This window comes from Giraffa tippelskirchi, chromosome 3 (genome assembly GCF_054371585.1).
Source record: "Giraffa tippelskirchi isolate mGirTip1 chromosome 3, T2T-mGirTip1v1.2.pri, whole genome shotgun sequence".
Taxonomy (NCBI): Eukaryota; Metazoa; Chordata; class Mammalia; order Artiodactyla; family Giraffidae; genus Giraffa; species Giraffa tippelskirchi.
Window position 1 is genome coordinate 24,082,324 of NC_137277.1, and position 562,522 is coordinate 24,644,845.

At 42.3% G+C, this 562,522-nt stretch overlaps 10 protein-coding genes, 4 long non-coding RNA genes, 1 other non-coding gene and 1 pseudogene across 65 annotated transcripts; 9 read left to right on the plus strand and 7 right to left on the minus strand.

Moving 5' to 3' along the window:
* Positions 1-11,858: 11,858 nt before the first annotated feature.
* On the minus strand, positions 11,859-21,718 carry COPZ2 (coat protein complex I subunit zeta 2). Of its 5 annotated transcripts, none has more exons than XM_081582391.1 (10): positions 21,325-21,464; positions 20,601-20,675; positions 18,907-18,988; positions 18,143-18,234; positions 17,641-17,696; positions 17,481-17,552; positions 16,853-16,930; positions 14,801-14,852; positions 14,144-14,182; positions 11,859-12,189 (listed from the first exon to the last, which is right to left on the minus strand). In XM_081582391.1, the coding sequence occupies exons 1-10, from the start codon at positions 21,433-21,435 to the stop codon at positions 12,142-12,144; spliced, it is 705 nt and encodes a 234-aa protein (XP_081438517.1). In that variant the 5' UTR covers positions 21,436-21,464; the 3' UTR covers positions 11,859-12,141. The 5 variants fall into 5 exon arrangements, with proteins under 5 accessions (XP_081438517.1, XP_081438516.1, XP_081438520.1 ...); XM_081582390.1 differs by having other exon boundaries at positions 11,859-13,496; XM_081582394.1 differs by lacking the exons at positions 17,481-17,552; positions 21,325-21,464 and adding an exon at positions 21,647-21,718.
* A 10,762-nt stretch (positions 21,719-32,480) lies between these two features.
* NFE2L1 (NFE2 like bZIP transcription factor 1) lies at positions 32,481-44,839 on the plus strand. Of its 24 annotated transcripts, none has more exons than XM_081582401.1 (7): positions 32,481-32,593; positions 34,063-34,247; positions 34,534-35,087; positions 39,806-40,021; positions 40,441-40,530; positions 40,755-40,913; positions 41,747-44,839. In XM_081582401.1, exons 3-7 carry the CDS (start codon positions 34,578-34,580, stop codon positions 43,091-43,093), a joined length of 2,322 nt encoding a protein of 773 aa, XP_081438527.1. In that variant the 5' UTR covers positions 32,481-32,593; positions 34,063-34,247; positions 34,534-34,577; the 3' UTR covers positions 43,094-44,839. The 24 variants fall into 24 exon arrangements, with proteins under 24 accessions (XP_081438527.1, XP_081438525.1, XP_081438531.1 ...); XM_081582399.1 differs by having other exon boundaries at positions 34,576-35,087; XM_081582405.1 differs by having other exon boundaries at positions 34,576-35,087; positions 39,839-40,021.
* Positions 44,840-50,847: 6,008 nt separating this feature from the next.
* On the minus strand, positions 50,848-71,399 carry CBX1 (chromobox 1). Of its 2 annotated transcripts, none has more exons than XM_081582423.1 (5): positions 71,234-71,399; positions 55,815-55,991; positions 55,185-55,362; positions 54,541-54,635; positions 50,848-52,299 (listed from the first exon to the last, which is right to left on the minus strand). In XM_081582423.1, exons 2-5 carry the CDS (start codon positions 55,952-55,954, stop codon positions 52,155-52,157), a joined length of 558 nt encoding a protein of 185 aa, XP_081438549.1. In that variant the 5' UTR covers positions 55,955-55,991; positions 71,234-71,399; the 3' UTR covers positions 50,848-52,154. The 2 variants fall into 2 exon arrangements, with proteins under 2 accessions (XP_081438549.1, XP_081438547.1); XM_081582421.1 differs by having other exon boundaries at positions 71,144-71,399.
* A 12,105-nt stretch (positions 71,400-83,504) lies between these two features.
* SNX11 (sorting nexin 11) lies at positions 83,505-124,609 on the plus strand. 12 transcript variants are annotated; one of them, XR_014080152.1, is made up of 11 exons: positions 83,505-83,577; positions 86,892-86,946; positions 87,380-87,466; positions 87,761-87,861; positions 89,135-89,230; positions 89,458-89,670; positions 90,415-90,659; positions 118,101-118,198; positions 119,508-119,596; positions 121,776-121,887; positions 124,030-124,609. XR_014080152.1 is itself a non-coding variant. In XM_081582433.1 (9 exons), the coding sequence occupies exons 3-9, from the start codon at positions 86,905-86,907 to the stop codon at positions 92,238-92,240; spliced, it is 939 nt and encodes a 312-aa protein (XP_081438559.1). In that variant the 5' UTR covers positions 83,505-83,577; positions 85,661-85,720; positions 86,892-86,904; the 3' UTR covers positions 92,241-92,262. The 12 variants fall into 12 exon arrangements, 11 of the variants coding, with proteins under 11 accessions (XP_081438559.1, XP_081438563.1, XP_081438561.1 ...); XM_081582433.1 differs by lacking the exons at positions 118,101-118,198; positions 119,508-119,596; positions 121,776-121,887; positions 124,030-124,609 and adding exons at positions 85,661-85,720; positions 92,086-92,262; XM_081582437.1 differs by lacking the exons at positions 87,380-87,466; positions 118,101-118,198; positions 119,508-119,596; positions 121,776-121,887; positions 124,030-124,609 and adding exons at positions 85,661-85,720; positions 87,511-87,665; positions 92,086-92,262.
* SKAP1 (src kinase associated phosphoprotein 1) lies at positions 101,344-406,648 on the minus strand. Its single transcript, XM_081582429.1, has 13 exons — positions 406,538-406,648; positions 356,257-356,362; positions 326,956-326,981; positions 310,414-310,530; positions 152,086-152,163; positions 151,166-151,249; positions 148,010-148,134; positions 145,648-145,711; positions 143,312-143,518; positions 133,888-133,938; positions 124,751-124,851; positions 103,699-103,807; positions 101,344-101,689 (listed from the first exon to the last, which is right to left on the minus strand). The coding sequence occupies exons 1-12, from the start codon at positions 406,584-406,586 to the stop codon at positions 103,706-103,708; spliced, it is 1,110 nt and encodes a 369-aa protein (XP_081438555.1). The 5' UTR covers positions 406,587-406,648; the 3' UTR covers positions 101,344-101,689; positions 103,699-103,705.
* On the plus strand, positions 124,030-130,605 carry LOC145542816 (uncharacterized). The gene is made up of 4 exons (XM_081582444.1): positions 124,030-124,146; positions 125,239-125,366; positions 127,860-127,931; positions 128,272-130,605. The coding sequence occupies exons 1-4, from the start codon at positions 124,121-124,123 to the stop codon at positions 128,400-128,402; spliced, it is 357 nt and encodes a 118-aa protein (XP_081438570.1). The 5' UTR covers positions 124,030-124,120; the 3' UTR covers positions 128,403-130,605.
* LOC145542819 (uncharacterized) lies at positions 246,562-261,824 on the plus strand. Of its 2 annotated transcripts, none has more exons than XR_014080159.1 (5): positions 246,562-248,210; positions 252,037-252,152; positions 255,359-255,402; positions 257,658-257,826; positions 261,558-261,824. It is a non-coding gene; the product is annotated as an uncharacterized LOC145542819 (long non-coding RNA). The 2 variants fall into 2 exon arrangements; XR_014080160.1 differs by lacking the exon at positions 246,562-248,210 and adding an exon at positions 249,513-249,538.
* On the plus strand, positions 388,289-388,395 carry LOC145543870 (U6 spliceosomal RNA). The gene has a single exon (XR_014081117.1). It is a non-coding gene; the product is annotated as a U6 spliceosomal RNA (small nuclear RNA).
* An 8,347-nt stretch (positions 406,649-414,995) lies between the features above and the next one.
* LOC145542820 (uncharacterized) lies at positions 414,996-438,041 on the plus strand. Of its 2 annotated transcripts, none has more exons than XR_014080162.1 (4): positions 414,996-415,532; positions 420,484-420,731; positions 421,006-422,059; positions 437,786-438,041. It is a non-coding gene; the product is annotated as an uncharacterized LOC145542820 (long non-coding RNA). The 2 variants fall into 2 exon arrangements; XR_014080161.1 differs by lacking the exon at positions 414,996-415,532 and adding an exon at positions 418,616-418,704.
* A 50,247-nt stretch (positions 438,042-488,288) lies between these two features.
* On the plus strand, positions 488,289-489,518 carry LOC145543230 (dnaJ homolog subfamily A member 2 pseudogene; annotated as a pseudogene).
* Positions 489,519-504,815: 15,297 nt separating this feature from the next.
* HOXB1 (homeobox B1) lies at positions 504,816-506,172 on the minus strand. Its single transcript, XM_081575929.1, has 2 exons — positions 505,593-506,172; positions 504,816-505,144 (listed from the first exon to the last, which is right to left on the minus strand). The coding sequence occupies exons 1-2, from the start codon at positions 506,170-506,172 to the stop codon at positions 504,816-504,818; spliced, it is 909 nt and encodes a 302-aa protein (XP_081432055.1).
* A 9,269-nt stretch (positions 506,173-515,441) lies between these two features.
* On the minus strand, positions 515,442-517,904 carry HOXB2 (homeobox B2). 2 transcript variants are annotated; one of them, XM_081582430.1, is made up of 2 exons: positions 517,296-517,904; positions 515,442-516,545 (listed from the first exon to the last, which is right to left on the minus strand). In XM_081582430.1, exons 1-2 carry the CDS (start codon positions 517,675-517,677, stop codon positions 515,860-515,862), a joined length of 1,068 nt encoding a protein of 355 aa, XP_081438556.1. In that variant the 5' UTR covers positions 517,678-517,904; the 3' UTR covers positions 515,442-515,859. The 2 variants fall into 2 exon arrangements, with proteins under 2 accessions (XP_081438556.1, XP_081438557.1); XM_081582431.1 differs by having other exon boundaries at positions 515,442-516,542; positions 517,296-517,896.
* Positions 517,905-521,628: 3,724 nt separating this feature from the next.
* HOXB3 (homeobox B3) lies at positions 521,629-536,529 on the minus strand. 7 transcript variants are annotated; one of them, XM_081582428.1, is made up of 5 exons: positions 528,582-528,640; positions 528,301-528,388; positions 526,604-526,728; positions 524,814-525,413; positions 521,629-523,976 (listed from the first exon to the last, which is right to left on the minus strand). In XM_081582428.1, exons 4-5 carry the CDS (start codon positions 525,259-525,261, stop codon positions 523,135-523,137), a joined length of 1,290 nt encoding a protein of 429 aa, XP_081438554.1. In that variant the 5' UTR covers positions 525,262-525,413; positions 526,604-526,728; positions 528,301-528,388; positions 528,582-528,640; the 3' UTR covers positions 521,629-523,134. The 7 variants fall into 7 exon arrangements, 5 of the variants coding, with proteins under 5 accessions (XP_081438554.1, XP_081438551.1, XP_081438553.1 ...); XM_081582425.1 differs by having other exon boundaries at positions 528,480-528,640; XM_081582427.1 differs by lacking the exons at positions 526,604-526,728; positions 528,582-528,640 and adding an exon at positions 536,363-536,529.
* On the plus strand, positions 524,562-526,550 carry LOC145542817 (uncharacterized). Of its 2 annotated transcripts, none has more exons than XR_014080156.1 (3): positions 524,562-524,971; positions 525,858-526,077; positions 526,279-526,550. It is a non-coding gene; the product is annotated as an uncharacterized LOC145542817 (long non-coding RNA). The 2 variants fall into 2 exon arrangements; XR_014080157.1 differs by having other exon boundaries at positions 525,877-526,077.
* Positions 528,731-531,206, plus strand: LOC145542818 (uncharacterized). Its single transcript, XR_014080158.1, has 4 exons — positions 528,731-528,911; positions 529,277-529,353; positions 530,020-530,119; positions 530,530-531,206. It is a non-coding gene; the product is annotated as an uncharacterized LOC145542818 (long non-coding RNA).
* Positions 536,530-545,823: 9,294 nt separating the features above from the next.
* On the minus strand, positions 545,824-550,321 carry HOXB4 (homeobox B4). 2 transcript variants are annotated; one of them, XR_014080155.1, is made up of 3 exons: positions 549,779-550,315; positions 548,072-548,955; positions 545,824-546,000 (listed from the first exon to the last, which is right to left on the minus strand). XR_014080155.1 is itself a non-coding variant. In XM_081582443.1 (2 exons), exons 1-2 carry the CDS (start codon positions 550,227-550,229, stop codon positions 548,657-548,659), a joined length of 750 nt encoding a protein of 249 aa, XP_081438569.1. In that variant the 5' UTR covers positions 550,230-550,321; the 3' UTR covers positions 547,489-548,656. The 2 variants fall into 2 exon arrangements, 1 of the variants encoding a protein (XP_081438569.1); XM_081582443.1 differs by lacking the exon at positions 545,824-546,000 and having other exon boundaries at positions 547,489-548,955; positions 549,779-550,321.
* Positions 550,322-562,522: the final 12,201 nt, after the last annotated feature.

The following is a 562,522-nucleotide window of genomic DNA, read 5'->3' on the forward strand; positions in this document are numbered from 1 at the left end:
CCGGTCTCTGTCTGAGCCATCCATCAAGGGTGGCAGGCTGAGGGAAACATGAAAAAGAGCCTATTTGGCTATTAACATCCCCTCCCGCTTTGTTGTCTCTCTCCTCCCCACTCCCCTTCCAGCCCCCCACCCCTCCCCTCCCTTTCCCCTTTTGCTGGAGACAAAACCAGACTGACAAGCTGAAGACTCAAACATTAATCAAACTGCGCTCCGGAACAACCTTTCCCTCGCATTAATAAATACATTTGCGGCCCCTCATTGGACAGTTGGCCTAATTTGTTTCTTTTTTGCGAGGTGGAGGGAGCAGCCGCGCCCGCGCCCCCCGGCTCCCAGCAGCCCAGTGCAAAGCAGATGTTCCGCAGCGGACGCGGAGCAGCGCCGAGCCGCGCGCCCCGGAGGCCGCGGTTGCCATGGCGACGGCCCGGCCGCCTGCTGTCGCTGAGCATGCTGTCTCGCCCGCTCAGTGATTACCTCCATCTCCGCAGCGTTCGCCATACGGCCCGGATTCTAATCAGATCCCCTCCCCCTCCTCCCTGCCTCCTGGCGGAGCCCACCCTTCTCTGGCCAGCCCACTACCCCTCCAGCTCCCACATCCTTGGGGCGCATTAAAAACTGGGGTACATCCTCGATAGTGCCGAGGAAAGAGAAGTGAGAGAGAGGAGGAGCTCTTCTGTGTTTAGGGACGACCAGCTCCCCTTGGGAAGAGGTTCTGTACACCTGAGACCATCTTTGGTGGCCCTGGATTCCAGGGGTCCAGCTCCCAGTACTGTCCCCCAGAGACTCCTCCTCCCCTCCCTTCTTGGGTATGCGGAGGCAGGTCACCCGGGCTGAGAGAGAGAGAGAGATGAGGTAAGCAACCCTAGTCCACCTCCACCTGGGCAAGTTCTGATTCTGAAAGTGCTAGGAACAATTTCTCCTGCACAGATTAGAGGTAAGGAGGGTTTCTGGAACAATCAGAGCATCAGTCCAAGCTGCGCCCCTGTGTTAAACCCACTGGTTTCTCAGGCTAAGAGGAGGAGTGGAGAGCCACATGCTGCTGCTGCTGCTGCTGCTAAGTCACTTCAGTCGTGTCCGACTCTCTGCGACCCCATAGACGGCAGCCCACCAGGCTCCCCCGTCCCTGGGATTCTCCAGGCAAGAACACTGGAGTGGGTTGCCATTTCCTTCTCCAATGCGTGAAAGTGAAAAGTGAAAGTGAAGTCGCTCAGTCGTGACTCTCAGCGACCCCATGGACTGCAGCCCACCAGGCTCCTCCGTCCATGGGATTTTCCAGGCAAGAGTACTGGAGTGGGTTGCCATTGCCTTCTCCAGGAGAGCCACATGTCTGCTATTCAAATGATGCAGGCCTGGCCTGAGTTAGTCCCATGTTACTCCCACCCCCTCCCCATCAACACCCAGTGCACTGTGCACTCATCCAGACTGGTGGTGGGTAGGTCTATGGGTGCCTCAGCTACGTGCTCAGCAGGCAGCCTTGCAAGTGGTGTACATGAACCTTCTCCAGGCTTGGCAGTGGGCGAGGGGCGGTTGTGAGGCCTCAGGGCCTTGGGGTATTTGGAGAGCTCTCTGTTGGGCAAGGAGGGTCCTCTCCCTGAGACTTTGAGCCTTGTGACAAGATCCCAAACATCCCTGGCTTAAGGACAAACAGGGTAATAATAGCAGCCACAGGAAAAAGAGGACATCGGGGTTGGACATGTGTGGAAGCAGGGCTGAACAAGTGGGACAGGATATGGATGCTACCTTCCAGGCTGGCTCACCAGCCAGGAAATCCAGGGGGCTTAGAGCAAAAAATAATTCTGCTTTAAGGGATGGGGCCCCTCGGAGTGATAAGAAGTGTTAAAGTCCTCATCTAGGCCAGGGAAAGCTCATTCCAACACTCCCACATTATCCAAAATGCCAGCCTTCCCTGCCCCATTTGTTTGCTGTGAAGTCCTGAGCAGCGCCAACAAATGAGGAGAAATGCTACTCTGGGCTCTCTCTGCTCTCTCTCCTGAGTCCACCGGGAATCCACATCTTTGAGTCATGGGGCCTTCAGAGATCCGAGCCCAATCCTTCATTTCACAGGCGAGAAAACTGAGACCCAGACAGAGACCATAACTGGCTCAAGATCCCACAGTTAACAGAGTGGACGTGGCTTCGCTTTCTGCTCTGAGGCTGCTGTGGCCCCTCCCTTTCCTCTTCAGAGGCCACTGCCTGGGAAACTGGTTTCCAAGAGGCACAGGCAGAATCCCAAAAATCTCAGGCCTTTCTAAGCCCGATGTCACCCTGTCTCCTGAAGGCCTGTCACCTGAAGGCGCTCCACTGAAGTGACAGTTCCCGTCGGCCTACTAGCTCAGGGGCCCTCTGGCGGGGGGTGGGGGTGCGGTGAGGGAGCTTTTGTGGGCCCTCCCTCAGCCGATTGTCTGCAGCTCTGTCATTGTCTGTCTGTCACTCAGAAGTGAACCAGTGGGGGGAAGAGGTCAGGCTGGTTGGTGGACAGGGAGAAAGAGGCCTGTCCCTCTCAGAGAAGGGGCTGGGGGGGAAGATGGGGGGCAAGGCAGCTTATTCAACCGCCTCATCCCACCCCCTCTACCCGCCTTGGCTCCCCTAGGAAATTCCAGGCTTTGCTCATTTAGGACCAGGGCAGCAACTGTCCACAAAGACCCGTCTCTTCTCGCCATGTGAAATCTTGAATCTCCATTGGAGATCTGCTCCCTTGCCCTACCCTGTCTAGAAGGGACTGCAAAGGCATCTAACTCAAACCTACTCGGAAAGGGGTCTCCTCATGCCCCCCACTCCACATTACCACCTCCTTGACACTCCTGTGCTTGCCTGTGTCCCCGCCCCCATCTGCCTCATCAGATCCCTCAGGTTCCACCCACCCCTCATCCCCCAACTGTAGTCCCACACAGATCCTTCCCCTGAGAGCCCCTGTTCTCAGACTGCCCTGGCTTCCACTGTACACTGCCATGTCTCCCCAGATTGTACGGTTTCCAGTCTCCCCTTGCTCCCCCTGCACACAAATCTACCTCCCTAGATTCAACTGTTTTCAGGCTTCTCTCTCTCTCTGCCCCCTGTACACGAACCATCTCTCCAGATCCTGCTGTTTCCAGGTTCCCCCATGTTTCTCCTGTACACAAATTGGCCTCCCCGGGTTCGGCAGTTTCCAGAACCCCCTTGCTCTCTCACTAGGCAGTTCCATTTCCCTAGATTCAGCTGTTTTCAGGCTCCCCTCATTTGCCCTGTACACAGATTCCTCTCCCAGGTTCTGCTGTTTCCAGGCTCCCCGATTTCCCTTGTACACGAATCAGTCCCCAGCTTATGTTGATTCCAGCTGCCTAAGAGATTCTGTAGGTTTAAGGAGAGTGGAAGGAAGAAGAGAGTCAGAAAGAGAAGGAAGAGAAAGACTGTCATCAGGGAAACTCATCTCTCTGGTCACCCAGAGCTCTAAGCAACTTGTACGCAGTAGACTCTGAGCCTCTGACTCTACAAATAGCTCCCTTGAGCTGATCTGCGCTGGGACACCCCAAATCCCCCCTTCCCTGCTGCTGCCCAGGGTCTCAGCTTTAAGCTAAGCCTCCTCTGGAGGGCCCCTTCTTGGAGGGGGTGCTTGTGCCCACACGAGGCAAGGCAGACAAGAGCCTTACCAAGTCTTGGGCTGTCTCTCAGCCCCTGGCCCCTGTCTCTCCCCTGCTACTTCCTTCTCGCCTTCCTAGGCCCTCTTTGTCTCTTTCGCACCAGCTACACCTAGGCTTCTCTCAACTTATTCAGCTAGAACTTGAAGGAGACTCCAAATGCACCCCCAAGGATAAAAGGTGTTCAAAGCTAGAGACCTACACTTTTTTTCTTTCATTTTTTCCGGATGGGGTAGTATTACTCTCAGGTCCTAGAAATTCATTGTGTGCCTGAACTAGCATCCTGGCATGCTTCTACAGCCTTCCTAAACACTTGTGTTTCATCCTTGTGGCATACAAGAAGATGCCCTAGATCCTAATCCTCATTGCGGGGAGGGTGGGGGCTGATGGCTCTGTTCTGCAAGGCTTTCCAGGGCTCTTACCTTCTCTGATTCACTTCAATGTTGCCCCCAAAACTTCTCCTGCAATCTGGGGAGGTGTGTCTGTTCTCCATCTCCTTCCTCCACTCACACACCCACCCACACACCCATTAGCCCGATCCCGGCCTTTTTATCAGTCACAATGCCCCATCTTGCTGGCTCCAGCAAACATTCTGGGTTCACTGGGGAGCAAAAAGGAAGGCAGGCCCACTGGGTCCAGGGCAGTGCTCTCACAGAAGAGAGAACTTTATTGAAAGTGAACCCCACAGGTTTCCAACCTCTCTGCTTCTGCTCCCAGGACCAGAAAGCAGCTTCAGTTTCCCCACCTGTCAAGCAGGGCTGACACACCTGCCTACCTCACAGAGGTTGGGATTGCAAAATAAATTACATATGTGAAGAAAACAGAATTCTTTTACAGAATCTGACAAGTGTGAGTTATTTACTTGAGTCCTATTTAAAGAAACCTGTACAAGGAGCTATTTTGTATTGTGTATATAAATTCTCCTTCCTTTATTTGAAAGGAAACAAAGTTGATGGCACTCATTTATTAATTTCATTATTTAAAAAAAAAACAAAAACCCACTATTGGGGATTTCTCTGGTGGTCCAGTGATTAGGACTCCAAATTGCCAATGCACGGTGCGTGGGTTCCATCTCTGGTAAGGGAACTAAAATCCCACATGCCCCACGGCACAACCGAAAAATTTTAAAAGTAAAAATAAAACCACTATTGGAGGGAGTTCCCTGGACTTGGAGTTATTGTACTTAGAAACTGTACAACCTACCTACAGACAGGTGTCAATACTCACTGAAATGTAGACTTAAAATTTGTGAATTTCAGTGTGTGTAAATTATGCCTCAATAAAACTGGTTGAAAATGTGCAAAGAAAAAGTGTTTTGGGGTTTTGAATCCAGAAGCCCTGTTTTATTTTGTTTTAATTGCCCAGGAAGGCACTCCTTGTTGTGGGAATTCTGTGTATAAATGTTAGATTCTGAGGCTCTGCAGAGAGCACAGGGATATGGGGAGGTAAGCAGGGTTTCAGGGAACCCTTACTGCTGAGCCAGCTCTGTCACTTCTTAGCTCTGTGACATTGACTAAATCATCCTTTGAGCTTCACTTTCCTCAGCTGTTCATTTCTTCTCCCAGAATCACCCAACTTCCTTCTCCTATCTCAAAGTTTAGGCTTTCTTCAGTGTCAGAGCCCTTCAGCCCCCTCTCCCAACTTCCAACTGAATGGAGTCAAATCTGGAGTGTTGGAAGAGACGTCTGGTGTTGTGGACGCTGTATTCATCAGGGGCCCTGTTTTCTCAGCATAACTGCCAGTAGATCCTAGGGTCTCTCATCCTCTCTTCCCTCCAAGGTCCGCCCACCCCACCGACAGGGGCCAGGTTCTGCTCTGTGGTCGAGGGCATCTCTGGAAATGGACTCCAGAGCTCAGCTAGATCTCGTTCCTGCCGGCCTTTCCAAAGGCCTCATCTTGATCCCCGGCGGCCAGGAAGTAAGTATGTGGAGCTGGTCTTATGGCGCCACCTTCTGGACAGGCCTGTGAGAGTCCATTCTACTTGCAGTCATTCAGAGAACACAGAGCTATTTTTTGGTTTTCAACGTTTTAAAAAATCTCATCCCCTTCCCCATAACCAAGTTCTGAATTCTGGCCTTTCGAGCCATTTCTTAGGAGAGACTGTTTCAGGAGCCCTCTAACCTTCTGAGCACAGGGCTGGACCCTCTGGAGGGGCAGTGTGTATGTGTTAGGTGTCTGACTCTTTGCGACCCATGAATTGTAGCCTACCAGGCTTCTCTGTCCATGAAGTTTTGCAGGCAAGAATGCTGGAATGGGTTGCCATTCCTTTCTCCAGGGGATCTTCCCAACCCAGGGATCGAACTGGGTCTCCTGCACGGCAGGCAGATTCTTTACCAGCTGAGCCACCAGGGAAACTGGAGGGATAGGGATGATCCCTAATCCATCGAGACTCAGAGCAGCTGAGGCCAGTCTCTTTCAATCATTCTGTCAGTGAACCCATGTCTCCACATATGTCCCCATATGTCCCCAACATACCCACCCCAGGAATCCCTGTCAATCACTAAGTAGCTGTTGCCCAGAGGCAGGGACATTGCCTCCATGACTTTCAGAGTTTTCTTCTATCCTCAGGTTTCCCTGGATGAGGGCTCATTGCAGCCAGGAGAGTAAGATGCGTATTTTCAATGCCTTAAAAATCAGGTGTCTGGACAAAGAAGCAGAAGCATCATATGACATGATGTTATATGTGGAATCTAAAAAGACTTGATGCAAACGAACTTATTTACAAAACAGAAACAGTCTCACAGACTTAGAGAATGAACTTAAAAGATTGCCAGAGGGAAGGATGGGGGCAAGGGATAGGTTAGGGAGTTTGGGATGGGCAGGTACAGACTGACACTGCTATATTTAAAATGAATAACCGTCAAGGACCTACTGTGTAGTACAGGGAACTCTGCTCAATGTTTTATGGAAGCCTGCATGGGAGGGAGTTTGGGTGAGAATGGATACATGTATATGTATGGCTGAGTCCCTTTGCTGCTCATCTGAAACCATCACATCATAGTTAATCGACTATGCTCCAATACAAAATAAAAAGTTTAATAAAAAAGTCAGATGTTGGGATAAAGAGAAATTGTGGGCCTGGTCAAAAGGAATCAGATCTCTCGTGCCATTTCTTTTTCTTTCATTTGATGTATGTCTGTTTTTAGAGTGGATGTAGGTGAGGGTAAGAGGGCACCAAATACATAAGCTATAAAGTGGATTTATTACTTTAAAATTTTTTTATTGAGGTATAGTTGATGTATAATATTACAGAAGTTTCAGGTGTACAACATAGTGATTCACAACTTTTAAAGATTATACTCCATTTATAGTTATTATAAAATATTGGCTGTATTCCCTGGGCTGTACAATATATCTTTGTGGCTTATTTATTTTATACATAGTAATTTGTACCTATTAATCATCTACCCCTATTTTACTCCTCCCCCTTTTCCTCTTCCCACTGGTAATAACTGGTTTATTACTTTAAATTTTTTATTATTCTATTTTGGCTGTGCTGGGTCTTGGTTGCTGCATGGGCTTTCTCGAGTTGCAGAGAGCAGGGGCTACAGTCTACTTGTGGTGCCCAGGCCTCTCAGTGCAGCAGCTTCTCTTATTGTGGAGCACCGGCTCTAGAGCACATGGGCTCAGTTGTACACGGGCTTAGTTGCCCTGCCATATGGGGGAATCTTCTCAGACCAGGGATCGAACCTGTGTCCTTTGTATTGGCAGGCAGATTTTTAACCACTGGACCACCAGGGAAGTCCAGTTTATTACTTTTTAAAACACTGTTCGGAACAGAAATGTTAAATCATTTTCCCTAACAAAACAGTCCTTTTGGAAGCCCTTTTGTGGAATGATTGCCTGCAATTATCTAAATTAATTCAAAAGCACTAACTCTTCAAACTCTGAGTGGACTTGATTTTTGCAAGCTGTTTGGTGACAAGATGTGCAATCAAGCTGGATGGCACTGTTTAGATAAAGAATGGAAAGGGACTATAATGGAAATGACTGCCTTCTGTGGGTCTTATGCTGACCCTAAATTCTTATTTCCCTCTTTGACAAGCATTCCATATTGCTGGCAGAGTTCTTTGCTCAAAATACTGAGCTGGTATCACTTAACTGCTTCAAAGTCTTTAATGGCTCCCCATCACCTTCAGAATATAAACCAAACTCTGTGGTCTAACAGCAGTGGGCAATGGAGTCAGACCAGCCTGGGTTTAAATCTCACCTGTGCTCTGAGGCAAACTATCCCAATTCCTGGGCCCTCAGTTGTAAAAATAAGTCTAACAGCATCTACTTGGTAAGCCTGTTTTGAAGACAGTAGGATTTCTAAGGAGCACAGATTAGTCAACTCAGTTGCTGCTGCTGCTGCTGCTAAGTCGCTTCAGTCGTATCCGACTTTGTGCGACCCCATAGATGGCAGCCCACCAGGCTCCGCCGTCCCTGGGATTCTCCAGGCAAGAGTACTGGAGTGGGTTGCCATTTCCTTCTCCAGTGCATGAAAGGGAAAAGTGAAAGTGAAGTCGCTCAGTCGTGTCCGACTCTTAGCGACCCCATGGACTGCAACCTACCAGGCTCCTCCATCCATGGGATTTTCCAGGCAAGAGTACTGGAGTGGGATGCCATTTCCTTCTCCAAGTCAACTCAGTAAAGGGCAGTAATTAGTTGGCATGCCATTCAACGCTGCCCTTGATCCCGTCACAACCTGTTTAGTGAGGAGTTTCAAGTCTCAACACATCCAGGCCTCCCCACAGAGATTCGCATCCTCCATTCCAGCTACATGTGCCTACCTGCAGTTCCCTAGACAGATTCTCTTCCACTTTGCTTTGCTTACTCTATTTCTCCCTTTATAGTGTCTCTTTCTCCAAATTCTTTCTGCCAAATACTACAAAACATAGTCTCCTCTGTCAACCTTTCTAATTGCTTTCAAGATGAACTGGAACAGCCAATTAGTAAATGTCTATTGAACTGACTTATTTCAAAAGAAATGTTATTTTACTTCTATTCTTATTATTTGTGTCAATACTGCTTTTCATACTGAAGAGTCTGTTCTGAGGGATAGCACACTGGTCTGTATGTACAATATAAGGTCCACACATGTTTCACAATAACTCTCATCTCTGTGGATCCTCATCGAAGATATTTTCCAGTTTTAGTTGATAGAGATGAGGAAGAGATTAGGAAACAGATAAGGACCATACAAATGTTGATGATAGAGTACAATCTGGCAGCCATTTGATTAATTTATTTTTTCTTTTGTCATGAAGTGTGACTTACCTACAGGAAAGAACAAGTCTTAAGCACCAACTGAATTTTTAACACCACTCAGAGCAAAATAAAGACCACAATTTGATTGCAAAAGGTATTTCTACCTTGAAATATCTGTCATCCCTTTTCTCCTTTCAATCCTCCACCCCACCCCACTGCCACCTCTGGGCCCAATCACTTGCTTATCAGTCTCCTTCCCCTTCTTTCCCTACTACCTGGCTCCTGGCAAACACTCAAATATTTGAGTGAACGAAAGGAATGCGCGAATATCGTTAAATGAAGGAGGCCCAGTTTGGAGTGAAAGTGAGGTCCGTAGGGTTGTGCCCAAAATGCTTTGGGTAAATGATTCAAATTTGCCTATATCAGGTCCCGGAATTAGTATCTACGAGAAATCAGGGGTAAGATTTTTTTTTTCCCTCTGAGAGTTTAAAGGGAGATTGAGAGCACAGAAAGTCTGATTCTTAACCCGGTCTCCAGCTCGTCCACCAACCCACTCCCAGGCCTGTCTGGTCCCGCCTTTGCCAAACTGAGCCACGAAGCAGACACCCTCCAGGCCGAGGTCCAGTCAGCCGGGAGCCATCCATCACTATCTGGATACCGGCCAATCCGACCAGCTCAGCCTTCCTGCCAGCCAATGGCCAGAAAGCAGAGGGCGAGCGGAGCCGGAGGGGGGACCCCCGGCTCAGTGTGGTATAAAGGGGGTCCAAGGGCCTGGAGGTACTCCCTCTGTGTCCCTAGCTCCGTCTAGGTGTGGAGAGCGTACATGTGAGCCCCGGGCCAGAGTTTCAGTGTGCGCCCTCCGGCTGGGTTACTGACGTCCCCGGTGCCAATTCACAGGAGGAAAGGGGGCACCGTGAAGCCCCTTACCCACAGATACTCGAGACCCGCGGGGTAGCCCACGAGGGCAGAAAGGAGCCCAGAGGTTGAGAGCAGACGGCGCCCCAATCTGCGCGTGCTGCGCGCCCCAGGCCGCGCTCACATGGGGGAGCGGGGGAGGCAGGGCCAGCGGGCAGAACTCGAGCCAGACAACCAGGCCCGCGGTTCTGGCGGCTCCGTGGGGCTGGGGGTGCAGTAGGCCTGTCCGCCTCAGCCCCGGGAGAGCCAGGCCTGCAAACTTGGAGTCCCGGACCCCCATTCTGCCGGGGCTCCCCGGACCCCCCGGATTCCCCCCCGAGGTTCCGCGCAGCCGTCTGAGCTGCCCCCTCCCCGCCGCGGGCGTCGGTCGGCTGCTTCGCTGCAGCCCCCCTCCCCAGAGTCCTTTGGCCATAAAGGGCAAGGACACCTCTCTGGTTGCCTCCCCGCATTGCCACGTCCCCTCTACTCATTCCTCTAAACCCAGTGTAGTCCCTGTGTGGCGAGGGGGTCGGACGACCCTAGGATAGGAGCGTGGGAAAGCCTCCTCTTTCTAAGCGTGTCCCGGCTCTGCGGAAACTGTCGTAAATACTTTAATCTTTCAGAGCCTCGGTGTGCCTCTCCGTAAAATGGGCAAGCACCGCATAGTCCACAGTATTCGGTGAGCCAGTTTGTGTGAAGTGCCAGGCCTTCCCATTCCAGTCCCTGCACAATTGAAATTGCAGGACCCAGCTGGGCGCGAAGGGTTACTAGGAAGCGAATTTGCCCCTCCGGTTCTTGCGGTCATTTAGAGGCGGTGGATGGAGCCGCACACCGGATGAAGCCGAACATTAGCCAAAGTATTTCTGGAAAATCTCTCATTTCCCGTCGCCACACTGGCCCCTGAACTCTACAGCACTTAACTGCACAGTCTTTTTTTTTTTTTTCAGGGTTGCATTATTTATTGGAAGGGTATAATCTATTTGTTTACATAACTATTATTTTCTCTAATTACAAAAGTAGGAAGGCCCATTTATAAATATCCATTGTAGAGAGTTTTTTTTATAATGTAGGACTTGCTGACACGCAGGGACTGCTTCTACTAACACCCAGGTCTGTCACTTTCAGCAGCGGCCGTGAGCAGTGCCTGGAGCGGAGCTCTCAGGGCGGGTGCAGCCCGCTGGTTGCTAGGGCAACGCCCTGCCGCTAAATTTGGAGGCCAGCGATTAACCCGCGGGAGCCGGGGTCTGTCCCACCCTGGGGGCGGAGTTAGTAGGGGGTGCGGGACTCGGAGGGAGCGCGTTCCCCGCCTTTCCCTCCAGGTGGCGCTATAGGATCGTGGATAAAGTCGCTGGACCCGGCTCCCCGCGGCGGTGGGCGCCTAGGGGCGGAGCCAAGGTGGGGCGTGAACTTGCATCTGCAGTTGGCTATGGATCTGGGGAAACTAGCGATCCCGGGCCGAAAGTTAGACACTCTCGGGGACTTCTGTACGTCACGCAGAAAAGGGAAAAGGGGGAGGTTCTGGAACAGGGAGAGAGAAGAGGACTCGTGACCCCCGAAAGTCACTCCATCTTTCCCATCTGCCTATAGGATCCCCCTCCTGTACCTGCAATTCTTCTCACCCTCGGACGCACTAGGGGCTCTGGACGCAAATGCAAGGTGGGAGCTGGGCCGGTGTCTCCTCAGCCCTAGTACCTGGGCCTAGCCAGGCTTGCAGCGCTCTAGTACCCAGGGTATATGCCAGCACTGGATTTCCGCGGCAACTTCCCGGGCAAGCCAAGAAAAACAGGCGTGCTGTTCCTCAGTTTGTCCAGAGGAAACCTTTACGCCCTTCCCTTCTGGAGGCTGAGAATGGAAAAAGTGAGTTGAAGAATCCCAGGGCGGCCACCACGTGTGTAGTATCTTTTGCTCTTTTCTTCCCAAATGCACCGTTTCTCCCACTGTGGCTGTCACAATCACACTCAGCCCTCCACACCACATACAGGGCCCCAGTGTCAATGATGCACCCCCTCACTTAAGTTAAATCCTTTCCCTTCACCCACTTCCTGCCCAATCACACAACCACAAAGATAATACCTAGTACTGGGCATCCGGAAGATGCCGCAGAGTGCAGAAGCCCTTATCAGAACACACACACATTTCCCAGGCCAAAAGAGAAAGAGACCATTGGCAGGAGACAAAAGCAGGTTTATTTGGGCTCTGGGGCCAGGGATGCCTAAGGTGTAAGTTAAGGCAACTCAGCTGGTTCTCAAGGCCCAAAGGGCAGGCCAGGGCAGAGAGAAGGGGTGACTCAGTATTGAAGCCAAATCTCTGCATTTCAAGTCCCTGGCCTGAGACCGCGGGAGTCAGTTCTGGGAGGGCCTGGGTTTCTAGTGTTCCCTGGGGTCTCTGTGATTTTGCTAGGATTGGGGAAATGGTCTGGGGACAGGGGGCCTTGAATGCACAGCCTTCATTTCAGTAACGACCATTTAATTTGTTCCTTGGCAGACTGAAGAACCTGGGTAGGGCGGGGTGTGGAAGGTTGAGAGAATTACCAGGTGGAATTCAAGTACATTAACAGTGCAGCAGTGGGTGTGGGTGCATACATGTCCTGGCGATCCTGAGTCACTAGGTGGCAGCAGCTCATCTCTGCCTGCTTTAAGGGGGGCTGGGCCATCAAGATGGAAAGAGCCGCCCAAACTGGCTGTAGCCAGCAACCAGCCCAGATGGGAGCTGGCCCAGCCAGCCCTCCAGTTCGGGCATTTGCAGCCCTGGGTGTGGCGGCAGCCTTGTCTCCCCGACACCATGCCATGCAAGCTTCCACCCACAGTGCCACGTCCAGGCAGAGGCGGGCCCAGGCCTGACACTTCTGTGCCCAGACACCTCAGCAAACCCCTAGCTCTAGCTTTGGCTGGCAGTAAGTCCTCAACACCCCACCCCAAGCTGCTGCTGATGTGGCACAGCTGGCAAAGGGCTCCTGGGCAGGCTCTGCTGAAGGCCACCTGCACTCAGATGTGTTCACTTTCATATCCTGCTGCAGAAACCACCTCAGCCCCACATTTACACAGATCCATGCAACTGCATATACCATGCGAACACAGTGCAGACCCCACTTATGTCCCTCAGTTTGTCCCTCCAGCCGTCAAGCCTCACTCCCACCTGAAGAAGGCTGATCCCACCCTGTATGTCCCTTCCTCCTGCCCACTCCCCCTCCTCTCTCAGGGACAGCTTGGACCTGGAGTTCTCCTGCAGTTCTCAGTAAAGATCTACCTTTCTCCTCATTTCATCTCCCATTCACTACCTGCACATCCCTTGGTGTTTACTCAAGAATTCCATTAAAAGTGCTGTCTTCATTCTCTCCCCCTATGGAAAACAGGATGTATGCCAAGAGCTTTCCATGCTTTAGCTCATCTAATTTTCATAATAACTCTATAAGGAGTGTCCTGTGATTATGCGAGGCCCAGAGAGGTAGAATAACTTGCCCTAGGCCATCCAGCTTGTAGGTGGTAAGGCAGAACATTACATCCTTTGGATGACTCACACCAGCGCCCCTGTTCTTATCTGCTCTGCTCATTGCCCCTTAACCTCTTTAGCCCTGAAAGTTGCCATGTGGCTGCATTCATCTCATCAGGGTAGGAGGAAGCAAGGAGAACTGGAAAGGGAGAGGCCGTGTGAGCATGAAGGGCAGGTACAGCACAGGGCACCACACCTGGAGCCCCACATGGAATGGCATGGGCCCATCTCAGCGTTGGCCACTACAGCACGAGGTAGTTAGTGCCAGGGCAGGAAGCTCCATAAAAGCAGGATTAGTCTGGGCAGAGAGACCTGCGGGTAGACAGAATGGAGGTCAAGCCTGACAAGTAGGAAGTTTGTGCAGCCGGGAAACCAGTCAGGCCATAGATCTGGAAACCTCAGCCCTGTTCCACATGCATCCCCGAGATGGGACCATGCAGGGGACCGGCGGGCATGGGCTTTTCCACACTCAGGTCACTCAGGGACAAGGTACAGCCCAAACTGACTGTGCCAGTGGTGAGAATGAGACCCGATGGTGGATTTAAGTGTCCCTTAACAACCTCAGTGTGGACCCTAAAGAGCAGGGGTGAGGGGTTAGAAGAAAACGCCTATTGGGGATCCTTTCCAGAGGCCTGAGCCCCCACACTGCTTGGGGAACAAGTGACCCAGCCATCTCCAGCGTGGGCAGCTCCTCCTGGGCTTTGACCCAACTACACCCAGCTAGGAGATAAGGTAAACTGCTGGGAAGGCATCATCATTTATTAATACCCAAGCTTCACATTACCATGGGGACCCTGGTAGCCTCCAGTGGACTGTCTCCAAGAGATGGCCTGACACAGTCATCCCTTCCCTCCTGCTTCGCTGACTTCTCTGCCTGGAGAGCCCCACTGGGTCCCCCTGGGATGCTCTGTTCTCCTCCCTCTAGCCCATCTCTGGCCCAGGCAGATGGAGAGGCTTACCTGGGCCACACTGTGTTCAGTCAAGCCGCTGTCATCTGCCTATGGGGGAAGCAGAATCAAGGTGGTCAGGCCAGGGCAAGGGTATCGGGTGAAGAACGACAGGTGAGAGAAAGGGGCTTGTGGGTGGTGAGTGGATGCTGTGATCAGGGGGTCCAGAATTGCATGTGTATCACTTGGTGGAAGCTTTAGAGCCCTTGGAAGCCAGCATCCTCAGGGATGTCTATGGGACACGGTGGGTGGAGAGTGAAGGGGATTAAAAATGATAGGAAAGGTTTCATCCAGACATGAGAAGCCAAACTGGGTAGGGAGATTTCATCTCTTCCCCTCCAAGGCCAAGTTTACGGCAAGGCAGCCACCAGGTGTCTCTGTGAGGATTTATTTATTTCCCCAGTCTGTACTTCCCACCAGGGAGGATGGTGAGGTATTTATAATTGGCCAAGGGAAGAGGACAGAGATCTCTTTTACTGACTGACATCCCTCCAAACTGCTGCTCCCCTCCAGAAGTGCATCAACCCAGTGGTTGCTTCTGTTAGAGGAGCTTGGGTTCCCACCATCCGGATTCCCTTTGCCCAGACACAGGGAGGACAGAAAGTACAGAGGATGGGAAGGGTAGCCTGGAGGAGATGGGAGTGAGGGGGGATACAGGATGATTCTTACCCTAAAATTCACTTTCTGGATCACTTGCTGGGGGTCACTCTCCAGAATCACGCTGCAAAGTGAGAGAGAAATGAAGGGGAAAATCAGCCCCATGCTTTCCTTGGACTCCGCTCCCTGCTAAGCCCTTCGCTTCCCTGCCATATCTGGCAACATCCCCCCTCCAAGGCCTGACCATACTCCTCAAGCCAGAACTCTCCCTCACCATGGAGCCCTGATTCTCACATACGTTGTCATCACTGGGCAAACCCTTAAGGGATCAGGTCAGGGTAGTCCAGTCTAGATCGATCAGGTTGTCAAAAGCAGGCGCTCAGAAACTGAGAGCTCTAGAAAGTTCACTTCACCTCTGGGGTGAAAGGATGGATTCAGATGCAGTGAAGGAAGAGAAGCCCCCCGGGGTTCCTATCTGGTTTCACTATTATTTTCTGCCATGGGGTTATGCTATACGTGAAAGAAATGGAACTGCTAAATCAGAATCTACCTTCCTTTTTTTTTTTTTAACCTTCCCTTTTGACAGACCCAATTATGGAGGCGTTTCTCGGCTAGTTGGCACTCTTTCATGAGTTTCTTGGCTAGTCGGCACTCTTTCATGATGCCCTGGGGGGTGTGTGTGCAGGGGGGAAGAGTTGGTCACTGTGGGTGAGAAAGGGTCCACAGGAACTCAGTGACTGCTACTCCTCACCCGGTGAGCCTCCTAGAGGGCAGAAGGAAGTGAACAAACATTTCTTGAGACCTTCTCCCAGGCTCATCACAGGGGCACTTGCAGCCCCAAGTCCCTCACCAGAGGTCCTTTAGAGCGAGCATTCCAGGCCAAGGTTCAGGACCAAATGTTGCCTCCATTAACGCTTCCCTGTTTTCACTGGAGGGAAAGGGGGGCAGAGACTGGGCCTTCTAGGGGTACAGATGGGAAGCTGATAAAACTTACAATCTCCCTTATGAAGGCCCTGCACTTCATTTTATATTTGTAACTGTGTGTGTGTGTGTTCCTTGAAGAAGTTCCACCAAATTTTATATACAACTTTTATGTTCCACAAAACCTGGTCTTATTTCCCTCACTGTTGGGTCCTAGCAATTAGCACAAGGCCTTGCAACAGCTGCAGCAGGCAGTCAACAGCTATAGAGGAAAGGAGGGAGGGAAAGCAGGAAGAACCCCACAGTACCCCATCTCCCAGAGCCCCTGTCTCCTAGCAATGTGTTTCAGTGCCATGGAAAGAGCACAATCTCTGCAAACAGGCACAAGTTTTAGATCTTGGCCCTGCCACCCCCTAGTCATGTGACCTTGGGCAAGTCACTTAAATCTCTGAGCCTCTGTTTCCTCATCTATTAAATGCATGTAATCACAGGCATGTGGATGTCTCACAGGTGATCCGTTTCCATTATCCTTTGCCCCAGAGCCAGAACTTCTTTTTCTCCCTGAATATTGCCCAACCCCCCCCATGGAAATTCATTAACCAACCTCTCATAAGAGCTCCCAGCTTCCTAAGACTATAATCTTACACCAATAAGAGGAGACAAGATTTACTGAAGGAGAACCATGAACTTCACCTGCATCACCTCATTTAATCCTACATCCTTTGAGGCAGTTTCCTTATTGTCTCCATTTCAAAGCTGGGGAAAGTAACGAAAATAAGCAACTGGCCCAAGTCATGCATGCAGTCGATGTTGGAGTGAACTTCTAAGAGCGAGAGGTGTAGCTGCCGCAGGGCTCTGCCTGAATGAAGTCTTTCCAGGAAGGGCAAGTGTCTGTGCTGCCTGCTTCTCCTGGGCATTGGTGAGCAAACCATTCCCCCGAAACCTTGCCTGGTCAACAGTCAGCCATAGTTTGATGTCAGATTACTTTCTTGCGTGCTTGACTTTGGCTAACATTGAAGTCAACCTCCATCATCATGAGTGGGGTCGGGGGATGGGATCACAGGGAATATGCTGGAGAAAGGGAGGGAGAAGCTGGCCAGAGAGCCAACAACATGCTGGGTGCAACCTAGAGCTGATGACCCTCAAGGCCACCTCCCTCTGTGAGGGCTCCTGACCAGCCCCTTTTCCTCTCCCATTCCTCACCCGCCATCCACAATCTCATCCACCACCAGGAAGGCTCCGTCCATGTTCTCCAGCAACCAGCGCTTCTCCACGTTCTTCCTGAAAGAAGTCACGGCTCTGGAACCTCCCTGTGGCATGGCCGGGAGGAGCCGGGTCCTTGCCTTAGAGAGGCGGACCTGCTCTCTCCAAAGACTGCCTCATTCCCCACCTTCCAGCCCCCGTCCCTGCACCAGCACAGGGAAGGAGAATGTCTAGGGCAGTGAGGGTGGCACCTGGGCAAGGGATTCCTGAGCAGAGGACGGGTCTGCTTCCTTCAGCCCCTCATGCTCAACTCTACCCATGCCGCCCCCCCGCAACCCCCCACCACTTTTGGGCACTGATCCTATTTCCACCCTAAAGCACTTCAGGTACTACAGCTCTATTGTAGTTACACATGTCGACTGTAAACACTTATTTTTGGTTAAACAAGTTTGATTTACCCAGGCCATGTTCACTGGAGTAGATACCAGATCACTGAATGGGAATGGAGGGAAAATCACCCTGAGTGTCAAGTCAAAAAACCTTGAGTTTGAATCTTGGTTCTGATATAAACAACCTGTAACCTCAGGCAAATCACTTAGCTTCTCCAGACTGCATCTTCTGGCCATACCATTGTTTGATCAGGTAAAGGGCAGGGGCCTTGCAGGAAGTTGCTCTGGTTCCAGATTTCATCTTGTGGAGACTTAAGGAGAAAAGCAAGGAACCATCCTGCCTGTGATGTACCAAGGTCTGGAGGATGGGAGCCTTGGAGGACAGAGGACCTCACTCACCTTAGCACGTGGTTCAGAGACTCAAACAGGCAGGTGAGAACAGACATGAGCATCAGCTGGTGAGGAGTGGATATGGGAGGAGGAAAACAAGAGAGACTAAGGTTGAGAAGGCCAGAAGGAAACCTCAGAACCTGACTGTTGGACAGCTGTCCCTCTTTAGGGAGGACAAGGCTGGAGCCTGGCTGCAACTTGACCTGAGAAGGTCCCTCCCTGTGTTTGAATTGGGAAGCACTGGAGTGCCTGCTGTAGGACACTGAATACATCCTTCTCCAGTGATGTATAAGACAGAAGCTCCTGGCAGAGGACTCCATTTCTGGTACCGAAGGAATTGAAGGGGTATCATGGATATGCATTGTTCCAGAAGGAACCATTCTGGAGGCTCTCAGTTCCCCAGAGTCTAGAAGCAGGGGTACCAAGGGTGAGCCACCCAGCTTCTCCCCCAGACTCTAAGCCACTCCCCCACAGAGAGACCCTCCTTGTCTCCCCAACCTCCTGAATTCACCTCGTTCTCGTAGGATGAGCCCACCACATACAGGAAGAGGTCAATGCTGCTCTTGTAGACGATGGTCATGCCCCCGAAAAATGCAATCTCACCTAGAAGAGAAACGGGGTCTCAGTTCTGGTCACCTCTGCCTGGCCCCTCCTGCCCATCCCCAGCTCTGCACCTCTCCCCCTGTTTCCTTCTTCTTCCCAAGAACCCTTGCAAAGGAAATTCCAGTCCAGTCCAGTGGTTAGGACTCTGTGCTTTCATTGCCAAGGGCCCGGGTTCAATCCCCAGTCTGGGAACTAAGATCTCAGAAGCAGTGGCCAAACAAAAAAAAGAATCCTTGCAAAGACTAGAACCCGTGCACTAGGGACACGACCGTTGGGCTACTCTGTGTCCCTGCTCCAACCCTCTACTTCATTCCTAGCACCTGACTGCCTCATTCTGAGAAGTCAACAAACCTGGTTTAAGGCTGACCTTTCACCCACCATGTGCAATGCCTCTGACCATCCCCAGGCTGGCGGTGGCCTCTTCCCCTGAGAGGAGTCCAGGCATGCCAGAAGCAGGGAGGCGGGAGCAGGTGGTGGTGGTGGGGGTGTGTGTGTGTGTGCTGGTGACAGGGAGGAGGGTGAAAGTTCACCAGAAGGGAAACGAGAACAGCTGGGAAGATGAGGAAAAAGCACCTCTGAAGAAAAGGGAATGGCCGACAGGGACAGCTGTGTCCAGACGGAGATGACAGTGTGCATCTGAGAGTTCTGTGCAAGGAACAGGAGGACACTTACTGTCAGTTCGGCTGGTCTTGTTGAAGACGTTTTTCTCGAAGGCCATCTGCTCTTTCATGGAGGGGAATGTGTCATCATAATACTAGGAGGAAGGGAAGGAGAAAAAGTGACAGCCGTTCCACAGGGTCTGGCTCCTCCCTGGATGGGTGGCAGGGAATGATGGGTGCTGGCCAAGTGCGATCCTGCTGCCATGCCCCCTCTCTTCTTGACTGCCCTCCATGCCCATCTGCTCACTATTTCCCCCCTAAACACAAATTCTGAGCAAAGAGAGTTATAAAAGGTAGAGGAATTTTGAGGCTTGCTTTTAGAGTCCTGTCCTGATTTCTTGGAGGCCTTTGTACATTCACCAGATGACTGGGGTGGTCAGTAGGCCACACTGCTTCTACACTAACCTGAGTCTACAGGAAAAGAAGGCAGAGCCAGGGGCTCTTTACCACAATAATACCACAACAGCTACTTTATTATCCACATTATATGGATGGGGTAACTTCCCTGGCACCTCACAGTTTAAGGGACAGAGCTGAGATTCAATGCCAATGATGGTCTGACTTCAGACAGGATTATGGTGAAGATCCCCTGGAGGAGGAAATGGCAACCCACTCGTTCTTGCTTGGGAAATCTCATGGACAGAGGAGCCTGGTGGCTATAGTTGACACGACTTAGCGACTAAACAATGATAACTATGGTGAAGATGAACTATCTAAGGGAGAGTTCCTGGCACCCACTGCCTAACGAAATCAATGCTGTTTTGTTGGGTTTGATGAGACTCTCTCTCTGACTCAGTTCCTGCATTTGCACATGGATGTGATCTGCTGGGAGGAGGCCCTGGAACCTTTGGTTGCTGAGCCACCTCTGACCATCTGCTGGGGCAAGGGACGGTCAGCTCAGCTTCCATATTCTGAATGTAGATTTTGCCACCTAGTGCCCCATCTGCAGGCAAATTAGTGGTCTCCCTGCCAGCCACGGTTGTGGTGAACAGGCTCACTGCAATGTCATGAAGACAAAAAGTTTCAGCCTAAACAAGCTGAAAGTCTATATTGCAATTCATAGCTAGTTTAGGTGTCACAGCCCCACTATAGTTAATTGTGTTGATGGTAGATATTTATTTTTGGATTATTGTAGTTTGGTTTGTCCTGGCCATGATCACTAGCATATATACCAGATAACTGAATAGTTGGTGCAGAGAAAATCATCCTCCTGAGCTTCAAGTCAAAATACTCGAGTTTGGATCCCGGCTCTGATATTAGCCCCTGTGACTCCAGGCACGTCTTAGCTTCTCTAGACGACATTTTCCTCATTCATGAAAGAGTTGGGTTAAAATCTGGTCTATAAAATCCTATCTTCTAAATCCTTAGTGTTTACCAAGCTGCAGAAGCAAAGCAGAGGTCACTTGTTCAGAAGTGGTGGACCAGGACTCCGGGGTCCCAGGCCAGTGTAAAGGACGGTGAGAAGACATTCTGGGGAACATGAGTAGAAACAGAAGAGACAGCCTCTTCCCCCTTTGGGGGCCAGCAGTCTGACAAGGCAGGAGGATGGACAGAATGACCTTTGGAAGGGTCTCAGCTAAGCTGCTCTGTGTCGCAGAGCCCACAGTGGGGTCTCTCCTGCCAGGTGAGTTAGCTGGGTGGGGACTTCTGGACTTGGGCCTGTGGCACAGTGTCTTCAGGGGCCCTCCGGTGAGGGTGGGAGGTTACCTTGGCCAGCAGGCGGTGTCCGTCATTATCTAGGATGAAAACGGCCTTGATGGTGTAGAGGGAAGGTTCCTGCAACTGACACGGGGGAGAGCTTTGTTGGCCCCTAAGCCAGGGCAGACCCCTGTCATTGGCTCTACGGGACTTGCTGGTCCCAGGAGTCCATCCTCAGGCCAGCGATCCCAGCCCCAAAAGTCCACAGCTGGTTCCGGCCCAACCCTATGCCACATGGACCACTCGGGTGCCTCCCCTCCCAGGCAGATGTCCCACTGCAGGCCCCGGGTGGGCGCTGTGCCCATTGGGTGCAGAAGGTCCGTCCGGGCCCAAGTTCTGTCATGCACTGACTGCTCCAGAGCCCGAGTCGGAGTGTATCACAGAACCTGGGCCGGGGGGACAGCGGCGCCGAGCTCCTCCAGCGGCCCCCGGCGCCCTGGCCCGTCGGGCTCCAGAAGCACGCACATCAGCCCGCCGCCGGGGCGGCCCCGCTCTCCCTAGCCCTCCGGGAGAGTCGCAATCCAGCCCGGCCGAGCCGTCCCCCGCCCGCTCCGACTGCTCCAGAACTTCGCCCACGCCGACGCCGCACCGGCCTCCTCCCGAGTCAGCGCGGAGGAACTTTTCTGCCCGCGCGGGCGCCGCCCCTCCCAGGCCGGTCCCGGCGGCACCAAGTTCCCCGGCGCCCGACCCGTGAGCTGGAGCCCCCCGGCCCCCGGCGCCGCCCGCTCCGTACCCGCAGCCCCGCGGGCTCCCCAGCTCGGGCGGGCGGCGCCGGGCCCCCAGTCGGGGCGGCCGCGGCCCCCTCCCCCGGGTGCGGACGTGGCCAGGCCTCGGGCCGCTGCATTCCGCTCGCTGTCTCGCGCTGACAGCGCCGCCCCGCCCCGCCCCGCGCCCCCCAGGCCGCCGCCGCTCCTCCCCGGCGGCCGCCGGCCTCGCGCCCGCCCCTCTCAGCCCCTCCGCTTGTGTCCTTCCTTTCCCCGAGGCCCTTCCCTCCTCTCCCTCCCTCTTCTCCCTCCCTCCTCTCCCTTCCTGCCCTCTCCGCCCTGCGCTCACACCCCAGCTCTCCTTCCCCTGGCTCTCCTTCCCCTCTCCCTCCTCGGCCCCTCAAAGCCCAGAGCTCCTTGCATCCTCAATTTGTCCCAAGACCGGCCCCCTTTCCCCCTCCTGCCTTCTCTCTGGCTTGTGGGTTTGGTTTGCACCGACGTCCACAGGCTGCCCTGAGGCTGTCAGAAAACACAGGCAAAGTCCAGTTTGTCTCTTGACTCCTGGTAGGTACCGTTGGCACAAACACATCAGGTCATCCTTTGGACTTCAGAGACAGGTCCTAGCAGCGGGAGCAGATGAGGACAGCTCTAGAGAGACCCCTCTGTGCAGAAGAGTTTCTCCCATATCTCTCCCGCGACTTGGGGAAGGGACCCATGGCGCCCGGACACCTCTGCAGACAGGACACAATCTTAAATGAGACAGATACCCAGCAGTACAAATGTTCCACCTGTGAATGGCATCAGGCTTTGCCATGCTTTGGTTCCTTTGGCCTAGGTGGTTTAATCACTCTGTCGTGTCCAACTCTTTCGAACCCATAGACTGTAGACCACCAAGCTCCTCTGTCCATGGAGTTTTCCAGGCAAGAATACAGAAGTGAGTTGTCATTTCCTTCTCCAGGGGCTCTTTCCAACCCAGGGATTGAACTCTTGTCTCCTGCATTGGAAGCGGACTCTTTACCCCTGAGCCACTGCTGCTGCTGCTAAGTAGCTTCAGTTATGTCCGACTCTGTGCGACCCCATAGACAGCAGCCCACCACCAGGCTCCACAGTCCCTGGGATTCTCCAAGCAAGAACACTGGACTGGGTTGAAATTTCCTTCTCCAATGCATGAAAGTGAAAAGTGAAAGTGAAGTCGCTCAGTCGTGTCCGACTCTTCACGACCCCATGGACTGCAGCCTACCAGGCTCCTCCGTCCATGGGATTTTCCAGGCAAGAATACTGGCGTGGGTTGCCATTGCCTTCTCCGCCTGAGCCACTAGGGAAGCCCATTAAGTATACTAGAGGGCTTTAGCTTCAGAATCCTCAAGGCTAGTGGGAAATTAATAGTACTTAGGCATTTACCCATCACTATAGTCAAAATTCTCCAAGCCAGGCTTCAACAGTATGAACTGTGAACTTCCAGATGTTTAAGCTGGATTTAGAAAAAGCAAAGGAACCAGAGATCAAACTGCCAACATGTTGCCAAACATCCAACGTTAAGTTGGATCATCGAAAAAGCAAGAGAGTTCCAGAAAAACACATACTTCTGCTTTATTGACTATGCCAAAGCCTTTGACTGTGTGGATCACAACAAACTGTGGAAAATTCTTCAAGAGATGGGAATACCAGACCACCTGACCTGCCTCTTGACAAATCTGCATGCAGGTCAAGAAGCAAGTTAGAACTGGACATGGAACAACAGACTGGTTCCAAATTGGGAAAGGAGTATGTTGAGGCTGTGTATTGTCACCCTGCTTATTTAACTTACATGCAGAGTACATCATGAGAAAGCCAGGCTGGATGAAGCACAAGCTGGAATCAAGATTGCTGGGAGAAATATCAATAACCTGATATGCAGATAACACTACCACTTATGGCAGAAAGCAAAGAACTAAAGAGCCTCTTGATGAAAGTAAAAGAGGAGAGGGAAAAGGTGGCTTAAAACTCAACATTCAGAAAACTAAGATCATGGCATCCGGTCCTATCACTTCACGGCAAATAGATGGGGAAACAATGGAAACAGTGACAGACTATTTTCTTGGGCTCCAAAATCACTGCAGATGGTGACTGTAGCCATGAAATTAAAAGACCCTTACTCCTTGGAAGAAAAGCTATGACCAACCTAGACAGCATATTAAAAAGCAGAGACATTACTTTGCCGACAAAGGTCTGTTTAGTCAAGGCTATGGTTTTTCCCGTAGTTATGTATGGATGTGAGAGTTGGATTATAAAGAAAGCTGAGCACCGAAGAATTGATGCATTTGAACTGTGGTGTTGGAGAAGACTCTTGAGAGTCCCTTGGACTGCAAGGAGATCCAACCAGTCCATCCTAAAGGAAATCAGTCTTGAATATTCATTGGAACGACTGATGCTGAAGCTGAAACTCCAATACTTTGGCCACCTGATGCGAAGAACTGACTCATTTGAAAAGACCCTGATGCTGGGAAAGATTGAAGGTGGGAGGAGAAGGGCACAACAGAGGATGAGATGGTTGGATGGTATCACTGACTCAATGGACATGTGTTTGAGTAAACTCTGGGAGTTGATGATGGACAGGGAAGCCTGTTGTGCTGCAGTCCATGGAGTCACAAAGTGTCGGACACGACTGAGCAACTGAACTCAACTGATAGGCATGCATTTTACAGTTAAGCTCTTCAAGGTACATTATATAACTCACACCTATTAAGCAGGTGTTCTCTCCCCCATTTTAAGGAAGGGAAACTCAAAGAGTTTATGTGATCTTTCAAGATCCTTTAGCTAATCAATAGTTGAATGGAGGTGGAACCCAGGTTTCAGACCAAGAATTTCTTCTCCACTCTTCTCTTCAGGTCGTCTTATGTTGGGTACCACACTCACTTATCCCCCATGACTGGGGAGTGGGGGTTTCCTCTGCTGAATAATATCAAGCTATCTCATTCATCTCAGCTTCAATGTTATCACCAAAAGGCCCTTTCTAACAACCACCAAATCTAACTTGATAGGTCTTTGCTGTCCCTTCGTGTCTCAGCACCCTACTTTTGCTGTACTTAATCTCTAAATACCATTTTTACTAATCTGTTTACAAACATGTGTGGTCCTTCTCTGCACCAGGTGTTGTGTCCTACAGAAATAGAAATAATGTGCCTGTGGAATCCCTGGTGCCCCAAACAGGGCCTGGCACATGACAGGTTCAATGACACCATATTTTGTGTGCTGTACAAATATTTATTGAGTGCTTTCCTTGTGCCAGTTGCTTTTTTAGTCACTGGGATGCAACAGCAGCCAAATTAAACAAAATCTTTGATCTCATGGAGCTTATTCAAGTATTTGTGTGTGTGTGCATGCATTTTTGTGCAATACCCACAGTACACAGAAACATGAATAAAATAGTAATATTTGAATTGGTGATAAGCACTGTGTGAAGACAGGTGTCAGGATGCATTAACAGGAGGCTTCCTGTGTGCTGTTTTCAGTCTTGCATGAATTCTATGTTCCTTAACAGCACCTGAATACAGATGCCAGAGAGCTGGCGAGCCGGCTTTCGAGGATAATAGAAATTCCATACGGTGAACAGCAGCCATTTACAACTCTCTTCCCTTCTGATATGTAAAGTAACTTTTACAACCCCCTCTATTGAGAATGATTCTAGCCTCTGGCTTTCTGGATGACTTGTTAGATTTTTGATCCCTGTCTCTGCTAAAAAGGGCTATCTTGTAGGAGAGTATATATATGCCCACAATATGTTAAATAAACATCTTTGTTCCATCAGAGCACTGGTCCCCGTGTCTTTCCTCATTTTCTCTCTCTCTCACTCTCTCCCCCTCTCCCTTTCAAGCTGCTTCCATGGAGCACAGGTGTCCACCGTGTCTACTTACTTGCCTGGGCTTTCAAGACCTCTTTGAGAGGGCGCCCTGAGCCTACGTAGACGGTGCTAGCTCTTTGTCCTAGAGTTATATTGGCATACTGTGTAAACCAGGGAATATCAGCCTCTTTTCTTCCTTCTCTCACTTTCTTATCAGTCGACTCTGTACCCCCAAGTTCTGGTCCATTAAAGGACCACAACAACAGGGGCTTCCCAGGTGACAATAACCACCTGCCAATATAGGAGATGTTTAAGAGATGCAGGTTCGATCCCTGGCAGGGAGATCCCCTGGAGAAGGAAATGGCAACTCACTCTAGTATTCTTGCCTGGAGAATTCTCATGGACAGAAGAACTTGGTGGGGCGCAGTCCATAGGGTTGCAAAGAGTCGGACACAACTGAAGTTACTTAGCATGCGTGCATACTATGAAGAAAAATTGATCTGGAAAGGGTATCAGGAATGTTAGGGGTTGGGGAGAGGCAGGGGAAATTGCCATTTTCATTAGGGTCATTTGAGAAAGCCTTCAAGGTGACATTTGAGCAAAGAGCTGAAGGAAATGAGGGAAAAAGCCACACAGACATCTGTGGAAACTTCTACTGAATGTCTTTTTATGATGATGTAGAAGGCACATCCAGATCTTCCCTGCAGGCTACCAGACTTATAATAATGAACATTAATCAACGCTATTTGTTATAATGGGGGAAAAGACAGTATTCTGTTTGGATTCCAGATCATCAGACGTTATATCAATGATCATGCCAGCTCAATATGTTATTAAAAATCCTGATTTATTTCCATGCTTTAATATTCCGTGACCTAGTCCATTATTAGTACATGTTTACAAGCACAGCACCAAAAAGCCTCCGGGGCATTTTCTAGCCTCTGTAGAGCGGATGGTACCTACAATGGGAGAGGGTCAGCTTGCTGAAGAGAGATCTAGGAAGATCTAGGAAGACCCGGGGACTTAGCAGGTGTGGCTTCTGGTAGAGAAGAGGGAGGAGTTAGTTATAGTAGACTAGCTGAGAGGACAGAGGGGCTGGGGATGAGAGAGCAGCCAGGGAGAGAAGCTTAGGAACCACAAAGTCCTCAGCATCACCACCTTCACCACCTGGGCTGCTATTGTTAACATCATCAGGACTGCTTTACTGCTTAAGTGCCCTGGGAAATAAGTAAATCCAGAGCGCTCAAATCAGAGAAGGCAATGGCAACCCACTCCAGTACTCTTGCCTGGAAAATCCCATGGACGGAGGAGCCTGGTAGGCTGCAGTCCATGGGGTCGTGAAGAGTCGGACACGACTGAGCAACTTCACTTTCACTTTTCACCTTCATGCATTGGAGAAGGAAATGGCAACCCACTCCAGTGTTCTTGCCTGGAGAATCCCATGGACTGTGGAGTCTGGTGGGCTGCCGTCTTACAGGGTTGCACAGAGTCGGACACGACTGAAGCGATGCAGCAGCAGCAGCAGCAGCAGAGCGCTCAAACAGAACTTTTCAAGTAAGAGATTTCTGCCAGTGATGACTCTTTGGTAAACTCCCTCAAAAGAGACCCTAGGACTCCTTTCCTTCCTCCGATCCCTTTCCCTCCTTAGGGCCCCTCCATCCTGGGGCACCCCTTTAATGGGGGTTCTGTGTAAACGTACAAGTTCAGTGTGAATGGTGTTGGGACAATGGCCCCCACAGAACATCACCCCACAAGGACTTTAGTGTAAGGCTGGCAGCACTTGGGAAGCATACGAGTGCAACAGAAAAGTTGCTGGAGAGCCTTCTCAGAATGAAGAAGCCAGAGCTGGGTTCAAAGAGAAAGCGGCCTGCTGTTTCTCTGCTTTCCCCTTCCTTGGGGGTGAGGGGAGCAGGTTGTGCTGGGAGGAGGTGCTGCGCAAATCTCTAAGCTGCTGGGGTCAGGGGAGAAGCTGGACTCAGAATTGGTCCTGAAAACACACACACATATGTCCCTGCCCTCTGGAGTCTCCAGGAGGCTAGTAATTCAAATAGGTTTCCCTTTGGGCCTTGGTTGTATCTTGGAGGTGAGACCATTCCACTTCCTCTGACTCACCCTCCCGCTGCCACATTTCAGGGCTGTCTGTCCTAGGATTTCAGCATCTGTTCTTGTGTGACAAGAAGAAACAGCTCCCTTGGGTAACAGCCTCTCTCTCTCCTTCCTGCTATAATGTCAAGAGGGGGAGGTGTGCACGCAATGTGAGGTGTGGTTGTATGTGCTTGTGGCATCTTCCAGAGAAAAAAACGAAAGCTTCCATCCTTTTTCTGCAGGACGAATTTCCAGTTGACCATCTAAGGACAGCTCTCATAACTTCGACGTTTGGTTTTCTCTGGGATAACCAGGTTGTGAGGTGGGGTGAAGAGAGAGAGTTGGGCAAGAAAGGGACCTCACCCTTAGCTCTACCCATGCATGAGTGGCTTTATTCACAGGATCGGATTTTCAAACTTGGTGAATATGTATATTATCTCCATTTTATCTTGGAGGGCCCGACTAGTAAGTTTTTGAATGCAGCCAAGTCTAAAACACCCACTTTTCCCACTTCACAATAACACGTTGCTGACGGTGACATGCCACACTGAGAGCTACACAAAGAGAATTACCCAACACTGTTTGGGACAACATGGTGAGACATACAAGGACCACTGAACTCAGCTTCATAAAATGTTACACCAAGACGTGAATGATCAGTGAAGCATTTTCTTTGGATAGGTCCAGGACAAGAACATGTTAGGATTGACATCCTAAAGTCAGGTGGTCATTCTAGTCTGTGCCCATGATTACCACTGCTGTTCTTTTTTACTCAACATGGATACTTGCTCCAAGCTAGTGATTCTCTACTCCAGCTGCACATAAGAATCACCTAAGGAGCTTTTACAGAATCCTGATGCCCAGGACTGCTCTGGGAGACTCTGATTTAATTGGTTGGGGGTGGGACCTGGGCACTGATAATTTTTACAAGCTCCCCAGGTGATTCTAATGTGCAGCCAGGGTTGAGAAGCAATATTCTAAGATAGCAGTGGGAGGGGTACACAGGGAAGAGACTGGCTTGTAGAACCTCTTTTGATGGTTTAATGGTAACAAGCTTGCTAATGATGTTTTACCATGTAAGAAAGGGGGCCAGATGTGTGGATTAGCTGGAGAACTAATTGATTTCCTTGCAAAACACGGTAACATTTAGTATTGCTATGCTATGCTATGCTAAGTCGCTTCAGTCGTGTCCGACTCTGTGCGACCCCATAGACGGCAGCTCACCAGGCTCCGCCGTCCCTAGGATTCTCCAGGCAAGAACACTGGAGTGGGTTGCCATTTCTTTCTCCAGTGCATGAAAGGGAAAAGTGAAAGTGAAGTAGCTCAGTCGTGTCCGACTCTTAGTGACTCCATGGACTGCAGCCTACCAGGCTCCTCCGTCCATGGGATTTTCCAGGCAAGAGTACTGGAGTGGGGTGCCATGGCCTTCTCCACATTTAGTATTGACAGGGTGTAATCCTAGAATCTCTCAGAAGGGCTGTAAGGAAATCTCAGGCATTTTATACATTCCCCTGGATTAGCTGGAAGTTGACATTTAAAAACATTTTTAAAGAAAGGAAACCAGAAGAGAGCAGAAAGATTGAGTTTTCCCTTAAGGGAAAAAGCTATTCCTACTATTCCAGAAGAACTCGAGCCGCAGCCAGTCTGCCCTCCCACGTGCCCTTCTCCCAGGGTTTCTTGGCAGAAGTCATCATGGCAGGACGACTGGAGGATGCCTGCACAGTGGAGCTTTCCCCAGGGAGGAAGGTGGGTCAACATAGATATCACTGGGGCAAGGAGGGATATCCAAGGATAGCTGGCTTTTTGTATGACCCTGAATTCCTGTGCATTAGAACTAACCAGCTTCCTGGCTTCCCACTGCCTTCTCTCCTGAGCAGCCTGGATGGAGTCTCCTCAGCAGGGCCTGGTTCGACTGATGGCTCTCAGCCTCTCCCTCAGGGAGTGAGTGCATGCGCTCACTTTTTCCAGTGGGCTTCTCGGTCTGATTTAATGGATATACCAGGACTGATGACACATAAGCACGGGATCTTTCTTTTGCTTCTTGGGTAATTGTCCTGTTAACAGCTGTTCCAGGCAGAGAAAGGGGGGGAGGATGTGGGGGAGAGGGAGGCTTCCTGGGTGAAGAAGGACACACCCTGGATTTTACAAGGTTAATGAGTGGGTTCTGGGAAGGAGGTTTGCACCTGCTCAGGCTTGATCTGACACTCTATCGACAGAGTGGAAAACAAGACAGTTTTTCAATCTCCACTTCCTACATAGAGTACTATTAAATATCCTGGGCGCCCACACCCTGCCAGGCCTCACCACCGGCTGCTGACAGTGTCTCTACATCTCGATTTTCCTTAGCCCTTGCAATGGGCCAGCAATTCTTTGTCTTTCCTTTTTTTCTTCCCACCTTTTCAGTAACCGCTAAGCAGAAAACTTTTTCTGACTACCCCTAGTCATTCTTCAACCAACAAAACAGTTCCCAATTCAGCTCTCTCCCACTTTATGCTCAAATAACTATTATACACATTTAAACATAGTACTTGAAGCCGGGAAGGAAAAGAGAATGAACAGGATAGTGTGGGCAAAACAAAAGACCTCTCCACACCTCTCCCACCCCTTCTCTAAGGATGAACAGGGAGACCCTCCTACCCTCAGTGCCTGCAACTCTCTCCACACCCAAGACCCCAGAAAGGAGAGAAAGGAAAGGAGACAATGGGTAAGAGGACTATCTCAGCAAACCTGTGAGTGATTAAAAAGTGACCAAGTGAATTAAGATTTCCACAGTGATGTGAGAATATTACATGTGATGTCCCTGGTGTAGCTTTCCCACCCACAGCTGCCATTTCAGTAAACATTTATCTTGATTTCATGTTACTCTTACATGTATTAATGACCTTATTTTTCATCCCAGGCACCTGGTACCCTACTGTGAGGCTCAAAAGAAACTTGGAAAATACAGACTGTCCAACACATTCACTTCTGTTGGTGCTAAGGTTCCTTGACTCCCCATAGATAAAAGATTGCTCAGTTGTTTTCTCAGAACTGTGTCAAGGTTTAAATTTGTTCTCTATTTGCTATGTCAAACAGATGGCCACTCTTCATATGCAGTCCCTCCTATCTTCTCAAAATAGTCTTGTATTTAAGCCCAGTAACTTTAGTCTAGCCTTGGTATCTTCTAATACTTTGGTTTTAAAATATTTTCTTCTCAACCCCCTTGATATATTTTTAGAGTTACTGATTTCACCTTAATTTCTCCTCCATTCTTATCCAATATTGGTCTTATTCAGGGGCTGAATGGCCATCCACTTCCTTGATAATATGCCATATCCTCCAAAACCACACCTCCTCCAAGGATTAATTTGTTTTTAGCAAGAACTTTTAATCACAGGACTGCTTGAGTTCCCCTTCAGTTATTCAGCAAGTTTGTTTTTTTTTTCTTCAGATTTTATTTATTTAGTTATAGTTATCCTGTGGGCTTCTGGGATCTCAGTTCCCCATCAGGCCACTGCAGTGAAAGCCCATATCGCTAACCACTAGACCCCTGGGGAACTCCTAGAAAGTATTTATTGAGTGTCTACTATTGCAGGCAGAGAAGGCAATGGCAACCCACTCCAGTACTCTTGCCTGGAAAATCCCATGGATGGAGGAGCCTGGTAGGGTGCCCTCCATGGGGTCGCTAAGAGTCGGACACGACTGAGCGACTTCACTTTCACTTTTCACTTTCCTGCATTGGAGAAGGAATGGCAACCCACTCCAGTGTTCTTGCCTGGAGAATCCCAGGGACGGGGGAGCCTGGTGGGCTGCCATCTGTGGGGTCGCACAGAGTCGGACACGACTGAAGCGACTTAGCAGCAGCAGTACCAGCACTATTGCAGGCACGGTTCTAGGCTTTGAAGACTCAACCGTTAATGCACAAAATTCTAGTCCTCAATGGAGTTCATATTTTAGCATTTTCTGGAAGACAAATAGTAAAACGAGAAAATAAAGCATGTGCTCTTTGAATCCATCTTTGAAATGGGTAACTAGCGCAGTAGTTTTCAGAGAATTCAATGCTTATACTTCTGTATAGTGAAAATGCTTTATAATCTGTGAACCATCCCCGATTTAGCTGCCAAACTCCAAACACGTGATGGGCTCGACCTCATCAAATGAGTTATCAGATGGCCTTGTCCTTCGTTGTACAAGGACCAATGACTTGCCCACTAGATTAGCAGGATCTTCTAGGGAAGTTAAGAATTTGAGTCAACACCTCTTTGTCTCACAGCTAGGAACAACGTACTACGAACTCCAACTCAGTGCTTGCCTAAAAGGGGTCTTCGCACTATGGGTCGTTTACCAAACGGGCGAGGTTATCACGCTGCCACCTCTGGATAAGTGAAATTAGAAACTCTGGTGTGAAGACTCAAAATGTGCAAGTTTAAAAACTACCCAAGGTGATGCTGGGGGTAAACCAACGTTTGAAAATCAAGGATGTTGGTTAGAAGAGACTGGAGAACACCAGAAACTCAGCGAGTTTCTGAAAAGCAAAAGTAACCTGCGTGGGAAGTTAGGCGGGGGAAGAGCAGAGGAGAAAGTGTTTGTATCGTGACAAAAATCACTAATTATGCCACATCGCTCATATCCCCAACGTCCCACCACCGTCGTGGCAACCCGTCCACACGACTCGCACACAACATGGGGCGCAACGATCCCTGACTGGCAAAGGGCCCAGCGCCAGGTCCGCATGGAGCGGAAGCTGGGAGAGCGGTTTCCGCTGCCAGCACCCAAGATGGCGGCACGAGCGTCCACACCACGAGAAACACATGCTCTGTGCCCTACCTCGGCCTCTCAGGTCTCACTGGACTTTTGCAAGTCACCGTGGGAACCCTCAATGGGGGGATTCCGCGCTGCGGCAGTGATACCACCTCCCATTCCCAGCCCTAAGCCCTTATACCCGTCAAAGAATGCACTGGAAGCGCTCAGCCTGTTTACTTCACTCTATGCCCAGGCTGTAATACCGCCTGCGGCCGAAGCACGGCCGAGGGGTCCCAAACGCCGGGCGCTGTGGCCTTCGCCCCACTTATTGGTCGGCCCACGCCGCGGGGCGGGCCTACATGCCTATTGGGCCACGGACCATGTCAGTCTTGAGAAACCGGTAAAAGGAGAAGGAGGCATACTTAGTTATTGGGCTCTCTTTACTATCAGTCAAAGCGACATCCGGCGACGGCCACCATCTCGGCTCTTTGATTGGAGAAACATATTCCTGGGGAGGACGCGGAGGGCGGGCTTCCGAGTGAGGTGGAAGGAGGGGGCGGGGAGGGAAGCGGAGGCTGGCGAGCTCTAGGCCGGCCGGTGGTGGCGGCTGCAAGGCCTGGACTCGGGCTGAGGGCTTGCTGTGGTGGCAGCGGCGGACGCCGAGCTCAGCAGTGGGTATCAAGCACATTTCTTTCCCTAACGGGAGGGGCTCAGCCCCGCGGGACCGAGGCTTACAGAGTGAAGGGCGGCGGGGTGGAGCTGAGGGGTAGGAGGCGGGAGCGGGCGGCCGAGCGGGGTTTGCCTCGGGGCCGGGCCCTGGGCCTGGCAGGGAGGGGCCGAAAGGCCGTGGAGAATTCCAGCTCCGGGGTGGGTTGGACTGGGGAGGGCTGAGGGCCTGAGAAGGCGTGGTGTTAAGCCCTTGCTTGGGAGCGGGGTGGGGCCATAGGGGCGGAGGGCGGGGTGGGGTTTGGCCGTCCCGGTGGGTCAAGGCCAGGAAAGTAGCACTTGTTCGCTGCTGCCCAGAAGGCTAGAAGCCGAGGCGCCAGGAGCGGCATGGCGACTTGGTCCCAGCCGGACTCGGGTATCCGGGGCAGGGTGGGAACGGGCTCAGACCTGGCATTACTCGATCTTTAAGGGACCTTGTCCGGTTTCTGGAACTTAATTGCTCTTGGGAGGTTTTTAGTAGTAAACTGCGTGAGAACTGGAGAGTAGTGTAAGCAGGAATTCTGGGTCGCAATTATGTTTACTCTAACCAGATAAGGGGTGTGTGTGTCTGTCTGTCTGTCTTTGAGTGTGTGTGTGTCTTTTTCCCTTTAGGATGAAGTTGATAGGTGGATCATAGCTTGGATAGCAGAGGGCTATGTCTTGGTTTGTAAGGTTAATGGAAGCTCAAAAGTAGAGACTAGGACTGAAAGGCAGTTTTACTCCCTCCCCACTTGGCTGTCTGGGTTGAAGACTTGGCCATATCCTTCTACTTTGGATCAGAAGGTCACATGAATGAAAATAAAACATGCGTATTCAAATTCTGGACAGAATAATCCTGTCACAGGCCCCTTCCCATCCCGTCAGTACCCCCACTTTTTTTTTTCATGTGAAAGTAATAGGAAAGAGAAATCAGGTTTTAAAGTTGGGAAAACAAAAGGTGTTATTTTCTGTGGTGTTGTCCTTTCACACTCCCACGCATTAATAAATTCTCCTCTTAAGAACTTGAAGGGACAAGAATTATAGGCAGTTTTATCCTGAGAGATGGGAAACAAACTTTCTTTTAAGATAGGAAATGGACTTCTCATGCTAAAAATAGAAGCTGGGTAGTGTGTAATGGGGTGGAGGAGGGTTGGTAAATCAGATAACATGTAAAATATTTTGGATGCCCTGGGCATTATCTGCTCATCCAAAATGAGCTACCTTTTAGAGCATCACAAAATTAATATCCAGATATTGAGATCCCTTGTGAGCAGTACCTTCCTTTCATAGTTGTTCTATCTGTACAGGATTTTGTTTTTCTGGGAGTATAATAACTGGCTTTATTTTTTAATAAAGAGATAAAAGTGGCCTTTTAATATGTTTCCCACCTTCTGCCTTGATCCTGGTATGAAAATTATAGAACCTTATCCTGTTGCTTTTGTGATTCCTATTTCAGGTTTCTCTGGAAACCCCCCTGGTAAGTGTGGAGGAGGCGGGACACTCTGACCCGAGACAAAAGGCCTGTAGCTCCAGCCAAAGAAAATAAACCTTAGGAAGGAGAAGGAAAAAAAAAAAATCATCAGCTGTTTCTGAGAACAGCCTGCAGTGGAATCTACAGAATCTACAGAGAGGACAACTAATGTGAGTGAGGAAGTGACTGTATGTGGACTGTGGAGACAGTAAGTCACGTGGGCCTTGAGGTCCTGGACTGGGTTAGCAACAGTTGTACTTGCAGAGGTGAGGTGTCAAGAAGGGAAAAGTGAATGTGGTCTGGAGTGTGGCCTTGGCTCCAAGGGGTGTGTTTTCCTCTGAGGCCATCAGGGAGCTCAGCCCCTGTGTTCTGCCAGGGTGGGGTACAGGGTTTGGCACTGAGGAGGGTAACTTGCTGGCTGGAGCAGCAGAGCAGTGGCCTTGATTTGTCTTTCAGAAGATTTAAAAACCAAAAAACATAAACATTCTGGTCCTTCAGCAATGCTTTCTCTGAAGAAATACTTAACGGAAGGACTTCTCCAGTTCACCATTCTGCTCAGTTTGATTGGGGTGCGGGTGGACGTGGATACTTACCTGACCTCACAGCTCCCCCCGCTTCGGGAGATCATCCTGGGGCCCAGTTCTGCCTATACTCAGACCCAGTTCCACAACCTGAGGAATACCTTGGATGGCTATGGTATCCACCCCAAGAGCATAGACCTGGACAATTACTTCACTGCCCGGCGACTCCTCAATCAGGTGAGGGCCCTGGACAGGTTCCAGGTGCCAACTACTGAGGTTAATGCCTGGCTGGTCCACCGGGATCCAGAGGGGTCTGTCTCTGGCAGCCAGCCCAGCTCAGGCCTCACCCTCGAGAGTTCCAGTGGTCTCCAAGATGTGACAGGCCCAGACAACGGGGTGCGAGAAAGCGAAACGGAGCAGGGATTCAGTGAAGATTTGGAGGATTTGGGGGCTGTAGCCCCTCCAGTCAGTGGAGACTTAACCAAAGAGGTTAGTGGCAATGTGGAGGGGTGGGTGGGAAGGGTCTAGGGTTGGGGGGTGGGTTGGGCTGGTCCTGAAGGAGTATGGTTGTACTAAGCCCTGTAAAGAACCAGAGAGGTTCCAAGGAGTCTCAGGCATTGTTCTTGGTTAGGAATGGGCTGGATTGTCTGACTAGAATCGACCCCCCTCTAAATGTACTGTCAGGGCAGTAGGAGGTTCCTAGAACATGCCTGTGTGTTTACTGCTTGGATTTCAACATGACTCCTAGAGGCCTGGGGTGGGGGAGGGAGTCATGTTGTGATGGGCTTTGATGCGCTGTATATCTGTTGCTAAGACACAGATATTTTGTGGACTGTTGCCTTGTACCTCCCCCCACATCAAAACACACACACATATCCTAAACTTCTTCTCCTTTGTGGTCAGGCGTGTTGTTGTTGTAAGGTCCTGATAAGTCTGCTCTCCTGGGCCTGAGCCAGGGAGTAGATTTAGATAGTTATTCTTGGCCAGGAGAGGGCCAAGCTCCCATTCTTTGCTAAAGGCCCACTGCAGGGAGTAGGGACGGGAGGGCTGGAAGCTAGAAGAGAAACTGCATTCTGCTGCTGAAGTCAGCTTGCTTTGAACTGTCAGATCTGAAGTCCTGACGAGTGGCTGACATTCTGTTCTGGAAAGAAGGTGATGCAGTTGCCTTTAAGAGTGTTAAGTGGCTTCTGCTGCCCCTGCTCCACCAGTGTGATAAGATGGCTTTGAACTCTGCTTTTGGCCCTGTCTTGCCACGCAGTCTTAAAGAGCTTGGGAAAAGGTCTGCTTTGCTTGCCTGGCTGTTAGGGAAAGAGGGATTGCACTGGGCTGGGTTTTCCAGGGCTGAGTCTTGAAGCAAGGGTGCATGGAGGGACTGTTTGGGAAGAGGGGAGTGTGGAGATACATTGAAACTTTTACAGAAGCTGTAGAACTTGGCTTTGTCTACCAATCAAACCACGTTTTGCCTCCCATCCTGCCTTCAAGTCTGTTCCTGAATTCAGTTCTCTGAATGTTAGTGACTGTCAAATCATGTGGCTTCCTTTGGGCCTGTGGTCCTCAACTTGGGATGATTTTGCGGTATCAGGGGACATGTGGCAGTGTCTAGAGTCAATTTTGGTTGTCACAACTGGAAAAGGTGTAATTGGGATCTAGTGGGGAGAGGCATGGGATACTGCTGAATTTCCTAAAAAGCATAGGACAGCCCCTAAATAACAGATTGACCTGGCCCCAAATGTCCATCGTGCCAGGGTTGCTCTGTGCTTAGCTGGCTCATACCAGCTCTACTTTGAGGGAGACTAGAATTATCTGAGCCAGGGGGCCATAAGCACTCCTTGCCTTGCAGTGCCTCTTTTCTGAGATCTTACAGTGCCACCTCTCTTCTGCTTCCTCTGTTCTTTTCCTTCAAATGGGCTCCAGTCTGGCACAGTGGTCTGAGGAAGTGTGCCTCCCAGCCTCCTCTTCCATCCTCCCACCCCATGGTAGCTCCTCAAGGGTGGGTATAATTGGGCTTGGGAACTCTGCTCCTGGGAACTCTGCAAGCATAGCTTCTTCATTCCTCTTCCTGCAGGAAGCTCTCCTGGGATGGGATGGGACGTTTTCAATGTAGTTGGATGCGTTGGGACTTTGACCCTGCTGCCCTGCATTTCTTGGCCTTCATGAAGTTCGTTCTTTTCCTGACCCCAGGCCTTCACTGTTCCCTCTGGAGGTTGAGGATGGGTCAGCATAAGGGGCCCAGGCTGGGTGTGGGGGAAGGGAGGATTATTGTGTCTAGAACAACATTTCCTCAGCAACTCAGGGATAAAAATACCCATGTCCAGAGCATGTGACAGGCACTGCTGGAGCTGGTATTATCCCCGGGGTGGCAGCACTCCCCTGCTGCCAGGCCTATTCGATGGACAGCCATAGCCCAGGCCCTTGTCAGGGATAGGATTCCCCTCAAGGTTGGCACTCTGCCCAGAGCAGGGGGTGGCCTGTGTACAGCTCTTAGCCGGCGAGGAGGAGCTGTCTGTGACCGTGGAGAACATACTGTCCCTGACCTGACCTTAGGTGCAAGGGGAGCAGCAGTGAGGATGGGAGCCAGAATTGTGACCCTGATTCTGTCAGGGTCTTATTTTCTGCTTTAGAGATGTGAGCTAGGGCTCAGGCAGAGAATGCTCTTGAAAACAGCTGGGGTTAAGGGCCGGGGGGCAGGGGATGTTTTTGTGTCCAGGACTTTGCAGAGCACCCTTCAATGCTGGCCTTCAGGCTCCTGTCTCCCTCTTGCTTAGGCCTGGCCAGCGCCATGACATCCCTGCATGTGTGTGGATGGCTTCCCCCTTCCTCTCATCTGGCCTGCTCTAGGGTGACAAAGCCCGTGGTTCCCAGTGGATCTGGGCGCACTGGGTTCCTGCCCAGCCTAGCTTTGATCCTTGGGCTTGAGGACGACTGGCCACAGGCCTACAGAAGAACGGGAAAACTCCTTCCACTTCCAGGGAAGAACTTAGATTCCCAGGGAAGCTGCGGGAGGAGTGTCTGTCCAGTCCTGAGTGGGCTGGGTAAGCAGGATGCGACAGGAGGGAGAGTGGCACCCCTTCCCCCCAGGGCTCTCTCACTGCGCCACCCTGGCTGGCTGACTGGGCTGGGTGGGGCTGCCCGCCCCTGGGTGCGTCTCCTTGAGGAGACGGAGGCGGCCCAGGGATGGGCTGGTTCCTTGCGGCAGCTTCTCCAGCTGCCCTGGTGCAGAGATTGGCTCCCGGCTGCAGCTAGGTAACAGGCGGTGGGAGGGGATTGGCTCCTTCCGCATCTCCAGCGGAGACTTGGGGGAGGAGATTGGCTCTCGTCGCAGCCTAGGTAACGACAGTGGGAGGGGATTGGCTCTTTCCGCAGCCCAGCTGCTGACCTGGGGGAGGGGATTGGCTCTCTGCAGCCTCAGCAGTGACCTGCGGGGTGGGGGGGGAGGGGATTGGCTCCTTGCTGCAGCCTAGGTAACAAGTTTGGGGGGCATGGGAAGGGGGAGAAAGGGAGGAGCGGGAGGATAGGCCCAGGAGGGAGCTTGCTTTCCTCTGCAGCTTGAGCACGGAGCATGGGGTGGGAGTCCCATCTCACTGCAGCCTCTGCGGTGAGCTCAGGGTGGGGGCTGCCAGGCGCCTGAGTGGAACTGGGGTTGTGAGGTGGGAGGGGGCTGCTTCAGGATGGAGAAAGGGGGCTGGGCTGGGCCGCCCAGGCAGCAGCACGGGTGGGGCACCCTCCTTGGGCCCCTCGGAGCTAGCAAGGGGCCACCCTTCCAGCCTGGTTTGCTCCTTGAGAGCCAAGAGCTCCTTGGAGCCCCCTGTCCGGCTGCCCGGCACCAGCTGCCCTGGGGCTCATCTCGCAGACCATGACCCGCCTGGACCGCAGCTCTCACAGTGGTGGGGGCCATGCCAAAGGGAGCCGGCCCCTTAACTCTTTGGTGGCTGGTCACCGGGTGGCCCAGCCCCCCTCTGCTCCTGGGTCCAGGGCTTCTGTTCAGGTTGGTGTGTGTGGGGAGACTGGGGGTGGGGGAGACACCTGGGAGGTCTTAGAATTAGGGTTATGGTGGAAAAGAGATGCCTGGTTAGAGCTAGGGAGGTGGGTCTAAGCTCTAAGCTAAGGATAATGCTTTATGGAAAGTATCTGCCTTTTAACCTCTGAGCGGAAGGCAACAATTCGGGGTTTCTTCAGCCACATGCATGTATAGGAAATCCAGATGTCTCTTATTTATTGGGGTTGTATGCTGGTATGCTGGGTGGCAGTGGGGGTGGCAGTTGGAGCAGGAACTGATCAGGAGGTGCCAGGGTAGAGTGGGAGGGAGGCATTTTGGTGCCCAAGGCGGCAGTTGTGGCTGGATGGTGATGGGGGCTATGTCCTTGAGTGGGTTGACTGATGGCAGTCACTGAGTCCTGGGGTGTGGTGAGGGAGTGAGCATTGGTGTGAGGGGACACTGTGGGGCTGGCCTTGGCAGGGGTGGGGTGCCCAATGAGGATCATCTGACCGCCTGAGGCTCTCCGGGGATTGAGGCGGCTTGCTGGGATCAGCTGAGAGTGGGCATTCTAGCAGGGATGGATCTTGAGGTGAGCCTGGGCTAAGAGTTGTGGGTGTTTATCCGTACTCCTGCCTCAGCCAGGGAAAGGGGGAATGGCTGTAGGAAGGGCTGGAGGTAGCCTATGGTTGTCATTGGTTGCATCAGGTGGTTGCAAATGCAGGGATTTTCCTCTCCAGCCCACCCCACCCCTTTATGCAAATACAATGGCACCATAGGCTGATGCAAGCCTGGCCACTGCTAAGCAATTCTGCTTCACAGTTCACCCTTGCTTGCCATGGCCATCTTTCTACAAACCAAGTTTTAAGGGATTCCCATTCTCAAAATGAGAGGTGTCTTCTGCTTCGCCCTTCCTTCTTAAGTTGTGGTGAAATTGCCCTGCCTTTTGGCCTGGCTGTGTGTCTGGTCCAGATCCTAAGTGCACAGGCTAGCGTGGTGATAGTCATGCTAGAGGTTTTTGCTAGCTCTCTTTTTGTTTTGGAGGCTGGTGTCTGGAAATAGATGAATGAAACCTTGCTGGTATGGAGGGGACAGCGGTAGAAGCTGGCAGGTGTAGATTGGGAGTGACCCCACCCAGGAGTAGTTGGGGTGATGCTTGGAGGGACTTCTGAGGGGCAGGACAGGGAGGGGCCCCTGGACGCCAGAGCTAAAGTCACGGTGCTCTATCTTTCAGGACATAGATCTGATTGACATCCTTTGGCGACAGGATATTGACCTGGGGGCTGGGCGTGAGATTTTTGACTACAGTCATCGCCAGAAGGAGCAGGATGTGGATAAGGAACTGCAAGATGGAGCAGAGCAAGAGGACACATGGGCAGGCGAGGGTGCAGAAGCTCTGGCACGAAACCTGCTAGTGGATGGAGAGACTGGGGAGAGCTTCCCTGCACAGGTACTCCCACCTCTGCGTACTTCTAGAAACTTCTCTTTAGAGAAGGCAGTGTGTGTCTATGGGATGGGCCTGAATGTATATCTTGGGTTGGGATCTCTTAAGTCACAGTGGTGGCTGAGGAAGTGGGAGTGGAAGAGCTGCAGCAGCAATAGAGGGACCACACCTTATAAAGAACAGCACACGCGAGGCAGAGCACCTAGTGGCTGTCTGCTTGCATCAGAACCCTCCCATTCTCTCTCTTCTCCCCTGGAGTTTGGGACTTGCGGCCAGCCGATAGCCTGGGGACATAGGGACAGTGTAGCCCTACGACCACACAAGGCCTCCTTCCAGCTTCCCCTTGGAAAGGCTGGGGAAGGGGCTTTGGCCCACAGGCAGCCAAGGCCTGGGTCAGCCAGACTTAACAGTTGCTGTTGCCACAGGTGCCTGGTGGGGAGGACCAGACAGCCCTGTCCTTGGAAGAGTGCCTTAGGCTGCTGGAGGCCGCCTGCCCCTTTGGGGAGAATGCTGAGGTGAGCAGGACTCTAGGGAGAGCCCCCTGAGCTAGCAGGGTAGCCTGCACATGGCGTGTCTCTGCGGCTGCCTGAGGGGCCAGCTTTTGGTGTTAGCCCTATCCTGGCTGCTGGGGGTGAATTCAGAGGAAGAAAGTTACAGAGCCTCAGTCGGTAGTCTCTGGGAGGAAAGCAGAAGGTGGTCTTTCCTTCTCCCTTGTTAAACCTTATGTGTTTTGCCCTAGTTTCCAGCAGACATTTCCAGCATAACAGAAGCAGTGCCTAGTGAGAGTGAGCCCCCAGGTCTTCAGAACAACCTTTTGTCTCCTCTCCTGACGGGGACAGAGTCACCATTTGATTTGGAACAGCAGTGGCAAGATCTCATGTCCATCATGGAAATGCAGGTAGGATTATCAGAACCAGGCACAAAACTTTCGGACTCTGTGTGGGGTATCTTCATTTTCAGTTGCGTTTTCCACTTCTGGGTAAAGAAAGAGTAACACCTTTCTGATCCATAAGGAAAGTGGGGATACTGAGATGTAACTGTCCAGGTGTCTCATTGGGGCAGTAGTGGGTGGAGTCAGGATTGGGGTTTGGGAAAAGCCCCGGGACTGAGGCTTCTAAAGTGGGCCTGCCTCCTAGGTGCACCTTCTTCCTTTCCTTCAGGCAGGTAATCACTTGGCTAGGTGTTTCCTAGATTTAGCATTAAAACAGGCTGACATTCCTGCAGTCCTTTGCAGCCATTGTCATGTCACTTGGCCCTCACATCATCTTGCCAGCCCTTTTATTATTTTAAAGGTGAGGACACTGAAGCTCAAAGAGAGGCTGAATGAAATGTTTCTGGTCTTACAACAAGTGCAGCTAGCTAGGCTGTCTCACTGCAAGGCCAGGTGTTCTCTTCACTGTGCTGATGTGCTGATTTCGCAGTGTTAGGAGCTTTTTTCTCTCCCTCCCTCCATGATGGGGGAGTCTGGCCAGAGGTGACCGGGAGCCCATCAGTCCTGCCTTGGGGGGAGTCCTTAGGGAGGAACCCATCTCTGCCAGGCCTGGTGGATCAAGTGGGGCTGGGAGCTGAGGCTGCTCCCAGCCCCACTTGATGGGCTCTGGTTTCCCATCGCTTGCATTTATACCCAGGCGGCCATGTGCCTGTGTTGGGTGCCTGCTAGCATAAGCCCCCAGCCACACAAGGGGAGGGAATCTGCGCAGAGTGAACGGTGACGCTCGTCTCTCCTCCCAGGCCATGGAAGTGAACACTTCAACAAGTGAAATCCTGTATAATGCCCCTCCAGGAGACCCACTGAGCACCAACTACAGCCTTGCCCCCAACACTCCCATCAATCAGAATGTCAGCCTGCATCAGGCATCCCTAGGGGGCTGCAGCCAGGACTTCTCACTCTTCAGCCCGGAGGTGGAGAGCCTGCCTGTGGCCAGCAGCTCCACTCTGCTCCCGCTGGTCCCCAGCAATTCCACCAGCCTCAACTCCACCTTTGGTTCCACCAACCTGGCGGGGCTCTTCTTTCCGCCACAGCTCAATGGCACGGCCAACGACACAGCCGGCCCTGAGCTGCCTGATCCGCTGGGGGGTCTGTTAGACGAAGCCATGCTGGATGAAATCAGCTTGATGGACCTGGCCATTGAAGAAGGCTTTAACCCAGTGCAGGCCTCCCAGCTCGAAGAAGAATTTGATTCTGACTCAGGCCTCTCCTTGGACTCCAGCCATAGCCCTTCCTCCCTGAGCAGCTCTGAAGGTTCCTCTTCCTCCTCCTCTTCCTCCTCCTCTTCCTCCTCCTCTGCTTCTTCCTCAGCCTCTTCCTCCTTTTCTGAGGAAGGTGCCGTTGGCTATAGCTCTGACTCTGAGACCTTGGATCTGGAAGAGGCTGAGGGCGCTGTGGGCTACCAGCCTGAGTATTCCAAGTTCTGCCGCATGAGCTACCAGGACCCGTCTCCGCTCTCCTGCCTGCCCTACTTGGAGCACGTCGGGCACAACCACACGTACAACATGGCGCCCAGCGCCCTCGACTCTGCTGACCTGCCGCCGCCCAGCGCTCTCAAGAAGGGCAGCAAGGAGAAGCAGGCTGACTTCCTGGACAAGCAGATGAGCCGGGATGAGCATCGGGCCCGAGCCATGAAGATCCCGTTTACCAACGACAAGATCATCAACCTGCCTGTGGAGGAGTTCAACGAGCTGCTGTCCAAGTACCAGCTGAGTGAGGCCCAGCTGAGCCTCATCCGTGACATCCGGCGCCGCGGCAAGAACAAGATGGCGGCGCAGAACTGCCGCAAGCGCAAGCTGGACACCATCTTGAACCTGGAGCGGGACGTGGAGGACCTGCAGCGTGATAAAGCTCGGTTGCTGCGGGAGAAGGTGGAGTTCCTCCGGTCCCTGCGGCAGATGAAGCAGAAGGTCCAGAGCCTGTACCAGGAGGTGTTTGGGCGGCTGCGGGATGAGAACGGGCGGCCCTACTCGCCCAGTCAGTATGCGCTCCAGTATGCCGGGGACGGCAGCGTCCTCCTCATTCCCCGTACCTTGGCCGACCAGCAGGCCCGGCGGCAGGAGAGGAAGCCGAAGGACCGGAGAAAGTGAGCCTGGGGAGGAAGGGGGTTGATGCTCACCAAGATGGGAACTGGAGAAGGGCTGGGCCTGGACCTGGACCTACAGCGGGGACTTTAATGCCTTCTTATTCAATAGATCTTCTCAGAGGGGATGACTGCGGGTCAGTGGACAGGAAGAGGCAGGCGCTGTCTGGTTCAGCTTCCCCCGCTGAGGGGGGTGGAAGTGGCCAGACCGTTTGGGTGGACAGGGTCCTCACCCCTTCCCCTTTCCTTCAGGGGAAGGGTGGTGCTGGCATTGCTGGAGGCCGACAGATGGGAAGGAAGGGACTTGTGAGAGGAGGGGGAGGTAGTAGAAAGTCAATCTCATTTCCTGGAAGGAAAGAAAGGAAGGAAGGGGAAGAAAAATCAAAGCGGGAAGAAAATCAAAGGGCAGGTTAAGTTGGCTCTGGCCAGGATTCCAGGCATCAGGTTTTAGGGGAGACTAGATCATTTGGTGTGAGTAAACCCCACTTCACCCCAGGGGAGGGGTGGAACACAGAGTGGGTTCTGGAAGGGGCTTGTGAACTCTCCTGCCCCTGCACTTTGGCATCCCTGAAGGGGAGCTCTTGGATATTTTCTGTGAGGTTTCAGTCATAGGGGAGCCACTAGGACCCGACACTGACTTGAAGAATTAGGATGAAACAGTAAACAGGCAAGGGTCACAGGCCCTGTGTTGCAGCAGCCCCAACCAAGCATGTCACTCAACTGCCCTGCCATCCATCTTCCTCTGTGCCCAGTCACCCCTGAGCTGAGGCTCCCACATCTCCATCAGAGCCTGCATGCGAATGCTGTTCTCTTCCCGCCCGTGTGCCCCCGCCCCTCACTGGCTGCCTGGAGTTCTTCTGCAGCTGGGATGCTGGCAGTGCCCCCAGTGCTGGGCCTGCAGCCTCCTGGGAGCTGCTCTGAGGCAGGGGGATGATGTGGAGAAGCCAGGCAGTATTCAGCACAACATTGGGGAGTGACCCTTCCCTCAGGCCTCCCCTACCAACAACTGGGCTTGTCACTGGAAAGACAAAAAATACGAAACCCAGCAACGACGACAAAAACTAGTCCTTTTAGAATTTCTTGCGCTTTGATTTTTTTTTTTTTTAGGGCTTGAGCCCTGTTTCACTTATAGGGTCTAGAATGCTTGTGTTGAGTAAAAAGGAGATACCCCAATATTCAAAGCTGCTAAATGTTCTCTTTGCCATAAAGACTCCGTGTAACCGTGTGAACACTTGGGATTTTTCTCCTCTGTCCCGAGGTCTCTGTCTGCTTTCTTTTTGGGTTTCTTTCTAGGAGAATGAGAAGTGCATGTAAGAGGGGCTGAGGGTACCCCTTCCCCAAGGTTATTGGCCACAGGCAGCTTCTCCGTACCCCGGTTTAGCAAGGGCTTCTGGTGGACTGCCTGGGGAGGCAGAGAGGGGAGCGCCAAGGTGACCAGGTGGTTCCTGGACCCCAGTGTCTTTGTTGCCTACTGCTGTCCCCACCTCTGCCTGGGCCTAGAGCATTGTCTGCCCCAGACTAACAGGAATGAGTTCAAGTGGGGGAAGCACTGATTCTCTTCCCTACTTGGAGGGGGAGGCGTTCTAACTGAGCAGTAGGGATAGAAGGCATGAGCCTGGGAAGTGCTTTTATAAATTATTTCCTTGTAGATTTATTTTTAATTTATCTCTGTGACCTGCCAGGGAGAGGAGAGAGAGAGAAAGATGCTGTGAGCACATGACAAAATAAAATAAAATGAATGATTCATTCTCAAGTGCAATTTTTCCCTATTTTGAATTTAAACTGAGTGTAAAGGAAATAGGCCCCAAGAGGAGAGTACTGACCATTGTGTGGCTAAGGCAAAGCTATTATGGGAAGGTGGGTGAAGAGTGGGGGAGGTTGACAATGCAGTCTTAAATACTGCATTAAATCATCCAAAAATGAGTTTATTACCTTTTTGTAGAGTTTGCCAGCTGAATCCTTTTAGAGGAAGGATTCAGTGTCCTTTGGCCTTTTTCTCATAGGGCTAGGCAGGTTTTGTCATATGGCCCAGCTCCTTACCTGTCCCCCTGCGGCAAACTACATTTTTAACATTGTGCTGTTATTTCTCTGGTGGTCCCACCTACCAGCTGGAGTGTAGTCACAGTGATGACACTGATGATGGAAACCTGAGAGATCGACGGACCAGCACATGCCAAGCACTTCATTGTAACAGCAGGGCCCCAGAACTAGAGAAACAGACAATTTGACCCCAGGGTTTAAGGCATTTGAAATCCTTTCCAGCTGAGGTGACCAGAATCTTCTCCCTCAAAAAACTAAAAGCATATGAAGTGGTGAATGCTTTAAGGTACCAGACGGTTGTTAGAACTGCCTCATGCCCATCTATGATAGGTACTTTACAAATGCCCAAGTCATGAATGGCCACTTGGCAGTCTCTGTGAGATTACCAGACAAGGTTTTGGGCTGGAGGCTGTGTTCTCCATCATGAAACCTGTGATCTGGAACTCCCCATATACCAGTGTGTGACCTGGTTCAGTGATGCTACTAGAGTTTATTCTGTGGGGTAGAATAGAATTCTGGGAATAACGCTGAGCTCTTAATTTGTTTCAGTTTACAATGGCTTCCCACCCCCTCCTCCCCCAACTCGAGCTGGAAGGGGTTGGTCCTATCAAATAAGAGCTATTTCCTAAGGCAAAAAGAGAAGGCAGCAGAGGATGAAATGGTTAGATAGCATCACTGACTCAATGGACATGAATCATGAATTTGAGCAAACTCTGGCAGATAGTGGAGGATAGGGAAGCCTGGCGTGCTATAGTCCATGGGGTTGCAAAGAGTCAGACAATTTAGCGACTGAACAACAACAAAACTGACTGTAAACCAAATAAAACAGATTTTAAAGAAAAAAGGCTAAAAATTAAGTTGGAAAAACTGCTGATAAAATATATATAGAAAACTGACAAGTAAAATTCAGAGTAATGTCTTTGTATTCCTTCTAGAAACGTGTATACATATTTTTGTTTAGTACACAATTAGGCCTTAACTTTAGTTTTGCAACTTTTTAAACATTTTTTTTTTTTAAGATTTTAAGAGAAAAATGCCTTACCTCCCCTTTGCTAGTGTTGCTTCTGGTCTGAGAAAGTATGTTTTGGTCACCCCCTTCCCTCATGTCCCTTATGGAGAGATGTACAGCTGTGTCTGGGAGCTTGCTGATTAGCTGGGGCTTTGGGCCAAGTTGGTCAGCACTGCTGTGGGGCTGACCTCTTTTTGCTGTTGGCAGGTGGAGTGGGTGTTCCAGCTTCAAGGCTTTTTCTGGCAGGAAGAAGATATGAGAACTCAAGTAAGGCCTGTGAAAGCTGTTACACCTGAGACAGGAAGTGAGACAAGGTCCTAGAGTTCACAGGGAGATGTGTAGGCCTCAGGATCAAACTTCTGGGTGTCTTTCTGGGTAGGGGTCAAAAGCTTGCTTTGTCTTTAGTTTTAGGTGTCATTCAAACTGATTTTCCCACACATCTTTAACTATGTAAGGCAGTGGAAGTAGATCCCTTTTTTTTTTTTCCAGGCTATGTGGGGTCTTAGTTCCTCAACGTGTGATCCAACCCTTACCCCCTGCATGGAGTCCATGAGTCTACCAGGAAAGTGCCAGATCCATTGTTTCAGTCTCTGCCCCACATAAAGTCTTACTAATGAAACCAGGGCTATTTCAATATCAATAAAATATATTTTCAATAAAAATAGAAAAAACCACAGAACCGAGAGGAAAAATAGAAATCTAGAGACATGCTCTAGTGTCAAGACCTGGCCTTCATAGCTGACTCCTTGCTCGTCCTGGGGAAAGCTGAACCATTAAAAACAGCCGTTGAATGAGGAGGTACTTTCCATGGAGTCCTGTCTTAGGCTGCCTTCATCCCTGCTTTTAGCACCCATAGCTACAGCAGACCTGCTCTTCAGGTCTGTTTGGCAAGTAGCTGGAAAAACAAGTGCCTTGTAGAAAAAGCATCTCCACCACCCCATTTTAACTCATCCAGTAGGGATTGACCTAGAGCAACAGCTTCAGAAGCTCAGACTAAATACATAGTTCTAGGGCACTACCAGAAGGAAACCTATTTCCTCATTGATGCTATGCATGTACTAAAAGGGATACCAGGTTGGGGCCTGCCTCCCTGGAAGTCATTTTCACAACCAAGTGTAGACATGCTCTGGCAAAATCCATGTGTTTGATTACTGATTATGATGAGTAGTTAAGCCTTTTTTTCCTCTATCTGGTAAGTGCAAGGGACTCAGACCTTCAACTTGTCATTTTGTCAGTGTACCAGGCACCCTTCTTTCACTTCCACTTCTCACACAGAGATGTCATTCTTCTTTCTTCTAGTTCTTAATCTTACAGTAGAGAAGGAGCATGTAGGGGGATATGTGTGAAACTTACTGCGTGGTTTTAAGTTGCAGTCCTTATTATATCTAGGACTTCTTTGAAAGTTCATGTCTGCCTGAATTAGTTGAGAAACATAAATCTAGTGTACAAGTTGTCTCCAGTGGAGTGAGAATATGGGCCCTTGCTGAAGATGTGTATTTTCACAATCAGTAGGATAGAAACCCTTGTCTTCCTTTTTGAATGTGCAGACATATTGTCTTAAAGCTGGTTCTTTTCCAATCTAACTGTATAATGGAGTAGGTTGCATGGTATTTGTTACTAATTCCACTTGCTGTTTCAACCAAGGAAATAAAATCTAGTTCATCTGGAGAGAGGGAGAAAAGATCCAAGAGTTGAGGCTCTGCCTTTTGTTTTAAACAGATTTAATGAGGCTAATTCAGTTGTCTTAACAAGCTTTCCAATCTTCAACTAGGGGCTGAAGCAGTTAACTCAACTGTAGGCCCATGTCCCAGAGCCAGGCCCCAAAGTAGCCCAGCCTGATCTGTGGCTATGCAAAACAGTAAACAGGGCAAGCTTGGTCAAAGTCAACTAGGATTTTAAAATCCTCATGGCATGAACAGTGGCTTTGGTACTATCACAAACTATGCAAACCAACAAGGTCAGAATGCAGACTCAGACCTGCTGGTGAATTAACACTAGCTATTTATTAACAAAAACTAGTCAGCATATATTGTAAACTTAAATGTTTTAGCCTTGCCTCAGAGTTCTGCCACCTAACTGTCCTAAGCCAAAAAAAGAAAAAAAAAAAAAAGCCTTAGAAACACTCCTTGCTCTACTTGCTTCAAGCAGGGCCAACTATGCTTTTTGTCCCAGTAGGATGGTTTTTTTTTTGTTGTTTTTCAGATTTCATTTGCTTTCAATACCCATCAGTTTACTCAAAAGGAGGTGCCCAAGGCCAAGTCGATTAAAAGCCATACAGATGAGAGATAAACAACTCTGAACTCTTTGGCTAGGGAATCACTAACTTTTAGAGAAAACCTTGCTGGACAGTCATACCAAGGTGATGTGCAGACCAGAGACTGATGGTTGTCTAAGGATCTTAAGCTCCTGTATCAATGTCAGGATGCTAAAAGAAAAGGTGAAGGAAGCCAAGACTTCGTTTTACTAAGTAAGCTGAATGCTGGCCTGGTAGTGGTATTTGTATTTCAATCAAATTCTAGTGGCGGGAAAACACTGAGCCTAGACTTAGTTCATTCCTATCAGTTCTGAGTTTTAAATGAGAACATCTTTATGAGAAGGCTAACTTGCATGCACATCAGATTAATATGACTTATCAGATAGATTTGATCTCAAACAGCCCAGCTCCACACATAGTTCAGGATTTGGAGCCATTGCAGAAATTTGGATTTCAGAATTCCACCAAATTATTTTGATGCAGCAATTTCTTCTAGCATTCCTCCTTTCTCTAAGAGGAAAATAACTATACCTTATAATACAGATTCCCAGTGTCACAGGCCATAGACTGTAAATATGTTGTGTACATGTGGTCAAGGCAAACTAGCCAAGGGTTAAAATCAAGTTGAACTCCAGTCTGAATGAGTTCTGGAATGTAAGATTACATCTGAAAATAAGTACTTAAAAACTCAACTAATAAAAATTACTTATAATTGGTAGTCAAAACTTTCAAATGCCATTGGAAAGCAGGAAGTTACTCCTGAGCAGTACCATTTGAGTGTTTTTGTATTTATTAACTTGAAACTAAAGGCAGTAAAGGAGCAAGGTATTTTCTTTTGACTGGCTTTGCCAGTGTCAGACAATGATTCTGTCACCAAATTAGTTAGCTCTTATTCTTCTGTAATGGTAACTAGGGCAACAACTTAATGTATCTCGTCGACTCTTGGGCTAGAGCTCTATGATGATGCAGTTTTGTCAAAGGCGTCCGACATATGTTTTTGCACATCTGAAGACATGCTCTACGAATCCTTTCTGAAAGGAGACTTCAGATTCAGATTTGTTGTGTCCGTTTTTTCCCTAACACTTTTGCATGCATTTGTGGCTTCAATCACTTGAGAAAAATTTATCCTTCACTCTTGAGTCTAGAAATGTGTGATAATTGGCTTTTAAAGATAACAAAATTGTGTACCTTCACTTCAGTTTTCATTGTATGCATTATCAATTCCAGTGTCTTCCCTGGGAAAGAATGATATGGTTTTCTTTTTTAAAATACTTATTTTTGTCTGTGCTGAGTCTGGGTTGCTATGCCCCGGCTTTCTCTAGTTGCAGTGGATGGGCTTTCTCTCTAGTTGCTGTGCGTGGACTTCTTGTTGTGATGGCTTCTCTTGTTGCAGAGGACAGGCTCCAGAGTGCACAGGCTCAGCAGTGTGGGGACGGGGTTAGATGCCCCATGGCATGTAGGATCTTCCCGGACCAGAGACAGAACCTGTGTCCCCTTCATTCCAGGAGGATTCTTAACCACTGGACCACCAGAGAAGTCCTACACTCAGTTTATTTGGAACAAATGCTTTGAACTACTGAGTAGAGCTGAATTGATCTCAGTGGAAATCCTATTTCCCCTTTTGTAACTGACAAGAATCTTGTAACTGACAAGAATCCAGTCCTGGGACTTGCCTGGTGGTGCAGTGGATGATCCAGAAGATTCCACATGCCATGGAGTAACTTAAGCCTGTGCACTACAAGTTCTGAGCCCGTGTTCTAATAAAGCCCGCACACCCCAACTACTGAGTCTGCCTGCTGCAGCTACTGAGGCCTGTGCACCTAGAGCCTGCGCTCTCAACAAGAGAAGCCCCCAGCAGTGAGAAGCCAATGTGTTGCAAAGAGTAATCCCAGCTTGCTCCAACTAGAGAAAGCCCACACAAAGCAACAAAGACCCAGTGCAGCCAAAAAACAAAAAAAGAATCTAGTTCTGTTTGGGCTCTAGAATTATAGGCAGAAAATGATATTAAGAAAATGGACGACATTTTAATTCACTGATCAATCACAGGACCAATACCTGAAAAGCCTGGAGAAGCTGGCTTTAGCTAAGGTCATATAAATCTATGATAACATTAGTCAGGATCTAAAGGTAACCCCAAAATCTGTGTTTCCAAACGTATCATAGTTTCGAACTGCTACCAGGTCACAGACAGCTAAACACATTTTTAGCTGTATGAAGACAGAATGACGTAACAATCTTTGTAATCTCTGTAGAAATTGTAAATGCTCAGTAAATACTTACTAAATTAATATGGTGAGACCACTTGAAAGACTCACACCAGATACTAGATTTTCAAGCCTATAGTATTTAAAAAAAGAATAAAACCTTTCAAGTGTGCAGGTTGTTCCCAAAGAGGCTCAATCTATAAAATAATAAAAGGCAAAGAGAGTTTCTAGTGAGACAAGACAAAAATCAAGGATTATAAATCTATATAGTTTTATTAAGACAAAAAACCGACAGTGTTGATATGAAGTTTACATTTAAACAAAAGTTTTCACAAAAACTAACACACGCCTAAAAATTACAATGGAGCTCTAGATGCAGGTCAAGACGATGTCAACAACTGATGGATCTCATGACTCAAGACAGCGTTTTGGATTTTAATTAATTCTTAGGATTAAAAAATTTGTTTTAAACACTGCCCCAGTATGAAAATTAAATCTTCTCCTGAGACCAGGGCTTTTGAAATCATTCAACTCTTGAACTTGTGCTGTCAGTGACTGAACCCTGCCACCAATGGTTTCAAAGTTCAAAAAACAGAGGCTCCAAGAGTTTTCCACCATATGAGCACCGGCCCTTGTCTTTCCCTATTCACCTACCTCCTATACCACTCTCTGCCCTTCCCTAAATACTTCACCAGTGGCTTGGATGGAGAAGCTGATATTTGTAACTTCACAATAGGAAAAGAAAGGGTCTTCCTGTCAGTTTCATGAAGTAGCACCTCTAAGACAGAATGATCTGCCTGTGTATACACTCCAATAAGACTTTTCCTCCTCAACCAGTTTTCATCCCCCAAATGGCAGCTTTGGTAGCTTCTTAGTCCTTTGTTGGGAACAGCATTAAGCTCAGGCAGGGAATACCTTGGCTTCTAAGTTTCAGGCATTCACAGCTTTTAAACAGTCTCTCACAGTCCTCATTTAGGTTGCCAATGACATTTTTTGAAAGGATACAATATTCTGGACACAGAACCCAATCATCATTAGTTCTTTCCTTTGTTTCACCGTTTCCCCAAATTTTAACAAAAATGATCCTAACCCATCTCCCTTCTTTCCCACCCCATCCCACCCACCCCAAATAATACACCAGTAATAGCCAAAAACTACACACATGCTATGCTGTAAAAATGCAGAGTTAACACTATCGGGAAGAAGGCTATGTGGGTTGTGGAGATGCTCTTTGAAGATCTACAGTATCTCTTGCTCTCCCACATCCCATTCTGCATTTCGTCCTTCATAGAAGGCCCTTTGCTTTTTTTTTTTGAAGCAAAGTTCAGAATGGGTTGCCTTGAAACACTGACCCTCCTTCCCCTCCACCGGGATGGGTGTGCAAACTATACAGCATGGAACGGCTTTAAAGCACTTAGGCTGCTGTAGGGCACAGAAACTATACTGGCTCTTCAAAGGACATCTTCTCAAGCCACCTTTATGGTGTCAAGACAAGTAGAACTCCTTCTTTCCCCACGTGAAACCCACAGTCACATGTGACAGGGGCTAGTATTCAAGAAAGTTAATTCTTATCATCTTTTTTGTCATCATCCTCTGAGGGGTAAGAATGCCACGTCAGCCTTTCCTCATAGAAGGATATGACAACCTGTGGGCACTTGACATTGGCTTCCTTGGCAGGGACCAGGTCAGCCTCATCAGAGTTCTTCCTGTAGAACAAAGCACAAAGAGACTTTGAGACCAGGTGGTGGTGGTCTCCTAACATGGATCTCCCAAGAGACTGGGCTTTAAAAATATTAATTCCAGAAGACAGGCCAGGGAAGGATGATAACATGGGGTAAACATCATCTACTAGCAGCTTTTAGTCAAGTAATATCCTCGCATATCTTTTCCCATTGAAAATACCCTCTTTGTCAAAAGCTAACTCTGAACCCCTGGGAACCTCTGAACACCCCCACACATAAAAAACATGACACTCTCAGATTCTCTGAAGGAATAAGAAAGGCTATCATATTCCTCCAAAGCCATATCCCAGCTGCTAAAAGCCCATGGAGAGATCCTGGCCTGGTAACAGGATTTAATACCGTGCTAGATAGTAAGATTTAATACCAATTTGGCTCTACCCAGAGCCAATGCAGGTAGAGTCTTTCTTGCTGACTCATAATCACACTGTTTAACACTACCAAATACCATGCGCACACAGATAGGCCACAACTCCCAGGTGCTTTGAAATGGTGCTTCAAAACTAGGAGGCAGAAAATAAAGGGACTGTTATGTAATTCTCTACGTTTTTCTCAATTTTAAAATGTTCTCAAAGATTGAAAACCACATACATATTACAAGGGACTTAGGCATACTCTCTCTTCAGGTCATTGGGAACATCCTAGATGAAAGCAATAGCACAGGGCAGGCAGCAGACAGATACATGTATGAGGGGATCTCTGATGAGGCACCACACCAAACTTCTGGAACCCCAGCAACATGTATACCTAAGCCCCACAGCCCCACCGACCCAGGGAAGAGTAAGCCAGGAAAGTATGTTTCTGAGTAACAGATAAGAGAATGAGAGGGAAAAGAAGTATAACAGTATGGGAGCCTGAAGCAGGCTACCCCTTGCTGACAATTCAACAGCCTCTGAGGTAACAGTTCAGTCATTTCACTGCACAGAAAAACAGCTACTCAGGGAAATGAACAAGTATCTCCATTCTCCAGGGAAAATAACTTTAAAATGAACGTGGTTTTATAATCAACATCCACTCTTAACTTGCAGCTACATTCAGCTATAATCTTTACACATACTAGTGAGTCAACCAAAGGGATGTAATGTCAGGCAATAAGGAAGTGCTACCATTACTCAGACTGGTCACATACAGCCACACAAAAGTATATCACAATTGGACTGAGTAACTCCTGGTATTCATTCTTTTCCCCCATATGCAGCACCTTAAAAATGAACTTTTCTTCTACAGGCCAGCAATAAATAAGCTAAAAGGAAGTCAGGTTCAATAAACACCTAGGGAATGCATGGGAAAAAAATAAGAGGTTTAGCCAGACATGACACTGGCTTTCAGTGTTCAAGTTAGGCCTCTCTTGCCACCTTCTAAAGGAGAGGAATTGATGCAAGTTTCTAGGAAGGGTCTAGACTGACAAAAGGATAAAGTCCCTAAAATAATGCTTCCTTGGCAAAGGCTTAGAATTATTCACTCCTAATTTATATTTTAAAGGCAGTGATTGAGCTCCATTTTGAGGGGAGGAGAACAAGCATTTCCAACAAGCAAGAAAAAGGGAAAAAAGTCTTCCTTTTGGACAGAGAGTAGAGAACTTTGGGTTAATTATAGTTCTTAAGAGTCTCAGGACAACTGCTTTCATTGAGATGTTTCATGGAGTACTACCACCACTGGTTATAGTGAAAAAAGGCAGGCTTCTCTGCGCTTAGTAAAGGGGCCTTGCTGACCCCTGCTGGCAGACTTTGCAATTGAAAAGTTGCACCAACTGGAAAGGATCTAACCAGGACAAAGAACGAGCTTCAGAAGTTCTTTTCTAACCCTGAGAAGTTAACAGAATTTCTGATCCTGGGGCTAGGCTGATCTCTATTAAGAAGGTTGTGGAAAGGGAGGATGGTTCAATCACATTTCTTTTTCCCCCCCTTTATTACAGAAGTGAAATGTGATTCCTTCCTGTACACACCTCTCCACTCTAGATTTTCTCCCACATCCTGAAAAAAAAAAAAAGTGAGGGGGGCAAAAATCTGAGAATCCTAAAGGCCCTACCTGTAACTCATGAGACCAGGCTGGCAGTCAGGCTGAGGGTAACTATTGAAGTACTATGCCATCTTAAAGATTTCACATCTGGACAACTAGAATTTCCAAGGTCTACCTCTTTTCCTTTGGCATGGAACAGATGAGAAGAAAAACAACAACAAAAACACACAGAGCCACTGGCAGACTCACCATTTCATTAGAAACATGAGTTCTCCACTGGAGTCCGTAGCTCCAATAATCCGCTCTGGTTCCAAACCCCGGGCAAAGCCTCGTGGCTTTTCTGACTGTAAAAACCAGATGGAACAATTTTAATTGTATGGGATTGTTCTCCAGACTAGAGCTACTCCTGTTTTGGTGATAATGTAATCAAATCCTTCTGCCAACATTTCACCAATTCTTTGGCTCTAAGTCACAAGCCTTTTAGAATCAGAGTGATGATTCCATCAAGTTTTGATGTGCTTGAGGTTTCCCCATGTGTAAAAAGGGACATTCATCTCAAGCAAAATAAATGTTCACAATTGTTTCTTCACCCTCAAAAGGTACCTTACTTTATGGTACTGAATGGATTAAAACCTGAAATGATTAAAACATTGACAGCATCTTCTCACACAAATTAATTCCCTTGCACTTACTTGTTCTTAAACCTCAGATGTGAGTAGATTATGTGGCTTCATGAGAGCCCCCAGACATTTTTAAAGCATTAGCCTATCTAAGACTGCAAGGACCAAGATCCAAGCGGCAGCAGAACAAAAGTCCTGAAATTATCTGGCTGTCAGCTTCTTTGACAGCAGCATGAATTTTGGGGTAGTAAAAATTCTTACTTCAAGTCTTACCTCTTCTTTCTTCTTCTTTGGTTTGCTCTCCTCCCCCTTATCTTCCGAATCAGAATCAGCTTTGCGCTTGCCTCCCTCTGATTTATCTGTCTCGTGTGCTGTTTTCTGTGACTGCAGAAACTCAGCAATGAGGTCAGGACAATCCAGGTTCTCTTCTGGTTCCCATGTGTTATCCTCACTGAAACCAGAGGCACACTAGTCACAAAGTTAGTACACACTCACACCACCGCGAGGCACAGGAGGATGACAGCTGCTGTCCTTGGAAAAGAACTAGATTCTGTCCAAGACCAAGAACTCGACAAAGCTCAAATTTCTTGGGAGGTGGTAGGGGGCTTTTTAGTATTAACACAAATCGAAAGCTGCCTCCTTCAAAAGAAAGTTTACTTGCTCTTTGCAGACTTGCATCAGTCTTAAGCCACATACAAAACTGCTCACCAGAAATCGGTCATGCATGATAGCATTTTGTACATGTAGACCATTTTCCTAATTAGACTATAAGCCATGGAGGCCAAGCTAGAGTCGTAATGTACCCATCAGAGCACCCTGTGCCCTGTGTCACGCACATTAGCCGTCTCCTGAGAAACAGTTGGTGATTGGATGAACAGATCTTTCTGGGTGAATGAAACTTACTCTGAGAACCCCTTCCACTTTAGGAGATACTCCACTTTGCCCTTTACCACTCGACGGTCTAGAACTTTTTCCACCACATATTCTTCTTCCTCTTCTTCTAGCACCTCCTCCACTTTCTTCTTGTTTTGTTTCTTCCCCATAGTGCCCGCCAGTTTTCTGGTATAAAGGATGACGCTGCTAAAATGATAAAGGAAATAAAAAGGACATTAGGGCACTCTTCTTAGGGGAATATGTGGATAAGAAAACCAGGGATATCAAAAATGACTTTAATAGGGCATGATACTGCTATTAAATGTTATGCCTATTCATTTTCAATACCCAAGAGTTTTCTGATTAAGTTGAACTAGAAAGTTAGTTTTCTAAAACAGGTCCAGCTAATCTCACAGCAAAACTTCTTTATGCCTGCTGCTGCTACTGCTGCTGCTAAGTCGCTTCAGTCGTGTCCGACTCTGTGCGACCCCACAGACGGCAGCCCACCAGGCTCCGCCGTCTCAGGGATTCTCCAGGCAAGAACACTGGAGTGGGTTGCCATTTCCTTCTCCAATGCATGAAAGTGAAAAGTGAAAGTGAAGCCGCTCAGTCGTGTCCAACTCTTCGCGACCCCATGGACTGCAGCCTATCAGGCTCCTCTGTCCATGGGATTTTCCAAGCAAGAGTACTGGCGTGGGGTGCCATTGCCTTCTCCACTTTATGCCTGCACATCCACTTAAAACTTTTATACTCATTCTAAGTTTAAAAATAACTCCCAATACTTCTTTACTTATGATATCTAAAGTATTACATTAATTTGAAAGAAAAGCAATCTTCCCCAAAATAAGGTCTGTACATCAAACCTAAAATATATATAACCCGCTGATCCATATTTTCTCCTATACTCTGAATGTTTTTCAATTTCACCAAAGTATTCAACTTAGATTTTTACTATGGGAAATGGCTTATCCTATTTATTAGACATCTAGTTTAATTTTCCCTTCTGTATATGCATATATAATATATACAATTCTTCTGCAATATTAAGCACCATCTCTTTTGAGTTCCCTTAAGATTCTTTATGTGGTTTTTCTTTTCTAAGAATGTCACTATTAATTCTCATTTGTTAAGATTTTATTCTTTTTATTTCTAAGGCTGAGAAAGATTCATAAAAATGCCACAATGACCATGAGATTCTCTAATGAATTTGGAAGTAAGTATGGGGAAAAAGATATCACAGATAACAAAACCTGTATTCTTTTGTATAATATATCATCAGGCTAGGTAACTTCTAGGGCTTCCCAGGTGGTGCTGGTGGTAAAGAACCCACCTGCCAACACAGGAAACATAAGAGACATGGGTTCAATCCCTGGGTTGAGAAGATCCCCTGGAGGAGGGCATGGCAACCCACTCCGGTATTCTTGCCTGGAGAATTCCATGGACAGAGGAGCCTGGTGGGCTGCAATCCACAGGGTTGCAAAGAGTCTGACACAACTGAAGCGACTTAGCACACACACACAGTAACCTCTAAGGGTTTTCCAGTCCCCTACAAATCCGTTCTCTTTGGTCCTTCATACAACTCTTCTAACTGCTGGGTAGGCATAAAGCCTACAACTGTGTCAGTAGGTGGCGCCATAAGATACTAATACAATAAAATTGATCTACAAAACTGGCTGAAATCTACAAACTCAATAGATCAGCTACCAGCAGGAAATATAGAGTCAAAAGTATGGCAGATGATCCAAGACAAGAAAGTAGTTACTACCATGTTTCGTGTTTGTATTTAAGGCAGTGCCAATTTGGGGGTTAAACTGCTTATTTCTAGCATCCTTGGGAAAGGAGTCTTACTGAGTGAAAGTATAAACTCTTCTACATATTTTTAAACTGGCATGTGGACAGAATATATTTAGAAAGAGCTCATCTATAGACTATATGAAATAATCCTTTCATAAAAATCAGACCTACCATTGTGACTCAGTTACAGTATCTACAGATGTTGAGTTAGCTTACATTCTGAGATATTCTCATTTCGGTACATATGAGCAATTCGGACTAGTGAAACAACAAACATTTGGTTGGCTGCTAGAAAATTTTAGACACTGCTGGAGACTGGAGACTCAAGAGAGTAAGTAATGGTTCCTGTTTTCCAGAAACCTCATGTCTGTCAATTAAAAATAAAGATACCTCTTCCACTAAAGGCATTCTGAACTTCTTCACACGAGAAGTTATCTGAGGTGCTTTTAGTGTGGTCTATGGCAATAACCAATGCCCCTGTCCACACAGCTCAAACACACATCTATGCGGACTCTTCCTCTTCATCACATTTGCTCATTCCTCTTTTACATACCAAAGATTCTGCTTTCCTCCCCTCCCCAACCCCTCTATGTTTTAGTGCCACATGAGTTTTCCTTTTCTTCTGTTACTGAACAGACTAATCAATGCACTGAATGTCAGCTTTGGCTAATTATTGGCTATTGTGCCTCTGATTCAAAGGCTGTTGCTTCTTCCTGGAGGGAAGTATTTTCAGGTTTTCAGAATTCTGATTGCCATGATAAGTGTTATTTTATCAGCAAAGAAAACAAATCTAATTGTTCTTTTGGATAAGTGCTTCAGTAGTAGCTGCTCCCAAGAACAAGCGCTACTCTTTGCAAGATTTATCATCAGAGAAAAATAAATTGACAGTTACCTTTCAATAACAAAGGGTACCACAACTCCCTACATTCGTTTGGACTCAGAAATTAGAAGCCACTCCCTTTCAAAACAGACAGAAAGAAAACAGTGGTTTACAGACAACTCCAAACCAGTTAACTGTCCCCTCTTCCTAATCAACCTTCTTCTAAGCAATTTAAAAAAGTAAAGAAAAGGTAGTCTTATCATTCTGGCTTCAGAATTAAGAGCTATTTATCTGTGTTATCTACATTAATAGCTGTATTTGTCTTACAAAAAGTCCTGCTACTACAAAATAATGACAGTTTCTACCTCATCTCTAGCTACTGGGAAATCTGGAGTGAGACTTGTTTTCCCTTACTCACTTAAACTCATTGTCCTAACAGCAACTCAAATGAGAAGTGAAGAATGTAGAAAATAGACCTCCATTTCTGTCTTGAGTTTTCTTAACTAGCTCATCCCAGCACCTTTCTCCAGAGGTTAGATTCTTTATATTGGAGATTCTCAGCCAGACTTCCCAATGTGAGTTTCTTCCTTATTTATTGGTACATCTCTGGGGTCCTGAATAAGCCATTTGTCAAAGTCAGTAGAGAAGTGGATTAAATACACAACTCATTCTTCCCACAGAACCGAGCACTTTCAGACAAGCCAAAGTGAAAGTGCTTAGTCGTGTCCGACTCTTTGCGACCCCATGGACTGTAGCCCTCCAGGGTTCTCCATCCATGGGATTTTCCAGAATACTAGGATTTTCCAGAATACTGGAGTGAATTGCCATTTCCTTCTCTAGGGGATCTTCCTGACTCAAGGATCGAACTTGGGTCTTCTGCATTGTGGGCAGACCCTTTACCGTCTGAGCCACCAGGGAAGTCAGACAAGCCAAGATCTCCCTTATATATTATGACAGGCCAGTCATTTGCATATAGTTTCCAAACTGATAATGTCAAGAGAAACCCCCTCTCCTTGAATATGGCAGTCTCCAAATACCAGCAGTGACATCTGGAAGGAGGGTTCTCAATTGGAATTGCTTGGCAAGGAAATTTCAAAGTAACTCAGATCAGAGTAGTAGCACAATGGAAAAATGCCATTAGTCAATTCTATTTGCCATTCTCTCTAAATATCCTGGCAACCAAATTATGGCATAAAAAGTGCCAAAATCAATGAACAAAGGGTCAAGATATATACCAGAACATCACAATGTGTACACACAGGTGAACAGTTCTAAATTAACTCAGAAATCTTAGTCCATGGACAAGTCTTCTTAAGGCTCATCACGATGTTTCAGGCAAAAAAACCCTACGATCGGTTGAGCCACTACAGTTTTTTACCTAAATATTTAACTGGGTCTCCCACATTAAAAAAATTTTTTTTTTAATTTTAACTTTTGTCTGTGCTGGGTCTTCACTGCTGCAAGCAGGCTTTCTCTAGTTGCAGAGAGTGGGGGCTACTCTCTAGTTTCAGTGCACAGGTTTCTCATTGCAGTGGCTTCTCGTTGCAAGACTATGGGCTCTAGGCCCGTGCTGGCTTCAGCAGCTGGGGATGGTTGGTCTCTAGAGGGCAGACATCAGTAGCTGTGGTGCACAGGCTTAGCTGCCCCAAGGCATATGGGATCTTCCCAAAGCAGGGATCGAACCCATGTGCCCTGCTTTGGCAGGTGGATTCTGAACCACTGGACCACCAGGGAAGTCCGATCTGCCACATTTAAAATGCCTAGAAAAATAGTACTTCACATTTATATTGTGCTTTACAGTTAATGTGCTACCACAACTCATTTGATCTTTGAAATCATAAAATAAGCCATTCAGATGTCATTGACACCTCAGAGATAACACAACAGATTTACAGGAAATAAACCTCCCAAGGTCACACAATTAATAAAATTATAGCACTTCAGTATGCACATCTCCTAGCAGGGCTGGGCTAATGACCCTGCCACACACACAGATCTAGGAACTAGACCAAACAACATACTTACAGGGAGATTTCCCTCCAGTCTGTACAAGGAAAGGCTCTAAAGGTCTGACTTGATCCTCTCTACAATCTGTTATCAGTAAGTAAGGAAGTGACTGGCAATGATTTCTTTCAGTTAAGACCTTGGAATATGTATAGGTGTTTAAAAAAACTATTTGGTCTTTTCCAATGAGTCTGCTGATGTGCAGAGCAGACTCAGTTGAAAAGACCCTCATGCTGGGAAAGACTGAAGGCAAAAGAAGGGGGGGGGGGGCTGAGGAAGAGATGGTTAGATAGCATCACTGACAATGAACATGAATTTGAGCAGACTCGGAGATGGTAGAGGACAGAGGAGCCTGGTGTGCTGCATCCATGGGGTCACAACTTAGCGAATGAACAACAACAGCTGGAATATGGAAGCCATTCACTGTTAATTAAATCATCAGGTGTGACAAAGTTTTGGTTTTTAGGGCCCCAGGAGTCTTCTGAGTCTTTTAAATTGACAAGTGCTGTGTGCTCAGTTGTTTCAGTCATGTCCGACTCTTTGCAACCCCATGGACAGCAGCCCGCCAGGCTCCTCTGTCCATGGGATTTTCCTGGCAAGAACACTGGTAGGAAAATGGGTTGCCATTTCCTCCTCCAGGGGTTCTTCCCGACGCAGGGATCAAACTCATGTCTCCTGCATTGCAGGTGGATTCTTTGCTGCTGAGCCAATAGGGAAGCCCTGACAAGTACAGAATTTTGAATTTTTGTTGCTTAGCAAGTAGGCTACAGAGAATTACTGAGAAAAATGCCAGTTTTAAGAACCCAAACTTGTTCTATGGTGTCCCAATGAATCCAGGAATAGTGTAAATCTGAAGCAAGAGTCATGAACTCATAGCTCTTTAAGAGAAAAAAGCACAGTTGAGATTCTCCTAAGCACCCCTCCACTCCTACAGTTAAGAGCTAGAAAATGGAAAGGAGGAACAATGCTGCTTGCTGGCAGAAGACAGTGAAGTTATCAGACACAGGATTAGGCATTCTGTTTTTGAATATAGGCATACCTCCAGACCTCTACAATAAAATGAGTCTCACAACTTTTCTTGTTTCCCAGTGCATATAAAAGTTGTTCACACTATACTGTAGTCTACTAAGCATGCAATAGTATTATGTCTAAATAACCAATACAAATACCTTAAACAAAAAATACTGCTAAAAATGCTAACCATCATTTGAACCTTCAGCAAGTCATAATCTTTTTGCTAATGAAGAGTCTTGCCTTCATGTTGATAGCTGCAGACTGAAGATGGTGCATTATGAAAGATGGGGTGGTTATGACAGTTTCTTAAAATAAGACAACAATGAAGTTCACCACATTGACTCTTCCTTTCATAAACTGCTTTCTTTGTAGCATTCATGCTGTTTGATAGCCTTTTACCCACAGAACTTCCTTCAAAATTGGAGTCAGTCCTGTCAAACCCTGCTGTTTATCAAATGAGTTTGTATAATATTCTAAATTCTTTGTTGTCATTTCAACAACCTTCACAGTATCTCCACCAGGAATAGATTCTATCTCAAGAAACCACTTTTTTGGCTGAACCATAGGAAGCAACGCATCAGTTGAAGTTTTGAGATTGCAGCAATTTACTCTTTAGACTCCACTTCTAAATCTAATTCTCTTGCTATTTCCACTACAAGTGCACTTCCTTCACTAAAGTCTTGAACTCCTCAAGGTCAATCCATAAGGGTCGGGAATTAACTTCTTCCAAATTCCTATTAACTGTTGATATTTTGACCTCTTCCAATGAACCACGAATGTTCTTAATGGTTTCTAGAATGGTGAATCCTTTCCAGAAGGTTTTCAATTTTCTTTCCCCAGATCTATCAGAGGAGTCACTATCTATGGCCGTTAGAGCCTTACAAAATGTATTTCTTAAATAATAAGACTTGAAAGTCAAAATGACTCCTTGATCCATTGGCTGTAGAATGATGCTGTGTTTGCAGGCATGAAAACAACATTAATCTTTTACATCTCCATTAGAGCTCTTGGGTGACCAAATGTATTATCAATGAGCAGTAATATTTTGAAAAGAATCTTTTTTCCTGAGCAGTAAGTCTCAACAATGGGCTTAAAATACTGTAACTTTATTGTGTGCAGCAGATCTTTTCACACCAAGTATTAGTATTTCCATGTGCAATAAATTAAGATTTAAAATGATAAAGTTATTGTTAAGGAGATGCACTAGGCAATAGAAAAAGCTGAAGAGTTTTTGTCTGAAACTGGAAAACAGAATAGTCTGGAAAAAAGGGATATAAGGAAAGTACCATAAATTGCTAAGACCAAAAAAAGCAGCTTTGGGGGACATGTTCTAAACTGTGTTGTAAATAGATGCGCTGTCATCCAGGTTTTGTTATTCCATTTATAGAACACAGTCAGAGAAGATTTTTAAGGGCCCTAAGATTTTTGGAATGGTAAATGAGCACTGGCTTCAACTGAAAGTCACCAGTTATATTAGCCTCTATAGAGTCAGCCTATCCTTTGAAGCCAGGTATTGACTTCTCCTCTCTTGCTATGACAAAGTCCTAGACGGCATCTTCTTCCAATAGAAGGTTGTTTCATCTACACTGAAAATATGTTGTTTACTGTAGCCAACTTCATTAATTATTTTAGCTAGATCTTCTAGATAACTTGCTGTACCTTCTACATCAGCACTTGCACCACTCGCATCACCTTGCACTTTCAAGCTACAAAGACAGCTTCTTTCGTTAAATCTTACTAACCAACCTATGCTGACTTTTCTGCAGCTACTTTACCTTGCGAGGCTTTCATAGAACTGAGGAGTTAGGGCCTTCTCTGGATTAGACTTTGCCTTAAGGAAATGCTGTAACTGGTTTAATCTTCTATCCAGACAATTAAAACTTTCTACATATGAGCAAAAGGCTGTTTTGTTTTCTTATCATTCATGTGTTCATTGATGTAGCACTTTTAATTTCCTTCAGAAACTTCCTTTGCCTTCATAACTTGGCTAACCAGTGCCTATCTTTGGCCTTCGGCTTTTAACATGCCTTCCTCATTAAACTTAATAGTTTTTAGCCTCTAAAGTGAGTGACACAACTTTTCCTTTCACTTGAATACTTAAGAGGGGATTGTAGTGTTATTAAATGGCCTAATTTCAAGGAATAGGGAGGCCTGGGGAGAGGAAGAGAGACTGGAACAGCTGGCAGATTAAGTTCTGCTGTCTTAAATGGGCATCGTTTGTGGCACCCAAAAACAATTACAATAGTAGTATCAAAGATCACTGGTCACAGATCACTATAACAAATTTAACAGTAAGGAAAAGTTTGAAGTATTGAGAGAATTGCCAAAATGTGACACAGAGACATAAAGTGAGCAGATGCTATTGGAAAAATGGCACTGATAGACTTACTCGACACAGGGTTGCCATGAACTTGTAACTTGTAAACCTTCAATTTGTAAAAAATTCAATAATCTTCAAAACACAATAAAGTGAAGTCCGAGTGAAAGGGTATGAGAAGGATCTGAGAAGACAATGTGAGTATAGCTCCTGCTTGCCATCACATACATGAATTATAAAGGGCTACCCCAGAACTTCCAAGCTGATTTCTTGCCAGCTTTCAGAAAGGTCAAATTCCAGATGTGAGGACAAGGTAACATCTACAGACCTCTGAAACCAGACCAGTAGGGCGTTTTCAGTAAATCCTAAGGTAAAACACACTGGGTCTGGTGAGGTGACCATCTATACTAAGAAAGAATTCACAGGAAAGCAGACCTTGAGCAGAGAACTTTCACCTAAATGAGAAACAGAATCACCTATGGAATTTATAAATACAGAAGTCTACGTCCAATGAGTCAAAAAATAGAGTATGTGTATTATTTTTAAAAATATTTTGTTTTTCTAATTGTAATATAACATATGTATTCATATTCAATTACAAAAATACTTAATGTAGGAAATCAAAGTTTCCTTCCTCAAAACCTGTCTTTGTCCTTCTACATGTAAACTGACACAGATGTACATATGTGAAAATAGATATTACAGTTCTATAATTTGCCTTTTAATAAAATGTATCTCTGACATTGTTCCATAAAGATCTCCATTCTTAAGCTGCACAGTATTCCATATCGTATGGACACACCATACTCTAATCATTCACCTAGTGATGAAAATTTGGGTTGTTTCCTATTTTTTATTATTGCAAACAGTGTTGCTTTGATCACGGCATCTCACCTTTAAAAGCTCCTTAGGCGATCTGATGCACATCCTCGGAAAAAAGCCACTGCTACAAGAGGACTGACAGAAACTACATTCCTCAGTAAAATTACATAATTATTGCAAACATAAATCAATTCTTATACTTAGCGAAAAGGTAGGTGAACATTTTACTTTCTCCATAAAAATTTAGAATAAGGCTGGAACAGTAAGTGATAACTGATGTTCTTGAAAACAAAACCTCTATATCATATTCAACAGCATTCACTCAAGACCTTTTTTCTCCTAGCAATGAAACTGAAACAGTACTGCCTGAAGACTCCTTATAATTCCTCTAACCAGATGAAAGCTAGCTAGTATGAGCACCAGAAGCATATCTTTCCTGTCCTTGATCTCTCAAAACTATGCCTATAGGCATTATGTATATTTACTGCAAACTCAGTTTCCTCATCTGTAAAATAGGTGTAATAACTCCATGGAATTCCTTTGGGGTGAGCTTTTTATGACTTTCTGGCATTCATTATCTGTTTACATATTTGCACCTATGTCCTACTTACATTAATTATTTACTGCTTTAAGCATGAGAATAACTCTGAAATCCAGTGCAATGGGAACTTGGTGAGAAAATATCATTTTTTCCCCTAGGTATATGGCTGAAATTCATGACTAGGTTTTTCAAAACATCAGAGCAGCTCCAGAACACACTCAAGAAGGACCCAGGTCTGACTGATAAGAATGACCAGTAATTACAAAACAGAAACCAAGATCTCATTTCTGGAAGACTGAGAGAGAAGAGCTGCCAGACACTGAGAAATCACATTTCATATGCCTGAAGTGTAGAAATTCCTTATGTTCTTCCTTTTATCTCATCCAGGCAGAAAAATAAAGACCTTGTAGTAAAATGGCAAAAGGAATCTATCTTCCTATGAAGATAGATAGGTGAGGAAAAGGAAGTAAATTCTGGATACAAACAATGGAAAATTTCAACAGAATTATTTGCAAGAGGAATTTTAAGATTTCTGAAGAAACTACATAAATCCCAAAAGTCAGTTTTAATGACTTATATGGTCAAGTTCTATAATAAACTTCAGAGGTTATGATTTCAGGCTCTGATTTTACAGATATACTTTTTTAAAAGGTCAATTACTCAATTAAATGAATGGTCTAAGAATTCATGTAGCTTTTACTGAGTTCAGGACAAAATTATGACCTTGATTTCTCTCTATTCATACTTTGTATCTGGTCTCTTACTAAGTCCTGTTGATTTTTTATCTAAAATATCTTGTAACTTACACATTTGTCTAGTCTCACTGCTACCATCCTACTCAAGGTAACCACCATCTCCTGCCTGGGTAACTCCTAACCCAGTTCATTCTCAACAGTAGCCACTGATGTAAAAATGCAGACCTCCATATTATTATCTGCAGGCATTTGAACTGAAGACCACTGCATCTAACCCTATCAATCACGATTACCTTGCCCTTTGCCCCATTCTTCACTTAACCAATTCCCTTAACTAAAATGCCCCCATAAGAAGCATCCTTGAAGCCCCAGACTAGGTTTAGGTTAACTCTTCCTGTGAATGTACTCCTACATCATCTACTGAGAGTCTATTATGTGTGAGACACTAGAAAAATGGGGAGAACAACACAAACAAAATCCCTGGTCTCTTAAGAGTTTATACTCTAACACGGACAAATAAGTGAGCATGTATGCACGCGTGTGTGTGCAGAGTCGGGGTCAGACAAGAAGCAAGAAAACATTAATGGGACTTCCCTAGTGGTGCAGTGGTTAAGATCTCGCCTTCCAATGCAGAGGGTGTGAGTTGGTCAGGGAGCTAAGATTCCACATGCTTCGCCACCAAAACATAAAACAGAAGCACTGTAACAAATTCAATAAAGATTTTAAGGAGACAATTCGGCAAAACTTAGAAAAATATACCAAATTTAGAGAACAGTGGGTTCAAAGTCCTAGGGTGAGAAGAGCTTGCTTTATCTGAGGAACAGACATGTGGCCAGGTAGAAAGAGCTAGACTGAGGGAGCAGCAGACAAGAACCAGATGATAATTACTGTGTATTTCACTCCCCACTTCATTCCTTCTTCATCTAGCTCCCTTTTCCATTCCATGTTTTCCTTACCTGTCTTTTGCCTCTAGCTTAGGTTCAAGGCCTAGTCAGTTAATGGCATAAAAGTTAACGGCTACAGCTCTACTAGCTTTTAATACCATCTATTATAAAAACAAATCAAAACAATAAGCATTTACTAACAGCCTGGGTGGAAAAAGGTAACCAATTCATTCCAGCTAAAGCATTGAAAGCTTCTGCAAGTTCCACATCACAGGAACCCCTTCGACCCAGGCAAATGGAACTGTTGGGCCAGGCTAGCAGGATCTGCAGACTCACAGGAAGTACAGGCTTTTGAAAATGCCGTAAGGGTTAGTAATAACATATAACTTTTACTGAATACTGAACACTTAATGCATAGAAAGGCACTTAATTCAACCCTCACAACAAACACTATTAAGCCCATTTCACAAATGAGGAAACTAAGGCTTTCTGAAGCAAAGGAAAATTCCCAAAGTCCCCCAAGGGTAAGACACAGGATCAGGACTGTAAGATTAAAAACATACAAAAAAGTACAAAGGCAATTGAAGTTCATTTTCATTTCAAGAGAAGAAGTAACAGGAGTATGTAATAATTAGCAAAAGAAATATAAGCAAGAATAAGTAGCCACAAAAGTATTATAGGGGTTTAGAAAAATAAATAGCTAGGGTGACTAGAGAGGTTTTGAAAAGTCAGGATTAGAGGTAAGGCTCCAATAGCATTTGAAAAGCTGGACTGGAGGGAGGCAATTTAAGCCCAGGGAACTATTGTTAACAAATGCAATGAGGCACTTCTGAGGTAGGCAGGGTGTAAACCATCTTGGGTGGGAGTAGACTGAATAGGAAAGCAGCAGGTAACTGCTAAAAAATTTTCTGCAAAGTCTCCTCCTCCTTCCTTAGAAAGGCCAAACTCCTCAGTATAACATCTAACACCCTTTAGATTCACCTATTCCATACTCCCACTTCCCTCACAAATCTTACATTCCTGTCAAAACAGAAAACTATAACCTGAACATACCCTGCACACTTCCCCCATGCATGGATTTGCTCTTTATTTAGAAGTGTGTGTGTGTGCACACGCTCAGTGTGTCCAACTGTTTGCGACCCCATGGATTGCAGCCTGCCAGGCTCCTCTGTCCATGGAATTTTCCAGGCAAGAATACTGGAGTGAGTTGCTATTATCCTGTCCAAGTAGTCAAAATCTTACCCATCCTTCAAGAGCTAGCGCAAATGCTACTTCTTCCATCATGCCTACCCAACTTAGCCAAATATTATTTCTCTTTTTCTTGTAATTACCAAAGCATTTTGTTTTTATTTTTACTCAGACACTCAATGAAAGGTAGGTCTGGGCCTGCCATACGGTGCTGAACCCCATATGGGCAATAAGAATGGATGTATCAGAATCAGATAACCAAGGAACAGAGGTTGAAAGCTCTTAGTTTTTCAGGGAAAGATCAGCAAACAAATTGGATTATGATCAGTAGCACTATCAGATATCAAAAGGCAGGTGAAGGCATGTACAGAATATTCGATTTGTAGTCCTTCTGACTCATGTTTCTAAATGCTTTTAGTTTGTTAGCTGTGGCTGTTTGTGAGGCAAATGCTTTCCAGATGGAAAACTTTACTGAGCAAAAAACAAGAATTTGTGCCACATGCCCAGTAAGCAGGAGTTTCATTTTTAAAGGAATCCCTGTCCTTGAATTCTGGGATCTAGGACTAGAATATCAGTGTGAAAATAAAATTAGAATTTTATCTGAGACGTGTCCAAAACTTTGGCTAACTCCTTTTCATTGCGCTGATGTAAATAAAACTATATATATATATATATATATATATATAAGCCACAGGGATCTGTAAATATTAGCAGGACACAATGATACCAGAAGCAAATCTTTTAGTTTAAAATGCAGTAAAAGTGATTAGAAAGCAAGACCAGAATTATGACTAAGTTGGAATTAAAAGCAGAAACCAAAGCGTTCATTGACAACAAAACAAAATCAGAATAATGACACTAACTTCTCAAATACCACAGTTCTGTTAAGCTTTCAATGTGTTAGCTACTATTAAAGAAAGGCACAATTTCACAGACTAATTAGGCCATCCTCTCTTGGTCAGCAAATCACAAAAGCTTAAAGGCAGTAACTCAAATACTTACACGATCAGAATTTTGTCTTTATTCAAATACCTTCTCCAATTAACCTTGGAAAGGCTATTCAAGTTTTCAATAGACATTGCTATTGAGAAATACTTAGCTCCATACAAAGGACACAAAATTTTCAAAATACTTATATAACAGAAAATATTCAAAGTACTATATAGCTTGCTGTTGAAACCCAGATCCTGAGTGCTCTCCTAGTCCCAGCCTAGGGTATTTAAAACTGCCACTTACACAATCTGCATACCTTTTCAGTATTTAATACCCGGGTGAGTATATTAAAAACGGAGGCTAAGACAAGAATGCCAAGGGCAACAGTTTTACTCTGCCAAATGTCATAGAACAAAAACAGGCAAATTGATTACATAAATGCACACTGAGTCATTCTGCTAACACAGGGAATTCTCAGGAAGATCTCAAAGCCCTATCCATTCATTCAACAATATGAATGAACTATGTGTTAGAGTCTTAGATGAACAAGAAGCATGGCCTATCCTACATGAACCCATAAACTAGCCATTAGCATCTTATTTCAAAAACTACCCAGAAAAATAAACTACGATGCAAAAATTCATCAAATACAATGGAAAATCTGTTATACCATCACAGATAGTATACAAAAACGAAGATTTCATTGGTAAACTACTAGAAAATGACAAAAATGCATCACTTCTCTTTAAGTGGTGTGAATTCAAAAAGAAATATTTTCCTAGTCTCTAAAATGGGCACCAGAAGATAGAATGGTTGCTTCCTTTCTTTAGATGATGATAAAAATATTAGTATCCTGTAGTCAAACTGCAGGATAGGGAATTCTTTCTCGGTCTCCTTTAATCAAGAAGCTAGAGGCACCAAGCTACACGACATTTACATCTTTAATGGGGGAAAAAAACACCTTAGGCTACAGCAGCCAATGAAGAAAACAGCACCACAGAGAAAACTGTAAAGGACTGAAGAGTCTTAACTGCCCTAAAGCTTTATCAAGGAGTGGCGGATTCCAACAATGGGCTCTTCAATCATATCACTTTGCATATAAATATCTGTAAGCACTTTGGAACACGGGCACTAATTTCCCAATTGTATTCCTGCAGCCATTCCAAAATCTTGGACCTTTTAGAACTATTCCAAAATGCCGACCTGATTCTTAACACAATTGAGAACGGTATCTTAAACCCCCGGTTCTCGTATAACTGATCTTCTTGAAAATGCCACCTCAACCGAGTCGAACCAGTACATGTCTGAATGCAACAGCAACCCAAGAAAAACCTTCATCTGAAGTTCTGAAAAAGGGGTAAAGTAGTGCTCTCTTCGTATTCAAATTTCTAGCAGGGACAAGCTGGCTAAAAAACTTAAGAACTCAAGGGAAAAAAATCTCACAATCTCATGAACTTTTCCACGTTCTCTCTCAAGTTCCCACATCATCTCCGTCTCTCACTAACTTCATTCCTTAAATATGAACTCATCTACACATTTCTACAATTTCACTGTCTTTTGTGACCAGCAACAATCCCAGATAAAAACTTATGTAATTAATTATGAATTAAAGCAAGAGTTGCACTTGGAGTGAAGGCAGTAGAAAACCTGGAAAAGATAATAAAATGCGTTCCACCTTTTCTTCACACATTATTCTTACAGCCGATCAACCAGGAAGCAAGCGGTGGCCAGTTTTTCCCTTTTCTTGTGCAAGCCTCAAAGAAAAGCTCTCGGGACCTCCGCCCACTTACTCTTAACAGTTTCTCCCTGCCACCCCCAGACCCCGAGCAAAACCAGGCAAATACCACCCCTCCTTCTAGACCCTTCCCCAATTTACTCAACAGACCTCCCCAAAGCACTACACTTTGGGCTGCCCTGCCCCCCACCCCCTTACAATTTCCTCGAAGTTACTGCTCCGCAATTCGGCAAGCGGAGTTCCTGTGGCAGCCCTGGCTGGACCCAATATTCTCAGGTTACATTTCTAACCTCGGGTCTTGCAGTCGTCAACCCTCCCTACGCTGGTTCAAGCGCCCAGGCTGTCCCGTCCGTCCTCTTCCCAATTTACTATGTTTCCTCTCCAGCCCGATCCCCCAGCCGTCCACCCAACCCACGTAGCATTGTCTTGGTCTACTCAGGCCGAAGAGCGACCCGTAAATGCTCGGCCCACCCCAAATCGCTTCAATCGCTGGCTCCGGACTCGCCGCCCCGCCCTCTCCATCTTCTCGCGCTCTTCGCCCTACCCACTGCGCCAGGCAGAAGGCTCGGCGCTGGGAAGGAGAGGGACTCGGGCGCGCTCCCCGCTCCTAACCTCCGCCGCGAGCTTGCGGCCCCTGATCCAGGGCTCCCGCTGCCGCCGCGCGCCATCCCCCCGCTTGCCCGCCTCTAGCGGGCTCTTCACCTCAGAGCAGCGCCCACAAGCCCGAGAGGAATCGGTGCCGCGCTACTGGCGGGTCTTGTCCGGCCGGCCGGGGGAGTGGCGACCAGAAAAGCTACAAGCCGGGTGACCACTGTCGAGCCCCCTCACTGAAGCGGCGTACCGCAGGCCCTTGCCAACGGCCCTCCCCTCAGACGAACAAAAGAGCCTCGCACTCTGCGCTGCCCGCCGCCCGCACCGCGCAGGCGCGACGACCCGCCGCACAGCACTATGGGACTCGGAGTCCGTCCCGGACTACAAGACCCGAAGTGCTGCGCGCTTTCCACGGCGCCACGCAGTTTGCGAGGGTTTCGATAAGTTTTAATTTTTCGACCGCTAGTACCAAAGCAACTGTAGTTCAGAACGCTGCAACCTAGCAAACTAAAACATGTGGTTTTACAAGCGAACCCCTTGATGTTCGGTGTAAAATATAAACCACTTTTGGACAGTAGTTCACATCCTTGAAAATTTTGAATCTTATGAAAGCTTTCTCACCAGATCTCTATAAGGCTCCTAGTTCTCATCGTTGAGACTACAGTACTTCCCCTTCGAGGCCTTCCCTGACCTGCTAAGCTAGGTTAGGTCCCCCTGGTATCTTGAATTTCCCCCTTACACTGGCTGCACGAATGGGCGGCTTTAGTGCCGAAACCCTCGATATCCATGAATACCCCTCCCTCACCCAGTCTCCTCAAAGACACCCAGAAATAGGCAAAAAACCTATTTCTTATTCTTTGAGACAAGTGTTCTAGCTTTGATTTCAGCTAGACCGCTATCCCCAAACTTGTTCATGTGGAAATTCGGTCTCATGATAATGTTCACCCTACTTTACTGTCATTAAGTAGTGTCTGTATTCTTTGCTGGACTCAAAACTCCACTCCCGTTAGGGCAGAAACCTCGGGCCAGTACAGCGCCTAGCATAAGGCAGTCAAATCAACATTTGTTGAATAAATGATTAAATAGGTTAATATGTGGGCTTCCCTTGTGGCTCAGCTGATAAAGAATCTGCCTGCAATGCGGGATACCTGGGTTTGATCCCTGGGTTGGGAAGATCCCCTGGAGAAGGGAAAGGCTACCCACTCCAGTATTCTGGCCTGGAGAATTCCGTTGATTCTATAATCCATGCAGTCGCAGAGTCTGACACGACTGAGCCTGAGCGACTTTCACTTTCACTTCTCAGGTGGCTCAGTGGTAAAAAACCTCCCTGACAATGCAGGAGACGCGGGTTGATCCCTGGGTCCGGAAGATTCCCTGGAGGAGGAAATACCAACCCACTCCCAGTATTCTTGCTGGAGATTCCCACTGATGGGGGGGCCTGGCGTGCAATGTGGTCGCAAAGAGTCAGACACCCCCGGGGCAACGTAGCACACACGCACACAAATTAATGTTCTTTTCCTACTTGAAAGAAAATGGAGGTGATCAAGGTTTCTTTCATCTGTTTTCTTCACATTACATTCGTGGGGTTTTTCCATCTCCCCCTTACTCTACATTTCCTTGTCCAATTAGGATCTAAACAGAACTTCTACCAAAAGGTGACCTTTCCCCCCTTACTTGGAATTCAAATATCCTTCTAATCAGAAGAAAAGGAGAAAGGAAACGAGTCTACTGCACTCCACCCCAGAAAGCAGGAGTCTGCCTTTATATGACAGTTTTGCCGAGTCAGGTACCATACAGTGCAGGGTTCTAGAGAACTGCCCGGTAAGAAACCCAGCCCAGCAATGTCATAAGAGTTTTGCAGAAAGACCTATGAGAGCAGAGAAGAGGGCAGTTCTTCTTGAGACATTTGTGGGTTGGGAGTCCAAAAATTCATCTATTCACTCTCTCCTGAAGTATATTAGTTTGTTTGAGATAATTTCAGTGATGAGAAACTTAGTTGTAATACTATTACTTACTTATTATTGAGTGCTTATTCCCCAGTTCCACAAATTTTAAGTCTTTGATTAATATTATTTGATCCTCTCTTTAAAAAGTGTGCATGGCACCAGTCAGAATGGCTGCTATCCAAAAGTCTACAAGCAATAAATGCTGGAGAGGGTGTGGAGAAAAGGGAACCCTCTTACACTGTTGGTGGGAATGCAAACTAGTACAGCCACTATGGAGAACAGTGTGGAGATTCCTTAAAAAACTGGGAATAGAACTGCCATATGACCCAGCAATCCCACTGCTGGGCATATACACCGAGGAAACCAGAATTGAAAGAGACGTGTGTACCCCAATGTTCATCGCAGCACTGTTTACAATAGCCAGGACATGGAAGCAACCTAGATGTCCATCAGCAGATGAATGGATAAGGAAGCTGTGGTACATATACACAATGGAATATTACTCAGCCATTAAAAAAAATACATTTGAATCGGTTCTACTGAGATGGATGAAACTGGAGCCCATTATACAGAGAGAAGTAAGCCAGAAAGAAAAACACCAATACAGTATACTAATGCATATATATGGAATTTGAAAGATGGTAACGATAACCCTGTAGGCGAGACAGAATAAGAGACACAGATGCATGGAACAGTTTTGTGGACTCTGAGGGAGAGGGTGAGGGTGGGACGTTCTGGGAGAATAGCATTGAAACATGTATATTATCATATGTGAAACAGAACACCATTCCATGTTCGATGCATGAGACGAGGGCTCAGGGCCGGGGCAATGGGATGACCCAGAGGGATGGGATGGGGAGGGAGGTGGGTGGGGGGTCCAGGAAGGGGAACACATGTAAACCCATGGCTGATTCATGTCAATGTATGGCAAAAACTATTACAATATTGTAAAGTAATTAGCCCCCAACTAAAATAAATAAATTTATAAAAAAAACAAAACAAACAAACAAACAAAAAAAAGTGTGCATGGGGGGGACTTTCCTGGTCCATGGGGGGTGGTCCAGTAGCTAAGGCTCCATGCTCCCAATGCAGGGGTCCTGGGTTCTATCCCTGGTCAGGGAACTAGATCCTACATCCACATGTGGCAACTAAGACCCCCACACAGCCAAATAAATACATTTTTTCTTATTTAAAAATTATCACATTGCTATCTTAAAAGCAAAGTTATTTAATCCTGACATCAACCTTGGGAGGTGGAATTGCTATTTCCATTCTGCAGAAAAGTCTCAGAAGCTGCAGATGATGTCCAATGGCATTAAGCAAGAAAGTGTTGGAATCAAGATTTGATGTTATTTCCAACTCCAAAACCATATTCCTGCCTGCATAAAATGCTGTTATCCCCAATTCCTCATACTGAGCTGAATCTGCTTCCCCATGTAAACGCCACCTATTTCCTTCCTTCTGGCTTCTGTAGCAGCACAGTTCTCTTCTCTAACTTAATTCCTCTTTCATATTGTACTTCTAGTATTGAAATTCAGCCTTCATGTTCCTTACGGTCGCTCCTTGCTAAGCTAAATGTCACAATTTTCTTAAAACTGTATATCATAGGACAGCAGTTTCAGATCTAGCCCATTTAGTTTGTTGAATTCTGCCTCTTAAAAGCATATTTCAGAATAGAGGAGCCATCACAGCCCTGGCTTTACATCTCTCCTGAGTTAAAGGAGTCAAAGGTCACCTTCTCTTTTTAGGTACAAGAGCACCAGTAGTTTATGCTAATCTGCAATCAATTAAGAGCTCTCTTGTTAATCATCTGTTCTGGAGTTCTGCCAGGGATGGAAGTCAAACTCTCAAGCCTCCAAGCTTCTGCATTAACAAAATCTTTTTTTGAAAGTCTTTTGGGATTAAATGGATTTAATTCTTTTCTTTTTCCCATAAGAATGATGACATTTCAAACTATTCAGACCTGCAGGGTTTCTTTTGTTTCTAAGGGTAATGGCAACTCAGTCATAATGATCTTGCTCAAGACAACATTTGAAGTGACATTGCTCCAGCAGGAAAAATGTCTGTCACATGAAATTCCCAAAATCACAAGGAATGTGGGGAAAGGAGGAAGTGTGATGTTGCAAAAAAGAACAAGGACTTGGTATCAGGCTGAACTGGATTCAATTCTGTCTCTATTATTTGCCTGCTGTGTAACTTTGGGCAAGCCGCCTAACTTCTCTGAGCTTCAGCTTCCATAAGAATATAAAATATGAAAATATTATTTAAGACCTAACATGCAGCATTTCTGTAGGATTAATAGTAATGTGTAAAGGGAATGGGGATTGGCACATAACTGGCCCTCAGTACGGAGTAGTTATTTTAAGTACAGTAGATAGCTGCTTTTGAGATATGACTTAAGGAGTGAAGGAAATATAGGAACTTAAAAATATTTTCCTCTGTACTATCTGAAATTCTTTTTTTCCTCAATTTTTAAAATATATAAAACTTAAAAAATATTAGATACATTCATATTGTTGTGTAACCATTGCCACCATCCATCTCCATAACTTTTTCATCTTGTAAAACTGAAACTATACCCATTAAACAATAACCCCTCATTCCACCCTTCCTCCAGGCCCTGGTAATCACTATTCTACTTCCTGTCTCTACGATTTTGATTACTCTAAGTACTCCTCATATAAATGAAATCGTACAGTATTTATCTTTTTGTGACTGACTTATTTCATTAGACATAATGTTCTCAAAATTCTCCAAGCCAGACTTCAAACTTCCAGATGTTCAAGCTGGTTTTAGAAAAGGCAGAGGAACCAGAGATCAAATTGCCAACATCCACTGGATCATCGAAAAAGCAAGAGAGTTCCAGAAAAACATCTATTTCTGCTTTATTGACTATGCCAAAGCCTTTGACTGTGTGGATCACAATAAACTGTGGAAAATTCTTCAAGAGATGGGAATACCAGACCACCTGACCCGCCTCTTGAGAAACCTGTATCAGGTCAGGAAGCAACAGTTAGAACTGGACATGGAACAACAGACTGGTTCCAAATAGGAAAAGGAGCACATCAAGGCTGTGTATTGTCACCCTGCTTATTTAACTTATATGCAGAGTACATCATGAGAAACGCTGGGCTGGAGGAAGCACAAGCTGGAATCAAGATTGCTGGGAGGAATATCAATAACCTCAGATATGCAGATGACACCACCCTTATGGCAGAAAGTGAAGAAGAACTAAAGAGCCTCTTGATGAAAGTGCAACAGGAGAATGAAAAAGTTGGCTTAAAGCTCAACATTCAGAAAACTAAGATCATAGCATCCGGTCCCATCACTTCATGGCAAATAGATGGGGAAACAGTGGGAACAGTGGCTGACTTTATTTTTCTGGGCTCCAAAATCACTGCAGATGGTGATTGCAGCCATGAAATTAAAAGACAGTTACTCCTTGGAAGGAAAGGTATGACCAACCTAGACAGCATATTAAAAAGCAGAGACATTACTTTGTCAACAAAAGTCCATCTAGTCAAGGCTATGGTTCTTCCAGTAATCATATATGGATGTGAGAGTTGGACTATAAAGAAAGCTGAGCGCTGAAGAATTGATGCTTTTGAAATGTGGTGTTGGAGAAGACTCTTGAGAGTCCCCTGGACCGCAAGGAGATCCAACCAGTCCATCCTAAAGGAGATCAGTCCTGGGTGTTCATTGGAAGGACTGATGTTGAAGCTGAAACTCCAATACTTTGGCCACCTGATGCGAAGAGTTGACTCGTTTGAAAAGACCCTGATGCTGGGAAAGATTGAGGGCAAGAGGAGAAGGGGACAACAGAGGATGAGTTGGTTGGATGGCATCACTGACTCAATGGACATGGGTTTGGGTAAACTCCAGGAGTTGGTGATGGACAGGGAGGCCTGGCGTGCTGCGGTTCATGGGGTTGCAAAGAGTAGGACACAACTGAGCGACTGAACTGGAATGTTCTCAAGGTTCATATGGACATATGTTGTACCATATGTCAAAATTTCCTTCTTTTTAAGGCTGAAGAATATCCCATTGTTTGTATATAGCAAATTTTGCTTATCCATTTATCTGTTGTCAGACACTTGAGTTGCTTCCAGGTTTTATGGTATACAGCTATCTCTTCCTTGACCCTGCTTACAATTATTTTGGTTACACAGCCAGAAGTGGAATTGCTGGATCATTAGTAATTCCATTTTTAATTTTTTAGGAAATCCACACTATTTTTCCAGCGGCTGCACCAATTTACATTCCCACCAACTGTGCCCAAGTGTCTGAATTTCTCCACACCTTCATGGTTTGTTGTCTTGGTTTTTGTTTTGTTTTAATAGCAGCCATCCTAATGGTGTGTGAGATTCTTTGTTTCATTTTGACTACTTCTTGAAATTCTATTGTTAAAGATTTTTATTCATTTGGGGTTAACAAGCATTCTGTTTTAAAAGGCAAATATACTTAAGAGCTCTCTCTCTTATCTTCTCTGGTCCGACTGATTCTCAGTGACTTGCTGGTAGTAACTGGACTTAATTACCTATACTTTTCAAATCACACACCCAGAGCCATGATGTGACTGGTTTTTCTTAAGGGATCAATACTTAGAGTGCTGTGACTTGCCTGCATTTCAAGTACAATAAGGATTCGCCCCATTCTCCAGTGTTAGAAATTAATGTTGAAAAAATAAGACAGAGATGGGGCACTGCCTGTTTGTGAAAATTATTTAATGAATTTATTTAAAAACAATTATTGAGTAATACGTGGTGCAGTGATGTCAAGCTCTTATATTTCTTAGAATTTCAAGCTCCAAGATATTTTCCTGTTTGGCTCACTGCTTTACTTTTAAAGCCTGAGACAGTGCCTAGACTATCGAAAGGGCTCACTGTTTGTTATGAATGAGTGGATACATTCTGCAGATATATTCTATGGTTTTCCAAATATAGTCCACACACTCTGGGAGTGCCTAAGATGGTTTCAGGGAGTCTGCATGGTCAAAACTACTTTCATAATGATATTAAGACAATATTTGGTCTTTTTCATTGTGCTGGTATTTTCACTGATTGTACAAAAGTGGATGAAACTGCTGGCATCTTAGCATGAATCAAGGCAGTGTGGCACCAACTTGTACTCTATATTCTTCACTGCTACAATGCAATAAAACAATTAAGAGTCCACTTTCACTTCAGGGTGTCCATGATGAAGCAGTACAAATGATTAATTTTATGAAATCACTCCTATCTTTTTTAATGTTCTATGTGATAAATGTGACATGTACATAGAGCAGCTCTGCTAATTACTGAAGTAAATAGTTGTGCAATTGTCTGAGAGGTGTGAATTGAACTAGCTGCTTTTTTTCATTAAATACTTTTTTTTTTTTTTTAAAGAATAACAAAAACTATGGTCACTCAACTTGGATATTTGGACAAAATGGACCCGTCACTTCATGGAAAATGACTGAAAGAAAGTATTTCTGCCAATGACAAAATCTGAGCTTTCAAGCATAAATTATACTTTCGGAAAATGTGCTGAAGTAGAGCAGAATATGCCACCCACAAATACGGTACATTGGCACGTGGATTACTGTGAGCTGACGGCAGTAACACCCAGCAGACTTAGGAAGAACTTTTACCTGGTTGGACGGCATCACCGACTCAATAAACATGAGTTTGAGCAAACTCTGGGAGATAGTGAAGGACAGGAAAGCCTGGTGTGCTGCAGTCCACCGGGTTGCAAAGAGTTGGACACGACTTAGCAACTGAACAATAACAACAACTACCCAACAGGATTTAGATAGGAGGCCTGCATTAAAAAAAGAGCTCCTACCAGAGATAACTTTTTTTTTTTTTACCTGAAAGACTTTTTCAGCAAGATTGGGTAAACTTCCAATTAACAAACATCTACTCTCTTTCTAGTCCTGTGAATTGCCCTCCTTTTTTGAAGCTGTAAGCCCCTATCCTAGTCTTCATCTCAGGATGGCAAAGAAGTCTCCATTGCCTAACTTGCCCTTGGGTCTCATTTTTATGGGTTTCCCCTAAGTACAAAGTTGGTTTTTCTTCCATTACTTTGTCTTACTTCAATTTAATTAGTAGACCAAGAAAAGAACATAGTAACAAAGGGAAAACTTTTCTGCTCTTCAGGAAAATGCTGTATCCACCAGTGAGCTTGATGGCTTCACAAGATTGATAAGACTACTGATGATTTGAATAAATGTGATTTTTAAAATGCTGAATAATGAAATGCATCAATATTTGGAAGATCTGGGGGACTTCCCTGGTGGTTCAGTGGTTACGACTTTGAGCTTCAAATGCAAGGGGTGTGGGTTCGATCCCTGGTTGGGGAACTAAGATCTCACATGCCTCCTGGTGTGGCCAAGAAAAATAAAAAATATTTGGAAGATCTGCATAACTCAGGAATATTTTCCAAATAGTCTCAGATTTACCATTGCAACTAACTTTTAAGGAACTACCATTTGTTGAGTTTTGCTAGTAACAAATAAGAGTATTCAGAAGTCCTGCTTGGGCCAGCACTGAGCTGCTCTAAAGCTGGCCAGGCAGCTCTGGCTATCAACATGCACCCTGCCAGAGCATCTTGCTTTGTCTCTGCCTCTGGTCGAGAATTAAGCTCTCCCCTGTGTTATGATGGAAGAAGTAAGGAAGACCCGCCTTGTAAATTCAGAGCCCTGTCAAGACTGATGGAACTCCTGCTGTGTCCTTTTCACCTATTTCAAAGGGACATTAGCAGCATACACTTCCCCAGAACACTTCTCCAGAGCTCTGGGCAATGTCAAGAGCCCCCAGCCAGCCAGAGCAGAGAGATGATCCTAAGGAATGTTAAGAAAATCTATTTCCCCAGTGATGGTGGACCTGCCAGTACCAGCTTTGAAGTTGGAAAAAGCCAGTCTCCAGAGAGAAGAAAAGATCTGTCCTTTTACTGAAAACTTTGATGTGAAGTTCTTTTCCAAATCTGTTTATGATTTTCTACTGTGAATCCACAGAGACTAGAGGCATCACTGTCCTTTTCTCTCTCTGCCACAAAAGAGGGTTGAGTCCAGAGCAAGTTTCTGTTCTGAAATTCTATATTTCTCTTCCTTGGCACCTATGCCCCATGCCAGGGTTTGTTTGTTTGTTTTTAACTTGTACAGTGAATCCCAAGCATATAAGATGGTTAAAAGAGCTGTTCAGGGACTTCCCCTGGTGGTCCAGTGGTTAAGACTTTGTGCTTCCAGTGCAGAGGGCATGGGTTCAATCCCTGGTTGGGGAACTAAGATCCCACTTGCTCTGTGGCATGGCCAAAAAAAAAAAAATAAAGAGCTGCTCAGGAATGGGGAGCATAGAAGCTTATATGCCCTCACCCACTGCCCTCCTTAGAAATCAGCCATCTTACTCTCCATCAGTGGTGTCTTCCACATAAAGACTGACCACATGGTACCAAATGGGATTGTCCCACTACAATTCCAGCCTGATGCTTTCTAGCCTTAACCAGACTATGGTCAACTTCCCTCTTGTCTCTACCAAAAGCAAAATGTAAGTAGGGTGGGGGGCAAGATCCATTAAGACTGTCTGGAGGCTGGGCACTCCCTGCATCCTTCAAGTTTGGAAGGAAGCTGAAAAACGTCTCTAGCTGGCCCTGATAATTGAGATACCTTCACTTGGAAAATTTGATCCCTCAATTTCAAAAAAGTGATCCCAAATGAAATGGTTGAGCAATCTGAGAAATAACTTCTTGCAAGTAAGCAAACTGCCCCATCCCAAGAGGGGCCTACACTCAGTTCTGTATCCAGAACGTTCCTCAGAAGAGCCCCATGACTTCCTGGCTGCCCTCCCTCTGAGGAGGAGGACCCTGGCATCCCAACCCCCACTCATCCTTACCGGACAGCCTTCTGCAGGTTGCCATCACCACGGAACCTTTCCTGTAGCTCTTCCACCATTAGCAACATCTGGGAAATAGTAATTTTCTTTTCAGCACAGAACCACTGGGGCCATTTGTGCAGATACCACGGCATCTTACACGAATTGGAGGTAAGAGGCATGGCTGGGTCCAAGACTTGGCAGCAGGACTTCCCTTCAGATTGTTCCAGAAAAAGTTATGAAATTTTCCAAAGTCCTTCATCTCTCCAATGTGGGAGGCAGCCTGGTGTCCAGTGTGAGCTCTGTACTTACCAACCCCGGAGACCCCCTGCCGTCAACAGTCCCCACGCACACCCCACCTGTTCCCATGTAACAGCTCAGAGAGTGAGTAGTAAGACATTTTTGGATTAAAATTAAAAAAGTATCCACAATTATCAGAGAAGACTAAAGATACTTCTCCCTTCTCTAGCTGTGTTATCTGCATGAGACCAGATTTTCTGGATTTCCTTGTCCAAAAAACAGTACAACGAACAAATGAGGAAGCACATGGGAATCTGCAAAACTGTAATATAATGCCACTCTGCTCAGAGGGTCTTCCCAGGTGTCTCAGTGGTAAAGAATCCGCTTGCCAATGCAAAAGCCACAGGTGACAAGGGTTCTAGTCAAGGGCCAGGAAGATCCCCTGGAGGAGGAAATGGCAACCCTTTATACTAACCTTGCTGGGAGAATCCCATGTACAGAGGAGCCTGGAGGGCTACAGTCCAAGGGGTTGCAAAGAGTCAGACATGCCTGAAGTGACTGAGCACCCACTCAATAATTTTTTTTTTAAGTGTAGTTATATTTCATGAAATGTATTATGTTCACATGTAATGCTTTATTATTAGCTCTGTGAAAGTTGCTCAGTCGTGTCTGACTCTTTTTGACCCCATGGACTACATAGTCCATGGAAATCTCCAGGCCAGAATACTGGAGTGGGTAGCCTTTCCCTTCTGCAGGGGATCTTCCCAACACAGTGATTGAATCCAGGTCTCCTGCACTGCAGGCGGATTCTTTACCAGGGAAGCCCCATTATTAGCTTTATGTGCTGGGCTCATTCGCTCAGTTGTGTTCGACTCTTTGTGACCCCATGGATTATAGCCCGCCAGGGTCCTCTATCCATGGGGATTCTCCAGGCCAGAACACTGGAGTGGGTTGCCATGCCCTCCTCCAAGGTATCTTCCCAACCCAGGGATTGAACCCAGGTCTCCCGCATTGCGGGCAGATTCTTTACCATCTGAGCCACCAGGGAAGTCCATTATTAGCTTTAGGTGAATTAATAAATGCTTTTAAATTTCTCAATTTAAATTTCCAATCCAGTGAACATCCCACATAAACAAAAGCTTTTTGGGAGTCCATAATCATTTGTAAGAATATAAAGGGATCCTGAGACAAACACGTTTGACAAAAGTTGCTTTAAGTGCACCTTGCGTTCTGAGCTATCTCCACCTTATAGAAGAGGAAACTAAGACAAAGATTTAAGACCAGTTGAGGGCCACATGGTCACTGCAGTGCTGGGTATTGTGCCCAGATCTTCTAACTCCAGAGCTTGTATTTGTGACTGTAACTTTTCCCTTGAAATTAACCTTTGCTAAGACATTTCAACTAGTTCATCCTAAAGGAGATCAGTCCTGGGTGTTCATTGGAAGAACTGATGTTGAAGCTGAAACTCCAATACTTGGGCCACCTCATGCGAAGAGTTGACTCATTGGAAAAGACCCTGATGCTGGGAAAGCTTGGGGGCGGGAGGAGAAGGGGACGACAGAGGATGAAATGGCTGAATGGCATCACCGACTTGATGGACAGGAGTTTGGCTAAACTCTGGGAGTTGGTGGTGGACAAGGAGGCCTGGCGTGCTGCGATTCATGGGGTCGCAAAGAGTCGGACACGATTGAGAGACCGAACTGAACGGAAGACATTTCAACAGTATTAAAAAAAAAATCTTCATCGTAGTCAACGGATTCTTCCTTCTGTACCGACTAACTGTGCGATCCTTCCTTATGTTTGTCTCTCAAGTGAACGAACTTGTAGTGTTTGCAGGATTGTCCGCAATTCGGTTTTCGCTAGGACAATCGAGTTTTCGAATCTGAGTGGGCGACCCCTTGATAATTCCGCCGGGGAACCGAAACCTACAAGGGTTCAAACGGGCACTCTCTCCAGAATGAGAGAGGCTCCCACTTCCCTGACTCTCCCACGCTCAGCACTGCTGACCAACCCTTCACACCTCTCGGCTCCTGGACCCACTTTCGGACCTTCAGGGACGCTTCTTGGCTACTGATTGGCTGCGCTTAACAACAATGGGCGGGACGCGGCTCCGGATTGGACGTCAGAGCCCCTTCTCCTCCCCTCGCTCTCGTCCCCCAAGCCGCGCCCCAAGAGAGAGGTGCGGGATACAGGTTCCAGCCAGGGCCTGGGCGGTGCGGAGGGCACCGCCGCGAGAGGTGCTTGCCCCCAAGAGCCAGGGCCTGCGGGGGCGGGGCGCCCTGGGACCAGGGATTGGCGTGCCTGCAGCCTTCTCCCGTCGTGCACCGGGGCGCCGGCCGCTCACCCGGAAGGAGAAGCCGGGACTCTTACTGTATGGTGGGGCGCTGGCGGTGTCGCTGTGGGGAGTGGGCGCTGCTCTCAGGTGAGGGGGCGTGGACGGGGTCGCGGGGAGTGGGTGCTACTCTCTGGTAAGGGCCATGGGTTTGAGTGTCAGCAGTGGTGCTTGAGGTGGGGACCTTGCTGGACATCCTAGGAAAGGAGCAGCCTCACCTCCCGGGATGAAGACGGGTGCTTGGTCCGGATCCAAGGAAGGAAACCTGGCTTTCCATTTATTTTTATAAAATACGTAAAGCATCTTTCCTTCCCACTCCCCAAGCTTAGTAGGCAAAGGGGAGTAAGGACCACGTCGTCCTTTGGCCCCTCGTTCGTAAGGAATACAGGAGTTTGCTACGTTGACCCAAACGCTGGGACTAGGAGTAATGACAAATATTCTACGGCGACACAGGAGGCTCTTGCACTAGACTGTGGTTGCCTTTGTTACTTAGCTGCAAGTAGAAGGAGTGGCAAGTTACAGATGAACAAAAGGATGGAGCCGAGCTGCTTGGCTGAGAACGGGCAGATGTTGGTCAGACCTGGGGAGCTACTTCTGCTACTTGTGGGTGTTTCAGAAGGAGAGCTTTTTGAGTTGCTATCCGGCACCAAGGGCTGAAGAATGAGCAAGAGGGGATGGGACTCTCGGCGGCTTATATACTTTTATCACCGGATTTGTTTTTTTTTAACATGTCTCGTGAAGTTTTAGAAAGTATTGAAGTATTAGTTTAACAACAATGGGAGTGAAAATTGTGGAGCTGAATCCTTGACTTCCTGCCTGGAATTGTTTAGACACCGGAAAGCCTTACAGGCTACTTTATAAATAGCAAACAACTGGATTTTCCCCGGAGATACTGGTGCCGGTACAGGTGGAGAAAATAAACTTCAGACGTGATTGAAAGGGCCCAGGAAATGTAGTTAGCGCTGCGTAAGTAGCTGAGAGGGCTACTGACTCTATCCTTAGTTGGGTGACACACAGATCCATCTCCCATATCATAGAGCTAAAATTAAGAACTTCCTCTTTTCCCTCCAAGGACAAAAATGCTTCATTTCCTCCTGAGGAGTGGTGTCGACAGGGAGGAAGCTGATGGAGAATAGTAGTTGCTAGAAATTCTTCCTTGAAGTCTAGGTTTTTGTGTTTGTCCAGTGTTTTTAAGGAAAGTTACATTGGAAGCTTTCTAAGTGCCCTTTAATCTTAGGGTTAAGTGTATAGCATCTTGGGGGTCCTCGGACTTTTTTTCCCCCTCGAATTTTTTTAAGCCAATTTATAGCTGTTTGTTTCTAAGTGGTGTGAGTCCCAAAAGAAAGGAGAAACACTTGCTCTCAGAGCCCTTGGCTCACTCTTCTTGAGCCTGAGAGTGATGACCATTTAGTTCCTGAATTATGGTCCTGAATTTGGCAAATTTTTCCAGCCCCTGGAGATTCGTGAGCTTCACTTAGTGTGTGGATTTCCTTATCGTCATCTTTCCTGCCCTTACTTTTGTGGAAAGACACTTCAGTATATTTAACTCTGCTCCTGTGCTGGGAATATACCAAATGCCTGAAATGAGAAGAGAAAAAAAATGTTTTAATCTGAGGAGATTAATTGTTCACAGTGAGTCGACCTGCTGCTCTCTTTGGTTACAGCCATTAGACTGCTTACATCCAGGATGTTATACATCAGTTGTTATGGAATTAGAATTTCCCACCTTTCAGTGAAGGATCCCTTTGTGGTAGTGACTGCATCAGATGAAAAGTCAGAATGTCAGCAAGTATACTATTTAATATGGCACTGCAGTCACAGCATTTCCAGTTTGCTGGACTGTGTAGCTCAGATTTGTCCTATATCATGCAGCTTCATCTCTGCATGCAGTGTCTGTGTGTGGAGAGACCTTCTGGTATTCTAGAAAAGATTGGGAAAGCTGTGTGCCCTGCTAATTTTGTGGTGTAAACGAGTTCCTCTTCTCCTGAAATGTTAGCCTTGTGTTAGCACAACATAAAGTAGAAGAAAACTCATTACATGCTCTTCTAATGGTTAGGCAGAACTAATAAGAGAATGTGTTTAAAATTAATTGTGGGACTGTAAAAATGAGTGGGTGTGAGAATGGGCATGGGGGGAGGACAGGGAGAACTTAGAGATAGTCTCATTTTCCCAGGAGCCAGCCTGGATCATTTGTTGGCAGTACATATTGGCTGAAGTCAGTTTTCATTTCAAGGTAAATTGGAAAGGGAAATTAAACCTTATTGTTCCGCTCTTAAGAGAGGAGAAGGGGGTGGAGGCAGCAGCCAGAGTGGATGCTGTTGAAGTGGTTCTAGGAGTAACAAGATTAGTGCTGTATTTTAACAGAAGGTGACATCATGGGCCCCTTTGGACTTGAGTAACCCTGTGCCTCAGCCTTCATGGTCCCCTTGTTGGAGTGGGCGATGTTGCTGTGCATGTAAACTGCCACATTGGGGGAAATCAGTGGCTTAGGCTTTAATGAATCTTTGCAAAGGAGCGGAAAACATCCTGAGCCGACCTGTGCAGCTCTGGGGTGCTTGGGCAGAGGTACAAACCGCATGTTGAGAGAAAATGATTAGAACCATTGGCTTGGGTTCTGGAAATGGAATTAGCTAAGAGAAGGTCACAACTGGGCAACCCACTCAGGTGCCCCAGGAACTCTCCAACTCAGATCTGCCTCTGGGGTCCTGGGTGTGCTTAGCAAGACAAAGGGAGACAGGAGCCTGGGCGTTTGTGGGGTTTTGGTTTTCTCTAGACAGCCAGGAGGGGGCGATGTTAGGCTCAGTTAGAGAGCTGTGCTGTGTGGGCCCAGCAGTTCTCAGGCAGAAAGGTTTTACAGCTCAGCCTGCCAGTTCTGGCCGCCTGAGGTGACATTGTTGACCTGAACATGTTTTGGCTAGAGGTGGCCTGATTCAGAGTCCCTGCCATGGGCTGAGAAGGGAGGTAAATCCCTCAGGGCTTTTAGCTTGGCACCCAGCTCATGTGTGTGGGGGGGGCTTCCCCAGTAGCTCAGCAGGTAAAGAATCCTCCTGCAACAGGAGATGCAGGAGACATGGGTTTGATCCCTGGGTTGGGAAGATCCCCTGGAGAGGGGAATGGCAACCTGCTCCAGTGTTCCTGCCTGGAAAACCCCAGGGACAGAGAAACCTAATGGGCTACAGTCCAAAGGGTTACAAAGAGTCTGACATGACTGAGCGACTACGTACAGTAGCTTACGTGGGGGGACTTTTTTGCTTCCTCTTAAATTTTACACAAGAACAAAAAAAGTTGCCTGGATTTCCCCAGGGGGGTCGATTAAAAATTTTCAGGGTTTTGCCCTGGCAAAGAGAGGCGAGAGTAGATGCATACTAACAGAGATTGATCCTGTATCTCCTGTCTCTCATCAGATGATTTCTTCCAATGGGCTTTTGGTGTAGGATGTTGGAGAACCAAGAGGAGGAGGTAAGCATGTGATTTCCATGTGTGAAAGCTTGAGGGCCTTTGGGAGATCCAGATACTGCTTGGTGGTGGTGTTCTGACAGTAATACCTTCGTGGTTCTGATGCGCTCAAAGTCAAGCGAGAAGAGGGAAATCAGTAGTGAAGGCATGACTGAGAAATGAGGTTCCATTTCACTAACTTTCTATTCATTAGAAGGTACTAGAATGTAACCTTCATAAGGGCAAGGATTTTTGTCTCTTGTCCTTGTTCTGCCCCCAATGCCTTAGCACGGTACCTGCCACATAGAGGGTGGTCAATAAATATTTGCTGAATTGAATGAATAAATGAACAAACGAGTGAAAGCTGGCATTGAGTGGAATACTCTGGCCGCCCGTGTGTTGGAACCACCTTACTGTGTGGCTGAGCTGAAGCTGAAGGAGCATTTCTTACCTCTAGGAGGTGATCACTGTGCGTGTTCAGGACCCCCGCGTGCAGAATGAGGGCTCCTGGAATTCTTATGTGGATTATAAGATATTCCTTCATGTAAGTGTATCCGACTTTGATATTGGGATCAATATACCTTTCAGGGCTGAGGGCCAGTCCTGAGGCAGAACCTGTTTATGGAGGTTTTGACAGAAGAAAAGGAAGGAGGAGAGGAAAGAGAGCCTGGAGCCTGCCTGAGTTGTTTTCAGGCTGCTGCGTGGCACCATGCACTGCTTGGATCCCCTTGATTGGGACTATGGTCTGGTGACTTGAGTCTTTGGCGAGAGGGATGATGGGGAGTTATGTGAACTTGGGCTTTTCCACCAAACCCTTTTCACATGCTTTCTCCTGTAGACCAACAGCAAGGCCTTTACCGCCAAGACGTCCTGTGTGCGCCGCCGCTACCGGGAGTTTGTGTGGCTGAGAAAGCAGCTCCAGAGAAATGCGGGTTTAGTGTGAGTTCTTTTATTTCCTTCTTGGATCCGAGACTGACTTTTTAGGTTCTCCCTTGGCAACTGGACTTTACAATGAAGAAAACTTGGCAGCATGCCAGGTACTAAGGTCACTGAGAAATGTGTTCTTAAATTATGTTTTCAAGTCAGTGAAAAAAAGTAATTACAGAGTTCTCATTTCTAATATTTTGACCTAACAAAACCAAACAAATCTAAAAAAGATTTTTTTTTTTTTAATATGCATAGGGGTAAACAGAGGTACTGCTGGCTGTGTAAATGTGCTTCACTGGTTATCAGGAACTTTTTAGCACCTGGACTAATTTGACACATGGTGTTCCTGACTGTTTGATATGTAAAAATTGTGATTTTTTTTTTTCCCTTTCTTCTTTTTTGCATAGAGACCTTTATCCAGAGTTAGGACAGACTAAGAACCTTAGGACAAGCACTATTGTTCACGTCTCACCTACATACTGCAGATAAGCCCTAAAACTGGAGGCAGTTTATGACAGTGATTCCAACGCAGTGTGGTTACTGAGTGCTGTGGTGACTTTGTTGATGACCTAGCCAGTTAGTTAACACGTGGGATTGATGACGCAATTGTCATTAGTCAGGCCCTCATAAGCCAGTTGGAACTTCCTCTGAACAAATCCTGCATCTCTAGTCTGGCCTGTTGTTTTTAAAGCATGTGCCATGCTTCACAGGAGAAGCTAGGGAGGCTGGAAGAGTTTGTGGATGAGTTGCTGCAACTTGAATACTTTTAGAAAATTCCAAACGTGATCTTTCAGGACTGGAGATGGTAGCCTTAATTTACACACAGGGACCCAGCATCTTCCATGTCTCCATGTCCAAATTTCTTCCTTTTGAAATAGTAGTTGATGGTGGGAGTGGGTTTTGTAAACAGTGTAGTCTAGCAGCATGGAGTTTGTAAGTCCTAGACTTGGTTCAGATACCAGCTCTGCTGCTTACTTACTAGCTGTGGGACATAGGGAAATTTACTTAACTTCTCTGATTCTATTTCCTTACCATTAAAATGGGTACGCTGACATCTTTCTCACAGGGTTTTGAGGAGGATAAATGAAGTAAGGTTTGTAAACGTTGAGCACAGTGCCTGGCACCAGGCATGTCATCAGTTGATGTTAACCCTCTGCCCCTGCCCTTTTATCAAATACTATTTGTGTTGATTTGTGTCTCTTTTTAGGGGGTTTCCTTGATCAGGGACTGGAGTGACTGGGATATTACTTACCTTGGGTATGTGTTACATTGTGTGATCCCACAGGCCTGTACCTGAACTTCCTGGGAAGTCAGCCTTCTTTGGCAGCTCAGATGAGTTCATTGAGAAGCGACGACAAGGCCTGCAGCACTTTCTTGAAAAGTGAGTGGACTTGACGGGCTGGCACTTGCTTCCTGAGGGGATGGCCAGAGTGTGTGTGCTGGGCAGAATGGCCCCCAGGAACACACAGGCATGTTTGTGTCAGATGCTTTTCTTGCACCCTTGTGCCTTCCACATCCACTCAAGCCAGAAGGCCTTCAGAGGATAGGGCTGGGGACAGCTGCTGTGAGGGGTGATGCTCTGTGTTGTTCTACCTGTGTTTGCCCCAGGGTCCTGCAGAGTGTGGTCCTCCTGTCGGACAGCCAGTTACACCTCTTCCTGCAAAGCCAGCTCTCAGTGCCTGAGATAGAAGCCTGTGTACAGGGCCGAAGCCCCATGTCCGTTTCTGATGCCATTCTTCACTATGCTATGTCGAACTGTGGCTGGGCCCAGGAAGAGAGACGAGGCTCCTCTCACCCGGCTAAAGGAGACCAGCCTAAGAGGTAACTGAACGCTCTTTTCTGAGACACCAGTGGCTAGGATTACTTTAACCTGGGCCAGTGAGGTGTCCACTGGTAGAGAAAGTAAGGTCATGGCATTGGTGGCCTTTCAGGAGGGCCCCTATCATCCCATGCATGAGGGCCTTGGGTCTGTGCTGACTCATCCCTGGGAGATGGCTCTCCTGTTGCAACCTGGGGAGAAAGAAGAAAAGGCTGTCTTACTTGTTTTGTTCTTTGTCCTCTCCCCCAACCCCTGTTTTCCTTAGATAACAACTTTATTGAGATATATTCATATAACATAAAGTTCACCCTTTCATGTACAATTCAGTAGTTTTTGTTTATTCACGAGGTCTTGCAGCCATCTGTCACCACGGTCAGTTTTAGAACATTGTCATCACCCCTAAAGAAACCTTGTGCCTATTAGCAGTGACTGCCCACACTCCCCAACCCCAAACCCTAGCCCTTGGTAACCACTGTCTACTTCCTGTGTGTGTGTGGATTTGCCCATTCTGGACATTTCACACAGATGGAGTCATACATGTGGTCTTTTGTGACAGACCTCTCTCACTTGGCACCGTTTCCCGGTGCATCCGTGTGGCAGGGCATATCAACACTTATTCCTTTCTGTGGCCAAATACTATTTCCTGGTATGAATAGGCCTCGCTTGTTGTCTGTTCACTTGTGTTTGTCTGTTGATTTTTGTTTACCTGTTCATGCCCTCCTTTTCCCTTTCCCACTTTTTTCCAGTTGTTGCTTTCTCCCAAGACCCAGCAGGAGGAGCTCTCCCTCACCGCCTCCTGGGGAAGAAAAGGATCAGTTCGAGGTGTGGGCTCCTGTGGTTGACTCTGAGGCTCCTCCCTTGGAGAGCCCCACTCTCCCACCCACCTCCTCTCCATCATGCTGTGGTTTTGCAAGACCTGATGAGGGAATCTCTGCTTCTCAGCCTGTGAGGAGAGTCCTGGGAGGGGACCATGCTGTGCCTTTGGACCCTGGTCAGTTGGAAACAGTTTTGGAAAAGTGAGCTCTGCTTGGAGCTTTGGGTTCTGCTCTGAGGTGGATGAAGGTGATGCGGGCAGGGAGACTTGCTCAGGTGGGGTTAGGCACAGGCTGGTGGGAGGCTGGGCTGCTTCCTGTTTTACCATGGCCTCTGCTCAAGTTGGTTCTGTGGAGATTGGTCGTAACTCCTCAGGCTTCTTCCATAGGGATGAGACACTGTGCAGATGTTTGTAAGTTAAGCACAAGACCAAGGAGTTGTTGGTTCTGAGCCAAACCCCATATTTACTCTCCTGGTAGCTGAATTTCTTTAGATGTTTGTTAATGGGCCCAGGAGCACTGTCTCAGGTGACTGGTTTGGGGACCTGTAGGTGGCAGATTTTAAGCTACCTTATCAGAGATTGCTCCAACAGAAATGCTTGTGTTTCTGTTGGTCATTGTATTCCAACTGGCTATGTTTTTGCTGAAGCCCCTGGAGCACTGGTTTCTGGGAGGCTGGCCTCTTGCTACCTCCTTGCATGGATAGGGGGGTGAATATTTTTTCTCCCACCTCCTTGCTTTTCTTCCACTCATAACCACTGAATGGAACGGTGCTGTGACTCCTGTCATTGGGGTTTCCTGCGCATCCCAGGACCTCAGCCTGGCTGTATGGGGCCTAAGACCTGTGAAATAGCTCGTGGCCATCCACAAAAGAGAAAGGTTTGGTCACAGCCAAAGGACAGGGAATGGTTCAGGGGGCTTTGTTTTGGAAAAGGTACCCTGGGCTGTCCCTGCCTCTCTGGTTATAAAGCCGAGATGGACTGTCTTCTCTGCAGGGTTTAGCTGAGCTCCTTTCTTGTTTGAATCCTTTTCTTCTCCCTTAGTAACAGCTCCCTTTCCCCAGGGCTTCAGCCACCACGCGTCCCTCTGCTGTGTTGCGGGAGGCCGTCTGTTCAGTCCAGTGGGGTGAGGGGGCTTTGTTTCTGCCTGGAGAGAGGGCTCTGGGGATGGAGATGAGAAACAACACGCCTTCCTTCAGACAATGAGGCGTCCTTCCCTCCTGCTGCCGTAATTCTCTCCTCTGAGAGCTGGAGCAGGAGGAGACGAGTGCCGCTGGCATTCTGCTTATCTGCCCTGGCGTCTGTGTGGTTCTTCTCCGTCTCGCCCGCTCCTCCCTCCCCTGGCCCCCACACCCTGTCCGTGGGCTCTTTTACTACTCGCCTATGCTGTGGGACTGTCATGGCATTTAGTTCAGAGTTGCGGGGCTTTGGCCTGAAATAAAATTCAAGTATTTAAGACTGTTGTTGCAATTGGTGTCTAACAAGCTGTAGCAGTGGAGGAGGGATTGAGGGCTGGCAGTAGTTACTTTCATAAATCATGAATTTATCAGCGTGGAAATAATGGTTCAGAACTGCGCGTGACAGCTCTCCTGCATTGTGTGTGCAGCTCAAGTTCACCACCGGAGAAAGGATTGTCTTCCAAAGAGGCAGGATCCAGCTCTTCTCACAGTGATGGGCATGAACCTTGTTAGGTATAATTTACCTGATGCTGCTTCCATCCTTGCAGCCTGTCTGAGGTGCCAGGTGCTGAAAGAGAAATAAAGTTTGTCAACAGGCAGATGCCGAGCCCTGGCTGGGACTCATCTCTCTTCTCTGCCTGCCTCCCCTGGGTCTCTCTTCTATATGATGCAGCAGAGCAAGGCGAGGATAGAAAACCTACAGAGGCAAATCCAAAATGTCAAAAGAAGTTCATTTAAAAGGAGAAAAAAACTCCATACACAACCCTCACAAAAACCCGACAGATGCTAAGCTAATGGCATCCACTCTGCCGATTGGTGGGGATGACTCATGAATATTAATGAGTCCAATGCTCCAAATGGTGCAGCTGTGAACCCAGCTGTGCTTGAAGCTCTCTGATCTCGGAAACTTCCAGACAGGAGCCGGAGGTGGTCTGTGTCAATTCCCTACTCAGCCAAAAAACAGCAAGCTGGGTCGGCCTTCTTCTGTTCACCTCTTTTCTTCCTGGAGTTGGTGCTCAGCAGCTAATTCTGCCAGCAGGGTTGGCTGCTGGGACAGCAGGAGCTGGTCAAAGACACGGATGCGATTTTTCTGACTCCTGGCTTTTTTAATGATCTATTATCAGCAGTGCATACAGCAGGACCTCAGTTAATCTAAGGCCAGGGGCCGTCCCAGCACTGTTTTGTGCAGAGTTGAGTGTAGGCCATGGAAGGAGATGTCCTAATGGGAGAGTTTTTCTAGTAACTCCGGCCTAGAGTTACCAGAAAAACAGCAGAGATGGATTTTCCTCTCCATCTTGGCAGTGCCATCTGCCTCTCTCCCATCTTGCTCTGTCCCGGTATGTACATGGTTGCTGCCGTGGCTGATAACCTCTGTAGGGAAGATGGGGAGCTACTGAGGGCAGTGGCCTGCTGAGCTGTTTCGTAGAATGGAAATATTTTTTTGTTAGAATTTGGGTTTGAGGTAGGTTCTGTGTCTGACTTAGAGTCACCGTACTAATTTTTTTTTTTTGCCTATGCCACTCAGCATGTGGGATCTTAGTTCCCTGACCAGGGATTGAACCCTTGCCCCCTAGAGTGAAAGCACAGAGTCCTAATCATTGGACAATCAGGGAAGTCCCTTGTCATCTTTCTTCTGACAGTTCCTTATGTGGCCCAAGTCTAGTCGTCATCTGTAACACAGGATAAGTGATCCCAAACTCATAGATTTCCTTTTGTTTGGTGGGAGTAAGTGTGTGTGTGTGTGTGTGTGTGTGTGTGTGGTGTGTGTGTGTGTGTGTGTGTGTAGGAGGAGGTGGGTTTTCTTGTGTGAAAATGAGTTTCATACACATTATTTATTTGACCATGGTGCCCAGTGAGGAGGGGGCAGGGCAAGCATGACCCTCATTTTCTAGCTGAGGAAACTGAGCTAGCTGGGCATAGTTTTTAAAAAGCATGTTTCAGGTAGAATATATTCACTTAAGAAATACTTCCCAAGTTCTGTAAAACAAGATTTTTTTTTTCCCCAAAAAAAATCTTGAAAAAAAGCGCTGGGGACTTCCTGGTGGTCCAGTGGTTGAGACTCCATGCTCCTAATGCAGGGGGCCCAGGTTCGATCCCTGGTCAGCGAAGTAGAACCCACATACCACAACTAAGAGTTTGCATGCTGCAACTGAAGATCTCACATGCAGCAATGAAGATGGAAGATCCTGTGTGCGGCAACTAAGACATGGTACGGCCAAAAAAAAGGATAACTAAGTCCCCCACTGTTCAAGGAGAAAAAAAAAAATCCCCCGCAGAGCTTTTCAGAGTTGTTCTCAGAAATCTTCCACAGTCTGAGGTTTGCTCACTGCTAAGGCCTTAGAGCTACACCACCGAGTCCCAGGTGCTTCGTACCCACTCCCATAGCTTTGCTTAGGAGGCGACTGTGACTTTAACAGTGTGACTGGACAGTAAGTTTAGCTCCATGCTTGTAAATTTGTTTACATGCTCTTGCTGAATATTCTTAACACCCCAGGAGTGGGGAGGGCAGTGGGCTGGGAGGTGGGAATGGAAACAGCCCAGCTCCTGGCCTGCCTCACAGGGACCACAGGGACATCCCACTGGGGCCTGGCGTAGCTTCTGCAGATTGATGTGTGAGCAGCCAACTGAGGTACAGCTGAAACCACGCTGCAGACCACTGCAGTGCAAGCTCGGGCCTCCTGGGCACTGACCCTCAGCCACCTCCCCAGGTGGCCTCCTGCCAGCAGGGACCTGACTCTGTAGGGGGAATGTCACCTGGGCTCAAGGTGACACACAGCTCTTTGAGCTGTGGATGAGTGTCCCTCTTCCTGCTCTGTTTACAACTGTACCTTCTTTCCTGAGGGTGCTTTCAGTCTGCTGTGGAAATCCCCCCGCCCCCACCATGTTCTCCCATCTTCATCCTACCCCAGCTCTTCTAAGGAACAGTTGTCAACTGCTACGGTGACCAGGTGTGCATTGGGCTTACCAGCAGGGCAGCAGGAGAAGTAGCCTATTGAGGACAACCACTTCCACCTTAGTAATGGCTGGATTTGGATCTGGAAGTCTGGAACCTCAAACCTCAAGATAAATAAACTTGCACCATGTATGTTCAAAAGGATAAAAAGTGCCACATTTTTAGGAGACAGTGCACCTGACTCAGTGAGCAGAGTCAGTTTACTTCCTTTCTGTTCAGGGGAGACCTGGTCCACTTCCACCAGCAAAAGAGGAGGAAAACAAGGGTGCTGACACAGCAGTGAGGGAGGCCTGAATCTTCAGTAGAGAGAGATGGTGAAGCGACTGTGATAATGAAAGGACCACCCGAAAGTCTTCAAGGGCCTCTCCCCTGGAAGGGCAGGAACATGAAATGCTTCTGTGATCTGTGGATTAATATTTCTTACCTGTGGCTGTCAAGTCCTTCCTGTTTTCAGCCTGCTCGACTTTTTCTTTCAAACATCCTTTCGAAGGGGCCAGCTAGTTAGAGCCTTTTTGTGTGTGTTTTAAGTGTTTTAGCCTTTTAAGTGCTCTAGCCCTGTGTGTGTCCCTCCTCCTGGTGGCCTGGTTGGCATGGGAAGCCAGGCCCACCAGCAGCCTGACCCGAATCCCTCCAGCAGAAGGCCAAGCCTGCGGCGGTTTGTTGGAGGCAATGTAACCTGCCTGCTATAAGCTACGAGACTTAGATATATTCTACCAATTAGGGCACATCTGTTAGCAGCACTGAAAGGCAGGCACTGTCTCTTTAAGAGCCATCCCACTCCTCTCCTTGAGTGATGAGGGCTGGGAACACAAGGGAGTCAGATGCTGATTAAACAGTCCTACTGCTGAGCTCTGTTAGAAAATTACTGTAATTATGATCTAGTCCCAGCAGAGGGATGAGTTCCAATCCTGCTAATAACCCTTCCAGGTGCCTCAGATTCGGGGCCCACGGGAGGCAGTGTGGACAGGGCTCTGGCTGGCCCTTCGGTCTGGCCTCTGCAGGCAGAGACAAAGGTCCTGGACTCCTCATCTTCTTTTGGCCTCCTGAGAAGGTGATGGGTTTTGGTTGTGTTTTTATTTTTTGATTCTTGATAAAGCTCCTGGGAGTCATTTTGTAAGAGAGGACTTTCCCCTAAACTAACATGAAGGACCAGGAAAATCACAGCCTTGAGATGACTGTCCTGACCCCCAACTCTGCCCAGGATGAGCAGTCGGCACCGCACCAGCCCCAGACCAAGTGCAAGGATCCAGCGTGGGCCCTTGCGCCGCAGCGGTTTCTATGCTGGTTCTGGGAACCTGGGCTTCTTGCTCTGAAATAGTACAGTGTTAAAATTCAGTCCTGATTGAGACTTTCAGGGCACCCCTTCTAGGTTTCTGCTACAGAAACAGGAAAAAGGATAGTTACTATGGGACTCCCTGTGGTGCAGCTCTCTGAATCTGAAAGCGCCAGTTTATTCATTCGAAAACATCACTCTTGTGCGGTTCCACAGCAGCGCAGGTGAGCAGATCTCCATGTTCCTGTTGAACATGGGGGCTGGCTTGCTGGTTCTTAAGCCCTGAAGAATTCATGACAGTGATATTCTGTCTTTCCAACTTCCTAAGCCTCTCCCTGTCACTAACGTAGTGGCTAAAGCGCAGACTTCTAGAAGACAAGGCAGTTTCTCTTACTTGGACCTAAGCAAATCCATATGCCCCGAGACAATGGTTCTCCACCAGGGGTGGTTTTGTTCCCAGGGCACATCTGACAATGTCTAGAGACACGTCTGTCAGAAATGGGGGTGGGGTGGGGAGGGTGGGGGCGGAGGGGGCGTTGCTGGGGGGATCAGTACTGGCGTCTAGTGGGTAGAGGCCAGATGCTGCTGAACATTCCACAGCCCTCCCAAACATAAAAGTATCTGGTCCCAATGTCAGTAGTGCCACGTTGAGAAGCCCTGTATTAACAGAATGAAGCAATAAGCTCTCATTCCCCTCCCCCTCCCACACCTCCACTGCACTGCTTTGGAGATGTTGAAGAAATGATTCCAAATCTCCAGATGCCAGATGCTTTCTTGGAGGTGGAATATATTAACAATAGGCTGAGCAGGGTGCCCATCATGGGAGGCATCCAGGGAATGTAGGTGGTGTGCGTGTGGCATCTTGGTGATTCAGGGCAGAGCAATGCCCGTGCCTGACTGTGGTTCCAAGGGAGGTGTTTGTAGCCTGTTTTCTGTTCCATGATCGCATGTGGGGGATAAAAGGTGCCCAGCTGCTCACCATCAGGCTAAGAGGATCTGCAGTGGAACCAGATGCCTTCTTTGAGGACCTGCACTAGAAACCTCTTGGAACTCACTCCCATCATGGGAGGCAAGGAAGTGGCATACTTCCCTCAGTGGCACTCTGCCAGGTGGTGAGGTGGCAGACGGTGATGGGCCCTGTGAGGGAGTGAACACACACGGCCGCCGAAGGCTGGCCACTGCCATGAGCAGCTTGATGCCAGAGACACCAGGCCTCTCAGAACAGCCTGGGCATCAGGAAATGAGAGCCTAGTTGGCAGGGTTCGCCTAGGGGCCAGGCCTGCAGGGGAGAAGGGATGTCGCCAAGCATTGTACCAGGAGAACCAGTTCATCTCTCTATCTGCTGCCCACTCCCCTGGTGACTAGATAACCTATTTTGGCATATTTTTAGGGTGACCACTCATCCCTGTTTACACCTACGATTCTGGCATCCTTATTAGTAATGCCCCCTTTCATTTTCAAAAAATGTCACTATTTAAAAAAAAAAAATCCAAAAAGAAAAACATGTTTTCTGAGCAGTTAGTTTTTGATAGGAAAACAGGGAGAATTAATTCAAATCCCTTGAAGAAAAAAAAAATCTCTTTTTAGTTTTAAGTTTCAAACTTCCTGCCCAATCTCTGTAAATTCTAATGGGAAATGAAATAGCTGGGCAGAAGAGAGGGGAAGCAAGGGACTAGGGTAATCCACAAATGAGAAAATTAGTTTGAGTCACTGGGCTGTGTAACAGAGATAATCCTCGATGTAGACGGCTGCTTTTTCTAAAGTCAGCTCTACAGAGTCTGCTGGTGCTCTGGGAATTAGCAAGTCAGTGCCACTCAAGATTTATCCTCCCAGAGTCGCTCCTTGTGGGGAGACCGGAGGGAGAGGTTCCTTTCCGCCAGAGATTAAAGCGCCTCTGTCCCTGGTATCCAGGAGTTTTGTTCTCAAGATGAGAAGGAGAAACAGAAAGAACACACGAACGTATATTCATTTATTTTCTTTCTTTCTTTTCTTCCTTCTCTTCAACTCCCTCATTCTCAGACTGATTTATAAAAGCAGGACTGTCCCACTCCCTTCCCCAACACAGACAGAGGCTTTGTGACACCAGGGCATTATTATAATGTGATTGGTGTGGAATGTGGATTTTGGGAATGTGTCACCGGGGTGTCTTGCCGCAGCAACAGAACTGGAGTGATTCAATAAGCAGTGCAGCAGACTGCGATTTTCAAAAGTCCCTTATGTCATTTCCTCTTTAACAGCAGATTTTGTGTGATTTTTGTTCATCACCATCTTTCACATCTTCAGTTTTGCCATTTGAAAAGACTAATTACATTTAAGGTAGTGCACTGAGCAAGTGAAAGTGCTTTAAAAAAAGGATAACACTTGAAATCAAGGCTATTCCTTACATATGTGTTTATTCCTTACATAAAGTGAAAGTGGCTCAGTCGTGTCCACTCCTTGTGACAGTCCATGGAATTCTCCAGGCCAGAATACTGGAGTAGCTGTTCCCTTCTCCAGGGGATCTTCCCAACTCAGGAATCGAACCCAGGTCTCCCACATTGCAGGTGATTCTTCACCAGCTGAGCCACCAGGGAAGCCAAATACTGGAGTGGGTAGCCTATCCCTTCTCCAGGGGATCTTTCCCACCCAGGAATCAAACCGGGGTCTCCTGCATTGCAGGCGGATTCTTTACCAGCTGAGCCACCAAGGTATCTGTTCCTAACAGGAGGGATGACATTGATTTGGTCCCACTTTAAATGGAATCAAAATGTCTGGGTTTAGGGAATGAGACTCAATAGGCGTTCTCCTGTCTTTTCCATTTTTATTCACCAGAGGGAAAAGATATAGTTGGTTTTGAATTAAATACAGATTTCTAAGAGACAGACCATCATGTCGGAAAATTCAATATTGAGGTAATTGTAAAACAATGTCGATGCTGCTTTGCTACATGGATGACAGAGGAAAAACACTGGAAAAATGTATTTTTAATGAAATGCAGCTGAAAGATTGCTTTCAGAGCATTTAGTATTGTCAGATATCAACTTGGATGATGCAGGCTGAACTGTACCAATCTCAGGTCAGATTTGTTAATTATTATTTATCTGTAAAGGGATAGATGTACATTTGTTTCTTAAATACAGGATTTTAGCTTTCTTATTTTCTCTTCTTAACATAAAATCAAGGAAGGAAAAAGGTGTCCCACCTTGTACCCTCTCCCCTCTCGAGTTTCACGTGCTAGTGCAGTTAGTGGCTGTTCAGAAGCCATCCTGCATATAATGTGGTTAGTTAAGTGTTCTAATGCCCCAGTTATCCAGTTAGTCACAGGCAGTAAGGTGGGGATTTGGTTAGTGGAGTCAAACAGAGAAGCAGTAATCTGATTAACCAGTTGCTTTCTGAGACTGTTGGCTAAGATGGTGGCTGTGGAATTGAGCAGATCTGCTAGATGAGGTTTAGCTTCAGGCAGACTGTAGGAATCCACTGCTTTCTCCTTCACAGAGAATGCCCTTTGTAGATGGTCTCGAACTTGCTGTATCTTTTCCAGCATGTAACAAGGTCAGAAACGGCCAGCTGGCTACGGACCAGATTCCCAATTAGTCCATTTGTTTCTATCTTTAAGGGCCAATCTACTTTCTTTTTCCTCTTTTACAGCTAGGATGTGAGTGTGGGGCAGTAGATGGAGGTGCCAAAAGACGCGTGTAGTTTGGCAGCTAATTTCCTCAGGTCTGTGGGTACAGAAAGGACTATTGCAGTAAGGGGGCTTTGTTTTAAAGGTCATGCCGCTGAGTGTCCAACTACGCAGAGTGGAAAAGTACCTGACCTCGCTCCTCTTTCATACCTCTTCTGACCCTGACCCAGATACCTCCTCTTCCTCTTCTGGTTTCTCCTTTTCTGTCTTTCATCCTGGAACAGTGGTGGTACAATGGTATTCTCTTCTTTTAGCTACCCAGCCTTCCCGACTTGGGACTCTGAGGATTCCCTACAGTGGAAGCAATTGGGCACAGAGGGGTTTCTGTTTGCTCCTTCTGTTAACCACTTTAGAACAATGCTCATTGTCTTTACCTGTAGGTTGGGATTGGTGCAAATGTTCCCAAAACGGAAGGCAATTGGTTCCCTTTGGTTCATCTGCGCATCTGCTGCCACCTAGCGGCTGCTTCTCCTTTGGCACCCTGTGTAAAGTTGAGGGGATGTCATGGACAGTTCTGTAGTGCCTTTTATCTCTGTCTCTATTTTTCCCCACCCAGACCTAAATTGTCCTCTTGTCTTACATCTTGATCTATCACATATACACAAAGCTTCCTTTTGTTTTGCTCCTGGGTCAGAAAAATCTGGTAATGAATAGCTGGCATAGGACCTTTTCAGAAACCTGGAATCCACTAACAACATCCCTATTTGTTCCCAGTTTCTCTCTTTGGTAACATGAAGTGGTAGCTGCAGGGCTATGAGATGGGGGTGAGGAAGGATACTGCCAAGCCAGGACAGCTCTGAGTAGGAGCAGCTTTGAAGGTGAAATTTCCTTAGCTGCTCAGTTGCCCATCTCTCAATATTTCTTGTGTAGAGGGTCAGGCATTAATAATAACTAAAACTTATTGAGCAGTTACTATGTTCCAGAGATGGTGTTCCAGGTATGTTACACTCATTAACTCCTTTAATCTCTTAATGACCCGGTGAGATGGAGTATACCTCTTCTAAGGTGAGGAATTTGTTTCCGGGCTGACTGATCCCAGAGTTTCTTTTTTTTTTTGGCCACCCCACATGGCTTGTGGGATCCTAGTTCCCAAGATCGGGAAACCAGGGATTGAACCTGGGCCGGCAGTGAAAGTGCTGAGTCCTGTCCACTGGACTGCTAGGGAATTCCATCAAAGTTATGTTCTTTTTTTTTTAAACAAAAGTTTAAAAAATTATTATTTATTTACTGGTTGTCCTGGGCCTTCTTTGCTGTGCACTGGCTTTAGCAGTTGCAGCTCGAAAGCTCTAGAGTGCAGGCTCAGTAGTTGTGGCATACAGGCTTAGTTGCTCTGAGGCAAGTGGAATCTTCTGGGACCAGGGATTGAACTGGTGTCCCCAGCACTGCAAAGTGGATGCCCATTGACTAGACCATCAGGGAAACCCTCAAAGTTATGTTCTTAACCATTATGTTTTGCTGCCTCTTTAAGGCACAGACACCCCGAGTGCGAGGCACAGGAAACAGGGCTGTGTAGACACAAGCCTTCCCCACAGCACTTCCTCAGCCTGCAGGACACAGTGGGGTTGGTAACTGAGGCCCCAAAAGGAACTCTCCAATGTGCTGACTCCAAGGACTCGCTTCTGGCCCTGTCTCATTTCAGACAGAGTGAGCACAAAAGATAAAAACAACCAAATAGGTGGGCTTTCGTTTTCTCTCAGGCTGGCCCTTCCCATGTTGTTTGGAGGTGATAAGAATGCCCAGAGCCAGCATTTTGATACCAGTTTACAAAAAGAAACACGACTCCATCACACAGGGCAAAGAACCAAATCAGAAGTTTATTTGTGCTTTTGAAACCAGCCAAAGCAACCAGCAATTTCTTCCTCCAAAGACTTCCTTCTCTGAGACAAGGCTGTGGAAAAGGCAGAGGTGGGTGTGTGGACATGGTTAGCAGTGTCAGCTATGCGGAGGCAGGTTTAGTAACAGGTCGGCTGAAGAGGCCTCTTCTCACTTGTCCTACGGTGGTTTACATTTACGGTGCAGGGTTGTCAGTGACGTGGGTCTCTTTTCTAAAGAGAAGAGTTGGTGGTAGTGGTGGGCTGGCAGGGGTAGGGAGTGGGCTCTTTGTTTCTTCATAAAGGCAGGGTGGAGAGAAGGATGTGTGTCCTAAAGGGGGAAACACACATAAATCCGCTTTTATGATTCAAAATATAGAAGATATAAAAGGGTGTAGAGTAAAAAGTGTCTCCCTCCTACCCTGTCTCACAGTCATGTAGAATCTCTGTCATTGGAGGCAAACAGTGTTACCATCATCTTTCTCCTCCTAGTGATATCTCATACAATCTCATACATATAGAAGCAACGAGACTCCCTTTTTTACACAGATGGAGCAAATTAGACCTACCCTTTACTACTTTTTTTTTTACTTACATATCTCAGAGTGTATTCCATAGGTGTGGAGTGCTTTCTTTTTTTTTCCTTACTGTTGCATAGTATTCAATTCTATGAATTACTGTAGTTCCTTGAGGGGGTCTCTATTGAACATTTAAGTCATTTCCAGGGGTTTGCTATTACAGGTAACCTTGTAGGTATATTATTTTGCCTGTGTGCAAGTGTACCTGTAGGATAAACCCCTAGATGTCGAATTGTTGGGTCAAAGAGAATGAGGAGAGAAACAAGTTTGTCATTAAATAAATGACAGAGTGAAGTAGGGAGAATTTATTTAGATTTGAAGAGACATTCCAACTCTTCTGCATTCAGGGCCTAGAAATGGAGTCCTCATTGGGAAAGTCATAAAGTCAAACCTTGAGTGAGAGGCCCAAGCTGGTGCCTCATGATTGTACAAGGGCGTTCGAGAGTAAGATCTCTCCGTACGTAATGTCCTACATGGACAGTTAGCACACTGCTGCTGCACACTAGAGTGGGCCCTGGTCTGAAAGGTCCCAAGGCCAGTCTGTATCACTATCACACGTGTCATCCCTCACCCCCATCAATAAAGGCAGCTCCTGTTTCAGGTTGGAAGACGGAGCTAGTGACATCATGCTGGCCTTGGTGTCCTCCATTACCATCCTAATTCTAATCATGTTGTTATCCCACCCATGCAAACACTCACTCTGCCGCTTAATGTGGTATAATGTGGTTCTTGCTCATAAAATGCAACCCATAGTCTTTTTGTTTAGTTGCTAAGTCATGTCTGACTCTTTGCGACCCCGTGTTCTATAGCTCCTCTGTCCATGTGATTTCCCAGGCAAGAGTACTGGAGTGGGTTGCGATTTCCTTCTCCAGGGGATCCTTCCGACCCAGGGATTGAACCTATGTCTCCTGCATTGGCAGGTGGATTCTCTACTGCACAGCCATCAGGGAAGCCCGTATTCTTTATTACCTAAAAGTTAATTTGATTATGTTCCACCGGAATCCTTATACTGGATTCCTAATCTTTGCCAATCATATTGCAATACATGGGCATTTGGGGGAAATGTTGCCCTGGATTTGAGAGCTGTGGATAAAGAAACCCAGATTCATCCTTGTGGCAAACATTCCTAATTGCTCTCCAATATTTATTCTCTCCTTTAAATTTACTAATGCCTCCCCTCCTCCCCACCACTCCACTTGTAAGCTGGATACAGGTTCTGCCTAGAAGAAACTCTCTTTGTAGCTTGGTATGTCTGTATATCCGAGTTCTGACCAATGGGATATAAGCAGAAGTGGTATGTGCAACATCTGTGAAGTGTCCTTAGGAGAGATGTGCACGTCTCCATTCTTTCTATCTTTCCTGTTGGGTAGGATACTGACCTGATAGTGCGAACTGGAGCATCCATCTTGGGCCATGAGGTAACCATGGCAATGCTGACCACATGCGGTGTGGCAAAAAGAGAGGGTACCTGGGGCCTGAGCACCGTGGATTACTTACCTCCAGATTCTTACAGAAGGGAAAAATAAATTTCTGTGTTAATTAAATCACTGTTATTTTGAGTTTTCTGTCACACGTAATTGAATCTAATCCTGACTGACATAGTCCCCCAATTTAGGAAAAACAATTACAGACTTAGCTTCTTTCAATAGTAAATGACCATCATCACTTTTGGAAATGAAGAAAAGTTACTTCACTGGCAACTCTCATCCTTCACAGAGAAATGAAGGCATGGCCAACAAATCTATTGGCATGGTTCTGATACCTGGGCTTCATCTTTCTTCCACTTCAAAGGCAGTGGTGAGATACTCCTTTGGAACAATCCCAATGAGGCTGTTCAGTTCTCCAACCCACCAGCCATACATACTATATTCCTGAAAAATGAAAAGAGGATGGTTTCGGTTGGAATTTAGTCATGCTTCTGTTAATCTTAGGTAATCTGTTAATGATCACATCGGAGAGTCTGTTGGGTGGTTTCTTTGTTGACACTATCAGTACAACTCATTAACACTCATGATGGGATTACTAAAAGTTATCTAGGGCTTGCCTGGTGGCTCAGTGGTAAAGAATCTGCCTGCCAAAGCAGGAGACACAGGTTTGATCCCTGATCTGGGAAGATCCCACATGCTTTGGAGCAACTAAGCCACGGTTATTGGGCCTATGCTCTAGAGCCTGGGAACTGCAACTACTGAGTCCACATGCCACAATTACTGAAGCCCATGTACCCTAGAGCCTGTCTCATTGCGCACTGAAACTGGAGAGTAGCCCCTGCTCCCCACAACTAGAGAAAAGCCTTCACAGCAGCGAAGACCCAGCACAGCCAAAAATAAATAAATAAAAATCATTTAAAAAGTTATCTAGAAGAAAGAAAGCAAACTCGGCTTTCCTTTCGCCATCTTTCTGTGTACATTGTACATTTAGCACATTTGGTGCCATGGCTGAACCTAAAGAGCATGTGTTTTACCAAGCAGAGTGGAACGGCTTCTTTGGGGAAAGCTGGGCACACCCAAAAATGCCAGAGCACTAAAGTATGCAGGGACTCAGGTCATAGTTCAAATCAATAATATTTCCCAACCTTCTTCCATGTGCAAAGTGCTGTTTGAGTTCCCATGAGATGGATGAGAGTCAGAACACTGCCTGCTCCCTGGGAGTTCACAGCATAGAGTAATGGGCTTTGGAGTCAGACAGACTGGGATCTTGTCCGTACTTGGTCATTTAGTAGCCATGTGACCGGAGGGTCTCCTAGCTTTAACTTCCTCTTCTGTAAGAGTTGCGATAACATCACCCCTCCCCTCTGTGGTGGGGGACATAAGTGATGCCGCCGAAGTGAAAATAATTCAAACTGTCTGATACATAGTAGGTGCTCTAAACATTAGATGCCTCCCATGGAATAGGTGGGAGGTTGACAAGCACATCAATAATAACAGTCAGGACATGATAGGCAGGGAGGGGGCAAACAAGAAGGGGATTGAGAGGGCTTAAAAGAAGGGCAGTGCAGGGTTGAGAACAGAGCTCCTGGAGTACAGAAGAGCTTCTCAAAAGCACAGTGGATGAGGGGCATTACAGAACTACTCCTGCAGGCACTAGGACATGCTTTCCTTCTTTGAGGGAAGATAATTTAGGAATACATGGGAAGTACGTGTATTCCACTTCAACTGGATCTATCTTTTGCAGAGCTGACTGCTGAGATCTAGGGAAAAAAGAAAGAAAACCAAGTTTTTGACACACTAAAATTCTGGGTCAACTGATTATCTTTTTGTTTCTTTTAGTGGATCTCCCCTCTTCCAACTCTGCCTCTCCCCTAACTCTCAGCAGCTGACCTCTTTTCCACCTTCAAAGAGAAAAGAGAAGCTATCAGATCTGTCAAACTTCAGCCACCAAAACAGGAACTTACCTGTACTGACAATCAGTCTTCTTTTCAATTAAAGTGGAGGAGGAGTCACTCCCCTGGTTTAAGACTGTCTCTTCCAGTATGCACTTGTAACTCTCTGCTTTGTTTCTTAGACACCAGGTTCTGAGAAGTCTGATGTCTGCTTCTAATGTAAATGGCTCCTTCCATCAGCACTGAAGTGTATTCAGGTTTCTCTTGTCTTTGAAAACAATTATTAAATAGTTCCTACCACATGTCCGTGGACTTCCCTGGTGGCTCAGTGGTAAAGTATCTGCCTGCCAATGCAGGAGATGTGAGTTAGATTCCTGGGTCGGGAAGATCCCTTGGAGAAGGAAATGGCGATCCACTCCAATATTCTTGCCTGGGAAATCCCATGGACAGAGGAGCTTGGTGGGCTATAGTCCACCAGGTTGTAAAAGAGTTGGATACAACTTAGCGACTAAAACAACACATGTCTACTTCCTATTTAGACAATCTATGCAAACTGCCTATCTATGCAAACTGCCAATTCACAGTCAAATTTATTGAAAGAATTTATTTCATTTACTGCCCCAACTTCTTGCTTTCTATTCACTCTTTGAGCCACTGTAATGTAAATGCTTCTGCCTTCATCGCTCCACTTACGCTTCCTATAGCCTCCTTATTGCTCAAATTCTGTGGGTACTTTTCAATCCTTAACTTGATCTCTAGCAGTCCTGGCACTATGGATGTTTCTTGAGGTATTTTCTTCTCTTAATTTCTATAATTATACTCTCCTGTTTTCCCTCCTACCTCTCTGGTTGCTTCTTTTCATGCTCATCTTCCTTTATCCCTCCTTTTCCCGTGATTTTCCAGGGTTTTGTCCTGGCCTTCTTCCAATTTGATGTGCTTTCCTTGAGCAATCTTACACATCTCCTGTGTAAATGACACAACAATAGCTCCAGCCCAGATCTAAGGGTTGGATCCCAAAACCCAAGTGCATAGTCCTCAAGCTTCTCAAACTCACTCTGTCCTAAATTTAACCATCATGTTGCCTCTATCTCTGTTTCCATTTCTGAAGTATCTTTACCACCTGTGTTCTCTCAGTGAGTGGTACCGCTATGCACTCAATTACTCAAGCCAGAAACCCAAGAGTCATTCCCAATTTCACCCTCTACCAATCAGTCCTCAAGTTCTGTCAATTCTCTTTCCAAAATATTACTGGACTCCATCCGCTTCTCTCTATACCCACTGGCAATGGCTTAGAGTCATGTCACTCTCCCCTCTCCTGAAGACCACAGAAGCAATATCCAAATTGGTTTCTGTATCTCCATTCTTATTCTCCAATTTACTCTTCATTCTGTAGCCAGAATCTTTCTAAAAGGCACATTGATAATATCACTGCTTTGCCTAAAACCTTTGAGTTCCTACTGCCTATTGTCAACTTCTTAAAAAGATGGACAAGACCTTGCGTGAACTAGTCCCACTCATTGTCATTTATCCCCTAAATCTAGTGAACTCTTAGTAAAACAGAACTTGTCTCTGCTTCTCCCTTGGGCCTCAGGCTCTCACTGTGGAGCCTTTCCTTTGCCTGTTTAGCCTCCACTTCCCCCCTCCCTTCCAGGGGGCTCACTCCTAAGCAGCCTTCAGAGTCCAACTCCTAACTCTCTCTAGCCTCTCCAGAAACCCCTTGCTACCACTCTCTGACTGAGTGGGGCCCCCAGCTCTGTGGTCCACAGCTCTGTGCTTCTCCGGAAAAGAATTCATCACGCTGCCTTGTATCTGCCGGCCTTTGTCTCAGTGCCAGTCACTAGGTGGAAAGTTCTGTGGGAGCAGAGACCTTGATGGTTTTGTTTGATTTTGTATTCCTACACTCAGCATGGTACCTGGCAGAGAATGGGGCCCAAAAAAACCTTGTTAAATGAGGTTATGAAGGGACTTCCCTGGTGGTTAAGATTCCTTGCTGCCGAAGTAGAGGGCACAGGTTTGATCCCTGATTGGAGAACTAAGATCCTATGTGCCTCGCAGCCAAAAAAAAAAAAAAGAGATCATGAAGAAATGAAGGGGGAGCAGTGGGAATTTACACTCTCAGTTGAGCAGATTTAGTTACAACCAACTCCAAGATACTCTCTGGTGACTGAAGATACTCCCTGGTGACTGTGGCAGGAAGAGAGCAACTGTCTTTAGAGATAGTTTCCCAAATGGCTCCCTAAATACCATGAAGACGCCGTAAGAAGTGAGACTACTGAGCTGATCCTAAAAGGAACAGGAAATTAGCATTTAAAAATCAGTCTTAAATAAATGAATGTGTCTGCCTCCCTCCCTCACTGTCCCCACTGCATCTTCTCATTGCCCCCTTCCCCAGGAGGGAGGCCAGCTTCCCCCTACGGCCTGCATTGCTGTGTGGGGAATTACCCAGAATTCCTCAGCCTATGCCTGTCAGGGCATTCTGTTTTTATAATTATTATTTTTTGGCCACACCATAAGGCTTGTAGGATCTTAGTTCACCAACCAGGGATTGAACCCAGGACACAGCAGTGACAGTTGGAGTACTAATCACTGGACTACCGGGGAACTCCCATGTTAGGACATTTTTAAGCTCCTCTGGATACAAATTATGTTGCTATTTCCCAACACTGAAGTTAGGGCAGTTTCTGCCTTAAGTTTTCTTACAGAGTTGCCTCACATTAGCATGTTGCTGCAATGGCCACGTCGACCAGGGTCCTGTTGTGTGGAGGGGAATGCATGCTCTGCCTTAGAAATTCTAGCTTTAGCTTTTCTGCTGTCTCATTGGAGACAGTGGGCACCATGTTGTCTGACAGTCATTTGACCAGTCAGCTTGCTTACACAGGTATGAGGTATGGTCTTCTACCTGTCGGATGCTGCCACCTTCATCACCTGAGGGGCTCAACGCGGGCATTCTCTACCCAGGGACCATTCAAGACTTCTGGGTCTGACTCACGCTTGGCAGCATCCTCCTTTAGCTGTAATGCCAGGAGTAGAGACTTAGCCTGGGGAAGGTGCTGTCTGCCAACTCGAACAGGGTGCGAACAGGAGGCAGACGAGGCCCAGCAGGACACCTGCAAAGGCTGGGCTCCCACTCAGTGCGCCCTTGCTCGAAGGGAGCACTGACCCTGCCGACCACAGATGTAGTAGTCTCACCACAGCGCTGAGAACTGGGATGAGTGGAATCAACTCTCTGCCCTTCAAAACAAAAAAGCAGGCAGAAGTGTAAGGAGGATGGCACAGTCTCGGAGACCATATGCATCCTGCTGTGGGAGCCTAAGAGTTTAATCAAAGCACCTACAGGTCTTGGGATCTGACTGTCTTTTCCAGATTTCATCCCTTAGCTGGATACCCAAAAAAGGCTGCAGGGCTGAGATGTTTAAAGCATGAATGGAAAATTTCTAGCCTTCTCGTCTCCTATCACCGCCCCCCGCCCCCATGCATTGCTCCAGCCCAGTCTGAACACCACGAGGTATTTTAAAATAATTTCTACTTTGATGAATTGCTGGGGAGTCCACAATTGCTCATAATCAAAGGGAGAAAAATGCAAATGAGATCCGGCCGAGAACTATCACCACCAAACGTTTATTTCACTGCACAGTGCCAAAAAGAATTAAAACAACATTAAACTCACAGCAATCATGTTTAAGCCCTCGTTTCCAAGTGCCAAATTGCACCACTCTGGATCATACAGATGTTCGTTAATTATGCTAATTTTTATTAAACTATTAAAATGGAGAGAGTACTGGCTCAGTCAGGCAGACCCCAGCTCTGAATGAACTCTGCTCTTGTCTAGAGGTGCTAATTTACTGCATTTTTATTAAGTTGCTGATTCTTGGATTTTAGTTTTGGGATGGCAGAGATAACTGAATTCTTGGGATCAACATTTTCAATAAAGTTTGACTTCTTTTTGCCCAGATGTTTGGAAGGACTGACTGGAAAAATGCCTGAGTTGGTCCCGGGAGACCTGAAATCTTCAGTGCAGAAATGTCTCTACCTTCAATCGAGGGTTGGGGAGGGGATGCATACCTACCAGTGACAATGTTAGGGAATCAGAATTATATAGGCTCCCTGCTCTGTAACTCTCTATCCTCTGTGTGTGGTAGAACTAAGACATTAATTATACAAAATGGTTAATTGAAGATGCTTTGGATAAGAATATGAAAAGCTATTTAAAAAACAAACCTTTTACATCAGTGCTTGCTTCTTGCCACAAATTCTTTTAAGAAGCCACTCAGTGTGGTTTGTTCTCATCATAAATATTTCTAGGCATGATTAAACATCTGTTTGCCTCAACATCAACCCTGCCCCATCTCCTTGAGCCTCTCAAATGAAGGAGTCTTAAAAACAAAGTCACTTATTTGGACTCTGTTAATCTGGTTGGAGAGGCTCTTGGCCTGGATGAGCAGATTATTGGGGGAACCTGAAATAGGCACAGCCTTCACCATCAGCAACAATCAAAAGTGGTTATGGAGGTTTACACACCACAATAAAAGGATTTATGCTGCTAATCTCCATCAATGAGGAAAAAAAAAGAGCCCTACCAAACCTGCCATAAAAAGAACAGCAAATTCTATAAACAAAAAGCAGTATGGCCACCAACCACGGGCACACTGCACAGCTTGACTCTGCCTCCAGTGGTCTCCTACTGCTGTTTATGGTTTCAAGACTATCATGGCCCTCCTCAGTACTCCTCCTGTCACAGGGCCCTGAGTCCCTGTGTGGTGCTGCAAATACCCTGTCAGTAGGTGTCAGGGGATATCAGGGGGAAAACCAGCAGGCGCCTATCATAAGCCTTAAAAGAGATTAAATACCCCTACTCCATGATTGCTACATTTTAATTTCTCTCCTCCCTGCTGGTTCCTATTTGTATACACTCTTCCATAGCTCCCCTGGAGTAGCACAGACATGACCTAGAATGACCATCCTGTTTTGGGATGAGAATTCAATTTCTAGGCTCAGTGAATCCTAGGCTGTTCCAGCAAAAGGAAATCACCATCCTCTAGGGCACAGATTCTTAAACTGGCGTCTGTGAATCTCTGGCATGTCTGATGGACGTGAAGGGATCTTTGAATTCCTTGAAACTGGTGTTAAATTTGTGTGCATGTGTACATGTGTCTTGTCCCTTGGGTGAGGTCCCAGACCTTTCATCACATTCTCAAAGGGTTATGAACCCTCTACTGTTTTATCAATCAGCACTTTAGGGGGAAAATGCATGATTTTTTTGGCCTGGATCTGCACTTTGGCCCAGTGTGGCCATCTTCCCACTACTCCCTCTTTTAAAACACAGAAGGAAAGGAAATCAAGAATCTTGCCATGCTGGGTTTCCAAGGCTTCAGCCTTCCAGTTGCCAAGTCTATTACTGCTTTAAAGGCTGACCAAGCTTGCTTATCCTTTCTAAGGCCCCATCTCTTTAATATGACTTAAAAGGTGTGGTGTCTTCTCATAGCTTCCATTCAAATCCACATGATGGCTTTCGGAGCAAGCTGCTTGACACCCTCTGTTCCCCTGAGAATGTTCCTAATGGAAACATTCTCTTTCCACATTGAATTGAACTTCAATAAGCCTCTGTGGAACAAGATTCCCAGAAAATGTCTCATACTTTTGTTCTTTTAACCATCAAAGTTCACTATATCAGTGCTTGTAAACAAGAGAATTCCTCTTCAAGAGAACAATCAATCAGCCCCTAACATGAAAGATCAATAAATGCTTGATATATGTCTAAGAAAGACCAATCAATCACAGAATTATTGGTTTATGATTGCTTATTCCTCTTATTAGTGCTTGTGCATCATACATTATCATTAGTAAAGATGGGAAATTTGAATTCCTAAGCAGAGTAGATAGTAATATTCCAAGGTCAGCCAAAAATATCATATTTTTACTCTGGATTGGGCTGCAATTTCTCTACTGAAATTCAGCTTTGGAAATTTAATGCTTTCTGAGGTTATCAAAAATTATTAAATAAATTGAGGTCTCTAACTCGGCACCCTTCCAATTGGTGAGAAAAACAATTGTTCACCACAGACAAACAGATGTCTGTATTTCAGGACAAGTGGTTTTATGAAGAGCTTTTGCCGAAGGAGAAAGGAAGTGGTCAGTTGGGTCAAGAGTGGATTAGTGCTGTTAGAACCTGTGGAAGGATCTGAGCCCAACGCTTGGCTGAAACCTTGAGTAGCCTGGCGGCCTCTCCAGACTGTTTGTTTCACACCGTGTTTTAAGTTCTTGGCAATTGTTTTCTCTTTTTTCCATTATTCAAAGTTTTGGTCTATAAATCATAATAAAAATGAATCATTAAATTTGCCCCAATTGAACTAGTTTTATTTAGTGCCATATTTCAGGGAACCTGCTAACCTGGACACTGGTGAGCCTGAATCCTGGGCTGGGGATGGGGGCTTTGAGTGTAAGAAAGGGGACACGGAAAGGTGGATGGCCAGCGACAGCAGCTGGGAACACATGGCATGGCAACATGGCAACAACTCCACAAAGCTCACTGTGGCTGAAAGCTGAGAGTTCTGAGAAGTGGACTATGTCAGCTGGATGGAGGGTCTGAGAGCCCTGAGTCCAGGGGATTGTTCAGCTTCAAGTCTGAACTGATGGCCTGAACTGGATGTGAGTGGATACTACAAAGTCAAAGCCAGCCAAGGGTGCAGGACCTGTGCACAAAGCAGACATAGTGGACAGTCTAGGTCATGGGAGTGTGTACAAAACAGAGTGTGCATGACAGGAAAACTGCAAGGTGAAGAGGGCAGGGGTACAGGGCTGTGTGGAAGAGAGAAATGAGAAAGAAACACACAACTTGAACTCTGCCTAAAGGAGAGAAGAAGGATAAAGGGAAGGTAAACACTTTGCAGACAGGAGGAAGCAAGGTGCCAAGTGCAGAATTCAGAAACAATGGAGACAGCACCATTGCCGAGCTGATAGAATTGTGATACCATGTGAAACCGGCGTATTAATATGTATTCCATAAACTGTGCAGCTCGCAGCCCCGCACAGCTCTGTTTTGCTCTGACCGCAGTACCAGCCTCAGGCACCACAACACAATTTGGAAACAATGTGACGGAAATGTTTAATCTGCTCGGCCCATCTGTGCTGCGTATTTCTCCAGATCTCCCTGAGAGAGGCGCCTTGAATCTCCACATTGCCTTTAATATTCTCCTAAATCACCTCCCCACTGCACTTCAAGGGCCATTGCTACAATATCACAGGTTCATCTAAAGTGCAATGGGGGTGGAGTGGGGGGAGGCGCAGGCCAGGATATTTTTTATTTTAAAATAATTTCCAGAGATCGTCTTTTTTGCTTCCTTTAAAAAAAGAAGAAAAGTTATTCTACTGTTGCCGTTAAGGTTATTGAGGTTGTTTGGTGCAAAATAGGGTAGGATAGAGTGGAATCATTCTCCAAAGAATTATTTTTATTAATCTTGATTCTCTCAATTGGACATGTGAAGGGGTGAGCAGATGCTCATTTTCTCTTCTATGTTTTTCTCTTATCACCGCACCTTGCTAGGACGATGTGTTCATTTGGGGCTGGTGCTTCTCTGCTTTTCTCACTGCATCAGGTATTGCTTTGATCCTGCCCCGCTCCAAATAAAGCCATCTTGTTCAGGACAGGTATACATTTAGTCCCTGGTCACCATGCCCTCATCAGAAAGGGACACTGTCTATATTATTAATTTTAGCTTAAAATCTTAAGATTTTCTCTCTGTAAGTACAGATGTTGAGCATCAGATTTCCGCTGCCTCTTCTCCACTTAATTTTGTCAGATTTCCTGATTTGGGTCTAGAATGTAAGAAGCTGGGGTAGGTTTTAGAGAAAGAGAGGATGACAAGTCACTATGTTCCAGACCTTAGACAAATGGAAGAATTGCACATCACCAAGAAAATTAGGATTCCTTTTGCTATGTGAATTAAAGAAATGAATAATTTAATCCACAAGATTGTTCCGGGGAGGGAAAAGCAACGTCCCAGTTGCGGAGCCTACAGCCTGTCGGTGTGTTACATCATCTGCACACATAGGCGTTTCCATGACAACCGCTTATAGCTTCATTTCCTGGATCCCTCTAGGGGGTGTCACAGCCAGATCCACCTGCTTTTCACCCTACCCTCGGTGGGGTCATGGTAAGGTCGCCAGAATAAATGAACGCGGGTACTAATGATCTGTTTACTGCTGTTTATGCTCTGTGTGTGTCAGGGGCACGCACATTTAGAGAGCTCATTATGGTTGCAATTAGAATGCACCATCGCTAGATATTTAACTCCTTTTTCTTTTAAATTAGCATTTTAATAACATTCTTTGAGCAGAGAAACAAAATGACCATTTTTCATGGACAAACTTCTAGCTGTAGGTGCAACTTTAATGGCAAAGTTGTGAAGGGGAAAGAAGGGAGAAAAAAAAGGCCATTTTTACTACTTTCACCCTCCTCCTTACCAAAAGGATATTTTTATTTGCTTGCTAACACACTCAATTTCCTAAATTTGTTTTGAATCCAATTATTTTGGGTGGTTTAAAGTACCACACTCTTGTTGGACGGAAATTAGCAGCTATTGAAATTAACTTTCTATGTGACCTGTGAAAGGGGCTAAAATAATTACAAGTGTGTATAAGAAAAGACCCTTGCTGCAGGATCAGGCTGTGATCTGATGCTACCATTATCAAATATCTTTATACAGTAATTGCAGAGGCTATTTTCTTTAAAAAGGTGATTGCAGTTATTGTTTTCATTTCATTATTCTTAGGATTATTTTATAGAGGATAAATGATGACAAAAACTTGTCATTATAAACAGGATAAATCAGAAGCTGAAAGAATGAAAATAATAACACGGCATCATTTGCCATTTAAAAAAGGTGAGATCTTAGATCATACAAAAACAAGACAAAATAGGAAAAATACAATGTAGAGACCCACTGGATCAGAATGTTCCAATAGGCATTGATCGCTTTTTAGGAATCAGCAAACACCTTTGCTAGGTGTTTATAGATGCTCTGTTTGTAGAAAGTACAGTGAAAAATAACAATTTGAATGTTTCGATTATCTTTCCCAGTCGGTTCCATTTTCATTATTTATTTCCTATAAATCGGGACCTTGCTGAACATAATTCTGCAGACAAGGAGGTGGATGGGACAGCCAATGTGAACGAAGAGATAGATGGTGGGTGCGTGTAAGATAGATGCTATGCGTTTATGAAAAGGAGCAGTATGTCTGCATGTGAACATTCACAAAGTAGAGCAAGCAAGCGTGTAAACTATAATGGGTATTTATAGGTGGAAAAAAGGCGCAAGGAAGACTGTATGGGAACAAGCACACTGAATTGAAGAGGGTTTGCTTTTCTCCTACCCTCCACGTCCAAGTTCCGCTAAGATGTCCCGAGCTCACTGTAGCTCCTGTGAAACCTCACAAGCCTTTCCATGACAACAGATGGGGGATTTCACAGCCAGAAGAAGCAGGAGGTCAATAGTTGAAAAGCAAGAGTTACAAAGAGAGATCTTTATCGACATCAAAACAATCCCACTAAAAAACACCGCTGAAAGATAGGAGGAAAAATTTAAAGATGTAGCAGGAAAGAAAAGAAGCCTTTATAAAAATGCAGGTTTAAAATATTTATGCTTTTGTATTAGCCTAGTTGCACCTTAGACGCTGCCATTTCATAAATAAAATACAGATAGCATAGACTATAATTTGGTGATAGCTACCCTAGGACATATCTAGATGCACTTCTGTTATTTTAATTAAATACTGCATTATGGTTTGTGACAACTACATAGCTACAGCGTAAATGAATTCGGAATTAAAGTGTTACTTAGGCATCCAGTAATTTTTGTTTCATTCCTCAGTTTTACAAAGCAAATAGCTATAAAATCAAGATGTTTGTTCATTTACAGATGGAGCAGGATTGTTGTTGCTGGTTTTTTTTTTTTTCCCCTTAATCCTCATGCACAAAAAGAAGACAGAGCTCAGAGTATGGCTCCCAACACTCTTAGTTATGAGCCACATCACAAAGGAAAACACATCCTCTTGACTAGAATGTGAAATACTGAATATTAATTGCTGGTATTTCACTTATCTTTCTAGGCGGGTTCTGTCTTTTAACAATTACTCTGATGGGCTGCAATCTTGTACTGCCAGGAGATTTTTCACCTTTGTTTAAGAGTTAGAAATGCACTTTATTTTGTTAAAAAAAATCTTAAAAGTTCATAATCCTCCTTGGAAGTTTTTAGTATTTGGAACCCTTGCCAAATACAGAATATTAGTGGGAAGAAGAAAATCACCAAAGCTCTTTGCTGAAAAGATGATGCTCATTTCTGCATCTAAAGGAAAAAATATTTTTCATTCTAGCGGTATTAATACATCCTTAATGAAACTGGAGAGGGCATTACAATTTGATATAATCAACTGGTCAGTTTAAATGTCACTTCACTAGCAAATAATGAGAAAGGTTCAGAATATTTGTCTAACAGGCACAGATTTTCACTCAAAATTTATATAGACAAGTAAAAGGAGTTTTGTTCAAATCTGAGGAGTTAATTGTATCTTGATTGTGTCATATGCCAAGATTAAAGTTTTTAAATAGTAAGGTTTCTGAAATCATTGTCTACTACTTCTAGTTTTAGAATCAATATAATCTTTTTTATTAGCCTTAAATACCACACGTTTGGCAACCTCTGCTAATTCCAGCTTTTCTGTGTTCTAACCAGTTACCTCAAGCCCTCCATAACTAACTGTATAATGCATAGAAGTTACTGCCCTGTGTATTTGCAAGAGGTTATAATTTGCTTCAGTATTTTGCTACTTTGGTTGGAGAGCTGGATCCATACACTACCAAGAAACACTGGCGGACAGAGGTTTGGGGAGGGTGAGTTCCTTTTGAGAAAATAATTACACAGGAACAAAGCTTTCGTGACTCCTTTTAAATAGAGCATCTCACCGAAATGTCATCCAACCTCTTTGGCAGATTAGTGAGGAGTTGATCACTAAATCTCTGTCTGATAAACGTGCAGCTGACTCTGGAGGAGCTGCTTGTTATACTACTGGCAGTGGAAAATGGAGGGAATGTCACAGTTAAAGACACAAATTTTCCCCATAATATATTCGAGTGGAAACCTCTGAATCCAATACTACATGGGCATATCTAATAAATTCACAATATTTCAGTCTCAACAGCCTTCACCGGTTAGTTTTAAAGATTTATGTGGTAAAAAATTACTCAGTGATGAATATGGTTTATTCTGTGCAGTATTGGAGGTATAAGGAATTAAACTACCGTCTTTAACAGTGAATTTATTATTACCTCTGTCAAAAGACGAAGCCTTTAACAGCATTTGTTATAAATTCACTGCAAAATAAATGGCTGGAATTTTTTTTACACTGGAGTTTGTAAAGCATCAGGCGATTCTGAGCATTAACCTAACCCTGTATGGCTTACAGAGTTCTAGGTAAACATTTCTGTCTGGGTCTCATGGCTAATTATCGGATCTGGGACTTTCCACCTGACTGAAAGGGGTGTGTGTGTGTAGAAAGTGAAGGGTCTTGTCCAGGACAAAAGTTCAGGACTAAGGAGATTAAAGTGGAAAATACCAATTTTACTCTTTTTTTAAAAAAAGGGTTTTATAATAAATGGCCAGGGTATAGAGAATAGGGTTGATAGGTAGTCGGGCCTCTTGCTTGTAGGTTTATATGCATGCATATGCATGCACACACACACACACTCACAAACACCCTTTCCCTTTTGTCCTCTCTTGGAATGGGTGTCCCCTCATTTATAAAAATTACCTGGAAGGAATGAGGCTGCCAGGGTTTGTTCTAGACGATTGGTTCCTGTCTGGGGGAAAGGAATGGTCTCTACTGAATTTGACCGGTGTATGACCGTTGCCTTCCAGCTGACCCCAAATCCCATTTCCATCCTCCTAACTCTATAGCCTCCCACAGGGGTTATTGATGAGAGAAAACACCATCATCATCATCATCTTCGTCATCACAGCACAGTGTCGACCTGCTTGTTAACATGAAATGGGGTGATGGGGACAGCTTCTGCTTCTCTTTTTGTATCATCATAAATAAGAAAAGATATTTTCCAATGGTACTCCTCCTCACTGCCCCCTTTGTTTAGGTCAGAGGTGAATGATAGCTCTTTGGCAGGCATTGATCAGTTTCATCACTATGTCTGGGCAGTCTGTGCCCCAGGCCTGTATTCTCCCCACTTCCTATCCCTGAATTACCTCCCAAATTACCCTGCCTGTCCCCTGCTCAACCAAGCAGAGGGTAATAGTGCCGGAGGAAGTCCTAGATGGACACTAGATGTCACCAAACACCTCCTTTCCCTCAGAGCCCTGAAATTAAAAAAAAAAAAAGCCTTCATTTAAAGCAATTGAAGGAATTAACTTATCTGTTTTTATGAGGGTTGTTGTCACATTCAACTAAGCACACTTAAAAGAGGAAGTACTGCTGCATTCAGATAATTTTTACAACATACAAATCTCTTCTGGAGGAGATGGGGTCAAGGGAGGAGAAAGGTCTACATCCTTTAAGCAGTCCTTTGAGGGAGTAGGTGAAGAACACTGGGCTTTAAAAATCCCATTATAACAGACATGGTGTTACGTTAACAGTCCAGGTGTGGTGGGGCAGGCCTGTTGCATTCAGACAACTAGGTGGTGGGTTTGGAGCCAGGATCCAGCCTGAATTTAAGTAGCTACAACCCAGTGCTGGAAGCTAAATGTCACCCAGGGTGATGAAATTGGGCCATCCTCATCCACATAAGACCTGTGGCCATCTGAGAGCATTGTATGTTCAATATCAAACTTGATCTTGCTTGTCAGGCTCCCTGTTCCCATATCAACTGTACCAGCAGAGAAGACAACCAAAGCGTGGTGTGTTGGGGCGGTGAGAATATCTCTGCACCCTGGCTCAGCACCATGTAAGTATAACCTTTCTTGGCGCCTAGTTTGTTGCTCCAAGGCTGCCTTCCATGGGAATAAGTAGCAGGACTAACTGGAAGAGCCCAGGGCCAACTCATGAGGCACACCAACATAAGCCCAAGAGATCTAGCCCATCAACTCTGTTTACCTTAAGTGGAAGACCTCTTTCAGGGACCTCTTCTTCCTCTTCCTCTCTCTCTTTCATTTGCCCTTATCTGCTGGACAGCTCATGTTACTACTATAAATCACTTCTGGAACAGGAGGCTTAAATTTTAAATGGGTGTTTATTTAAGTTATCTCGAATAGTAGAACAAACACCTTTATTATTTAGAAGAAGGTTCTCTAGTGAGAGACCTTTAAGCCAAGAGGACAGAGTCACTTCTCTGTAAGCTGCAAACTGTGGCTTGACTCAACCAGAGACTTCTTACTGGCCCTTCTCCCACTTACGATAAATGACCACAGCAGTGCTGGTCCCCAGAAGGGCCTTACGATCCTCAGATAAAAGGAATCAAGCCAGGGCGTTGTGTTACTGCACGGAGGGTGATTCAGCACCTGCCCTGTCATGCCTGGTGCCCAAGCTGAATGGATTTTTGGAGTACACCTGTTGTTGAACCCCTGCCAAGTACTGATGGCCACTAACCCCCAAATCACTTTTCCCCGCTGTTGATGTTTGGAATGTCAGACAGGACTGAGCAGCAGCCGGTGTGTATTTCAAACACAGCAGATGGATTTTTATATTAGCTCCTATTTCATGTTCAGGCAGAGCGACCGCCACACTAAAACCACAGCTTCAGTGCTGCCGCGTTTGCTTCTGTGAGATTAATTCTGTGAAATTAATTGGGACAAGATTGAAAAGGAAATTAAAATGCAGCTGAGTGAACAGGCCTTTCAAACACCTTTTTCCTGCTCTATTCAAACTTGAATTCTGCGGTGGTCGCAGGCATCGCGGGAAGTCATTTACGGGAGGCAGGCTCTCAGGAGCCATCGGTTACGTATGAGGAGACCTGCACATGTGCCCGATCTGGAGCCACTGAAGAGCGCTGGACACCCTGCTGTGGCCTGAGCTGCGTCCCTGCATGGGCGGAAGTGGAGTTCAGTCCCCGCACCAAAAGAGCTGTTCAGAAATATCTGGGTCCAAAAGGAATGGATGCACAGCTCTGTTATTAAAATCTCCTTTTAATATATTTGCAACCCAGATTGGAACTCAGTGCATTATGTGGGCATGCAACTTCGGATCTTAGGAATGGATAGATGTGTTGGGGGAGGCAAGAGGGGTCCTGCTGACTGTGTCTTTGGTTACTGTTTCAGAGCTGGGTTACATGGCTCTGGCCTCACCTCCAAGAAGTTTGAGCTGTTGACCAATTTTGCCAGTGACGAATTCTCTCAGACCAGGAAAGGTACAGTGCATTTCCATGTAAAGTTTCTTCACTGGATGACCTTCTATTCCCAAGTGAGGACCTTTTGAGCTTTCAAACATCGCTGTGAAGTGTTCTTGGCAGGACAGGATATCTTTTTTTCTCTCTCAATTCACTAATAATTTATTGAACTCCTAATATGGACCCAACATTGACCTCAAAAGTATTACTCTGTTGTTAATGGAAAAGAGGGGAATATAATCATAGGTATCATCCTAGATGCTAGGCACTTCTTTACACAATTCTCTAATGTAAGTATCAAAACATCCTTTAAATAGAAATTATTCCAATTTTTACAGACGAGGAAACTGAGGATTAGCAAGATTAAGTGACTTTGTTCAGGGTCACATAAATAAACCACCTGTTGACAACTTGCTTCTCTAAGGACAGGCGATGGGCATTTGGATACCCAACCAATCAACTTCTCTGAAAAAAAGCTCTCTTTCTGGGATCATTCCTGCTCAAAGACCCTAGACCCGAACAAACTCTCTTGGCTGGAGGATTCTAGGATTCAGGGTTAGGTCATACTTGGGCAATTATTAAAAAATAGCAAGTGTGGTGTATATATGTATACATACACACACACTAAAACACACACTGGGATACTAATCAGCCATAAAAAAGAATGAAATAATGCCATTTGCAGCAACATGGATGGACCTAGAGATTATCAGAAAAGTAAATCAGATAAAGACAAATATGGTATCATTTGTATGTGGGACCTGAAAAAATGTATGAAACAGAAATAGACTCATAGACACAGAAAGCAAACTTATGGTTACCAAAGGGGAAAGGGAGAGGGAAGGATAAATTAGAAGTTTGGGATTAGCAGATACATACTACTATATATAAAATAGATAAACAATAAAGTCCTACTGTATACTGAACTAAGTTCAATATCTTATAATAAGCTATACTGGAAAAGAATCTGAAAAAGAATATATATGTGTAAAACTAAATCACTTTGCTGTACACTAGAAACTAACACAATATTGTAAATCAACTACACTTCAAAAAAAAAAACCAAAAAAAAAAAAAGAGAAAGAAGCAGAAGGAAGCAGCAGGAGCCCAAGAATAGTTCAGTTCAGTTCAGTTGCTCAGTTGTGTCTGACTCTTTGCGACCCCGTGAACCACAGCACGCCAGGCCGCCCTGTCCATCACCAACTCCCTGAGTCCACCCAAACCCATGTCCATTGAGTCGATGATGCCATCCAGCCATCTCATCCTCCATCATCCCCTTCTCCTCCTGCTCTCAATCTTTCCCAGCATCAGGGTCTTTTCCAATGAGTCAGCACTTTGTGTCAGGTGGCCAAAGTATTGGAGTTTCAGCTTCAACATCAGTCCTTCCAATGAACACCCAGGACTGATCTCCTTTAGGATGGACTGGCTGGATCTCCTTGCAGTCCAAGGGACTCTCAAGAGTCTTCTCCAATACCACAGTTCAAAAGCATCAGTTCTTCGGCGCTCAGCTTTCTTTCAACTCTCACATCCATACATGACCACTGGAAAAACCATAGCCTTGACTAAGCGGACCTTTGTTGGCAAAGTAATGTCTCTGCTTTTTAATATGCTGTATAGGTTGGTCATAACTTTCCTTCCAAGGAGTAAGTGTCTTTTAATTTCATGGCTGCAGTCACCATCAGCAGTGATTTTGGAGCCCAGAAAAATAAAGTCAGCCACTGTTTCCACTGTTTCCCCATCTACCTGCCATGAAGTGATGGGACTGGATGCCATGATCTTAGTTTTCTGAATGTTGAGCTTTTTTTTTTTTTAATTGTTTTATTTTATTTATTGGACTCACAGCATGTGGGGTCTTAGTTCCCCAACCAGGGATCAAACCCATGCTCCCTCCATTGGGAGCTCAGAGTCTTAACCACTGGACCACCAGGGAATCCCCTGAATGTTGAGCTGTAAGGCAACTTTTTCACTCTCCTCTTTCACTTTCATCAAGAGGCTCTTTAGTCCCCAATTCCCACCCCACTTCCTGTTCTCTACCTGCCACCCCCTGCTCCTCAGAATATTTCTCTCATCATACAAAGAGAGAGGAAAAAGCCAGATGCATTTATGAGTGTCCAAAACAAAAGAACGTAGGAGTTTTTTGGTTTAATCTGAAAAAATAATTAAAGCTAAGACACATCTTTGTGTGGAATTTCTTCAGCAGATTTGCAATGTCAGCCTCACCATGTTTGTTTAGACCGGGAATGTTTGAGGTGGAAGGGACCTCAGAGGTCTAACACAACTCCCTCACTTTACAGGCAAGGAAACCGCTCCAGGTAAGTTGAGCTGCACCCAGTAGCATCTTGTCTTGTCTCAGGGAAATAGACTTCTCCAGGTTCCTAAGAAGCAGGCTTTTCTTGCTTGACAAAGGTTCTACTGGTCAGAGAGAAAAGTAAAATGCAGATTTCTAGATATCATTTTTCTGGACTAACCTCAACTTGAGTCAGTGCTGTTCCTACATGTGTGAGAGGCAGGCTGCAATAAAACTGACTCCAATAAAGGAAGGCAACTGGGGTTGCATGCATGCGTGCTAAGTCGCTTCAGTCGTGTCCAACTCTTTGAGACCCTCTGAACTGTAGCCTGCCGACTCCTCTGTCCATGGGATTCTCCAGGCAAGAATACTAGAGTGGGTTGTCATGCCCTCCTCTAGGGGATCTTACTAACCCAGGGATCGAATCAGTGTCTCTTACATCACCTGCATTGGTAGGCAGGATCTTTACCACAAGTGCAACTGGGGCTAAAGTGAAATAAATTTAGGATCCATATGAGAGAAAATTCCTGAGATTAAGAGTAACTGAACATCTGAATAGACAGATAGCTGATAATGGTAGTGGTATCTCCTTTTCTATCTGCTTGAATTGGTTCATTTGTGCTTCTTAGAGGCAAGGGATTGGATTGGGTGGCCTTTTAAGGTTGCTTCCTGTCCAAGGACTCTTATCGAGTTAAATAATATAATAAAGGTAAATCCAATCTGAAATGCTCCCCAAGCCAACGTTAACTGGAATGAAATTTTATGAGGGAAACTTCAGTTAAGCTTGTAGCTTCTCATTTCTTTCCCTGACATGCAGAGGTTAGCAACATGAAAAAGGGAGGCAACCGATGTAGCTTTTAGGGTAAGAAATGTGCTATTATCAAGGTAAGAGATGACCACAGACTCAGGACCTTCCAAATGTCAGAGAAAGAAGCCCGATAGAACCAAGGCAACAAGGTACTGCCCCTGAATTAAACTCTGATATATTAGCTTTTAGTAATGGAGGAGGGGAAGAGGGATTGGTTAAAAAAAAAAATCCAGATTTGGGAAGGTCCCCATGTTCTTTGGTATCTCAAAATTACAACAGCCCTGGCCACCACAGACAGCTCTGTACTGCAGGGCAAGTCACCGCACAGCCCCTTCTAAATGGAGGAAAGGGACACCCAGTGAGAAGCCATTAACAAAGGCAAAAGACATGCAAAACAAACAAAATAATCATGACCGAGAGAGAAGGCCAGCAGACAGTCTGGCTCTGTTCCCCCCCTCCTCGTGCTGCAGGCACCTCAGACAATGTAAACAGTTAATTTGTTCACCTGCAGGCTCTGGGCAAACAGAGGCCTGGTCACACCTGAGTGGATAACTCGATTACCCCTGTAATGCCAGCGTGGTAATGTACACAAATTCTATTACACAGCAAACCTTGCTTTCGGGCATTTGAAATACCAATCAGGCCAATGTCCACTCCCTTCTTTGCTTTCAATTTATTCTTGGTGTATTAGAGCTGCACCGGAATGGCACTAAGGTGGGTGCTGAACTCGGAGTCTGGAAGAGATCACTAAAAGATTGTGATCTCACTCAGCAGGGATTGCAGGCCTCCCGCTGTCTCAACAAAGGTTGGGTCTGAATTTGGTCCTAGTTCAAAGAGGACTTGTTATAACTGCTGAAAGCTACCTTTGATCAGTCCTGATCTTTTTTCTGACAAGCTCTGGTATATTTCAGACCGAGACAAACATTTGGCCGAGGTAGTGACATTCACAGAATAAAGATGAATGGCAAATGATGGGTTAATAACACAATGGGTTTTCAATTTTTCTTTATGGAGTTCACCTGAGTATGTGTGCTAAGTTGCTTCAGTTGTGTCTGACTCTCTGCGACCCTATGGACTGTAGCCCACCAGGCTCCTCTGTCCGTGGGATTCTCTAGGCAAGAATACTGGAATGGGTTGTCATGCCCTCCTCCAGGGGATCTTCCCAATCCAGGAATCGAACCAGCATCTCTCACATCTCCTGCATTGGCAGGCAGGTTCTTTACCACTAGTACCACCCTCAAAGCCCATGGAGTTCACATACTCAATAATTAAAGAGCAAATTGTGCCTCTTTCAAAAATGTATTTGTTGATATTGATTGTCTCGTAGAGGGAGAACTTTTTAACAATTTTTTTTTTCAGAGACAGAAATCTATTTCCTTAGTCCACCTGTAAGAATATGAGCAGTCTTTCTCTACAAAGATGATGCTACTGATCCCTCAAAGAGTAACCCATGAGTTCTGAATCTCCTTCACACTGGTGAGAGATCTGAAATAATCTTTTTTTTCTGGCCCATTCTTTGGTATTCAACAACACCATTTGTGAGGTAGTTAGCTGTGGCTAGGGGCTAACTTTGTGACTGAGGAAGAGAATAAAGTTAGCCCTTGTGGGTTGGATTCACTATCTTGGCCTTACAGCACTTACTCAAATCAACTGAGCTAACTAGCTCTGACTACCCCCCGCATACGTAATTATATTACAGTTTTGTTTATCTATAAATGAAATAAGACAGCTGACCTAGCTAGAATATTTTCAAAAGTATTTTATTGTAGTGAATTATGTATATGGTAATGATGTTTTAAGCATCACATAGACCCTTTTAAAAAATTCAAATTTTGATTGGCATAGTTTTGGTATTGTGTCTACTTTACTGTATTTTTTAAATTTGGAAATTAGTTCCTGAATCTGAATTTTCAAATAAACTTTGACAATTTTAAAACAATGGAGATTTACTTTGTGTGTGAGGGGGCCATGTAATACACACATGAAAAGTATATGACATGGGATAATTCTGTCTGGGTGACTACATCATCAGGAATGAGAAAATCAACTTTTGATCTGAGCCCCACACTCTAATCCTTACCTTGCTCAGAATTCGGATGAGGTCACCTCGCTGGAAGGACAGTTCATCTGACTGGTCACCATGGCAATCCCATAGGCCCTGGTAATAACTGGCATAGTTCACTGATCAAAGAGAGGAGAAATAAAAGTTAAAAGGACCCTGTCTTTTTCTACGGAGCCCACATTTTTGCTGCAAATGGAAACAAGGTTCTGATGTTGCCCCTAGGAAACCTAAGATTCAAGGGGTTTGGGATGAGATATAGCCAAACACTCAGCAAGAGCAAATGACTGTGGGAGAAGGTTATTAACTAACATTAAATGGTTACAGATCATCCTTAGTCACATGCTATTCAATAATATGATAAATATATTCATTTATTAATAAAAGAAAATCAGGCAGGTAATTTTTCACTTGGTTTATAAGTAAGCAGCACAAAGAGATTTTCTGTCAGACTTTCTTCATACAGAGTATCTAAACTATCCAGTGCTTCTTTTTATTATGCATTGAAGGAATGAGATGTCTCCAAATTCTGCCTGTTTACAAGAAAGGCTGAGTCAGCCAGCACAGATCGGCACTGCGGCCTCACAGGTTGGCCTCCTCTGTTACACAGGAACTTCATCCGGCACTTCCCACCCAGGTACTTACTATTTGAGGTAATTACCAATAAATGTGGAAAAGAATAGCCCAGTCCTTAAGTGGAACCAAGGGGGTGTCTCATCCATTACAACTAAATTCTGGGTGGGCTGGCCCTTTTCCAGCATCTCATTTGTAGACCCTGAACATGTCTGCCAAGATTTATCTGTAAGCCCCCTGGGGAACAGAAACCAAAGTGATCTGCATTAAAAATGAAAGCAGCTGAAGACGACAAACCAAGCTTTAGAAGCAGCTGGAGAGATTTACTGGGCTCCTCAGCAAGACTAGATGGCAGTGATGCTACAGGACAGTCATTGATTCTTAACAATGAAGAATTTGTATTGATCTTCTTCTACCCGGAAAGGTTAAACACTAGAGTACAAAGTGGGAGAGGATCTGGGGATCTGAATGGCAGGAGTGCTAATGCCTCCTGGAATAGGGCTAATGTGGCCGTGCTCGCCATTCCTAGGGACACTGTGTATGAGAACTGTATGCAGAACACCCACAAAAGGTGACATTCCTGACGACAGGAGTCGGGAGTCCTGGTTCTAATCAAAACTCAAGTGATTTGGGGGACACCTTATTTTGCCAGTTTCCACCCCTCCCTTCATTTGTCTTGACCCTCCGGTGAGAGTGATGGTGCTAGTTGCTAAGGATGGGATAGGTGGAGAGAAGTGGGCCATGTGGGGACAGAAGCTCTGCCTATATTTGCTTTTTTCTCCTTGTTCCTAACTTATGAGCAATTCAAAGAATAAAGGCACAGAAGAACAAAATCCTTATATGTCTCTGGGAAAGAACTTTAGTAGGAACCTTAAAGTGTACAAAACAGAGGAGAGACAGAGCTATTTAGTTAAGATTCAGATGCTGCAAACAGAAGTGAAAATGTTAACCATATAGAAACTCAAGGATATTTTACTTTCACAGAAAGTGTTTATATGTTCAGTAGATAACAGAGGGCAGCAAATAAGATGACTGCACTGGAAACGTTCTGCCACAGAGTTAAAAACATGTTTGGGAAAAAAACACATTGGGAAAAAATGCTGATTACTGAAAAGACAAGGCATATTTTGGCAGGGATATCAGTGTATGAAACAAAAGAAAAATATCAGTTCCTGAAAAGTGAAAGTAGTTTTCCCAGAGGATATAATGCATTTTCAGTTGTAATAGAGTTGATTATTCATGCCAAGATTTTGGCTAAGTTTAGGAATGAAAAGTACATTGACATCAATATGTTTCATGGATTCATATATGGTAAATAAAATCATTTTATAAAAACAGACTTTTAAAAAACATCACTTCAGGTTTTCAAAATGTAAGACTTACAAAGTTATCTTGGCCTTTTCTGGCCTAGCAGATGGTCACTGTGGTGTATGCCCCCCACGTGCCTGGATGTGGGCTAGCTCTTTGAGATGATGGGTACCTTTTGAGTCTCTATGTAGAAAGTGATTTGATATTGGGTATATAAGACACCTGCAGAGAACACCAGAAAAAAGAGCTATTCTAAAAGCACAGCAGATCGTAAGGAATGCAAAAAGCTAGGAGAAAAACAAAAACCTTCCAAGAAAAACTAAAGGTAGTAGACACTTTCAGTTCTTCATAAGCTAAAGGCCCAAAGAAGATAGAACTCAGGAATCCAGGAGATCGCTTGGCCTAGTCCAAGAGCTGGAATCATCATAATCATAACAATGTTGGTTTGGAAATAAGCAGAATGAAGGATAAAAATGGGGATGAGGTTGGACTGGCAGTCTAAACAGAGGTATCCTGGTATTAATGAAATCGGGGTGGAGGAATGCCTTAACTGGACAAGATTGGACTCTATTGCAGACTCCCAGTTTCAAACAGGTGACTGGCATTTATGTGTATATGTGCACACAACTTCACTACATTCACTCTTCAGGCTTCAGCAAACATGCAAGACACTGGGAATTCTGCATGGGCTGCACATACGGTCCCTGCCCTTGGGGCTGCCATCCAGCAGGGGCGGCACCATGAAACAAAGTCACACAACTATTTATTTATGATTGGGATATATCTGCAAACGAGAAGCTGAGGGTGCTGTGTATAACAGGGAATCTAACATAGTCTGAGGGATAAGGGAAGCCTTCCCTGAAGCTTTAAGTTGTAAAACAAAAACCTGATCAAACCTTGAAGAGGGGAAGAGGTAAGACCAAGGAGGGGTTTATTCCTGCAGCTTGGCCCCAGGAAGAGCTTGAAGGCTGGGAGTCTGCTGGGCCAGGCCAGCTTCTCCCTAGGCTTGCCCAGCACTCCTATGAACAGAGGATGCATGAGGAGACTCGGATGTCTTTAGATCAGTAAGGAATTGGGAGCCTGAGAGGGAGGATTGACTCTCTGGGAGGGTCTGAGGCTCCTTTAGGTCTACATTCCTTTGGCAGCAGTCTGAGATCAGAAATGGTGCTGCATTCTGACCATTTAATTAATTCAAAACATCTTCATTCTCATTTTGAGGACATTATTCCATCTAATTATTTTTTTCCAGTCTGTCCATTTGGAATGAAAAACAAAAGAATAAAGCTTAATGCCAGCATTTCTCAATGTCTCTCCAAAAAACGTAAGTCGGCACTAAATAAAGCCTGGTAATTCAAAAGCAAAGCACTAATATATTCAGCATAAAACAGACAGAGGACCTAGAGCAATAATGACACCACTAATAACTAAAACAGTTATAACAATTAACAACAATTACAATGATAGAGAAGCTAATGGGTATGATCACAGCATTTAAATTGCTAGCAGAGCTGAGGAGGACTTTTTCTAGAGGGAAAAAAAGGGGCAGCATCTTATTTTTTTTATCCCACGTAAGAGAAGCTATGCCCCCAAGCAGGCAAAATGTCCTAGGAAGAAAAGAAGCAGAGCAAGTTAAAAATATATTGTTTTTCTCTCTTTTCTAGGTATTTATTGGAAAGCATTTGTCATTCCACACCAAGTCTTTACAACCAGTGATAGTGTCATTCCTCTAGTAACGGAGGCCAAGTTGGTGCTACTATTGACAGAGTCGATATTTGAAAATGAGCTACCATAATGTGGAGAGTTCTAAGGTGAAAGGAGCAGACACGGTTCTGCCTGCCCCCCTCCTTAGGGACAACAGAGCTTGACCACGCTCTTTCCAAAGTTCACATGTCACTTTGGGTTTTGGTTTGAGGGATATTGAGTAGCTCCAGAATTCAAGCTGTGACCAAGGAAAATAGGCTAAAGGCAAGCCAGCATGTTGTTTACATTTTCTTGATAAGCAAAAGGACCGTGCCAATATGGCCCTGGGTATAATTACTTAACAGATTATGGAAAACAGAGACAAAAGGAGAAGACAGATAAAGCCAGTTCTTGTTAAAGCCTGAGAAATGGATAAAGAAGGCCAAAGCAGTGGCCCATTGGAAGGGACTTGAAATGTTCTCTAGACCAGGCCATAAAGGTCACTGTGTACATACAGTCCATTAAGCAGACTCAGTCTCACAACTTATTAGCTATTTCAGAAAGAAAGACATAGAAAAATTTGCCAAGCTCTATTGACTATGATATCAGAACAGGAAAAGCCACTAAACAATACCATTTGCTTGTCTTCATAGCTTTTTAGTCTTTGAGTTTTGAAATTATTGGGCTTCTCTGGTGGCTCAGATGGTAAAAAATCTGCCTGCAATGCAGGAGACCCAGGTTTGATTCCTGGTTCAGGAAGATGCCCTGGAGAAGGGAATGGCAACCCACTCTACTCCAAGACAGGCTTCAGCAATATGTGAACCGTGAACTTCCAGATGTTCAAGCTGGTTTTAGAAAAGGCAGAGGAACCAGAGATCAGATTGCCAACATCCACTGGATCATCAAAAAAGCAAGAGAGTTCCAGAAAACATCTATTTCTGTTTTATTGACTGTGCCAAAGCCTTTGACTGTGTGGATCACAATAAACTGTGGAAAATTCTGAAAGAGATGGGAATCCCAGACCATCTGACCTGTCTCTTGAGAAACCTGTATGCAGGTCAGGAAGCAACAGTTAGAACTGGACATGGAACAACAGACTGGTTCCAAATAGGAAAAGGAGTACGTCAAGGCTGTATATTGTCACCCTGCTTATTTAACTTACATGCAGAGTACATCATGAGAAACGCTGGGCTGGAAGAAACACAAGCTGGAATCAAGATTGCCGGGAGAAATATCAATAACCTCAGATATGCAGATGACACCACCCTTATGGCAGAAAGCGAAGAACTAAAGAGCCTCTTGATGAGAGTGAAAGAGGAGAGTGAAAAAGTTGGCTTAAAGCTCAATGTTCAGAAAACTAAGATCATGGCATCTGGTCCCATCACTTCATGGGAAATAGATGGGGAAACAGTGGAAACAGTGTCAGACTTTATTTTTTGGGGCTCCAAAATCACTGCTGATGGTGATTGCAGCCACGAAATTAAAAGATGCTTACTCCTTGGAAGGAAGGTTATGACCAACCTAGATAGCATATTTAAAAGCAGAGACATTAATTTGCCAACAAAGATCTGTCTAGTCAGGGCCATGGTTTTTCCAGTGGTCATATGTGGATGTGAGAGTTGGACGGTGAAGAAAGCTGAGCGCCGAAGAATTGATGCTTTTGAACTGTGGTGTTGGAGAAGACTCTTGAGAGTCCCTTGGACTGCAAGGAGATCCAACCAGCCCATCCTAAAGGAGATCAGTTCTGGGTGTTCATTGGAAGGACTGATGTTGAAGCTGAAACTCCAATACTTTGGCCACCTCATGCAAAGAGTTGACTCATTGGAAAAGACCCTAATGCTGGCAAGGATTGGGGGCAGGAAGAGAAGGGGACGACAGAGGATGAGATGGTTGGAAGGCATCACAGACTCGAAGGATGTGGGTTTGGGTAAACTCCGGGAGTTGGTGATGGACAGGGAGGCCTGGTGTGCTGCGATTCATGGGGTCGCAAAGAGTCGGACATGACTGAGTGACTGAACTGAACTGAACTGAACTACTATTCTTGCCTGGAAAATTCCATGGACAGAGCTTGGAGGGCTACAGTCCACAGGGTCACAAAGAGTCAGACACAACTGAGTGACTAACACTTTCAGTTTTGAAATTATTAGGGTTCTTAATGTTATAAGCATGATCTTGAAGTGGGGCACATTCACAGATTCTAATTTTTATCTCGTGTGTTCCTTTTATTGGGCCAAAATTATAGCTGGGTGATGATCCACTCATGTTTGGTCTTGGAAAACAGGTTTCAAAAAGTATTAATAATAGCTGCAAATTCCTCTGTGGATTCCTTCTGTTTCTTTTATATAATAATTTACTCCATTGGTGGCCACTAAAGTGGAAAAATTGCCTCAGAAATGGAAAGCTCATCAGCAATCATTTTTCTGCAGAAATGACTGAACATGGTCTCCTCCTTGGCTGAGTTTGCCTATAACTTCAGAGCAAAAACAGCCTGTTTCAAGATCTTTGGTCAGAGGTTTGACATTTCTAAGGATGATTCATGTCTCCAGCCCTGCTTTTGAGCTGACATGGCATAGCCAAGCAAATGGCCAGTTGTTTTCATACAAACAGCAGAGAAGGAGTTTTACTTTTGGCTACATGGACATGCCTTCTCATGATAGAGAATGGAGATAAGCTATCATCACCAAAGACACTTAGTGTTAGTCTGTTAGGCTGATGGGTTAGAATTTAGTGAAAATCTGAGGTGTTGAAGAGTCACTCATTAGAATAACCCTGTTACTAACAGTCAAGCTGTAAACCAAGCTTTTATAGATTGAACAATCAATACTACAAGGCTGTGATAGATTTTCTAGGTAACAGAATAAAATAAAAGAAATTACATCTTACAGGGTCATTAACACCCAATCAGGATAAACTGAATTCTTTTTTTCCTCTCTCTTCTGATAAGATCTTGCTGCTGCTGCTAAGTCGCTTCAGTCGTGTCCGACTCTGTGCGACCCCATAGACGGCAGCCCACCTGGCTTCCCCGTCCCTGGGATTCTCCAGGCAAGAACACTGGAGTGGGTTGCCATTTCCTTCTCCAATGCATGAAGGTGAAAAGTGAAAGTGAAGTTGCTCAGTCGTGTCCGACTCTTAGCGACCCCATGGACTGTAGCCTACCAGGCTCCTTCATCCATGGGATTTTCCAGGCAAGAGTACTGGAGTGGGGTGCCATTGCCTTCTCCAGATAGGATCTTAGTTGGGCTTTAAAAATGTTAGCAATTCCACGAGGGAAAAAGCACAGTATTCCAGGGAAAGGATCCCTGAAACAGTGAAGAAAAGCATGTGGATTTTAAAGGTAATCCTGGTAGTCATGGGGTCACTTAGGAGAAAATACTTTTCCCCCCTCAAAGGGCATGTGACACCTGACTTGCCCAAGTGAACCAAACTTGTGTAGCTTGCCTATTACAGAAGAATTTACACTGTCCTGGAGCTCTTGCCTTTTATATGCCTACCCTTCCCTCGAACCTCTATAGTTTATTGTTTTAAAGCTAAGTGATGACACTTGGATGTTACATATTTGTTGCCGTTTCTATAGCTCCTTTGTAGGAAAGGCATCATACAAATTCAATAAATAAATAAGTAAGCACAATAATAATAAAAATTCTTGCCTCAGATTCTGCAGAGACAGGGAAAAGTCCTCTTCTGCTTTTTAACCCCTAATCACCAATCATTATAACTGGTGGGAAGTATAAACCATAGAAATGTATTTAGAGCTCACTGCCCTTTAACAACACCTATTTTGGAGGCAGAAAGCTTGAGGAACAAAGGTTTTTTTTTTTTTTTTTAAAGAAGTACTTGAATTATAGCTGTTGGAACAGTTAAGAGACAAATCTCTCCTCATTCTTCAGACTGAACCATAGAAAGAGGAGTGGAGGAAAGAAATGAGATGGGGGAGAAGTCTGAAACTGAATTTAGGCTTTTGCCAGAAGGCTGCTGCTTCCTGAAGGGAGTTTAATATAAAGTTGACCATAACAAGCTTCTAGTTACTCCACCCAAGCTGTCCACATGAAGTGCTTCTTTCCTGCACCAGTGAGGAAAGTTGGCTGAGAAAAGACATATATGGGATATGGGTTGGAAAGAAACAGACTTTTTTTGTTGTTGTTGGAATTCTGTACAGCAAGTAGAACAGTAAAAAAAAATTTCACAGTGGACTCAATCACAAGCGCTAACAGTCATGAGGTCTTTATTTGAAACTACACTAACATTGGAGAAGGCAATGGCACCCCACTCCAGTACTCTTGCCTGGAAAATCCCATGGACGGAGGAGCCTGGTAGGCTGCAGTCCATGGGGTCGCGAAGAGTTGGACACGACTGAGCGACTTCACTTTCACTTTTCCCTTTCATGCACTGGAGAGGGAAATGGCAACCCACTCCAGTATTCTTGCCTGGAGAATCCCAGGGACGGCGGAGCCTGGTGGGCTGCCGTATATGGGGTCGCACAGAGTCGGACACGACTGAAGCGACTTAGCAGTAGCAGCACACTAACATTCCTGTCATACTTGCTTCACTTCTCTTTGGCTTTGGCTCGTGACTTCTGATGCTGCCTCTTTGCTGTTTTTTCTCTCATTTGGAGAAGCTGGTGTTTATGAAGCTGGGTCCTTCACTAAACCTGTTACATATTCACTTCCCGTGGAGAATTCACCCAGGAAATGGGCTTTGCTGAATGGATTAGGAAGAGAAGAAAAGGCATGAGGAAAGGGAGAAAGAGGAGAATGGGACAAGGTGGAGAGGCTGGAGAAACAGAAGGGGAAAAGGACAGAAAGAGGGAAAGAATCCCTAAGCTTAAGACTTCCGTAGAATCTCAAAGAAAAAGTCAGCCAGTATCTAAATCAGTCACTTCCAGGCTCTGCTGATGGCATGAATGTCCTTGAGGTGGCCTGTACATCATGTATTCCTTTATAGACAGTGATAGACTAGGACCTTGGTCGACTTAAGGGGGCTTTAGAGGGGCATCTGACCTTATAAAGGATGGGCTGACTAACAGACTGAAGCATGGTTAACGGTCTGGGATGAATAAGATGTAATTTTGTATTCAACAAACCTGTTACATATTCATTTCCAAATGTGCCTGGAATCAAACCAGGCCATCAGAAGTCAGCATCACCAAGCAATTCTATCCTTCACCCCACGCTCACTTTTCAGATCTGACACATTTCCATTCCCCTCTGAACTTGCAATCTCTGGGCCTCTCAGACAGGAGGCATTTCCATTCTTTCCATTCTCAATCCTCTGATCTTTTAGAGATGAGGCAATTCTATTTTCACTGTACTGATTTAAGAAATACTGATAGGGAAAAATAAATATCTGGTTCGGCTTCTCACCCTCTTTAGGATAAATCTTAGCCGTTCTGGGAACATTAATTAAAGTGAATGGGTGGCTACTTTTAAGGTTAAGCTATTTCCCTGTCCAGTCATCTTATTCGGGACTGTTGAGGTCAACACACCAGTACCTTCTTAGTTAGCAAGTCCAGTAATGTCTGTAGCCAGAGAAAGGTGCTTTCTCTGGTGGGAAGCCCGAATATCCTACCCAGCACCTGTACATTTTTGAGGCTCTCATACCTCCTTTTTGTTGAGTGCCACTCTCATCTTCTTCTAGATCATGCTCTTCATCTGTGGGGATAAACATGATCAGCATTAGCAATTAGTGGTCAATAGTCTGTTATTTGCACTGATGGGTCTTCTTTCTCTGAGCTCAACACACTCTCTTCTTTAAGGCAATAATTACCTATTCTTTTTTAAGTTTATTTATTTTTTTATTTAAGGATAATTGCTTTACAGAATTTTGTTGTTTTCTGTCAAACCTCAACATGCATCTGCCATAGGTATACATATAGCCCCTCCCTTTTGAACCTCCCTCCCATCTCCCTCCCCATCCCACCCCTCTAGATTGATATAGAGCCCTGTTAGAGTTTCCTGAGCCATACAGCAAATTCCCGTTGGCTATCTATTTTAAATATGGTAATATAAGTTTCCATGTTACTCTTTCCACCGTCTCATTCCCTCACCCCATGTCCATAAGTCTATTCTCTATGTCTGTTTTTCCACTGTTGCCCTGTAAATAAATTCTTCAGTACCATTTTTCTAGATTCCATATATATGTGTTAGAATACGATATCTATCTTTCTCTTTCTGACTTACTTCACTCTGTACAATAGGTTCTAGGTTCATCCACCTCATTAGAACTGACTCAAATGCATTCCTTTTTATGGCTGACTAATATTCCATTGTGTATATGTACCACAACTTCTTTATCCATTCATCTGTCGATGGATATCTAGGTTGCTTCCATGTTCTAACTATTGTAAATAGTGCTGCAATGAACAATGGGATACATGTGTCTTTTTCAATTTTGGTTTCTTCAGGGTATATGCCTCCATATTCTTTTATAAAAAAATCATTTCTCACCTTCAAACTGGCCTTCTTTTCTCTCCCTCTCCATTCATTCATTCACAAACATTCTTAAGTGCTTACTATATGCAAGACATTGCACTAGGAGCTGGAGATGTGGTGATGGACAAGACTGGTCAGCTTCCTGCCCTTGTGAAGCTTCCAATCCACTGAATTATTTAGGTGCCTATTATTAGGATCCTAATCCTCTTTCTCAGACTCTATTTCTCCTTCCTTTTGAGAATTCTCTTCAAAATATGTTATCTCCATGTAAATATTCAGAGTTTATATGCATGACGCTAAGCATATGTTTAAACCCTCTGTGATTAATTAATCCTTAATGTATCAAATTTTGTTCAGTTGTTACAGAAGCTGGTCATATACACAATTTTATGTTCTTCGTACTTGGAGTTTGTAGTTATCTTTTTACCGTTGTTATCCAGCCTGCCTTGTTCATGCGAGTGTGAGCTCCTGAGGGCAGTTGGAATGAATGGTGGGTACACAATGAATTCTAAGTCAATGCCATTGTCTCACTCCATCCAAGTGTTTATATAGTCAAAGTCACAACATGATTTCTTACCTTCATTAACCTGTTTCATCCCAGACTTTGTACTACCTGATAACATGAGAATTGGGTCCTTATCAAGAAAGCATGAGTACCAGAATCATATTAAGCTGTTTTATATGTGCGGTAAAATGCACAGAAATATACTTGCTAATTCTCCTTTTCATCACTACCACCCAACACACACACACACAGAAACACACACACACGCACACATTCAGAGAATGAATGGGGCATAAAAAGCAACATTTTGAGGGTTGAATACTCAGTTTCTTCTGGCCACATGTACTTTCCTTTCTCTTTGTGAATCTGAGGGCACTTACCTGTCTTGATCCCCATAGTTATACCTTTAAATGGAACTTTTGAGGTGATGGCCCAGGACAGCCTCCCCTTTATATATAAGGTTTACAGGGCAACATGAGTTCTGGTATGTCAGACTAGGAGAAGTAAACTCTAAGCTCATAACTATGAAGAAATAGCATAAGAGTGTGTAACACACTACAGGACATTAAAGAATTACAATTAATTTCACATACAAAATGAAATAGTTCCCCTGCAAAAATTTAAATTAATATTGTTATTGGGATTGATACTTTGGGAAATAAGTCACATGTTACTAACATTTAAATAGGTATATAACATATATATATATATATAATATAAGCCTGCCCTACAAGGTCGTATGCGAGAAGGACTCAACTCTCCTGATCTCTGTGTATGAACCTGCAGCAGAGAACTTCCTATTCACCGCCTGTAGTGCTCCCCCACCTCTCCATGAGGAATAAGGATGTGAGATAATGGAGGAGTGAGATCAAATATCGGAAATAGATCACACTGAAATAAATCACATTCAACATCATTCTTTGCACATTGTCTTCTTGTTATTACCTGCATTTTCTTCCTTTCTCTGTTACGGTGCTTTTTCTTTTTGATGTGGGACCAATTTCACAGGATTGAAAACATTCAAAGAAGAGTTAGTATGTCCTCAGTTTTAGAGATACCCAATAATTTGGACAGAGAACAGCTCTTTTGCTGATATCAGACAACTTAATCACAAAGACCAGTAATTTGCTGTGCTTAGGCACTTTTGCAGAGAGGGTTTATTCTACCTCTGCTGTCTGTGCGCAGATGTCTCTTCCTCCCAATTCTAATCAATGTAAATTGGGTCAGATCTCCGCTGTGAATTACAAATTGGATCCGAAGTTGGAGGGTCACTGTGCCTGCTACTCTACCCCCTTCCCACCACCATTAGATGGGAAGCTACATCAAAGATCTTTTCTAAATAAATCAGACTTTATTGTAAAACTCGGCCACTGACGAGACATAACCTCATTAGCATTGATTTTAAAATAAATTATTGAAAGTGGCTTGCCTGCTCTTTGCATTTGTAAAATAGGAGAATGTAAATGTATTTGCAATGATAAAAATGAAAACTAAAACTTGATTCCTTTATCCTTTCAGGCAACATCACTTAAACCAGTCATGATACAAAAATGGAAAAAATAAAACTCTGCTTTATGCAGTTCAATTACAGAACAGATACTCTGATTTCCATTGGGCCTGTAGAGTCACCTAGAAAGAAAGCAGAATATTGGCCACAGGTCTTACATATCATTCATCACTGTTACTAAGCGCTATGGTGGTGCATATGAACCAGGACGCTCCAATCTCTACGTCTATCTAAATCTGTCCTTCCTGGGTGGCTAAAAGCAGGCTCCAGAGTAGGAGTCCAGCCACTGAAGTGAGAGGTTGGGTGCTGTGTCTCTGCGGCCTTTGAAGGAGTAAGTATGGGGACCATCACCTGGTGAAGGCAAGTGCCCTCCTTCCACAGCTAGATGTGAAAGACACCTCTCAGCAGCATCCCAGTTTCAGAGTAAAAAGTAAAAGTAAAGCGTCAGTTGCTCAGTTGTGTCTGATTCGTTGAGACCCCATGGATTGTAGCCTGCTACCCTTGCCGGGGTTGTCCAGGCAATAATACTGGAGTGGGTAGCCATTCCCTTCTCCATGGGATCTTCCTGACCTGGGTCTCCTGCATTGGCAGGCAGTTTCTTTACTGTCTGAGCCACCAGGGAAGCCCCCAGCTTCAGAGGGCACCACACAAATAGCTGAAGGGTTACTTGCGCAGTCGTGTCCGACTCTTTACAACCCCATGGACTATAGCCCACCAGGCTCCTCTGTTCAAGGGATTTTCCAGGCAAGAATACTGGAGTGGGTTGCCATTCCCTTCTCCAGGGGATCTTCCTGACCCAGGAATCGAATCCAGGTCTTCTGCATTGCAGGCAGATTCTTCACCGTCTGAGCTACCAGGAAAGCTGAGGCGTACAATTTATCTCGGATCTGTCCGTGAAGTCAAACTGCTATCTCTCAAACTCCAAAGTCAAGGAGATTGATTATATGGCAACACGCAAAAAAACTCTGCTCACAAAAGGGGGTTAAACAGCCAAATTTCTTTTTTTTTTCATCTGTAAGGTGAGACTCTAATTTTAAAAAGATTATTTTGAAAAAAACTTTTTAGGCTAAAGAACTTGTTGAATTTCTGTATAAGATTATTATTAGGCTTTTTAGCATGACATCTACTAAAATACATCTTCATTTAAGGAGGAATTAAAATTTATGTGCTGCTCAACTTTAAACAGTAATAGATTATAATGGTTCTTGCTCCTAACAGCGCATATGGGAACCCAACCTTACACGGGCTTTAAACAAATTAACCTCTAAAGATTACTGTCCACTTATTACATTAAATGCTCTACTTGATTCCCAAATATTTCATTTCAATTGGGAAAACAGTTGAGGAAGATTCTGTTAACTGTGCGAATGTGTAAGAGAACCATGGGGTATCACAAACGAGCATCAGTATCCAGAGAGTTGATTTCAATCAACACTCTTGGCACAATGTCAGGGACACTAATGAGAGAGAGGCTGAGAGGGACAGGACACTGACTCCACTGTGGGGACCCCGAGAGGAGCCAGCTTGCTACGACACCTAGCTCCTTTCTGAAGCGCTGCTCTGACATCGGTTGAACTGGGAATAAAATTTTAAAAATGACTAAATAAGAAAGAGGGAGGTCACTTCTCTCAAGTAAAGCAAAGTGACAGAAGCTTTAAAAATGCCAAATGTATCAATGTGCAACCAGATGTCAAGGTGCTCTGGTGACAGGTGTAGCAGAAATGCAGATAACCTCGAAGTGCAGAGGGAACAGGCAAAAAATGGAAATAGAAACCACTCCACAGAATGCATAGATATGTTATAAATCCATGGATGTTACAGCACCTCTTCAAACAACATGGCAAATAGGAGCATGATGCTAATAGCACATTTAATTCTCTGTTGTACAGCTGGTAATCTCAACTGTTAACCTCAAAATATTTGCATCCTATCTCCAAGGTAGGATCTTGAGTACTAGATATTAAACTCAATTTTTGCTAACTGCAACACTTGGAATACACTGAATTTAATTTCACAAATCACAATTGAGCACCTACTAATTGGAGGGGAAAAACCTAAATACAAATCCCTAGGTTAAAGGCTGAAACAGAGCTCAGTTCCCAGTGAGTCTCAGTGGGTCCCCTTTCACAGACTGGGGGCGGGGATTAGAAGTAGAAGAAAATACACGGCTCCAGTTTTGGTGCTGGTCAAAAGTAGGTTTGTCTGGGGCCAGGGGTGCACAGGACTGAGGGGAAGAAAAGGCCAAGGAGCTCGGAAGGGGCCTAACGGTAGCTCTGATTCTTTAACGTGCCCTTCATGGAGCCCTGCTTTTCCATGAAATTGGAACTTGTTTCTTCACAAACTTTGTACTTTTGGTGTCTGCTTTTCTTCTTTCCTTAGACTTCTTGCCATCATCATTCCCCCTTTCTATGGGTCTGGACAATTGTATGGGGGGAAAATAATTCCACAGAATGGTTTCCATTTGTCTCAAATGAAAAAAACCCCAGTTATCTGCTTTATTATAAAGCGATCTGGTTTCTGGGTCTATAATGACCCTCCAGGGCAGTGCGGGCAGCCTCAGAATGTGCACAGACATTCCCAGGGAAGGCGCTTTGTCTTTCCATGTGCTCTCCTGAAATCTCTCTAGACGACCCAGCCAGATTCTGTTGCTACTGCAGCTGCTGCGAGGTCTCAGTTACAGCTCTTCAATGGTCTCAGGTGCCTTGCTGGATTCCAGGCTTGAGGCCCCAGACAAAGAGAAACCTGATTAAAAACTGTCCTTTTATGGAATCTGGAATCATGAAACTGGGCCTGTGCTGGGCTGCAAAATAATTTTGGGGAGGGGTGAAAGAGGGTTCAGAAAAGCCTTCCATTTTCCCCATATTGCTTTAGTATTTCTTTGTTGGTAGCTCCCTACAGTTTAATCTACTGCAAATGAGACCTTTGAAATCAAGGGCTCCCATATTCTTAACATGGATGTTCAGAAATCCCAGTAGATAACAATCCTGAAACCATATTATCTAGGACTCACATTGTGGTCTTGGCTGAAAACCTCGAGTGCTCTGGTTTTCCCTCAAGGGAAGGAGAGTGCTAGCCATGTAGCAAATGCTAATTACCCCATGATTAATGTGATGTAGTGCATTTAATTTGATGATCCATACACTATTTTGATTAGGAAAAAACATTTTTGTATTGACTTGGTATATGTTACAGGCAGTTTTCTTTCAAAACTAGGAAGTCCATCAAAATTATATTCTGGAAGGGAGGCGATCTCACTTACACAGCCTTCCCCATAGAGACAGTGAGGCTGGTATAGGCCCCATCCCAAAGAGGAAGGAGAAGCAGAATTGACGGGCTAAATATTCTCTACAAAGCACATTTAACTGTTACTGTGAGACATGCCTTAGAGGCCCAAGTCATTTGACTATTGATGAGTGTGCAACATTAGCACAATCCCACCTTACTGTCCTCCACCCAGCACCTGTCTTCGCAGTAAAAATGGGCCTGAGCAGAAGGTGTGAGCCACTTTCCATCTGCTCAGGATTTTCAGTTTCACCTGCTTCACACGTATCACTGAAAATGTCCAACCGGACTGTCTCAGGTCTGGTTGGCGGAGATGGGGAATGAGCCGATTCCCAGGATTCTTCAAAGAGGCAACACTTTCTGTTTGCTACTGCTGCTGCTGCTAAGTCGCTTCAGTCGTGTCCGACTCTGTGCGACCCCATAGACGGCAGCCCACCAGGCTCCCCCGTCCCTGGGATTCTCCAGGCAAGAACACTGGAGTGGGTTGCCATTTCCTTCTCCAATGCATGAAGGTAAAAAGTGAAAGTGAAGTCGCTCAGTCGTGTCCGACTCTTAGCGACCCCATGGACTGTAGCCTACCAGGCTCCTCCATCCATGGGATTTTCCAGGCAAGAGGACTGGAGTGGGGTGCCATTGCCTTCTCCACTTTCTGTTTAAATGCCACCAAATGGAGAATAGCCAGAATTTACTGAATGCTGCCTGTATGCCAGGGCTCTCAGTGCTTTATGCATTCTGTTCCAGGCTTCTCATGCATCCTTTGTGACAGCTACTACTGTTATTCCCATTTTACAGCTGGCAAAACCACACCTGAGAAACAGGGCAGATAACTTGCTCAAGGTCTCACAGCTGGCAGGTGGCAGAGCAGGTCCATCCTGACCCAGAGCCAGCACTGTCACTGTGACATCATGCTGTGTCTCACATGGCACTGCTCCGGGGGTGGTCTTCTGAGATGAGCGTCAGGCTCCCTCACATCCTCTCTCAATTCCTCCAAGACAGGGAGTGTGGCACAGGCAAAACTAACAGCAATTTCAGAAGCAACAAGCTGAGTAGCATGGACAGGAAGCTGGCTGATGGAGACTTGTGTCTAAAATAATCGCATCCTAATAAAATGCCAATATATCCCAACTTCAATGCAGTCTCTAAAAACTGTGATGGATAGAAGCTTTGGGGGAAGAACCTGTTGGCTGAGAACAGTCCTGTCCTTTAGAAAATAAACCAGCAAGTTGGCTGCTGTTGCCCTAACCTGGAAAGAGACCCTGGTTTTCCTGTGATGTGGCCTTCCTCACTTCTGAGGGGCAGTTGTTCTAAGCACAGGGTAAGTGGCTTTCCTCAAGAAAGTAGACCATTCTCCATGCCCTTGGAGTCCACTCCAATATCCAAACTGGCATGAGCTCTGGCACACTAGGCAGTGCCACAATGGCTGAGGGTAGGGTTTTAAGAGGCGTGGGAAGGATGGCTGCTAAGAAACCAGTCACACATTCAGTAACCCACCTGGGGTTAGGTTTTATTTTCTGAGGCCTCTTTCCCTTTACTCTCCTTTGCTCTGTGTGTCTGAGCATCAGCTCCTTTCTCCCTGCTCCTTTGAGAAGTAAACACGGGCACTAGCAACCCTTCTTTGCTCTGCAGAAGGCTGAGTGGCTCTATAACGTTTTCCCAGAGGACTCTTACACAGCTGTGACCTCAAGTGGAGTGTCACCTGGCTATCTCCCCCCGGCCTGGACAGGAGCAAGTGGAATGTGAGCTCATCAGGAACCTCTGGCCAAGTTGGGGAGTACATCTCCTTTTAGGGGTTGTTGTGATTTAGATCCATTTCTGCACCCTGCTGTTGCAATGGAGCAGACTGTGAAAGGGAAGATTCTCAGAGGAGCTGTGTTTTAATGTAGCAATTTGATTCAATTTTCCACTCTATAAAATTACCCATCACTGCTCGTTGCTTTCTAACAGACACCTTCACTCTTAATTTAACAATCCTATCGAATTCTGCCAGGGAAATTGGAAAAATTTATCACCTGTGAAATTTTATTTTCCTTTGGTTGTATCTGTTTTTGTAAAACTTCATTAACGACGATGACTTGCTGAGGAAATTATCATTTTTTTTTTTTTTAACTTCAGACACAAGAAATGGCTCGACCTCAACCAAGATATCATTTGCATAATAAAACGCAACAAAAAGGCTGGGGAAGTCAGGGACTGGCAGAGGCTGGAAGTGCTGGGAGAAGAAGCAGGCTCTTCTTGTCGTGGGTTGGTGACTGAGTGTGTGAGGTCCCAGTCAGGAGGAAATGTGTAGCCACAGACCTGCAACTCAGAAAGCAATGACGTGGCTTCTCCCCAAGGGAGAGATGAATGTGGTGTTGACAGGGTTGAACCCTTCTTAGGAAGCCTTGAAATGTCAGTTGCTTACTAACAATATTTTTAGCAACCAGCCCTGACTTCAGGGGCCTGAGTGTTAGGTTCACCTCAGCTCCTAGGTTCATCTGGGATTGAGGTTTAAATTGCTATAAATTTAGACTTAACTTGGATTTCTCAGCAGAGCACTGAACTCCTGGCAAATTTCCACAGGAGCAATCTTTCTGAATGGACTTGAAGATTCAGCGTTCCTGTGGTCTAACTACCTCACAATTAAAAGGCTCAGGCTTCATTTTTTGCACAGTCTGACCCCCACTGTGCTCTGCACTGTTCAGCAGCTGCTGTTACCCACACAGGAAGTGGCTGGGCGGGAGCAGTGATGACTACACAGTTTTTGAGATGCTGGTTATCATGCCTTTGGAAAAAAAAGAAATATGTACAGTAGACCTGCTGTAATGGTGGGCAGAGGACACATGAGATGTGATTTAATTCGTGGTATATCTGGACTAGGCAAAGGTGAACTGTGCTCTGTCAAGGCTTTACTGTGTTACTGAAAAGGTTGTCAGCATTTATATCTCTGCAGTCTTTTCATATCCTTCATCATTTGAGGTGACTTTCCATTATCCTCACAATTACACAAAAAGGAAGTTCAAACTAGAGAGTTTTGATGAAACTTGCAGTGAACCTATGAGAACCAGCATGAGTATTCTTGACTCTTGAACCTGTTGATGTTTGTAATAAATTATTTCACGTGCAGAGATAAAAGACACTCCCCACCCCCATCAACCCATCTTGCCCCCAGGGCAGGGCTTTTGTGCTGGGAATCATGAAAGCTTCCCTGCAGTGCCTCCTTCAGAGGTTTGGCTTCCTCTGGAGCTGTCCAAGTTATATTCTTCTACCAGGTCTAGAGTTTCTAAACTAAAAGAAGGTAATTAGAAGATGAAATGTCTTACCTGGTAAGATTTCATAAATATCATCTTCTTTCTCCTCCATGGGCTCTTTGAGCCCCACGCTCCCAGGCAAGATAATGGGTCTGCTTTGGGAACCAGAATTTGAGGAGTCAAAACCATCGATATCATCGTACATCTCTTCTTCCTCTTTCTCCCCTTCTTCCTCCTCCTCTTCCTCCTCTTCATATGGAATGGTTAAGGAGCTCAGGTCTGTCAGGGCAGAGATGAGAATGAATCAAGATAGGGTGAAAAGGAAAAAGATAAGGCAGGGAAGGAAAGAGGGAGAAGGAGGAGGAGGGATGAGAATAAAACATGTCAAAAGAAAATGAAACACCAGGTTAAGTGCTGTTATTTCTAATGCAGGACTTGGTGGCAGGAAATCTACAGAAAAGGCCAGACTAGCACTGCATCAGGTTTAAACCATCAACATAAATCCTTCCTTGCAATAAAACTTAATCAGGATGAAGCAGCCCTGAAAAGTATGGGTGTGTGAGAGCACATGAGGTGAAGGGAAGAGAATAGGCCAGAAGAGGAAATGCCAGTGTGCTTCGCGCTGCTTGTCAAGTGGAAAACTGGGAGGGTGAGTGATGGCCTAGGTTCTCCAGGGTGCACAGAGCCTGGGAACTATGGTGGCTTCCATAGGATACCTGAGCTGTCACAAGCTCATTCATCTCCCCCATGGTCTCACTGCAGAATTTCAGAGAGGTTTGCTTGTAAAGAGAAAAGCAGGCCAAAGTGAAAGAGGAAGAGAAAGTGGGATGTGGAAAACTATAGTGGTAATACAGGACCAGATGGAATGGCTGAGCAATGTAGTTTCCATGTCCTTTTGCAACTGTACAGTCTGGCTGACCTTAAAGTGGGTCACCACATAGAGGATGTTGAGCCATTACAGCACTGGGGAGCCCAGGGCAGGGGAGGGAGATTGCTATCTTATTTTAATGGGGAACTGGGAAGGTTCATTCTCTGAGGCGCAGTATAGAGTGCTCTCTGAAACCCTGCTGACGGGCCTCTGCAGGATGGGCGAGAGCAAGCAGGGTGCTCTGGGGAAGAAAGAATAGAGAGGCATCCGATGCTCATTTCGAAACACAGTAAAACTGTTTGGCTTGATTAGGCTTTTAATAAAGATTTTGCAACTATTTTCATCTGAATTCTGGTGCCACCTCATATGAGGAAGGGATCAAAGACACATCTGTGGCTTAAACCATATGTTATTATTTTGTTTGTTTTAAAATAAAATGGAATGAATAATTCCTTCAATGTGGGATTCTGAAAGTACCACAGGGTACAGCTCAATAAAGCTGCTTGGAGTTTTATTGAGGTTTACACACTTAGGGGTATATTACACGCATAAATCCAAGGCACCTAGATGAGAACGTACCCTGTAGTCTCACCATCAATGTTCATGTTTGCCTAGTTCTAGTCTATTATACGTGACGCTCTTGGTAGATGCAATAGTTTGTTCCTGTGATAGTAAAGGCATAAACTGAGTAAAAGAGGCAATTGTAATTAAAGCTCTGGTGCTGCCTTCTTTTTTATCCACAATAAAATCTTATAGCAGAATTAAAAAAACTAGATGAAAAGGGTCGGTGTTTTTAGGTTGATGTTCTTCTCACTAGGTCTTGGGTCACGTACGAAGTTGGTGCTTCTGCCTTTATGCAGAGGCGGGGTCCTGCCATGAGGTATGTGTGCCATCAAGAGGGCTATCAATGTCAGGTGACAGACTCAAGGCTGGCTGCTCCTACCTGCCGGGCCCCTCCCAGACAAAGTTGCCTGGGCCCCGTCACTGCTGTGCCTACAGGATGGCCAGCAGAGGGTACTCTAAGAGCAGTCATTTAACATCTTCAGGCAGGACTCTTCCCAGTCAAAGCAAAGAACATTTGATTGTGGTTTGGGAAACAGCAATTTGTTTTTCGTGTCCAATGTTCTTAAAGGCCACCTAGATGAGTTTAGATTTCTACTTGACTAAAACTGGAAGATTTTGAACCTAAACCACATCTAGATGACTTTGGTATCATGTATTTCCTTTCCAGAATATAAGGGGTTAAGAGACACTGAATTGAGCTGAGCTGGTTTTTAGCATCTCTTTTCTGGTGATTATAAATATTACAGACTTGCCTGTAGGTAGGTGGAAGAGCTAGAATGATACTAGAAGTCACCTCCAGGTTGATGGTTTCTTTTCCTTCTGAATCACACATAGTACTATTTGTTGTTATCATGTGAAAGATATGATAGGGAGAATGGGCAGATAAAAATATACTGAAGCCCATGGATTATATTTATGCAATACAACTTGAATTGAAAACGGACTGAAATACTGTTTCTGTAATAACGATACTTACCCTTTAACAAGAAATTTATTTGATCCACCCAGTCTCTGGCTTCAGCTGGACTAGAAGCTGTAAACTAGAGAAAAATTAGTGAATTAGTTTATCACTTACACTAAAATTTCTGTGAATCCTTTAGGGAGGTTCAAGGGGAGGAATCTTGTGAGCTGAACTGCAGAGTCAAGTAGAAGGCTCAGAATTCTCATTAATTCTCAGATTCCTGAGAATTAACATTTAGAAAAAAGATCAAAATCCCACTCAAAGTGATTTTTCTCCTTCAGTAAATTTGCATCCCCAAAGTTGACAGCTGGATTTGAATCCAGAATTCATGTTCATGTGCATTCATTCATTTGATTACCCATTCATTCATCAGGCATTTATTGAGAACAGTTTACAGAGAAAAAGGCAAACCCAAATTCCTGACTTCAGATCAACGTGTCAGTTTTGGAGACAGCAGCACACACACTTGACAAGGGAACACTTCAAAGTAAGTGCATTTGAAAACAGCTGGATGTTGAGAGAAGACAGGGAGCACTTATCATCGCCTATGGTAAGCCAGGGAGGCTTGTTGAAGTAATACTCTTTGGGTTGAATTTTTAAAGAGAGTTGGTGGAAACTGGTGGAGGGAGCTGAACATTTCAGGTAGGGAGAACCAGCCGCCAAAGATTACAAATGAGACCATCAAGTATAGGGAAGGTAGGCAGATCAGCTTGACTGGAGTACAGTAACAGATGAAGCTGGCGAGCTGAGGGTCAAAGAAGAATTGATGAAAAGGCTTTGAGTATTAGGAATTCAGATTTCAAGTGCAGGCAGTACAGATGAAGCCACTGTAAATTCTAGCAAAAGGAGAGGGAGATTGTTTCAATTGTTTTGAGTAGGACAGACTGAAATAGGGAGAAATTAGAGACAGATCAACTAGAAGCTTACTTAACTTGTCCTCTGAATGAAGTGATAGGGACTTAACTATTGTGATGGCTGTAGAAATAAATCAGAAGGGAAAGATCCAAAGGATATTGTAGAGGAAGAATCCACAGACTATGGTAATGACTTGGATTCAATGGGCCAAAGAAAAGAAGTAAACAAACTCTACATCCTGATTCACAAAACAGGCCAGTCAAGCATCAGGCTTTAGTAATTTCTTATTTTAAATGAATCAACTTGAAATCAACAGTCATTATTATCTGGTCATTAGGGTAAGATAAAAACATGTGCTGTATAAGAAACCTAGATTCCTGCTTAAAACTTATTAATAAATATCATCATTCTTGATTTCTTAAAAACACTTGTCTATAAAAATGACTAGGGAAATTGTTTTAGACTTACAAAAATTTTTATCTTGGCCTGGCAAATCAGAACTTAATAATAAAAATAGATCTATAAAAAAATTCCATAGAAAAGTTTGGTTTAAATTCAAAAATTTCTTTTGAAATTACATAATTAAAACCTAGGTCATTTTTACAAAATCAGGGCTAGGATACTGTAGAAACATGAAAGGATGAGTGCTGAGAAAGACTTGAAGGGTCAAAGGGTTACGTAAGTGGTTAATATTAACCTTAGCATGGCTTTTCTCTTTTTCTTGAGTTAGCTAAAGTTTTTCTAAATTGTTTTAGTAAAATTGTGATAAAAGTAGCCAACAAGGAGGAAACAATATGTGTATTCACCCACACAATATGTGTATTCAATGTAAAAGTATATTTTTGGTGAAAAATCACTGTATTTCCATATTCAGACTTTTTTTTTGGCCTTTTTAATTTTATAATGCATTACCTATTATATCAAAATGTATAAAAATGAACACAGTGAAGACTGTCTCTCTCACCCCCACTCAGGTCCTCTAGTTCCTCAGCAGTCACTATTACTACTCAGTACTCATTGCTTCTAGTATCTTAGAAATCTTTCCAGAGATATGCAGTGTATCTACACAGAGGAAGACTATTTTGGATAGCAAGATGAATATGTGAAAATGAATTATTTCTTCACCCTACAGTCAGATTTCTCTTTTTCTGGATTTCAAAAAAGGAAGTGAAGATAATCAGTTGAAAAAGAGAGAGAGTGGAAATTAAAGCCATGGAATTAGAGACTCTGAATGAAGAATTGGGTTGTGTGCTGCAATAGACAAGACTTTCACCTACAGAAGGAGACTGAGAAGGGAAGGGATGGAGAGATGGAAGCCTGGCAAAGGCAGGATCTAGGATGAATGTGGCAACAGAAGGGTGGGCACGACAGAGCAAAGGTGAGGACGTGTCAAGAAAGAAGGTCTTGGTAAGAAAAGACAGGTAACAAAGGATGGCATCCAGCATCACAACCACAGCTCACATGCAACATGAAACAAGACTGCGACACTAATCAGGATCTCCATCTCCTCGTCCCATCCTACCTCATAGCTGCGCCTATCCTGGGAGGTCAGCTCAAAGCAGGATTCTTTCTTGGAATCTTTTCGCAGGTAGGGGGCCATCCGTACACTGTAGCCCTTAATGAGGAAGATCCCTTTGGGCTGCTTGCCTGCAAGACAGGAAAGCTCCCTTTATCTCTAGAGAGATGCAACTGCCAAGGGAGGGCATCTTCTCTGGATGTAAAATAAAAGCACAGAAACAGCTGTTACCTCCCTGAGGAACCACAATAGTCGAGGAAGTGTTATTAGAGAAGCTTAAGAAGAGGCTACTGTGACAGCCAGGCGGAGATCACTGCCAAGCTAGGGAATGCAACGTGAAAGATTATTTTGCCAAAAGAGTACAACAGAGACAGAGAATTTATTAGAATATTAAGAGATCTATAATAAGAGAAAGAAGAAATTATTACAGCGGGGAGAGTATGGCCGTAAACATGAGGCTCTTGAAGGCTATTATAGTGCTGAAACATTATTATCAGGGCCAGCAGAGCACACGCGAGGGGAGGGACAGCAGCACAAGGGGCATTGTAAGTCCGGGTTCTCCTCCTATGTCTTACGTAGCATTTGGGCTAGACTTCTCTCTCTCTCCTGCTGGTCAGGTGGAAGTTCACGCTAGAGGGAGAATAATTAAAACTCAGTATTTTATCCCCCTTGCAAGCAGTCAGATTGGGAAGCAGCAGAGTACTGTTGAGTATCATTAGATGATGAGGAAGGAGTATAAAAGGAAAAGGACCCCAAGTGAGTGAAAGGAGAGACTACTCTGCCTGCTGCTGCTGCTGCTGCTAAGTCGCTTCAGTCGTGTCCGACTCTGTGCGACCCCATAGACGGCAGCCCACCAGGCTCCGCCGTCCCTGGGATTCTCCAGGCAAGAATACTGGAGCGGGTTGCCATTTCCTTCTCCAGTGCAGGAAAGTGAAAAGTGAAAGTGAAGTCACTTAGTCGTGTCCAACTCTTAGCGACCCCATGGACTGCAGCCCACCAGGCTCCTCCGTCCATGGGATTTTCCAGGCAAGAATACTGGAGTGGGGTGCCATTGCCTTCTCTGACTCTGCCTGTCACTCTCTTAAAAAAAAAAATTAGAAACAGAAAAAGAAGGGGTGGTTCTCAATGATTTTGCATCCTCGTGGTGTGGTTCAGAACTTGTAGAAGAACGAGCCACAGTGTCTGGGTGATGCTTTCTGTCCTGTAAAATGAATTTGTTTTTTTGGCCACACCTCACAGGATGTGGCTCCCTGACCAGGTTTTCAACCCATGCCCCCTTGCATTGGAACCATGGAGTCTTGACCACAGGACCACCAGGGAAGTCCCTAGAATGAATTACTTTTTGATGATGATGATGAGAAGGGTGACAGTGGGAAGAAAATAGTTACAGAAAAGTAAAAGAATCTGTCCTCACCTGGTTGAGCTAAAAGAAATACACAAACACTCTGTTCTTACTAAGGAAATGTCTTGGGCACAATAAGAAGTAACTGGCGAAAAGGGAGCCATGCAACAGTGCTTTTTGACACCAGAATCTTTTTTGTTAAAGTATCTCTCCTTGTTCTAACTGGCCACTAAAATGTTTTGTTGTTCTTTGGTCACCAGATTTTATTTCACTCTGATGGCAAAATGGTCAATAAAAGTCTCCAAGCCTCTCGCTCTTGCTCTCCCTCCTCACCTTGAGTGGGAAGGATTCTGAATGAATGAACGTGATAGCTGGTTTTATATCCAGATATACCAACCATGTATTTAAATATAAGGGAGATGATAGACATTTTACCAAGTATATATATGTTACATTAGTTTGAAGGTTCAAAATAAGAAAATAAAACCTGGCTGGCCTAGAATTCAGGGGAGAAACTTTAGTTGCTGGATTTGAGAGTAGGCTAGGGGTTGGAAGGATGCAGGGGGCTTGTTATTCAGGTTTTGAGTTATGCTGCTATCATTTCCAAGTACACCTCACACTTCCATATATGGGAAAGGCTCTGAGGAATCATGATGGTGAACCCAAGATGAAGGTTAGTGATAACTGTTGCAGGCAGAGAGGCAGAGTGAGGTAACTGCCTTGAAGCCCAAGATCTAATCTGAAGGATTCCATGTCACTTAGCAAAGCTATTTTTTCTGCTACCTTCAAGCCAAAGGTGCAGGAAGTCCAAAGGCAACTGGGTAAGTATCTGACTATTCCCTTGACTAGCTATCCAGGCTTTGGGAGAGGAATAAGTCCAGGAAAAAAGGAAGAGAGGAGAAACAGAAAATTACTGAAAGGACAATAGATGATTTACTTCGGATCACTGGCCTCTGTAAGGTGATAGAACCCAAAGAAATCCTCACAAGATTGCTACTTTATCTTTCTCTTGCATTGCAGCATTACTCCTGTGGCAGTCTATTCGGCAGGAAGGAATTCCCTGTTTCAAAGTTTGCATTCACCTACAGTGATAACTTTTAGCTTGTAGTTATTTGTAGCTCCTCCAGTTTGTGCTTATATCCTCTATTCCTTCTCATGAACTAAGCAAGAGTGTTAAGCCGGGATGGGAGGTCTTTTAGGGATAGCTCATGAGTGTTGTGGTTGATTCAGTCAGTGGTGGCTCATAAGAAGCTGCTTTTGGCTTGGGTCAACACTTTGCTGCTGCTGCCATCTGGCTGAAGGGTGTTTCTTGGGCACAGCAATACTGGGGTCTCGACACTCCATGGCTCTAGGGATGTCCATTGGATTACGTCCCAGGAGCCAGTAGGATAAGTTTGAAACATGCTCTTAGAGAGTTCGGAGTCAAAGGTTATATTTCTGGGGTGTTGGTAAGCTGCTAAAATCCTTCTCAGAATTATTATTTTTCAATATTTAACCTATATTATTAATGCCTATAAAGTGTTTGAAGTTCCTTTTTTAACCAATGCCAAGGCATTTGACCTCAATAATATGTTATTAGTCATAAGGTAGCCTTTTGATATGCTGACCACACTATCCTAGTGCTTAAAGGGGCTATAATTTCTAAATTGGTATGAGTTTTTGGTGATGAGCAAGGTATTATTTCGCCAAGCTTCTTTCCCAAGCATGTCTCTTTATGGGTGTTAGTTAAGGACTACTAAGTTTAGATCTAAGTGCTTGAGAATTTACGAAGTGCTTGCATCCAGGAGTGAGATGCTGCTGTGCAAATGAAGAACACTTACTTTTCTCATTAGCATAGTAGTAGAAGAGGCCTCTGCTGACAACACACCATCGCTTCTGCCACTCTGATCCAAAGAAACTATGATCTAAACAGAAGAGCAGTAAGGGACATAAATTCAGGTAACTACAATCACTGAAGAGTCCGTAAAATCCAACAACACACAGTCCAGTGTGTTATTGTTTTATTTTCCAGGTTAATGGACTGTAAAACCCTCCCTTTCACTCCCACAGGTTATCCCTATTGACTCAGAGTGCAGAAGACTCACTCAGTTAAAGGCCCAAGTTCTAAACGGGTTTTGCTTGCTCTGACCTCAGCTGTTTCTCTACATTTCCTTTATCTTTCAGGTTCTATTCTCATCCTGTAGTTATAAAATTCTCCATGAGATCTTTATGTTGCCTTTAGCAAACCAAAATGACACTCTAGACCATGGGCATGAGCAAGGCTTTCTTTGTACTAACCCAATTTGCCTGAGTGTTAAACCTGGTACTCCAACCCTACTATCTTAATTAAAGAGTGAGAGCTGAAGATTTGGGCTTGTCTGAAACTTGAAAGTGGGCTGCTTCACATATGATATAAAAATTACACTTGAGGCAACACAGTTTCACTCTTTATGGGTGCACACTGAGAGATGAGAACAAGAATATAGTCATTCATTTATTTATTCAACAAGTAATTCCTAAGCAGGTGTACCAGGTGAGCAAGACAGAAACCAATCCCTGTCCTGATGAAGTGGAGATCTGGGGCCAGGTCCTTCCAGCCTACACACAGATACCAGACTTTTCCTTTCTTCCTTTCCTCTTGCCTTATACCTGCCTAGTATAGTTATGGGCACAGAGAATGCATTCCCTATGCTGGCCCTCTTTTTCCTCATTCTCATTCTCTTCTTGGAAATGTTCTGAGATCTGGGGGTCTAATCAGTACCTTTGCTTTTCTTCTCTAAGTATCCTTGCTTGATGATATTATCAAGCTCTTGAGCTCCTCTTTCGATGTCTTCCATTCCTAAAAGGAATAAGAACAAAATGTTTTGTTGAAATCTGACAGAATTTTCATTGATTTGGGCTACTTGAGATAATCTACGTTAATGAAGAGATGCAGACGGGCTATTGCTTAAATATGATACAGAATAAAACAATTTCTAGATGACTGGAGGGGAATAAGTTTTCTTTCTTTCTAATTATATCTAATGCTGAAATTGCTTAAAATGACCTAAACATAATATTAGTCTGTACAAGGGAGGTAGTTTAAACGTGCACTGATTGGTAAGAAAAGGACTCCAAAAAACTAAGAATTTGCTTAACTAAACACACACTAATGTTTTTCTAACAAACAGAAAGTCACCTTAGTAAACATATTTTCACACAAAGAAAGGCTATGCATAGCTGAACTTGGCAATAATTGCCAAATCCCAGTTATGTCACTGTCAAGGGAAAAGTCTAGGAATGGTAGAAGCCTTTACACAGAGAAGATCTGGATCTGACATCAGCTTTTAATTGTATGCTGCTAACACTTTTGGCTTTCAATTAGCCTCGTTAGGTACAAATTTATTGAGAAGTCAAGATCCTAATCTGTCTTCCACCACTAGGGCTTATACTTATTTTACAGAAGGGAGGGGTAAAGGTCAGAGACAAAGAGGAAGGACTTTAGTTCTCAAAAAAATAAATAAACAACAACAAAAACAATTAAAAACTCTGTACTTCTTAATTAGGAGAAATGAAGGGAATAGGTTAGCATAGTCCTAATATTCACTCTTTTTAGGTTTGGGGACTAAACCTTTTGCTTCTAAGCTGTTTCCAGCTTAGTTTCAAAAATGTAGATCAGAAGAGCTCTTTCTTTTTTAGCTGAGTGCCTGATTCTTTTTCCTATTTGTTCTTAAGGAATATTTTCAACTTCTTGTTCATGGGCTGTTTCCATTTGTGTGTTTTGCAGTTAGCAAACTCTGTGGCTGCTATAAATCTCCTGGATGGGTCTCAGGGTGCACACATGAGATGAACAGCAGCAAAGGAAAGTTCATCTGTCTAGGATTCTTTCATTTCTCCCACCCTTCTGAAAATTCTAATATCTCTTTGAAAATGCTCTCCAAGAAAATAGAAGCAGATCATACCGAGGGTGAGGACCTGGTACAGCTAAGAAGGCCCTTTGAAGGAGAACCTATCCTCTCTGCCATGCTGTCAAAAAAAAATTGCTCCTAGAGGCCTAAAAATTAAATGAAAGGCACAAGGGATAAGAAAAATAGGATCCTCTAAGCCTGGAGTTTCCATCTTTTCTTCCCACTATTTCCCCCCCCCTTTTTAAGGTCTTGTTAAACTTAGAGACACAGTTTCTTGTTAAAGATGCCAAGAGTCTGAATCATAAAAGACATGTTAAACGTTCTATTAGAATTCAAACCTCCTTTTTTAATGCAAATCTAAATGCCATTTTATGGAACATCTATAATTATGAAAATGGGAAGACATTGCCTCGTGTGCGGGGAGAGTCTGTGAGTATGAATATTACATTAATGGGCCCACACCAGCTCACTGATCCTGCTGGCAGGAGCATAAAAAATGCTTGAGTGAAACTTTTATTTAGATGTTAAGACTCCAGGCCCCAGCGGGGTGACAGAGACAGTCCCTGTGAGTTGCCATCCGAGAGAGAGCTTGAATTGAATTACCCAGGGGGGAAGGAAGTAGTGATGAGCACTGCTTCGCTTATTTAATTTCATTTACTTTCAGTACATTATCAGCATGAGGCTTTTCTCTCCCCACCAACTGAAACCCAAGAATGCCACAACCAAGAAAACAAAGACATAATGCAGCAGAGATGTTTGAATTCAAAGTCACTAATTTTAGGAGACTAGGGACAGCACCATCGCTACCTTCTCATCCCAAAAGTCATACTTGGTTTGCTAAAATTGGGCACTGAATGAGTTGCTGAATTTCCTCTCTTGGTCATCCACCAACAAGATTCTGAAGAGGAAGAGAGGCGGAAATGCAGTGTTTTATATGCTGTGTTTTTGTAAGATGTGTTATGCTGTTTTCTTATTAGAGGGAATCTGTATTAATGAACTCTCTTGCCTGCATTCCCTTATGGGCAATGGAAAAAAATGGGATTATAGGTGAAGTTTGGAATGGCTAGGGAAAAAAATCAGACCAAATCAATTTTTATTCTGCTGATTGTCTTCTATGTCTAACGCACTCTGTGATGAGTGCAGTAACAGAATTGTTCTCAATGTAAAGTTGACTCTGAGCCCAATCTTATTACCTCCATGATCTATTAGGTAAACCCAGATGGGATCCAGATCAATCTCTGGAAACCACTGTGAAAACCACAATCTCTGAGAAACCACTGTGGCAATCAAGTTCTTTCTCCTTTCAGCGTTAGCTCAGGGTCTCACTGATCAAGAACTGGTGGTCCTGAGGATATACACATTAACTCCAGTCCTGTGTGATGAGGCTGGAAGAGCTTTGTATGCCTGAATTCACAAGTGAACCGATATGCAGAGTTACTTAACATGTAATAGAAAGTATGTAGATGTTTTACAGGATGGTAATAAAAATTCCATTTTTTAAATGTCAGGAAGAAGCCACAAACAATTGCATGAGTTGCTATTTTAAGGCAAAAACACTTAAGTATATATATATTTTTAAAACAATCAAGGCTTTTTGTCCATTGCCTAAAAAAGATATCACCACCTTGATGGGAAAAAAAAGAAATGATTTAGATTTATTGGGAATAAATTGCCCTTTGGATAAACCTAGGGGTGTATCACATTATATCAGCACAAAACAGAATTGCATTAGTGTCATAATCTCTCTCTACTACTGCACTTAACTAAATCTCTCAGAATAGCCCATATAAAGAAAAGATTCACTTAGCTGAAGGATGTGGGGCCATAAAGATAAGATCAACAGAGAAGAGTGTTGCCCAGAAGTGATGGCCACCCAACTTTCATGACAGATGAAGATAAAAGAAATTCTCAGACATCTTTCTTTCCCCATCCAGATTCCTTTAAACCCTGTATCCCACCCATACCACCTCTGCAGAGTAGAAGTCCATCTCTCAGCACTAAGCGTGACTCCTTAGTTAGCCACGCACAGCAACAACAATGGGGGCCCTTTGGAGTGTGATACATTTCCATAAAGTAGTCAATAAAAAAGACACGGGAGCTTATGTGAGTCACGGCCTATTTAATCAGCTGCATTCTAGCCCACTGAGAAAAGAGAATTGGAGAAATCAGTTGGCAATACCACAGCACAAGGCTAATAGCACAAGAGGCCGCACAATTTCTATTGCAAAAAGGTTGCAGCTCTTGCAGAAAAAAAACAGTGCCCACAAACTTTCATTATAGGTACTGGCTTGGTCTCTTGCCCAATCAACCTGAAATGAAAATCAATGATTTAAAAAATTCCATTTTTTGCTCAACATTTTCCTCTCCCTAAACTAGACTTCTATCCTCTCCTTTCCTTTTAATCAAAGTTCTTTTCAATTGTTTGAAAAATGAGACCAAGCCAACTCCATCCTGGAGATGGATAGCTACCTGGGGTGAATTTCAGGCAGGATGAAGTTTACCAGTTTCTTTCATTAAAGTACCCATAATATAGGGCCTGGGATTTTGGGGGATGAGGTTGGATAAAATCTAAAATTTGAAGGTTGGGAATGGTCAAGTTCCATTTGTGATTCCAACTCACTCACAGATCACTGGTGTGTGTGTGCATTTGCAAAATGACAAATATACTTCACAGTGTCTCAAATGGACAAAATCAAAGGGGATATTGCACGTAGGATGGGAGGTATAGTAGTCTCCTGTCTGGTGGTTGTTAATCTCCAGCATCACTTTGCAGACAAAGGTCTTTATAGTCAAACCTATGGTTTTTTCAGTAGTCATATATGGTTGTGAGAGTTGGAGCATAAAGAAGGCTGAGCACCAAAGAATTGATGCTTTTGAACTGTGGTGTTGGAGAAGACTCTTGAGAGTCCCTTGGACAGCAAGGAGAGCAAACCAGCAATTTTAAAGGAAATCAACCCAGAATATACATTGGAAGAGCTGATGCTGAAGCTGAAACTCCAATACTTTGGCCACCTGAGGTGAAGAGCCAACTCACTGGGCAAGACCCTGATACTGGGAACGATTGAGGGCCAGAAGAAAAGGGTTCAACAGAGGATGAGATGGTTATCGACTTAATGGACATGAGTTTGAGCCAACTCTGGGACACAGTGAAAGACAGGGAAGCCTGGCATGCTGCAGTCCATGGGGTTGCAAAGAGTTGGACATGACTGAGTGAATGGATAATCTGTTGGTTAAATTCTCTCCTTTGTTTTTGGTTTCTGAGTCCTTCTTTAATAAGTTCATTACTATTTTTCTTAGCTTCTTGAATTTCTGGATTACTTTTTGCTTTTTTTCTCAAATTTCAGGAACCAGTCAATAAATGACAGTTTGAGGTGTCTGGCAGGAAGTGTTCATCTTCTACACATGATGGTAACAGGGACAATGGTTTCAATGATTCTTCCTTCATTAGTCCCTTGGGACAGGCTTACATAAGTCTTGATCTGCTATGGTTCCATTCAATATCCACTTGAGTTTATATTTATTTCTCACACTTTTCAGTCTTTGTGCTTCGCTTATTAAGGAATACAGACTAACACATATAAGGTGAAAAAGTCTAAGCCATTAATAATAATAGACTTAGGATCTAAAGGTTTCAAAGACATGGAATCCACTCAAACAGCTTTAATCTCATGGAGAAATAAATTGCATAGCAGATGAAAGGAAGGGATTGAACACAAAGTACTTAACCAAGCTCTTCAACAAACTGTGACATAAGAAACTAAGAAACAAAATAAGTGCAATTGGAGCTAGACTGAAGGATGTCAGAGAATGGTAGAAATCACACATGTGGTTAAAACCAGTGCAGGAGACAAATATCCAGGAGATCTTGATGGACCCTTGTTTCCCCTACAGTATTTTAAGGTCTTTAAAAAAATCTGTTAATCCAGGTAACAGACCAAACTGTGTAAAAATCTGTGGAAGAAATTTGTTACACTGAAGATACAGAAAATTCCTGGTAGAGTCTAGGCTGGAAGTGCTAAGGAGAAAATAGATAATTGATGTACAAAATTATTAATAAAATTATTAAAACTAATATGTTTTAATAAAAATGTTTTTAAAAAACCTAACAGGTCTTAACCTGCATTTTATGAAGCATTTTCACATTTAATTTGAGCTCCACAGCATCCCTGTGAAGTATGTATTACTACCATTTCCACTTTACAGACTAGGAAATAGGCTTACTGAAATTACAGGACTTGCTGAAGGTTGCTCAGCTGGAAAAGCCCAAGCGCTTTCCACCACCCTGAGTTTCAGCTGAAGAGACACATTCAGAAGTAGCTGAGGAAAGAAAGGGTCTTCCCACCTCACTTGCCCACAAGAGACCTCATTTAAACATGGAAAATGTGGGACTTCCCTGGTGGTCCAGTGGTTAAGACTCCAATGCAGAGGGCACAGGTTTGATTCCTGGTTGGGGAACTAATATCTCACATGCTGCGGGGTGCAGCCAAAAACAAATATGGAAAAAGAAACAGACACAATGTGCGGTTATTCCAAGACTTTAATATCAAAAAATTACTTTAAGGTCCCGTATTTCTCATTTACTTTGTAAGGTACTGGATGACTAATCTATAGAATTGTTTTTAGGGCAAGTCTGTGTGAAAGTCAAGAGATCAACAGATATGTGGAACTAAAATGAAACAAAGAGAACGCAATAAAAGGATACACAAGGAAAAGAAAATGCAAGGGAAAGAAACCTGGAGCTCTCAAACAGTGCTGCTTGAACAGCAAGATTTGAAAGGCCTCTCTGACACAAGAGAAGAGGGAAAGGGAAGCCTGGTCCACTGTGGGGCTCATGCAGGAATCTTGGACGTGATTCATTTACTCTTTAAGGAAGAAATCTTGGTTTAAAAAGAAGGAAGATTTTTAAATCAAATATCCAAATTGGTTTCTTTTCATAAAACCGTCCATTAATAATGCCAAGCTCGTTTGTTGTTTAGTCGCTAAGTCATGTCTGACTCTTCGGTGACCCCATGGACTGTAGCCCGCCAGGTTCCTCTGTCCATGGTATTTCCCAGGCAAGAATACTGGAGTGGGTTGTCATTTCCTTCTTTAGGGGATCTTCCCAACCAGAGATCGAACCTGCGTCTCCTGCATTGGCAGGCGGATTCAATACCACTGAGCCATCAGGGAAGCCCCAATGCCAAGCTATAAGGTAACATACAGAAACAATCAATGTTCATGGTATATGAAGAAACTTCTTGTTTCCACACAAAGGCACTACACTAATTACCACAGACGCCTGTGGTTTTCAGGCATGTTCCTCTTCCATGTCTTTACTTTCAGTTGGATTTTACTTACAAGAAGTGAAAGTTTTGGAAAAAAGGCCTTCCAACTCTAAGTATGATAATTTCAATGCACCAGTTCTAGCATCTAAATAAATAGGAATAAACAACAGCATCCAATTAGTAAACAGTTCATCTAATTCAATGTAATAAAACTAATTCAATACAATAATTTATTAATTCTCAATCCTCGTATAGGACACCAGGGCATCTTTTGATCAGTTGAAGGTATTGATAGAAATGGCAGAGATTTTGAGTAATTCACCTTAAGAATAAGAACGGATTCAAAGCTTTTCTATAATAATACCATCATTTACATTCAGTATGCTTTCTTAAGGGAAAAGTCAATTATAAATAACTTGTAGTATATTTTATTTATGCCACAGTCTATAGTGATTAAACACATTTGATGTAGTATTATAATCATGGCAATCAAGAACTCCAACAGAGCTTTATTTCTTTGAAAAAAAAATTGTGTTTCTTCAAAATCGTGGGTTTTTATGGAAGTGGGTTGGACATATAAATGTTGGTGGTCATGTGCTATGGGAAAAAAGATTGAGAATTCATGTAATCACCACAGAAATGGTTTAAACCCAGGAAGCCTCTTGTGTCTTCTGATTTTATTAATGACATGGATCTATAACTTGGGGTTTCCCTGGTGGCTCAGATGGTAAAGAATCTGTCTGCAATGCAGGAGACCTGGGTTCAATCCCTGGGTCAGGAAGATCCCTTGGAGAAGGGAATGGCTACCCACCCCAGTATTCATGCCGGGAGAATTCCATGGACAGAGAAGAGCCTGGAGGGCTACAGTCCACGGGGTCACAAAAGGTTGGACACGATTGAGTGTCTAATGCTTTAATTTAGTACCTTTAGCATTATTTTTAATCCTAAGAATCCATCCTTAATATCGAGCCACAGAGATCCAAATGACCTGAATTCGTTTTAGCAGCCAAACCACAGTAAGTAGCAGCAGGATAAAGTGAGAATCCTGACCCAAATCCACAGTGATGCTTCAGATGGCTTTGAGATTCTAAAAAGGAGGAGGAGAGGATTTCAAATGCCAAACTGTCTTTTTTTTTCTTAACAAATCTTGAAGGATTACTGTATTCTCATCTCATCTTCAGAGAGGCCACTTTTATACATGTGTCACTTGAGAGTGTTTATCTTTACAAATGAATGACAAAATATTATTTTCAAATATATTTACTTACTTCTCTACTGGATTATGATAAGAATAGAGAGAAAAGGAAAGAAAAAGAAAAAGAGCCCTCCCTGGGTTTGGGGTCACTTTTCAACTGGTTTAACTTCTACCTGTCCACCATACTGTGGCCAGAAATCATCTTCCTGAAACGTATATCTGGCCATGTCACATTCCTGTTTACAGCCTTTAATGGTTCTCCCTAGCCTACAGGAGGAAACTCAAACTCTCCATCTCTTCAAAAACTTTAAAACTTGGTCTCACCCTACCTTCCAGTTTCATTTTGTCCCAACCTCTTATCCTTCCTAGGCTTCCCTGGTAGCTCAGATGGTAAAGCGTCTGCCTGCAATGAGGGAAACCCAGGTTCAATCTCTGGGTTGGGAAGATCCCCTGGAGAAGGAAATGGCAACCCACTCCAGTACACTTGCCTGGAAAATTCCATGGACGGAGGAGCCTGGTAGGCTATGGTCCATGGGATCACAAAGAGTCGGACACGACTGAGCGACTTCACTCACTTATCCTTCCTAATACTCCAAACGATAAGTGACAGGCTTTGCCTTCTGGAATATGGCATGTATTTTATCCTGCCAGGCCTTAGTTCATGCTGTTTTTCTTGGTTGGGAATTTCAATCTCTATCACCATTTTCGGAGGAGGGAGTGCTCCCTTAAGACTTAATTCAAATGTCACATCCCTTCTGAATTATTCTCTATTTCTCCAAATAGAATTATATCCTCCCTTTTCTGTGCTCTAATACCATTTTCTATAGGGTACTATTATAGCACAGTCTTGGCTCCCAGAGGCCCTAAACCTTTCCAACACTCTCTCTCCATTGTCTCTTTGCTTCAGTTCAGTTCTGTTCAGTCGCTCAGTCGTGTCCGACTCTTTGCAACCCCATGAATAGCAGCACGCCAGGCCTCCCTGTCCATCACCAACTCCCGGAGTTTACACAAACCCATGTCCACCAAGTCGGTGATGCCATCCAACCATCTCATCCTCTGTCGTCCCCTTCTCCTCCTGCCCCCAATCCTTCCCAGCATTAGGGTCTTTTCCAAATGAGTCAACTCTTCACATCAGGTGGCCAAAGTATTAGAGTTTCAGCTCCAACATCAGTCCTTCCAATGAACAACCAGGACTGATCTCCTTTAGGATGGACTGGTTGGATCTCCTTGCAGTCCAAGGGACTCTCAAGAGTCTTCTCCAATACCACAGTTCAAAAGCATCAATTCTTCAGCGCTCAGCTTTCTTCACCGTTCAACTCTCACATCCATACGTGACTACTGGAAAAACCATAGCCTTGACTAGACGGACCTTTGTTGTAAAGTAATGTCTCTGCTTTTAAATATGCTATCTAGGTTGGTCATAACCTTCCTTTCAAGGAGTAAGCGTCTTTTAATTTCATGGCTGCAATCACCATCAGCAGTGATTTTGGAGCCCCCAAAAATAAAGTCTGACACTGTTTCCACTGTTTCCCCATCTATTTCCCATGAAGTGATGGGACTAGATGCCATGATCTTAGTTTTCTGAACATTGAGCTTTAAGCCAACTTTTTCACTCTCCTCTTTCACTTTCATCAAGAGGCTCTTTAGTTCTTCTTCGCTTTCTGCCATAAGGGTGGTGTCATCTGCATATCTGAGGTTATTGATATTTCTCCCAGCAATCTTGATTCCAGCTTGTGTTTCTTCCAGCCCAGCGTTTCTCATGATGTACTCTGCATGTAAGTTAAATAAGCAGGGTGACAATATACAGCCTTGATGTACTCCTTTTCCTATTTGGAACCAGTCTGTTGTTTCATGTCCAGTTCTAACTGTTGCTTCCTGACCTGCACACAAGTTTCTCAAGAGACAGGTCAGATGGTCTGGGATTCCCATCTCTTTCAGAATTTTCCACAGTTTATTGTCATCCACACAGTCAAAGGCTTTGGCATAGTCAATAAAGCAGAAATAGATGTTTTTCTGGAACTCTCTTGCTTTTTTGATGATCCAGCAGATGTTGGCAATCTGATCTCTGGTTCCTCTGCCTTTTCTAAAACCAGCTTGAACATCTGGAAGTTCATGGTTCATGTATTGCTGAAGCCTGGCTTGGAGAATTATGAGCATAACTTTTCTAGTGTGTGAGATGAGGGCAACTGTGTGGTAGTTTGAGCATTCTTTGGCATTGCCTTTCTTTGGGATTGGAATGAAAACTGACATTTCCAGTCCTGTGGCCACTGCTGAGTTGTCCAGATTTGCTGGCATATTGAGTGCAGCACTTTCACAGCATCATCTTTCAGGATATGAAATAGCTCAACTGGAATTCCATCACCTCCACTAGCTTTGTTCGTAGTGATGCTTTCTAAGGCCCACTTTACTTCACATTCTAGGAAGTCTGGCTCTAGGTGAGTGATCACACCATCGTGATTATCTGGGTCGTGAAGATTTTTTTTGTACAGTTCTTCTGTGTATTCTTGCCACCTCTTAATATCTTCTGCTTCTGTTAGGTCCATACCATTTCTGATCTCTTTGCTTAGATGTACATAAAACCTTAGTTACTATGTAAAACTGCTAGAAGCCTGAATGAGGAAATAGAAAAGGGACTTCCCAGGAAAAAGAATGTAGTGGTGGATCTGGGTAGAAGGCAATAGGCAGGATGGCTTAAAAAGGGAAGGAGGGTAAAAATAGATCTTGCATTCATAGGGAGACAGAGAGCACTTTGAAAAAATTAAATGAACAAAATATCATACTGCCTGGATTGAAATGAGGGAACAAAGAAGGATCCAATATGGCTGTGCCCCAAGGAGATGGGCCAGTGTTTGCACCCCAAGTGTCTAGGTAAGGAGAGTAAGAATTATTGATAGACTGAGGCAGAGCTGGAATAGCTGAGACCCATTGCAGGGCAGGGCTGTACTGTAATTGTTGAACTGATGTGGGATAAAGAATAATCCTTCCCTAAAATACACTCAGTAAACTCCAAGGAGTTTGGTGCTAATTATTTAACTTCTTGAAGCCTAAAGAAAACCTGAGGTGAGAAGTCAGGTCCCTTTCATAGACGGCAGTTTGATTCAGTAGTCATATACCTGTTTCTCTCTGTATCCCCAAGGGCCTCACACACACAGTAGGTGCTTGATAAATGTTTGTTAAACTGAGTTGAAACCACTTCCAGCCTTAAGGGACTTGTGGTCTAAGAAGGCAATATGGGAGTGAATATTTGTTAGATAAATCACTTCCACCTAAGCCACAAACAGTAACTTTTGTTCTGCCGTATATTCACTATTTTAATCTTAGGGTTTATACTGTGAAATAAGAAAGTAAAAAAGGGAAAGAAAGGAAGCTTTAGTTAAGAAAGTTAGGAGAAAGTAGCGGGTGAAGAAGTCAAGAGGAATCACAGTGCTAAGAATGACGGGAGGATGGATAAAGAGAATTTTGGGGGAAAAAATTAGGAAAAAATACCATGAACCTCAACTGGAGAGAACTAAATCTCCCAGCTGATTGTATAGCCTCATCAAGATACCAGTTCTCTTTACCTCAGAAGTTATTTATCTTCAGGAAAGCATCAAACGATGTGCACAGAGGAAGTCGTAGTGGGCAAAGACGGAGCCAATCACAACTTAACAAATGGATAACTGAATATACTTCAGAAAACAGCTATTGATGGCAATTTCTGAGCTGCAGGCCTTGAATGGCTGAGAGCTTGGCCCTTTCTTTCCCAAGTTTTGTTCTTTTGTTTCCTTGAAAATTTTATTTTCTCTTTGAACATCACAAGTGTGTTTGTTTGCATCCTGTACACAAACATTCTATGTGTGTCTGAGCACTTGACACTGTTGATGGTGAAAGCTGAATGGGGATTAGTACACTAGAATCCTGGAATCTTTATTTTAGTTATTCTCCAAACCAAAAGATTTCAGGGAGGAATCCAATAATAGTAATTTTGCCTTCTCCATGTCTCTCTAGTGAAAAACATTCACATATCTTCAGAGGACTGCATTGAGAAAACTTTTAAAGCAAACAAAGCAGAAAATAAAAAAGAAGACTCAGGAACTAATTATCGTGATTCTCTGGGGGTATTTCAGGGTGGGTGATCTAATGAGAACTCTCACACCCCATCAGGAAGAACTTGATGGGAACGCAGTGATCTCAGCAACCAGGCTTTGACCTGGGATGTATCAGATGCTGGACAAAGGGCCACTCCCAAGCCAGACCTCGCTCCCAGCCGGCTCCCTGGGTGTCTCTGTGCAACCACATGGGACTGGTGACAGAAAAATGATGGCTGCAATAAGGAACCTTGAGGGCAAAAATCACCGCCTTTCCTTTTAAGTTATACATATGAGATTTAAGATCTTTTTTGGTTCTTCTGTTTCATCTGACAAAACTCAAGCAAGTTAGTGAGTTGAACTTTGCAAGGAAAAAATTAGGGAGGGGAAAATGAGGGTGATGTTGCTAGACCCAAAAGTTTCCAACCAAATCACCAAGTCTGTAATTGCAAAATAAAAACACTAAATCTCAATATCTATTTGCACAGCTCATTAACTAAGGGCTCACACTCAGCAAATGGGAAAAAAAATAAAGGAAAAAACCTTCAGTAACAAATACATTTGGAAAGTTACTGTGGAGACCTGTCTTTCCCTAAGATCTAAATTAGGCTCTTGTCAGATGCATCCATCTGTCTGTCTTTACTGTTTATGTGGGAAGCAGCAAGTTGGGATGAGGCAAAGCATCTCTTGTCACACTGTGCTGGAGAGAAAAAGAGAACATTCCTTTCTCCACTGAGTATTCTGAACATTACATCAGGCGCTCGACCTGCTTTGCTACTGGGACAACATGATTTACAATGTGAAAAGGGAAAACCTAAATCACCAAGTAATGAAAACATTAAAGTTAATGCATCACAAGTGAGGAATTTATTACCATTAACTCCAATAAACAGTTATAAAACACTTGTCCTTTCCTGTCCATGTGCAGGGACACAGACACCGGACTTCATTAAGCTCAACTTTCTTTTCTTCTTCACTAGACCAGTCATGTGTGTTTGAACCAACCACCATTTATTGTTAAGTGGACTGGTTCATTTTCCAGGACTGTAGAAAGCTGAAGGCACATCCATTTTGCTTCACGGTGCTTGGTATAGACGGATGAAATAGTGAAGTTTAGAAGACATGCTGCTCGGAATGGCTATATGAGTTTATTTAAAACTCCCTAAAATGTATGTCCGATAAAAACAGAGTAACTCTTCCAAGCAGCCTTTCTCAGAGGCAGGTATATAAGTAATAATGCCTGGTGAAGAGGGTGGCATATTGGATGCCAATGCATGTCAGGTGCATTTAGCTGAATAATTTTTCCCTTGTTGTTGTTTGGTATAGCACCTTAGAAACCTGAGATGGAAACCCATTTCCTTCCAACATCTTTCTCTGTCACAGGGGCATACCAGTTTATTACCTTCAGGTTGTTCATGAACAAAAGAGGCTGCACATATTGGATGGCTAAGGTAGATTGGTTCTGGAATCATTTATTTTAGAGGAAAAAAAGAACTATAGTGTCTTTTTGGAAAGCCAACTCTAATCATGGAATTGCCTGAGTGTTACAAAGCAGACGGGAGGCAGCATGAAATTCAGGCTTCCCTGACCAGTTATAATAATAACGATGATAATACTAATACTTCACATTTGGATAGCCCTTTATTTAGTGTTTGTAAAATGCTTTCCTTAACAACACCTCTTTGATTCTGATACAGATAGAATGGCCTCAATAGTCTAGCCTTTAGGAGTTGAAACTGAAGCTCAGAAAGGGTAGAAGACTCTTACACAGCTGGAAGGAAAGAGAATCAATACACAAATACAGTGTTTTTTTAAGCTCCAAATCTAGTACTTTTTTGGTTATATTATGCTACGACAAACATTTTATGTAATGAATAATGCTATAGTCATAACTATAATGTAGTCAAGATAAAGAGTGTTTTAATTCTAGATTTCTCAGCCCAAATGGTTTTTAGGAACCCTCTCTGCTAAGCATGGCTCATTATCGGTACTGCAAGATGGAGCTTGGGAATTGTCCAGGATGTCCAGCTCTGAAATGAGGTCTGATTTTTGGCATTACCAGAAAAAGGCAGGTACCTGGATGACTCTCTGGTTGGGTCTCCCATGGGCCAAACTATGTAGAACATAAGAAAGAAAGGACTAGAGAGGCTCTGATGCAGAATCTGAGCTATGTATCCTGCATTGCCAGCACTAAGATTTCCATAAGTAAGACCAATTGCTAAAAAGTAGTATAATTTAAGGAGGTAGTAATCACTATTTTAGCATTTCCATAAGGTACCCTAATGAAGAACTCTTAGATGAAGAGGTTACAGGTCTCATCAGAGGTGATGGAGCAAATGACCCTGCCCTGCATTTTGCACATAGGGAAATGAAAGCCCAGCCAGCTGTGATGCCATTATGTGACTCACTCAATGATGCCATTATGTGACATCATCCAAGGTAATGTGACTAATTTGTTGTAGAGTTGAGAAGAGAAATGGAGTTTTCTGACTCCAATTCAGCATCATATCATTCTTTCACTCCCACAGTCAGGAAATGATCCTTCTCTAACCCTCGTTTAGTTTCCGTGGGGAAACTAAACCAGAGAGGCTTCAAATCTTGGGACACACAGTATAGCAGAAAGTGGTAAGCCATCCTGAAAACAGGTGAATTAAGTAATAGTCTCTGTCCTGAACATGGAGGCCCCTAGTCTTTTACTGTTCAGTTCTAAAAACCCTGGTAGTTGTGTACCTCCAACAGATTCATGGATCCTTCCCTGGAAAAATGAATGGCCTCAGAGAACAGACCTGCAGACACCGACATTTGGGAGACCCAAAGCAAAATGGCTGGGTCTTCCTGTCACTCTCAAGTTTAGGCTTTCTAAAGTGAAGTCCATCAGTGAATATGTCCCACCTTGGCACACAGAAGTTTCAATCTGCCTTTTAGTGCCTCATATTTAAATATAAGCAAGGTCTAAAGATCCCTAGACATTTGCAGAAAAGCTTCCAACATGGAGGACAAAGACCAAAACATACAACAGATAAAAAGGAACTCAGAGGCAACAGTTAATTTAGGAAGCAGAAAGGAAAATTAAAAGCCAAAACAAACGAGCCATCATTAATGTCCCAGAGGGATGAGAAGACGCTGAATTCATGAAATAGGATGCTTAAAAAGAAACAATCAGAGAAAGGCTAGTCTTAAACATATGGTAGTCAAAATTAAAAACAAAATCAATAGATGGGTTGAAGATGTAATTGAGGAAATATTAAAACAAATAGGGCAAAAAGATTAAGAAAACAGAAAACAGAAGAGATAAAAACATTAGAACACAGAAAGTAAAGGGAAGACAATGATCAAAGAAACTTTACATTTTCTCAAAATGTGAGATATAAATCCTCTGACTGAAAGAGATCGCCATATACCCAGCACATGAAATTTCAAAGAGACCCACACCTTGGTGATGACTTGAAATTTCATAACACAACGGATAACAAGAAGCTTGTAAAAGCTTCTGAGTTGGGGGAAAAATTGGTCATACACAAAGAATCAAGAATCAGACTGGCACTGAACTTCTTCACAGTGACACTAGGAGCTAAAATGAAGCAAAACTTTACAAATTCTAAGGGAAAATAATTTCCATCAGCATTTTAACACCTAAACTATCAATCAAGTGTAAAGGTAGACTAATGAGGTTTTCAGACATGCACATTCTCAAGAAATTTACATCCTGGGCAGCCTTTCTAGGATGCCACCAGAACACATGCCCCACCAAAGTGAGAGGGTCCATCAAGGAAGAAGGTGATGGATCCCAGTGGGGCTCTGACCAAGGAAAGAGACAAAGGGAAGTTCCAAGGTAGGCAGCCCACAGTGGGGAGGAGGACAGAGGTCTCCAGGAGAGCTGCTCTAAGAACAAAATGGACCTACTGAATCATCTGATGTGGGTGGCCACTTCCAATTCTGCTACAAAATTTGGGAAGAATTAGGGATGGTGACTTAGAAAACTAATAACATAAAAAAAGCCAAGGCAAAAAAAAAAAAAAAAAAGCCAAGGCATTTTCCTACTCTGGAAAAAACAAGAAATAAAATTAATTATAAAAGTTTATAAGAGTTGGAAGTAAATAAAATTTACATAGTTAAAACATGTAAAGCCTAAAACTAAACAAACTAAAAGTTACAGTATAATCATGTTGGGAAGATGAAGGGAGGAGAAGTGAAGACTGGGATTAGAGAAGAGTGTTACATCCTCCTCTGCCAGAATATAAAATCAACAGTTAATATTGGAAATTGAAAATGAAAAAAAAACTGTATAATAATATTATTTAGAAATTTATTATTTAAAATTATTTAGAAATAATATTATTTAGAAAGAATTATTTCATGAATTTCTTAATGTACACAGCAGAATTGATGAAAGATTTGAAGGGGTTGCTTCTGGAGAGCTGCTGCTGCTAAGTCGCTTCAGTCGTGTCCGACTCTGTGCGATCCCATAGACGGCAGCCCACTAGGCTCCGCCGTCCCTAGGATTCTCCAGGCAAGAATACTGGAGTGGGATGCCATTTCCTTCTCCAGTGCATGAAAGGGAAAAGTGAAAGTGAAGTCGCTCAGTCATGTCCGACTCTTAGCGACCCCATGGACTGTAGCCTACCAGGCTCCTCCATCCATGGGATTTTCCAGGCAAGTGACATTAATTCACAGAAATTATGTAACAGGCCATCCACCTCAGTCAGGTCATAGATGAATATTAATTTAAAACATATTTACATTTGGTCTTTGAAAGTGTAATAAAACTTGGGGACTGTATGATTTGCTATCTTATTTTAGCTTAAGACTGAAATTAAAATTTGAGTCCTATAGCACATGTTGATGTGTGAAAGGGGACGTGCTAGGGAGTTTAGTTTAGGATTTTAACACTGGTCACACATATACGCAAAATGCTTATAATACAGAGACAGACACACACTCAGGTAACTAAGATTCACCTCTGGTTCCTAATCATTTGGTACTAAATTAACACTTACTCTGGAGAGCAGTACTCAGGAATTAGAAAGGGATGAATGTAGTATTATTTGATTTTTAAAACCATATGTCTATTATTTTGGTGGAAATAAAAAATAATTAGGAAATGGAAAAAAAACAGTTTTACAACTATTTTACAACAAAGCCACATGTCTCTATATTTACATAATGATGATGTCCATTCTGAACTTTGCTAAATATACAAAATTCTTAAACTTGGTATGAAGGGTTTATGACAAAGGAATTGAGAAAAGAAAGAAGAAATTGGTGTGGAATAAACAGAAGCAGTTTTTACTAAAAACCACTTACACAAAGCCATAGGTACCATTGAATTAGGTACCATTTTAAGAATATTTTAATAATCTATAATCTTTGTGCAACTTAAGATTCATTTGAAATTCTAATATTGTACTTTGTACCATAGGTTTAATTATGCTTAAGCCCTTCCTACATTGCAAGGGGACCCACAAAAACAGGAGGTCTCTTTCCACAGGAGATCTGTTTTATTTCACAAGTAACAAAGGGTATGTGATCCCTTTATGAAATCTGGGGGTCTGAATCCCTGAGTATAAACTTGGGCTGCAATTTACAGAATAGTTTTATATCACTAGGCATGACCAAAATTGTATGAAGTAGCTGCAGATAAAATTAAATCAGAAAAAATTTATTTGGAAACTATCATGTGGTAGGTATTGCACCAGAGAGCAAACAGTTTCCAGGACGTCCTAGAAAGACAACTTCAGATCAGTGGAAAGGCACAGAGAGCACAGACATGATTTTAATTTATAGGATTAGAAAGGTACAAGGCCATAAAACAAGACACCTGTTGTCTGCATTTATGTTAAAGGTTTCGTTTTTTAAAAAATAATCAGAAACCCATAATCATTATTCTTGACATAAATTACACATTAGATTGGGAGTGGAAATCATGTTTTAAGAATAGGAAGGGAAGGAAAAGTAAAACCAACTGCATGTAATTTTTCAAGTGGAAACAACGGCAATATGAAGATATATGGGCTTCAGACCCTCTGGTAGAGGAAGGAGGCTGTGCTCTCTTACCTCTTACAGTGTCACTCCTGTGACCTCTACCATTTGAAATGCTTTGATTCCACCTTGCCCAAGGGACCTGTGAGCAACGGAAAAAGGGATGAAGGATGCCTATGCCTGACCTCACCTTTACATTGTCCAATGACTGAAGGTATAAATCAGCTTTCCCCTTGAAGACTCAAGTGTCAGAAGCTCATGTGAAATGCTGGAAATATTAAATGATGTCCCTGAGGGTTTTACTGTTACTCAGTTTTCTCCTGTAACTGGGAGAGCTGTTCACATGAAGGATACTCTCCTCCAGGACCTCAATTTGTATACAAAATGAAGTATGAAACCCCAACAACTTCTTGCCACTTTGGAAAGAAAATAAACAATTAGTGGAGGTTGCCCTTAGCCTACTGGTCCTGCTTATATTTCAACGATCTCTGTCTATTCCCAGAGAACAGTTCACACCAACAAAGGTGTGATACCCTCATTACAAATCCTTGTTTCCAGGGTAATAAATCAGGGATGGTTAAAAAAAATCTCTGCAGACAATTCAATGTGTTTTTGTAATGAGGAAAAATAACAACTCTTCCCTTTGTCCTAGTTAGCAGAGGAAGTGTACTGATAATTAGAATAGAGGATCAACTGCCCCAGGGCCAAGGTTCCAGTGCTAGCTCATCACTGTGATCTTGGGCTGTATCTAAAACTCCCTTCCAAGATTCTTTCTGCAGAATTTTTAAATCTATAGACTGTTAAATCTCCCAAAACACTTTGACTCATTAATCCTCACTACTGCCTCTGTAATAGGCATGTGTGTTAGTCCCTCAGTCGTGTCCAACTCTTTGTGACCCCATGTTCTGTAGCCAGGCTTCTTTGTCCACGGAATTCTCCAGGCAAGACTACTGGAGTGGGTTGCCATTTCCTTCTCCAGGGGATCTTCTTGACCCAGGGATTGAATCCGGGTTTCCCTCATGGCAGGCAGACTCTTTACCATCTGAGCCACCAGGGAAGCCCATAATATAATAGGCATAATTATCTGTAATAAGAAAAATGATCATTTTTGTCTTGACGGAGAAATTCAAGTGATTCATTCAAGTCTCTCGGTTAGTAAGTGGACAAAGCAGGAACAGAAATAAGAAGTCCTTATGACAATCCATACCATTAATCTCTTGGCATCTCTTTTCTCCATCAAAGATTTGAAGTACTGGCACACAAAGAATATATAGTCCCTATTATAGAAACATGACTATATATCTGTATAGAGCTTCAGAAATTTTAGAGCATGTTCAAACCTTTTATTTAGTTCAATTTTTATAACAGTCCTATGAGGTAGGTATTTATAGACTCTGTAATGAAGGAATAAAAGTAAAATGAAACAGTTTAAACAGCTAAGAAGAAGAGCCAGAGAAATATTAAGGATTACTTAAGACATTGTACAATCCATAATTACATCATGTTTGTAAGAGATAGCTAGATGTATGAATATATTTATTAGCCTGCCTGTTTCTGTGCTATAATAGCAGACTGATCTCTAAAAGAGCCTCTGCTCTGTGTTCTAAGATCATATTCCAGTCACGAAAGGATATTCAGAATGGTGTAATGTGCTCTTTTAACACAAACTCTCTTGTCATCGAACCATAGCTGAATTAGGGATGAATGACATTGCTTCTCTGGGGGGAAAAAGAAAGTGTGAGGGCTGAGAGGGATCCTAACAGCATACAAGGGAAAATGAAGAAAAAAGGCTTTTTTGCCTCCCAGAAGTCTGAAAAGTGAAAGCAAAAGTTGCTCAGTCGTGTCCGACTCTTTGCGACCCCATGGACTATACAGTCCATGGAATTCTCCAGGCCAGAATACTGGAGTGGGTAGCTTTTCCCTTCTCCAGGGGATCTTCCCAACCCAGGGATCGAACCCAGGTCTCCCACACTGCAGGTGGATTCTTTACCACTTGAGGCACCAGGGAAAACCCTCAGAAGTCTGATCTTTTGAAATAGGCCCAGTGATTTTTTTAAAAAAGTAGCACCAAATAGAATCAATGCTGCTTAACTTGTGTGTGTTTCAGGAGACTGGAAAAGGGTCCCTCCTCTAAAATATCTTCTCAACTGACTCCCTTAACTCCTGAAATACCACCATTAGAAGTCCATTCCCTTAGATGAAAGCATTATTCTCTACTGAAATCCAAATGCCTCTGAGAGAGGCATTCTCATCCACAGTATGATAACAAACAAGTGCATCAAGGATATTGAGAGAGGGAGGCCCAGAGAGCTGGCTCTCCCAGGGACAAAGCATGGTCACTTGCAACCACGCATCAGGCCACCAAGAAGAGATAACTGATAGAAGTATGTCCAGCGCTGACTCTTATCCATGAGCTGTGTGTGGCTGACGATGCTGCACTGAGCTATTATCAGTCATCAGTACCTCAGAGCAGTGGTTCTTAACTCAGCTGCACATCACGATCACATCACCTGTCAATCTTTCAAAAAATGGAGATACTTGGACAGTACCCTACATTTGTGGAATCAGGATCATGTGGGAGTATGGCTGAGGCATGTTTATTTTTACAAAGCTCTATGGATTTTCAGATGTTCTTCCAGAGTTGAAAACCGCAGCCTTGGAGTGAATCTGTCAACCTGATGGCTTGCTGGTGGGCCTTGGTGAGGTGGGGCCCCAGGTTGGGGGCCTGAACACTGAGTACCAGAACAAGCGGTGAGAGGCCAGGGAGGTTCCATAAACACAAAGTAACCAAAGATGACGCAGAAAAGAACCAAGATGACTTGTCTATATCACAATTTTGACAAACAACCTGGGAGTATTATTACCAAGACTTGATAAAACACTGGTCTATGAAGTTAGGACTTCTGCATAACACCATTTAATAAATAGCAGGGCAATGATTGTTTACGCTCATATAACTCAGGTTTATTTCATCCTTTCAAAAGGCTGAAGAAGCCTCTTGCAGTCTTTTCATTACTGTAGTATCTCTTCCCATCCCATTCTTTATAGTCCCCTCTCTAAGTCTTCCCATACTCATCTTATCCTTGACTAGCCTCCAAAGAGAGTACTTACCAGGTAAATCTGTTAGGACTAGTTCCGTCAATGTGACAGAACCCCCCCCTCCCCCCGCAAATAGAGGCCTAACAAGAAAGAAGATGATCTCTCAGGAAGAAACTATGCAGGAGGGAGGCAGCCAGGCAATTGGAGGGTACTTCATGTGCTGTCTCCTCTGTCTTGTCTCCACCACCTTTAGCAAATGATTTCTTCCACATGGTCTGAGCTGGCTCCAGCTCCAGCCAGCAGGAAGGGGAAAAGGGGCAAGGGCTAGAGCATCACCCTCCCTCACCTGTGTGTATCCCTAAAATTAACCCATTCCTTTCACATTCTGCTGGCCAGAACTTGAGCCGCATGGGTGAGTCTAGCTGTTAGGGAGTTAAGTAGGCAGGGAACTGTTCAGGGCAGCTGTGAGCCCATCTAGAAAGACAGAGAAGGGGAGATGGTTAAGGCACACCAGGAACTGCGCATGCAGTGAAACAAGTACAGGCAGTCACCTTATGAACCTAGAATATCTCACCGGAAAGAGAGCAAATGAGTGTGGTAAGCAAAGACTGCTTAATGCCAGGTGTTGAGTAATTCGTGGTGATTAGAGGAAAGTGTTTTCCACTAATGAAGAGTGAGAATTTGTTGAAAGTAGTTATCTGTGGCCCAGGCGTCATAACAGAGGCCTCAAATAAATGAAGTGCTTGGTTTGTCTTTTGAAAGCTTGCGATTCCTCTTGGAATTACATGATCCAAAAAGTCCACCTCTTGCCTAACGAAAGATCTGGATTCAGTCCTTCTTCCCAAGTCCCTGGAGTCAACTTCTGTAATCTGTCAGGAGCAGAACGGCATACCTGGTCATGGATTTCCACACTAGCTATCAATAAGTAGGAGAAATACTTATTTCACATACAGATTCTGCTGAGATGAGCTTTAAAAGACTCTGATCAATGAAAAGATGTACTTTCCCCTGACTCTAGGGTTCCAGATATGTCAGTACCTCCCAGTCCGTGATAGATCTGAGAATACAAAGCAGAACTATACTGGTCTAGAAGCATGCAGTCTAAAATACAAGAAATCTGTTTAACTCTGTAACTGTGTTTGGATGGCTTCTGGGATGGTTTAAAAGTAAAGTACTGCTTTGTCTTCCCATCAGATCTCCCTATATCATCTGATAGACTTGTTTCCTTTCTGTGTTTCTCACTCGTCTGGCTGATTGAATTGTATAGCCAGTTAGCTCAGTTAGATAGGGAATGGTGCTAATGAGACCAAGGTCACAGGTTTTATCCCGAGATAGGCAGACAGGTATCCAGAGTAAAATTCTGTCCCACGTCTACTTGGTTGCTTCTCTCTCTCTGGTTAGCTGTTCTGAAAGGATGTGAACTTCTCAAAAGGGGGACTGAGTAGGAAAGGCTTGGTGTCTTAGTAGAGATAAGCTGTGCTGTGGAAAAACCCCACAAAATGCTGGACTGGAAATATCTCTATACCAAGAGGAATACAAAGTAGTTTGGTTTATGAAAAGGTCCCTCCAACAGTAAGCCATCCTACTTCCAGGACACTATGACCCACAAGCATGGAGACTGAGCTGCGACACTAAGGATGGAAAAAGAAAGCTAGAGAGGCAAGAACAATTGTCATATTCCTAGGCTAGGGTCCAGAGCTCTTGTTTCCTGCTTCCTGCTTGATCCAGGACATTCAGATCACATGTGGTCTCCTATTTCCAACCCCACCTCAGTGTTCCCAAGTCAGTGGTGAGTTGTGATGTTGTAGGAAAATCATGTCCAAAACAGGAGTAAAATTCACAACCGCTTCTACTTGTTCTAGATAGAAATGTCATTTCTCACCACAGGAAGACTTCCCCCACCCCCTCCTTATCAAAAATCTGTCACTCTGTCCACACATCAGGGAGAACAAATGTGTTTTTGATCCCTCTGTGAACAAATGAGACTCAGCACCTGCACAGTGCTCAAGGGTGGCCGGCCCTCATCCTCACTCTGAGCCGGCTGCTGCTCTTGGGGAGAGAAAGTAAAAATGATTGATTCAACATCTTAATTAAGATAAACAAACAAAGAGGAACATCAAATAATGGACCTGACAGTTTGAAACAAACTGAAAGTACAGCTTAGTATTTCATAAAAGAAAAAGCGTTTGATGTGAGGATGGCAGTTTAATAATTTGTAAATATCACTGGCTTGGTATTATAGCTAATCCAAATATTTTCATTTCTCATCATAAGTTACCCTCTGCTGATGGCTTGTCCTCTTCAACTCACAGCTTTCACCGTGGAGCCTTTGACAGGGGTGGAGAGGAGAGGAAGAGAAAGGGTCACAGGTTCTTTGTGGAATGTGAATTACATTGTCAACTTCCTTTCTACACTCTGATTCAGATAGTCCCTGGAAAATATCACCAACCAGCCCCAAGCTTTTATTGCCTTTTTCTTCAGCTCCCCTAAAAAAGTATCAAAATTTAATCATTACAGCTTTCCATTAGCTTCTGACTGTTTTACTAATTAAGTCTGAGCTTTCCCCCATTCCTGATATGTAAAGAAATGGGGAATGAAAGTTCTCACTAACTGTAATATGCATACAATACTGTTTTTGTACCATAATGAAGTAGTTAACTATAGTGAAAAGGTGTTTTTTTGCCCCAATGCCTTACAAACAGGGTAGCTGGGGTAAGTTCATGCTTGTGTCTTCTGCCAAAACACCTTTGGGTGGATGCTGAGGATAGGCAGAAAGTTGTGATGGCAATTGTAAAAAGGTGAATGTGGGAACCTCTACGTTGGTCAGAGCACTGTGACTTAGTGCTTGTGAAAAAAAAAAATTCAGAGAAAGAGTAGACAATTTTACTGACTTATTTGGACCATCCAAGAGAACAAATCAGATACAGGTCTGTGAAAGCAGAGCCAAAGGAATACCACTGGGCAGCCAGAGGCTTTGGGCTTTTAAAGTATGTAAAAGGGAAAGGGTGAGTATGCAGGCCTGTCAGATCAACCTGTACTCGGATATACCTCTGGGTTCAGGACATGACCATTCTCTTGTGCTTTTCCATTCTATTCTTTTTGCTCAGGTTCTTAACAGCAGCATCTTTTGGTCTTTTTTTTTTTTTTTTTGCTCTCAGATGATACCAAGCCCACGCAGAGACCACACTGGACACGTGTGACTGACTGGGTCCCTCAGAGGGAAGCTGCAGTTCTGAGAGTTCTCCACAGGGAAGCAGTATGAGATCAGGGTTTAGATTAGGTGGCCCCAGCCCCTCTAGCTTTCCCTGATTCTGACTGAGACTGTCCTTCTGTGTGTGAGATGACCAACAGGGCAAGCTCAGGTCTCAGGAGACCCCACCACCCTCTCCAGCCCTGAGGTTTACTACCATCTCCCCACCTAGCCCTCCATTCCCAGGTCTGTTTCTTTGCACTTGACTCATCAGCTTGCAGAATACTGCTTTGTCCATTCCATTTCTGGTCTATGTTTTATCTGAGGGACGCTATAAAGGCTAAGGATGCCCTTCTAGCCAAAATGGCCATATTTTAGCTGCTGAATTCACATCACTGCCACAGAGAGGAAACCTGCAGAGGGGTCCTTAGCAACGTGTCAGGCATGTGTTTTTGTGGGCAGTATGAATTCTGGTAACCTCTGAATGGCTGGATAGCTCTTGACATTTCTCAGAAGAGAATTGGTTCCCATCTTTGGCACTCTGAAGAAAATGGTGCCAGCAATAACTTGATTTTGTTTGAGTTATAGAGAGTAATACACCGTTATGGTCAAAATTCCTAAATAGAGAGTTTATAACTTAGGTTCTATCTTGACAATGTCCCGTTGATATATTGTGTGATAAAAGCAAAGTCACCACTTATCTTCTTTGCTTATAAAATAGAAATTACACCTGACATATTTCTGATAAGCTGCAAGAACTATGTACTCTATGTGGACTTTATACAAAGTACCCAATACAGTGAATATTCTTAAGATAGAAAAACTTTGACCTTTCTTTTGACAAACATTCTCTAAAATACATTTACTTTAGTTGACACATTGGCAAATATTACATTTGTGAAAGTTAAAACTTTCTGAGAATTTTAAATCTTGCAAGTTCTTCTAAAACAGTGAGCAGAAATCCCATTTCCAGCATTTCATGTGATGAGAGTGGTTTCTTAAAATATATGTCAGGCATCCTATCTCTTATCACATATTTTCTTTCTTTACCTGAACTCTAGAATTTAAATATTTCTGTCAAGTTTAAGAGAGGTATGTGGTACTGACTTCACACTGATTTCATTTTTTTCCTCACAGTCTATCCCAAACCATTTTCAGACCCACCCCCTAAATTGGTTACCTTCTTTTCTAGGTACAGTCAACAGAAAACAAGCAGGAAGCTTGGAAAGCAGAGTGAGACCTGCTTTTTCAGTGATCTTTCAGGTTACTTCGCCTCCCAGACAGGTTGCTACAAAGATGAGCAAAAGAAGAGGTTCTGGACAGACCTCTAGTAAAACTCTCTCAAGAAAGGATCGGCTGCAGTAGTGCTAGATAAAAATTGCAATTGCCCGGCATCATCTCTCTGGGGTATAAATTGGGTAAGAAAGGTAGGGACTGAGACACATATAAACAAAATGGAGAACACAAATAAAATATTGATTTTTTTCCCCTGTATTCCACCTCCAAAAGATAACTAAACCAACTCTCAGTGGGAAGAATACTATCCTCATAATACCAGCCATTTAAATTTTTTACAAAATGCAATAGCTGCAGTTATCGGTATAGACTTCATGCTCTCTCTTCTGACCTAATATGACTAGTAATTTTTAGAAATTTTAGGTGATGCTATGCCCAAATGAGTTTTAATGCTGAGGTTAGATGATATTGCTAGCGTCTGTGTTACCCATGATTTTGTGTCTGTCTAGAAAAGGTTAGGCAAAGGTAAGAGGGATACAGAGCTCATTGAAACATCTCTTATCAAAGGAAAACTTGTTAAAAAAAGATTTTAACAGCTCAAACTACCTTGGAGGCCAATAAAAGCACCAAACCTGATTATTAGACCATGATCTGAGGTTAGAAAAAGGACTCTAGTGCTGACTGATTGGAAAGCTATTGGAAATAAATAAAAAGGCTACATTATGTGAAGTGGAGGGTCACAGCAAGAGAGCATCTTGAGAAGTCATAGGTGCACTGATTACATTTGTCACATTTAATGACTGCTTTGTGTATGACTTGCTTTTTGTAGATCTTTTGTATGAGATATTTTTAGATAAACTGATTTCACAGAAGAGGAGAAAGGTAATAAGTGTCACCTTGTGTTAATATACAAACTCTCCACCTTTGGGATCAAATTTGGTGCAGGGCACAAGTGAAATGAGTTTGGTGGCCTCGAGTGAGGCCACCATCAATAGTTATCCTTAAACAAAATCACAAATCATTTGCTGGCAGCAGAGATCAGAGACCTGGAGCTGATAGAAAGAATGTCACAGGTCAGGAGGAAGACTTGGGCAGAAAACCAGCCATTACCTCTGGGTCTCCAGCCTGACTTCAGCTCATGCAACCAAGCAACCCTCCTCATCCATAAACACTAACATTCACACTGATTTTATGACCTCTCTTTGCCTGCCAAACCCAACATCAATATTCCCAACAACATTTCATGAAACCCCCTGTTATCTACGTCCTCATCACTCAGTTCTAATAATAGCAATTTCATAGTCACTATGAAAGGAAGGCCTATTTTTAGAATGCTACTTGTCCTTAGCAAAATAATGGAACTTGTTTGTTCCAGTGAATTCTAAGTCTAAACATTGCTTGCTTTCTCTCTACTTAGTGAAGGGCTTCTGTGCTACTCTGATGAAAACATAGAGAATTAGAAAACAATGACTGTGTGAATGACATTTACAGAGATCTCATTCTGGAAAGGGCACATTTTATTGTGACTCTGTGTCAAAAGTGTAGTTTCATCAGAGGACAGGAGGCAAAAGAAACAGGCAATCAATACTTGGGCCTGTGATATCTGAACTGAGAAAGAAAATCATTATCCTGTTATTTTTATTGTGGCATGATGCTTGAAATACTGTACTTTGTTTCCATAATAATCCAGTATTTTGAGGGTTGCAGATTTAAAAAACTCTCACAGGGGTAGCCATGTGAAATCAGAACACAAAGAAAAACAAGTATGCACACATATTTTATGGTGGGAATTTGGAGAAAGACATATTGAGAAAGAGAAAAGTTAACCTTTCGTAAAAGATATAATAATCCAATTTTCTGAATCTATATATCTTACAGCTATGTTTAATTTCTGAGCTTTCAGAATCATCAGTGAAGGGTTCTTTGTTTCCAATTTTTGGGCAAAACATACAGATTTCCAGTAGATAAGAGCTCCCTCAATATTAACAAGGTTATTTGGACAATATTTGCACTTCTGTACTTATTGAAAATTTTGTTCTATTGTTAAGAAACTAAACAAATCCAAAGTAGAAAGAATGTGGAATTTGACATTTGATTTTAGAGTTTGGTGTTATTTACTTCTCACTGGCAAAACACTGGTCACTAAACTTGAATTTCTTGCTGAAAAAAGGAGAGGAATTATCATTCACAAACATTTTTGAAATTCTTGTGTCCAGCCTTAAGTACCTCACCAATTCTGCCTAACTGCTTCTAATATGACTGTTTACTGGTTATTATTTTCAAAACGCTTCAAGATATTTAACCTTCCCTTCTCTAGATTTCAGCATCCAATATGAAACTCTGAGTATATATTATGGAGAGTGGGATCATACCCACTCTGCAAAACACGAGTACAGCTATCCTCAACCTAACTTTCATACTTTTGTGGGTTAGTTATTTAAATTTAAATTCTATTTTTTCTCTTTGAATTATTATCGATGAGATTGGCATTATATAGTCGTGAAGTCATGACCTGCTTTTCCAGGCTGTCTGTTGCAGCCCCAGGGAGAGCTAAGTGGGTCCTTAATGAACAAGAAAAGGTTATCACGCTGCACGTGGTGTCTCCCAGTCTGCTCTGGCTAGAATCTCTAGCCGCCAGAGATAACAGTTCAAAGTCATGCAAATGAGGGCTACTGGCTACCACTTTGTTCTTGTGATCCTTTGGCAAATGCACAACAGCAGCAGGAAAAAAGGATGTTCTCAGAGACCTAATCCATCTGGGCAGCTGGTTTATTTCAAGTGAACAAACTACTACAAGCTACCCACAAGAATTGTTAAAATTAAGAAAAAATGACAATACCAAGTGCCAGTGAGGATGGGAGCAACTAGAATTTTCACACACTGTTGGTGGGAGTATAAATTGGTACAAGCTGTTTGAAAAACTGTGTGGCAGAATCTATGAAAACGGAATCCTCTGACCTCTAGTAGGTATAAACCCAACAGAAATGCCAACATAGTGTGCACCAAAGACAGTTATAAGAATGTTCACAGCAGCTTAAAACAAGACAACTATATGCAATAATAATTAACCTTTTTATCATGTATAAGAAAATGATGTGTAATCCTACCACTTTGACAGAAATTAATATTTTGGAGTAATTCATATTGTGAAGAGATTTTGTAACTTGCTTTTTAAAATTTAACACTACATCATGAATCTTTTCTTATGCAATTAATTTTTAAAATATTTAGATTTAAAAGAAAAAATATACATAAAAATAAACAACCAAAACTAAAACACTGAAAAAAGAATATTCATAGCAGCATTATTCATAATATATCCAAAGTAGAAGCAACTCAAGTGTCTACTTACAATAGAATGAAATAAAATGAATAAATAAACTACTTTACAGCAATAAGAACAAAGAACTAACTGCTGCATGCAAAAAGAGTGATGGTTCTCACAAATACAATGCTGAATAGAAGACTCTAGATATTCAAGAGTGTATTGTATGGCTATTCACGTGAAGTTCAAATACAGGCAAAATTAACCTAGTGATAGAGGTCATGAGAGTAGTTACTTTGAGGGAGATGATATTAGGAAAGGGCATAGAGAAGCTTCTGGGGTGCTGATAATATTCTAAAACTTAATTGGGTAGGGATTACATGAAAATATTCACTTTGTTTTAAAAAAAATCATTGAGTTCTATGCTTACAATTTTGGGCATTTTTCTGTATACATAATATACAATAAAAAACCAAAAAACTATCAGTGTAGTTTGTTATTAATTAATGCCTTTGTCAGCTTCTGAAATACTAGGAAACAAGGGAAGAATGACCAAGATAGTTTCTCCTTGAATGAAATTTACAATAGAATTATATAAGAAATTATATGTTACATGGTTTAAAAAAATTGTGTTTCTTAGCCTGGAACTCATAAAGCTAAGTGGTGACTTGGCTTATACCTATACAGAACTTGAGTACTGAACAGTGTGTTATATCAGAGGTCTTATAAGCAGGTTGCTAACCAGCTATTCCATTTATGCAGCCATTTAAATAACTTAAAATTAAAACAGGAAAAATTTCAGCTGAACATTAGGAGGAATTTCTGAGCCAGGAAGTTGAATGACTGTGGAAACATAAGTGCTGGGTATTTTTAAGAAAGAAAAACATGGGCTTCTCTGGTGGTCCATTGGTTAAGAATGCATCTGCCACTGCAGGGGACACAGGTTTGATCCCTGGTCTGGGAAGATCCTACATGTCTGGGAGCAACTAAGCCTGTACTCCACAATAGGAGAAGCTACCACAGTGAGAAGCCTGTGCATTGCAATGAAGAGTTGCCCCCACTCTTGGCAACTAGAGAAAAGCCCATGCAGCAATGAAGACCCAGCACAGCCAAAAATAAATAAATTTAAAAGAAAGAAAAACAGCTGGCAGGTGGACAGGAGCCCCTGAGATGTCTTTTAGCAACATTCTTCAGTTCATAGTGGAAAGGTGGAATAGTTTAAAAATCTGTTCTACTATAATGTTCTACTATAATGCTAAAATATTAGCTCCACTGTATCACTGCTAATAATACTTAGAAAGCATTTCAAGTTTCAGGTGGGGCTCTAGCCCTAAATTTACTCAGTGACAGTGAAACATCCCCAAATCAGTCTCTCTTTATAATCTCTGTAGCCAGCTCCTCCTGATGAGAAAAGAGAAAGCCCAAATGGTTAGTATCTCTAAACTGCAGTGATTTCTGAGATGAAACATGGTATGTAAATATAAAGAATTATTATTACAACAAACCTGGCCAACTGCAACATTGATGATGCCAGAAATGTCAATTTAAATGAAATCTTAACACTGGCTCAGGAATTAAGTAGCTACGGGTACCCATGGGCTTTGAGAAGCAAAGAGAGTCACCAATGGGCTCTGAGGAAGCTAAGCTGGGGTAAAAGAAGATAGGTCTAGAGGAAACTCCCTAGCAAATGTGAAAATGGGTTTCTGAAACAAATGTAAATCAATAATGGTTTAGCTATTATCGAGAGTTTTCTAGAAGTTTTCTTTCCATTCACTACCTTCCTCTATACTCCTACACTCTTTTTGCAGCTAAGAAAAATATTTCAGAGATATAATTAAACTGACTTTTTTTGGTAACTGAAAAATATACTTAGCTAAAATGAAGATGCATATAGATGAATATTTTTTTAATTGAAGTAAGACTGATTTATAACATTGTGTTAGTTTCAGGTGTACAGCCAAGTGATTCAGTTATTTCTTTCAGATTATATTCCATTATAGTTTATTATAAGATATTGAGTATTATTCTGTGTGCTATACAGTAAATCCTGTTGCTTACTTATTTTAAGTATAGTAATTTGTTTCCATTAATCCCATACTCCTAATTTGTCTCTTCCTCCTTCCTTCTTCCCTTAGGTAACCAAAAGTTTGTTTTCTATGTCCTTGAGTCTGTTTCTATTTTGTATATAGGTTCATTTGTAGAATTTTTAGATTCCACATATAAGTGATATCATACAGTATTTGTCTTTCTCTGACTTGCTTCACTAAATATAATATTCTCTAGGACCATCCATGTTGCTCAAATGGCATTATTTAGGTATTTTTTTATGGCTGAGTAATATTCCATTGTATATACATACATACCACATTAGAAAAATATTTTTAGTGCTTTTAAAATGTCCTCTTGAAAGGTATATGATTTGAAAACAAGCCCTTTAGTGTTAAAGTGCCATCTGGTTTTAGCTCAGTTCCTGTGTAGCTGTGGAGATTAGTGGCATTCTAAAACCTGTTGGTGGAGAAGGCAATGGCAACCCACTCCAGTACTCTTGCCTGGAGAATCCCATGGATGGAGGAGCCTGGTAGGCTGTAGTCTATGGGGTCACTAAGAGTTGGACACGACTGAGAGACTTCACTTTCACGTATTGGAGAAGGAAATGGCAACCCACTCCAGTGTTCTTGCCTGGAGAATCCCAGGGACGGGGGAGCCTGGTGGGCTGCCATCTGTGGGGTCGCACAGTGTCGGACATGACTGAAGTGACTTAGCAGCAGCAGCAGCAGCAAAACCTGCTGGAGTTCCTGCTTGGTAAATAGAAACTGAGTTATAGCAACTATAGTCTGAAGAATCAGAAATAGATTTATGCTTCATAAAGACCTATGTAAGAGAAATAACTATGTGGAAATTTTAAGTTTCTGATTTCCAGCATCCCTAGAATGGCTTGCTGGCACAACCAAGGCACTTGTGCTTAATTATAAGCAACACGGCAGTTCTCCGAATTATACAATCAATTATATGATCTTATCTTCTGAACATTTCCTGAGTTACTACTAAATTTCCACATTATATGCTGCAATTACATGCTGCACAGTGTACTGTCCTTTTGGCATGCCCTATGAGCTTCTGAAAACTGAGGTGTGGGGCCAGTGTCCTATGTGCATCTGTATCTATGAAACCAGGCCACAGAACCACTAAGTCTGTCCAAGAACAGACACTTCTGCAAATTTCACAAATCAAGTCTAGAAGAACTATCACATATGTTTGAAAACAATTGGTTATTTAAAAATAAGCCAATGTAACCAGTTTTTATTAGCTCAGAGTGACCCATGGTTGATGGTTTGCTTTGAGTTATTCTCATTCACTTGAAACTCTATTGGCATATTCTATGAGTACAAGTACTGTGCTAGGGACTGAGGAGGGCAGATGGCCTCTGGGAGCTGCCACAGAGAGCTAAGCTGACTAGCTGAAATTGTAACAATGCAAGAAAATACACGATTAGTTGTCAAGATAAAAGATAAACATTTGAAGTTCAGAGACGGAGGTGCTCATGGACTGTGGAGGAGGCTACCTGGAGCTAGACTCTGAGAGCTCCTGTTGGGTGAGCATGTGTGCCTGTGTTCTGGGAAATGCTCAGCATTTAATCTATGAGCTTGTGAAAACAATGAGACTTCAAAGATCATGCTAAAAAGTTCCAGTAATCCAGGTTTCCTTTCAGTTATGCAGAGTCATTGAAAGTTTTCAATCAGGAAGCAATATGCCCAAACCAATGTTTTTCTAGCAGTGGAGATGATTTAAACATAGTTGTTTTACAACTATGCTGCTGACTGAGCTATTCCATTGTTCAAACAGAATAATAATTCTTAATAAACAAATTAGTTCTCAATTCTTGCCTTAGACTTTTTTTCTGGAATAATGTGGCATATCCAAAGGTAGTTAATGGATAAGAAATGCTATCAAATTAAAATTTTCTCCCATAATTTTCTCTTAAATCTTGAGTTATTTTGCCACTTTTCTACAGGGAGCCAAAAAGAACTAGTAAACAAATATATAATGGGAATTTTTTGGAGACTATACCCATCATGCTTAGTTCAGTGGCCCTTTTGAGAGGAGAGGGGAGTTGGCTATATTCCTAGTTGAAAGTTTATTTTGCATAATATAACATGGCATTATTTTATGTTAGTAGAATTGTTATATACAGGAATCAAACATATTTAATCAAGTTTTGCCAGCTGTACTAGAACACATTTGAAAACCACTGCTATTTTTCTGAAAAGTTTTATTGTTTCACTTCTATTTATTCATTTATTTATTTGGCTGTACTGGGTCTTCATTGCAGTGCATAGGCTTCTTTAGTTGTGGCGCACAGGCTCAGTTGCCCTGTGGCACGTGGGATCTTAGTTCCCCAACCAGGGATTGAACCAGGGTCCCCTGCATTGGAAGGTAGATTCTTAACCACTGGACCACCAGGGAAGTCCCAATATAGCCATACTTAAATATACTCAATTTCAACAGATTTAGAAAGCAGAAAGAATAGCAGAGACATCACTTGCTGACAAAGGTCTGCATAGTCAAAGCTATGGTTTTCCCAGTAGTCATTTATGGATGTGGAAGGCTGAGCGCTGAAGAGATGCTTTCAAACTGTGGTGCTGGAGGAGACTTTTGAGAGTCCCTTGGACTTCAAGGAGATCACACCAGTCAATTCTAAAGGAAATCAACCTGAATATTCACTGAAAGGACTGATGCTGAAACTGAAACTCCAATACTTTGGCCACCTGATGCGAAGAGCTGACTCACTGGAAAAGACCCTGATGCTGGGAAAGATTGAGGGCAAGAGGAGAAGGGGGCAACAGAGGATGAGATAGTTGGATGGTATCACTGACTCAATGGACATGAGTTTAAGCAAACTGCAGGAGACAGTGAAGGATAGGGAAGCCTGGCATGCTGCAGTCCATGGGGTCGCAAAAAGTCAGACATGACTGAGTAACTGAACTGATAGGGAACACTGTCTTTACTACACAAGAATTTATAATCTAATAGAGAAGGGCAGATTACCATGGCCTCTGGCTGAGTCATGGTAAAGTCTAATAGCAGTTGTATCTCTAATACATGCATGTAGATTCTCTAAGTAAAATAGTATATTTTCATGTGCTTCTCCCTTACTAATACTGACTTAGAGTTAGGTGGGATTGAATGAGTTAATGGTTGCCATACAGAGGCTCTCTGTATTCTCAGTTCTTGACACACACACAGTAGGTGCTCAATAAACATTTTATAAATCAATGAGTTAAAGGTCTTAATATAGCAGGGAGTCAGAGATTTTAGGTCCTGTTATTGATTTTGTCATATATTTATTAATCAAACAGATATGGGAATACATATCTGTGCTCATTTTTTTCTCTTGGTGAAATCACAATGATAAAACTTCTTTTACAGAAATATGGTGATGCTTGAGATACTGTGTGCAAAATGATTTGTACTCCTTGGAAGAGAGGGATCTTATAAATAGAAAGCATTGTTCAGGTTACCCACAGCATTCAAATTTAATTTGTACCACATGGAATATGTGGAAGGTCCATGACCTCAGTAATGAAAGCTGCTGAGCCCCTGATGCCCATGGAAAAAAGCTTTTTCTTCTTGTTTTTCTGCCTGCAAGAGAGTGGCTACTGTTTCCCCAGCCTGTCTGTTCTAACTATGATGCACTTATTTTCTTCAGCGTTATCCCATTTTCTCATTATGAATACTGAAATGAGCAGATCCTATACTTTGGAGTGGGCAGAAGGTGCATAATCTGAAAGAGCAGTAACAAGGGCCCTCAACTTAAGAATGAAGAGTTGAGAGAGATGGGTAAAGAACACTGACTAGGACGTGCAAGAAAAGACAGATCAATCCCAACGATTCATCATGCCAGGAGCTGTCCAAATAATCAAAGGTATCAGCCTGGGTGATGTATAGCTGATGTCACTTGGCGAGACCCTTAACAAGGCAGCTAGTACAACAGCTGCTGCTGGTCAGTGAGTATCACAGCACATGCCAGGCCAGGGCAGGGGAACACAGACCATCCATCACTGACCTAACTTAATGGCTAGGCTTATTAGTAAACATTCTCTGTGGCTGACAGACTGTAATGGTACAGGATGTTCCCCTACTGTCTCCCAAATAAACTGACCCACCTGACAGATGTGTGAAATCTGTGGTCCCTCTTCAGATTCTCAGAATAAGTATAATTTATTCGATTTTATCAATAGAGGCAATTGTGGATCTTTAGGAAAAATAAGAGAAGCCTCCATTTAGCAAATGCATTTGTAATCAATTCTTCTCTTGAGATGGTTTTTCTCTTCTTAACGGTAAATCAGAAAAGTGACAGTGTATGTTGACATACATGCATTATTCCATAGGCACTACTGTAGGTGAATTTCATCTATATTTCTCCCTACTGTGGATCAGAAATTCCCAAAGTGGAAATAAAATCCACTCTCTGTACTAAAGATATCTAAATCTACTTTAACTACATTATGTTCTTGGAGAGGATATCTTAATGGACTAAGTATGAGGTTTGAAATATCTAGACTTCCTGGAACCACAGGTTCAGTTCCCAGCTGAATCGGCTCAGTCCTCCAGTCTTCACTGGCAGATAAATTAAGAAACTAAGAAGCTTACTGTGCACAGATCTCTTAGATGAACTGTAGTAAACCATAATCTCATCTATTTTTTTAAGTGCACATTAAACTTGGTTCTGGTGTTTTTGACCTCACTGAAAAATTCTATATAATATGCATGGTTAATCTGATGCTTGTCATTCAATAAGGACATACCATTTAGAGGAGAATGCATCCTCCCTCAAATTTAGAACTTCTTAAGCACATGGGGTTTAAAAATGGTCAGGTTATTGCAATTCCAATTACTCCTTCCTAACTCTTCACCTTTTATTTGTCTGGACTTGAGTTTTCGTGCCTCATCCTTCAATGAATCTTCCTCTTAGCCTGACCTTGGCTTATCTCTCTAGTTTTGGCCATTGACACTGCTTTGAATTCTGGCACAGGCTAATTCTCTATGTCTTACTTACAGCTTGGATCTGGATTTTCCCCTACTCTGACTTCCAAGATTGGAGTGATCCTCCAAGTCTTACTTCAGTTTCTATAGATGGAGAAGTAACATGGTATAATGAAAAAGAGCCTTAACTTGTGAGAAATTAAAGACAATTTCTAGCAGGTCCATTTCCTCAACTGCTCCTATTCATATTCTTGTCTTGTGTTCTAGTACCAGCTTTGCTATTAAGTAGTTCTGTAATGATGGGCAAGTCTTTTGACCTATCTGCATTTTGATCTGTAGAACTCATGGGGGGTACCTCACGAGTACATGGCTCTTTCTCAGGTCTAAGATTCTTGGATTCTCCTTTGAGATCCTTGTCACCCAGAGAAAGGGACTGAAAAATGTCTTAAAACTTAAATTTTATGTGTCATCAACACATAAATGCCAATACTCTCTGCATTTTGGCATTTGGGAAATTTATATCAAGAGAAAGTAGGCTCAATAACATAGCCTCAGAACATCTTTATTTTTTTATTGTGAGGAATGGAAGAAGTGAAGTTCACTAGTCAATAAGCTTATTTAACTTATATGCAGAGTACATCATGAGAAACGCTGGGCTGGAGGAAGCACAAGTTGGAATCAAGATTGTTGGGAGAAATATCAATAACCTCAGATATGCAGATGATACCATCCTTATGGCAGAAAGTGAAGAACTAAAGAGCCTCTTGATGAAAGTGAAAGAGGAGAGTGAAAAAGTTGGCTTAAAGTTCAACATTCAGAAAACTAAGATCATGGCATCCAGTCCCATCACTTTATGGCAAATAGATGGGGAAACAGTGGGAACAGTGGCTGACTTTATTTTGGGGGGCTTGAAAATCACTGCAGATGGTGATTGCTGCCATGAAATTAAAAGATGTTTGCTCCTTGGAAGGAAAGTTATGACCAACCTAGACAGCATATTAAAAAGCAGAGACATTACTTTGTCAACAAAGGTCTGTCTAGTCAAGGCTATGGTTTTTTCCAGTGGTCATGTATGGATGTGAGAGTTGGACTATAAAGAAAGCTGAGCGCCAAAGAATTGATGCTTTTGAACTGTGGTGTTGGAGAAGACTCTTGAGAGTCCCTTGGACTGCAAGGAGATCCAACCAGTCCATCCTAAAGGAGATCAGTCCTGGGTGTTCATTGGAAGGACTGATGTTGAAGCTGAAACTCCAATACTTATGGCCACCTTATGTGAAGAGCTGACTCATTTGAAAAGACCCTGATGCTGGGAAAGATTGAGGGCAGGAGGAGAAGGGGACGACAGAGGATAAGATGGTTGGATGGCATCACCGACTCAATGGACATGGGTTTGGGTGGACTCTGGGAGTTGGTGATGGACAGGGAGGCCTGGTGTTCTGTGGTTCATGGGGTTGCAAAGAGTCAGACATGACTGAGCAACTGAACTGAACTGAAACAGTGGTGGTAAAGAACATGGACTCTGGAGCCAAACGGCCTGCTTTGAATCCAGGTTCTGCCATTTACTAGCTGTAAGACTTAAGCAAGTTGCTCTCCACACTTCAGTTTTCTTTGCTGCTGCTGCTGCTGCTGCTAAGTCGCTTCAGTCGTGTCCGACTCTGTGCGACCCCATATACGGCAGCCCACCAGGCTCCGCCGTCCCTGGGATTCTCCAGGCAAGAATACTGGAGTGGGTTGCCATTTCCTTCTCCAATGCATGAAAGGGAAAAGTGAAAGTGAAGTCGCTCAGTCGTATCCGACTCTTAGTGACCCTATGGACCGTAGCCTACCAGGCTCCTCCATCCATGGGATTTTCCAGGCAAGAGTACTGGAGTGGGGTGCCATTGCCTTCTCCGTCTTATCTGCTAGATGGGGGTAATGATAATATCTACCTTATAAAATTGTTATGAGGATAAAATGAATTATTATTTGAAAGGTGCTTGGAACTGTGTCTGACATGCAAGTACTATATAAATGTTGGTTAAATAAAGATAAATATTGAAGCTATAAATTCCATCAGGCATTTCAAAGTATGTTCCTATGTGTATCCTGAGCATTAATGAGTAGCAGAGATATGATCCATATTTAATATCTAGAATTAAGCTGTAGGCTTATGTATACAGAAACACTGATGTGATTCAATATCGTTAAGATTGCTGGAATCACCACCATATAAATAGAGTGTGTATGTATGTGTGTTCACATATGTGTATTTGTGTGTGTGTGAGAGAGAGGGCATGGGAGGGAGAGGGAGAATGAACAGAGAGAAATCTTTTTAACCCACCAAGGAAAAGTCTGCCTCGGAAACACTTTTAGTGTATTGTATCTGGCTCAAGGACAGGATATAGAACATTTGTGTTGTTAATAAACCTCCCATAGAGAGCACTGACACTTGAATAGCCCTAAATGTTTTCTGACATCTGGCCAAAGCTGGTAACAGATGCTTCTATAGGTTGGTTTCTGCTTTTAGAGCATCATTCAGATATTACTGTAGGACTGTGTTAGATTCCCAAATTATACCCAACTTAAAGATAAAGGTGGGAAAAATTTAAGCCTTGAACCAGGTACTCTGCTAGAACTGGAGAAATAGCCTGGCTAACATTTATTAGATTCCTTATGTGTCAGCTGTTATTTTGAGTGCTTTACATGTATCAACTATGCAGTTTTTATAACAACCATATGAAGCAGGAATTCTCTCTCTTTATAGATGAAAAAACTGAGGCACAGAAAGGTTAAGTAATTTGTCTAAGTTACACAGCTAGGGAGTGTCAGAGCTCACTGTCATGCCTTTTAAAGCTTCCCAGGCGAGGTTGAAGACCAGGTTTCAGGCATCATGGGAAACCAGAGGAAGAACTAGGCACCACAGATCTGAGCTGAAGGAGAGGCGGGTGTAGCAGGATTCCTAATAGACTCTTTTAGTTCCTGGCGCAGGCCCTCCAACATGCAGGGAGGGTAAGGAAAAGGTAGGAAAGGAAAGGGAAGGGAAGCTACTGTGGTTTAGCATCTGATGCTCCTTGAAGAGGATGATTGGTCACTTCTTAGCACTGCCTTCACACCTGGTGACCCACCAGAGTCATGTTCTCACCCGTGCATCTCCAAGGGCGAGGTCTAAGTCTCATGCTCTTTATCCTCAACCTAGCACAGTGCCTGGGATGTTGTAGGCACCCGACAAACATGTGGAAAGTATGAATACTCTTTTCAGCTTAGGGAATTTTGAAGTTTTAAGATGAAATTTTAGTTTTTGTTTTTATTACATAAACTTGGCAATAAAGCAAGAGAATAATGAGCATCAGTTGTCTGAAAATATCAACTTGGTTGGCAAAAGCTTTTTTTGTTGTCATAAAACATTTCCAGATTTTCACACATAGGTTCAACTCGTCATCATTTTTTTCCCTGCCTTAATCTTGAATATGTGTTTTGTCTGATGCTGAACACCAGTGTTACGCTCGCTCCCCAATTAAAACACCAGGGAGACATTTTAACCTAAACACTATTCTTCAGATTAATGAAATCCAATAGCAACTCTTTCACCTCTGGGCTATTCCAAACCAAGTGCTAACGACCACAGACCATTCCTCATCTTGTGCTTGGATAGGGAGCTTGGAGAAATGAGTCTTGGCTGTGTCCATTTTTTAGTGGAGAGTACACATGTCACAAAATTTCATTTTAAAATTCACCTCCTTGCTGACAGACTCTGTGGGAAGGGCAGAACATGCAGGCTCAGATCTTGAACTGAACAATCCTTCTCATTTTTCAACAACCCCTTTGGGTTGGGATGCAGGTCAGGCAAACTTGTCTAGCCATGGACACTACTGAACTGTCTGCTCTAGAGCTAAAAAAAGATGATTTCCTGGAATATCTGCCCTGTGATTTTTACAGGAACAAGGTTCATTAAATTAAAAATAATAAACCAAGCAATTTTCTTATCGAAACCTATTTCTTAGAACAATCTGCATGAGAGGGAGCCTTCCAGGATGTCTCCCCAGGTCCATGCCAGGCTGAGGCATCAGCAAAGCTTTGCTTTGTGTTCAACTTGAAGGTCTTTTTTGGTAGATTCTTCCAGAACTGCTGGATGGGGACAGGGAAGATCATGCCCAGCAAAAGAATAACTTGCTGATTGACAACGTCAAGACAACACATTTACACAAATGAAATAATTATTTCTTAAATTTGTTCTCTGAATGAATAAGCAGGTATGACCATATGATCCTAAACTTTTATTAGACAAAATACATCAAAATGGAGTAAAATAGAGGCATAAAAATATTCACTTAACTGAAGCTTGTATAAAAATACATTTTCATAACAAGACATTGTGATAATTATTGTCTTATGATAATTATTGTCTTACATATATCATCTCATGTAATTCTGATGATGGAGGGGGTAGATGTGATATAGATAATGAAGAAAGAAGACTCTGGCATTTAAGTTGCTTGCACAGGTCTCCAGCCTGTCAGGAGACTGCAGGCAGAGTTTAGGTGTCTCTGTCCCAGACTCTTTAAACCATTAGTGTTCCTGAGTTAGTGTGCATGGTGGCTCTCAGGCCACCTGCACTTGCATCACCTGGCACCTTAAAGATACACTTTCCAGAGCCTCACCCCTATTTCACTGGTTGAGGTCACTGGACATTTACATTTCAAAAACAACTTTCTCCAAAAGAGTTTATCATGCAACCATGTTTGAGAGGCATCTTGCACACTAGTTCTTTCAGACCAATACTTACACCTTAATTTCAGAAACATTTAAGACTTGTTGCAATGGCTGTTGGGAAAGCATGCCCTGCAAAAAGACATGCTGAAGAAAGAAGATTGAGTGGAACACACAAAAACTCAGGTGCAGAAAGTAAAAGCAAATTAAATTAACAACTAGCACAATCTGAGGAAGGGTACTACACAAATACTTCACATTGGTGAGAGGATTTCAGAAAATGAGTTAACCAATGAATAGTTTAAGAAGGCAAGGAATTTTAGCCTGAGATCTGATAACTGTCTCCAAATATTTCAAGGGCTATCCCATAGAAATAGGGAATATTGGGAGAAGTAGGAGCTGTGAGCAGAAGCTAATGAAGGCAGGATTAGACTCAGCATTAGAAAGATACTTCAGACTCTGGAGAGCTGTCCTAAACCCCAGCCCTGGAGAGCAATGGTGACTCTAAGGTAAGAAGGCCCACTTCACTGCAGGAGAAACTGTGACTTCCTATTCATAGATTCCTATGCTGACTGGGGAGTTGGCTTTATCCTCTGTAATTCTTTATTCTGTCTATATTCTCTATTCATTCTTCTCAAAATATCCATGTAGAATAAACAAAGGTAAATATTACTGATATGGATTTTACAAACAGAGAACTAAGTCAAGAAACTAAGTTGCTTAAGTGAGGTGTTTGCTAGCAAGACCGAGGACAGGTCTGTCCTTCCTGGCCTTCTTCCTTCTTGTCCCTCCTGCCCCACCCTATAAACCACTTAGTAGTCTCTTAGGAAGCCCCAAAGCACCTTGGAATACAGCTTGAAAACTTCCATTTAAGGTCAGTCACCTTGAAACTTAGAATGCAGATTCCTGAGCATCACTTCAGATTAGCTGAATCACAATCTGTGGGAATGGGACCTAGGAATCTGTATGCACAGCTGGGTTGGGACACCACCATTTTAGACTTCCTTCTACCTGAAGTAGGAGAAGGCAATGGCACCCCACTCCAGTACTCTTGCCTGGAAAATCCCATGAATGGAGGAGCCTGGTAGGCTACAGTCCATGGGGTCGCTAAGAGTCGGACACAACAGAGTGACTTCACATTCACTTTTCCCTTTCATGCATTGGAGAAGGAAATGGCAACCCACTCCAGTATTCTCGCCTGGAGAACCCCAGGGACGGCGGAGCCTGGTGGGCTGCTGTCTATGGGATCCCACAGACTTGGACACAACTGAAGCAACTTAGCAGCAGCTACCTGAAGTAAAGGACAGGAAATCTGATAACCTTGTGTTGTACATACTATTCTTTGTAACTGATAGCTTTCTGTAAGTTCAAAAACATCACCAGGTAAGTACCTTTCCATATAAACATCTCATTGTCCTCGGTTTATATTTATATAGGCACATATGTAAATACATAACAATGATAAGTTTATGTATTAACAGAAGTAGCAGATGGCTGCAAATGTGGTATGAATGTATTTGAGTCATTGGTAAGGGTACCCTGTGTATTTACAGGCCTGGGTAAATGTCAGCTTTTACCCAAATTATAGCAGCATAGAATGTATGGGTATAGGAGTAGAGCAGAGTAAGAAAAAAATTCCCTGCCCTTCCCATAAGCTCTGAGTAAGTATCCCATTGGATTAACTGGAGTCCACTTGATTGCTACAGTTTCAATAGCTTGTTCAGACATCGATCGCTGTCATGTCACTAGGAGAAAAGGATTAATAACAGGGTGCTCAGGTTGGCTCAATACTGCTGATAGTGCCTGACAAAAGACCGTTAGTAGGACTCCCATGGGGATGCTGCCTGCGTAGAAAAGCTACAAGCAACATCATTCAGGATTCGGCAGAATAATGATTAACTCTAGAACTTCAGCCTACAAAACCCGACCAAAAGTTTCTGTTATTTCCAAATAAATTCACTCGCTGACCTTTCTTTTCTTTGGATCACAGATGATCCAGAGCCGTATTTCATAGTGGATATCCCCACCCGTGACTGTATCCTTGTATAAGTCATTGTGCTTTGATTATTTCTAAGAAATGTATTTTTGCATCCTGATCTTGGGAAACAGTAAGAAACTAGAGAAGCTTGGTTTGCTTCCAGGGTAAATCTTACAGAAGAAATGTTCCACCTCCACTAGGAACTCTGCAGCAGTTGTGGCCAGTAGATATCACAATCTGGGGAGGCCATCAGTTCTGGGCATCTCATTTAAAAGAAACCCTATTTCAGCTACAGAAAATTAGATGGAGCTACTTTGCAATGAGATTCAGCGTTCAACTGGAATTAAGATGAAGGAGGATATTAAGAGGAACAGGTGTGACTCTTCACATTAAAAGAAAAGTAGAGGAACTACAATGTTAAAATGCATGGTTTTGCTGGATTGCATCTCCCCTGTTTGGCAAAGGTTTAGGGAAATGGACTAGAAAGAAGAAGGGACTTCTCTGGTGGTCCAGTGGTTAAGAGTTCACCTGCCATTTCAGGGCACATGGGTTTGATCCCTGGGAAGATCCCACATGCCACAGAGCAACTAAGCCCATGCACAGCAACTACTGAGCCCATGCACCTAGAGCCTGTGCTCTGCAACAAGAGAAGCCACTGCAATGAGAAGCCCACACACCACAAGTAAGAGTTGCCTCCTGCTTGCTGGAACTAGAGAAAGCCCTGTGCAGCAAGGAAGACCCAGTGCAGCCAAAAATAAATAAATAAATAAATAAATAAATAAAAGAAAGGGAGGATTCTGACTTCTAGTAAAAATAAGAACAGTTTGTTATTTAAACAGATCAAATACAATACTAAAAAATTTAAGTGCAACAGTTTTTCTCTCTGGCTCTCCTACCATATAGGACAAAATTTCCAAGCCATTTGGTGATTTGTTTTTAGTTGTGAAAGGTGTTAAGGGTATTTGTCTCCATAGCCAGCAGTTTAATCACTATATGACTCCTTATACAAGTGCATTTAGATAATTTTCTGGGTTTTCATAACAGCTTTATTTATTTATGCTTTAATGCCTTTCCTCTTAAGAGCTCAAGATACTAGTTATTTAACACTATACATCCAGACACCGAGGATTAAAAAGGCACTGGGTGCCATACTGCTGTCTCCAATGATAGCTCCCCCCAAAATAACGCAATTAACTTGATGTCAGCACTCAGCTTGTTCTTATATATAGATTTCTTTAAAATATCCAGACTACTTTAATTAGAGCCACAGACTATTTTAATTATGCCTAAACGACTGAATATACTCCACTGACTACAGTAAATATATGAGACAGAAGACAGTTCTCTAGGAACTTATGTACGCTAATGACTGTGTTCTCCAGTTACTTTCCTGGGAAGATGAGCAATTATTTAGGATGAAGTTGGCACAGACATGTGGCTACCTATGGACAACTGAGACATCAGTTGGCATGAGGGAAATGGCATCCTGAGCCCCAGACATCATCAGAAATGCAAAATTTCAAGGTTCAAGGTAAAGCTGTTGTTCAGTTCAACTCAATTGTAATGAGACCCAATCCAATCCAGTAAACCCTGAATTCAATGTCTATTATGTGTTAGGTAATGTTCTGAGAGCCCTAAGGATACTAAGATAAATAAGAAACAAATTTAACTTTCAATGAGTTATTTTTCTGGTAGGAAAGACAGTCAAATGAATAACACAATAAACATGGTGAATAAAAAGCAAAATTATAGACATATACATTAATATACAACAGATAAAAAGGATGAAGAGTGGCATGATATGGTAGAACATGTATCAGTTTTGAAATCCTGTGAACCTTGACTTAAACTCTAGATCTGTCAACTGCTTGCCATAAAGCTTTGGGGAAAACATTTTAACTATTTTCATCCTGGTTTTATGGCTTCCCTTATAGCTCAGTTGGTAAAGAATCCACCTGCAATGCAGGAGACCCTGGTTCAATTTCTGGGTCAGGGAGATCCCCTGGAGAAGGGATAGCTACCCACTCCAGTGTTCTTGGGCTTCCCTTGTGGCTCAGCTGGTAAAGAATCCACTTGCAATGTGGGAGACCTGGGTTCGATCCATGGGTTGGGAAGATCCCCTGGAGAAGGGAAAGGCTACCCACTCCAGTATTCTGGTCTGGAGACCATATAGTCCATGGGGTCACAAAGAGTCGGACGCGACTGAGTGACTTTCACTTTCACTTTATATTTTGAGAATGGAGATAGCATCTACTTTGAAATGCTTTGTGAGGTCTAAGCAAGTAAGATTTATAAAAGTATCAAACATAGTTCCTGATGAGTTTCCTAGCAGGCACTTAAGAAATTTTAGTTTTTTCTGTATGTGTGTGTGTGTGAAGATTTCACAGAGTACACAAAGACTAAACTAGGTTTATAATGATGAATAGGATTTCTCTAAGAATAAAGGAAAAGTTTACAGAAAAAAGATTAAAGAGTGGGGAATATGTGTTATTTTTGATATATAAATATACAAAAGGTAGAACAAACAGCAAAGGTAGATGAAGTTAGAGAGGAAGCACAGATTTACAAAGAAACTGAGAAATGAACAAAAATGTATATACTCAGGAAGCATCATAGAATGCGTGACCAAGGAGCATTAAGTAATCACGACAGCTGAATGTCTAAAAGTAGTGGACTGTCCTACCTTGCCAGGTAACTATGAAGTTTGGACAGTCTCAAAAGTTAGCTTTCTGAGTTCATCAGTGTCACTCATAGACGTCATTTAGTAGCAAACTGCAGAACAAGATCAACTAAACAAAACTCTGAAATGGAGAATGCAGTCTTTTCATCCTGTACAGAGGTAACAACAGCACAATACCCAAGATGCCGCTGTGCAATCTGTTGAATTTGGGCCAGAGAGATGTTTAATTGCCCATGAGGCACAGCTTTTAGGAGTGAAGCAAAACTAAGGATGGCTAAGAATGTTGGTGTTCACCTTCCAGATCCAACATGGCACTGAGAACACACTCTTTGCAAGTATAAAATGATATTCCATTCCCAAAATTACATCACACAGAGGCAAGACTAAAGTGTACTTGGACCAGAAGTAAAACACACCAGAACATACTAGAAGATCTGTTTTTCTTACAATAGCTCAAGGGAACATACTTCCTTCCTCTTCTTCCTTTTTTTTTTTTTTTTTCCAGAAATAGCTTAGGATGATCCATTGATTTAGGAGGGAAACCACCCCAGGCTTGGATGAAGCTGCAGACACAGTCTGAAGGATAAAATTCATGTGGACCCACCAGAAAAGATGTTTAGCCTTTTTAAAAAAATAGTTACATTGTCATGGGATGATGGTGTCCTTTCAAAGTCAGGGACAACACAATCAACCACAGAGTTAACAAAGTTCATCAAGCTCTTTAACACTGAGAATGCTTCTTGATATTCCTTCATTTATTCTATAAATACACCCTGAGCACTTTCAAAGTTCTAGGTATTGGGGAAACAAAAATAAGTAAGATAACTGCCCTTGAGGAACTCAGTCTAGAGAGCAAGGGGATAGAATGGGAACAAATAGCTAAAATACAAATTATCATTTGTATTAATGCTTCTACCAGGTTCCATGAAATCACAGAGGAGAATAACTAAGTCATCCCAAATCTTGAATGTTGCATTACTGTTATTGGAATATACCCTATGCAGAAGTTTATGCATCATAGCAGGTTCACAATTAAGTATTAATTGAATTAATGAATAAAAAGTGATAAAACCTCTAATATAAATTTATCTGTAGTGTTTAGTGATTGATATAATTAAATAATCACTATTGTGATTATTTAATCACATTAATTGAGATTAAATAAAGAAATTTAACAAACACTTGGTATGAGCTTGGCAATCTATAAAATGCTATGAGGCTGTGGGAGACAGTTTGTCAGTGGAGGAGGAGGAGGGACAAGTAGGGATGCTGAGACTATGAGGTTTAAGTTGAATCTTGAAGGAAGAGTAGGAATTCACCAGATGTACAGTGGAGGGAGCAGGCTTCTAGGCAAGGAGGAATGTACGTTCCAAGATATGCAGGTGTATTTTGGTCCAGGGGACCACTTGGGTACCTGTCAGTGTACCTGGAAATGTAGGGAGCTTTTAGGGGAGTGAGAGGAGATGAGGCCAGGAGGTCATCATAGTAGTATCTCATACTGTCAAAGTGCCTACTATGTGCCTGACAGTGGGTCAAGTGGGTCAAAATATGCATTTTATTGTGAAATAGTAGAAACAGCACTAAGAAGGAGGTACTATTATTATCTCTGTTTTATAGATGGAGGAAATTAAATTCAGTGAGGATAAGCAACTTGCCCATGATCATACAGCTATGAAGTTGTGAAGCTGGACTTCAAATTCAGCTCTTTCTGACTGCTGAGACCATCTACTTAACCAACATTAGTTCTACCTTATACGTTAAAAAGATATTTGCTATGACTCAGCAACTCCAGGTTCCCAAATACAATAACAGAACATCATAAGTTTTCAGGACTATAGTAAAATGAGAAAAATAAGAACTATAAAGTGATTTTTTTCCCCATAAAGTTACATATGGGACTCGCATGTAACTTTTTGTGACCCCATGGACTATACAGTCCATGGAATTCTCCAGGCCAGAATACTGGAGTAGTAGCCTTTCCCTTCTCCAGGGGATCTTCCCAACCCAGGGACTGAACCCAGGTCTCCCGCATTGCAGGCAGATTCTTTACCAGCTGAGCCACCAGGGAAGTCCTAAAATTACATAACTATTCAATAAAAGAGAATATTTTTCTGGATTTGTATTCTTCCTATTTTCTGACATCAATATATTCCTTTTGTGAAATTATGTTGAAAGAAGGTGATAGCTTTTTAAAAATTCTTGTCAAAATTAAAAACTGGCAGTACCATGATACCTCTTCAAATCTAGGAAATCACATCTAAGCTATGAAGCTATGCTGCCTTATGAATTACTGTGTAAGGATTTAAATGTGTCTTGTAAGCAATGGGCAGTCATTTAAGTAGTTTTAGTGATAAAATTATAAAATTTGCATTTAGAGGGATTATTCTTTTATAAGCATTGAGGATGGATTAGAGAGGGTATAATGAGAGTGAAGACATGGAGACTGGCTAGAAATTGATCACAATAGTCCAAAGAAATGATGAGAAACCTGCAGTAAGACTAGGGCAAGAGAATGGAGAGAAGAAGATGGTTTCCAGAGACATTGAAGAGGTAGACTCAGCAGGCCTTGGTGATCAATGAGATATTGGGTGTGCAGGAGAGAGAGGATCTAGGAAGATTCCCAAGTTTCCAACCTACAACACTTTGAAGGATGGACCATTCTGTTTAAGTTTTTTTTTAATACAAAAAGAAGAGCAGGTCAGTGAGGGGAGACTCACTAAGTTCAGTTCAGACATGTTTTGATTTCAAGGACAGTCAAATGAGTGAGATTTTAAAATATTGATTCTATCTTACTAAGCTTCTGAAAAAGAAAAAAAAGGAGTATCTAATACATTCATGAAATTTGATACAGTTTTTAAATACTCAAGGCCCCCAAAAAATTGCTATATGAAGTAAAAATTTTAGTAAGTGTACAAAATTAATCCCCAACATGGGTGGGTCATATGACTACTCACATTGTAAGCACTGTCACACTTCATTGTTAAGATGAATCAGAGAAACATTAGTAAACTGCAAATTGTTTGGAAGGTTTTTGGGGACCTATTAGAAAGACTAAAATAATGATCATAAAGTGCTTTGAGATCCTCAAAAGAAAGATGCTCAGAAGAAATTATTAATGTTGGCTATAAAGATATAGAAAGAGATATCTTCAGTTACCCAGAAAAGCCTGTAGATAAAAGACAATGACTCAGTGACTCAGAAACAAATGCCTGATATTTCTGAATTTCTATGAGAGTAAATAGTAACACATCAAGTACACCCTTTAAAAATATGAACATTTGGGGTGACAACAGCTTCCTAAGGATGGATATTCTTTAACACAATATCCATCTCTGGACAATGAAATTCACATTCTCTCCTCACGCCACCCCAATTAAAGAGAAAGAATCTCAACCTGACAATCTGCCCTTCAGTATCTGAGACCTGGGCTGAGGGCAGATCTAGTGACCTCCTCCTGAATAAAAAGGGGAAGGGGATTGGGCAGTAAATTCTGTCCTGGCGAACATCAGCTCGGCTGTAAATCGGAATCCTCTCTGTGCCCTCTTTATTATCACATTCACAGCATGAAGTTATGAGCTTCCTCACAGCTCCTGCTATAAAAATGTGATGGATGGTAGGGAAACCTCAGGGAGTTAATCTATTCTTCCATTAAATTTTACTTTAATTGGTCTGTGAGTCAATCAGAAACTCACTAGACAGTGAATTAAGAAAGAAAAGAATGAAATAGAAAAAGAGCTTTCTTTTGCAGTTACTATATTATAATGCAGGATTATTCTTCCATTGAAAGAAAAGGGAGACCATTGGTCCATACAAATAATCCCTGGCCCTGTAAAGAAAATGAGAGAGAAACAGGCAACCATGAATCCCACTCACTGGTGACATTAATACATATGACATTTACACACACTCACACGTATTCCACCAAGAAAAAGCAGGCTTCTTGGAACCCCCTTCACCACCAAGACCAGTAATTAGAATGAGAGAGAGAGAGAGAGAGAGAAAGAGAGAGAATAAACCTTCACTGCTGTCTCTGGGAAAATTAATACAAAGAAAAATAAGCTGTTAGGAATTCTATCATCAGAAACATAACTCTGAAAAAAAAAAAAAAGAAAGAAACATAACTCTGTAGGTACAAAAGAAAGTAGATGCTAAAGACCGAGGATGGATCAGCTGAAATTTTCATGGGTTCAGTTAGTAAAATGTTTGTGCAGTATTTAAGGCCATAATGGGCTCTGATAAAGATTCTCAGAATCTAATAATGGCCTCTCTGGACTTCTTGTCTAATTAGTAGAATAAGAAGCGAGCCAGCTTGGAACTGAGCGTTGCTTGAGATGAGGAAGAGGGAAGAACAGGCAAAGCTGAAAGAAAAATAAACCAGAGGGAAGCAGAAGAAAAACAAGAGCAGCCAGGGCTTTAAAAACTGTGCTCCTGAGCTGACAACTGAAGTTTACGTCTTGAAATATATGATAATAAGGTTTTATGGGAGTGAGCCCCAGGGACCCAAATGTCTCTCTGTAAACAACAGACTTGGGGGAAAAGCCAAGGTTTGAGTAATGTACTGTCTCTATTCACGATTAAAAAAAAAGGCAAAAAAGCAGTGAAGACAGGAAATAACTCCCTTTATTCTAAATGTAGAACCCTGAGTTGCAGCAAATGCCCTCTGAGGGCAAAGACAATTGACAGTGTAGAAATATAGTTGTCCCATGTTAAGACATGGAATTTAAGCCTCAGCTGCCTCAAAAACCTGAGGTTGTAGAAGAACCTAGTAAAGTGCTGCCTGTCCACTCCTGACACATAGGCAATATATGTCCGGAGACTGAATGGTTTATGGTACAGTGTAGTTCCAGTGGAATTACTGGAGGAACATCAGCATGACCAAATCCTTGGAGTGTGTACTCTTTATCTACAGTGCTGCAAAGGGTTAAGCCTGAACATGCTGCCTGTTCCCGCTGGTCCACATTTCAGGCCAGGTTACCTAGAGGGATATTACCAGCTGAACTCCACGTACAAAACGATGATTTCCTTTGGAGACCAGGGTCAGGTAAAGCTCACAGGCAGCCTTAAGCAACAGCTAAATGATCAAAGTCCCTGGTGTACTCTGAGACTAAATCAGGTTGCGTTTAAAATTCTTCATCCTCAAAGACAACAGCTCTCTCCTCTTTATATAAATGCAAGGCCATGAGACAGTGAAGTGCTATTTCTATGGGCATTAATTCCACCTTATATATTAAAAAGGTATTTGTGTGCCCTAATCACTCCAGGTCTAGAATCATAAGGGACCTTGTTTCTTAGTGGGAGGCTATAGTGTGAAAGGTTACTTAGTCATCACTAGCCTCTAGCGATGCTGGAACACCACACATGGGGCTCCTCAAACAGGAAGTCAAAGCCAGGCCTGACCCCTGGATGAACTCGGTGCATTTTCGGGCAAGAGGCCTGATGAATCTCCAGGGACAGTGCTGCTCTGTGCCTCTGTGTCTGTATGTATGTGTTTACTCCTCCGTGTACTGTGTGTGGAGGTGGGTGGTACTGAAGGGAAGGAGGGTGTGAAGGTTCTGGATAATTATGAAAATTAGATCTTTTACAGCAGGCTTCAAGCTCAATTTGGGTTGACAGCTCATGAACAGATCATCTGAAGTCTTAATAGGCCAATGCTTGTTCAATAGTTGTATGGGTAAATCATGCACATTTGTGCTACAGCTGACACAGAAAGCAGACCCACATGCCTCAGAGGGATCATGTGGATGAGTCTATATTTAACACCCTTTCTCTCTGGGGAAGGCTGAACAAAGCAAAACAAAACACATCTAAAATCTTGCCTACAACTTTTGCTAGCCAAGAAAATATTTTAACATTTTTTCACTATAAAATATCTTAGTAGTAGAAATGATACATGATTAATAAAGCAATTCTAAATATGTTTAATATTGATGTCTTTCCAAAGTATTTCTGAATCCAGCGGTAAGAGGTACTATCCTCTAAACTGCTTCTATTCAAAACCAACCCAGCTGGGTCAGGGTGAGAAATTTTTTTCTACTTTCCAGTTACCTGTCCTCTAAGCACGGACTCTCCTGCTTTTCGGACTCTGGTGGTAGCTTTGTGAAATGATGTCAAGATATCCAGGCCTCTGACACATCCTGAATTCCCCAAGAATGTGTTTCCTGAATATTCCTGATAATGGACTTAGTTCTACAAGCGTTAACGAGGTTGGGTAAAGCAGTGTTTCCTGCTTAAAGGAGGAAAGAGCCCAACATTAGAAGCATTTTCTTATTTTTCCCTGTGATTGCAGTAACAGCTCCTCACAGCTTTGCATGGGGGAAGGGATAAAGCAGGATCACTAACCAGCCTGGCATCTGGCTTCCAGCAGGGAGAGAGGCTCATCCACCTCACCCCTCAGGCTTCTTTAACTGAATTAGCCGTATTAAGTGCCCTGGTAGCCCAGGGAATGAACGTCGTTGATCAGTGCCTGGGAAGGCATGTTTGGAGGGTATAATTCTGCCGGAGGAGAATGGACTCCCCAGCACATGGGCCTAAACTGCAGAGTAACAGAGCCCTAAATCTCCAGTTGCAGATTTACAGCCTCCATTCTCCTTCTTTACTGCAAATACAATCCGGCAGTAATGGTCTAACACAGCAACACCATCACCAACTGGCTGATGGCTCGCATAAAAGCAATGTCAACCAAAAACTATGAGTTTATAAAAGGGAACAAACCCTCAACAGTGACAACAACATGAAACCCATTAACAATTTAAACACTTTCCATTTTTTATTTCCTACCTTGAAGCTATTATTGCTGATAGAAAGCTTCTCAGTAGAGTTAACCACTGCAAGGGAAGCCCAGGAAGCTAGCTTAACTCCTAAGACAGGAGGTTATATGGTTTGAACCATTTGATGGTGTGGTTTGAACCTTTGCTAATACGAATGCCACCTGGTAACCTGTAGCGCAAAAGAAAATAGCAGGTGTGATAGGATCTTCCCTAGTAGGCCTATCAAATTATTCTCGGGGATCACACTGAATAAATACGGTTGGGACTGGATTTGCTAGTCGGTTGAACATGCCAAGACTTGGGCCTGTACTGTAGAAGGAAGGATAGGATGTTTTGTGGAGGAACTTCTGTAAAAATCAAAGATCAGATCTTGGCTTTATGATATTTGATGTTTATATGAGGTTTTATTTCAGTGATAGCTCTAATCCCTTGAAGGGACATTGCCACCAGAATATTTCTACTCTGTGAATTGACTATACCTGGGCTATAATGGAAAATGTAACTCGTCACACACTATTACCTTCCAGTCTTTAGGTTATCAGGTACAAAGATTATAACTAATTTGCCCAACTTAACTACAGGACTCTCCCATTAGAAAAATATTGCTATGGAATTCTCTGGGGAAAAATGCTTGAGTAAGCCGTCTTCTCCCCTGCTCCTCCCAACCAGTGAAGATGAAGATAGGACCTTAAGGAGATACAGAAGCACATCATTGGGTGATTCACCCCCAAACAGAAGTTCTTCATTCAGTTCTTTAAATGACAAACCCAGTGGCAAGAACAAAGTCATTTCTTTTGTAATTTTGAGTTTTGTATGTGTGTAGTTTGGTAAACAATTCATCTTTTAGAAATAGAATTATAGCTTTAAAAAGGAAAGAAACCTTGTATTTGCAAAGAAAAAAATGACTATGTTGAATATGGTCACATATATCCACACAAATAGTGCCAATGAAGCTAAAGCTCTTGATTTACATATATTGTGCTGATTATTTGAGCAATTTAATATAAAATTTAATCTATACTAATGGGCCTGGGGGAAGTACAAATAAAACTGAAGAATAAATACTTATTTTGCAGTAAAATGAATACCATCAATATGTATAAAAACACCAGTTTCAGTGGTGCACAGAATATTATATTCTAAGAATATTCCCTTATTTTTAGCACTTTAGAAATGCATTGCCTCACCAAGGAATATCAACCTATCTACAGGCTCTCTTAACTTGGGCTAGTTTTAAGAAAGGGATAATTTCATACTGCTTTTGCTTTATGGACAAAGATATTGAGCTGAGCAACACTGCACCTGTTGGTCTTAAGTGTCTCCTCCTCCAAAGAAAGAAAAGAAAAGAAAAAAGAAACAAAGAAAAGACACTGGGGAGAAGAAAAGTAAGAGAAATTAAATAAAAGACAAGAAACAAGAAACTTACAAAGTAAGTTATTTTTCCCCCAGTGGGCAAGGAAATCAAGCTGTAGTAATTCTCATTATAATAGTGTTAGAAAATGGTTAGCCTTAATGCCTGATAATGACTAGAGCTAATATGGTTCTGCTTTCAGTGTGGGTAACGCTTAGGATGTAGCAGGATGCATGGCAGCTTTCTGGACCTGTACAGCCAGCCCCAATGAAGCCTTTTCTCTAGCTTGAGTCATAACCATAAATACCACTCCATCCCCACATTCCAGTCACAAAGTCCTTCCTTCCTCCCATGCCCCTAAACAAAGGGGACAACAGTGTGTGCGGTGGGAACATCTTGAAATAAGATATCGCTCCCCAAATGGAAGGAAGTCACAGGGGAGATTGACGCCATAAAGGCAGTTCCATCCTATTGAAACGCCAGCAGATGGGGTCATAAACATTTCCTTCTCCCCGTGCTAACAGCCACCGAGTCAGCTTCATCTTTATCTTTATCTTCCTGTCAGGTCATAAATACCTCTCACTCAAGCCTCACACACAGCTGGGCCATGCCAAGCAAGTTTACTTCCTGTTAAGGGTTCTTTTCAGCAAACATTTAGAAGTAGGTGGGGTGGGGGGAAGAAAACGAAAAACTCTGCTGATGATACAGTGCAGTAAGGGAAACTTGGGAACCTCAGAGAAAGGTTTGATCAGACCGGGAGACAACCAAACTGCCTGGCAAAAAGCATGAAGATCCACTTAGGTGAAGATACTTTCACAGGGAAAATGGCTCAAGTAATTAGCTGAAAATTGTACTTGTTACAAACAGAAGAGCTGAATACTGTCAGTAGCTTTTGTTCTTGGTACTAATACCTCTAAAATGCTGCATGGGCTCTTTCCATGTGTTCATGGGTCTGGAACCCAGACCATAATCACACAGGATGGGAACAGGAGATCTCTGGGAGTAGTAATTCAGTTAAAAGTCCTTGCTTAGTTAGAAGTTGGAAAAAGAATGTACCCCTTTTACTTATAGAAGTTGGGCACATGGGGAAAGACTGACCTTATGACTTCCTTTCATTCAAGGGGAGCAGTCTTACGCTTGGGAAACACTCTGTCTGAGGGATTCTTAGCAGTTCCAAAATTGTAGAATATAAAATGGTAGAAACCTGGAAGATAGTGGCTATCTTCTTCCTCAATTTGGCTGGAGCAATTGCCCCTCTTGAATCTCTGGGATATTTGTGCTTTTCAAAAGCGATTATCATCTTTATATAATGAAGCCCACAATCTGATTCTTAAAAAAATTATTATTTTTTAAATATATATTGTTGCTGTTATTTATTTATTTATTTTTGGCTATGCTGGGTCTTTGTTGCTGTGCGTGGGCTTTCTCTAGTTGCAGTAAGTGGGGGCTATTATCTAGTTGTGGTGCGTGGGCTTCTCATTGTGGTGACCTCTCTTGTTGTGGAGTACAGGCTCTAGAGAGCGCAGGCTTCAGTAGTTGTGGTTCCCAGGCTCTAGAGCATGGACCAGTAGTTGTGGCGCACAGGCTTAGCTGCTCTGCGGTATGTGGAATCTTTCTGGACCAGGAATTGAACCCATGTCCCTTGCATTGGCAGGTGGATTCTTAACCACTAGACCACTAGGGAAGTTCCACAATCTGATTTTTAAAAAACTTCATTTAAATGAACATTTTCTGGTAAAACAGTAAAGTCTCATTAAATAATAATGATAATGCCAGGCTGCAGTTGGTTATAAGAAGATGTTTCTTGCTCAGACTGGAGTTGGGAAAAAGTGCCTTCATTTATGCCTTGAGAGTGGCTGCTTTGTGCAATTTAGATACTATGTAACTTTGAAAGAGAGAAAAATGAAAATAGCACTAACAAGTTTTCTATAATGGTTATCACAAATGAGTTTGACTCCAAGCCCCAACATTTCACTAGCTGTGTAACCTTGGGAAACTTACTTAACTCCTCTGTGCCTCAGTTTTCTCATCTGCAAAATGGGTACAATAACAGTCCCCTCCCCCTTTTAAACTATTGCTTTATTTTCACTGAAATCTAGTTTAAAATCACATTTTAAGTTATCTCATTTCTTTTACATAGAATGTTATAACTTTCCTATTTTATTCCATTTCAGAGTCATTTTCTTTCATTGTACCTAAATTATCTTCCTTCATAGTCCCTTTCTCATTGGGATTTACAAAGATAAACTAAATTAACCTATGTAAATCACTTAGAACAGAACCTAGCACATTGTAGGGGCTATGGAAGTGTTATCTTGCATATGAAATGGAAAGCTTAGGTAATTTAGTCATCTGGATGGCATCTAAAGCAAAAGATATTGATTACATTTTAAAAAGCTTCAATTAGGCTGAATATTAGGCCTCAGTCTGGCATTCAAAGTTTTCCATAAATTTGGCTGATTTGCTTTACAGTTCTCTCTTTTCACCTTCCCACAATTAAGTAACCCCTGTTAGTCTGAAGTACTTGGTGTTTCCTGAACACATCCTGCATTTTCCCACCCCTACACCTTGGCAGATGTAGCTCCCTCACTCTGCAGTTTGCTACTCCTACTTTTGTCTTCCCCTATCTCTATCTACTGAAACCACAGCATCACAGAGTTTCTCTCATTCAAGCACTAAGACTTTATTCTAGTTTCCTATCCATCTAAAGTCTGACTCAAATGCAGTTGCTTCCTGAATCAAGGAGTTTTAGAGCTGGAAGAGCTTAGAGACCAAATGATCTAATTTTTTTTATTAGGGCCTGAAGAAGTTAAATGATTTGCCTAAAGACATCAAGTTACACCTCAGACTGCAGCTGGGGCTTCCTAACTGTGCAGACATCTCTGAGAGCAAATCACAGAGCCGCTTGGTCCTCCTCATCACTCTGATCTTTTATTTTTGGCCACAACACATGCATGTGGGATCTTAGATCCCCAACCAGGGATCAAACCCACACCACACGCCCTGTACAAGACCACCAGGGAAGTCCCCTCTTCACTCTGCTCTTAACCTGCCTGGTCTCCTGGAGTTGTTACAGCACCTAAGCACTTATCACATAACCTTTTGAATGGCAGTTATTTGGGTACAAGTCATCTCCCACTATGTCTCATTCACCTTTGACACCTCCATTTCTATCCCCAGAGGGCTTAGAACAGAGCCTATAACAAGGAGGTACTTAGTAAGTATTTGAAGTAATATATGAAAGAATGTTCACAAGAAAGGAGTTGAGCAGCCTTTTCATTCCATTGACTCAGATCTCTCATAGTGTCAAAGTTCTTGCTAATCCAACTATTTGAACTGAATCATCAATTCCAGGGCACAATAAAAAAATACTTCTATATTAGCGGAAAAGTTAGTGGAAATTAGGTGTCATTATATCTTACACATAAGTACTAATTTACTTGCTTTACAAAAATTTCTGAGCATTCATGTGTATTTCACTATAAGGTATGCACAGGAGATCTTGGGCTGATAATTTACGGAAGAAGTAGGAGACCAAACTCTGCCTTCTGATTGGTTGCCATCCCTTGGGGAAAACTACATATGACACATCTAGAGATCTATTAACTGATGACCTTGAAAGCACATATGTGATAATTAAGGCAATGACACAACAAAGAAGTATAGAGAGGCTAGGGAGTAGTAGTCATCAGAGGAAGCTGTTGATATCATGTACCATGTCTTATGTTGTCTACTTTATGGTCCTCCAATTTGCAAACTAAGCCCAACACTTCTGATTTCTCATTGTCACTCATTTATTTTTCACTCAGTGATTTAAGAGTAACCTTCCTTTCCTTCCCTATGAAAGTTTTGGGTGGTGATCAAAGTTTGATACCATTACATGTGTCCTTTTCCAGCTGGGAACAATAACAGTAACAATATGTGAACCATTTAAAAAATTTCAAAGTGCTTTTATATGTCTCTTTCCATCCTTTTTTTTCCAGCAAACTCAGGAGGGGAGTGTCAAGTGCAAACTATATGCCATAGATGTGTATATGATGTATAGCAGCTATATATCTATTTTGCAACATTATTCTACTTTATTTCTGGAATTCTCTTCATGAATTTTCCTTAAGGAAGAAAGGCATATCTCTATTATAATATCCTGCTTAATTTCTTAATCACACTAATCACAATACATAATTACTTTATTTATTGGTTTACTTCTTTATTACTAATCTCCCCAATAGAAGGCAAAACCCCATAAGGATAGGAACCTCATCTATCCTGTTCTTTCATTGTAGGCACTTGACAAGAAATTGCTGAATAAATAAACAAATGAATGGCCAACAATATTCTTTCTATTAAGACAAATAGATCATAATGATAAAAGAGGCCAATCAACAGACCTCCTAGTGAAGGACTGATTAGCTGTATTTTTACCCATTTATCTTCCATGAGGGATGATGATCTACAGAAAAACAAATAGTTCTCTTAGTTTTTAGGTTTGCCAATCCTCCACCAAATAATTATTGAATGTTTTCTCAGTATGCATGTGTGCGCGTTGTTCGTTGCTTTGTGACTCCATGGACTGTAGCCCGCCAGGCTCCTCTGTCCATGGGATTTCCCAGGCAAGAATACTGGAGTGGATTGTCATTTCCTCCTCCAGGGTATCTTCCCAACCTAGGGATTGAACCCGGGTCTCCTGCTTGCAGGCAGATTCTTTACCACTGCGCCACTTGGGAAGCTCTTTCTCGGTATAGGGTACTGCATTAAGAACTGTAGGCAATAAGAATTTAAGATATAATCCTTTACACCCATGGTGGATTCATGTCAATGTATAGCAAGACAAATACAATATTGTAAAGTTAAAAAATAGATAAATAAACTAATTAAAAAAAAAAGATATAATCCTTGTCTCCAAGGATCCCATGTGATCACAGCAGTATGACAGTAATATAAGATAATAAAGACAAATTTGAAGTAAGTGGTGCAGTGAACATTTGTTCTCAGAGAAGAAGAAACTGCCTTAGAGTGGTGTGGTCAGGAAGAGCTGCCTAGGGTGGGGGCAGATTTTGAGTTGAGTTTCCATCAATGCAAAGGACTCACTAGAAGGCCTTTAAAATAAAATCCTGTAACTTCAATATACCTCAATATATCCCACATTAGAAATACTTTGAGATCCTCCGACAGACAGTAGCTTGTCAATGCAAAACAGTTCTATTAGACTGTTGGGCTGGCCCCCATAGCAGGTCTTCAATGGCTTTATGCATGTTTAATCACTCTTACTTGGTGTAGTTCTCCCAGCTTCAGTCCCATTAGAATTTAAAAGGTCAAGTTTCAGAAGCCTAAAAAAGTGATTTAGAATAGAAATGCCAACTTAACCTTAACCACAGCTAAACTAATGCTATAAAAGTATTGAAAATCGTACCTCGTATAAAATATATGAGTGAAACAAGAATATTAAAACTTTTTCATTCTTTCCTGAGGCTATATTATAAAAACAGAATTTTAGTAAAATTAAAAAAAAACACAATTTGAATTTCACTAAAAATTATGGCTCACTGGTAAATGTTGACACATATTGCTTATCTGGGAGAGCACGGAGGCCCCATAAGTGAGTGAGAAAGGAGACTAGGTAGACCTAACGGCTCGGAAAGGGAGCAATCTTTTGAAAATGACATAGATTTGTTATAGCTCTGAAGGGTAAGATAGGACCTGAGGAGCATTTTCTACAGCTTGCCAGTTGGAGCTCTTACTTTTTACCAGAAGCCTCCCTATCCAGAGACTGTTACCTGCACTCTGGCTTCCATTTAAATATCTCTTGCCTTTTCTCACCAAAGCATTCCTTCATTACAACTTTGTAATATGTTGTATATTAAAACAACTCCAAACTGTTAAATCTACCATGGTTTGAAAGATGATGTCTTTTTTTTCCTGCCCCAGAAAGAAATGATTTTTTTAAACTGCCCCCTTTCACTAACAGAAAAACCACAAATTAGCCAAAATAAGTGATTCTCTCCTTAAAAAAAAAAAAAAAGATTTTGTAGTATCATTATTTAAAATCACAATTCTCTTTTTATAATCATCTCTGTGATATAACTTCATCTATCAGGAATTATAGTTCTATTTCTGATATTTCCACACCTGCAGATATATAGGAGATTAAAAAGTAGATGAAGAAATGTCATCATAAAGCAAGCAAAGTCCTGAGGGAGATGGCCTGGGCGACAAGTGACTTAGTATAAACGGAAGGTGCCAAATAGTAATAAAAACAAAATGGGAAATCATGAAAATAAAATAACTGTGTATTAAAAATATATTTGGACCAGCTCCTCTGTGCTGGCATTTTGTAATATTAACTGTTTAAACCTGCTTAAAATGCGAGCTTTGAGTTCTCAAAATTCTTTAATTCGGTTAAACATCCGCTACCCTGAAAGGGCTCCACAGAATCCCATAAAACATTATTTATCTGTGCGCGTTAACTGCACGATACTGTAATTTCCAGAATAAATGCTGGGTGTAAATTGTTGTTTATGTTGGATCCTGACTGTCTTTACGAGAAACAAAGTGAAAACGGAATCTTCACAGCTTTATTTCTTCCGTTAAAGTCTATTCTGCAGCAGGAAACATGCCTAGTGGAGTTTCTTAATGAACACTTATAAAGCCTGTTGGTTAAAACCAAGTATACAGAATCACCTCCAAATGTATACCCTCTTTTATTCCACATTCTTTTCATTTAAATCAAGTTAAATTAAAGTGAAAATAGTACTATTCACATTGTTATAGTTAAGGGTCTCTCAGCATTTTTATGCAAAGCCTGTAGTCACAAGTTTATAACTTGGAAGGGACAAGGAGAAAATTGGGGAAAAAACCCCCCAAATTTTAATATAAAGGAGCTTGGCCTGGAAATGAATTTTTACTTATCTTTAATGACTTTTAAAGGTCCATCTTGGTCAAAAGATAAAGACATTTTAGCAATTTAAGACATTTGGTTGGAATTTTCTTGTTGTTGTTTTTTAAGCTTTCAAAGGCATTCCAGCCAATTGATTAAAACAGTAAATCATCTTTGTGCTTGAATTTTCTAAAGAATTTAAATATTAGCAATTCCATTGTACCATCTTCCCACTTTCTGCCACACACATAAAGCACAAATAGTGTTCCCCCATCCCTCACATTTTTTTGTTTTTTGCAAATGCAAGCAAAGGGGAAGTTAGGAGGGTTTCAAAGTCAAATAGGGTAGGATTATGTAAAATTTCAAGATTCTGTTTTTAATTCTTTCCCTGAACACTTGGTAATTTTTTTCTTCCCAAACACCATTGCTAAATTTTAAACAAGAGCACACATTCCTTCACTGCATTCATAAAGCATTCATTTACCATTTCCTCTGCAAAAAAATAACTGCACAGATTTTAAGCTCAAGAATTTACTGTGCCTGTGCAGCAGCTGCTCTTACCTGATAAAATTGTGATGATTCTTTCTGAGCGATTATGACTTATCAGGTCAGTGACCAACAAACTATAAAATAGATTCTAACAGCCCCCAAAGGGTTGGTACAGACTCTTGAGTAAATAATATATGTAAGAGAGGACGGAAGAAAGAGGGAGAGAGAAAGAGGGAGAGAGAGAGCGAGAAACAAAAAGAGAACAACACACTTAGGAGTGACCCAGTTGGTTTGTTTAGTTGATATAGGACAGGAAGAGAGGATTCTTGATTTTAATCCTAGTTTTCTCACTCAGCAGCATTTCTTGAGACCAAGAGTCAGATAAGAAGGCAGCACTGTTTTCAGCAAGAGCAGAGGCCCCATAGCAAATCTATAGGTATATACTGTCTTGCCCTGGGTTTGATATAAGCCATAAACTAGTTGTTACTTTGCATGTATTTATACTTGTATCTGAAAAGATACCCACTGACTCCTTGGAAAATCTAGCAATCCTTATAATGAACTCTAATAGAAGGAATGGGTCTTCCCTGGTGGCTCAGCGGTAAAAAATCTGCCTGCAAGCAGAGACCCAGGTTTGATCTCTGGGTTGGAAAGATCTCCTGGAGAAGGAAATGGCAACTTACTCCAGTATTCTTGCCTGGGAAATCCCATGGACAGAGGAGCCTGGTGGGCTACAGTCCATGGGATCTCAGAGAGTCAGAGATGACTCAGCAACTAAAAAATAACAACAACAAGAGAAGGAATACAAGGATGGACCATTACCATTTTTGTGTCTTGTTCTAGTTAAGGCCTTAATGAATAGAACTGCTATCCAAATAAGTTTACATTGGATTTAAAGGAAGTCAAGGAAACTTTGGCAAAGAAATTAGGATATCATAATAAAAATGACCAAAGCTCTAAGACAGTACATGTGTGCACGGGTACACATCCGTGTGTATACAGATTCAGCCACTTAAAACCACAGCCAACATGAGGGAGGAACTTTGATATACATCCTGTACTTAAGTCAAGTTTTCCTAATTGCATCAGCTTTCCTGGAGATCTCTGCTGCTTTATCGCTAGGGTAGATGTTAGAGAAATTCTCTCCAGTTTAATGGCATGATAAGAGTTGTATTTGCCGTTCAGATCTCAAAAACTGGATATGAACTGTTGTTTAGGCTTTAAGACCCCAGATTGAATAGTATCATTCTGGTCCCCAGTAGGGACACATCACTGTGGTCATTCCTCACTTAGCTGCAACTTGAAGTAAGCATAATAAGTTTCAGGTTCTGAGTTGTCCTAACTATCACTAAAGGGAAGGTTCTGAATCTTTACCTCACTGAGATTTACAAGGTCAGAGAAGAAAGAGAAAGGCTTGAGGTTGAGGCATGGAAGAAATGGTTCCTGCAAGTCCAATGGGACTCTAATGAGTCTAAGCTTAGAAACTTTAAGAATTGTATTATTTTTTCTGGGACAGAACTTGGGTCTTCAAGCTGTGGCAAGGCCAAGAATGAAAGAGTGTGGGGAGGGAGAGGGAGAAAAGAAAGATAAATGTAAGAACTAAGATGGTTTTCCAGAGATGAATGTGGGATGTTTGCCAAACAATCAACACTATTCTTGACTCAAGACAGTGCTAGCAATTTTATGAGCAATGGCTTCATTTCCCTCTAAAATTACCAAGTGGCATTTCTTGGTGTGATTTTATAGAGATCATATTATAGTTGTTGTTTTCTCTAAGGAGACCCAAATAAGGGATGGGTTAGGATGGCTTCAGGAGACTTCTCTTAGGCTTTAGGTGCTGGACTCATCTCTTCCTACCTAACAGGGACCCCGCTGTGTTCTGTAATAAGTCCTCTTCTTCTAAATTACTGTGGAAGGGACCAGGGTCAATGCTGCCTCACACCTTCCCTAGTTCCCTGTGAGAGATCAAGAGATGCTCTGGCTGCCACCAAAGGGAGGCAAAGGAGCCAAGTTCAGATAAACTTTTGATAAAATGCCATAGCAAACCCCTCATCAGAAGGTAGGAAAGGTCACACAGTAAAAAAAAAAAATAATAAGAAAATATAACTGCTTTCTTATGAGGAAAATATTATGAGTTCTTCCCCTTTTTCAGCTTTTATGGAAGGAGATTCTGCCAGTTCCTTCAGAAAAAAATAAGAAAAAGTAGTTTTAAAATGAGATTATGCACCTTCAGGGTGCCATTAGGAAGTTTTACTGTACTGAGATGACATGAAAGCTCTGGAATTAATATCCCTGAGATGCTTCAAACCTGCAATAGCAATTATTGTACTACGTGTCCCTGGATAAATAATAGGGCCATTCAACTAATTAGCTTCAATGATTTCAGCTCCCTGTAAATTCTCTCTCACTCGGCTATAAAAATAACACTAGGAAAACTTTTGGTAAGAGAAACTTCTTTCAGGAAATGTTTTCTTTTCTTTTTTTTCCTCCCTTCAGTTCATGACGCACGTGGTATAAAGTAACTTTCATCCCTAATCACAAAACTAGAATCGAATATACAAAATTTGTACAGTATTAATTGCCATTTGCTGCTACTGAAATACTGATTTAACTCTCTAATTTATATGTAAATATGGGAATATGTATATTCCCATGTAATATACAAACATTTTGAGAAATTTAAACCAGTTTCTTGATACACAGTATAAGCAGTCATGTAATCATGAACCCTAAGTGTACACATACATATATGTATGACTAAAGATAAAAGCATGAAATATTTATAGCCACATTTCATTGTATTATCACTTTTATTACAGAGAACTTGACAACATGTTAGCTTTCTGATAATGCTCATGGAACATTAATTCATTTTTTCATATTTACTGAGTGCCTATTAGATGTAAGACATGAAGTTTCTTGTGCACATTTCCTTGGAAGAAAAGTAGATTTACTTGAACTCATTATTATACCTCCTTAAAGTGACAAGAGTTCCCCTACACTTCTCTCCACTAGAAACACCAGTAAATTCCATAAATTCTAAACAGTAAGGATGTGAACTTCAATAATGGAAGCAAATACAATTCTAACATTATCAGTAATAATCTGGAAAATCTATGATATCACCCCAAGAGGTCTGAATTTCTTAAAGCTTCAGGTTTGGTTTGCTTTTGCTTATTCCTTTGGGTAAACAGTTAAGATTTCTTCCTTCCCTTTCATGGAAATTTCTATACACACTGAAATGAACCAGAAGCTCCTCCCTGGGATGGGCTAGTACTCCCCCTTCAAATGCTGTGCGTCATCATAGCAGAGGGACCTAATAAGAGCCAGATGATTATAAGCTTTGTCTTTGGTGAAGAAATGAAGAGGAAAAAAGTCTGAAACTTCTGTTTGGGCTTATCTTGTTTTTAATTAACAAAATATAATTAAAATTAAAGCCAGACAAAAATGACTGGATCTTAAATCAGAATTATGTCTAACAGTAGAGACTGCAGTCGTCTGTTAGTACTCATTAGAGGTGACCTACACTACTTTCTGGGTCTCCCATTTTGCTCCACTATGTATAGGCAAGTTCTTTTTAGTTTCTTAGCTATATAAAAAAGGTTTTTTTCTTCTTTCTGTATCAATACTTACTGAATCATATATATAAAGACAGATGTACTGAACATTAGGATGAAGAATACAGTAACAGATGAAAAAGTCATGACTACTTCTGAAGCACCATGTAATTGTTAAATTCAAAACAATTCCTCTAAAATGGATAATTATGTAATTTGGCAGAAACTAACCTTCCAGTCAAAAAGCTGGATACTAAAATTTTCCCTAATGTAACCAAAATGTGGTCAGAGATTATAGTTTTTATTTTACAACTATTCCATGTTATTCAAACATTCCAGTCCCTGCTTCTCAAAATCTACACCCTAAGAGCTACCTGGGAGGTTTGTGATATCAACCCCCATAATTTTTCCTTTGAAGAGATCTTCAGCCTCAACTTATGAGAAAAGCAGTCAGTTCACTCTAGGAGAATATAAGTCATAACGTTTGTTTTGGAAACCTATTTTACCCTATGTTTCTCAATGAAATAAATTGTATAAATGAAATAAAACTGACACCACAATATTTACTAAATTGCTACCGTCTGCTCTCAGTTTAACACCCTGACTACCGCTAGTTTCCCTGTTCAGTTTAGTAAGCAAAAGAGCAAATGAAAAAAGTCTTCAGCAAAGAATGTATTTTTAAATCAACATAAATAAGATTATAAAATAGACTTAGCATAGTTTCCTCCTTACTTGTTACTCCTATACATTTGTCACTTTCTTCATACCCATGTATATTCTTCAGTTTACCAGACTTTGTGTGTATGTGTGTGTTAAGAATTCACACATGGACCTAGGTCAATAAAGTTCAGAGAGTAGAGGAAGAGAGAAATATTCAAATAAATCAATCTCATTTAAACAATGGTCTGATATTACATGATGAAATTAAAATAAAACTATAAAAATTAACATTCAGAGTTGAAAATGACTATCAATGAGAATCGAATATTTAAAGATGAAAACACAGCAAAAAAATAAAATTTTAAATATCATGTTTATACATAAAAGGAAATAAAAATATTTTAAGGTCCCAAAACAGTATATTTTTGTTTCAGTCTGTGGCATTACACAGTCATACATTTTTGCATTGGAGATGCAGGCAACTAGACCTCCATCACCATACCAGGGCTCCTGCTTTTCAGGATAGCTGTAAGGCAGTGCTCTCAAAACCTCATGAAGAGAAACTCCCCTGTACAATTTGGAGACACTTTGATTCATGGAAAAGCAGGACTGACCTACTCATCAGTGCTCAGAAAGTCTTCTAAAGGACAATGCCTATGATACAAGAAAAGGAGGGTAAAAATGGGGCAGGAGGCTCTGAGGGCTCCTTCAGCAATTGGAGGTGGGGAAGGAAGGAGCCAAGCTATAAATAAAAAATATTTCTAGAAATGGTATGTGGTTGATGCATTATTAATGACTGTGAAATATATCTCAATATGGAAAGGAGAGTGGCCACAACTCAAAATGGAATAGAGCCAATATCACAAGACACTTGGTCCAAACACTGCTGGGACTCTTGTGATTTTAGAAGGATTCAAAATACCCCCTAAAGTCAAAGAGAGTTTTATTAAGTGTTCATAAGTCTACTTGAATAAGCACAGGGATGATAGCAAATAATTGATATGCAATAAAGGGATGAAAAAACAGAACATTATTTTGACAGTCTCAAATTTTTAAAGCTACCAACAACTATATGAAAATCTAGCACACTGCAGCTTTTAAAATATTTTATTATATTTTAAAACCTCTGTCTTAAAACATTTTAAAATAAGTCTCATTGCCTTCTCAGTTTGGAAAGTATTGTAGCTTGTTGCAGGTCATAGAACTCAAAATTCATGATTTAGCATTCCATTTTGACCACTAGCTGTACTCTCTGTTAACATGTCCTGGGGCTCAATATGTCTTTTCATATTTGCAGTATCTAGCTATTTTTTTTTTACAAACACAAATCTTATATATAGAGTTATGTAAGAGGTTACTATAATTACAGCAATAATGCAGATATGGGTAAAGATGACCAAAACAGATAACAGATGGTCACAAACTTAAGATTTATAACTTCAAAATGAGGTTTCATTTAGAGGGACATATTTGTGGCATATCCATGGACATTCATAAAATTTGTTGGTAAGTCATGAGGGAGGGAGAAGAATAGTAGGTTAATATACTCTTTTCTTTGCTTTTTCTTTTTTCTATCTAGATGGGAGATTTAGCCCTGCTGCCTGAATTTGAGGGTCTCTCACACTGCTCATCTGAACAATCAATTTTTACTGCTGTAGAAGATAATAATGGTAATAACACTATAGAAAAAACTACCATGACCCATAACTGTAACTTATTACAGTCTTTTTAAAAATAACTGTAGAGCATGGAGCTTCTTCATTTCTTGAAGCAGAAAAGGAGCTGACAGTTGGAGCCTCTGAGGCTGTCTATATATCTCCTGAATGCCTGCAAGAGGCTGATGTGCTCACAAAGGAAGGGCTACTTTGGGTGTGGGCCACGTGGATGAGAAAAGTGACTCAACACTAGAAATTTGCTGAGGATAGTCACCTTCTGGCCAGTCTGTCCTCTTGCACCAAGTGCCAGCAAAAAACTCTGTCCGAGTAACATGCTAGTGCTTTATCATCCTACATGAGGAAAGCTGGGATTTGTGGCCAGTTACAGTGATGCTCTAGTGCAGTAAATCATCAGTATTCCCACCAGGACTCTCTTCTGTGGTGCTTTTGATATTGAAGTTTCAGGGATCTCTGTTCACCTGAGTAAAAGCCATAAACAAAATCTCCTATAAAGCCCAATATTTTCTTCTGTTGCATTTATCAGAGAGGATACAAAATATAGAGCTTTATTTCATCCTAGCACACTGATATTCACATGCTCAATAAGAACTCACCTGGTTTCTATATTATGTGAAAGAACTGCCCATGTAAGACAAATTATATTCCAGACACTTTCAAATGAAGTGGATTCACCAAGCACACCATTTATCTTCAGATCTGGAAGCCTTCCTTAAAGCATGACTTTGCAACAAAGGAGTTTTAATGCCACTCCACTCTGTAATGCACTGCATACTAACAAGATTTATATACATTACTGGTGCAGTTAAGGAAACTTGAATGACTTGCAGTTTCTCTAGATGAGATTAAAAAAAGTCTTAAAAAGGGTGTACAGCATACAAATGAAACCAGATTACATTAGAAGTTGTTTAAAAGTACAAGCATAATACTGCTTGTGTAGTAGCCAGGGAACACACAGCAAAGATTTGTTTCACTTTTCTTAGACAACCATTCTACAGTCACTGAACATAAACAACCATAAAGTTACAGCTGCTTTTAAAATGTCACTTAGGGACAAACTGTATAGATGGGAAATTAGATAGTATTGAATGGTTTCAGAAAAGGACTAGCCCTATACTTTGAATTGCCAGCTCTGCATTCATGCGAAATACAAAATATTCCTCATTACTAACCATATGTTTTCACACAGAATACATACATCTACAATGTGATTCAAACGATTTCTCAGAATAAGAATGATTGACGAACACTTTCCAAAATATTCTTAAAACTGAATCTAGTTATCTAGTATGAAAATTGAGGAAAATGAGGTAGGTGAAGTATGGGAGATAATTAAAAATTTAGGCAGATGCTTGGATGTCCATAATTTTTTTAGATGGGAGATTTTACAGAGCATGCTACAAAAATGACTCAAAGCTAGGGTTTCCAGTTAAATACTCTAAGACAAGGCAATATACTTTTAGTAGGCTGAATAAAATGTAGAATAACCTGCATTAAAAGAGCACATAACAATGTCAGATCTTTAAGCTTCCATCCAGAGGATTTGCAATAAAATGAAATCATTAGGCAAAGAGTGGTCACTGCTATGATGAGAAGAAAAAAATAACTCAAAATTCTCATATCTGTTATTATATTAGAATAGTCCACTTTCTTCTCTATATAATAACATTGGGCATTAAAGAGCCATTATGCATACTTTATTATTATTTATGAAATTACAAGTATACACGGTGTCTGATAACTCATCTTTCTGTATTAAGTAGGAACATACATTGTTTTTTAAAATGTCTGTCTTTTACAATGTGCTAGGTAACAGTTTTCCATAGCATAATCATAAATGCTTTATATAATGTGTTTTATAAGAAGTTATTAAGGATTATGGCTATAGCAACGTAAACTTAATATAAATATGAATAAAGCATTTAGGAATGGTATTTTCACTTAGACTGCTACCTATATAATTTGTAGCAATACAATTATCATCGGAGAAGACAATACCACATTTACAGAAAAAAGTCATTTCCATGAATGTTAGTAAAAATCCTATAATGTAGTTTTTGTTTTTTTAGCAATTTCACAAAACCCATGCCTTTAAAAACATGAGAAGAATCCAGAATGCCACCTACAGTATTCCTGACAGCAAAAAACCCCAAAAAACCTTATTTGAAAAACAGCCTTATTTGAAAGGCCAGGTGCATGTAAATTTCCAAACTACAAGTAGGTGGCAGTGGAGACTTGTCTGGATGATTTTTCTCAGTTGGAAATGTAAAAGGAGGGAAAAAAATCCTCTTTGAAAACAAGTTACAAACATACTAAAATAAATAATGTCTTGAAATGTAACCTCCCATAGCAGATCACTATTAAGAGCTAATAAAACATTTGTCTTTAGGGACCAAAATCCTACCAATCCCTTACTGAAGACTTTCATAGCACAGAGAATGAGCAGCACAGAAGATGAAATTAGGAAAAAATGGAAAGAGAGAGGGTTGGAAAATTGTTTTCCACATATCTCAGAGTAAGAATTAGGAATTTTATATGGACAAAAGACTCCAGGTTGACATCATGAAATATGTAAACTTAAAACTAGTAAGTTAGCAACTTAAGAAGCCATTAAGAAATCTCCCGTTTGAATGTAAATTTAAGGGGAAGGTGAATGAGTTCATTAGGCTCTGGTCTTTAATGAAGAATATCAATTGAGTCCATCAAAAAACTGTTTACAACCTGTTTACAACTGTTTACAGTAGGGGTCGCTTTACAGCTGAGGCTCCTGACCAAGGAGCCTCAGACTATGTGATGCGATCAGCCTGCAGAAGCTATTAAACAATGTAGACATACTTAAAGTGTGCTCAACTCTAAACAAACACAAGAAATATTAGAATAAAACCACCTGAATTGCCTTTCAAGGTTAATGAGTAGGCATTTAGAATCATTCTGTTCCCAGGTTTACCTGCAAAGATAAGCAGGGTCATTAAATGGTATTATCAATTCAATCTAATTGATTTGACTTGTGGAGATCATATTAGAAACTAGAAAAATGCACAAGAATAAACTCTGGAGATGTGTGTGTGTGTGTGAATATAGATGGAACGAAACAGGTAAATGGATTGTTAGAGGAAAAAAGAAACTTGACGTTATTCATATTAGAATCACCATGTGAAAAGCAAGAAAAGTGAGCTTCCAGATCAAAGCTTTTTCACACCATGGTTATTTCAAATCAGCTTTTCTCTTTGCCTTAATTGGTTAACCACGCAGTTAACAACAAAGGCAACCAAGAAGTCAACAGATGCAAGAAACCTGGTGAAAACAAATGTCACATTCTCAATACTACTGTTCCTCCTGCCTGGAACATTCTTCTTCTATTCATCTTTTAGGATTCAATTCAAAACCCACCTACTCCAAAATGCCTTTCGAAATCCCCCATGTGGAATTAATCTCTCCCACTCCTACAGTATCTCTTTAAACTTCTATTATAGTAATGATCACATTCCAGTATTAGAGCTAATTACATTTGTGTTTGGGTCTGGATGACCCCCAAGTTTTCAAGTCTCAGGAGGGCAGGGGTCATTCCTTGATAATTTTTGAAAAAGTTTTGGTGCCATGCTCTTCAAGGAGAGAATGCTTCATGTGTGTTTATCTGAAGTAATGGAAAGGATTACTTAAAACCATCTCGTAAAATATGACCTGTTTCATAGCTGCAAATAGTGAGAATTCTGTGTTCTGACCAAGAGAAGGGTGGCCTGCTCTGAATAGATCCTTACAAAGCTGAAGAAGAAATATGGCGCCAAGCTGTACCCTCTCCTTATACACTAAGCAGTTCTAGGAAGTGCAGGCGTGAGAATCATTAGTGCACTGGCCTCATAGGAACAGTAGGGGTCGCTTTACAGCCGAGGCTCCCGACGGAGGAGCCTCAGTCTATGTGATGCGAAGAGCCTGCAGAAAACCTTGTCATTGTTTTGGTAACCTTTTAAATGAAAGCAGCAGGGGGCGTTAGTCCTTGCAGCAGCGATCAGAGGCCTAGAGTTTAGGGTAGTGGGGTGGGTGGGAGATGTAAAAACTAAAAGGATGGCCAGTCTGAACCCAGAATTCTCAGATTAAGGGAGAAAGTTGTGAATTAATAGGGTTTGTTACTTAGATTTCCATCATCAAAAGAGGGTTGGTGTGGTCCTTCTCTACCCTCTTCTGTTCCTCCCTCCCTTCTGACATTAGAGGTTGCTTTTGTTTTATGGTGGGTGGGTGGGGGACCTCACATACAATGAAAGAATATTGGAAAAGTTCTGTAAAAGCTCCCACGAGAGAGCAAAATATCTGGAAGTCATTCTTCCTCTCAATACAGTGTTGGATCAATTTCATTCTTCTCCAGATAGTGAGTGTATAAAACTCAGTGCCAAGCTATGTAAGTACAACCAAGTTTCAGTAAGCCTTTATTGCTTTCTGCCAAAGATCTGCAACTTCTAATTTCCTGAAATGCTGAACATACTGAGACATTAATGTTGCAAATAACTAAAAATATTAGGAGTGTGGCTGCAGATGCAGAAGGCAGAGGGCCTAGATGGGGTGTCAGAGCCTCTCACACTGGAAGGTCAAAAAGAACCTTTCACCTGCAGGACCAGCCCTCAATCAGTAGGTTAGAAAATCATATTTAAGAAGAAGGAATCATTTTCTGAGCCTGGCTCCAAATCAATGTTTCAAGTAGTCTTACCAGATACAAAGATAAAATAAAATAACTCTGCTAAAGGCATATATTAAAATTGGACCAGGATGCAGTTTTAAAAATGATAGAAAACTCTAGGAACACAGCTTCAGAATAAAAACTGCACACATTTTTTTTTTTTTTTGGTCTGGAAAGCTGTGGTTTTGGATTACCTTAATCCATAAAATTTTGTCATACAATGAATTGGGCAATAGTGACACTGGATTTTAGTTTATTTTATTATAAAGTATAAAAGTATATTTCTGTTTGATGAGTAAAGATTTGAACAATTAAAAGAAACAAGTATATTGTAATATCATTGGATGAGGATTTGATTTTCCTATTCTATCGTACATTTTAAATTTCTTATCCTGTTTTAAAAAAGCCCATGAAACAGATTTTTTGAATGTATGTTTTATGAGTCAATGCCAAAATAAGAGTGGAAAATTCCTCAATCACAGACATAATCTTTAAAAGATGACAGTCATTCAGACTGTAGATTTTCAATATTTAGATATTTCATTGCGCACAAACACTTCTTTTAGAAAATGGGCAGACAAAAGAAGTAAAAGCAATGAAACTCAAACTTGATGATTTGGATACTTCTAAGATTGCTTGAAATATTGTGGGCAAGGAAAAAAGCTGAAGTGAAAAGATAATCAAGAATTGGTATTAAGTAAAAACAACTAAATAGCTTTCCCTTCAAAACTATTCCATGTGCAATTTTTTCTAAAGCCTTTAAAAAGTTTTGGTAAATGAATTGTGGCTGGGATGTTTCAAATTAATGCAGTAAATAGATTTTCATTTTAAAAACTTACCTACTGAAAAGCATTTAAATTTTATTTAATATTGGCTTTTAGATTGATTCTTCAGGAAAATAAGATCTTGTCATTTAACTACCAGCAGGTGGTGGTATTCACAAATAGGGTACAAGAAATACTGGAAGGGCTGTGAATATAACCAATATGTGGTTCTGATTTATGGATTATGGATTTTAAAACATTTTTAATGGAGTTGTCAGCTCTCTGAAACTACTTCCATTCGCATCTGTTCCATATGAATGTAGAAACTTGGAAGTTACCTTAAAATATGTGCCCACAGGAGGTTTCACATTAAAAACAACAGATCTCTTCATAAAAGAGGCAGTATTTTCTATTTTTAAATATTTAAAATTTCTGTATAACAATGCACTTCAAACAAACACAAATAATTAGACTCTCTCAATATTTTGGGAACATCCAGGTTTAGAACCTGGTCTGTTGTCTATTCCAGGCAGCAGTGTATCAAGAAGGAGCACTAACTGTATACTTCAGCCAAACTAACCTGAGCCAACACTGAATGGCAGGCACTGTGTACACACAGTTGCTAGGGAGAAAATATGTACGTTCTTGTCTCCCAAAATAAAACTCCCAGGTTTCAGAGGATACAGAAGCAACAAGAGACGGTGAACTCCAGTCGTCGAGTCAACAGCTTCAGGGCCTTTAGGAACAGGCTGAAATTATTTGGTTTTGACCGCCAGATGACCTCCATTGCTGCCCAGTCTGATGGACAGTTGGACCATTAGTTCTTTTAACACACATTCTTTTCCTGAAACACAGACAGCACTCTGCATTTGTACAGAGCAAGAGAGGAGAGCAAACGAGAGCGCCTGAAAGGGAGAGACAGAGACGTACATCCACACAGAAACTTCTAAACTAGCCGCGACCCTTCCACTGACCAAAGCCTCAGGCTAGAGGAATTCATTCCAAGCAAAGAGATATCAGATCATTTTCCAGAAAAGTCCAACTTAAAAAACAGACTCTAGACTACAATTAAGCAAGACTACATCTGATACAAGTCTAAAACAAAAACAAGGAAATGGTTAAAATTAAATTTTTTTTTGTATTTTTTAAAGTAATTTTATTCCAAGCTTTAAAGTCAGCACTACTACTTTTTAAATATACAGATCAGACAAAAAAGTCTTACTATGTCCCCCCTAATGTTAGTTCAGGCTTAATGGAATATTGTTTTCCACTGTATGTCACCTAGATCTTTGTAATCCATTTAATGAGTATAATTCCCAGGCCACATCCTTTGTCGTATATGAAATTCAAAATACATTATTTTATTTGATTTTGGGGGGTGTGCATGTGTTTTGATATGTGTGAATAAGAAATAACTTTTGATCTTATTAGTCTTTCAGAACAAATCAGGAGCTAAACTTTGGTCTCAAAGCAAAGCTGTAAAGCACAAAGACTGTATTCCAAAGAGACCCATCAAAGAGATTGAACTTTGATGGGAAGTGGGGGAGAGAAAAGAGTTAAAAAAGGAAATTTAGATGGATCTTTCTATCTTTAAATAAAGGAGTTTAATCTTGATTTAATCAGATTTAGAAAACACACGCACACACAAATAAGCCCTCTATCTCCATTTTCTTGTGGCTTGACTGACAGAATGGCGCTTGTCCCCAGCCTCTTCTGACTTTCCTCTTGGGGTAAGTGATGAGCTCTGCTGCAGTAAACGAGGAAACATCTGTTTGACTTTCTGAAGCTGGCATGGGGAGCTGAAGTCAATCACAAATGCCACTTTCACAAACAGGTCTCCCACAGGAACCCTACTAAAAACATGACTCTATTGGGTGAACCACAGCTCCGGTGAGTGATGGGGAAAGCTGCTCTCCTCTCCAGCTATTGGAAACAATACACACTCTTCATAGGATTTGTCTGTAGTGGGATTTAATGGATCCCAATCTGTTACAGAGAAAAAGTACCTGGATCCAGTTTTAATTTTAAAAGTTAGTTCACATCGAAGTCCCAAAGACTCTGAAATGAAGAGTGAAGAAACCTATGAAACTGTGGAGTGTGGTTACTACCTATTCAGAAAAGGCATACAAAACCTCAAATTATTTTTTAAGCATATTGATACAGTAGTTAAAAAAAAAAATCAGCACACTGTTTTCCCATTTTATTTAATTCTAGTGTTGTTGCTGTCAGCAGTGTGAATTACTTAGGAGCAGCACTCTGGCTAGAGATGTGTCTAGCTCACTTGGACTGTAACCTCTACATGTTTTTTTCAAGCTAGGGAGTTGCGTCTGCCCATAGGCAAACTCCTGCAGCAGGTGGAACATGCTGCTGACCATACTGTCAACTTCCTCTTCCATTAGTATCTTACCATCTGCACCTTTTTAGATTGTCCAGGTTTCTAGTTAAACTTATTTTTAAAAAGAACCTCTGTTCTTTAGTTTAATGATTTTCCTCTAATAACGGCTTTCTGTTTGATTCCTCTCTTGGAATATTTACTCATCTCTCTCTTGAACAAGTCTCCCATTTCCTTGTTAGCGCTTGATTTGGCTGACATCATAGCGTGATTATTAACCTGAGAGTTAGCTGAAAGTATTTTAGGGAAAAACTTAAAAAAGCAAAACCAAAGACAAAACCAACCCAGTCTAGTCAACCAAAATGTTTACCAAAAATAATAGATTTTAGAAGATATAATCAGATAGGTCTTAATATAAATGTCAGACTGACACAAACATGCTGCATAATTCTATTTAGCTTTCAAAGGCAAAGAGTATTTGTGTCAGAAAGGAGTTTCTTTATTACTTAAAGATAGTTTCCACCTATCAGAACAGATGGATGGTTGTTGCATATGCCACCTTCATCGAGAAACAGTATTGAAACTGTTAGTGCAAGAAATCGGGTCTGTAGCTGGAAATCAAATTTTCAAGATTCCGTTTTCTTTTTCTTATTCCTTTTCTCTTTCTCTCTTTTTCAATTCAAGAATAATATTTCTACCTTATAATTACTGGGAGAATTCTTAAGGGATGAAGTGGAAATATTCAAATACACATGAAACTGTCTTTCTTCTGTGAATACGACTAACACTAAACATATGCTTTCACGGCTTTGCTCTAAGGAAAGCCCTCACAGAATATAGTAGATGACAGAATTAGCATATTGAATGTTATTTTACCATGAAAATAATGTGATGAAGAGCAATCAAATAATTATTTTTCTCAAATTTGTTTTCCACCTCTCTCCCCATACTCAGGGCTCTGAATGTGCCTAAAACATCAAAGATCTTCTTTAGATAAGATTTCAACTTTTGAATTTTGAACACTGAAAAGAATACCCTAGGTTGAAATTCAAACATAAAGTAGATATATAAGATATTAGGCCTTTGTGAAAAAAAAAATTAGATACTTCTCAACATACATAATTTAACCTAAATAATACCTCAATTTAACTTAGTTTTTATAATCAAAAAATAACTCTGAATGTAAGAAACAGTAGTTGGAGAATTCTTCCAAAATCAATTTTAATTAAACACACACTAACGTTGAACACGCCCATTTAATCAATGATTTTGGCTTGAAGGTGACATGCTTAGAATTTACATTTAGAATTACCACTTGATACTAATAGGAGTTCTGTATATGAGTTCTTAAGGTTGACACCCAAAATATTATCCTATATTAATCATTAATAACTTAGAAGGTAATTTTCTAAATTGTGCTTATTTTTCTAAAGGATGGGTATGAACACTGGCTTAGCTTCATTTGCTATTATAAAATGATTTGTAATTAATTTAATACTAGAGTGCTTACAAAATTATTTGCTCTATTTCTATCCTTTGCTCATTTGGTCTTAAGTACCAGCCATGGGAGACATTTAGGAACTTCCTTAGGGAGAGTGATTATGCAAACAAAGGCCGGGAGGACTGACAAAATAGATATTGACAAATAAATAGAGGGAAGGGAGAGATGGAAAGGCACACCATTTCCTGAGTGACCACACAGAGACCATTTATATGTATACTTACATTAATACCTCAGGTATATACTGTTATATATATAGATGAGAAAGCTTAAGATTAGAGAATATAAATGACTTTCCTGAGATCATACAGGTAGTTAAAGTAATAATCATTCTAGGGTTTGGAATGCTTTACAAAATGAATCTGTAAAGTCTCTGAAAGACAGGCCTTACCACCTTACTCTCTCGAGCTACAAGAAAGAAAACTTGCAGAGGTCTTCAACCTACTGTAATAAGCCAATTTATAAAAATGGGAAAAGAATGCAAAATAAATCAGTCCTGGATAACTTAACAATTAGTAGCTAAAGTTCAAGATGACACACTGAAATAATAAGATAAAAAAGGACTACTTAAAAAACAACAACAAAACTTGTATTACAAAGATGCTTAATAGTGGAAGGCCCTAAATGTCACAGTTTTTTAATACATGAACTTTACATGAAAATAGGCAATCCTTGCCTTACAAACCTTTGTGTCACCACTGCAATGTGTTAATATATCCACTGCCACCACTGTAACAGGGGGCCTCTGGAAAATACTTAGAAGACTGAAACTAATTTGTCGGTACTAAGCGGAAAGATTCAAGTCAAGTTTTAAGTTTAATGCTATATGAACTAAAACCAAATTAAGATTTTTAAGACAGTTGATAAAAATAATTCTAAAATTCATAGGAAAAATAAAAAGCAGAAAATAGCATTTTGAAATTTTTAAGAAGGAAAGCAATGACTGACATGAACAATTATTAAAACACTAAAGAACTACAGTAAGCCCTATGACTGGTGCAAAAATACTCAGATCAACACAACAGAAAAAAGATCTTTTAGATATAATAAATTAATACATGGTCAGGCACACAAGCAAAAGACGGTGATTGAATAAATGATTTTGAGAAAAGTAGCAATTTGGAATGCTGCTGCTGCTGCTGCTAAGTCACTTCAGTCGTGTCCGACTCTGTGCGACCCCATAGACGGCAGCCCACCAGGCTCCCCCGTCCCTGGGATTCTCCAGGCAAGAACACTGGAGTGGGTTGCCATTTCCTTCTCCAATGCATGAAAGTGAAAAGTGAAAGTGAGGTCGCTCAGTCGTGCCCACTCTTAGTGACTCCATGGACTGTAGCCTACCAGGCTCCTGCATCCATGGGATTTTCCAGGCAAGAGTACTGGAGTGGGTTGCCATTTCCTTCTCCAATAATTTGGAATGAGATCAATTTAGATTCTTGTCTCACACTCAGTTCAGTTCAGTCGCTCAGTCATGTCCGACTCTTTGTGACCCCATGGACTGCAGCACACCAGGCTTCCCTGTCCATCACCAACTCTTGGGGCTTACTCAAACTCATGTCCATTATTGAGTCGGTGATGCCTCACACTAGATATCAAAATATCTCACTGTAAGTCACCTCAGTCGTGTCTGACTCTGTGCGACCGCATAGATGGCAGCCCACCAGGCTCTGCCGTCCCTGGGATTCTCCAGGCAAGAACACTGGAGTGGGCTGCCATTTCCTTCTCCAATGCATGAAAGTGAAAAGTGAAAGTGAAGTCGCTCAGTAGTGTTTGACTCTTAGCGACCCCATGGACTGCAGCCTACCAGGCTCCTCCATCCATGGGATTTTCCAGGCAAGAGTACTGGAGTGGGGTGCCATTGCCTTCTCCGAAAATATCTCACACTAGATATCAAAATAAATTCCACCTGAATTAAATATAAATACATAGAAGTCAAATTACAGAAAACTAAAAGATAGTAGAATATTTAACAAAGTAAAAGAGAATAGAATAAAAAAAAGTACATTTTAAGTTAGAAGTGATAAAATAAGTAAATAAATAAGACAAGGTGTAAAAACAAAAAAAAAATTAACTTGTGTGTGTAACAAGTGTCAATCTATAACAGGACTAGAGAATGTTGCATAAATGGGAATATGACCCCGAGGGATATACATTCCCTGGCAGGGTTAATCTGCTATGGGGTCATATTCTTATTTTAAGATTTTTATTTATGTATTTATTTTTGGCTGTGCTGGGTCTTCATTGCTGTGTGGGCTTTTCTCTAGTTGTGGCAAGCAGGTGCTACTTTCTGGTTGTGGTGTGAGGGCTTCTCACTGCAGTGGCTTTTCTTGTTGCAAAGCACAGGCTCTAGGGAGCTCGGGCTTCAGTAGTTGTGGCGCATGGGCTTAGTTGTTCCTCTGCATGTGGGATTTTCCTGGATCAGGGGTCGAACCCGGGTCTCCTGCATTGGCAGGTGGATTCTTTACTACTGAGCCACCAGGAGAGCCCTGGGGTCATATTCTGGGGCTTGTCCAAATTATCATGCTTCACTGTTCACCTACCTTGAATATCACTTTGAGATTCATTTATATTTTAAGAAAATAAATATGTTTTGAAGGATAATGGAGATACTAATCATTTACAAATTGGCACAAATTAATTTAATCAGCTCAGTTCGTACCTCTAGGAGATAAACCATGCTAAGAAAAAAGAAAGTTTTGACTGGTGGGGAGGAAATATAAGTGATTTGGGTGTTTCTAATGCTTTGTATTACTGAAAAAACAACTTTATTATGTTTTATGAGCCCTAAAATAATAGAAATATATAGTAAACATTTAAATCATATAGAAAATACAGATAAATAAAAATCACCATTTGTGACTTTTTCTTTCAGATATCTCCTTTGCATATATGCATGTACTCACACATGTACACAAAATCTTGGTAAAATCAAATCATGTTTACATAGTGTTTTATAACATGCTTCTTCACCTTCTCAAATGTCATGCTTTTTCATACTGTTTAAGGGGTTCTCAAGGCAAGAAGGGCAATGTCAAAGAAGGTTCAAACTACCACACAATTGCACTCATTTCACAGGCCAGCAAGGTCATGCTCAAAATCCTCCAAGCTAGGCTTCAACAATACGTGAACTGAGAACTTCCAGATGTACAAGCTGGATTTCGAAAAGGCTATAGAAAAAATAGAAAAGGCTATTTAGAAAAGAACCAGAGATCAAATTGCCAACATCCATTGGATCATAGAAAAAGCAAAGGGATTCCAGAAAAACATCTGCTTCATTAACTACGCTAAAGCCTTTGACTGTGTACATCACAACAAACTGTGGAAAATTCTTCAAGAGATGGGAATACCAGACCACCTTACCTGCCTCCTGAAAAACCTGTATGCAGGTCATGAGCCAACAGTTAGAACTGGACATGGAACAATGGACTGGATCAAAACTGGGAAAGGAGAATGTCAAGGCTGTATATTGTCTCCCTGCTTATTCAACTTATATGCAGAGTACATCATGCAAAATGCTGGGCTGGATGAAGCACAAGCTGGAATCAAGACTGCCAGGAGAAATATCAGTAACCTCAGATATGCAGATGACAGCACCCTTGTGGCAGAAAGCACAGAAGAACTAAAGAGCCTCTTGATGAAGGTGAAAGAGGAGAGTGAAAAAGCTGACTTAAAACTCAAGATTAAAAAAACTAAGATCATGGCATCTGGTCCATCACTTCATGGCAAATAGATGGGGAAACAATGGAAATAGTGAGAGACTTTATTTTTGGGGGCTCTGAAATCACTGCAGATGGTGACTGCAGCCATGAAATTAAAAGACGCTTGCTCCTTGGAAGAAAGCTATGACAAACCTAGACAGCATAATAAAAAGCAGAGACATCACTTTGCCAACAAAGGTCCATATAGTCAAAGCTATGATTTTTCCAGTAGTCATGTATGGATGTGAGAGTTGGACCATAAAGAAGGCTGAGTGCCAAAGAATTGATGCTTTTGAACTGTGGTGCTGGAGAAGACTCTTGAGAGGCCCTTGGTCAGCAAGGAGATCACACCAGTCAATCCTAAAGAAAATCAACCCTGAATATTCATTGGAAGGACAGACACTGAAGCTGAAGCTCCAGTACTTTGGCCACCTGCTACAAAGAACTGACTCATTGGAAAAGATCCTGATGGTGGGAAAGATTGAAGGCAGAAGGAGAAGGGGACAACAGAGGATGAGATGGTTGGATGGCATCACCAACTCTATGGATATGAGTTTGAGTAAACTCTGGGAGATAGTGAAGGACAGGGAAGCCTGGCATGCTGCAGTCCATGGGATCGCAAAGAGTCAGACATGACTTAGCAACTGAACAACAACAACAATCCAAATTATGGCTGGAATATAATAATTAACACAATGATAACAGTCTACTTATTTTCGAAAAATAGCCATGACATTTGTTGTTGTTGAGTTGTTCAGTCATGTCCGACTCTTTGCAACCCCGTGGACTGCAACACATCAGGCTCCCAGTCCTTCACTATCTCCCAGAGTGAGCTCAAATTCATGTCCGTTGAGTTGGTGATGTTCTCAAACCATCTCATCCTCTGCTGCCCTCTTCTCCTTTTGCCTTCAATTTTTCCCAGCATCAAGCTCTTTTCCAATGAGTCGGGTAGCCATTCCCTTCTCCAGGGGATCTTCCCGAACCCAGGGATCAAACCAGGGTCTCCTGAATTACAGGTGGATTCTTTAGCGCCTGAACCACCAGGGAAGCACCACAATTTGGATACATCATAATTTATTTAATAAATTCCCACTAATGTACACTTAGATTGTTTCCAGTTTTTCACTCTAATGATAAAGGCAGCAAGGATAAAGTATAGCAAGTTTGTTCAGTTTTGGTTGTTACCCAGCTGGCGCTAGTGGTAAAGAACCCACCTGCCAATGCAGGAGACAAAAGAGATGTGGGTTCTATCCCTGGGTGGGGAAGATCCCCTGGAGGAGGGCATAACAATCTATGCCAGTATTCTTGCCTGGAGAATCCTATGGACAGAGGAGCCTGGTGGTCCATGGTCCATAGGGTCACAAAAAGTTGGACCTGACTGAGTGCCTTAGCACACACACATGTAAGAGCAGCTCAGAATTTGGTGATACCAGCTGCACTCCTTCAAGCCAGCCAACCTGCTTGGAATGGAGCTTCTGTTTGTTTCCACCTCACTTTAGAACATGGAGTAGGAAGTGGCAATATTGTGGGATTGCAAAGAGCTGGACATGACTGAGCGACTGAGCACACAGGCATGCCTGCACTTTAGAGCCATCGCACTGGATCCCAGGGTCAACCATCTCAATCGTTTGTCTCCTTGAGATCTACCACACTTACTGTGCCATTCCCAATCTCTTTTCCCAACATTCTCAACATTTTCAATGTCTCCTCCTCCATTTGAAAAGTCTCAGTTCTCTAGAGAAAAAGCATTCTGTTAACCCTAAACCCCTTGCTGCTGTTTCATCCCTTATCACACCAGTAAACTTTCAGTTAAAACAGTCTGTACTACTGCTTCCATTTGTCACCTATTAGTTTCTTCAGTTCAGTTCAGTCACTCAGTCATGTCCGACTCTTTGCGACCCCATGGACTGCAGCACGCCAGGCTTCCCTGTCCATCACCAACTCCCGGATTTACTCAAACTCATGTCCATTGAGTCAGTGATGTCATCCAACCATCTCATGCTCTGTCATACCCTTCTTCTGCCTTCAATCTTTCCCAGCATCTGGGTCTTTTCAAATGAGTCAGTTCTCGCATCAGGTGGACAAAGTATTGGAGTTTCAGCTTCAGCATCAGTCCTTTCAATGAATATTCAGGACTGATTTCCTTTAGGATGGACTGGTTGGATCTCCTTGCAGTCCAAGGGACTCTCAAGAGTCTTCTCCAGCACCACAGTTCAAAAGCATCAATTCTTTGGCACTCAGCTTTCTTTATAGTCCAACTCTCACATCCATACATGACTACTGGAAAAACCATAGCTTTGACTAGACGGACCTTTGTTGGCAAAGTAATGTCTCTGCTTTTTAATATGCTGTCTAGGTTGGTCATAACTTTTCTTCCAAGGAGCAAGCATCTTTTAATTCATGGCTACAGTTGCCATCTGCAGTGATTAGTTCCTTAACAATAGGATTTTGACTCCTACCTGAAAAGCTACTCTAAATCTCCTCTTTCAAAGTACCCAATGGCCCACTAATTGTCCATCCCAGTGACTTCTTCTCAGTACTTACTCTTCTGATCTTTAAGCAATTTGCTATATTTCTGACCACCTCTTTGAAATTACTTCTTCCCTGAGTTCTCCTAACTCTCTGGTATCCTTTTCCTTACTATCGCTTCTGTCTGCTTCTTCATATATTGGCATCTCCCAGAGTATTATTTCTGATCCTCTTGTTTTCTTCCTCTGTAGTTTCTCCCAGGGTGATCTATCTCTTGGGCTTTAACTTTTAGCTTTAAAACAAGAGAAATATAGGTTTTAATAAAACCTATCTCTATCTCTGAAAAGTCTTTCATTTAAAGTTCTGAACCTATAGTTCTAATTTCCCAGTTGTGTAACTCCTTGAATTTGAATGATAAATTTGCTTTTGGACATTGTTTGGACATAGCTCTTACTGGCAAGGCAGAAAATGACTCAAGGTTAGAATCAGGGGAGCTCCCAAGGGTCAAGGGACAGAAACCACAACAAAATCCCACAAGGCACCAACTGTAGTTGCTGCTGCTGTTGTGAATATGACCGCCAGATGTCCTCACATCTTTGCGTCACTTGATTAAAATTCAAAGTATTCAAAGAGGAGTGTTCACTTGGTCAACCTTAAATTAGGTGGTTGGACCCTGACAACACCAGATTTTGTTGAAGAAAAATTGATAGTGGAAGAAACTACTCTTATTAATACCACATATAATAGGTGGTAACACAAAAAGGATAAGAGAGTTTATAGGAAGGGTGAAGAGCTGATTGCAGATGACCAAACAATAAAACATTTCCACCACAAAATACTAAGATTTTTTGGTTCCCTAATGTCTCACAAAATAAAGTTTAAGCTATTAACAGGAGGTGATGAGAGTGGATTAAGGGAAGAGGAATATTCATATTTTTCACAACTAACCCTAAGTTACCTCCCCAGTCATTCTCCCTGTATATTCTCCAATCTGCTAAGTATTTTTATACAATTTGCTTTTGTTTCTTGATATTTTCCCATTTCAAGGTATCCCTACTTTCCTTCTTCCTTGGGTTAAAATTTACTTATCCTTTAAGAATCAACTAAATGTCACCTCCTCTGTGAAGTCTTCTCTGATTCCCTTAGGTAAAATTTATTTTGTTCTCCCTCTACTTAGCACCTTGCTGAAAACACTAATATATCTCAATAATTAGGGTTAGCTGTGCACATCTGTTTTCCACTGGATTATTAGTTCCTTGAATGCAGGGACTGGGTCTTATTTATCTTTATATCTTCAGAGTCTATATCAGAAAGCACATTTTAAGGAAGAATTAGGAAGCAGAAAAGGTGATGTTGCTATAATTACGAGGTCTCCTAACTTACAGTTTACATTTTTCAGTTTAATTTCTTTTGTTCCATATACTGTACTTTCCTAATCATTTCAAATGAAATAGTCTATAGAGTTTTAGGTCAACTTTACCCTTGGTCAGGCAACTTTTCTTATTTCTTACTCTTTAGCCAAAGGAAGCAGAAAGTAATGTTCCCATTGCTCTTACAACTGAGGTGTCATCAGTACTTTCAGAAGTCTTACAAGCAATTCAATTTTGCTTAATTGACAAATGTTTCTTCCAGAAGCACAAACTGAGTTAGTTGCATGCATTTCTCTGTATCTTAGACACTGAGCTTAAAACTAAGAACACTAAAATATCTATGCAATAAGTGCAATTGAGATCTTTATGTAACTAACATAGTTTAGACAGTATATTATCTGTAGCAAATAGTGTCTGTGGTTATCAATCAGTTTCCTTATAGTAAAAACACTTCTGTGAAATGTCTGCAAAATAATATGGTCAATAAGCATCATAGGCATAAAAGGAAAATTAAGTTTCTTTTGAAAGAATATTTCTTTTACATTGTAGAAATTATCTCAGTAACATATTTTTCAGAAATTAATTAAGAGAATACTTTTGACTATCTAAAAGTTTTAGAAAATAAAATATAATCAGAAACCAAATTTTAAAGGAAACCATTATTAAATTTATGAAATGGACTTTTAGTAGCAGTTGAGTATTAAAGTCGCATTTCTAGAAAAGTAGATATTTCACACATAACCTGGGCTTTAGGCAGGCCACAAAACCTTAAAGTGACAGGCTTTCTGTCATTTGTGGATAGTCTAACTCCTCTGTACTGGAATTAAATCTTAAAGGTCTGATTTATATGATGAGTATATGATGCATTCCTTGAGAAGCCAGTTAAAAAGACTCAAAATCCAAGGATGTTGAATTTATTTTCTTTTAGGTTCATTCTGACCATATTCTACAATCAACAGCTTTTTTGATTTTCCAGTTTCTGGGATACATATCAAGAAAATGAAAATTTGGGAATTTGCACTGACCACTCAAAACAAATGGAGAGATTTTAACAAAGATGATAGAAAACTACTCTTTATGAAAAAAAGGAAATGTTCCATCAGCTTTATTTGTTCTGAGAGAAATGACCAATAGCTTGTGCTGGTTGTATACCTCAATGATCTGGGAAACTATTAAGCATCCTCTATAACTACTGCACAATTGCACTTATCTCTCATGCTAGCAAGGTAATGCTCAAAATCCTCCAAGCTAGGCTTCAACAATACGTGAACTGAGAACTTCCAGATGTACAAGCTGGATTTCGAAAAGGCAGAGGAACCAGAGATCAAATTGCCAACATCCATTGGATCATAGAAAAAGCAAAGGAATTCCAGAAAAACATCTACTTCAGCTTCACTGACTATGCTAAAGCCTTTGACTGTGTGCATCACAACAAACTGTGGAAAATTCTTCAAGAGATGGGAATACCAGACCACCTTACCTGCCTCCTGAAAAACCTGTATGCAGGTCATGAACCAACAGTTAGAACTGGACATGGAACAATGGACTGGATCAAAACTGGGAAAGGAGAATGTCAAGGTTGTGTATTGTCACCCTGCTTATTCAACTTATATGCAGAGTACATCATGCAAAATGCTGGGCTGGATGAAGCACAAGCTGGAATCAAGATTGCCAGGAGAAATATCAGTAACCTCAGATATGCAGATGACAGCACCCTTGTGGCAGAAAGCACAGAGGAACTAAAGAGCCTCTTGATGAAGGTGAAAGAGGAGAGTGAAAAAGCTGACTTAAAACTCAAGATTAAAAAAACTAAGATCATGGCATCCGGTCCATCACTTCATGGCAAATAGATGGGGAAACAATGGAAATAGTGAGAGACTATTTTTTTGGGCTCTGAAATCACTGCAGATGGTGACTGCAGCCATGAAATTAAAAGACACTTTCTCCTTGGAAGAAAGCTATGACAAACCTAGCTGCTGCTACTGCTAAGTTGCTTCAGTCGTGTCCAACTCTGTGCGACCCCATAGATGGAAGCCCACCAGGCTCCCCTGTCCCTGGGATTCTCCAGGCAAGAATCCTGGAGTGGGTTGCCATTTCCTTCTCCAACACATGAAAGTGAAAAGTGAAAGTGAAGTCGCTCAGTCGTGTCTGACTCCTAGCGACCCCATGGACTGCAGCCTACCAGGCTCCTCTGTCCATGGGATTTTCCAGGCAAGAGTACTGGAGTGGGGTGCCATTGCCTTCTCCAGACAGCATAATTAAAAGCAGGGACATCACTTTGCCAACAAAGGTCCATATAGTCAAAGCTATGGTTTTTCCAGTAGTCATGTATGGATGTGAGAGTTGGACCATAAAGAAGGCTGAATGCCAAAGAATTGATGCTTTTGAACTGTGGTGCTGGAGAAGACTCTTGAGAGGCCCTTGGTCAGCAAGGAGATCACACCAGTCAATGCTAAAGGAAATTAACCCTGAATATTCATTGGAAGGACAGATACTGAAGCTGAAGCTCCAGTACTTTGGCCACCTGATGCAAAGAACTGACTCACTGGAAAAGACCCTGATGCTGGGAAAGATTGAAGGCAGAAGGAGAAGGGGGAATGGAGGATGAGATGGTTGGATGGCATCACCAACTCAGTGGATATGAGTTTGAGTAAACTCTGGGAGATAGTGAAGGACAGGGAAGTCTGGCATGCTGCAGTCCATGGGGTTGCAAAGAGTCAGACATGGCTGAGTGACTGAACAACAATAACAACAACATCTAAAGCACAATTATGCTTTGGGTTTGTATTATATTCCTAAAACACTTTCTGGCAGAAAGAATCTAACTTAAACTTACGCGCGCACACACACACACACACTTCTGTTTATCCTCCCAGGCATAATATAGTCACTCTCATTGCAAAGCTTTCTCTGATGTGCCAAACACAAAGCTAATTACTTTTTCTGCTCTATTACATTTTACCATTTTAAATCTTCTTGTATCTCTATCCCCATTAAGCACTGAGCTCATCCCAGTCAGGGATCCTTTTCCCTTTGTAGTCTCAGCACTTGCACTATGCCTGACACACTAGATGCTCAATAAATATTAGTTGAATGAATGAATAAATGAAAATGTAAATTAGATTAATAAATCCTAGTACAATAGCCAAGAGCAGTGACATGAGGTAGAGAAAAGGATGAAATCATACAGTCTTTTTGGATGTGTTGGAGAAGGAAATGGCAACCCACTCCAGTATTCTTGCCTGGAGAATCCCAGGGATGGGGAAGCCTGGTGGGCTGCCCTCAATGGGGTCGCACAGAGTCAGACACGACTGAAGTGACTTAGCAGCAGCAGCAGCAGCAGTGATGTTGAATCCAATTCTAAGGAAAACAGAAATCTTTGAATAATGGCGGCATGGCGATCTTATTAAAAGAAGCTAAGAGTGAATTTAGAACCTAATGCTGGGAAAGATTGAAGGCAGGAGGAGAAGGGGACGACAGCAGATGAGATGGTTGGAGGGCATCACCGACTCGATGGACATGAGTTTGAGCAAGCTCTGGGAGTTGGTGATGGACTGGGAAGCCTGGTGTGCTGCAGTCCATGGGGTCGCAAAGAGTCAGACACGACTGAGTGACTGAACTGAACTGAACTGAACTGAAGAGTGAATTTGGGAATCCAGTTGGACAATTACTAAGATGATTCCAGATGAGAATGGTAATGGCTTGGGTTGGGCAGAGATGGTGGGGATGAAGAGTAATGGATGTATCAAAGATTAATTTAGGAGGCAGCTTGTAGCATTTGGTGAGTGCTGAATGTTGGAGTGGGGGGTCAAAGAAGATTGCATCATTTTTCAAGAGAAAGTAGAGGAGTAACAGGTGTGGGGGAACAAAGTGTCAGGCATGTTGAATCTGAGGTGCTGGTGAAACATCCACATGTTATTATCAGGGAGGAACTAGTCCCATCCTCCCTCTTTACATACAAGGCAACTGAGGCTGAGGGAGTTTATTTAACTTGCCAACTGGCCAAGATCTGTCTGCAGAGTGAATGCTGTTAATCCCCATGCCACACGACATCATGGTCCTTTGGTTAAAGAAAGCATCAACACACAGCAAACAGAGTTGCACTGTTGACTTCCTACTTCCTGAGACCAAAGCATGTCTCAATGGAGGCAACCATGCTGAAGAGGCCACTGAACAGCTTTAAGGGAAGGTGGTGATATTCTTAAGGGAAGGTGGTGATATTCTTAAAGCCTTTCTTTCCACACATGTCTCTGCCTAAACAGATGGCAGTGAAGCCACAGGACACTAGAGAAAGACATGGAGCAGAGAGAAAAATGGAGGATCCTCAGGGCACTAGCAGCAGTGCAAAGGTCTTATTCAGGTGAAAGGAAATGTGTAATAAAATTCACTGGTTCAGCTGAACAGGCAATTACAGAGTTAATAAAACAAGAATTCCTGACACAATAGATTCTAACACTGCCAGGAGTGTCATAGTCACTAAGTGACTTTTTAGTTTGCTGATCATTGATCCACTAGACACTAACAGCTCCAATCAGATCAATGCAGAATAACATATGAGCAGGACTTTTGCATGTTAAAAATCTACTGGAAATTTTACATGAAAGAGTTCATTATCTGGGTAATGTAACCTATGTCCAAATGATACATGTGGACCATTTGTCACGTTTTTTTAATGGCAAAAATGAATTTTTTTCTAAACGCTTAATTATGTGAGAAATTCCACTGCCGAGAAACTGAAACCACTTGGGTGTCATGAATGTGTAAACATGTTAATTTGAGCTGTGATACCTAGAGGTACTTTTCATCTCGCTCTCTTAGCTTACCTTTCCCCACACCTCACCCTCACCTCCTCTCCTTGGGCCAGCCAATACTCTATTCTTGGTCTTCCTCTCTCTGTGGCCTGGGCCAGCTTCACTTTTTCTGAATCCTTCTCTCCTGTACTTACAGTTCCTTCTAGGACTTTGTCTTCTAACACCAGTATTTAATCCAGGGTCGCTCTTTCTGTTTTTATCCCCTAGGGCCCTGTTGTTATATAGTTTTACCAGAAGAGGGTGCATAGAAATACACATGTGGCAAAGAAGTCATATATCCCTTGGTTCTGGAAAGACATGACTTAAGAATGCATGTATATATATAACTGAATCACTTTGCTGTACAGCAAAAAGTAACACATTATAAATCAACTGTACTTCAGTAAAAAAATAAATAGAAAGACATAACCTATAGTAATAACAGTAGACTTTTTTACAGAAGCCAGGCAAATCAAAAAGGCTTCTGGAAAATGTAGTTTATATATTTGATTTTGAATATTTTATTGAGATATAATTTACATAAAATAGAATTCTTTAAAAATGTATACTGTGATGAATTTTGAAAAAATATATTGAAATATATATTATATATATTTATATGCTGCTGCTGCTGCTGCTGCTAAGTTGCCTTAGTTGTGTCCGACTCTGTGCGACCCCATAGACGGCAGCCCACCAGGCTCTGCCATCCCTGGGATTCTCCAGGCAAGAATATGGGAGTGGGTTGCCATTTCCTTCTCCAGTGCATGAAAGGGAAAAGTGAAAGTGAAGTCGCTCAGTCGTGTCTGACTCTTAGCGACCCCATGGACTGTAGCCCACCAGGCTCCTCTGTCCATGGGATTTTCCAGGCAAGAGTACTGGAGTGGGGTGCCATTGCCTTCTCTGATATATTTATATAATCATTACAAAATCAAGATATAGAATATTTTCATCATTCTAAAAAGTTTCCTTGTGCCCATTTGCAGTCAATATATTCCCTCTATCCCTCGTTTTGGCAACCATTGATCTACTTTTCTATGTATAGTTTTGACTTTTTAACAATGTTCTGTAGACAAAATCATATGTAGAGACATGGATGGACCTAAAGAGTGTCATTCAGGGTGAAGTTAAGTCAGAAAGAGAAAAACGGGCATCATATAATATTGCTTATATGTGGAATCTAGAAAAATGGTATAGATGATCTTACTTGCAAAGCAGAAATAGAGACACAGAGATAGAGAACAAATATGTGGATACCAAGGGGGAAAAGGAGAGTGGGAGGAATTGGGAAATTGTGATTGACACATATATACTATTTTTTAATCTATTTTAACTGAAGAATAATTACAATATCATGATAGTTTTTGCCATATATCAACATGAATAGGCCACAAGTATACATGTGTCCCCTCAATTCTGAACCCCCCACATATACACTATTGATACTATGTATAAAATAGATAACTAATGAGAACAGACTGTATAGCATGGGGAACTTGACTTAATGCACTGTGGTGACCTGAATGGGAAGGAATTCCAAAAGAGAGGGGACACATGTATATGTATGGCTTATTCATTTTGCTGTGCAATAGCAACTAACAGAACACTGTAAAGCAACTATACTCTAATAAAAATTAATTGAAAAAAAAGAAATCATATGCTAGCTAATCTTTTATGTTTGGCTTCCTTCAATTAGCATAAAACCTTTGAAATCTATCCATGTGGTTATATGTATCAGTGTGTGTGTGTGATGTCACTTCAGTGTGAAGTCACTTCAGTCATGTCTGACTCTTTGCAACCCCATGGACTCTACAGGCTTCTGCCAGGTTCCTCAGTCCATGGAATTCTCCAGGTAAGAATATTGGAGTGGGTCACTATGCCCTCCTCCAGGAAATCTTCCTGACCCAGGGATCGAACCTGCATCTCTTAAATATATCTCCTGTGTTGGCAGGTGGGTTCTTTACCACTAGTGCCACCTGGGACGCCCTATATGTAAAGTGATACACTACTAGTAAAAAAATATGTATCAGTAGTTTATTACTTTTTATTGCCAAATAGTATTCCATTATATGGATATACCAAAGTTTGTTTATTCACCAGTTGATGGGTACCTGAGTTGTTTTCAGTTTGGGGCTATTGTGAACAAAGCTGCTATAAACACCAAGACAGACTCTGTGTTCAGATTAGGCAACCTGAGTTGTTTTCAGTTTGGGGCTATTGTGAACAAAGCTGCTATAAACACCAAGACAGACTCTGTGTTCAGATTAGGCAGTCTAGATTCACAACCCAAGTTTTTAAGCACTCCATTCCCCAGGTGCCCAAACAGGAACTGTGAAGCTCTTTGCCAACATCATCACATCTCTTTCTCACATTCCTGACTGCTCCTGGTTCCTGTGATGCTCACAAAGTAGACGTTGCCTGCTCCCACATCAAATACCACACATTTAGGCTGGTGGACAGAAGAACTATGACTTCAAATTGTGCTTTAAAGGAAGGCTTCTGTCATTTCAAACTAATTAAGGAATTTATTTGTAAGGAAATCCCCTAACACAGATATCTTTAAAGAGAGGACTTAGAAAGTAACAAAATAACACTTTGATCACCATCTAGTGGTCCACAGCTTAAATTCTAACATGGCTCTTAAAACCTCTCTTACTCATAAGTATTGATCTAGTTGTTTATCTTTATAACAGCATCTTAGTGTTAGTGTTAGTCACTCAGTCATGTCTGACTCTTTGCGACCTCATGGACTGTAGCCTGCTAGGCTCCTCTGTCCATGGAATTCTCCAGGCAAGAATACTGGACTGAGTAACCATTCCCTTCTCCAGGGAATCTTCCTGACCCAGGGATTGAATTGGGGTCCCCCACGTTGCAGGCAGACTCTTTTACCATCTGAGCCACCAGGGAAGCCCCTGTAATAGCATAAATTTATTGTAAAAACAATGGAAAAATATCTGACAGTGGTTGACTTTTTAATCTAGAAAACAAAAACCGAAAATAGCCATAAAATGAATATTACTATCCACTAGTCTATGGACAGGGAGGCCTGGCGTGCTGCGGTTCATGGGTCTCAAAGAGTCAGACATGACTGAGCAACTTAACTGAACTGAAGTCTATAGACAGGTAAGACAATTTTTAAAAATTTCTAGTTCATCTCAGGTATATATTTTTAGCACTGTAGTAAAGAAAACCTGAGGAATAGTAGTTAAATATAACAAGGAACATATATTCTAGAATTTTTAAAAATCACATTAGCATACACTTGATTCTTTGTGCAAAGGAAAAGAATGGCAAAACCCCCTGGTATCCAATGATAACAAGTTTGTCAAGGCTAACAAAGTCATTTAGAAAATTCTTATGTTTGTCCAAAGTCAAACTATGCATAACTTTTCTTTTTATGTCTTTTATTAGACAAAAATTATTATAAAAATTTCAAACATGTACAAATATAGAGAAAATGAGATAATCAACCTCTGCATTTATCACTAATTATTGCAGCTTCAAAAATTATCAGTTCATGGCCAATCCTATTTCCTCTATTCTCCATTCACTTCTCACTTACACCCAAATTAATGAATTTCATTTTTAAAACTTCAGTATAATTTTAGATTTTGAGAAAAGTGACTAAGATAGTACCGAGTTCCTATATATCCTTCAGTAGCTCCCCCCAGTGCTAACACATTACAAAACCAGTGTCACTGCCCATACCAAGAAATTGCTTTTATTTTTCTGTAAGAAAAACTGCAAAATTTTTGTGCTCTTGCTGCATGCATATCTACTCATTTGAGGGAACAATAACTATGAAATATCATCCACCCTTAGCATTTTGCAATTCCTTGCAATTATTTTCTGAATTTGGCTAAAAAAAGTGCAAGTAGTTTAAGGTCTCTGAAATAGCCATAAACGAATGAAATTTTTAGTTAACAAGATATTTTGGAGAGTCAAGTTCCTATTTTAGGGATAGAATATGATCTAATAATTATCAAAACATAGAAATACCAATAAAGTTTTGGGTCAGACACATCGGCTGTTTCTAAAATATAATTACAGTGTCAAGAGACTCCTGCTCTGAGTCTCTCGTAGGATGTTTAAGAGCAAATGAGTTTCCCCCTGCCATACCAAATTCCACTGTTCATCATGAAATATAATGAGTTATCTAAGCAATCAAATATTTGGGATCCTCTGTCTGATGGCCTTACAGGGTAAGTTTTCCTTGGCAGGGTGACTAAACCAGCACTTAGTAGATCCTTAAGAGCTAGTGGGCTGGCATGCTATCCCTGTTTGTAGCTCCAGTAAATAAGAGGACCATGGCAAAAAACACAGCTGGGGTCATTTTGGAGCACGATTTTGTCAAGATCATCAAAACAATCATATATCTTAAGAAATCCAAGCCAGCATTAACAACAGTGAAAAATAAAGCGCTTAGAGTCTTTAGACAAAAATACATAACTGATCAGGGAATACAGAGAAAAGTTGTGATTAGGGTATGATTAGTTGTGATTATGATAGAGAACTAAAGAAAGTTTCCTATGACTATGAGAAGATCTGTTTAAAATTGTATCTAAAATTTAACTGCATGTGATTAAGACAGCATTACATAGTGGCTAAAGCCAGATTAATTCTGGAGTCAGATTGCTTGGCTTCAAATCTTAGTTCAACTCCCTCTAGATAGTCTGTGACCTGGCCAAGTTTTTTAACTCTTTCAAACTCAGCTTAACTTCTGGTGTTTATAATAACCCTTGCCATCCACAAATGCAGCAGGTTTGGGCCAATAAGACCCACACAGAGGAGATCAAATGTTTGTTGACTTGCCTGACTAGTGATTACTGAAATCTGGGGGCAGGCAAAGGTGGGGTCTCACTGGTTCCTGAACACTCATCCAGTTACAAATGAGAGCTGGTTACAAGCTGCTACTCCATTCCATTTCCCTCTGGGTGGGGAAGTAACTCAGATGTCAGGACAAAGTGCTCTCAGGCTGCCTATCTGGCTCTCTGTCTGGGTTTATTGTACCTAGCTAGTGTCCCTAGGGCAGAAGGGGGATCCAGCCAATCTCCTTCTCTGAGACCAGACTCCACTTCTTCCCTGTCCCGTATGGAACTCTCCGATGAATGCCCCAGACTCTCACCATCATCATTTGACACCATTATTCAGTCTGTTTTTATGCTATTCCTTGCCTACTCCTTTTCTGTTGAATGCCTTAGAAGTAATTTTGACGTTGTTTTTCCAGCTTAAACACAGTTCACAGGAAAACCAGCCACCCCCTCCCTTTTACATTTTACATTCCTTTTACTCGTTCCCTGCTCCCTGCTCCTCATTAACTAAATCCAACATGGTCCCTTCTTCTAGTGTGAGCTACCAACCTGTTAACTGGCCAACCCAACACCATTTATGGCAAACATTTGTAGTTGTTCTGATTTTATTTAGGAAATCCTTTATAATCATTTTTTTTTAAACTAGGTCATGAATAGGATGCTAATGAAGATAAGAAATAATCTGTACAGGTCAGTGTCTTTCAAGACATTCTATGTCAAATAGAAATTTTATGGTGAGTTTGAAGTGTTGAAGCAGATCACTTATGGGTAGTTGTCAGAACATGCAGGAAAAACTGTTTGCCATCTTAGCATAGGTTATTTATGAAACGGCATTCTTTTCAGTGTACTCAGAGGCACATGGGCCCACAGTGAGCTCTGCCAGTTCTGGGGGTGGTGATCTGTGAAGCAGGCTTGGATGTGAGTACATAGGTCACTTCAGTGTTCAGATGTATCTATCACCATGTTCCGAAATAGTTTCTAAAAAGCACAACTGGCACATTATGGGAAAAAATACACTTATATTAGATATGTCCCTTTTCTATAAGTAACTCAGGGATTCAGATACTCTGTGATAATTTCACTCTCGTCTTACACTAGAGGACATGATATCTGTATCAACTAGTATATATTTTAGCAGTACTGGAAGCTTGGAAATCTTAAATAAACCTGGACTTTAGCCAAGTCTGGGAGGACTTGGCTTTCATGGACCACCAAAGGATTTGGTACAGACATACATGATGAGACTGAAAGCATTTGGGCTTTGTTCACAAGTCAACAAAAATCTCCCACTGTAGTCATTAAACTTCGATCAGGTTACCAGATCAGTAGTTTCCAGCATCAGATGCCAGGCAGCGCACATTGAAATTCTTAGTTGCTTGAGATTTATGGAAGTCATATTGAAAGACATGGAGGTATAGATTAGCCTACAAAGCAATTAAATGGAGAGTTCTCTCACAGTAAGCCTGAGGCCTCTTTTGACTCAGAGAGAAGGCCCTTTTTTCATGCTTTCAGTATATTCATTCTCTAAACTCTCCAAATCTTCACAGCCATCTCTAAATATTCTTTTGGAATATTTGCTCAATTTTAGAATGTTATTAGAGATGAGAAAAGAAATATATAGCAAAATATCCAAGACATTTGTGAGTGAGCAGTGAATAAGATGGGAAAGGTGATTCTAGGAGAGGAACATAAAGCTTATTTCCACCTACTGTCCTTTTTTTCCCTTTCAGATTTAACGAGAAATAATAACATGTAATATTGTATAAGCTTAAAGTATACAATGTATTGATTTGATACATGTATATATTGCAAAAAAGGCAAAGGAGAAAAGGAAAGATATACCCATTTGAATGCAGAGTTCCAAAGAATAGCAAGAAGAGATAAGAAAGCCTTCCTCAGTGATCAATGCAAAGAAATAGAGGAAAACAATAGAGTGGGAAAGACTAGAGATCTCTTTGAGAAAATTAGAGATATCAAAGGAACATTTCATGCAAAGATGAGCACAATGAAAGACAGAAATGGGATGGACCTAAAAGAAGCAGAAGATATTAAGAAAAGGTGGCAAGAATACACAGAAGAACTATACAAAAAAGATCTTCATGACTCAGACAACCACGATGGTGTGATCACTCACCTAGAGCCAGACATTCTGGAAAGCGAAGTCAAGTGGGCCTTAGGAAGCATCACTACGAACAAAGCTAGTGGAGGTGATGGAATTCCAGTTGGTCTATTTCAAATCCTGAAAGATGATGCTGTTAAAGTGCTGCACGCAATATGCCAGCAAATCTGGACAACTCAGCAGTGGCCACAGGACTGGAAAAGGTCAGTTTTCATTCCAATCCCAAAGAGAGGCAATGCCAAAGAATACTCAAACTACCAAACAGTTGCACTCATCTCACACACTAGTAAAGTAATGCTCAAAATTCTCCAAGCCAGGGTTTAACAGTACATGAACTGTGAACTTCCAGATGTTCAAGTTGGATTTAGAAGAGGCAGAGGAACCAGAGATCAAATTGCCAACATCCGCTGGATCATCGAAAAAGCAAGAGCTTTCCAGAAAAACATCTACTTCTGCTTTATTGACTATGCCAAAGCTTTTGACTGTGTGGATCATCACAAACTGTGGAAAATTCTGAAAGAGATGGGAATACCAGACCACCTGACCTGCCTCCTGAGAAATCTGTATGCAGGTCAAGAAGCAACAGTTAGAACTGGACATGGAACACTATACTGGTTTCAAATCGGGAAAGGAGTATGTCAAGGCTGTATATTGTCAGCCTGCTTATTCAACTTATATGCAGAGTATATCATGTGAAAGCCAGGCTGGATGAAGCACAAGCTGGAATCAATATTGCTGGGAGAAATATCAATAACCTCAGATATGCAGATGACACCACCCTTATGGCCGAAAAAGAAGAACTAAAGAGCCTCTTGATGAAAGTGAAAGAGGAGTGAAAAAGTTGGCTTAAAGATCAACATTCAGAAAACTAAGATCATGGCATCCGGTCCCATCACTTCATGGCAAATAGATTGGGTAACAATGGAAACAGTGACAGATCTTATTATTTTGGGCTCCAAAATCACTGCAGATGTTGACTGCAGCCATGAAATTAAAAGATGCTTGCTCCTTGGAAGAAAGCTATGACAAACCTAGACAGTATATTAAAAAGCAGAGACATTACTTTACCAACAAAGGTCCATCTAGTCAAAGCTATGGTTTTGACTAGTAGTCATGTATGTATGTGAGAGTTGTACTATAAAGAAAGCTGAGAGCCGAAGCATTGATGCTTTTGAACTGTGGTGTTGGAGAAGACTCCTGAGAGTCCCTTGGACTGCAAGGAGACCCAACCAGTCCATCCTAAAGGAAATCAATCCTGAATATTCATTGAAAGGACTGATGTTGAAGCTGAAACCCCAATACTTTGGCCACCTGATGCAAAGAACTGACTCATTTGAAAAGACCCTGATGCTGGGAAAGATTGAAGGCACAATCTTCAATCTGAAGGATGATGGAGGATGAGATGGTTGGATGGCATCACTGACTCAATGGACATGAGTTTGAGTAGGCTCTGGGAGCTGGTGATGGACAGGGAAGCCTGGCATGCTGCAGTCCATGGGGTCGGTCACAAAGAGTCGGACACGACTGAGCGACTGAACTGAACTGAAGGTATACAATGTATTGATTTGATACATGTATATATTGCAAAGTGATTACCACTGTAGACGGCTTTTACTAACATCTCCATCACATCACTACCATTTCTTTTTTTGTGTGAGAAAACTTAAGATTTACTCTCTCAGCAACTTTCAAATACATAATACAGTATCATTAATTATAATTGTAATGCTGTGCATTAGATGTTCAGAATTTACTGATCTTCTAACTGGAATTTTGTATCCTGTGACCAACATTACTCCATTCCACACTACCCCTTGGCCCCTGGTTCTATGAGTTCAACATCTTCGGATTCCACATGTTATTATATACTTATATATAATAAGTCTTTCTCTGTCTGACTTATTTCATTTAGCATAATGCCCTCGTTTGTTTTATATTTTAATATATATCACAGTTTTTATCCATTGTCCATTGGTAGACACTTAGGTTGTTTCCATATCTTGGCTGTTGTGGATAATGATGCAATAAGCAAGAGAATCAGATACCTCGTTGTGATGCTTTTTTCATTTCTTTTGAATATATGCCCAGAAGTGGGATTGCTGTATCATATGTTAGTTCTATTTTTAATTTTTTGAAAAACCCCTATATAGTTTTCCATAGTGCCTGTACCAATTACACTCCTAATCAACAGTGCACCAGGGTTCCCTTTTCTCTACATCCTTGCTAAAACTCGTTCTTTGTTGTCTTTTTTAATAATAACCATTCTAATGGATGTGAAGTAATGTATCAATGTGGTTTTGATTTGCATTTCCTTGATGATCAGTGATGTTGAGCATCTTTTCATGTACCTGTTGGTCATTTGTACGTCTTTATTGGAAAAATGTCTATTCAGCTCCTCTCCTTATCTTTAAAATTGAATTGGGTTATGTTGTTGTTACTGAATTGTATGAGTTCTTCATATATTTTGGATGTTAACTTCTTATCAGATATATAACTGATTAACTCTAAATGAATTAAAGATTTAAGCATAAGACCTGAAACCATAAAAATCCTAGAAGAAAACAAAGGGGAAAAGCTCCTTGACATTGGGCTTGGCAATAGTTTTTTTGGGCACACCAAAAGTACAAGCAACAAAACCAAAAATCAATCAGTGGGACTACATTAAACACCTACTCTCCTTTATACACTACCAACTCCTTTTGCTAGTCAAGCTGGGTCTAGAAGAAAAACAGAGCCCATATATCAGTATTTCCCATGAGTCCTTTCAATCCTTTTGTTGTTTAGTCACTAAGTCATGTATGACTCTTTTGTGACATCATGGGCTATAGCCTGTCAGGCTCCTCTGTCCACGGGATTTCCCAGGCAAGAAGACTGGAGTGGGTTGCCATTTCCTTTGGCTCTAAATAAAAGTTTCATTTTTATCATTCACCCTTTTCTCCATCAGAAATCATAAAACCCATCAAGTATAATTTTATAATGAGAATAGGAGAGAATTCTGAATGTTGTTCCTTACTCTGTGCATTTCCTCAGACATCTACTTTGGAAGTCAAGTATAAATTAACATTCCTGCTGAGTAATATGGTCTTGGGAAAGTTACTTAACCTTTCTGAGTCTTAATTTCCTCATCTGTAAAATAGAGTTGGTAATATCAAGTTTACAGGATTACTGGAAGAGTTAAAATGAGATACTACATAGAGATCAGCCAGTACAATACCTGGCATGTACAAGGCTTTCAACAAATGGTTGCAATTTTAATTTTGGTAATTAGTAGCTAATTAACTTGGGTAAAAGTTTTCAAAAAGGTTGGGAAGGCTACCTCAAATGCTTGGTGGAAGGAGAAAATATATAAACAAGTAATTAATTAAAAAAAAAAGACAAAAGAGACGTCACTCGCATTACCGTATAGACAGGTTTGGCTGTATAATGCTAAATTTTAGGTATTTTTGAGTGTGAGACTATTGTTAGGCCATAGTAGGGAAGTTATTTCAATTATATGGGGAAGTACAGTATATAAGAAATATGAAGCCTGGAGTACATCACAGGACTTATTTTCACAACCTTCAATGAAAGGCATTATGCAAGTATAAATTATACACCTTCATGCTTATAATTATACCTAAACCACATATTCCCAGAAGATTTCATTATGTAATTTTTCACACTTAACTTTGTTTCCTTTATAAAGCAATGTGCCATAAAAAACCCTCTGTAAAAGAAATCATTACTAATCACATACTTACTATATAAAGAAAAAATGCTCCTCTAAACATTCATATTTATATTGCCACATTAGCTACTCTGAAATTGTTATTGGACAAAACTAATCATCTATTCATGGCAGGTAAAATATTTATAAACATGATTCAAATTACCTACATTCAGAGACTTCATAAAATCTTTTTCCAATAAACTTTCTTCTAAAAATTCAGAAATATATTAATAGCCATTAAATTGCTGTGTGAACACTGCAGGTCACTTGCCTCCAGTTCTGGCTCAGAATGGAGATTATGCAAACTAGTTTTATCCCCAAATTCTCTCCATGTCCTGCAAAATTTTTATAAGAAAATTCTCTGCACTATAGCCATTGCAATGGCATTAAAATGACTTTTCAAATGGCACATGCAGAATCTCTAAATATTTGAACTAGAAAAGCAAAGATAAAGTCTACGAGTTCAGCCCAAAGGCAAATAGCTAACTAGGAATTACCAAGTAGATCAAAGCTACATAAGGATTCAATAGGCATACAATATTTACAACCAACATCTACAATATTCCCGTAACAAACGTACATACACTTGACATCTTCCTCAAGAGCAAGAGTTCTTTTTGGCTTGAAATCAGCTTAATATAGTAATTCCCTGTTCCCTTATAATTGCTCTTTGTATTGCTCCTCTTAAATAGCTAGATAATTTTAATTACTTCATCAAAGTCACTCAGTAAATTGTACCGGTACCACAACTAGAACGGTCTGTTACAAACCTGGTTCCACATTTCATTACCTGTAGTCAGCAACATCCCCCAAACCTAAAAATTTCATAATAACAGAAAATGAAAAATACATCCAATAAGCAACTTACAGTTTAAGAGAATGGCAGGGTAATTACATTTATTGAGTAGAAACAAAAGTAAGACTATTACATAGTATTTTGTTCCAAGACTCTAACTAAAATAGTGTACATAAGATATTAAACTTGAAGGTGTGAAAGGAAATGATACATGATTGCTAATAACGTGAAATAATGGTTAATCCAAAGCAGAGACATAGTTCCTATTAGCCAGGGAAATTTTTGGTAAGAGAAGAAAAAAGGGAGCAATTTCTGAAAAACAAAAATACCAATATATAACACATTCATATAGAAACTCCTCAGTACTCGTTTTTATGCAGTTTTTGACTATGAATTACTAAAGCAGGTTTAAATTGATTGGTCTATTTGTTATCAGTTATCAGTTAGCTAAACGCTCCTCAGACTATAGGGATCATTAGCTTGTCAATTAAATAACAGCCAGCTGCACATAGGGTCTCGGACAAGAGACCAGCTTGCTTGTCAACACATATACACAAACTCAAGTGGAAAAGAAAGTCCATTTTAAAATGCACATTCTGAATTGCCCACAATAAATATTTGACACAGCTAACCAAAATGTTTTAGCACACTCTTACACCTTAGATAGCAGCAGGATAAAGCAGGTAATAGAACAATTTAAATTAGACAAAACTCAAAGCTATGATGTAAATTTACATGAAAAGAAGTAAAAGTAAAAACAGACTTACTCAAGAGGAACTGGTATATCTTTAATTTAATCACTATTATTTAATTACTGTGTATTTAGTAACAGTGGTATTTAATTTGACAAATATTCAATTCTCTTACAGATTATTTGCAAGTCGGTATGATTTCTATGAATTCCTGGGAGAGCTTAAGTCAAGAGGTAACATTTAATGGAGACATGTTCTGATTAATTATCTCTAATTGGTCTGTCCAACATACGGTGAGTTATGAAAGTCATCAGTGATTTCCTCTTATTTTTAAATAGCAATAACTCTATGTAAAAAGTTATATTTTATAGGTTTATCAAGGTATAACTCTCATCAAAAACATTGAAGCACTAGCTAAGACTGTATCAAAATTGTGACTGATTCCAGGTTGAAAATAAATTTAAATGTTAATACTTGAGGCAGATTGCTAAGGTGTCTTAGCCAACTTTTTATCATAACTGTGTCTACCTAAAGGCAAGCAACAGGAATGCTGGGAAATAGCACAAACAATGATTTTAAGAAAATACAAAAATGATATATACGTATAAAATAAAAGTATATAAACTTGTGCAGAGTAGAGCAATATAGCTACTTGTAATATAATATAATGTGAATAGTGTGACTTCAGGCAATCGAATAGAGAAGTGAAGCTGAACGCTGCTATACCAACCAAATGGCAAATGTGACACCTGATAATGTAAAACAGAGGCATCCCCAGGGCGCCATGTAAAATTATTATAAAGCGGTGAAATAACAATATAAAGTTAATTTTATTAAAATTAACAATACTTCCCATCAGCACGAGACAATCTATATTCAAAATTAAAACAGTAGGAATGTTTATCTATTTAAGCATTCTGATAGGCTAAATATTGTTGACTGTTAAAAGAAATAAAGTTTCTAAGCCTCTTATTTTTTATTATACATTCATAAATACTCATCCTTATGAGCAGCACCATATTCAAAGGCCTGAAATTAAAAACATGTTTTCTTATGAAATTTGGCATATCTGGCATGTTGTTATGGAAATGTCTCAGCCTACTGTTTGTTTGTTTTTTAACAGAAGTTTGATGTCTTAGAAATTTAAAAAAAAGGATAAATGGGTCAAATTTTGCATGGTACTTTTCAAGTAGTACAATGAAATAGAAATAGGTAAAATTAGTAATTTCATGATATTATCTAAATCCTGATGTTTGCTGATTTTTACTACTTTCTATTGTTTGCAGAACTGATCTGCATACATTTACCAGTTATGAGATTTCATGTTAAGTAAATATATCAATTTTTAGGCATCTTTAGCTTTTAAAAGTGAGTTTTTTCTTGACTGTAAAAGGAATATAAGGTCACTGCAGAAAAGAATTAAAAGGATAAAAGTTCAAAGAAAAGAATAAATATTATTCCTAATGTTATGTTGTAAACTCTAGCCATTATTAACACTTCAGAATACAACCTTTCAGTACTTTTTCCTATGCAGTGATAAGCACATGTACTTTTTTTAACTTTTATTTTATTTTTAGTACATGTGCTTTTTAATTCTTAGTATTTAACCAAAAATAAACCTGACTGAAGACTACACCATTTTACAAAGTGAATTTTATCTTTTCACCTAAACTAAAGGAATATTTCACAGCATATACTATGTTTCATCTAGAGATAAGCTACAGCTATATGATAAGCTGCTTCTGGTGAAGAACTGAACATTAGTTTTAAATCTAGGAATTAGTTGGTCAATAGCAACATGGAGTGGGGTGGGGGATATATTCTACAGATTAAGATGAATTTTGTCATTATGGAACAGAAGAGTTAATTTATGAGATCCTGAAATTTCAAGGAACATCTTATATTTTAGACACTTGGAAAATCTGTTTTATATATTTGGAAATCTATAAATTTACTATAATAAAGATCCCTATAAAAGCTAGTTTTATGTCCTTTATCTTCAAAACTGAAAACCTGGATTATATAAGGTAAAGCAAGGGAGAAATTTAGAAATTATTTATAATTAAAGATGATATGCCTTTTAATGCTATTATCAAAGGAAAGATAATAGCAAACCATATTATGCTATTTGGTATGCTATTACCAAACCATAAAAAACTTATGTAACATTATTAACTTTCATTTAAGCCAAGAAAATCTAAGCTTAACCCGAACCCATTCCAACTGTTAACTCTGGCCACTGAGCTGCGGCTATTACAGCAGGTGTTTATCAGACAACTCACTAGGAATTTCATAATATCAATGAAGTTAGAAGATAAACAAGAATTTTCCCAGCCTCTTTTATTATTTCTAGATGGCCTCTTTTATGTTTTTAAAGGGAAGAAGGCAAATCTTACACTCCTACCCTCTCTGAGCACATGGTCTCCCTTCTCTATTTCATTTATCTCGTATTTTATATCATATCATACCATTTATTGTCCCCCTCCCCTTGGAGGAATGTAAACTCTGTTGGAGAGTGGGGTTTTTACACTGATGAATCCCTAACACCTAGAACGGTACTAACACATAGTAAGTGCCCAATTAGTATCTGTTGGAAAAATTAATGAGTTTTCCCTAACTGGATACTTAGAATTAGCAGAAGTCAATTTAAATCTTCAAAACAAAGCAATATTCTTTTTAAAAACAAGAAATTTAAAGATATTTCTGCTCTAAAGTTGGATTTCTCTTACTTTGGAAATATATTTTAATAAGTTTTGGCTTCTTTGATAGGGTTATTTTGATACCAACAATTACTAGAGCCTACTTCACTGAAAATTTGTGAATTCATTTTAAAAAATTTCCAAAGACACCATTTTTTTGCCACTGTTGCTGGAAAAATATGACTCCCTCTGTTCTCTTTCTCGTAAAAAATATACTAACCACACAAATCCAGGTAGCTGCCTTATCTACTCTGCCTCATCTATTCTTCTGCTAAGGAACTTCTATACCCTGTATTCTTATTGAACAAGAGGACCATTCTGAAAAATCTGTATACTGGCAATCAAACCATTCTGCAAACAGGAATGCAGATTCCAATGATAAGATGAGTGAGCAGGATGCAAGAACACCTTAAAGATCACCTGCCATACTTGTGTTTGAGGTGCTCAATGGCTGTTTACATCAAGTGCCATCTGGCTCTATAGATATAATAACAATTATTCCATCGAGGTGTGTAGCTCCCTAAATCATATTAATATACAATGATTCCACTAGTCTTATAGGAGTTGATGTCTTTGTATGCTCCCATTTAACCTGGGTAATGCGCTAAAACAAGTCTGCCTCATCATTAAGAATTGATTTTTTATTTATGTGAATGTCACTGGCAATCCCATGATATCCCTTTGTAATTCAGCTGAACAGGACTGCATACTAGTGTTAATCTATTTTTATGGCATATCTTTAAAAATTTGCAACATCTTGCTACATTTGGATATTTATATAGAGATTTGTGTTCCCGCAGAAAGCTGTTGTTTGCTTTGGAGACCCAATTCATACAGCAATAGGGCAAGTATCTAATATACTTCATTAGCTATCTTATATCAGATAAGGGTTTATTTCCTTAAATTATTTAACCTTGGTAGAACTACTCAGATCACATAAATTACAAATACACTAATGAAAATCATTAGTTAGACTATTCAAAAACAAAACCAACAGGAGTAAAATTAAAATATTTCTAAAATCAGCACTTTGGAAACATGTTATAAAAATAACTTAGTGCATTTACTGTGATCACTCATTTCTTAATGTTGTTGTTGGTTACTTATTTAGACACTGACATGAAAACTTTCCTGATGTGCTAATATTTGTAAAAATGTTACACTGCTTTTTCTGGCTAATTCAAATCTGATTTTAAAAGTTATGGCTATAATTATTTATAAATGTGCCCTAATGACTTTTGCTAATTTAAAAAATATTACAATAAAACAATAAACAGTAATAAAGAAAAAATAAATATTTTAAAAATACTGGGAAAAAACACTGTAAAAATTATACTTTAAATCTAGTTTTCCCAAGAGTACTTACAGGATCATTAAACAATTACCTCATGGGGAAGTTCTGTCAGAACACCTTTCATATTTAGGTGCATATTATAGACTTGAATCTATTTAGAAAGCAATAGTAAGCTTTTAAAAATCACAGAAATTGGAGTTGGAGGAGGTTAGGTTATACATGAGGGTCTTGCCCATTTTATACTGTTGTTTTAAAGACAGAAATTGCTCTTATGCTACTGAGAGTTTATCACATACAATTAGTGATAAAGCAACTCATTAGGAAGGTGAACAAGTTTCAAGACATTCAAAGAAATGAGGCAATACTTCAAATCTAAAGGACTCTGCATAAGAGTGTCACTGAAAACTATAAACTATTTTAAGATTCTTGGTCTAGAGAAGTCTCTCGTACATTTCATAGATTATTTAGACAATTAACAAAAAATAACACTGAGGTAAAAATCATTATTATAACTTGAAAAGATATGTCCTAAAACTTAATTAAGGGCTCAAACTTAAGAAAAACATTCATAAAAATCTATAATTGAGTTAAAACTATGAACGTAATGTGGCTTTCAATGTAATCCACTAGTACCTGTCCTTAAACTGTAATTTTTACAAATATGTTTCCTGAGATCTGTGCCAATTATATATTGTACATGTCATAAATAACAAATTAGTAACTATGTGCTTTTGTATTCAATACACAAATATATTTAATGCTCAGATATTTTCACTACATAGAGGTCCACAAAGAAGCTTGGGGACATTTCTCTGTGCTCTTCAGAACTAAGTGTGGTGAGCAATTATCAGGAGTAATATACGTGTCAGTTTTTGAGTACACTATTGCTTCTAAACATTATTAAAAAACCACTACACAAAGATGATAAAAGGTGGATTAGTCACCTAAATGCCTATAAATTGAGATGTAAGGTCAGAGATATTCCCTTCACTCACCCTGTTGTCTCACACAGGGTTGGTTGGTTACAATTCATATCCTGGTGTGCACGAGGCATACACTGTGGTTCAGAGTTAATATTGGGGACTTGGTTCACAGGCTCACAAGTCAGATTTTAAGACATAATAACGGTGCTGTCTATGATACTATTCTAATGCTTTATTTTGTTAAAATAATTCTTCATTTTAGGAATGAGTCAGGTAAAGAAGGAACATGGAGTCAGTGTGAAATCTACTTCAGAGTTCACCTCAATTGGTGAACAGTGAATGCTCTGACAATGACATTCACAACAGCATCGCTGCTGGGTATTCCTATAATTTGCTCTCTATGATCGTCCCTTTAAACAAAAAGCTCTGTACTCAGCATGCAAAGAAGTTAGAAGTGGGGAAAGGAGGGGGAGCCACACATATAAGAAGAGAGAGGGGAAAAAACTGCAGATCAATCATTTATAATTAACAAAAATCCGATTGGTGCTTTAAATAGAGATCAATGTGTTCCAGGCTGCCTGGATTGTGGGGATGTATTCACCTTCTCGTAACTCTCCAAGCAAGCTGTCACACCTACAGAATCACCATTTGTTTTCTTAACAAAGCTTCAGGGGGCGCCAGGCTCTCATTGAAATTTCATTAATCTAATGGAGTAAAGTCCTATAGAAAAAAATCAAATTCTCGTTGGACGAGATGCTACCTGGGAAAGATAACCTCTGTTTGAACTCTCAGACTCGGATCGCTCTGCTATTAGTCTGAGGAAACAGACAGCAACAACGCTGATTACAGCCACCGGCCTCAACAATTTTTTTTTCTAACTAGCAATTTCGAGAGCAAGTGCCACAGTGTCAGCTAAAGAAACACAACTGCGGGTTTTCTGCAGAGCGAAATGGTTCTGAAATGTCACTGAATAGCTCACAAAGGACGCCAGTCTACGACAACAGAGACATAAGCATGTAGGAGAAAGGGCCCACCCAACCTCCCTTCAAAGGTATGTTGTTTACATGCATGTAATTTGTGAAACCCACAGCTATTCAGTTCAGGGATTTCACAGAAGTCTAAACTAAAATCTGTTTGGAAAGCAGTAGAGAGATTCTTCCAAGAGTCACAGAAGGCTGGGTGTGGGGAGATTATGATGTGGTATTCACATAAATAGGTACATACATAGTGGATGAGAGTCTTCAAGTTTCCAAGACATCAGTTTTAATTGTTATTTGGTGATCATATTTTGGCAACACCTCCAAGTAATTTGATTCACAAGTGTGCAGATATGGCCCAAATATGCACGTGTAACAACATTTGAAAGGCGATTCCTCATGTTAATTCCTAAAAATTCCTTCCAGGAATGTCCCCATGGCTCATCTGATGCTCACATGGCAAGAGTATAGAATGGTAGTCGTGTACGTGGTAAAAGGGCCAATATGACTAAAGCTGCATCTATCCCAAACTAAAATCATTCTCCATGCTGCTTATTTTTTTCCCTATTTAAACACCTATTTTTAAAGTTTAAATGACTAACAGCCCAGAGGTTTTAGGTGCCCTGTACAGAGTCCAAAGAGAAAATGAAACAACCTGTAGAAACCCCTCTGCTAGGCTCCTATGTGAACACTATGCTTTTAAAGAAGCGACTAGGCTAAAGGAAGTAGACTTTAGCCAGTCAAGATCACAGTCAAGTTCAGCACTGCTTTCTGATTCCATCAGTGCCGAGGTATGGAGGTGACTGTGCAAACCTTACTTGTGTTAAAGGAGAAAACCAATCTTACTTTAAAGTAAAAAGAAACAATAATTTGGATGAAAACTACAACTTATGTTTATTTTTAAAAAACCAAGGATCTAAAAATTGTAGTACATAATAAAGAGAAAAAAACAATATTTTGAAAAAATAGACATCCTAGGTAACAACTGAGATAACTGAAAAAATTCTGAGTCTATCTTTAAGATAATATTTTTATTTTACAAAAAGTTTATTGCTTTTCACCTAGGTCATATAAAGCCTACTGCAGGTCAGGAAATATCTTATTTCCAAAGTAGTTCACAGGAGTGAGTCACTTCTTATTATATATTTTCTCCATTACTCTGTTTATGGGTAAATATTTTTCTACTTGGGATAGATTTAATATTTTTCCTTCTGGGTCTAAATTTATCCACAAAGACTTAGCTTGTGTTCATGCATAATTCCTTTAATTTCCTGTGTGAGATCCACCTGTAGAATTATATACTTCCTGCTCTCTATCTACATCCTATTTAAAGATGCCACTGAAAGTATATAAATTTTTAATTCTAAGCAACAGAAAAATGGGTAAATAACACATTGATGTGTCTATGTGTGTGTACTGTTTATATAAACATATGTAATATATGCAAATTGATACTCACAAAAAGTTAGTTTACCTAAGTTAAGATTATTCAAATTGATCCTGGGAACAAAATAATACACCTTTTCTAGGCATTCATCCCTACTATAGAGACGGAGAAAGAAAGATTGTGAGAGGGAGACACACACATTCAGATGAGCCTTCAGGGAATTGTATGAACTTTTGAACCAGAGGCGGAGAGCCAGAGCCCAGCCTGTTCCCACTTTAATAAACATTTTTTTTCTTCAATTAATTAAGGTTTGGAAAGAAAAAAACACCACAGAAGAGAAGTAATTTAGCATGCAACGCATACTTTACAGATGGATCCTACCTTCAGATGCTTATTAAATCTATGCATGATTGCGCTGGAGAAAATTAATTGCATTGTTTCTCACTATTCAAAAGGGGGTTGCAAACAGCTCAAAAATAAAAAGGAAAATGAAGCAAGGTTGTTGTTGTTGTTGTTTAAAAAAACAGCAACAGTATAAAAGGAATACTTTCAAAGTCCTAAAACAATACCCACAATTGGCCTAAGAGCATAAAGAATTCCTTTAACATTTTTTGCTGTTTCAAAATACTGTGTATGTTGCCAGAATATACATATCTATTTTAAGTTTACACATATCCTGGCCTCACTAAAATTTCCTACTCAGTGGCATTTGAACTATTCAATTAAGTGGTGAGTTTTTGTTCAAATCCTGCTGTGAAGAAAGATTTACATAAGCAGCTGGGAGTATACACTAGCACACATTCACTGTATCTCGCTTAGTGGGTATTTTCTCCATTCCACTCTTTGGAAAAGTGATAAATTCCTAACTTGGGGGGAGGGGAGAAAATATAAAATAATATAAAATATTAAGAATAGGGGTAATCATTTGCAGTTTTATCAGCTTTAATTTTTGGAAAAAAAAACCTCAGACGCTTCAGAAACTGGTCATTTTTGCCTTTCTCAAGTACTGCTAGTGGAAGTTGAACTGTAACCTCTCTCTTAGACTGTCCTGAAAATGACCTTCATCAAACTTGAAAGGACTACTCTCTGTCTAAGGAGTTAGAAGAGCCATTAATTTTCCTAACTCATTCATTTCCAGATTAAAAAAAGATTCCTTGTGTTACTTCATTGCAGATGCTCCTTTTGATGTGACCCACCTTGTTGTTGACTTGACTAAAAACATTTCACTTAGAACTTCTAAACTTATTTGATTGCATGACCCAAATAGATGGTGGTTTTATTTTATTCTTCCCACTCCAAGTCTATAAATCAGTCTCTCTAATCCCTGGTTAATGTGTATAATTATTTTAAAGTATTTATCATGACACAAATTTGGCTAAGAGTAACAAACTAAGGACATATCATAAATAAATGAATCTGTCCTATGTATAACAGAGTTTGTAAGATATGGGAAAAATATAGATATATTAACATTGGGATTAGTTTATATAGTGCCTTTCACCAGAAGGTCTCAAACAACAATATAAATGACCTCATAAATAATTATAGCTTTTAAATCCCTAGTTAGGAATGGGACAAAACAAGATCCCATGGTGAAACAGGTAGAGCAAAACTTCTAAGACAAGTATTCAGCTTTTGTTCCCTTGCTTTACCTCTTAAAGTCAGATCTACCACCCTGTTAGATCATCAACCAATTGAAAGTAGGGTCTCATCATCATGCCAAAACATCTGGTTCAGTTCAGGCACTACTAAAAAGAGAAAAATCTATGCTGCTGTGAGAAACCCCAGTCAAAATGGAGCCAACGCCTTGTGTCGGTAGAATTTTTCTCGATGTAACACAACAGTGTGTAGTACCTATGTTATTGATTGGTAAAGAGAACAGACAGGAATATATCAGCTTGGAGCTCCAGAACATTATGATTACAAAAGACAGTTTAACTGAGGTATTAAAAACAGGGCCAGAGTCAGAAAGGACAGGGAAGCCTGGTGTGCACCATTTCATGGAGTCGCAAAGAGTCAGACATGACTTAGCAACTGAACAACAACTTAAGTGAAACCACACTGATAGGTATGAAATGCCTGAATAATATAGGTAGGAAAAAGCCTAAGAAGGGAGATTTCTTAGTTCAAGGCACCTGAAAGATCTCTTCTGTTTGCTGTACTCCAACACTGAGCAACAGGCTGACTGCAACCTACACCTGTACATTTGAGGTATCTCTTTATTACAGATTCTCTCAGCTGCTTCAATATTTACCTTTTAAGTTTCCCCTGGAATTAACACAATCCTCCCTACCTCAAATAGGGAGCATTGCAAATGAAAGTGCTGTATATCATCCCTAGCTGCTGGTCATCTACAGTTCTGGGACTTCCTCTATTAAAGACTCCATCACATTAGGGTACTTTATCGTCTTTTTGCAGAAGTTCCAGAATGAGCACCAACAAGCAACTAGTCAGCAGCTGCTGGCAGAGCAGTTTTCGTAGTACAAGTGACTCTGGCCTTCCTTGGATCATTTCCCATTGAGTATGTGGGAGAGTTTATCAAACTCAAGATATCAAAAGCACAAGATAAGTCTAGGAAAGTAGATGATTAAACTCACTTTCAAGAATCCAAGAGTTCTGAATATGTTTCAGATTTTTAGATACCCACTGTAAAAATGAGAAAAGATAAAAATTTAAAACTCTTAATTGACTTAGTTTTTATTTTATATTTCTTACAAACGTTACAATGAGTACATTATTCTCCTGGAGCAAAGAGCTCACCGATGACTGGGGAATTAGATTCAAGACATTATACTTTGATTTAGCAGATCTCTGTATTCATTTATTATATGGGATCCTGTTTTCCTGAAAGAGTTAAATTCCCTCTATAAGGTAAAGAGCTTAATCACTCTGGGATGAGATATTTTTTTCTATTTTCCAATGCAATTACTCTTTGTCTTAAATCTAATTGAATTCACTTTCCATGTTAGTGGGGGAAGGGAGGTAGGTAGGAGAGATGCTGCATATGTTAGAAGACAAATAGTGTAAATTGCAGACTTTTTGATATAAAGGATTTTTCAAAGACAAAACACTGTGTGCTGATAAAAATGTTTAAATATTCAGTGTTGTTGTGGGTGGAGATTTGGGCTATTAGGAACTAGATTTCTTATATGGAGAACATTAGGGACATTGCATAAAGAGCGTTCATATTTATAAATTATAAAGTATCTTGGGATTCTCTGTATGAAGAGCACCATATAAATATAAGTATTTTCACCTCACGTGGGCTATCACAGATTGTTGACATCTCAGCAAAAATGTATTTCAGTAGTCAGCAGGATATAAACCCTTCTGTGGATTTGATTTTTCTGCCGTCTTCTCTTCCCTGAGCTGTAACATGGAAGGAACATGTGGGCTGCCTCTTTTCCCTTTTCTAAAGTTCTTGACTCTCATTTGTCTTTGTAGTGTCAGTGTATAGCGTTTGGCTTTGTACTCATAGGCCATACTACTGAAGGAAGGGAACATTTATCTTGGATCTATCTTGGATATTGTTTTCCACCCTCAGTATTTCTGATGTCTAAGGAGGAAAACCTCCAGATATCATGGAAGAGGGGGAGAGAAGGTGGCAGTCACTCTGTGGCACATTAAGAAACACTGTAGAAACAAGAGACTACTATTATCTCAAGGTTCTTTGGAGGTTCTTTAGGATATGACAAATACCTATATGTATAGTCACATTTTTTAGGGTTCAGTTTAACAAATTCTTATTGAATGTCTACCATGTGCTGAAATCTGTGAAAGATACAGGAATAATTAACCTGTGAAAGATACAGGAATAATTAAGACATCACTCCTGCCCTGTGGTAGCTCACAACCTTTGGAGAAGCCAGCACACGGTAAGTAATATAATACAAGACAAACGGTGGTAACAACTACAATAAAGGCATTGATCAAGTAAAACATAAGACAGGGAGAGGATGAGGCTACCTTGGAGCAATTAGGAAGCCATGTAGAGAAGATGAGCAGAGCCTTGTAGGATCAGTGCACTGTAGGTGGCTGGAGAGGATGAGAAAGGCATTCTAGGTGGAAGACACAGGGCTGATTTTGGGGAATGATGAATAATGAGGTTGGAGTGTAGGGCATGAGATTCAAATGTAGAAAGTAAAATGAAAAGTACAGATAACTTGTATTTCAGATTATGCTTTCAAATCCTCTTCAAAATAAGCTGAGATTATGAAGCTGCAGTGTAACTAGGCAACAGTTCTTAATGATGAGTATTCTCAGCCCATTATCCCCTTGTATACTCAAGAGGTTCTGGCTTCACTGGTTTGGTTCCCTCCCAGACCTGCTCTCAATTATGGAGGGCTCTGCCATTCATTCTGTCTTGGCCTTTTATGATGCAGTGTTGGGATGAATAAGAATGAGACAAGAGTTTGAAAGGGCAAAGGCCACTTGGATAGATAGTAGAGGCTGCTAAGTCACTTCAGTCGTGTCCGACTCTGTGCGACCCCATAGACGGCAGCCCACCACGCTCCCCCGTCCCTGGGATTCTCCAGGCAAGAACACTGGAGTGGGTTGCCATTTCCTTCTCCAGTGCATGAAAGTGAAAGTGAGTCACTCAGTCGTGTTCGACTCTTAGCGACCCCACGGACTGCAGCCTACTAGGCTCCTCCGTCCATGGGATTTTCCAGGCAAGATTACTGGAGTGGGGTGCCATTGCCTTCTCCGAGATGGTAGAGGACAGATAGCCAAAAAGCACTCTCCACTCTGCACTGCAGAGGATCGAGAGGAACATGGCTGGAGAGTAGGTGTGAAAGAGTTCAAAGGCAAGAGAACAAGAGGCTCCAGGGAGCTGTGGAGATTCTGAGAGGGGACAGTGGCCTTGTAAAATATACTGCATGTATATGTGAGGACTGAAATGTTTACTCTTATTGTGCTTCTGTGAATGTGATACCTCTTCAGGACTGGGTCTGGTGCCACAGGGATGATGGTAAGCAAAGATTCAGGACAGCTCAGCATGAGAACATATGTGATTTTCTGGAGACTGGAAGCTGTGCCTCACATTATACCGGAGAGAGCTATGATGGCTGGAAGTGGATCAGGAGCTCTTCACCATTTCATTCTTCCATGAATTCTCCATTTAATGCTTAATGCTTGTTGAATAGATTGAGATGGTTCTTACTGTATATTAATTAATTCTTTTCTTGACTCTGTCATGCTTTAGTGCTGCCCTAAACTTCCACTCTCTGTTTCCATAAGCCGAGGGCCAATCCCTACTCCATGCTCTTTACTCTCAGCAGATGGCCTTGCCCTCCCCGACTTCCAAGTAAAAATATCTCTGCATCATTAACCTCCTCTATCTTTTAACTCCTTTCTCTAAGAAGTAAGTGCCTTTAGCTTAAGACTGATTCTTGAATAGTATTATACAACCTACCTCCACCTTTCCTAGAACTTGATTCTGTTTATTATCCTTTCTTTTTCAACTGTTCTTTCTTCTTTTCAGGAAAATTAGCTCAGATCTACCCTCTCCTAAAACAAAAAAAAAAAGAACCAAAAAAAAAAGTTCCTCTTTACCTCTTTCTCGCTACCACTTATTCCTTTCCTTATTTTCAGCAACCAACTTTTTAAAAGTGCCATATACCCACAGTCTCTAGTTTCTCAGTTCTCATTCGCTCCTGAATCCCTAAAATCAACCTTCTACTTTTACTAATCTACTGAAACTGCTCCTCAAAGAATTAGCAAATAACTTCTTATTTTTGTTTCCACCATCCTTGTCCCTCCCTAAAAATGCCCCACCCCATATCTAAAAATACACAAACATGGAGGGAGATTGTCAGTTACTCATCTTTATATCCCCTCAACATGTAGCATTATGCCTTGTATATGGTAGAAACCCCATGAGTATTTAAACTGAATCTGGATTTCTTCAACCAGTCTCATTGTCCCCACGATTCCTGATATTCTCTGACCATGTCAGGAAACTAGGAATGGTTTCAGATGCTACAGCTAGTATCAGGGCATGTAGCTTTCTCTAGTGGTTTAGAGAATTAGGAAACATCTCATTCTCAATTGTCAACAACAAAATTATTTTAAAATTCTCATATGTCAGAAAGTATAATAAAAATTGTGTTATTTTGATTTTGTTGCTAAAATATACAAAACAAACATATACATGAAATGTATATCATGATGATCAATGGTAGTGATCAAGAACTCAAAAATGAAGAATTTGAAACACAGAGACTTGCCAGACTTATCAAGTGGCTTTCTGTTGATCCAAACATAAACCATGTTGTAAGATCTTGTAAGGTATTATGCAATAAGCCTTATTTTCCCAGAAAGCTCTACAATGGCTGAGACACAATACATACTAAAATATAATCAGAAATAAGCCAGTCACTACTAATGTATTGATTGACATCTTCAGTAAATAGGCTTCTTTTGTGCAGAGGGTACAAAAACAAATATTCAAATCCAAACATGTAAGGTTAATCAATGGGATGTGGAACACTTTTTACTTCTATATTTCCCTTAAGTGTCTTATATGGAATTTCACTAACAGGAAGTTCTCCCATCTCTCACAAACTCCTCCATACACTGAGAACCTTTAGGAACAGTGATAAACAGCTCAAGAGTCACACAGCTTCTTGGACACATGTATATACTGAGGTTACTGGCCACTTCTCTGTCCTACGTTGCTGCCCAGCTAATTGCATGCAACACGAAATGCCTAAGAAAGCCAGCAGAATCGGCTTGTAACAGTTGTTTACTTGAAGCATTCCTTTAGAATAGGCCTACCCACCAAGAATGTAAAGAATCCATGGCTCCTGCACAACGTTCTAATGCCTCAGTCAAAATCCATTCTCTTTGTCACTATTTGGTTCAACAGTTCAGGTAAACAAACATTCTGGGAGCACTTACCCTACAACAGGCACTGTGCTAGGCCTTCAAGGAGCCAGAATCCAGTGCAGGATAGAGATTTGTAAACACAGAATTCCAGGACAATGATGGCAGTGATTTGAAGATTTCAAATCACAGGGATACTTTTCTTAAAAGGTGAACTATATTTGGGACAATTCTGTGTTTTAAGGTAAAAGTCAGCATTTATCTTAAAATATGGAAATGCCCAAATTTAAAATCTAAAATTTAAGGTTTTAAGGATCATTTAAATGTTAATAGAATAAATTAATGAGAGCAAACTAAAAGAAAAACATTGACGAGTCTACTTACTGAACAGATTCTTCTCAAAATAAAGTTCCTTAAAGGCAGTAAACATTTTTATACAACAGTAGTAGGGGCAAGGAAATATAAGAGACTCACTTCAACTAGCACCTGTAAATACATCTTTTGGTTACACCAAAAAGTTACCAGATAGGGGGACATCCAGTACCACTGTCCTGTGACACTGTTTGTAGGGAAACGGATCTCCTTATTACAAAACTGTTTTTCTTTTTAAGGCTCTCTTGCCCTAGATATTTTCCTAGATAACATTATATTTTATCTCAACCCTTTCAAATAACCTGTAAACAGTCTTTACATTAATGCCTGTGTAATCTGTCAAAGAATACTCTGGAGTATTAGAAATATAAATAGATGAGAATTTCACTCTCAAAGAGCACTTTATTCATCTGGTTTCACTACAGCTCTACGACAAAAGTTGTCTAGTGAGTATACCGAGACCATACTGAACACTCAAACAAATGAGGCAGACTACTTTCGTTCATGTGCCTACGTTTTGTGGCTCTAGAACTACCTTATTTAGAAAATCTCTATATGTGAAAAAATCTTTGTGACAAAATGTCTGTAAAAGACAGAGGCTTGGGATTTCCCTGGTGGTCCAGTGGTTAGGAATCCCTTTTCCAATGCAGGGGACATGGGTTCAATCCCTGGTCAGGGAACTAAGATCCCACATGCCATGGAGCAACTAAGCCTGAGCACCGCAATAGAGAAGGTCATGTGCCACAACTAGAAAGCCCACGTGTTGCAACTAGTGCACCCACACGCTCTAGAGCTTGTGCTCCACAACAAGAGGAGCCTGAGTGCCACAACTAGAGAAAGCCTATGTGCCACACCAAAGACATAGTGCAGCCAAAATTCTAAAAAATAAAAATAAAGTATACAATAAAAAAAGACATAGGCTTGGGGAAAACCTTCAAAAATTTGACTCTAATGGCCATTTCTTTTTTTTTTTTTTCTAATGGCCATTTTTAAGAATGAAATACAATTCTCTGAATTTGTCATACCTAGGACATGTACAGAGTTACTTCCAGTGGTCATGTATGGATGTGAGAGTTGGACTATAAAGAAAGCTAAGCACTGAAGAATTGAGGCTTTTGAACTGTGGTGTTTGAGAAGACTCTTGAGAGTCCCTTGGACTGCAAGGAGATCCAACCAGTCCATCCTAAAGGAGATCAGTCCTGGGTGTTCATTGGGAGTATTGATGTTGAAGCTGAAACTCCAATACTTTGGCCACCTGATGCGAAGAACTGACTCATTTGAAAAGACCCTGATGCTGGGAAAGGCTGAGGGCAGGAGGAGAAGGGGACGACAGAGGATGAGATGGTTGGATGGCATCACCAACTCGATGGACATGGGTTTGGATGGACTCCGGGAGTTGGTGATGGACAGGGAGGCCTGGCGTGCTGCGATTCATGGGGTCGCAAAGAGTCGGACACGACTGAGCGACTGAACTGAACTGAACTGAAGGAGATATTTTCTTGCTATATATGAAATAAATTGTCAATGTTTGGGGAGCCGTATAGCATACAGCTCAGTAGACTATTCAGGAGTTTGAATGCTAAGGTTGTAACTGAGGATGTAGAAACATCATTATACATGAGATTTTATATTTTGCTTCTATCACATTACTTAACCAACACTAAGGAAACAGAAGTAAACTTTGGAATGGTTCTGAGCTTTAAAGCTAAAAGAAAAAAATAAAAGAGTTTTAAATTCACAATCAGGTACATTACTTGATTTTAAAGGAAGAGATGATTTGCTTTATCTATCATAATACCAAAGTATCATACCATTAAAGAAGTTATGAGTTAAGCATATGGATCCCTGTATGTGCTCAATCACTCAGTCGTGTCTGACTCTTTGTGTCTCCATGGGCTGGAGCTCACCAAGCTCCTCTGCCAATGGAATTTTCCAGGCAAGAATACTGGAGTGGGGTGCCATTTCCTACTCTAGGAGATCTTCCCAACCCAGGGTATGAACCTGTGTCTACCTGTATCTTCTGCATTGGCAGGTGGATTCTTTACAATTAGCACTACCTGGAAAGCCCTATGGATCCCTACAATGTACTTATTTTAGATAATAATGACATTTGTAAAAATTTTGATATATGCGTCTTTTGGAAAAACAAACTCTTAAATATAGATAAGGAAAAGAGGTCTCTGGTACTCTCAAATAAGAGAGAGAAAGATATTTTGGAAAGGATTCCTTTGAACACTACAATTATAGCTAGGAGAATAGAAAACAATCTGCATAAGTAAAGAAAAAAATGCCTGTGGAAAGGACGGGAGGTTCTTACCTTCAGCTGCAGAAAATGATACAGAAGTTGTAGGAAGTGGTGTAGAAGACAGAGACAAGTTCACTGTTATTTCTAAAAAGTAGAGCAAGTGGGCTTCCACTGCATCATAAGGGACTCAGGCTGGACATTAGGACTACAGTCCTGATAGGAACAGCAATGAACATAAAATGACTTGTTAAAGAAGATAACGAAATCTGTTTCTCAAAATAGCAATTAGACAAAGATAATTCTTTACCCTTCTGAGATACAGTCTTTTTCAAAGAAAAGGGATAGATAAGCTTATTTTCCAAGGTAGCTTTCAATTCTTCAATTACATAGTGGTGAATCCAAAATGGTCATCCTACTTTTGAAGTTAGAAAGTTACGGAATTTAATGTAATTTAAGAGACCGTCTAGCTCAATTCCTTTTCTATACATGGAGAGGTGGCACAGTGCAGTACAGAGGTTGCCACACTAGGATCCAAGGGCCAAAACCCACCTAGCCTGTTTTTGTAGGGCCTGATAGCTTAGAATTTTTTTTAAAGCATTTCTAAATGGTAGGGGGAAGATCAAAATAATATTTCATGACATATAAAAGTTATAAGGAATTCAAATTTCAGTATCTATAAAAAAGTTTTTGTATATAGCCACATTGTTTATTTGCATATTATTATAGGTGCTTTTGCACTACAACTGGCACAGTCGTCACTCTAGAGACTGTATGGTCTGAAAATCCTAAGATACTAACTACCTGGCCCTTTACAGAAGCCTGGTACAGTGGATGAAGCACATAAGGTCTAAAGCTAGACTACTCAGGTGTGATACTGGAAAAGAGAGTGTGCCTCAGTTTTCTGAGCTGTAAACTGGGGACAACAACAGTATTTACCTAATAGAGCTGTTGTGAGAATTAAGTGAAAGTGCTTAGACATTAACAACTGGTATAAAGTAAGAATTCAGTAAATATTAGATATCTTTATTATTACATATAAAGAAATCCTGGCCCACAGAGATAAAGTGACCCCAAGGTCACAGGATTTGCTAGAGGCAGACTGGAAGTATTTTCTGATTCACCTTGCCTACATGATGTTGTCTTTTAAAATTTTCTATATTGCCAGACCAAGAAAAACATTTTCTGTGATTTTTTTTTTAAAACTACCTCAAAGCCACTTTAAATGAGAACTTCAGTTTCATCAGACCAGTCACCTATCAATCCTGTTACCTAAAGTAACCTAAAGGCAACTTGTGGAACATTTGAGCTTTAGTTTTCTACCTCAGACCTCTAGAAATTAAGATTTTTCTTTATGCTTTCTAAAAAGGATAATAGAAGTCCCTTACAGCTTAAAATTAGTAAGTCTGTTCTTTTTAAAATATTTGCTGCAAAAACTTCAGAGGTAAATCACTGATCTGGACCTCAGAATTTGAGGGATAGCATATTAGTCCATGAGCATTTCCGGTATAACACAGTTCATTTTCTCTTGTCACTTTTCCTCCTTATCAGTTCTTATATATAACCAGCACCACTCCAGGTTTTCCTTTTTCTGTGAAACCTCTGAAACTTAGTAGAATGTTTGTTTATAGCCCTGGATAACCACCTTTTCCAAGGCTTTGTTCATAAGAGGCCTTTCTTCATTAAATCCACTCCCAAATGGTCACTCCATTATGCCATGCTTCCTTGTCAGTGGTATACAATTTTAAACAATTATACATTTGTCACTGCTGTCTAATTGTTCTCTAGTTTTTCTCTAAGTAGTACATCCTATCTTGCAAAACTGGAATTGTTTAAGACCATGCCACATTTTTTTTTTTAATATTACTCCACAGTACTTAGTTGAAGTTATTTACATAGTAGGTATTCAACCAGTGCTTCTTGCATTAATAAATGAATATCCATAAGTACCTCCTATGAACAGAATTTTAGCTTTAGTGATGAATAAATAACACCTTTAAACTACCACTAAGATTGTGAAAATGATAATTTGTTAGCACAGATTTAAAGATAAATCAGCAAAATTAAAATAAATTAGAATTATAAAAGTACCTAATTAAAGTGGAGACTACAACTCACAATAGAGAAATTAACTCTAGATGTTTACTTCTTTCAGATATATTAGCTCTATGCCACTGGAAAATGTTATATCTGATGTGGATACAGTGGGCATTGGTAAAAACTAATCTAAGTATTTTTTTAATATTGAGATTCCACACAAGAATAATTTTCATCTGTGTGTATAACATACCTATAGCAACATTACTTAATATATGAGTATGTGAAGTACATTTTATTACAATAGTAGACAAGCAAACTGAATGTGTCCCAGGAAGGGGTCTTTTCCATTAACTTTTATAAAGGCTTTCATTTCAAACTTTCATTAACATCTGACAAGCAAGCTGAAAAAGCTTTGCTTAGAGCTTAGGTTAGGGGCAAAATGCATTTTGGTAAAACTACTCCAAGATTACACTGACTGGCTATGCGAGAATATACTAATTTGTTTTGTTTTGTTTTGTTTGGAGTGTGGAGAAAAGAGAGAGAAAGGGAGAGAAGAGTCATGGACCCTACTTTGTGGTTGCCATGGAGGCAAGGTCAGCCTTCCACACTTGGATCTACCAGCAGAGTTCAGACAGGTCAACGTGTGACCGGCTCAGGCCCTGGGGTTAAAAGTTCAAGCAGCGATGGAAAAACCAATATGTCCACGCAGAGTATGCTGTACAATTTATTTCAATTTACATCAAGCCATGCATATAAAATTTAGATAAATTCCATTCAAATCTGATGTTGCCTGACACACAATGTATGCAAACAGATGTCTGTGGGGCTTTTTCTGTGCTTTAGAAAACAACATTAAATTTAAAAATATGTCTCTGGGATTTCTTTATTGAATTACAAAATGAACATAATTTTAACTTAAATGTTTTCATTCTTTCTTCCAATTTTTTTTGTGGAGGTCTTAATAATTTCTCAGTTCTCAATCTACTCGATGTCATATTAAAGAGGATAATGTATATTTACAACTACTGCTTCAGTATTATTATAGTTATAGATTCTATTTATATCCCTTACCACTTTCCGCAAATATTTCGTGATTGATATTTCTGATTTATCTCTGGCTTCTACCCTCATCTCCTTTCTACTCACAACAGAGCAAGGATCCTGGAGGCTGCTGGGTTGTCTTCCAGCCACAAGGTGGCTCCCCCTCCCCCTTCTCACAAGCCAAAAGGGTGTACATCTTTGCTGAGTGCTGCAGGCCGACTAGGATTCAAAGGCTAATTATGACATATAAATACCATTATTTTTTATCATGAGTTGAATGGATCACAACACAGATTCTGGAACAAGATGATAAAACACAAAATTGTATCTTTAGATACAATTCAGAAAGAAAAGACAAGACCTTTGTGTCCTGCCTAATTTCTCTTCACCCATCCTTTCAAGAGTACAACTGACTAACCTTAGGGCAAAATAAGAAGAATAATAAAACATCCTCAAGGAGTCTAATTTTGTTGCCAAAGAACAGACTCACAGACTAGACGGGGCCACTTTTTAAGAATAGTGTATAACTTATTCTCACTCAAACTGGACCCGCATTTGGAGTAGGAAAGGCATTTAGATTTTCTGGTTCCAGTAACTTTCCCATAAGGAAGTTTTCATGGGGACTTTGAAGCACTTTCTTAGATGTCCCACACCATGTCACAGATGAAGAACAGTGATCTCTAATACTGCAGAGCTTTAAAAGGTGTAGAAATAGTACATATTTACTTCTTGCTGCTTAGGAAGCAAGATCCATATTTCATAAATATGATTATTACAGAATACATCATAATTTTCTACAGATGAAATAAGCATAGAGAGACAAATAATTTGTTCTATTACATGGAAGTTCTTTTTAAAAATCTGAGTCCTAATTTCTCAAGTTTTCCATTTTCTTTTCTGAGGAAAAGCTATCTGAACAAGTTTCATTTTCCTCATCTGTCAAATGGAGATAAAAATGGGACCTATTCCTCATGGAATTTTTGTCAGGATTAAATGAGCTAATATATGGAAAGCATTTAAAGAGAGTCCTTGTACATAATAAGACCCATATAAATGTTTGCTATTATTATTATTATTTATTTGAGCCCAGTACTTCCTTGTTTGCAACTATCTTGTGACACAAATATTTGTGAAAAATGAACTTTCATGGATTTTGTAAAGACATGAAGAGTATAATTTTCTAGATACTTGAATGCTCTCTGATCATGGATAACTTATGAAGTCTAAGTTTTTTCTTCCTCAAGAACTTAAAAAAAAAAAGTGTTTATTTCCACTTCATGATATTGCTTTCAACATGACATAAAAAAATAAACTACTGGTTTCTAACTCTCAAGCTTGTTTTAGATAAACTTTAGCAATTGCATCATTTTACTAATGCAAACAGCCATAAGTGATGGTTCTAATAACTTGGTTACAATATTCATATTGTACAAATTTTCATTTTCTTTTTTATTTATATTAAAACTTCAATATTCTACTCATGCTAGAATATAACTTTGTTAAGCTTCTTGTTAAACTTAGAACATATGAGTCCCCTGGTTCTAAAGTAAATAAACATTTTGAATTCCCTTGTAAGCACTGCCTTGACAACTCTCAAACAAATTTTCTAAGGGTACAAATGATATCCTTAAGGTGACCCACAGTAATTCAACCATGAGCAAAAGTTTATGTGGACATAAAATCCTGCATTCACATAAATCTTTGTTTGTATAAGGAAGGATCTGTATAGACAGATGTAAATAAATATGTATGTATCTGCATGTATATATACATATAGGTCCACATGTATGCCATCCACATATATTCCAAATAGATGGAAATACATATTTAGAGACCAAGTGTGATAAGCAAATCAATTTTCAATAGCCAAGGGAATGAGTATGACATTTTTTAATACCTGCTATACTGTCAAGCAACCCTTTATTCTTTATTATCTCTGTCAGCTACTACTGGGTGCCTAGTAGACAAATGCTAGTCCTAGTCCTGGTCATTTATTTCTATTTGGAATTATTTCAAGCCTAATTCTTTAGAACTGCTTGAAAATGCTGTTCCGGTGTGTTGGCCTTGCACCCTCGAGTGAGAACTGGAATTAGGAGGGGTAGAGAGGAATCTGTTTCCAGAGACAATTTGGAACATTTTTTTGAGGGAAGCCTGCCTTGGCTTTGACCATATTTGCACAAATACGACTTTGAAAGACCCCTTTTCCATTCAGAGCAATATGCATGTGCTACCATAAGCAGTGTCTTTTGTTGCCAGAAGCAGTTTTTGCTGCATGCATCAACTTTCCCCATATTCTTAGCAACTCTTTCTTTTATGCCAGTTTCAGACATCAGTTAACAGAACCCCTTAAAGAACAGATGTACTGAAGAAATGCATCAATTTGTTATTTGTTACAGTTTGGGGGTGTCTGTCCTATGGGTTTTCTAGCCAAGGGCTTATAGGTTTCCCAAGAGAAATTTACTTTCATGAGAGAAGAAAATTGAGGCAAATCACTGCTGTTAGACCCTGAAGTCAGAGACACTGGTTTGTTGTCCTTCTGTACATGTGAAGAAAAAGCCCACAGTTACAGAAACAGTCGTGTTTCAATCCATCTCTCATTCTTTCCCAGTGTGAAAAATTACAAATGAAACTAAATTCTTCTCTGTCAATAGAATGTGTATGATTACAGCTGTTCATATTTTCATTGTAATGAAGGGCTGCACATTTAATTGTAAGATTTATTAGGTACTGTACATTGCTGTGTATATGCAAAACAGTTAATCGACATCTAAAATGCTGGTTGTTTATTCTGACATTAATGATCATATTTCTTAATTTGAAACAAAAAGCATTTGGATAAAATATATTTTTCCCCTCCAAATAAGAAATTAATAAATTCAATGTAAGAAATAAAAAGGGCTGGAGAAAAAATTTACTGATTTATGTATGTGAGGCTGGGGAAAAAAATAAAGATGCTTAAAAAAAGTCCATAATCCCCCATTCTGCTGGAAACAAGAGAGTTGATTGCCAGCTTTGTTTGATTTCACAGAGATCTCATACGAGGCTGGGTTCATAAACAGGTGAAATGATGGAGTTTATTGCAACGCACATCAACACTGAAACTAAATAACTGTGTTGCCATCTCAGTCCCGCTGAAAGACGGATGGTAAACTTGACCTGCCGCTGGTACTATCCGATTGCCATTTTTTATTCCCCCTTCGCCGCCCCCCCAGGCTGAGCCACGTTGAGTAAATGCATGTGCACGGTCAGGTCAGGCCCCGGGATCGGGTGAAACTCGGTTCACATTTGCATACAGGCGGAGCCTCACAATGAAAGCCCATCTGTTCCCGTCTCAGAGTACAAATCGAATGTCACCCAACTCACTGCAAACGACAGCGGCATGGCCATTAGATGGAGGAACACTCAGCTCAGGTTACGGATATGGAACTGCTGATTTGGGTTTAAATACCTGATAACTGAAGACTTTTCATTATATGTGAACAAAGAATGAACTTTGAACTGCTCAGGAGACACCCTCTCTCTACATTAGGCACCCCTCCCTAGTTGTATCCATTATTATTACTACTTAACTGCTATATTTTACACTCTATTTTTATACAAAAATTAGCCAGGCTGAATGTCATAATGTCTTAAATAATTGCTTTTTTAATTTTATTTTTGGAAGTGGGAAGGGTAAGGGGTAGAGCAGAAAAGGATGTTGTAACTAGAAAATGAACTCTGAACTCTATATGCCCTCAAAGGTCATTAGTATCACAGCAAGGTTGTTCCTTGAACTTCTAAATTTTACCAGGGTAGAAATTTTAGTTGCTAGAGTTAAACCAACGTGTGAACTGCCCCAACCCTTTATTCCTCCCTCCCAAACCCATTCAGTCAAGTGAGGTACCTATCTCCTAGAATGTTCTCCATTCATGGGCCTGTTTATTCCAAAACAATTTATCCCCAAACAGTTTATCAATCATGATGTGTCAGAGATTATTTTTCTGTTAAAACTTGGCAAGTATCTTAGAGTTTACAGACCAAAATTACATACATTCGGACACAAAAAAGATAAAGCTGTTCAAGAAGACACCAGGATAATAAGCCCATCCAAGCATGGAACATGATAAACACAAGGAAATTCATTAGCAAAAATACAGGTAAGGCTTTCATCAGATACCTTCTTGTCCTGTTTTATGGTAAGAGTCATGTACTATGAAAATCTAAGGAGGACACAAGCATCTGGGGTTTGGTTACTTGTGTTTATATTTGAAATATTTCTGTATTTTTTACATAAATCACATTTAACATTTCAGTCATTAGCCCAGTTTGTTGGAGCCCTGGTGCATGTGTGGTTGAGATAGCTCCAGTGCAGAGGAGAGAAAACAGACTGGCTAATTCTTCTTTATTCCAGTTATGCTTCTTGGTTTCCAGTCAGTAATAGTGTCACTTTATAAACTTCAAATGTAATACCTGATTGGATGGAAAAAATATTTTAAAAATATCTGCAAGAACTTTATTTGCCTTAAGCAATTATATAGTTTTTTCTTGCATATATGTCTCTTTATTAAAACACTAGAACAATCTTAAAGAATTTTATGTATTGGGATTATACATGGAATCCAGAATGTTTAAAGGGCACTGGATCTTAAAGGCCATGTCTCTTCAGCCAGGGTTTCTTTACCACCATGTGAAACTATGTTCTTATTGTTAGTCCTTTAAAAATAATACCAGGGTTAAGAAAAGATTTGAGAGCTTTTTCTTTTTTCATCCCATGCAAGAGCTTACGGTCAACCTTAATGGAAGTTCTACATGCATTAAAAGGGAGAATAGACTCTTTGTTTCAGAAGAATAACCAAGACAAGGGTGAATTTTGGTTCCACTTTGTCAAGTTTAAGGGGAAACTGAATTCAGGAAGAGAGAGAAGAGTCAGAGAGAGAGAGAGAGGAGGGCCTCAAACAACTTTCTCAGCTGTCTCCTCAGTGCCTTCAATCTTAAAATATTTTATTGTTTTCTTGCGAACAAGTCAGGAATTTGCATTAGGGAACATGTGGCCATATGATCTCTTGGAGATGGGCTGTTTATTTGCATTCCATGCAGCTGGATGTCTTGTGTATGATCAGCAACAAACCAGAAGAGACTAACAAACAAGAAATATAATATTAGAGATATTCTTTCTGTCCACATCAGGAGAAAATGCCCTATTAAGGAGGTGTAATGGCTTTAATTCTATATCCCTGAAGGGACATGATTGAGAACGCTTCTGCTTATTTCAAAATGACAAAATAACTTGTGTAGATAAATATTAGTTGTTTGGTTTCTTGTTATGCACTATTGATAGGGATGTGTGAACAGGAACCGAACCTTGAACTTAATTTCCCCTTTGAACTCATGACCTTTGACAAGATTCCCCATGCGTTCCCCTTCAGACAAATTTCATCACAGTTACAGTCCCTTCCACTTGAGTTAAAGATATATAATCATTGATTTGACCTAATTACCTGATACATCCCTTTCTTTGCAAGGTGAAAGCTAAATGTGTGAACAGAAGCTGACCCGTGAAGTTCTGATAACCAATTTTCATTCTAATTATCATAAAACACTTTCAGTCTTACTCTATTTTTCTCAAGTTTTCTTTTGGCCCCTTCCCTGAACCCACTATTCCTTCAAATTCAACAATGCCCCATAGGTTTCAAGCTGCTTGGCAACAGACCTTCGAAAGCATTATGTACTACATGTTCAAAGTGTCATTTTTAAACAAAAAACTAAAGACTAACTGCATTAGAAAGTCACCACTAATTCCTGTCTTTCATGAAAAAGTCTTCTGAGGAGATAAAAGAATGGAAACTAGAAAGTTCCCATAAGATTCTGAAATTATCTCACTTCTTAGTATCAATCTTAGAATCAGAATCAGTGACTCTGATTCTCTCCTAATAATTTACAAACTTCAGGTTATAAAGTGGACACACGAAATATCAACAGAGTTAGTATAATCAATTTAAACTATGGAGGATTATTTTTTTTTAAAGGGAAACTGTATGTGTATGTGGGGGGAGGTGTCCACTTAGTTCAGTACAATAAATCCCGCACAAAGACTTTAATAATAAAGCTTAAATCATAGAATACACTAAAATATTAAATATGTGATTTAAAAGCAAAACTAGAGTTAATAGAAACTGTAAAAATTGATTTTAAAATGAATTTGTATTTCTCTCTACTTCAACTTATATTTCTAAAAGGAGTAAACTGAAACCACAAAGTTTTCATTATCTTGTCTTAAAACAACTGAAAAATAAAGATGAATTGCAAAAAGTTAAAACAACAAAGAATAAGCAAAGAAGAAACTGTTTTATCTCTTCATGTCATAGTTTATATTCAAGGCATCATGTTTTCTCAAAATGAAATGACAGTCAATTTTCCTTTATGTCATGTTTGCGTCATATCGCTCCAAACGTTTGTTAACAGGCATTACAGGTGAAAGAGGGCAAAAGATCTGCAAAGAATACACCTCTGAGGTTGAATCACCTGTTCTTTTTGCTGGAGCTTCTTGTGTCCTCTCTTCCAAAAGTTAAACAACTCTAAAAGAAAAAGTAATCCTTCATCTCATCACCATGATGGACCAGCATCTGAGTTTTAGCCTCAGCAATTAGTTTTAATTGTACTTTGAAACCAAAGGCCTAAGCAAGCAGGAAAGGAAAAAAAGTATGTAGGCAAACTTTCTAAGTAGAAAATTATCAAGGTGTGCAGTGAGGCAAATCTTTAAAATATTAACTTTTTATGATGCCAAGTGTAACTAGAATTGGACAGACACTACAAATTAGGCTGGAAGTTTCCCAAAATGCTGGGCCATTAAGTGGAGTTTCTCAAGGGTATAGCTCAAATCTACTTCTCTATAAGAGTACAAAAATTATAAAGAACTTGAGGAATACTTAAAAAATGCCTGATTTCCGCATCTACTTCTGCCCAACGGCTTGAGGTATAACCAAAGAAGTACCAAAGAGTGCCACAGAGTTTCCTTGATAAAAACTATATCTAGCCAGATGGCTGGGATTCATGTTAAAGTCACATCATTTATTTGTAAAAACACTGCTTCTAATTTTTGTTTGCCTATCACCAGGACCTTTATCAATATACAATAATATTGGCATATTAGGAACTCCAGGAAATGGAGAAATAGTGTACTGATGCTGTGACAGAAATAATGGGTTTGGCTTTATTCTAAATCCCTAGATAGCACTAGAGAAGGAAATGGCAACCCACTCCAGTGTTCTTGCCTGGAGAATCCCAGGGACGGTGGAGCCTGGTGGGCTGCCGTCTATGGGGTCGCACAGAGTCGGACACAACTGAAGCGACTTAGCAGCAGATAGCATTATTTTGAACCCCATCATTGTCAAAATGGATGGATAGCAAAATATAACTAAAAGAAACTGTGCTCACTTGCAGGTCAGAATTGTAGGCTTGAGGGGTAAATTAAAAAGTTGCACATATATTAATTTTAGTAATGACACAAACAGGGATAGAAAGGGAAAGAAATGCTGGAGTAGAATGTTCAGAAAAAAGGACAAATGCTATATCCTTGGGATGGGGGGTGGTGCTGTTAAATGACTCTACAGTTGAGATTCTTAATGTGGTATCTGGGAACATTCTGAAATGATATGCAAATATGCATGTGTGCTTGCCTGTGCGTGCTCATTTTTATGGCAAGAAGAACCACTGCTACATAGTGATAAGAAAAGGAATAAAAGCCCACAAAAAATGATTATTACATTTCCAAAGAAAAGATGTTGGAAGTCAACAACAGCTACCATCATCTCTCACTCAAAACAGTGATTCTTAAACTTTTGAAACTGATTGCCCCAACTGTATATTTTTTATTAGACACAAAATATATTTATATTAATTTATAATTTACATACAGATAATGTCACTAATCTGTTAATATTAGAAAACCTTAGTTTTATACACACACAAACACACACAGTGACACACATACACACCCACCCACATATTCTAATATTTTTTCTGATCTTCTGTGGATCATCTAGTACATTTGATCTGGTCTCTCCCTTCTTCCACTCCTATGCCCCTTATAGTTAATTCTACAAAGAGTAATCAGAAAAAACTTTTAGAATTAACAATTATATCATGCCAGTCTCTGCTTGGAACTCACTAGTTCCTTACTATAGCTTAAAAAGCTCTCCAGAATGTAGTTCTTTCTGTGTCTTCAACCTCATTCCCCCACTCTGCCTCACTCATTTAGCCCTAGCCATACAGGTTTCCAATCCCAAAGAATGTTCAAACTACCGTACAATTGCACTCATCTCACATGCTAGCAAAGTAATGCTCAAAATTCTCCAAGCCAGGCTTCAACAGTACGTGAACTGTGAACTCCCAGATATTCAAACTGGATTCAGAAAAGGCAGAGGAACCAGAGGTCAAATTGCCAACATCTGTTGGATCATTGAAAAAGCGAGAGAGTTCCAAAAAAACATCTACTTCTGCTTTATTGACTATGCCAAAGCTTTTGACTGTGTGGATCACAACAAACTGTGGAAAATTCTTCAAGAGATGAGAATACCCGATCACTTGACCTGCCTCCTGAGAAATCTTTATGCAGGTCAAGAAGCAACAGTTAGAACTGGACATGGAACAATATACTGGTTCCAAATCGAGAAAGGAGTGTGTCAAGGCTGTATATTGTCACCCTGCTTATTTAACTTATATGCAGAGTACATCATGAGAAATGCTGGGCTGGACGAAGCACAGGTTGGAATCAAGATTGCCGGGAGAAATATCAATAACCTCAGATATGTAGATGACACCACCCTTATGGCAGAAAGCGAAGAAAAACTAAAGAGCCTCTTGATGAAAGTGAAAGAGGAGGGTGAAAAAGTTGGCTTAAAACTCAACATTCAGAAAACTAAGATCATGGCATCCAGTCCCATCACTTCATGGCAAATAGATGGGAAAACAATGAAACAGTGAGAGACTATTTTTTGGGGCTCCAAAATCACTGCAGATGGTGATTGCAGCCATGAAGTTAAAAGATGCTTGCACCTTGGAAGAAAAGTTATGACCAACCTAGACAGCATATTAAAAAGCAGAGACATTTCTTTGCCAACAAAGGTCTGTCTAGTCAAAGCTATGGTAGTCATATATGGATGTGAGAGGTGAGCTATAAAGAGAGATGGACTATAAAGAAAGCTGAGCACTGAAGAATTGATGCTTTTGAACTGTGGTGTTGGAGAAGACTCTTGAGAGTCCCTTGGACTGCAAGGAGATCCAACCAGTCCATCCTAAAGGAAAGCAGTCCTGAACGTTCATGGGAAGGACAGATGCTGAAGCTGAAACTCCAATACTGTGGCCACCTGATGCGAAGAACTGATTCATTTGAAAAGACCCAGATGCTAGGAGAAATTGAAGGCGGGAGGAGAAGGGGACGACAGAGGATGAGATGGTTGGATGCCATCGCCGACTCGATGGACATGAGTTTGGGTAAGCTCCAGGAGTTGGTGATGGACAGGGAAGCCTGGCGTGCTGCAGTCCATGGGGTCGCAAAGAGTCGGACACAACTGAGCAACTGAACTGAACTGATACAGGTTTCTTAATTATTCTTTGAACACTTCAAGATCGTTTCTATCTCAAAGCTTTGCACTTGCTTCTCCTTCTGCCTGGAATTCTCGTCCTTCAGATCCTTGCCCGGTTTGATATCACTTCATTCAGGTCTCTGCTCAGTGGCCCCTTCTTAGCACTGGCTCAAAGAGTCCCACTGACACCCTTTTCTTGTCACTTTCTATCTCTGTGCCTTTTGGTCTTTTTTGGTCTTGTTTTGTTTCAGAGCATTCACCATGGCCTGACACTATACTATATATCTCCCCTAGTAAAATGTAAGCTCCATGTGGTGAGGGATTTTGACAGTTTCATCTATGTGTCCCCAAGAACCTCATGTAAAGTCTAACTCAAAACTGGTCCTCTATGATGAATGAAGAACATCAAAGCAACTGACAGACATTCCACCTGCTGTTCATTTGAAAATGAACCTGAAAAGAATGTTCACATGACAGAGACCACCACACAAAGATGAACTATCAGCTAAAAATCAGCTCTCAATTTTCCCAACACCAGAATCACATCTTCCTTATGACACCTATTACTGTTTCTTATGTACCATCCTTATTTGCATATAGACCCTATCTCCATTAGTAGCTTTGGTGGGAAAAATCCCAATCTGACCCTTTATTTTCCTCTTTATCACATCCAACATGTAGCAAGTGCCCAGCGCCTGGATTGTAGGTGGGGCTGATGGTTATTACATCCTGGCCATGACAAACTGAGGTTCAGCTGCTCATGCAAAAGTGAGAGATGCCAGCCTCTTGGAGCCACCTTGAAAGATGATCCTTGACTCTACACTCAAATGGATGTTCATAGGCATTCATCTGTTGACAAGTCTGAATGAAGAAAAAAGACTCATATTGGAAATGAATCTATGAAAAATCACCAATTCCTTATATGATAATAGAGGAAAAAACTAGCTCAATGTTGATAAAGGAATGATGAACACAAGGGGAGACTAACCTTATCAGAAAACCTTCTTTTTTAGAGGTCAGTTCCTAAACAGAAGTAGAAATATCACAAATGTGGCATTAAAATAATAATGCTTAGTACAAATAATGTATTGAATAAACTTAAGAAATCAAGTTATGCAATAGGAACAATTTTAAGGACGATAAAATGAAAGTGTTCAAAGTTTCAGACTAAGCAAAGTATAATCCTATACTTAGACCAGTAGGCTGGTCATATTCACTTCAGTTCAGTTCAGTTGCTCAGTCATGTCCAACTCTTTGTAAACCCATGAACTGCAGCATGCCAGGCCTCCCTGTCCATCACCAGCTCCCGGAGTGCCCCCAAACCCATGTCCATCAAGTCTGTGATGCCATCCAACCATCTCATCCTTCTCCTCCTGCCCTCAATCTTTCCCAGCATCAGGGTCTTTTCCAATGAGTCAGTTCTTCACATCAGGTGGCCAAAGTATTGGAGTTTCAGCTTCAACATCAGTTCTTCCAATGAACACCCAGGATTGATTTCTTTTAGGATGGACTGGTTGGATCTCCTTGCAGTCCAAGGGACTCTCAAGAGTCTTCTCCAACACCACAGTTCAAAAGCATCAATTCTTTGGCGCTCAGCTTTCTTTATAGTCCAGCTCTCACATCCATACATGACCACTGGAAAAACCATAGCCTTGACTAGACAGACCTTTGTTGACAAAGTAATGTCTCTGCTTTTTAATATGCTGTCTAGGTTGGTCATAACTTTCCTTCCAAGGAGCAAGCGTCTTTTAATTTCATGGCTGCAATCACCATAAGCAGTGATTTTGGAGCCCAGAAAAATAAAGTCTGACACTGTTTCCACTGTTTCCCCATCTATTTGCCATGAAGTGATAGGACCGGATGCCATGATCTTAGTTTTCTGAATGTTGAGCTTTAAGCCAACTTTTTCACCCTCCTCTTTCACTTTCATCAAGAGGCTCTTTAGTTCTTCTTCACTTTCTGCCATAAGGGTGGTGTCATCTGCATATCTGAGGTTATTGATATTTCTCCCGGCAATCTTGATTCCAGCTTGTGCTTCCTCCAGCCCAGCGTTTCTCATGATGTACTCTGCATATAAGTTAAATAAGCAGGGTGACAATATACAGCCTTGACATACTCCTTTTCCTACTTGGAACCAGTCTGTTGTTCCATGTCCAGTTCTAACTGTTGCATCCTGATCTGCATACAAGTTTCTCAAGAGGCAGGTCAGGTGGTCTGGTATGCCCATCTCTTTCAGAATTTTCCACAGTTTATTGTCATCCACACAGTCAAAGGCTTTGGCATAGTCAATAAAGCAGAAATAGATGTTTTTCTGGAACTCTCTTGCTTTTTCAATGATCCAGTGGATGTTGGCAATTTGATCTCTGGTTCCTCTGCCTTTTCTAAAACCAGCTTGAACATCTGGAAGTTCACGGTTCACGTATTGCTGAAGCCTGGCTTGGAGAATTTTAAGCATTACTTTACTAGCGTGTGAGATGACTGCAACTGTGCGGTAGTTTGAGCATTCTTTGGCATTGCCTTTCTTTGGGACTGGAATGAAAACTGACCTTTTCCAGTCCTGTGGCCACTGCTGCGTTGTCCAGATTTGCTGACATATTGAGTGCAGCACTTTCACAGCGTCATCTTTCAGGATTTGAAATAGCTCAACTGGAATTCCATCACCTCCACTAGCTTTGTTCGTAGTGATGCTTCTTAAGGCCCATTTGACTTCACATTCCAGGATGTCTGTCTCTAGGTGAGTGATCACACCATCGTGATTATCTGGGTCGTGAAGATCTTTTTTGTATAGTTCTTCTGTGTATTCTTGCCACCTCTTCTTAATATCTTCTGCTTCTGTTAGGTCCCTACCATTTCTGCCCTTTATTGAGCCCATATTAAATACCCATAAAAATCTCCTTCTGAAGGAAACTCAAATATACTTGGACATTAATAATTTTCATGTACCAAAATTTAGATAAAACTTGAAAACAAATGATAGTAAGCAAGACACTTAAAATTTCCAGATCTTATTAACAGTATCATTATCCATAAATTAAAGGAACTGTAATAAATAACTTCTTCAAATCTCCTCTTATTTGAATTACAAGAATTCAAGTAAGAACCTAACTGAGTTTTTCAGGGTGCTTATGTTAAACTCTCATGAGACAGTAACTTAGAAAGTATCATAGAAGTCTGAAAAAACAGAGAGGCAATCAAAGACTAAAGTAGGAGGTAGAAACTGAAGTACTCCAAGAATAAGTGTAATTCAATCAAGAAAAAATTGCAATCATCAGGTCTGGGATAAAAATAAATCAAATTGCCAGTATCCTTAAAAAGGAAAAGTTTAGAAAGCACAATACTGTTAAAGATCTCATGACAACAGAGAAGAGCAAGTGAGCTTGCAATAGGACACAATAGCAAAAATAATGATTTTTAGATTTTATATACAGCACCATAATTCATACTGGCCTAGGAAGGCATTCATGTCTCTATACTCTTATGCAGGAATTGCCATACTGAAACAGACCAGTGGCCCATCCCTTTTGCCATGCTGCTCTGACAGTGAACAGATGTTGAGAGGAAAGGTCTCCTCTCACCAACCCAAATCCAATAATATACCTAATGGTGGAACTCTATATCAAGAACATCATTTCTTTTTGACCTCAGATAGCAATTATCTTCTACCCAAAGCTGACTTGCTTTGATTTCATGCTGGGTGGCCCACTTAAGAGGTCTCACTTAAAATTACATCAAGGCTGCTATTGTCATTCACTTGGTTTTTCTGATACACTAAACTACTTTCACAATTTGCTGACTCCACTATCACTATTAGGCTCTCAGAGGTGTGGAATCATGTAGGTATAACATAAATAGTTGTGTTTGTACTAGCAACTGATGATTTAAGAATCTTTTCTTTCATAAGATTTTCTATTATTAGCTTCAATGTTTTCAAGGACTTGAGTATTCCCAATTTAATATAAGTGATCATTTTGAAGTGGAGACAAAAAAGAAACACAAATCTTTAACATTTGAAGGAAATCATAAATATGCAGAGTGGTAACAATAAACTTTTGACAGAAATTCTCTATAACAAATGAGGTCTTGGGCTTTGTTTTGATGACTCTCTGACAGAGTGAAAAAAAGATAAAAGAAGTACACTGGAATGGCAAAAGGCAAGCAGGCAATCAGAAGTATGAAACCAGAGCTGTATCTCAGTAGTTTCTGGTATTCTGCAGGTTCACATGTCCACTGCAGAATCACTTCAGTTATAAATCCCAAAGGTTCTCTCAGCTCTAGAGAATCTCCTTTGGGGAAGATATTTGCCTGCCATATCCCTTCTATAGTCCTAGAGGAGAAAATTTAAGAATTAGAGCTAGAACAATATTTAAGCTAATATGAAAGAATAGATGCAACTGGGAAAATAATGACAAGCTTGGAGACACCAATCATTTCCTCCATCAGTGTATCTGGGACATAAGAAACCATAGCAGATCGTGGTGCTACACAACTTGATCAAAACAGGTACATTAATGTTCTGAATATTGCTTTGGAGATGGTTCTTCTCTTTTAATAAAAATTTGAAGCTTTGATAAGAAAGCTTATGACTAAGTGTCTAAAATATCCTTTATATGAAAACCATCTAACAAATGGACAAATAACCCAAGGTCGTCTAGTAATTAACAAGCAAAAAAACTGAGAAGCGTAATTATTAGGATATTTCATAAGAGATCCAAAGGTATACAAGATAAGCCATGAACAAAAATCAAGTCAAAAGGAAAGAAGAGTAAGTTTCCTATCCCCTGGAGTTCTTATTAATTTATTTTTAGCTATATCGTCAGGCTTGTGGGATCTTAGTTTCCCAACCAGGGACAGAACTCAGACCCGCTGTAGTGAGAGTGCAGAGTCCTAATTACTGGTCTGCCAGGATATCCTCATGAATTTCCTATCAACGATTATGCCAGGAAATAGTCTTTCATGAACCACAAATAACCAAATAATAATTCAAGAACATGTCATCAGGAAAAACTTGGCCTAAGTATGAATTAAATGAGATCTCTGCATACCTTAAAAACTCTAAATCAATTCTAGGAGCTAAATAAATCAATATTACCTTAAAATTAAACTGATATTTCTAGACAAGTATGTCCTTCAAAAGAAAAATTTTTCCTTAAAATTCCAGAAATAAGGTTGCTATAAAAACCCATAACATGGTAGAAACTCTCAGTGCCCAGCAAACTTATAAATGTTAAATAAGAATGAATGATTGGAGATGAACTTTGTAACTTCTAAAAATAGTAATAGTTACTGTAGTATAAAAAAGAGAGTTAGCTTCTCTTCAAAATCTTCTTAAGGCAAAGGAAACACAGAAAGAAAATATAATGCAGACTTCCTTATCAAAAAAGCATTTCTTCTTATCAGCAATAACTGTAGTTAAAAGAGCAAAATAAAATGCAGTATTGTATACTTTACAGTTGCTGAGAGTAAATTTTAGGCATTCTCACAACAACAAAAAAAGGGAGCCTGATATTTAAGTGTGTGAGGTGATGGATGTGTTAATTACCTTGATCTTGGTAATCATTTCACAAAACATATATGTACACTTCAAATATATACAATTATATTTGTCAATTATTCCCCAATAAAGTTGGGGGGACAGCAATAATACATAAAATTCATGGATATTTAAAAACTTATTCAACTGTTATCATGCTGGGCAAGGAGGAGTAGAGGACAGTGATTACTGAACTCACTAAACATCTAATGGTGTCTATTTCTTTTCCAAATCAGTGTATTCAGGCTTAGGCCATCCCAACCAATGGCAGGCATAGAGATAATGAGAATCTTGGCATGTGAGGTCTCAGAATATCACCACTTTTTTTTTTTTTTGAGGATGTCAGACTAGTCAGTAATATAGTTAGCAGTCTACAACAGGATGGAGAGAAAAAAGCAAGGGATTTAGATAATAAATAAACCAACCCAATTGTAGGAGCTATGTATTTGTACATGCTTTCCATTTACTCAAAAGCAGAAAATGGTTCCTCAAGAAATCATTAGGGCCAATTCGTTATTTTCCTAGATATAAATATGTAACTCATTCAAGGTAGATGGCTACTTGTTCAGTTGCTCAGTCGTGTCTGACTCTTTGCGATCCCATGGACTGCAGCATAACAGGCCTCCCGGTCCTTCACAATCTCCTGGAGTTTTCTCACTCATGTCCATTGAATCGGTGATGCCATCCAACCATCTCATCCTCTGTCTCCCCCTTCTCCTCCTGCCTTCAATCTTTCCCAGCATCAGGGTCTTTTCCAATGAGTCAGCTCTTTGAATCAGGTGGCCAAAGTACTGGAGCTTCAGCTTCAGCATCAGACCTTCTAATGAACATTCAGGGTTGATTTCCTTTAGGATTGACTGGTTTGATCTCCCTGATCAAGGGACTCTTAAGAGTCTTCTCCAGCACCACAGTTCAAAAGCATCAGTCCTTCAGCGCTCAGCCTTGTTTATGGTCCAACTCTCACATCCACACATGGCTACAGGATAAACCATAGCTTTGACTATACAGACCTTTATCGGCAAAGTGATGTCTCTGCTTTTTAAATAAGCTGTCTAGGTTTGTCATAGCTTTTCTTCCAAGGAGTAAGCATCTTTTAATTTTATGGCTGCAGTCACTGTCCACAGTGATTTTGGAGCCCAAGAAAATAAAGTCTGTCACTGTTTCCATTTTTTCCCCCATCTATTTGCCATGAAGTGATGGGACCAGATGCCATGATCTTAGTTTTCTGAGTATTGATTTTTAAGCCAGTTTTTTCACTCTCCTCTTTCACCTTCATCAAGTGGCTCTTTAGTTCCTCTTCACTTTCTGCCATTATAGAGTGGTGTTATCTGCATATCTGAGGTTACTGATATTTCTCCCAGCAATTTTGATTCCAGCTTGAGCTTCATGTAGCCTGGCATTTTGCATATGTACTCTGCATATAAGTTAAATAAGGAGGGTGACAATATACAGCCTTGATATACTCCTTTCCCAATTTTGAACCAGTCTGTTGTTCTGTGTTCAGTTCTAACTGTTGCTTCTTGACCTGCATACAGGTCAGTTAGTCACCTCATTTTAAAAGATTTTCAAGGAACAATATTCAACAATGATCTCTGCAGTCCAGTTCATCCTCCTCTTTCATCATTTTTAGAGGTAAAATGCTCTTTCCAGTCCATCCCTCTCCTTTATCACATGTCAGTAACATGGAAAGGCCTTTACCACTGTTCACCAACACCATGGCAAGAGCCTCTTAACCTTGTCTAAAATGCCCCCTTCCTCCCAAAACATAAATCTGTCCAAGTAAATTCATAAATCTTTTTTCATAGCCACTTACAAAATAAAGTTTAAACATAGTCTTCACAATTCATACCCAAACTATTTTTACATCCTTGTCTCTGCTTGCTCCTACCTGTGCAGCCTCTGTTCCAGCCTAGCTATCCAACTGAACCCAAGAAAGTCTCCTTTCATATCTTTGCTCATATTTTCTTATTTTCTGGTATTACATTTCCTTCATTCTTAACTGTTGACTGTATGTACTTCAAGGCTTCTTGAAGTTTCTGCAGCATTTTCCACTCAAGGTGGTCTTATACTCCTTTGTTCTCTTACTACATTATAGAATTACTATAGTCTACCTTAAGTGCATTTTCAAATAAATCTATTTGTAAGCTGCTTGAAGGCAGGGATAGTCTTATTCCGCCCCCCTCCCCCGCCCTTTATGTCTTGGCATAGAGTTTGCACAGAAAGACACTGAAATGTTTGCTGAGTTGTGCGTATTTGTAGGTATATTTATCTAAACCTCTTTCTTTTGAAATGCAGTTAATTCCAGGGTGGGGGGAAAATTAGCACAAAATCTATAATAAAGGGAAGTTCACTAATAATTACACTCAAGGTATAACAGAAAGAGTGGCCTAGACATTTCTGTTCTTCCAGTCTTGCTACTAACTGGCGGTGGCCAGAGCAAGTGACAACGTCTCTGTGCAAATGGCTGCTATACTCCCAGGCGACAACTCTGTATCCCAGGCAGGAAAAAGATAAAGGGACAAGAGGAAAGGCAAAGGCAAGCGAAGCAAGAGGCTTCCTCAGCTTTTTTGAGAAGAGACATTTCTTCCAGTGACTTCACCTTACACCTTCCTGGCCAGAACTCTGTATTATGGCTACCTAACTGCAGGTCTGTCTATGAAGGCAAGTGTTTTCAGCTGGGCACATGGCTACTGTGGACAAAATCAAGGTTCTGCAAGTAAGAAATAAAGTGAAATGGATGCCGATACACAATAAGTAGAGCTTGCACAACTTACAAGGAAGATAGTGACATTGCTACTGAAAATGTAGCATGAAAATGACAGCAGTAAAACAAAGCTAGAGAAGAGGACATCAAGTGCATGTAGACTAACAAGAGAAAAGTCTCACAAGACTGCATCAATCTGGGCAGAGAAGTGGCAGATGAACTCCCGTGGAAAGTGTTAGCTAATGTTTTTCTTTAGTACCGGGAAAGTATACAAGACATTTTGCTCACAGAATTCAGATTATACTTACTGGACTGTGGATATTCAACAATTAAAACCAAAGAAAAGTTTCTCACTTAGATCATTAGAAAGTGATCCTTAAAGACAATAGTCTAATGGATTACTCTGCCAAACAGGGCACAAAATGGAAGTGTTATGATAGAAAGCATTGTGACCTTTCTTTTTAAATTAATTTATTTTAACATTTATTTAACAAGCAATTATTAAGCATTCCTACGTGAAAAGTACCACGCCAGATTCCAGAGGCTAGAGGAGGAAGAACAACACAGAGTTGGATTAGGCATTATCACTACCTGCAAAAGAGGTTATAATAAAGATGGAGAACATAAATGAAGGCCTGGACCAGAAGGAGGGATGAGAGAGGGATGATGCTGAGTGAGGGCAGATTCCAAATAGAACCATGGGTGCTGGGCATCTGTTCCTCTAACACTGCCCCAGGGACAGCAGGAATAACCTTCCCAGGTCTGATTGGTGTATTTTACAGGACATCTAGCCATTTACAAACACATGCTGTGCCTGATGTTTACTCCTTATATATACTTATGTCACTGTGGACTCTTGTGTGTTCTCAGCAGTTAGTCAACACTTGCTTAATGTCACAAATAATAGCGTACTCGTTAAAAGAAAACAAAAACCCAATCAACAACCTTTAATTTTAAAAAGTAACATGCTCGAACCAGCAAACTTAGAAATATGGAAACATACAAAGGAGAAAAAACCCATAATATCATAACCCAGAGAAAGCCACTATTAACATTTTGGTATATGCTCTTTCTGTACTGTTTTGTATCCTGCTTTTTACCTTTCATGTATCATGAATATTTTCCTATGACAATAATGACTCCTCTACTGACAACATGATTTTTAATGGTTGAACTGTAGTCCATCATATGGTGTACTGTAATTTATTAAACCAATTACATGTAATTAGACATTTAGGTTTGTTTCCAATTACTTGATGTTCTAGGAGCTGTACTGGCTTATTTCCTTAGAATAAACTTCTCAAAAGTGAAATTTCTGGGCCTAGAACTCTGCATGCACATTTTCAAGATTTTTGAAAAATAACTGTCTATTTTTAATTCTAAAAATAATAAATGTTCACTATATAAAATTTAGAAGTAAAATCAGGTCAAAAATATTTTGGTGAAGAACAATATAGTTTTTTTTTTCTATGCACATATGAAATACATATATTTCAAAAAGTAAGAGCTTATTGTATGTACTGTCTTAAAGCCTTATATTTCCCCTTAAAGTATAAATATCTTCTGATAGTCATTATTCTTTTATAAACATCACTTTTATTGGCTGCATATATTCCATTGTGTGGTAGTAGCTTAGATGTTTAACCTGGTTCTCAATTTTGTGCTTTTATAAACAAGTCTGCAATGAACACCTTTGAACATTTTTATGTATGTTTACTTTCTTAAAGTACATTTAAAGTTGAACTGCTAAATCAAAGGACATTTGCAATTACAGTTTTTGTTACCTTTGCTCCCAGCTTACCTCTGGAAAGATTGTACTAAGCAATATACCCACTTGCAGTGTGGGGCCACTTCCTACACTTTTGTCCAACACTGAGTATTTTCATTTATTGCTGCCCAACCCTTTTCAGCCTGATAAATTCCAATTTATCTTTTAAGATGTAATTCAAATAGCACCTCCTTGAGAGACCTTCTTTGAATATCAGTTTCCTTTCCAGGTATAGTTACTGCTCCCCACACTGTGCTCTCACAACACCATTTATATTCCTCATTTTTAGTGCTTATAAGTAGTCAGATTATTTATTCAAATATTATCTTTCCAATTAGACTGTGTGCTTCTTGGAGGAAAAGGTCATGTCTAATTTCACTGCCACAGTCCTGGTACCTGGCTGTGTCTGACACACACAAAGCAACAACTAGTTGTTGGATGAATGTACAGATTACTGCCAGAACCTCCCATGTTTTCCTACAGAAAATGCTGCAAGCTTGTTTTCAGATTTTAATTCTTGATATAACGTGCTGTATAATAATCTACAGGTGTTATAAAAATAGGAAGTGCTCAAGATTTTTAATGTGTAATCTAGTGGGAAGTACTCATTAGTAATCTTTGTAGAAGGAAAAACAAGTAAAATATGGGGAAATTTAAATATAATTACATTATACTAATGTTACAACACACTGCAATCTTTTCAAGTCTGTAAAGCATCAAGAATTCCACCTTTATTATAAAAAACTTGAAACAGGAACATCTTTGTATGTACATCTTGATCTTCCTTCCTAGAACTGTCCTGATAATGGAGAGGAATGCATTTGTTTACATTAGTATGGGTCAGATTAATTAGGATGCCTGTCAAAATCTTCCTGTCTCATATTATTCCTGAAACTTTGGTAAGTTCATTTATTTCCAACCCAGGGCAACAGAAAAGATAAAAACAAAAGGAATTATCATAGCTTGTGGGAAAATCTACAGGTCAAATGACTTAGGCTCTTCAATCTCCTGGAGCTTTAGAATTATTGGCAACAGAATTTGTAAGGTTGTCTCTCATTGGAATTTTTTTTCTACAAACTCAGCACCCTTGTGAGTGAAGAACTAATTTTGTTTAAATGGTTTATCTAGACCAAATTTAAACACTTGAACATTACAGGTTACAGTATAAGCATTCCTTTTATGTTTGAAATCTTTTTTTTAATGTTTGTTTTCATTCTCGTATTGATTGTAGATTAGAACTCAGAGTAGGAAATTAACAATATGTCCAATAGTTTCTCCTCACTGTTTTCCTAGATTGAGCACTATCAAAATTTACAGAACACTAGGAAATTATGATAAAGCTCTTTAATCCAAAATACTTTCTTTCCAAAGAACCATTTTAAGTGATGACCATAATGTGCGTAATAAGAAAACTGAATGGGTAAAGGGTTTATAGCCATTTAGAATGGACCATTAGGGTCAATACAGAAAAGAACAACTGCTTAATTCTTTTTCTTCTTTTTTAAAATTTAACTATGCATTTTCCAAAGTGACAGCTAAAAATTTAGTGGAAGGCTCTTTCAATATAGTACAGAAAAACATAAATTCAAGAGACTAAGTGGTAGACCACAAAATAAATCATAGTTCTTAGATTGGGGTTCTAATGCATCTGCAAGTTGATTTTTTTTAAAATCTGGCCCATGTAGAAAATTTTGCCTTGTAAATCTCTTTTAATCTACATGTTGCCCTTCATCCTTAGTTTTCCTTATAATTTATCTGTTGAAAAATCTAGGCTTTTTAATTGTTAGAATTTCCTACTGTCAGCACTTTGCTAATTGCATATTCACAGGGAAGTTCAACCTGTTCTGTCCTTTTCCCCCTGCAAATTGGTAGTTGGACCCAGAGACTTGATGACTCATGTTTGCCTTTTTTATGTCTCAGTTTCTTAATTTGAAACCACACAGGAAAGTACTGCAGCTCACTGGGATGTCTGTACTTATTACTGCAGAAGGAGCGAAGGCTAAGTATAAGCATGGAGAGAGTGTGCTCAGAGAACTCAGACCCTGCAATTTCCCAGCTTCTGGTTTGAGCATGTGAGATGCATGATCTCAGACAAACCTCAAGCTCAAGCTTTCTCACTTATAAGACAAAGATACCACTCACCTCATGAGATTGCTATGAGGGTTAAATAAAGCGACACATTCAAACAAGATTTTTAAACTGTAAAGTGCTATAAAATCATACAAGTCAGTGTCATCATTACTTTTAAATAGTTTTATAATAAAAAGTTTTAAATGCCTTGGAGAATTAATTTCTTAAGAAAGATTAGATATGGCATTGACACAAAACAAGGAGATGATTTATTGACTTAACGAATACTTGTGAAGGAATAAATGACAGCCTCCCAGCCCCACCCAGAAGCTTACAGCCATATGACTCAGGAGCTCTGAATTCTGTAGGATGAGAGCTTGTAGGCTTCTAGCATACACAAACATCACAGTACCATTTAAACAACTACTCCAAAGCCACTCATCAAAACGTCGAGTAATGATTTATAGCAGGTGAATACTGAAAAAAATGCTGATTTTTATTTACCTTTCAATCTGTGCAAATCCATTAACTATGGATTCTAATGCTCTTCTTCAAAGCACTTTGCCAGGTCACTTCCCTTCTTCCACTCCACATCCTGTTTTCTCTGGGCTTCTCACATAAATTTACTTGAGGGTCCTTCTGCCTATTCACCTACCTCACACCTCTGACCTTCTCCTCAGCCACAGCCAATGTCTGAGCCTTCCTTTCTTTTTTCTCTTGCCCACCCAACTTATGTCCAATCCATCTTTCAAGAAGTTTCTGAAATACTATTTCCAGGTTGTCTTGACGATGTTAAGAAGAAGCCATTCTGAGTTTCATCCTCCTATATGGAATCCACTAGCTACACAAAGCCATTTATTTAATTTTTTAAAATTAACTTTTTACAGGAGTATAAGTTGCTTTACAATGTTGTGTTAGTTTCTGCTGTACAGTAAAGTGAATCAGTTATATGTACACATAAATCCACTCTTTTTTTTAGATTTTCTTCCCATTTAGGTCATCACAGATCACTGAATAGAGTTCCCAATGCTAAATAGTAGGTTCTCATTAGTTATCTCTTTTATATATAATGGACCAATCTCCAATTCGTCCCACCCTTACTACATGAAACCACTTAGATTAACTAAAAATACATATATTTTTGGCCACGCTGCACAGCTTGTAGGATCTTACTTCCACAGCCAGGGATTGAACCCACACCCTCAGCAGTGAAAGTGCAAAGTCCTAACCACTGAACTGCCACGGAAATCCCTAATTTAGCCTCAGTCTTGCTAGTCACATTTTCAAGTACTCAGTAGTTACATATGGTAGTGGCTATACTATTGCACAGTGTAAATATTATAGGACACTTCCATTATTGCAGAGTTTATTGGATAGCACTGTGCTGCAGCCCATTTCCTCTCCCTCTTCTATACAGTCTTGGAAAACAATGTGAAAGAAATATAAGCTTTGAAATTAGATGTCCTTTAGCTTTTGAATATTGGACTTAAAAGTGACTATATGAAACTGTGTAAGTACCTTGCACAATGTCTGTCAGAGGGTAAATGCTCAGTGAATGGTAGCCATTAATACAATACTGCTTTCCCAAGTAATTCCAGAATCTCTAATTTTCCTTTTAGCAGTGTATACAAGAATCTGGAGAAGCAACAGCAAATGTTACTTCCTTTTCTGTGAGGCTGTGTGACATACTCAAAAAGTTATGGGCTTTGAATGTATATAAACTTATTCAAACCCTCCTCTGCCACTTTATTATCTTAGGACCTTGAGCAAATTAATCTCTGATGCTCAGTTTCTTCATCTGTAACATGGGAACAATAATACCTACACTGCACAGTAGTAATGATGATTAGAGATAATGTATGTAAAATACTATGTCTCACATTTGGTAGGCATGCAAGAAATTTACTATAGAAAGCAGGTACTATTAATTCACCTTATAGAGTGCCATGTACTCAGCATAGTTGCATACTAAGTGATTGTTGCTGTTGGTAATGAAGGTCAGGCTAGTAAATCTTTTGTAGGATGACGTTTTGCATTGTTTAAAGAGTTTTCCCTCAATAGGGCTTTCTCTAGTATTCCTACAATGCAGCTAAACTAAACTTTTTCTCTATGGTGTTATTAATTCCGCTCATAATAGTTCTCTTAAATTTATATGATATAAGAAAAAAATGAGTATTCACAATCATCAGACAGGCTTTAATTTACCATTATCCAGTAGTTTTTACTACTATGAAAACACTTAAGGAGTGGCATGCTGGATCGGAATTGCAAAGATTGGCATGAAGAACTGTCACCATCACTGTCACCAATGAAGGCTGCAGCTTAAAATTTTGCCCAGACAGCAAGTCTGAAATTTCTGCCTCCAGAGAAAAACTTTAAAAAAAAATCACAGTATTTTTAAAAAACAGAGATTAAATGCATATATGAGAAATTGGAGGGCAGAAGGAAGGAGAAGGAAGCATTTTGTATCCTCAGATCCTCTTACAAATTCATGCTGCCAGGAGAAGGGCAAACAAGATTGAGTCTCTCTTGTTTCCAGTAGTTGGTACTCCCTAAGTGAGAGCACATTTCAAGCAGTTGTTCTACCGGCTTGCTATATCTTGTTCCTCCATCTGCTAGAATGCTTGTGGGTCTTTCTAAAATATCCTTGGAGGAGTAGGTGGAAAGAAGTGAATCAATTTAGTATCTAGTCATTCCCCAGGAAAAAAAAAAAAGACTGACCAAGTAACCAAATAAAGAGAGCTATGAGTTCAATAACCAGGATCATTCCATGGCATGGATTCTGTTATCATTGAGCACAATTCCTTTATCTCTCAGAGACAATCAAACTTCATCCAGGGGAGTGTAACCTTAAAACCTCATAACTCAATTTAACATAGTGTTAAAGTTTGGGGTGATATTTGTCAGTGCTGGGGCTGATACAATCAGTCTGAGGAAACCTAGAACAAAGAGTGGTGGGTGAAGAGCATGTCACCTCTGTGCACATTTGTTTCCTTGATGAACAAGGAACTATTAGCTGCAGAGAAAGCATTATCTAGGTGAAGAATGATGCTGATTGTTTTAGTTGCCTCTCCTGAAATTGTGGGGTAGAACAGAGGGTCTCAGTGAGTTAAGCAGCAGGTTTTTCCTGCGATGCTGAGGATTTTTTTTTTTAATTAAGTTTAATTTGGAAGAGTTATAGACACATAGCTCTTCTTCAACAGAAACCAGAAATCAATTTGAGATACAGACCTCTTTTTAACCTCTGGTCTTACTTCATTAAATCAAAAAGTTTTACAGTACTGAATCATATAATACTTTAAAAAGTCTAAAGTCTTAAACAATTAGTGTTGGGTTAAACAACAGATTTTATACAAAATTCAAGAAGAACCTGTTAATAAAACATCTGAAGAGGGAGATAATATATTCACTGAGCATGTGGTTTTCTGAAGGAGCATGCACCATCTTCAAATTTTAATTCTCAATAAATTTAAACTTTAATTGTGAACTTCTATATAAAATATTATTTCTAAATTTATCTTCCCAATAAAGTTGTTTACCACTTAACAGAGTCTTGTCACGTTATGTTTTAAATAACTGCTCTCATTGACTCTAAGTAGAAATGTAACCTGTAAAGCATTAAAAAAAAACTACTCATAATTTTAGTTTGCTCTTAAAACTACAAGTATTTTAAATTACATTTGTTATTTCAAAATATTTTTCTTTAATTTCACCATTAGGCAGAGTTCATGATGTTATTACATCTTTAAATAATTTATAACTTCTATAGAAGAATAACAATGTTAACTCTTCTTTGAATGCAGATTTTCTGGTTTTTAGATGTAAAATTTTATTTTGATTTTTGCTGAATAAGTTTATTTTTATAATTTCTTTTCATATGTCTGGATCTGCTGGGCTATGGACTTATAATTTAAGTTAGCATCTTAGAAATCCAGGAAATTTCATACAATAAACTCAATAAAATATATTTCAGAATCTGACTCAGACAACAACATAAAATATCCGCTTTTATCATTTAAAAAATGACCAGCATATTTCATTTTAAAAGGATAGTAAAAGTTTCTTAATCAAAAACTTCTTAGAGGTTTTTTACCACATGGATTTACTGCAAACTTGCTGTATCTGCCAGGCCAATAAACCTGCCAGCCCCTTTAGTCAATATCTCACATTGAGATGCCATGTTTTAAAAATCTTCCTGATCGGGTAAATAGTATAGAATATATTCTTTTCTAACCCCTATAGACATACCTTTCAAGGGCACATTTATAAGAGCTGGAAGGACTGAGGAAAAATAAAACTTATACTGCTTTTTAGAGTTTTAAAATATTCTTTATTGGAATTTCAATAATTCATTTAGCAGAGTGTGCAAAAATTTTTATAGAAATCTCTTCTTAATTTTACACTTTTTCCATATATTGAAAATCATATTTAATGTCGTCTTATATCTTTTAGACTGAAAAACAGAATATGTTAGAATTTGTCAGTGATAACTCGGGTAAGAGTTTAAAGAACATTATAACTAAATCAGAACTCAAGTTTTTGCCTATTCCATATAGGAGAGGTAAACAAAGTCGTGCAAGTTTTTCCTAGTTCTGATTTCTATAGTGCTAGACCAGGATCCCTGCAACACCGCACAGTGATTCATACTGTAACAGTCATAATAGTAACACTAGTAACAATCATAAGTGAACTGTAAAATGCGCTGTAAATACTAACTCAACTGTTAGAATTAACCTGTTCAATTCCAGAAATTTCTCCTTAACTAACTTCTTAAACAAAAAGAGTATAAGAAACAACAAAAATGCTAAGGAAGGCCACCACCAGAAACGAAATGTAAACATCCTCAAAGTTTATAAATTTATGTACCTTCGCAAGTTAGTCTGCATTTATTTTTGCTAGACATATCTAGTGTAGTAACCTAGCCTTCTTAACTAAACTGAAATTAATATCAATTTTTCCAACAGTTGTGCTAAATTTCTTTGCACCCAGTATACAAAGTCCTTACTCATACATGTACCTTTCTCTCTTATTTAGATAAAGCTGGGACTTCTTATATAGCTGAAAAATGTCTTTCCACTGGTAAGACAAGTTATATATATTGTCTCTTAACATGAAATTAAACATATCTTTTAAAAAGTTAATATATATTTAGAATTAAATTGTATTATGATTTGATAATTTATCTGTGGAACAAATATAAAAGCAGTGAAAAGTTGTTTTTTTGGAAATCAGAATGTAAACAAGTGAAAAAGACAGTAAGAAGTTTCTCTGGCTCCTTCTTGTGTCTTATCCTAAATGAAAAGGGTATTTTAAGGAATTCTAAATTAAGAGAGAAACACTTAAACACAACACTATAAAATTTAAATAAATTTGTTATTCTTGAAGAAACAACATGCAGATGATTTCACATGACAAGCTCCTTGAACTGACCTGGTGTTCCTTAGAAAAATTCAGAAAAAATTCTTGCTTTACAACTGAAAGCATTTGTAATATGGAGTGAAAAAGCAAGGAAGAAGTATGCCTTATTTTCAGCTTTAAAGATACGACAAGGAAAATAAAAATTATTTATAATGACATTTAATAAGAACTCAGATGAGGTTTTCTAGGAAAATCTCTTCTATCCTATACTTTGACAATGATCACAAAACTCCAACAAACCTTCTGACACCTCCTTACAGCTACAAAGCCAAATATTTGCAAACAGTTTCTATATTACACTGTATTAACTGTAACCATCCAACAAATTGGTTGTTTTAATTTCCCTAATTTTAATGCTAAAAGAAAGAATACAAAATCTTAAACTGATGAATAAATTTGAGTTAATAACCAATTTTTCTAAAATGAATCTTTTTCCAATAGCCAAGTAAACACATCTTGAAGTAAGAAAGCTACACTTAAAAGAGCTCTCTGAAAGTTCATATGCTTAATTCAAAATCAGTAGTCAAAGAACACGTACCTAAGAGCAGTTGTAATTTTTTGATGACCAAACTAATTGAAACAGACACACGTATAACTAAAGGCCATTATCTGCATCTCTACTCATAATTATAAGAATGTTCCAAAGTTTTCAAGAAACTCCACAATTTAGTCTGTCTCATGAAAGGTATGGCCTTAACATGAAAAAATCAGATCCAGCCTGAGAAACCTGACCACAGATTAGGAAATAGGGGTATATAAGATCCCTCAATCTGACTACAGATAAATCTCAAAAATGTTGTCAAATTATTGTTTTCTAAAAGTGTAAAAACTAGACTTTTACTATGAAGATCCATAAATGCTTTGTTATTAAGAGATTTCATCTTTAGGTTTGTTAAATTTTGTCTTCAGATATTCAGCAGAATGTCAATACTAAAAATTAATAAATAGCTGAGGTTAAAATTATATTCATACATCTAAAGGGAGAAGCACATAGAGTGAATTAATTTCCCTGTTTGAAAAAAACAATTATCATCTCTTCAAATGGGGGAGAAAAAAGAGAATCCGTCAAAACTACCAGTTTTCTATTTAATATTTAAATCATTATGCTAGTCTTACTTATTTCACCTGTGTGAAACCCCTTCTCATTTTGTTCTGCTATGTCTATGTCACTCTTCTCTTGTACTTCCTCACTGAATGTAATATTAAATCCTCTCTTGTAAAATTAAAAATATTTAATATTAAAAATCATGGTCTCTAATTTACTTCTAGAGTTCTTAGAATTGCTAAACAGGACCCCATTTTTTTTCATTAGAATGTGACTTGAGCATAAAGGCAATCTACCTCAACCATTATTCAAGTTTTTCAAGTAGTTTAAAAAAAACTACTGAGGGGCAGTGTCTAACTTTAATCCTTTCACCTCCTGGATTGCCATGTAAGGCATATTAATAGCAACGCTTCATTGGTTCTTGTCTTTAGTCCCACTATTCCAAGGAAGAACAGAAATGTTACTTTTAATGGCCTCCTAGAAAAACAATTTTGTGCTACATGTAGAAGTTTTTTCCATAGGCGATACACTTGAACTCATCTGCATGCCAGTTCAGTCTTCCCTTCATCTGTTTGCTACTTACTAGACATTTATGTAAATATATCTGAAATTCACAGAAGGAATGCTACAATAATAAATTATAAAACTGATAAATTAATTTGTTATAGGAGATATAGGATATCTGTTTAAATCTGTTAGAAATGCTAACAATATCCATTTTTAATGGAAAAGAAAAAAATACCTGCAAATTTGGTTTAAAATTCATATTCAAGCCTCCCTCATTTATCTATTTAGGAATATAAACCCTCAAGATTATGGTTTTATTTGTCCTCCTCCTGACTTGTGTAATAAGGATATACTGAAATGACAGTTGTTAAGAAAGTAATATCTTCTAGGTTTTAGGGCATTAATAAAAGAATAGGAACTTCTCAGATCTGAGTGTGTGTTTGTGCTTGAATATATATATATATATATATACATATACCATATATATGTATATATATTTATGTGTGTATAATTTTTATATGTAGTAGTCTATAATTTTTAAATTCTTGGATTCATTCCCTATATTCACATGTTGAGAACTTATGAATCTTATAGCCTTGGACATTTAAAACAGAACAATCCAGAAAAGTTCAAAAGTAGTATTTTCTTTTACCACAAGAGGGGGCTAGAGAATTCTAATCTCTTCTAAGGTCTATAAAACCCTTTTAACTGCTACTTTATAGACATTCAATTACAACAGGCCATAATACATTAAGGCATTAAAATACACATATATCCCAACATATGCCAAAGCAAGCACTACACTAGTGTGCCCACCAGATGATCACCAACACCAACATCAAATAAACACTTAGGCGTCTTCAAGAGGTTTATATGAGATTTTACGCTTTAGTCAGCTCTTTTGGTTAGGTGATCCCTTTGGAATGGAAAATATCAAGGAATGTGATAAAATGCCCAAGAAGTGGAGAGTATGACAGGAGCAGAGTGAAGTAAGGATTAAGAGAACTGAAATTTATGTAGTTTGGAAAAGTGAAGACTCTAGGGATGAATGTTCACAGTCTTTAAATACCTTCTAAAGGTAACAATATAAATGAATTAGGGGAATTATCCAGTCTCGGAAGATGGTATAGAAGAGAGCAATGGCCTGAAACTAAGGAAGGAAAAGTTTAGGTTAGACATGAAGAATAAATTAGTAATAATAGTTGGGTGGGAAATATGTCCTGCAAAGGAAGGATACAGAGCATAATGGCTATATTTGATAATTAATTAAATGAGATATTAGTAAGAATGATGTGAATTCATTAGAAGGGCTAGATTAGATAACTCAAGTGATTTTTTTTCCCTAAGCTGTGACAATCTCTAGGCCCAACTACGTACTTGGATATTCATAAATGTCTTTCAATGATGATAATGGTCATTTGTAGAAAGGAGTGCTCATGATCCCAGTTAACCCTATGTTTTTTTGATTAAAACAAAATCTGGAGTATTATTATGAAATAACATAATTATAAAATTAACCATAAAAATGATGCTGATCTCTTAGAGAATTCCGTTAAAATAAACTATACCATATAAGCTATACCCTAACAGCTCTTAGAAATGGGTCTGCAAATAATTGGCTAAAGGTTTCTATAAGTGAAAATTTTCCATGAAGGAACAACTCCCCTATAAATCCCAGTTTTACAAGCCAGAGAAACCACTTTGTATAATCTTTCCCTCTAGACTAATGTATCTGGGTTTAAGCTACTTAGGGCCTAACATAAAAAAGCCTGTCACTCAAAGTCAGAAAGGCAGTGTAGAGCATAAGTGTAATTATAGTTTATGAATTCAACAATCTTCCCATAGTAGACAATAATATTCTAGATTAACATGTTTCAGCATCATTTTAAACAGCATTACTAACATTTACTTCTTACTTGAAAAGCCAGAGTTCTATGACAAAGCAAAAGAATTTATGGCTAGAAGAACAAAGATCACCAAAGCATGAAGAAATCACTCTACATATACACTTACATATATATACAACAAAAATATATAAAGCATAATATATATGAAGTATAAATATAAATTTATGCCTATATAAATTAAGTATATGTGTCTACATACTTGGCCTGAAAGTTTTATGCTTAAACAAAATTCTTTCACATTTAAGTGAATATTAAACTTTGAGATAAAAATGGCCAATGGCTTTGCAGCTTGAAGAAGAATGGTCTGCCTTTGACTCAATTATATATATATATATATATATATATATATATATATATATCAGATAACTATATTACATTAGCAACCAAAACACTGTATATCATTTTGCCACCACTGTAATGACCACACTAACAACTTCAATAATCACATACTAGGACTTTCATACTACGACTTCACTCATTAACTCGTTTAGAATTTGGAGAGAAACAAAAAATATTTGAGGCAATATAAAAAAAAGCTTAATCTCATCAGCCAAATCACTCACTCAAAAATCAACTATTTAAATTTAAAAATGGCCACTGTTACTTCACTACTAATTATAGTGGAAGCTCAATAAATGTTGACCTTTCAAAGAATGGGCTTTTGCTCATACTGCCAGTGGGGAAAAAATTTCTAAAGTCACGTTGGCTATAGCACAGGCCAAATCACAGGCCAAATCTTATCCTGAAATTTCTTTCAAACTACTGTAAGTCCAACCAACTGTTTTTTTTCCTGAAAACTCAGTCCTTCAAAATCAGCACTTGATTATGTACCATATACCTTATTGTGGGGGTGTTCAGTCTTCTCTCTTCAACTAGATTATTTACTTACTAACCAAAGGAATCACATCTTCTTTGTATCCTCCACTCAGCCTCTAAATTCATGACTGAATAAGGGTATTCAATATAGGAATTCAATAACTAACTCTTCATTGGCAGTCTATTAAAATCTATAACATGGACAAAAAGGCCAGAAAAGATAACGAATTAGTTCTCTGTCAAGTCAATTCAGAAACAAATTGTATGCTATTCACAATTGTAATTGTCCAAATTTACGGAGCCCTTTGAAATTCTTAATAAAATACTGCTTCCAAATCATTCTGGGAAGATAACATACATAGGCCAGAGAGACGCACATGTCTGAAGAACTTGACTAAAACTTCTGAAAAATAGCTTAATGCCCATGGTCAGGCAAAGCTATCTGGGTCCGCACTGAAAAGCATGCTGAGATCAGGCAGGTGAGGAAAGTACATAGAATGGGTCAGGGGAGGCTGTGCCCAGGTCTTGGTTTTCTTACTGATTCTGTCTTGCTGACCATAGGACCAGGCACTTGACCTTTTTTAAAATGTAGTTTCCATTTTGGTAAAACAGAGATTAGATTGGGTGATTACCAAGTCTCTTCCATGTCTAAACTGCCATGGTTTTAATGTTAAAATGTGGGTTAAGTTTGCAAGGAGTTTTTCCTAGTGAAAGAAGCATTATGGAAGCTATCCAACCATCAACATGTGCGAGAGTGCTTTACTAAAGCTCTGGACAGAAGGTTAGAGTTTAAATACGCACCAACAGCCCAAACATGCTTGGCTGAAGAATGAAAAATGAGTAGTTCATAGACAGATAATTGTTACTGTTTTTTTTTATTCTTCACAAAACATGTATAATCCTTGGTAATCATTTGTTTAAGTTATATAAATTACTGTCAACTTTGAAGCCCAGTTTGTCATCTTCATCTGTGATTTATACCAGACTATATAAACGACATGATGTCTTAGATCTAATAAGACATTTATCTTCATGAAGGAGGCCACTGCAATCCTGAGTGACAGCTTACTTACCCTTATCACAGTTAACTCAACACTGAGTCCTTAATTTCTCCCAAGGATCTGAAATCTGATGGACTCACCTGAAGCCAACAGAGACTTGTTCAGAAATCTACCATGCTCATGAAAGTATGTGTTTTACAGTAGGAATTTATTCTTTGACTCTCAAAACACTGACATGGAAATCGGTTTTGTGCTTTTCCACAGTGTATACTCTAAACACACAGACATAACTTCTGTTAGGTTTGACAGGAGTCATATGCCTTATTAAGGAAAAATATACCCGCAAGCAATAAAGATAAAAGCAAATAACTGAAGAATAAAAATAAAATGAGATAAATGCTTGTTTGAATGTATGTATGTTTATTTATATAATCATATATGGAGAGGGACTATCTGAGTCACTTCTATTATCATCATATAATAGAATAATAAGGAACTAACAACCCTAAATATGTTCATATAGTTTATGTAATTTAAGAAAAATACACATGAAGAATGTCATGTGCTTGACCCCATCAGTGAGAAGGAAGCAAATGGCTTGCTGTTTTTAGGCCATTAACTCTTCCAACCTACTAGGGTACCAATGACTGAACCTGCAATAGCTTTCTAACATTCCAAGTAAAGCAGCCATAAAACACACACATTTTCCTCCAAAGCTGTCAGCAGTATTCAGCCTAAGGTTTACCTGATCAGAGGGGTCACTTACCACTAATCACTGCACCATTAATTCACATACCCCATAAGTACTATAAGAAGTGCAGTTTATTTATTATGTGAAATAACATAATTTATATAGTAAAATCAGGCCTTACACACAACTCACAGCAATGAGGTCTCAAACTGGCTTGTGAACAGACAATTTTTTATCCTCATGGAATATAAAATCTATCAGGGGTGCTATGAGTAGACTTGCTATGGTTTTTCCAGTAGTCATGTGTGGAATGTGAGAGGTAGACCATAAAGAAGGCTGAGCACTGAAGAATTGATGTTTTCAAATTATGGTACTGGAGAAGACTCTTCAGAGTCCCTTGGACAGCAAGGAGATCAAACCAGTCAATCCTAAAGGAAATCAACCCTGAATATTCATTGGAAGGACTGATGCTGAAGCTAAGGCTCCAATACTTTGGCCACCTGATGCGAAGAGCCAGCTCATTGGAAAAGACCCTGATGCTGGGAAAGATGGAAGGCAGAAGGAGAAGGGGGCAAGAGAGGATGAGATGGTTGGATGGCAACACCAACTCAATGGACATGAGTTTGAGCAGACTCCGGGAGATAGTGAAGGACAGGGAAGCCTGGTGTGCTGCAGTTCTTGGGGTCACAGTCAGATATGATTTACTGACTGAACAACAACATGAGTAGACTTAGATGGCAAAACTAGCTTAATTAGTGGAATTTCTAGGGATAGGTTTTCAGCTCTATAAGGGGAAGCCTTTTAAAATAATTAGACCTCTTTCAGTTCAGTTCAGTCGCTCAGTCGTGTCTGACTCTTTGCGACCCCATGAATTGCAGCACGTCAGGCCTCTCTGTCCATCACCAACTCCCGGAGTCTACCCAAACCCATGTCCATCGAGTTGGTGATGCCATCCAACCATCTCATCCTCTGTCGTCCCCTTCTCCTCCTGCCCCCCTAATCCTACCCAGCATTAGGGTCTTTTCCAATGAGTCAGCTCTTCGCATGAGGTGGCCAAAGTATTAGAAATAACTAAAATATGACTTTGAGAATGTAAAACAAAAAAGGAAAATGGATAAATCTGCAACTATAACTGGAGATTTTAACACAAACCTTTCAGCAGATAAAAGAAAAGCTTGGATACAAAGATTTGAAGAACAGTATTCACTAGTATAGAAATAGTAAAAGTACCCAATAAATACTTCAGGATGTACATAGAACATAAGCATAGGCTGATTATTACTAGGTGATGAAGTCTCAATAAAGTCTAAAATAGATAAACAATATAGATTATGTTCTTATACTATTAGGTAATAAAATTAGAAAAATAACAAATTTTAAAAAGCAGATTTAAAAATCCCTAGAAATGAAAACAAAACAAATTAAAAGCCAGGAAAAAACCAAAAACCCTTTTAAATAACACATAGGTTAAAAAGGATTTCATAAAACAAATTACAAAATAGTTAGAAAGGAATGATGAATTATAATGAAAGTAGTACATATCAAATTTTGTACGATGCAGTTAAAGTAGGTTTTAGGGGATAATTTTTAGCTTTAAATACATTTATTTTTAAATAAACATTATATTTGGTGAAATAACAGCAATAAGAAAATGATATATAAAGCCCATAAGAGTGGGTTTCAGAAGACAAACATCCAGCTAATTAGAGCTCTTCAAAAAGCAGTGGCTTTGGAATCTATTAGAATCCTACCCCCAACCCCCGCCTCCCATGTATTAGGTGTATCATCCTTGGCCAAGTCATTTAATTTCTTTGTCTGTAAAATGGGGACAACATTTCTTTCCTCTCTGAGCTGCTCTGAGAATTAAATAAGATAATTCACTAAAAAGCACTTAGCACAGCATAGTAAATGCTCAATAAATTATTCCTGTTACTAAATGACCATCATTTCTTCCAGCTCCTAGATCTCAAGATTCTAACTTTGGTATAAAGAAATTTAAGACAAGCATGAATTCCAGACACAAAAATCTAATCAATAAATTAGACTTTCATTTTAATTTCACAATAATAAAAGGTTTATTTAAAATATATTTTTTATTCCCTTAGGGAAGATATTAAAATAATTTCTTGTTTCTGTTATTATTATCATTATAGAAATAAAACACACAATGATCAATAAAAGCTAGTCTGTTATTCAAAATATTAAATCCAAAACCCTTCTATTTCAGAACCAAGTTGAAAGCAGAGAAATGTTTTTAAGAAGTATTAAAAATAAAGCCATAGAAACTGATTATCTTTATTTTAAAAATATTCTGTTTTTTAATATATCTTTCAGAAAAGGCATGGAGTTGAAAATGGCCACTACTGGTACATTAACAATTTTACAATTTCTCTTAAATCAAGTAGCATATAAATTGGTCTATAAAGGCTCTTCATTTAATCATTTTTTACTCTTCTCCAATGATGGTTACAGGTTTTTACTTTTGCAATTCTATTTTTCATTTTGCTGGAGAACAAGAATGCTTTATAACCTTTAACATCCAGATGTAAAAATAAGTTCTAAAAACATTCTTCCTCATTTCCTCCTGGATATATCTGACCAATACCATTTATTACCTTTTCTTTAATTAGAAGGTAATAATGCATGATACATAATATTAATACATTATTACAGATTTCTGATTTCTTCACTTAAAATCATTTTATTTTTTAAATTTTTCTTCCAGAAGGAGTCACTATAACCTTTTATAGAACACTTTCCCTAACCCATCTTTAAAAAATTTATATAGGTGTTGTTTAGTTGCTAAGTCATTTCTGGTTCTTGCAATCCCATGGACTGTAGCCTGCCAGGCTCCTCTGTCAATGAGATTTCCCAGGCAAGAATACTGGAATGGGTTGCCATTTCCTTCTACAAAAGATCTTCCCCATGCAGGGACTGAACCAGCATCTCCTGCCTTAGCAGGCAGATTCTTTACCCCTGAGCCACCTGGGAAGCCCCGTATATACACGGGGGTTCTTCATAATTATATATCCATTGTATATTTTGGACAATGAGAGCAATCAGATTTTGAGCTTCATAGTTGGCTGACTTTTGTATAGTTACTGTATTGAATGCTTCATACTAAAAAATTTTTTCCTTCAATATAGTAGAAACTATGCCTCCCTAAGTCTATAAATCTAGATTTTATTACTTGTTAGCAAGTTTTCATTCCTGATTATGGGGTTACGCTCTTGTTTGTAGGTATCTCTCCATAGGCTATAGCCTGACATTCTCAGACTGAGGGCAATTTACAAAGGAAGAGGGGAAGGAATTGTGATTAGGTAGCAACATGCTCTCATTTTTATGCATGGTTTAGCATGTAACCTTGGTTTTCATTTTATGCTGTGCACCTGGTCAGGTTTCTATATTCTAGATCTCTTTGTAGTTTTCACAAAAGCATGACCCAAACACGACACGCACCATGGTTATTGCTTCTCATCACTGAAGTTATGGCCAAATGGGTCAGACTGTGTCCTTGCATAGTTGTACGTTCAGGATACTGATCTGGCTAGAGCTGGAAAGCAACTAAGCTGAAAAATTTTAGGACTGATCTTTCATTTTTCTAATGAAGATAAAAATTCCAAGTGTTTAAAATAATGTCACTATAAATAAAATTTTTTAAAAATCTTTTGTTCCTAATGGATCACTGTAGCTATTTCATCAGCAAATGAAGATACTGACTTTATATCTGTCCACTTGTCAACATATTAATAGTGTGTTTTCCCAATGAGATAGTCAGCTCCATGAGGGCAAGGACCATGTTTGACTTTTTACTGCCTATTTCACTTACAGCTTAGCACAGTATTACCTTATAATCTCTTAATAAGTATTTGTTAAAATAATGAACAAATAGCATATCAAATGTTACTGTTCTCTACAATGGTGTAATCTAGTAAAAAAGGATATAAAGTTTACTTAAAATTTTAACATCTTTATAAGCTTCTCTTTAATTTCACAAGAAATGTACATATCTTTATTTTTCAGGGGAAGGAAACAAATATTTATTGTGCCCATTATCCATCAGGCACTAGGCACTTTGCTAGATTCAATGCTTTGCAGAAACATATCTTATCATCCTACAATCAAATAAACAAGTCTATTCTTACCACTACTATTAACAGTGTCACTTTGGGAATTCTTTTAACTTTAATGTGCTTTGGGATTTTCCAGGTAATAGGTTTACCTCTCTCAACACTAATCAATTTCTTTAATTTCAACTATTTTTAATGAAAACATTTTAAATATACTATTTCCACTTAGAGGTCTTTCTGGCTTACTTATTGTGTTCTCAGCTGTGTTTCGAAAAGCTGGAAATACTAAGTAAGTGACCTATGGATTAATGAGGTACTATTGTTCTAATTCTGTCAAGCATTAGATTGATCAAAAACAAACAAAACAAATTTTTTGTTTTGCACTGTTAATTTTGTATAATTATTAATCAGCTACCAAAGTAATTATTAAGCTTTCAATCCAAATGATGTTTTTAGTATAAAAACTTAGGTATTACTAATTGTGCTAGGATACAAAGCTCAAACAAAATAAACTGCTTCTGTGTGACTGAATCTATAGTTCTGTTTGGTGGTTATCAATTCAAAGAAAAGAAGAAAATACGAAATCACCAAAACAGCTAAATGAAATAAGAATTAATGACAAATTAAAAGGAGAAGGGAATGCAGGGATTATGAACACTTAGAAAATGCCAAAGTCAGAGGGAAATTTGAAAGAAAAATAAATACCAAGATCACAGACTAATAAAGAAAAATAAGGAATAATTTACCAACTTTACTCCTAGTCCCTAAGTGAATAATAAGCTTCCAATTTAATATTAGTTTAGTAGCATTTCTACCTCCCCCCGGCACACACACACTGCAAAGGCACAAGAGAGACTTTGATAAGATAACCATGTGCATCAATGATGATCAAACCTTCTGTTCAAGTGGCCAAATGCCAGAAGAGGCACAGTGAACTCCCACCCCTGGGATATCTGAGCATGAGCCAGAAACTGGCAGCCACCATGCCAAAATTTTTATATTCATGTATCTTAAAAATTCATATATATTTTGTATGCCACTATATTACATACCAATGTGTTTCTAATATAATGTTTATAAGGGTTGAATTATTTAACTCTTCCCATTCCCAAATCTTCAAATAAAATGGATGTTCCAGGAAGATTTGCATTATGGTTCTTGTGGCTTTTCCTTCCCCTTAGACAACACCAATATGGTCAGAGGGATGTGAGTATGGGTAAAAATGATATCCTATTATAATATGATAAGCTCAACAGTCTCAAATAATCCTCAATAAATCAATAATTCAATAATCATTAAACAAAAGCTCTAATTCTCATGAACTTCACTGAAGCTAAAAAATATGAGAGAATGTTAAACTGGGCCCTGCAATCTTAAAAAGGTCTCTTAGCTTTTCAGCTACAGTTCTTATAGAAAGATCGATAATTATGTCTTCCTGCTCCAATATGGAATTAGTGTTTCCCTAAGTACATTAACTTGAGAACTATTGAATTATCTACGAGGATAGCACCACAATGAAACAAATAGTTGTTCTTTGCAAACGAGTGATTACCAATACAGAGAACCTTCTGAAGGCTGCTGGATTGAAAATGACCAAAGGCAAAGATTCCAGGACAAAAAGTGTAAAAGTATGGTCATCCTAAAGACAGAAAGATGACACTCACCCTCATCCTGATAATCAGACAAAAAAGGTGCATCTGATGTAAAAGTAGTGCCATGAGTTCCACTGTGATTATCATCGGAGCTGTCCTGTCCAAGGTAATTTTCAGGTTGGTCTCCCCCTGAGGGACAAAAAAGAAAAGAAAAAAGGTCATACTTCTGACATCTTAATAAATGTCTTCGTAGATTCCTTCTAGAGGCCAGTGTTAGTCACTCAGTCGTGTCTGACTCTTTGCGACTCCATGGTCTGTCCATGGAATTCTCCAGGCAAGAATACTGGAGTGGGTTGCCATTCTGTTCTCCAGGGGATTTTCCCAACCCAGGGACTGAACCTTGGTCTCCTGCATTGCAGGCAGATTCTTTTCCATCTGAGCTACCAGGGAAGCCCAGATTCCTTCTGGTATTTACCAAATATATATATCCATTAACATAAGAGAAACATATAAATAATTTATAGAACCAACCTACCTGGATGGGAAATTTTCCATTCAACTAACTAGAACTTAGAAACTGTTGAAGTGAGGAGACCTTTTGTCACCAGAAAGAAATTTCCCCATCACACTCAAAATGAAAACATAGTTATAAAAATATCCCATTAATTACAACCTTTACCCTGAATGTCTCTATTTCCAAATGAAATAGAATAAATTACCTGAAGAGTTAAACTTCTATACATAATACAATGTAGTAAGGTCAAGATTCTTTCCTTTGCTAAAAAATAAGAGACGTAAAATTTGGAGAGAATCTGGACTATTCCAATTTAAATCACTACTTGTTTTGCAATTTTAAGGAAGTTCTCTTTATAATTCTGGTTTACAGCCTATGCAACCAACCTCTTAGGAATTCTAAAAACCCTAAGAAGGTAATATTTGTTCTGCAAAATGGCTTTGATGAAAGGTAATGTATATACAATTCTGAATAAGGCAATTAAAACAATGCTAATCTCTTTTGGGTGTTTTTGACACACTAGTGGATTATATTTTGTAGAAGTAGCCCACGCTATTACAACACTTTAAAAGGTTTAGACAGAAGATGTTAACTCATTCAGAAACCAGAAGAGAAGGCTCTGCACTGCAAATAGCTTTTCTCAAAATCCCCCAAACAGAGGTACAGTCTGCTGATAAAAGGACACCAACAGCTGCTCAGTTCATTTCACAAACATGAAAAGGGGATTTTCAACTGAATTTAATATTATCTCAAATAGTAATTTCCAAAGGAAATCACCAGTGCTAATCTCAGTAAACACTGTAGAGTTTTGGCCCTGGATTTCAACTAGGGAGCAGTGAAACCGAACAACCTACATAGAATCTGTATTGCCTCACTTTAAAGGTTTATTTCCTACAATTAAACTAGAAGGATAGGGAGGATATAAAATGATTAAAAGTGGAAAGCTGTAGTCTTCTCTTTCCATAAATTAGATGATCATATCTAGATTCCTCTGCAGATGCTCAATGATAGGTAGATGTCCATAACTGAGTTGAACACCTGCAGATACAGGACTTTAAAAATAAACTGTGGAGTTTGTTGTGGAGAATAAAAGTAAAATTAAAACAAACAAACCCCTCACACAACAGTCACTGGCTAGAGTGGGAAGAAATGCTGTGTTTTACTAGGTTACTTGATCAAGATACAAAGCTTATAGTTCTACTAAAGTACTACTGAGAAATTTCCAGTACAAGCAGAAAAATTCTCAAATACTGAACTGAGGGCTAAAATTCTCAAATTTTACATCACTGAAAATCCACTGAAATTATATTATCAAGGCAATCTACATGTACAGCCTGGCACGCAACTGGAAAGTGAGCTGTGAGGTTAAAGGAATTTAAAAATTTTGAGCCAAACAAAAATCCAGTTAAAAAGTAGTCATATGGGTTGCCAAGCAAAATTTAACATTTGTAGGACAGAATGGGCATTATTTATCAACTGTCACTCCAGACTCAAAGTTTTCTGCTTGCTCCAGCAATCTGACAAATCTACTCTTACCTATTCTAGCAGTTTAAGCTTTTTTTAAAAAGCAAATCCAGAAGGGCTTTGCTTTGCTTTGTTATTTTAAATGAGCTTTTAAGTTTTGAAATAGTTGTGGATTTATTATAAGTATTGCAAAGATAGTACAAGGAGTTCCTACATACTGTTCAACCAGTTTCCCCAATGTCAACTTTTTACATAACGAGTGTATACTTGTCAAAATCAAGAAATTAGCATTGCTACACTGCTATTAACTAAACCATAGACCTTATTCAGATTTCACCAGTATTCCCACTAGTGTCCTTTTCCTGTCACAGGATCCAATCCAGTTACATTTAGAGCTTCCATTTTTAAAGTATTATCCAAAATACCTGCCTGGAGAATCCCATGGACAGAGAAGCCTGGCTGGCTATAGCTCATGGGGTCGCAAAGAGCTGGACACGACTGAAGTGACTTAGCATGCATGCATGCATTATTAACTTCAGATGGAAAAGTCACTTCCATGTGATTCCTATGGTATCTAAACATAGTTACTCAAGGTGAGTTTTTAACAGCTACCTCTGTGCTAAATACAAGACCATGACTCTGTAAAGTATACAACAACAAAGGTATACAACTCAATGCAGGAAAAACAGAGCCTAGGTCAGTACTAAAAATGATTGCAGTGGGGGAAACATTTAAAAATGTGTTTTACATCCAAGTGTAATTAGTTCCTGATGAGGGAAATGTTGCTGTAAGTGTTTTCAGTGTCATATCAAGTGGCCCAGTTCCCCTGGGCACACACAGAAAAAAAGCCTGACATTATATAAATAGACACTCCCATGTAATTAAAATCATTACAATTATTCAAGATGCATGGGTGAAAAATTTTATAGAAGAACTAACAATTACTGTGGTCATTTTGGATTTGTGGAAGGTTAGAACATAATTTTTTCTTAAAACACAATTGCAAGTAATCTCTGGATTCATCTACAGCTCTTACAATTGCAGTTACAAGTGGCCACAACCACAATCCAGTGGGATCAGACATAAATGATCACAAACTATAGTGACAGGCATTTCCACTCAGTATCTCTACAATTAGGGCTTAGAACTCCACCTGCTTTGAGTGGCTTTCTCACAAGCAAGACCCCTAACCACTAGAGACACACTTTCCCATTGCAACTCGCTTAGAATCAATATGTTTCTATCCAGATATATATATTCTAACACACAATATCTCCATTAATCACATCCACTACCTTCAGTCCCTTCCTTTTGTATTTCTAAACAAGATCTGGGGGAACTATATTAAGGGTTCACCTGCTATTGGCTGGTAATTTGCTCCTCTAATCCTAAGTGTCATAAGAACTGGACACCAGAAATACCCCTTAGTATTCTCAGTGGCAGGTTTCCACTGAGTATTGTGCTGAGGGGGCCTGTAAGGAGGATGACTTCTCTATTGTTCTTTCCTTCGAGTCAAACTCAATTTCATTCATGCTCCATAGAGTGATAAGTTGGGAATTTCTGAAGGTTGGAGCAGAAAGATAAAGCAGCTTTGTGTCAGGTGTAAGGTAATTATTTGCTAGGGTTTCTGTGCTATTTGTTTTTATTCCCTGTGTTTTCATTAACAGCTAATGAGTTTTCTCCCTTAATTCTGAAACAATAGCTCGGCCACTTGAAGTTGGCTTTTTCTGCCATGAATTCAACCAGCTGTTGCTGCTCCATAAACTTTATGGAGAAGTGAATTAAACTGCTAAAAACTTTCATTTCCTAATTCAATTCCAAATAAAACAGGGGGGAAAATGAGCCATGATGATGCTCCCCTTGTAACTATTTTGACTCACAGCAAATCCATCTGATTCTGAACTTGCAGGTACTATTTGCAGATAAAAACAAACCATAATGATGATTTTACCAAGAAATGAGAGAAAAATTTAAAAAGACAGAAAAAATAAAAAAGCATAAGTATAAAAACATAAGAATAACAAATACAACATATAAATATATGTTTGTTTATTCAATACGCAAAGGCTCAATGTGTTTTTTTCATGTTACTATGAAGTCATTAACTTTACTTTTCTCCTAATTAATCATGAGCTATATTATAAAAACTTTATGCACATCTGCAACCAACTATATGGCATGGTTGAAAATTTTCTAGGGTTTGCTATTACTTCACCAAGTATCTTTGGATAATATAAGGAACTTGAAATTAATGTAAAATTGTCTGCATTGTTTTTGCTTTCATTGTTGACATTGAAAGGGAACATACAACTTCTGACTCTATATAATACTTAGGAACCTGTGAGACACACAGATCCTTCTTTAAATTAATAAATCTTGAATAAAATGTCATAAATAAAGGTCTCTGATCCAATCCAGTTAGTTTTCATGCTTGGTAACGTTAATATTGCCTGATTTTCACAGACCAATTTCCTAGTAATGCAGTACCCAAAGCTGAACTAAGGTAGGATTAGTAAAACTGCAGCTTATTATTCCTTATTTATAACCATTCACCTAAGTTATTAAATATAATACCAGCTAAAGAAATATATTGAGTACATATGTGTCCATATATGTGAAATGTTATTCACATGTAAACATATTCTGGAGAACATTTGTAACACCAAATCTAAAGTTCTGTCAACACTTCCATTATAAATTAGATACCATTTTGCACATACTCATGCATTAGAAAATGTATGGTGTTTCCCACAGAACATCTTAGAGGCTTCACCTATTTCTAAATATCCATTTCGATTTGCATGGTTAGTTCTTGTGATTAATCCATGTATAGTGAAGGTCTCAAATTCTTCTCTGTTCTATACAGCCTGACTTCCTGCCCATCTTTTTTTTTTTGGCCTCCTACATCTAGCCATAACTCAATGTATCAATATTCTTTTTCCTCCCAAGGCCCTGGAAGTGAGTATAATACTACTGAATGTCATTAAGTCTACAGAACAAATGACGACCCAGGTAAAGAAAGTTTCCATTTATCATTCTTTTAAAAAGTTGCTCCAACTAGATCTTGAATGTGCAAGAAATAAATTGAGCCTATGAGTAAGTTTTTTAGCTTGGAATACTGTTTATACTAATTGTATAAATCATGCAAAGAATCACAGACTTCTTAAGAACCTTTCAGGATCTCATTTGTAGAGAGGGCACGGTTTAAATGATAAGAAATGGAATCAAATGGGTTGGATGCTTATAGCAGAATCACTCCAACAACCAAAAGGGCAGCATGGTTTAATAATACTCCCAGAATGAACTACATCTGTCAGTGGTGAGTTGGACAGGAAAATGTCCAGGGGAGCCAATGGAAAAGTTTCTTTTTTTCTCCTTCCTCTAAAAAAAAAAAAAAAAAAAACCACCTTCATGATGCAGTTTTTCATTTTGACCAGTAGGGTGAGCTGCAGTGTGTAGCATCATCCTAATTCTTCAAAAAAGAAAAAAAAGGTAGCCACTGTGTGAACCCTCTGCTCTTTCCTTCCTTCCCTTGCCTCACACCGCAAACGCTGAGATTTTTAACCCTTCTTAGGTTTCACATAAAGGCATAACTCCTGGACATTAACAAACTGTAAGACTGACAGCAAAATATAAACCAGATAATTGTATATGTGACAACACACACTTCATAAAGTAAATTACAGCCTGTCAGCAATCATTCCAGCTTTACACTAACACATTCCATCCACCACTGTTATTGTTCAACTGCTACTAAAATGGGACCTGCTGAGTCTGAATATTCAATAAGAATGAGATTTTGACAGAATTCAAAACATGTAAACCTAGGTATTTGGTAGTATGTAGTAAATATACTGTAAAATGAATGCATTTATTATATGGCAGCCAGGCAATCATAACTGAAATTATTGGTTCATTGTTCTGTTTTCCACTGTATTCTCAGCGTTTAAGTCTTACTATGAAGCTATTCAACTGAATTTTCAACATGTTTTGACTTATAGGAGAAAGCAGCTCTAGTAACAATAAAAATAAAATAGCTTACTGAACTCTTACTGGTTACAGGCTCTGGGTCAAGACCCTTTAGGTACTATCTCATTTAATCTACAAAATAATCCTGTGATATACTATTAACCCAAAGTTACAGATAAAGAAATTGAGATACAGAGATTAAACAATTTACCCAAAGTCATACAGGTGACTCATAAGTGGCTCTGACCCCGCCTTGTCTGATTACTAAGCTCTTGTTCTAATTCACTGAGCTGTACAGTCCCCAAATATGCATGCTTTGTAAATTACAATTATTACTCAAAGGCAAAGCATACTGAATGACTTGAATTTATGGCATATGCCATTAAAAAAAGTATTTTTTTTACTTCAGTAAGGTAAATCTATAAAATCAAAAGTATAATTTATTATAAGTAGTAGTCATATTACGCATGAAACTAACAAAGTCAAATGTGGTCAATGATTTGGTCAAGAAGGAGCTGGTCCGATTTATAGGTTCAAATGTACCTATTATAGTATTGTTGCAGTGATTTTTTTTTTAGAAATACCACTTTTTAGCATGAAGCTCATGCTTACAAAACAATACAACATTTTGGGTTTAGTCAGATCAATATGTTGAATTTTTTTCTAGTGACTGGCTTCTGTGTGATTTTGTTTGATCCCGGGTATTTTGATGCTGCTTCAGAGAAAGTGAGGCAACATGTTCCACATCCAAATACAGCTTTGACCTGGCCTAGCTATAGAACACATTTCCTTTCTGGCACCACCATACTTAAGTCTCATAGTAGGAAAATGTCTCAAAAATATGTAGTTAACTCTGAATGTAGTAATTTTATTACTATTTGATTTATCTTGCTCTCTTTCCCTTTCTCTCAAATAACAAACTGAGTAGACCTCAGCACCCACTCCCTGTCCTGACACATCCTAGGATCTATCATATCCCAATCAGCTTATATTACTTCTTGAGGGAAAGTATAAGCCCACTTAGATTTCAATATCTCCTGCTGAAGAAGAATGGGACTACATTGTCTATAGGCAGATATAAGAAAAGTTTCACAAAAGACTAAGAAGTAAAAATAAAATAACATATAATAAAGAATGTACTATGGGTAAACACAAGCTGGAATCAAGATTGCCGGGAGAGATATCAATAACCTCAGATATGCAGATGATATCACCCTTATGGCAGAAAGCGAAGAAGAACTAAAGAGCCGCTTGATGAAAGTGAAAGAGAAAAGTGAAAAAGTTGGGTTAAAGCTCAACGTTCAGAAAGCTAAGATCATGGCATCTGGTCCCATCACTTCATGGGAAATAGATGGGGAAACAGTGGAAACAGTGTCAGACTTTATTTTTGGGGGCTCCAAAATCACTGCAGATGGTGATTGCAGCCATGAAATTAGAAGACGTTTACTCCTTGGAAGGAAGGTTATGACAACCCAGACAGCATATTAAAGCAGAGACATTACTTTGCCAACGAAGGTCCGTCTAGTCAAGGCTATGGTTTTTCCAGTGGTCATGTATGGATGTGAGAGTTGGACGGTGAAGAAAGCTGAGCGCCGAAGAATTGATGCTTTTGAACTGTGGTGTTGGAGAAGACTTTTGAGAATCCCTTGGACTGCAAAAAGATCCAACCAGTCCATCCTAAAGGAGATCAGTCCTGGGTGTTCATTGGAAGAACTGATGTTGAAGCTGAAACTCCAATACTTTGGCCACCTCATGGGAAGAGTTGACTCATTGGAAAAGACCCTGATGCTGGGAAGGATTGGGGGCAGGAGGAGAAGGGGACGACAGAGGATGAGATGTTTGGATGGCATCACCGACTCAATGGATATGGGTTTGGGTAAACTCCAGGAGTTGGTGATGGACAGGGAGGCCTGGCATGCTGTGATTCATGGGGTCACAAAGAGTCGGACACGACTATGCGACTGAACTGAACTGAACTGAACTGAACTATGGGTAAGATAAGCAGGCCTGACAATGTGAAACATCTTTTAACATACTGAAGAAAAAGTGAGTTTTCTTGTGAGTAACATAGACCTCCAATACCACTAATGCTGGAATGGCAAAAAGTGATGAAATTCAGCCTCCTATTGCCCCTCTGCCAAATAGGAACTCCTGTTCATGTATGAAAATAATGTGTATAACAACAACATTTACAAACAAAGCCTCTTACCATCAACAATTCTGTTCAATGTTTGGTCTTTTTTGGAACAGAAGTTTCACATGGAAAAGTATCTCCTTATATTTAAATTTTATTTTTCCATCTTTATTGGGGTACCACTAACAAAGAAAGTGCACTAGTCTTAAGAAAAGTGGTATCACTTTTTAAGTTTAGGAAAATGCCTTTTAGAGATGAACTGTGATCAAGAGCTTTCTAAACTGGCAAGTGTGTGTTAAGTGCATGTCAGCTGACAGGGACAGATAAGTTCAGAGATTGGTTCTTCCACTCTTTGCCTCTCAAGAGTTAGTACTGACTGGAATCTTTATTCTACATATCAGGTAACTCCCCTTGTATATAACTTAACAGTTCCTTTTCTGTTTTAATAGGATTTAGCCTGGCAAACAATAACTATTAAACAAGTTTCCAAGAGAAGTATGTGTTGCTGAGAAGCACAGTGAAATGCTGTATAATAGAATTGGGCTTAACCATCACCTTATTCAGTGTCCAAATATCAAACAAACTCATTGGTTTTCAAGTCCAAGGGCTTATTCACAAAGAATTTTAAGCAGAGACCCCAAAAATGTTGTATTCAAATTAACCAGAGATTTCTCTCAACACTTTGGGTCCAAAACATGAAAATTCATTAGAGGCACAATTCCTGAAGTAAATTAATATTTATACCAAAATTCTTTGTTCAGGAACTGTACTCTTTACCTGATTTTCTGTATTGATCCAGGGATAATTCTATCTAAGAAAAAATAGTTTATAAGTTTTTTTCCTCAACAAGTTTCCAGGCTAATAAAACAAAATTAAAGCAGTCATTAATCTACTGCTTTATTTTCTTTGCCATCTACATAATGACAAGAATCAGAAGTTCTATGAACTTTTAATTACCACACATGCAAAAAATAAAGGCTAAGATAGGGTAAAAAGATATTCTTTATCAATTACCATGGGTATTATATGATCCTATCTTATCATTTATTTTAAAGTACACTTTTAAGTGGTAGGTTAACCTGCCACACCTATGTAATACTGGTTTCCAAACACAAAACAACAGAGAATACTGCTATTTTATATCATCAGGATCTCACCTATAAATTCATATGTAAAAATAAACAAGGAAAAAACATGAATGGATATAAACTACCAAATCATGATTTTATTGAAAAAGAGCTACTGTATTAAATCAAGTTTTTTGGTGTGCTTCTTTTTCTCCCAAGCTTTGTTGATATATCATTGACATACAATATTGTATTAATTTTAGATGGACATCATAGTGATTTAGTACATGTATACGCTAAGAAATTTAGGGGGGGATTTTCCATAAACTTTTAATGAATTGAAAATATATTAACAGGGAAGACTCCTCCACCAAGACTGTAAGTTTAGTCAACATCCATTACCTCGCATAGCTACAATTTTGTTCTTATGATAAGAACTTTTGAAATCTACTCTGTTAGCAACCTTCAAATACACAATACAGTATTGTTAACTATAGTGAGCTTTATTAAATAAAAAAGTTAAGCATGCCCACAGCAAAAATTTCAAACATTACAAAAAGGTGTGTAATGAAAGCTCATCTTTCCTCCCTTCTCATGGTTCTCTCCAGAGGCAATGTGTTTCGAGGCTATTCTATGAATTTTCTGTCTAAATATAACAAGTGTCTGTGAGAGTAGTAAGTCTTTTTGTTTAAAAAAAACAACAAATGGTAGCATTTGTCTTATCCTGTAACCTGCTTTTCCTCCTCATCATTTATCTTGGAGGTTGCTTCATATTAGCAGAAATAGACTTACTTCGCTTTTAACTAATTTTTAGCCAAAAAATAATTAATGCACATGGTGAAAATTCAAATTGTACCAAAAGATATAAATAACAAAGATTCTCTCTGTACTCACACTGGTACCTGCCTCAGCAGGGGTACCATGGTTAATAGATTCATGTGTATCCTTCCAAAAATATACTATATACAAATAAAAGCAAGCACACATGCATGCGTGTGTGTGCACGTACACACATGCACAGAGGGCATACTGTCCAAACTGCCCTCGTCATTTAACAATATGTTTTGGAGAGCTCTCCAAGATACACATATATATTCCTTTAATCTCCATGTAGCATTCCACTAAATGCATATAACATACTTTATTTAACTAGTCCCCTATTGCTGAGCATTTAGGCTGTTTGGAGTCCTTGCTATTCCAAACAATGCTATAAAATAACATTTGTGTGTATAATACATTGTATAGGGAATACAGAAGGCAGCAGCATCTGATTCAAATGAGTTCTTTTGCCTGCATGAAAGTCAGTTCTTTTTCTTGTGTCTCAAGATCACATATGCCAAGATGGGACTTTACAAAGGACATCAAAGCCTTAGAAAGTTTTAAGGTTAGAAAGAAAAAAAAAGTGAGTCTTTTTGTTAAAAAAAAAAAAACTAACCTTTGACAGAAGCTGCAAAACAGTGCATTAGTTTAAAAATGCATTATTGCATTATTCCACTTTAGAAAAACCCAACCAGTAGATGTATAGGAAGTAAAATATTTGAAAAGGTATCAAAGTCAGTAATTAAATTCAAAAACAATGTGTGTGTATATGTCCACTTTCTACAGATTAATTTGTATAACATGTAGCAAATAGGGAAAGGGGAGAAAGGTCCAAAGGAAGTCAAGTCACAAAAGCAGCTGTCAAGATTGTTGATGCTAAAAGTTTGGGCTAAAGCCAAAGGCAGGAGCATTCGTCCCGTGTACATTTCCCCCTATTAAATTCCCAAAAGACATGGAAAACATTCTGGAAGATTTCTTTTTAAAAAGTAGTATAGGTTAGGATATTCTAGGTTCATAACCAACACTTGTGTTTATAAAATATTAGCATTCCAGGAATAGTGATAGAAAGACACTTAACAATAAATTACAAATATTGTAAATTCAGACTTTTTCTTACATTTGCAAACACATCATAAATTTCGGCTATGTTTCTTTGTGTAAATCCTACTTATGACTGTGCTAAAACCTTCTGGCATGAATGCAAAGAGTATTTTCATAAATAAAACTTGTAAAATCACTGTACACTCCATTAATTCAAAAACACTTCTCTTCAACTTCAAAGGGAAAACTTTCTCTCCTTTTTTTAGTGCTAAGATGGTGTTTCTTTGCTGCTTTAATGGCTTGCTTCTTGTAGTTGTCATAACTACATGCTCCAAGTATGTGATAGTAAGAGAAGAGAAGGAAAGTGACATCCATGCTTCGATTCAACATGTCTCAGACATTACAGAGCAATAAGCTCATAAATCTAACCTCTAAAGTACCTACCAATAAAAAGTCTGCACACACAGCCTTTAAATGCAAAATCTCACAAATTATATATATATGTACATATATACTCATATATATATAGTGAGTTAAATGGCCCTATACCAGGGTTCAGCTGGAATGGATGAATATTATGGAAAGATATGTGAATATATATTACCTAAGTTCCATACATGGATTTACTTGCATAGCCTTGCTACCACTTCAGTAAGTGCCTACCAAGCGGCAAGCACTCCTCATGAGTTCATCATCTTATTAAAATTCATTACAACTCATAATAACTGTGAAGAAGATGTTATTAGGGCTTCCCAGGTGGCGCTAGTGTTAAAGAACGTGCCTACTAATGCAGGGGACGCAAGGGATGCAGGTTCGATCCCTGGGTTGGGAAGATCCCTTGGAAGAGGGCATGGCAACCCACTCCAGTATTCTTGCCTGGAGAATTCCATGGACAGAGGAGCCTGGTGGGCTACAGTCCTCAGGGTTGCACAGCATCAGACACAACTGAAGTGACAGCACACGCACACACATAGATATTATTAGCAAGATTTTGTAAATGAGAAGGTAATGTCACTTGCTATAGCTCACAATGCTTGTTAGTAAAGGAACTGGGATTCAAATTCAGGTCTAACTTCAAAGCTCATGCTCTTTCCTTAACAAAACATTAAACTTGAAACAAAAACTTAAAAAAAAAAACCCTCATTATTTTATGTATTTTGTGTCCAAGATACATAAAGTATCTCATGCTTTAATGTATCAGGTTTCATAATAGAAACAAAATATCGTTACATTTTTTATTAATTTCAAACTAGTTTTTTTCTTTTATTCTTGCATTATGGTGAATTTTAAAAATGTACAAAAGTACGAAAAAGTGTAATACCCCCTCTTGGACACATTGTCCAGCTTCAACATAATTTATGATCCATTTTATTTCATCTACACCCCACCTCATTTATTTCTTCCTCTCCCATACTATTTTGAATAATACATCAGAATCTATTACTTTATCTTCAAATATCACAGCATACAAATAAAAACATAATGCCATTGTAACACCTAAAAAATTAGCAGTAGATTCTCAACATAAAAAAATCCAGTCAGTGTTCAAATTTCTAATTCTCTCGTAGATTTTATAGTTTGATTCAGGATGCAAATAAGGTTCACACATTAGTTGATATGGCTTTTAAATCTCTTTTAATCTATAGTTAATGTGGTTTTATAATAACATTTTCTTTATTCACTTTGTATTATTTGCTTTTGCCAAGCTGTATTTTTTGGCATCAATTCACTTTGACAAGGGATATAGGCCTGCCACTTCAAAATAAGATTTTTAAGATTCACATAGTGGAAAGTTTTCATACTGAAATATACCAAGTAATTTTCTCATAAACCCTCTACATCACCTATGCAGATACTCAAAGAATCTTCAAGTTGGCAAGAAATTTCACTGGTCCATATTTACCATTATTGCAAGTATAATGTAAGGGACCATTGGACAGAAAAAATACCATTTTGTTACATATATTTATGATATTCCCATGGTCTTTCTTAAATTTTTATTTAAATATTGTATCATTTGTTTTAGACTCTGGATCCAATGGTGGGAATTTTTCTAATACTCATGAAGAAGTTTTATAGCAATAAATTTAAATTATAAACACTATGCCTTGTAACTGAAACTTTTTCTAACTGTCACTAGGATCAATACCATCAAGTGCTATGGCTATCTAAAAAGGTAAAGCTAATATTGTTGCAGAAATTTGAGCAATATCACACTTTAAATATCTGATTGCTGAAATGGTAAAAGTTCCACAGCAAAGATTCCAATGTACTTTCTTTGTAATTTTAAGTGAATTTAAGTAGAGAAAAAGTTCTCAAAGTAAACAGAGCTTGAATTATCAAAGGAATCTCAATCTTATTAAAAAATAAAAATAAAAAGTCTTTCCCATGTTTCACAATTTTGTTCAAGCCCATTAAAAGAGGTCTTTCATTTATGTTCCTTCTATATTAAAGTATTAAATTATTGGGATTATTTTTCTTCCTATTTCATTATTTTTAAATGAACATCATTCAGGAAGTTAAAAAGTGGATGAATACGAAAATTTAGGTGAAAATGGAAGGAAAGAATTATCATAATACCATGAACAGAAACTATACTGTGTCCAGTCACTGTGCTAGGACTTACACGTATTACTATTAGTCGTCATGACAACCTGCAATGAGGCAGTAAAATACAGCAATGAAGATACTGGGCTCTAGAATACTAATGAGCATGGAGTTTCTTATTAGGGTGATGAACACGTTCTGAAATTAGACAACGGTGATGGTTGTGCAACTCAGTGACTAAACTAAAAAACCACTGATGCATACTTTTAAAGGGTTAATTTTTTGTTATGTGAATTATATCACAATAAAGCTTTTATATTTTCTAAAAAGAGTACATGTTACGAAGTCATACTGATTAAGTTAGACTCCTTGAGGAGATTGGCTTTGAGCAATTCTCTTAACCACTCTCTGCCTCAGTAGCCACATCTATCAGATGGGTATATTAACAGTACTTATCCCATAGGGCTATTCTGAAGGTTAGATAAGATAATGCAGGTAAAAGACTTCACACAGTGTCTGGCACATCTTTATTTTATAGATAAGGAAGCCAGGATTCAGAAAAATGAAACAACTTGCTAAGTTCACATAACCTTTAGCTAAATGGTATAGTGACACTTGAACCCAGGATTATTAGGCCTCAACGCCCATGCTCTTTCTACCACGCCCTGTTTCTTCTCCAGAACAGGGACAAAACTCTCCTGATACTATTCCATGATCACTCTTCCGTCGCGTTAAACCTGGCATTGAATGGAATGACGGATAAGAAATGCTTTGCTTGAAATCCTTCTCTAGGTCTAGGCAGTCTACTCTCCCAAGTATCTTTCTTTTAAAGGTTACCTTTTCAGCACATTGTGTCAACTCTTCTATAACTAAGGACTATTTTCCCTCTAGGTACCAGACTCTGGCACAAATATTCTGAAGAATACGTATGTGTGTTTAGGGAAATGCACAGAGTTAATAAAATTCATCCCATCACCTTCCTGCACAAAAATTCTGCCACAGATAAAAATGCCAGGAATGTTTGGGGCCACCATTTCTGTCCTTCTTCACTCCCTTCCCAATACTACCTGGTCTTCCAGGGCTCTTAAAATACTTCTGCCATCTGTTCTACTTCTTACATATTCTTATTCTTTTCATAATCCCAAATTGCCCCACAGTATCTTAAACAGACCTGTTACTGCTCCCACCCAACCTACATTTTAGAAGCAAACAATCTGCTAAGATCTGACCAAAACGGCAAGGTAAAAGATACCCCTTCTTTCCTCTTCTGCCCCTTAAAACTGTCTTAGTGGGAGGAGCAAAGCTGGGGGCAAGCCACATGTACATAGGTTTTTCTATTTTATCTTTTCTTACATTATTTCCAAATGAGCAAAGAATATCCAGTTTGCTACATATACCCAATCATTGTCAAGAAGTAAACAGTTTTCTGTTCTAAATAAACTCTTCAGTTGTCTCCTTGACTGATCTATCTCTGCCTTCTTTCTAAGAGAAAGACTGTGTAGAAGTTGCCCTATGCTGGAAGATGACTATAATACCACTGTTACAAGAATCTGGTGAGATGTGTGCTTTGTCTTTTGAGTCCCACACAGTCCCCTGTGTTAAGCTCTAAAATTATTTTCTCTTCTCAACACATTACTATACCACATCTCTGACACTAATTCTTTATTTCTCCTTTAGGTAATTAATTCTATCTTCACAGTTCCATTCATTTCTGCCAGTTTACATTCATATTCTGCCCCCTGTGGATTTTGGTTAGCATCTGTTAAACCCTGAACTATAGGGCCATTTCTTGAATAGCATATTTCACATTTTGCAAAACAAACTGCTATATTAGTACATATAATTCTCTATTCTCAATCTATGTTTTCAGCTATAAATGCTTTAGGACAGTGAGATATACAGTAACACCATATCACATTATTTAAAATGTTACAAATGCTATGGTTATAATTTACAAAAGTTTAAAAACTTTAAAAATATAATATTTTATTTTTAAAGTTTGCTTTTAAAGAAAACCTTTATAGACTTCAAAGTATGAGCTAGTAAAATTAAAATTTTAATAAAACTAGTATCATTACAGTTTGAATTTTTTAAGGTACTACTGCTCACTGAGATGGATACACTGACAATGTTAAGAAAATAAAAAAAATATTGGAAAAGCTTGCAATTGGTTAAAAAATTTTATAGAGCAAAATAGTTCATAAAGCTATTTTAGTTTAAAATGCTCTGTGATTTTTCTGAGAAAATAAAAACCTCCCATTTGTAACAAGTTGAGATAGTTAATACTCAGAATGATGTTTCTGACATTCTCAACCAGGGTACTAAAAATAAAGAATGCATATGCTTTAAAGGCACCCCCTCAAACTGAATTCAGAAAAATTTTCAATTTTGAACCTTTTAAAAATGTGTTTTAATCCTGTCTCTTTTTTTCAATTTTGCACACAGCTGTCTGTTGTACTTTTTAGAATCATGCCAGATGCTGGGTTCATCAAGCAAAAGCAGGAAAACAATGGTTTGAAAGCAATTAGAAGCACTGAGGCTGCAGCGAGGCTCATATTAAAATGTGATAACACCATTCTAGTGGGAATTTCAACACTACTCCATTTCTGACATTTTTCTGCTGCCAGACAGGCAGGCTGTGTGGAAGAGCACTGTGATTGAGGAGGTAACATACTGGAATTTATTTCTGGAGCAATGAAGGATTAGTTGAGTTGGAGCCCTCCCAAGGCTTTCATTATGGACTCGGCCACCATTTTATTTGAATGCCGGTGGATTCTGTTGGCATCTAACAATGCTCAAGGAATAAAAGCATGCTAAAGCTTTGGTCCTATAAAATAATCTAGCACTAATTCATTCAGAAGGCAGAAGCATCAGGGCTTCTTATTGCTAAAAAGCAGGGCAAGGGAGCCCAGCAGGGTGAAGGTTAATTAAACACTCCACTAACTTTCCTCAGAAAAGGCTAATGCCACCCTATGGAGAAGCTTACTTAGAAGATACAGAAGTAACAATACCACCTACACATTTTTAGTATGAACCATAAACGGTTGGAGAGGACTCACCTTGGGACTGAAAATTCCAAAAGTATCTGAAATAAAAGGAAAAAGAATGGAGATAAGTCAAACTTGTATTTCTCAATCGTGGCATATGATAGCAATAGCAGTCCTTCCAAAAAGCTTCCTAAAGAGTCAATAACTAGCCAAAGCCACAATCTACTCTAAGAAAAACCGAAGGTTGTCCTTGAGATTTGAAAGATTCTTAAAGGCTTGAAAGGGACATTTAACTCACTGTATCCCCTTAGAGATAAGTTTGACTTTAGAGCTGGGAAGGTCCTAAAATATTACCTAGCCATGGTCCAGGTTTCTCCTAAGGAGCTCTGCAGGCTTTGAGCAGGACAATTCCTTGTTTTGATAACCTATCTTGTGTATTACAGGACAATCAGCATCATTGGTTCTGGGCACCAAAAACCAGTGGCACCCCCAGTTGTTATGACAATTAAAACACCCCCCCAACACATCCCCAAATACCTTCTAGGCCTAAATTCTTAATTTTACAGGTGATGCATGAACAACTGACTCAAGGTCATCTAATATTTTAGTGTCTGAGCCAAGACTGGGGCTCTTGCAATTCAGTCTATCATTCCAGCTCCTCTTTTATTTTGGGAAATGACTGGCAAACCCCATAACCCTTGAAGTCTTACAAATAATGAAATGGCAATAGCAGAAGGGATCATTTGCAAGTCACTTATTTGAAATCTAAACTGCTTCCCCCGCCTCCCCACAGAAGCATGTTATATATAGTGGCTACCCACAAAAGTCTATTGTACTTTGGACTCCATTTCCTCCTGCCTTCACAGGATACTTACATTATTCTACATCGATTTTCTCTTGTATAAATTCAATCTCTTCCTCTCAACATGGCCCTTTCCATCAGCATTTATGCTTATATAAAAATAAAGCAAACCTTCCCTCACCCACTTCATATCCCCCTATCTGCTGTCCTCTTTCCTTTAACATCACAGTGAAATTTTCAAAAGTGTTGGCTCTAGTTTCTCTTTATTTCCTTACCTCCCACCCGCTCTTCAACATATCCCAATCTTGCTTACGGTCACCACATATTAATTCTTGCTATAAACATAGTAATCTCTATCCCTCTAAGTGGAAAGAATATTTTTCTATCCTCATCTTGACTTCTCAGGGGCATATATGAGTATAACAGCATTTTTTCCTAAGGAGAGAGTTCACAGTTTTAATCCAATTCTTAAAAATATTCCAAAAAAGATGAGGAAAAGGGTAATACATTGATGATAATGCTGTGTCTTCTAGTACGTGAAAGTGAAAGTCACTCAGTCATGTCCGACTCTTTGTGACCCCATGGAGTCCATGGAATTCTCTAGTCCAGAATACTGGAGTGGGTAACCTTTCTCTTCTCCAGGGGATCTTCCCAACCCAGGTATCTGGCATTGCAGGCAGATTCTTTACCAGCTGAGCCATAAGGGAAGCCCAAGAATACTGGAGTGGGTAGCTTATCCCTTCTCCAACAGATCTTCCCGACCCAGGAATCAAACCCGGGTCTCCTGCATTGCAGGTGGATTCTTTACCAACTGAGTTCATGACTGACATAAGGTGTGGCTACTTTGGGGAGGAACACCAGCCCAATGAACATCTAGGTTATTTCTTTATAAAAATTCAGAAAATGGAGAGGAAGGAGATATGCAGGGAGTATACATCTCTGGAGTATAATCCAAAGATGAATTTGTGGGAAATAAACAGAGTTGAGAAGAGAACGTGAATAAACCTTGCGACTGATTTTTCTTGTTCCTTTTCTTTCTCAGAACAGTTCTGGACTGGCAATCAGGTGAAGGAATGTTAAGATGCTTGGATTAGAGGGCAAGTAAAGATCAGAACAGCTTTGACATCTTCAGTGGAAAGGGGGAAAGGGGATGAGAAAGGGAAGGGTGGGAAATATAAAGGTGCAGCATCTGGGGAAAAGGGCATCCACATTGACATAAGGGCATATGTAAACTGAAACTAGCTGCAACTTAAATAATTTGTTTATATTAGTATGATGGGTCAATTTCCACCGAGCAGACACTGCCACTTCCCAATGAACTTGGCCAATGTGAAAAGTTCTCCATAAATCTCCTGTCTGTAAAACACAGCTTACCAAGCAAATTATCAAGAGGGTGAACAATTTTCCATCTTCTTTCCATTCCTATTTTTCCATCTTTTCTCAAGGTGTTGCCTTGCCCCCCCAATTTCAATCATTACCCAACCTCTATCTAGTTCAATATAAATGGAAATTAGGATATGAACATGTGCAAATTGTGTGTGTGCACTCCTCTTTCCAAAATGTTAGTGACAGCAACAGCAAAAACTTGGCTAACAAATGTTTTCACTTACTGATTGAGAAAAAAACTTAGCCATGCCCCAGTGGCAGTTAAAGGGCCAATTCATGGTAAATTGTCAAAATAGATAAAATGTTACTAATGATCTCAGTCTCTTACCTGTTCCCCTCACCCCTGCCCTCCACAATCTCCATTCCAACTCACACACATTTTCAGTTCCTTTCTCTACATACTATCAAGTGTCCTGGTTTCACTTGCTAGTTAAGGAGATGTTATATGTTCACATATACCAAGTATTGCTTCTCCCAATAGTAGTTATATCTTAAGAAGGCCGTTTATGGAGAAAGAATTAAATTTAATTTAATCCAATAAGTAGCAGGTCTATCTAGTAGATGTTAAATAGCAGAATCTGCTTTATTCTTGATGATACTGTAATTAAATATTTCTGTCAATAAAAATTATATATAGAACTTGATGTAGAAAAATGACATGAGGTGGAATATTAGTTCGCTTCTTTCTCAAGAGATATAAAACTACCCTAGTAAACTACCTCTTTTTCCTTTCTTTTTATTTTAACTATTTATTATGTAACAACCCTAAAGAAAGTCTGTACACACACACACACACACACATACACACACCCCTCTATCCCAGAACTCAGAGAGGATACTTCTAAAAGGCAAGGCCAAAAGGTGAACAATCTAACTTCTCACTGGAGGGCACCATGGATTATTCTTTGCTGACTCACTTAAAGTCTTAATCTTATCTTGTTAAATATATCCTATGGACGGCCTTCATTACATTCTCTGGAAAGATGATTCCACACTAGAGAATTCTACTCTCCTCAGGAAGCAGTCAAATGCTGCCAACATCTTCTATTTCTTATCCTTCACTTTAAAAACAATTATCCCTTAGTCAGAGACTCCAACAAGTCTGAAACTAGAAATTTTAAACCAAAATACAAAGACCACAATGGAAATATATAGAAGAAAAAGCATGCAAACACACACACACACCGAGTTGTGTTTATCCTAAAAGCCTCTGAGAATTTCATATCAGGGCTGAGCAGACAGATAGCAAACACTTCTTTAATCTTCTCTTTGAAGCTTCAGCTTCAATATGAAAGGGAAGCTATCACTCCTCTACAATATCCATACTCGACATCATCAGGTCCATGCAAATAATATTTGGAACTGGAAAATAGATGAGTACAGAATGAGCAGAGAGAAAATGCTGCAACCATATTGATGATGACGATTTTCACATTCAGTCAAAATAAATCCATCTTTACTTGTGCCTCCAAAATTAAAATGGAAGAATAATATTTTACAACGTTTAGTCTATGCTACAGAATAAAGTCTTAAAAGTTTTATTATTATTATTTATTTATCTATTATTTTTGGCTGCACTGGGTCTTCACTGCTGCACTCGGGCTTTCTCCAGTTGCGGGGGCGGGGGTGGGGGCTACTCTCTAGTTGCGGTGCATGGGCTTCTCGTTGCAGGGGCTTCTCATTGCAAGGGCTTCTCTTGTTGCAGAGCACATGTTCTAGGGCACACAGACTTCAGTAATTTCAGCACATGGGCTCAGTAGATGTGGTGCCCACAGGCTTAGTTGCCCCAAGGCATGTGGAATCTTCCAGGACCAGGGATGGAATTACTGTCCCCTGCATTGGCAGGCAGATTCTTAACCACTGGATCACCAGGGAAGTCCCTGAATAAAGTCTTGAAAATTTAAGGTTACTTTACATGCAAGCCAAAATTTGCTATTTGTGTTTTTAAATTAAAGAAGTTTTCATTGAACTTGAGTTTAAGGAAAGGTGCAGCAAATAAAATGAACTCACTATATTGACGGAGTCTTGATGAGCAGCTATAGCTATCTTAGCAGTAGTAATAGTAATGTTAATAACAATGCTAAGATTTTTAAAAATCAATTGTTGGGCATTGTTTTAAGTACTTATATAAACTTACTTCCTGCACATTCTAACCCTATTATTATGCCCATTTTATAAATGAGGAAACCAAGGCATCAAGAGGTGAGATAACTTGCCCATGGTTTCATAGCTACTAATCAAGGTTTATTAATCCTAGCTAATCCTAGCAACTAGATCCAGAACAGACACTCTAATAAGAAATTAAACAGGAAAGTTTTGGGACTCTGTGTTTCCACTGCAGGGGGAGGTCCATCTCAGATTACATTTCAGTATCTTTCAAATTGCAATCATACTGTTCTAGTTTGTCACTTGAGATTTATGGAATATGAGATTTCTCCTAAAAATGAGGCTATTAACTTTTAATCATTAGTTTGGGGTTTGAAGGTGGGTGTCAAATTCTTGACCATGGAGCTAACCAATAAACATGGTTCGTGAGGTTAAAATATTCAGAGCTTTAACCACTAAGATAGCTAATTAGATAGATCCTGGTGAAGTAGGTAAGACAAATGTAACTATCCTCATTTTATTGGAACTATCTAAGAAGGAAAAATAATTCCATTTCCTAATAATGATAAAACTATGTATTCAGCATTTAACATATGCTAGGTGTTGTGCTCAGTATACATTTTACATGTATTATTTTATCTTCATCATAATCCAATGAGATTATTACTATTACAATGATACTATTACCATCCCCATTTTACAGATGAGGAAACTAAGACTCAGGATGGTCAAACAAATTGACCAGGATCATGCAGCTATTAAGTGGCAGAGTCAAATCTGTATCTAGGTCTGCTGGGTAACTGCGTTTCTACTGGCTGTAATGTAGAAAACAAGTCTAGTACTAAGAGAAGTTATAACTGTTTTGTCAGACAGCTTAGTATCAGGGAGCAGACAATTCAGAGTCTTTAATTTGGAGTCAACTATGGATTCAACTATTTGAGCTTTGGGAAATTCATGAACTCCCTAAAATTATAGGTGAAAAGTAATGTGTGTTTTCTTTTTCCTTGAAAAAGAGTCCATGAACTCCATTAGATTTCAAAAAATGTCAGTAACTCTCCTCCAAAATGATAAGACCTGCTTATCATTAGATGAATAGGATTAGATGAGTAGGGTTAGATGAAAAGGATTATAATGGCATTATAAACCTAGCTATGCAGAAAGGCTAAAATCTGTAATCTAGAACATCTAGATGAAAATCTTTTACAACTAAAGCATTAAGAGTGTTGTTTTACTTGTAACTTACAGAAATTTAAGATCCACCATACATTCCCTGTCTTGGTAAAAAAAAAAAATCAAATATCTTCTTGATGACTTACAGATGTCCAGATTTGAACTTCAGTTTTTTGTACAAAAACAGTGATGTCTTCTAAATGGGTAGGCTATCTGTAATACTCAATGTCCAGAGACTTCTATTTCCCTCTTGATCATGTCTGTTGCCTGGTTATGGCTGTCTCCAAACAAACTGCAAAAACTAACACTAAAGCGTTATCCTGGCATTAGAAATGGCATCTCAGAATTCAGATGGACACCTGGTTGAGCAGGGCTTCAGTAGTAAGTTAATAAGCCTAGGAAAACCCTTGCATTTGACCTTGAGTAGTGAGTCACATGGGAAATACTGATTATACCCAAGGAAATGACTTTTCTGAACAATGCTAATAGTCTCTACACTGAATATTTCCTATAACCTCTTCTCTCATTTGGGAAGATTCAGTTGATTTTGAATTCTCTTTCCACTACCAGTATTCCAACAGAAGGAATGGGCAAGGGGCAAAGGTAATAGGGCATGACACCCAAGAACACAAATGGGAAAAGAGCACCATCTGGTGGAAGTCTCTGATGGAGCATCAAAGGACTGGGACCCAGGGGTGGGGGTGTCCGGCTCTTTGTGACCCCATGGACTGCAGTCCGCCAGGTTCCTCTGTCCATGGGATTCTCCAGGCAAGAATACTGGAGTGAGTTGTCATTCCCTTCTCCAGGGGATCTTCCCAACTCAGGGATTGAACCTGGGTCTTCCACATTGCAGGCAGATTCTTTACTGGTGGGGCCACCAGGGGTGGGGGAGCAAGAATGGGAAAGTCCCTGGGAGTTGTGCCCCCTATAGTCCCCGTAACTTCAAGCCATCAAAACTAGCATCTGCCTACAGGAAGCTTACAATCTTTTCTAAAATATGAGATACACATGAAGAGAATACACATGAAGAGATAGCCAACTTAAGATAATAAATTACAAACAAACACTATGGTAACAAAAAAAAAAGATATGCAGATGATACCACTCTAATGGCAGAAAGTGAAGAAGAACTAAAGAGCCTCTTGATGAGGGTGAATGAGAAGAGTGAAAAAGCTGACTTGAAAACACAACATTGAAAAAACTAAGATTATGGCATCTGGTCCCATCACTTCATGGCAAATAGAAGGGGAAAAAGCAGAAGCAGTGACAGATTTTATTTTCTTGGGCTCCAAAATCATTATAGACAGTGACTGCAGCCATGAAATTAAAAGATGCTTATTCCTTGGAAAGAAAATTATGACAAATCTGGACAGCATATTAAAAAGCAGAGACATCACTTTGCCAACAAAGGTCCATATAGTCAAAGCTATGGTTTTTCCAAAAGTCATGTACGGATGTGAGAGTTTGGCCATAAAGAAGGCTGAGTGCCGAAGAACTGATGCTTTCGAAGACTTGAGAGTCCTTTGGACTGCAAAGAGATCCAGCATTCATACTTTGGTTGCCTGATGCAAAGAGCTGACTCTCTGGAAAAGATCTTGATGCTGGGAAAGATTGAAGGCAAAAGGAGAAGGAGTGGCACAGGATGGGGCTTCTCTGGTCACTCAGCTGGTAAAGAATCCACCTGCAATGCAGGAGACCCCAGTTCAATTCCTGGGTTGGGAAGTCCACTGGAGAAGGGATAGGCTACCCATTCCAGTATTCTTGGGCTTCCCTGGTGGCTCAGCTGATAAAGAATCCACCTGCAATGCAGGAGACCTGGGTTCAATCCCTGGGTTGGGAAGATCCCTGGATGAGATGGTTAGACAGCATCACTGACTCAATGAACATGAATTTGAACAAACTCCAGGAGACAGCAGAGGACACAGGAGCCCTGGCATGCTGTAGTCCATGAGGTCACAAACAGTCAGACACAACTTAGCAACTGAACAACAACAATGGTAACAACAGATGTTGCTGCTGCTGCTGCTGCTAAATCGCTTCAGTCATGTCCGACTCTGTGCGACCCCATAGACGGCAGCCCACCAGCCTCCACTGTCCCTGGGATTCTCCAGGCAAGAACACTGGAGTGAGTTGCCATTTCCTTCTCCAATGCATGAAAGGGAAAAGTGAAAGTGAAGTCGCTCAGTCTTGTCTCACTCTCAACGACCCCATGGACTGCAGCCTAGCAGGCTCCTCCATCCACGGGATTTTCCAGGCGAGAGTACTGGAATGGGTTGACATTGCCTTCTCCATACAACAGATGATAAGCACATAACTCATGTAATAGAAGGAGCGGTCATAAAAAAGTCATGGATTATTTGGGGGGAGGTAATATTTCTGTGATCTTGAGTCTATGTCCACAAATTTTAGAAATTTTAGAAATCCTAGAAGACAGCACCACAAAGTTCTCTTACAAAATACAATGGTCACAATTAAACTTGTATTAAATAATAAACAAGTAACATTATCTGATTTGATTTGATTTGATAGTATCACCCATGACTAAAAAAATTTTTTTAGAAGTCTATTCGCAGATAATAAAAAAGAAATAATATAAAATAAATTCATTAAATAAAATCCTATTCACTGCTAGAGTCTTCTGTAACACAATCACTACATGAAATCCTTGCTATGACATTAACAGTAAAATCTAGGAGCTCAATGATTATGCCCTTTCATTGAAACACTGGAAACCTACATTCTAATATTTCATCCCCTGTGTTCTAGCATTAACACTGCAAATTGTGGTTGCTATGCAATCCCCCTACTCCCTACATGTAACAGACAACCAAATATGACTCAATGAACTATTAAAGAAAAACGCTAGCTAGCTGTGTTGTGGCAAAATGAAAGACATTAAATGTCAGGTCAGAGTTAAAATTTCTTTTCCTTTGTGTAGAAAAACAGGAACAATTGAAGGGCTCGTTGGTCGGTTGGTTTGCTTGTTTTTAAGGATAGGGAATAAAGTCCATTGTGATCAGATCCAGCAGAAATGTGCAGCCTGGATGGGAGAGAGAGGAGCAAATTGGTTTAGGAAGCTGCTGGAGAGCAAGAGAAGGGACAAAAGGTTTCAGAAGGAAAGTCAGAGATGTCTTTTGATTCCAAACCTGTGTTTTGAGAGAGAAAACAAGGCAGAACTCACAAAGAACTCCAGCTGATTATCATATTTTAATCTGCACTATCTTTAGCGCTTGCTCTGCCATTTTTGTCACCACTGATACTTAGAACCTATTTTATTTTTTGCTTGCTTCAGGTTAATAGCTACTCTTAGACACAGAGACTCCTAGTTATCTGATTGATGAATAACTGTTAACTAGATGACTGTGACTGTGCACCATATACTCCCTGAATTTTACAGCTAGAAGGACATCAAAGGTCATTTAGCTCAGCCCCTGACTTTATAGATGAGAAAAAAGAAACATGAGGAAGTTATCTGATTGTACCATAAGAGTTTGAAAATCCACACTGTAGAGCCACGACAGTTTATCTTGTGCAAAATCAGAAACAGGTTCAAAATGTGATATTCATTTGAAAATTCCTTTGGTATTTTTCTTGTTGTGAACATGGTCACTTTATTCACCTGAGCTCAAATATTACATAAATTTTTTTAAGCTGGACTATTTCCTGAGGCTCCTCCAGGCAGCGTGGATTTGTGAACATTAACATGTCAACAAACCCTTTATATCTCAAGTTATGAAAACTGCATTCATTCTCTCAAACAGTAAAAAATCTCCACTATTTGCCAGATACTCCATGAGGGTCTGAGAGCACAGAAAGCCTGAACTGTGGGCCAGTTTGGCTGGAATAACGCAAAATTGTGCAAAAGTGGTGTGAGTGACCTAAAACACACACAAGGTAAAAATTGGGGCCAGCAGAACCTAGGTCTGGCTAATCCCAGAATCCGTCTTACTGCCTGCAGATGAGAGTTTCTGGGGGTGGACCTGGGATCAGATTGAGGGAAGATGCCTAGAGGGGAGAGTCACAGAGAGGCCAGGCCCAGGATGCAGAGAGAAGCCAGGCAGAGGGGCCAGGTGTTCAGAGCAGGTGGAAGAGGCCCATAGCAGATGTTGGGGAGGAGGAGCAGGCAGGGCAGGACTGTGAATGGGTTCCAACCTGAAAGTCTTTGTTTTATCTTGTGAAATAGACTATGATGTCGAGCAAGAGTGAGAGGTGATATGATAAGGTAAAGGCAGCTAAAGACATTAGAGGGAAGAATACTGAGGAAAATTAAAAAGGCTGTTGATACAGAGCATGTGAAATAACTGCCAGGCATCATTAAGGGGTCAGCTGAGGTTGGAGACTAAGATTTACTGTGGTGGCAATCCAATTGTGTCATTTTTCTCCAGTACTAATTAGCTGCCCAGGTGTAAAATCAGAAAAGGTGGACAGCTGAATTGACCCAAGTTTAGAATTTTTCTAGGCTTGTGGGATAAAAACACAAGAGAGTAAGAGAAGACTGGAGGAGCATGCCATGGAACTCAGGCTGGCCAGGGAAGAAACCATGGCTAAAGATGACTATGCTGTCTGTACATATAAAATACTTTAAACAATCAAATATTAAAACAATCAATATTTAATATTCAATTAAAATATTCAAAAATAAGAGATACAATTCATTTACTCTTCTCTCTCAGGACCGTTCTTTGAACCCAAAGTCCCAAACCTCTCCTATCTCGTGTTTCCTGTTTCAGTGGCCAACATCTCCATCCACCCAACTGAAGCTTGGAGTCATCTTTTATCTCATTCCCTATTCTATGTATATCCCATCAATTACCAAGACCTGGAGATTCTATCTTCTTCATTTATTTTTAATCTATCTCCTCTCCCTCACTATGGGCACTGAATTCACTCAAGTCCTCAAAATACCTGACCCAGATCAATATAACCACGTCCAAAGTGGTCTACCTGCCACTTTGCTCCTCTCTGAGCAATTCCCATCAGTGCTGATGGAGAAGGAAGTGCAGCGACTGTGAAGAGCAAAGGCTCTCTCTGCAGATAAGCCTAGGTTGGAGTTCTAGCACCTTCACCTTCTAGCTGTGAGACTGTAGCTGCAGTCTCAGTTTCTTCATCTTTAAAATAGAAATAATAACCATATCTGTCACGTATCATTCTTGGGAGGATAAACTGAGACGATATACATAAAGAACTGAGCATTATGCCTGGCACCTGGCAGCCTTCAGTAAACCTCAACTGTTATGTCATTCAGTCAGTTCAGTCGCTTAGCCATGTCTGACTCTTTGTGACCCCATGGACTGCAGCACGCCAGGCCTCCCTGTCCATCACCAACTCCCGGAGCTTACTCAAACTCATGTCCATTGAGTCAGTGATGCCATCCAACCATCTCATCCTCTGTCGTCCCCTTCTCCTCCTGCCTTCAATCTTTCCCAGCATCAGGGTCTTTTCAAATGCATTAGTTCTTCATATCAGGTGGCCAAAGTTTTGGAGCTTCAGCTTCAGCATCAGTCCTTCCAATGAATATTCAGGACTGATTTCCTTTAGGATGGACTGGCTGGATCTCCTTGTAGTCCAAGGGACTCTCAAGAGTCTTCTCCAACAACTCAGTTCAAAAGCATCAATTCTTCGGCATTCAGCTTTCTTTATAGTCCAACTCTCACATCCATATGTGACTACTGGAAAAACCATAGCCTTGACTAGACGGATCTTTGTTGGCAAAGTAATGTCTCTGTTTTTTAATATGCTGTCTAGGTTAGTCATAACTTTTCTTTCAAGGAGTAAGTGTCTTTTAATTTCATGGCTGCAGTCATCATCTGCAGTGATTTTGGAGCCCCCAAAAAATAAAGTCTGCCACTGTTTCCACTGTTTCTCCATCTGTTTGCCATGAAGTGATGGGACCGGATGCCATGATCTTAGTTTTCTGAATGTTGAGCTTTAACCCAACTTTTTCACTCTCCTCTTTCACTTTCATCAAGAGGCTCTTTAGTTCTTCACTTTCTGCCATAAGGATGGTGTCATCTGCATATCTGAGGTTACTGATATTTCTCCCGGCAATCTTGATTCCAGCTTGTGCTTCATCCAGCCGAGTTTCTCATGATGTACTCTGCATATAAGTTAAATAAGCAGGGCACAATATATAGCCTTGACGTAGTCCTTTTCCTGTTTGGAACCAGTTTGTTGTTCCAAGTTCAGTTCTAACTGTTGCTTCCCGACTTGCATACAGATTTCTCAAGAGGCAGGTCAGGTGGTCTGGTATTCCCATCTCTTTAAGAATCTTCCACAGTTTATTGTGATCCACACAATCAAAGGCTTTGGCATAGCCAATAAAGCCATGGTGGTTTAGCCACTAAGTCGTGTCCAACTCTTACAACCCCAAGGACTGTAGCCTGCCAGGCTCCTCTGCCCATGGGATTTTCCAGGCAAGAATACTGGATTGGATTGCCATTTCCTTCTCCGGGGGAATCTACCCAACCCAGGAATCGAACCCTGGTCTCCTGCATTGCAGGCAGATTCTTTACTGACTGAGCGATGAGGGAAGCCCCAGTAAAGCAGAAATAGATGTTTTTCTGGAACTCTCTTGCTTTTTCGATGATCCAGTGGATGTTGGCAATTTTATCTCTGATTCCTCTGCCTTTTCTAAAACCAGCTTGAACATCTGGAACTTCACAGTTCACGTACTGTTGAAGCCTGGCTTGGAGAATTTTGAGCATTACTTTGCTAGCATGTGAGATGAGTGACTTGTGCGGTAGTTTGAGCATTCTTTGGCATTGCCTTTTTTTGGGACCGGAACGAAAACTGACCTTTCCCAGTCCTGTGGCCACTGCTGAGTTGTCCAAATTTGCTGGCATATTGAGTGCAGCACTTTCACAGCATCATCTTTCAGGATTTGAAATAGCTCAACTGGAATTCCATCACCTCCACTAGCTTTGTTCGTAGTGATGCTTCCTAAGGCACACTAAACTTCACATTTCAGGATGTCTGACTCTAGGTGAGTGATCATATCATCGTGATTATCTGGGTTGTGAAGATCTTTTTTGTACAGTTCTTCTGTGTATTCTTGTCACCTCTTCTTAATATCTTCTGGTTTTGTTAGGTCCATACCATTTCTGTCCTTTATTGAGCCCATCTTTGCATGAAATGTTCCATTAGTGCCATCATTATTCTAACCACCTAACAACATAAAACCAAATCTTATCATTCCCCTGCTTGAAATCCTTCAGTGGGTTACCCCAGTCTGGCCCTCCCCTCCTCGGCTCACACTCCTGCTCTTACACATCACAGCTCTCTCTCTGCTGGCACACTTTTCTCTTCAGGTCCCTCCCTCTATTAGCAAACCCCTGATGGCCCTTTGAGGCTTAGTCCAGTCTCCTGCGTTAGGTGCTCCCCCATGCACTCCCCTTAGCAGCACCTGTATACTGCACCACAAGCTTCTTGTCTCTTTATGTTCCTGAGCCCTCAAGGGGCAGTAACACAGACCTTGCTAAATAAGTGAATGGAGGTGAGAAGCAGAAGAGCTGTCTGTGTTAACCATGAGTAGAGCACTGAGTATATTTCAGGGCAGGGTGGAGACAAAGCTGAAGAGGCAGGCAGAAGGCAAGGGTTTCTAAGCAACGCTACCGAGTGTGGATTTTATCCCAAATAAGATAGGGAGAAGTGCCCTCCTTTTCCTCTAAATTACTCATACAAAGGTAAGAGGGGGAAAAAGAGAAATCAAAGGAAGGAAAGAAAATGAAGAAGAGAAAGATAAAAATAAGTAAGCTTTGTTAAACTAAAACATCCAAATGAAGAAATTTTTCACCCAAAGCCTGGCTTCAAAGACTAACTACAAAATGACCGGCAAAAATAGACTTCAAAAGACACAACCAAATATACATCACAGTGGCAAGAATCCAATATATAAATACAATCAATTTGTTTCCTCATTAAAAGCCTTCATGAACAAAATGATTTAATACAAATGCTAAAGCTACTGACACAGATTAACCGAAAAATAACAACAGAATTTTAATTAAACACATAATATTATTTCACTCATTCACACTAAAACAAAATTTGGATAAATATATAAAAACAGAATCTAGAAAGCATCCTTCTATGGTAACCACTCTAAGACCTATAGTGAATTACTGAAATTAAAAAAAAAAAAAAACCTCCTATACTTAAGTGTATACTTTCTTCCAATTAAGAAATGAGATGTACACAAAAATTCAGAAATCATTTTTAAATTATTCCACAGTTTGGCCCTCAACTTGACTTTTTTCTAATTGTACAAGATTCTATACTAAAATATCATTCTTTCCCATTTATTTCTTTGTACAGTACCTATAGTAGTCACAGTTAAAACCTTATATAAGGTACTCAATTATCCAAATCATAAAAGTAGGGAACTGGCTTAGATCTAAAGGCTAATGACTATGTGACCAGTTCTACTGCTGTATCAATACAGGTCAAGTGTCACCAGCAGTTCAACCACAACAACCAGTCAATCCCAGGACTTACCTGACCCATCCTGGGGCCAGGACTTCTGGTTCTGTCCCACATCAAGGGATTCCCCAGCATCAAAAATGTCTCCAGATGTTGCCAGGCCACGGGGAAGCACTTAAGACAGCAGGCAAACATCAGGACAAGGAAAGGACCAAGACTATTTATTCTGACCTTATCTCCATCCCTCATCCTAGAAGCTAATTAGGTTGAAATGTTGTCAGCTACTGGCTGGCCCTAAGCCCTGCTGGTAAGATCTTCCTGTCAATCAAGCCCAGTCATATTGGGAGACCCTCCTAACCACTCAAACCAAGAGCCTACTCATACTTCCCAGTCAAATCCTTCTTCCTTTGTTCCCCAGTAAAATTGTTCCCCAAGTAAAATTCAGTTTAAAACCAAAATAGCTGCTTATCTAAACAGAAATGGTATCTTCTAATAAATATTTCTACACCTACTTGTCTGATTTTAAGAATCTCCTGGAACCCTAATTGAAACACGAATTCCCCAGGGTCCACACCAGACCTAGTAAATTAACATGTGCAGGTTAGTGACCTAGAAGTCTGTGTTTTTAACAAGATCCGCAGGTAATTCATATGATGGGGCAAGTTTGTAGAATACCATTAAGGACATGGGTATTTCATAAATGGTTGCCTGTTAAGGGAATTATAAGCCTAGTTCAAGTACAGACTGTATTCCAAAATTCATTTACATTGTTTGGGTCTGGAAATGCATTTTCCTAATGAAACAAAATAATAGATAGTGTTAAATTTTCTGCATCTGCTTTAAAAAAATTAAATCTTGTTTACAAATCTGAAATATAGTAAATACAATCTTTAATTTACCAACCAACCACATTTCAAAAGTTGAAGCACAATGCTGGCCATTTAGAATGTATTTTCCCACTGACATAAAGTTCTGAAAAGTGGTTCTATTATCTGGTTATCCATAAAAGCTTGTGAAGCTCATAACAAACCAAAGGCAGCTATGGAATCAAGGATATAAATATGAGCTCAAAGCAAGAGATACTGGGAAGAAAGAAACATCTGTCTTCCTTTTCTGGGCATGCATAGAGAATAAACATAGGCAACCTTTAAGATTCTTATCCCTCTTCTCTCCCTTTGCAACCATCCTCTGCCTCCCAGAGGCCTCAGCCCAGGAACCAAGGACTCATGTGATATCCATAATTCCCTATTAAAGCATCAGCTTACCCATCCCTGTCCCATGCTTTACTCTCTTCAGTCATGTACCTCTTCTCCACAAATCCAGTAAAAATTCCCATTTCCAGGATTTGATTCCATCTTATCTTTTCAGCTATATGTCTCATTACTTCCTTATACCTAATCAACAGAATTATCCTTTGGTTCCCAACAATGGCTAAACTTTTATCTCCTCTGTTTCTTTGTACATGCTATTTTTGTGTGCAATACATCTGATCAAAAATCCATCCCTTTCAAACCCAAGAGTGACTTCTCATCCATGAAGATTTCTTATTTCTATATCCTTTTTATCTTTCTCATTAGGTTGTAAATTTCTTGGGAATATCTATTGGGTATCTACCATGTAACATGCCTTGTATTAAGCACTTTAATATGCATAACAACAATCCTACAAGGTGGGTGTGTTGTATAATTATTCAGTTTATCTGGTTCAAAAACAACAAGTTATAGGAGGACTGGAAACTGTCATATAATCACCACAAAAATGCTTTGCACATAGTAGATGTTCAATAAATATTTGCTGCATGAGTGAAGTAGCATTATTCACTTATGAAGAAATCAAGCCTCAGTAAGAGTGCTGGCCAAACAATCATCCTGCCTTGGTTCAAATTCCAATTCCAAACCCTAACAGCTATATAACCTTGAGCAAGTTCTCTGAACCTCAGTATTCTCATCTGCTAACTGGGGATTATTATAGTATTCACCTCACACCTGTTGTGAGGGATAAATGAGAAAATGTGTGTAAAGTCCTCCAACACTGGGCCTAGCACATCATAACTGTGTGATGAATGTTAGCTGTGACTGTAACTCTTCAGTTGCAGAGCAAGAGTTTCTAAAGCCCTCATTCTTTCTGAAGAAAAGGATCCTCTCTTAACTTTATAACCCTCAGTGTACTAGCACTGTGTGTTGCCCATAACAGAGGTTCAACAAACTTACTGGATTTCCTCAGCACAATCATCTTAACCAAAAGTTAGAAGAAAACCATTCAGTAGGGCTAGTGCACATCAAAGTACTCTGGCATGTAGAGTTTGAATGATTTTTAATTTCTCCTTTTTATCTATTTGTATTTTCTAAATCTCTACAGTGAATGTGTAAATCTTAAATCACTGATATCAGAGCCCTTATCCCTCCAGGTGAATTTATATTTGTAAAAGAGGACTATGTATCTAAACGAATCTCTAAGTGGTGAAAATCCAGGTATGTAACAAATTGAAACCAAACATTTCAGACTGTCTAGAGAAGATACCCATGCATGGTGGGCTCTGTGCTAGCTCTTTTCATGAGTCTGGCCACTTACTGGCCCAAGAACTTCTTGAAAAACAGGGATATATCTTCTCTGACACTGTTTTGATCACCTAGCATTGTGCCCAACAAAGAGTAAACAAATAGCCAATACATATTTGTTAAGTAAATTAACTGCTTCCGGCTTGTAATCCTCACCCTTGCTTTTAGTTAATTCCATTTCTCTTCATGACCAACATGAAAATCAATCACGGTGACTGATGTTTTGAGAAGGAGGAAGTGAATGGTTTACTCAAGCACCATCACTTTGGAAAGCTAGTCTCACAAATACAAATGTTTCACTAAATAGCCACACAGAGTGTAGATAATCCTTTTCTAATGAGGGATTTATCCTGTGTCAGTTCAGTACAGCTCAAAAAGATAAAATCTAAGAAACGGAAGTTGTTCCTAGTCAACAATTAGATACCTCATCTAATGAAGACCTTGAGAATGAACTTCCTTTATTAAAAAAAAAACAACTTATTTTAGAAAAGTCATCATAAATTACTAAAAGGACTGCTGTATTTCAGATGGCTCAAAAATAATCTTACTTTTGTGTGTGTGTGCGCATGCATGCTTAGTTACAGAGTAAAAAAAAAAACCTCCAAATACATCTATTTATTTGAATAGAAGTGACCCAAGGCCACAATTAAAGCCCAATTTCCTCTATCCACATCTCTTTTCCCTGCAGTGTCAACTCCTTTCCCACCTGGAAATAAATACTCTTTGGTTTTTAAATCCCTGCCTCTTTGTAAACCAGGAAAGTCTCTGATATCAGTGATTTAAGATTTACATGTTCACTGTAGAGATTTAGAAAATACAAATAGATAAAAAGGAGAAATTAAAAATCATTCAAACTCTACATTCCAGAAATTACTATCATTAACATTTTGGTATACTTTTTTCAGACATTTTTCTGAATCAAAACAAAAATAATTAGACCATTTCTTCACGTATAGTATATCTTGTTATTCTATATCAATATATCTTTTTCTATAGCACAAATGATTAAATTATCTTCTTTTTTATGTCTCCCCTTTCAACAGAATGGAGGAGCAGAATAAACTAGAACAGGGAGAAGCCTGAAGCAGAGAATCAGAAAAGAGAATTTTGCAAAGCTCTGAGTAAGACTTCAAGAGAGTTAAAATTTAGCCAGTGAGAAAGAGAATAGAAGGGAGAAGACAGATTTAGGATGAAGAATCAATAGGCTTGTTGATGGTTTGGAGAGTGAAGAGAGAGGAGTCAGGAGTGACGTCCAGGATTCTGCCTAGGGGGCCAGGACCTAGTGAAAGCAGAAATAGACTTTAGGGGTAAGCAGAATATAAAATAATGAGTTCAGTTCTGGACACTCAATCAGATAATGATTCTTCTGGCTACAAAATAACAGAAAATCTGACTGACAGAGGTTTAAGCAAGTACAAGTTTATTTTTCCTTCAAAACAAAAAGTCTGAAGACTGGTGATTCTAGGCATGATGCAGGGTCCCAATAATGGCATGAAGATCCTAGGTTCTTCCCTTATTTCTGCTCTAACACCTTAGAGCAGAATAATGTCTTACAGTGGCTACTGCTTTATTTTGGCCTCCCAAGCATATGATTTGGAGAAGGAAATGGCAACCCACTCCAGTGTTCTCGCCTGGAGAATCCCAGGGACGGCAGAGCCTGGTGGGCTGCTGTCTATGGGTTCGCACAGAGTTGGACACGACTGAAGCGACTTAGCAGCAGCAGCCAGTATTCTTGCCTGGAGAATCCCATGGATGGAGGAGACTGGTAGGCTACAGTCCATGGGGTCGCAAAGAGTTAGACACAACTGAACAACTTCACTTTCTTAAGAATAAGATTGTCACGTGAGAAGCTATCAGAAATCTTCTCCATACATTTCTTTGGCCAAAACTGTATCTTATGCAAACTCTAGACCAACCACTGGCAAAACAGAATGGCTTTCAGATCATGAGTCCTTCCCTGGAAGGTGGGGTGCTACTGTCAAGGAAGAATGGAGGGTGGCTGCTGGGGAGGCATACAGCAGGGTCTGTCCCAGCTTTTCAAGTTTGAGATATCTATAGACACCCAAAAGGATCTGTCCAATATGCTGTATAGTGCCTTGGAGAGAGAATTGCAGTTGAGCTGCAGAACTAGGAGTCATCCATGTTCTAGGGAAGTTATAGAGTTAAGGGGCATGCATGCAACTGCTTATAGAGAATGTGATGAGACAGAGGCAAGCCTGAGAGATAGCAGTGAAGAGGGCAGGGTAGAAAAACAAGTTCAAGCCAAAGCCTAAACTAAGAGTATAAGTACAAGGAAAAAGGAAAACCAGGAGAGACTATTATCATGGGGACCAACAGAGGGAGAGAGTTTTTATTTGCTTTTGCCGTTTTTATTTGCTTGTTTGTTTCTACTTTTTGAGGAAAAGAAAACTATTAATATCATCACATGCTGCAGATAGACCAAATAAGACAAGGACTGAACAGTGTCACCTGGATGATGCAATCAGCAAATTACTGGTACTTTGGCAAGAATAATTTGATAGCAGCAGAGACTAGATTATAGGGGACTGAAGAGTGGCCAGAGAAGAACAAGCCAGAAATGGCTAGCCTAGGCTTCTATTTCAAGAAGTGTGTTCTGTTAAAAAGAAAGAGAGAGAGATACAGGACAGTAGCCAGAGAGGGAATCACTGTGTAATTCGTGTAATGTTTCTCTCAATATTAGGAGGGATTTGAGCATATTTACGTGATGAATGAAGAGATGTAATCAGGAGGAAAAAGCTAAATTTGAGAGAGAAGTTCTCTGGGGGGCAGTGGTTATAGCAGAGTGAAGATGACAACTATGAGTCATAGCCTCAGTCCTCAAAGAGCATGAGGGGAGACTCTGAGCTCAAATGATGACAGAGAATTGTGAAACCGTGTAGGCAAATCTCAAAAGGGAAGAGATCTGGCAAAAGATTGAATAGTAAAAGTCTAGAAATGACAAGCAAGGAGCATGAAGGATGCCAACAGCACTTTTGGAAAATGAGCAAATTCTGTTTAAGATAGCTGCAAGCAAAACAGTATCCTGAATAAGAGTCATGTTTTACTTGGGCAGGGATGGAGAAATGAGGTTGAGGATATCGTGGAGTTTGATTATACTAGAACACGGATTCTAGGAAACACAGGGGAAAGGATTAGAAAAGAAGTCCTCAAGAAAGATGAAAGATGGTGGAAACAAGGAAGTGCAAAGCTTTATAGGAAAGATGATAACCAAAGGCAGAGGGCTTATGATGGATCATGTCCGGACTCACTGGCATCCACCCTCCAACAGAACTCCAACACATAGGCAGCAGCCCTGTAACCTTATGCCACAGAATGTTAGAGAAATGTCATCACAGGAGACGCTTAAAGAGATGAATGCCATCTTTACAAATGGCTCTGTAACTCCTAATGCTCAATAAAAAGAATGCGTTCTATCTTTGGACAAGAAGATGTGGGGCTGGCTACTGAATAGTAAATTTCAAAATATAGAGGGTCTCTTGTTCTAATGTTTAGCCAGGGACCAGATAACACATTTATAACAGTTTTCCCCTCATTCAACTCACATTATTGAGCTCGTATCATATGCCAGTACTGTGATAGATTGTTTTTTAAAAAATAAACATCCATGTCTTTAAGAAGTTTATAATCTCCATAAGTATGTCTTCCGAGTTCTAAGAAGCTGAATTTAAAATGAACTTAAAAGTATGTGGTAGAGCAGTGATTCTCAAATGTTTATGTGCATACAAATAACCTTGGGATCTTATTAACATACAGGTTCTGATTCAGTAGGTCTGATTCAATGGAGCCTGAGATTCTGCATTTTTAACAACTTTCCAGGTGATGTCGATGTTGCTAGTCAATGGGTCACTCTTGAGTATCAAGAAGCTAGGACTCTAGCAAAAAGGATTTCTTGCTTTACCTTTTCTATTTACACTGACCTATAAGGTCCTAACGGAGAAGGCAATGGCACCCCACTCCAGTACTCTTGCCTGGAAAATCCCATGGACGGAGGAGCCTGGTAGGCTACAGTCCATGGGGTCACTACGAGTCGGACACAACTGAGCGACTTCACTTTCACTTTTCCCTTTCATGCACTGGAGAAGGAAATGGCAACCCACTCCAGTATTCTTGCCTGGAGAATCCCGGGGACGGCGGAGCCTGGTGGGCTGCCGTCTATGGGGTCGCACAGAGTCAGACCCGACTGAAGCGATTTAACAGCATAAGGTCCTAAATTTTTTCCTCTTTTCCTTGTTAACTCTCTTACCCATCTGTTCTTTCTAATAAAAAGAGAGGTTAGAGTAGAAAAACTTACAAAAAGCTTGCTCTTCTATTAGCTACAAAAGCAACTATTAGCTATACAGACTGCTGTCGTGAACATGTCAACCGTCTATTAAATGTGATTACATACTTTTGTGGAATCCCTACTATTTCAAACAGGGCACCTAGATATTCAGTAAAAGAATAAACAGACTGGGAGCAGCAATTAATTCTAGTTATGCCATATGGCAGTATAGAACACTGGCTGGAACCTGAAAACTCAATTTCACAAGAGTCTTACTTATTCTGAATTTTAATCATTATAGGATCAGCAAACATATGCCTACCAACTTGCTCCATTTACACAAAATTCTAAAGAATAATCACACTGCATACTCAAAAATGATTGGCTTTTCTCAAATGGACTTAAAATTTCTCTTCTACTGGATTCTCAAAATCAAGTAGCTGCTGACAGCTCCAGTTTAATCTCTCTTTCAAACAAAATCTTCAAACAGTACTTTTAACAAATAGTATTGCTTGCTTTCTTACCATCTTCATCGTCAGCTCACAGTATAATTTTGCACAAGTATAATTTTCTCTGGTCTGGATTCCTCATCTTTGGGGCTGGCTCAGCTGCTGACCCTCCTGTCCCTGTGAACTCCTTCCATCGTGCCTGTCACTGCTGAGACATCCATCCCACCACATTCTCTCCATTTCACCTCTCTCCAGAATGGAGACATTATCATTTCTAACACATACTCCATCGCCTGTCCTATTAGAGCTAAGATACTTTCATCTCCTGTACATCTCATAATTTCAAGATAAGGACAGAAAAATCAGTTCTTGTTCTGTGAACTTTTGTCTCTGGTGCTTGAGAGACTATGCTGATATCCCCTGAACATGTTTTAGTGATAACATTTACTGCACCAGGGCCAAAATGATTTTCTGCCACTTTCAATTCTAGTTCAATAAAAGAATAAGAGCTTTGTTTCTAACCTCTGTCATTTTTAATACCATAAAATGATTTTAAAAATGTAAAATTGAGTTCCATTTCCTACTGGACTACCAATCTCATATTAGCTTTCCTTTTATCAAATTTATGAGAAAAGTCAGAAATTGCCTTTCCTTAAAAAAGATCAAAATCTCAGGATCTCCTGGGCAGAATGCTTGAATTGAATTTGAGCTCTCAATAATTGCTAGCCTGGAAGCCTTAAAGAAGTATAAAAGTTAGATACTTAAAGTTAGTTATGTCAGAAACAACAAACTGGAGGATTATCCCTTAGACTACTATCGTCCAGAAATAATAAGGTTTTTCCTAGAAAATTATCATCCTAAAAATATCACAGACATACTTATTACATTTCCAACTTGAGGAAGTCTATGGTTTTCTGAAACCACAGTATGAATAAAGTCCATGGTTTCTGAACTGCAAAGTGAAACAGATATTTTCTGCAACATCATACTATGAAACGTTTCAGATACGCATAAAAGGTAAACGAACACTCATACATGTGTATACTCATAATCTAGATGCTATGATTCACATTTTGTTATATCTGCTTTGTCACTTATCCATCCATCCATCCATTTTTTATGCATTCCAAAATAAACTGCAGATGTTGCTAGACTCTAGATGCATATATAATTAACTAAACTTCAATATTTATTTACAGTTCCTTTAAACCAATAAGCTTTTTTTTTTTTAAATAAATTTATTTATTTTAGTTGGGGGCTAATTACTTTACAATATTGTAGTAGTTTTTGCCATACATTGACATGAATCAGCCATGGGTTTACATGTGTTCCCCTGCCTGGACCCCCCTCCCACCTCACTCCCCATCCCATCCCTCTGGGTCATCCCATTGCCCCAGCCCTGAGCATTTGTCTCATGCATTGAACATGGAATGTAAACCAATAAGCTTTTGAAAGATGCCAATTCTTTTTTAAAATAATGGCTTGCTTAAGTAAACTATGAAACCAATGAGAAATCCTACATTCTAAATCCTAATCTTTTATTAATTCTCTTACTTTGAGTAATGTCACATATCTTAGTTTTGGTTTTTTGTCACAAAAAAACAAAGGTTCTTGGTAGACATGATAGAAGGTCTTGATTATCAAATTGTAAAATGAACATTGTGGTTATGGCAGAATCCAGAAAAGAGAGACACTCCCTTAATATAACTAAGAAATAGCTAATTGGAGATTATGTGGGCATAAAGTTTTCTATAAATTATAATAACTCAGCAAGGCTCACAAACTCAAGAGGGAGCTTGAGTGTGAGCATTTAATCATAATGCATAAGCGTCACTGTATATCTATGATAAAACAACTTGATTATTGAAGACTGAGTCACTCCAACTGGGAATTTCATAACAAGACACTAGCATCAAACTGGAATTTTCTTGGCTTTGCGAAGCCGTAGCTGGCTTATAAACTTATTAATTAACTAGAGTAAGGACTGCCACAGGGATAGCTGCCCCTTACTTTATGAACTGTTTATTCCCCTACAATGATTTTTTTTTTTTCTTTTAGAAGATTGGCCTGGAAGGGGCATTCTTTGAAGCCTGAAGAATCAAAGCTGCTGCAAAGCACTGCTGAGAGTTTCGAAAGAATTATGAAGAAACTATATTGGACCTGAGGCGATAGGCTGAGATCTCCCTAAACAGGTCAGCAGTTGGTCTGCAAAATATTCCCATTGCCAAGGAGGCGGTGACATCTTGTGTAAATCAAAAACTAAAACCCTGAGATATCTCATTTCCATTTTAAATGCATGGGGGTTAAATATGGATATCTAGCACTTGAGAAGTTCCTGTGGGATTGATTTTTTTTTTCCTGTCATTTCTGAGCCCTTTGCTGGGCGTGATAGGAAGGACCACATTTCATTATCAACCCTGTTAGTGCTGCACTTCAGAGAGGCTAGATGAGACTACACAGTGGGAGAGAAGATCCAGCTTCCAAAGAAGAAATGATTCACATGTTGTGATTATAAAAAACACTTTAGGCCCAACTCATTTTCAACAGAATCATGAAATAAAATGAAATCCCAAGGAAATGAAATTTCCTGCATCATTTTGCAAATTAAAAAAAAAGAAAAATCATAGTGATACCATAAAAGAAATCAAAATTTTGAGGTTTCAAGGTTTGGTTGGTAATGTTTGCATTTTTGTAACATTTGAAAACAATCCCAAATAACATTTTGGGGAAGGCAACTGAAAAAGAAAACATAAGATCATGGTTAGGCGAATCTTCAATTGAATCAGACAATGTTACAGAAAAAACATCAGAACAAAGACTGAATTCTGAGAGCTGACCCAGTGCTCTTGCATTTCTCTCCCCTTTGTTCTAATTTCAGTGTAACACAGGAAGTGGATACAGGATGGATCTATATCAGAAATAAGAGAAAACCAGCAAATTAGAGATAACCACAACCAGAGGGCCTCACGCCACAAGTTTCTAGAGATCCACAAAGAGATGAATACAGAGAGGCATTTTTTTTTCCCACTGGCTTTCTATCAGCAGAAGAAATAGCACACATTGGGACAAAAGACTAGATCCAGATCAAGTGAGATTTAAAATCAAGGCCAAAGCAAGCATTGGTAAAATGAAGACAGTAATTTCATATAAATGATCTTTTCACACAATGTATGAATTAAGAGCCCCCAAATAGACAAATAGAAAAAGCTTCTAGTATTAAAAAATTGATACTGAGGATTTTCTGAGAAGTATCTGTTTCAAGTAGATAATAGGAATGTGCCCAAGTGATATGATGGCTATAATTCTATCAGAGGTAAAGCAAATTCAGAGACCTAACTATAGGACTAAAGAGTAGTGCTCAGCTTACTCTACTGGGTCAGTCCAACCTGAAGGGAGAAAGCTCAGTTATCTACCTGCTTCCCAGGTTTCATTTCAAAAGTCCTTTCACTCTTGATAGAACATGTTATTCTGTTTAATGAGCTCAGTACTGGGAATGTTTAATAAAAATGTTTGAAAAAAACAAGATTTAAAAAAAAAACCCACTTACTAAAAAGTTATTGTACATCAAAATTCCTCATATAAAATATTTATTTTATGGGATGACCAAAGGGAGAGGCTTCTATCTACTAATACCACCAAAATAGCCCAGTGTAAAATAAAACAAAAATGGATCAATTTAATTTTATAGCTGGTACCAAATCCAAGACACCTACTCAAGTGAAAGAATAAACAAAATAATCATCGTCATAGAATTAAAAGGGAGTCATAAACTTCAAGGTTGCTTTGAAAGTAGAGGAGACTTGCTATGAAAGAACATATAATAAAATGATCTTCCTTTCCAGGTTAAGCCAAGAGACCAACAGCAAGTAATATTATATCAGTTTCACCTGTAGACCATTTCAAACTAAAAGAGCAACAAAAATAACCCTTTACTACTTCCAGTAAGTATATCTCCAAAAATCTTTAACACAATTGTGAAATCTCAACATACACTCACTAAATAATAGAAAACTAGTTAGTACAGGGATGTAGCATATAATTGATAACTTGAGAGTCGTGAAGTTGTGAGTTTTTGTTTGCTTTCTTGGTGAAGGATGAGAAGCAGAGATAGGACTGGAAAAGGAAGAAATGAATTTTTAAACTTCAAGGTGTGGTCAAATTATTGCTATGAGTTTGAAGCTTTTTCAGAGCTCTTCAAACTTAGATGGATTGCACTCGTACCTACTACCTTTTTTATTTCTGCACTGGCACTGCAACTGCAGTGAAAGTAGCAAAGTGAACAACAGAAAGAGAAGATATGAACAAATATCTAAACTTGTAACACAAATGTACCAACAACACATTTCACATTTCTTCTCTTGATAAGCATACTTCATCTGAATGGTTTTTGTTTGGGGATTTTAAGCTCAATAACCAGCACTTAGAAAAAGTAAAATTCTCCATGTAATTAATGGTGATAATATTGACAGCACATCACTTTGAAAATCTTGCTCTCAAGAGTTACATTGGACTAACTCCATGTCTTTCTTCCTATAATACAAAGACACAAGAACAATATATTCTTAAACTAAATTCTGTTTTAAAGCTAAATCCATGGTAAGCTGACAAGAAAAACTTGAAGCTCCCAAAGAGAACTGGAATTATTTTTATGATATTCGTACTAACATATCAAGTTTCATGCAGAGCTATATGCTAACCACCCACAATGAGACATGTTCAAGATATTCTTTCAGTCTGTACTTTAAAAGCACTGGTTTTGTGCCATAATCCTGTTACATAAAGTTATTTCTTTATTTCTTTCCATTTCAATATGCTATTAATCCACCTGTCTCTTTTTGGAACTCCTTTAAGTTTCACAAAAGAAAACAATACTCCAAGTTTGTTTCCATTGGCTCTAGACTTCACTTCCAACAGTGAGCATAAATGACTAGCTGTTCCAAAATGAGCCATGGAGAATTTATCCCTACCTCAGTAATAAAAATCTTCTATTTTCTTCACCCTCTCCCTCATTCTCAATGCATTCTTGCTGTCAGATGGCCTCCCCTGAATCAAACTTAAGAAACGCTCAATTGTTTCTGCAAATGCGTAAGAATGCCATCAAACGTCTGACTATAGATCAAGTATGTTTCATTCCAGGTGTCTCACAGCTGGCGCTGGTCCTGCAGTGACCACCATAATAAAACAGGAGGAGCCTCTACCTGGCTTTCATCCTAATCATTCTCTAAATAGCTTGGTGAAAACTTGGACTCAGAATGTGAAAGCTGCTAGTTTTAGGGAGAAGGTTTAAATGAGGAGGCAGTATGAAGAAGAGCCATGAACATCACAGCTCAGGACATCAAATACCACAACAGGACTTCATTTCCTTGGAATTACGCAAAGTGCCATCCGTTTTTTATTTCGTCTTATATGGAAAACATTATCCTTCATTGGTAATACTCTTAAGCCAAAAAAAACCTATGAATACAGAAATACAGATATGATTTTCAGTCTGGGAAGACAGAGAAGCTACTTGTACTGAAAAACAGATGAGCACTTGGAGGACATCCATGACTCCACACAACTATCATTTTCTGGGGTCAGTCACTCTAGGCAATAGAAAGGTGGCAAACAGCACATAACAGCTGTGAGGAAGTCAGATGCTTTAATTTACAGCGAGTCCACAGTCATGGCAAACAGCACTGAATTCTGAGCCACCATAAAAATTATGGCCAAGCCCCTAGAGTTTACCAGGAATCAGTATTTTCCCGTCACTCCACTCTATTCTCAAGCAGCACGGTGTTGAGGAAATAATTAAAGGAATTAAAGCAAGGACACAACAAAGAATGCAAAGTTTTGGTGGGGGGCAGTATATGTATATATGGCAATTATATTTATCTAGTGTCTTTCCCAGATTACCCTGCTAGATATTTCTTACCCACCTAACGTGCCAAGATAGTAGTTTTAGACAGATTCCTACCTCCCCCACAAATTTACCAAACCCCTGAAGTTTTATTGCTTTAATATGACTCAAGATAAAACTTTTAAAGTGGCTTTCATTAATTCTTTTGATGTTACTTGGCCATTTTCCATATACATTTAGCTCTCAAGTTTGATGATTTCTAAATTTCCTTTCATACCCAGCCTCTGGGAGAAATACAACTTCCACATAAAAAAAGTAAATGTGACTGGCATTGTACAAGCTTTCAGTGTTCTCAAAGCAACTGGTACCAATACATACAAGTACGTAACATCAACCAGCCATACATGGGGCCATACGCACAACGTGGCTGAAAAAGAAGATTCAGTAAGACAAGGGTTACATTATGGGATGATGATTGAATGGGTAAATTTAAGACAATTTCAAACAGCTTGCCAAAGGGAAGCCTCATTTTTCCATTTTCTTGTACAGTATCTAATTTCTGGCTCCTCATTTCCTCCTGATCTGATAATTATGAAATTCTAAATAAAGTGTCATCTTTCTTACAACAAATCAATGAACAGAAAGCTCCCATCAACAATGCAGATGTTTCCTAAAACCCCTGCTGATTATTTCCTGAATGTCTATCCCACAAACCACACAGCAAGTCCTTTGAGAACAAGGAACCCTCTCTACCTCATAATAAATACAGCTTCTATGTGTGTGTGCATGGGTGTGTGTGTATGTGTGTATGCACTTAAAAAAGAGAACTAAGAAGTAATATGTAAGTGATAACAGTGAGATAACAGTGAGTCGCCACAAAAATCACCTTTTATTCTCAATTTCAGATTGAAATTCAGTCCTTTCCAAGTGCTGTGCTGCAAATACGGGAAAGGAGAATTCCTATTCATTGTATACTTGTCTTCATAGATGCAGTAAAATTATTTTTACATTCCTTACCACAGATTAATACCATTAACACCACCACATACACAATTATATTTTGGGCATCCCTCTCCCTATAATACAGTGTAAAATAACTCCATCTTTGTTCCTCATGCCATCCTTATAATAATCCTATAATACAAAGATCAACTTTGTATTAAAATAAAAAATTCTTTAAGTTACTAACTGAGTCTTCAGATACACAACTAAGCCTAAACTTATCTACTAATAAAGTATAGGGAAATTTGTTTTAAACACTCTTCCAACCTACCAAAAATTATAGATATTCTCACTTTTGCAAAAAGCTCTCATCTTTTGCATTCTGTTTGTTTCAATTATTCAGGGAAACCCAGGCTGATAATTACACAGTCCCCAATTGCTGAGTAAAAGTGATGCTTAATTAGCCAGCAGGAAAGATCGATTAAGATCCAGCAGGGCATCTTGTGAGGTTCTCTCACATTCCTGGAGGGAATATATTCTGGCCGTGCCCTTTGAAAGGATAAAACTCCTTGCTCCTAAGGAGTTTCAATGAGGTTTCCAAAGTAGATGATAAGATCTGTCTGCCACGCAAATGAAATCCCAGGTATAACACTGCTGATGCTCTTCCTTTACTAAGAGTACGCAGTTCAAACATTTCAAATCACATTGCCTCCAAGTCGAAGAAGACTTAAGATTGTACTCACTTATCCCTAACTCTCATTCAGTTACCACACTTCAAACAAGAAGTGGTTGAGAAATATACTGTAATGGAAATTTTTTATTTCTTCCTCCATCAAGCAAGTGTATGCATCTGTCAGGTGCTCACATTCTAAAAGGCACAAACTATGTTGAGGGCCTTTAATTTAAAAAAAAATACTTAATGAGCATGATATTCCAATCAGCCTGTGATTAAGACATTTTAATAGGAAGAGAGAATCAACTGGATAAGTCTAGTTTAAGTTTTCTATTCGGGAAGGAGATGAGAATATCAAATCAGGACCAAAAGTCATAATGGAAATTATCTCATACTGCTTAACATCCTCTCTTTCAATAATTTGGACAAGCATAAATATTTAGCTTTTCACCCATTCTGCAAAAGTGTCCAATAAAGACTAACATAACAATCCAAAGCTAAAAGCAGAATTACTTTTTTAACACACATAATTATCAAAATATTTCCATTGTGGTAAACTAACTACCCTAAATATGCCTGCCTACCTTCAATGCAATTCAGTAAACATTTACTGAGCCTCTACCAAGTATAAAGAACTATAATAACTGTGTCTTACTTTGATAATTTATATACAATTAAAGTAGATTATGCTGATTATAAATTGCTTTAAACTTTATGAAGAAGAATAATGGAATCGGTTTATACAAACCTAGCTTTGATTTGCTGCAAGCCCCGTAGAATATGGTCTCTGTTTTCCTTTGCACCAGCACTGAGGTTCTCATTTCGCAAACCTTCGGCCAGGAATTCCTCAGTATCTAAAAGAAAAGGAAAGCTGATCAACAGAAAAGAAAAAGTACTAAGGGAAAGGAAGAAATCTAAAAGATTAACAAATGGGTATAAATTTCTCTTTAAAAACTTCAAAGTTGCAGAACAAGGTGATCGTAAGTAATGCCACAGAAGAGTATACTTCCTAGTGGTTAAAATGGTAAAGCTTATGCTCTGTATATTTCACTTCTAGTGCTTGTAATATGAAACTGTACTAGATATACTATCAAGATAATGTTATGAATTTATACAGTTGGGTTACATAAGCATATTAAAAATTTGTTTTACATTGTCATCACTCAACACCACCAAACAAAAAATCCTACATAGCCATAACCAGGACTTTTGATGGGGTATAAAGTTCTGGAAATAAAAATTTCACTAAGGACCACCATCAAATTCCAAGACGTATGTCATATCTATTGCATATGTCATTTAATAGGTTCCTCCAAGTTCCTCAGAAGGCTAAAGGATGAGAAGTTGGATTCAAAGGTAAAAATAAATGCTATCTAAAATTCAATTAATGTAATATGCCATATTAATAGGATAAAGGACAAAGGCCATGTGATTGTCTCAATAGATGCAGAAAAAGCATTTGACAAAATTCAACAGCACTTCATGATAAAACAAACAAACAAAAACACTCAACAAACTGGAAATAGAAGGAAACTTCCTCAGCCTCATAAAGATTATCTACAAAAACACACTAACATCATACTTAATGATAGGTGAAACTCAATATACAGACCCCCCCCCATTTTAAATTAAGTCAGGGTGCCAGAAAAGGGAGCTCTAAAGCCCTACCCACCGATATCAATTCCAGACCCAACAGGAAGAGATATATCTCTGTATCTCCAACAGGGAGAAGGTTGCTATTTTACTACAGCAGAAGGAAGGAAAAAATTTCTCCTTGTCCTGCAAGAGTCTGGCCAATGAGAGACTGTTAACAACAACTCAGTCAACAACAAGCCATTACACTTGGAACTCCCAGTTTTCTCCAATGATCTCTTTGTTTATAACAGCCCCTCCCAGTTCCTTCTTCTCCTCTATAAAAGAAAACTCCTCTCTTGTTTTCTGGGCTCGCTTGTGGATAACCATGATTGTACGTCCTTAATTGCAAGTCTTTGCTGTTCCCAAATAAACCATTTTGCAGGTAAAATAACTGATTGTTTTACTGTTTTAGGTCAACAAATGAAAGGCTGAATACTTTCCCCCTGTTCCTAAGATCAGCAACAAGACAAGCTGTCTGCTCTTACCACTTATATTCAACATTGCACTGGTGCTAGACAGGGAAAATATGCAAGAAATGAAATTAAAAGAGTCTAGGTTAGAAAGAAAGAAGTAAAACTATCTCTACATGCAGATGATACAATCTTGTACATAGAAAACCCTAAGGAATCCACTGACAACTATTAGGACTAAAAAATGAGTTCAATAAGTCTGCAGGATACAAGATTAATATAAAAAATCAGCTGTATTTCTATACAGTAGCAATGAACAAGCCAAAATTAAATTAGGAAAATTCCATTTAAGATAATAAAAAACAGAATTAATACTGAGGACTAAATTTAACAAGAGAAGCATAAAACTTAAACTCTGAAAACTACAAAACATTATTGAAAGAAATGAAAGAACTTAAATTAAAGAAAGAAAATAAATGGGAAGACATCCCATGTTTACATATGAGACTTATGGCTATTAATATGGGAATATTTCCATATTGATCTAAATAGACAATGCAATCTCTATAAAAATCTCAGCTGGATTTTTTGCAGAAATTGACAAACTAATCCTGTAATTCATTTGGAAGTTCGAGGTAACCAGAATAGTCAAAACAATTTTGAAAAAGGCGGACAACTTTGGAGGATTCCCATTTTCTGATTTCACAACTTACTAGAAAGCTACAGTAATCAAGACAATATGGTACTGGTGTAAAGACAGACACACAGATCAAAGGAACAGAATTGGGAATTTAGAAGTAAACCCTCACATTTATATTCAATAAATTTTTGACAATGATGACAAGATAATGCAATGGAAAAAAATTGTTTTTCAATAAATGGTGCTGGAACAATTAAATATCCACATGCAAAGAAATGAAATTGAACCCTAACCTCATACAATATACAAAAATTAACTCAAAATGGATCATAGACCCAAACATAAAAGTTAAAACTATGAAACTATTAGAAGAAAATAGGAATAAATCCTTGTAACCTTGGATTAGATAATAGTTTCTTAGATATGATGCCAAAGGAACAAGCAACAAAAGAAACAAATTGGACATCAAAAATTAAAACTATTGTGGTTCAAAGGATGCTATCAAGAAAGTGAGAAAATTTTTGCAAATCATGTATCTAGTAGGAAACTTATATACAGAATATATAAAAAGCTCTTACAATTCAATAATAAAAAGACAAATAACCCAATTTAAAAACAAAGAACCTAAATAGACATTTATCCAAAGAAGATATACAAATGACTAATAAATACATGAAAAGATGCTTAACATCAGTTGTTATCAGGAAAATAAAAATCAATACCACACTGAGGTACCATTTCACATGGCTACTGTCAAGAAGATGGACAATAATGAGTGCTGTTGAAGATGGATAGAAATTAGGATCCTTATACATTGCTAGTGGGAATGTAAAACGGTGTCGTTACTTTGCAAAAGTCTGGCAGTTCCTCAAAAAGCTAAACAGAGAGTTGCCCACCAATTCCACTACTAGGTATATACACAAGAGAAATGAAAACAAGTGTTCAAATAAAAACTTGTACACAAATGTTCATAGCAGCATTATTCTTAACAGCCAATAAATGGATAAAATACCAACATTCATCAACTGATGAACAGATAAACAAAATGTGGCAGCAATAAAAAAGGAAATGCTGATATATGCTACAATACAAATAAATCTCTGGAATCATAATTTCATCAATCAAAAGAAACCAGTAGCAAGGGTCACATATAGTATAATTCCATTTACATGAAACATACAGAATAGGCAAAAATCTACAGGAATAGAAAGTAGATAAGCAGATGCCTAGGGCTGTGGGAGAGAGGGATGCAACTGAAGAATGAATGCTAAGGGGGTTCAAGTTTTCTTTGGAAGATGATGAAAAATGTTCTAAACTTTATTGTGATGATGACTGTACAACTCTGTGAATACCACACTGAAGCCATTGGACTGTACCCTTTAAATGGATAGGTTTATGGTGTAAGAACTACATCTCAATGAAGCTGTTAAAAAATATAAACAAATGTATGAATGAATGATGAGTGAATGACAACATCTACACATATCTTTCTGAAATTTCAAAATTTGAGGATGAAAACATTCTTTAAGTACCCAGACAGAAAAAAAAGTAGTTTACAGATTAACAGAGTCAAAATGTCTTCTCCACAAAATAAGCACCAGAAGATGAAAGTTTTACAGTGTTTTAAAGGAAAAATACTGTGCTCAAGAATTCTAAACATAGTCAAGATGTTGGTTATATAACATGAAGGAGACCAGCAAAACATTTTCAAACAGTTGTGGCTCTGAATTTCTACCACTTACATTCTTTCCTGAAGAAAATCTTTTTAAGGACACACTGATCCACAGAAAGAGGTGGTGGTGACATTCAAACCAGCAAAATAAGTTAAATCTAGATAACTGTGGTTAAGTATGGTTTAAAACTTATTGTTAAAGAGTAATTCTTAATTAAGATATTTGTTAAAAAATGTAATAAGCATCTGAATACTAGTTAGGAAAGAAATAGAGAAGAAGAAACCAAGCTAAACTACTCATTTACATAAAGCTAATGAGTACTATGCTATCTTGGACAATGATAATTAAAGCAAATGGGTTTAACTATGATTTTTCAAACACTAATGTAATAAGTGTAATAATGGGTTTCCCTGGTGGCTCAGATGGTAAAGAAACCGCCTACCATGTGAGAGACCTGGGTTCAATCCCTGGGTTGGGAAGATCCCCTGGAGGAGGGCATGGCAATCCACTCCAGTATTCTTGCCTGGAGAATCCCCGTGGACAGAGGTGCTTTGGCAGGCTACAGTCCATGGAGTCACAAAGAGCTGGACACTACTGAGCAACTAAGCACAGCATAATGTGAACAAAAAATTTAAAGAGGAAAAAAACTTTTTTTTAATATTCAGTGTAATAAAACAGAAAAATATAATGTAGCAAATAATAAAATTCATAAAATGATATGTAACTGATGACAATAATTGTGAAAAATTAGAGTCCTCTATTAAAAACAAGCTATAAGGATATATTGCATAGCATGGGGAATATAGCCTATGTTTTATAATAAGTATAAATGGAGAATAATCTATAAAAATTTTGAATCACTATGTTGTACACCTGAAACTAATATAATATTGTAAATCAACTATACTTCAATTAAAAAAGAAAAAGTTAACAGAAACAAGTGAAAAAAAAAGTAAAGAATTTCTATGTCAAAAGATACAGTTAATTTGATTACTGTTTAAAAGATAGTCACCTGAAATAAAGTGAGACTGAAGCTAAAAGAAGACAGGTATGCAAAATGTCCTAAACAAATTTTCTTAAAAGCAAGAATAGCAATAATTCATATCAAAGTAGAACACAAACAGGCCAACAGAGTCATTTTATTTTATATAAAGTACAATCCATAATAGAAATGACCTGTTATGTGCTAAATAGAATAGTACCAAAATATATACAGTGAAAAATTCGAGAACTGTAAGTAGAAATTACTGAAAAACAATTGTAAAGTCACTACTAGTCTCTGATAGACCACGTGGATAAAAATAGATAATTATAGAGGGAAGTTATGTCCAATAGAAATAAAATTACACATGTAATTTAAAATTTTCTAGTAGCCCCATTTCAAAAGATAGCTCAAAAAGAGATAAAATTAATTTTAGTGATATTTGTTTTATTTAACTCAATAGATACAAAATATTATGATTTGGGGCTTCCCTGGTGGCTCACTGGTAAAGAATCTGCCTGCCAATGCAGGAGACATGAGTTATGAGTTCTATACCTGATCTGGGAAGATTCCCACATGTCATGGAGCAACTAAGCCCCTGCACCACAACTATTGAGTCTGTGCTCTAGTCTGGGAACTGCAACTATTGAGCCCACCTGTTGCAACTACTGAAGCCCAAGCACCCTAGAGCCCATGCTCCTCAACAAAAGAAGCAACAATAGAAACAATGAGAAGGCTGCACATACCCACAACTAGAGAGTAGCCTCTGCTCGCCACAACTAGAGAAAAGCCTATGCAGCAATGAAGACCCAGCACAGGCAAAAATAAATAAATAAATTTATTTTTTTTAAACCAAAATAGTATGATTTCAATATGTAATGAACACAAAATAATTATTGAGCTATTTTACCTGTTTTTGTGTTATATCTTCAAAACCGGTGTGCATTTTACACTTAACAACACATATCAGTTCAGACTAATCACATTCAAATGCTCATATTTATGAAAATTAATTAAGCACCGGATTACAAAACAATCAATAATTTCTTAAAAACTCAAAATTAGAAAGATCTATTTTATGACTAAAACAAAATAAAATAAGAACTTAACATTAAAAAGAGTAAAAAAATCTTTCCATACTTAGACATTTGAAAACACATGCACACATACATTGTGGGTCGTAGAGGAAACTCAAAACTATAATTACCACCTATTGAGAAAATAGCCTGTGTAAAACATTACGAAATGTAACCAGCATTGTACAGAGTGACCTCTTATTTATAGACCTTTATAGACCTCAATATTTCCAATATTAAATAAGAAAGAATAAAAAGAAATACATGAAGCAACAAATTCAAAAAATCAGAAAAGAGCAATAAACCAGCCTATGGAAAGCAGGAGAAAGGAAACAATAAAGATAAAAACAGAATGAAAAAGTTAGAACAGTGGTTGTCTAACAGTGCTCTCTGGAGTCATGAGTGACTGATAAGAAAGAGAAGGAGTTGGAGGGGCTGTCAATTGAGTGAGACTCTGGGAAACTCCCTTCCTTCCCCTACAATTCCCCTTTACTTTAATCACAAGTGCTTGACTTTTATCTATTTATACACTGGGATTTCACATAAGATTTTAACTTTGAAAAGGGTTCCATTGCACAACTTAGTGGCTAAAAAACCACTTAAAGTAATGGTTTATTACTTTCACTGAACTTAAAAATAGTGAGAAAAACATACATAAATGCTAAATAAGTATAAGAGCTGGAATTTTTCAGGGGTTAGGGGGAAATCCAATAAATTGATGTATCATCAGCAAATGTAATCAAGGAAAAAGGAACGAAAGCACAAATATACAGAAATTAGGCAGAATAAAAAGGCGCAACAAAAAACACAATTTTTTTTAAGATAATGAAATATTTGACAAAATTGGTGAGATTTCAAGTTATTTTAATTTTCTTCTTTGTGCTTTTACGTCTATGTAAATTTCATGATAGTATCATTTTTATCCCTTTAAAAGATTATTTTCAAAAATAAAGTGCCATGTAAACAAAATAAAATGTCATGCAAATAAACTCTCAGTGAAAGTTTCTGAGAAAAATATAAATTTCTAAAACTGAAGTGAGAAATGGAAAACCTGACTCCTGAACAGGCTAAAAACCAGGAGAAAAGAAGAAAAGTTTGCTAAAATGTTTCTCTAAGTTCATATTAATATAATTTTTTAAGATGTCTTTCAAATCTTTAAGTAATAAATAATTCTGGTTCTATATAAATTATTCCAGAGCCTAGAATAAGAAACTTCTCATATCATTTGGTATAACCTAGCATAACCACAGTTCTAAAAGAGCTCAAAAAGGAATCAGTTTAAAGTTAATACAGAGGAAAGGGTGGGATGAAGCGATAGTTATGGAGTTTGAGATTGACATGTACACACTGCTGTGTTTGAAAATGGTTAGCCAGTAGGGACCTACTGTGTAGCTCAGGGAACTCTGCTTGGTATTATGAAATGATCTAGATGGGAAGAGAATTTGAAGGAGAATGGATGCATGTGCATATGTGACTGAGTCATTTTGCTGTGCACCTGAAACCAACACAGCTAGTTTCATGTATATTATACTCCAATATAAAAGTAAAAGTTGAAAAAAATTTTAAATTAAAATTTAAAAAGTTAATATAGATACAAAAAATCCTAAATAAAACACCAGTAGATCACACCGAACAGTATATTAAAAGAATAATACAGTTTATCTTGGTAACATAAAGATGTTTCAATATTATTGACATATTACACACTAACACATCTCTTATAAGTAGTGTTAGTTGCTCAGTAATGTCTAACTCTTTGCAATCTCATGTACTGTAACTGACCAGGCTCGTCTGTGCATGAAACACTGAATACTGGAGTGGGTAGCCATTTTCTTCTCCAGGGGATGTTCCTGACCCAGGGATCGAGCCTGGATCTCTGAAATTGCAGGCAAATTTTTTACCATCTGAGCCACCAGGGAAGCCCATTTATATAATAGGTTAAAAAAGAAGTTTATACAAATGACAAATGGCAAATGACAAAACTTTCTCTGATGATGTTTATTATCTGTTTGTGACAAAACTATATTGTGTGTGTGTGTGTTAGTTGCCCAGTTGTGTCCAACTCTTTGAGACCCCATGGACTGTAGCCCGCCAGGCTCCTCTGTCCATGGAATCCTCCAGGCAAGAATACTGGAAAATTCCATGGACAGAGGAGACTGGTGAGCTACAGTCCATGGGGTCGCATATGTAAGTAAAAGAATACCTTCTCAACTAGCTTCATATTTATGGCTGAAAAACTAAATCATTATTAAAGATTGTTTTTTCAGCTATTCCCACTGTCAGCTACATTGTTGTGGAGGTTTTACACAAAAAGAAGTCTTAGAAGGAAAAAGAAGTCATTATGTGTAGATATTATGATCAAATACATATAAGCTTTAAAGTATGAACTTGGAAAACTTTTAGAAATTTTAAGAAGTCACTTGAGTAACCAGAAAATAAATGCTTTAAAAATTGATAGCTTTCTGGGCAATAGAAGAATAGCTTGTGTTGGAATGACTTTCCCACAGATAAGGATTGTCAACACTAGAGAAAAAAATTAAAAACACCTATTTTAGGGCACCAAACAGTAGCTAAGGGCTTCCCTGGTGGCTCAGCATTAAAGAATCTGCCTGCAATGTAGGAGACACAGGCAGGAGACAAGGGTTCAATCCCTGGGTCGGGAAGATTCCCTGGAAAAAGGAAATGGCAACGCACTCCAGTATTCTTGCCTGGAAAATCCCAATCCATGGGGTTGTTGCAGGAAGGGGGACCCCTTCCAGGGCCAGAAACTGGGCTCTTGTCTAACACTCGGAAATGAATTGTCCGAGGAGACACATGTGCTGACAAAGCAAGAGATTTTATTGGGAAAGGGCACCCAGGTGGAGAGCAGTAGGGTAAAGAAACCCAGGAGAACAGCTCTGCCACATGGCTTGCAGTCTCGGGTTTTATGGTGATGGGATTAGTTTCCGGTTGTCCTTAACCAATCATTCTGACTCAGAGTACTTCCTGGTGGTGCACACCTTGTTCAGCTAAGATGGATGCCAGAGAGAAGGATTCTGGGAGGTGGTCAGACATGTGGTGTCTTTTTGACCTTTCCCGAACTCTTCCAGTTGGTGGTGGCTTATTAATTCCATGTTCCTTAGCAGGACCTCCTGTCATAAAAGAACTCATGAAAATAGTTACTATGGTGCCTGGCCAGGGTGGGCAGTTCCAATCAGTGTGCTTCCCCTAACAGGGTCACAAAAAGTCGGATACAACTGGGCAACTAAACAAAAAATAACAAAAGCAGTAGCCAAAGCAGGCAGAAATTGGTGGGGATTTGATCCTTGAAAGAAAGGAACTACTGGGTGAGACTTTTATTTATATAGCTTTTCACCTAAAGGTACTCCCAGTTCATTTGGTGTGGAGTGGCTGGGGGGCACCCTTAGGCAAAAAGCTTACCAGACTGTGGGAAAACACCAAATGCCACAACTTAACATATATTTGGCGGAGAAGGCAATGGCAACCCACTCCAGTACTCTTGCCTGGAAAATCCCATGGACAGAGGAGCCTGGTAGGCTGTAGTCCATGGGGTCGGGAAGAGTCGGACACGACTGAGCGACTTCACTTTCACTTTTCCCTTTCATGCACTGGAGAAGGAAATGGCAGCCCACTCCAGTGTTCTTGCCTAGAGAATCCCAGGGAGGGTGGAGCCTGGTGGGCTTCCTATGGGGTCGCACAGAGTCAGACACGACTGAAGCGACTTAGCAGCAGCAGCAGCAGCAGCAGCAACGTATATTTGGAGTCTCAGAAGAAGATTAAAACCAGAATAGGACAGAAAATGTACCAGAAGAAATAACAGAAAAAATAAGTCAAAATTTTTCCAAATTTGGTGGAAAAAATAGCAATTTACAGATTCAAGAAGCTCAGTGGAAGCTCAGTAGGATAAATATAAAGAAAACTAAACACAGGTAAATTACAGGCAAACTGCTGAAAACCTAAGATGAAGAGAAGAATTTCAAAGAAGCCCGAGAAAATGATCCATTACACACAGAAGAATAATGATAGAAATGAGAGTTGACTTTTCATCCAAAATAATGAAGGCCAGAACATGCTAAAATAACATATTTAAAATTTTGAAAAGAAAAAGGGAAAAAACCTGTCAACCCAGAATTCTATATCTAGTGACAATAACTGTCAAAATGTAAAGACAAAATAAAGACATTTTTCAGATGAACAAAAACTGAGAAAAATTTTTGCTAAGAAACCTGCTCTAAAAAGAAGTCTAAATGAAATTCATCAAGTTGAAGGGAACTGACACTAAAGGGAAACTCAGATCAACAGCAGTAACAAAATGCTAAATATGTGGGTAAATATAAAACATTATCACTTTTTTCTCTTAATCTCTTCAAAAGATAACTGGTAATCTGAAGCAGAGATTATAAAACTGCACTGCACAGCTTGTAAATACATATATAGCAATAAAATAGGATGGGGAAAGGAGAGTAAATGAAGCACCTTTAGTGGTATAAAATTAATTTTGAGTAGCCTGTGATAAGTTAAGGAACATACTGTGCCCAGCAATCCCACTGCTGGGCATACACACCGAGAAAACCAGAATTGAAAGAGACACGTGTACCCCAATGTTCATCACAGCACTGTTTATAATATCCAGGACATGGAAGCAACCTAGATGTCCATCAGCAGACGAATGGATAAGGAAGCTGTGGTACATATACACAATGGAATATTACTCAGCCATTAAAAAGAATACATTTGAATCGGTTCTACTGAGATGGATGAAACTGGAGCCCATTATACAGAGTGAAGTAAGCCAGAAAGAAAAACACCAATACAGTATACTAATGCATATATATGGAATTTGAAAGATGGTAACGATAACCCTATATGTGAGACAGAAAAAGAGACACAGATGCATTGAACAGTCTTATAGACTCTGTGGGAGAAGGGGAGGGTGGGACGATCTGAGAGAATAGCATTGAAACATGTATATTATCATATGTGAAACAGAACGCCAGTCCAGGTTCGATGCATGAGACAAGTGCTCAGGGCTGGTGCAATGGGATGACCCAGAGGGATGGGATGGGGAGGGAGGTGGGAGGGGGGTTCAGGATGGAGAACACAGGTAAACCCATGGCTGATTCATATCAATGTATGGCAAAAACCACTACAATATTGTAATTAGCCTCCAACTAAAATAAATAAATTAATTTAAAACAAACAAACAAACAAAAAGTTAAGGAACATACTGTAATCAATGGAACAACCCTAACAGACACAATAAAGAGGAAAATTTTTTTTTAAGTAGAGAAATCAAAATGGAATATTAAAAAGCATTTGACTAACTTTTAAAAAACGTAAGTGTAGCCAAAAAGGTGACAGTTGGGAAAGAAATAGTTAAATGGTAGACCCTAATAGCAATAGCAGCATTAGTTGTAAATGAACTAAACACTTCAATTAAAAAGTAGAGACTGTCTGAATAAAAATGCAAGACCCAATTATATGCTGTCTACAGGAGACATTTTTTTTCCTTCCAGTTTTATTGAGATATAATTCACATATAGCATTGTTTAGGATGTACAGCATAATGATTTGACATACATATGCCATGAAATGATTACCACAGTAAAGTTATACTTATATCATACAGATAGAAAATTAAAGAAATAATTTTTTTTCCTTGTAATAAGAACTCTAAGCATTTACTCTCTTAACAACTTTTATATATACTGTTGCTGTTGTTTAGTTTCTAAGTTGTGTCCTATTCTTTTGCGACCCCATGGACTGTAGTCTGCCAGGCTCCTCTATCAATGGGATTTCCTAGGCAAGAATGCTGGAGTGACTTGTCATTTCCTTCTCCAGGCAATCTTTCCAATCCAGGGATCAAACCTGTGTCTCCTGCATTGGCAGCCAGATTCTTTACTACTGAGCCACCAGGGAAGCCCTATATATACTGTACAGCAGTGTTAATTATATTTACCATGTTGTACATTACATCCCTAGTACTTACTTACGACTGAAAGTTTGTAACTTTTCACCATTCATCCAATTCCCTCTCCCCCAATGCCCCACTTCTGCTAATCACCAATCTGATCTCTTTTTCTATGCTGCTGCTGCTAAATCGCTTCAGTCGTGTCCAACTCTGTGCGACCCCAAAGACGGCAGCCCACCAGGCTCCCCCGTCCCTGGGATTCTCCAGGCAAGAACACTGGAGTGAGTTGCCATTTCCTTCTCCAATGTATGAAAGTGAAAAGGGAAAGTGAAGTCGCTCAGTCGTTTCTGACTTTTAGCGACCCCACGGTCTGCAGCCTACCAGGCTCCTCCATCCGTGGGATTTTCCAGGCAAGAGTACTGCAGTGGGGTGCCATTGCCATTGTTTTTGAAGTATAATTGACCTACAACAGTATGTCAGTTCCTGGTATACAACATGCGTGCACACTGTTGTTTCAGTCATGTCCTACTCTTTGTGACCCTGTGGACTGTAGCCCGCCAGGCTCCTCTGTCCATTGGATTCTCCAGGCAAGAATACTGGAATGGGTTGCCATGCCCTCCTCCAGGGGATCTTCCCAACCTAGGGATCAAACCAAGTCTCATTATGTCTCCTGCGTTGGCAGGTAGGTTCTTTACCACTAGAGCCACCTGGGAAGCCTAGTATACAACACAGTGATTTACAACTTCTGTACACTTAAAAAATGATCACCACAAGAAGTCCAGTTATCATCTGTCACCAACCAAAGATATTACACATGAAAAGATGCTCAACATCACTCATTATCAGAGAAATGCAAAGCAAAACCACAATGAGGTACCATTTCATGCCTGTCAGAATGGCTGCTATCCAAAAGACTACAAGCAATAAATGCTGGAGAGGGTGTGGAGAAAAGGGAACCCTCTTACACGGTTGGTGGGAATGCAAACTAGTACAGCCACTATGGAGAACAGTGTGGAGATTCCTTAAAAAACTGGAAATAGAAATGCCATATAACCCAGCAATCCCACTGCTGGGCATACACACCGAGGAAACCAGAATTGAAAGAGACACGTGTACCCCAATGTTCATTGCAGCACTCTTTATAATAGCCAGGACATGGAAGCAGCCTAGATGCCCATCAGCAGACGAATGGATAAGGAAGCTGTGGCACATATACACAATGGAATATTACTTAGCCATTAAAAAGAATACATTCGAATCAGTTCTAATGAGGTGGATGAAACTGGAGCCTATTATACAGAGTGAAGTAAGCCAGAAAGAAAAACACCAATACAGTATACTAACACATATATGGTATTTAGTTAATCAGTAAAGATAACCCTTTATGTGAGACATCAAAAGAGACACAGATAAATAGAACAGTATTATGGACTCTATGGGAGAGGGCGAGGGCGGGATGATATGGGAGAATGGCATTGAAGCATGTAAATTATCATATGTGAAACGAATCGCCAGTCCAGTTTCGATGCATGATACAGGGCGCTCGGGGCTGGTGCACTGGGATGACGCAGAGAGATGGGATGGGGAGGGAGGTGGGAGGGGGGTTCTGGAAGGGGAACACATGTATACCCATGGTGGATTCATGTCAATGTATGGCAAAACCAATACAATATTGTAAAGTTAAAAAATAGATAAATAAATTAATTTTAAAAAAAGATATTACATAGTAACTGACTATATTCTCCACATTGTACATTTCATATCCATGGCTCACTTATTTTGTAACTAGGAGTTACAAATAAAATAACTTAGTATCCCTCACCTCTCTCCTTCCCCTCCCTGCTCTCCACTCTGGCAGCCATCTGTTTGTTCTCCGTAGCTATGACTCTGTTTCTGTTTTGTTATGATTGTTCATTTGTTGGTTTTTTTTAGGTTCACATATAAGTGAAATCATATGGTATTTGTCTTTCTCTGTATGATTTATTTTACTTAGCATAATACCCTCAAGGGCATCCTTGTCTTAGAGGAAATGCATCCAGCTTTTCATCATTCAGTATGATGTTAGCTGTAGGCTGTCATATATGGCCTTTCTTATGTTGAGATATATTCCCTTTATATCCATTTTGTTGAGAGTTTTTATCATAAATGGATGTTGAATTTTGTCAAAATCTTTTTTCATAACATATGATGATCATATGATTTTTATTCTTCAATTTGTTAATGTGATGTATCACATTGATTGATTTGTAGATACTGAATCATCATTGCATCCCTGGGATTAATCCCACTTGATCATGGTATATGATCCTTTTAACGTATTTATTTGGTTTGTTAATATTTTGTTGAGGGTGTCTGCATTTGTGTTCATCAGTGATATTGACCTGTAATTTTCTTTTTAATTATTTTATCTTTGTCTAGTGTTGGTATCAGGATGATACTGCCTTCACAGAATGAGTTCTCAGAAGCATTCCTTCCTCAGTAATATTTTTGGAATATTTTGGGAAGGATAGGTGTTAATCGTTCTCTAAATGTTTGGTAGAATTCACCTATAAAGCCATCTGGTCCTGGAATTCTGTTTCTTGGGAGTTTTTAAAATACTGATTCAATTACTGGTAATTGGTCTATTCATGTTTTACATTTCTTCCTGATTCAGTCATGGGAGATTGTACGTTTCTAGGAATTTGTCCATTTCTTCTAAGTTGTCCATTTTATTGCCATATAATTATCATAGTAATTTATAAGAGACACAATTTAAATATGAAGACACAGAGAAAATAATCTTAAAAAACAGTGGAGATATATATATATATATATATATATATATATATATATGGATAACTGATTCACTTTGGTGTACATCTGAAAGTAACACATTCTAAATCAACTATATTCCAATAAAGACACAGGCTGGAAAAAAGAATGGAAATTATACAGTATGCTAAGAGTAAGCATAAGGAAGATGGAATGGCTATATTAATGTCAAAGCAGACTTCAGGACATGGAATATTACCAGATATAAAAATGGATATTTCATAATGATAAAAGGGCCAAGTCATCAGGAAGACAGAAAAATTATAAATGTGTATGCACATAACAGGAGAAGGAAATGGCAACCCACTCCAGTATTCTTGCCTAGAGAATCACGTGGACAGAGGAGGCTGGTGGGCTACTGTCCATAGGGTTGCACAGAGTCGGACACGACTGAAGCAACTTAGCAGCAACAGCAGCAGCATGCACATAGCAAAATAGCTTCAAAATACTTGAAGCAAATTCCAACAGAACTAAAGCAAGGAAAAAACATATCTACAATCATAGTTGGAAATTTTACTACCCTCTTTAACAAACTAATAAAACTACTAGATAAATAATCAGTAAAGAGATAGAGGACCTGAGCAACACTATCAACTTTGATCTAATTGTTGTTCATACAATGCTACATCTAACAACTGCAGAATATACTTTTTTTAAGTGGATGAAGTGTTCACCAAGATATACATTATTCTAGGCCATAAAATAAGTCTTATAAACACCAAAACTCTAAAATCGTAGAGTATGTTCTCTAATCAAAAAGAATTAAGTTAGAAATCAATAACAATGAGATAATTAAAAAGCCTCAACAATTTGAAGAAACATAAGTCAAAGAGGAAATATTCTTCTTTTATAAAACTGAATGATTATAAAATAAAAATATTATAAAAATAAAAAAATTATAAAATCCATCCAAATTTGTAAGATGCCGTTAAAGCCACAGTTAAGGGAAACATTCAGCTTTAAATGTTTATGGTAGAAAAGAAGAAAGGTTTAAAATCAGTGATCTAAGTTTTCATCTTAAGAAAACAGAAAAAGAAGAACAAATTAAACTCCAAACAGGAAAAAGAAAATAATAAAAAATAAGAATGGAAGTCAATTAAATAGAAAGCAGAAAAAGCATAGGTTGGTTCTTTTAAAAGACCAATAAATTTGATAAGTCCCTAAAGATTTTATTAAGATTCATAAAAGGAAAACAGAGAAATACCAATATCAGATTGAGAGGTGAAAAGGAAAGAAAGGTATTTCTCAGACTTTAGAAAACAAACACAAACATATTTACCTTTCCCTAATAAAAAAAGGCATTGCTACTCATTGTATTAATAGAAACATTGGAAAATAAAGCAACTGACATAAGGAACACAATTACAATTATTTACAATTCCATCACTCTTTCAGTTTTTATTCTGTGCTAACACAACTTTATTTTCATTTACAAAAATGAGATATCAAAAGCTTTGAACTTTTTCCACTAAATACTGGTTATATCACAGATCATATAATGAAGTATTTTCTAACCAATTAAAAATAATATTCATGAGGAAATGGAAGGAATTCAAATATTCTCACAGCATATTTTTAACACAATACTGAAGGAAAAGGAGAAGAAGAGGAATGAAGAAAAAAGGAGAGTGGGAGGGGAGGAGGAAGATTGAAGGACTGATATAACTCAACTTACAGACTTACTACTATGATGCAGTAATCAAGATTGAGTAGTATCATTGGAAGAACAGACACAGATTAATGGAACAGAACAGAGAACACAGAAATAGACCTATACAAACACAGTCAGTTGATCTTTGAAAAAAGGTGTAAAGCAATTCAACCAAGAGAGGATAAGCCTTTTTAACAAATTGTGCTGGGACAACTAAACCATCAAATTAAAAAAAAAAAGGCACAGCTCTCACTTTATACAAAAATTAACTCAGAGTAAATCATAGACTGAAATGCACACAGGAAAAAATGTAAGTGGCCTTGGGTTTGGCAATGGGTTTTTAGTTATAAGACCAAAAGCATGATCCAATGATCCATGAAAGAAATAATTTAGACATTATAAAAATGAAAAACTTCTGTTCTACAAAAGATAGTGTTAAGAGAATGAAAAGACAAGCCACAGATTAGTAGAAAATCTTTACAAAGCACATACCTAGTAAGGGACGTGTATCCAAAATAGTTAAAGAACACTTAAAACTCAATAATAAGAATACAAACAACCCAATTTTAAAATGGACATAAAATGTGAACAGAGACCTCACCAAAGAAGATACACAGATAACAAAAAAGCATATCAACATAACCATGTGTCATTAGGGAACTTCAAATTAAAACAATGATATATCACTATGTACCTATAAGAATGAGGTACCATTTCACGCCAGTCAGAATGGCTGCTATCCAAAAGACTACAAGCAATAAATGCTGGAGAGGGTGTGGAGAAAAGGGAACCCTGTTACACGGTTGGTGGGAATGCAAACTAGTACAGCCACTATGGAGAACAATGTGGAGATTCCTCAAAAAACTGGAAATAGAACTGCCATATGACCCAGCAATCCCACTGCTGGGCATATACACCGAGGAAACCAGAATTGAAAGAGACACGTGTACCCCAATGTTAATTGCAGCACTGTTTATAATAGCCAGGACATGGAAGCAACCTAGATGTCCATCAGCAGACGAATGGATAAGGAAGCTGTGGCACATATACACAATGGAATATTACTCAGCCATTAAAAAGAATACATTCAAATCAGTTCTAATGAGGTGGATGAAACTGGAGCCTATTATACAAAGTGAAGTAAGCCAGAAAGAAAAACACCAATACAGTATACTAACGCATATATATGGAATTTAGTAAATTGGTAAAGATAACCCTGTATGCAAGACAGCAAAAGAGACACAGATGTATAGAACTATATTTTGGACTCTATGGGAGAGGGCAAGGGCGGGATGATACGGGAGAATGGCATTGAAGCATGTAAATTATCATATGTGAAACGAATCGCCAGTCCAGGTTCGATGCATGATACAGGGTGCTCGGGGCTGGTGCACTGGGATGACCCAGAGGGATGGGAGGGGGAAGGAGGTGGGAGGGGGGTTCTGGAAGGGGAAAACATGTACACCCATGGTGGATTCATGTCAATGTATGGCAAAACCAATGCGATATTGTAAAGTAAAAAATAGATAAATAAATAAATTTAAAACAAAAGAATGAATAAATTTTAAAAAATTGACCATACCAATGGCTGACAAGGATGCAGAGCAACCAGAATCTCATTAATTGCTGATGGGAATGCAAAATGGTATATCCACTTTGGAAGATGGCTTGGTTTCTTACAAAGCTAAACGTAGTCTTACCATAAGATCCAGCAACCATACTCCTAAGTATTCACCCAACTGACTTGAAAACTTAAGTCCACAGAAAAATCTGCACGTTTAGACTAAAGCAGCTTTATTTATACTTGCTAAAATTTTGGAAGCAATCAAAATGTCCTTCAGTAGGTGAGTGGATAAATAAATAGTGATATATACAAACAGTGGAATACTATTCAGTGCAAACAAGAAATGAACTCTCAAGAAATGAAAAAACATTGGGAACCTTAAATGTATTAAAGAAATGGAGTATCCCTCATAGTCAACAAAAGAGTCCGAAATGCAGTACTTGGATGCAATCTCAAAAACGACAGAATGATCTCTGTTTGTTTCCAAGGGAAACCATTCAATATCACAGTAATCCAAGTCTATGCCCCCACCAGTAATGCTGAAGAAGCTGAAGTTGAACAGTTCTATGAAGGCCTACGAGACTTACCCAAAAAAGATGCCCTTTTCATTATAGGGGACTGGAATGCAAAAGTAGGAACTCAAGAAATACTTGGAGTAACAGGCAAATTTGGCCTTGGAGTACAGAATGAAGCAGGGCAAAGGCTAACAGAGTTTTTCCAAGAGAACACACTGGTCATAGCAAACACCTTCTTCCAACAACACAAGAGAAGACTCTATACATGGACATCACCAGATGGTCAATACTGAAATCAGATTGATTACATTCTTTACAGCCAAAGATGGAGAAGCTCTATACAGTCAGCAAAAACAAGACTAGGAGCTGACTGCGGCTCAGATCATGAACTCCGTACTACCAAATTCAGACTTAAACTGAAGAAAGTGGAGAAAACCACTAGACCATTCAGGTATGACCTAAATCAAAGCCCTTACAATTATACAGTGGAAGTGAGAAATAGATTCAAGGGATTAGATCTGATAGACAGAGTGCCTGGAGAACTATAGATGGAGGTGCGTGACATTATACAGGAGACAGGGATCAAGACCATCCCCATGGAAAATAAATGCAAAAAGGCAAAATGGTTGTCTGAGGCCTTACAAATAGCTGGGGAAAGAAGAGAAGCGAAAGGCAAAAGAGAAAAGGAAAGATATACCCATTTGAATGCAGAGTTCCAAAGAATAGCAAGGAGAGATAAGAAAGCTTTCCTCAGTGATCAATGCAAAGAAATAGAGGAAAACAATAGAATGGGAAAGACTAGAGATGTCTTCAAGAAAATTAGAGATACCAAGGGAACATTTCATGCAAAGATGGGCTCGATAAAGGACAGAAATGGTATGGACCTAACAGAAGCAGAAGATATTAAGAAGAGGTGGCAAGAATACACAGAAGAACTATACAAAAAAGATCTTCATGACCCAGATAATCACGATGGTGTGATCACTCACCTAGAGCCAGACATCCTGGAATGTGAAGTCAAGTGGGCCTTAGGAAGCACCACTACAAACAAAGCTAGTTGAGGTGATGGAATTCCAGTTTAGCTATTTCAAATCCTAAAAGATGATGCTGTGAAAGTGCTGCACTCAATATGCCACCAAATTTGGAAAACTCAGCAGTGGCCATGGGACTAGAAAAGGTCAGGTTTCATTACAATCCCAAAGAAGGGCAATGCCAAAGAATGCTCAAACTACCGCACAATTGCACTCATCTCACACGCTAGTAAAGTAACGCTCAAAATTTTCCAAGCCAGGTTTCAACAGTACCTTAACCGGGAATTTTGAGATGTTCAAGCTGGATTTAGAAAAGGCAGAGGAACCAGAGATCAAACTGCTAACATCTGTTGGATCATAGAAAAAGCAAGAGAGTTCCAGAAAAACATCTATTTCTGCTTTATTGACTATGCCAAAGCCTTTGACTGTGTAAATCATCACAAACTGTGGAAAATTCTGAAAGAGATGGGAATACCAGACCACCTGACCTGCCTCTTGAGAAATCTGTATGCAGGTCAGGAAGCAACAGTTAGAACTGGACATGAAACAATGGACTGGTTCCAAACAGGAAAAGGAGTACGTCAAGGCTATATATTGTGACCCTTCTTATTTAACTTATATGCAGAGAACATCTTGAGAAATGCTGGGTTGGATGAAGCACAAACTGGAATCAAGACTTCCGGGAGAAATATCAATAACCTCAGATATGCAGATGACACCATCGTTATGGCAGAAAGCAAAGAAGAACTAAAGAACTTCTAGATGAAAGTGAAAGAGGAGAGTGAAAAAGTTGGGTTAAAACTCAACATTCAGAAAACTAAGATCATGGCATCTGGTCCCATCACTTCATGGCAAAAGGATGGGGAAACAGTGGAAACAGTGACAGACTTTATTTTTTTGGGCTCCAAAATCACTGCAGATGGTGACTGTAGCCATGAAATTAAAACACTCTCCTTGGAAGAAAAGTTATGACCAACCTAGGTAGCATATTAAAAAGCAGAGACATTACTTTCATTACTTTGCCAACAAAGGTCTGTCTAGTCAAAGCTACGGTTTTTCCAGTAGTCATGTATGGATGTGAGAGTTGGACTATAAAGAAAGCTGAGTGCCGAAGAATTGATGCTTTTGAACTGTGGTGTTGGAGAAGACTCTTGAGAGTCCCTTGGACTGCAAGGAGATCCAACCAGTCCATCCTAAAGGAGATCAGTCCTGGGTGTTCATTGCAAGGACTGATGCTGAAGTTGAAACTCCAATACTTTGGCCATCTGATGCAAACCGACTCATTTAAAAAGACCCTGATGCTGGGAAAGATTGAAGGCAGGAGGAGAAGGACATGACAGAGGGTGAAATGGTTGGATGGCATCACCGACTCAATGGACATGAGTTTGAGTAAACTCAGGGAGCTGGTGATGGACAAGGAGGCCTGGAGTGCTGCAGTTCATGGGGTAGCAAGGAGTCGGACACGACTGAGCGACTGAACTGAACTGAACTGATGTGAAAAAAGCCTATCTGAAAAAAGCCAATCTGAAAAGGTTACACACTGTATGGTTCCCACTACATAACATTCTGGCTGCTGCTGCTGCTAAGTTGCTTTAGTCGTGTCTGACTCTATGTGACCCTATGGACAGCAGCCCTTTAGGCTCCTCTGTCCACAGGATTCTCCAAGCAAGAATACTAGAGTGGTTGCCATTTCCTTCTCCTAACATTCTGGAAAAGGCAACAATATAAAAAAATCAGTGGTTGGCAAGGGGTTCAAGAGGAGTCAGAGGAATGAACAGATAAAGCACAGGAGACTTTAGGGCAGTGAAACTATACCGTATGACACTTTAATGGTTGACACATGGCGTTTTGTAATTGTCAAAACTCTTGCCTGGAAAATCCCATGGATGGAGGAGCCTGGTAGGCTACAGTCCATGGGGTCGCTAAGAGTCAGACATGACTAAGCAGCTTGACTTTCACTTTTCCCTTTCATGCACTGAAGAAGGAAATGGCAACCCACTCCAGTGTTCTTGCCTGGAGAATCCCAGGGATGGTGGAGCCTAGTGGGCTGCCGTCTATGGGGTCGCACAGAGTCAGACACGACTGAAGGAACTTAGCATTAGCAGTAGCAGTAGCATAGGACTTTACAACACAAAGAATGACCTTTAATGTCTATACATTTCAAAAAATGATTTTTCAAGTTGGGGGATTTCAGGGAAAATTGCAGACAAACAACATAATCTAACTAATTACAAATATATGAATTAAACTCACTGAATGGGGGAAAGGTACTGACCTAAGTAACAATGGCAATGGGTAGTCTATAAGACTAAAGGCAAAAGGAACTGCACATGAATACTGGACCCTAGTCAACAGTTTCCAGTGGGGGTACAGGTTATCACTTCTTATACTGCTAAACATGTATACTCTAATCAAACAATAAGTGGATGGTAAATGGTGGGAGTCAGGTTTCTCAGTTTTGGAGTGGAAAGGAGAGGAGCAAGAAGCAAAAATATTAAGGAGAAGAGCTGAACAGACATTTTTCCAAAGAAGAGATACAAATGGCCAACATGAAAAGATGTTCAAAATCATTATTAGGGAAATGTAAATCAAAACCACAATGAGATAGATATCACCTCAACCCATTAGAATAGCTATTATCAAAAAGGCAAGAAGTAGTAAGTGTTGGAGAAGATGTGGAGAAAAAGGAACTGTCATGCACTGTTGGTAGGAGTATAAATTGGTGCCACCACTATGGAAAACAATATGGAGATTTCTCAAAAAATTAAGAATTAAACAATCAAGGCAAATTGTAAGTGGTCAAATAGGAGATGGCAAGAGTGAATGTAGACATTTTAGGAATCAGCAAACTAAGATGGACTAGAATGGGTGAATTTAGTTCAGATGACCATTATATCTACTACTGTGGCCAGGAATCCCTTAGAAGAAACGGAGTAGCCATCATGGTTCACAAAAGACTCTGAAATGCAGTACTTGGATGCAATCTCAAAAATGACAGAATGATCTCTGTTTGTTTCCAAGGCAAACCATTCAATATCACGGTAATCCAAGTCTATGTCCCAACCAGTAATGCTGAAGAAGCTGAACTTGAATGGTTCTATGAAGACCTACAAGACCTTTTAGAACTAACACCCAAAAAAGATGTCCTTTTCATTATAGGGGACTGGAATGCAAAAGTAGGAAGTCAGGAAACATCTGGCATAACAGGCAAATTTGGCCTTGGAGTACAGAATGAAGTAGGGCAAAGGCTAATAGAGTTTTGTCAAGAGAACACACTGGTCATGCAAACACCCTCTTCCAACAGCACAAGAGAAGACTCTACACATGGACATCACCAGATGGTCAACACCAAAATCAGATTGATTATATTCTTTGCAGCCAAAGATGCAGAAGCTCTATACAGTCAGCAAAAACAAGACTGGGAGCTGACTGTGGCTCAGATCATGAATTCCTTATTGCCAAATTCAGACTTAAATTGAAGAAACTGGAGAAAACCACTAGACCATTCAGGTATGACCTAAATCAAATCCCTTACGATTATACAGTGGAAGTGACCAATAGATTTAAGGGACTAGATCTGTTAGACAGAGTGCCTGATGAACTATGACAGAGGTTTGTGACATTGTACAGGAGACAGGGATCAAGACAACCCCCATGGAAAAGAAATGCAAAAAAGCAAAATGGCTGTCTGAGGAGGCCTTACAAATAACTGGGAAAAGAAGAGAAGCAAAAAGCAAAGGAGAAAAGGAAAGATATTCTCATCTGAATGCAGAGTTCCAAAGAATAGCAAGCAGAGATAAGAAAGCCTTCCTCAGGGATCAATGCAAAGAAATAGAGGAAAACAACAGAATGGGAAAGACTAGAAATCTCTTCAAGAAAATTAGAGATACCAAGGGAACATTTCATGCAAAGATGGGCTCGATAAAGGACAGAAATGGTATGGACCTAACAGAAGCAGAAGATATTAAGAAGAGGTGGCAAGAATACACAGAAGAACTATACAAAAAAGATCTTCATGACCCAGATAATCACGATGGTGTGATCACTCACCTAGAGCCAGACATCCTGCAATGTGAAGTCAAGTGGGCCTTAGGAAGCATTACTACGAACAAAGCTAGTAGAGGTGATGAAATTCCAGTTGAGCTATTTAAAATCCTGAAAGATGATGCCATTAAAGTGCTGCACTCAATATGCCAGCAAATATGGAAAACTCAGCAGTGGCCATAGGACTGGAAAAGGTCAGTTTTCATCCCAATCCCAAAGAAAGGCAATGCCAAAGAATGCTCAAACTACCGCACAATTGCACTCATCTCACATGCTAGTAAAGTAATGCTTAAAATTCTCCAGGCCAGGCTTCAGCAATACGTGAACCGTGAACTTCCAGATGTTCAAGCTGGTTTTAGAAAAGGCAGAGGAACCAGAGATCAAATTGCTGACATCTGCTGGATCATTGAAAAAGCAAGAGAGTTCCAGAAAATCATCTATTTCTGATTCATTGACTATGCCAAGCCTTTGACTGTGTGGATCACAATAAACTGTGGAAAATTCTGAAAGAGATGGGAATACCAGACCATCTGACCTGTCTCTTGAGAAACCTGTATGCAGGTCAGGAAGTAACAGTTAGAACTGGAGATGGAACAACAGACTGGTTCCAAATAGGAAAAGGAGTACGTCAAGGCTGTATATTGTCACCCTGCTTATTTAACTTATATGCAGAGTACATCATGAGAAATGCTGGGCTGGAAGAAACACAAGCTGGAATCAAGATTGCCAGGAGAAATATCAATAACCTCAGACATGCACATGACACCACTTTTATGGCAGAAAGTGAAGAAGAACTCAAGAGCCTCTTGATGAAAGTGAAAGAGGAGGGTGAAAAAGTTGGCTTAAAGCTCAACGTTCAGAAAACTAAGATCATGGCATCTGGTCCCATCACTTCATGGAAAATAGATGGGGAAATAGCGGAAACAGTGTCAGACTTTATTTTTTGGGGCTCCAAAATAACTGCAGATGGTGATTGCAGCCATGAAATTAGAAGACACTTACTCCTTGGAAGGAAGGTTATGACCAACCTAGACAGCATATTTAAAAGCAGAGACATTACTTTGCCAACAAAGGTCCATCTAGTCAAGGCTATAGTTTTTCCAGTGGTCATGTATGGATGTGAGAGTTGGACAGTGAAGAAAGCTGAGCGCCAAAGAATTGATGCTTTTGAACTGTGGTGTTGGAGAAGACTCTTGAGAGTCCCTTGGACTGCAAGAAGATCCAGCCAGTCCATCCTAAAGGAGATCAGTCCTGGGTGTTCATTGGAAGGACTGATGTTGAAGCTGAAACTCCAATACTTTGGCCACCTCATGGGAAGATTTGACTCATTGGAAAAGACCCTAATGCTGGGAAGGATTGGAGAGAAGGGGATGACAGAGGATGAGATGGCTGGATGGCATCACTGACTCGATGGACATGGGTTTGGGTAGACTCCAGGAGTTGGTGATGGACAGGGAGGCCTGGCATGCTGTGATTCATGGGGTCACAAAGAGTCAGACACAACTAAGCGACTGAACTGAACTGATGATTCAGCTATTCCATTTCTGGGTATTTATCTAAAGAATACAAACACAATAATTCAAAAAGGTATTTACACTTCTATTTTCATCATAGCATGTTTTAACAAATTGGACTCCTTTATTTATTCATTTTCTAAGTCATAAAATCACTGCGCACCAAGGTTTTGCCAAAAACTGACTATGCATCCACAAACTCTCAAATACAAGATATACAAATTGAGTCCATTATTTTTCCCTGTACCTTTGAATGACATCATCATCTACCTAACTGCCCAGGCAAAAAAATTGAGAATCATTCTAAATTCCTGTTTCTCTTTAACTGGGTCCTGAAAACCTTGTTGTTTAGTTGCTAAGTCATGTCTGACTCTTTGGCAACTCAGTGGACTGTAGCCTGCTAGGCTGCTCTGTCCATCGGAATTTCCTGGAAAGAATACTGGAGTGGGTTGCCATTTCCATCTCCATTATCATTGCATTTTTTACAATAGTTAAGATATGGAAACAACCCAAGTGCCCATCAATAGATGAATGGATAAAGAAGATGTGATATATATATGTGTGTGTGTGTGTGTGTGTGTGTGTGTATGTGTGTGTATGTGTGTGTGTGTGTATATATAAAATGATGTGTTACCATTCAGCCATAAAAAAATGATGAAATCTTGCCATTTGTGACAACAATGGATGGACCTTGAAGGTATTATGCCAAGTGAAACAAGTCACAGGGAGAAAGACAAATATTGTAAAATTTCAGTCATATGTGGAATATAGAAAGCAAATAAAATAAATGAACAAAACAGACCAAACAAAAACAAACGTGGATACAATGAACAGAACATTGGTTATTAGAAGGGAGGGGAGGAGGGTGAAATGGGTAAAAAGTTGTCAACTATATGTGACAGAGAGAAATTAAATTTTTGGTGGTGAGCACACTGCAGTGTATACAGAAGTAGAAATGGAATGTTGTACACATGAAACTTATACAATGTTATAAAACAATGTTGGCTCAATTTTAAAGAATAGTAAGGAGAGCAGTCTAAAATTAATTAGAGTTCAAGACATCAATAAGAGCTCATGTTTAGCTCCCTCACCCATCAAGGACCACATGTTCATGGGGAACCTGGTGCTAAACCATTGGTAGACGACCTGCTTCTGGGTTGGGGTTTCGTATGTAGCAGAGCAGCTCCCTTGCTGCAAGCTATTGAAAGTCTAAAGAAGGGTTTGTAAAAAAAAAAAAAAGAAAACAAAACAAAAAAACAAAACAAATGAAAAAAAAAAAAAGAACTCATGTTTAAGTTTGTACAGGAACAGATAGTTACGTATAGAAACTGCTAGTGTGAAAGCTGCTCAGTTGTGTTCGACTCTTTACGATCCCATGGACTATACAGTCCATAGAATTCTCCAGGCCAGAATACTGGAGTGGGTAGCCTTTCCCTTCTCCGGGGAATCTTCCCAACCCAGGTCTCCCACATTGCAGGCAGATTCTTTACCAGCTGAGCCACAATGGAAACCCATAGAAATGCTAATAGATATACATATATGTTCCACAATGGAAACCCATAGAAATGCTAATAGATATACATATATGTTGTTAGTGGTACAGAACCCGTTTGCCAGTGCGGGTTCCATCCATGGGTTGGGAAAGTCCGTTGGAGGAGGGCATGGCAACCCACTCAAGTATTCTTGACTAAAGAATCCCATGGACAGAAGAGCCTGGTAGGCTACAGTCCATAGAGTCGCAAAGAATAGGACAGGACTGAAGAGACTTGGCACAGCATTCATGTGTATATAAGGGATTATTATGCATACACATACATCTTTGTTTGTCAGTGAGAAGACCTAAAAGAAACAATGTCCCAGTGAAAAAGAGCAAATCTACTACCAAGATCATGGTTTCTAAAACCAATCTTCAATAAAAGGAATCAAGGCTTTTTTGAGAGACGGCTAATTCTAGGTCTAGGGCAGGAAACATACAAGATGAGCCTAGACCATTTTGTGGCCAGAAAGTAAGGAAGTGCCCGACACACACACACACACACACACACACACACACACACACACACACACTTAATGTGGCATGTCAAAAGGAACCCAGAAGCCAAGTAAAAGAGCTTAGTGGCCAAGGTTAGAACAATTTGAGCAACAAAGTTAGGTAACATTGGATTATACCTCAAAGTACAAAATAAGTATTCATGAGTCCACAATGATATAAATATTAATAAGGAAATGAATAAATTAATACATGGGGGAGAAAACACAAATCTCCAGTGCAGAATTCCAAATAATTTATGTAGACACACCACCCTAAGGAAGAAGGAGCATATCCCAACACTCAAGTGTAGACCGCACATAGAGACTTCCTTCCGAAGAATACAGTACTGAAAGGGGAAATGAAGAGTAACTTGACAGAAATTGTATCAGCCAGGCGATCAAAGAAAACAACAGTTATAAATCATGTTGATTCTATGTACCCTTGACATGTGATGAGAATGACACTTTACTTCTGTGATCTTCTTTCCAAAAACCCATAGCCCTAGTCTAATCATAAGAAAAAGGTCAGACAAATTCTAATATACGGCATTCTACAATATACTTGACCAATATTCCTCAAAACCCTCAAGATCATCAAAAACAAGGAAAGTTTGAGAAACATTTGTAGAGGAGTCCTAAAGAGCTAAATTAAATGAGATATCCTGGATAGGATCCTGGAAAAGAAAAAGGACATTAGGTAAAAATTTAAGGGAAATGGAATAAACTACAGACTTTCTATCAATAACACATCAGTATAGGTTCATTAATTGTAACAAATGGTTCATACTAATGTGAAAGTTATAGTTTAATGGAGGAAATTGGGGGGATACGGAATAGGACAATTCTCTGTACTACCGGCTCAATCTTTTCTGTAAATCTAAAATTATTCTAAAAACTAGTCTATTAATTTTTTAAAAAGTGGTATATGATATAATCTTGACATTTTACCCCAAAAAAGGGGGAGGAGGGGCTTCCCTGGTAGCTCAGCTGGTGAAGAATCTACCTGCAGTGCAGGAGACCCTGATTCGATTCCTGGGTCGGGAAGATCCACTGGAGAAGGGATAGGCTACCCACTCCAGTAATCTTGGACTTCCCTGATGGCTCATCTGGTAAAGAATCCTCTTGTAGCGAGGGAGACCCGGATTCTATCCCTAGGTTGGGAAGATACCCTGGAGAAGGGAATCGCTACCCACTCCAGTATTCTGGCCTGGAGAATTCCATGGACTGTATGGTTCATGGGCTCACAAAGAGTCTGACACAACTGAATATAACTGCAGACTTTAGTCAATAACACACCAGTATTGGCTCATTAATTGTAACAAATGTATCATACTAATGTGAAAGTCAGTTAATAATGGAGGAAATTGGGAGGGGGAAGGGAATAGGAGAATTCTCCGTACTACCTGTTCAACTTTCCTGTAAATCTAAAACTATTCTAAAAACTAGTCTATTAATCTTTAATATATGATATAATCTTGACATTTTACCCAAAAAAGGGGGGAGGTACTTGACTTAATTCAGTCATTAACCCAATCTAAACTGAGTCCTTCCTACAGGTCAATCAGGTACTGTGATAAAACACCAAAATATTAACAATGGTCATCCCTAGGTAGTGGAATTACAAGCCATTTTATCATCTTCTTCATACTCTTCTACATTTTCTAAATGTTCTAAAATATGTGTTTTACATATGAAAAAAGTAAAATTAAAATTACTATGCAAGCATAATGTAATATTACTCTTAGCTTAGATTGACTTTAATTTTTCACCCTCCTCTTCATTTCACTCAGTAGCAGTAGGTTGTACTGATTCATAGCTGGGAACAGTACAGGAGGACACCCAGGCAAAATAAAGATCCTATGAATAAAGATCCTGGGAAATAAAGATCCTATGGGAGATAGATGGTTATAATATATATTTTATGCCTATAGATGTTAAATATATATATGTGTGTATATATTATTTTGAAATTCTCCTCACCTTACTAAATTCTTATAAGTAAAATATCCCATGCAACTATATTTGTATATACTGAAATTGTTAAAAGGGAATCAACAGGATATAATTATCCCCCAACTCAGTGGTGGATATTTGATACTTTGATATTTTATTATGACTTTACTTGTTAAGTTTCACTTTAAAGTTACTTTTTTGAAGGCTTCATTTCAAAACACTTTAAAGGGCCATGTGTTTATTTAAGTACTTGTTCCTTCATCTCCAAGTGTCATCTACTCAGAGGAATAACATGGCACAAAGACAACCTCTTCCACCTGTCTCATCTTTTTTTAACCTGATCTAAAAATTCTCCCACAACTCACTAGATGAACAAATTTATAATCATGAAAACATAAATAAGTCAAAAGCAAGAGCTATAGGAGGGATTATGCATCTAGTATTTTACACACTTCCCAATTCATTTTATGAAGCCAGAATAACCCTGATATCAAAACTTAAAGATATTAAGGAAAATATCTTTAAAAATACTAAGGAAAGAAAACTACAGACCAACATATAATACATTTGCTTTTCAATTTAGAAGATGATGTTACTTACAGAGATTATGACCTGAAGGTGCCTCAGTAAGGCTGCTCAGAAATGCACTGCTCACCATTGAATAAGAGATTTCCACCTTCTGCATTTTAACCAAGCTTACCGCTCTCTCTGGGTGGGTTTTCTATTAAGCAATCAGCCTTGTACAAATAAAAACTCTTCTAATATAAATACCATGTCTTATCAAATCAGAATGCCTTAGGCACCTGTAAATACAAAGCCCAGAGTGAAAAACACCACTGAGTAAGAACATTCCAGAGGTGCCTCTGCCATCACATCACTCATTACACATAATACCTGATGGTACAAGGTCTATACCTTTGACTAGTGAGTGAGCAATACCACACTGGTATAAATGTCCTCACACCAAGGAGAAAAGACAAAATCAGAAATGTACCATAAATATTGTCACTTTTTTTTTTCTAAATGCCTTTATTCTTCTACAAATATTTGTTGAGTACTTATTATATGCTATATACTGAAAAAGTGAACAAGACAGATCCAAACAAAGTTTACAGTGTACCAAAGAATAAAGACTTAAATAGACAATTAGAATAAACTGTGATACTAGTTATAATAAGAAAATTGAGGGAAGCACAGGCCCATAGTAGATGCACCTAGTCTAGAGGGAAGTAAGTTAGGGAGATCTCTTAGAGACCTAACTTTTCATCTGAAACCCCTAGATCAGCAGGTCAAGTATGTATGTTGGGGTGGGAAGGAGCTGGTAGAATGAGGAAAAGAATGACACAAGCATAGAAACATCGTGTGCAAAGGCCCTCAGGTGACAGATCGTAGTTCAGTTGGAGAAACTGAAAGAATTCTAACTTGGAAGGAAGAACATAAAGGTTAGGGGTAAGAGCAACAGTGATGAAAGATTATTCTGGAAGGCAAGTTTGTAGCAATATACAGCATATTTTGTACTAAAAGTAACATATAATGATTTAAAGTCCTATATTAAAAAGGTAAACACAGCTCTGACAAACATGCATCTTCCTATTATAATTCACAGCTTCCCTAAAACATAGGTTTCCTCAGCTTCCAGGCAGCTTACGAATATCTATTTCACCAAACCAGAGTAGGAAAGGAAAACAGGAAATGAAAACTGAAGGACAAGGGAAGGGAGGGTATGTGGAAACTTATAGATATGATATAATCATCAGATCCCTGGGAGAAACCACTGCAGGGTCTAAGGCCAGCTGAAAAGATTCTTACTCGACAGGATGCACCCAAGATCTCTCGGTTCTGTAGACCGGTGAAAGTCTTTGACATTCTCCCAAGCCTCTCACCTTGTCCATTTTACGAGGCTACGAGGGGATATTTTGTTTACTTGGAGGAGAATGACATCTTAAGGGTCACATTTTTCAAACTGCTAAAAAATAAAGTGCCTGCATCTATTTTCTAAGTACTGCTCCTAAAACACAGAAAGAACAAAATATTTAACTTGGTGTTCTTTAATAGTTAGAAAATTTTTGTTGATATATTGTTTCTAAAATTCAAAAGTTCACTTCTATAAGCCTTCTTATTTGAAGGCAGGATGAATGACCAAATGGTGCTGAAAACAACTCCACCAACCAAAAACCAATCAAAGTGTTCCTAGAGGGGATATTTTGCTAAAGTATTTGAACTACTAAAGCAGAACTTACATTTCTGAAAAGAAGGATACCATAAATTTTTGTCTACACTTGCATTACACCCAAGAAAATATTTGAGATTTTTGTTGGCACAAGGTGAAATGACTCAACAAATTAATTCTATTAAGTTTAATGCTGGGCAGTATTTCACCCCTCTGTTTAGTTAAAGAAAAAAAAAAAAAAAACCTCAAGTACTTGCAAATATTCTTTAAACGTGAATGGTTGTCCTGGCTGGCTGGGCACAATCACAGAAATAGCTGCTTTCTCACTGCTGCTGCTTTGACAGTCATTTTACTTCAGTAACCTTCTGCTGACTTCCATCATCTCTCTTCACCCCACCCCCTAGCCTCCTGTCTTCTCAAAGCACCTCTAAGCCTGTTGGTAGCCACATTCTCAATGGGAGAGGAGGCCAGAGGTAAAGAGATAGGAGGGAAAGAGTGGGAGATGAAAGGAAATTCTGTTCTCCTTTCTCTCTGGGTCCATTCATTGGCTCTCACCTCCTTTCTAGGTGAGGCCCATTCCCGTTCTCATTCTGGCTTATTAAATAGGCTCTTCCCTAATCCTGGGAACGCCAACCTAGCTCTCACCCAGCTCCTCATACCCTTCCCAGTCCTGACCATTGGAGTCATTCCCCAGTCACAACGCCACTATCAGAGCTTGGAGTTAGGGAACAGGGGATTAAAGGAGTGCTCCCACTAACAAAGAGGAAGCGAACAGAAGGGGGAGTGGCCCAGGCTTCAGGACTGAAAGAGTTTCTGGAGTCTCAAATTGGACGATTATACCCCATCAAAATATGTCTATAGAATTCTCCTCTAGGGAGCTTCCCTGGTGGCTCAGTGGTAATGAATCTGCCTGCCAATGCAGGAGACACAGGTTTAATCCCCGCATCTGGAAGACAGCCCTGGAGAAGGAAATGGCAACCCTACTCCAGTATTCTTGCTTGGGAAATCCTATGGATAGAGGAGCCTGGTGGGTTACAGTCCATGGGGTCACAAAAGAGCCAGACACGACTTAGCAATTAAACAGCAACAATTCTCCTCTAGGTAAAATACAAAAGGATTTTTTTGAAAAAATACATGACATACAATTAAGTTTAAAGTTTGAATAAACAGTGCTCGCTTTGGTAGCACATATACCAAAATTGGAACGATATAGAGAAGATTAGCATGGCCCCTGTGCCAGGATGACATGCAAATTTGTGAAGCGTTCCATATTTTTAAAAATGCATTTGAATCAGTTCTAATGAGGTGGATGAAACTGGAGCCTATTACACAGAGTGAAATAAGTCAGAAAGAAAAACATCAATACAGTATACTAATGCATATATATGGAATTTAGAAAGATGGTAATGATGACCCTATATGCGAGACAGCAAAAGAGATACAGATGTAAAGAACAGTCTTTTGGAGTCTGTGGGAGAAGGCGAGGGTGGGATGATTTGAGAGGGTACCGTTGAAACGTGTATATTATCATATGTGAAGCGGATCGCCAGTCAAGGTTGGAGGCATGAGAGAGGGTGCTCGGGGCTGGTGCACTGGGATGACCCAGAGGGATGGGATGGGGAGGGAGGTGGGAGGGGGTTTCAGATGGGCCAGTGGCTGATTTACGCCGATGTTTGGCAAAAACCACTACAATATTGTAAAGTAATTAGCCTCCAATTAAAATAAATAAATTTAAATAAATAAATAAAATTTGAATAAACAACCTTTACTGGGTGAACATGTAAGTTTTTGAGATCAATTTCCAAAATATATAATAAAAAATTATACATAGCTTCTAATCCTAATCTATGAGAACCATTGTCCTTTCTTGTCCAGCCTTAGCACTAATGCCCTGAACAATCTTATTAGAGAAATACATAATTTTATGATCCACAAAATAGTGTTTAAAAATGGGATGGCCTGGGAATCAACTTAAAGAACATGGTTCTTTTTCCCACGTGGGGAGAAAAGGTGTTAATAAAGAAAATACCTAAGTAAATGTTAGAAAACAATCTACTCACTATTTAAAAACAAAGAACACCTCTTGGGGCAGGATGCTACTTCTGACTCATCTTTTAATTTTCAAGGATATCTACATCTTTTCTAATTAAAATGTTTAATTTATCTTATAGATACTTAACTCTGAACACTTTGAAGGAGTTAAAGCCTTAAAGATGAGATGTGACCCTTTGAGGATGGAGATGGGAACCTACTTGGAAAGCAGGGGTATAGGAAATGTTGTTGGGATTGTGGAGAAGAGAAAGGGGATCAAGGAGAGGAGGGACTCCTCTCAGGGACCCATCCCAGGAGTCCTTTGTTTGAACTGATGTCCCGTAGGCAGGGAGTACAGATCTGCATCATCCTCAGGACTTCCCTGAGTGAGTTGCTAACAGTAAGACAGCCTTCCAGTAACAGACTATGGCCATGCACTTGGCCATGCCTAACAAATAATGCCTGCCAAATCAAAACAATCTCCACCTTGGAAATAACAGAAGATCACATTTCTTTCCAGATATTTGGGTATTCTACTTAATTGTCACAACTTTCCCTTTAGTAACATATTACTATTTTACAGAAGAAGCACCCTGGTTACTGATCCAACTTCTACAAAGTCTCATTGACAGCTTCTGATGGAAACAAACAAAAAATAATCATTTCTGATTCCTTGTCACAAATATACTGAAGGTATCAGACCATTAGTATTTCTGCAGTGACTTAAATATCTCACTAAAATCAAACTTCTGAAACTTCAGTGTTTAATTTTCCTTCTCTAATGATGAAGGGCTTCCGAGGTGGCTCAGTGGTAAAGAATCTGCCTATCAATGCAGGAGCCACAGGAGACATGGGTTAGATCCCTGGATGAGGAAGATCCCCTAGAGGAGGAAATGGCAACCCACTCCAGCATTGTTGCCAGGATAATTCCATGGACAGAGAAGCCTGGCCGGCTACAATCCCTGGGGTCACAGAGAGTCAGACATGACTGAGCATGCATGCACACACGATGGAAGCCTTCATAGGATCTTGTCTTGCTTATTTTCACACCAATTAAATAAAAGTATCATAGTGGGGGGAAAATGACTTTTACTGTGCTTAGAACTTGTTTTAAACATTGCATTAAATTTTTCAATCAATTGTAATCCTTTAAAGCATATATTTTGCTTTTTGTTAAGAGGTAAAACTTGTTGGCAAGGCTAAAATCATACCCACCAGCTTTGCTTTGGCTTGCAGGAAGTTGTCAACATACAATAAAGAAACTGTCAACATGTTCTGGCTGTGGTTTGCTTTACCTGCTGATTGTTTCTGCCCCATGACCCAAGAAATGTGTGGTGTTTATATTTTTAATTCTTCTACATCCTGAAGGTGAAAAAAATGACAATACCTATGCACATATAGCATAGAGAAAACCAAAACTGGAAACTAAAACACAGATAGGACTTATAGATTAAGTTTTAACTACTGGCCAGTCTGCAAATCTGAATTAACACTTCTGCAACCTTCACTGAATCTATCCTACAGAAATATTTGCATATATACACAAAGATGTAGATATGTTCTCTACAGCACTGTGGAAATATAAAAAAAATTGTAAACAAACATCCTTTAACAGGGGAATAATTAAATTTGAAACACTGTACAAGCTTTAAATGAATATATATATGAATATATACATAGATTTATATGAGAAACCTAGACAGCATATTAAAAAGCAGAGACGTTACTTTGCCAACAAAGGTCCGTCAGGTCAAGGCTATGGTTTTTACAGTGGTCATGTATGGATGTGAGAGCTGGACTATAAAGAAAGCTGAGCACAGAAGAATTGATGCTTTTGAACTGTGGTGTTGGAGAAGACTCTTGAGAGTCCCTTGGACTGCAAGGAGATCCAACCAGTCCATCCTAAAGGAGATCAGTCCTGGGTGTTCATTGGAAGGACTGATGTTGAAGCTGAAACTCCAATACTTTGGCCACCTGATGCGAAGAGCTGACTCCTTGGAAAAGACCATGATGCTGGGAAAGATTGAGGGCAGGAGGAGAAGGGGACGACAGAGGATGAGATGGTTGGATGGCATCACCGACTCAGTGGACATAGGTTTGGGTGGACTCAGGGAGTTGGTGATGGACAGGGAGGCCTGGCGTGCTGCGGTTCATGGGGTCAAAAAGAGTTGGACACGACTGAGCGACTGAACTGAACTGATATGGGAAAGCTTACAATGGTGTGATGTTAAAAAACCAATTTCTTTTTCTCTTTTTTTCATTGAACTATAGTTGATTTATAGTATTGTGTTAGCTTCAAGTATATAGCAAAGTAATTCAGATACACATATATATACTCTTTTACAGATTCTTTTCCAATATAGGTTACTGCAAGATATTGAATATAGTTCCCTGTGCTACAGAGTAAATCTTTGTTGTTTATCTATTTTATATATAGTGGTGCATATCTATTAACCCCATACTCCTAATTTATCCCTCCCTGCCTTCTCCTTTGGTAACCATAAGTTTGTTTTCTATGTGAGTCTGTTTCTGTTTTGTAAGTAAATCCATTTGTATTATTTTTTAGATTTCATGCATAAGTAATATCATATAATAGCTGTCTTTCTCTGACTTACTTCACTTAGTATAAGAATGTCTAAGCCGCCCCCAACTAAAATAAATAAATTTATAAAAAAAAAAAAAAAAAAAGAATGTCTAAGCCCATTCATGTTGCTGCAAATGGCAACATATTATTATTTTTTTAATATTTATTTATTTGGCTGTACCAGGTCTTAGTTGCAGCATGTGAGATCTTGTTCCCTGACCAGGGATTGAATTTGGGTCCCCTGCATTGGGAGCTCAGAGTTTTAGCCACTGGACCACCAGGAAAGTCCCTATTTCATTATTTTATGGCTGAGTAATGTGATCTATATACATATCACATCTTCTTTATCCATTCAACTGTCAGTGGACACTTAGTTGCTTCTATCTCTTGGCTATTATAAATTGTGCTGCTATGAACACTGGGTTGCATATATCTTCTCAAATCAGAGCTTTTGTCTTTTCTAGATATATGCCTCGGAGTGGGATTGCTGGATCATATGGTAGTTCTATTTTTAGTTTCTTAGTTCAGTCCAGTTCAGTCGTTCAGTCGTGTCCGACTCTTTGTGACCCCATGAACTGCAGCACGCCAGGTCTCCCTGTCCATCACCAACTCCCAGAGTCCACCCAAACCCATGTTCATCAAGTCGGTGATGCCATCCAACCATCTCATCCTCTGTCGTCCCCTTCTCCTCCTGCCCTCAGTCTTTCCCAGCATCAGGGTCTTTTCCAAGGAGTCAGCTCTTCGCATCAGGTGGCCAAAGTACTGGAGTTTCAGCTTCAACATCAGTCCTTCCAATGAACACCCAGGACTGATCTCCTTTAGGATGGGCTGGTTGGATCTTCTTGCAGTCCAAGGGACTCTCAAGAGTCTTCTCCAACACCACAGTTCAAAAGCATCAATTCTTCTGTGCTCAGCTTTCTTTATAGTCCAGCTCTCACATCCATACACGACTACTGTAAAAACCATAACCTTGACTAAACGGACTTTTGTTGGCAAAGTAACGTCTCTGCTTTTTAATATGCTGTCTAGGTTGGTCATAACTTTCCAAGGAGTAAGCGTCTTCTAATTTCATGGCTGCAATCACCATCAGCAGTGATTCTGGAGCCCAGAAAAAATAAAGTCAGCCACTGTTCCCACTGTTTCTCCATCTATTTCCCATGAAGTGATGGGACCAGTTGCAATGATCTTAGTTTTCTGAATGTTGAGCTTTAAGCCAACTTTTTCACTCTTCTCTTTCACTTTCATCAAGAGGCTCTTTAGTTCTTCTTCACTTTCTGCCATAAGGGTGGTGTCATGTGCATGTCTGAGGTTATTGCTATTTCTCCTGGCAATCTTGATTCCAGCTTGTGTTTCTTCCAGCCCAGCATTTCTCATGATGTACTCTGCATATAAGTCAAACAAGTAGGGTGACAATATACAGCCTTGACGTACTCCTTTTCCTATTTGGAACCAGTCTGTTGTTCCACGTCCAGTTCTAACTGTTGCTTAGTTTCTTAAAGAGCCTCTATATTGTTTCCCACAGTGGCCACACCAATTTACATTCCCGCCTACAATGTAGGAAGGTTCCCTTTTTCCACACTCTCTCCTATATTTATTGTAGACTTTTTAGTGATAGCCATTCTAACTGGTGTGAGGTGATAGCTCACTGTAGTTTTGATTTTCATTTCTCTAATAATTAGCGGGCTTTCCTGGTGGCTCAGCAGTAAAGAGGAGAAGGCAATGGCACCCCACTCCAGTACTCTTGCCTGGAAAATCCCATGGACGGAGGAGCCTCATAGGCTGCAGTCCATGGGGTTGCTAAAAGTCGGACACGACTGAGCGATTTCACTTTCACTTTTCACTTTCATGCATTGGAGAAGGAAATGGCAACCCACTCCAGTGTTCTTGCCTGGAGAATCCCAGGGACGGCGGAGGCTGGTGGGCTGCCGTCTATGGGGTCGCACAGAGTCGGACACGATTGAAGTGACTTAGCAGCAGCAGCAGTAAAGAATACACTTGCCAATGCAGGAGACACAGGTTTGATCCCTGGATCGGGACGATCCCCTGGAGAAGGAAATGCCAACCCACTCCAGTTTATTCTTGCCTGGGAAATCCCATGGACAGAGGACCCTGGTGGGCTACAGTCCATGGGGTCACAAAGAGTTGGACACAACTTAGAGAATAAACAACAACAATAATTAGCAATATTGAGCATCATTTCATGTGCCTGTTGGCCATCTGGATGTCTTTGGAGAAATGCCTGTTTAGTTCTTCTGCCCATTTTTCAATTGGGTTGTTTGTTTTTTTGACATTGAGTTGTATGAGCTGTTTGTATATTTTGGAAATTAAGTCCTTGTTGGTCACATAGTTTGCAAATATTTTCTCCCAGTCTGTAGGCTTTTTGTTTTGTTTACGGTTTCCTTTGCTGTGCAAATGCTTGTAAGTTTGATTAGGACCCATTTGTTTTTGCCTTTTTTTCTACTGCTTTGGGAGACTGAACTAAGAAAATATTGCTGCAATTCATGTCAAAATTGTAGCGGGCTTCAGTACTTGGGAGAAATAGCAATAACCTCAGATATGCGGATGACACCACCCTTATGGCAGAAAGTGAAGAAGAACTAAAGAGCCTCTTGATGAAGGTGAAAGAGGAGAGTGAAAAAGTTGGCTTAAAGCTCAACATTCAGAAAACTAAGATCATGGCATCTGGTCCCATCACTTCATGGGAAATAGATGGAGAAACAGTGGAAACAGTGTCAGATTTTATTTTTTCTGGGCTCCAGAATCACTGCTGATGGTGACTGCAGCCATGAAATTAAAAGACGCTTACTCCTTGGAAGGAAGGTTATGGCCAACCTAGATAGCATATTGAAAAGCAGAGACATTACTTTGCCAACAAAAGTCCGTCTAGTCAAGGCTATGGTTTTTCCAGTGGTCATGTATGGATGTGAGAGCTGGACTATAAAGAAAGCTGAGCACAGAAGAATTGATGCTTTTGAACTGTGGTGTTGGAGAAGACTCTTGAGAGTCCCTTGGACTGCAAGGAGATCCAATCAATCCATCCTAAAAGAGATCAATCCTGGGTGTTCACTGGAAGAACTGATGTTGAAGCTGAAACTCCAATACTTTGGCCACCTCATGCGAAGGGTTGACTCATTGGAAAAGACCCTAATGCTGGGTAGAATTGGGGGCGGGAGGAGAAGGGGACAACAGAGGATGAGATGGTTGGATGGCAGCACCGACTCGATGGACATGGGTTTGGGTAGACTCCGGGAGTTGGTGATGGACAGAGAGGCCTGGCGTGCTGCAATTCATGGAGTCGCAAAGAGTCGGACATGACTGAGCGACTGAACTCTGAACTCAGTGCTTGCAGCACACAGGCTCAGCAGTTGCAGAAAATGTTGTGCCTATATTCTCTCCTAGGAGTCCTATGATGTCACGTCTTATATTTAAGTCTTAAAGCCATTTTGAGGTTTTTTTTTTGTGTGTGTGTGTGTATGATGTGAGGGAGTGTTCTAACTTTATTGATTTACATGAGGCTGCCCAGCTTTCCCAACACCACTTGGTGAAGATATTGTCTTTTCTCCAATGTATATTCTTGCCTCATTAGTTAAATATTAATTGACCATAAGTATGTGTTTATTTCTGGGCTCTCTATGCTGTTCCGTTGATCTATATGTCTGTTTTTGTGCCAATACCACACTGTTTTGATTACTGTAGCTTTGAGTAGTTGTCTGAAGTCTGGGAGGGTTTATGCCTCCAGCTTTGTTTTTTTCCCTCAGGATTGCTTTGGAAATTCTGGGTCTTTTATGATTGCATATACATTTGGATTATTTGTTCTAATTGTGTGAAAAATGTCATGGATAGTTTGATAGGGATTGCACTGAATCTGTATGTTGCTTTGGGTAGCATGGCCATTTTAACAATACTAATTCTTCCAATCAAAGGTCATGGGATGTCTTTCCATTTCTTTGAATCATTTTCAATTTCCTTTACCCATGTTTTACCATTCTTAGCACATAGGTCTTTCACCTCCTTGATTAGGTTTATTCTTAGGTATTTTTTGTACACAATTTTTTTAATTCATTAAAAAATTTTTTTTGTTGCACTGGGTCTGCATTGCTGTGCATGGGCTTTCCCTAGTTACTTCTCACTGTGGAGGCCTCTCCTGTTGTAGAGCATAGCCTCCAGGTATGTGGGCTTCAGTGGTTGCAGCACACAGGCTCAGCAGCTGCAGTGTGTGGCTCTAGGACACAGAGGCCTCAGTAGTTAGAGCACACAGGCTCAGTATTTGCGGCTCGTGGGCCCTGGAGTGCATGGGCTTTAGTAGTTGTGGCTCACAGGCTCTAGGGTATGGGCTCAGAAGTTACAGTGCATGGGCTTAGGTGCTCATGTGGAATCTTCCTGAACCAGGGACTGAACTTGTGTCCTCTGCACTGGCAGGCAGATTCCTATCCACTGCACCACCAGGGAAGTCCCTGGACACAGTATTAAATGTGATTGTTCTTTCACTTTCTCATAGTTCATTGTTAGTATAAAGAAATGCAAAAGATTTCTGTATATTAATCTTGTAACCTGCTACCTTGCTGAATTCACTTATTAGTTCCAGTAGTTTTAGTGTGGAGTCTTTAGGGTCTTCTATATATAACATCATGTCATCTGCATATAATGACAATATTGCCTCTTCCCTTTCAATTTGGATACCTATTATTTCTTTTTCTTTTCTGATTGCTGTGGCTAGGTCAAGTAATCTATATTCTTCTATGCTGTACAAATATTCTACAGTAAAAATATATTCATAAATTATTTTTGTAATTAAAAAAATACATGGACCATAACACCTACCAGAATACCTAAAAATAAAAAGACTACAACATCAAGAGTTTGTGAGGAAATGGAATAACTGCAATTCTCATATACTGTTGGTGGGAGTGTAAAATATGTTACGATCACTTTGGGAAACTGGTTTCCAATAAAATTAAATGTATTCATACCATATGACCCAGTAATTCCACTCCTAGATCTTTATTCAGGAGAAATGAGCGTTTATGTTACAAAAAAAGTTATACAAGAATTCTCACAGCAGCTGTAATCATAGTAACCCAAAACTGAACAATTCAATTGTTCATCAGAAGAAAAATGAATAAACGAACAATGGAATATTCACACAATGGACTACTACTTAGCAAAAGGATAGATAAATGATACACAGAACAACATGGATGAATCTCAAAAACATCATATTGAGGACAGACACAAAAGAGATCATACTGATTTATGAAATTCCAGAAGTGGAAAGGAACTTTATTGGGAGACGGAAATGTTTATGTCTTGATGTGAGTTGTAGTCACACAGGTGTATACATATATGAAAGTCATCCAGTTGTAACACTTAACACTAGTGCATTTTATATACATTGATCACACCTTAATAAAGTACTGGGAAGGAAGAAAGGAAGAGGGGGAGGGATCAATGGATGAAGAGGCTCACATAAGAGCTATCAAAAAGGAAAATTTATTTTAAAGGGAGGGTGATTTTAAGGAAATTTATTACAACGCAGTAAAGAGAGATTGTCTGTAACTTTCTAAGTACCCAGGACACTTTTCATATTTGATTTATAATATACAATACCTTAATTAATTCCAACTTAACTATCACATTGGTGTAAGTATGTATAAATATGTGCCATTGGATACATTTTAGTAAAGCTCCTATTATGTGAATAAAAATTTTATTTCCCCCATAACATACTAATATTAGAATATCAACAATGTTAGAAGGAGATCCTAGATGAAATTTAAGTAATTCATAAATAATTTTATCAAAGCCATAAGCTTTCAGGAAAGCTTGCTCTCTGGATGCTAAGACCACTCTGTTTCTGAGCCTACATCTATCCTATCTTCCATGTAAAAACTGGATAGTAAAATTAAACAGTGGAACTCAAAGACTCCAAACCTGAAAAGCCATCTGTTATAATCATCTAACCTATAATGCAGCACTGGCAAACCAGAAAAGCAAGCAGTGAACTTGGAAACACAGGGGAAATAAATATGAATAAATGTAGCAGAAATTATAGGATTTCTGTACAGTGTAATGGTTCATAACGTGAAAAATTAGATCTATTATAGTTATGTCAATATGTTAAGATTCTCTGATGATGGTAGAACTTGAAATTTATCTTATTTTTTCTATATTTAAAATGATTAAAAATTGTTTAAGTATTACACTTACATAATGAGGTAAAAACGTTATTCTCTTAATAGCATTAGAATTCCTCTTAGGAAGAGAATCACCATTGTTTGGCAAAGTAACCTGTTTCTCTCTGTGTGGGGGTGTTGGTGGGAGCATAAACCAATAAACAGACAGTGAAACTACCTTTCCATGTGGCAAGAGAAAAAAAACCTTTTGTTTGTTTGTTTTAATCCAGACAGGATACAGGCAGAAAGTGCCAGTGAGAAAGCATAAGGCTGAAAACTATATCAGGTGAAAGGCCAGAGGGCACTGTCTCATGACTGGATCGGCAAAAGGGAGTTTAGGAACAGGGATGCCTAATATTCAATATGAAATCTTCTGCATAACTGCCGTGGAAACCCTTCCTCCCTCTCCCTGTACCCTCTGACTCTGCATTGATGTTTTCGACACTCACAGGGACTTCATGTGGACAGGCCTTCGTGGAAATTGAAAACAAGGATATATGTCACGGCCATAGTTTCTCAACCCTGACACTACTGACATTTTGGGCTCAATAATTCTTTGCTGTGGGGCTGTCCAATGCATTGTAGGAAGCTGAACAGCATCACTGGCCTCTACCCATTAGGTACCAATAGCACCTTCCCTAGTTGTGGCAACAACAACAAAATGTCTCCAAGTGTTGCCAAATGCCCCCTGAGGGACAAAACCATTCCATTCGAGAACCTTGGAAGCAGGGGAACCTGGAAGGAAAGGTAACCTTGAGAATGCACACCCCTTGAGAATTCTTCAGATTTTGAGGAGATATTTGGGCTTCCACAATGAGGAACAGATCTTGCCTAGAGTTCGGAACTCCCTCGTAGCTCAGTCGGCAAAGAGTCTGACTCCTATGCAGGAGACCTGCGTTCAATCCCTGGGTCGGCAAGATCTCCTGGAGAGGGGAATGGCAACCTGCCCCAGTATTCTTGCTTGGAGAATCCCATGGTCAGAGGAGCCTGGCAGGCCTCAGTCTATAGGGTCACAAGCGTCGGACACGACTGAGCGACTAAGCACACACAGCACAGAGTTCAAAAGGCCTGGGTAGCCCAGCTAACATCTAGGACATACCCATAATGAAACTAAAATATTTCTACCAATTAAAAAAAATTCTGTTTATTAAAACAGAAAGGAAGAAGGGAAAGATTGAACCTTTTTTTTTTAACTGAGAAATAATGCAAAAATACTATTTACAGAAACACACATGTGTACAAAGCATTCTATATAACAAGGTAAGGAACACATGTCTTTCTTAAGTTAGCAAGGAAGCTAATGTCCTCTTTCCTTCCTCCAAAAAGTTCTGATCTAAGAAAGGAAATGAAGAACATCCTGAAAGAACCCCTACAAACCTCCTGTAATTTGGAGGAGCAAGGATGAACCACTGACCCAAGCAAAAGGCCTATAAGTTTTCCTGTGGTGAAGCAGCTGCAAGAAGAGAGATCAACAGGACTTCCTCAAAAAAAAAATTTTTTTTAAATTTTATCTACCAAACATATGGTAGGTAATACATTCTAGATCTTATTCTAACTTCTTTCCAAATATTTAGTCCTTTATTTCTCATAAATCAATGAGATAGGAACTTCTCTGGTGGTCCAGTGGCTAAGACTGTGCTCCCAATGCAGGGGGCCTGGGTTTGATCCCTAATCAGGGAACAAGATCCCACATGCTGCAACCAAGAGTTTGCATACAACTAAGAGTTGGCATGGGCTTCCCTGATGGCTCAGATGGTGAACGTCCAATAGATGCTTTCTGACTGGGGTGCTGGAGAAGACTCTTGAGAGTCCCTTGGTCAGCAAGGATATCAAACCAGTCAATTCTAAAGGAAATCAACCTTGAATATTCATTGGAAGGACTGATGCTGAAGCTGAAGCTCCAATCCTTTGGCCACCTGATGAGAACAGCTGATTCATTGGAAAAGACCCTGATGCTGGGAAAGAGCGAAGGCAGGAGGACAAGGGGACGACAGAGGACAAGATGGTTGGATGGCATCACCAAGTCAATGGGCATGAGTTTGAGCAAACTCCAGGAGATGGTGAAGGACAGGAAAGCCTGGCATGCTGCAGTCCATGGGGTCGCACAGAGTTGGACATGACTGAGAAACTGAAGCAAACAACAAAACTTACCACAAAGAAAATATACAGGATCTATGAGAAAATATTAACCTTCAAAAAGAAAAATATCTTGAAGAACTAGAGAAAATGTCTCTCTCTGAAGTAGCCTTATTATTAAAAAACAGAAATGTTTAAAAATTTTCTATTCATATTTCCAACAACATCCAAAATGTCATTATGTCTATAAGCCAGATTTACAAATGTAATGAAAACAAAACAATGAATGGTGTGGAAAGAACACATGGAAATTTTTTTTAAATAAATAAATGCTGAATTTAAAACCACAATGAAATCAGTGACAGATGAGACAATAAAAGAGATGAAACACAGAGAATAAATCAGGGGCCCGATATATTTATAATGTAAACCCTGGTATAACAGAACAAAAGCAATGACAATAGTAAAAACTTTCTCATGTTAAAGACCTTAGACTATACATCAAAAGGGTTCACTACATACCAGGCAAAAATTATCAAAAAGTCTAACTTTGAAATTATCCAGTGACATTTTTGAGAGTGAAGAAAAATATCCTATAAACATGCAGGCAGGCAGTGGGAGGGATGGGTTATAAAATAAATACGTCAGGCTGGCATCAGACTTCTCCTCCACCAAATTGAAGACCAGGAGATACGGGTAAAACTTTGAGACGTTAAGTTGAGAGGAAGGGAAAGGAATGGATCCTAGAACCTCATCCCCACAGCTAAGTTTATATGAAACTGGATAGACACATACTCAAACTCAGAGGCACTCACTAAGTGTAGTATCAAAGTCCCCTTCCTGAAAAATCCACTCAGCATCATTGTCTCAATCGTCATCTACTAGGGCTTTCTGCACTATCCAATACAGCAGCCACTGTGGCTACTGAGAAGCTGAAATGTAGCTAGCATAATTGAGGAACAGATTTTATTTGGTTTTATTTAATTTTAGATAATTTAAATAGCTACATGTGGCCAGTGGTTACCCTTTTAGCAAAGTCTAAATATCTAAGAGATAAAAAGTTCAAGAATGAAAAAGCCATGGTACAAAAAGCATGCAATGAACAAGTTAAACAAAAATATCATTGTATTTCACTAAATATAAACTATCCAAAAAATCATTATAGCTATGGTTGTAAATATTATGCAAATATCAAAGTAATTCTTATAACCTAATATACACATTAAAAACATTAATAATTCTGAGTCTAAAATCTCAGATTATATAAGCCATTTCACATTTCACACTGGAGGAAAGAGTAGAAGATACTGTTTCATTCTTAACATTGCTAACCAAAGGGACATGGTTCATTTTGTTTGTTTTTTTAGCTATAAGGGTAAGACTATCAGTGGAATAAAACCAGGATATATAACTTTAAAATCACTCAAAAGGAAATAAAAAAGAACGTGAGTGATCTAAGAAGATGCTCAGGTGATCATAGCAAGTGAAAAATGGTTAAGTGGAAAAATCAGTATACAAAACTATACACACAATATGTCCCAACTTTTAAAGTCTGTACAAATAATAAAAGCTGAAAAATATGCATGGACGTTTAACAGTTGTTGACTATGGGTGACTGTTTTCTAAATCTTCTACATGAGCAATACTATTTTTATAACCAAAAAATTTAGCATAAAAAAGAAATAAGGGACTTCTCTGGTGGTCCAGTGGTTAAGAATCTGCCTTCCAATACAGGGGATGTGGGTTCAATCCGTGGCTGGGGAACTAAGATCCCATGTACAGCAGGACAACTAAGCCTGTGCCCCGCAGCTAGAGAGCCTGAGCATCACAAATGAAGGGCCCGCACAGTCAAAAAAAATTAGTTAAAAAAAAAGAAAGAAATAGAAGTATGGTCACATACGTTTCAGAACTTAGCCAAGCAGTACTGCCATTTATCCAGAAGACAACCCAGTATAAAAAAATTAAGCAAAAAAGACTGTGAGCAGCCAATGCATAAGTCGCAAAGTGCAGACCTAAAGTTTGGGTACCATGTTCATCAAGAGAGACCTTCACATTTCTTTTACACATATCTTAATTCCAATGAACTTAATTATCTTATGTTTCTAGAGCATTGGGGATACAGATACACTGAGAACAGTACAAAGTGATAGGCCTGGTCTAACTGTAGGAAACAATGACAAAAATTAAAATATAAAACAGACACAGACATTCACAAAGCAGTCCAGCGGCAATTACGGCAAAAACATCCCTAAATAACTTAATACATCTCTATAAAGTATGATAATTGATATTCACTATAACAACTCGGAGTTCAAGTGTTCAGAGGAGGTCCTCTTAAACGCAGACTGTTTGATTGAGAAGTGTGAAAAGTTTCTATAGAATAATCTGAGAAAAAATTTGATCACAAATGTTTACAATAAAAATAGTGCTTAAAGAGAACATCTTCAGCTATCCAGCACAACTCACTCTTGCGAGTTCCACAGAGTTGGAATTTTATTATATTGAAAAAGATTTTATGGTTGGCTACATCGACCAATACAAATCTGGAGAAGAATCTGGAATGAAATGATTAATGACTTCTTTCCAAGGAAGTTTAAAACAAGTAACTATAGGCATATCAGAATCAGCATTAATGCAGCAATTGCTACTAAATGCAGCTGAATTGTGGATGTTATTTTGGCTCTAATCCATGTTTGAGCAGGATTTAGGTACCTTGTAGATACTTATTACCTATTAAAGTCAGTAAGCTCCATTCCATCACACAGGACAAATTATGAACTGAAGAAATATTTTTTCTATTTCCTTTACACCTGCCTCTTATGCTGCTGTCTTCAAAAGTGAAAGACAAGGAAGAAACTGATTATGTTTGTATCTGTGAAACAAAGACTATGCAAACTGTCAGCACGCCATTGTTTTTGTTTTCAGTGTGGTTATCACAACGCAAAAACAAAATGATAACTTCTACTCCTGAAGCCTGATTATTTGAAAACAGACCTGAATATTTCTTCCTCTTTCAATAAGGCAGTAAATGTCCTTCACTTTACTTATCCATAAGGTACTTATTTGCTGAAATGGACTAGTTACTATTTCTATATGAGAGCCTGACAGAATCTGAGGAACATGGTTCCTGAGTTACTCTAGAAATCTCTCACTGCTTTAATATTTGCCCCAAATCCAAGAAAGCACTAAAAAAAAAAAAGGAAAAAAAAAATCCCCACCTTCCACACATCTCTAGTACTAAAAAGAAAAAAGCATAATCACAATACTGGTTAATGGTCCTTTGGAACTCTGGCCTCTCCAACCTTCTATTCGTCCTTTGTTCCTTTTCCTTTTAAACAGCCTTACTGGTTGTTTTATCCTGATTACAAAAGTAATACATGGTCTTTGTCACAGTTCAAACAACATGAAGATGTATGAAATAAAATTTATAACCTCTCTCTCCCCAACCTTCTCTTTCCCCTCCCTAGAGAACCAATTTAGGAGCTTGGTGTGTATTCTTTCTTATTTCTTCTTAGGCTTACACAAATATATATCAAATAAGGGGTATTTTTTGGAGGGGTTGTTTTCAAACAAAAATGGTATGTTATTCATACTGTTGTGCATCTTGCTTCTTAGTCTCAAAAATACATTATCAACACTTTCCAAGCCAATATATAAAGATCCACCTTACCCTTTTTAACGGTTACAAAACATTCCATAGGATGATGGATGATTCCATAAGATACCATTGCCTGACTTCTCCCAACTCATGGGCACTTAACTATGCATCCTGGTACATAGACTTCGGGCTTCCCAGGTGACTCAGTGGTAAAGAATCCACCTGCCAATGCAGGAGAAGCAGGTTTGATCCCTGAGTCGGGAAGATCCCCTGGAGAAGGAAATGGCAACCCACTCCAGTATTCTTGCCTGGAGAATTCCATGGATAGAGGAGCCTGATGGGCTATACAATCCATAAAGTTGAACACAACTTAGTGACTAAAACAAACAAACAAAAATATATACTTCATGTTCTTTACTTTCAGTAACACAAATTCCTAGGGGTGGAGCTTCTTGGTCAAGTATTTAAAATTTCATCCTTAAACAAAATTAATTTTAGACCTTCAGCATTTCTGTTCCCTTCTTCATTATGCAAAATCTGGCATAAACCTCTCATAATGCTTTGCATACCTTATTTTTCAAAGCACACACATTATGTCAAAAAACGCCCCTGTCATTTATGCTCTTGTAGTTATAAATAAATAAATGCTAAAGTTATGGCTGTGATGGCCAGCATTAAATCACTGTGCAAATGCTTATGCCTTGGTTTATGAAAGTAGTAATTCATTGTGGAAACTCCACCCCCACAGCCTGTGGCAGCACTAAAGTGGCAGCACTCTCACCCTACGACTCCCTCCACTGAGTGACAATATAGAGATCAGGACCTACATATTTTCTAATTGTCAGCAGTTAACCTTAAAAAATGTGTGGGGGAGTGCGTGGGGGAAGACAAACAGCAACAGATGATAAATTGATAGCCATTATGGGTTTCTAATATTTACAAACTATTTGTAGTACAGTGAATAATTCTGTTGGTCTACAACAGAGAGTGTTCCACAAGAAACAAAACCTACAACCAATATGTTGCTATGATTACAGAAAGCTTTCAAAAGTATATTCTTCAAACATTTTTCAATAGCATTATTGGTTGAATTCCACACTCACATTTTTCTCGCTACTTCAGATTCAGACTCTAATTACACACTTAAAAAAAAAGGCCTTAAAGTAATACAAACCAACATAGCTTCTTAGAATTTAATCTTGGACTGTTCTATATATTCCAAAGATCCAAGCACCAACAGAGATTGTTAAGACACAGCAAGTTTGATATGGAAGTATGTGACATGCAATTAATCTCCATTCATACTCTGCTCTACTTGTCAGCAAACAAAGGTTCTGCTTTAGGAGGAGATCTGAAGACTTCAATTAAAAACAGTCAGCTAACAAGAAAATAATCTAAACTAAAGGAAGGTGGCAGGTGCAGAAATGAGTTGTTTACCAAAGTGTCAGTTTTGAACAATAAAGAACTGCACATCAAAAATGCTGAAGGAGTGGATGTCATTGTAAGCCTCTGAAAATAAAAAGGAATTTTCTATCAAGGCTGTAAACAAAATGTAAGTATAGTTTAACTAGTTTGTAAAATAGGTTTCCTCTCAACAAATGACAGATATCAATAAAGAGAATCAGTTTTTATCTTTAACTGCAAGGCAGAATGAAACTTTTTGCCACAGTTCCTTCTCTCCTGGAAACCAGACACAGTACAGACTCTTTACATTTGGAATTATTGAGCCAACAGCAGACGGAAAGGCTGGGTTCCTTCTAGACATCCAGATGATGCTCTTTTACCCTGCAAACACTTTTCTATTCTGAAAATTTAGATTCACTCAGGTCGCAAGCTAAATAAATTTTGGAAACTTCATCTCATAAAATATACGTAGTTGACAGCTTTTATGGAATCAACCCAGAATGGAAACAGCGCCACAAACAGACTGAAAAGACTTGCCAAATATTTGATTAGGAGGCATTTATACCAAGATAACATGGTAATGGAGATATAAAACCAATTAAATTGAGAGAAACTGAAAAAAAAAAAAGATACTGCTTGCCAAAAGTATGACCTGCCCAAAACAGGCCATCTGTTAAGTATGTGTCAAAAATGTCACATCGATGCCAAAAGGCTTAATTCTGAGCAGTTTCCTCCTGGGACCCTTATGCAAACACAGATTCCAGGTCCCCATCCTTCCAGGAAGGTCAGTTACAGGAAAAGCAAATTATTAATACTTTTTCACCAGGAAAAGTGGGAGGCAAGCAGATCTTGCCCATTAGCAAAAAATGTCTCTGGAGTGTTACAGTGGGATGTGTTGAGTGTTAGTGAGTATGGCCTTAACTCTTACAAGGACCGATGGGCTCTACAGTTTGAGAGTGAACACACCGCAATGGGGCACTTCTAGAAAGGGAAGAGATGTAACACTGGGATCCGCCCGCCCCGGAGTAAGAGGGAGTCTGAGGGCGGGTGAAGGGGGCCTGAGGTCTGAGTGTCCAAGCCTTGGCCGACAGGAGCCCATGAGCCCTCACAGCCCCGTGAGACCGTGGGGAGCTCTAAGCGGGAAGGTCAGGGTCCCCTGTGAAGGGACAGAGTCAGGGCTGGAGAGGGGCCAGCGCGTAACCCACAGACGCAGGCCGTCCTGAAGAGAAAGGGACAGGTTGAAAGCCAGCCACGGCGGCCCGGGGACTTGAATCCGGCCAGAACTTGCTGAGAAGCCGGGAGGCTAAGTGGGAGGTGGAGACGCCTTGAGGAAAAAGAAAATGTGTTACTAGGAGTGAAAGGGACCCTGAGCGAGGGGTGAACAGCTGGCTCTGCAGAGTCAGGACTCCGGCAGCAGCCTCGAGGTTCTAGAAGGCGGGAGGGAGCCGACGGGGAAGGCCGGCCTTGGGAGCCGCTGGCGTCTCGGCTGCTGCCGGCTCGGCACGTGCGACTCCCGGCGGGCTCGGCGGCGCCCGGGCCAGCGGGGCGTTACCTTCCAGGAGCCAAAGGATCTCCTCGGGGAGGGCGGCGGCGGCCTGCATGTGGCGGGCGGCGGGAGAGGGCCGGACGGGCGGGCGGCAGCGGCGGCACCTGGCCCTCAGTCGCCGGCGCCGCGGGGCCGAGCCGCAAGGCGGGGCGCGCTCAGGAAGCGGCGCGCGGCGGGCGGGGCGCCTGGGCGGCGGCGACACCTGTGCGCGGGGCCTGCGACCCTACGCCCGCGCCCCAGGGAGGAGGTGCCCGCCCCGCGGCCCCCATTCCCTGTCAAAACAAAAACGCGACGCGACTCCAGGCACCTCGCCCCCGGGAGCTCCCCATTCTAAGCTCCGGACCGCGGGCCTCGCCGGCAGGTGGAGAAGCCACCGTGGGGCAGAAATGAGGCGCGAGGAGGCGGAATCCGAGGACACCGTCAGTCCCCGCCAGGCCGGGCCGCAGTCATTCCCGACCCAGTTCGCGCGTCCAAGCCCGGAAAACCAGGGCTGTTCGAGGGAATGATCATAAGTCCCAGTAAATAATTTCAAGTCACCAACTTTGGGGAGAATCAAAGCAGTCCCGCTGCAATGGAAACAGGGAGGCAAAGTATCCCTTCCTCCCTAAGGCTGAAAGGCTGAGAGGAAAAAGAAGCTGTAACCCAGAGAGAAAGCTAAGGGAAAGGGGCACCCAGCCCTTTCCCTGTAAAAGTTTAAAAGGGAGGAAAGTGAAGGACAAGGTAACAGAAGTGGGCTTCCTTCTCATTCAGAGTATGTAGGTGTCAGGTGTCCTGGGTGTGATGTGGCCCTGTGATATTCCACAATGTTACCTGGGTAAACAGGACCACTCTGTATTATTTGTCACAACTTCTGTGAATCCACAGTTATCTTAAAGTTGTTTTTTTAAGTATAGGGCAAGTATCATGAAAAAAGTATAAAGTGCCATGGGTGATACAAAGAGGGAGATGAATATAAGAAAAGGAGGGAAATGTGTGTGGGGTTTAGTGGTGCATGTGGCATTTGAGATGGCTCTGAAGACACCACACTTTGAAGGGGCAAGGGGGCAGGTGGAAGGACCCGAGTAAACAAAGATGGAAAAGCCTTCTCTTGCTTAAGGACAGCTTCTGGATGGTGTAGGGAAATTACAGTTGTCAAGAAAAACTGAAGTTCTATTGTGAAGGCACTTGAAAGAGTGAGGATTCTGAACTCATTTGAGTGGACATTGGGAGCCACAGACAAATTTTGAGATGGAGAGTGAGCTAACCTGAGCCCCTGCACGTCTCACTTCACCTCTATCAGTTTCCTTCTTTGTAAAAAATAGAGTTTCTATTATCAGATTCTATGTACACGATAATATGTGGGAAGGATTGGGAGTAGTAAGAGAAAGGAAACAGAGAAGATGGGTGAAGTGGCTTTTACAGTAGCCTCAGGGGAAATAATGACAGAACCGTGGATGTGGGGATGGGGGCAAGGAGAAACTCTTCAGAGGACTCCTGGAAGCAGTTCCTGCCTCCAGGCATAGCTTCCCCTCCAGAGATACAGTTTCAAGTTTGGGGGCTTGATCCTTTAAGGGGTCCAGCGGCTTTAAGCCATCTATACATCTAAGTGCTGCACCCTGAAGAGGAATGATGCCTTAGTTTCAGGGTCACATGACTCACCTACCAGTTGCAGTAATTGGGGTGAAAGTGTAGGGGACAGAGGCTGGCTAGAGTCTCTGGGAATCTGGGCCCTGTTGCAAGGCGTCCTTGCCCTGGGAAAGTTAACATGCGCAGGCTGCCTCCTTCAGGCTCCAGAGTAAGACCAGTTCCCCACTGGGGCATTTTTCCCACACTCACTGCTCCTTCTATAAAATTGTAGCTGCTCTGGAATCATTTTTGAGTACTTATGACATGTGTTAAAAGGCAAGGGAGCTCTGTGTACTACAGTTTCAATTTTTCTTAAATCTAAAACTGTTCTAAAAAACAGCAAGGGAAGCACAGTCCCTCCTATATGTAACCCCAGCACTTTGCCTTGCTTTCCTCTTAACAGTGGGAGGAAATTTGACAACCTCCCTCCCTTCTTCAAGGGTATTTGTCAAATGCTGAAATAGGCTACAAGTTAAAGGGTTGTTTGATAAAAAGCAATAAACCCTGGTAATTGCACATCCTATCAGGCCTTACTGCCTGTCATAGCTTACTTATACCAAGGGAAGCAGCAGAAACTCAAGGCAAAGATATTCTACATCCATTCTGGGTGTAGAGAGATAGAGTAGAGGGAGGTGCACAGTTGGGTAGTGTGCGGTGAGTGGCAGATTCCAATACGCCATTGTCATGTTGCATCAAGGTTCCTCATTGCAGACAGAAACCTGCCTCCACACATGAGCGCAGCCCCTCCTTAATCATCTGAGGACCCTGGTTCAACAGTCAGCCTCACTCCTAATGACATTCTGTTAAATGGACAAATTCCTTTGAAGCCTTGTCCTTCTTTGAAATCCAATTTTGCAGGAAGCCAAATCTGATTGGGGGTAGCCATGGAAACCACACTGAGGAGTCTTAGAGGAGGTGGAGAGAGGCAAGGCAAAATGTGATAGTCAAGAATCTTTTACTGCTCTGTCGGAAATATTAAAGGGATCTGGAGAGGTTGGCAGCAGACGAGTCCCTGCCCGGGTCCTGTTTGTGTGGTTGGGTACCATGTGGCTGTCATGGAAGTAAGCAGCCAGCTGTCTCCACACACAGGCAGGGGGATGGAGCAGAATACACAAGTCCCAGGTCTGTCTGCCTCCCTCTTCTTCCCCTCCCCCCAAACCCAATTCCAGCAAGATCCTAGCATCCCTTTCTTAGCTATCTCTCCTTTAAAGGCTAACAACAAAAGAATGACAAGGTTAAAATACAAGGCCCTCACAGATAAGAGGTTCTTTGGAGCAAAGGCCATGAAATTCATCTGAAATTCCTTGTAATTAGATAAGATAAGGATATCTAAAGAGATGCAGAGCAGCTGAAATGGACTCCACAGCACAACACGCAGAAAGTCTACCACCTGGTCCACAGGGGCCCCTCCCACACTGTCAGCAGACAGAGGACACAGAAAACAGGGCCCATGCTGGCCTCTTGGCTGCTTGGAGATGCCATCTACATGTTCTCGTGCCAGGTGGGCACTCCCTAAATATGCATCCATGGGGTGTTCGGAGGGTTCAGTCAGGAAGAAACAAAAGCATCTGGCACCCAGAATGGCATGGGGCGGGAACAACTGCAAGCAAAGCAGGAGCTGGCTGGCACTGCTCAGCCCCAGGTGAAATGGGTCTGGAGAGGAGACTGCAGAGGGCAGCTCTTGGGCTTTATTCCGAGTTGGTTATTGATCCCTGGATACTGGGTCACGACATGTGGCAGAGCTGACTTCTGCCCTGTGAATGTGCGGCCGCTGCATCTCAGCCCCTCGGTCCCAACCCCATCAACCGGGTTTATTGACTCTTTTATTGACGATGCTGGGGCCTAATGAGGACAAGAGCTGCACACTTCATTAAGGACCGTGGAAGGAGAGATGATGCATCCAGCTGGTGCCAAGAACCAGGCTCACGGCATGCTTGGCAAGACCCTGGAAACCAAGCCTCACGGCACCCTTGAGGCAGAGAAGCTGGACACAGATGCTTGCTTGGGCACATCGCTTGGTGGCCTTAAGATACAGGGTTTCCACAGCTTGCCAGAAGCCTTATTTTTACCAATTAGCTAACCTTTCGATTTAGGAGGGTCCTGTTAAGCACATGATGCACTTCGATGGTCTCCCCGCTCACACGTCCAGATTCTTTGCACTAATGCAACAAAATAAACATGTTTTCATATCGTATCAGAACATTTCCAAAACAGGTTCTCAGTGAGGCTCAGGCTCAGAACAGAATGAAGGACTATTAAAACTCAAGAATCTTCAAGGTGATTCAAATTTAAGATGAGGAACTGACCTAGTGCTCTGCCCAGGCCCACTCAGCTCACCAGAGGCTGTGCTGATACTAAAATCCTGGTTCTCTAGTGCTGGACCAATGCTCCTGTACAACTGAACACCTGAGATGGATAATTATAGTCCAGGGATTACTGAGCAGCTCTGTGAAACCATCATAGTTGGTCTCCCTCCAAAGAAATGTTATCATTTCTTTCTTCGTTCTTTATATTTCTATCACTCTCCTTATTCTGTTTCTCTGTATTTCTCAATCGCTTTTTTTTTTTTAATCTTCTTTGCCTATCCCTTAGACCACATTAGACATCCCCCATGGATACTGCTGAGCTGAACAGAGGCTCTAAAGACCAGAGGTTGCTGACTCTGACATTCTCTCGCTTTGATTGGTTCTCTTGGGAATCTGAAGTGGAGGTGGGGGTGGGGGACACACAGAAAGTGTCAGCTGCAGCAGATGAGGCTGCGCACTGTCTGGGTAGGGTGTGCCCGCAGTCTGTGGGGTTAATCTGCATGAGAAGCAGGTGGGGCCAAAGCTAATTTTATAGGCTAGATATTTGCAGACATGATAACTTTGGAAAACTATGGAAGAAGTAACCCTTTCTTTTAGGGGTGATTAAGGAAATTAAAGGTTAATAGAAGGAAAGTAACCTTACAAAGGTTGAACTGACCTTTTCATTTGTTATTTCAAAAAGCAAAAGTTTAAGCTTTGTAAGCCCCTTCCTTTATTTCTGCCCTTTCTTCTCCCTCAATTCACTACAGGTTTTAGAATTCAGGGTAGGGGCAGGAGGGATTAAAAGTGAGATAAGAGGCTATTATTTGGAATCTGAGAGAAATAGCCTGCATGGCACAGGTCCACACATGCTTGGAGGAAGAGGCACACTAAGAGGAACTGATGTAATCTGGCCAGACTCAACAATATTCACAAACACCAACAGACATACTACCTGGAGTCAGAAATAACACCAGGAATGGCTGATTATTTCAATGCAAGAATCTGGGTGAAAATACCCTTCCCTTAGTGGACATCCTGTGTGTAATGACCTTTGGGTCCCCCAAATAAATTCTTTGCTTTCCTTCAGAATTGTGTCATTGTCCATTTTGATGTTTTCCTTTCTAGATGTGTATTCTTAAACACCCTTGTCCTAAATGTCCTCAACATCCTTGGACTTCTAAAGCTTCCAACAGCATTTTCTACCAGTGTAAACCACGCTCTTTCATATACAAGACAGTACTTGCAGTCCTTGTTGTGCTGATTTTTAGACTTTACTTTTTCTTATCTTCTAAAGGGTGGATTGGTCTTCCTCTTTTCACAGAATTCATGATCACCACTCTCCTACCACCTTTTAGATCTTCACTCTCACAGTCTTTTTCATCTTCAGCTTTTCCCTCTGTCTGCTAACACCCTTGGTCTCCTCTATCCTAAAAACAAACAAAACAAACAAATAAAAACCTTCCTTCAACCCTGATACCTTCTCCAATTTCATCTTTTCTTCTTCTTCCTTTCCCTCATCAAATCTCATGTCTTTGCCTGTCTGTCTTTGCACCAGTGAAGTGACTCTCTCAAGGGCATCAATGCCCTCTTTCCTTCTCACCTCTGCTCTGTCTTTACCAACTTATGTCTGCAGCATTGGGTGGCATTGGCCTCTTACTCTTGCTTTGGGCACCCAGCTTCCTTGGCATTGCCCTATCCTGGTCTTCTTCCTATCTTTCCTATTGTTTCTCTGCCTCTTTCTTTGTCTCTCTTCTTTTCACCTTCTAGTCACAGGTATTCACCAAAGTTTCACACTTGCCTTTTCCCATTTCCTCTCCTTGCTCTCTGAGTCCCCAGGGTTTCATTCTCCCACTGCTCCAACTTTCTCCTTCATGTAGATGACTCTTCTAATTGATATCTCTGTCTCCCATTTCCACCTGGATATCTGAACAGTTCAACCAATTTATTTCCTGTCCCCTTAATCCTTGTAATGGCAACAAAGTTCAGTGAAAGTGGCATGAGCTTATAAATAAAAAAAATGTGAGTCCCAATTCTGGCTCAGTCACCTACCAGCTCTAAGCCTCTGGACAGAGCTCTATGAGTCTCAGTTTCCTCATCTGTAAATTGGGTATAATAATCCCCACCTTACAGGGTAATTACAAAGCTTAAATAAGATGGCATCTATAAGCAGTACATGTTATATGCTCAATAAATTGTAACCATTATAAAGACACTGCTGTTGTCAAGTAATCCAAACTCAAAATGTAGGACTCATCTTGGACCCTTCCTCATCCCCATTCCAAATATCCACCAATCTGGCCAATCTTACTTGCTCACAATGGCTTTTGAATCCTGAGTGTCACCACTGGTTTGGGTTCTCATTATCTTTGTCGAGAAGTGATACTGAAATGGCTTTTGATCCTCAGTATCTCTCAATATCCAATATCCCCATTATTACATGCTACTCTTCATCCATGTTGTAGGATATGTATCCCAAAGCTCGATCCTGACCCCACCAAGAAGGTGATAGAGCATAGTGGCCCGAAAGTCAGACTGTCCTCTGTTCATATCTGCTACTTGCCTACTATGACCTTAGGCAAACAGCTACCTGCCCTCTCCATACCCCAGTTTCCTCATCTGTACGGTGGTAACACTATTAGCACTTTCAAGGACACTGTGAGGATTCAAAGAGCTCATATATATTGTGTTTGTAACACCTGCAACGTGGTAGGTGATTCACATATGGTAGCAATTATTATGATTTCTGCATTCATTCCCTGCAACAACTAGCCCTGGGAGGTGCTTGATGCCTGAATCATCCATAATCTCTCATTTGAACCTCCTTGCTCACTAAAGGAGAGACTGGCCAAGATATGGGTGCCATTGGTCTCCAAGGATGAGTTTTTCCTCTATGAAGCTAACTTGCCTTTAAAGAGATGAAAAAAGTGGCCTTGGCTTCCTTGGCACCAGGCTGTAATGAACTGCTATAATCAGCAGGCAGATTCTCCCTGTCCACCTCCAAAGATTTCTTCCCTGCCCTGTCTATTCTGGAATACTTGCAGTGCTTCCAAGTCACATGCGGAAAACATTGATCTGGAGGCATGAGACATTAACTCCTCTTTTCACTCACTGTGGCAGAAGTCAAGTTGTCACTATAAATACAGACCCCAGAAAGAACCAATCAAAAGGCAGATGGCTCCCAGGAGTTGGTAGCCTCTTTAGTCTGGAGGCTGCAGGACTGAGCTCTACCAAAAGCAGGGGTGGGATGGGGGGGCGTGGTGATGACAGGAAGGGGTGATGGACTAGGGATAAAACAAGCAAAAAAGAAAACTGGAAAAGAAGAAAGCGAATGAGAAACTGGATGAAAAAATAAAGAAATCGAGAAATAGAAAATGTAGGGGGAAATAAAGAGATTTCCATAATCCAGAAGATTAGAAATTAAATAGATCCAGTCCATCTCCCTAGTGGTAATTTCAGGTTATACCATGTTCCACCTCCAAGGACATTGAGAAGCTTCAGAGAGTGGCTGTAAATTCCTAAAGAAAAGCTCCTTTTGGAGAGTCAAGCCATTATTATCTGCTGCTGTACTTTTTAGCACATGTACTATCAACACAATGACACGTCTTATTGAGTACTATGTGATATTCCACATCGTGAGACTATTGATGCAGAATTTCCTTTCTCAGAGCTCAATATTCCAATCAAAGCCTGTTGCATCAAATCACTGAGGCCATCCACTTAATGACAACTTGTAAGATGCATATTGCAGAATATTCATGTTCATTTTATGCTCACAGTGCTTAAAATCTCCTCTAAACAGCCTCTGCTCCCAGTCTATTAAGGTGCCGGTGTTATCTACACTCCATTCAATGGTGTGGAAATAATTGTCTTGAGACTAAAGAAAAAATTGATGGTCACAAGCCGAGTCAGCACTTGTGTTCTTTTCTTACTCTGTTGAATCAGGTGTTATTTACCTCTTCCAACACCTGGGACTCCTGATAAGTCACTCCCCTGATAGCTGTTTCCAGGACAGTGCTGTGGGGTCTTTGGAAGAAGCAAGGATCCTTCATAAATGGTATTGTTATCAGCACAATTCACACAGCTACCAGATGTACAAAATCGAAACCACCAAGGGCACTCAGGCACAGGGGACTCCCCCAGCTCCATCTGGCCGCTCTGAAATGTGCTCATGACTTGGAAGTTATTAGAGAGAGAAGGGCTCTACTCAGCACTGGGGTGGTGAGGAGATGCTTGCATTCTGACAAAGTCGGGTGCTTTTTGGTTCCCCCATGTCTGCTATACCAAAACCGCCATATCGAAGTCCCAGAGCCCCCCTCCCTGCAAACCTGGCTCTACTAAAGAGGCCTGCCTGTTACAGACAGGTTGACCCTTCTCTCCATCTCTTATCTCTGGGATGAAGCACCAGGACTCGGGCTGGTGAAGGAGAGCGACTGCTCCTGGCAGCTGATAGTTCGGCAATGGGACCTGTGACTTTGCCTTTAAATATCAACGACACACACAGACAACACACTGGCAGCATGAGAGGTTTCCATGGTGACAGAATGCAGGCCATGACCTCTGTAAATGTAATCAGAGCACTGGGATTGGTGTGTGAGACAGGTTTAATTTCTCCTCCCGTGGAAGCTCTGTGGTCTGGGCCATACATAGGCTTCATACATTGACAGACAACCTGTTATCTTCACCAGGGCAACTCTGCAGATGGCAACCCCCACTGCTCCAGAGCTGCTTCCTCCACAGTCTGAGCAGGCTGCAGGATGTAAAAGGTCACTAGGGGCTGAAATGGCAGACACATCAATACCTGGCATCCCTGTCCAGTGTCCTCAGGAGGCGCAACTGTCCCTTTTACGGGAAGCAGCTGTGGCATGGTCCAATGAGAGCCAGATTAAGGACTTGGAAGATTGGTGGAAGTTTTCATCTCTGCTTTGCCACCAACAGTGTATAACTTTGGGCAAGTCCTTTAACCTCCAACTTTCAACATCTTCCCCCAGGGAGAAAACGCCTGGGTAAAAGAGGGCTGAGGGTTTCCAAAGTCCCCAGGAGAAGACAGTACCTACTTACACTTACTAGGGGAGAATTCTACAATCTCCAGTGGAATCCTGCCCCAGGAAGTAAGTTTTCCATCTCACTAGTGCTAGTTACTAAGACTTCAAACCCTGATTCTATAGTTGAAAACAGATAATGTGGGGATTACCATTGGAGAGCCTCAGCAGGACTTCTTCACCTCTATCCTGATTTGGAAACAAATGCGTGCCATGCATGTTCAATTGTGTCCAACTCTTTGTGATCCCATGGACTGTAGCCTACCAGGCTCCTCTGTCCATGGAATTTTCCAGGAAAGAATACTGGAGTGGGTTGCCATTTCCTACTCCAGGGGATCTTCCCAACCCAGGAATTGAACCCGCATTTCCTGCATTGGCAGGAGGATTCTTTACCAATATGCCACCTGGGACTCCCTTTGGAAACAAAACCAGGATACAATTCCTTCTGAACTGGCCTTGAGTAGGAGACCAGTTCATGCTAAACTGATAGAAAATGGCTCGGAGAGAAATGTAGCAGTATCGGGGAATTCCCTGGTGGTCCAGTGGTTAAGACTCCACTCTCCTAATGCAGGGGACACAGGTTTGATCCCTGATCGGGAAAATGGGGTCTCACATGACTCATGGTAGGGCCAAAAAAAAGAAAAGAAAAAAGACATGTAGCAGTATCAAAGGAGGAGCCCACAGTCTCTTCCCTTGACCTCCACTCAGCCTTGGCAAAGAGCTGCTCTGGCCACTTTGATGCTGGCATCCTCTGAGTCCACCTGCCAATTCATATGAGACACTGGCAGACTTCAGTTACCAGTCACCCTGCTTTTCTGATTTCTTACACTGTTTCAGTATAGTGCTCTGAAAAAAAAAAAAAACAAGATTTGGGCTAAGAAGAGATTCATAGTTCTGTATGACACATTTTTCTTGCCAAAAGTAGCTGGTCCATTAGATTCTCCTTTCAGAATCCCGACAGAGAATCTCAGAATTTTAGAGCTGGAAGGGACTTTAGAAACCCCGTAATGTACCGGAAAAAGGCCCAGTCTGGGGCCTGAACCAGAGAAGTAATGTACCTACGTTACAGCAAATTAACGAACAGCGGAACCACAAGGGTGTCAGGGCCCCACTCTGCTCAGCTAAGTACTAATTTAGTTCCTGGATGCTTTTGAACCTCAAACTGAAGCAGAGAGGAAGTGGGGGGAGGATTCAAAAGTGGTTGTTGAACATTAGAATCAGGAAATGGTGATTTGGCTGAATCTACAGATAATAGCATTACCACTTCCTATGTTAGCTGATGCCAAAAAGAGAAGATTCTAGAAAAGAGTCAAGTGACAGGACTGTAAGCTTCCACACAATTGTCCCCACCCAATTCACACTGTTTCTCACTGAGGGGAGCATGAGTCTGATTGTTTATAGGGTTTTTTGGTTAGTGTCCAACCCAGAATCATGAAATCAAAGAACAATGGAGATTATAGGAACTCCAAGAGAATTATCTGGTTTGGCATCATGTCTTCTGGTAACTAAATCATCTAGGAGAGATAATTTGATTATCTTTTCTTTTTATTAAAGGATCTACTTTCTCAACTACTTTCTCTCTTTCTCAATGAGGAAATAAGTTTCCTTCCAGCTCTAACATCCAGAATTCCATGATTTCTTTTTCAGACTTTTTTCCCTTATAGGTTACTACAACACTTAAAATTCTTACTGTGAGGGAGAGCCTTAACTTTGAGTAAGGTATTTTCTCCAGAAAAATATCATGCTCCATCAATTTCATTTCAGCAAACATGAACTGAATACCTCCAATGTGCCAGGAACAGTGTCAGATAGTAAGAGTTCATAAATAAATCAGATATGAATTAGCTGGCAAGGGTAACATGGTGTCCATTCTCATTCTTTGTCCCATTAGTACCCATCAGTTTATCAGATTAGTAGCTGTCCTCAGGGGCTGATACAGGATATAGGCAGGTAAATTTTGATATGATACGAAAGCAAAAAGTATCTGGGACACTGAGCTTTATTCAAGAGAATTCAGTTCCTGAGTGAATATCAAAAATTAATTAAATATTAATATTAAAATCAACTTGAGGGATTGGGTACCAATGAAGCATGAAGAACAAAAAAGGGATCTGAAGGCAAGGAAAGCTTATTTCAGAATTTTTTTCCCTAGGAGCTTTGATCATTGCCCTCTGGAGTCTTCCATCTTTGGCCAAACTCACTAAATTCCTGGCTCAGATCTGGGCTTCCTCAGTGGCTTCTCTTTGTCCTTAATAAGATTTAGTGTGGGTTCCCAGGTAGTGTGGCTTCCCTCATAGCTCAGTTGGTAAAGACTCTGCCTGCAATGCAGGAGACCCGGGTTCGATCCCTGGTTTGGGAAGATCCCCTGGAAAAGGAAATGGCAACCTACTCCAGTATTCTTGCCTGGAGAATCCTGTGGGCAGAGAAGCCTGGCGGGGCTACAGTTCATGGAGTCACAAGAGTCGGACACAACTTAGAGACTAACCCATCATCTAGGTACCACCAGGTGAGATCGCTTTAACAATTTTTCCCTAGGACCACCAGATCCATAGACCCCCATCTCTCAAAAATGATGATCTCAGCCCTTCTTTCTCCTTTCTTGTGTCTTTCTGATATTTCCAGGGTTAGTTCACAAATTTGCATTACTTCTGCTTCTGCCAACCCTTTGGCTCTTTTTTGTCCCCTTGGCTTATTTTGAGAAGTGCCTACTTTTGCTGTGCTGCCCATGAAGAGTGGTCTTTTTTACCCATCATCTGACAGACTTCAGTACCTCCCATGGCTGGGTCAGGAGAGTTAAGAATAACCACATGCTGCCTTCCACGCAAACTCTGTCACTGAGTGTGGCCCGTCTGTTGACTCCATCCTTACTTTTGTGGTTTTCTTTCAACAGTCTCCTTTTCTTTCCAACAACCCAGCTTCTTTAAGGGTCTCATATATTAAGACTCTTTTATTTGGATGAGACAGAAATCCAAATCAAATAGCCTTAGGCAAATAGGGAAATTGTTATCAAGATTCCAAGGAAGGCTGAAATAATTGAACATGGAAGGCAGGCCTTAAATGTCTTTGGACTCCTGGATACCATTGTTTCTTAGGGCGTAGAGTGGGCTCTCATTGGCCCAACCGAAGTAGTTGTAGCCAGGAGAACAGTGTCATGTAAGAACATAGCAGCTCCTACAGAAACCAAATGGGTGGAAATGGGGGAGAAAAAGTTCCTAGACAACACAGATTGCTGTTTCTTAAGGTGCGTAGGGTTGTCGAACAGAAAAAGCAATCTATCCATCACAACTCCCTACAGATCTGCCTGTAAATGCCTAAATCACAATACAAAAGGTACAAACTCTCTCTTACCGGACTTTACACCCTTGAAAGTCAGGGGTGTGGTCAGACAGGGGTTTAGATCCTTACTCTTTTCACTCACTGGAGCCTTAGTTTCAGCCTGACTGGAACTCTGCTTTACTAGGTGTTACATTTTTGGTTGTGAAATGTTCAGGGTGGAACCAGATTTCACAAAGATAACAATTTGTCTCTTCTTAGCCAACTCCCCTTTCCTCCCATCTTCCCCAAGTCAGTAAATGGTACTGTGGATAATCTAATTGCCCAATCTAGAAACCTGGGCATCATTTATTCCTCTTCCTCCCTCTGCCATTCCACTTGCTAAATATCTTTCAGACTTGTCATTTCTTTCCAGCCAGGCTGCCACCAACCTGTTGCAAACTACCATCACCTCTCACCTTGCAGCCCTCTAGTCTTCTACCCTCTCAACCTATTTTCCACCTTATTGACAGTGATCTCTTTTTTTAAAAACCTGCTTATGTCTCTCACTCTTTAAAACTTGAGCAGCCTCCCAATATTATCCTTCCAAACCCCTTAATATGGCTAATATGCCCCCACTCCTGACCACACTTAACCTCTTGCTTATCTTCTCTGCCAAATGGTCCCTTATTCTCTGTCCTCTTCAGTAGCAGACTTCTCTCAGTTTCTCAGTGAGACACACCCACTCCCACTTTCATTATTCCACATGTGCTTTTCCCTCTCTCTGCAACAATCTTCCCCTCACTCTTCATTCAGTTGAGTCTTACTTATGGTTCAAGCCTCAACTTAAACATCATTTCTTCTAGTAACCATCCTCGGCTCTTGGGGCTGGCTTGTTTCCTTCTCATACGTTCCTGTAGCACTAAGACCTGCCATTCAAAGCTCAAGTTCCATCTGTAACTACCTATCTACCACCTGTCTTCCCTCCCAACTGTAAGCTCCCTCAGGGTCCAGACCTTTCCTCTCATGTTCATCCCAGTATGCCCAGCACTTACTGTGCCTGGTACATAGTAGGTTCTCAACATATGCTCATTGAGGAAGTGCTGAAGGTAAGTCTGTTGGGTTTTGTTTTTTTAATATTTATTTATTTATTTTGGCTGTGCCAAATCTTAGCTGCAGCACATGGATCTTCAATCTTTGTTGCAGCATGTGGGATCTTTACTTGCCATATGTGGGCTCTAGCTCCCTGACCAGGGATGGAACGCAGGCCTCCTGATAGGGAGCACAGAGTCTAAGCCACTGAACCACCAGGGAAGTCCCTATTGGGGTTTTTTAATACTTTTTATTTTTAATTAATTTCAAACTTATAGAAAAGTTTAGGTACCACAGTACCTAGAATTATTTTATACCACTGTAAGCTTCTGTCACCCATAGATTCATCAATTATAAGCTTTTGTCACATTTGGTTTATTATTTTCTATTTATGTAAATTTACATATTTTTTCCAAATCATCTGAGAGTAAGTTGCAGATATCATACTTCTTTTCCCATTAATAGTTCAGTAGTATTTCCTAAGAGTGAGGATGTTTCCTTAACACGTTATCAAAATGAGGAAAGTTAACAAAGGTACATGAGCTCTATTTTTTTAAGTGAAAAGTGAACTCTAATTCTGTTTTGTTTTTTTTTTTAAGGGAAGTAGACAGTACTGGGGAAGAAGGGCTGTCTAGGATTAAGGCCTCCCCTTCTCCTTCCTCTCTCTCTGCCCCAGTTCAGGAGATTCTTCAAAAGCTGATGGCGTGGTGGGGAAGGCAGTGCCTGGCTGAGGGCTGAGTGTGCCTGTTCTCCCTCCGTGCCCCCACTGGTAGCATAAACTTCTCGCACTCATGTCTATGCCTCACGTTGGCCTGAGTCCTCTGTCGGAAAGCTGGAAGCCCTCTGAGCAGGATGGCTTTGTTCTACAAGGTCCCGGAGGGAGGAGGAAACCCCGTCCGCCGGAAGTCCAAGTTGGAAGGAAAGGTGAGGCCCAGGAAGTGGGAAGATGGCTCCTGGGACCCATAATCAAGCTTTGGCATTTCGGGGCTGCATGAAGAAGGGAAAAAGACGAGCCGCGGAGGTAGAGTTAGATTTGCACACCCCGGGTCCTGGGACCATCCTGCTCGGCTGAGTGGAATACCAAACGAGGGTGTCTTGGAGCTGCACTTCACCTCAGCCAGGCAATCGACAGGAGAAGCAGCGAGCGAGACCGACAGACTGTCACTGGCAAAATGAACTGTCACCTCCCATTTTTCAGAGGCGCGGCGGGATGAATTGCAGCCTTGAACCGTGCGGCCCGCTGCTGATTGAGTTCCGCTGTCTTAGAACCCCTTCGAACAAGGCGAGTTCATTTCAGACTGACGTCCCACTGCTTATCAATTTAGGAGCCAGTAAAATTAACCGCTTCGGAGCTGATTCGCTTCCTTCCCCTGCTTGGATTGCGCATCCAGAAAGGTCACCAAATAAATCTCTCTGTGGGTCCTACTAGCATAATATGCAGCTTGGAGACAGGGTCTCAGAAGAGGAGACTTGAGCCAGACATAGCCCAAGCCTGAAAGGTTGCCAGGCCCCCTCACAGCCACCCGTCCATGGCAGTGATGTGACAAGACAGGCCTTTGCTAACTTGGCTCCCACCAAGTCAGCTTGTGCTCTCAAGAGATATAGGGTTGGGTGCAGTTGGGTGGCTGAGAGTGGAGGTGCTACAGAAGACCCCCTAGCCATCTGTGCACTGCTTGGTTTCCCATCTGCTATGGACTGAATATTTGTGACCCACCCCTATTCATATGTTGAAACCCTAATCCCCAATATAATGGTATATGAAAGTGGGCACTTGGGAAGTTGTTGGTCAGTCATTAAGTCCTGTCCAACTCTTGCGACCCCCATGAACTGCAGCACACCAGGCTCCCTTGTCCTCCACTGTTCTCCCAGAGTATACTCAAACTCATGTCTATCAGGTCGGTGATGCCATCCAACCATCTCATCCTCTGTCGCCACCTTCTCCTGCCCTCAATCTTTTCCAGCATCAGGGTCTTTTCCAGTGAGTCTGTTCTTTGCATCAGATGGCTAAAGTATTGGAGCTTCAGCATCAGTCCTTCAAATGAATTTTTAGGGTTAAATTAAGTCATGAGAGTGGGGATCCCATGATGGAATTAATGCCCTTAGCGAAAGGAAGAGAAACTGAAACCTTTTTTTCTTGGCCACGTGAGGAGAATACACCAAGGAGATGGCAGCCATCTGTAAACCAGGAAGAGGACTCACCAGGAACCTGAGCATGCTGGCACCCTGATCTTGGAATTCCAGCCTCCAGAACTGTAAGAAACAAATGTTTATTGTTTATGCCACCTAGTCTGTGGTATTGTGTTATATCAGCCCTAAGTCAACATCCTCTGGACCTTACAAGTGGGAGATGCCTGTCAAATGTCTATTAAACCAAATAAGACTTAATTGCTTTAATATCAATAAGTAGTTTGCATGGACAGGGAAAAGGGATGTTTGTACAAGGACAACTTTACTGTCATAGTTATTCGTGGGGCTCCAGCCCATGCTACAAACCCACTAGCAAGTTGAAGTGCAGCAGAGCAGAGTCCTGTCTCCAGAATAAAAAATGTCTTCTGCCATCCCTGCCCTACGTACACATGTGTGCGCACACACAGACCCCTCTTCTGCTCACAGAGGTCTGTCCAGTGAGTCTAATTAGCAAATCTCAGGGCTTCTCCTCTATATCTAGGGCACAAATGGTTTCGTCAATACTCTTTTGAACCTCTTCTCACCACAGGAGATTGCACAGTGTTGGTTTGTGGAGATACAACTGAATCACTCTTACTACAACTTTAAGATATAAAGGTGATTTTAAGGGGAAGGTGAGATGATGTCTGTGTCCCAAATTAGTGGTCTCTGCTGCCCAAAGAGAATGTGTTCATGTTCCTGTTCTCATCCTAATGGTTTATTTCTGTGTTTTCATTGGGGACTTTTGGCCCTACACCTGGAGTGAGAAGACCTAATTTTCAGCTCTGGCTCTGCCTTCCCTAGCTAAATGACTTGAGCAAATTGCCTATCTAAACCTCATCTTCCCCATCTGTAAACCCAAACAAATTGTTAACAAGTTCAAGTAACGTCATGTTTGTTAAAACCTTAGTAAACTACAAAGTTATGTACAAATGCTGGAGTTTATTCATTTTAGTCTCAGCAACAAAAGAAGAACCTGAGAATAAATGCCACACAGTATCTCAAAATTTGATCCAGCAATTCTACTTCTAGGAATTTGTCCCACAAAAATGCTCTGATCTGCAAAAGGATGTTTGTGTGAGGAATTTCACTGCAGCTTTTTTAAAAATTGGAGATAACCTAAATGTTGTCAATAGAGAATTGGGTAAATAATGATGCCTATATACTATGTAGTACTGTGCAATAGTAAATATAATGAGATAAAGTAAATAAAAAATTCTTATGGTTACAATATTCATGCATCAATGCCAAAGTATATAAATTAACAGGTGTGGTTATCACATCATTAGATATTTGAGTCACATATGATAGAAAAATATCTTCAGCTAAGTCTCAGAGAAATAACCTAAGCTTTAAATAAAATGGGATCATCCCACATATAATGCATGGATTTCCATTTTCTATATCCTGGATATTTCCTTATGTCAGTCCATTTTTACTTTTATAATTTTTTAAAATTTATAATAAAACATTGGCCATCAATTATTAAGATAGTTCTCTGGGTTAACTATTGAAGAAAGAAAAGAGATTTGTAGGTAGCTTATATGTGTTTTTAGGAATACAAATCTATAAGTTTCTAATAGTGTAAGCTGAATGCTGAAGATCACTGCAGACAGTGACTGCAGCCATGAAATTAAAAGATGGTTGCTCCTTGGGAGAAAAGCTATGACAAACCTAGACAGCATATTAAAAAGCAGAGATTACTTTGCCAACAAAGGTCCGTATAGTCAAAGCTATGGCTTTTCTAAGAGTCATGCATGGATGTGAGAGATGGACCACAAAGAAAGCTGAGCACCAAAGAATTTATGCTTTTGAACTGTGAACTGTTGGAGAAGACTCTTGAGAGTCCCTTGGACTCCAAGGAGATCAAACCAGTCAATCCTAAAAGAAATCAGTCCTGAATATTCATTGGAAAGACTGATGCTGAAGCTGAAGCTCTAATACTTTGGCCACCTGATGCAAAGAACTGACTCATTAGAAAAGACCCGATGCTGGGAAAGGTTGAAGGAAGGAGAAGGAGATGAGAGGATAAGATGGTTCCATGGCATCACCGACTCGATGGACATGAGTTTGAGCAAGCTCCAGGAGTTGGTGATGGACAGGGAACCCTGGTGTGCTGCAGTTCATGGGGTTGCAAAGAGGCGACTTGACTGAACGACTAAACTGAACTGAGTTCTGAATAATTGACGCTTTCAAATTGTGGTGCTGGAGAAGATTCCTGAGTGTCCCTTGGACAGCAAGGAGATCAAACCAGTCAATCCTAAAGGAAATCAACCCTGAATATTCATTGGAAGGACTGATGCTGAAGCTGAAGCTCTAATACTTTGGCCACCTGATGCAAAGAGCCAGGGTCTGATTGGAAAAGACCCTGATACTGGGAAAGACTGAGGGCAGGAGAAGAGGATGACAGAGGGTAAGATGGTCGGATGGCATCTCCGACCCAATGAACATGAGCAAATTCTGGGAGATAGTGAAGGACAGGGAAGCCTGGTGTGCTGCTGTCCATGAGTTGGTTGCAAAGAGCTGCAATGAGTTGGTCACAAAGAGTTGGACATGACTGAGCGACTGAACAATAGTGTAAGAGCAGCCTCTTGTTATAAGTTGAAACAGCCCTAACCCAAGAATCAGGTGTCCAGCACTCTTGTCCTAGTTCTGCTATTAACTTACAACATGATATCAACTGAATCACTTATCTGGGCCAAAGTTTCCACATCCAGAAAATGAGAGTGTTAAAGTACACGTTCTCTAAGGTCCCTTCAAGCTGAAAATTCAGTGGTTCTATGAAATCACTTTTCAAAGATTTAATAAATGGTGTTTATATATAATAATAGTTTCTGGTCATTTCTGGAACTAACTGGAAGACTAGCAAGACTTAAATACTCCACTTACATGCAGGGCAATACACTAAGAAATTTTTAAAATCTAAACAAAAAGAAACCTATAATTTAAAAAAGAAAATGACACTTGAATTAATAGAAATATAGGAGTATCAGGTTTTACAAAAGGAATGTACACAGCAAGATGGCTGTGTTAAATCAGTGGAACTTAAATTTATGGTCCTAGAAGCCCTAGGGTTTCTCAGAAGGATTCTGAACCTGCTTTCAGGATAGGGCAAGAGGGTAAGGAAGTGAATAGTGCCTCCTCCCGATACCTGGTTTAACCAAACTAGATCTGCCTTCCCCTGCATCATGCGTCTAGGAAATCTAAGAAAGATTTCTAAAGAAATAGGGCTTCTACAATAAAGTTGTGAAAACTGCTGGCCTAAATGATTTCTAAAGGCCAGTTCTGTCTTTAAATTTTCACAATTTTATGATTCTAAGATGTATGTAAATTAAGTTTTTATATTCTGCATTCAATTTTGCGTGTACACAGGAAATTAACTTTGTAAAGGTTAATTCTCTTGTAAAACAAATAATTATTTTGCAATATGAATAATGAACCCTAGGTATATCTGTTAAACACACTCAGATTTACCTGTCCTGAATTTTCTGAACATGAGGAATGTTTGTAATTACAAAAGAATCGATGAGAAAAGAATTGGATGAGGCAGGCAAAAGAGTTATAAAAAAGATTCACAAAATCCCTGGGGCACCATGGAGAAGCTGTTGGTTTCAGCATAAGACCAAAGATACTGACCTGGAGCTAGAACTCCTGAGCTCTGCCATTGAAATGAGTCATTTCTGTTTCACAGGACTCACCTCAGAATTGACACAATTGGTAATTGACACAATTGCTGAGTGCTCTTTGTATTATTTCATTTAATCGTCCCAACTCCATGAGATGGGTATGATTTTTCTCTCCCATTTCCCAGAAAACTGAAACCAGGGGTGGTTAAGTACTTTGTTCAAGGTCACAGAACCAGGATTCAAACCCAAGGACTGTGACCTCAAAGCCCACACTCTCAGCCACCACAAACTTCTCCAAGTTAGGGTCAACTATATGGCAGACTCTTCCAGGAGAAAGGAGCCAGCCCTGTGCTTGATTGGCATGAGGCTAGCTGTCAAGGGGGCAGGAGTCATCTAATAAAGCCCCTTTGCTGTACAGAGGAGGAACTGAGACCACCAGAGAGACAGGTGAGCTGTTCAGGGCATTGAAGCCAGATTTGGAACTAAATATTTTCTTGAGTTTACGTATGGGAAACTTGCTTTTTAACTTATTTAAAGCACCATGCTCCTGCTCATGGTCATTCGCTCTGTCGTGTCTGACTCTTTGTGGCCCAATGGACTGTAGCCTGCCAGGCTCCTCTGTCTATGAAATTGTCCAGGCAAGAATACTGGAGTGGGTAGCCATTTCCTCCTCCAGGGGAACTTCCCAACCCACAGATCAAACCCTTCTCCTGCATTATCACTGAGTCACCTAGGAAGCCCTAAAGCACCCCTACACATTAATTATTGTTAAGCCTATTATTTGCTACAATGTGTAGTAGTCTAAAGGCTCTAATCCAAAGCTTAAGGTTATGGACAGCAGCAGACACCATCATCCAGAAAGTGCATTTAATTCATGAAACCTGACTCACATCTAGAATCCTAATTAGACAGTGTAACATTAGTTTCCCAGCCTCTGCAGTACACACACACACACACACACACACACACACACACACACACACACACACACACACACACACACCAGAAATAGTGGGAATGGACCAAATGCTAGTATTATAGTTTTTAGAACCTTCTTAAACCTTTGTCAAGTTGAAAGAACTGGCATCTTGTCCTGATTTATACTTACCTGATTATCAGTAAAGAACTTCTAAAAGTGCCTTTTGTATTACCTATTTTGTAAATTACTAGTTCTACACCCTGGAGAAGAAAATAGCAACCCACTCCAGTGTTCTTGCCTGGGAAATCCTGTGGACAGAGGAGCCTGGTGGGCTACAGTCCATGGGGTCACAAAGAGTCAAACACAACTGAGTGACTAAATAACAACAAATTCTACTCCTTATCTGTTTTTCTTGGTGGGTATTTGTCCTTTTATTTTCCTATAGACTTTTAAGAATTTTTTATATAGTAAGAGTATTAACCCATTAACCAAAGACCATTTCAAAATGTCAGATTTTGCTAGGAGCCAGCCCTGATCTGATTAACCCAGTTGAGTTTCCCTTTGTTTGGCATCCCCCAGTACTTGCATATCACATTTATTCCACATGTACATACCTCCCCCCACCTTTTTGTTTTCACACTCCCAGTAGCAGAATTGTGTCTCTTAGGGAGATAGGTCTACTGGAGAGCTCTCAGGTGTCAAAGGCAAACAAACACCAGTGGTCTGGGATCTGGAGATGAAGGCACAGATGCCAGGAAGTGGGTGGTCTACCTTCTTCAAGAATATGAGAAAGGTCTAAACATCATGAAATCAGTTAGCAAGATGGGGTGGTGGAATCAGATCCCAGATGACAGGAGTCTACTGCTCAGGAAGACATTTATAGTCACATCACAAGTTAACAAAACACATCTAAATGACCTTGATCTTCTTTTATACTTCCTGCCTAGGTAGGAGGATGTGGTCTCAGGAGCTAGCACTGCAGATATGAATAAAAAGCGTTAGCTGCTTAAGGAAGTAGCTGCATTTAGGTCTCTAGCTGTTATTATAGATAATTGTGTTCTAGGTGTTACTAAATATATTTACTGCAATTGGTTGGGCAGATTCTCTAAATAGCTTACTCAATACTCACACTTCTTTATTTCTAGCAGAGTTGCCTCTCGTGATAAAACTGAAAGTACCAGATTCTTGCTTTCCCAGGTTTACTTGAAGCTAAAGACAGCCACAAGAGCCAGTTCTGGCCAATGAGAGGTAAGAGGAAGACCACACTGGAAATGTCTGGGGACACTTGTCTTCCAGTTAAAAGGATGTGCATCGTGCCTGTGAACATGGTTGTGTGAGGACATGATTTCTTCAACTATGGCAACCATAGTTCCACGTCTAAAGACCAAGAGCCAATGATGAGGCTAAAGAAACAAAAGGATAAAAGAAGTCTGGTCAGCTGTAGTATTTTGCAGCTGATGAACCAAAGTAGGACCTTTACACTTTTGTGAGACAGTGAAAGCTGCTATTGAGGCTTTTAAATATTCTTGTTACCTGCCAATGAAAGCATTTTGATGTATTAAAAATGCAAAACTATCCAGAAGCTGGAATTGTAAATATATAAAATATGTTAGTGTGTGGATAAGGACTGGATAGTATAATGACTGATACCAGGATATTCTACAGAGAGGTGGGAAAAGGAGGCACAGGGTTCAGTTCTGGACATTCTGATTTAATTAGCCTGGGAGGACCCAAATATTGGTTTTGAGTTGTTGTTGTTTTTTTTAATGCCCTCTGGGTTATGCTAATATGTACAGGCAGGTTTGAGAACCTGCGATCTAGTCCAGCTCATTCTTTGTGTTACATTTGAAGAAACTGAGAATCAAGCAATGTGATTGGTAGAAACCATATTATGCAAAGGTGGCTTCCCTGGTAGCTCAGCTGGTAAAGAATCCGCCTGCAATGGGGGAGGCATGGGTTCAATCCCTGCGTTGGGAAGATCCCCTGGAGGAGGGCATGGCAACCTACTCCAGTATACTTGCCTGGAGAATCCCCATGGACAGAGGAGCCTGGCGGGCTACAGTCCATGGAGTCACAAAGAGTCGGACATGACTAAGCACAGCACAGCAAGCCAAGAAAGGATTGTGCAACAGTCTTCAGGGTCACTTCTTCCTCCTACCTCAGCCCCTCTGGATATGCAGTGTCTTCTAAGTCCTTTCTGCACTGAGCCCTCAAATATTGCACCCTCCAGGGCAAGGTTCTATGTCCTTTCCTAGGCCCCTATCCTGATCAAAACTCTCATTCCCTCAGGGATCTGCTGGGCAACCAGCAAACTAATCTTGAATGAATTCCAGCCAAGATGTTAATGACAGATAATGGCTTAATGCATTACTCCTCCCAGATAACATTTCCAGTTTAATAGAAGTCTTTCCAGTTTTAATAGAAGTCCTAACCCAAAGGAAGCAGCCTGAAAAGTGCAGAGACTGCAAATACCTGGCACCTCCGCCCCTTCTGTGTCCCTAGAAGGCATCTCCAAACTGTGACCAAGGCTTTCTGAGAAGTCAGTCTACAGGGCTCTGGACAGCCCCCACCAACCAGTGATGGGAGTGATCTTCTAAGATGAAATCTGTTGTTGAACAAATATTTACTGGGGAGTAAGGAGACTTGAATCCTACTCTGGGGCTTTGGCATTATCTGGATATATGGCCTTAAACAAACTATTAAACATTTCCAGGTCTCAGTTTCCTTATCCATAGAATGGCATTAGAATTGAGTTTCTCCACTGAGTAACTCATGATCTGCCAGAGACTCTCAAAATCTGACCTGATAACACTCCAAGCTGGTTGTTGCTATTAAGTACCTCTTCCCTTTACTCCTCGCTAGGGAAGGAAATTCACCTGAAGCAGGGACATCACCTTTCCAGCTCAATTATGTCCCTAAAATGCCCTGCAGAAATAAAGTAAACCAGCATTTGGGGCGCCTGCTAAGAGGCCAAATCCCATGACACTGGGAGCCCAATGATGTGGTTCAAGGAGTCCAAGAGTGGCCCAGTGGAGAGTATTCTGTCAGTCAGAGGGACAGAGCCTCTATGCAAGATCTGTCAGGAATCGGTGTGACCATTCCAGAAGACACATCAAGTGGGGAAAAAATCAGGTGTGCAGATAACGTTTTGTAAATGCCTTTCTAATTCTCAGTGCTTCACGAAGGAATCTCAGAGATTAAATTAAGCTGTTAACCCTCTAGGCGCTCCTGTCGTTTACTGTTAAGGAATTAATAGGAATGTGGGAATGCAGATGGCCTGGCTGTCAGCTCGGAGAGGCGATTTTTCTGATCTCCACGGACGTTTCCAGCATCTTTCATTAAGCGCTCATGTACCAATTTGTCATTTTAACTGAGCAGGAAAGAAACTCCCACTGAACTCCCTAGCTCAGGTGCTGGGAGTTAAATCCTCCCACGACAAGGCCTACAGGGTCGCATCCGCGGGGGAGGCTCTGGCTTCCCGAGGTGGTGAGTGGCCTCTGATGGAGGTGGGGCGGAGCGGAGCCACTCCAGGAAGGAAGTCGGGATCCCCAAACCTAGCTGTTCTGGGCACAGGTTTCAAGGGACTGCAGAAGAGCCGGCTCTAGAAATACTAAACAGAGCAGAGATGTGAAGAAACTTATTTCCTCTAGCGCGCCGCCCAACGAGGGGAGGCGCCACCTACAGGAGAGAGAAAGACCTGCAACCTGATCTGGAGAATTCAACCACTCGATGGCAGGGATTGACCGGCCCCTCCTCTTTCTCAGCCCCTGATGTTTATCCAGTGCTTTTCTCGTGTCAGACACTGTCGTAAGCGCTTAACATATTTTAACGCTTTTAAACTTGACAACCACCCTATGAGGTAGGTTTTGTTGTCGTCCTTGTTCTATAGACTAGAAAGCTACAGCTCCAAGAGTAACATGCCCAAAGTCACACAGTTGATAAGTGGGAGGCTGGAATCCCAACCCTGAGAGTCTGGCTCAGAGCCTGAATGCTCACCAAGCATTACCCTAAGGAGGGTGTGGTGGAATAGAGTCAGTCCTAACTCCCACCATGATTCACAGTGTAACCCAGGGCCAAGTATTTAACTTAGCCTTCAATTCTGCACCTTGGCGTTCCCATGTTTTTGAGACTCCCTTAGGTAGATCAACATTCAGAGAACCAAGATCATGGCATCCAGTCCCATCACTTCATGGCAGATAGATGGAGAAACAGTGGAAACAGTGGCTGACTTTATTTTTGGGGGGTTCCAAAATCGCTGCAGATGGTGACTGCAGCCATGAAATTAAAAGACGCTTGCTCCTTGGAAGGAAAGTTATGACCCACCTAGACAGCATATTAAAAAGCAGAGACATTACTTTGCCAACAAAGGTCCGTCTAGTCAAGGCTATGGTTTTTCTAGTAGTCATGTATGGATGTGAGATTTGGACTTCAAAGAAAGCTGAGCGCTGAAGAATTGATGCTTTTGAACTGAGGTGTTGGAGAAGACTCTTGAGAGTCTTTTTTGGACTGCAAGGAGATCCAACCAGTCCATCCTAAAGGAAATCAGTCCTGGGTGTTCTTTGGAAGGACTGATTTTGAAGCTGAAACTCCAATACTTTGGCCACCCGATGCAAAGAGCTGACCCATTTGGAAAGACCTTGATGCTGGGGAAAATGGAGGGCAGGAGGAGAAGGGGACGACGGAGGATGAGATGCTTAGATGGCATCACTTACTCAATGGACATGAGTTTGGGTAAACTCCAAGAGTTGGTGATGGACAAGGAGGCCTGGCGTGCTGCAGTTCATGGGGTAGCAAAGAGTCGGACATGACTGAGCGACTGAACTGAACTGAGCTAGATATGTGGAGAGAAAACTGTTGTTAAGGTAATCTTGTGTAATAACAAAATGGGGGAGGGAGTAGGGGTGGCAGAGCTTGTGTAGCTCCCATCTTCAGTTTATAGATGAGAATTAGAGAGAGAAGGACCCAACCATGATGACATTCTCAGTGACAGGGCAAGAACTAGAATCCAGGTCTTCTGACTCCATGTTTTTCACCCATACAGCACCTCCTCTTTAATCGTCATAGCGAGGATGGGCTCTGTGTATGGAAGAAAGCTAATCACACATAGTGGCTTCAGAGGCTCCAGGTCCACCCTCTGAGCAAAAAAAAAAAAAAAGCTTTTTGGTTTTTTTAACCTGGTGGCTCTTATCTGAAATCCCACCATTAGTGACTCATGTCTTTTACTAAGACTTTGATCCTATCCTCTCAAGACGAGTAAGACTTTTACTGTTGGCTGTCATTTCATGTGTATATGATTGATTTCTAAAGCAGTGCTCTTGAAGTGTGGTCCACAGACAACAGCATCTCTGTCATCTGCATACTGTTAGCACTGCAAGTCGTGGCTTCTGCCCCAGACCTACTGAGTCAGACTTACCTTGGTTCTCAAACTTCGGTGGATGTGCTTAAGTTGAAAAGTTTATTAAAACACAGCTTCCTGAAACAACTCCTCCCCACCCCATCCCCAGAGATTCTGATTCAGCAAGTCAGGGGGAAAGACCCAATAATTTGCATTTCTAACAAGTTCTCAGATAATGCAGTTGCCATGGTCTGGAGTCTATACCTTGAGTAGCACTGAAACTGTTCTTGGGAGCAGATACTGAGAGGGGAGAAGGAGAATGAGCACCTTGGGGTAAAAAGACAGAGACAGGTTATTGTTTAGGGTACAGAATGAAAACTTGAAGTGAAAAGCTGCTGAGGGTATGGGTTCACAATCATGCCTCTGTCTTTCCATTTGCATAAATTCAAATATTAAAACCATTAAGGGATTTAATACAATATATAAATGTGTGTAAACTGAATTTATCTAGCCAAGGTAAAGTCTATTCTTGCCTTGCCTTTTGCTGAGCCCTGCCTCTCTCAGTTACAAATGGAAATCTTCCTGGTCCCCTCTGACCATCAGTTAGCTCTCCAATTTCATTCCAGATTTAACTGCACTGCAGTGGCAGACAAAGCTGGCCTGATGGCAGGAATACTGTTCCCCGATGGTATCAGAACCTCTTCTGTATTTATGTTTGCTCTGCGACTGTCACTTGTATACAATCACATAGAGACTCTGATAGTAAGACTTGGGCTACAAATCACCCCCATGGCACAACTCTGGTGGAAAAGAAAAAGGGGCTTCAGTGGCAACCAGATAGCAAACACGAATTACATTGCCCTTGTACCAAAATAGGCATCTTTAAGAAATCATGTCTTCTGGTCCTCCTTTGCTGTACTTCAGATAATATGGTACCCAGAGGAACCCAGATAGATAACAATCTCTTCTATTTGTAAAGACCACTTGTGAAGGAAACTACATAACCTCCTAGCGCTGGAGTGTATTATTGTTCAGCAAGTATTCACTGTCCTCTCTGCCCTTCCATGGGGGCAGAAAACTTACCACTTCACGGGTGATGGATTTAGCCACGTGACTTGCTTTGGCCAGTGAAACATAAGCAGAGATTTCAACTCTACTTGCTTGGTCTGGCTTGGCTTTTCCATTTCTATCCTTGGCTGTGAGAAGAGCACACTCCTGTCACTTTGGCCTGGGTCCCAGAATGAGAAGGTACACAGGGTGGACCTGAACAAGACCCACAACCTGCAACAGAAGCACTGTAGCCCATCTGCAAACCAGTAAGCAAGAAATAAGTGTTGTAACCTCTAGGATTTTAGTTTATTTGTTACACAGCATGCTAAGTCACTTCAGTCGTGTCTGACTCTTTGTGACCCCATGAACTATAGCCCTCCAGGTTTGTCTAGCCATGGGATTCTCCAGGCAAGAATACTGGAGTGGGTTGCTATACCTCCTCCAGGGGATCTTCCTGACTCAGGAACTGAACTCACATTTCTTACTTCTCCTGCATTGGCAGGCAGGTTCTTTACCACTAGCACTACCTGGGAAGACTTCGGAAGCCCTGGGAAGCTACCTGGGAAGCCCTGGAAAGGTATACAGCACTGTTTAGTAAAGTTGACTGATACACTCCCTCAGGCGTCTGTTCCACTGAAATTTTGCCAGTAAGTTTTTACCTATCTAAACGGAATCCCTCATATATTAAGGTAAAAGATCCATTTCCATCTGCAGGCCAAACAAGGAGTCACTAGGTTACATCCTTGATTCTAAATCCAAGAAACGAAGCTTGATTTGTTTGATATCTATTTGGGCTACAAAAATAGAGATGCACTAGGGGCATGAGGAGCTTCCCAGGTGGCGCTAGTGGTAAAGAACCTGCCTGCCAATGCAGGAGAGGTAAGAGATGCTTACCTCCAGGTTCCCTCCCTGAGTCAGGAAGATCCCCTGGAGGAGGGTATGGCAACCCACTCCAGTATTCTTGCCTGGTGAATCCCATGGACAGAGGAGTCTGGTGGGCTGAAGTACAGTGGTTTGCAAAGAGTTGGACACAACTGATGCAACTTGGCACACAGGCAGAGGGGAATGATTTCTTTTACAAAGTATTATTTATGCCTGTCTTTTTTGGAGCTATTAGAGGGTGGTTCCTCAAAAGTGACCATATCCTTCAGAAACCAGAGAGGTAGCAGTGGGAGAGGTGAGAGTTTAGAGACCTGATTAAAATACCATTAAAATGACTCAGTCATATCCAACTCTTTGCGACCACATGGACTGTAGCCTACCAGGCTCCTCTGTCCATGGGATTCTCCAGACAAGAATACTGGAATGGGTAGCCATTCCCTTCTCCAGGAGATCTTCCCAACCCAGGGATAAAGCCCTGGTCTCCTTCATTAGGAGGCAGATTCTTTACCACCTAGACTTCCCTTATTCTCTCTCAACTCTTACTTATCACAGTTTCCAATATTTTCATTATTTGCCTGTTTTCTTTTTTTGTTTGTCTCCCCCACTAGAAAGTGTTTTCATATGGCTAGGAACAGTGTTCATCATGCTTATTATCACTTTATCCTCCAGTTCTCAGCAGACCCTGGCATGTAGCAGTAGCTCAAAAAATACTTGTTGAATAAATAAATGAATTCTAATTAGGCATGTCACTAGCCAGGTAAGGGGAAAACAATGAAAAAACAGTGAGATCTACAATATAAAAATGTAACTCCCTCATTATGTAATTTTTGTTCAATGGGCACCTAATTATGAAAAACTTTGAATAACAATAATAATAATAAGTCAGTGGGGAGCCACAGAAGAATTTCCAGCTGGGGAAGGACATGATCAAGACAGCATCTTGGAACTGTACATAGAAAACCCTAAAGATAGTATCAAAAAATTGCTAGAACTAATCAGTGACTTAAGCAAATTTACAGGTTACAAAATCAATACACAGAAATCACTTGCATTTCTATATACTAACAATGAAAAAACAGAAAGAGAAATTTAGGAATCAATCCCATTCACCATTGCAACAAAAAGAATCAAGTAACTAGGAATAAACTTACCTAAGGAGACAAAAGAACTGTACACAAAAAATTATAAGACACTAATGAAAGGAATCAAAGATGGCATAAACAGATGGAGAGATATTCCTTGTTCCTGGGTAGGAAGAATCAATACTGTGAAAATGACTATACTACCAAATGCAATCTACAGATTCAATACGATCCTTATTAAATTACCAATGATATTTTTCACAGAACTAGAACAAAAAATTTCACGATTCATATGTAAACACAGAAGACCCCAAATAGCCAAAGCAGTCTTGAGAAAGAAGAATGGAGCTGGAGGAATCAACCGTCCTGACTTCAGATTATACTACAAAGTTACAGTCATCAAGACAGTACAGTACTGGCAAAAAAACATAAATATAGACCAATTAAACAAGATAGAAAGCCCAGAAATAAACCCATGCACCTATGGGTACCTTATTTTTGACAAAGGAGGCAAAAATATACAATGGGGCAAAGACAGCCTTTTCGATAAATGGGGCTAGGAAAACGGGACAGCTGCATGTAAAAGATTGAAATTAGAACACTTCCTAACACCATACACAAAGATAAACTCAAAATGCATTAAAGACCTAAATGTAAGACCAGAAACTATAAAACTCTTAGAAGAAAAAAGATAGGCAGAACACTCGATGACATAAATCAAAGCAAGATTCTCTATGACCCACCTCAGGAACCTATAAGCAAGGTGAAAAGACAACCCTCAGAATGGGACAAAATAATAGCAAATGAAACAACTGATGAAGGATTAACTTCCAAAATATGCAAGCAGCTCATACAACTCAATACCAGAAAAACAAACAACCCAATCAAAAAGTGGAAAAAAGACCTAAACAGACATTTCTCCAAAGAGGACATACAGATGGCTAACAAACACATGAAAAGATGCTCAACATCGCTCATTATTAGAGAAATTCAAATCAAAACTACAATGAGATATCACCTCACACCAGTCAGAATGGCCATCATCAAAAAGTCTACAAACAATAAATTCTGGAGAGGATGTGGGGAAAAGGGAATGCTCTTACACTGTTGGTGGAAATGTAAATTGATATAGCCACTATGGAAGATGGTATGGAGATTCTGTTAAAAACTAGGAATAAAACCACCATTTGACTCAGTGATCCCACTCTTAGGCATATACCCTGAAAATTGAAAAAGGCACATGTATCCCATTGTTCATTGCAGCACTATTTACAATAGCTAGAACATGGAAGCAACCTAGATGTCCATCAACAGATGAATCGATAAAGAGGTTGTGGTGCATATACACAATGGAATATTACTCAGCCATTAAAAGGAATGCCTTTGAGTCAGCTCTAATGAGGTGGATGAACCTAGAACCTATTATACAGAGTGAAGTAAGTCAGAAAGAGAAAGATACATATATTCTAACGCATATATACGGAATCTGGAAAAATAGTACTGAAGAATTTACTTACAGGGCAGCAATGGAGAAACAGACATAGAGAATAGACTTGTGGACATGGGGAGAGGGGAGGAGAGGGTGAGATGTATGGAAAGAGGAATAAGGAAACTTACTTTACCATATGTAAAATAGATAGGCCAACAGGAATTTGCTGTATGGCTGCTGCTGCTGCTGCTGCTGCTAAGTCGCTTCGGTCGTGTCCGACTCTGTGCGACCCCATAGACGGCAGCAGCCCACCAGGCTCCGCCATCCCTGGGATTCTCCAGGCAAGAATACTGGAGTGGGTTGCCATTTCCTTCTCCAGTGCATGAAAGGGAAAAGTGAAAGTGAAGTCTCTCAGTCGTGTCCGACTCTTAGCGACCCCATGGACTGCAGCCTACCAGGCTCCTCCATCCATGGGATTTTCCAAGCAAGAGTACTGGAGTGGGGTGCCATTGCCTTCTCCGGCTGTATGGCTAAGGAAACTCAAACAGGGCTCTGTATCAACCTAGCGGGGTGGGATGGGGAGGGAGATGGGAGGGAAGTTCAAAAGAGAGGGGATATATGTATACCTATGGCTGATTCATGTTGAGGTCTGACAGAAAACAACAAAATTCTGTAAAGCAATTATCCTTCAATTTAAAAAAAAAGACAGCATCTTGGGATAATGTATCTAATTGCTGTGTTCAGGGGTAGTTTCACAGAAAGAGCAGGTAGGAGGAAATTTCAAAGTGAAAGTGTGGGGTGGTGGTGGAAGTTAAAAAGCATGAGATTGGGATAGAAGATTCAGTGAGCTTCTCACCAGATAGGAAAGGGAGTCAGCAGATGGGGAGTGTCTGTATAGTTGAAAGCAGAAGCACACTTAGAAATATGGAAGTTTGGAGGAGAGGCCAACTGTGTTTGGGTGAGATGATAGGTTAATTTAGACACATGGAATTTTAGACAGTGGCTGGTGATCGAGTGAAAACACCCAGTCCCCGGTTAGAAATTCAGGACTGGATCTTGAGAGAGAGATGAGAGCTGGAAACCTGCACGCAGACATTAGACTCATGGAAGTGATAGGGTGGGAAGAGAAAAGCCCAAGACTAAAGCCAGCTTTGAAGACTGACTAGTTACAAGTAGCAGGAGGGTGGGGAGTGGCTGATGAAAGGGCCAGAGCAAGCAGAATCAGCAAAGGGTCTCAGAGGCCAAAGTAAGGGAGTGGACAGTATTTTGAGGTCCAGCCCTGTCTCTTGCTCTTTGGCTGTCAGACTTTGTGAGGCCTCTTTTAGGAGCAGAAGGAAACATCCTTCAACCTGACTTCCTTGCCTCTAACCACCTGGGTGGCTGGGGATCCCAAGGCTCCATGAGCCTTTGAAGAAGATTCTAGGGAAAGGAAAATGGAGAAATATGATCAATAACAAGTCATGTTTTTTTTTTTCCACTTCATATGCAGGAAGAAATCCAGGGCTGTAGCTGGTGCTATAATGGGTGTATTCTGCGTGTTCAAAAGGTCAGCTGGCATGGAGACAGGCTAAATTATTGCTGGAGTGTATGAATCTGAGGAGGTTCTCCATTAACATTTATTAGGAATTGTCATCGCTTCAACCCGAATGGGCCCCAGATGTGGAAACCCCGGCCGCCCCAGACTTCTCTTCCGGGCTGCAATCTCTCCTCTGATTTATTGTTATTAAACATGACCAGATTTTGTAGAGGGGAAAATTGAAGAAAGCAACACACACATGGGGAACTGTTGGGTGGAGGCTGCCAAGAGAAACAAGCCATTTTATTCTATCTGGTGACAGTGGGAGCACATGGAGACACAAACCATTGTGCCTCTTTCCTAAATCAAAAACATACAGGCCTGAACCTCTGGGCATCTGTTCACAGGGCAAATGTCTTCACCCTGAGGGTGAGCAAGGGTCAGTTGAAGGTAATGAGAAAGGCTAAAAATAGTCTGTGCTTAGAATTCTAGATGCCACAGCAGGGACCCTTTTCCTCAAAATATATTACCTTCCAGGCGGACTACTTCTTGGGAGTAAGTCACACCCTCTGGATATTAGGTCATTTTTCTTATCAGTAATATTTACTCTTCTACTATGTAATGATTGTGAAAGATCCCAAGAAATCAAAGTTAGAGCCCCACCTTCAGGTCACTTATAATCTATTTCATTTATTCACTCATTCAATATAATTTTATTAAGCATATATGATGTATCAGGCACTGTCACAGGTGTTGGGGAAATATTAGTAAAGCAGAGAGATAAAGTCCAGGCTGTTAGGGCACCGATATATATGTGAGGCACAAAGTCAGAAGCTATGAAAACGATAGCTAATAGGCAAAGAAGTGTGTGAAAAGGAAGGCAGCAGAAAGAAGGGATACTGTATTAGGAATTAGGAAACCTGAATCCCAGTTCGGGCCCCACTCCCTAAGAGTCTTGTGCCCTTACATAGGTTATTTAACTTCTTGAAACCCCAGCTTCTTGATTATAAAATGGTGATAAACCTGTCTCGCCTTATCTCATAGATTTCTTGTGAAAATTAAATGATGTATTTGAGAGCTTCCCTGGTGGCTTGGTGGTGAAGAATCTGCCTGCCAATGCCGAAGATGCGGGTTCAATCCCTGGGTTGGGAAGATCCCCTGGAGAAGGGAATGGGAACCCACTCCAGTATTCTTCCCTGGGAAATCCCATGGACAGGGGAGCCTGGCAGGCTACAGTCCATGGGGTCGCAAAAGAATCAGACACGACTTCACGACTAAAAAATAACAAATGGATTTGAAGAGTTCCTTGTAAACTGCAAGTTGCACTATGGTGTCAGGAGCGTTTGTGATAAGTGCCAAATAAATGAAAAGGCAAGTGTTGTAGGACAGTATGTTCCTGAGCCAGAAATCTGGGGACTCTTTTGCTTTCTCTTGGAAGAAAGAACAAGAAGGATTATCCCCAGGCACAGGACATGTGTCCCTGTGCTGTGCTTAGTCGCTCAGTCGTGTCCAACTCTTTGCGACCCCATGGTCAGTAGTCTTCCAGGTTCCTCTGTCCATGGGGATTCTCCAGGCAAGAACACTGGAGTGGGTTGCCATGATCTCCTCCAGGGAATCTTCCCAACCCAGGGATCAAACACAGGTCTCCTGCATTGCAGGTGGATTCTTTATCATCTGAGCCACCAGGGAAGCCCAAGAATACTGAAGTGGGTAGCCTATCCCTTCTCCAGGGGAACTTCCTGACCCAGGAATCAAACTGGGGTCTCCTGCATTGCAGGTGGATTCTTTACCAGCTGAGCTGCCTGGGAAGCCCCATGTGTGCCTAGGGAAGTCTTTTAATCATGGGATCTGGATATCTTTCTGATCTTACTAACAGGCCATTCTTGGGAAATTTTCACTTCACTGTGCCTTTTCCTAGAAATGATCCTATGCAGGAGTTGTGGCAAGTGAACACAGGTAATGAGGAAAGTCTCGAAAGCACTGGATCCGATTACCTTTGTTGCTGCATTGTCCCTCTTTAAGATTATCTAGGTTCCGAGGAGAAGGAATTATGTTCATCCATTTCCTTTATCTACTTTCCAGCTTTACATCCCTTGGCCACCCTCAATGTTCTTAGAGCATATGTATAAGCTAGCACATACACACTTGCATCGTATCTGGAATTAATGGGGATATCCCTAGGGCCCGACTTTCTTATACCAAGAACCAAAGCCGCAGCTGCTTCCTCCTGTTTTGGAATGTGGCTAACCTTGTGGTATCCTTCCTAAGCCTCACAAGCCCATACATCCTTGACATATAAAGGATAAAAGCTTAACCTGCTTCCTAGCACTCATCACTCACTGAGGGAGAATTCCCATTAATCCAAAAATGGGAGCATCTCTGGCTTGTGCATGTCCAGGAATGGGAGTACCGCCCAAGAGTTTTCTCCTGGTGGCCATACTTCCCACACACAAACACAAGCACATTTGTTTATTCAATATTTAGGGTTTATGAATAGTTTCTAGAGCTGTGCCTTCGAAAGGGCTTGCATTATGTGCCAGGCATGGAGAGGGGCCTGAATCATAGCCAAGGTCCATCAGTAAGGATGCTCTGGCAGCACCAAGGATACAGTGGCCCTTGGGTTGTTATTCTACCCAGGGGAAAATTCTAGTGAGGAGTTGGGGGCACTTTCCATTTATCCCATTGCAGAGTTTGACTGAAAATGTTATCCTTTTAGGAGGTCACTGGCTTTCTCAAGCTACTTTGACTGTGGGGGTGAGAACAAGGAGAGGAGGAAATAGAGGAGGTTGTAGGGAATTGGAAATATTCTCTGAGGGTTTCCTCCAGTGGAGAGGCCTGCCTTCAGCGAAGCCTCTGCAAATCCACCTCTTTCTAGCTTGGTGCTGGGAGGGGTGGCAAACAGAGAACAGAATCCAGGGAGACAACTGAGATTATTGAGTTGCACCAGAGAGTATCTGCAGAGAAGGAAAAGACGAGAAGGTAAGAAGTGGGAAAGGAATGACTAAGGGGGATTTTTACAGCTCTTATTTTTCCTTAGACAAGCTCACTGGGGCTTAGATGGTGGGATGAGTGTGGCCTAAGAGCCTGTTATCCAAAAGGTGGCTCACAAGCCTCAGCGTCAGCCTCACCTGGGATCTTAGGCCACGACCAAAACCTATTGAATCAGAAGTCACCTTGTAATCCCTAAACCATTTGTTTGCCCACCGAAGTTTCAAACGCCTAGGATCCTAGGGTGGGAATGACTACTTGCAATGACCCACCAAAGGTCTGTGCCGGATGACCTCTCCTTCCTTTTCCCCCCCTATTCTCGATGCTAGTGCTGGGAAGTGACCCCTAAGAATTGCTTCAGCAGGCTCCCTTGCTCTTTGATTTCTGGTTGGGTTCAGCCAGGGTTCAGGAAACAGTGCCTTTACCTGAAGTTTTTAAAGGGGAAAGGGAAAGTTGCTTAGCCATGAACAACTCTTTGAGACCCCATGGACTATATTCAGTTCAGTTCAGTCGCTCAGTCGTGTCCGACTCTTTGCGACCCCATGAATCGCAGCACGCCAGGCCTCCCTGTCCATCACCAACTCCCGGAGTCTACCCAAACCCATGTCCATCGAGTCGGTGCTGCCATCCAACCATCTCATCCTCTGTCGTCCCCTTGTCCTCCTGCCCCCAATCCTTCCCAGCATCAGGGACTTTTCCAATGAGTCAACTCTTCGTATCAGGTGGCCAAAGTATTGGAGTTTCAGCTTCAACATCAGTCCGTCCAATGAACACCCAGGACTGATCTCCTTTAGGATGAACTGGTTGGATCTCCTTGCAGTCCAATGGATTCTCAAGAGTCTTCTCCAACACCACAGTTCAAAAGCATCAATTCTTCGGCACTCAGCTTTCTTCACCATCCAACTCTCACATCCATACATAACCACTGGAAAAACCATAGCCTTGACTAGACAGACCTTTGTTGGCAAAGTAATGTCTCTGCTTTTAAATATGCTGTTTAGGTTGGTCATAACGTTCCTTCCAAGAAGTAAGCATCTGTCCATGGAATTCTCCAGGCCAGAATACTGGAGTGGGTAGCTGTTTCCTTCTACAGGGGATCTTCCCAACCGAGGGATAGAACCCAGGTCTCCTGCATTGCAGGTGGATTCTTTACCAGTTGAGCCACCAGGGAAGCCCAAGAATACTGGAGTGGGTAGCTTATTTTTTCTCCAGGGGATCTTCCCGACACAGGAACTGAACTGGGGGCTCCTGCATTGCAGGCAGATACTTCACCAGCTGAGCTACCAGGGAAGCCCTTTTATAGGGGGAGGGAGGACACATTTATGTCATGCAGTGAGTGACCAGAGAAGACTGAAGATAGGGGGAGTGGGAGATGGGAGTCCTTGTTCGCCAGGTCCCTGCCAACTGGGCCTCGGCTTGGCAGTGGCTGTGTTCCTCAACTGCAGGCCACAGCTCCTGTGGGCACCCTCTCTACAGCCGTCTTCAGATTCTGGGGAAGGGTTCCCACTCTGACTACCTTCACTGCCCTGTGCGTATATCTCTGAACCTTGCCTTTATCTTCAGGGATACGCCCTTATTAAACTCTTGGTAAACAGGCCCTGTTGGAATGTGCCATACCTTTCCCAGGGGGATCCTGATCAATACAGGACCCTGGAGAACAGACTCAGGAGGAGTTCTTGCTCATGGTTAGGGAAGGGGACTAGATGAGCACCTCCAAACTGAGGATCTTTGAGACTGAAGGAGCCATTTTCATTCCTACATCCTATTTGTTGTGTGATTCTTTTCTTAAAATGATTTTTAAAGTTTTTGTTGAATTTGTTACAATATGGCTTCTGTTTTCTACTTTGGTTTTTTGCCTGTGAGGCATGTGGGATCTTAGCTCCCCAGCCAGGGTCTGAACCGGCACCCCCTGCTTTGGAAGGCAAAATCCTAACCATTGGACAAGGGAAGTAGAAGTCCCTGCTGTGTGATTCTTGCTTCTGGAAAAGAAAAATATATCACAGGAGCGCTTGGTACTTTCTCCAACGTGCCTTGGCTTCTGTGCGACAGTCTGTTTTTGTGTGCACGTGTCACAGAGGGGTAGACTGGAGCTGCTTTGTGAACACTGATTTTCTAGCTTTCAAGAATTTTACAAAACAGCTGCTTTGTGAACACTGATTTTCTAGCTTTCAAGAATTTTACAAAACAGCTGTTTAAAAAAACTAAAATACAGCTGAATTAAATAAACTATATTTTTAAACAAAGATAGTAAAAACTCATCCCTTTGTAATTATTTTGCTAAATTTTACTATAACCTAACCTTTTAGAGTTATTTGTGTCTATCGTAGCTATATGGTAGAAATACTGTGTGATGATGTGCTACTACACATCTCTTCCCAGTTCTGTGCTCAATGATGTCATAATGATAGTTTGAAAGAAGGTATGGTGGGAGTACTTACACTGAGGAAATTGGCAAGTGCTACAGATCAGGACAAGACTTTTTGTTTCTGGAAAGCTGTTTATTAAACATTTTCTAGGCCATCACGGGGGTTCATCCCTATCTTTGAAGGAGACTGGAGAGATGAATGAGAAGAAGGGAATCCTTTGATATGGTCATGGTATTTGGTCTTGGGTATTTTTAGGAGGAGTCCATATGCTCTGTTTCTGCAGAGAGAGAGCGAAGTGGAACAGACTTGGCAATTGACAAGAAAGGATAAACAGAGAGGGAAATGTCCTCTTGGGCTCCTGGGGGCAGGGTGGATTAAACAGGCTTTTTAGCATGTGAGATGTGGTATTAATAATAGCTTACTTTCACAATGGGGTTGTTTGTTTAAAAGCTCTCAGAGTACTTTACATCTATTACCTCTTTCATCTTTCAAGTATTTGAGTGAGCAAGGGAGAAGCAATAGAGACATTTCTTCTTAAAGATGGAACTTAACCAGGGAGGTTAAGCGACCTTTTTAACCTCAGAAAAGTAGGCCCAGGGGCAACAAGGTCCAAAGCCCAGAACTGGACACTGATCAAAATCCCTGCCTTACCAGCTGCCACTTGTGTGACCTTGAGCAAGTGGTCCACATTTTCTGAGCCTTTGTTTCTTTTCTTTTCTCTTTAAATTTTCTTTATCTTTTGGCTGCATTGCCTGGGATGTGGGATCTTAGTTTACCCACCAGGGATCGAACCCACGCCCCCTGCACTGGAAGCATGGAGACTTAACCACTGGGCCACCAGAGAAATCTCCTTTGGTTTCTTTATCCATAGAACATTACTGGATGAATAAATGAAAGAATGTGTGTAAATCACTAGATGCATGTGGTCAGTGCTCCAAAAATGGTGAGTTTAACGGATATACACCCAACAACTTTGTAAGCATGTAAGAGGAAGGGTATAGTATGCAGCACAAACAACTTAGATGGCACAATGGGCTTTATGTTTTTAAAACACCCATGGGTTGACTCATATGGAGTTTCACTCACCTCTTCACCACACCTGGTCTCTGTCTTTCCTGTTGGAGCCTCATTCCCCTTCCTCTCTTCTTTCGTTTTTCTCTCTCATCAGAGGAATATTCTCTCCTAGCTAAAGTTGTGGTATCATTTGCCATATGATAAGCACATATCAAGGCATTTTCTAAGCAGAGTTTCTCTCCTATGAGAAATTCTGTCAATGAAATGATTTACAGTATAATTACATTTTCTATTATACATTATATTCCATTATATATATAGAGTGATTTGCAGAAGTTTATCCCACCACTTTTTATATGAACCTCACCCTTTTTCTATGAACCCTGTGGCAAGAATTATAATTATAATCACTTTACATTGAGAGAAACTGAGGCCTGGCGAGTTGCCCAGGGTCTCGACTTGTAAGTAGCTGAGTCAGGATTTGAACCTGGCATTGTACACTGCACAACACCATGCTTGGTATGAGTTTACCTTCCTCAGAGCAGACATGTTCTAGTCTGCCTTCTAGTCAGTTCAGTTGCTCAGTCATGTCTGACTCTTTGTGACCCCATGGACTGCAGCACGCCAGGCCTCTCTGTCCATCACCAACTCCCGGAGCTTGCTCAAACTTGTGTCCATTGAGTAGGTGATGCCATCCAACCATCTCATCCTCTGTTCCCTTCTCCTCCTACCTTCAATCTTTCCCAGCATCAGGATCTTTTCCAATGAGTCAGTTCACATCAGGTGGCCAAAGTACTGGACCATCAGCTTCAGCATCAGTCCTTCCAATGAATATTCAGAACTGATTTCCTTTAGGAAACCTTCTGCCTTGGAGAGGAAACTTCTAATTCTGCTCTGCCATTCAGTTAAACTGTCTAGACTGAGAGCCTGTAGTGGGTAGACTCCTGAGCTAAATACCAGGTCCTGGATGAGAAGTTAGGAGATCTCGGTTGGAGCTCTGATTCCTTCCCTGACTTGCTATACAGCCTTGGGCAAGAAGAAGAGTCAAGAGGCAGGAAGGTACCGTGTTGTGGATGATGCTATGTTCCAGGCAACTTTACATCATTCTTTCATGTAGTCTTCACTACCACTCTGTGAGAATCATTATTTTAATTTTAAAAATGAGGAAACTGAGTCTCAGAGAGCTTAAGAAACTTGTTGAAGGTCATCTAGGTAGTACGTGATAGAGATGGCATTTGAACCTGTGTCTGCAACTCTAAGCACCACCCTCGCTTCCCATACCACCTTGCCCTTCTAGGTCCCTGTTTTCTGAGACAAATCCAGGCCCCTGACCTCTCTGGATCCCAGCTCACACTTCCATCAGCTGCTAGGTTATGTCCCTAATCTGGCAGGAGGCACAGGGCTGGGAAACTTTCTTTCCATCATCAATCTTCTCCCCAGTTCAAAGGTCAAAAGTTAGGGATTTTGATTACCCCAGCCCTCCACCTCTGGGATGACACCGCATTTTACTTGGGGTCAGCAGCCACACCTCTCCACTTCTGCAATATTCTTCAGAATGTGGGCTCCCCACCCACAACTCATACCTACCCCGGGGCCAGAGTGCTCATTAAGGGGCAGGCAGGGCAGAGGCTAATCGCACAGAGATCCATCAGGATGCCTAGCTGACAGGTGCAGGCACTAGCCTCCAGCCAAAGGAGAACCTGCCTCATCCAAGAGGACTTTGTCTGGAAAAGGAAGGGAGGATGGAAAAAGAGAGAGTCACAGAGAGAGAGAGAGAGCGATCAGATCACTCTAATTATACGGTTCTAAATCACCGAGAACCTTGGCTCAAACACCCAAGTGGTGGAGGATAGATTTTTCACTTTGACTCCTGATAATGTTCATTGATTTATGTGGCCTGAAAGCCTTTATTTGCTACTTAGAGGCAGCGTGCTTCTGCTTGGGAGGCCCGGGACTTCCCTTGATGCTCTCACCATGGAGAGGTAGGAGGTAGAGCTGGCTTTCCGGGCAAGGGCTGAGTTTCCTGCTTGGTTTCAGTTGCTGCCTGAGAGCCATGGGGCTTAATGGGAGCCGCCGGCCCACCACAGCCGCCTCCCTACTCCCGTCCCCTGAGCCTGCCTACGTCTGGTCACAGCTCCTTGAGTTTAACACTCCTGGCAGCTTAGCATTCTGGTTTTTATGTGCTAGGCCGTAATATTTGGTGAGCTGTGAGATGAGGTAGGAGCATTTGCAACTGGCACTTCCCTTCCGGCCCTGACCTGTGATTTGGGCCAACAGTGTGGGCCAACGGTGAGACAAAGCGAGGCCAGCCCTCCCACCACTGCGGCTCCCACCTGTGGCTATTTGGCCCCAGGTCCTTCCTTCGTTTTCTCCTCTTCCCTGTGATCCCATGTCGGCTAGACTCCCATAGCTCCTGGCTCTTGAAAGACGGTATTCTGTCCGCACATTCTAAATCATGAGCTCAGTTTAAATGTTTCAAAGAGCAATTCTGAGCCTGCCCAGGACCACATTCTAAAAGGGGAGGGGTGCGTGTCAGGAGGAAGGCTTTCTAAATGTCACAGGCTGTGTAAAAACCTTGACTGATGATGACAAACCGGTGAGGAAGCCAGTAAGGAAGCCAGCAAAGGTCAAGTTTTCTTGGGGATTCGAAGCGTAAGAGAGCAGTGGGCAGACTGAAAATTCCACTTCCTCTATCAGATGCCCTTGATGAGTCATTTGGGCACCTCTGGTCCATTTCTCTCGGTATATGGCCCCTGAGTTTTCCCTGCCTCTTAACCTGGCCTAGGTGACCCACAGTTCAGGTTTCTGTGGGTCCCTCAGGCATCCTCCATCTACAGTTCTCTTATTTTCTGCTTTGTATTCCCCCACCGTGGCCTTCTACTTGCAGCTACTTTCCAGGAATAGAGTAGGTTTTGTTATGACAGCATAGTACAAGGAAATGTACTTGTTATTGTTAGGGGGTATAGAGAGCTGATTATTCTTAGCGGGTATATAGGTCAGGAGTTCTTTAATAAAGTTATTACCAGGAGATGACTCCCACCTAGATGCAGACCCAGCCTTCAGAAACAACAGGAACAGTGGAATCTCCTAAAGTGTCTCCTTTGGCAGTTTGATATAGACATAATAGGATGGATAAGGAAGTTTCTGGATTCCTGGGGGAGAAGCAATGCAAATAAATAATTAGATAGTATGAAATATTTAACTCATAATAAAGATGTCTCATGATAGAAATTTAACAAGATCAATAAGATAGAAGTTTATTTTTCTCTCTCAGAACTGTCTAAGTTCCAGGTTGGCAAGAAGCTCTCCTTCATGCTGTCATTTGAGGACCCAGGTTCCTTCATTCTTGCTTTTCCACCATCCCCACCATCTTGCTTTTCCACTGTGGTCTTTGTCTGCTTGATCCAAACTGCTTTGAGGGTATGTGCGTGTCCTGGGTCCCAGGAAGAACAAAAAGTATAAAAGAGGCATACCCATTTGTTAAGGTCCCAGCCTGTAAGTGGTGCACATCACTTCTTCCTCCATTCCCTTACCGAGAACTTAGTCACTTACGTACGTATATGTGTGTGTGTGTGTGTATACTCATCTATATATACAGCCATGTGTCCAACCATTCAATTATTCTAAAAGGAGAAAGAATGGATTTTTTATAGTGTTATCACATCAACCTATATGTGACACTGCTGCTGCTGCTAAGTCGCTTCAGTCGTGTCCGACTCTGTGCGACCCCATAGATGGCAGCCCACCAGGCTCCGCCGTCCCTGGGATTCTCCAGGCAAGAATACTGGAGTGGGTTGCCATTTCCTTCTCCAGTGCATGAAAGGGAAAAGTGAAAGTGAAGTCGCTCAGTCATGTCCGACTCTTAGTGACCCCATGGACTGCAGCCTACCAGGCTCCTCTACCCATGGGATTTTCCAGGCAAGAGTACTGGAGTGGGGTGCCATTGCCTTCTCCGATATGTGACACAAACATCACCAAATAGTGAATCTTCGTTTATTATAAGGATGGAGATTTTGTTAAAGCTGGAAACCAGAAAAGTGTGATTCATAGAAGACATAATGTCTCAGGGGTTTGAAAAGAACCTATTTGATTTGTTTTTCCAGACATGAGACCTGGGGGCAGTCAGCAGTAAGCAAGAGTGACCAATACCTATAATATTGCTTATATTTGAACAATGCTTTATATTTGCATAATGATTTCTATCTTATGAGGACCATTTCCACACATTCTCTGATCGAATGTGAAAGCATTCCTGATTCAGGAAAGCAAGGTTCAGAAAGGTGAAGGGTCTTGCTTGAAGTCACTCAACTCAAGCTGCAAAGGTGGGAGCAGAACCCAGATCTTCCAAGTTCAAGTCCTGGAACTTTTTACACAACAATATGCTGCCTATTCAGGTTATAGTCCAGGAAGGTGACTAGTTGGATGTCCTGTGGGGAATCAGGGCTTTACTTTTTTTACTGGACTACTTTTTCAGTCTCCATGTGATTTAGGTGTCATTATTAAGATATCAAAAGTCAGCTGAATAATAATAGTACTGGCTCTTACTTGTCGACCATAAATCTTATCTAGTTGTCATGATGACCCAAGAAGGGAGACATAATTATCTTACAGAGAAGGAAACTGAAGAGGTTAGGTAACTTTTCCCAAACACACAGCTAATCAGTGATTAAGCCAGGATGTGAACCCAAGTTGATCTATGTCTTTTCTCTCTGTTCTGGCTTGAAAGATGAAAGGTATTTGCTGCTTGGGCCTTAGGGAAGGACACACCAGCAAAGCTTGGTAATCACAAGCCTGAATTAGACCAAATTATTGAAGCTTATCCCAAACTCCTGACCTCCCATTGGATATGTTAGAAATTGAACCTATAGTCAGGTCCTCACTTGCCATGACCTCCAGATGCTCTTGTCCATTGGACTCACAGATGTTTTTGGCGTCAGAACTGGAAGGAAACAAAGTTCCTCTGATCCAACATGTCTTTTTTATAGATGGCGAAACTGAGACCCAGAAGGAAAAAAATAGCTTGCCAGTGGTGTCAGGACTAATTCTTTGGCAAAAACCAACACATTCATTTGATTCTTGAGGCTCCAGGCCCCTGATGACCTCCTGGACTAAGCAATGGCCTTGGCTACTACCTGTCAGAGCTTTCTTCAAGCGAGGAAACAGAGGGGCAGAACTCACCAGGCTCTGTGCAGCCACAGCTAGAGCTGTCCCTTCTCCCCACTCCATCCCCACCCAGCTGGGCGGGCTTGCAGTTTTTCTGAGGCAGGGCCAGCCTGTCCTGAGCTGCAAGATGAATTAATCAATTTGATGAGGATGTTAAAGCTTTCTCTTTGCAACTAATTATGGCCTGATTTATAGGCCTGGCCTTGGTTTGATAGAGCTCTCCTCCTGACAGGGATGAATGTGGTACTGGCATAGACCCCCTTCATCTCTTCCATGTCTCTCTCTTCCTCCCTCCCCACTCCCTCCCGCATCTCCGGCCTCCTGTCTCTGCTCTTGGTTCCCACAGGAACACCCTAATGACATGTTGACAAGCTGAGGAAGCATAGCTCCCTCTGGTGTATCCACCTCTGGCACCACCGATCCTAGCGTATTCTCTGACGTGGGCAGATGGAGGCCCTGGCAGGCCCCAGCCACCACTCAGGTGCTGAGCTTGAAGACGCTCTACACCCCTTCCTTCTGGAAACGGAACATTAAAACTATGTGGGGTTGACACAGCATCTTCCTTCCCAAACACTTGAAGAGCTTGTTATAATGAACTTCATCCCCAGTTGAATTGGGTTGAATGGAAGGTTTCAGATAAGTTTTTTCTGGCTATTTTACAGATGGGAAAACTAAGGCAGGGAGGTGAACTTGCCTGTGATTGCATACACGGTAGAAGAGTAAAGGTGAGAATGGATTAGTGTCCTAACTTCTAGCTCCAAGATCTTCACTCTGGTGTCCTGTTCCTAGGAACCCCTGCCTCCAGGTTGGCTTCCTTGTACCCACAACAGTTTGACAGAAGAGGAACCCTTGTGCATACACTGGTTTCCTAATCTTAAGCATGAGAGGTTTTGTGGCTGTGGTATGCAAATAAAATATGAGATAAGATCTAAATATTGGCACAGCATACATACACCTGTGTATGTGTAAACATGGGCCAGTTTCCAGTAATCTTTATGTCACACAGAAAAATAAGGAACAACCCCAAATACTCCCCGTCCTTAGATTTGAAGGCCACACTTGAAGGCACTGCTCATCAGTCCCCTATCCCCAGAAGACAAATTATTAAAGGAGATGAAATTCAGACTTGGTTGACTAGTTAGCTATCTCAGAGGACACTGGTGAAGTGGGTTTAAAATATGTTTCATATAATATATAATAAGATTGGTGGGAAATCTTAATAGTGATGCTATTTAGTGGCAATATTCTTTTTTTCCAATATTCTTTTAAGTTAAGAAAAGTTTATTTATTTTTTTGGCCACACCACACAGCTTTTAAGATCACAGCTCCTGGGCCAGGGATTGAACCCGGGCCGTAGCAGTGAAAGCCCAGAATCCTAACCACTAGGCAACCAGGGAATTCTCAAGAAAATTTTAAACCTGCTATCCTGCTTGATCTTTAAATTATGTTAAAGGTTGATGAGATAGGCCATATTATCCTCACCTGAAAAGTAAGCACAGAGATGTTAAAGATTTTGCCCAAGACCACTCAGCAAGGTAGCAGGAGAGCCTAGCCAGATGGCTTGATTCATCACCTAGTTTCTACTCTTTTATCCTGCTTGTGATCTCCACCGCTGTTATCTTCCATTTCCTCCCATTTAATGCAGATATCCAAGAATCCTCTACATTTCTCTTTAGAATTTAGAAAAACATCAGGAGTGTGTTCAGGGTTTAAGAAGCGGAAACAGAGCCAGTGGTGGGTGTGTAATTAGGAGCATTAATCCAAATGACCAAGTTAATCCAACGGACCAATGACAAACATTTCTAAAAGCTCCAACCTGGAGACTTCCCTTGTGGTCCAGTTGTTTAGAATCCACCTTGCAATTCAAGGAATGCAGGTTCCATCCCTGGTCGGGGAACTAAACCCCACATGCTGTGGAGGAACTAAGCCCACGTGGTGCATCTCCTGAGCTCACGTGCTCCAGAGCACGCATCACAGCTGGAGTCCCTAGGATGCACCAAAAGACCCTGCAGGACTCAACCAACATCCTGAGGGCCATGACTAAGATCCAAAGCAGCCTTAATGATAAATAAATAAAAGTTCCTACTTGAATTGGGGGAGGGGATAGGTGGAGAGAAGGTAACCAGGAAGACAGGAGCAGGTGAAAGCCCTGGAAGATGGGGCTTGGTGTCGGGTTGAAGAGCTGAAGAGCCCATGGTGCTAAATGAGAGGAACCAGCTCAGAGCATCAGGAAGAACTAAGAACGGTCCTGATTTGCCTACATCTTTCTTTCCAGAATGTCAGTGCTCCCTTCTGGGGCAAAAACTTTCCCAGGACTCTCTTTCATGTGGACCCTGGAGCCTTATGTCCACAATCCCACGAGCATTATTACAGAGGCTTGTGACAAAGCAGAGTTTGCTCACATGGGCATTAAATAAGAAAGCAGTGAACAGTGAAGGATGAGAGGAAACCCAGGCCAAAAAGATTGTGACTGAGGAGGAGTCAGTTGGGAGGAGCAGGGTTAGTGAGTCCTGGTGAGTTGTGCTGAGTCTGCACACCTAAAATGTAGGGCAAACCAGACATCTAGAGATCAAATGTAAAAGAAAGAGCCCTGGGCTCTGGCCAGAAGGCCTGTATTTGAATCTCATCTTTGATGCAGACTTTAGACTAGTCACTTCTCACAGTCTCTGCATCTGGAAAGTAACAGGGTTGGACTAGAACTTAAAGTTGCTTTTGACTTTGACATTCTAGAATTCCTAACTTCCCAGTCGAAACCACTCTGTGCCATGGAAACAACCTCAATATCCATTGACAGACGAATGGATACAGAAGATGTGGCACATGTATACAATGGAATATTACTCAGCTACAAAAAGAATTAAATAATGCCATTTGCAGCAACATGGATAGACCTAGAGATTAGGACACTAAGTGAAGTAAGTCAGAAACAGAGAAACAAATACTGTATGATATATCACTTATAAGTAGAATTTATTTTTTTTTCTTTCTTTCTTTTTTTTTTTTTTTTTAGAATTTAAAATATTACATGAACTTATCTATGAAACAGATACATAGACATAGGGAACAGACTTGTATTTGCCAAGGCAGAAAGCTGGTAGAAAAGGGATGGCTTGGGATTAGCAGGTGCAAACTATTATATATAGAATGAATAACCAACAAGGTCCTACTATATAGCATATGGAACTCTTCAATATCCTGTGATAAACCATAGTAGGAAAGAACATAATAAATGTATGTATATGTATAACTGAATCACTTTGCTATACAGCAGAAATTAACACAACATTGTGAAATCAACTATGTGTCAATAAAAACAAGCAAAAAAAAACCACCCTGTGCGCATCTTTTTCTAATTCTGTCTTCCCTCTGCACTCCCCACTGAGCACTCATTGGATTTGTTTTCTGGTGGGTAGAAGTCCCTGGTTTCTCCCACTAGACACAAGCCTCTGAAAGGCAAGGACCATCTGGATCTCCTGGCTCTTGGAGCCTCCAGTAGAGAGCTTTGCTTGCCAAAGAGGCTCCATGAGGTCCTCAGACATCGATGCCTCTCCTGTCACGTGGCCTCCTCTGTGTTCCTGAAGCTGCCCCTGCCCTGGGCCCAAGCCTCAGGGCTGCCTGGCCAGGAACAAAGGATTCTGGGAGCCCTCCACGACTGCACATTAATCCTGCTGGAGCTGGAGGCCCCCTCCACCCTGAGGAGCTGATGTTTCTTGATGAGGAGCCTGGCTGCCCCGAGTAGATGAAAAGCCGCCTTCACAGTGGAGTGAATTCCCTCAGACCCAAAGCAGCTGTTCCTCGATGTCTCCAAAAACAAAAATCCTTATGAATAAATATTAGGGGAGAAATGAAGTTTCCCAAGAACAAAAGCAGAGTTGAGGAAGTTATTGAAAGAAGATGGGATCTTTCATCTCATGAATTATGTCACTTGTATGTCACCCCAGACTCCCCTTGCCAACCCCCCTTCCCATTCCACTGACCCAAAGCCACATCCTGCTTCCCTCACATGGAAACAGGCAGCACCTAGGAGATAATCTGCTCAGACTTTCCTTCAGAGGAAGAGAGAAACCACAAACAGCTGCCCCACTGGCCCTCCTGCCAAATTTCAACTCAAACTGGGGATCTCGATGACCTCATCAGTATCTGAGCTGGAATTCACTTCTCCGGAGACAGAGGGGCTGCCAGCATCGCTCCAGAGTCCCTGGAAGGAGAGGAGGATACCTGGTGGGTTCGCACCTGGGCTACACGCAGAGGTGTGCTGAGGTCTGCACCCGAGGGCTGAGTCATAGACCAGGCCCTGCCTTGCCAGTTGGCATCTGGACTGGGTCCCTCCCCCACCTCCCCCCTACCCCTTCAAAAGCCCTTTGCACCTGCAATCAAAAAAAGTCCAAATTAGAGCCTCATTCCCTCTCATCTGGATCCCAGTGGAAACGCAAATACTCTTGGGAGAAAATGTACCTCTGTGAGAATGAACGTATCAGAGCCTGTCCAGACTAGTTTTGCCAAAACAGAAGATCTGACAGAACAGGGAGACCCTGGGGAGGCAGTGGAGTGAAGGGGTCAGGGCTTCAAAGCTCCTACAGGATCAACTCTGCAGGGGGAGCCTCAGACACCTTGTAGAACAACCCCCTCATGTGGCAGATGAGGAAACCAAGGCCCAGAGAAGGCAGCTGTCTCTCCAGGATCACACAGCAAGTTAGTAGCAGGAGCTGCAACTCAAGTCTCCTAACTCTTAGCCCTGTGCCAGTTGCAGAAAAGGAAAGCCCAAGGCCTGAAAGAGAAACGTTCCCTGCTTTACGGGTTTGTCTGGGGCTTCACACCTCCACCTTCATAGAAGCGGGCTCCACTTCTTAGCTGGGAGCAGTTGCAAAGCAGCATGAGTGGGTAGAAGGAAGTGGATGAGACTGGGGAAGGGGTGAAGATCTTCCTGAACAGAGATTTTGAGAGAAGTCTGAATCTTCAACTGCATCAGACTCTGTAAATGATGTTAAACCTTGACTGAGTGTGGGACTACTGGCTAGTACTGCTTTCTGGCCCCAACTACCCAGAGAAAAATAGTCATGCTATTGTATTTGGAGGCAAAAGATGACACACTAGTAAATTATTCCTTGTTTAGATTCCTCTAAGGACACATTGGGCTTCCCTGGTGGCTCAGACGGTAAAGAATCTGCCTGCAATGCTGGAGACTAGGGTTTGATCCCTGGATCGGGAAGATCCTCTGGAGAATGGAATGGCAACCCACTCCAGTATTCTTGCCTGGAGAATTCCATAGACAGAGGAGCCTGGCGGGCTACAGTCCGTGGGGTCACGAAGAGTCAGACATGACTGAGCAACTAACACTTTCACTTTTTTCACAAGGACACATTCCTTTCTTCCTTATCTTTGTTTCTATAAGAGAAGAAAAATGGGGCCTTAGAATCAGATCTAGGATAGGTGGCTTAAACTTAAAAAAAATTGTTTTATTATGGAGAAATATACATAACAAAATTTACCATCTTTAAAAACTATTTTTTATTGATGTATAGTTGATTTACAATATTGTGTTAGTTTCAGGTGTACAGCAAACTGGTTTAATTATACATACATATACCTATACATATATGTATATATATCTACATTCTTTTTTCTATACTTTTCCATTAAAGTTCATTACAAAATATTGGATATAGATCCCTGTGCTATACAGTAAATCTTTGTTGTTAAGATTTGCCATCATGGGGAGTTCCCTGGTGGTCTGGTAGTCAGGACTCAGTACTTTCACTGCTGTGGCCCAGGTTTAATCCCTGGTCAGGGAACTAAGATCCTACAAGCCAATCGGTGCTGCCAAAGAAAAATTTACTATCTTTTTCATTTTTAACCATTCAGTTCACTAGTGTTTGCATTCACAGTGGTAAGCAACCAATCTTCAGAACTTCTTTCATCTTGAAAAACTGAGTGCCCATTAAACAAATATTCCCCATGCCCTGCTCCCCTATACCCTGGCCACTACCATTCCATTATCTGTCTCTATGACTTTGTTCTGGGTACCTCATTTAAAAGGAATCATTCAGTATTTATCTTTTTGTGACTGGCTTGTTTCAGTTAGCACAATGTCCCTAAGTTTCATCCATGTTGTAGTGCAAGAAATGTAGGATTTCCTTCCTTTCTAAGGCTGAATAATATTCCATTGTATGCATATATCACATTTTTGTTCATTCATCTGCTGGTGGACACTTAGGTTGCTTTTGCCTTTTAGTGATTATGAATAGTGCTGCTATGGTCATGGGTTGGACCATATTGAGACCCTGATTTCAATTCTTTTGAGTATATACTCAGAAGTGGAATTGCTGAATCAGATGGTCATCCTATTTTTAATTTTTTGAGGAAATGCCATACAATTGACTTAAACTTTGGAGGCTTTGGTTTCTTCACCTATAAAATAGGCTCAAAGTTGTTATGGATATTGTAGAAATAATGTACAGAAAGTCCTGGCTTGAGACTTGGTACATGGTAGGAATTTAAGAAATGATTTTTCCCCTGAACTCTTGAAGGGTTGTATTTTATCCCCACACCCCAATCTTTTAGCACAATGCCAGAGTAGGTGTTTGATATATGACTGTTAGTGAATGAATGAATAGTCAATAAACACATCTTTATAGTCCCTAGAGTACTTAGAATAATCCCTGTATACTGTAAGTATTCAATAAATGTTAGTTGAATGAATGTGTGTATTATTTCTTATAGATGCTTATTTTTCCTGTATCCCACTACATGAGAAAAGGAATTTTTTCATGTCTCTAAAGTTCCTGGCGGGACAATTCAGAATCAAGTATTTGGCCTTTTGCCACTTATGCCAGTGTTGACGAGGACTCCCACTTTCTAAGGTCCCTCCCTTTTCCTCCCCTACGGCAAGTGAATCCCATTGCACAAGGAGGGTAAAGAAGGAAGATCTCCTTGTGAAAATAACCAGAGCACTTCTCAGCTGCACTGGACATGCTAGGGTTCCTTGCTTCCTATTATATTCATAGAACACTTAACATGGGCTCCGAGGCATATTGCAAAGCCTTGTCTGTGTTGGATCCTTTTCACCCATGCAACTCAGAGAATTTCAGACACCAGGCCCAAGTCCAGCAGCAATTACCAAGTCTCACTTCTCAGAGCATCTCCATTATGTGACAGCCTGCTTGACCCAGGGACTTACCAGCTCTTATGATGGAACTGAATTTTTTTTCCCACAAGTTTGGCTTCTACTTCTCTAAGCACTGCCCACAACACACCCAGTATTGTAACAACTCAGCTCCCTGGAACCTCTGTATACCGTCTTTTCTTTTTCTGAAATGTCCTTCCTATTCACAGGTATATTGGCCAAAACTGCCCACAGTGGTGACTGGAAACAAGATCAAGAGGAAGGGAAATTCCCTTCTGGGTGTGTGGATTGGGAACTCAGGACGGACGTCCTTAACACCTTACACAAGACTTGTCACACGGGAAGAGCTCAGTTAAGTACCTGTGGAATAGGTAAATGTTGGTGTCATGAACCACATCCCTATATGATTCTCTTTAGATTATCAGGTCCCCAAGCATGAGCTTAAGAAACACGTCTCTCTCTTCAGACAGGATGTCTCCTAACCCAGAGGCACTATCTACCTACTCTATGGAAGCCTTCTGGGTCCAAATTCCTGCCACCTCCATGTTCTATTAAACAATAACAACAACCATGTCCTATGAGCTCCAAAATTTCACCAAGAACCTTGCTTATGATGAAATTTAGACCAGGGCTTCTCAACCTCAGCATTTTTGACATTCTGGACAGATAATTCTTTGATATGGGGGGCTGTGCAGTGAACTATAGGATGCTTAGCAACATGGCCTCCACTCTCTAGCTGCCAGTAGCAACTCCCCCTCAGTTTCAACAACTGAAAACATCTCCAAACAATATCAAATGTCTCTTGTGGTTTTAGGGGGTGGGGGAAGGAGGCAAAACCACTGGCTTAGACCGAAGCAGAAGCAATTTCTCTACTTTTTATTGCCTTATGGGAATGGAAAATATTTCTCTAGTAGAGAAAAAGTTAAGAACTGATGACTAATGTAATTCCAACCCCCGGAGTTTCTCAGAATTGAAACTGGGAGCGCTCCAGGTGAGATAATCCCTGACTGGGACAAAATTTCCATGTCAGGTCATTGGGGTGCAGAATGAAATGACAGAAAAAGGAAGTAGAAAAGTGTGAGGGCATGCCCCAGCAGAAGTTACAGGAAATGGTAATGACTCTCCATTCCTCAGATGGGACCTGCCAGTATTCTAAATCTAGAGTCACATACGTAAAGGCCCACTCTGGTTGGGTTGTACCTGCCTGTAGAAACTGGTGCCCAGAGAGACTAAATGACACTCCTGATGTTGCACAGCACATCAAAGACAAAATCAGGACTTGAACTCCCTTTGAAGTTGGACATCTGAAAAACATAAGCACCTTCCGCTGCCCAGGGCCTTTTCTTTTTTTAAAAAACATTATTTATTTATTTTAATTAGAGGCTAATTGCTTTACAATATTGTAGTGGTTTTTTGCCATACATTGACATGGATCAGCCATGGGTGTACATGTGTCCCCCATCCTGAACCCCCTTCCCACCTCCCTCCCCATCCCATCCCTCAGGGTCATCCCAGTGCACTGGCTCTGAGTGCCCTGTCTCATGCATCGAACCTGGACTGGCAATCTATTTCACATATGGTATTGTACATGTTTCAGTGCTATTCTCTCAAATCATCCCACCCTTGCCTTCTCCCACAGAGTCCAAAAGTCTGTCTTTACATCTGTGTCTCTCTTGCTGTCTCACATATAGGGTCATCGTTACCATCTTTCTAAATTCCATATATATGCATTAATATATTGTATTGGTGTTTTTCTTTCTGACTTACTTCACTCTGTATAATAGGCTCCAGTTTCATCCACCTCATTAGAACTGATTCAAATGTATTCTTTTTAATGGCTGAGTAATATTCCATTGTGTATATGTACCACAGCTTTCTTATCCATTCGTCTGGCGATGGACATTTAGGTTGCTTCCATGTCCTAGCTATTGTAAACAGTGCTGTGATGAACATTGGGGTACATGTGTCTGTTTCAATTCTGGTTTTCTCAGTGTGTGTGCCCAGCAGTGGGATTGCTGGGTCGTATTGGAGTTCTATTTCCAGTTTTTTAAGGAATCTCCACACTGTTCTCCATAGTGGCTGTACTAGTTTGCATTCCCACCAACAGTGTAAGAGGGTTCCCTTTTCTCCTCACCCTCTCCAGCATTTATTTGTAGACTTTTTGAGAGCAGCCATTCTGACCAGCATGAGATGATACCTCATTGTGGTTTTGATTTGCATTTCTCTGATAATGAGTAATGTTGAGCATCTTTTCATGTGTTTGTTAGCCATCTGTATCTCTTCTTTGGAGAAATGTCTGTTTAGTTCTTTGGCAGGGCCTTTTCTTTTTTCTGTTCAAACTGACTGTAGAAGCACAGACTAGACCAGAAAGACAGAAGTATGTGCGTGTGCTCTTGGCTTGGGGGTGGGGGTGTGGTTAGGGGGACAGGACTGTTCACAACAGCCAGCCATTTCCCGAAATGCTTTGGGGTGGCTGACTTCTAAGCACACTATCTCACTTTCTTGTTGCGTGGAGATAAGCTATCGGCTCCTGCACAGGGTCAACTGAGGAAGTTGGGAGGGAGGGGAGGCCTTGGCAGCTGGCAGGAAAGCGCTGGCAGCAGAAAAAGCAAAGCATCCTGGGGACAAAACTGCTGACTGGACTGTTATGAAGGAAAGAAGGAGGGAAGAAAAGGCAAGGTGAGGGGAGAAAATAGGGAGGGAAAAGCCAAGAAAGGCAGAGAGACCCACAAAAACTAGCAAGACTCAACAAAACAGACACCAGGAGAGAGTTTTTCTGCTCTTTCTATTAAATACGTATTTTCTCACCAAGCTGTAGACATGCCACTTCAAAATGTGCTTTTCTTCTGTCTTGGCCTTCATACAGTTAATGCAAACCAAATATTCTTTTTTGCATTTCTATTTTTTAAATTGAAATATAGTTGACTTACAATATTGTGTTAGTTTTGGATGTACAGCAAAATGATTCAGTAATACATACATACATATTTTTATTCAGGTTCTTTTCCCTTATAGGTTATTTCAGAATACTGAGTAGAGTTCTCTGTGCTATAGAGTAGTTATCTTTTTATACATGGTAGCGTGTATATATTAATCCCAAACTCCTAATTTATCCCTCTCCCTCAAACCCTGAAGCTGGGAAAGTTTGAGGGCAGGAGGAGAAGGGGACGACAGAGGACAAGATACTTGGATGGCATCACTGACTCAGTGAACATGAGTTTGGGTGAGCTCCAGGAGATGGTGAGGGACAGAGAGGCCTGGCATGCTGCAGTCCATGGGGTCACAAAGAGTTGAACACGACTGAGTGACTGAACAACAACAACTCAAACCAAATATTCTTAAAACTTATCCAGTAAAGAATCAAGTCTTCAAGAGTAATTTACTGGGTGATTGCAGAAAATTCATTCAACTGTTCTGAGGTTTATGCTCCCCTCTTATTAGAAAAAAAAATGCAGAGGGCTTCCCTAGTGGTGCAGTGGTAAAGAATCCTGCCAGTGCAGTAGACAAAGGTTCTAACCCTGGTCCCAGAAGATCCCACATGCCGTGGAGCAATGAGGCCCATACACCAAAACTACTGAGCTTGTGCTCCAGAGTCTGGGAACCAACTACTGAGTCCACATGTTGCAACTACTAAAGCCTGCATCCTAGAGCTTGTGCTCTGCGGCAACAATAGTAGCCACCACAATGAGAAGCCTGCGCACCGCCACTAGAGAGTAGCCCCCGCTTTCCGTAACTAGAGAAAAGCCCACTCAGCAACAAAGATCCAGCACAAAAATTAATAAATAAAATTATATTTTAAAAATGCAGAGACTATCCCACCAGCTATAAGGAAAGGCTCCACTGTCTAACTCACTAGAAGTGCTAAAGAGCTGTTCTTTCATCTGGAAATACCCAGGGAGAGATTTTCTTACCATGAGCTTTTACATCCTCATTCATTTGAATTGTCGCTCTGGGAACCAGGCAGGGAACAGGTATTTTTATTTTACTTTAATGGATAAGCAGTGGTATAACTAGTGAAAAATGGATCTCTCCTCTGTTACACTCTTCTGTGTACTATGAACAAGGCCCTGACTCTCTCCTTTGAGCTGGATTCCAGGACTTGGCTGAGCAGACCAGATTTGAGGCAGTGAGGGTTCCTACGCTTTGGGGAGGGGAGGGACCCACAGACTAGCAGAGAGGCTGCTGGTATCATCAAAAGTCTTGAATTCAAGAGCCCCTCTTCTGAACCCAGCTGCCAGAGCCCCTCACAGTTCTGTGGGTCCACAGTACTGGCTGCTCTGGCTTGGCCTCACCTCTGGGACTAAAAAACAGCAGCGTACAGCATTCCATCACCCTCTGACAGACCAAGTCAGGGTTGAGTTAGGAAGCAAGAATCACAATAAAAAATACCTAGGTTTGTACCCTTAGTGAGCAAACAGAGTTACTTCCTCTTCTTATTCTGTTGTATAAGCTCACTCCCAGTTTCTCTTTCCTCAAGCTTTCCTCTCCATTCCCATCCAACTTGTAGGTGGCAGCTGTTTCTTTATTTATACCCTTTTCCAAGGCCCACATCCTCCAGGAGGTCTACTCAGATTACACCTGCTTTGAGGAATCCTTCCTTTACTTTGTTATTAGATACCCAAATTCGTCTTCAAGAACAAGACCCTGCACACACAGAAAGACAACAGTAAATTAGGAGTGAGTTATATGTCTAGTGTAATGTATATGCTAGCGTGTAAGTTAATGCCACGTGGAGGAAATCCAGAACTGTCCCTGATGATACACTGCCTTGGGCTCGGAAATTCCCATTTTTAGGGAACTGGTTCCTGCAGAGTTGAAGGGATTATCATCCCATTAGTCATGGGGCCGATTCCCCTTGGTTGTCAGAATAACTAGGCTCTGTCAAACACAGTCCTGGCCCTAAGCGCCACCTCCCCAGAACCAAGTTGGAGAAGGTACCCCATTGGATGAGGGCTTCACCCAGAACCCGCCCCTCTTCCTTGAGTATCACACAGAAGACGCTTCAACAGCAAGCAGGAGGGCTCCCACATGCCGAAGAGGAAGGGGAGTTCTAAGTTCAAGGCCAGGAACAGCCATAGAGAGAGGAAGGACCATTGAGCAAGACAGCCTTTCCCTCCTCCCTGCGAGGATACCAAATCACCAAACAGCACCGGTATCACTCTACCCTAAGTGATGTTCAAGATCATTCCAGGCCCCTCTGCCTCTCCTGATCTGGTCAGTCACAGAGAGAGCTCCTTAACCTTGCAGCAGTCCCCTGGGCCAGGCTGGGTCAGGTGACAACTCAAGGAAGCTCCCAGGACAGGGAAAGAGCAGGCGCATCCAGGCTCAGGGTCCTCTCCAGCCCCTGCCGCGGCTGCACTGAGGCAGCAGGTGCAGTTTCCCAGCAGGATGGAGTGGGTGCCTCTGCTCTTGACAAATTGTTTTTCAGGGCGGTGCACTCTTGGGTGCATGAACTGAGAGGGTGCGAAAGAGAGAGGGGGGAAAGAGGAAGGGAGATGAGGGGCGTCCGGGGAGCAGAGAGGCGAGGCGGGCGGGTGGCTGCGGTCCACATCCTCCGGCGGGCGCACAGGCAGCCGCTAGGGTGCAGCTGTGGGCTGATGCGGGCGCCGGGCCGCGGGCGGAGCGCGCCGGAGACCCGCTGGCAGAGATGGCGAGGAGGTTCGGGTGTTGTGTTTCCACTGTAACGATAATTAGGCGGATTCTGTGTTTATTTAGGCTGAGAGCTGTAAGATAAATGACAGCTTCGAAGATGCTTTTCAGCACTTCATAAATCACCCACCGGCCCGGGCAGTTTGCTTCTGCCACGTCTGGGTTCTTCCTCGAGCCCTCCTCGCCACCCCCGCCACCAACCCCCCACCACGCCCGCACTCACCGGGAAGAGGGCACCCCCGGGACGACCTGGGTGCTCTCGCCACACAGAGCAGAAGAGCAAAGGGGAAAGTGTGTCCGTCCTTCCCGAAGCTCGCCGTCCCGGGCAGCGGCCGGGAAAGCTGTCAGGAGAGACGCTTCCTCCCAAAGGGGTCCCCGCGGGCTTGGGGGCTCGCTTGACGGGCAGGCCTGCCCTCCTCCAGGAGAATACGGTCTCTAATGGGCTCTAATTCAAGCTCTCTTCCCTGTGCCTCGCCGACACAGCTGGAGATTTACAGGAGACACAGACAAGTATTTATAGTGCGGGGGACGTTCCTTCTACCTCCAGTGATGGTCCGTGCCTCTCCCGGGGAATCCACCGGGCAGAAAGTTCCTGCCCTTGCACCCGGGAGAGCACATTCTTGCAGATGGCTTGTGGCCAACAGGCCATCTTTCTATGGGAGCTTGGGACTCCTTGGACATTCAGAAGGGCAAAGACCTGGAAGGTGAGGCACCCCCTAGTCAGGCCTGGGTCAGGTCAATTCCTTCCTCGGGAAGAGGGAGTGGATATGGGGAGTCAGATGCTGAGTCTGTGGAGCTGTGACTAGAAGCTGCAAACAGCACAGTGGAGGTGCTACTTCCCACGCGGAGGTTTCAAGTCAGACACTGCGGGATCTCAGGTCAGACATCGGGGTCGCTGATATGTCCCCTTTCCCCAGTTTGAAAACATGGATCTAGGGAAACTGGCCTTGGGTCAGAGAGCCAGGTTAGCCTTGGTAGGCAACAAGTCCCAATAATCTTCTTATGAGACCAGTGCTGCCAAACCCAGGTCATCCACAGCTTGGGGAAGTCCAGCCAAGCCACCAAGGAGAGAGAGGGATTTCTGGCTCCAGACACCAAACTAGTGAGAAGGGCACCATAAAGCCGCTGCCCTCTTCCACCTGCATGTGCTCATCCACAGCTTGGGGAAGTCCAGCCAAGCCACCAAGGAGAGAGAGGGATTTCTGGCTCCAGACACCAAACTAGTGAGAAGGGCACCATAAAGCCTCCGATTCTGCGACCCTATGGACTGTAGCCCACCAGGCTCCTCTGTCCATGGGATCCTCTAGGCACGAAGACTGGAGTGAGTTGCCATGCCCTCCTCCAGGGGATCTTCCCAATGGATGGAACCAGCCTCTCTTATGTCTCCTTCATTGGCAGGCAGGTTCTTTACCACTAGCAGCACCTGAGAAGCCCTCCACCTGCATAGCCTTTGCCTAGTAAAGGGTCTGCTGTTACACTCGAGAACAAAGGCAGCTTCCCATGTGGAACAATCTGCCTACTGTTGGTCCAGGCACCACAGCCCCTGGGTTTGTAGAGCTCATCCTCACTGGGAGGGCGCTACCTGGACCACCAGAATACACCCAGAAAAGAAGAGACTGGGCCAGACACTAAGCTTCAGAGATTGGAAGATTAGCTATTGACATTTCTGTTTTGTAAGACATGAAAGAGGCTATTCTTTCTCTGACAAGGAAACTAAGCAGAGGGGACAAATGTGGTGGGTCAGGTCCCCAACTCAGGGGCTCTGAATTGTCATGCTAGTGCTGGATAATCCTATGAGCTCTATCAGAGCTCTATTCATCATTTATCAGGCACCCTCTCTGTGCCAGACACTGCAGTAGGTGCTGGAAATAAAAGATGAGAGATACATCCCCTTTGTCTTCTACTCTAATGGAAGAATGTGTGCATGCTCAATCATGTCCAACTCTTTGCAACCCCATGGACTGTAGCCCACCAGGCTCCTCTGTACATGGGTTTATTCCAGCAGGAACAATGGAGTGGATTGCTATTTCCTTCTCCAGGGGATCTTCCCAACCCAGGGATTGAACCTGCATCTCTTGGGTCTCCTGCACTGGCAGGCAGATTCTTTACCACTGAGCTACCAGGGAAGCCCTCTAATGGAAGAGATGAACATAAAAACAAAGCATTACAAACAGCTATAGTGGAGATGTGTACAAAATAGGATGAGGGCTGGTACTTCATTGATGAGACGGATTTCCTTTTTCAGCAAGGGTGCTCAGTTCTCCATAGTGGAATATTGCTTTAATCTGAGTAAAGCTATGAAAATACTGTAGTTAAGAACATGGACTCTGCTGTAGGACATATCGAGCTGAAATTCCAGCTCTGCCCCTTACTAACTATATGATCTTGGGCAAGTTAACTTCTTGTGCCTCTTCTATAAAATGAAAAGAATGATTACTGTGATTATTATTTTATTGGGGTTACCTCATAGGGTTATAGTGAAGTTTAAGTGAGAGGATGCCAAACTGCCTGGAATATAGTAAATGCTCAATAACTGTTAGCAATGGGGTTGTGGGGGAGAGAAAGTCAGAAAAATGCTCCAGTCCCCTCAGTAAGAGAGCAGCAAAGCTCTTGCATAGTCACCACCATCTTCTCCAGTTTCACAGCATTGGGTCATGATTTTAAAGGCTTTGGTTCTAATCCCACCTCTTCCCTTAGCTGGTGATGTGTTCTTGCTCAGTTTCTGAGTTTCAATTGCTCCCTTGTCAAAAGAAGGGGTGAACTTCCTTCTACAGTCTTTTCACCTTAGACATTTTCTAGTTCTATTTAAGAGTACACACAAAAAGTGAACATTAGTATGTATATCGATAATTTTACAAGTCAATTAACAAAATTTATTGTTGCAACAGTCTCTAAGCGATGCTCAGTCACTGATAAATATCCTTTGTGGCACTCAAAATGATGATATTTTACAAGCTGTCCACAGTCCTGACAAATATCTCTGTGATGCTATTAATAGCACAGTAACTACACTGAAGCTGTAGCAATGTCAAGATTGAAGAGATCAAATCTCTAATCCCAGAACCATTTTGGAAGTTAACTCTAGGCCCAGGTTACTCTGAAGAACTTAGATCTACTGTTTTTCTTTTGGAGACTTGGATCTCTCTGATTGACTCATCTTCATCCTTTCAACTCTCCTTGTTTATCCAGTTTAATCAACTCTACTGAATATTTCCATGTGCCAGACATCTTGGCTAGATGGTTAGTATAAAGCCAAATGTGACTCCTTTCCTCAAAACGTTCACTTTTAAGGAGAGATACATGAAAACATACCAAATAAATGTAATACAATACTGTAAATGCTGTGATGGAAGTCTGAGGATGGGACACTGAGGGTGGCCAAGAAGTGGTTGATTATCTCCCATGCCTCCATACCATTCTACACATCCATACTTGTTGTATGAATGAATCAACCAGCAAAGAGCCTGGAGTAGAAGATTTTGGTGAGGAGAATAGCAGGAAGGGAAAGAAAGCTATTTACCTCCCAACAATGCTATGAGACAAACAAAGCAGTAAATTAATGACAGGAGGCATGGAGTTACACATCTCTGAGAACAACTCCTTGAAGCTAGAAATAGATATACCCTGAAGCTGGTATTGCCTTTCTCTCTGATCTAGCTTGTAGACAATCTTAAGGCTGCACATTGCCTAGCCAAAACAAGTTGAGCAGGGTAGGGACAAAGGTGGGCCAGGAGGACTTTCTGCCCTCACACACCAGAAGAGCTGAATCTCCTCCTCCCCAGACTGTGATGTGGAAGCAAAATAGTCATAATGCCGGCTACTAAGGAAGTTGGACAAAGATGAACCAAGCCTTTCTAATCTTCATGTGATCAAAGGCCACATTGCATCTTGTTGCATCTGGGGCTCACTTACTCTATAGCTAAGGATCTGTCATGCTCAAAGGAAGACAAAGTTATAAGTTTATCTGTCTTATGGCCCACAGATTTCACCATACACCAAGAAGGCTGGGTGAGAACATGTGGACAGGGCAGAACAACTAGTCGTACTCAGGTAGAAAAACCCCCAAATACATGCCCTGTTCACAGCGGAGAGGGAGGGTTGACACCTTCCTTGGAAAAGATAGTACATTCCTTTCACTTATGCTTTGGTGTGAAGTGCTAAAGTACAAGAAGTGGAACAGCTGTCAAATTTACTACTGAGGTCCATCTTCATAGCCCAGATTTTCAGAAAATATTTTATGAGATAATAATTCAACCCTCCTCAGAGCTTTGCTTCATTTCTGCTCCCTTGGAGAAGCAAGCAAAGAAAACTAGGCATTTCTAACTCACCCCTGTGTTGGTTTAGATGCACTGAAATCCCCTGTGTGATTAACTTTAGCTTTTTCCCATTGTCAACAATCTCAGAGAAAGCCTCAAACACTAGCCAATGTTTACAAGCAGATCTCAGTAACTGTCACCCAGTAATCTCTTTCTGCTGACCCCTGGCTTCAAACTTGGCTCTGCCATTGCTCTTGACTTTTCCCACACTTTCCAAGCTTCCAGTCAAAGAAGATGCAACAGAGCCTGTTCTCCAGTGTGAGCATGTAAATTCTGCCCTCAACAACTCCAGGCCTTCCCAGCTCCTGGCTTGGACCCTATCCAGAGGACAGATAGGCACAGACAATGGAATTTCTTTTTAAAATCTGCCCTTCAGGTTGAGAAGATGGTGTCCCTAATTCCTGCCAGGAGGACCTGTAATTTGAATGTTACTCTAAGACTAGAGAGAGGAGTCACCAAAACCTGAAACACTACTTTACCGGTATACCTTGGTAATCAACAGTTGAGAGCTTGCACTAACACTGGGTAATTCTATTTGACTCAACAAACATTTGTTGAGCGCATACTAAATGCCAGGCACTGTGACAGGTGCTGGCGATTATTGCTAACAGCCTGCCCTTCTGAAGCAGTTGGCTCCGGTTAGAGATGCTGTTATATAAATGGGGAAAAAGGGACTGAAGGAAAAACTGAGCTCAATACCACAGCTCTCCCTCCTTCAGAGAGCATCTTACACATGAGAAAAACAGGAGTACAAAGGGGCCAGGTCGCAGGACATTTCATTTGCACCGAGTCAGCTGCTTATCTCTTCTTCTTCTGAATTCTGGCCTGGTAGACAGAGCTTGGGATGTAGAATCAAAAAAACTTGGGTCCAGGGACTTCCCTGGTGGCCCAGTGGCCACTCGAAATGCAGGGGGCCCTGGGTTTGACCCCTAGGTCAGGGACCTAGATTCCACATGCTGCAACTAAAGATACCGCATGCCACAACTTAGACCTGGCTCAGCCAAATAAATAAATTAAAAAAATAAAAAGACTTGGGTCCAAATTCCAAATCCTGCATTTAGTTGTAAGAGCATGGGCAAGTTTCTTGACCTCTGAGTCTCAGTTTCCATTGATATGTAGTGAAAATAAAAGTAGTTGTCCTGCCTACCTCATAGATAGAGGAGAATATCAGATGAGATCATGTAATATGGACCAGTGCTTCTCACACTTTAATGGGCATGTGATTCACCTGGGGATCTTGTTAAATTACAGACTCAGAGTCAGTGGATCTGGGTAGGCCTGAGATTCTGTGCTTTTAATAGGCTCCCAGGTGATGCTATTGAGGTGATGCTATTGCTATCCAAATCACATTTTGGGTAAAACGCTATGGACTGTTTACTGGTGGTGGTGGTTTAGTCACTAAGTCATGTCCGACTCTTGCGACCCCATGGACTGTAGCCTGCCAGGCTCCTCTGTCCATGGGATTCTCCAGGCAAGAACACTGGAGTGGGTTGCCATTTCCTTCTCCAGGGGATCTTCCCGACCCAGGGATTGAACCTGGGTCTCCTGCATTGCAGGCAGATTCTTTATCGAGTGAGCTACAAGGGAAGACTGGACTGTTTACTAATCAAATGGAAAGGATGGCACTGGGGAACATCTCCAACTAAGTAAACATCCAAAACTCATTCAGAAATTAATAGAGCCCTACTAAGTGAGTATAACTGAGGTAGACGGTCACTGAGTGGATAACAAGAAATTTATGACGTATCTTTGCTTACTCAGGTGAAACCATTAGAGGATAATAGGAATCCATCCAAACTTAGCAGCTGGGTCAAAAAAAAAAGTGGGATTCTACTATCTCCTTCAGTTAAAAATATTTACCCTGGATGTAAAACACTGAAATAAAAATCAGCAGGTCCTTCATCCTATTAAATGATATCCTACAGATTGCAACTATCTCCTGCCAAATTCTCATCGAATCTTTTGAAACTGCTGGAACAGATATTCTTGAGGTTAGAGACCTCATGGCCTCCCCAGTCATGGGCTTGGACCTTATCCTAGTGTTCAGAGACCCTTTAGAAGTCATCTCAATGTGCTTACAGTCATTGACATTGTCCCAGATGAGAAATATCTACCTCTTGTATCACCTCACACCAGTCAGAATGGTGAGCATCAAAAAGTCTACAAATAATACATGCTGGAGTGGGGGTAGCCAAAAGGGAATCCTCCTACACTGTTGGTGGGAATATAAATTGGTGCAGCCTCTATGGAAAACAGTATGGAGATTCCTTAAAAAGCTAAAAATAGACTTACCATATAATTCAGCAATCCCACTCCTGGATATATGTCTGGAAAAGACAGAAACTCTAACTTGTGAAGATACTTGCATCCCAATGTTTACCGCAGCACTATTTACAATATCCAAGACACAGAGACAACCTGAATGCCCACTGATAGATGAATGGATAAAGAAGATGTGGGAAATATATATATATGTATATACAATGGAATATTAATCAGCTATTAAAAAAAGAATAAAGTAATGCCATTTGCAGCAACATGGATGGTCCTTGATTATCATAGTAAGTCAGACAGAGGACAAATGGTATTACTTATATGTAGAATCTAAAAAATAATACAAATGAACTTATTCACAAAATAGAAACAGACTCACAGACATAGAAAAAAACTTATGGTTCACTATTGGAAAAAGCAGGGGAGGGAGTTTGGGATTAACAGATACACACTACCATATATAAAATAGATAAACAACAAGGACCTACTGTATAGCACAGGGAACTATATTTAATATCTTTTAATAACCTATAATGGAAAAGAATCTGAATCACTTTGCTGTATACCTGAAACTAATACAATATTATAAATCAACTATACTCAATATACAAAAAAAGAGAAATATCTATGTCTCTTTCAAATGCCTTCAGAAAATGCCTCTCCACTTACCTAATAAGAATGATCATTTGCTCACACTCTTACAGAGTTTAATATTTGGTTAACATTTGTATAACTCCTGTTTTTTGGGCTCCAAAATCACTGCAGATGGTGATTGCAGCCATGAAATTAAAAGGCAGTTACTCCTTGGAAGGGAAGTTATGACCAACCTAGATAGCATATTAAAAATCAGAGACATTACTTTGCCAACAAAGGTCTGTCTAGTCAAGGCTATGGTTTTTCCAGTAGTCGTGTATGGATATGAGAGTTGGACTGTGAAGAAAGCTGAGCGCCGCAGAATTGATGCTTTTGAACTGTGGTGTTGGAGAAGACTCTTGAGAGTCCCTTGGACTGCAAGGAGATCCAACCAGTCCATCCTAGAGGAGATCAGTCCTGGGTGTTCATTGGAAGGACTGATGTTGAAGCTGAAACTCCAATACTTTGGCCAGCTCATGCGAAGAGTTGACTCATTGGAAAAGACCGTGATGCTGGAAGGATTGGGGGCAGGAGGAGAAGGGGATGACAGAGGATGAGATGGCTGGATGGCATCACTGACTCGATGGACATGAGTTTGGGTAGACTCCGGGAGTTGGTGATGGACAGGGAAGCCTGGCGTGCTGCGATTCATGGGGTCGCAAAGAGTCGGACATGACTGAACGACTAAACTGAATTATGAGTGCATGTGAGTGCAGCCATTCAAGATGGCTGTTTTCTTGCTGTTTGTGCATCCCATTTGACCAGTCCCTTCTTCACTCATATGAGTATCCAATCCTCTTAATTACAGGGCTTAATTAGCCCCTGGTAACTGATGAGCCCACCTGATGTTGATTCCTCTTATAAATGGTAGCCTCCTTCTGCCCTAGGAGCCTACCATCTGCCACACATGATAGTGTGTCAGTCACTCCAGGACCCTTTGGGTAAGAGTCCCCTACCCAATAAACCATTGATGTTTCTGTTGCTGTTCTTAGGTTCTTTCTTTGGTCTCAAGGCTGAGAAACTACAAGGGGTTATTCTAGTAGTGTGCAACAGAGAAGAAATGAGCTTGAGTTTGCTTGTCCCAGTTACCTACAAAGAGATGATCCATTTCTCAGAACCTGCATGGTCAGACCTGCAAAGGCCAAAACAAAGCCTAAAATCAGGCAATTATTGGAGCAAATATTATAATGAAATATTCCTGATGAGAAGCAAGACTTTCAGATTTTAGTCTTAGCTTTGCTACCACCCAGATTGTCTGGGGTGGAGTTCTCAACATTTCTAAACAGAATTTACCTGCTTGTAATGTACATACTTCTTCTGTGGCTAGAAAGAATTTATGATTCAAAAGAGAAATGGAAAGAAGAGAGTAGTAAAAAAAAAAAAAAAAACACAAGAAAGCAAAACACATTGTTTTTTGTTTGTTTGCTTAAACAACACAAATTTATGTTCTTAAATTCTGGAGAGTAGAAATCAAACATCAAGGTGTTGGCAGGGTTACTTTCTTCTATAGTCTCTTGTTGGCTTGTAAATGCTGTCATCTCCTTGTCTTCACGTGGTCTTCTCATATTCTAATCGCCTCTTCATATGAGGACACTAGCCATATTGAATTGGGGCCCACTCTAATGGACTCATTTTACCTTAATTACCTCTTTAAAGAAGTTGTCTGCAAATATATTCTTGAGGTCCTGGAGTACACATTTTAAAATTAACATTGCCCTGGTGGTTTTTACATGTATTTTCACAACAGTTGCTAATTTCCAGCTCCTCTTTGGGCCTGGAGAGTTGGATTCAGCTGGAGCTAACAGAAATCAAATACATGTCTAACGAGAGTTCCCAAAAGTCTCGACTCCAGAACTTCTCTGGAGAGCAACAGGCACTAGGGCCCCTGCTCCTGCAAGCCCGCTGCTGATGCAAAGCCGGGAGTGTTTCCTGGATAAGAGAGGCCTGGGAGGGGTAAGTGGTGACAGTTTATCTGAAGCTGGCGCTGGGTTCATTAAGAGGCCTGGTGCAGTTTATCTGCTTCTTGTCCACAAGGTTCAGCTTCTCTGCACTCTGAGTCCAGGTCTTGTCACCATCCCAGTCCTGGTGGCGTCAGGTTGGAAGAGTGTGAAACAGAGCATCCCCCCGCTACCCCACCCCAATCTACCCTTGTCTCCAACTGTCTGTCCTCAAGGGGTCAGATAGGAGCTGCAATTGCAGGAATAAAGCTTGAAGCCTTCCGTCAATGCTTTCTACCCCCAGACAGTAAGGTCCTGGGAGATGATTTGGCTGCTCCAATAAAGAAGAAAGCCCAGACCTCAGTCGAAGGAGGTAGAGGGACAACAGAGACATGGACTTACCTTTGTCAAAGCCACCTTGCCTTGAATGTAGCGGACACCTATTTTAAGTGGTCCCTCTTTTCCTTGACACATTCTAATAACAGAGAATGGGACAAATTTCTGTTTCAGAAGAGGAGGTCCAGGAATTGTGAGGCCTCTTTCTTAATGCCCCACAGCAACTCAGTGGTGGAATAAACAATGGAACATATCCTGAGTCCTAGACTAGCCCTTCCTGGGACTGAAACCTTTACCTCAGGCTTTCAATCCTTTTCTCCACTCAGCTGCCAAAATTACAACCATCTTTGAGAGTAAAGATGCTCCAAACCCCGCATCAGGGTTGTTTGATAGCCAGGGACGATCATACTGCACCATCCGCTCCCTCTTCCCTGGTTCTCCAAGATCATCAGGACAACAGGTGCATCTGTGGGGGCTGAAAGGCCCAGTCTGTGAACAGAAAGAAGATCCTTTGGCCAGACCCAGTTCCTCCAGTGCAGAGGAAGGTGCCAACCTGTCCAACTCCAAACGCTGACCCAGCAGGAAGGGGACACCCTCCTAGAGGGCCAGTGCGTTATTCAGCTATTTGGAACAGACTCAAAAACTGAGATTATTAACCTCCGGTTCTATCCAAAGAGTACTCCCACTGTCTACTACTGGAATCCATGTCCAAAGGGTTATTGACTTTTACAAGGAGCGTGGGAGGCAGTAAATGGATTTCTCCAAGCCAAAAGGAAGCAGTTGTTTTTAATGGGAAATCTGCCTCTTCAAAACCCCCAAAGCTGTCAGGAGCCCCATTGTCCCCCTCTCCAAATTCTGCTTCCTTGAGGGGCCGATTCACACTTACTCTTTGTTGTCTGCTTTCTCTAACCCACCAGCTGCGTTACTTTTTCACCCCAGGTGCAGTACCAGGGTCATCACCGTGTATAACCAGGCAGCCACGTTCCTAAACACATGTCAGCGGCCATGTAACTCCCTCCACACTCTCACACTCAGCTGCCCACAGAGTGTCTCTCAACTACAGCATGGTCATTGAGAGCTTGGGACCTTGGAACGAACTCTCCTATGTTTAAATCTCAGCTCTTTTTACTGGCTGTATACTTAATCTCTCTAAGCCTCTATTTCCTCATATGTTAAATGGATGTAATAAGAGTATTTACCTCTAGGGTTTTAAATGAGATCAAGTGCTTAGCACAGGGATTGGGCACATAGTAAGCACCCCATAAATGTTAATTATTATCGTGAATGCCTCTCTGTCTTTAGGGGCTTCTAGGGAGGAGGCTTCTGCACTCTTCACACTGAATTCCATCCTTCCTTCCTGAGTGTTGTCTGTCCGGTGGGTCTTTCTCTACTTTGTCTGTCCCCAGCCTTCACATAACAGGGTCATCCCTGCTGTTCTTTGCCCAGCAGATGTCCTTGCTCTCTTATTCTCCTGGAAGTAAAAAAGGGCAGATGGGTTATTTAGCTACCTCTTTCCAAAATCTGTAAATAAAGAGCAAAATGCCCTGCCACCAGATAGCTGGAATCAGGACCCACTTGACCTTCTATTTAAACCCTCAGAAGCCCCTGCCCCATCTAGCCCTGCTGCCCTTTGGACTAGGGTGGGGGTCTCGAGAGAGGTATGTATGTGAGGCCTGTAAGTGGCTCTCCCCAGCTCCTCAGAAGGTTGCTTATCAGGGAGTGAAACACCAGCCCTAGCTTGCCATGACAGCAGGAGCTGCCTGAGAAGAGAGGCTGAGATAAATTAAGGATCCTTCATCCCCGTCAGCGTGGGCCAGACAGAAACCAGGTGCGAGGCCGTGAGCCTTCAACTTTTATAAACAATCTTCCATCGCCCACTGCAGCAGCTTGAGCCTGAGATGGGGATTAGAAGAACAGCTTCTGCAGGCCTGGGGCCTCTCAGCCGGACAGCCGGTTAAAGGGTACACAAGATAACTGGCTGCTGGGAAAGATGCTTGAGGACACCCAGCCCATTCGTCAACAGGGGGTTCGCTTGACCTGGCAGGAGAGAATCTGATATCTAAACAGTTCCCTGCGTCCCTGAAGCACTCCGAAAGTTCTCCAGCTAAATATTTGATACCACACCAGATGATAGCCCAAGGCCCTTCTCACCAGTGGGAGAAGGCTGCCGCTAGACAGGAGAGAAGCCTAGTCAGTACTGGATTCACTGAAATCAGGCAGGACTTGAGGTGGGGGCATTCCAGCTATACTGATTTTGGGGTCGTTTAACCTTGTCCAGTCCAACCAGGGGTAAAGACCTTGCCTGCCAAGAGCTGCTTCTCTGGGAATCCACGAAAAGACATGGAACCTAAATATCTTTTGAAGGCAGTTGTCACCCCTTCCAATCCTCCACCTGCCTCCTCACTTCTCTGATAGATGTTTTGTTTGCAGGAACTGAAAAAATAGCCATGACCCCCACACTCAGATGGTCAACACCAGCTTCATCCACCTGAGATTACAAAACAAAGTGAAGTGCTTGAATCCCCTCAGGGAGGTGGGGACAGACTGGCCTGGCCGAGCATGAAAGAGCTTTTGTGTTTACAAGTCATATTTATTCAGCAGTAGGGATGAAAAGGTCTACAATTCCATGTTCAGAGTTTCTTGTATAAAGCTGAGAAGGAAAGCACATTTTAGAGAGAACTGCCTCCAAGAGAAGGATGTTCCCCCTCTGGTTGGAAGGTAAGAAATAGGAGTCTCAGATCAGTCAGGCTCGAGCTCCTGTCTCCGCTCTGGTATTTACTCCAGTGGTCGTTGTGATCTTGGAAAGTTATGTGACCTCTCTAAGCTTCAGTTTCCTTGTCTGCACAGTGGGGATGGTAGTAACTAGTCGTAGGGTAGTTGTGAGGAGGACTAAACAGTGAAACTTGTGAAGAAAGCACTTACCAGAGTGATACAACATAACACTCAGTAAATGGCAGCTACTATCAGTAATGAGGTCTCTACCTTTGGAAGAAAACGTAGAGATAGAAAAATGAAAATTATCTAAGAACAGTTTTTTGGAAAGGGCATAATTCCAACACAGAACACACATTCATTCTTTTAAAACCCCCTTGGTGTTATAAAAAATATTATAACATACACATAAACAAAAGGATATAATGGACTCCCATTTACCCAACAATACATAGCTTCACCACTATCAAGGCCAATCTTATATCATACATACCTGCTACACAGGTATAGTCTGTTTTAAGTTAGCTATTTTGGCCATACATGTGGATTATTTTCTTATAGGAGAGGAAATATGGGATTTAGAGTCAAAAAACTTGTTCCATCCTTGATTAGCTGTTTGACTTTGGGCATGTCACTTAATTCATTTAATTCTCAGTTTCTTCATCTGTAAAATGAAGTTGTTAATAATTAGACCTGCCATACATACTTCAAAGTGCTCTTGCAAGAGGAAATTAGATGTCTGTACAAGGGCCTTGTAAAAGGAAGTCTATGCCAATAGTACTGGTTGTTACAGCTCCACCACTCACTGGGGGTGGCACTGAGTATGTGCTCAGCAAACATTTACTAAGGTTGTGTTAAGTGCCAGGCCAGGTCAGGCCAAAGACCTGCTCTGCAGTCTTAGGTTGCATCCCTGAGCCTAGCTGGTCATGTTGCAAATACTGTCACTAAGGCAACAGGGATCACTCAGTGTGTCCCAGCCCTACACTCAGAGAAGTACATCCCTCAGTATACACATCCTATTGGACCGAGAGTCACTTCTTATACCATATGTCCTTGTTTGATGTCAAGGCCTGGAAAATGTCAAATCATGTCCACTCTCCAGTGCTGTATTTCCATTAAGGATCAGAATGAGAATTACAGAGACAGTGGGTAAGACCTCAAAATTACATATTGAAAAAAGCAGCTTTTTTCATGTCAAGAACATAACCCAAATCACCCTTTCAAAAGCTATTTGGGGATAGGTCTTAGGTCCAGAATTTAAAGCTGCAATAGGAACTCAGAGGGGGATGGGTCCCTGATCCAAAGGGTGACCCTGAAACTGTTTTGGCTAGAGCTGAAGAGATGTTATTTCTCTCTCATTTTTCTTTCCTTAGAAGAGAATTTCATCTTTGCCCCAACCTCTGCATCCTGGTAGCCCATGAAAACAATATTTTCCTGCTCAGCAGGGCAAAACCTCTTATTTCCTGCTGTCCTTTTCCCATCTCCTAGCTCCACACTGAAGTCCTTGCTGCAGACAGATTTCTCCAGCAAGTTATTTTCTCACCACTGAGCCCTAGCTGTTTTGCATCCCTGAAGCATGTCAGGGCCAGAGCAGAAATGAAAGGACTGAGGCAGTGTCAGGTACAATGGGACCCAGGTCACTAGTGATCAGATTTTTTTAATGAACCTGAGGGCCAGGGACTTGAAAGGAAGGTCAGGGTTCACAGAAGGGTGATGGCAATATGTGTCCAGATTATTAAATCCTGAATGTGAAGACATCGATGTTCTTCTAATACCCATTCCTCCCAGGAGCTCAATGCTGCACTGAGCAGTTAGGGCTTCATGACCTGATTGCATGAGCAATCAGCAATCTCCTGGAAACCTCTGACTTCATGCTGCCAGAGGGGCATGAAGGACATTTGACAACTGGATTACACCCTAAGACTTTGGTTCCTACTCTGACTCCCCGGGTTGCTGACTTCTCCTTTCTCCCAGAAAGAATTCAAGATCAAGTTTTCAAAGTGGTTCCAGGAGAAGAATGTGGTGTACAGAGGGGAATTCTTGCTTAATAGTCCTCTCTGGCCTGTCTCTAATACAACTGTTTCTCTCATTCCCATCCAATTATACCTCTGAGTTTTGGAGATCTTGATTTCTTCGTTCCAACTGGAATGAGGGCTTTCTTAGCATTATGATCCTAAGCATCACTGAACGGAACACATTTCTTAATGGGAATCAATCTATATTTATTTCAGTTCAGAATTGTTTTCTTTATTTGCTTCTGGGAACAAGGTACAACTTAGTCTTCTACAAAGAGGCGATGTCCAACTTTACTGGTGGTTGTGGTTAAGCCAGCCATGCAAATGTTACCAGGACATTTGTTCACAAGAGATACGGGGAAGACCCAAAGGGAATCTTAAAGTCATTGAGAGATCTCAGGGTCATCTGGTCTCAGCTCCCATCCAAGAACTTTCCTTTCAGATGGCCATGTGCTGATGCTTTAACACCCCAAGTTATAGGAAGTTGATTAGAAAGTCCAGTTCAAATTTAGACAGCTTTTATTGTCAAAAAGTTCTTCCTATTACCTTCCTAATCTCATTCATAAGAGCTAAACAGGATAAATGGAAGCCCTTTCAAGAACCCCACGTGATATTCTTTGAGATCTTTGAAAATGTCTATAATATCTGCTCTAAGTCTTTTCTACTCCAAGCTAAGCATTTTCAGTTACTTCAACAATGCCCTACACAGGAAAAGAACAATGAACTGGGAGTGAGAAGACCTGGGTTCAAGTCCTGGCTCCACCAGTTTTCATATATGTAGCCTTAAGAAAGTCAATGAACCTCTCAGAAGTTCACCTTCTTCCTCTGTAAAATGAAGATTAAATATATATTTACTTTACCTACTGTTCTGAGGATCAAATAAGATAACATAATACCACAGAAATGCAAAGGATCATAAGAGACTACTGTGAACAATTACATGCCAACAAATTGGATAACCTCAAAGAAGTGGATAAATTCCTAGAAACATACCACCGACCAAGACTGAATATTGAAGAAAAAGAAAATCTAAACAGACCAGTAATGAGTGAAGAGATTGAATCAGTAATCTAAAATCCCTAACAAAGAAAAGCCGAGGACCGGTTGGCTTCACTGGTAAATCTGCCAAACATTTAAAGAAGAACTAACATCAATCCTTCTCAAATGTTTCTAAAAAATTAAAGAGGAGAGAACACTTCCAAACTCATTTTACAAGGCCAGCATTACCCTGATACCAAAGCCAGACAAGAACACTGTAAGAAAAGAAAGTTATAGCCAATATCCTTAATGAACATAGATGTAAGAACTCTCAACAAAATACTAGCAGATGAATTCAACAGCACATTAAAAGGATCAAACACTATGATCAAGTAGGATTTATCCCTGGGATGCAAGCACGAGTCAACATATGCAAATTAATAAATGTGATGTACTACATTAACATAATAAAGGATAAAAACCATATAATCACCTTAATAGATGCAGAAAAGGCATTTAACAAAATTCAAAATCCTCTCATGATTCAAAACTCTCCACAAATTAAGTATAGAAGAAAGTACCTCAATGTAAGAAGGCCATCTATGACAAACCCATTAACATCACAGTCAGTGATAAAAAGTTGACAACTTTTCCTCTAAGGTCAAAAACATGACAAAGATACCCACTCTCATAACTGCTATTCAACGTTACACTGGAAGACCTAGCTGGAGCAGTTAGGCAAGAAAAATAAATAAAAGGCACTCACATCAGAAAAGAAGTTAAATTCTCTCTAATTGTAGCTGACAGGAACTTATATGTAGAAATACCTAAAGACACCACTAAAACACTATTAGTACTAATGAAAGAATTCAGTATAGTTGCAGGATATAAAATTAACATACAAAAATCAGTTTCATTTCTATACACTAAAAATGAACTATCAAAAAGGAAATTAAGAAAACAGTCCAATTTATAATAACACCAGAAAGAATAAAATACAAGGAGGTGAAATATTTGTACACTGAAAACAATCAGACACTGATGATAGAAATTGAAAAAGATGCCAATAAATGGAAAGATATCTCATATTTATGAATTAGAAGAATTAATATTGTTAAAATGTTCATACTACCTAAAATGATCTTCAGATTCAATGCAGTCCATCAAAATTTCAATGACATTTTCACAGAAATATAAAAAGGAAATCCTAAAATTCATATGGAACCACAAAAGACCCTGACTAGTCAAGGCAATCTTGAGAAAGAACAAACCTGGAGACATAACACTTTCTGACTTCAAACTACACTGTAAGGCTATAGTAATCAGAACAGTATGGTACTGGCATAAAAACAGACACATAGACCAATGGAACAGAATACAGAGCCTAGAAATAAATCCACACATATATGGCCAACTAATCTTTGACAAGGGCATCAAGAATATATAACTTATATAAGAAAAGGTTAGTCTCTTCAATAAACAGTGTTGGGGAAATTGGATATCCACATGCAACAGAATGCATTGGGTCATATCTTACACATACACAAAAAATAATTCAAAATGGATTAGATTTCAATGTAAAACCTGAGGGATTTCTGTGGCAGTCCAGTGGTTAAGACTCCACACTTCCACTGCAGGAGGTATGGATTTGATCCCTGGTCAGGAAACTAAGATTTTTCATGCCATGCAGTGCAGCCAAAAATACAATAAAAGTAAAACCTGAAACCATATAACTCCTAGAAGAAAACATAGGGGGAAAACTCCTTGACATTGGTTTTGGCAATAATTTTTTGTGTGTAACACCAAAAGCACAGGAAACAAAAGCAAAAATAGATAAATGGGATGAAGTCAAAGTAAAAACAAGCAAAGTAACATACAGAAAAGTGAACCATCAACAAAATGAAAAGGCAACCTATGGATTGAAAGAAGGTACTTGCAAACCATATATCTGATAAGAAGTTAATATCCAAAATACACAAAGAACTCATAGCAAAAAAATAAAAATAACTGGATTAAAAGGACCTGAGATGACATTTTTTCAAAGAAGGCATACAAATGGCCAACAGATACATGAAAAGGTGGTAAACATCACTAATCATCAGAGAAATGTAAATCAAAACCACAGTGATATATCACCTCACATCGATTAAGATGGCTAACATGGCTGTTATTAAAAAGATAACAGATAACTAGTGTTGGCAAAGATGTGGACAAGGGGACCCTTGTACACTGCTGATGGGAATGTAAATTTGGGCAACCATTATGGAAAACAGTATTGAGGTTTCCCCCCAAAAAATAGAACTACTGTATGATCCAGCAATCCCACTTCTGGGTATACATCCAAAGGAAATGAAATCAGTATGTTGAAGAGATGTCTTCATCCTCATGTTTGTTGCAGTATTATTTACAATAGCCAAGATATGGAAACAACCTGGGAATTCCCTAGTGGTCCGGTGGTTAGGACTCCATGCTTTCACTGCCAAGATATGGATGCACTGACAGACGAATGGAGAAAGAAAATGTGACACACACAGGAATATTATTCAGCCATTTAAAAAGAGATTGTGCCATTTGCAACAACATGGATGAATCTGAAGGACATTATGCTAAGTGAAATAAACCAGACACAGAAAGACAAATGGAATCTAAAAAAGTTGAACTCATAGAAACAAACTGTAGAATGGTGGTTGCTAAGCATTGAGATACAGAGGCTATGGGGAGATGTTGGTCAAAAGGTACGAACTTTTGGTCATAAGATGAGTAAGTTCAGGGAAACTAGTATATATCATCGTGTTGTTGCTGTTGTTCAGTCACTAAGTCATGTCGGACTCTTTGTGACCTCATGGACTGTGGCATACCAGGCTCCTCTGTCCTTCACTATCTCCTGGAGTTTGTTCAAATTCAAGTCCATTGAGTCAGTGATGCTATCTAACCACCTCATCTTCTGCTGCCCCTTCTCCTTTTGCCTTCAATCTTTCCCAGCATCAGGGTCTTTTCCAGTAAGTCAGCTCTTTGCATCAGGTGGCCAAAGTATTGGAGCTTCAGCTTCAGGATCAGTCCTTCCAATATATATTCAGGATTGATTTCCTGTAGGATTGACTGGTTTTATCTCTTTGCAGTCCAAAGGACTCCCGAGAGTCTTCTCCAACACTACAACTTGAAAGCATCAATTCTTCTGCACTCAGCTTTCTTTATGGTCCAGCTCTCACATCCGTACATGACTACTGGAAAAACCATAGCTTTGACTACACGGAAATGGGAATACCAGACCACCTTACCTGTCTCCTGAGAAACATGTATGGGGGTCAATAAGCAATAGTTAGAATGGGACAAAGAACAGCTGAGTGGTTCAAAATTGGGAAAGGAGTATGACAAGGCTGTATATTGTCATTTTGCTTATTTAACTTTTATGCAGTGTGTGCTCAAATTGCTTCAGTCGTGTTCAACTCTGCGATTCTTTGTAGTCTGCCAGGCTCCTCTGTCCATGGGATTCTCCAGGCAAGAATAATGGAGTGGGTTGCCATACCCACCTTTAGGGGAACTTTCCAACTCAGGGATTGAACTCGCATCTCCTGCACCTTCTGCATTGCAAGCAGATCCTTTACCCACTGAGCCACCCGGGAAACCCCTATATGCAGAGTATATCCTGCAAAATGCCTGGCTGGATAAATCACAAGCTGGAATCAAGATTGTCAGGGGAAATATCAACAACCTCAGATATGCAGATGATACCACCCTAATGGGAGAAGTAAAGAAGAACTAAAGAGTCTCTTGATGAGGGTGAAAGAAGAGAATGAAAAAGCTGGCTTGAAACTTAACATTAAAAAAAACTAAGATCATGGCATCCAGCCCCATCACTTCATGGCAAAGTTGAAGCAGTGACAGATTTTATTTCCTTGGGCTCCAAAATTACTGCAGATGGTGACTTCCCCCATGAAATTAAAAGACACTTACTCCTTGGAAGGAAAGCTATGACAAACCTCGACTGCATATTAAAAAGCAGAGATATAAATTTGCTGACAAAGGTCCATAGTTAATAATAGTGTCCTGTATATTTGGTATTTGCTGAATGAGGAGATACTAAGTGTTCTCACCACAGAACAAAAGCAAACAAAATTATGTAAGGTGATGGATGTATTAATTAACTTGATTGTGGTAATAATTTCACAATGTATATGTATATTAAATCATCACATTGTACTTTTTTAAAAAATCACGGTGTACAACCTAAATACATACAAATTTTGTCAGTCATACCTCAATAAAGCTGAGTGGGATGAAATAATATATGCCTACATTATTTGATGATTGTAAAATATTACAACACATGCTTTTTAATCATCATCACTTTCCTCCATTCTTGGTGACTTCTTCTGACCTCTCTAGTTCAGAGTGTTCGGCTAAATATAACATTTGCTAGTTCAATAGGAGTTTGTGAGCCACTGTTCTAGGCAGTATGAAAATAAAGATGAACAAGTGGTCTTTGCCTTCAAGGTAATCAGAGGGCTATATCACACTAGACTAAAAGCCATAATAGAGGCTCCTGCAGAGAATACTCTAGGAATACAGTTGTAAAACTTCCAACTCAGATGGAGTGGAAGAAGCGACAACGGGGCTGAGTATTAGAGGATGCATAAGCATTATCCAAACGGAAGAAGGTAGAAGGACATTCTAGGTAGAGATAAAACATGCAAAGACATGAAGTTTAGTTGGAACAAAGGTATTTTGAATTTAAAAAGTCACTGTTTCATCAAAGGACATAATCAACAGAGTGAAAGGCAATCCACAGAATGAGAGATGTAAGATTTACAAATCTTATATCTGAGAAGGGGTTAGTAACAAGAATGTATAAAGAACTCTTACAACTCAACAACAAAAAATAAACAACTCTATTACAAATAGGCAGAAGACTTGAATAGACATTTCTCTAAAGAAGATATACAAATGGCCAATAAGCACATGAAAGGATGTCCAGCATCACTAATCATTAAGGAAAAGTAATTTAAACCACAATGAGAAACCATATAACATCCATTAGAATAGCTGCCATCAAAGAAAAAGAGAAAGAAAGAAAGAAAAGAAAAGAAGCATTGGTGAGGATGTAAAGAAATTAAAACCCTTGCGCATTGTTGGTAGAAATGAGCAGCTGCTGGGGAAAGCAGTATAAAGTTTCCCCTCAAAATTATATGAATTATCATACAACCCAGCAATTCCACTTCTGAGTATATACTCTAAAGAATTCAAATAAAGGCTTCAAAGAGATACTTATGCACTCATGTTTATAGCAGCACTATTCAAGAGAGCATAAAGGTAGAAGCAACTCAAGTGTCCATCAACAGGTGAATGAATAAATATGATATAAACACACAATGGGATATAATTCAGCCTTAAAAAGGATGGAAAATCTCTATTTCCCACACTACAACATGGATGAATTTTGAGGACATTATGCTAAGTGAAATAAGCCAGTCATAAAAATGACAAACGTTGTATATGATTTCACTTACACGAAGTATCCAGAGTAGTCAAATTCATAGAGATAGACGATGGAACGGTGGTTATCATGGGATGGGGAAAAAGGGAATGAGGAGTGATTATTTAATGGATACAGAGTTTCAGTTTTTCAAGATGAAAAGAGTTCTAGAATTGTTTGCACCAAAGTGAATGTGCTTAACACTTGTGCTCTGTACACTTAAAAATTATTAAAATTGTAAATTTTATGTGATGTGTATTATATCACAATTTTTTGCAAAAGATATTTTGGGAAAGTTAAAAGAGATTGTAAGGACTGGGTATTATTGCTAACTTTTTTAGATGTGACAATTGGTTATATAGGACAATATTCTTTATTCCTAGGAAATGCATACTAAAAAATTTAAGGGAGAAGTGCAACCTATTTTGAAAGTCATGGATGAAAAAATGGATGTATAAATAAAAAGTTATATAAAACCAACCTGACAAAATTATAACCACTGGATTCAGGTGGTAGATGTACAGTGCTCATTGTACTATTCTTTCAATATTTTCTCAATATTTGAAAATTTGTATAATAAAATTTTGGGAAAAAAAACTTCTTAATTGCTTTATGAAGGTGGAAATAATGACCAAGCCATCACACATGCAGAAAATAGTTAGATGTTTCAGTAGGAGTTAACTCTGGGTATGACTGCCCCCCAAAAGTCAACAAAACAAAACAAAAAATAATCACAAGCTGTATTAATAGAAATATAGTAATCATAGTGTGAGTCTGGGCAAGTATTTACTCTCTACAAGTCTCAGTTTCATTATGTACAAAATGGGAAAAGAATTAAATGAGACACTGTGTGTAAAGAGCTTGAAACATAAGTGAATATTCAACAAGTCTCCATAAGTAGCTGGTAGGATTGCAAGAATAAGGAAAATGCTACAGTCCTAATGGACTTCTGTACTGCTGGCGCTATGCAGAACAGTTTATACTCTGCGCCCAGTGTGGTCAAAGCATAGTCCTCTGGTTTCTTGGGTGATATTGTCATGTCATATAATGAGCTGCTGAAGGATAACAGGGTTTCACCTGGAGTGGGAAAGACTGAGGTAGGGAAGGCGTTATGACTGTCTTCTGATAGCTGAAGTATTAGCCCTAGGAGCAAAGGGAAAAAGTTCATTAAAACAAATCTCATGTTAAATAAGGTTTGAAGAGAAAACTGACTGTGTCAGGAAGTTGTTAGCTCCCTGACTCTGGTGACAGGTGAGTTGCAGTCAAGAGGCTGGACAACCACTTGATGAAAAAACATTGTCATAAAAAGGAGATTGGGCCAGATAATCTTCATGGTCCCTTCCAATTCAAGGAGTCTAAGATGCTCTTAAAATATAGCACCTGGAACTGAATGTGATGCTATAGAGGTGAGTTAGTGAGACAAATACCCTTCTTACTAAAGTTATTGTTACGTAAGTCTTGAAGATCTCTATGTTATGTGAAGAAGAGAGAAAACTCAAAATTAAATATATTTGTTATATCTGTCTGTTGTTAATATTATGTCACCTATGCCAAATGTTTTATCTACTCATCTTTACTCTTATGTTCATTCACTTAGCTTTTCAATATTTCATATTTATTTACAAGATATGTCGTTCCCCCCAGGTATTAAGGATACAAAAATGAACAGACATAAGAACAAGAAATACATGCAATGTAAGGGCCCAGTGGTGGAATTAAGAGACAGGGGCACAGCAGATAAAGACAGAGAGATTTACTCTGGCTAGGGATGGTGGGAAGTCTTCCTTGAAATATTTGAGCTGCATCTTGGAAGACAGGTGAGGTTTTCCAGATGTAGAATGAGTAGAAAATCATTCAGACAAATGGAAGAGCTTATTAGAAGTCAAAATAGAAAAGAGTACCATGTTTTGGAGGGAAATGTAACCAGGTAAGACCAGGTCTCAAGGATATATGAAAGGCCAAGAACATTAGGAATATGTATCGCAATTCTAAAAGGAAAGAGACTTAAACACCCAGCTTTCTCTTTCTTCTCTTCTTCTCATTTTTTGAGATCCCCTCATTAAACCCAATATGTTTTCATTCTTTAAACTGGTGACCACGTTCACAATGTAAATTTTTAGAATTTTCTTGCCTCCCAGCTATCCTTATATTTTAAGAGAATTTGAAGCTATAGGAATCTGGAATTAGTCTCTTCCTGGTAGTATATTTCAGATTCTTGATTCCTCAGAATATACCCCACCTCCTCCTTACTCCTTTTGTTTGGCTTGTCTTGGATCTCCCATCAGAACCCTCTCTGCAAGCTTGTCATGTGTAGAGCACTCTTGGGTTCCTCTAATGTTGCCTCCAATTAATTGAAATTTCTTTTCCCTCCATTTTTTAGCTAACAAGCAGTGCTGATGATGGGAAAGATGAAAATGAGAGCTGAAGAGGCTCATGAAGCCTTAACTTGACCTATAAAAGAACTCTAGCATGATCCCTGAGAAACCTGTATGCAGGTCAAGAAGCAACAGTTAGAACCGGACATGGAACAATGGACTGGTTCAAAATCGGGAAAGGACCATGTCAAGACTGTATATTGTCACCCTGCTTATTTAACTTACATGAAGAGTACATCAAGAAAAATGCCGGGCTGGATGAAGCACAAGCTGGAATCAAGATTGCCGGGAGAAACATCAATAACCTCAGATATGCAGATGACACCACCCTTATGGCAGAAAGTGAAGAAGAACTAAAGAGCCTCTTGATGAAGGTGAAAGAGGAGAGTGAAAAACCTGGCTTAAAACGCAACATTCAGAAAACTAAGATCATGGCATCCAGTCTCATCACTTCATGGCAAATAGACGGGGAAACAGTGGAAACAGTGACAGACTTTATTTTGGGGGGGCTCCAAAATCACTGCAGATAGTGACTGCAGCCATGAAATTAAAGATGCGTCCTCTTTGGAAGAAAAGCTATGACCAACCTAGACAGCATGTTAAAAAACAGAGATTTTACTTTGCTATTGATGTTTTTGAACTGTGGTGTTGGAGAAGACTCTTGAGAGTCCCTTGGACTGCAAGGAGATCCAACCAGTCCATCCTAAAGGAGATCAGTCCTGGGTGTTCATTGGAGGGGCTGATGTTGAAGCTGAAACTCCAATACTTTGGCCACCTCATGGGAAGAGCTGACTCATTTGAAAAGACCCCGATGCTGGGAAAGATTGAGGGCAGGAGGAGAAGGGGATGACAGAGGATGAGATGGTTGGATGGCATCACTGGCTCGATGGACATGTGTTTGGGTAAACTCCGGGAGTTGGTGATGGACAGGGAGTCCTGGCGTGCTGCAGTCCATGGGGTCGCAAAAAGTCAGACACAACTGAGTGACTGAGCAACAATCACGATCCCAGTATGGGTTCAGTCAGTTCAGTCGCTCAGTCGTGTCCGACTCTTTGTGACCCCATGGACTGCAGCACGCCAGGCCTCCCTGTCCTTCACCATCTCCCAGAGCTTGCCCAAACGCACGTCCATTGAGTCGGTGATGCCATCCAACCATCTCATCCTCTGTCGTCCCCTTCTCCTCCTGCCCTCAATCTTTCCCAGTATCAGGGTCTTTTCCAATGAGTCAGCTCTTCGCATCAGGTGGCCAAAGTATTGGAGTTTCGGCTTCAACATCAGTCCTTCCAATGAACACCCAGGACTGATCTCCTTTAGGATGCACTGTCTGGATCTCCTTGCAGTCCAAGGGACTCTCAAGAGTCTTTTCCAACACCACAGTTCAAAAGGATCAGTTCTTCAGTGCTCAGCTTTCTTTATAGTCCAACTCTCATATCCATACATCACTACTGGAAAAACCATAGCTTTGACTATACGGACCTTTGTTGGCAAAGTAATGTCTCTGCTTTTTAATATGCTGTCTAGGTTGGTCATAACTTTTCTTCCAAGGAGCAAGCATCTTTTAATTTCATGGCTGCAGTCACCATCTGCAGTGATTTTGGAGCCCAAAAAAATAAAGTCTGTCACTGTTTCCACTGTTTCCCCATCTATCTGCCATGATCTTAGTTTTCTGAATGTTGAGTTTTAAGCCAACTTTTTCACTCTCTTCTTTCACTGTCATCAAGAGGGTCTTTAGTTCCTATTTGCTTTCTGCCATAAGGGTGGTATCATCTGCATAGCTGAGTTTATTGATATTTCTTCTGGCAATCTTGATTCCAGCTTGCGCTTCATCCAGCCCATCGTTTCTCATGATGTATTCTGCATATAAGTTAAATAAGCAGGGTTGAAAAGCATATAAGTTAACTATACAGCCTTGATATACTCCTTTCCCTATTTGGAACCAGTCTTTTGTTCCATATCCAGTTCTAACTGTTAATTCCTGACCTGCATACAGATTTCTCAAGAGGCAGGTCAGGCAGTCTGGTATTCCCATCTCTTTAAGAATTTTTCCACAGCTTGTGGTGATCCATACAGTCAAAGGCTTTGGCATAGTCAATAAAGCAGAAGTAGATGTTTCTTTGGAACGCTCTTGCTTTTTTGATGATCCAACGGATGTTGGCAATTTGATCTCTGGTTCCTCTGCCTTTTCTAAATCCAGTTTGAACATCTGGAAGTTCATGGTTCACATACTGTTGAAGCCTAACTTGGAGAATTTTGAGCATTAGTTTACTAGCGTGTGAGATGAGTGCAATTGTGTGGTAGTTTGAGCATTCTTTGGCATTGCCTTTCTTTGGGATTGGAATGAAAACTGACCTTTTCCAGTCCTGTGGCCACTGCTGAGTTTTCCAGATTTGCTGGCATATTGAGTGCAGCACTTTCATAGCATCATCTTTTACGATTTGAAATAGCTCAACTGGAATTCCACCACCTCCACTAGCTTTGTTTGTAGTGATGCTTCTTAAGGCCCACTTGACTTCACATTCCAGGATGTCTGGCTCTAGGTGAGTGATCACACCATCGTGATTATCTGGGTCATGATGATCTTTTTTGTATAGCTCTTCTGTGTATTCTTGCCACCTCTTCTTAATAGCTTCTGCTTCTGTTAGGTCCATACCATTTCTGTCCTTTATTGTGTGCCCATCTTTGCATGAAATGTTCCCTTGGTATCTCTAATTTTCTTGAAGAGATTTCTAGTCTTTCCCATTCTATTATTTTCCTCTATTTCTTTGCACTGATCACTGAGGAAGGCTTTCTTCTCTCCTTGCTATTCTTTGGAACTCTGCATTCAAGTGGGTTATTAAGTTTTAATCCTGTTTTCGTCTCTATGTGTACAGCAGTATTTTTAATAAAGAACTGCTGAGAGCAAAAAAGAACTGTAATTCCCCCATCACTACTATTTAATGATTTCAGCAAAAACTGATATTCCCTTTGGTCAGGGAGTTGAGTGTGACTATCTGCAAAGAAGATAAAATATTGCGTGCTTGCTCGCTGTCTCCGCCCACGCCGCCGCTGCTGCCGTCGCTTAGGGCCCGGCTTCGCTCCTCCTGCTTCTCTGTCTTCTTTCCTGTGCGCTGCCTGGCCTGCCGCCATGGCGAACGTGGCCGACAGGAAACTGTACCACATACAGGGCGTCCCGCCTGGCGCCAGCGAGAACGAACTGAAGAAGGAATACAGAAAGTTAGCCAAAGAATACCATCCTGATAAGAATCCAAATGCTGGTGACAAATTCAAAGAAATAAGTTTTGGATATGAAGTACTATCAAATCCTGAGAAGAGCGAACTATATGACAGATACGGAGAACAAGGTCTTCGGGAAGGTAGCAGTGGAAGTGGTGGCATGGATGATATTTTCTGTCACATTTTTGGTGGAGGCTTATTTGGCTTCATGGCCAATCAGAGCAGAAGTCGAAATGGCAGAAAAGAGGAGAAGACATGATGCATCCACTTAAAGTATTTTTAGACCTGTATAATGCCAAGACAACCAAACTACAACTTATCAAGAATGTACTCTGTAGTACATGCAGTGGCCAAGGTGGGAAGTCTGGAGCTGTTCAGAAGTGTAGTGTTGGTCGGGGTCGAGGTGTATACATCATGATCAAACAGCTGGCTCCAGGAATGGTACAGCAGATGCAGTCTGTGTGTTCTGAATATAATGGAGGAGAGGTAATTAATGAAAAAGACTGCTGTAAAAAATGTGAAGGGAAGAAGGTGATTAAAGAAGTCAAGATTCTTGAAGTCCACGTAGACAAAGGCATGAAACATGGACAGAGAATTACATTTACTGGGGAAGCAGACCAGGTCCCAGGAGTGGAACCAGGAGATGTTGTTCTTTTGCTACAAGAAAAAGAAAATGAGGTGTTCTAGAGAGATGGGAATGATTTGCACATGACATATAAGATAGGACTTGTTGAAGCTCTGTGTGGATTTCATTTCACATTTAAGCACCTTGATGGACATCAGATTGGGGTGAAATGCCCCCCTGGCAAAGTAATCGAACCAGGATGTGTTCTTATAGTTCAAGGTGAAGGAATGCCACAATATCATAATCCCTTTGAAAAAGGTGATCTTTACATAAAGTTTGATGTGCAGTTTCCTGAAAACAACTGGATCCCTAGACAAGCTTTCTGAATTAGAAGATCTTCTGCCATCTAGACCAGAAGTTCCAAATATTATTGGAGACACAGAGGAGGTAGAGCTTCAAGAATTTGATAGCACTCGGGGCTCAGGAGGTGGTCAGAGGCGTGAAGCCTATAATGATAGCTCTGATGAAGAAAGCAGTAGCCATCATGGACCAGGAGTCCAATGTGCCCATCAGTAAACTCTGCAAACAAATTGCACAGATTTTCTTTCCACATTGGCCTGGTTTGTTTTCTGCAATCAAACTGGAGCATCTGGTCCACCCAGATGAACTGATGGACATCTGTTGGTCTATGTGTAACTTTTAAAATTGGTATGGTATCTACAGAGTGTATAATTTAAACTAACCACAAAGCTTTATATCTTCATCTCAACTGTTCTATAGCAGAATAAAGCACTTGAAAGGAAACAAGACTCCCTTTCACACATGGGTTATAAGTTTCAGTCCTGATATCTGTGCTTGATTTTTATCAGTTTTGTGTAGATTTTATGTTTCATATTTTATATTCAAATCCCACATTGTAAAGTTTGTGTACAGTTTGTCCTGAAGCTTTGTGTTTGGCTGCACCTGCATAAGCTGCTACAAATAGAATAAAGAATTTCATAGCCTGTATCTATCATTTAGATGCATGGAAAAATGGGCTTTGCACACAACGGGTTTGGAGCTGACTGGGAACAATGGAAAAAATATCATTAGCTGAGCTGTGGTTGTAAAGTTTTGGGCGGGGGTGTGTTTCTTTTTCTTTCTTTCTTTCTTTTTTTTTTTGGTACCATCTTGTGAAAGGTTTCTGGAACTGAATAATAAAAAGCAGTTGGTGTTTATTAAAAAAAGAAAAAGAAAAAATATTTGGCGTGCTTGGAGTCCCTTAGCTTGTGAAATTACCAAGACCCCTTATTTCAGCATGGTTGTCTCCAGGCCAGCTTCAACACAAAGAAAAAGGACTGGTAAGATGCCTTCCCTTTAACAGTTTAATTTGTTTGACACATCTTACTGGTAAAAGCTCAGATGAAGGGATACTAAAGCTGGACGAGGGTTGGGATCTCTAAATATGTTGAAAATGTTATCTGTTCTTTCTCAAATATGTCTCTCCCCTTCAGGTATTTGCTCTGTGATAGCCTTTTCCCTTGGCAGCCGTTGAGTCTCTGTGCCTCGTATTTCAAAACCGATAAGAAAAGACGAGACCCTCCTGTGTTGGGGGCACCTGGGGAAGAGAAGCCATATGTGACGTGGGCTGCATACCCTCACAGCCAGTGCTCGGCCACCTTCCCCTTGATATGCAGGCCTCACTTGGCTAGACAGCGGAAGGTAACAGAGAAGGAGAAAATAAATGGGCTTTCTCTGAAGGACTCACACATGCACTCTTTCTAGTGATCTCCTTATCTGCAAACTTGGCAAATTCTTTACAACATCTGATCAAGGAAGGGCTTTTTTTGATGTTTCTGCATGTTCTAGATTTACTGCCCTGCTGCTAGGATATGGTGAGATGTCCTTATCAGGAGCCTCTTCAGAGCCTTTTCCAGATGGCTTGCAAAGTCTGCATATTTTTAAATAAACATCAAACTAGTCCTGGAATGTGGCTTCTCTGGGGCTAAAGCAACATGTGCATAAAGCAGGAGAATAGATGCCAGACCCTAATCCAACTGTATCCCTTCTCTCTCCCCTTCCTGTCTCACCCCAGACTTCCCATCATGTTAATTCTACTGTCAGAACCACTCCGTAAAGTAAGTCTCCAGGATCAGGACTGAGCTACAGGAGGGGAAGCTCCTCATGGCCTCCAGGCTTCTGCCGTTCCAGCTGCCTTGAGCCTGACTCTGTCGGCCAGTGCTGGGAGGCTCACAAGCGGAAGGAGTTGGAGACTTTTGATCTGCTTATTACTCAAAGGTTTCAAAGCTCTGATCTATATGTCTACCATGATCAGGATCTCCAATAGGGTAGGGGAGGGGGCAGGAGAGGTGTAGAGGGAGGCTGATTCATATGAAAGCAGACACCTAGGCAAAAAAGCTGAAAACCCCCACTTCTTATCCATCCCTGTATCACAACTCCTAGTACCTAGGAAGTCATAGCATTTGCATACTCATCATAATGGGTTCTCAATGAGAACCTCTTCTCAAATTCATGTTAATAGCTCCCTTCCCATTGTCCTCAGGCTTGCTGTAATATGCCAAACCTGAACCCTTCAACATCACGGTCAAATACTTTCAAAGTGCCTATATATTTCCAAACTTGGAGAAGACACCCCCTCAAGTGGAAGTTTCCTGAAGCAAAACCTCTCATAATGGACAAGCCCTGGACCATAAGGGGTTTTCATAGAATCCAGGAGTCAACCAATATCTGACTTGGACTCTATTTGCAGGAATTCTTGATTTTGATGTGTTAACACCCACACATATATATGCACACACACACACATTCTCTAGTTAAACCTGGTCATCTTGAATACTAGGGTAGTCTGCTTGATTTCTCTTCTTCCACAGGAAAAAAAGCAGTGACTTCAGACTTTATAAACAACGACTGGTGGTCTGAGAGCTAAGGCAGGGTTAAGAGTAGGATGAGGTGGAAGAGAGGCTGACATCCTAAATGCATTGCATCCAGATATGTGGACTTATATATACATTCTAGAGGGTCAGAGGCAGAAAAAGGAAATAATATGTTGCTTTTCAGATATGTGATCTTGGGTACATTACTTATTTTCTCTGAGCCTTGGGCTCTTCATATGTGAGAACAATGATCATGCTAACCTCCCAGAGATGTGATGAGACATAAAGGCTAATAGCCAAGTGTTATATAAATGTCAGTAACAACAGCAATGAAGCAAAAATAATAACAGCTGCCACCAAGAAGGGAAGTAGGGAAAAGCACTGCGAAAGGAGTAGAGTTACCTGGACAGCAGAACTGGAGAAGCTGCCTTAGCCTAGGTAAATCTGCACTTCCTTCTCTTGAGATAAGAGGGCTGCTCCTTCTCACCTTCCACATTATTTCTCTATCTAATGCTCCTTTCTCTTCTCACAAATTACACAGACTCAGCTCAGCAAATGTTTGTTCCCCACAATGGCTGCCAATCTGGCCCCTTCCTCACCGACCTTGGGGATTTGTGTGGATCATAGTATCAGTGACTAATGCAGCCTTAGAGGTCAAGTATATGGACACAGTTTGAAAGAGAGAAAGGATTCCTCCCATTTCTCATCAGCCTGCTCCATTGTCTTTCCCTGCTCAAGCTATCCTATCTGTACCAACAGAAATATAGTGCCCAGATCGAGGGATATAAATTTCCACTCTGCTTAGACCTGGTCTAATCACACTTTATATTTTCTGTTCAATTCTAGACACTTTGTTTTGTAGAAAATATTAACTAAGGAAGAAAGAGTAGGATGAGGAAAGATCTGGAAATCAGGTCTTAGGAGAAACAAATTAAGGAACTGGAAATGTATATTACTCAAGGGGTACACATGACAGCTCCCTTCAAATATTTGGAGACATAGCCTGTGGAAAAGCAATTAAGAGCTGTGTGTTGCCTCCAGAAGGCAGCAAAGGAGTAAGCTCAATGGATGCAAGTCCTAAGGAGACAAACTCCTATTCCATATAAAGGAATATTTTCTAGCATATAATGCAGTTCAACATCAGGGGACTCTCCCTTATAAATAGTGATCTCCCCATTGCAAGTGGTATCCAACTCCAGAATATTGTAGTGGAGATTGAACGAGGGTATAAAGGACAAAGTCTTTACATTCCTTCCATATCCAAGCTTTTTGTTGTCCTTTTGCCTACTCTCATTTGTCCCACTTTCATTCTCTAAGTCTTTCTTAGATGGGCGCCAGTGAGGTTGAAATAAGCAAGGAATTCCCAGCAGTTGTCAGCTTCAGCAGTGATATATCTTGGGAAACTCACTGACCTAAGGAGAAACAAAACACTCTTGGGTTATGTTCGGGAAGTATGTGGGGAAAGAGAAGGGAACAGATTCCATCTCTCTCTATGAGCTAAGAAGCAGCTAGATGGCCATCAAAATATCCAAAGGCAATGTTGATTTGAAGGCTGGGTTAATAGTTAATGGTATCTCATTATTGGGAAGGTGTTTCTCTCTACATCTGCCAGTTCAGTTCAGTTACTCAGTCATGTCCGACTCTTTGCAACCCCATGGACTGCAGCACGCCAGGCCTCCCTGTCCATCACCAACTCCCAGAGTTTACTCAAACTCATGTCCATCGAGTCGGTGATGCCATCCAACCATCTCATCCTCTGTCGTACCCTTCTCCTCCCGCCTTCAATCTTTCCCAGCATCAGAGTCTTTTCAAATGAGTCAGTTCTTCCCATCAGGTGGCCAAAGTATTGGAGTTTCAGCTTCAGCATCAGTCCTTCCAATGAATATTCAGGACTGATTTCCTTTAGGACAGACTGGTTTGATCTCCCTGCAGTCTAAGGGACTCTCAAGAGTCTTCTCCAACACCACAGTTCAAAAGCATCAATTCTTCAGCGCTCAGCTTTCTTTAAAGTCCAACTCTCACATCCATACATGACGACTGGAAAAACCATAGCTTTGACTAGATGGACCTTTGTTGGCAAAGTAGTGTCTCTGCTTTTTAATATGCTGTCTAGGTTGGTTATAACTTTTCTTCCAAGGAGTAAGCATCTTTTAATTTCATGGCTACAATCACCATCTGCAGTGATTCTTGAGCCTAAAAAAATAAAGTCTGTCACTGTTTCCACATCTATTTGCCATGAAGTGATGGGACCAGATGCCATGATCTTAGTTTTCTGAGTGTTGAGTTTTAACCCAACTTTTTCACTCTCCTCTTTCACTTTCTTCAAGAGGTTCTTTAATTCCTCTTCATTTTCTACCATAAGGGTGGTGTCATCTGCATATCTGAGCTTATTGATATTTCTCCCAGCAATCTTGATTCTAGGTTGTGCTTCCTCCAGCCCAGCGTTTCTTATGATGTACTCTGCATATAAGTTAAATAAGCAGGGTGACAATATACAGCCTTGACGTACTCCTTTCCCTATTTGGAACCAGTCTTTTGTTCCGGGTCCAGTTCTAACTGTTGCTTCCCAACCTGCATACAGATTTCTCAAGAGGCAGGTCAGGCAGTCTGGTATTCCCATCTCTTTAAGAATTTTCCACAGTTTGTGGTGATCCGCACAGTCAAAGGCTTTGGCATAGTCAATAAAGCAGAAGTAGATATTTTTCTGGAATGCTCTTGCTTTTTTGATGATCCAACGGATGTTGGCAATTTGATCTCTGGTTCCTCTGCCTTTTCTAAATCCAGTTTGAACATCTGGAAGTTCATGGTTCACGTACCGTTGCAGCCTGGCTTGGAGAATTTTGAACATTACTAGTGTGTGAGATAAGTGCAATTGTATGGTAGTTTGAGCATTCTTTGGCATTGCCTTTCTTTGGGATTGGAATGAAAACTGATCTTGTCCAGTCCTGTGGCCGCTGCTGAGTTTTCCAGATTTGCTGGCATATTGAGTGCAGCACTTTCACAGCATCATCTTTTACAATTTGAAATAGCTCAACTGGAATTCCATCACCTCCACTAGCTTTGTTCATAGTGATGCTTCCTAAGGCCCACTTGACTTCATATTCCAGGATGTCTGGGTCTAGGTGAGTGATCATTCCATCATGATTATCTGGGTCGTGACAATTTTTTTTGTATAGTTCTTCTGTGTATTCTTGCCACCTCTTCTTAATAGCTTCTGCTTCTGTTAGGTCCATACCATTTCTGTCCTTTATTGTGCCCATCTTTGCATGAAATGTTCCCTTGGTATGTCTAACTTTCTTGAAAAGATCTCTAGTCTTTCCCATTCTATTGTTTTCCTCTATTTCTTTGCATTGATCCCTGAGGAAGGCTTTCTTATCTCTCCTTGCTATTCTTTGGAACTCTGCATTCAAATGGGTATAGTTTTCCTTTTCTCCTTCGCTTTTCACTTCTCTTCTTTACACAGTTATTTGTAAGGCCTTCTCAGACAGCCATTTTGCTTTTTTTCATTTATTTTTCTTGGGTATGGCCTTGCTCCCTGTCTCCTGTACAATGTCACGAACCTCCGTCCATAGTTCTTCAGGCACTCTGTCTATCAGATCTAATCCCTTGAATCTATTTCTCACTTCCACTGTATAATCATAAGGGATTTGATTTAGGTCATACCTGAATGGTCTAGAGGTTTTCCCTACTTTCTTCAATTTAAGTCTGAATTTGGCAACATCTGCCAGAGGTCTGAACAAAAACACTTCTCCCTTTTGCCTTTACAATCCCTTAAACCTTAAAAACCCTTCATTAAGCTTGCAGAATTGTGGTGTGTGTGTGTGTGTGTGTGTGTGTGTGTGTGTGTGTGTGTGTGCGCGTGTGTTGGGAGGAAAGGAAAGTTCTTTCTCTCCAGGTTCGTCTACATAGAAAGATTACTATTCACACACATTAGGGACCCATGAGCTTTTCTCTCTCCTTTCCCAATCAAGAACTTTGGACCTCAAAAGAGAATGGACCCTATGATTCAGGAAACAGGTCTCACTTCCAGGCTGAAATGGAAAGAGGCAGTAAGGGTGCTGAGTGAGACCCACTCTGACTCCAAAAAAACTATCTATGTCTGGAGCCCTGCCTCAGTTGAAAGGACAGGATGGAAGAGGACTCCTGACCCCACAGAAGAATCTGAGTTATGTCTCAGCAACTGAACAAACATTTACACTTGTCACCAAAAATAAAACTGAAAACTAAACTTGAGAGTTCTGGGGAGAGGAAAAAAAAAGAGAGAATCCAGTCTTTTCTTGTTTTCCAAGGGAGAAATCTGAGATTGGGAGCAGCTCAGCCCCTGGCCAATGTAGAAGACGTAAAAGCAGTAAGTATTTTGTACTGATTATATTAAATTCAAACCTAGGACCCTGTTTTTCAGAGAACTGTGTGTAAGAGGGCTGGAGGAAAAGAAAGAGTAAAGGCAAGACATTTTTTCCAGTTTCCACACCCCTTTGACTTAGAGACGGTATTCAAAGAGAGGAATTTCTAAAAAACAATTTTTTTTCTCTAGTGAAACAGGGAGTTTTTCATAAAGGGAGGATTCTGGAAGACACTCTGATTATTTTGGGTAGATTTATTCAACACATTTTTGAATTTTTTTTTAATAGGATGTTGAAGAACCCAAAGCGAGGACTGATATTGGGCACCAACTGGATGCTTTTGTTTCTTTTGTTTTGTGTCTGTCTCTGTGTTCTTCATCATTACATCCTAGGGATAAGCACAAACTCTTTTTCTTTTTTCTACTCAAGGTGGGAAGACTCAGGTAAAGCCTACTGAACTCTGGTCCAAACACCAAAATGAAAACAGGGGGGGCAGAAATCAGCTTTCCAGATCTTTGGTACTCTGTGCAGGAAAAGTCCTGTTTGGGATTGTTTGTTTGTTTCGCTTTCTCTTAATTTTTGCTTCCCCACTGAATGCACAGCCACATGTCACCCAACATGGAGAAACGACTCATAACTTGCCTCCTTCCTTTTCATTTCTATCTTAGAAATTCCGTAGAGATGGATTAGAGGGAAGTATTTTTAGCAAAAGGCCCTTTTCTTTTCACCTCTATGCAGACAACTTTTCTCCGAAACTTCATTTTATACTACTTAACAGTCAAAACATAAATTCCAAAGAGTGAAGAGAAAGAGAACCTTCCCACGCAGGTAACAATACTTGTCTCCCCAGCCTGCTTTCTCTGACTGTCGCAGCCACGTGTGCAGAACTGTGTACAAAGTCTGTCTGATTGTAGTTCAGAGACACAAGTAACAATGCTTGTTTATAGATAGGTCTGTGAACGTGTGAGGGAAGTTGGCTCTTTGGGAATGTGTCAAGGTGTGGATTTCAATGGGTTTTTGAAATGTGTGGCAAGGCAAGCATGCAAACCCTTTCAAAGGTGTCTTTGTAATCCCCATCCAATGCACCCAAATCACTGAATTTGAATTGCTGAATACAGACCCCCTGCAGGATTAGGAACTTGCCCCACCCCACCCATCCTTCAGAGAAGGCGTGGCCCTCCTGCCTTCCTCTAACTCAGGGTAGTGTCCCTCCTGCCAGGCCCCAAAGGTGGGGATTGAAAATTGAGCTCCGAAAAATGACTGAGTGTTAATTGGAGAGACAGTGGAGTAACTGGAGGTGGTGGAGGGTGGGAAGCTTGGGGCTAGAGAGGATCATGGGACAGCTCTTTCTGCCAACTGCCAGCCTGTTTCCTCACACATGCCTCAGAGGCTTTTCTTCTGCACAGCTTGTTGTAGCTTCTGCCTCTTCAGACTCTCCGGTCCCCAAAACATTAGCTTCCAGCAAAGGCTGTGTCTGAAATGGAGAATCAGAGAACTCTGGTTAAAATTGTCAGAACCATGCCTAGGACCCTCGAACCTTTGAGTTTTTTCAGGTCACTGCTGAGGAATTCCCTTCCCCAACTCTGTTCTTCTTAGGGGGCCCTTGATCTAGAAATCTAAACCCAGAGAGGACCTCCAGGCTGGAGGTGATTTTTTCTTTTCCATGACACTTTTCGCTTCCTTTTTCTTGCTTTAAGTTAGATTTCTGTACTGTAACCAGGATCCACATGTGTAGGGCTACGGTGGGAGTAAGCAAGAGGATGTTATTAATTCCCAACAATTTCCAACAATGGTAACTAACCACACCAGAATGGATGATCTTCCCAAGAGTTCTGAGAAACTTCCAGTAGGTAACCATCATTGCCCTTGACTTCCATTAAGCATTAAAAGTAATGCTCCCCTCAGTGTTCTCTTTCAGACTCAAACAAACCTAAGCACTCCCGTGTGTGATTTCACTTTATTGGGCCTAGAAGGGGAAGACATCCCAAACATTTTCAGAAAAGGAAACCTTGGTCCATTGGTGTATAAAGGACACTGCACCCTGTGGAGTTGAGCTGAGTGATGGAGAAGAGAAAGGAAGGCTTGTCTGCAGCGGAAGCACCTGCCTAGATCTCCCTGGAGAAGGACAGTTTCTTTATTTTCTATCAACATTTCAACCAATCTAAACATCCAGCTGGGCCTTCAAACCCTTGACATTTCTAAAATTGAGTCTTTTCTTGAGTTTACACTTGCTACAGTAAAGGAAGCTCAAACAAAACAAACAAACAAAAATTCTATGGGTGAGCCCTGGGAGCACACTTGTTCTGGACTGCAAAGGGAACTCTGTCATTAGCCTGAGATAAATACCTCTAATGAATGAATGGAAGTCAAAGAAGAAAATGCCTTCTAAGTCCCCATCCATCTGTTGCCCTACTTTCATTATTTTCGTATGAATCCATTGATCATGGTAACACTCTTGGACTAATTAAACGTCTGAAACGACATCATTTCAGAACACCATTTTGGGGAATGACCAACTTCTAGACAAGCGGAATTTGCTTCAATAGTCACTTGTCCAACAAATATTTACTGAGCATCTACTATGTTCCAGGCATTGTTGAAGGCACTAGAAATGCAGCAATGAGCAAAACAGAAATCTCACCTTTCATGGATCTTACAGGCTAAAAAGTTAGGAAGTTAGAGGCTATTTTCATATGTGGATGCTGGTAACATGCCTGTAACTTCTTTATTGTCTTAAGGCTTTTAGTATCTTTGGAAAGAGAGTCCAAGCTATTACAAGTTTACCAAATTTTTCTACCATTAGATGTAGTTCAATGACACTAATAACATGGCCCTTTGCAGTCCTGGATCATGTTCCCAACCTGACAATCTCCATACACCCCTTCCCCAAAAAGACAATCATTTGCTGAGTCGTCTCTCCTCTGGGAGGCCCAGGCACTGGTCCAGCAAGAGTGGAGAGACCAGGGCATGACCCCACGACCGACCGGGACCCTTCCCCCGCCCTCTGGCCTCCCCTGGACAGGCAGTTCCTCTGGGGCTGGGAGGTGGGGGCGCTGCAAGCCATTCAGGGCTGAACTCTTCATGAACCAGGAAGGGAAGGGGGTCGGGGCTGCAGAGCAGAGCCAGCAAGAGCTGGCTGGGGAGGCCAGGCTTCTGGGCAAACCTCTCTGGCTGAGTAAATACTGAGCTGCCTCATCTCTAAGGTGGGGGTTGAAACGGAGCTGTCAGGCCAGAGTAAACTGAAGGGAGCTTTGGGGCCTCTGAGGAACAGAAGGCGCATGTTTTGTGGAGCTCCCTCCCTCCTAGGTTCTCCCTCCAGGCAAAAAGGGCTATAGGGCTCAGAATTGTCTAGACCCAGGCCAGTGATGAGAGCTGGAGGAAACTGACTGGGTGGGTGGAGGAGAAACTAATTTTAATTAGCTCTAAGCCTGTAGACTATATACAACATGATGCTCTCCCCACCCCTCCCTACCACCCCCTATCCCAGACCAAGTTTAACATTCTTTCTCACTTACGTATTCTATTATCAGAAGGAAGGATGAGTAAAGCTGTAGTGAGATAATGCAACTTATATTAAAGACTGGGAAAGCAGGCACAGAGAGGTTAAGTGACTGACTCAAGGACACTGTTGGTAGAGGAAGCTCTGGTCTCCTGACTTCCTACAAAATTCTTTCTTCTCTGTAGCACCTGATCTGTTTATTTCCCAATGAAGAGAATGACAGTGGCCAAGAGGTCCTACTTTGAATGGAAGTCAACAGCTGCTTGAAATATTCTTGTTCTCCCAGGAATGGACATTAAATATTTTGCATCTCCAATTCCTGTTCTATGAAATTGCAAAAGATGAAGGATCTGGAATATTGTGGTTGAGTCATATAAAGGAGGCCATGCAAGGAAGTTCATAGAGCTAGGACCGAACTATCACAAAATAAAATCTGGTACCATTGCAGGGGCTGCCAAAGTCATGGACAACAGTGAGAATGTGCTCCCAGAATTATGCAATGAGACTGTCTGGCCCAAAGTATGTCTCATTTCTATGTTGCACTTGCTATGAACTAGTATTCTGTGGGGCTACCCTGAACATTTTCATTCATAACTGTTTTACTTCCCAGCAGCAAATTCCATGCTTACGGTACCATATGAGTCTGCAGGTACGGTCTGGAGGATGAAGGTTAGAGAATGTCTGCTTCTAGCATACCAAGGCCAAGCATACCTCAATAAAAAATGTCTTATATGAATACCTAAAACAGAAAACCTCTACTGTACACTGCCAGGCAGTGTTCTAAGCATGTCTCATGTATCTCACTTATTCAACTTCCCTCATTTTACATCTGAAGAAACAGAAGCACAGGGAACTTGATTACCTGGCATAAACTCACTCACCCATCTGATAAGAGAACCACACTGAAAACTAAGTTACACTGAGCCCCTGCCCTCCACTACTCTAAATTAGAAACTCAGTGTGTCTGCCTTCAGGACTTCTGACCCACCCTCCTAGTGGAGAAGGGAGAGACAGTGCTGGAGGCCCAAGACAACTCTCCTCTTCTGCAGGTGAATGGGCTGAGACCTGAAGGAACTTGTCTCAGCCAGACCCACCTGAGTGTTCTCAGCTGCTAAGAAGGGAATCCCCTCTACCTGTCCTTAGCTCCAGAACCTGTCTCTAGTCTCATCCACCATTCAAGGATCAGACAAGACATGAGTGTGAGAAGTGAAAATGTGTGTGTACCCCAAAGGGTCAAGATGTACCCTGGAATTGATTAGGGACATGTTCTCCCTTTAATAATTATAGGTGTTATCATACCTCACATTTATTTATTAGGGACTGCTCCCTAATATTGTATACATATAAACCTATTTATTAATGTCAACCCTATGAAATAGATAATGATGCCCATTTTGGAGAAAATTAAACTGGGCAACCTGCCCAAGGCCACAAGGCTGTGAGAAGCAGGGCCTACCATGTGGCTTCCACTCCACCCAACCCTCTGAAGGATTTGAAGCCACATATCTTGGCCTTCCTCTCAGGTTCATCTGGATCTCTGTGCTCTTAGTCATCAGGAGATGCCCCTAGCCTCCCCACCTCCCCCACCGCCCCATCCCACCCACTCCCCTCCAGCAGCCCAGTGGTATTGGTGCAAGAAATATTCATAACAAAGACATCCACATTAAAAGTAAGAACTTCAGGGCTTTTAAAATCTCTTTTTCTTGTCTCTCTCATCCAGATCAAAGGGCCTCACATTGGAAGAACAAACGCTGAAGAAAAAAGCAAATGAAAGAGGAAAAGTTCACACTTAGGGCTGAGAAACAGATGGTGCAGAGGGTTGGGTGGAGGAGTGGAGGCTACATGGTGGGGGAGGGGCCGGGAGCTACTCCTCAGAAACCTTGACAAACTTTCAACCTGAGAAGAACTTTCCCTCCCATGAAGAATCAAGGTGGGGGGTTGATCTCTATTTCAAGAGTTTTATTTTCAAAACAAGAGATTTTTGGAGATCTTATAAATGGAGGTGTTGGAATGGAAGCCTTTAAATTTTGCAGAAAATGTGTTTTCAGATTTCCTGGTAAATAGAATTCCCTTTGCCCCTCCAGTGGCTGTCAAAAAAGCACCTATCTGAAAGGCATGGTGGAGACTATAAAGGAAGCAGCGTGTCATCTCTTCTAGAAAGTTTAACAATGTGTTTTTGCTTGTTTGATTGTTGTTTGTACCAACCACTCCTTTGTCATTTTAGATAGGAAAATACAGTGACCTTTTGTTTCTGCAATAAATAACTTCCGTGTAGACCAGTCTGAGGCCTCAGATAAGTAGGATTTGGGGAGAGTACAAAGCAGGAAAGGAGTTAGGATCAAAGAGGATGGGGGGTGGCGCTCAGATGTATCGTGGATTCTTTTGAGCATGCCTGTTAACAGAGAATTTTGCCCCTCATCCCTCTGTGGGGGGGAATCAAATGGTTCCTTCTGCTATGGCCAAAAACCCAATAGACCAACCTCCCCTAGGCCCTGTGAGCCCCAGTCTGAGGTCCAGGGTCATCATCCTTGGGGTCCTGCTCTGACAAAAGGTCCTTCCTCCTTGATTTTCTGCCCAGTGGTCCAAAGTTTGCAGGATCCAGAAATACCCCAACCAGAAGGCTCTATTAGCCGACATCGAATGGCTCCAAGCAAGGAGAGTTTTGTTTCCACAGACACTGCTCTGTGCCATCTGTCAAGGTGACCCCTTTGGGGAAGCCAACCTTGATGGCAATTTCAATTAAATGCAGAAAAGCAAATAGATCTTTTTTTTTTTCAGACAGAGGGCAAAGCATCAGCTTCTGGGAAATCTGGGCTTCCTCTTCCAAACCGCTTGTCGTCTTCTCCAGCTGGGCTGTGCAATTATTGATAACTTGGCCTCTCCAATAACAGCACCATTTTCATTAGGAAGCAAATGCTCAGCGTTTCTTGCGCACACTGCAAGTCTTTTTCGCTCCTTGTCTTCCTTTGAAAGGTCGAGAAATCAATAGATGGGGTGGATAAGACGCCCCCTTGATCCTGCTGCCCGCTCCCAGCTGTCCTGGTCCAAGGCACTGGGGCTCCCGGGATCCCCGGAATCAATAAACCGGGCGGGAAGCCGCAGACCCGCGTTCTCTGGACTGCACTTCGGGGCGGGAAAGCTGACTGTTTGCTACCGTCTCGGCGCTGCCCGACCCAGGCCGCCTTCCCTGCCCCCGCCTCCGCCGACCAAAGGGGACCTGTGGTCAGTGGGACCCGCCGGGAGACAATTGCTACCTCCGCGGGCGCTGTGTGGGCTTGTTTGGAAAGCCCGGGGGCGCTTCGAGGTAAAAAGGTCAGCGCGGGACTGGGGTTTACCGCATTCGCCCACCCCAGGGACTGGGGTTTACCTCATTCGCCCACCCCAGGCGCTCCGGGCTCCAACCTGCCGCTGCCTCCTCTGCACCCCACCCACCCCTCGGCCCTTTCGCCCGCCGCGCCTCCCGCGCCGTCCAGCGTTGGAGACCCGGGCGGTCTCTTTGAGCCGGATGGACCGCACTTCGGAGGCGGCGGGTACGGCCCGAGTCTCCCAGCCGCGCCGGCTCCCGGGCGCCGATGTCCGGGTTGGGTGGAAAGGCACCGGCCTGGGGGCGGGAGTGGAAGGGTTAACCTGTGTGCCAGTCTGAAGTTTGTGCGGCGACCCACCCTCTGACTTTCTCTAAGCAAGAATTGGCGGGGAACGGGACAGTACACAGCCTTCCCAGCAAATATTTACTGAGGCCCACTCTATGCCAGGCCTCGCTCTGGATATGGGGGAGGGAAGAGGGGGAAGGGGTAGAGGGCCCTTCCCTTCGCCTTTCCCCAACTTCCTCCTCTTTTCACACCCTTTTCTATTCTCTCCAAACAGATCCACTGTTCTCCTTTCCTGCCTTCCTCTCAGGACGGTCTCCGAACTGTTTCCTCCCCACCGCCTTTCCCTTCCAGGTCTTCCCACGTTCCTCCAATGACCCGAGGGCTGACGGCTGTCAGATTAGGAAACCTAGACCCGGTTCTGCTTAGGCCCCACCCAGTAAGTCCTTCTCTTCACCCAACTGAGATCATAAAGCTCAGCTGCTTCCAACCCAACCAACTTGCATCTACTCTTTCCTCATCTCTCCCCCAGCGCTCTTGGAGAGAGCCTCCTTTACCCCTAAACAGAGGAGCAGAAGAGGCGAGAGGAGGGGAAAACAGACTTTATTGAAATGAGGTAGCTGGAGGTACAGAGAGAACCCGGTTGCTTGGGGCTCAGGTTTCCGGAAAGAGTGGTGTCTCCACTGTCCCAAGGTTCAGAGAAATGCTTGATGCTGGTCGGAGCTCTCCCTGCACCTGGGCCTCCCTGGGCTGCACCAGGGGTGGGGGTGGAGATGAGGAGGAAGGTCCTGGCTTTTCCAGGAGGCAATAAATAGGGGAGAAACTAGTGGGGGCGAACCTGCGCCTTCCTGGTAGAGGCTTGCTGGGGTCCAGCCTCAAACAACATTCCAGAAGTCTCTGAAGTACCAAGTTCCAAAACACTTTGGTAGCTTCGAGATGAAGTCGCGGGGGGTGGGGGACAGGTCTCAGAAAACAACCTCTGGAGGCCGCTAGTGCAATACAAATGTGCCAGGAGGGTGTTAATAGGGTTCGATGGGGTGGTGGGGGGAGCTTTTTGGTCTGTCACAAGGCAGCTGGTGCTATTGTAAGGTCTGTGGCAACTAGAGAGATTAAGCATTGGTCATATGCCAGCACCCAAATACCTCCCACACAGGAAACCTTCTCTCTGTCCCGAGCCTAGAAGGGGGAATTAGGATAAGAGTGCATGAGAGGAGAGTCCTCGAAGCTCAAAGGCACTGGACTGAACAAATGGAAGTTGGAAGAGAAAGGAGAACCCGGGAGGTTGGGACTTGCTCCCACCCCACCCGAGGGTTGATCCCAGATTAGAGGCTGAGGGAAGCCCTTCCCTCACATTAGACAGGTTGGGTCTCCCGTGCCTCTGGTCTGGTAGGGTCCCCAGCCATCAGCACCCTGCCCAGACTGGAGGAAAGCAGTCCCCCATTCCTCCCAAAGGCAGCTCTGAACTGGAGCCCCAGCCTAAGTAGTAGAGCAGAGGCCAAGATTAGGGAGAACCGAGGAGAGGGCTGGACGGGACTCCTCGGCACTGAGGAGTCCCGGGCGGGAGGTTTAGTTCAGGAGGTGACAGAGCTGGGCGAAGCTTCCGGGGAGGTGCACGTGGACTGGTCGGAGGTGTCTCCAGTCGCCTCCTTGGGACAGCCTGGAGGGGCTGGGGGCACCCGGCCTCCCTCCCGCTCCCGCTTCTTCTGCTTCATGCGCCGGTTCTGGAACCAAATCTTGACCTGCGTCTCATTGAGCTCCAGGGTGGCAGCGATCTCCACCCTCCGGGCCCGGCTCAGGTACTTGTTGAAATGGAACTCCTTCTCCAGTTCGGTCAGCTGCCGAGTGGTGAAGTTGGTGCGGAGGCCACCTGGCGCGCCCAGGCCCAGCTCAGACACCTTCGCTAGGGGCGGGGCGAGAGAAGGGCCACGTCAGTTCTTTCCTCTTTCTCCTTCCCCTCCCCTCCCCCTGGCCAGCTCTGCACCCCCAGTCACCATTCCATCCAGCTTCAGCTCTCAAAGTTCCCATGGATCACCAGGCACCCCTCCAGGTGACCTGGAGCAGCCCCCCCCACACTTCCACCCCCCAGCTCTCCCTCCTCCGAACACCAGGTCCTGGGCCTGCGCTGAGCACACAGATCAGGAAGTGGGGGTGTGTGTGGAGACTTACTCTTAAGGATAACTGGGCACTCACTGAGTGGGGAGACCCCACCTGACCTGAGACTGAGCACAGTGCTCTTACCTGCCTCTACCCGGTGGTGCAGACAGGAACCCAGCCCAGGACACCTCAGTGCAAAAGCAGCAGAGCCGCTCTGAGCCCCCGGAGAGGGGGTGGCCACGTCTGAGCCCTACCTGTCTTGGGTGGGTTCCTCTTAACTTTCATCCAGTCGAAGGTCTGGGCTGTAGGGGTGCTCGTTTCTGACGCGCAGGCCGATTCCTTGTCCTCGGAGAGGAGATCAGCACAGGCCGGTGCAAAGCTCCCTGTCTGCTCGTTCCCGTAATGGGGCTGCGGTGGAGGGTAGGGCCCCGGGCCCACTCCAGCGGTTCCATAGCCATCGGAGGACAAGGCCCCTAGTTGGGCCCCATAACTTGAAGGATGAAAATAGCCTCCATCTCCTTCCAGCTGGCCCAGAGGGTAGTACTGAGAAGACCCGTAGCTGGCACTGCAGGCAGCCGGGGAGTACCCCGAGGTCGCAGAGCTGGGGAAGGGCACCCCTAATGCCGAGGGTGGCTGTTGGGCCGGATAGCCTGAGTTCTGCTGGAGTGCAGAGCTGGGCAGCCCCCCACCATAGCGGGTCTCGCCTGCATAGCTGTCAACAGCGGAAGCCGAGCTGGGGGGGAAGGAGGTAGGGGCGCTGTGGGCGCTGTAGGCGCTGGGTCCCCGGTTACAGAGTGGGTACTCTAAGAAGGAGTTCATCCTATTATAGTCCATGCGTGGAGGCCGCAGGAGGGTCGGCCCGTTTGGGGGAGACACCCTCTTGCCCTACAACCTTTCGGCAGTATGTCACAGCACCGAAGCTTGCATCCATGGCCTAACCCAGCTCGCCTGGGCCAGCGCTCCCCCAGGAAGGGGGTAGGGAGTGGGGGTGGAGGGGTGCATGTGATCTCTCCCAGGCCAATGGGCGCATCGGGCCACAGTTTGGCAGCCCCAGCGCCCATCCATCACCCCCCAAGCATTAGCATGACAAAGACACTTCAATCACCCGCAGCCCATCCATCTGAGGGCGACATGGAAGCGTCAAAAACATCTTTCTTCAAAGACTTTTGGAAAGAAGGGACCAGAGGGAGAGGGGGCAAAAGTTAGAGGAATATTCAAGACTTTCCTCCCCTCTCAGTCCCCAAGGCCTTCAATAGGCTCCTAGGTTATTAGATTTGGACAAATTCAACCCAGCTGCCCTTCATTCTTCCCACCACCACCACCACCACCCCCACCTCACAAAGGAGCAACCCCCTCCCCAAGTCTGTAGACCAGGAGATGGGGAATCCAGCCTCCTTTGCCCAGAACTCCCACTCTGAGTTTCTTTCTCCTAATTTGGGGTGATGGGCCAGGACAGCCAAGTGAGGTATGTTGTCTTGGGCCAAATGGACGACTGTGAAGGAAGAGGGTGCAAAAACACCTAAGGGTGTGAGGCAGGGCCTAGAATCTAGAGAAAGAATTCATTAAGTGAGGGGTGGGAAACTGGCATTTCAAGGAGCAAGACAAGATGACAGAACTGCGGAGAAGAGGATGAGAAATGCCCCATTCCCCTCTCCACCCCTCCACATAACCACTCTCTCCTCATTCACACATCCATTTCTCTCCCTCAGCTTCTTTTTATATTCTCTCTGTCTCAATCCATCTCTCTGTTCCTCCATCTCTCTCCATATTTATATTCCTTCCCTACCTATCCATCAACTCATCTCTCCGGATGTATTTATCCTCTCTCTAGCCATCCATAGCTGTAGCTGGCTCGCTCACTCAGACTCAAATAACTCCCTGTGTCTCTCCAGAGAGCCACAATGAGCACAGAGGTAGGTGATGTTTACTTACAGGTGAAGACAAGGGAATTTTTATTCTTTTCCTGAAGTGTTGTAAACTAGTGTAGTGCATTCTTCTGGTTCCTTCCTGCCCCACACCCCCTCCCCCAAAATCCCAAGCTTCAAATCCATAAATTCAATAGCAGTCACATCTTAAAGATTACTCAAGTTTCCAGTGAATTTTCTAGAATAGATCAAAGGAGTTTGCTTAGAGAACGGGAGCTTCCGTGTGGTGTGGCGGTCTTGCGGCTCGGGAGGGGAGTCTCATCCCTTTCTGCTGAGTGTGCCTGTTGGGTTATGGTTGAGGGAGGGGAGGAGAACAGGAAGTGCCTCCTTCACTCTGTTCAGACTGAGATGGAACTAGAGGGAAGCTCTTAGGTAGAGCCCATTGATTCCCCTCCTCCAGACTCTGGGGACAAGAGCTTGGCGCAATCTAACACCCACGCTCATTTGTAATCTGTCAGGGTGTCTGCCTGGCTGAGGCCTGGGGCCGGGGCTAGGGCAAGTCCAGGAGGGCAAGAGTTCAGAGGAGGATCTCTGTAAACAACTGAGCTAAGGGGAGGAAGGGAAAGCAGGTGGGACAGGCCCAGAGAGGACCCTCAAAACTTCTCAGGTTTCCCCACCCCAAAAAAGGCAGGGTGAGTCCTCATCTCTCTGCAAGGAGGCCCAAAGTTGTCTCTCTCAGTCTCTGTGTCACTGCTCCCTCTTTCTTTCCCAGTTCCCTTGCTTTGCCTGTTCTCTCCTACTTCGTGTCTCTATCACCAGACTTGCACTGCCTTCTCTTTTCTTAATAACTGTGAGCCTTACTTAGCCCCCAACTATGAAAAGCTTCAAGCATTTCACAGGACCCCTGCTTCCCTCCCTCCTCATGTGCACTCTGCTTCAGAGGAGCAGGACAAGTTGTGGGGAGGGACCAGCTAACAACTTTTTAAGAGAGATGCAGTGGGGGAGGGTGAGAGAATGTTCAGTGCCAAGTGATGAGGATGGACAAAGGAAAGGAGGGTTGAGGTGGGAGGTGGAAGTTGGGGGCAGGCGGTGGCTGCAGAAGGATTGAAGAGAAAAGGAGTATTGAGGTGAGAGCAAGCATATTTCTATTGCCTTTTTTGGGTTTGTAGATGCTCCCAACTGTTTCCTCTCACTTTAAGATGTCCTCCACAGAGGCCTTTGGAGAAGAGGGAAGGAGGGAAGGAGGGAACCAGGGTTTCCCTTCAAACCTTACATCTGAGCTAGGCCTTTATCTGACCTGGCTGCCCTTCTTCTGGGAGACTTGAGACTCCACTTTCCACATTGCCCTCCCAGGGAGAACCTCCTCACCTCATCCCTCACTCTCCTAATCAAGGAAACAATTTGAGGTCTAAAAGAGGAAGTAAATTCCAAATCAGATTGATAAAAGAGTAGAAATCATTCTGGGAGTTGGGGAAATCCAGTCTCCCTAGTTAAGAGCTGAGGTCACACACACACGAAAAAAAGAGCTGAAGTCACCAATAGTCTATTATAAATACAGAAGGAAAGGGGTGGAGCAAAATTGCCTCAAGTTGTACTATCAAGTGCAGTAGTTGTTTAAGCCTCAGCTTCCCAATTCATCCCTGAACCTTGCTACCTTCTCCTGTGTAGCAGAAAGATGAAAACTTTCCAGATTTCCTGCTGGCTTCCCTGGTGGCTCAGCAGTAAAGAATCCGCTTGCAGTGCAGGAGACATGGGTTCAGTCCCTGGGTCTGGAAGATCCCATGGAGGAGGAAATGGCAGTATTCTTGTCTGGGAAATCCTATGGACTGAGCCTGGCGGGCTACAATCTACGGGGTTGCAAAGTCAGACATAACTGAGCAACTAAACAACAACAACTCCCAACCCCAGCAGAAAGGACTGAGAGAAAAAGCAACATGGGTTCTTAGGTTCCCAGTCTCTTCCTCCTTAAAAGAAACTTCACTGGCCTCTGGCTTGAGGAGAAAATCTATGGAGGCTGGATTCCTTGTTAAGCCCACAGCTGAGGGCAACCAAAACAAAGTAATCCCCATCTGAAGTAACCTGTGGCCTATAGGATTATCTGGTTGACCAGATTAAATTCACCAGAGATGGTCTGGGGAGACTCAACACCAAAGTTTAAAATGGTTGATTTCCTCTTTTTATAATCTATTTAGACATATACGTGAGCAAGGAGAACACAGGCATATTTAGAACTGATATGATCTTTGAGAGATGCTGGTACCTATACCACTAAGACAAGACCATTCTGATCAGAATAGGGATGTGTTAGTAGTTTATAACTGATTCTGGACTTTTCAATGGAGGAGGCTGCCTTCGCTGAGGGTTGGCAGGGGCAATCGGAACATATCTTTCATTAGGTCCTTAAGTGCCTCTCTGCCTGCTCTCCCAGCCCAGATCTTAAAGGCCAAAGCCCAAGATCAAAGATTGGAACTTAAGAATTAAAAGGATATTCGGGGTTATAATTTTTTTCTCTATAATAAATGATTTCTTGTTGCTGTTTTTGGGGAGGATGCAATCTGAATTTAGTGGTACGTTTTATTGCAAGCTCATTAAAATGTCACATGTCTGGTCAAGAACCATAGACTGTGGGTGGTGCATATTGTAATGGGAAGACTATTAGTTTTGGGCCTAGAAAACTTGGGTTCAAATCCTTGCTTAGCCACTTCTTAGCATTATAATCCTGGACAAGTTCCCTGGTTTCTCTGAATCTCAGCCTCAGAGAAGAAACATGGGTTTAATACTACTTACCTCCCTACATTGTTAGTAGGGTTAAAGCAAACAAGAAACTATAAACCACAGAGAACTCTGTAAGTGTATGATATTAACATATAGATGCACATTCTGAAATACTATGAGTCAGTCTTCTGTTTTTAATATACATATTAAAATATGGAAATATGTGATGGGAAAATAGCAGATATGCTATATTTTTATATAACATTTATCACCATATATTATGTAATATGTACTTTATCATATGCACATTTCATTGAAAATTCAGAAGGCTGCCTCTGTTCAGGCAAAAAATTTTCTTCCAAACTGAAGAGGTTTTTTTTTTTTTTTTTAAGTAAAGCCTAATATATAATCTATAACAAGCCCTAACATTACCTAATATAACTCTAATATTATATAATCTATTAAAACTGCAGCAGAAAGATTTGAGGTTGGGCATTAACAAGAACTCCCTGACCTTCCCAATTTGGGAGAAAAGTGTCCTTGTCAGGGTTGAGGGTTTAACCTGACTTCTGTGATGTCAGAACAGGATGTAAACCTTCATCTGGAAGGAAAAGTAAGTCAGAGAGTTGGGATCTTGCTAAAAGGAAAGATTAGAGTGACATGAAAAGTTGAAATAATTTTCTACTTAATTGGGCTTATATAGGTATAGTGGTTGTGGCCAAAATATCCACATTGGAAACTTTATTGAACACTAATTGAGCTGAATTTGTATCCAAATGACTGTCCAGACTGTGATTTTTCTGTGGTGGTTGGGAATTAGAGACAGTTTTGTGTGTTAGCCACACAGTCATGTCCAGTTCTTTGCAACCCCCTGGACTGCAGCCCACTCGGCTCCTCTGTTCATGGGATTTCCCAGGCAAGAATACTGGAGTGGGTTGCCATTTCCTTCTCCAGGGGATCTTCCCAAACCAGGAATCAAACCCAGGTCTCCTGCATAGTAGGTGGATTCTTTACCATCTGAGCTACCAGGGAAGCCCAGAGAAGGTTTTAGGAAGGCACTTTTACTGCTGACTCTCTCCTCAGAGGAGGAAGCAGTTTGTTATATCTCCTTCAGGCACCAAATATCTGCTTCTGAGTATGAAGAACGATGAGGGTGGGGGAGCAGGAGGGCAGAGCTGAGCTGGAAAGGTCAATGGAGGATTTGGGCCACATTAGCTGCAACAGGTGGAGAGACTGATGTAGGGCCCAAGAGTACTTTCTGCAAACTGAGGACATGTATTCAATAGAGCATATTTCAGGAGGATGTACAGTGGGACCATTGAGTGTTTGTCAGAGACTTGAAGGAAAGGTGGGGAGAAGGTTCAGCAGAGCTATTTAGGGAGACCCATAATTTGTACCTATGTTCTAATACCCTAGTAACCAGATAAACACTGACCAAAGGGTATTTTTTAAGTCTAGTACACTGGGAATTCCTGGCATCCCAGTGGTTAGGACTCAGTGCTTCCAATGCAGGGGCCACAGGTTCCATCCCTGGTCCAGGAACTAAGATCCCACATGCCTCATTGTGACCAAAATGCATGTGTGCTGAGTCGTGGCCGACTCTTTGTGACCCTATGGACTGTAGCCTGCCAGGCTACTCTGTCCATGAAATTTTCCAGTGGGTTGCCATTTCCTACTCCAGGGGATCTTCCCGACCCAGGGATTGAACCCATGTCTTCTGTGTCTCCTGCACTGGCTGGCAGATTCTTTACCACTGCACCACCTGGGAAGCCCTTAAATAAATAAATAAACATAAAAAAAAATGAAGTCTAGTACATCATGGCAAAGAAGTTTGGTGCCTCTTTTTTCATAAAATGTCCTACTTCTTAATACTCATATTCATTGAATACCTGGCGCCTGGCACACAGCACTACAGCTAATTACATACTTGTTGAAAAGATTTCTCTCCCTGCTCACTTAAATAATGCTTGGGGCATGATTGTTGGTGTAAATAGGCAAATTAAAATTCATTAAAATGGCTCTACCAGATACTTGGGAAGTGGGTTATCATCAGACATTGAAAGTCACCACCTCCATTTAAAAGCACCTGACACCAGGTGCTATAATAAATACTTGATACATTGTTTGTGAAGACTAATGAATATACTTTTGGCATATACTGATGCAGAGAACATTAGAGTCATTTAGTTCTTCCATTTATTTTACAGTTGGAGAAACTGAGGTCCAGAAAGGGGGAGAGACTTACCCAGGCATAAGTTTTTTAAAAATGTGATGACTCAGGGTTAGAGTGATTGCAAATAATTTCTCAATCTAACGGTCTTGCTTTCACCATAATATTAATGGGACATTCTTCTTAAAAAAATGACTCACCAAAAAAAAAAAAAATGACTCACCAAGAGTAGGGCAGACTGACCAGCAGCTTTCAGGACAGCACTGAAGCCTTCCCACTCCAACCACAGCCAATTTATAACCAGTCTGTCCTACAGACCACTTAAGAGGAGCCATACCCCATCAGGATGGGATAACTGAGTGCAGCCACCTGGCACTGCCCTCTAACCTGCCATTGAGGGGGGGCAGTCTGCTGCCTTGTCTAAGAATTCCCTCCTCTTTGCCTTCCTTCTCCATAGCCAGCCTGGAAAACTCAGGTTAAAAAGGATGACTCTAGAGATGAAACAAACAAAAGGAGCTAACTTAGAACACAACTTAGGTACCCTGAGTCCTGGTCCCTCATGAATTCTAAATTGCCATGTGTTCCTTTGAATTTGAAGTCAGATGGAACAGAAAAGAGAAGTCATTTCTTTTTAGAAATGCCTTGCCTCTTTGTTCTTCTCTGGTGGCATCAGAGATGGTGAGTTTCATGAACAGGAGACAGGAGAAAGAAACAGAGGCTGTGTGTTGCCTGTAAAAACAGCTCTAACTCCTCTCTAATAAGCAAGGGAAATACTGGACCTTCTGATTTCCTGGATTGGTTGTTTCTCACCCCCAGGATGCAAAAAGTACCTAGATCTAAGCTGGTAGATTGAGCCTTTGGTTGGGCCCTCCCAACTCCCACTCAGTTGGGCAGGGAAGATTCAGGAATGATGCAGCCTCAGGCAGAAGCTAAAATTCAAGGCCCTTTGGGTCTCTGGTTTGGGTTGGGGAGGATTGGAAGGAGGTGACCAGATAAAGCGGGTGAAAAATTGTTAAATATGGAGGAAGGCAGGAAGCAAGGTGGCACTATGATCCAGCAGTACTTCTCAGACTTTAGTATGCCTGTAAATTACTTGGGGATCTGCTAAATTGAGATTTTGATTCATTAGATATGGAGTGGGGCCTAAGAGTCTGCATTTCTAACTAGTCCACAGGTAGTGCTGATGCTGCTGGTCCATGGAGCAGCAAGTCTCTTAGAAAACTGGAGCCTCAGAGGCCCCTGAGGATTACAGACCAAGCCATGATTCCAGGAGGTGAATTCTCTCCAACGGAGCAGAGCCTGTATTTTTGGCATTGATGAAGTGTGCTCTCCTTTTGACCAAAGAAAGCTGAAAGGTGGGCAATTAGCAAGATCCTTCTGGTATTCTCCATCTTTGTAACAATCTGCTATAGCTGAAAGAGCATTTTTAATTAGACCAAATTATCTAGTTTGGCTGTCCATAGAAATCAAAACCCCAGCTGAAATGTCTGTTTTATTTTGTTGGTATAGAGATGGCTATGTGCTGTGATTTTAAAGATGTTAAACACTGCCTATAGGGATATTTTATGGAGAAATAAACACACAGCCCAATGAGATGTATAGTGTGGTTTTAATATATTATATACTCACTTATTTATGGGTAAAATAAACATACAAGCCAACAAGCTGTATTATTACTTTAATATATTGAAATTATTTCATATGTATATATTTTATGAGGGAAAATAAACTAAGATACATGATATTATTATAATAACACATCTAATTGTTCTATATTAATTTATTTATGAAAGAAATAAGTGCAATTTAACATGGCATAAGATTATTTAATGCAAGAGGTGAATTCTATATTAAGACAGTTTAAGGGATTAAATTCCAGCTGAATAAGATGTGTGTACTGCCCACACTGAAAGACCAGATTAAAAAAATTATGCAGGGGTCTGTTTAGTCCTGTATGTCACGACCTATGTTGGCTCCTGGCTTTTCCTGACAGTTGTTGCCTCTCAGTGCCTGGTACTCCAAGTCCCCATCCTGCTGGTTCAGGGGAAAGTCTGGGAGGTCCGGGAATAAACTGCTTTTCAAGAACAGCAGCATCTGCTGGGGAGGTATCCCTGCGGTGTCTGTTTCTGAGCCCGAGAAATATTAAATAAACCTAAGGAGGATGGATGGCTTTCCAGGGCCCTTTAAATCTCCACGTTCCACGGAACAAACCAGGAGGCAGGTGGGAAGATCGATCCTTGCCTCCCGCTTACTGGGTTTGCAAGAAACCTGCTAAGGTGCGGTGAGGGATAGGAAATAGTGCTGAGACGGCAAATGAAGTTGTTGGCAAAGACAGGTAGGTCTGCATTTGGAGAACGCTCTGGCCGGGCATCAAATCCGAGAGTGAAGGAGCAAAAGTCAGATTTGGCGAGGCAGACCCAGTCAGTAACATCCTCCATTCACCCTCTCCCATTCCCACCCCCTCGCGGACTATCTGTCCGTCTCGCATCCTCAGCATCCGTTGAGCTGATTTTTCAAACAATACAAAAACCAAAAAGGAGGCTTCCGGGGTCCCTGTCTTCACGAGCATCGGGATGATCCAAAAAGGTGAAGGTGGGTGCGGGGACGGTCCCGGGGCTGGCCGCGCGCATCCTGAGGCGGCTGTCATGGCGGCCACAGTCTCTTCCCTCCCCTCCCTATCTCCCGACCCCAGCGCCATTTTGAGCATCTTCCTGGCTTCCCTGTCTCTCTCCCGCCCTCCTCGCTCCTCCTTCGCTCCAGACAAGCCAAGCGCCTCCCAACGCTGCCCGGGCCTCCCGGGGCTTGTCGCCCCGCAGCTCCTCGTACGCTCCTCCCAACCCCAGGAGCCTTAGGGTGACTGAGGGACCCGAAGAGCATTAGTGCCCGCCCCCGCTACATTTTCCACACGACCTCCTTTCTTGTCCACTTGGAGGCCAATGACCATCCCTGGGCACGGGACCCTGCTTCTCAAGAAAACCCCAGTCCCCACTCCACTCCTTGGCCCTGCGCATGACCCCAGACTTCGGGTTCCCCAGGCGTCCTGCGTTCTGGAAAAAACCCCTCCATTCCGCTTGGGGCACTGAGGCGAGAAGCCTAGGAAGCCCTAGGGACCCTCCCAATCTAGCTGAACCTCTACGCCTCCCACCACGACTCTGAAGCCTGTGCCTGAACTCTCTTCTTGCTCTCACTTCAGTTGGCAACACACCCTCTCCCTCCAAGGGGCCCCTTTTGTACCACCCGGACTTACACGGCCCCGGGCAGAGCGAGAGACAGAGACAGAGAGAGGGCGGCCTGGCCTAGTGGGTGAGGGGAGGAAAGAGACTGGGTCCCAACACAAACACTAACTCATTTCCGTATTATAAAGACATTTATTTAACCTATGAAAATAATGTACAATAAATACTTTCCCCTTTTCCTATTAGTAAAGAATTTTAATAAATAATCTACGGCCTAAAACTTAAAAAAAAAAAGAGAGGAAAATAGGTTCCTCTAGTTGTTTTGAAGAAAGCACACCAACCCCCCAAGAGTTTAATTATTCCTGAGATTTCGTTGGAAGGACTCTACCAAAAGGATTTTTTTATGTGTAATTTTTAAAAGACGCCGTGTGTCCAATATTTTTGAGAAGAAAGGAGGTGGATTAAACGCTAATTCAATAATACCTGAATTTTAGCAAAACACATAAAGAAGTCCATACGACTGGGGGAGGGGGGTCCTTGGGTTTCTCCGCAGGCTGCTGAGGGGGGCCGGGGGTCGAGAGAAGGAAGCGGGTTATTAAGGGAACTGCAGGTCGATGGCACACAGCGTGCTGGTAAAGAAGTCCAGCTCTTCCTCTGAAAAGGGAACCGGGCTGTCCAGAGAGCTCTGGAGACCAGGGGAGAGGCCTCCGGACAGCTGGAGACAGGAGTCGGCCGCGAAGAAGCTGAGGTCGGGCAAGAAAGGCGAATCCTGCCGCTCCGAGAAGGCGTCTTCCGGCAACGGCTCGGGCTCCCGTCCGCCGGCCCCGCGCAGCGCGCCGCCCGGGCTCCGCGCATCCGCGCCTTCCACGCGAGCGGCCAAAGGCTGGGGGCCCGAGGCGCCCGGAGGCCCCTGCGCGACCTCGGGTGGGTGACAACAGGCTGCTCGCGAGGTCCGCAATACGGAGGGGCGCCCCGGGCTAGCCACAGGCTCTTCGGCTGGCTCGCCGGTGTTCTGCGGCGCGCCGGGGCAGGCTGGCTCCCCGTCGGGCGGCTCTCGGTGCTGCGTCTGCCGCTTGTGCTTCATGCGCCGGTTCTGGAACCACACTTTCACCTGCCTCTCGGTGAGGTCCAGCAAGGCCGCGATCTCCACGCGTCGCGGCCGGCACAGGTACTTGTTAAAGTGGAATTCCTTCTCCAGCTCCAGCAGCTGTGTGTTGGTGTAAGCGGTGCGCAGCCTGCGCGCCCCGCCGGCGGCGGCCTCCGGCAGTCCCGGCCCATCTGCTGGGAAAGCGGGCTGGGCGTCAGCGCGGGCCGTGTCCTCAGCCCAATCTCAACTCTGCTGAAATAAAAGACTATCCCATCCTCCCAAAACAATGTCAGCGGCACCCCCGACCTGCCCGCCTACCAAAGCGGCTCGCTCCCACGGCTCTTGCCTTCTTTCTCGTCCCTCTCTCGCCGCCAGACCCGGCCCGAGTCAGCGCACAGCATTCAGAGAGCCGCCCACGGACCATGCAGGAGTTAGGAAGCGGCTCCCTTTCGCCCCCAGAACCTCAGAGCCCCTCCCAGGTCCTCCGAGTGGATCCCTCATTTCAGCACTTTCCAACTCAGCCTGGGGAGAGGATTAATAAAGAAAGATTGTTCCTCACCTCTTCTCCCTAGCCCCGAGCTCTCAATTCCCCCTCTTCTCCTAGAGTAGATGGGATTGAATCTTTTCCTGCCTCCAGATTCGACCCCATCCAACAACACTCCTCCACACAGCTAAATGTGAAACCTCAATCGAATCCTTTTCTGCTAGCATAAAAAGATGCTCTTCCCCAACCAGCTTCCAAAAGCTGCTGTAAGGAAAGGGGGGAAAAAAAATGCTGGCAGCGGCCAGGCCTGAACCACAGCGGTCTTTTCTGCTTCCTCCTCCCTGGAATCGACGGGGGCAAGAAACCCCAACAGACTCGACACCTTTTTTTACCTCCCCCATCACTCCTTCTCCTCTTTTTTCTAGCTGCCCCTCACCCAACCCCTATCACGCTTACCGACCTGCCGGCGATCCGACCCCGGAGGCCGGGACGGAGGAGGCGGCCGGGGGAGACGCGGCGGATTGGCTGGGTTTCTTGGCGGATTTCTTCTCTTTCATCCAGGGGAACTCGGGGGCCAGGGGGGCGGCGGGGAGCGGCGGCAGCGGCGGCAGAGCGGGCCCATCTTCGGCTCGCTTTTGGCTCCCGGGTCTCTGAAGGGTGGAGGCGCCGGGCTGGAGGCTGGGGAAGGTTTGCTCGAAAGGAGGAGGAGGAGGAATTAATGTCGACTCCTTGATTGATGAAGTTTGAAATGTCTCCAAGACAGCGGGGAAGGAAGTCAGACACTCGGCGAGCGATGGCTGGCTGTTTATAAACCCAATCTCCCTCTCAAATTCAAAATTCATGGCTTTCAATGGTGGGGGAGGGGGCCTGCTGGGGGGGCGTCAGGAGGGAGGATCGGAAGGGCCCCCCCTCCTGCCCCCCCCAGGTTTGTGCGATGCAGCGATTTTGGGAGGGGAAGATTTTGTTCTCTCTCTTTTTTTTGTTTTTTTTTAAATTTTGGGTCTTTATAATTGTATATTGCTGATAAATACAAGCGTATGGGGACTCTCTCTATTAAACCCAGGACTCCGGCGAAATTGCAGGGAATTCATGGTCACGGGACCCGCCTTGGCCAATCACTCGTCTGGGCCTGGTAGAAAACAGAGCATTATTTGCTTTAATTGATTCAAAAACTCTAGAGGACCATGACCTGGACACCATGAGCCTCCCAGTCCTACATGCCTGCTCCCTATGCCCCGCTTTCTCCAGAAAAGCTAAAGGAACCTTTTCTTCAACCCCTTCAGAGGAGGGGAGGTTCTGGAATCCAGGAAACAAGAGAACTTAAGGGAGAAGTCTTCCTCTTTTTCGAATATTTTTAATAGAGTAAAGCTTTCTTTATAAGGCCAGCAGCATTCCCTGCCCCCACCCCGAAAAAAAAAGAAAGCTGAGTGAGGATCTCAATATGAGAGGAAGAGGTAGTTGAAAGAGGTTTTCCCCTTTGGGAAAGGTCTGTGTTACAGTGCAATAAGGAAGAGAAGAGATTTACAATCATCAGCATCACTATCCCCAACCCACGCCCCAAAAGCAACAGATAAATCTTAGAAAATCGACAAGCACTCCTAGGCTGACACAGAGGAGTGAAATAGTGAGGAGCCCTTTTGGGCCTCTGGCCTGTGGAGCTGTGAAGTCTCGGTTCCCTTCTCTGCCCAGCATTTGCAGCACTGCCCCTGCCCCCATGTCTACCTGCCTCCTCACCTGGAGGCATCCGGCTCCTCTATGACACCCCAGCAGACAGGGTCTAAGATGCATATGCACCCTCTCAAGCCTCAAGCCTGTATCTGCATCTATATCTAGGAACAGGAAAAAGAATCAAGAACCAAGAACCAAGGTAGCCCCCAATTTGACTTAACTCTCAAACCTCAGGTCAATGTATTGGGAGGGGGTACTACCCCCCACAGAAATGCCCTTGCCATTTTTGTCATTGTATGTATGTATAAATAAATAAATAAATAAATAAATATCCCCGACAAGATAGAATTCTCTGAACATGGAAGGGGTGCAAAAATAATGATCAGAGATGATATCTCATTTCTAGCCCCTGAGGAAATTGTTGTATTTATTTCTTTTCATAAGTTCAAGATAGTATGAACTTTAGGGAGTGCTGTAATTTACTGGAGGGAATGGGTACAAGACTCACGGCCCCAAGCAATCGGTGGGAAACTAGATCTCAAAGCAGAAAATGAAAAGTCGATCTGGGGTAAGATTTTTAAATCAGTGGGTCAGAGGGACCGAGAGGAGATGAGGCGATCAATCTTAGCCCCCTGACAGCTCCCTCCGATGGCATCAAAGAATTTGGCTCTTTGGGAAAGCAGAGGGAACAGCCGAAATTCCCCATCCCTTTAAAAGGCCTGGAGGTGGGGGGTATTAGCAAAAGAGAAAGGTGATTCTGGGAGAGCAGGGAAACAGATGGGAAATGGGGACAGAGGAAAGGCGCTGGGTTGGGTGGAAAGTTTTTCTGAAGAACTCCCACGGCTCAGGCCTCCCCTCCCCCTCCTTGCTCGCTGCCGCCGAGCAAGGAGAAGGCTGGTTAGTAGAGAAATGGCAACTCGGCGGGAGCTGGAACTAGAAACTTTCTGTCAGTGTAACAGCCTCGTGGGTGGTGGTAAGTATTCATCCGTGTGGGTGGGGGTGAGTGTTTAAAAAGGACAGAGAAATCTGAGGAGAAGGGTGGGGGTGGAGGAGAGCCAGGAGGAAAAGGGAGCTGGACGTGGGGGCTGCAGGGACAGGGGGCGGCAGGCTCTGGAGGGCTCAGATCCAAGGGAGCTGCTCTGAAAAACTGGGCAAACTAGCCAGAGACGGTTGTGTCCAGCTCGGCTCCAAAGAAAGTAATTTTTGCCACTTGGAGGTGAGAACGGGGGTGGAAGTGGGGAGTAGGCACAGAAGAGTAGTTGTCTGCAGGTTGTGCAGGGAGGCCTGAGAGGGGTCTCCATCTGGCCACCCCCTTCAGAAGCCCTGGAAGTTTTTTCACAGCCTCTCCAGCTGGCTGCAGGGTTGAGCGATTCTCTCCGCAACAACTCCGGCTGTCCCTGCAGGAAATACGGCTCTCTCTAACCCTGCTGACAGATTTTACGGCCAGATTAGAGAACTGCAGAAAACTTGGGTGTTAAAAGGGGCCAAGAGCACCTTCCTTCCCAGAGTCGCCGCTTCCCCGCCCCCCTGTTGTGCTGTGAATCCTACTGTACAGATATTTTCCCTTTGACTTTGGCTGCTTAGCTAGGGGCTGAAATCTCTAAATGAGAAAGGAGGGAGACACCAAGCCAAGGTGGCCCTTATTTTTCTTGTTTGCAGTTCCAGTTTTAAGCCAAAGCTCTGTTTTCCAAACTCAAGTTAAACTTTCTGACTTGGCCTGCCTCTCTCCTGCTAGGTAAATAATCAGTCCACTCTACATCCAGAGCCAAACATGGCGCTTCATCTAGTTACATCCTTCAGAAAATGTTATTCAGGGAAGAGGAAGAGAGAGAGAAAGAAAGAAAAACCCTTGAGCGTTATTTGATCCCAATCAAACTTTGCACGCTCTTATGCCTTTAAATTATAGCCTGACCCAATGCTAAATTGCTTGCTGCTTGGATGAGCCTAGTCCAGTTAAAATCCTACTTGGTGGTGGTGTGGGGGGCGGGGTGTAGAATTCAGGTTGCTTTTTTATTGTTATTTATTGTTGCATAAGGGCTGTAATTACTAACCTTGGACTGCCAGGATACAACATAAAAATGAAAATCAGCCCTGGCTTTAAGGCTGAGGGCCTGGAATGATTCTCACTGACACGCCCCCCACCCCCCACCATCTCTATCACCAAATATATGCTCCTAATTAAGCAATGCGAGAGCATCGCTTACAATTAGAATTATGCAACTCTTCAGCAAGCAGCCATCGCTTCTCTTTCAACGAATTAGCTCCATATTTCAGCTTCCCTGTCTCCTAGCTCTTATCGGCTCCAGCGACGCGGCGGTGACATTTCATCTTTGACAGACCCTCTCTATCCTCGCTCCAATGTGATAAAACTTTTATGGAACCACGACTAAGAAATGAAGTTTTCCCAAGGATCTTGGAAACAGAGCGGCACAATAGCCTGGGGACCATTTTATGTACGCTTGGATCCATAGCTTCTCCCACCCTCCTCCTCTCCCCTTACCCTGGCAGGGGAAATCAAACAGGCCTCCTCTCCCTCCGCCCTGAGTTTTATTTAGTGATTTAATTTCACTTTAGTTTTAAGGTTTGACCTGAGAAGTCTAGGCCTCAGAATTTTTTTTTTTTTAAGATTAATCATTTTCCTTTGTTTTCATTTTAGACCCAATGGTGGTTGGGCTTCGGGTCACGTGACGACTTCTTTGTAGCTCCGGAAGAGAACTGTGAAGTTTAGGTTGGAGAAGCAGTAATGGGCCAGATTTCTGTTGTTGATGGGTTGGGGGGTGCAGGGGACAGCAAGGAGGTTGTGGCCAAAGAAGCAAAAAGACAAAAGGTCAATCAATGAGGAAAAACTGAAGAGGTGAAGAAACCAAACAGAAAAGACCTAGAGAGAGTCCCCTAGTCTCCCTTTGCCCCAAACTTGTTACTTAAATCTTAACTAAAGAAGTTGGCAGAATGTTCCAAGCTTGTGTGAGAAAAACCAAAATAAACCTGAGACACAGATGGGGGAGCTAGGGCCCTGAGCAGGGGATCATAAAAAGGCCAGGATAGGGTCTTCACCATTCTTCCCTTGGGGAAATCTGGCAGTCAGCAGCCTGCTCCTCTATCTAAATTGGACCACCAAGACAAGATAAAATTGATAACAGAAAGTTTATTCAAGAATTATATGACAGACAACCCTTTTAAGTAAGGAAAAAAAGTAACTACAGAAGAACAAAGAAAGTTCCAAGAGGGAATTAACTCTAATTCTACAAATTCAGGACTATACAGTGACAATTAGGAGCTGAGTTCATGCCTTTTAGAACTAATTACAATTGCTCATAAGTACAAGTTTAACATAAATCTATAGTTTTTTTCTAGAGTACAATAACTAAAATAGCTGGTTTTACATGACAGGGAACACAACGTCCTTTATAACAAGTAAATACTAAAAAAAAACAGTACAATTTTTCCTTTTTCCCTCATATAAATACATAAGGTAGGAGGATAAATAATACAAAAAAAAGAAAATATTTTAACAAGCTATAACCAATAAATATATATGAAAATGTTCACTAGAACACACGTTTTTTGAGCAATGCTGGACTCCTGCAGGCCCAGGCATCTCTCACAGTTGTTTTTATATCCATTAAAATGTAAACTCTAAGTGCAACAAAAGTGTCCTGTCCAGGGTTGAGCAAGGCACACAGGCCCAGCTGCAGCCCCTGCCTGGGACAGTTTGTCAAAATATACCCTGTTTTCACGTTAAGTCAAGAGAGCAACAGAAGAAAAGAAAAGTGTAGAACCTCGCGTCACCAACTGCTTTCTGTGGAGAGAGGGGGATGGACCTGGAGCTGAGATGGGAGGCAGCAGAATGGGCAAACCTTTAGTCCTGACAACTTGCCTGCCCTCGCCTCCCAGCTTTGCCATAAAAGAAAAAATATATATATATTTATAATATAGACAGCTCTTTCAGGATCTCTCACCATCCCTGAGCCCTCTGAACACTGTAATTGATAGGGGCGGGGTATAGATATTCATGTCCTAGAGCAGAAAAATATGGGACTAGAAATGGAGGGGAGTGCTCAATCAACCTCCTATCATGGGAAGAAATCTGAGGATTCAGGAAAGTGGGAGGGGGACATGCTTTGTGCCCTTGGTTTTGAAATGTATTTAAATTTTTTTTTTAAAGGAGAATTGCCAGGAAAAAAAAAAAATCAAGATTTGGGGGAATTAACCACATAGAAGGAAGGTAAGTTGGTTGGTTGGCTGGTGATGGCCTAGCCATCTTGTCTGTTTTTTAAAATGTGCTTCTTTGCCTGTTTCCCTATCTCCTCTTCCTCTACCCGACTCCCTAGGGTGGAATTCCAACTGGATATTGCTGGAGGCCTAGGGTTGATGGGGTCATCTCCAATCTGCTGTAGATTCCTTTCCAATGGGTTGGCAGGCAGACTAAACAAGAGCTGCAGGACTTAAAAAGCAACCTCTCAGGCCAGGGGGAGGGGAAGGCGCTCCAGGCCCTTTCTTCCTGGGAAGCCTGGCTGCCTTCTCCCTGCCTCCGCTTTCAGACCTCCCGACTGCACCCCACAACTCCACAGCCCCCGCCCCTCCTGGGTCTTCTCCACCCCAGGACCTGCCCCTCAGCGCTCCCTCTCCCATCACAGGTGTGTTAACTTGGGCGCTTCTTGGATTCTACCCTGAGGAGGAGGCGCATGGTGAGAGGAGAGGTCTGTGTAGGTGGGGTGCGCGTCGCAGGGTCCGTGGTGCTGGCTGGGGGCCATAGGGGGCGCCCCGTTGTAGTCCAGGTTCCCCGAGGGGTGGTGGGAAAGGTGGTTGAGGCCGTAGAGGGAGGGGCCGGCAGGGGGCGGCAACGGATCCGCGTAGCCGCCCCCGCCCACGTACACAGGGCTGCCCTGCATGGTGGGCGTCCCGTAGGCGCCCCCGTTGGTTTGGAGGACGTGAGGCTCGTAATCGGGCGCCGGGGTCTGGGGATACTTCTGCGGGGCGCCGCAGCCTTTGAGGGGGGGCTGGTAGTTGGAGGGCAGCGCATAGGCATTTTGGTGGGCTTTGCCGAAGGCGGGAGGGGACGGGCTCTCATAGCTGGGGGTTATGGAGTGCAAGGCGTTCATGAAGCCGGCCGTGGACTGCATGGGCTGCGAGGGGCTGCCGGCGGGGGAGGGACCCCCCGAAGACGAAGCCAGGCCCTTGGCCTTCTGGTCCTTCTTGTATTTCATGCGCCGGTTCTGGAACCAGATCTTGATCTGCCGCTCGCTGAGGTTCAGCAGGTTGGCCATCTCCACGCGGCGCGGCCGGCACAGGTAGCGGTTGAAGTGGAACTCCTTCTCCAGCTCCACCAGCTGCGCGCTCGTGTACGCCGTCCGCGCCCGCTTGGAGGCCGCAGACCCCGGGGGGCTCTTGTCTCCTCCCCCGCCGCCGCCCCCGCTGCCGCCACTGCCGCCTCCGCCTCCTCCTCCGCCGCCGCCGCCGCCGCAGCCCTCCGCTGGACCCGAGGGGGAGGGGTGGGAAGGGGAGAAAATGAAATAAAAGATAATTACTGAACACGCTGAAATTGAATGCATCGTTTCTTAATAAATCCAGGCCTGGACTCGGAGCCCCCGCCGCCCTCCCCTTCGCGTCCCCGCCTCCTCCTCTCCACCGCCCCCCGCCCCCACCCGCCGCATTAGCGGACACTCTATAATAGTGGCATTTATTAAGAGACCTGTTCTCCTCTCACTGCCCCAGCTTATGAAAATTTGATCATGTCACGCAGACAGAGCCGCATGGCCATTTATTTAGGGCTGGATTTTCTCGCACACGCTTTCTCCCCCCTTATTCCTAGTTCCAGGTGTAGAAGACACTCCTCCACCCTTCACCCTGCCCGGTCCTGTGGCCCAAACAGGTGCTTGAGGAGAGCCCCTGGGCGAGTCTGGATATTCCGGGCAGGGCACGGAAATGGGGGGCGAAGAGGCTGCCATGCCTAGAGGCCAGGACCGCGGGCCGCCCGAGCGATTGTGATTAATACCCACAGTAGTAATACTTAATAATAATCAGTCGTTGACGACTCTGCGTCTACTGGCAGCATCTCATGACTCGGAGGCCTTGCAAAGGACTGAGGCCGAGCACCTGGCCTTCTGGACCTCTCAGAAGTTCAGGTGGAGGGGGGGCAGGAGGGAGAGGGTCCTGGCGGGGTCAGGGGTCGCCAGGTGGTGAGGGGTACGGGAAATGCGCCGCAGCTGCCGCCGCCGCCTGGGCGCCTAGGGGCTGGGTGCTAGAATAACAGTGACATTCCTGGCCGGGACAAAAGCTGACGACGACGACGAAGCCAGAGAGCCGGTACCTGTGCCAGGGGAGCTGTTTTTCAGCTTGGACGTTTGCCTCGACTCTTTCATCCAGGGGAATATCTGTTTGGTGAGGGTGGAGTTGGAGCCGGCACCGCACTTGGAGGGGCTGCTTTTGCTGGGACCGCCCCCGTTACTGCTGTTGCTAGTGGTAATGGTAGGTGCGGCGCTGGGCGGGGGCGAGCCGGGCGGGGCTGGAAGGGGCTCCGAGGCCAGGCCCGGCCTCATGCAGCTGCCGTTGAGTTCCTTGCTCTTGGCGTGCGGGGCGCCGTTGCCCAGGGACTGCAGCGAGCACGCTGAGCGCTGGTAGTCGCTTTCCAGGTGCGTGGCGGCCTGGAAGGGGGGCTGAGGGGGACCCTCATAGCCGAAGCCATTGCTGCCAGGGTATGAGGGGTAGCCTCCGAAGAGTGCGGCGGCGGTGTTGTCGTAGTAGGTGGCTTTCTGCATCGCTGGGCGAGGCCCTGGTGGTGGGTGGCAACTTGCAAGGGCCTGATACCCTCACAACCGGACATTGGCACCCCTGGGGGTCACGTGGCACGCCGGACCACCCCCCCCTCTTTCTGCCCCCCTCCTCCCGGGATCTGTTCGAAGCGGTTGACCTGCGGGGTGAGAGAAGACACGGGGAGAAGAGGACGGGGCTCGAATCCATCTTAGGAACTGAAAAGGGAACTGACATCAATAGGGTTTTTCTTCTCCCCCACCCAACATCTTCACAGCAGATGCTGAGGCCACTTGCTTGGCCTGAAATGGATTTTTCTTATATCAGTGCTTTAATTTTAAAAGAAAAAGCCCACCAGTTTTCATTTTCACTTAAAAAAATGACTCCACTCCTTTGGGAACTGCCTGGATATAGAATCTTACTATGGCAAGGGCCATGGCTTCTCTCCTGCCTGCCTACTAGCCCCTGACCTCTCCTCTTCCCTCTCTCTACACCCGCCCTGCCAACTCTGGGATAGGGTGGCTGAAGGCGGGGACTCCAAAATAAAAGCATCATCAACACCCTCCTCTGAGCTGAGAGGCCTCCTGCCTTTGCCTCCATCTAGGTTCCTTTCATCCATGCAGAGTCTAACCTGGAGAAAACAACTGAGGCTGAGGATCGCTGGGAGAGGCAGAAGATGCAAGTTGAGCAAGGAACCTTCTGGTGTGAGGGAGCCTCTCCTTACCCTCCCACCTCAAGAAGCAGCAGCCTGACCCAAAACTTCCTGAAGATTTTTAACCTCCAGAGCCAGTGAAACTGAGCCACCTCCATGGCCTTTGCTGCAGGTACCAGCACCTCCAGTCTGAGTCTTTGCTAACCAAGTCTGGGATCCCACAGCCAGCGGCCCCCATGGGGCCCCCAAATGGAACAGGATTGTTTCTTTGGTGGGACTGGTTGGTGCTGTGACCATTTGGCTGGGTCCTCCCCCACTCTGTTTTTTTTTTTTCATCAGGGATAATTTTTTTTACCCACCCTTTCCTTGACAGTCAGCTTCCTTTGATTTTTTCCAAAAGAAGAAAAGAAGAAAGAAACTGGGTGACTGCTGGACTTTTCTACAAAGAGAGGGGAAAGTGCTTTCTAAAACAGATTTTTTTCCCCTAAGAAAAAAGAAAGTAAACAAAGCAATCTAAGCAATATTATCTGGGCTGGAAACTGGGTACCCCTGTTTACTGAAGTTCTTTGAGGCCAAAAAAAAAAAATCATTAGTTTAATGCAGGCTTTTAAAAGTGTGCTGGAAAAATAAAGGTTCAAGCTGTCATAGGATTTTGTGTATTTCTTCTGAAACTTCTGACTGCATCCCCCCAAGCTCACCAAATCTGTCTTCTCAACTCCTCACCATCACTTTTCATAGAATCTTTAGATTGACCCTCTCTTCTGACATATGAGTTTGGACTAGTTAAATCTCATTCAGCCCAGCTGGTCAACTCCAAAGAAAACTAAAAATAGGAAAATAAAATAAAAAGGGAGTCTAGGTGAAGGAAATCCCTCCCACACATAAATCCCCTTCTTAATGGCACATATTTATACTCAAAAGGGAGCCCGGTAACTCTGAGTTCCGATTGGTTTCTGGGAAGAATTTGTTTCTGGGAAACACACAGGGGTCTGCAAAGCAGCAGGTCCTTCCAGGGAGGAGAACTGGAGTTCAATTGACCAGGCTGACCCAATCCTTTTATTATTATTACCATTAGCCTCTGATGATTTAACCAAAATTAGCTTCGGAGCAGCCCTGGTTGAAGGGGGAATTAATTAACAGGCATCAGTTGAGTTTGTTATTAATAGATAAGAGAATGAAATAAAAACGTTGGAGGGGGTTGGCTGGCTGGGCCCTGGCTTTATTTAGTCTAAATGATTGTTACAGCAGTAATGATGATGATGATGATGATAGTTATAATAAAACAATAATTTGACTAGACGCCTGGGGCCGAAATTCCTGTCGCTCCCCCTGCAATGAACTCGCAAACCATCGCAGGAACGAGGCCAAGCGAGTGTGGGAAGCAAGAAGCTAGAGACCTGATAGGAAAGAATGGAGCGGCGAGAAAGGGCCGGGACGGTTTGTGGATGGAGTTAGTCCCTGGCTGCTGCTGTTGCCGCTGGGCTGTCTCAGCTGCTGCTGCCATGGTGCCTGGCGACAAGCTATGTTGGCCCAAGGAGGCGAAGAGAAAAGCATTTAGGACGCAGAAATGGTTAGCTGCGGCAGGTTCCAAGCACACACGGCCGAAGACCAGCCCTAGGGCGGCAGCAAGTTTGGGCGCTGAAGGTAACTAAATTAAAAGGCGCCTTAGTAACTCCACACCGGGACTTTGCCAGGCCCGGCCGGCCGGAGAGCGCATACAGAGGCCTGGCTGATGGGACAGTGAGAAGAGGGAGAGGTGCCCAGGGGATCCGAGATCTGGGGATCCAGGAAAAGGGGGGTGGGGTGCAGTTCTACCAAGCCAAACACGTCTATTTCCCTTGCCTCCATGTTGAAAAAATCCAGGCTCCATATGGCTTCTCCGGAGAGAGGGAGGGAGGGAAGGCGACGGTGGCTCCCGGCTTCCCCCCAGGGTCTCGCTGGAGAAGGGCAGTGAGCCACCCCAAGAAACCCATCTTTCCAAGCAACCCCCCCAAAAGCTTGGGAGAGTAACAATAGCTGGGAAGACCGGGGAGAGGGGCTAGGCCACCTTCCAGGACTTTAAAAAAAAAAAAAAAAACATAGAAGAGAAATAGAACAAAAAAGGAAGAGAGAAAAAGGTTAGGCTCTTCTTAGCAGCCGGGCGAAAATTCAGTCCAGATCTGGCTGCTGAAAGAAAAGAGAAGAGAAAAGGAGAGAAGCAGGAAGAGAGAGGGAGAGGGAGAGAGGGAGGGAGGGAGAGAGAGAGAGAGGGAGAGAGAGAGAGAGTCGCTGCGTGGAAGGAAGCTTAAAGCTTGTGAACTCTTCTTGAACCGAGATTGGAGTCATATGGGCCATAAATCATTGAGACATACTCTCCGCCATTCACAAACTGATAGCCTATTTCAGTCCAGCTTACCTTAGCCACCGACGAGGGGAGAACAGGCAGACATAATATATATTCACATCGAGCCCCAGCGCGAGCGGCAGGCGAGAAATCTCCCCTCCTTGAAGGCAAAGGAAAAAAAGACCACTGTTTAAAGCGGCGTCGCCCCCCTCCCCAATAGCCACCCCGGCTGGGGAGCCCGAGGGGCAGACCGGCCGGAGGAGCCGCTCGGCGTCCGCTTCAATTCACTCGGCTTAGGAGCGGGGGTGCGCAGGAGGGAGGGGGTAGGGGAGCGGGGAAAAAAAATAGAAGACCGAAAGGTGCTCGGGCGGCTCAGCTCGCCGAGAATCCAGCTCCAGGCTCCCGCACGGCCAAGCCGCCACAGTGCGGTTGCCCTATAAGACTGGTACGCCCTACTCTCCGTAACAATGGCCTCTGCTTTTGCACAGGGAAAAAAAACCACACAGACACACACACTCACACACACACACACACACACACAAGCTCACACACACCCCCACCTCTCCCCCTTTAGCAAGCTTAGATGCCTGATAAGGAAGGAAGGTGATGGTGGTAATGGGGGAGGGGGGCATTTTGAACGCCCCCTCCCTCAGTTTAAAAAAAAGAGTGAGAAAGGAAAAAAGGTAGAGCTTTTAAGTTTTGTTTTTGTTTTTTAAGGACAGGTAAATTTTTAAATTCAGATTTTGGTGGGGGAGGAAGAGGAGCGCAAAGACAAGGCAAAGCTGGTGGAGTTGACAGCTCCCCTCCACCACCTCTAGTAAACCCTTCTGTGTAAGCAAAGAAGTAGCTTGGGAGGCCCTGGCCTTGTGGGGGTGGGGGGATGGTTCCTGGGTGCCCCTCTGCATTTATTTGCAGTGGGAACACTAGGACTCTTTTTTTAAAGTAGTTTCACTCTTGTGGGACTGGTGGCTGAATCTCAGCAGCCTCTGTTTCTTCTCTCCCCCCCACCCTCTATTCCTCCTCTCTCCTGGCACATCTCCTGGCCCAGTTTCCAACCTGGGGTGGGGGAAACCAGACCTTTCTTTTCAAAAGCCCCCTCCCATTTTTGAGAACAGACAACAAGTGGTGAGTGATTATTTAAAAAATCCAGACCATCTTGTAGGGGAGGGGGGTTGAGGAGAGGGTGACAAAAGGGAAGACCTTGTGTTTAGCTTGAGTTCCAGACACTGCTGGCAATAGAGAGGCTGTAAGAACTTCACGAAGAAGTTTCTGTTAAGATTCTCACCTCCGGATAGGCAGAAGGGGCTAAGAGGCGATAAGGGCATTTGTACTTCTAAGAAGATTTGAAGAACCAGCAAAATGGCTTAATTTTAAATGCACTGGCAAAAGAGATGGAGGATAGTTATTTTTATTATTATTATTGTTCAGAACAAATCTGTTTACTTCTCTTAGCTCTGCAAGATTTAGGACTCTTGAAACAAGTGAGGAAAACTACAAAAGCTCAAGTTGTTTTAGAGTGTGTTTTAGAAGGGCAGGGAAAGGCTAGGAGGCCTGTAGGAGGAAGACAGGAGGCAAGAATGTAGGTGTCTGCAGATTTGGGGCGGGGGTGGGGAAGAGCCGTTCCTGGTGGAAGAAAAAGACAAAAAAAAGCACCAGGACTTTTCCAAAAGCAGGAGTGTTTGCAACTTGGCAGAACTGCTGACTCCGGGCTTAGAGGATAAAATAGAAGTCCGGCAGTTTCTCTTTTCTACGAAGGCAGCTTGGAAAATTTGTTCTCTTAACTCTGCGTAGACAGAGCCAGCTACTACCCTGTGACGTCCTGGTTAGAATCCTTGGCTTTTGCTTTTTCCCATCTGGATGGACCAGGAGAGAAGGGACTGGGAGAACAAAGGTGAGAGATGGTTTCCAGCTATTGTCCTCCCTTCCAGGAGCGGGTGCGGGTGTCTGGCAAAGCTTCCCTCACACCCCATAGCTCCCCACTCACTGGCTTTGCTTTGGGCTGAGAAAGGGTTCTACTGTCTACTCTCATAAGGTGTGGCCCCTGGCCTCCTCCAGTCCCCACTTCTTTCAGGCCCACTAAGTCAGGCTTACTTCATGGGCTGGAACAGCCAGTTTCCTGGGGCCCTGCTGAATTGGAGTGGAGAGGGGGACTCTGGCCTTCCTAACCTCCAGCAAGGAACCGGTTGAAGAGTCTCCTACTGTGAGGTCCCTAGGATCCTAATGCCTGCCTAGAGAGTTGGTGGCTGAGGGTGGTGGGGAGGTGAAGATGGAAGGTGGAAGTCATTTTTCTATGTTTATTAGTAGTATCAAGAAAAGAAAATACCCAAGCTGGACCTACTGCTGGGGCTCAAGCCAGGACCCTCAGAGAAAACAGTCAAGGCTACAATGAGTCTGTCCTGAGATCTCCAGACCCTGGTTAGAGACCTGTTGGATTGGACTTTATGTAGCTCTAGGCCTGGTGGGTCAGTGACTCACTTACCGAGGCTTCTAGAGGCTTAAGAGACCAGCACCTTTGGATCTTTTCCTCCCCCACATTAAAAAGTCAAGAATGTACCTCAGACCCTCCAACTCTTCTAGCTGTTACTGCCACTAGAGAGAGAGAATCATTGTGAAATTAGGAGAAGAGGAGGACCTGGTCACTTGTGGGACCTGCACGGCTTTGCCCCAATGAATAAAGGGAGAACCCAGGGACATCCAGTCAGTTGCGGGCCTGCAAGAGGATCAGCCTGGAGCTAAGCCAAGGGCAGAGGAGTTTTCCAGACACAACAGTGGACCCCTCCCCGCTCTGAGCCTGGATTCTTGGCTACACAAGGAGGTGGAATGGGAGCGACAAAGAGGGCTGGGAGAAAGAAAGCTAACCTGGAGCAAATTTTCAGAGGACATGCATCCCCAAATGCAGTAGGAAATAGAGTAAGGACTTCTTAAGTAATTCTGAGAGCAAAGCCCCTTCCAAATGCTTGAGACACAGTTTGATCCCAGTTTGGTTTCCTTCTGGACTTTATTATTCCTTTCCGGAGATTTCTGGCTGGCAGATAGCCCCTTTGGGGGGCTGGGAGGATGGGGGATGAATGGTAAAACGGCAGCTCCAGGGTACCCTTTTCGTCTGAGGTACGTCTGCAGGCTAGAGACTTTCCAAATTTCGTGGGGCAGTGAGGAGCCTGGACATGAAATTTGGGGTGGGAAACACCAGCGGGGTTGGAGGGAAGACTTTGAGGTCTGGAAAAGGAGGAGAGAGGTATTTATCATCCCTGATAGTGAAGTCATAATTTAGGGGGAGACTAGAGAGAGAAGAAGGAACAATCTCTTCCTGGATTCAAGTGGGGAAACTTGGGCAACTTACCGTGTGTGTTTATGTGTGTGTCTGTGTGTGTGAGAGAGAAAGAGAGAAATTTTTTAAAAATTTAAGAGAAAGATTAAGACACAGAAACCTTAGAAATTAATAATAAAGGCAAAAATCAGAGAAAATGCCCCCCTTCAAAGACATTCTTTCCTGTTTCCCCAGAGCTAGACCACTCACTGCCCCACTCCTAATCCATACCCAGTACCAGGACACCGGCCCTTAAAATCCTCTTGAGCAATCACGGGTGGCCCATCCTTGGAGGCCATTGGAGATGTCTGTTTCCCTCTGCGCCCAAAAAAACATCAAAGAACAAACGAAAATTTTCCTCTCAATAAGGACAAACTGGCTGGTTCCTTTAAAATCGATTTCTGGTATCAGCCGTGGGATGACCAAGGGATTTTTCCCGCCCCCCACCCCAGCCTAGCCCCCAGCTCAGCTAGCCCCACATTTGACTTGCCCGCCAGGCTCCCTGAGAAGCCAGGACCTGGGAGTGGGGGCTGGGGGTGGTGAGGCGTTTAGCAATCTCTTTCTGGCCCTGTCTGGGTTCCGGGTCCTACACTCTTCCAGCTTCCAACTCTGTGGTCTCGGAGAGTCATGAAAAGTACACACACACACACACACACACACACACCTGAATCTCCATCTCTTTTAAATATTAATAAAATTTCAAAGATGGGGGTTGTAAAATGGGAAATGCTACTGCAGATCGCTCTTGGTATTTGGATCCTGAACTCCCACCTTTCTAAGATGACTGAGCTGGTGGGAACAAAGGGGCAGAGGAAGGAAGATTTCCCGCCTGGGCGGAGGCCGGTGTAGACCCGGCTCGGTAGAAGCCGAGATCAAAAGAAGAAAAAGGCCGAGACTGAAATAAATTGAAGTAAATTCCGAGCTGAACTCTCCCCTAGCCCCAGGCACGGGGGCGAGGAAAGGAGGAAGACAAAACAAGGCTCCCACAAGGGTTTGCAAAGTCTGCTCAGTGAGCAAGGAGGCTGAGCCAGTGCCCCTATGCCGAGGACCAAGTTAGTGAGCGGTGCCCAGTTGGGTATGAGCTCCACTGTATCAGGGGTCCCATCTCACCCAGAAGCTCTGTCCTGGCCTGGCAAACCCCACCCCTGTGGATGTCGAGACAAAAGGTGGGCAACGCAAGAGGGAGAAGGACAAATCTTGGACAGCTGGGGGCCTGGGCTCGGGGGTGGGGTAGGGGGTGTAGTGGGGGCTTGCTGGGGAAGGAAGAGAGAAGCTGGCAAGGGAGGAACAGGGCCCAGGGAGTTGCTGCGAGGGACTGACTGCGCAGCTCTCCTGACAGATCAGATGCCTCTCTCCCACTGACCTCTGTTTAGCAGACAATAACTCACGGGATTAATGACCAATCAGTGGAAGGCCTCCCGAACTGCCTCCAAATATAAAACCCCGAAGTCAGAATGGGATAGGCCTAGAATCTGGGCCTGCTGGCCCTTTCGTTTTTTTTCTTTCTCTCAAATAGGATTTGGGGTGAGACTTTAAGAAGTCTGGGGAAAAACAGACTATTTCCTCTTGGGATTATCTGGCCAGGAACTCTGATTTCCAGAATCCCCCCCAAATGTATTTGTTTCTCCTCTCTTCCCACTTCTTCCACCAGAATTCATATCCCTGACAACACTTCCTAAGGCAGTCTGGAAGCCTCCCCTCCCCTCTGCTAGCCTCCCCATATCCCTGATCCTACAAGAAATCTCCCTTCTCACAGCCAGGCCACTTCTGAGAAGCCCCCACTTCCTTTGAATTGTATCTTCTTTTCCCCAGTTGGGAGAAGAAATGGAAAATAACAGCAAGAAGACAGGGGTCATCCACCTTGCAGGACTTCTGTCCTGGCTTCCCTGGGAGGAGGAGACTTGGTGTAATGCCATGGTCCCCTGCGTCCAAAGGCTCACAGGGGCAAAGTGAGGCTGGGAGTGGTGATGGTGGTCTGCTGTCTTAGAATCTAAATTCTGAAACCATAATTCGGTCCCCGGGCTGGCGTTGGAGAGACTTCAAAAGCTGTATTCCCAAGAACTCCAGCCTCAGCTCCGAATCCTGGCAGAGAAAGTGCTTTGCTCTTTGAGGCTGAGCCCCTCCTTCCCTAGTTCCCCTCCAAATGCCAATCCCGGCCCAACCCAGCCAGCTAGCCCCTCCCACTGCTCTCCAGTGCTCTAGGCTTGGGTTTCTCCTCTGCTGAGAATAAGGACACCTTCAGGAGGAAGAATAGTCCAGATTCCAGTGGATTCCCTCGAGTCAGTCTGAATAACCATGCACTCCTCTGGACATATACAAACTTCATGTATACTGCAAATATGCATGCTCATAGTGACTTCTATACTCAGATGCCCACAGAACCCCAGGAGCAACAAAAAGGAGTTGCTCCCAAGCACTAGAGAGTTACTCAAGGTCAGAATTGGGAAGAACTCAGGGAGTGTCCTGTCCAATGCTGCCACTGCCAAAGATAGAGAAACTGAGGTCCAGAGCCAGGAAGTGGCTTGCCTAAAGTCATACATAAAAGGTTTGGGAGTCAGGAGGCTTGGATTCTAGGTGGTCCAGATTGGCTGTGTAATCTGAAGCAGATATTTCACTGGGCTTCAGTTTTCCCCACCCCTAAAGCCAGATCACATGTGTGGAGGGGAGGGCTTGGGCTCAATGATCTTCCCTTTTGAGCTGACAGTTTGTGGTTCTCTGTGTACTGATGTAAAAGTGAGTGACAATAAGCAGTCATAAACTGATTTCAGATAATAATGGTAATGGGCACCATCTTATCCAAAATCAGACTATTTCCTCTTGGAATTTAAATGCTTACACCCCCACAACTGAGTGCCAACCCTACTTCTGTCCCCTCAGAGGCTAGTGCACTGGTTTTTACTGCTCTTCTGTGTCGTGAGTGGGTTATTCTCCACCTTCATCACCGAATCAAAAGTACTATTTTCAGACATAGCAACCTGAGCAGTAAATAATTAATTTGTGTAATTAGAGGAGGAAGGCTTCAACCTGGCAATTTTTAACCAGGAGTCAATGCACCCATTGTACCATCCTGGCCTTCTCACCCGACCCCCAACTCTGCCCACACACCTACCAGCTTCCCCAACTGCCTCCCCCCACTGGGAGACCAGCATTCCCAGGACTGCCAGCCAGGGTTCATGGAGTCAGACTCTGTTCCCTCCCCAACAATGTTCCATTCTCTGCCTGCTCCCCTACAGAAATCAGTCTGCCTGCAGCTGCCCCTCGCAGCTAGCTTTCCTGACCCCCTAAATCTGTGCTGGGCTCCAGGTACAGGCTCTCTGCTCTTGGGACACATGTAATCCACCTCCCAGCTCAAAATGCCCCAACAATGCAGCGAGTTTGCATTTCAAGAAACTCCCATTAATATCAATTTACTTCACTGAAACCTCGGGTTCTTCATCAAGTTGATGATTTATGATAAAATCAATTAAATTACAGCCACTTAGGGCCCAGCCGCTTCCTCTCAGATTTCACTGGTGCGGGGCCCAAGTGTCTGGTGGAAAAATGCAAGTTTAGCTGGAGGCGAGGAAAGATAATTCTGCGGCTGAGAAAATTTAATGCAAAACAATTTCCAGGCAAAGCCCGGTGTCTGGACAGAAATGCAAGAGCCACTGGTTGGCTGGCCTGCGGAAATAACTATCTGGGGGTCAAAATATTTTTCTCCCACCCCATCATCCTGCATGGCTCCTTTCCTCTGGTCCCCTTTGTGCTCACCTGCCCCCTCCCAAACAGAGATTTTGGGGGAATTTAAGCAGTACTAGTAGAACCCACACCAGCCTCAAACCACCAACAGCCCCTACCACTTCAGGCCTTTTTCCCCCACCCCCCTTCCCAACCCAGCTGTGCTCACTAATTCCTTAGTCTTGCATGTCAAAGTTAAAGGTTCAAAGTGAAGATCAGGCGGCGTGGGCAGATGACACAGAGGGGCCAGGGATCAGGCCAAGTGGGCACTGCTGCATGTGGCTGTGGGAGGAAAGAAAGCACAGGCTCCAGGAGCACTCACTGCCCCATGGCGAGGGCACGAGGCAACAGAGACTGTCCTCGGTACCCAGACCTGAGAACACCAAGTCCCCATGCAGTTGTCGGTGTGCTCACTTGTAAAGCGATGCTGTACCCGACAAACCCCGACCTGAATACACATGTGCTCACACAAAACACACCTACGTGTGTGTGCTTGCACACTCTCCTTACATCTCACATCCTGCCCCTGCAAAGAGACAGCTCCCACCATTTCCCCACATCTGGAAAAATAAATCCCAGTGAATCAACCTGGCATCGCCTTCCACTCCAAAGAGAGAGGCTTCTCCCGCCTCTGCTCTGTTTGGTTTTTGGTTTCCAGAGGAGGCAGGGAGTAAACACAGCTTCTCTGAAGCCATAAATCACCCCGTCTCCTACCTTCTCAGTTTAACACCCGGCCTTAGCGCAGCCCCTTGTAGTTTCAGCTTCAAATAACCCGCGAGGTGCTAGTAGGCTCTGACCATGGTGGCAGCTGGACTTTGGGAGCAGGACCCAGCCCCCCACCACCACCCAGCAGCTGCCCTCACATTTGCCACACAACACGGAGCTCCCAATTCCCCTGGAAAACCCTCCGCAGCCTCCACCACCCTTCCTGAGCCCCAGCGCTCCCCAGGCCCTAGCCGGGTTCTGTCCACACCCCGCATTCCTGCACACCGCCCCGCACCCTCCGCCCGCCCTCAACTGCCTCTTCAACTCGCCCCCATCTCTGTCTCGCTCCCAGACCGGGGCGCGGGGATCTCGGGCACCCCGCTCTCACCCCGAGCCCGCACCTACCTGTGCGGTTCTGCTAGGGCGCGGGCAGCGGCAGGCGGCTGGCCGGGCCGGGTCCCGGGGCGCAAGCGGGGGCTGAGCAGCCGGCAGCATCCCGGCCCCACCGGCCGACGCGGGGAGAGGCCCGGAAACACTCCCCCAGCCCGCCTGCCGCGGCCGCCGCTTTGTTCGGCCCTCGAGGCGGCGCGCGGCCGGCCGCGTGGGGCTGCGGGAGGCGGGCGGGCCTGGCGCGGAGCGGGGTCGAGGCTTCGAGGCGTGAGCGGGCCGAGCGGCCGAGCGAGAGGAGCGGCGACTGCCGGGGCGCGCGGAACCCGGGGCGCCATGGCGGAAGGCGGGCGCGCAGCGGCTCTTCAATGTCACCGGCGAAATGGGTTCCATATGTCCGGCGGAGGAGGGAGGGGAAGGGAGAGCATTCTGAGCAGGACGGGACGGGAGCATGGGAGGCGCGACGGGGGAGCCCAGCGGCGGCCAGGGGAGGGACTGGAGAGAAGAGCAAGGTTTGCGTTTTCCATTTTCCCTGGAGTTGTCTAAAGCTGCTTAGGCTGGTGGAAACTTTCCCTTTTTCCTTTTCTTTCCAGAAAGATGGAGAAAGAAGGAGATTAGCGAGGGTAGCATCCATGTGTTCAGGCCAGGGCTTCAAGGGAGAAGATGTGGATTGGAGGTGAAAGGGAAAGTTCTCAGGCTGCTGGAAGATCAACTTCTCCCTGCCCCTGAAGAGGGAAAGAAGAGACCAAACGCAGGAGGGGGAAAGAGGCCAAGGAAGGATTCCCAGGGTCCCGGTGTGAGAGACTGACACAACCAGCAGCCCACCCCAGGGTGGGATTCTCTTTGGGAAGATTCCAATCTTTAAGTTACTGAAGATGGTGGTGGAAGAGGAGTTTGAAGTGCCCAAGACATCTTGGCCATTCCCAGCACCAGTTCTTACCCCAGCTGCTTCACACCTGATTTAGCAACCCCCGGGCCTACTCTAGAGATGCTGCTTCTGGGATGGCCTCGGCTTTTGGCAGCTGCCTGTGAGAAAGCAGAGAGCCTGGAGGAGCTTCCAGACCCTACAGTCCTTTCCTCAATGCCGCCCATCCCAAGGGGATGGGCTCTTTCTCTGCGTGTCTCTCTCTATTTGTTTTTCTCCTCTCTCTCCCCCTCCCTCCCTCTCTTTCTCTGTCTCTCTCTGCCTTTTCTAACCATCTCTGTGGTCTCTGTCCCTTTCTCACAGTCTTTTTGTCTTCTCACTCTCTGCTTCTCTGTTTTTAGTGAATTTGAATTGGGCTTTGCTAAGGACTTCAACTTAGGAGTGTCTCCAGAAATCACTTCTTAGCTTATTCGGCTGTCCCCTGGGCAATGTGGAGCCCTTGGCCTCAGGGCCCTGTCCTCTTGGTGGTGGTGGTGGGGGACTCATCCTTCTGCCATGGAGACATCTTCTACAGAGAAGGGGGCCAAAGTGAGTGGTTTCCTTTCCACTTCCCTTCTCATTTAACTCTTGTGTATGTACCTATCCAAGTTGGGGGGTGCTTTCTGCCAGGACAGCCTCCCTGCCCCTCTGAGTGGCCTTTGTCTCCATTCTCCCTGTCATCCTCTCCTTGGGCTCTGCCTTGACTTCCCTCCTCAGAAAGGGAAACTGCTGCTGCTTCTCTCTCTGGGACCCTCTCTTTTTTCCTTCTTTTCTCTTCCTTTCTCTAACTTTCTCTCCTCATCTTTCTAACTCCTCTGCTCATTAAAGCATTGGCAGCCCAGCTTCTTAAAGGCACAGGGATAAACACTATAATTATATACGCAAAAGTGGACTCCAGCAGAGTCTGGGGAGAAGATAAGAGTCAGCAGCTTTCCTAAAGCCCCTTCCATCAAATACATTCTGCCCCATCTCCTGAACAGCACAAAAGCCAATGGTGGGTGTGTGTGTGTGTGTGCAGAACTGTAAGAAGCAGGGCACTTCATGGCTACATGAACCAAATGTTTAAAAAACAACAAACCTGCTGATCTGGAGGGTAGGCCTATATGCCTGGATGGAGGGCATCAGGCCTCACCCAGGGAGATTTAGCAAGGGGCCAGAGACTGACTAAAAGATAATGGTAGAGAGGGATGCTCTCCCTGCTTTTGTCTCCGGGGAAGAGTCTGCATGTGAGTTGGGGAAAGGGAAGAGGAGGGGGTATCCCCAGGGCCAGAAGAGACAAAGACCTGAAGGGGGCAGAAAGAATGGAGAGAAAAAGCAGGGGGGGTGGTGGATATCAGGCTTCCACTGTGATGGGGGTGGGGGTGGCGGGGTGGGACAGCAGAAAGGGGAGTTGGAAGAACAGGGGCAAGGGCCTGTGAGGTTGGCTGCCAGCTCTCCTCAGAGGCTCTGGCCTGTCCCAGGGAGCACACGCATCCGCCGCCTTCTGCTATTCCCCACCCTCCAAAACAGGCTGAGCTCAGAAGCTACCAACACCCAACTGTTCCTTTCCCCCTGGCTCAGGGAGTCTAAGACTTCAGCCTCAATCCTGAAGCACTGGATTGAGGGTGAACTCACCCTCTCCACATTTACCCTCGCCTCCATCACTTCCCAGGTGAGGGAGAAGGAATAGTTGCTTCTGACACTGAGGGGTGGGGGGCTTCTCCAACACCAAGGATGGGGGGGCCTGAAGGGTCTGAAGCCCCCTATCCCTCAGGCCTCTCTGCTGCTCCTCCAGTCCTTCCCACCTCCCCATGATCTCCAGCCCTGTCAAAGCTGCCCTTGAATCCAGTCTCTCCCCAGCTCCTTTTAGCGAGGCCAGGTAACACCCCCACCCATCCCAGCCTAGGGTCTTGGCCTTCTCCTCTTTCTCACTAAACCCTTTTCAACCCAGACTCCCAAATTGGGAGACCTCACCTACCACCCACCTCTAAAGCTGTCTGTTAACAGGGACAGGGCTCAGTGCCCACTTGGAGCAGAGCGTGGGAGTGAGCTCCTAGGTGGACTGGGGCCTAAGCAGCCACTCCAAGGCACAGCTGATGCCATGAATAATTAACACCTGGGCGCGGCATCACTCTAATTTTCCTGCTCAAAGGTTTACACTAGCAGGCAGAGTTAAGTATCACAGATAATAGTGGCTATAAAGTCAGTTGGCTGGTCTCCAGCCAGGGAAGGAGATGCTAGCAGCCCCAACCAAACTTGGCCAAAGCTCTGTCCCTCTGCCTCTCACCCAAAACAACTTTGGTGGGGGGGGCAGTGCATAACATCCCCAAAAGCCACCTCTGGCTTTGCTCTCAACTGGCAGACCCCTCCCCAGTGGGGAGGCACTGTGACCTCTCCCCCTCCCAATCTGTACCCCATTTGCTCCCTCTTTGGATGGGGACTTACGGAGAGGAACACACCCTGTGTCCTGAAACGCTCTCCAACTTTCTGAGACCACCTGGAAACATTTCTCTTCTAGAAAAACTTAGAGAACTTTTCCCTCCTTTAGCCCTCAACACACAGTCCCTCACGGCTGAGGAAACTTTCTTTGTTTCAGGAGGTCGAAGGAAGGCTACTAGGGTGTGAATTCACTTCCTTGTTTTGTTAGACAGAGGGTGGGGAGCCAAAGCTTTCAGCTTCCCTCCCTGCCCTTCAGCCTCTGCCTCCATTGTCTCCCCCAGCTTGGGTAGCTCCTATCCCACCCTCAACACGGTCATACACATCAGTCCTATAGGTTAAGCTTGAACACTATAACCGAATCCCTCCAGCCCCCTCCAGTTGCAGAGGACTTCTTTTTGGTCCCCATGGATTGCAAACATCTTTGCCTTCAACTTCAGTAATTTCTTCTTCTCCTGCCTCCACCTAACTCTTTCCCCCAGGCTCCTTCTGCCTTCAGAGTTGGGTTCTTTACCCCCGGCAGCATCGGAGCAGCCAAACTCCTAGAGGGGAACCGCTGAAAAATGAAGCTCTGTCTGCTGCTGCAGGAATGTTGGCTGTTATCAGGCTCACAAATATAATTTTTATATTAGGTCGTGGTCTTTGACTGGGTTTATATGCCAATGAGGCATTTCTAGTTTACCAAATTTATACAAATCTCGCCTTAATTGATAATCACAGATGCTGTAATTTAAGACCTCCAGCTATAGAGCTTTCATATTAACTGCTGATATATTACTGTAAATCGTCTGAAATAACCAACTCCTGGGAGCAGAGCAGAGAGAGAGGAAGTGCCTCCGAGAGTGACTCTTTCCCGGCCGCAGAAATAGCCCAGCTTCCACATCATTTTCTGTGAGAAATGATTTATCGAAGACATGGCCATAAACAACACAACTCGCTCACAAACACACGCAGATGCGCACGCACGCACACACACACACACACACACACACACACACACACACACAATGGCTGGCATGCCGGCCGAGAAGCTGACACCCATATTGCTATAAATCAAGAAAAAGGTTGGAGGAGAGGGAGAGAGAGAGAGAGATAGAGAAGAGGAATATTCCTAAAATCTCTATGCAATGCCTCAATGGGTACAAACACACAGAGCACCATGTGAAGAGAAATGGCAGGAAATGAAGATGGCTATTTGTCACATTTTACGACAATAACATTAATAACAAACAATAAATTTACATGGACATATAAGACACGGTAGGTAGTGAGAAATCCCTTCTACTTACAATACCCCAGCCCGCGGTGTGGCTCCGGCTGCGGGGCTGTTTTATTGCTGCCTCCCTCTCTTTTTCTCTCTCTCTCCCTCTCTCTCCCCCTCTCTTTTTTTTTTCTCGGGGTACAGGCTTGTTTTTCAAAGGACAGTTGAATTGCACGTCAGAAACAGGGAGACCGAGCCTGTGATTTTCCTGACGAATACATATCTATTCTGCAACCTCGGCATTAATTATTTAATGAATCACGTGACCAGGAGGGGGAAGGGGGTCTTTCGATTTCAGGCTCAAAGGACCACTATGACCTTCCCCTTCAGGAGGAGAAATTTTCCTGTGAAATAGGTTCTCCCCAACCCACCAATGGAATAGTAGCCAGTTCTCTCTCCCACATTCATATCTGTATCTGCTATTTCTACACTTCCTAACCAGCATCCCCCCCCCAGACACACACTTACCCACAGCCCACCTCTCCTCTCTCCCTTCTTCTCCTGCTTCTGCTTAGTTTGTGAAGGTGCAGAAATAGTCTGCAGGGGCGTCTGGGGGGTGGGGTGGGATGGGCACAGAATCCTTCTCCAAGCCCCTGGATTTCTCAGCATCCAGTTCCTCTCTCTACACCCTTTAACATTAACATTCTCCCCAACTCTATTTTCCCCTCACTCCTAGGGTATTTTAGTGGGGCATAGTCCCTTTCTTCCTTAAATGACCAACAAAATTTCTAAAGGGACCAGCTTCAAAAGAAACATTTCATAGATCCAGATTATATGTGTATAAAGAAGGGGTTTCTGGCTTTAATTGTCTTTAAAAAAAAAATCTTTTTGGTACCTTTTGAAAGGGCAGAAAAGGGATAGGGTGAAGAGATGACTTGGGAGCTTCCAGAGTTGAGAGTAACCACAAGGGGGACTTTTTTTCCTTGTGTGGTTACTGTTATAGGGAACCAAATTCTACTGAGAATACGCTCTAGAGACAAAGACCTGGACTAAGAAGATTCCTACACAAAAGAAGTGGGCACTCAATCTCTGGGTACTTATATCACACCCTGCCTCAGTCCCTCCCCACCCCCAACACACTAGTGAAGACAGCTAGAGGTTTGAACTGGAGGGGAAGAGAGGGAAGAAAGAGGCTTTGAAGTTGGTCTGAGAGCCCAGTTCCTATTTTCCAGGTGTTAGTAACCCCCATGCTTCCAATCAGCAGACAATGGAGACAGATCAATAGGAAAAAGATGAGGGGTTTCATATTGAAGGGTTAAACACTGGTGCTGATAGAAGAAATCCATCCCCTCTGCCTAGAGAGAGAAACATACACAGACTTCTTCATCTCAGATATAAACAAAACAAAACAACCCTCCAAACCTTCACATACAGCTTGGCGCCAGAAGAAGCAGACCAGATATGACCAGAGTCCCAGAATCGAATCGGAGTTTTTGGCCACGGTGTGGGATGGGGTTGCAAAGGGAAGCAGAGAAGACATTCCTGAAGGAGCCCCTCGCCCAGCCCACACTTCCAGCCTTATCTTCAGCAGCTCTGGGGCAGCCGCAGGGGCTGGCGGACAGGGAAGAACAGATGTGGTTTGGGGCGGGGGCAGGGGGCCGAGGGCCGAGGAGCCGCCAGAGGTTTGTCTGGAGGGGTCTCAACCAAAAGCAACTCTAGGGGGAGAAGGTTGAGGATCCAGGTGCCCTCAGCACCCCTGAAGAAACCTCCAACCCGGGTGGTGTCTGGGTCCAGCGGGAGCGGCGGCGCGGGCCCCCGGGCGAGCACTGGGCCGGCCTGGTCCCCTAAGAATACGGCTCTCAACGCTCGGCTCTCAACGCTCGGGTGGGGCGCCGGCGGGCCCGGGCTCTGTAGGGGGGTGATCGGCTTTGATTGTGCACATACAAAACCCAGACTCTTACTGAATTCAGCCGCGCGCCCGGCTCCAGCGAGGGCAACTCCCTGCAAGGTCCTGGCCAGAGAAATCCATTAAAACTGCCCTCCCCCCAAGAAAAGCAGGCCACTAAAGTCTAAAACAAAAACAGAGGATGGGGGTAGCAGAGAATAGAGGAGAGAATATGAGGGAGCATGGGAAGACACCAATCTCAAAACTAGTAAATTCATTTTAAGGACGAGCTAAAGAAAAGCCGGTGACACGGAGGCACGCCGGGCAGGTTCTGTTCAAATGCCCACACTCTTTTCGGATCCTGGGAACGTCCATGTTCAAATAAACAAGCGCCGGGGCGCGAGCAGAGAGCTTTCTTGCTGCCGATAAAGCGAACGTTTATACTGTGAGAAAGGCGAGACTGATTTACGAATCTGAACGCGCCGGTTTTATGGCCGATCACAAATCCGTCAGCGCTCAACTCACGCTGGGAAACTTCCCAACTCCGCTTTCCAACCAGACCCCCCTCCCGGGGCGCCGCTTCCATGGGAGACCCACCACGGGCGCTGGGGCGGCCCCAGCGGCGGCCGGCACAGGCTGGTCGGGCAACCCCACTCTGCCCAGGCGAGTGCAAAGAGGAGGGAGCGTGGGGAGGGCCGACGAACTGTCTCAAGAGAGGTCCAAAGGTTCCGAGGATAGAGGTGGCCGCTAGAATTGTAGAAGGTGAGCCCAAGGGGCTGGGGAGCCTGCCGGCAGCGCTCAACTCTACAGAGGTTGGGGGTCTGGCAGTGAGGGTGGGGGGAAAGTCCCTCAGTTCCTGTTTGAAGGAACCCCAGCCTTCCCTTTCCCTTTGGTGGACCTGTAATCCTCACATGGCAGAAAGTAGGTTGTAAAGACCCAGGTGACTAGATCTTTGTCACCTGAGCCTATAGAGGGCTCACAACTGGTTATCTGCTCTGAGGAGTTATGGGTGCACATCTCCCCTGAGTTCCAAATATTTTCATTTCAGGAGCAGTCCAGCTTGCCTTTCTGCTGGCTCCCTTTTCTTACCAAGGCCACCAACCCCTGCACTTGTTAAGCTACCCATGGACAAAGGAGAGGATACCAACCAACGCCAGGCCAGTTATTGCTTGTCTGAGACAGTCCCCAAGACACAGGAGACAATTTACAAAATGCAAATCAACATCCCACATATATCTCAGCAAGGTTCTGTTTCTCCTAGTCTTAACTCAAGGGAACATTTCCTCTTCCCTGCTGGAGTCTGTCTCTCTCTTTGTCTCTATCCCCTCCTAAGAGGATGGCTGCTGGTATAGATTTTTTAAGATACAGCAAGCAGAATTCAGAATTGGAAAGGCTCTCGGTTGAGTTTACATCTTAGCAAATCCTCCATGCATCTCTTAAAAGTTGCTGGAAACTTTGGTTAACGTGGCACAGCTGTCCCTGGAAATGGTCAGAGAGCCTACACTGACCCTTCTCCCATCTCTCTTGCTCCTCTTGTGGGAAGGTACTCCGTGGGCACTGTGAGTAGCTGGGGTGGGATTGGAGAATGGGGATGGGGGTGACAGTGAATATAGAAATAGCTTCCTAAACAAAGGGACTTCAGAAAATGGATCAAGAAGCTGTGGATTTGGAGAACAGACCTCGAGAGACAGTAACCACGACGGGGGCCCTCTCTCTCCTTAGGACCCACGGGCTTGTTCCCCTAGCCCTCTGAAGCCCCTGGACCTCTCATATCTGTCTCCCTTTGTCTTTCTTCCCTCAGCCCCCTCCAAAGGGACAGGAAAGGAGGAGGGGTGAACTGGACATGGATGGGGGGTGAATCTGCCTGAGGAAAGGAGCTCTGCACTGAAAGAGAAACCAGCACCCTACTTCCCTCCCCCAGCTGAGCTTTTTTTTTCCCCCGCTCATTTTCTCTCCAATGGACAGTAATAGAAAAATAATCCAGAAACTTCAAGATAGGAAAAAAAAAAAAGGGTTGGGGTCTAGTTGGGGGGTGGAGATGGGACATGTAACAGCCCAAGAACCCCTCAGCTGCAGAGGTGTGACTTTCCCTTCTGGGCAGGAGGCAAGAGCCAACACAATGTCCAGTCTCAGAGAGGTCAAGGGGCTTCCGAGGTCATTTTGTGGTTCTAATACTGAGCTAATCGCCTAGAAAACGTGGCCTCTCCATGAACTCTCTCTCCTGCCAGCCTCCTACTTCCAAACCCTCAGTGAGTCCCAAGGAAGAAAGGCCAGCACATTCTAGTCTGAGGCAGAGCCTACTGGCTCCTTCACCCTCAGAAGCAGGGCCCCTGAGCGGGGAACAGAGCCCCCCAAACCAAGAGAGCAAATGGAAAGCAAACTAAACTCTGAGCCTTCAGGAAAAAGAGAGGGGGCAGAGTCAAAGAGGAAGATTCTGGCGTCAACGAACCTTGCCTGCAAGCAGAACAGTTTCCTGCTCCAGAGAGTGGCAAATATTTGTCTAGAATCCCAAGCTAGACACAAAAAGAAAAACTGAAGACATCCACCTATACCCACTCCGAGGTTGGGGCATTTCATCCAAAAACTGCCTTCCATTTTTCCAGGAGGTAGCAGTGACAACAACTCACTGGTAAACAGACCTGTGGGATACCAGCCCCCAGGGTAGACAAGCAGAGTTATGGAACCCACAGGCCGCATGTCCACCTCAACTCAGTACACACACACACACACACACACACACACACATATGCTGGGGCTCCCCAGGCCCTGCTGCATTTTATAAAACCAGAAAGCACTTCTGAACTGCCTCCCTATCCTTTCTGGGGGTTTTCTGGGGCCCTAACACCTCAGTCCCAGTCAGTTCAAACACTCTCCAGGTGTCAGTCCCTGACCCAAGCATCTGTCATCATAAAAGGCATCAAAACCGGACCAAGCATCCACCATAAAAACCCTGTGAAGATAGTTGAAAAAGAAAAAGAAGGAGGCGAGAGTGTATTTCTTCTTTCCCTTGTAAAAAGAGCTCATAAAACGATTAAAAAAAAAAAAAAAGCCAACCCAGGCGGGGGCTTTGTTACCTTTGCGCCTCTCGCCTCCTCTCGCCTGAACTCCACGGATCCCATTCATGACGAACAGCTTCTTCCAAACTGAGAGAAAAAAGTTTTCAACTTTATGGTTCCAAATTTTTCCCCCTTGCAGATCCGGGAGTGGCAGCTAACACTTTTTTCCCCCAACAGCCGGTCTGCGGAGATTTGCTGTTGAATAATAACAAAGGAGAGAGGATACGTATTTAAAGAAAAGAAGTGATTAATGGTTTTCTGTATAATTCTCACATTTTTCTTAGCTCTTGTCTACACAGAATGGCTGTGAACTTTAAGCTCCATAGAAATCTTTTTTTTATTCTATTCATACCTTCCTAGGAGCAGCTTTGATTTGGTTCTATAGAGACATTCCTGGGGGGGGAGGTGGAATATGCTTTTTAGGAACTATTTTCCCTCTCTAGAAGGGAAGGGCGGCTGCATCCCTGGGCAGCTAAACATCACACCAGCGATTCCACTGAAAACAAAGCTCCCCGCTCTCAACCTCCAGGTCCAGGAGATTTGCTGAGTCTCCCCACAGCATTGAAACGGGCGGTTCAAACACCCTTTCCCGTGCGGTGGACCCTGGGCCGGTCTGTCCCGGGGCCCTACCCAGCCTCAAACACCCGGGAGCTGCACACCGGAGGAATGCAAAAGAAGTAACAGTAAAACGCGCTGGCGGAATTGGCTATTTTTATTTTTCGAAGGCAGATGGGGCTGAAAAACGACTTTGAATTGCATTTGCTCTCCAGAGCCCTGAAATTTTGGGGATGGGATGGCTGTTCCCGGGGGCACCACAGGACCAGAGTCCAAGACCAGAGCCTTAGAACTTCTCTTGGGCTTGACCCCAAAGTGGCCCAAGCCTCCCCAGAGCTTCTGAGGGTCACTTGCACCCTCCTCCCCTTCCCCCATTCCATTCTAGGGGTGCCTGGGACCTCAGAGACAGAAAGCTATTTGGTCCCCAGTGATACTTTCGATACTTTCTATGAGAAAGAAAATGAAAATTAATACAGGAGCAGGGCTTCACAAAAGAGGCCATTTGTCTTCTTGATTATCTATTTGCTTGTCAGAGTTTGAGCTATGGCACTGGCTAGCTCCTTTGTAATATAAAAATACTCTGAAAACCTGCAAACACCCAGAAACATCTGTGCAAAAAATTAGACTCATTAAAGCCTTAAACACCTCAGAGGAAAAGGATACCTTCTTACGGGGAGGAAAGAGGCCAGCCGCGCAGAATCCTCCCTCGCAACTTTAATAAGCAAAGAGCCGTCTGTCTAGAAAGAGACAGCTTTAACCGCATTTTATTTGCTTATGACAAATAAATCACAGTGTGAAAGCTTTTGCCATACTTAAGCCTCTTGTGTCCTACAATGAAACATTTTCTCCCCATTAGGGATTGGAGTCAGCCCTCCCAGTCCTTTCAATCCATTTTTGGACTAGAGGGAAAAAATTTAAAACCCCAAACAAAACACACCCACCCCAAAAGGAAAACACACCAGCTACCACAATTTGCAGTCCTCTGAGATAGAAATTCTCATCGGATCATTTGAAAAAATTCCTCAACCACATAAATGTGAGGCCGAATGGACTGGGGTACTTAAAATATACACTGGGCGGCATTGGTCTGCATCTTTACATCAAGATTTCAACAAAAACACGCCGTGCTGATCACAAGAAACCAAACATTTATTTCTATTGTCACTCTGTACAGGACACACATTTTCACACCAACGAAGGGTTCTAGACTCAAGCAGCCCCAGGACTAGGAAGGGGCCTGGTTTGGAATGTCAGAAAGAGAACAGGAGAGAGGACAGACACACATGACATAAAATAATAATTATTATTAATAATAATAATCAATGCAACAATGATAAACTATGGGAGAGGTATCTGTAACCTTATCTCCCAGATGGGAAGGGCATTTTATTTCCTAGTTTCACATTCACTTTCAGTCTAGGAGAAAAGGCCTCCACTGCACAACTCTAGATTGGGGAGAGGGTTGTGTCCAGCTCCCATAAGGCAACTGGCCCCTCACCCCGCCAGGCATGGTGTGACCTTCCAAAGGAGGGCCTTCCCGGTCTCTGGGTCCTCTTTTTCTCTCGGACTCAATTACCCTGCCCTGCTCCTGCGCAGCCGAGGCACCCTACGTCCACCTGTCCCCAGCCTGTCGTCCCTACCCCGGCCCCAAGGTGGAAGGGGGGTGAACGGGCACGGAGGGGAAAGGAGGTTGTGTGCGCGTGTTTGTTACCGTGGCCAAAACACTGTTCTATCTGGCAGTCAGAGGATGCTTTCGCTGGGTTTCAGGAATGAGGGACAAAGAAAAAATCCAGACTGTCTTCCAAGAGCAGCAGCAGCAGCAGAGGCGGCGGCGGCCGAGCCGGGCCTCATTTGTTAGCCGGGTGTCGAGGTAATGGTCGCCACCGAGGCCGTCCTCTCCTCGGCAGAGTAAACAAGACAGATGGGCCTGGGCCTGGCGTGATTAAAGATGAAACGTGGATCCATCTTCGCCAAAGCTGAAAATGAGGAGTGCAGCCTCCTCCTATTTCTCTGTCTTTTTCTTTCTTCCTTCTTCTTTTTTTTTTTAAAGGAAGAAAGCAAGAGACTTGAACCGTGCTTCTGGGGGGCCTCGCCCGGCTCCCTATTGTCATTTCTATAAATAAAGCTTCCCCTCCCCCCTCCTCTGCATTTATTCGTGTAAATAGACAAAGTGGGGGGAGGGAAGGTAGGCTTTTTCGGGCCCAGGCCCCAGGGTCCCCTCCCTCGTCTCCCCCAACCACCCCCGAGCTCGCAACCCACCCCCGCCCCGAGGTTCGCGGCTCCCGCAAGGGGGGCACTAGAGCGCGGGGGGGCCTCCGTTGGGCCGGCCCGGGGGCCCTCCGGCTGAGCCTGCGGTGCCGCCCGAGCGGATCTTGGTGTTGGGCAACTTGTGGTCTTTTTTCCACTTCATGCGCCGGTTCTGGAACCAAATCTTGATCTGGCGCTCGGAGAGGCAGAGCGCGTGGGCGATCTCCACCCTCCGGCGCCGTGTCAGGTAGCGGTTGTAGTGAAATTCCTTCTCCAGCTCCAAGACCTGCTGGCGAGTGTAGGCGGTCCGAGAGCGCTTGGGCTCCCCGCCGGCGTAATTGGGGTTGACTGGACACACACACAGAGAGAGGGAGAAAGAGAAAGTTTTATTGCCCCGAAAGGGAGGAGGGAGAGCCCTTTCCTCCAGCTAACGCAGTGTCTCCCTCCCTCTCCCGCCACCTCTTCTTCCTCCAGAGGGGGTGGGGACGAAGGAGAAAGCGGGACCCCAGGAGGAGAAAGAGACCTCTAAGTTTTGGACGACTGTGCGATCACGACGTTGTTGTTTGGGGAGGGGGCGGGGAGGAGTGAGGAATCTTCACAAGGTTTTAATCGCTCATCTCTCCCCCCACTTGGCCTGGGGCCCGGGATGGGAGAATGAGGGGTGAAAGAGGGAGGGGGGCTTCCCTAAACCTTTCTGTTAGTTCCCACCCTCTATGTTCCGATTCCAAGCAGTGCCTGCCCCAAGTAAAAACTTTTGCCCATTAGCCAAGGAGCCAGACTAGAGGAAAGAAAGGAAAAAATAAATACTGGGAGTTGACTCAACTCTCCGCTTAAATACAGATTACCTCCTCCCCCTTCTCCTCCCCCACCTCACACCCCTCCCCAATTTCCAACTTCACTGAGACTGCATCTCCCTGGCGAAAAAGTCGCTGGTGAGAATGGCAAAGAGGATGGGGAACCTACTTCAAAGGCGCGGGGCCCACCAGGCCATAAAAATTTATGGGGGATGTAATTATGTGGCTCTGAAAACAGGCGACCGTAAATCTCCGGCAATGGCGAGTTTATAGCGGGGACAATTGGCTTCCCCTAGCTCCCCCCACCCCCATGCCTTGAGGTCCCTTTGGTGTAAAGCGCCGGGGGTGGGAGGGGGAAGGGGTGCCCACGCACTCACCCGTGCTCACGTGAACTTTGCGCATCCAGGGGTAGACGACGGGCTCTTTGCACGCGGAGTGGGACGGGCTGGGGTGCAGGGGGTTCTGGGCGCAGGGAGGCGGCGGGGGGCTGCTGCTGACCGCCTCACAGCGCTGGCCGGGCTCCGGGAGGAGGGCCCCAGACGGCGGCTGTGCGGGAGCCCGAGGGGACAGCCCGGGCGGTGGCGGGGGCGGCGGCGGCGGAGGCGGCGGGGGCCCAGGGTCCCGGCAGGCCGCGTAACGCTGCACGGTGCACGCCGAGCGCCGCCCGAAGCCCGCCTCCGGCTGGAAGCTGCTCTCTCGCCTCTGGCCGCCGGCGTAGTACCCCGGCGAGTGGTCGCTGGGTAGGTAATCGCTCTGTGAATATTCCTCGCACGGAGGGAACTTGGGGTCGACATAGTTTGAGTTGATCAAAAAAGAACTCATAGCCATTAATTTCTGGGAATTGTCCACAAAATATACTAAAATTTATTCCGACCCCTGACTCGTTTTCCTGTTTCCGAAAGCCCTCCTACTTACTGTCAAGTGAACAAAGTTAGGGGCCCACGTGATCCTCGGAGCCAATGGCCGCCCCGCCTGCGATTCCCGGATAAGGAAATCTGCTCACCCGGACCCTACTCCAGCCAAAGAGGTTTATTTCCCCTTCTTCTCCACCCCCCCTCCCTACCCACCCAACACCAGGATTTACATAGGGCTCCTGCGGGGCCACCGCCTTCTCGCCTCGCCTCGCCTCGCCCGGATCGGGGAGAGGGAGGGAGAGAGAGGGAGAGCGAGTGAGCAGGTTGCCACCCGAGGGCCTGTTGGGGCGCTGGGCGGAGCGCAATCCCTGGATCCCCTCAGAAGTTGGGGCTCTGAATGTGGCCCCTCCCGTCCTGCTTCTCTCCCGCAGGCTTTCCTTAGGGTCTTAGCCCGTCTTATCGATGGGGGGTATGGAGCATCTGCACCCAGCGTCTAAGCAGGGGAGTTAAGTGAGGGGCGGACTAGGGGCTCCGCCTGGAGAGGAGAACCCACACGGGGGAACGAGGCATCAAGCGTGGGCCTTTTTTCTGCAGCCGCACGGGGAGGGGTAGGGAGTGAAAGAGGAGGCGTCGGAGCAACCAGGCGGGTGTACGGAGGGACTTGTCAGAGATGAATGGAACCACGGGCGGATCGATAGGAAATTCATGCACTAATTCGGGGAGACCTCGCCTTCCAAATAGCATTTAGCTGCGCTATTAGTTTGGCTGTGTCAGTCAGTCCCTCTGTTCCCCTCTCCTCTCCACTCCTCCCCTTATCCCACGCGGCCCAAGCCGGGAGAAACGACTTGGTTTCCCACACTGAACATGAACACTGGAGTAAAAAACCTCCAACTTCTGAGAGCACGTTGAATAGCAATTTGCTAATTCCAGAAACACCGGAGCAAGGCTAACCGCGGCGGCGAGATGTTCTAATTGCCGTTAATGCCGCGCCTCAGCAGCCAGCAGAAATCGCAATGATGCTAAGGATAGGAGCCCGGGTGATCCCCACACAATAACACCCTTTGGTAATCGCGTGTTTCCAGGGTATCTTGTTTTGCACCCAAACGGAAAGGCGACCTCTGCATCCGTTTGAAAAGTGAATTTCCTTTCCCTTCGCACACTTAAGACAATAGTCATTTTTACCAGATTTTCAGTGAAGCCTCCCTGAACCCAAAATAGGCAATAGCTAGACCAAAGGGAGAGGACAAAATAAAAAACATCAGCAACAACATTAACCTTTTAAGAGAACTGAAAAAGGACCAAGGCTCCCAAGGGCAGGCATGGGTAGATTTCAGGTAGATGATTCCTCCATCTCTAACCAGTTGAGGGAGAAAAAGAAAAAGGAAGAAAGAAAAAGAAAGGAGTCTTCGTGTCACCGGATGGTCCTCATTTAGGAAAAAAAATTTTTTTCTTCAGGAAAAAAATGAGCGGAGTGTTTATGTCAACTACATATTCCCCTAGATACGAATTTGTGATCACAAAATTCCTTACACAAATTCGGATCTACAGGGTATATACAGAAGACAGATAGATCTTCTTGGCCCAGAAATTTTCCAGTCCTCCTATTTTCCACGCATCCTTCGTTTGGGGTATGGTTTCAGTGCTTTTGATTTTTTTCCCCCCTAGTTTTGAGCTCTGGGAGCAGGAAAAGGCACTGTGGGTCCATTCCTGGGATTACAAGGTTTCCAACCCTCTTGCTCTTCTATTAGAGAGAAACAGAAACAGCCGGTCCCGCAAAGGGACGCGAACCTTGGGGCTGCTGTGCACCTCCGCGGCAGTGCATGAATTATGAGATGTAAACATTAGCTAAGCACAAAAGGAGGAAGGGTCATCCTGAGGCTGCGGCATAGTCAGAATCAGGCCCTTCTGGGTGCCCTCCAGCCCCTCCCCGCCCCCAGGACTTTTTTTTTTTTTTAAGAAAAACAAAACCCCAATCGGCAACTCCGTGTCCCTCTGCAGCCTTTAGTTTGTGATCAAACGAAAATCTAGATATTTTCCAAGGGGCCTCTCAGCAAAGGGAAGAGGGATAGGCGGCTGGGTGTGAAGGGGGTGTCATAAAAGTCCTTTTGGAAAAATTCAATGGTAAAAAGAGAAACAGCTGTAAAGAAAAATGCTGGGAGACCAAGCAGATGGGGCCCCAGATATTTAATGACGGGCAATTCCGTTTACAACCTGAGAAAAAGATCAAAGGCGTTTCATTTCCGAATGGAGGGTGAGGAGGAACCGTAAAAGATGCAGCCAGATGATATTCCGGCCCCTCCCAACCTCCCATACCTCCTGGGGCCAGAAAAGGGGGATGATAGCTGAAGTGTGAGGAGGAGTCCCATTTCCCCCACCTCCCTAACTCCTGGCAGACTCTCTCCATCTAAACTTGCTTATTCAGCCACCTGCTAGGGTTGCTGGCAGTGGGACCTAAAAGGGGATTTGGGAAACCTGGGGGATCTGGAGTTTCCAAGGGACTTCCTGAGGCTGCCAGTAACCGCCAAATTTACTAAGCTGGGAGACTGGGCATGGAGCTGAGGGAATGGCATCCTAGACTGTGAAAGCTAAGGGCCTTCAGAGGGTGATGGGAAGGGTGCACAGAACCTCTTCACCCAGACTCCACATTTATCGTTCCAGGTCTGAGGAATACTTGCATCCCTAGTGAATAAGTCAGAATAATAAAAATTTATTTAATAAACACATCAACAAAACAAAAAACAACCCTCTAACCACCGCACTCTAAAGGTCTGTGCCCATGCCCGGTCCTGGGGCCCTTGCACGTGGGTAGGAGGAGAGTTTTCACCTACCAGCCACTAAGTCCAGAGATCCTCTGATTTTCTATCCCAAATCTAGCTTGCCAGGTTTGGCTTCTAAGCTTGATTTCTAATACTAACACCTATATTTGAAAAATCACACACAATAATATTGCAGTTATTTTTGCCAAGAGAGGGTCCAGTAAGTAATCTCCTATCTTCATTTGGGCACTCAGGAAGACTGGCACCTGGCACTGGACCCACAGACAAAATGTGTGGATAGGACCGCCACCAGCACCCCAGCGTCAAGCAGGGACCTTTCCTAGTCTTGTCAAAGGCCACTTTGGTCAGGGGCACCATTCCAACTGACCAGACCAGGGCCCCTACCCCATACCTCCTGTCCTCAACTCGCCACCCTAAAACCCGTCCAACTAGTAGGCTTTTCAGAATTGGGAGAGGGCCTCTGTGCTGCTCTACACTTTCTTAAGAGATGCAGTCCAAGTGCCCCCAAGCACCCCAAGAGAGAGGGGTGGCAAGCAGAGCCTGTGGGGTTGATCCTGGGGACAGAGCGCGGAGATTTTTCTCCTCTATGCGCTGGGAGCTGCCACCTGCCCATCCCACCGAGGGGTCGCACTCCCCACCCCAGCCAGTCCCACCGAGAGGGGTGGAGGACTGGGTTTATCAGCGACTTCCGAGACGAGGTTGGCCAGAGCGGGAGGCTGCCTCTCCCCTCCACCCGCGAAGAGCACTAACATCAAAACGCATACTAAAAATAAGAAAAGAAAAAGCCAAGGCTCCGCGCGCTTTCAGAGCCACCTCCCCCGCGCCCCCGGTGGCTCGCTGGCCCGCCGGCCCGCCGGCCCGCCGGCCGCCTTCTCCCGGCAGCCACAGGTTGCCGCAGTGACCTCTCGCTACTCAGCCCCTCCGCCGTCCCGGGCGTGTCCAGCGCGCGCCGCCACCGCTACCTTTTGTCGGCGGGGAGGGAGGGACAGAGCGAGGGAGGGAGTTCGCAGGCCGGGGAGGCGAGCCCCCGGGCGGCCCGCAAGGCAGCGGCCCGGAGGAGCGCCAGGCCCGGAGGGGCGCGGGCGGGAGTACTCACCGGACCGCTCCCCGCGCCCTCCCGGCCGCCAGCCCGCCCGCGGGCCCGCGCGGCCCCCGACAAGCTCGCTCTCGTCCACTATTGTGTGTTCGGAAAACCGAACCGCCGCGGCGGACAGAGGAGCTCCGGGGGCCCCCTTGGTGGCCGGAACAAGACTTTTTTTTTTGGTGTGTTGTTTTTGAAGTGCAAGTTTTCGTATTAATCTCATACTTTGGCAGTCTTTGTTAAACAGCTAGGCGCGTCACCAGGCTCTCGAACATTTTAATAATTTTTAGACGCCGTGACCTGCGGTTCACCCCCTCTCGGGCCTCCCCCACGAGCAGGCAGTTACTATAATACGCTCGCGCAGTTCGCTGGGTCATATTGAATTTTGCGCAGGTCATTACTTGGGAGAAAAATGACAGAGCAAGGAATTTGATTCAGCTCATCCTCTCTAGCTCTACTTTTTGCCAGAACCTTCCCGCCCCTTCCCCCAACTCCTACCCCCCTAAGTCCCGTTCTAATAGGGACCTAGCTGGCCCGCCTCCACTTTGATATTCCATCATTCCAATATTTTTTGTCAGCTTTCCTTCTGGGGGCAAAGAGGGAGTGGGTAGAACTCTACAGGGGTTCACTTTGCAGCCGGTGATGGAGATCAGCACCTGGAGAAGTGGAAATGTGGGGATCTGGGTCCCAGAGAGCAAACTTGAGCCAGAACCCCTATAAATGGCCGCTTTGACAGGGCCTGTATTCCCACTCAACTGCACACTCTGCTTTGTTCCGCCCCTCAGTGCCAGAGAGATCCCCATTTCTGCCTGAACTGGAAGCTCCAGGGCCCCAGGAATGAGACCTCCACCTCCTGGTGCTGAGATCTAGTCCACAGGCCAGCATGTTTGGGGAAGATAGAATCCTGAGAGAAGGGCTGAACTGCACTGGTCAAACCTGGGGATGTGGCTTTCAGAGGCTTTAATTCTCCTTTAAAAATCAAACAATACCCTCCCCACCTCCATTTTTATTTAAAACTACTTCTCATCTGTACTATAACTCTTTTGCCTACCCCCAGCACCACCACCAGGAGGTTCAGGAACAAATCAAAGAGGTGCTTAAAATACTCAAGAGATTTTCTTTGGTTTATCCCTCCAGGACAGGACTAGAAATGGGTGGCATGCCAGCAACACATTTCAACCAGCAGAAGTAGATCAGGTGATTACCCTTCCACCCAGCTCAAGTCTCAGGGCAGTGTCTCCAAAGGGGTATCCCCCTAGTTTGGGGAGGTTGGGACTAAGCATCCCAAGGCACCTAGCTTGGCTTGGGATGGCAGAAGTCTTCCCTTCCCCATTGTGAGGCCCCACCAAGCTCAGGACCCAGTCTACTCCACAAAATTATCAACTTGCCAACACTCTGTCCTGCAGTGGAGGGGAAGAGACTGAGGAAGAACAGATAGAAATAGATTCTCCAGTTCAGGCTTTGACCTCTACTTCCTCTGGAACCCAGGAATTCCCTCCTGGCTTGACTCCCCAGAAAAATTTGCCTGAAGGCCAAGTAGAAATGAGGACCCATACCCAATTGGTTCAATTAAAAAAAACTGGGGTCAAATTGATTTGTTATCTTTTCTGGCCATGTTTCAAAAGGCGTTGATATGAAAACTCTCAAATTATCTTTTTTTCTGGCAGGACAAACACCCAGAGAGCACCTCCAATATTATATGCTTAGAAGAGAATGATGACATCTCATAATGCAACAAACAGTCATTTAAAGATCCAAAATAAGCATATGTCCTGGTGTTATAATTACAGTGTCTCTAAGCGTTATACTTATGAGCTAAGCTTAATGCATAGACTCAAAGTTCATTTCAGGTCGCCAGTTAAAAAGATCTCTGTGAGGCCATTCAGTATTTTTCCTTCTCGTTTTCCCTCCCTCCTTGAAACAGGAAGAGAGGCATTCTGGAAGAACACACAAGTGTAGGTTTGGGAGAGAGTGAGAGAATTAAGCTAACCTTCTTTCAATATCCAAGTGCTTAAACTCAAGCACTTTGGAAGGAGGGATAGGAGTTTTTAAACTCCCTCTAGTCCTGGCCCATGGTTATTGGACTCCAACTGCCTGGACTCCACCTGGGGGTTAGGAATCCCTGAAAAACTAGCCCGCCTGGAGGGAGAAGGAGCTGGGGGATCCAGCTATTTCATCCCTTTAGAGGAAGCCTGATGGGGCTGGTGTGGGTGGGAATCAGGTCTTCCCCTTGGAAGGCTTCCTTGGCTCCATCAAACGTCCTACAAGGACGTGTGGGTAATTGGATTTTTAAAATGTGTGCGGCTGGGTAGGTTTTAATTAAGTTTTATATGGCGACTCAAAGGTTATCTTTAGGAAAGAAAATTGCGTAGAGGCTTGGCCATGCCCAGAGCGCTTTCTTTTGTGCATCTCCCTACCCCACCAGAGCCAGTTTGGGGAGGACTTCTTCCCTTGGTTCTCCTTCCCCAGATATCTGCCTCTCCGCTGTCAGTGCCGCTACCCAACTCCCCGCGCCCACGAGTCTTCCTTACCTCGAGCATCCCCCGCTCGCTCTCTTCTCCCTTCACACACACACACAGCCTCCTCCCCTCTCCCACCCCGACCCCGCCGCGGCTGGCTCACGCACGCTGTAAACTTTTGACCCTCCAACTTCGCGACCCCTCTGGCAATAACACTGGCCTCACCGCCCAGGGTCTCATTCTGCTGCTCCGGGTGCAGAAACCTAAGCGCAAACCATCTTCCCTGCCCTTCCCCCCTGGCCCCCTGCCCCCAGACCACCCCCACTACCCCCACTAAGGGCCTTAGATAGACCTGGGGAAGAGGAGTCAATCTTTTTCCATTATTAAATAACTCCTCCTCGGGAAAAGATGCCAACTGCACTTCCGACTTTTTTTCACCACTTCCCCCATTTTCACCATCTCTCATGTTAAGATGCCTGGAAGAGCCTCTGACGACCCACCCCTCTCCATTCTTGTGTCCCCCAGAGTGGGGGCGCCGTGGCCGTTGCCAGGCAAAAGGACGTAGGGCAGCCAGAGAGTAGGCTGACAGAGAAGGGTGTTTCCGGGGCGAGGAGTGGAGAGAGTTTGGAGGAAGGGTTCTTTGGGACTGGAGGGGGCCCAGGCCCCAGAAAGCTGGAGAGAGAGCTCAGTGTCCAGGCTCTGCAAGGCCCAGCGGGCCCCGGGCCACCTTGCCGGACCGCTCGCTGTCGCCTGGAAGGCTCCAGCCTGGCTGTGAACTTGGTCTAAGGCGGACTCTGCTGGCAGCTCGGGGACGTTACAGCCTCTGCCTTAGCTAGTGCAGCAGCCGCGAGGCGACCTGCTCTCTTTCGCTTTCCTTTGCTCCCAAATATCACCTCCCAAGCCCCCAACTCCCACAGAGAAGGATTTTGTTCCTCCTTCCCTAGGGACCCTTGGGGATCCGTAAACAGAAAAGAGAGAGTTAAGAGACACATACAGAGAAAAAGAGACTAGGACAACCAGAGGCGCTGATATATTGGGATTATGCTCCATCGTGTCCCCAAGCCCCCAAAAGGAGATGTTTCCACATGCAAGGACTTTCCCCCTTCTGCTCCCCTAAACGTTCCTCTTTCAGGCTGAGTCCCCACTCCCCTCTACCGGGCCTTCCTGGGTCATCTCTTGACTAGGCAAGCGGTGTTGGGGCCTTTGAAGTACCTTCCTCTCTAGACACATTCGTCCCTACCCTACTCGGCTCGGGCTCTGGGGGTCAGGGATGGTCAGCCGCTGCGTTCAGAGGCCGAAGCAGGGCCGAAGCTAGGGAGGCTCAGACAAGAGCGTGGCTGTGCAGTGTGGGCGGGGAAGCTAGAGGATGCCAAGAAGAGATTTAGGGAGAGAAAAGATAGGACAGAGGACGCCTGAAACATCGAAGGAGAAAAAAGCGGGAGAGAGAGATTAAAACTTGGGAACGTGCTGATCTATTCGGGGTCCGACAGGTCCAGAATGGCCCGAAGTCCAATCCTCTCCAGTCTCCGGAATCCCCCACTTCCTCTTGAAGCCCGAAATCTAGGTCTCAGTAAATTCGCCAAAAGGAAGAAAAAATCGGCCTAAACCTGTAGGAGCGCTGAAGGTGACGGCAGTGCGGCCGGCGGCGCTAATGTATGCGGCAGCGGCTCGGAGCCCCAAGTAGGCCGGCGCTCGGCCCGTCTGCTGACCTCTGCGTGATCCCGGACTCTATGAATTATTGATGAGATATGAGCGTTGATTTCCCCTTTCAGGATGCAAACTCCATTATATTGTTAAAATGGCGATTTAATCGTTGAGAATAGCTTTGGTGTGGGTTTTTTCCCCCAACTCATTTGCGCCTCCTTCCTTTTCATTTAACTCTCTTAATTAAATCCTTTAACAGATTTTAATCACTTTTTGGAGGGAGGGATAGGAGGAAGGAGAAGGCCATCACTACCACTAACAACAAACACTAAAAACAAGCCGGAAAGCCATAAAAAGCTTCTACCTTGGGGAAGTTGAAAGGAAGGTGGGGAGGGGGTGTTAACCCCTCTAAAAATGTCCTGCTGTAAACAACCACCAGAGGATCCATCCATCGGAGTACTGGGGCAAACTAACTCTGAAGTGTGTGGGCCTGGGAAGTGTTTAATTCCACCCTGAAGAAGTGTGTAGTCCGACTGTGAAGAGTAAGTCAGGCTTACCCTTCTTGCTGAGAAGTCAAGGGACATGGAGCTTGGGGAAGACACGTGTTTCTTGTGGGGAAGCGATTCTCCAATCTGAGCCCCAGGGCAAGAATTACTGATAAATGTCCATTTTCCTTAAAGGCCCCCAATTTCTCCCCTCCCCCATCCCAAACAGCTTGGTTTCCAGGCGGTGTCTGGATTAATTAATATGGATGTGTAACAGCGATGCAGCAATCGATAAATCCTGCTGTGGGCAGATCCCAGCCTCGAAATCCGATTACTCTGAGAAACTCCGAAAAATGGAGACAGTGACCAGTGGGCTCTGCCCTAAAAGAGGGGAAGTGTTCTTGCTAGCCCGTTCTCCTTGCTTGGCTGGGCTGATCCCAAGCTGTGAAACCCATAGAGGCAATTGCCTTCTCTGCTCTGTCCCAAAAGGGACTGAGTTTGGGGGACTGTGCTGAGCGGTCTGCTTCTCCCTCATTTGGAATCCTTGACGTCCACCTCAGCATTCAAACCCAAGGATAAAGGAGCCAGCCTAAGAGAGGAGCTTACACTTGGATCCTGCCCCCACACCCTGCCTGCCCCCACCAGACCCCAGTGAATACTTGTCACAGCCAGGGAAGAGTTAAGTGTCCCTGCAGCAGTTACAGAGAGGAAGCCGCCAATGAAATATGGGCGCTTGGAACTCCAGGCCCGGCTGGCTTTCCTGTTTACACTTCTTTATACTTCCTCCCACACCACAGCCTCAGAGAAACAAAACAAAAATAATAATAAAAAATAACCAAGTAAAACAAAAAATTAAATTGTCTATTGAGTGGTGGTCAAGCTGGCCTCAGAGGGAAAAGGGAAACTATAGCCTTACCCTTGGACTGCCAGTCTCCTCTACCCTGCCCCAGGTGGAAGGTGCCCACAGATGGCCATGAGGATTTGACTAGTAAGTTCCAGCCTGCGGCTCAAAAGGTTGGGGCCTGAATCCAGCCAGGGAGAGGAGAGAGAGGAACAGCTTTCTTGGAGAATGTCTTGGGGAAGGCTGGAGAGCAGGACAGGGCCTGGGGCAGAGAGAGCTCCTTTGCATGAGAAATCGCTTAGCAGCTCTCATCTTCTCCCCCAACAGATCCTTGCTGGGGTTCAGGGAAGACAGTTACCCAGAGAACCTGAAGTGGGGAAGAGGAAAGCCCAGCTAGGATGGGATCTTCCCCAGATAGGATCTGCTCAGAGCAAGAAGAGATCCTCCAAGAGTTTTGGCTATTGTGGCAGAAGTGGGCACCCCCACCAGAGCTGCCCTTTGCCATTCCGGAAAATCTCTGTAGATACGCCCAGCAGATGTCCCTGGGCTGCTGGCCCCACACATTCTTTATCAGAATTTGCAGAACTGATATGGAAGGGGGCCAAAAAATCTTTAGCGGCAGGCATGGTGGTCTGGGGTTTTTGAGAGAGGGTGGCTGGTGGCATCAGAGTGAGACCAGGGGCACCATAGGAATGGGATTGCCCAAGAGGCCCCTCATCAGATTCTGTGCCCACTACACTGTTCCTTTGCATCTTATTTAACTCATTTGCCTTGTCCAGAGTGGAAACCTGTGGAAGTCATGCCTCCAAAATTTACTAGTATTTTAAATGGTGTCTGACCTCCTCTGGGAACTGAGCAGAATTTCCTTTCCATGGGACACGGGTGCTCCAACATTCTGGGAGAGATGTGTCTTCACACCAAGGGGAGGACACCTTTGCACTCAAAGCCTCTGTCCTCTTTGCACTCAAAGCCCATGAAGGGTGTCTAGTAAATTAGGCCTGGACAGGGATCTGAGAGCTCAGGGAATAGAGAGCAGCTGCAGGAGAGAGCGGAGATGGGGAGAGAGTGCAGACGTTCTTTAATGTGAAAAGGGGAGGATTTTGTGACCCTCTCCTGGTCCCAAAGATCAGAAACCCCTTAAGTTGTCACAGGTCCAGTTCCAGGGACAGCAGGAGTTGGTGAGCTAAATCTAGAGATGCAAACAGGCATGAGGGGATGGTTGATCCCATGTGTCTTAAAAATGGATAGGTCCATTCGGTGAGGAAGAGGCCTCTAGCTTTCAGAAAGAGGGTGACTTATCCTTAGAAAATAACGGGCCCCCTGGGGGTCAAATAATGCAATCCTTCTGGTTTGTGGTGCCACAAAACAAAGGGCCTCTAAGCTCTGGTAGGGAGAGAAAAAGAAAGGAGAGGAAAGAGAACACCTTTCCAATTTTCTCTCCCAGCTCCTGAGAACCTTTTACTCTTCCCGACAGTTGGGAATCTGTGTTCTTCAGCAACTTTTATTTTTGGAGGGATCGCTAGGGATCTGCTTAAACACATAGATACTCTAGACAAAAAAAGAAGCTCTCCCCTTCTTCCCGCTCCTGGCCAGGAATTAGGTTTTGGATTTGAGGGAAATGCTCCTCTCTGTCTGCTCCCCACTTGGACCTCAGGACCTTACATACAGTCAAGTCAGCAGTTTGGCTTGGGACCAAAAGTCTGAAGTTGAGTGCAAAGGCAGGCGTGGTGCTCCCCATCCCAGATAGCCCTGATGAAGAGACATGGAGAACCCAAGTACCCCCTTTCATGGGTTCAAAATCTAAAAGCCAGAGAGTGCGCCAGTGCAAGGCAGCCCACAGCAGCTGCTTAGCCTTCCCCAGGCTTTTTCTCAGCTCAGATGTATCCAGATAAAAGTGCCTATCAGCACGCCCCCACACACCCCTGACAAATGAATGTCATAAAGTTCCTTTCCTGGGGCTGGGGAGGCGTCTGTCTGAAGATGCCCGTAGTGGAGTGCCCCCCCACAACATGGGGCCCTCCTATCAGCAGTACACACCCCTCCTTTTTGCCCCCTAAATTTCCAAGAGGACTGAAGGAACCCACACAAGCCTTTTGCCCACAAAGAGTCAGGCAGTCCTGCAAATAAAACCAGGCACCCTCGACTGCGGAGGCCTTATCACACTGAACCAGGTGCCCCACTTCAGACACCCAGCTGGCCAGAACTTGGTACAAAACCAGGCTAAATTTCCCCCAATTATTACCCTATAGCCCTGCTGGAGGCACGGGTTTCCTTCCCCTAGTTTCAAGCCCCACAATTTCAAGGGGAAAAGCGAAAGCTGGAAGCAACTTACTGCGGGAGAGCTGGGCCTGGGCTGCCGCCACACCACCGCCTTCTGGGCCGGGAGAGCGCTCACCTACCTCTGCCCCCTTCCCCACCACAGCGAGCAGTTAAAGTGTCACTTAACATTCTGGAGAATGTGAAATATACCGCGCGGTGTCAACTCCCCAAAACCATAAAACTAACTTTATGGACCTCACGTGACTTTCTCGAGCCAGTGAGGGGTATCTGTCTGACTTCTCCGCGATTTTTACGATCTAACTTCAAGATAAAACCCCTATCCATTTGACATCTAAATGTCATAGCGACTTTTGGGATAGTTTGCTATGGACAAAGGGGGACAAAGTCAAGGGGGAAGGGGGAAAGAGGGCCTAATAGAGCCTCCAAGACCCTCGGCTGCCTCCTCACCAGCTCCCCCTCCCCCCCCAGCCCTGTAAGAAGTTGGGCCAAGCTGGAATGGACGGACCGGGTAAGTGTCCAGACTTGACTCTTGTACTCAGGGTGGAGGCTGACTTGGATGGAAGAGGATTGGGCCCAGACCCTGGGCCAGTTCGGCTGAAGGGGAAACCAAGGGTCTTCTAGGAGGGACCCCAGCTCCTAATCAAGAGGGCAGGTCAGTTGGGCCCCTGGAGAGAGGAAGCCCTTGATAAATGCAGAGAAG

Bases quoted from the DNA above. Each gene is read 5' to 3' on its own strand.
- HOXB2 (XM_081582430.1), bottom strand. From the start codon at position 517,677: ATGAATTTTGAATTTGAGAGGGAGATTGGGTTTATAAACAGCCAGCCA. The intron at 516,546-517,295 runs GTCGGTAAGCGT...CCGCTTTCCCAG, and splicing joins CGGGGTCGGATCGCCGGCAG to CAGATGGGCCGGGACTGCCG.
- HOXB3 (XM_081582427.1), bottom strand. From the start codon at position 525,261: ATGCAGAAAGCCACCTACTACGACAACACCGCCGCCGCACTCTTCGGA. The intron at 523,977-524,813 runs GTACCGGCTCTC...CCTCGGGTCCAG, and splicing joins AAACAGCTCCCCTGGCACAG to CGGAGGGCTGCGGCGGCGGC.
- HOXB4 (XM_081582443.1), bottom strand. From the start codon at position 550,229: ATGGCTATGAGTTCTTTTTTGATCAACTCAAACTATGTCGACCCCAAG. The intron at 548,956-549,778 runs GTGAGTGCGTGG...GTGTGTGTCCAG, and splicing joins CAAAGTTCACGTGAGCACGG to TCAACCCCAATTACGCCGGC.
- CBX1 (XM_081582421.1), bottom strand. From the start codon at position 71,199: ATGGCGCGCGGCGGCAGCGGGAGCCCTGGATCAGGGGCCGCAAGCTCG. The intron at 54,636-55,184 runs GTAAGACTTGAA...TGGTTTTTACAG, and splicing joins CAAAGAAGAAGAAAGAAGAG to TCAGAAAAGCCACGAGGCTT. The intron at 52,300-54,540 runs GTGAGTCTGCCA...TTTGTTCTACAG, and splicing joins CTCATGTTTCTAATGAAATG to GAAGAACTCTGATGAGGCTG.
- SKAP1 (XM_081582429.1), bottom strand. From the start codon at position 406,586: ATGCAGGCCGCCGCCGCCCTCCCCGAGGAGATCCTTTGGCTCCTGGAA. The intron at 148,135-151,165 runs GTAAGTGTTCTT...CCTGTCTTGCAG, and splicing joins CTACTATGCTAATGAGAAAA to GCAAGCAGCCCAAAGGGATC. The intron at 124,852-133,887 runs GTATGAGAGCCT...CTCTTTGATCAG, and splicing joins TGGCACTCAACAAAAAGGAG to TGAACTATGCCAGTTATTAC.
- LOC145542816 (XM_081582444.1), top strand. From the start codon at position 124,121: ATGAGTTCTGAATCTCCTTCACACTG. The intron at 124,147-125,238 runs GTGAGAGATCTG...TATGCATTGAAG, and splicing joins TCTGAATCTCCTTCACACTG to GAATGAGATGTCTCCAAATT. The intron at 125,367-127,859 runs GTACTTACTATT...ATTTTTTTCCAG, and splicing joins ATCCGGCACTTCCCACCCAG to TCTGTCCATTTGGAATGAAA.
- HOXB1 (XM_081575929.1), bottom strand. From the start codon at position 506,172: ATGGACTATAATAGGATGAACTCCTTCTTAGAGTACCCACTCTGTAAC. The intron at 505,145-505,592 runs GTAGGGCTCAGA...CCCCGCCCCTAG, and splicing joins GAGGAACCCACCCAAGACAG to CGAAGGTGTCTGAGCTGGGC.
- COPZ2 (XM_081582390.1), bottom strand. From the start codon at position 21,435: ATGCAGCGGCCCGAGGCCTGGCCACGTCCGCACCCGGGGGAGGGGGCC. The intron at 20,676-21,324 runs GTACGGAGCGGG...CCCCCGTGTCAG, and splicing joins GGGAGCCCGCGGGGCTGCGG to TTGCAGGAACCTTCCCTCTA. The intron at 13,497-14,143 runs GTAAGCCTCTCC...GTCTACCCGCAG, and splicing joins CTGAACACAGTGTGGCCCAG to GTCTCTCTGCCCAGACTAAT.
- NFE2L1 (XM_081582397.1), top strand. From the start codon at position 34,578: ATGCTTTCTCTGAAGAAATACTTAACGGAAGGACTTCTCCAGTTCACC. The intron at 40,531-40,754 runs GTGAGCAGGACT...GTTTTGCCCTAG, and splicing joins CCTTTGGGGAGAATGCTGAG to TTTCCAGCAGACATTTCCAG. The intron at 40,914-41,746 runs GTAGGATTATCA...CTCTCCTCCCAG, and splicing joins TGTCCATCATGGAAATGCAG to GCCATGGAAGTGAACACTTC.
- SNX11 (XM_081582433.1), top strand. From the start codon at position 86,905: ATGGGCTTTTGGTGTAGGATGTTGGAGAACCAAGAGGAGGAG. The intron at 87,467-87,760 runs GTAAGTGTATCC...TTTCTCCTGTAG, and splicing joins ATTATAAGATATTCCTTCAT to ACCAACAGCAAGGCCTTTAC. The intron at 89,231-89,457 runs GTGAGTGGACTT...TGTTTGCCCCAG, and splicing joins CTGCAGCACTTTCTTGAAAA to GGTCCTGCAGAGTGTGGTCC.